At 44.3% G+C, this 570,592-nt stretch overlaps 26 protein-coding genes, 5 long non-coding RNA genes and 3 other non-coding genes across 65 annotated transcripts; 20 read left to right on the forward strand and 14 right to left on the reverse strand.

The window, feature by feature from the left end:
• Window positions 1-119,182: 119,182 nt before the first annotated feature.
• tlr3 (toll-like receptor 3) lies at window positions 119,183-125,353 on the reverse strand. Its single transcript, XM_052083851.1, has 6 exons — window positions 125,315-125,353; window positions 125,093-125,169; window positions 123,976-124,392; window positions 123,472-123,666; window positions 120,625-122,480; window positions 119,183-120,179 (listed from the first exon to the last, which is right to left on the reverse strand). Exons 2-6 carry the CDS (start codon window positions 125,117-125,119, stop codon window positions 119,942-119,944), a joined length of 2,733 nt encoding a protein of 910 aa, XP_051939811.1. The 5' UTR covers window positions 125,120-125,169; window positions 125,315-125,353; the 3' UTR covers window positions 119,183-119,941.
• LOC127613022 (lecithin retinol acyltransferase-like) lies at window positions 122,925-225,364 on the reverse strand. Its single transcript, XM_052083909.1, has 3 exons — window positions 224,756-225,364; window positions 223,485-223,959; window positions 122,925-122,934 (listed from the first exon to the last, which is right to left on the reverse strand). The coding sequence occupies exons 1-2, from the start codon at window positions 225,260-225,262 to the stop codon at window positions 223,804-223,806; spliced, it is 663 nt and encodes a 220-aa protein (XP_051939869.1). The 5' UTR covers window positions 225,263-225,364; the 3' UTR covers window positions 122,925-122,934; window positions 223,485-223,803.
• LOC127613034 (uncharacterized) lies at window positions 127,599-128,308 on the forward strand. Its single transcript, XR_007966047.1, has 2 exons — window positions 127,599-127,659; window positions 128,150-128,308. It is a non-coding gene; the product is annotated as an uncharacterized LOC127613034 (long non-coding RNA).
• On the forward strand, window positions 146,758-192,098 carry sorbs2a (sorbin and SH3 domain containing 2a). Its single transcript, XM_052083839.1, has 27 exons — window positions 146,758-147,239; window positions 147,348-147,431; window positions 167,592-167,641; window positions 168,418-168,507; window positions 169,984-170,010; window positions 170,109-170,227; window positions 172,279-172,620; window positions 173,335-173,461; window positions 173,766-173,941; window positions 175,690-175,756; window positions 176,892-176,942; window positions 177,024-177,237; window positions 177,304-177,418; window positions 179,120-179,191; window positions 181,281-181,337; window positions 181,634-181,699; window positions 182,048-182,097; window positions 183,159-183,340; window positions 183,535-185,163; window positions 185,614-185,693; window positions 185,842-185,939; window positions 186,144-186,258; window positions 186,339-186,467; window positions 186,675-186,878; window positions 190,423-190,460; window positions 190,568-190,674; window positions 190,980-192,098. The coding sequence occupies exons 2-27, from the start codon at window positions 147,364-147,366 to the stop codon at window positions 191,042-191,044; spliced, it is 4,338 nt and encodes a 1,445-aa protein (XP_051939799.1). The 5' UTR covers window positions 146,758-147,239; window positions 147,348-147,363; the 3' UTR covers window positions 191,045-192,098.
• On the forward strand, window positions 194,956-203,068 carry LOC127613010 (PDZ and LIM domain protein 3-like). The gene is made up of 7 exons (XM_052083895.1): window positions 194,956-195,114; window positions 199,389-199,540; window positions 199,941-200,019; window positions 200,247-200,434; window positions 201,504-201,631; window positions 201,806-201,917; window positions 202,726-203,068. Exons 1-7 carry the CDS (start codon window positions 195,022-195,024, stop codon window positions 202,895-202,897), a joined length of 924 nt encoding a protein of 307 aa, XP_051939855.1. The 5' UTR covers window positions 194,956-195,021; the 3' UTR covers window positions 202,898-203,068.
• On the reverse strand, window positions 204,324-204,394 carry trnag-gcc (transfer RNA glycine (anticodon GCC)). The gene has a single exon. It is a non-coding gene; the product is annotated as a tRNA-Gly (tRNA).
• LOC127613029 (uncharacterized) lies at window positions 204,474-208,142 on the forward strand. The gene is made up of 3 exons (XR_007966043.1): window positions 204,474-204,958; window positions 204,996-205,523; window positions 208,013-208,142. It is a non-coding gene; the product is annotated as an uncharacterized LOC127613029 (long non-coding RNA).
• On the reverse strand, window positions 205,047-208,099 carry LOC127613011 (neuropeptide Y receptor type 2-like). The gene is made up of 3 exons (XM_052083896.1): window positions 207,974-208,099; window positions 206,250-206,988; window positions 205,047-205,513 (listed from the first exon to the last, which is right to left on the reverse strand). The coding sequence occupies exons 2-3, from the start codon at window positions 206,961-206,963 to the stop codon at window positions 205,208-205,210; spliced, it is 1,020 nt and encodes a 339-aa protein (XP_051939856.1). The 5' UTR covers window positions 206,964-206,988; window positions 207,974-208,099; the 3' UTR covers window positions 205,047-205,207.
• A 1,700-nt stretch (window positions 225,365-227,064) lies between the features above and the next one.
• Window positions 227,065-229,999, reverse strand: LOC127613021 (lecithin retinol acyltransferase-like). Its single transcript, XM_052083908.1, has 2 exons — window positions 229,411-229,999; window positions 227,065-227,374 (listed from the first exon to the last, which is right to left on the reverse strand). Exons 1-2 carry the CDS (start codon window positions 229,960-229,962, stop codon window positions 227,222-227,224), a joined length of 705 nt encoding a protein of 234 aa, XP_051939868.1. The 5' UTR covers window positions 229,963-229,999; the 3' UTR covers window positions 227,065-227,221.
• A 4,592-nt stretch (window positions 230,000-234,591) lies between these two features.
• On the forward strand, window positions 234,592-240,583 carry fgg (fibrinogen gamma chain). Its single transcript, XM_052083883.1, has 9 exons — window positions 234,592-235,034; window positions 235,139-235,207; window positions 235,285-235,471; window positions 236,312-236,396; window positions 236,818-236,948; window positions 237,682-237,815; window positions 238,192-238,376; window positions 239,317-239,594; window positions 239,695-240,583. Exons 1-9 carry the CDS (start codon window positions 234,975-234,977, stop codon window positions 239,871-239,873), a joined length of 1,308 nt encoding a protein of 435 aa, XP_051939843.1. The 5' UTR covers window positions 234,592-234,974; the 3' UTR covers window positions 239,874-240,583.
• Window positions 240,584-241,789: 1,206 nt separating this feature from the next.
• On the forward strand, window positions 241,790-265,238 carry dchs2 (dachsous cadherin-related 2). Its single transcript, XM_052083829.1, has 22 exons — window positions 241,790-243,476; window positions 243,602-244,420; window positions 244,698-244,892; window positions 245,559-245,790; window positions 245,956-246,192; window positions 247,459-247,888; window positions 248,147-248,733; window positions 249,069-249,256; window positions 249,485-249,584; window positions 249,689-249,858; window positions 251,014-251,830; window positions 251,957-252,196; window positions 253,316-253,450; window positions 254,426-254,635; window positions 254,806-255,666; window positions 256,569-256,685; window positions 257,584-257,795; window positions 257,925-258,076; window positions 258,274-258,404; window positions 258,474-258,760; window positions 258,879-259,020; window positions 260,691-265,238. The coding sequence occupies exons 1-22, from the start codon at window positions 242,574-242,576 to the stop codon at window positions 263,135-263,137; spliced, it is 9,612 nt and encodes a 3,203-aa protein (XP_051939789.1). The 5' UTR covers window positions 241,790-242,573; the 3' UTR covers window positions 263,138-265,238.
• Window positions 265,239-271,439: 6,201 nt separating this feature from the next.
• LOC127613016 (secreted frizzled-related protein 2-like) lies at window positions 271,440-276,369 on the forward strand. Its single transcript, XM_052083900.1, has 3 exons — window positions 271,440-272,019; window positions 273,138-273,218; window positions 274,357-276,369. Exons 1-3 carry the CDS (start codon window positions 271,512-271,514, stop codon window positions 274,662-274,664), a joined length of 897 nt encoding a protein of 298 aa, XP_051939860.1. The 5' UTR covers window positions 271,440-271,511; the 3' UTR covers window positions 274,665-276,369.
• Window positions 276,113-288,930, reverse strand: cpe (carboxypeptidase E). Of its 2 annotated transcripts, none has more exons than XM_052083882.1 (9): window positions 288,480-288,930; window positions 281,280-281,476; window positions 281,033-281,200; window positions 280,313-280,427; window positions 280,040-280,222; window positions 279,632-279,771; window positions 279,443-279,542; window positions 278,145-278,263; window positions 276,113-276,896 (listed from the first exon to the last, which is right to left on the reverse strand). In XM_052083882.1, the coding sequence occupies exons 1-9, from the start codon at window positions 288,706-288,708 to the stop codon at window positions 276,798-276,800; spliced, it is 1,350 nt and encodes a 449-aa protein (XP_051939842.1). In that variant the 5' UTR covers window positions 288,709-288,930; the 3' UTR covers window positions 276,113-276,797. The 2 variants fall into 2 exon arrangements, with proteins under 2 accessions (XP_051939842.1, XP_051939841.1); XM_052083881.1 differs by having other exon boundaries at window positions 280,310-280,427; window positions 288,480-288,926.
• LOC127613031 (uncharacterized) lies at window positions 287,208-288,175 on the forward strand. The gene is made up of 3 exons (XR_007966045.1): window positions 287,208-287,357; window positions 287,680-287,756; window positions 288,014-288,175. It is a non-coding gene; the product is annotated as an uncharacterized LOC127613031 (long non-coding RNA).
• Window positions 288,931-290,618: 1,688 nt separating the features above from the next.
• On the reverse strand, window positions 290,619-294,877 carry msmo1 (methylsterol monooxygenase 1). Of its 3 annotated transcripts, none has more exons than XM_052083905.1 (6): window positions 294,572-294,877; window positions 293,127-293,403; window positions 292,086-292,234; window positions 291,291-291,417; window positions 291,042-291,196; window positions 290,619-290,927 (listed from the first exon to the last, which is right to left on the reverse strand). In XM_052083905.1, exons 2-6 carry the CDS (start codon window positions 293,379-293,381, stop codon window positions 290,735-290,737), a joined length of 879 nt encoding a protein of 292 aa, XP_051939865.1. In that variant the 5' UTR covers window positions 293,382-293,403; window positions 294,572-294,877; the 3' UTR covers window positions 290,619-290,734. The 3 variants fall into 3 exon arrangements, with proteins under 3 accessions (XP_051939865.1, XP_051939864.1, XP_051939863.1); XM_052083904.1 differs by having other exon boundaries at window positions 293,127-293,424; window positions 294,572-294,876; XM_052083903.1 differs by having other exon boundaries at window positions 293,127-293,383; window positions 294,572-294,873.
• A 234-nt stretch (window positions 294,878-295,111) lies between these two features.
• Window positions 295,112-308,852, reverse strand: klhl2 (kelch-like family member 2). Its single transcript, XM_052083870.1, has 15 exons — window positions 308,385-308,852; window positions 307,688-307,807; window positions 307,298-307,404; window positions 307,103-307,224; window positions 302,784-302,946; window positions 302,264-302,373; window positions 302,073-302,189; window positions 301,643-301,792; window positions 301,447-301,564; window positions 300,888-301,085; window positions 300,169-300,270; window positions 298,352-298,480; window positions 298,138-298,278; window positions 297,838-297,981; window positions 295,112-297,128 (listed from the first exon to the last, which is right to left on the reverse strand). The coding sequence occupies exons 1-15, from the start codon at window positions 308,450-308,452 to the stop codon at window positions 297,100-297,102; spliced, it is 1,818 nt and encodes a 605-aa protein (XP_051939830.1). The 5' UTR covers window positions 308,453-308,852; the 3' UTR covers window positions 295,112-297,099.
• A 1,179-nt stretch (window positions 308,853-310,031) lies between these two features.
• Window positions 310,032-313,197, reverse strand: med28 (mediator complex subunit 28). The gene is made up of 4 exons (XM_052083442.1): window positions 312,955-313,197; window positions 312,585-312,651; window positions 312,373-312,485; window positions 310,032-310,803 (listed from the first exon to the last, which is right to left on the reverse strand). Exons 1-4 carry the CDS (start codon window positions 313,180-313,182, stop codon window positions 310,600-310,602), a joined length of 612 nt encoding a protein of 203 aa, XP_051939402.1. The 5' UTR covers window positions 313,183-313,197; the 3' UTR covers window positions 310,032-310,599.
• Window positions 313,198-313,614: 417 nt separating this feature from the next.
• On the reverse strand, window positions 313,615-323,491 carry lap3 (leucine aminopeptidase 3). Its single transcript, XM_052083441.1, has 12 exons — window positions 323,278-323,491; window positions 323,019-323,134; window positions 322,418-322,472; window positions 322,075-322,340; window positions 321,649-321,813; window positions 320,882-321,040; window positions 320,688-320,812; window positions 314,579-314,667; window positions 314,390-314,492; window positions 314,130-314,209; window positions 313,942-314,054; window positions 313,615-313,872 (listed from the first exon to the last, which is right to left on the reverse strand). The coding sequence occupies exons 1-12, from the start codon at window positions 323,371-323,373 to the stop codon at window positions 313,686-313,688; spliced, it is 1,554 nt and encodes a 517-aa protein (XP_051939401.1). The 5' UTR covers window positions 323,374-323,491; the 3' UTR covers window positions 313,615-313,685.
• Window positions 323,492-324,696: 1,205 nt separating this feature from the next.
• Window positions 324,697-327,558, reverse strand: clrn2 (clarin 2). The gene is made up of 4 exons (XM_052083436.1): window positions 327,378-327,558; window positions 326,914-327,274; window positions 325,954-326,133; window positions 324,697-325,328 (listed from the first exon to the last, which is right to left on the reverse strand). Exons 2-4 carry the CDS (start codon window positions 327,164-327,166, stop codon window positions 325,060-325,062), a joined length of 702 nt encoding a protein of 233 aa, XP_051939396.1. The 5' UTR covers window positions 327,167-327,274; window positions 327,378-327,558; the 3' UTR covers window positions 324,697-325,059.
• Window positions 327,559-327,601: 43 nt separating this feature from the next.
• On the forward strand, window positions 327,602-335,932 carry tapt1b (transmembrane anterior posterior transformation 1b). The gene is made up of 14 exons (XM_052083435.1): window positions 327,602-328,035; window positions 328,380-328,510; window positions 329,048-329,166; window positions 329,522-329,684; window positions 329,775-329,910; window positions 330,458-330,555; window positions 331,154-331,223; window positions 331,331-331,411; window positions 331,807-331,916; window positions 332,005-332,064; window positions 332,367-332,435; window positions 332,514-332,590; window positions 332,668-332,843; window positions 333,058-335,932. The coding sequence occupies exons 1-14, from the start codon at window positions 327,804-327,806 to the stop codon at window positions 333,321-333,323; spliced, it is 1,788 nt and encodes a 595-aa protein (XP_051939395.1). The 5' UTR covers window positions 327,602-327,803; the 3' UTR covers window positions 333,324-335,932.
• Window positions 335,933-342,408: 6,476 nt separating this feature from the next.
• Window positions 342,409-362,074, forward strand: prom1b (prominin 1 b). 13 transcript variants are annotated; one of them, XM_052085228.1, is made up of 28 exons: window positions 342,409-342,979; window positions 346,330-346,391; window positions 346,500-346,526; window positions 346,619-346,824; window positions 348,633-348,753; window positions 348,844-348,907; window positions 348,977-349,066; window positions 349,266-349,289; window positions 349,478-349,695; window positions 349,772-349,846; window positions 350,396-350,459; window positions 350,932-350,940; window positions 351,103-351,262; window positions 351,346-351,498; window positions 352,118-352,241; window positions 352,846-352,949; window positions 353,048-353,132; window positions 353,214-353,360; window positions 353,878-353,949; window positions 354,197-354,289; window positions 354,391-354,408; window positions 354,549-354,602; window positions 355,049-355,129; window positions 355,301-355,369; window positions 355,458-355,547; window positions 356,527-356,642; window positions 357,437-357,541; window positions 357,850-358,364. In XM_052085228.1, exons 1-27 carry the CDS (start codon window positions 342,703-342,705, stop codon window positions 357,507-357,509), a joined length of 2,676 nt encoding a protein of 891 aa, XP_051941188.1. In that variant the 5' UTR covers window positions 342,409-342,702; the 3' UTR covers window positions 357,510-357,541; window positions 357,850-358,364. The 13 variants fall into 13 exon arrangements, with proteins under 13 accessions (XP_051941188.1, XP_051941189.1, XP_051941191.1 ...); XM_052085229.1 differs by having other exon boundaries at window positions 357,440-357,541; XM_052085240.1 differs by lacking the exon at window positions 357,437-357,541 and adding an exon at window positions 361,950-362,074 and having other exon boundaries at window positions 342,410-342,979; window positions 357,850-357,884.
• On the forward strand, window positions 353,988-354,058 carry trnag-gcc (transfer RNA glycine (anticodon GCC)). The gene has a single exon. It is a non-coding gene; the product is annotated as a tRNA-Gly (tRNA).
• trnag-gcc (transfer RNA glycine (anticodon GCC)) lies at window positions 355,607-355,677 on the forward strand. The gene has a single exon. It is a non-coding gene; the product is annotated as a tRNA-Gly (tRNA).
• LOC127613931 (fibroblast growth factor-binding protein 2-like) lies at window positions 358,979-363,281 on the forward strand. The gene is made up of 2 exons (XM_052085243.1): window positions 358,979-362,596; window positions 363,174-363,281. The coding sequence occupies exon 1, from the start codon at window positions 361,919-361,921 to the stop codon at window positions 362,585-362,587; it is 669 nt and encodes a 222-aa protein (XP_051941203.1). The 5' UTR covers window positions 358,979-361,918; the 3' UTR covers window positions 362,588-362,596; window positions 363,174-363,281.
• Window positions 363,282-365,550: 2,269 nt separating this feature from the next.
• anxa5b (annexin A5b) lies at window positions 365,551-373,721 on the reverse strand. Of its 2 annotated transcripts, XM_052085242.1 has the most exons (13): window positions 373,559-373,721; window positions 373,411-373,454; window positions 370,511-370,595; window positions 370,057-370,151; window positions 369,208-369,321; window positions 368,880-368,970; window positions 367,910-367,989; window positions 367,689-367,739; window positions 366,872-366,965; window positions 366,707-366,802; window positions 366,567-366,625; window positions 366,382-366,504; window positions 365,551-365,914 (listed from the first exon to the last, which is right to left on the reverse strand). In XM_052085242.1, the coding sequence occupies exons 2-13, from the start codon at window positions 373,411-373,413 to the stop codon at window positions 365,852-365,854; spliced, it is 954 nt and encodes a 317-aa protein (XP_051941202.1). In that variant the 5' UTR covers window positions 373,414-373,454; window positions 373,559-373,721; the 3' UTR covers window positions 365,551-365,851. The 2 variants fall into 2 exon arrangements, with proteins under 2 accessions (XP_051941202.1, XP_051941201.1); XM_052085241.1 differs by lacking the exons at window positions 373,411-373,454; window positions 373,559-373,721 and adding an exon at window positions 371,492-371,518.
• Window positions 373,722-374,484: 763 nt separating this feature from the next.
• On the forward strand, window positions 374,485-378,523 carry uchl1 (ubiquitin carboxyl-terminal esterase L1 (ubiquitin thiolesterase)). 2 transcript variants are annotated; one of them, XM_052085244.1, is made up of 9 exons: window positions 374,485-374,624; window positions 374,725-374,736; window positions 375,074-375,202; window positions 376,140-376,281; window positions 376,422-376,507; window positions 376,936-376,983; window positions 377,060-377,129; window positions 377,344-377,402; window positions 377,885-378,523. In XM_052085244.1, the coding sequence occupies exons 1-9, from the start codon at window positions 374,592-374,594 to the stop codon at window positions 377,966-377,968; spliced, it is 663 nt and encodes a 220-aa protein (XP_051941204.1). In that variant the 5' UTR covers window positions 374,485-374,591; the 3' UTR covers window positions 377,969-378,523. The 2 variants fall into 2 exon arrangements, with proteins under 2 accessions (XP_051941204.1, XP_051941205.1); XM_052085245.1 differs by lacking the exons at window positions 374,485-374,624; window positions 374,725-374,736 and adding an exon at window positions 374,774-374,870.
• Window positions 378,524-379,270: 747 nt separating this feature from the next.
• Window positions 379,271-414,083, forward strand: LOC127613638 (LIM and calponin homology domains-containing protein 1-like). Of its 2 annotated transcripts, XM_052084746.1 has the most exons (32): window positions 379,271-379,652; window positions 387,410-387,480; window positions 388,405-388,474; window positions 389,394-389,500; window positions 389,594-389,624; window positions 389,710-389,820; window positions 390,469-390,596; window positions 391,021-391,091; window positions 391,815-392,013; window positions 392,076-392,210; window positions 393,270-393,593; window positions 393,740-393,994; window positions 395,344-395,562; window positions 396,596-396,913; window positions 397,001-397,264; window positions 397,567-397,701; window positions 397,862-397,900; window positions 398,480-398,609; window positions 399,378-399,526; window positions 400,838-401,098; window positions 401,212-401,479; window positions 401,837-402,157; window positions 402,961-403,069; window positions 403,463-403,488; window positions 403,678-403,791; window positions 404,170-404,262; window positions 404,697-404,871; window positions 405,099-405,198; window positions 408,835-408,906; window positions 409,050-409,158; window positions 409,230-409,332; window positions 409,565-414,083. In XM_052084746.1, the coding sequence occupies exons 1-32, from the start codon at window positions 379,557-379,559 to the stop codon at window positions 409,588-409,590; spliced, it is 4,629 nt and encodes a 1,542-aa protein (XP_051940706.1). In that variant the 5' UTR covers window positions 379,271-379,556; the 3' UTR covers window positions 409,591-414,083. The 2 variants fall into 2 exon arrangements, with proteins under 2 accessions (XP_051940706.1, XP_051940707.1); XM_052084747.1 differs by lacking the exons at window positions 392,076-392,210; window positions 393,270-393,593; window positions 393,740-393,994; ... (2 more) ...; window positions 397,001-397,264; window positions 397,567-397,701 and having other exon boundaries at window positions 379,290-379,652.
• A 1,418-nt stretch (window positions 414,084-415,501) lies between these two features.
• On the forward strand, window positions 415,502-425,028 carry tmem192 (transmembrane protein 192). 2 transcript variants are annotated; one of them, XM_052084753.1, is made up of 6 exons: window positions 415,502-415,675; window positions 416,214-416,369; window positions 416,885-417,146; window positions 417,224-417,346; window positions 422,743-422,845; window positions 423,123-425,028. In XM_052084753.1, the coding sequence occupies exons 1-6, from the start codon at window positions 415,649-415,651 to the stop codon at window positions 423,247-423,249; spliced, it is 798 nt and encodes a 265-aa protein (XP_051940713.1). In that variant the 5' UTR covers window positions 415,502-415,648; the 3' UTR covers window positions 423,250-425,028. The 2 variants fall into 2 exon arrangements, with proteins under 2 accessions (XP_051940713.1, XP_051940714.1); XM_052084754.1 differs by having other exon boundaries at window positions 415,503-415,675; window positions 416,217-416,369.
• Window positions 425,029-428,027: 2,999 nt separating this feature from the next.
• Window positions 428,028-433,843, forward strand: LOC127613648 (uncharacterized). Of its 3 annotated transcripts, none has more exons than XR_007966266.1 (4): window positions 428,028-428,492; window positions 429,522-429,623; window positions 429,697-429,812; window positions 433,755-433,843. It is a non-coding gene; the product is annotated as an uncharacterized LOC127613648 (long non-coding RNA). The 3 variants fall into 3 exon arrangements; XR_007966265.1 differs by lacking the exon at window positions 428,028-428,492 and adding an exon at window positions 429,218-429,416; XR_007966267.1 differs by lacking the exon at window positions 428,028-428,492 and having other exon boundaries at window positions 429,484-429,623.
• On the reverse strand, window positions 433,730-440,800 carry LOC127613647 (uncharacterized). The gene is made up of 3 exons (XR_007966264.1): window positions 440,651-440,800; window positions 434,855-434,904; window positions 433,730-433,875 (listed from the first exon to the last, which is right to left on the reverse strand). It is a non-coding gene; the product is annotated as an uncharacterized LOC127613647 (long non-coding RNA).
• Window positions 434,125-446,589, forward strand: marchf1 (membrane-associated ring finger (C3HC4) 1). 5 transcript variants are annotated; one of them, XR_007966261.1, is made up of 12 exons: window positions 434,125-434,439; window positions 434,564-434,981; window positions 436,497-436,885; window positions 439,483-439,539; window positions 439,670-439,743; window positions 440,661-441,365; window positions 442,294-442,474; window positions 442,615-442,759; window positions 444,019-444,063; window positions 444,160-444,473; window positions 445,204-446,374; window positions 446,470-446,589. XR_007966261.1 is itself a non-coding variant. In XM_052084752.1 (11 exons), exons 3-10 carry the CDS (start codon window positions 436,808-436,810, stop codon window positions 444,420-444,422), a joined length of 1,548 nt encoding a protein of 515 aa, XP_051940712.1. In that variant the 5' UTR covers window positions 434,127-434,439; window positions 434,564-434,981; window positions 436,497-436,807; the 3' UTR covers window positions 444,423-444,465; window positions 445,204-446,377. The 5 variants fall into 5 exon arrangements, 1 of the variants encoding a protein (XP_051940712.1); XR_007966258.1 differs by having other exon boundaries at window positions 434,127-434,439; window positions 444,160-444,465; XR_007966259.1 differs by having other exon boundaries at window positions 434,127-434,439; window positions 436,500-436,885; window positions 444,160-444,465.
• Window positions 446,165-449,065, reverse strand: tma16 (translation machinery associated 16 homolog). 3 transcript variants are annotated; one of them, XM_052084759.1, is made up of 8 exons: window positions 448,928-449,065; window positions 448,706-448,812; window positions 448,512-448,549; window positions 448,351-448,435; window positions 447,373-447,521; window positions 447,245-447,287; window positions 446,488-446,714; window positions 446,165-446,393 (listed from the first exon to the last, which is right to left on the reverse strand). In XM_052084759.1, the coding sequence occupies exons 1-7, from the start codon at window positions 448,928-448,930 to the stop codon at window positions 446,513-446,515; spliced, it is 627 nt and encodes a 208-aa protein (XP_051940719.1). In that variant the 5' UTR covers window positions 448,931-449,065; the 3' UTR covers window positions 446,165-446,393; window positions 446,488-446,512. The 3 variants fall into 3 exon arrangements, with proteins under 3 accessions (XP_051940719.1, XP_051940718.1, XP_051940717.1); XM_052084758.1 differs by having other exon boundaries at window positions 446,165-446,374; window positions 446,470-446,714; XM_052084757.1 differs by having other exon boundaries at window positions 446,165-446,714.
• A 1,200-nt stretch (window positions 449,066-450,265) lies between these two features.
• On the forward strand, window positions 450,266-455,241 carry tmem154 (transmembrane protein 154). 2 transcript variants are annotated; one of them, XM_052084756.1, is made up of 8 exons: window positions 450,266-450,458; window positions 451,749-451,844; window positions 452,208-452,282; window positions 452,367-452,420; window positions 452,529-452,699; window positions 452,779-452,833; window positions 453,452-453,528; window positions 454,396-455,241. In XM_052084756.1, the coding sequence occupies exons 1-8, from the start codon at window positions 450,353-450,355 to the stop codon at window positions 454,398-454,400; spliced, it is 639 nt and encodes a 212-aa protein (XP_051940716.1). In that variant the 5' UTR covers window positions 450,266-450,352; the 3' UTR covers window positions 454,401-455,241. The 2 variants fall into 2 exon arrangements, with proteins under 2 accessions (XP_051940716.1, XP_051940715.1); XM_052084755.1 differs by having other exon boundaries at window positions 450,269-450,458; window positions 452,526-452,699.
• A 1,077-nt stretch (window positions 455,242-456,318) lies between these two features.
• On the forward strand, window positions 456,319-532,052 carry fbxw7 (F-box and WD repeat domain containing 7). Of its 4 annotated transcripts, XM_052084749.1 has the most exons (14): window positions 456,319-456,796; window positions 464,261-464,405; window positions 476,538-476,789; window positions 477,742-478,251; window positions 510,334-510,416; window positions 512,295-512,436; window positions 517,029-517,163; window positions 518,215-518,338; window positions 518,430-518,566; window positions 519,656-519,769; window positions 522,752-522,933; window positions 527,933-528,158; window positions 528,234-528,444; window positions 529,368-532,052. In XM_052084749.1, exons 3-14 carry the CDS (start codon window positions 476,607-476,609, stop codon window positions 529,634-529,636), a joined length of 2,316 nt encoding a protein of 771 aa, XP_051940709.1. In that variant the 5' UTR covers window positions 456,319-456,796; window positions 464,261-464,405; window positions 476,538-476,606; the 3' UTR covers window positions 529,637-532,052. The 4 variants fall into 4 exon arrangements, with proteins under 4 accessions (XP_051940709.1, XP_051940708.1, XP_051940710.1 ...); XM_052084748.1 differs by lacking the exons at window positions 456,319-456,796; window positions 464,261-464,405 and adding an exon at window positions 469,680-470,226; XM_052084750.1 differs by lacking the exons at window positions 456,319-456,796; window positions 464,261-464,405; window positions 476,538-476,789; window positions 477,742-478,251 and adding an exon at window positions 481,949-482,333.
• The last annotated feature ends 38,540 nt before the right edge of the window (window positions 532,053-570,592 follow it).

Raw genomic sequence — 570,592 nt, forward strand, 5'->3', positions numbered from 1 at the left:
TACTAGCGAACTAGTGGGCGTTTTGTGGCTTACATGTTCACTAGTAAGCGTCAAAATGATCTTACTAGTGAACGAGTGGGCGTTTTGTGGCTTACATGTTCACTAGTATGCGTCAAAATGACCTTACTAGTGAACTAGTGGGCGTTTTGCGGCTTACATGTCAACTAGTAAGCCTCAAAATGATCTTACTAGTGAACTAGTGGGCGTTTTGTGGCTTACATGTTCACTAGTAAGCGTCAAAATGATCTTACTAGTGAACGAGTGGGCGTTTTGTGGCTTACATGTTCACTAGTATGCGTCAAAATGACCTTACTAGTGAACTAGTGAGCGTTTTGCGGCTTACATGTCAACTAGTAAGCCTCAAAATGATCTTACTAGTGAACTAGTGGGCGTTTTGTGGCTTACATGTTCACTAGTAAGCGTCAAAATTATCTTACTAGTGAACGAGTGGGTGTTTTGTGGCTTATATGTTCACTAGTAAGCGTCAAAATGACATTACTAGTGAACTAGTGAGCGTTTTGTGGCTTACATGTTCACTAGTAAGCGTCAAAATGACCTTACTAGCGAACTAGTGGGCGTTTTGTGGCTTACATGTTCACTAGTAAGCGTCAAAATGATCTTACAAGTGAACTAGTGAGCGTTTTGTGGCTTACATGTTCACTAGTAAGCGTCAAAATGATCTTACTAGTGAACTAGTGGGCATTTTGTGGCTTACATGTTCACTAGTAAGCGTCAAAATGGCCTTACTAGTGAACTAGTGAGCGTTTTGTGGCTTACATGTTCACTAGTAAGCCTCAAATTGATCTTACTAGTGAACTAGTGGGCACATATATGGCCTTACATGTTAACTAGTAAGCCTCAAAATGATCTTACTAGTGAACTAGTGGGCGTTTTGTGGCTTACATGTTCACTAGTAAGCGTCAAAATGATCTTACTAGTGAACGAGTGGGCGTTTTGTGGCTTACATGTTCACTAGTAAGCGTCAAAATGACATTACTAGTGAACTAGTGAGCGTTTTGTGGCTTACATGTTCACTAGTAAGCGTCAAAATGACCTTACTAGCGAACTAGTGGGCGTTTTGTGGCTTACATGTTCACTAGTAAGCGTCAAAATGATCTTACAAGTGAACTAGTGGGCGTTTTGTGGCTTACATGTTCACTAGTAAGCGTCAAAATGATCTTACTAGTGAACGAGTGGGCGTTTTGTGGCTTACATGTTCACTAGTAAGCGTCAAAATGACCTTACTAGTGAACTAGTGGGCGTTTTGTGGCTTACATGTTCACTAGTAAGCCTCAAAATGATCTTACTAGTGAACTAGTTGCCGTTTTGTGGCTTACATGTCAAGTAGTAAGCCTTAAAATGATCTTATTAGTGAACTAGTGGGCACATTTATGGCCTTACATGTTCACTAGTAAGCCTCAAAATGATCTTACTAGTGAACTAGTGGGCGTTTTGTGGCTTACATGTTCACTAGTAAGCGTCAAAATAATCTTACTAGTGAACTAGTGGGCGTTTTGCGGCTTACATGTTCACTAGTAAGCGTCAAAATGACCTTACTAGTGAACTAGTGGGCGTTTTGTGGCTTACATGTTCACTAGTAAGCGTCAAAGTGATCTTACTAGTGAACTAGTGGGCGTTTTGTGGCTTAGATGTTCACTAGTAAGCCTCAAATTGATCTTACTAGTGAACTAGTGGGCACATTCATGGCCTTACATGTTAACTAGTAAGCGTCAAAATGATCATACGAGTGAACTAGTGGGCGTTTTGCGGCTTACATGTTCACTCGTAAGCCTCAAAATGATCCTACTAGTGAACTAGTTGGCGTTTTGTGGCTTACATGTCAACTAGTAAGCCTCAAAATGATCTTACTAGTGAACTAGTGGGCGTTTTGTGGACTACATGTTCACTAGTAAGCGTCAAAATGATCTTACTAGTGAACGAGTGGGCGTTTTGTGGCTTATATGTTCACTAGTAAGCGTCAAAATGACATTACTAGTGAACTAGTGAGCGTTTTGTGGCTTACATGTTCACTAGTAAGCGTCAAAATGATCTTACTAGTGAACTATTGGGCATTTTGTGGCTTACATGTTCACTAGTAAGCCTCAAAATGATCTTACTAGTGAACTAGTAGGCGATGTGTGGCTTACATGTCAACTAGTAAGCCTCAAAATGAACTTACTAGTGAACTAGTGGGCACATTTATGGCCTTACATGTTCACTAGTAAGCGTCAAAATGATCTTACTAGTGAACTAGTGGGCGTTTTGTGGCTTACATGTCAACTAGTAAGCCTCAAAATGATCTTACTAGTGAACTAGTGGGCGTTTTGTGGACTACATGTTCACTAGTAAGCGTCAAAATGATCTTACTAGTGAACGAGTGGGCGTTTTGTGGCTTATATGTTCACTAGTAAGCGTCAAAATGACATTACTAGTGAACTAGTGAGCGTTTTGTGGCTTACATGTTCACTAGTAAGCGTCAAAATGACCTTACTAGTGAACTAGTGGGCGTTTTGTGGCTTACATGTTCACTAGTAAGCTTCAAAATGATCTTACTAGTGAACGAGTGGGCGTTTTGTGGCTTACATGTTCACTAGTAAGCGTCAAAATGACATTACTAGTGAACTAGTGAGCGTTTTGTGGCTTATATGTTCACTAGTAAGCGTCAAGATGATCTTACGAGTGAACTAGTGGGCGTTTTGCGGCTTACATGTCAACTAGTAAGCCTCAAAATGATCTTACTAGTGAACTAGTGAGCGTTTTGTGGCTTACATGTTCACTAGTAAGCGTCAAAATGATCTTACTAGTGAACTAGTGAGCGTTTTGTGGCTTACATGTCAACTAGTAAGCCTCAAAATGATCTTACTATTGAACGAGTGGGCGTTTTGTGGCTTACATGTTCACTAGTAAGCCTCAAAATGATCTTACTAGTGAATTGTGGGCGTTTTGTGGCTTACATGTTCACTAGTAAGCCTCAAAATGATCTTACTAGTGAACTAGTGAGCGTTTTGTGGCTTATATGTTCACTAGTAAGCCTCAAAATGATCTTACTAGTTCACTAGTAAGCCTCAAAATGATCTTACGAGTGAACTAGTGAGCGTTTTGTGGCTTACATGTTCACTAGTAAGCGTCAAAATGATCTTACTAGTGAACTAGTGGGCGTTTTGTGGCTTACATGTTCACTAGTAAGCGTCAAAAGGGCCTTACTAGTGAACTAGTGAGCGTTTTGTGGCTTACATGTTCACTAGTAAGCGTCAAAGTGATTTTACTAGTGAACTAGTGGGCGTTTTGTGGCTTACATGTTCACTAGTAAGCCTCAAATTGATCTTACTAGTGAACTAGTGGGCGTTTTGCGGCTTACATGTCAACTAGTAAGCCTCAAAATGATCTTACTAGTGAACGAGTGGGCGTTTTGTGGCTTACATGTCAACTAGTAAGCCTCAAAATGATCTTACTAGTGAACTAGTGGGCGTTTTGTGGACTACATGTTCACTAGTAAGCGTCAAAATGATCTTACTAGTGAACGAGTGGGCGTTTTGTGGCTTATATGTTCACTAGTAAGCGTCAAAATGACATTACTAGTGAACTAGTGAGCGTTTTGTGGCTTACATGTTCACTAGTAAGCGTCAAAATGACCTTACTAGTGAACTAGTGGGCGTTTTGTGGCTTACATGTTCACTAGTAAGCTTCAAAATGATCTTACTAGTGAACGAGTGGGCGTTTTGTGGCTTACATGTTCACTAGTAAGCGTCAAAATGACATTACTAGTGAACTAGTGAGCGTTTTGTGGCTTATATGTTCACTAGTAAGCGTCAAGATGATCTTACGAGTGAACTAGTGGGCGTTTTGCGGCTTACATGTCAACTAGTAAGCCTCAAAATGATCTTACTAGTGAACTAGTGGGCGTTTTGTGGCTTACATGTTCACTAGTAAGCCACAAAATGATCTTACTAGTGAACGAGTGGGCGTTTTGTGGCTTACATGTTCACTAGTAAGCGTCAAAATGACCTTACTAGTGAACTAGTGGGCGTTTTGTGGCTTACATGTTCACTAGTAAGCCTCAAAATGATCTTACTAGTGAACTAGTTGCCGTTTTGTGGCTTACATGTCAAGTAGTAAGCCTTAAAATGATCTTATTAGTGAACTAGTGGGCACATTTATGGCCTTACATGTTCACTAGTAAGCCTCAAAATGATCTTACTAGTGAACTAGTGGGCGTTTTGTGGCTTACATGTTCACTAGTAAGCGTCAAAATAATCTTACTAGTGAACTAGTGGGCGTTTTGCGGCTTACATGTTCACTAGTAAGCGTCAAAATGACCTTACTAGTGAACTAGTGGGCGTTTTGTGGCTTACATGTTCACTAGTAAGCGTCAAAGTGATCTTACTAGTGAACTAGTGGGCGTTTTGTGGCTTAGATGTTCACTAGTAAGCCTCAAATTGATCTTACTAGTGAACTAGTGGGCACATTCATGGCCTTACATGTTAACTAGTAAGCGTCAAAATGATCATACGAGTGAACTAGTGGGCGTTTTGCGGCTTACATGTTCACTCGTAAGCCTCAAAATGATCCTACTAGTGAACTAGTTGGCGTTTTGTGGCTTACATGTCAACTAGTAAGCCTCAAAATGATCTTACTAGTGAACTAGTGGGCGTTTTGTGGACTACATGTTCACTAGTAAGCGTCAAAATGATCTTACTAGTGAACGAGTGGGCGTTTTGTGGCTTATATGTTCACTAGTAAGCGTCAAAATGACATTACTAGTGAACTAGTGAGCGTTTTGTGGCTTACATGTTCACTAGTAAGCGTCAAAATGATCTTACTAGTGAACTATTGGGCATTTTGTGGCTTACATGTTCACTAGTAAGCCTCAAAATGATCTTACTAGTGAACTAGTTGGCGTTTTGTGGCTTACATGTCAACTAGTAAGCCTCAAGATGATCATACTAGTGAACTCGTGGGCGTTTTGTGGCTTACATGTTCACTAGTAAGCGTCAAAATGATCTTACGAGTGAACTAGTGAGCGTTTTGTGGCTTACATGTTCACTAGTAAGCGTCAAAATGATCTTACTAGTGAACTAGTGAGCGTTTTGTGGCTTACATGTCAACTAGTAAGCCTCAAAATGATCTTACTATTGAACGAGTGGGCGTTTTGTGGCTTACATGTTCACTAGTAAGCCTCAAAATGATCTTACTAGTGAATTGTGGGCGTTTTGTGGCTTACATGTTCACTAGTAAGCCTCAAAATGATCTTACTAGTGAACTAGTGGGCGTTTTGTGGCTTACATGTTCACTCGGAAGGGTCAAAATGATCTTACGAGTGAACTTGTGGGCGTTTTGCGGCTTACATGTCAACTAGTAAGCCTCAAAATGATCTTACTAGTGAACTAGTGGGCGTTTTGTGGCTTACATGTTCACTAGTAAGCGTCAAAATGATCTTACTAGTGAACAAGTGGGCATTTTGTGGCTTACATGTTCACTAGTAAGCGTCAAAATGACCTTACTAGTGAACTAGTGGGCGTTTTGTGGCTTACATGTTCACTAGTAAGCGTCAAAGTGATCTTACTAGTGAACTAGTGGGCGTTTTGTGGCTTAGATGTTCACTAGTAAGCCTCAAATTGATCTTACTAGTGAACTAGTGGGCACATTCATGGCCTTACATGTTAACTAGTAAGCGTCAAAATGATCATACGAGTGAACTAGTGGGCGTTTTGCGGCTTACATGTTCACTCGTAAGCCTCAAAATGATCCTACTAGTGAACTAGTGGGCGTTTTGTGGCTTACATGTCAACTAGTAAACTTCAAAATGATCTTACTAGTGAACTAGTGGGCGTTTTGTGGCCTTATATGTTCACTAGTAAGCGTCAAAATGACCTTACTAGTGAACTAGTGGACGTTTTGTGGCTTACATGTTCACTAGTAAGCCTCAAAATGATCTTACTAGTGAACTAGTTGCCGTTTTGTGGCTTACATGTCAAGTAGTAAGCCTCAAAATGATCTTACTAGTGAATTAGTGGGCGTTTTGTGGCTTACATGTTCACTAGGAAGCCTCAAAATGATCTTATTAGTGAACTAGTGGGCACATTTATGGCCTTACATGTTCACTAGTAAGCCTCAAAATGATCTTACTAGTGAACTAGTGGGCGTTTTGTGGCTTACATGTTCACTAGTAAGCCTCAAAATGATCTTACTAGTGAACTAGTGGGCGTTTTGTGGCTTACATGTTCACTAGGAAGGGTCAAAATGATCTTACTAGTGAACTAGTGGGCGTTTTGTGGCTTACATGTTCACTAGTAAGCGTCAAAATGATCTTACTAGTGAACAAGTGGGCGTTTTGTGGCTTACATGTTCACTAGTAAGCGTCAAAATGACCTTACTAGTGAACTAGTGGGCGTTTTGTGGCTTACATGTTCACTAGTAAGCGTCAAAGTGATCTTTCTAGTGAACTAGTGGGCGTTTTGTGGCTTAGATGTTCACTAGTAAGCCTCAAATTGATCTTACTAGTGAACTAGTGGGCACATTCATGGCCTTACATGTTAACTAGTAAGCGTCAAAATGATCATACGAGTGAACTAGTGGGCGTTTTGTGGCTTTATATGTTCACTAGTAAGCGTCAAAATGACCTTACTAGTGAACTAGTGGGCGTTTTGTGGCTTACATGTTCACTAGTAAGCCTCAAAATGATCTTACTAGTGAACTAGTGGGCGTTTTGTGTCTTACATATTCACTAGTAAGCCTCAAAATGATCTTACTAGTGAACTAGTGGGCGTTTTGTGGCTTACATGTTCACTAGGAAGGGTCAAAATGATCTTACGAGTGAACTAGTGGGCGTTTTGCGGCTTACATGTCAACTAGTAAGCCTCAAAATGATCTTACTAGTGAACTAGTGGGCGTTTTGTGGCTTACTTGTTCACTAGTAAGCGTCAAAATGATCTTACTAGTGAACGAGTGGGCGTTTTGTGGCTTACATGTTCACTAGTATGCGTCAAAATGACCTTACTAGTGAACTAGTGGGCGTTTTGCGGCTTACATGTCAACTAGTAAGCCTCAAAATGATCTTACTAGTGAACTAGTGGGCGTTTTGTGGCTTACATGTTCACTAGTAAGCGTCAAAATGATCTTACTAGTGAACGAGTGGGCATTTTGTGGCTTATATGTTCACTAGTAAGCGTCAAAATGACATTACTAGTGAACTAGTGAGCGTTTTGTGGCTTACATGTTCACTAGTAAGCGTCAAAATGACCTTACTAGCGAACTAGTGGGCGTTTTGTGGCTTACATGTTCACTAGTAAGCGTCAAAATGATCTTACTAGTGAACGAGTGGGCGTTTTGTGGCTTACATGTTCACTAGTATGCGTCAAAATGACCTTACTAGTGAACTAGTGGGCGTTTTGCGGCTTACATGTCAACTAGTAAGCCTCAAAATGATCTTACTAGTGAACTAGTGGGCGTTTTGTGGCTTACATGTTCACTAGTAAGCGTCAAAATGATCTTACTAGTGAACGAGTGGGCGTTTTGTGGCTTACATGTTCACTAGTATGCGTCAAAATGACCTTACTAGTGAACTAGTGAGCGTTTTGCGGCTTACATGTCAACTAGTAAGCCTCAAAATGATCTTACTAGTGAACTAGTGGGCGTTTTGTGGCTTACATGTTCACTAGTAAGCGTCAAAATTATCTTACTAGTGAACGAGTGGGTGTTTTGTGGCTTATATGTTCACTAGTAAGCGTCAAAATGACATTACTAGTGAACTAGTGAGCGTTTTGTGGCTTACATGTTCACTAGTAAGCGTCAAAATGACCTTACTAGCGAACTAGTGGGCGTTTTGTGGCTTACATGTTCACTAGTAAGCGTCAAAATGATCTTACAAGTGAACTAGTGAGCGTTTTGTGGCTTACATGTTCACTAGTAAGCGTCAAAATGATCTTACTAGTGAACTAGTGGGCATTTTGTGGCTTACATGTTCACTAGTAAGCGTCAAAATGGCCTTACTAGTGAACTAGTGAGCGTTTTGTGGCTTACATGTTCACTAGTAAGCCTCAAATTGATCTTACTAGTGAACTAGTGGGCACATATATGGCCTTACATGTTAACTAGTAAGCCTCAAAATGATCTTACTAGTGAACTAGTGGGCGTTTTGTGGCTTACATGTTCACTAGTAAGCGTCAAAATGATCTTACTAGTGAACGAGTGGGCGTTTTGTGGCTTATATGTTCACTAGTAAGCGTCAAAATGACATTACTAGTGAACTAGTGAGCGTTTTGTGGCTTACATGTTCACTAGTAAGCGTCAAAATGACCTTACTAGCGAACTAGTGGGCGTTTTGTGGCTTACATGTTCACTAGTAAGCGTCAAAATGATCTTACAAGTGAACTAGTGGGCGTTTTGTGGCTTACATGTTCACTAGTAAGCGTCAAAATGATCTTACTAGTGAACGAGTGGGCGTTTTGTGGCTTACATGTTCACTAGTAAGCGTCAAAATGACCTTACTAGTGAACTAGTGGGCGTTTTGTGGCTTACATGTTCACTAGTAAGCCTCAAAATGATCTTACTAGTGAACTAGTTGCCGTTTTGTGGCTTACATGTCAAGTAGTAAGCCTTAAAATGATCTTATTAGTGAACTAGTGGGCACATTTATGGCCTTACATGTTCACTAGTAAGCCTCAAAATGATCTTACTAGTGAACTAGTGGGCGTTTTGTGGCTTACATGTTCACTAGTAAGCGTCAAAATAATCTTACTAGTGAACTAGTGGGCGTTTTGCGGCTTACATGTTCACTAGTAAGCGTCGAAATGACCTTACTAGTGAACTAGTGGGCGTTTTGTGGCTTACATGTTCACTAGTAAGCGTCAAAGTGATCTTACTAGTGAACTAGTGGGCGTTTTGTGGCTTAGATGTTCACTAGTAAGCCTCAAATTGATCTTACTAGTCAACTAGTGGGCACATTCATGGCCTTACATGTTAACTAGTAAGCGTCAAAATGATCATACGAGTGAACTAGTGGGCGTTTTGCGGCTTACATGTTCACTCGTAAGCCTCAAAATGATCCTACTAGTGAACTAGTTGGCGTTTTGTGGCTTACATGTCAACTAGTAAACCTCAAAATGATCTTACTAGTGAACTAGTGGGCGTTTTGTGGCCTCATATGTTCACTAGTAAGCGTCAAAATGACCTTACTAGTGAACTAGTGGGCGTTTTGTGGCTTACATGTTCACTAGTAAGCCTCAAAATGATCTTACTAGTGAACTAGTGGGCGTTTTGTGGCTTACATGTTCACTAGTAAGCCTCAAAATGATCTTACTAGTGAACTAGTTGCCGTTTTGTGGCTTACATGTCAAGTAGTAAGCCTCAAAATGATCTTACTAGTGAACTAGTGGGCGTTTTGCGGCTTACATGTCAACTAGTAAGCCTCAAAATGAACTTACTAGTGAACTAGTGGGCGTTTTGTGGCTTACATGTTCACTAGTAAGCCTCAAAATGATCTTACTAGTGAACTAGTTGCCGTTTTGTGGCTTACATGTTCACTAGTAAGCGTCAAAATGACCTTACTAGCGAACTAGTGGGCGTTTTGTGGCTTACATGTTCACTAGTAAGCGTCAAAATGATCTTACAAGTGAACTAGTGAGCGTTTTGTGGCTTACATGTTCACTAGTAAGCGTCAAAATGATCTTACTAGTGAACTAGTGGGCGTTTTGTGGCTTACATGTTCACTAGTAAGCGTCAAAATGGCCTTACTAGTGAACTAGTGAGCGTTTTGTGGCTTACATGTTCACCAGTAAGCCTCAAATTGATCTTACTAGTGAACTAGTGGGCACATATATGGCCTTACATGTTAACTAGTAAGCGTCAAAATGATCATACGAGTGAACTAGTGGGCGTTTTGTGGCTTACATGTTCACTCCTAAGCCTCAAAATGACCTTACTAGTGAACTAGTGGGCGTTTTGTGGCCTTATATGTTCACTAGTAAGCGTCAAAATAACCTTACTAGTGAACTAGTGAGCGTTTTGTGGCTTACATGTTCACTAGTAAGCGTCAAAGTGATCTTACTAGTGAACTAGTGGGCGTTTTTGCGGCTTACATGTCAACTAGTAAGCCTCAAAATGATCTTACTAGTGAACTAGTGGGCGTTTTGTGGCTTACATGTTCACTAGTAAGCCTCAAAATGATCTTACTAGTGAACGAGTGGGCGTTTTGTGGCTTACATGTTCACTAGTAAGCGTCAAAATGACATTACTCGTGAACTAGTAAGCGTTTTGCGGCTTACATGTCAACTAGTAAGCCTCAAAATGATCTTACTAGTGAACTAGTGGGCGTTTTGTGGCTTACATGTTCACTAGTAAGCGTCAAAATGATCTTACTAGTGAACGAGTGGGTGTTTTGTGGCTTATATGTTCACTAGTAAGCGTCAAAATGACATTACTAGTGAACTAGTGAGCGTTTTGTGGCTTACATCTTCACTAGTAAGTGTCAAAATGACCTTACTAGTGAACTAGTGTGCGTTTTGTGGCTTACATGTCAACGAGTAAGCCTAAAAATGATCTTACTAGTGAACTAGTGGGCACATTTATGGCCTTACATGTTAACTAGTAAGCGTCAAAATGACAATACGAGTGAACTAGTGGGCGTTTTGCGGCTTACATGTTCACTCGTAAGCCTCAAAATGATCCTACTAGTGAACTAGTGGGCGTTTTGTGGCTTACATGTCAACTAGTAAGCCTCAAAATGATCTTACTAGTGAACTAGTGGGCACATTTATGGCCTTACATGTTCACTAGTAAGCCTCAAAATGATCTTACTAGTGAACTAGTGGGCGTTTTGTGGCTTACATGTTCACTAGTAAGCCTCAAAATGATCTTACTAGTGAACTAGTGGGCGTTTTGTGCCTTACATGTCAACTAGTAAGCCTCAAAATGATGTTACTAGTGAACTAGTGGGCGTTTTGTGGCTTACATGTTCACTAGTAAGTCTCAAAATGATCTTACTAGTGAACTAGTGGCTGTTTTGTGGCTTACATGTCAACTAGTAAGTCTCAAAATGATCTTATTAGTGAACTAGTGGGCACATTTATGGCCTTACATGTTCACTAGTAAGCCTCAAAATGATCTTACTAGTGAACTAGTGGGCGTTTTGTGGCTTACATGTTCACTAGTAAGCCTCAAAATGATCTTACTAGTGAACTAGTGGCCGTTTTGTGGCTTACATGTCAACTAGTAAGCCTCAAAATGATCTTACTAGTGAACTAGTGGGCGTTTTGTGTCTTACATGTTCACTAGTAAGCCTCAAAATGATCTTACTAGTGAACGAGTGGGCGTTTTGTGTCTTACATGTCAACTAGTAAGCCTCAAAATGATCTTACTATTGAACTAGTGGGCGTTTTGTGTCTTACATGTTCACTAGTAAGCGTCAAAATGATCTTACTAGTGAACGAGTGGGCGTTTTGTGGCTTACATGTCAACTAGTAAGCCTCAAAATGATCTTACTAGTGAACTAGTGGGCGTTTTGTGGCTTACATGTTCACTAGTAAGCCTCAAAATGATCTTACTAGTGAACGAGTGGGCGTTTTGTGGCTTATATGTTCACTAGTAAGCGTCAAAATGATCTTACTAGTGAACTAGTGGGCGTTTTGTGGCTTAGATGTTCACTAGTAAGCCTCAAAATGATCTTACTAGTGAACGAGTGGGCGTTTTGTGGCTTATATGTTCACTAGTAAGCGTCAAAATGATCTTACTAGTAAACTAGTGGGCACATTTATGGCCTTATATGTTCACTAGTAAGCCTCAAAATGATCTTACTAGTGAACTAGTGGGCACATTTATGGCCTTATATGTTCACTAGTAAGCGTCAAAATGACCTTACTAGTGAGCGTTTAGTGGCTTACATGTTCACTAGTAAGCGGCAAAATGACATTACTAGTGAACTAGTGGGCACATTTATGGCCTTATATGTTCACTAGTAAGCGTCAAAATGATCTTACGAGTGAACTAGTGGGCGTTTTGCGGCTTACATGTTCACTAGTAAGCCTCAAAATGATCTTACTAGTGAACTAGTGGGCGTTTTGTGGCTTACATGTCATATGTTCACTAGTACGCATCAAAATGATCTTACTAGTGAACTAGTGAGCGTTTTGTGGCTCAAATGTTTACTAGTAAGCCTCAAAATGATCTTACTAGTGAACTAGTGGGCGTTTTTTGGCTTACATGTCAACTAGTAAGCCTCAAAATGATCTTACGAGTGAACTAGTGGCCGTTTTGTGGCTTACATGTTCACTAGTAAGCGTCAAAATGATCTTACTAGTGAACTAGTGGGCGTTTTGTGGCCTTATATGTTCACTAGTAAGCCTCAAAATGATCTTACTAGTGAACTAGTGTGCGTTTTGTGGCTTACATGTTCACTAGTAAGCGTCAAAATGAACTTACTAGTGAACTAGTGAGCGTTTTGTGGCTTACATGTTCACTAGTAAGTGTCAAAATGACCTTACTAGTGAACTAGTGAGCGTTTAGTGGCTTACATGTTCACAAGTAAGCGTCAAAATGACATTACTAGTGAACTAGTGGGCACATTTATGGCCTTATATGTTCACTAGTAAGCGTCAAAATGATCTTACGAGTGAACTAGTGCGCGTTTTGCGGCTTACATGTTCACTAGTAAGCCTCAAAATAATCTTACTAGTGAACTCGTGGGCGTTTTGTGGCTTACGTGTTCACTAGTAAGCGTCAAAATTATCTTACTAGTGAACTCCTGGGCGTTTTGTGGCTTACATGTTCACTCGTAAGCCTCAAAATGATGTTACTAGTGAACTAGTGGGCGTTTTTTGGCTGACATGTTCACTAGTACGCATCAAAATGATCTTACTAGTGAACTAGTGAGCGTTTTGTGGCTTAAATGTTCACTAGTAAGCCTCAAAATGATCTTACTAGTGAACTAGTGGGCGTTTTGTGGCTTACATGTTCTCTAGTAAGCCTCAAAATGATCTTACTAGTGAACTAGTGGGCGTTTTGTGGCTTACATGTTCACTAGTAAGCCTCAAAATGATCTTACTAGTGAACTAGTGAGCGTTTTGTGGCTTACATGTTCACTAGTAAGCGTCAAAATGACCTTACTAGTGAACTAGTGAGCGTTTTGTGGCTTACATGTTCACGAGTAAGTGTCAAAATGACCTTACTTGTGAACTAGTGAGCATTTGGTGGCTTACATGTTCACGAGTAAGCGTCAAAATGACCTTAGTAGTGAACTAGTGGGCATTTTGTGGCTTACATGTCAACGAGTAAGCCTCAAAATTATCTTACTAGTGAACTAGTGGGCGTTTTGTGGCTTACATGTTCATTAGTAAGCGTCAAAATATCTAACTAGTGAACTAGTGGGCGTTTTGTTGCTTACATGTCAACGAGTAAGCCTCAAAATGATCTTACTAGTGAACTAGTGGGCGTTTTGTGGCTTACATGTCAACTAGTAAGCCTCAAAATGATCCTCCTAGTGAAGTAGTGGGCGTTTTGTGCCTTACATGTTCACTAGTTAGCCTCAAAATGATCTTACTAGTGAACTAGTGGGCGTTTTGTGGCTTACGTGTTCACTAGTAAGCCTCAAAATGATCTTACTAGTGAACTAGTGGGCGTTTTGTGGCTTACATGTCAACTAGAAAGCCTCAAAATGATCTTACTAGTGAACTAGTGGGCGTTTTGTGGCTTACATGTTCACTAGTAAGCCTCAAAATGATCTTACTAGTGAACTTGTGGGCGTTCTGTGGCTTACATGTTCACTAGTAAGCCTCAAAATGATCTTACTAGTGAACTAGTGGGCGTTTTGTGGCTTACATGTCAACTAGTAAGCCTCAAAATGATCCTCCTAGTGAAGTAGTGGGCGTTTTGTGGCTTACATGTTCACTAGTTAGCCTCAAAATGATCTTACTAGTTAACTAGTGGCCGTTTTGTGGCTTACATGTTCACTAGTAAGCGTCAAAATGATCTTACTAGTGAACAAGTGGGCGTGTTGTGTCTTACATGTTCCCTAGTAAGCGTCAAAAGGACCTTACTAGTGAACTAGTGAGCGTTTTGTGGCTTATATGTTCACTAGTAAGCGTCAAAATGACCTTACTAGTAAACTAGTGAGCGTTTTGTGGCTTATATGTTCACTAGTAAGCGTCAAAATGACCTTACTAGTAAACTAGTGAGCGTTTTGTGGCTTACATGTTCACTAGTAAGCGTAAAAATGATCTTACTAGTGAACTATTGGGCGTTTTGTGGCTTACATGTTCACTAGTAAGCATCAAAATGATCTTACTAGTGAACTAGTGTGCGTTTTGTGGCTTAGATGTTCACTAGTAAGCCTCAAAATGATCTTACTAGTGAACTAGTGGGCGTTTTGTTGCTTACATGTCAACTAGTAAGCCTCAAAATGATCTTACTAGTGAACTAGTGGGCACATTTATGGCCTTATATGTTCACTAGTAAGCGTCAAAATGATCTTACTATTGAACTAGTGGGCGTTTTGTGGCTTACATGTTCACTAGTAAGCCTCGAAATGATCTTACTAGTGAACTAGTGGGCGTTTTGTGGCTTACATATTCACTAGTAAGCCTCAAAATGATCTTACTAGTGAACTAGTGGGCGTTTTGTGGCTTACATGTCAACTAGTAAGCCTCAAAATGATCCTCCTAGTGAAGTAGTGGGCGTTTTGTGCCTTACATGTTCACTAGTTAGCCTCAAAATGATCTTACTAGTGAACTAGTGGGCGTTTTGTGGCTTACGTGTTCACTAGTAAGCCTCAAAATGATCTTACTAGTGAACTAGTGGGCGTTTTGTGGCTTACATGTTCACTAGTAAGCGTCAAAATGATCTTACTAGTGAACTAGTGGGCGTTTTGTGGCTTAGATGTTCACTAGTAAGCCTCAAAATGATCTTACTAGTGAACTAGTGGGCACATTTATGGCCTTATATGTTCACTAGTAAGCGTCAAAATGACCTTAGTAGTGAACTAGTGAGCGTTTAGTGGCTTACATGTTCACTAGTAAGCGTCAAAATGACATTACTAGTGAACTAGTGGGCACATTTAGGGCCTTATATGTTCACTAGTAAGCGTCAAAATGATCTTACGAGTGAACTAGTGGGCGTTTTGCGGCTTACATGTTCACTAATAAGCCTCAAAATAATCTTACTAGTGAACTAGTGGGCGTTTTGTGGCTTACATGTCAACTAGTAAGCCTCAAAATGATCTTACTAGTGAACTAGTGGGCGTTTTGTGGCCTTATATGTTCACTAGTAAGCCTCAAAATGATCTTACTAGTGAACTAGTGGGCGTTTTGTGGCTTACATGTTCACTAGTAAGCGTCAAAATGAACTTACTAGTGAACTAGTGGGCGTTTTGTTGCTTACATGTCAACGAGTAAGCCTCAAAATGATCTTACTAGTGAACTAGTGAGCGTTTTGTGGCTTACATATTCACTAGTAAGCGTCAAAATGACCTTACTAGTGAACTAGTGGGCGTTTTTTGGCTGACATGTTCACTAGTACGCATCAAAATGATCTTACTAGTGAACTAGTGAGCGTTTTGTGGCTTAAATGTTCACTAGTAAGCCTCAAAATGATCTTACTAGTGAACTAGTGGGCGTTTTGTGGCTTACATGTTCTCTAGTAAGCCTCAAAATGATCTTACTAGTGAACTAGTGGGCGTTTTGTGGCTTACATGTTCACTAGTAAGCCTCAAAATGATCTTACTAGTGAACTAGTGAGCGTTTTGTGGCTTACATGTTCACTAGTAAGCGTCAAAATGACCTTACTAGTGAACTAGTGAGCGTTTTGTGGCTTACATGTTCACGAGTAAGTGTCAAAATGACCTTACTTGTGAACTAGTGAGCATTTGGTGGCTTACATGTTCACGAGTAAGCGTCAAAATGACCTTAGTAGTGAACTAGTGGGCATTTTGTGGCTTACATGTCAACGAGTAAGCCTCAAAATTATCTTACTAGTGAACTAGTGGGCGTTTTGTGGCTTACATGTTCATTAGTAAGCGTCAAAATATCTAACTAGTGAACTAGTGGGCGTTTTGTTGCTTACATGTCAACGAGTAAGCCTCAAAATGATCTTACTAGTGAACTAGTGAGCGTTTTGTGGCTTACATATTCACTAGTAAGCGTCAAAATGACCTTACTAGTGAACTAGTGGGCGTTTTTTGGCTTACATGTTCACTAGTACGCATCAAAATGATCTTACTAGTGAACTAGTGAGCGTTTTGTGGCTTAAATGTTCACTAGTAAGCCTCAAAATGATCTTACTAGTGAACTAGTGGGCGTTTTGTGGCTTACATGTTCTCTAGTAAGCCTCAAAATGATCTCTAGTGAACTAGTGGGCGTTTTGTGGCTTACATGTTCACTAGTAACCCTCAAAATGATCTTACTAGTGAACTAGTGAGCGTTTTGTGGCTTACATGTTCACTAGTAAGCGTCAAAATGACCTTACTAGTGAACTAGTGAGCGTTTTGTGGCTTACATGTTCACGAGTAAGTGTCAAAATGACCTTACTAGTGAACTAGTGAGCATTTGGTGGCTTACATGTTCACGAGTAAGCGTCAAAATGACCTTAGTAGTGAACTAGTGGGCATTTTGTGGCTTACATGTCAACGAGTAAGCCTCAAAATGATCTTACTAGTGAACTAGTGGGCGTTTTGTGGCTTACATGTTCATTAGTAAGCGTCAAAATATCTAACTAGTGAACTAGTGGGCGTTTTGTTGCTTACATGTCAACGAGTAAGCCTCAAAATGATCTTACTAGTGAACTAGTGAGCGTTTTTTGGCTTACATGTTCACTAGTAAGCGTCAAAATGACCTTACTAGTGAACTAGTGGGCGTTTTTTGGCTTACATGTTCACTAGTAAGCCTCAAAATGATCTTACTAGTGAAATAGTGGGCGTTTTGTGGCTTACATGTTCACTAGTAAGCCTCAAAATGATCTTACTAGTGAACTAGTGGGCGTTTTGTGGCTTACATGTCAACTAGTAAGCCTTAAAATGATCCTCCTAGTGAACTAGTGGGCGTTTTGTGGCTTACATGTTCACTAGTTAGCCTCAAAATGATCGTACTAGTTAACTAGTGGCCGTTTTGTGGCTTACATGTTCACTAGTAAGCGTCAAAATGATCTTACTAGTGAACGAGTGGGCGTTTTGTGGCTTACATGTTCACTAGTAAGCGTCAAAATGACCTTACTAGTGAACTAGTGAGCGTTTTGTGGCTTATATGTTCACTAGTAAGCGTCAAGATGACCTTACTAGTAAACTAGTGAGCGTTTTGTGGCATACATGTTCACTAGTAAGTGTAAAAATGATCTTACTAGTGGGCGTTTTGTGGCTTACATGTTCACTAGTAAGCGTCAAAATGATCTTACTAGTGAACTAGTGGGCGTTTTGTGGCTTACATGTTCACTAGTAAGCATCAAAATGATCTTACTAGTGAACTAGTGGGCGTTTTTTGGCTTACATGTTCACTAGTACGCATCAAAATGATCTTACTAGTGAACTAGTGAGCGTTTTGTGGCTTAAATGTTCACTAGTAAGCCTCAAAATGATCTTACTAGTGAACTAGTGGGCGTTTTGTGGCTTACATGTTCTCTAGTAAGCCTCAAAATGATCTTACTAGTGAACTAGTGGGCGTTTTGTGGCTTATATGTTCACTAGTAAGCCTCAAAATGATCTTACTAGTGAACTAGTGAGCGTTTAGTGGCTTACACGTTCACTAGTAAGCGTCAAAATGACATACTAGTGAACTAGTGGGCACATTTAGGGCCTTATATGTTCACTAGTAAGCGTCAAAATGATCTTACGAGTGAACTAGTGGGCGTTTTGCGGCTTACATGTTCACTAATAAGCCTCAAAATAATCTTACTAGTGAACTAGTGGGCGTTTTGTGGCTTACATGTCAACTAGTAAGCCTCAAAATGATCTTACTAGTGAACTAGTGGGCGTTTTGTGGCCTTATATGTTCACTAGTAAGCCTCAAAATGATCTTACTAGTGAACTAGTGGGCGTTCTGTGGCTTACATGTTCACTAGTAAGCGTCAAAATGAACTTACTAGTGAACTAGTGAGCGTTTTGTGGCTTACATGTCAACTAGTAAGCCTCAAAATGATCTTACTAGTGAACTAGTGGGCGTTTTGTGGCTTACATGTCAACTAGTAAGCCTCAAGATGATGTTACTAGTGAACTAGTGGGCGTTTTGTGGCTTACATGTCAACTAGTAAGCCTCAAAATGATCTTACTAGTGAACTAGTGGGCACATTTATGGCCTTATATGTTCACTAGTAAGCGTCAAAATGACCTTACTAGTGAACTAGTGGGCGTTTTGTGGCTTACATGTTCACTAGAAAGCCTCAAAATGATCTTACTCGTGAACTCGTGGGCGTTTTGTGGCTTACATGTCATATGTTCACTAGTACGCATCAAAATGATCTTACTAGTTAACTAGTGAGCGTTTTGTGGCTTAAATGTTCACTAGTACGCATCAAAATGATCTTACTAGTGAACTCGTGGGCGTTTTGTGGCTTACGTGTTCACTAGTAAGCGTCAAAATTATCTTACTAGTGAACTCCTGGGCGTTTTGTGGCTTACATGTTCACTCGTAAGCCTCAAAATGATCCTCCTAGTGAAGTAGTGGGCGTTTTGTGGCTTACATGTTCACTAGTTAGCCTCAAAATCATCTTACTAGTGAACTAGTGGGCGTTTTGTGGCTTACATGTTCACTAGTAAGCCTCAAAATGATCTTACTAGTGAACTAGTGGGCGTTTTGTGGCTTACATGTTCACGAATAAGCGTCAAAATGATCTTACTAGTGAACGAGTGGGCGTTTTGTGGCTTACATGTTCACTAGTAAGCGTCAAAATGACCTTACTAGTGATCTAGTGAGCGTTTTGTGGCTTATATGTTCACTAGTAAGCGTCAAAATGACCTTCCTAGTAAACTAGTGAGCGTTTTGTGGCTTACATGTTCACTAGTTAGCGTAAAAATGATCTTACTAGTGAACTAGTGGGCGTTTTGTGGCTTAGATGTTCACTAGTAAGCCTCAAAATGATCTTACTAGTGAACTAGTGGGCGTTTTGTGGCTTAGATGTTCACTAGTAAGCCTCAAAATGATCTTACTAGTGAACTAGTGGGCACATTTATGGCCTTATATGTTCACTAGTAAGCGTCAAAATGACCTTAGTAGTGAACTAGTGAGCGTTTAGTGGCTTACATGTTCACTAGTAAGCGTCAAAATGACATTACTAGTGAACTAGTGGGCACATTTAGGGCCTTATATGTTCACTAGTAAGCGTCAAAATGATCTTACGAGTGAACTAGTGGGCGTTTTGCGGCTTACATGTTCACTAATAAGCCTCAAAATAATCTTACTAGTGAACTAGTGGGCGTTTTGTGGCTTACATGTCAACTAGTAAGCCTCAAAATGATCTTACTAGTGAACTAGTGGGCGTTTTGTGGCCTTATATGTTCACTAGTAAGCCTCAAAATGATCTTACTAGTGAACTAGTGGGCGTTCTGTGGCTTACATGTTCACTAGTAAGCGTCAAAATGAACTTACTAGTGAACTAGTGAGCGTTTTGTGGCTTACATGTCAACTAGTAAGCCTCAAAATGATCTTACTAGTGAACTAGTGGGCGTTTTGTGGCTTACATGTCAACTAGTAAGCCTCAAGATGATGTTACTAGTGAACTAGTGGGCGTTTTGTGGCTTACATGTCAACTAGTAAGCCTCAAAATGATCTTACTAGTGAACTAGTGGGCACATTTATGGCCTTATATGCTCACTAGTAAGCGTCAAAATGACCTTACTAGTGAACTAGTGGGCGTTTTGTGGCTTACATGTTCACTAGTAAGCGTCAAAATGATCTTACTAGTGAACTAGTGGGCATTTTGTGGCTTACATGTTCACTAGAAAGCCTCAAAATGATCTTACTCGTGAACTAGTGGGCGTTTTGTGGCTTACATGTCATATGTTCACTAGTACGCATCAAAATGATCTTACTAGTGAACTAGTGAGCGTTTTGTGGCTTAAATGTTCACTAGTACGCATCAAAATGATCTTACTAGTGAACTCGTGGGCGTTTTGTGGCTTACGTGTTCACTAGTAAGCGTCAAAATTATCTTACTAGTGAACTCCTGGGCGTTTTGTGGCTTACATGTTCACTCGTAAGCCTCAAAATGATGTTACTAGTGAACTAGTGGGCGTTTTGTGGCTTACATGTCAACTATTAAGCCTTAAAATGATCTTATTAGTGAACTAGTGGGCGTTTTGCGGCTTACACGTTCACTAGTAAGCCTCAAAATGATCTTACTAGTGAACTACTGGGCGTTTTGTGGCTTACATGTCAACTAGTAAGCCTCAAAACATTCTTACTAGTGAACTAGTTGGCTTTTTGTGGCCTTATAAGTTCACTAGTAAGCGTCAAAATGACCTTACTAGTGAACTAGTGGGCGTTTTGTGGCTTACATGTTCACTAGTAAGCCTCAAAATGATCTTACTAGTGAACTAGTGGCCGTTTTGTGGCTTACATGTTCACTAGTAAGCCTCAAAATGACCTTACTAGTGAACTAGTGGGCGTTTTGTGGCTTACATGTCAACTAGTAAGCCTCAAAATGATCTTACTAGTGAACTAGTGGGCGTTTTGTGGCCTTATATGTTCACTAGTAGGCCTCAAAATGATCTTACTAGTGAACTAGTGGGCGTTTTGTGGCTTACATGTTCTCTAGTAAGCCTCAAAATGATCTTACTAGTGAACTAGTGGCCATTTTGTGGCTTACATGTCAACTAGTAAGCCTCAAAATGATCTTACTAGTGAACTAGTGGGGACATTTATGGCCTTATATGTTCACTAGGAAGCCTCAAAATGATCTTACTAGTGAACTAGTGGGCACATTTATGGCCTTACATGTTCACTAATAAGCCTCAAAATAATCTTACTAGTGAACTCCTGGGCGTTTTGTGGCTTACATGTTCACTCGTAAGCGTCAAAATGACATTACTAGTGAACTAGTGGGCGTTTTGTGGCTTAGATGTTCACTAGTAAGCCTCAAAATGATCTTACTAGTGAACTAGTGGGCACATTTATGGCCTTATATGTTCACTAGTAAGCGTCAAAATGACCTTAGTAGTGAACTAGTGAGCGTTTAGTGGCTTACATGTTCACTAGTAAGCGTCAAAATGACATTACTAGTGAACTAGTGGGCACATTTAGGGCCTTATATGTTCACTAGTAAGCGTCAAAATGATCTTACAAGTGAACTAGTGGGCGTTTTGCGGCTTACATGTTCACTAATAAGCCTCAAAATAATCTTACTAGTGAACTAGTGGGCGTTTTGTGGCTTACATGTCAACTAGTAAGCCTCAAAATGATCTTACTAGTGAACTAGTGGGCGTTTTGTGGCCTTATATGTTCACTAGTAAGCCTCAAAATGATCTTACTAGTGAACTAGTGGGCACATTTATGGCCTTATATGCTCACTAGTAAGCGTCAAAATGACCTTACTAGTGAACTAGTGGGCGTTTTGTGGCTTACATGTTCACTAGTAAGCGTCAAAATGATCTTACTAGTGAACTAGTGGGCATTTTGTGGCTTACATGTTCACTAGAAAGCCTCAAAATGATCTTACTCGTGAACTAGTGGGCGTTTTGTGGCTTACATGTCATATGTTCACTAGTACGCATCAAAATGATCTTACTAGTGAACTAGTGAGCGTTTTGTGGCTTACATGTTCACTCGTAAGCCTCAAAATGATGTTACTAGTGAACTAGTGGGCGTTTTGTGGCTTACATGTCAACTATTAAGCCTTAAAATGATCTTATTAGTGAACTAGTGGGCGTTTTGCGGCTTACACGTTCACTAGTAAGCCTCAAAATGATCTTACTAGTGAACTACTGGGCGTTTTGTGGCTTACATGTCAACTAGTAAGCCTCAAAACATTCTTACTAGTGAACTAGTTGGCTTTTTGTGGCCTTATAAGTTCACTAGTAAGCGTCAAAATGACCTTACTAGTGAACTAGTGGGCGTTTTGTGGCTTACATGTTCACTAGTAAGCCTCAAAATGATCTTACTAGTGAACTAGTGGCCGTTTTGTGGCTTACATGTTCACTAGTAAGCCTCAAAATGACCTTACTAGTGAACTAGTGGGCGTTTTGTGGCTTACATGTCAACTAGTAAGCCTCAAAATGATCTTACTAGTGAACTAGTGGGCGTTTTGTGGCCTTATATGTTCACTAGTAGGCCTCAAAATGATCTTACTAGTGAACTAGTGGGCGTTTTGTGGCTTACATGTTCTCTAGTAAGCCTCAAAATGATCTTACTAGTGAACTAGTGGCCATTTTGTGGCTTACATGTCAACTAGTAAGCCTCAAAATGATCTTACTAGTGAACTAGTGGGGACATTTATGGCCTTATATGTTCACTAGGAAGCCTCAAAATGATCTTACTAGTGAACTAGTGGGCACATTTATGGCCTTACATGTTCACTAATAAGCCTCAAAATAATCTTACTAGTGAACTCCTGGGCGTTTTGTGGCTTACATGTTCACTCGTAAGCCTCAAAATGATCCTCCTAGTGAAGTAGTGGGCGTTTTGTGGCTTACATGTCAACTAGTAAGCCTCAAAATGATCTTACTAGTGAACTAGTGGGCGTTTTGTGGCCTTATATGTTCACTAGTAAGCCTCAAAATGATCTTACTAGTGAACTAGTGGGCGTTCTGTGGCTTACATGTTCACTAGTAAGCGTCAAAATGACCTTACTAGTGATCTAGTGAGCGTTTTGTGGCTTATATGTTCACTAGTAAGCGTCAAAATGACCTTCCTAGTAAACTAGTGAGCGTTTTGTGGCTTACATGTTCACTAGTTAGCGTAAAAATGATCTTACTAGTGAACTAGTGGGCGTTTTGTGGCTTAGATGTTCACTAGTAAGCGTCAAAATGACATTACTAGTGAACTAGTGAGCGTTTAGTGGCTTACATGTTCACTAGTAAGCGTCAAAATGACATTACTAGTGAACTAGTGGGCACATTTAGGGCCTTATATGTTCACTAGTAAGCGTCAAAATGATCTTACGAGTGAACTAGTGGGCGTTTTGCGGCTTACATGTTCACTAATAAGCCTCAAAATAATCTTACTAGTGAACTAGTGGGCGTTTTGTGGCTTACATGTCAACTAGTAAGCCTCAAAATGATCTTACTAGTGAACTAGTGGGCGTTTTGTGGCCTTATATGTTCACTAGTAAGCCTCAAAATGATCTTACTAGTGAACTAGTGGGCGTTCTGTGGCTTACATGTTCACTAGTACGCATCAAAATGATCTTACTAGTGAACTAGTGAGCGTTTTGTGGCTTAAATGTTCACTAGTACGCATCAAAATGATCTTACTAGTGAACTCGTGGGCGTTTTGTTGCTTACATGTTCACTCGTAAGCCTTAAAATGATCTTACTAGTGAACTAGTGGGCGTTTTGCGGCTTACACGTTCACTAGTAAGCCTCAAAATGATCTTACTAGTGAACTAGTGGGCGTTTTGTGGCTTACATGTCAACTAGTAAGCCTCAAAACGATCTTACTAGTGAACTAGTGGGCTTTTTGTGGCCTTATAAGTTCACTAGTAAGCGTCAAAATGACCTTACTAGTGAACTAGTGGGCGTTTTGTGGCTTACATGTTCACTAGTAAGCCTCAAAATGATCTTACTAGTGAACTAGTGGCCGTTTTGTGGCTTACATGTTCACTAGTAAGCCTCAAAATGACCTTACTAGTGAAATAGTGGGCGTTTTGTGGCTTACATGTCAACTAGTAAGCCTCAAAATGATCTTACTAGTGAACTAGTGGGCGTTTTGTGGCCTTATATGTTCACTAGTAAGCGTCAAAATGATCTAACTAGTGAACTACTGGGAGTTTTGTGGCTTACATGTTCTCTAGTAAGCCTCAAAATGATCTTACTAGTGAACTTGTGGCCGTTTTGTGGCTTACATGTCAACTAGTAAGCCTCAAAATGATCTTACTAGTGAACTAGTGGGGACATTTATGGCCTTATATGTTCACTAGGAAGCCTCAAAATGATTTTACTAGTGAAGTAGTGGGCACATTTATGGCCTTATATGTTCACTAATAAGCCTCAAAATAATCTTACTAGTGAACTAGTGGGCGTTTTGTGGCTTACATGTCAACTAGTAAGCCTCAAAATGATCTTACTAGTGAACTAGTGGGCGTTTTGTGGCCTTATATGTTCACTAGTAAGCCTCAAAATGATCTTACTAGTGAACTAGTGGGCGTTGTGGCTTACATGTTCACTAGTAAGCGTCAAAATGAACTTACTAGTGAACTAGTGAGCGTTTTGTGGCTTACATGTCAACTAGTAAGCCTCAAAATGATCTTACTAGTGAACTAGTGGGCGTTTTGTGGCTTACATGTCAACTAGTAAGCCTCAAGATGATGTTACTAGTGAACTAGTGGGCACATTTATGGCCTTATATGTTCACTAGTAAGCGTCAAAATGACCTTACTAGTGAACTAGTGGGCGTTTTGTGGCTTACATGTTCACTAGAAAGCCTCAAAATGATCTTACTAGTGAACTAGTGGGCGTTTTGTGGCTTACATGTCATATGTTCACTAGTACGCATCAAAATGATCTTACTAGTGAACTAGTGAGCGTTTTGTGGCTTAAATGTTCACTAGTACGCATCAAAATGATCTTACTAGTGAACTCGTGGGCGTTTTGTGGCTTACATGTTCACTAGTAAGCCTCAAAATGATCTTACTAGTGAACTAGTGGGCGTTTTGTGGCCTTATATGTTCACTAGTAAGCCTCAAAATGATCTTACTAGTGAACAAGTGGGCGTTGTGGCTTACATGTTCACTAGTAAGCGTCAAAATGAACTTACTAGTGAACTAGTGAGCGTTTTGTGGCTTACATGTCAACTAGTAAGCCTCAAAATGATCTTACTAGTGAACTAGTGGGCGTTTTGTGGCTTACATGTCAACTAGTAAGCCTCAAGATGATGTTACTAGTGAACTAGTGGGCGTTTTGTGGCTTACATGTCAACTAGTAAGCCTCAAAATGATCTTACTAGTGAACTAGTGGGCACATTTATGGCCTTATATGTTCACTAGTAAGCGTCAAAATGACCTTACTAGTGAACTAGTGGGCGTTTTGTGGCTTACATGTTCACTAGAAAGCCTCAAAATGATCTTACTAGTGAACTAGTGGGCGTTTTGTGGCTTACATGTCATATGTTCACTAGTACGCATCAAAATGATCTTACTAGTGAACTAGTGAGCGTTTTGTGGCTTAAATGTTCACTAGTACGCATCAAAATGATCTTACTAGTGAACTCGTGGGCGTTTTGTGGCTTACATGTTCACTCGTAAGCCTCAAAATGATCTTACTAGTGAAATAGTGGGCACATTTATGGCCTTATATGTTCACTAGTAAGCGTCAAAATGACCTTAGTAGTGAACTAGTGAGCGTTTAGTGGCTTACACGTTCACTAGTAAGCATCAAAATGACATTACTAGTGAACTAGTGGGCACATTTAGGGCCTTATATGTTCACTAGTAAGCGTCAAAATGATCTTACGAGTGAACTAGTGGGCGTTTTGCGGCTTACATGTTCACTAATAAGCCTCAAAATAATCTTACTAGTGAACTAGTGGGCGTTTTGTGGCTTACATGTCAACTAGTAAGCCTCAAAATGATCTTACTAGTGAACTAGTGGGCGTTTTGTGGCCTTATATGTTCACTAGTAAGCCTCAAAATGATCTTACTAGTGAACTAGTGGGCGTTCTGTGGCTTACATGTTCACTAGTAAGCGTCAAAATGAACTTACTAGTGAACTAGTGAGCGTTTTGTGGCTTACATGTCAACTAGTAAGCCTCAAAATGATCTTACTAGTGAACTAGTGGGCGTTTTGTGGCTTACATGTTCACTAGTAATCGTCAAAATGATCTTACTAGTGAACTAGTGGGCGTTTTGTGGCTTACATGTCAACTAGTAAGCCTCAAAATGATCTTACTAGTGAACTAATGGGCACATTTATGGCCTTATATGTTCACTAGTAAGCATCAAAATGATCTTACGAGTGAACTAGTGGGCGTTTTGCGGCTTACATGTCAACTAGTAAGCCTCAAAATGATCTTACTAGTGAACTAGTGGGCGTTTTGTGGCTTACATGTTCACTAGTAAGCGTCAAAATGATCTTACTACTGAACTAGTGGGCGTTTTGTGGCTTACATGTTCACTAGTAAGCGTCAAAATGACATTACTAGTGAACTAGTGAGCGTTTTGTGGCTTACATGTTCACTAGTAAGCGTCAAAATGATCTTACTAGTGAACTATTGGGCGTTTTGTGGCTTACATGTTAACTAGTAAGCCTCAAAATGATCTTACTAGTGAACTAGTGGGCGTTTTGTGGCCTTATATGTTCACTAGTAAGCCTCAAAATGATCTTACTAGTGAACTAGTGGGCGTTCTGTGGCTTACATGTTCACTAGTAAGCGTCAAAATGAACTTACTAGTGAACTAGTGAGCGTTTTGTGGCTTACATGTCAACTAGTAAGCCTCAAAATGATCTTACTAGTGAACTAGTGGGCGTTTTGTGGCTTACATGTTCACTAGTAATCGTCAAAATGATCTTACTAGTGAACTAGTGGGCGTTTTGTGGCTTACATGTCAACTAGTAAGCCTCAAAATGATCTTACTAGTGAACTAATGGGCACATTTATGGCCTTATATGTTCACTAGTAAGCGTCAAAATGATCTTACGAGTGAACTAGTGGGCGTTTTGCGGCTTACATGTCAACTAGTAAGCCTCAAAATGATCTTATTAGTGAACTAGTTGGCGTTTTGTGGCTTACATGTTCACTAGTAAGCGTCAAAATGACCTTACTAGTGAACTAGTGAGCGTTTTGTGGCTTACATCTTGTCTAGTAAGCGTCAAAATGATATTACTAGTGATTTGGTGGGCGTTTTGTGGCTTACATGTTCACGAGTAAGCCTCAAAATGATCTAACTAGTGAACTAGTGGGCGTTTTGTGGCCTTATATGTTCACTAGTAAGCCTCAAAATAATCTTACTAGTGAACTAGTGGGCGTTTTGTGGCTTACATATCCACTAGTAAGCGTCAAAATGATCTTACTAGTGAACTAGTGGGCGTTTTGTGGCTTACATGTCCACTAGTAAGCGTCAAAATGATCTTACTAGTGAACTAGTGGGCGTTTTGTGGCTTACATGTTCACTAGTAAGCGTCAAAATGACATTACTAGTGAACTAGTGAGCGTTTTGTGGCTTACATGTTCACTAGTAAGCGTCAAAATGATCTTACGAGTGAACTAGTGGGCGTTTTGCGGCTTACATGTCAACTAGTAAGCCTCAAAATGATCTTACTAGTGAACTAGTGGGCGTTTTGTGGCTTACATGTTCACTAGTAAGCGTCAAAATGACATTACTAGTGAACTAGTGAGCGTTTTGTGGCTTATATGTTCACTAGTAAGTGTCAAAATGATCTTACGAGTGAACTAGTGGGCGTTTTGCGGCTTACATGTCAACTAGTAAGCCACAAAATTATCTTACTAGTGAACTAGTGGGCGTTTTGTGGCTTACATGTTCACTAGTAAGAGTCAAAATGACCTTACTAGTGAACTAGTGAGCGTTTTGTGGCTTATATGTTCACTAGAAAGCATCAAAATGATCTCACAAGTGAACTAGTGGGCGTTTTGCGGCTTACATGTCAACTAGTAAGCCTCAAAATGATCTTACTAATGAACTAGTGGGCGTTTTGTGGCTTACATGTTCACTAGTAAGCGTCAAAATGACATTACTAGTGAACTAGTGAGCGTTTTGTGGCTTACATGTTCACTAGTAAGCGTCAAAATGATCTTACGAGTGAACTAGTGGGCGTTTTGCGGCTTACATGTCAACTAGTAAGCCTCAAAATGATCTTACTAGTGAACTAGTGGGCGTTTTGTGGCTTACATGTTCACTAGTAAGCGTCAAAATGACATTACTAGTGAACTAGTGAGCGTTTTGTGGCTTATATGTTCACTAGTAAGTGTCAAAATGATCTTACGAGTGAACTAGTGGGCGTTTTGCGGCTTACATGTCAACTAGTAAGCCACAAAATTATCTTACTAGTGAACTAGTGGGCGTTTTGTGGCTTACATGTTCACTAGTAAGAGTCAAAATGACCTTACTAGTGAACTAGTGAGCGTTTTGACGCTTATATGTTCACTAGAAAGCATCAAAATGATCTCACAAGTGAACTAGTGGGCGTTTTGCGGCTTACATGTCAACTAGTAAGCCTCAAAATGATCTTACTAATGAACTAGTGGGCGTTTTGTGGCTTACATGTTCACTAGTAAGCGTCAAAATGATCTTACTAGTGAACTAATGGGCGTTTTGTGGCTTACATGTTCACTAGTAAGCGTCAAAATGATCTGACTAGTGAACTAGTGGGCGTTTTGTGGCTTACATTTTAACTAGTAAGCGTCAAAATGATCTTACTAGTGAACTATTGGGCGTTTTGTGGCTTACATGTTCACTAGTAAGCGTCAAAATGATCTTACTAGTGAACTAGTGGGGACATTTATGGCCTTATATGTTCACTAGTAAGCGTCAAAATGATCTTACTAGTGAACTAGTGGGCGTTTTGTGGCTTAAATGTTCACTAGTAAGCCTCAAAATGATCTTACTAGTGAACTAGTGGGCGTTTTGTGGCTTACATTTCAACTAGTAAGCCTCAAAATTATCTTACTAGTGAACTAGTGGGGACATTTATGGCCTTATATGTTCACTAGGAAGCCTAAAAATGATCTTACTAGTGAACTAGTGGGCACATTTATGGCCTTAGATGTTCACTAGTAAGCGTCAAAATGATCTTATGAGTGAAATAGTGGGCGTTTTGCGGCTTACATGTCAACTAGTAAGCCTCAAAATGATCTTACTAGTGAACTAGTGGGCAATTTTGTGGCTTACATTTCAACTAGTAAGCCTCAAAAAGATCTTACTAGTGAACTAGTGGGCACATTTATGGCCTTATATGTTCACTAGTAAGCCTCAATATGATCTTACTAGTGAAGTAGTGAGCGTTTTGTGGCTTACATGTTCACTAGTAAGCGTCAAAATGATCTTACTAGTGAACTAATGAACGTTTTGTGGCTTACATGTTCACTAGTAAGCGTCAAAATGACCTTGCTAGTGAACTAGTGGGCGTTTTGTGGCTTACATGTCAACGAGTAAGCCTCAAAATGATATTACTAGTGAACTAGTGGGCACATTTATGGCCTTACATGTTAACTAGTAAGCCTCAAAATGATCCTCCTAGTGAACTAGTGGGCGTTTTGTGGCTTACATGTTCACTAGTTAGCCTCAAAATGATCTTACTAATGAACTAGTGGGCGTTTTGTGGCTTACATGTTCACTAGTAAGCGTCAAAATTATCTTACTAGTGAACTAGTGGGCACATTTATGGCCTCATATGTTCACTAGTAAGCGTCAAAATGATCTTACGAGTGAACTAGTTGGCGTTTTGTGGCTTACATGTTCACTAGTAAGCGTCAAAATGACCTTACTAGTGAACTAGTGAGCGTTTTGTGGCTTACATCTTGTCTAGTAAGCGTCAAAATGATATTACTAGTGATCTAGTGGGCGTTTTGTGGCTTACATGTTCACGAGTAAGCCTCAAAATGATCTTACTAGTGAACTAGTGGGCGTTTTGTGGCCTTATATGTTCACTAGTAAGCATCAAAATGACCTTACTAGTGAACTAGTGGGCGTTTTGTGGCTTACATGTTCTCTAGTAAGCCTCAAAATGATCTTACTAGTGAACTAATGGGCACATTTATGGCCTTATATGTTCACTAGTAAGCATCAAAATGATCTTACGAGTGAACTAGTGGGCGTTTTGCGGCTTACATGTCAACTAGTAAGCCTCAAAATGATCTTACTAGTGAACTAGTGGGCGTTTTGTGGCTTACATGTTCACTAGTAAGCGTCAAAATGATCTTACTACTGAACTAGTGGGCGTTTTGTGGCTTACATGTTCACTAGTAAGCGTCAAAATGACATTACTAGTGAACTAGTGAGCGTTTTGTGGCTTACATGTTCACTAGTAAGCGTCAAAATGATCTTACTAGTGAACTATTGGGCGTTTTGTGGCTTACATGTCAACGAGTAAGCCTCAAAATGATCTTACTAGTGAACTAGTGGGCACATTTATGGCCTTACATGTTAACTAGTAAGCGTCAAAATTATCTTACTAGTGAACTAGTGGGCACATTTATGGCCTCATATGTTCACTAGTAAGCGTCAAAATGATCTTACGAGTGAACTAGTGGGCGTTTTGCGGCTTACATGTCAACTAGTAAGCCTCAAAATGATCTTATTAGTGAACTAGTTGGCGTTTTGTGGCTTACATGTTCACTAGTAAGCGTCAAAATGACCTTACTAGTGAACTAGTGAGCGTTTTGTGGCTTACATCTTGTCTAGTAAGCGTCAAAATGATATTACTAGTGATTTGGTGGGCGTTTTGTGGCTTACATGTTCACGAGTAAGCCTCAAAATGATCTTACTAGTGAACTAGTGGGCGTTTTGTGGCCTTATATGTTCACTAGTAAGCCTCAAAATAATCTTACTAGTGAACTAGTGGGCGTTTTGTGGCTTACATATCCACTAGTAAGCGTCAAAATGATCTTACTAGTGAACTAGTGGGCGTTTTGTGGCTTACATGTCCACTAGTAAGCCTCAAAATGATCTTACTAGTGAACTAGTGGGCGTTTTGTGGCTTACATGTTCACTAGTAAGCGTCAAAATGACATTACTAGTGAACTAGTGAGCGTTTTGTGGCTTACATGTTCACTAGTAAGCATCAAAATGATCTTACGAGTGAACTAGTGGGCGTTTTGCGGCTTACATGTCAACTAGTAAGCCTCAAAATGATCTTACTAGTGAACTAGTGGGCGTTTTGTGGCTTACATGTTCACTAGTAAGCGTCAAAATGACATTACTAGTGAACTAGTGAGCGTTTTGTGGCTTATATGTTCACTAGTAAGTGTCAAAATGATCTTACGAGTGAACTAGTGGGCGTTTTGCGGCTTACATGTCAACTAGTAAGCCACAAAATTATCTTACTAGTGAACTAGTGGGCGTTTTGTGGCTTACATGTTCACTAGTAAGAGTCAAAATGACCTTACTAGTGAACTAGTGAGCGTTTTGTGGCTTATATGTTCACTAGAAAGCATCAAAATGATCTCACAAGTGAAATAGTGGGCGTTTTGCGGCTTACATTTCAACTAGTAAGCGTCAAAATGATCTTACTAGTGAACTATTGGGCGTTTTGTGGCTTACATGTTCACTAGTAAGCGTCAAAATGATCTTACTAGTGAACTAGTGGGGACATTTATGGCCTTATATGTTCACTAGTAAGCGTCAAAATGATCTTACTAGTGAACTAGTGGGCGTTTTGTGGCTTAAATGTTCACTAGTAAGCCTCAAAATGATCTTACTAGTGAACTAGTGGGCGTTTTGTGGCTTACATTTCAACTAGTAAGCCTCAAAATTATCTTACTAGTGAACTAGTGGGGACATTTATGGCCTTATATGTTCACTAGGAAGCCTAAAAATGATCTTACTAGTGAACTAGTGGGCACATTTATGGCCTTAGATGTTCACTAGTAAGCGTCAAAATGATCTTATGAGTGAAATAGTGGGCGTTTTGCGGCTTACATGTCAACTAGTAAGCCTCAAAATGATCTTACTAGTGAACTAGTGGGCAATTTTGTGGCTTACATTTCAACTAGTAAGCCTCAAAAAGATCTTACTAGTGAACTAGTGGGCACATTTATGGCCTTATATGTTCACTAGTAAGCCTCAATATGATCTTACTAGTGAAGTAGTGAGCGTTTTGTGGCTTACATGTTCACTAGTAAGCGTCAAAATGATCTTACTAGTGAACTAATGGGCGTTTTGTGGCTTACATGTTCACTAGTAAGCGTCAAAATGATCTGACTAGTGAACTAGTGGGCGTTTTGTGGCTTACATTTCAACTAGTAAGCGTCAAAATGATCTTACTAGTGAACTATTGGGCGTTTTGTGGCTTACATGTTCACTAGTAAGCGTCAAAATGATCTTACTAGTGAACTAGTGGGGACATTTATGGCCTTATATGTTCACTAGTAAGCGTCAAAATGATCTTACTAGTGAACCAGTGGGCACATTTATGGCCTTAGATGTTCACTAGTAAGCGTCAAAATGATCTTATGAGTGAAATAGTGGGCGTTTTGCGGCTTACATGTCAACTAGTAAGCCTCAAAATGATCTTACTAGTGAACTAGTGGGCAATTTTGTGGCTTACATTTCAACTAGTAAGCCTCAAAAAGATCTTACTAGTGAACTAGTGGGCACATTTATGGTATTATATGTTCACTAGTAAGCCTCAAAATGATCTTACTAGTGAAGTAGTGAGCGTTTTGTGGCTTACAGGTTCACTAGTAAGCGTCAAAATGATCTTACTAGTGAACTAGTGAGCGTTTTGTGGCTTATATGTTCACTAGTAAGCGTCAAAATGACCTTACTAGTGAACTAGTGGGCGTTTTGCGGGTTACATGTCAACTAGTAAGCCTCAAAATGATCTTACTAGTGAACTAGTGGGCACATTTATGGCCTTACATGTTAACTAGTAAGCCTCAAAATGATCCTCCTAGTGAACTAGTGGGCGTTTTGTGGCTTACATGTTCACTAGTTAGCCTCAAAATGATCTTACTAATGAACTAGTGGGCGTTTTGTGGCTTACATGTTCACTAGTAAGCGTCAAAATTATCTTACTAGTGAACTAGTGGGCACATCTATGGCCTCATATGTTCACTAGTAAGCGTCAAAATGATCTTATGAGTGAACTAGTTGGCGTTTTGTGGCTTACATGTTCACTAGTAAGCGTCAAAATGACCTTACTAGTGAACTAGTGAGCGTTTTGTGGCTTACATCTTGTCTAGTAAGCGTCAAAATGATATTACTAGTGATCTCGTGGGCGTTTTGTGGCTTACATGTTCACGAGTAAGCCTCAAAATGATCTTACTAGTGAACTAGTGGGCGTTTTGTGGCCTTATATGTTCACTAGTAAGCATCAAAATGACCTTACTGGTGAACTAGTGGGCGTTTTGTGGCTTACATGTTCTCTAGTAAGCCTCAAAATGATCTTACTAGTGAACTAGTGGGCGTTTTGTGGCTTACATGTTCACTAGTAAGCCTCAAAATGACCTTACTAGTGAACTAGTGGGCACATTTATGGCCTTATATGTTTACTAGTAAGCGTCAAAATGATCTTACGAGTGAACTAGTGGGCGTTTTGCGGCTTACATGTCAACTAGTAAGCCTCAAAATGATCTTACTAGTGAACTAGTGGGCGTTTTGTGGCTTACATGTTCACTAGTAAGCGTCAAAATGACATTACTAGTGAACTAGTGAGCGTTTTGTGGCTTATATGTTCACTAGTAAGTGTCAAAATGATCTTACGAGTGAACTAGTGGGCGTTTTGCGGCTTACATGTCAACTAGTAAGCCACAAAATTATCTTACTAGTGAACTAGTGGGCGTTTTGTGGCTTACATGTTCACTAGTAAGCGTCAAAATGACCTTACTAGTGAACTAGTGGGCGTTTTGCGGCTTACATGTCAACTAGTAAGCCTCAAAATGATCTTACTAGTGAACTAGTGGGCACATTTATGGCCTTACATGTTAACTAGTAAGCCTCAAAATGATCCTCCTAGTGAACTAGTGGGCGTTTTGTGGCTTACATGTTCACTAGTTAGCCTCAAAATGATCTTACTAATGAACTAGTGGGCGTTTTGTGGCTTACATGTTCACTAGTAAGCGTCAAAATTATCTTACTAGTGAACTAGTGGGCACATTTATGGCCTCATATGTTCACTAGTAAGCGTCAAAATGATCTTATGAGTGAACTAGTTGGCGTTTTGTGGCTTACATGTTCACTAGTAAGCGTCAAAATGACCTTACTAGTGAACTAGTGAGCGTTTTGTGGCTTACATCTTGTCTAGTAAGCGTCAAAATGATATTACTAGTGATCTCGTGGGCGTTTTGTGGCTTACATGTTCACGAGTAAGCCTCAAAATGACCTTACTAGTGAACTAGTGGGCGTTTTGTGGCTTACATGTTCACTAGTAAGCCTCAAAATGATCTTACTAGTGAACTAGTGGGCGTTTTGTGGCTTACATGTTTACTAGTAAGTGTCAAAATGACATTACTAGTGAACTAGTGAGCGTTTTGTGGCTTACATGTTCACTAGTAAGCGTCAAAATGACCTTACTAGTGAACTAGTGAGCGTTTTGTGGCTTATATGTTCACTAGTAAGCGTCAAAATGACCTTACTAGTGAACTAGTGAGCGTTTTGTGGCTTATATGTTCACAAGTAAGCGTCAAAATGACCTTACTAGTGAACTAGTGGGCGTTTTGCGGCTTACATGTCAACTAGTAAGCCTCAAAATGATCTTACTAGTGAACTAGTGGGCACATTTATGGCCTTACATGTTAACTAGTAAGCCTCAAAATGATCCTCCTAGTGAACTAGTGGGCGTTTTGTGGCTTACATGTTCACTAGTTTGCCTCAAAATGATCTTACTAATGAACTAGTGGGCGTTTTGTGGCTTACATGTTCACTAGTAAGCGTCAAAATTATCTTACTAGTGAACTAGTGGGCACATCTATGGCCTCATATGTTCACTAGTAAGCGTCAAAATGATCTTATGAGTGAACTAGTTGGCGTTTTGTGGCTTACATGTTCACTAGTAAGCGTCAAAATGACCTTACTAGTGAACTAGTGAGCGTTTTGTGGCTTACATCTTGTCTAGTAAGCGTCAAAATGATATTACTAGTGATCTCGTGGGCGTTTTGTGGCTTACATGTTCACGAGTAAGCCTCAAAATGATCTTACTAGTGAACTAGTGGGCGTTTTGTGGCCTTATATGTTCACTAGTAAGCATCAAAATGACCTTACTAGTGAACTAGTGGGCGTTTTGTGGCTTACATGTTCTCTAGTAAGCCTCAAAATGATTTTACTAGTGAACTAGTGGGCGTTTTGTGGCTTACATGTTCACTAGTAAGCCTCAAAATGACCTTACTAGTGAACTAGTGGGCACATTTATGGCCTTATATGTTTACTAGTAAGCGTCAAAATGATCTTACGAGTGAACTAGTGGGCGTTTTGCGGCTTACATGTCAACTAGTAAGCCTCAAAATGATCTTACTAGTGAACTAGTGGGCGTTTTGCGGCTTACATGTCAACTAGTAAGCCTCAAAATGATCTTACTAGTGAACTAGTGGGCGTTTTGTGGCTTACATGTTCACTAGTAAGCGTCAAAATGACATTACTAGTGAACTAGTGAGCGTTTTGTGGCTTATATGTTCACTAGTAAGTGTCAAAATGATCTTACGAGTGAACTAGTGGGCGTTTTGCGGCTTACATGTCAACTAGTAAGCCACAAAATTATCTTACTAGTGAACTAGTGGGCGTTTTGTGGCTTACATGTTCACTAGTAAGCATCAAAATGACCTTACTAGTGAACTAGTGAGCGTTTTGTGGCTTATATGTTCACTAGTAAGCATCAAAATGATCTCACAAGTGAACTAGTGGGCGTTTTGCGGCTTACATGTCAACTAGTAAGCCTCAAAATGATCTTACTAATGAACTAGTGGGCGTTTTGTGGCTTACATGTTCACTAGTAAGCGTCAAAATGATCTTACTAGTGAACTATTGGGCGTTTTGTGGCTTACATGTTCACTAGTAAGCGTCAAAATGATCTGACTAGTGAACTAGTGGGCGTTTTGTGGCTTACATTTCAACTAGTAAGCGTCAAAATGATCTTACTAGTGAACTATTGGGCGTTTTGTGGCTTACATGTTCACTAGTAAGCGTCAAAATGATCTTACTAGTGAACTAGTGGGGACATTTATGGCCTTATATGTTCACTAGTAAGCGTCAAAATGATCTTACTAGTGAACTAGTGGGCGTTTTGTGGCTTAGATGTTCACTAGTAAGCCTCAAAATGATCTTACTAGTGAACTAGTGGGCGTTTTGTGGCTTACATTTCAACTAGTAAGCCTCAAAATTATCTTACTAGTGAACTAGTGGGGACATTTATGGCCTTATATGTTCACTAGGAAGCCTAAAAATGATCTTACTAGTGAACTAGTGGGCACATTTATGGCCTTAGATGTTCACTAGTAAGCGTCAAAATGATCTTATGAGTGAAATAGTGGGCGTTTTGCGGCTTACATGTCAACTAGTAAGCCTCAAAATGATCTTACTAGTGAACTAGTGGGCAATTTTGTGGCTTACATTTCAACTAGTAAGCCTCAAAAAGATCTTACTAGTGAACTAGTGGGCACATTTATGGCCTTATATGTTCACTAGTAAGCCTCAATATCATCTTACTAGTGAAGTAGTGAGCGTTTTGTGGCTTACATGTTCACTAGTAAGCGTCAAAATGATCTTACTAGTGAACTAATGGGCGTTTTGTGGCTTACATGTTCACTAGTAAGCGTCAAAATGACCTTGCTAGTGAACTAGTGTGCGTTTTGTGGCTTACATGTCAACGAGTAAGCCTCAAAATGATATTACTAGTGAACTAGTGGGCACATTTATGGCCTTACATGTTAACTAGTAAGCCTCAAAATGATCCTCCTAGTGAACTAGTGGGCGTTTTGTGGCTTACATGTTCACTAGTTAGCCTCAAAATGATCTTACTAATGAACTAGTGGGCGTTTTGTGGCTTACATGTCAACTAGTAAGCCTCAAAATGATCTTACTAGTGAACTAATGGGCACATTTATGGCCTTATATGTTCACTAGTAAGCATCAAAATGATCTTACGAGTGAACTAGTGGGCGTTTTGTGGCTTACATGTTCACTAGTAAGCGTCAAAATGACATTACTAGTGAACTAGTGAGCGTTTTGTGGCTTACATGTTCACTAGTAAGCGTCAAAATGATCTTACTAGTGAACTATTGGGCGTTTTGTGGCTTACATGTCAACGAGTAAGCCTCAAAATGATCTTACTAGTGAACTAGTGGGCACATTTATGGCCTTACATGTTAACTAGTAAGCGTCAAAATTATCTTACTAGTGAACTAGTGGGCACATTTATGGCCTCATATGTTCACTAGTAAGCGTCAAAATGATCTTACGAGTGAACTAGTGGGCGTTTTGCGGCTTACATGTCAACTAGTAAGCCTCAAAATGATCTTATTAGTGAACTAGTTGGCGTTTTGTGGCTTACATGTTCACTAGTAAGCGTCAAAATGACCTTACTAGTGAACTAGTGAGCGTTTTGTGGCTTACATCTTGTCTAGTAAGCGTCAAAATGATATTACTAGTGATTTGGTGGGCGTTTTGTGGCTTACATGTTCACGAGTAAGCCTCAAAATGATCTTACTAGTGAACTAGTGGGCGTTTTGTGGCCTCATATGTTCACTAGTAAGCCTCAAAATAATCTTACTAGTGAACTAGTGGGCGTTTTGTGGCTTACATATCCACTAGTAAGCGTCAAAATGATCTTACTAGTGAACTAGTGGGCGTTTTGTGGCTTACATGTCCACTAGTAAGCCTCAAAATGATCTTACTAGTGAACTAGTGGGCGTTTTGTGGCTTACATGTTCACTAGTAAGCGTCAAAATGACATTACTAGTGAACTAGTGAGCGTTTTGTGGCTTACATGTTCACTAGTAAGCGTCAAAATGATCTTACGAGTGAACTAGTGGGCGTTTTGCGGCTTACATGTCAACTAGTAAGCCTCAAAATGATCTTACTAGTGAACTAGTGGGCGTTTTGTGGCTTACATGTTCACTAGTAAGCGTCAAAATGACATTACTAGTGAACTAGTGAGCGTTTTGTGGCTTATATGTTCACTAGTAAGTGTCAAAATGATCTTACGAGTGAACTAGTGGGCGTTTTGCGGCTTACATGTCAACTAGTAAGCCACAAAATTATCTTACTAGTGAACTAGTGGGCGTTTTGTGGCTTACATGTTCACTAGTAAGAGTCAAAATGACCTTACTAGTGAACTAGTGAGCGTTTTGTGGCTTATATGTTCACTAGAAAGCATCAAAATGATCTCACAAGTGAACTAGTGGGCGTTTTGCGGCTTACATGTCAACTAGTAAGCCTCAAAATGATCTTACTAATGAACTAGTGGGCGTTTTGTGGCTTACATGTTCACTAGTAAGCGTCAAAATGATCTTACTAGTGAACTATTGGGCGTTTTGTGGCTTACATGTTCACTAGTAAGCGTCAAAATGATCTGACTAGTGAACTAGTGGGCGTTATGTGGCTTACATTTCAACTAGTAAGCGTCAAAATGATCTTACTAGTGAACTATTGGGCGTTTTGTGGCTTACATGTTCACTAGTAAGCATCAAAATGATCTTACTAGTGAACTAGTGGGGACATTTATGGCCTTATATGTTCACTAGTAAGCGTCAAAATGATCTTACTAGTGAACTAGTGGGCGTTTTGTGGCTTAAATGTTCACTAGTAAGCCTCAAAATGATCTTACTAGTGAACTAGTGGGCGTTTTGTGGCTTACATTTCAACTAGTAAGCCTCAAAATTATCTTACTAGTGAACTAGTGGGGACATTTATGGCCTTAGATGTTCACTAGTAAGCGTCAAAATGATCTTATGAGTGAAATAGTGGGCGTTTTGCGGCTTACATGTCAACTAGTAAGCCTCAAAATGATCTTACTAGTGAACTAGTGGGCAATTTTGTGGCTTACATTTCAACTAGTAAGCCTCAAAAAGATCTTACTAGTGAACTAGTGGGCACATTTATGGCCTTACATGTTAACTAGTAAGCCTCAAAATGACCTTGCTAGTGAACTAGTGGGCGTTTTGTGGCTTACATGTCAACGAGTAAGCCTCAAAATGATATTACTAGTGAACTAGTGGGCACATTTATGGCCTTACATGTTAACTAGTAAGCCTCAAAATGATCCTCCTAGTGAACTAGTGGGCGTTTTGTGGCTTACATGTTCACTAGTTAGCCTCAAAATGATCTTACTAATGAACTAGTGGGCGTTTTGTGGCTTACATGTTCACTAGTAAGCGTCAAAATTATCTTACTAGTGAACTAGTGGGCACATTTATGGCCTCATATGTTCACTAGTAAGCGTCAAAATGATCTTACGAGTGAACTAGTTGGCGTTTTGTGGCTTACATGTTCACTAGTAAGCGTCAAAATGACCTTACTAGTGAACTAGTGAGCGTTTTGTGGCTTACATCTTGTCTAGTAAGCGTCAAAATGATATTACTAGTGATCTAGTGGGCGTTTTGTGGCTTACATGTTCACGAGTAAGCCTCAAAATGATCTTACTAGTGAACTAGTGGGCGTTTTGTGGCCTTATATGTTCACTAGTAAGCATCAAAATGACCTTACTAGTGAACTAGTGGGCGTTTTGTTGCTTACATGTTCTCTAGTAAGCCTCAAAATGATCTTACTAGTGAACTAGTGAGCGTTTTGTGGCTTACATCTTGTCTAGTAAGCGTCAAAATGATATTACTAGTGATCTCGTGGGCGTTTTGTGGCTTACATGTTCACGAGTAAGCCTCAAAATGATCTTACTAGTGAACTAGTGGGCGTTTTGTGGCCTTATATGTTCACTAGTAAGCATCAAAATGACCTTACTAGTGAACTAGTGGGCGTTTTGTGGCTTACATGTTCTCTAGTAAGCCTCAAAATGATCTTACTAGTGAACTAGTGGGCGTTTTGTGGCTTACATGTTCACTAGTAAGCCTCAAAATGACCTTACTAGTGAACTAGTGGGCACATTTATGGCCTTATATGTTTACTAGTAAGCGTCAAAATGATCTTACGAGTGAACTAGTGGGCGTTTTGCGGCTTACATGTCAACTAGTAAGCCTCAAAATGATCTTACTAGTGAACTAGTGGGCGTTTTGTGGCTTACATGTTCACTAGTAAGCGTCAAAATGACATTACTAGTGAACTAGTGAGCGTTTTGTGGCTTATATGTTCACTAGTAAGTGTCAAAATGATCTTACGAGTGAACTAGTGGGCGTTTTGCGGCTTACATGTCAACTAGTAAGCCACAAAATTATCTTACTAGTGAACTAGTGGGCGTTTTGTGGCTTACATGTTCACTAGTAAGCATCAAAATGACCTTACTAGTGAACTAGTGAGCGTTTTGTGGCTTATATGTTCACTAGTAAGCATCAAAATGATCTCACAAGTGAACTAGTGGGCGTTTTGCGGCTTACATGTCAACTAGTAAGCCTCAAAATGATCTTACTAATGAACTAGTGGGCGTTTTGTGGCTTACATGTTCACTAGTAAGCGTCAAAATGATCTTACTAGTGAACTATTGGGCGTTTTGTGGCTTACATGTTCACTAGTAAGCGTCAAAATGATCTGACTAGTGAACTAGTGGGCGTTTTGTGGCTTACATTTCAACTAGTAAGCGTCAAAATGATCTTACTAGTGAACTATTGGGCGTTTTGTGGCTTACATGTTCACTAGTAAGCGTCAAAATGATCTTACTAGTGAACTAGTGGGGACATTTATGGCCTTATATGTTCACTAGTAAGCGTCAAAATGATCTTACTAGTGAACTAGTGGGCGTTTTGTGGCTTAGATGTTCACTAGTAAGCCTCAAAATGATCTTACTAGTGAACTAGTGGGCGTTTTGTGGCTTACATTTCAACTAGTAAGCCTCAAAATTATCTTACTAGTGAACTAGTGGGGACATTTATGGCCTTATATGTTCACTAGGAAGCCTAAAAATGATCTTACTAGTGAACTAGTGGGCACATTTATGGCCTTAGATGTTCACTAGTAAGCGTCAAAATGATCTTATGAGTGAAATAGTGGGCGTTTTGCGGCTTACATGTCAACTAGTAAGCCTCAAAATGATCTTACTAGTGAACTAGTGGGCAATTTTGTGGCTTACATTTCAACTAGTAAGCCTCAAAAAGATCTTACTAGTGAACTAGTGGGCACATTTATGGCCTTATATGTTCACTAGTAAGCCTCAATATGATCTTACTAGTGAAGTAGTGAGCGTTTTGTGGCTTACATGTTCACTAGTAAGCGTCAAAATGATCTTACTAGTGAACTAATGGGCGTTTTGTGGCTTACATGTTCACTAGTAAGCGTCAAAATGACCTTGCTAGTGAACTAGTGGGCGTTTTGTGGCTTACATGTCAACGAGTAAGCCTCAAAATGATATTACTAGTGAACTAGTGGGCACATTTATGGCCTTACATGTTAACTAGTAAGCCTCAAAATGATCCTCCTAGTGAACTAGTGGGCGTTTTGTGGCTTACATGTTCACTAGTTAGCCTCAAAATGATCTTACTAATGAACTAGTGGGCGTTTTGTGGCTTACATGTTCACTAGTAAGCGTCAAAATTATCTTACTAGTGAACTAGTGGGCACATTTATGGCCTCATATGTTCACTAGTAAGCGTCAAAATGACCTTACTAGTGAACTAGTGAGCGTTTTGTGGCTTACATCTTGTCTAGTAAGCGTCAAAATGATATTACTAGTGATCTAGTGGGCGTTTTGTGGCTTACATGTTCACGAGTAAGCCTCAAAATGATCTTACTAGTGAACTAGTGGGCGTTTTGTGGCCTTATATGTTCACTAGTAAGCATCAAAATGACCTTACTAGTGAACTAGTGGGCGTTTTGTGGCTTACATGTTCTCTAGTAAGCCTCAAAATGATCTTACTAGTGAACTAGTGGGCGTTTTGTGGCTTACATGTTCACTAGTAAGCCTCAAAATGACCTTACTAGTGAACTAGTGGGCACATTTATGGCCTTATATGTTCACTAGTAAGCGTCAAAATGATCTTACGAGTGAACTAGTGGGCGTTTTGCGGCTTACATGTCAACTAGTAAGCCTCAAAATGATCTTACTAGTGAACTAGTGGGCGTTTTGTGGCTTACATGTTCACTAGTAAGCGTCAAAATGACATTACTAGTGAACTAGTGAGCGTTTTGTGGCTTATATGTTCACTAGTAAGTGTCAAAATGATCTTACGAGTGAACTAGTGGGCGTTTTGTGGCTTACATGTTCACGAGTAAGCCTCAAAATGATCTTACTAGTGAACTAGTGGGCGTTTTGTGGCTTACATGTTCACTAGTAAGCATCAACATGACCTTACTAGTGAACTAGTGAGCGTTTTGTGGCTTACATCTTGTCTAGTAAGCGTCAAAATGATATTACTAGTGATCTAGTGGGCGTTTTGTGGCTTACATGTTCACGAGTAAGCCTCAAAATGATCTTACTAGTGAACTAGTGGGCGTTTTGTGGCCTTATATGTTCACTAGTAAGCATCAAAATGACCTTACTAGTGAACTAGTGGGCGTTTTGCGGCTTACATGTCAACTAGTAAGCCTCAAAATGATCTTACTAATGAACTAGTGGGCGTTTTGTGGCTTACATGTTCACTAGTAAGCGTCAAAATGATCTTACTAGTGAACTATTGGGCGTTTTGTGGCTTACATGTTCACTAGTAAGCGTCAAAATGATCTGACTAGTGAACTAGTGGGCGTTTTGTGGCTTACATTTCAACTAGTAAGCGTCAAAATGATCTTACTAGTGAACTATTGGGCGTTTTGTGGCTTACATGTTCACTAGTAAGCGTCAAAATGATCTTACTAGTGAACTAGTGGGGACATTTATGGCCTTATATGTTCACTAGTAAGCGTCAAAATGATCTTACTAGTGAACTAGTGGGCGTTTTGTGGCTTAGATGTTCACTAGTAAGCCTCAAAATGATCTTACTAGTGAACTAGTGGGCGTTTTGTGGCTTACATTTCAACTAGTAAGCCTCAAAATGATCTTACTAGTGAACTAGTGGGCACATTTATGGCCTTAGATGTTCACTAGTAAGCGTCAAAATGATCTTATGAGTGAAATAGTGGGCGTTTTGCGGCTTACATGTCAACTAGTAAGCCTCAAAATGATCTTACTAGTGAACTAGTGGGCAATTTTGTGGCTTACATTTCAACTAGTAAGCCTCAAAAAGATCTTACTAGTGAACTAGTGGGCACATTTATGGCCTTATATGTTCACTAGTAAGCCTCAAAATGATCTTACTAGTGAAGTAGTGAGCGTTTTGTGGCTTACAGGTTCACTAGTAAGCGTCAAAATGATCTTACTAGTGAACTAATGGGCGTTTTGTGGCTTACATGTTCACTAGTAAGCATCAAAATGACCTTGCTAGTGAACTAGTGGGCGTTTTGTGGCTTACATGTCAACGAGTAAGCCTCAAAATGATCTTACTAGTGAACTAGTGGGCACATTTATGGCCTTACATGTTAACTAGTAAGCCTCAAAATGATCCTCCTAGTGAACTAGTGGGCGTTTTGTGGCTTACATGTTCACTAGTTAGCCTCAAAATGATCTTACTAATGAACTAGTGGGCGTTTTGTGGCTTACATGTTCACTAGTAAGCGTCAAAATTATCTTACTAGTGAACTAGTGGGCACATTTATGGCCTCATATGTTCACTAGTAAGCGTCAAAATGATCTTACGAGTGAACTAGTGGGCGTTTTGCGGCTTACATGTCAACTAGTAAGCCTCAAAATGATCTTATTAGTGAACTAGTTGGCGTTTTGTGGCTTACATGTTCACTAGTAAGCGTCAAAATGACCTTACTAGTGAACTAGTGGGCGTTTTGTGGCTTACATGTTCACTAGTAAGCCTCAAAATGATCTTACTAGTGAACTAGTGGGCGTTTTGTGGCTTACATGTCCACTAGTAAGCGTCAAAATGATCTTACTAGTGAACTAGTGGGCGTTTTGTGGCTTACATGTTCACTAGTAAGCGTCAAAATGACATTACTAGTGAACTAGTGAGCGTTTTGTGGCTTACATGTTCACTAGTAAGCGTCAAAATGACCTTACTAGTGAACTAGTGAGCGTTTTGTGGCTTATATGTTCACTAGTAAGCGTCAAAATGACCTTACTAGTGAACTAGTGGGCGTTTTGCGGCTTACATGTCAACTAGTAAGCCTCAAAATGATCTTACTAGTGAACTAGTGGGCACATTTATGGCCTTACATGTTAACTAGTAAGCCTCAAAATGATCCTCCTAGTGAACTAGTGGGCGTTTTGTGGCTTACATGTTCACTAGTTAGCCTCAAAATGATCTTACTAATGAACTAGTGGGCGTTTTGTGGCTTACATGTTCACTAGTAAGCGTCAGAATTATCTTACTAGTGAACTAGTGGGCACATTTATGGCCTCATATGTTCACTAGTAAGCGTCAAAATGATCTTACGAGTGAACTAGTGGGCGTTTTGTGGCTTACATGTTCACTAGTAAGCGTCAAAATGATCTGACTAGTGAACTAGTGGGCGTTTTGTGGCTTACATTTCAACTAGTAAGCGTCAAAATGATCTTACTAGTGAACTATTGGGCGTTTTGTGGCTTATATGTTCACTAGTAAGCGTCAAAATGATATTACTAGTGATCTAGTGGGCGTTTTGTGGCTTACATGTTCACGAGTAAGCCTCAAAATGATCTTACTAGTGAACTAGTGGGCGTTTTGTGGCCTTATATGTTCACTAGTAAGCATCAAAATGACCTTACTAGTGTACTAGTGGGCGTTTTGCGGCTTACATGTCAACTAGTAAGCCTCAAAATGATCTTACTAATGAACTAGTGGGCGTTTTGTGGCTTACATGTTCACTAGTAAGCGTCAAAATGATCTTACTAGTGAACTATTGGGCGTTTTGTGGCTTACATGTTCACTAGTAAGCGTCAAAATGATCTGACTAGTGAACTAGTGGGCGTTTTGTGGCTTACATTTCAACTAGTAAGCGTCAAAATGATCTTACTAGTGAACTATTGGGCGTTTTGTGGCTTACATGTTCACTAGTAAGCGTCAAAATGATCTTACTAGTGAACTAGTGGGGACATTTATGGCCTTATATGTTCACTAGTAAGCGTCAAAATGATCTTACTAGTGAACTAGTGGGCGTTTTGTGGCTTAGATGTTCACTAGTAAGCCTCAAAATGATCTTACTAGTGAACTAGTGGGCGTTTTGTGGCTTACATTTCAACTAGTAAGCCTCAAAATGATCTTACTAGTGAACTAGTGGGCACATTTATGGCCTTAGATGTTCACTAGTAAGCGTCAAAATGATCTTATGAGTGAAATAGTGGGCGTTTTGCGGCTTACATGTCAACTAGTAAGCCTCAAAATGATCTTACTAGTGAACTAGTGGGCAATTTTGTGGCTTACATTTCAACTAGTAAGCCTCAAAAAGATCTTACTAGTGAACTAGTGGGCACATTTATGGCCTTATATGTTCACTAGTAAGCCTCAAAATGATCTTACTAGTGAAGTAGTGAGCGTTTTGTGGCCTACAGGTTCACTAGTAAGCGTCAAAATTATCTTACTAGTGAACTAGTGGGCACATTTATGGCCTCATATGTTCACTAGTAAGCGTCAAAATGATCTTACGAGTGAACTAGTGGGCGTTTTGCGGCTTACATGTCAACTAGTAAGCCTCAAAATGATCTTATTAGTGAACTAGTTGGCGTTTTGTGGCTTACATGTTCACTAGTAAGCGTCAAAATGACCTTACTAGTGAACTAGTGAGCGTTTTGTGGCTTACATCTTGTCTAGTAAGCGTCAAAATGATATTACTAGTGATTTGGTGGGCGTTTTGTGGCTTACATGTTCACGAGTAAGCCTCAAAATGATCTTACTAGTGAACTAGTGGGCGTTTTGTGGCCTTATATGTTCACTAGTAAGCCTCAAAATAATCTTACTAGTGAACTAGTGGGCGTTTTGTGGCTTACATATCCACTAGTAAGCGTCAAAATGATCTTACTAGTGAACTAGTGGGCGTTTTGTGGCTTACATGTCCACTAGTAAGCGTCAAAATGATCTTACTAGTGAACTAGTGGGCGTTTTGTGGCTTACATGTTCACTAGTAAGCGTCAAAATGACATTACTAGTGAACTAGTGAGCGTTTTGTGGCTTACATGTTCACTAGTAAGCGTCAAAATGATCTTACGAGTGAACTAGTGGGCGTTTTGCGGCTTACATGTCAACTAGTAAGCCTCAAAATGATCTTACTAGTGAACTAGTGGGCGTTTTGTGGCTTACATGTTCACTAGTAAGCGTCAAAATGACATTACTAGTGAACTAGTGAGCGTTTTGTGGCTTATATGTTCACTAGTAAGTGTCAAAATGATCTTACGAGTGAACTAGTGGGCGTTTTGCGGCTTACATGTCAACTAGTAAGCCACAAAATTATCTTACTAGTGAACTAGTGGGCGTTTTGTGGCTTACATGTTCACTAGTAAGAGTCAAAATGACCTTACTAGTGAACTAGTGAGCGTTTTGTGGCTTATATGTTCACTAGAAATCATCAAAATGATCTCACAAGTGAACTAGTGGGCGTTTTGCGGCTTACATGTCAACTAGTAAGCCTCAAAATGATCTTACTAATGAACTAGTGGGCGTTTTGTGGCTTACATGTTCACTAGTAAGCGTCAAAATGATCTTACTAGTGAACTATTGGGCGTTTTGTGGCTTACATGTTCACGAGTAAGCGTCAAAATGATCTGACTAGTGAACTAGTGGGCGTTTTGTGGCTTACATTTCAACTAGTAAGCGTCAAAATGATCTTACTAGTGAACTATTGGGCGTTTTGTGGCTTACATGTTCACTAGTAAGCGTCAAAATGATCTTACTAGTGAACTAGTGGGGACATTTATGGCCTTATATGTTCACTAGTAAGCGTCAAAATGATCTTACTAGTGAACTAGTGGGCGTTTTGTGGCTTAGATGTTCACTAGTAAGCCTCAAAATGATCTTACTAGTGAACTAGTGGGCGTTTTGTGGCTTACATTTCAACTAGTAAGCCTCAAAATTATCTTACTAGTGAACTAGTGGGGACATTTATGGCCTTATATGTTCACTAGGAAGCCTAAAAATGATCTTACTAGTGAACTAGTGGGCACATTTATGGCCTTAGATGTTCACTAGTAAGCGTCAAAATGATCTTATGAGTGAAATAGTGGGCGTTTTGCGGCTTACATGTCAACTAGTAAGCCTCAAAATGATCTTACTAGTGAACTAGTGGGCAATTTTGTGGCTTACATTTCAACTAGTAAGCCTCAAAAAGATCTTACTAGTGAACTAGTGGGCACATTTATGGCCTTATATGTTCACTAGTAAGCCTCAATATGATCTTACTAGTGAAGTAGTGAGCGTTTTGTGGCCTACATGTTCACTAGTAAGCGTCAAAATGATCTTACTAGTGAACTAATGGGCGTTTTGTGGCTTACATGTTCACTAGTAAGCGTCAAAATGACCTTGCTAGTGAACTAGTGGGCGTTTTGTGGCTTACATGTCAACGAGTAAGCCTCAAAATGATATTACTAGTGAACTAGTGGGCACATTTATGGCCTTACATGTTAACTAGTAAGCCTCAAAATGATCCTCCTAGTGAACTAGTGGGCGTTTTGTGGCTTACATGTTCACTAGTTAGCCTCAAAATGATCTTACTAATGAACTAGTGGGCGTTTTGTGGCTTACATGTTCACTAGTAAGCGTCAAAATTATCTTACTAGTGAACTAGTGGGCGTTTTGTGGCTTACATGTTCACTAGTAAGCGTCAAAATGACATTACTAGTGAACTAGTGAGCGTTTTGTGGCTTATATGTTCACTAGTAACCGTCAAAATGACCTTACTAGTGAACTAGTGGGCGTTTGCGGCTTACATGTCAACTAGTAAGCCTCAAAATGATCTTACTAGTGAACTAGTGGGCACATTTATGGCCTTACATGTTAACTAGTAAGCCTCAAAATGATCCTCCTAGTGAACTAGTGGGCGTTTTGTGGCTTACATGTTAACTAGTTAGCCTCAAAATGATCTTACTAATGAACTAGTGGGCGTTTTGTGGCTTACATGTTCACTAGTAAGCGTCAGAATTATCTTACTAGTGAACTAGTGGGCACATTTATGGCCTCATATGTTCACTAGTAAGCGTCAAAATGATCTTACGAGTGAACTAGTGGGCGTTTTGTGGCTTACATGTTCACGAGTAAGCGTCAAAATGATCTGACTAGTGAACTAGTGGGCGTTTTGTGGCTTACATTTCAACTAGTAAGCGTCAAAATGATCTTACTACTGAACTATTGGGCGTTTTGTGGCTTACATGTTCACTAGTAAGCGTCAAAATGATCTTACTAGTGAACTAGTGGGGACATTTATGGCCTTATATGTTCACTAGTAAGCGTCAAAATGATCTTACTAGTGAACTAGTGGGCGTTTTGTGGCTTAGATGTTCACTAGTAAGCCTCAAAATGATCTTACTAGTGAACTAGTGGGCGTTTTGTGGCTTACATTTCAACTAGTAAGCCTCAAAATTATCTTACTAGTGAACTAGTGGGGACATTTATGGCCTTATATGTTCACTAGGAAGCCTAAAAATGATCTTACTAGTGAACTAGTGGGCACATTTATGGCCTTAGATGTTCACTAGTAAGCGTCAAAATGATCTTATGAGTGAAATAGTGGGCGTTTTGCGGCTTACATGTCAACTAGTAAGCCTCAAAATGATCTTACTAGTGAACTAGTGGGCAATTTTGTGGCTTACATTTCAACTAGTAAGCCTCAAAAAGATCTTACTAGTGAACTAGTGGGCACATTTATGGCCTTATTTGTTCACTAGTAAGCCTCAATATGATCTTACTAGTGAAGTAGTGAGCGTTTTGTGGCTTACATGTTCACTAGTAAGCGTCAAAATGATCTTACTAGTGAACTAATGGGCGTTTTGTGGCTTACATGTTCACTAGTAAGCGTCAAAATGACCTTGCTAGTGAACTAGTGGGCGTTTTGTGGCTTACATGTCAACGAGTAAGCCTCAAAATGATCTTACTAGTGAACTAGTGGGCACATTTATGGCCTTACATGTTAACTAGTAAGCCTCAAAATGATCCTCCTAGTGAACTAGTGGGCGTTTTGTGGCTTACATGTTCACTAGTTAGCCTCAAAATGATCTTACTAATGAACTAGTGGGCGTTTTGTGGCTTACATGTTCACTAGTAAGCGTCAAAATTATCTTACTAGTGAACTAGTGGGCACATTTATGGCCTCATATGTTCACTAGTAAGCGTCAAAATGATCTTACGAGTGAACTAGTTGGCGTTTTGTGGCTTACATGTTCACTAGTAAGCGTCAAAATGACCTTACTAGTGAACTAGTGAGCGTTTTGTGGCTTACATCTTGTCTAGTAAGCGTCAAAATGATATTACTAGTGATCTAGTGGGCGTTTTGTGGCTTACATGTTCACGAGTAAGCCTCAAAATGATCTTACTAGTGAACTAGTGGGCGTTTTGTGGCCTTATATGTTCACTAGTAAGCATCAAAATGACCTTACTAGTGAACTAGTGGGCGTTTTGTGGCTTACATGTTCTCTAGTAAGCCTCAAAATGATCTTACTAGTGAACTAGTGGGCGTTTTGTGGCTTACATGTTCACTAGTAAGCCTCAAAATGACCTTACTAGTGAACTAGTGGGCACATTTATGGCCTTATATGTTCACTAGTAAGCGTCAAAATGATCTTACGAGTGAACTAGTGGGCGTTTTGCGGCTTACATGTCAACTAGTAAGCCTCAAAATGATCTTACTAGTGAACTAGTGGGCGTTTTGTGGCTTACATGTTCACTAGTAAGCGTCAAAATGACATTACTAGTGAACTAGTGAGCGTTTTGTGGCTTATATGTTCACTAGTAAGTGTCAAAATGATCTTACGAGTGAACTAGTGGGCGTTTTGTGGCTTACATGTTCACTAGTAAGCCTCAAAATGATCTTACTAGTGAACTAGTGGGCGTTTTGTGGCTTACATGTTCACTAGTAAGCGTCAAAATGATCTTACTAGTGAACTAGTGGGGACATTTATGGCCTTATATGTTCACTAGTAAGCGTCAAAATGATCTTACTAGTGAACTAGTGGGCGTTTTGTGGCTTAGATGTTCACTAGTAAGCCTCAAAATGATCTTACTAGTGAACTAGTGGGCGTTTTGTGGCTTACATTTCAACTAGTAAGCCTCAAAATTATCTTACTAGTGAACTAGTGGGGACATTTATGGCCTTATATGTTCACTAGGAAGCCTAAAAATGATCTTACTAGTGAACTAGTGGGCACATTTATGGCCTTAGATGTTCACTAGTAAGCGTCAAAATGATCTTATGAGTGAAATAGTGGGCGTTTTGCGGCTTACATGTCAACTAGTAAGCCTCAAAATGATCTTACTAGTGAACTAGTGGGCAATTTTGTGGCTTACATTTCAACTAGTAAGCCTCAATATGATCTTACTAGTGAAGTAGTGAGCGTTTTGTGGCTTACATGTTCACTAGTAAGCGTCAAAATGATCTTACTAGTGAACTAATGGGCGTTTTGTGGCTTACATGTTCACTAGTAAGCGTCAAAATGACCTTGCTAGTGAACTAGTGGGCGTTTTGTGGCTTACATGTCAACGAGTAAGCCTCAAAATGATCTTACTAGTGAACTAGTGGGCACATTTATGGCCTTACATGTTAACTAGTAAGCCTCAAAATGATCCTCCTAGTGAACTAGTGGGCGTTTTGTGGCTTACATGTTCACTAGTTAGCCTCAAAATGATCTTACTAATGAACTAGTGGGCGTTTTGTGGCTTACATGTTCACTAGTAAGCGTCAAAATTATCTTACTAGTGAACTAGTGGGCACATTTATGGCCTCATATGTTCACTAGTAAGCGTCAAAATGATCTTACGAGTGAACTAGTTGGCGTTTTGTGGCTTACATGTTCACTAGTAAGCGTCAAAATGACCTTACTAGTGAACTAGTGAGCGTTTTGTGGCTTACATCTTGTCTAGTAAGCGTCAAAATGATATTACTAGTGATCTAGTGGGCGTTTTGTGGCTTACATGTTCACGAGTAAGCCTCAAAATGATCTTACTAGTGAACTAGTGGGCGTTTTGTGGCCTTATATGTTCACTAGTAAGCATCAAAATGACCTTACTAGTGAACTAGTGGGCGTTTTGTGGCTTACATGTTCTCTAGTAAGCCTCAAAATGATCTTACTAGTGAACTAGTGGGCGTTTTGTGGCTTACATGTTCACTAGTAAGCCTCAAAATGACCTTACTAGTGAACTAGTGGGCACATTTATGGCCTTATATGTTCACTAGTAAGCGTCAAAATGATCTTACGAGTGAACTAGTGGGCGTTTTGCGGCTTACATGTCAACTAGTAAGCCTCAAAATGATCTTACTAGTGAACTAGTGGGCGTTTTGTGGCTTACATGTTCACTAGTAAGCGTCAAAATGACATTACTAGTGAACTAGTGAGCGTTTTGTGGCTTATATGTTCACTAGTAAGTGTCAAAATGATCTTACGAGTGAACTAGTGGGCGTTTTGCGGCTTACATGTCAACTAGTAAGCCACAAAATTATCTTACTAGTGAACTAGTGGGCGTTTTTTGGCTTACATGTTCACTAGTAAGCATCAACATGACCTTACTAGTGAACTAGTGAGCGTTTTGTGGCTTACATCTTGTCTAGTAAGCGTCAAAATGATATTACTAGTGATCTAGTGGGCGTTTTGTGGCTTACATGTTCACGAGTAAGCCTCAAAATGATCTTACTAGTGAACTAGTGGGCGTTTTGTGGCCTTATATGTTCACTAGTAAGCATCAAAATGACATTACTAGTGAACTAGTGGGCGTTTTGCGGCTTACATGTCAACTAGTAAGCCTCAAAATGATCTTACTAATGAACTAGTGGGCGTTTTGTGGCTTACATGTTCACTAGTAAGCCTCAAAATGATCTTACTAGTGAACTATTGGGCGTTTTGTGGCTTACATGTTCACTAGTAAGCGTCAAAATGATCTGACTAGTGAACTAGTGGGCGTTTTGTGGCTTACATTTCAACTAGTAAGCGTCAAAATAATCTTACTAGTGAACTATTGGGCGTTTTGTGGCTTACATGTTCACTAGTAAGCGTCAAAATGATCTTACTAGTGAACTAGTGGGGACATTTATGGCCTTATATGTTCACTAGTAAGCGTCAAAATGATCTTACTAGTGAACTAGTGGGCGTTTTGTGGCTTAGATGTTCACTAGTAAGCCTCAAAATGATCTTACTAGTGAACTAGTGGGCACATTTATGGCCTTAGATGTTCACTAGTAAGCGTCAAAATGATCTTATGAGTGAAATAGTGGGCGTTTTGCGGCTTACATGTCAACTAGTAAGCCTCAAAATGATCTTACTAGTGAACTAGTGGGCAATTTTGTGGCTTACATTTCAACTAGTAAGCCTCAAAAAGATCTTACTAGTGAACTAGTGGGCACATTTATGGCCTTATATGTTCACTAGTAAGCCTCAAAATGATCTTACTAGTGAAGTAGTGAGCGTTTTGTGGCTTACAGGTTCACTAGTAAGCGTCAAAATGATCTTACTAGTGAACTAATGAGCGTTTTGTGGCTTACATGTTCACTAGTAAGCGTCAAAATGACCTTGCTAGTGAACTAGTGGGCGTTTTGTGGCTTACATGTCAACGAGTAAGCCTCAAAATGATCTTACTAGTGAACTAGTGGGCACATTTATGGCCTTACATGTTCACTAGTAAGCGTCAAAATTATCTTACTAGTGAACTAGTGGGCACATTTATGGCCTCATATGTTCACTAGTAAGCGTCAAAATGATCTTACGAGTAAACTAGTGGGCGTTTTGCGGCTTACATGTCAACTAGTAAGCCTCAAAATGATCTTATTAGTGAACTAGTTGGCGTTTTGTGGCTTACATGTTCACTAGTAAGCGTCAAAATGACCTTACTAGTGAACTAGTGAGCGTTTTGTGGCTTACATCTTGTCTAGTAAGCGTCAAAATGATATTACTAGTGATCTAATGGGCGTTTTGTGGCTTACATGTTCACGAGTAAGCCTCAAAATGATCTTACTAGTGAACTAGTGGGCGTTTTGTGGCCTTATATGTTCACTATTAAGCATCAAAATGACCTTACTAGTGAACTAGTGGGCGTTTTGTGGCTTACATGTTCTCTAGTAAGCCTCAAAATGATCTTACTAGTGAACTAGTGGGCGTTTTGTGGCTTACATGTTCACTAGTAAGCCTCAAAATGATCTTACTAGTGAACTAGTGGGCGTTTTGTGGCTTACATGTCCACTAGTAAACGTCAAAATGATCTTACTAGTGAACTAGTGGGCGTTTTGTGGCTTACATGTTCACTAGTAAGCGTCAAAATGACATTACTAGTGAACTAGTGAGCGTTTTGTGGCTTACATGTTCACTAGTAAGCGTCAAAATGACCTTACTAGTGAACTAGTGAGCGTTTTGTGGCTTATATGTTCACTAGTAAGCGTGAAAATGACCTTACTAGTGAACTAGTGAGCGTTTTGTGGCTTACATGTTCACTAGTAAGCATCAAAATGACCTTACTAGTGAACTAGTGAGCGTTTTTTTGCTTATATGTTCACTAGTAAGCGTCAAAATGACCTTACTAGTGAACTAGTGGGCGTTTTGCGGCTTACATGTCAACTAGTAAGCCTCAAAATGATCTTACTAGTGAACTAGTGGGCACATTTATGGCCTTACATGTTAACTAGTAAGCCTCAAAATGATCCTCCTAGTGAACTAGTGGGCGTTTTGTGGCTTACATGTTCACTAGTTAGCCTCAAAATGATCTTACTAATGAACTAGTGGGCGTTTTGTGGCTTATATGTTCACTAGTAAGCGTGAAAATGACCTTACTAGTGAACTAGTGAGCGTTTTGTGGCTTACATGTTCACTAGTAAGCATCAAAATGACCTTACTAGTGAACTAGTGAGCGTTTTTTTGCTTATATGTTCACTAGTAAGCGTCAAAATGACCTTACTAGTGAACTAGTGGGCGTTTTGCGGCTTACATGTCAACTAGTAAGCCTCAAAATGATCTTACTAGTGAACTAGTGGGCACATTTATGGCCTTACATGTTAACTAGTAAGCCTCAAAATGATCCTCCTAGTGAACTAGTGGGCGTTTTGTGGCTTACATGTTAACTAGTAAGCCTCAAAATGATCCTCCTAGTGAACCAGTGGGCGTTTTGTGGCTTACAGGTTCACTAGTAAGCGTCAAAATGATCTTACTAGTGAACTAATGGGCGTTTTGTGGCTTACATGTTCACTAGTAAGCGTCAAAATGACCTTGCTAGTGAACTAGTGGGCGTTTTGTGGCTTACATGTCAACGAGTAAGCCTCAAAATGATCTTACTAGTGAACTAGTGGGCACATTTATGGCCTTACATGTTCACTAGTAAGCGTCAAAATTATCTTACTAGTGAACTAGTGGGCACATTGATGGCCTTACATGTTCACTAGTAAGCGTCAAAATGATCTTACGAGTGAACTAGTGGGCGTTTTGCGGCTTACATGTCAACTAGTAAGCCTCAAAATGATCTTATTAGTGAACTAGTTGGCGTTTTGTGGCTTACATGTTCACTAGTAAGCGTCAAAATGACCTTACTAGTGAACTAGTGAGCGTTTTGTGGCTTACATCTTGTCTAGTAAGCGTCAAAATGATATTACTAGTGATCTAGTGGGCGTTTTGTGGCTTACATGTTCACGAGTAAGCCTCAAAATGATCTTACTAGTGAACTAGTGGGCGTTTTGTGGCCTTATATGTTCACTATTAAGCATCAAAATGACCTTACTAGTGAACTAGTGGGCGTTTTGTGGCTTACATGTTCTCTAGTAAGCCTCAAAATGATCTTACTAGTGAACTAGTGGGCGTTTTGTGGCTTACATGTTCGCTAGTAAGCCTCAAAATGACCTTACTAGTGAACTAGTGGGCGTTTTGTGGCTTACATGTTCACTAGTAAGCCTCAAAATGATCTTACTAGTGAACTAGTGGGCGTTTTGTGGCTTACATGTCCACTAGTAAGCGTCAAAATGATCTTACTAGTGAACTAGTGGGCGTTTTGTGGCTTACATGTTCACTAGTAAGCGTCAAAATGACATTACTAGTGAACTAGTGAGCGTTTTGTGGCTTACATGTTCACTAGTAAGCGTCAAAATGACCTTACTAGTGAACTAGTGAGCGTTTTGTGGCTTATATGTTCACTAGTAAGCATCAAAATGATCTTACTAGTGAACTAGTGGGCGTTTTGTGGCTTACATGTTCACTAGTAAGCATCAAAATGATCTCACAAGTGAACTAGTGGGCGTTTTGCGGCTTACATGTTCACGAGTAAGCCTCAAAATGATCTTACTAGTGAACTAGTGGGCGTTTTGTGGCTTACATGTTCACTAGTAAGCGTCAAAATGATCTTACGAGTGAACTAGTGGGCGTTTTGTGGCTTACATGTTCACTAGTAAGCGTCAAAATGATCTGACTAGTGAACTAGTGGGCGTTTTGTGGCTTACATTTCAACTAGTAAGCGTCAAAATGATCTTACTAGTGAACTATTGGGCGTTTTGTGGCTTACATGTTCACTAGTAAGCGTCAAAATGATCTTACTAGTGAACTAGTGGGGACATTTATGGCCTTATATGTTCACTAGTAAGCGTCAAAATGATCTTACTAGTGAACTAGTGGGCGTTTTGTGGCTTAGATGTTCACTAGTAAGCCTCAAAATGATCTTACTAGTGAACTAGTGGGCGTTTTGTGGCTTACATTTCAACTAGTAAGCCTCAAAATTATCTTACTAGTGAACTAGTGGGGACATTTATGGCCTTATATGTTCACTAGGAAGCCTAAAAATGACCTTACTAGTGAACTAGTGAGCGTTTTGTGGCTTATATGTTCACTAGTAAGCATCAAAATGATCTTACTAGTGAACTAGTGGGCGTTTTGTGGCTTACATGTTCACTAGTAAGCATCAAAATGATCTCACAAGTGAACTAGTGGGCGTTTTGCGGCTTACATGTTCACGAGTAAGCCTCAAAATTATCTTACTAGTGAACTAGTGGGCACATTTATGGCCTTATATGTTCACTAGTAAGCGTCAAAATGATCTTACGAGTGAACTAGTGGGCGTTTTGCGGCTTACATGTCAACTAGTAAGCCTCAAAATGATCTTACTAGTGAACTAGTGGGCGTTTTGTGGCTTACATGTTCACTAGTAAGCGTCAAAATGACATTACTAGTGAACTAGTGAGCGTTTTGTGGCTTATATGTTCACTAGTAAGTGTCAAAATGATCTTACGAGTGAACTAGTGGGTGTTTTGCGGCTTACATGTCAACTAGTAAGCCACAAAATTATCTTACTAGTGAACTAGTGGGCGTTTTGTGGCTTACATGTTCACTAGTAAGCATCAAAATGACCTTACTAGTGAACTAGTGAGCGTTTTGTGGCTTATATGTTCACTAGTAAGCATCAAAATGATCTCACAAGTGAACTAGTGGGCGTTTTGCGGCTTACATGTCAACTCGTAAGCCTCAAAATGATCTTACTAATGAACTAGTGGGCGTTTTGTGGCTTACATGTTCACTAGTAAGCGTCAAAATGATCTTACTAGTGAACTATTGGGCGTTTTGTGGCTTACATGTTCTCTAGTAAGCGTCAAAATGATCTGACTAGTGAACTAGTGGGCGTTTTGTGGCTTACATTTCAACTAGTAAGCGTCAAAATGATCTTACTAGTGAACTATTGGGCGTTTTGTGGCTTACATGTTCACTAGTAAGCGTCAAAATGATCTTACTAGTTAACTAGTGGGGACATTTATGGCCTTATATGTTCACTAGTAAGCGTCAAAATGATCTTACTAGTGAACTAGTGGGGACATTTATGGCCTTATATGTTCACTAGGAAGCCTAAAAATGATCTTACTAGTGGGCACATTTATGGCCTTAGATGTTCACTAGTAAGCGTCAAAATGATCTTATGAGTGAAATAGTGGGCGTTTTGCGGCTTACATGTCAACTAGTAAGCCTCAAAATGATCTTACTAGTGAACTAGTGGGCAATTTTGTGGCTTACATTTCAACTAGTAAGCCTCAAAAAGATCTTACTAGTGAACTAGTGGGCACATTTATGGCCTTATATGTTCACTAGTAAGCCTCAATATGATCTTACTAGTGAAGTAGTGAGCGTTTTGTGGCTTACATGTTCACTAGTAAGCGTCAAAATGATCTTACTAGTGAACTAATGGGCGTTTTGTGGCTTACATGTTCACTAGTAAGCGTCAAAATGACCTTGCTAGTGAACTAGTGGGCGTTTTGTGGCTTACATGTCAACGAGTAAGCCTCAAAATGATCTTACTAGTGAACTAGTGGGCACATTTATGGCCTTACATGTTAACTAGTAAGCCTCAAAATTATCCTCCTAGTGAACTAGTGGGCGTTTTGTGGCTTACATGTTCACTAGTAAGCATCAAAATGACCTTACTAGTGAACTAGTGAGCGTTTTTTTGCTTATATGTTCACTAGTAAGCGTCAAAATGATCTTACTAATGAACTAGTGGGCGTTTTGTGGCTTACATGTTCACTAGTAAGCGTCAAAATTATCTTACTAGTGAACTAGTGGGCACATTTATGGCCTCATATGTTCACTAGTAAGCGTCAAAATGATCTTACGAGTGAACTAGTAGGCGTTTTGCGGCTTACATGTCAACTAGTAAGCCTCAAAATGATCTTATTAGTGAACTAGTTGGCGTTTTGCGGCTTACATGTTCACTAGTAAGCATCAAAATGACCTTACTAGTGAACTAGTGAGCGTTTTGTGGCTTACATCTTGTCTAGTAAGCGTCAAAATGATATTACTAGTGATCTAGTGGGCGTTTTGTGGCTTACATGTTCACGAGTAAGCCTCAAAATGATCTTACTAGTGAACTAGTGGGCGTTTTGTGGCCTTATATGTTCACTAGTAAGCATCAAATGACCTTACTAGTGAACTAGTGGGCGTTTTGTGGCTTACATGTTCACTAGTAAGCCTCAAAATGACCTTACTAGTGAACTAGTGGGCGTTTTGTGGCTTACATGTTCTCTAGTAAGCCCCAAAATGATCTTACTAGTGAAGTAGTGAGCGTTTTGTGGCTTACATGTTTACTAGTAAGCGTCAAAATGATCTTACTAGTGAACTAATGGGCGTTTTGTGGCTTACATGTTCACTAGTAAGCGTCAAAATGACCTTGCTAGTGAACTAGTGGGCGTTTTGTGGCTTACATGTCAACGAGTAAGCCTCAAAATGATCTTACTAGTGAACTAGTGGGCACATTTATGGCCTTACATGTTAACTAGTAAGCGTCAAAATGACATTACTAGTGAACTAGTGAGCGTTTTGTGGCTTATATGTTCACTAGTAAGCGTGAAAATGACCTTACTAGTGAACTAGTGAGCGTTTTGTGGCTTACATGTTCACTAGTAAGCGTCAAAATGACCTTACTAGTGAACTAGTGAGCGTTTTGTGGCTTATATGTTCACTAGTAAGCGTCAAAATGACCTTACTAGTGAACTAGTGGGCGTTTTGCGGCTTACATGTCAACTAGTAAGCCTCAAAATGATCTTACTAGTGAACTAGTGGGCGTTTTGTGGCTTACATGTTCACTAGTAAGCGTCAAAATGATCGTACAGGTGAACTATTGGGCGTTTTGTGGCTTACATGTTCACTCGTAAGCGTCAAAATGATCTTACTAGTGAACTAATGGGCACATTTATGGCCTTATATGTTCACTAGTAAGCATCAAAATGATCTTACGAGTGAACTAGTGGGCGTTTTGCGGCTTACATGTCAACTAGTAAGCCTCAAAATGATCTAACTAGTGAACTAGTGGGCGTTTTGTGGCTTACATGTTCACTCGTAAGCGTCAAAATGATCTTACTACTGAACTAGTGGGCGTTTTGTGGCTTACATGTTCACTAGTAAGCGTCAAAATGACATTACTAGTGAACTAGTGAGCGTTTTGTGGCTTACATGTTCACTAGTAAGCGTCAAAATGATCTTACAGGTGAACTATTGGGCGTTTTGTGGCTTACATGTTCACTAGTAATCGTCAAAATGATCTTACTAGTGAACTAGTGGGCGTTTTGTGGCTTACATGTCAACGAGTAAGCCTCAAAATGATCTTACTAGTGAACTAGTGGGCACATTTATGGCCTTACATGTTAACTAGTAAGCCTCAAAATGATCCTCCTAGTGAACTAGTGGGCGTTTTGTGGCTTATATGTTCACTAGTTAGCCTCAAAATGATCTTACTAATGAACTAGTGGGCGTTTTGTGGCTTACATGTTCACTAGTAAGCGTCAGAATTATCTTACTAGTGAACTAGTGGGCACATTTATGGCCTCATATGTTCACTAGTAAGCGTCAAAATGATCTTACGAGTGAACTAGTGGGCGTTTTGCGGCTTACATGTCAACTAGTAAGCCTCAAAATGATCTTATTAGTGAACTAGTTGGCGTTTTGTGGCTTACATGTTCACTAGTAAGCGTCAAAATGACATTACTAGTGAACTAGTGAGCGTTTTGTGGCTTATATGTTCACTAGTAAGCGTGAAAATGACCTTACTAGTGAACTAGTGAGCGTTTTGTGGCTTACATGTTCACTAGTAAGCGTCAAAATGACCTTACTAGTGAACTAGTGAGCGTTTTGTGGCTTATATGTTCACTAGTAAGCGTCAAAATGACCTTACTAGTGAACTAGTGGGCGTTTTGCGGCTTACATGTCAACTAGTAAGCCTCAAAATGATCTTACTAGTGAACTAGTGGGCGTTTTGTGGCTTACATGTTCACTAGTAAGCGTCAAAATGATCGTACAGGTGAACTAGTGGGCGTTTTGTGGCTTACATGTTCACTCGTAAGCGTCAAAATGATCTTACTACTGAACTAGTGGGCGTTTTGTGGCTTACATGTTCACTAGTAAGCGTCAAAATGACATTACTAGTGAACTAGTGAGCGTTTTGTGGCTTACATGTTCACTAGTAAGCGTCAAAATGATCTTACAGGTGAACTATTGGGCGTTTTGTGGCTTACATGTTCACTAGTAATCGTCAAAATGATCTTACTAGTGAACTAGTGGGCGTTTTGTGGCTTACATGTCAACGAGTAAGCCTCAAAATGATCTTACTAGTGAACTAGTGGGCACATTTATGGCCTTACATGTTAACTAGTAAGCCTCAAAATGATCCTCCTAGTGAACTAGTGGGCGTTTTGTGGCTTATATGTTCACTAGTTAGCCTCAAAATGATCTTACTAATGAACTAGTGGGCGTTTTGTGGCTTACATGTTCACTAGTAAGCGTCAGAATTATCTTACTAGTGAACTAGTGGGCACATTTATGGCCTCATATGTTCACTAGTAAGCGTCAAAATGATCTTACGAGTGAACTAGTGGGCGTTTTGCGGCTTACATGTCAACTAGTAAGCCTCAAAATGATCTTATTAGTGAACTAGTTGGCGTTTTGTGGCTTACATGTTGTCTAGTAAGCGTCAAAATGATATTACTAGTGATCTAGTGGGCGTTTTGTGGCTTACATGTCAACTAGTAAGCCTCAAAATGATCTTACTAGTGAACTAATGGGCACATTTATGGCCTTATATGTTCACTAGTAAGCATCAAAATGATCTTACGAGTGAACTAGTGGGCGTTTTGCGGCTTAATGTCAACTAGAAAGCCTCAAAATGATCTAACTAGTGAACTAGTGGGCGTTTTGTGGCTTACATGTTCACTAGTAAGCGTCAAAATGATCTTACTACTGAACTAGTGGGCGTTTTGTGGCTTACATGTTCACTAGTAAGCGTCAAAATGACATTACTAGTGAACTAGTGAGCGTTTTGTGGCTTACATGTTCACTAGTAAGCCTCAAAATGATCTTACTAGTGAACTAATGGGCACATTTATGGCCTTATATGTTCACTAGTAAGCGTCAAAATGATCTTACGAGTGAACTAGTGGGCGTTTTGCGGCTTACATGTCAACTAGTAAGCCTCAAAATGATCTTACTAGTGAACTAGTGGGCGTTTTGTGGCTTACATGTTCACTAGTAAGCGTCAAAATGACATTACTAGTGAACTAGTGAGCGTTTTGTGGCTTATATGTTCACTAGTAAGTGTCAAAATGATCTTACGAGTGAACTATTGGGCGTTTTGTGGCTTACATGTTCACTAGTAAGCGTCAAAATGATCTGACTAGTGAACTAGTGGGCGTTTTGTGGCTTACATGTCAACTAGTAAGCCTCAAAATGATCTTACTAATGAACTAGTGGGCGTTTTGTGGCTTACATGTTCACTAGTAAGCGTCAAAATGATCTTACTAGTGAACTATTGGGCGTTTTGTGGCTTACATGTTCACTAGTAAGCGTCAAAATGATCTGACTAGTGAACTAGTGGGCGTTTTGTGGCTTACATTTCAACTAGTAAGCGTCAAAATGATCTTACTAGTGAACTATTGGGCGTTTTGTGGCTTACATGTTCACTAGTAAGCGTCAAAATGATCTTACTAGTGAACTAGTGGGGACATTTATGGCCTTATATGTTCACTAGTAAGCGTCAAAATGATCTTACTAGTGAACTAGTGGGCGTTTTGTGGCTTAGATGTTCACTAGTAAGCCTCAAAATGATCTTACTAGTGAACTAGTGGGCGTTTTGTGGCTTACATTTCAACTAGTAAGCCTCAAAATTATCTTACTAGTGAACTAGTGGGGACATTTATGGCCTTATATGTTCACTAGGAAGCCTAAAAATGATCTTACTAGTGAACTAGTGGGCACATTTATGGCCTTAGATGTTCACTAGTAAGCGTCAAAATGATCTTATGAGTGAAATAGTGGGCGTTTTGCGGCTTACATGTCAACTAGTAAGCCTCAAAATGATCTTACTAGTGAACTAGTGGGCAATTTTGTGGCTTACATTTCAACTAGTAAGCCTCAAAAAGATCTTAATAGTGAACTAGTGGGCACATTTATGGCCTTATATGTTCACTAGTAAGCCTCAAAATGATCCTCCTAGTGAACTAGTGGGCGTTTTGTGGCTTACATGTTCACTAGTTAGCCTCAAAATGATCTTACTAATGAACTAGTTGGCGTTTTGTGCCTTACATGTTCACTAGTAAGCGTCAAAATGACCTTACTAGTGAACTAGTGAGCGTTTTGTGGCTTACATCTTGTCTAGTAAGCGTCAAAATGATATTACTAGTGATCTAGTGGGCGTTTTGTGGCTTACATGTTCACGAGTAAGCCTCAAAATGATCTTACTAGTGAACTAGTGGGCGTTTTGTGGCCTTATATGTTCACTAGTAAGCATCAAAATGACCTTACTAGTGAACTAGTGGGCGTTTTGTGGCTTACATGTTCTCTAGTAAGCCTCAAAATGATCTTACTAGTGAACTAGTGGGCGTTTTGTGGCTTACATGCTCACTAGTAAGCCTCAAAATGAACTTACTAGTGAACTAGTGGGCGTTTTGTGGCTTACATGTTCTCTAGTAAGCCTCAAAATGATCTTACTAGTGAACTAGTGGGCGTTTTGTGGGTTACATGTTCACTAGTAAGCCTAAAAATGATCTTACTAGTGAACTAGTGGGCGTTTTGTGGCTTACATGTCCACTAGTAAGCGTCAAAATGATCTTACTAGTGAACTAGTGGGCGTTTTGTGGCTTATATGTTCACTAGTAAGCGTGAAAATGACCTTACTAGTGAACTAGTGAGCGTTTTGTGGCTTACATGTTCACTAGTAAGCGTCAAAATGACCTTACTAGTGAACTAGTGAGCGTTTTGTGGCTTATATGTTCACTAGTAAGCGTCAAAATGACCTTACTAGTGAACTAGTGGGCGTTTTGCGGCTTACATGTCAACTAGTAAGCCTCAAAATGATCTTACTAGTGAACTAGTGGGCGTTTTGTGGCTTACATGTTCACTAGTAAGCGTCAAAATGATCTTACAGGTGAACTATTGGGCGTTTTGTGGCTTACATGTTCACTAGTAATCGTCAAAATGATCTTACTAGTGAACTAGTGGGCGTTTTGTGGCTTACATGTCAACTAGTAAGCCTCAAAATGATCTTACTAGTGAACTAATGGGCACATTTATGGCCTTATATGTTCACTAGTAAGCCTCAAAATGATCTAACTAGTGAACTAGTGGGCGTTTTGTGGCTTACATGTTCACTAGTAAGCGTCAAAATGATCTTACTACTGAACTAGTGGGCGTTTTGTGGCTTACATGTTCACTAGTAAGCGTCAAAATGACATTACTAGTGAACTAGTGAGCGTTTTGTGGCTTACATGTTCACTAGTAAGCCTCAAAATGATCTTACTAGTGAACTAGTGGGCGTTTTGTGGCTTACATGTTCACTAGTAAGCGTCAAAATGATCTTACAGGTGAACTATTGGGCGTTTTGTGGCTTACATGTTCACTAGTAATCGTCAAAATGATCTTACTAGTGAACTAGTGGGCGTTTTGTGGCTTACATGTCAACGAGTAAGCCTCAAAATGAACTTACTAGTGAACTAGTGGGCACATTTATGGCCTTACATGTTAACTAGTAAGCCTCAAAATGATCCTCCTAGTGAACTAGTGGGCGTTTTGTGGCTTATATGTTCACTAGTTAGCCTCAAAATGATCTTACTAATGAACTAGTGGGCGTTTTGTGGCTTACATGTTCACTAGTAAGCGTCAGAATTATCTTACTAGTGAACTAGTGGGCACATTTATGGCCTCATATGTTCACTAGTAAGCGTCAAAATGATCTTACGAGTGAACTAGTGGGCGTTTTGCGGCTTACATGTCAACTAGTAAGCCTCAAAATGATCTTATTAGTGAACTAGTTGGCGTTTTGTGGCTTACATGTTCACTAGTAAGCGTCAAAATGACCTTACTAGTGAACTAGTGGCCGTTTTGTGGCTTACATCTTGTCTAGTAAGCGTCAAAATGATATTACTAGTGATCTAGTGGGCGTTTTGTGGCTTACATGTCAACTAGTAAGCCTCAAAATGATCTTACTAGTGAACTAATGGGCACATTTATGGCCTTATATGTTCACTAGTAAGCATCAAAATGATCTTACGAGTGAACTAGTTGGCGTTTTGCGGCTTACATGTCAACTAGTAAGCCTCAAAATGATCTAACTAGTGAACTAGTGGGCGTTTTGTGGCTTACATGTTCACTAGTAAGCGTCAAAATGATCTTACTACTGAACTAGTGGGCGTTTTGTGGCTTACATGTTCACTAGTAAGCGTCAAAATGACATTACTAGTGAACTAGTGAGCGTTTTGTGGCTTACATGTTCACTAGTAAGCCTCAAAATGATCTTACTAGTGAACTAATGGGCACATTTATTGCCTTATATGTTCACTAGTAAGCGTCAAAATGATCTTACTACTGAACTAGTGGGCGTTTTGTGGCTTACATGTTCACTAGTAAGCGTCAAAATGACATTACGAGTGAACTAGTGGGCGTTTTGCGGCTTACATGTCAACTAGTAAGCCTCAAAATGATCTTACTAGTGAACTAGTGGGCGTTTTGTGGCTTACATGTTCACTAGTAAGCGTCAAAATGACATTACTAGTGAACTAGTGAGCGTTTTGTGGCTTATATGTTCACTAGTAAGTGTCAAAATGATCTTACGAGTGAACTAGTGGGCGTTTTGCGGCTTACATGTCAACGAGTAAGCCACAAAATTATCTTACTAGTGAACTAGTGGGCGTTTTGTGGCTTACATGTTCACTAGTAAGCATCAAAATGACCTTACTAGTGAACTAGTGAGCGTTTTGTGGCTTATATGTTCACTAGTAAGCATCAAAATGATCTCACAAGTGAACTAGTGGGCGTTTTGCGGCTTACATGTCAACTAGTAAGCCTCAAAATGATCTTACTAATGAACTAGTGTGCGTTTTGTGGCTTACATGTTCACTAGTAAGCGTCAAAATGATCTTACTAGTGAACTATTGGGCGTTTTGTGGCTTACATGTTCTCTAGTAAGCGTCAAAATGATCTGACTAGTGAACTAGTGGGCGTTTTGTGGCTTACATTTCAACTAGTAAGCGTCAAAATGATCTTACTAGTGAACTATTGGGCGTTTTGTGGCTTACATGTTCACTAGTAAGCGTCAAAATGATCTTACTAGTGAACTAGTGGGGACATTTATGGCCTTATATGTTCACTAGTAAGCGTCAAAATGATCTTACTAGTGAACTAGTGGGCGTTTTGTGGCTTACATTTCAACTAGTAAGCCTCAAAATTATCTTACTAGTGAACTAGTGGGGACATTTATGGCCTTATATGTTCACTAGGAAGCCTAAAAATGATCTTACTAGTGAACTAGTGGGCACATTTATGGCCTTAGATGTTCACTAGTAAGCGTCAAAATGATCTTATGAGTGAAATAGTGGGCGTTTTGCGGCTTACATGTCAACTAGTAAGCCTCAAAATGATCTTACTAGTGAATAGTGGGCAATTTTGTGGCTTACATTTCAACTATTAAGCCTCAAAAAGATCTTACTAGTGAACTAGTGGGCACATTTATGGCCTTATATGTTCACTAGTAAGCCTCAAAATGATCCTCCTAGTGAACTAGTGGGCGTTTTGTGGCTTACATGTTCACTAGTTAGCCTCAAAATGATCTTACTAATGAACTAGTTGGCGTTTTGTGGCTTACATGTTCACTAGTAAGCGTAAAAATGACCTTACTAGTGAACTAGTGAGCGTTTTGTGGCTTACATCTTGTCTAGTAAGCGTCAAAATGATATTACTAGTGATCTAGTGGGCGTTTTGTGGCTTACATGTTCACGAGTAAGCCTCAAAATGATCTTACTAGTGAACTAGTGGGCGTTTTATGGCCTCATATGTTCACTAGTAAGCGTCAAAATGATCTTACGAGTGAACTAGTTGGCGTTTTGTGGCTTACATGTTCACTAGTAAGCGTAAAAATGACCTTACTAGTGAACTAGTGAGCGTTTTGTGGCTTACATCTTGTCTAGTAAGCGTCAAAATGATATTACTAGTGATCTAGTGGGCGTTTTGTGGCTTACATGCTCACTAGTAAGCCTCAAAATGAACTTACTAGTGAACTAGTGGGCGTTTTGTGGCTTACATGTTCTCTAGTAAGCCTCAAAATGATCTTACTAGTGAACTAGTGGGCGTTTTGTGGGTTACATGTTCACTAGTAAGCCTCAAAATGATCTTACTAGTGAACTAGTGGGCGTTTTGTGGCTTACATGTCCACTAGTAACCGTCAAAATGATCTTACTAGTGAACTAGTGGGCGTTTTGTGGCTTACATGTTCACTAGTAAGCGTCAAAATGACATTACTACTGAACTAGTGAGCGTTTTGTGGCTTACATGTTCACTAGTAAGCGTCAAAATGACCTTACTAGTGAACTAGTGAGCGTTTTGTGGCTTATATGTTCACTAGTAAGCGTGAAAATGACCTTACTAGTGAACTAGTGGGCGTTTTGTGTCTTACATGTTCACTAGTAAGCATCAAAATGACCTTACTAGTGAACTAGTGAGCGTTTTGTGGCTTATATGTTCACTAGTAAGCATCAAAATGATCTCACAAGTGAACTAGTGGGCGTTTTGCGGCTTACATGTCAACTAGTAAGCCTCAAAATGATCTTACTAATGAACTAGTGGGCGTTTTGTGGCTTACATGTTCACTAGTAAGCGTCAAAATGATCTTACTAGTGAACTATTGGGCGTTTTGTGGCTTACATGTTCACTAGTAAGCGTCAAAATGATCTGACTAGTGAACTAGTGGGCGTTTTGTGGCTTACATTTCAACTAGTAAGCGTCAAAATGATCTTACTAGTGAACTATTGGGCGTTTTGTGGCTTACATGTTCACTAGTAAGCGTCAAAATGATCTTACTAGTGAACTAGTGGGCGTTTTGTCAAGTCAAGTCAAGTCAAGTCAACAGTATTTATAGAGCACTTTCAAACAGCCATCGCTGCATACAAAGTGCTGTACATGGAGCGATTTAACATATACAATAAACAGTAAGACGAATCAGTAATAAGTAATAAGTAATAAGGCGGTAGAAAGCACCAAGCAGTAAAACCAATAGCAAATGAAGTCATGCTGATTCAAACGCCAAAGAATACAAGTGAGTTTTGAGGAGGGCTTTAAAGATGGGCAGCGAGGAGGCTTGCCGAATGTTCAGTGGGAGGTCATTCCAGAGAGATGGACCAGCAACAGAAAAGGCTCGATCCCCTCTGAGCCTCAGTTTAGTTCTTGGTACGTCTAGCAAAGACTGGTCCACAGACCTGAGGCGCCGGGCAGGGGTGTAGGGGCGTATGAGCTCAGAGAGGTAAGGTGGCGCGAGATTATTCAGAGATTTGAAAACAAAGAGGAGGATCTTAAAAATAATTCTAAAATGAATGGGGAGCCAGTGAAGGGATGCCAAAGTAGGAGTTAAATGCTCCCTCTTACGAGTACCAGTCAAGAGGCGAGCAGCGGCATTCTGTACCAGCTGAAGGCGCTTGATGGAGGACTGGCTGACTCCAAAGTACAGGGCGTTGCAGTAATCGAGCCGGGATGTGACAAAGGCATGAATTACTGTCTCAAAGTGTTCATGTGAGAGGAAAGGTTTTATTTTGGCCAGCTGTCTAAGGTGAAAGAAGCTGGATTTAACAACGGCACCAATTTGCCGATCGAGTTTGAAATCACTGTCCAGTTTAAGTCCCAAGTTTGAGACCGTTGATTTCAGATAAGGAGATAGGGGGCCCAAGTCTACAGGATGGAATGTACAAGGTCCACTGGGGCCAAACAATATCACCTCTGTCTTCTTTTCGTTGAACTTCAAGAAATTTTGTGCCATCCAGGTTTTGATTTCTTCCAGACAGGATAGGAGTGGCCTTAATGAGAATGTGTCTTTCTTACTCAGTGGGACATAGATCTGGCAGTCATCTGCATAGCAGTGGAAAGGAATACCATGTTTCCTTAAGATGGAACCCAATGGGAGCAGATACAGCGAGAACAGCAGAGGCCCCAGAATTGAGCCCTGTGGAACACCACATGACAGGGGAGCAGTGCGTGATTCAGAGCAGCCAAGGCTGACACAAAAGGTCCTGTCAGCCAGATAGGACCTAAACCAATCAAGAGCACTCCCGCCAATGCCCACCAAGTGCTGCAAACGAGTCAGCAGAATACTGTGATCCACAGTATCAAATGCTGCAGTTAAGTCCAATAAAACCAGACACACGTGGTCTCCAGAGTCATTTGCCAGGAGGATGTCATTAGAAACGCGTAACAGGGCTGACTCCGTGCTATGCATCGTCTTGAAACCTGACTGGAAGACCTCCAAGATGTTATGTTCATCCAAGAAAAGTTTCAACTGCATGTGCACCACTTTTTCCAGAATTTTGGAAATGAAAGGCAGTTTGGAAATGGGTCTGTAACTTGACAGCTCATCTGGATCAAGACCAGGTTTCTTGATCAAGGGTTGGACCACAGCATGTTTAAACTGTTGGGGAACTACACCAGAAGAAAGGCTGCTGTTGATGATATCCAAGACCGATGCACCAACACTCGGGAGAACCTCCTGAAAGAAGCGTGGGGGAAGAGAGTCGCAAGGGGAGCCAGATGGCTTCGTCTGGCGAACTACATCCTCCAAAAGCGCCAAGGACACAGTATCAAAAAAATTTAGGACAGCTGAACATGGAACATGGACAGAGGGGTCAGATGCGGTATTTGGGACCGGAATTCTAGCTGTAGAGACCTTATCAATAAAGAACTGAAGGAATCTGTTGCACATCTCGGCTGAAGAATCGGAGCAAGTAGGCAGAGGGGGCTTGAGTACAGAATCTATCGTTTTAAATAGTGCACGAGGGTTGTGACGGTTGGCTAGAATAAGGTCCGACAGATATTCTCTTTTGGCCTCTTTTACTGTGAGCTGGTAGATACGCCAGCTGTCTTTCCAAATTTGAGAAGAGACATGCAATTTGTCTCTTTTCCACTTGCGTTCAGCTTTGCGACACTCCTGCCTAGCTGCGCGGGTAATGTCGTTAAACCATGGCTCGGGTTTAGGCTTTGGCAGCACAATTTTTGAAGGAGCCACCAAATCCAGGATGGCCCGGCATGAGGAGTCGAACCAAGAGGCGAGTTCCTCTGTGTTAGACGAGGGTACGCAAAGGTTATTAAAGGCATCAGAGAAACGACTAGCAGTGTGAGGGTTAAAAATTCACGTTTACAACTAGGAGCGCCAGATTTCACAGCAGCATGCGATAAGACTACGTCAAATAAAACTGCCATGTGATCAGAAATTCCATTTTCAAGGACTTCCAGATTTGACACCGTTATACCATGAGCAAGGACAAGGTCTAAAATATGTCCTTGTTCGTGTGTCGGGCTGGTCACATACTGCACAAAATTAAAAGAGTCGATAAGTCTTAAGAAGTCTTTTGCTAGCCGAATCTCCGATTCTAAATCTAAATTCAAAATCTAAGCCGATTTTGTGGCTTAGATGTTCACTAGTAAGCCTCAAAATGATCTTACTAGTGAACTAGTGGGCGTTTTGTGGCTTACATTTCAACTAGTAAGCCTCAAAATTATCTTACTAGTGAACTAGTGGGGACATTTATGGCCTTATATGTTCCCTAGGAAGCCTAAAAATGATCTTACTAGTGAACTAGTGGGCACATTTATGGCCTTAGATGTTCACTAGTAAGCGTCAAAATGATCTTATGAATGAAATAGTGGGCGTTTTGCGGCTTACATGTCAACTAGTAAGCCTCAAAATGATCTTACTAGTGAACTAGTGGGCAATTTTGTGGCTTACATTTCAACTAGTAAGCCTCAAAAAGATCTTACTAGTGAACTAGTGGGCACATTTATGGCCTTATATGTTCACTAGTAAGCCTCAAAATGATCTTACTAATGAACTAGTGGGCGTTTTGTGGCTTACATGTTCACTAGTAAGCGTCAAAATAATCTTACTAGTGAACTAGTGGGCACATTTATGGCCTCATATGTTCACTAGTAAGCGTCAAAATGATCTTACGAGTGAACTAGTTGGCGTTTTGTGGCTTACATGTTCACTAGTAAGCGTCAAAATGACCTTACTAGTGAACTAGTGAGCGTTTTGTGGCTTACATGTTCACTAGTAAGCGTCAAAATGACCTTACTAGTGAACTAGTGAGCGTTTTGTGGCTTATATGTTCACTAGTAAGCGTCAAAATGACCTTACTAGTGAACTAGTGGGCGTTTTGCGGCTTACATGTCAACTAGTAAGCCTCAAAATGATCTTACTAGTGAACTAGTGGGCGTTTTGTGGCTTACATGTTCACTAGTAAGCGTCAAAATGATCTTACAGGTGAACTATTGGGCGTTTTGTGGCTTACATGTTCACTAGTAATCGTCAAAATGATCTTACTAGTGAACTAGTGGGCGTTTTGTGGCTTACATGTCAACTAGTAAGCCTCAAAATGATCTTACTAGTGAACTAATGGGCACATTTATGGCCTTATATGTTCACTAGTAAGCATCAAAATGATCTTACGAGTGAACTAGTGGGCGTTTTGCGGCTTACATGTCAACTAGTAAGCCTCAAAATGATCTAACTAGTGAACTAGTGGGCGTTTTGTGGCTTACATGTTCACTAGTAAGCGTCAAAATGATCTTACTACTGAACTAGTGGGCGTTTTGTGGCTTACATGTTCACTAGTAAGCGTCAAAATGACATTACTAGTGAACTAGTGAGCGTTTTGTGCCTTACATGTTCACTAGTAAGCCTCAAAATGATCTTACTAGTGAACTAGTGGGCGTTTTGTGGCTTACATGTTCACTAGTAAGCGTCAAAATGATCTTACAGGTGAACTATTGGGCGTTTTGTGGCTTACATGTTCACTAGTAATCGTCAAAATGATCTTACTAGTGAACTAGTGGGCGTTTTGTGGCTTACATGTCAACGAGTAAGCCTCAAAATGATCTTACTAGTGAACTAGTGGGCACATTTATGGCCTTACATGTTAACTAGTAAGCCTCAAAATGATCCTCCTAGTGAACTAGTGGGCGTTTTGTGGCTTACATGTTCACTAGTTAGCCTCAAAATGATCTTACTAATGAACTAGTGGGCGTTTTGTGGCTTACATGTTCACTAGTAAGCGTCAGAATTATCTTACTAGTGAACTAGTGGGCACATTTATGGCCTCATATGTTCACTAGTAAGCGTCAAAATGATCTTACGAGTGAACTAGTGGGCGTTTTGCGGCTTACATGTAAACTAGTAAGCCTCAGAATGATCTTATTAGTGAACTAGTTGGCGTTTTGTGGCTTACATGTTCACTAGTAAGCGTCAAAATGACCTTACTAGTGAACTAGTGGCCGTTTTGTGGCTTACATCTTGTCTAGTAAGCGTCAAAATGATATTACTAGTGATCTAGTGGGCGTTTTGTGGATTACATGTTCACGAGTAAGCCTCAAAATGATCTTACTAGTGAACTAGTGGGCGTTTTGTGGCCTTATATGTTCACTAGTAAGCATCAAAATGACCTTACTAGTGAACTAGTGGGCGTTTTGTGGCTTACATGTTCTCTAGTAAGCCTCAAAATGATCTTACTAGTGAACTAGTGGGCGTTTTGTGGCTTACATGTTCACTAGTAAGCCTCAAAATGACCTTACTAGTGAACTAGTGGGCGTTTTGTGGCTTACATGTTCTCTAGTAAGCCTCAAAATGATCTTACTAGTGAACTAGTGGGCGTTTTGTGGGTTACATGTTCACTAGTAAGCCTCAAAATGATCTTACTAGTGAACTAGTGGGCGTTTTGTGGCTTACATGTCAACTAGTAAGCCTCAAAATAATCTTACTAGTGAACTAGTGGGCGTTTTGTGGCTTACATGTCCACTAGTAAGCGTCAAAATGATCTAACTAGTGAACTAGTGGGCGTTTTGTGGCTTACATGTTCACTAGTAAGCGTCAAAATGATCTTACTACTGAACTAGTGGGCGTTTTGTGGCTTACATGTTCACTAGTAAGCGTCAAAATGACATTACTAGTGAACTAGTGAGCGTTTTGTGCCTTACATGTTCACTAGTAAGCCTCAAAATGATCTTACTAGTGAACTAGTGGGCGTTTTGTGGCTTACATGTTCACTAGTAAGCGTCAAAATGATCTTACAGGTGAACTATTGGGCGTTTTGTGGCTTACATGTTCACTAGTAAACGTCAAAATGATCTTACTAGTGAACTAGTGGGCGTTTTGTGGCTTACATGTCAACGAGTAAGCCTCAAAATGATCTTACTAGTGAACTAGTGGGCACATTTATGGCCTTACATGTTAACTAGTAAGCCTCAAAATGATCCTCCTAGTGAACTAGTGGGCGTTTTGTGGCTTACATGTTCACTAGTTAGCCTCAAAATGATCTTACTAATGAACTAGTGGGCGTTTTGTGGCTTACATGTTCACTAGTAAGCGTCAGAATTATCTTACTAGTGAACTAGTGGGCACATTTATGGCCTCATATGTTCACTAGTAAGCGTCAAAATGATCTTACGAGTGAACTAGTGGGCGTTTTGCGGCTTACATGTAAACTAGTAAGCCTCAGAATGATCTTATTAGTGAACTAGTTGGCGTTTTGTGGCTTACATGTTCACTAGTAAGCGTCAAAATGACCTTACTAGTGAACTAGTGGCCGTTTTGTGGCTTACATCTTGTCTAGTAAGCGTCAAAATGATATTACTAGTGATCTAGTGGGCGTTTTGTGGATTACATGTTCACGAGTAAGCCTCAAAATGATCTTACTAGTGAACTAGTGGGCGTTTTGTGGCCTTATATGTTCACTAGTAAGCATCAAAATGACCTTACTAGTGAACTAGTGGGCGTTTTGTGGCTTACATGTTCTCTAGTAAGCCTCAAAATGATCTTACTAGTGAACTAGTGGGCGTTTTGTGGCTTACATGTTCACTAGTAAGCCTCAAAATGACCTTACTAGTGAACTAGTGGGCGTTTTGTGGCTTACATGTTCTCTAGTAAGCCTCAAAATGATCTTACTAGTGAACTAGTGGGCGTTTTGTGGGTTACATGTTCACTAGTAAGCCTCAAAATGATCTTACTAGTGAACTAGTGGGCGTTTTGTGGCTTACATGTCAACTAGTAAGCCTCAAAATAATCTTACTAGTGAACTAGTGGGCGTTTTGTGGCTTACATGTCCACTAGTAAGCGTCAAAATGATCTAACTAGTGAACTAGTGGGCGTTTTGTGGCTTACATGTTCACTAGTAAGCGTCAAAATGATCTTACTACTGAACTAGTGGGCGTTTTGTGGCTTACATGTTCACTAGTAAGCGTCAAAATGACATTACTAGTGAACTAGTGAGCGTTTTGTGCCTTACATGTTCACTAGTAAGCCTCAAAATGATCTTACTAGTGAACTAGTGGGCGTTTTGTGGCTTACATGTTCACTAGTAAGCGTCAAAATGATCTTACAGGTGAACTATTGGGCGTTTTGTGGCTTACATGTTCACTAGTAATCGTCAAAATGATCTTACTAGTGAACTAGTGGGCGTTTTGTGGCTTACATGTCAACGAGTAAGCCTCAAAATGATCTTACTAGTGAACTAGTGGGCACATTTATGGCCTTACATGTTAACTAGTAAGCCTCAAAATGATCCTCCTAGTGAACTAGTGGGCGTTTTGTGGCTTACATGTTCACTAGTTAGCCTCAAAATGATCTTACTAATGAACTAGTGGGCGTTTTGTGGCTTACATGTTCACTAGTAAGCGTCAGAATTATCTTACTAGTGAACTAGTGGGCACATTTATGGCCTCATATGTTCACTAGTAAGCGTCAAAATGATCTTACGAGTGAACTAGTGGGCGTTTTGCGGCTTACATGTAAACTAGTAAGCCTCAGAATGATCTTATTAGTGAACTAGTTGGCGTTTTGTGGCTTACATGTTCACTAGTAAGCGTCAAAATGACCTTACTAGTGAACTAGTGGCCGTTTTGTGGCTTACATCTTGTCTAGTAAGCGTCAAAATGATATTACTAGTGATCTAGTGGGCGTTTTGTGGATTACATGTTCACGAGTAAGCCTCAAAATGATCTTACTAGTGAACTAGTGGGCGTTTTGTGGCCTTATATGTTCACTAGTAAGCATCAAAATGACCTTACTAGTGAACTAGTGGCCGTTTTGTGGCTTACATCTTGTCTAGTAAGCGTCAAAATGATATTACTAGTGATCTAGTGGGCGTTTTGTGGATTACATGTTCACGAGTAAGCCTCAAAATGATCTTACTAGTGAACTAGTGGGCGTTTTGTGGCCTTATATGTTCACTAGTAAGCATCAAAATGACCTTACTAGTGAACTAGTGGGCGTTTTGTGGCTTACATGTTCTCTAGTAAGCCTCAAAATGATCTTACTAGTGAACTAGTGGGCGTTTTGTGGCTTACATGTTCACTAGTAAGCCTCAAAATGACCTTACTAGTGAACTAGTGGGCGTTTTGTGGCTTACATGTTCTCTAGTAAGCCTCAAAATGATCTTACTAGTGAACTAGTGGGCGTTTTGTGGGTTACATGTTCACTAGTAAGCCTCAAAATGATCTTACTAGTGAACTAGTGGGCGTTTTGTGGCTTACATGTCAACTAGTAAGCCTCAAAATAATCTTACTAGTGAACTAGTGGGCGTTTTGTGGCTTACATGTCCACTAGTAAGCGTCAAAATGATCTAACTAGTGAACTAGTGGGCGTTTTGTGGCTTACATGTTCACTAGTAAGCGTCAAAATGATCTTACTACTGAACTAGTGGGCGTTTTGTGGCTTACATGTTCACTAGTAAGCGTCAAAATGACATTACTAGTGAACTAGTGAGCGTTTTGTGCCTTACATGTTCACTAGTAAGCCTCAAAATGATCTTACTAGTGAACTAGTGGGCGTTTTGTGGCTTACATGTTCACTAGTAAGCGTCAAAATGATCTTACAGGTGAACTATTGGGCGTTTTGTGGCTTACATGTTCACTAGTAATCGTCAAAATGATCTTACTAGTGAACTAGTGGGCGTTTTGTGGCTTACATGTCAACGAGTAAGCCTCAAAATGATCTTACTAGTGAACTAGTGGGCACATTTATGGCCTTACATGTTAACTAGTAAGCCTCAAAATGATCCTCCTAGTGAACTAGTGGGCGTTTTGTGGCTTACATGTTCACTAGTTAGCCTCAAAATGATCTTACTAATGAACTAGTGGGCGTTTTGTGGCTTACATGTTCACTAGTAAGCGTCAGAATTATCTTACTAGTGAACTAGTGGGCACATTTATGGCCTCATATGTTCACTAGTAAGCGTCAAAATGATCTTACGAGTGAACTAGTGGGCGTTTTGCGGCTTACATGTAAACTAGTAAGCCTCAGAATGATCTTATTAGTGAACTAGTTGGCGTTTTGTGGCTTACATGTTCACTAGTAAGCGTCAAAATGACCTTACTAGTGAACTAGTGGCCGTTTTGTGGCTTACATCTTGTCTAGTAAGCGTCAAAATGATATTACTAGTGATCTAGTGGGCGTTTTGTGGATTACATGTTCACGAGTAAGCCTCAAAATGATCTTACTAGTGAACTAGTGGGCGTTTTGTGGCCTTATATGTTCACTAGTAAGCATCAAAATGACCTTACTAGTGAACTAGTGGCCGTTTTGTGGCTTACATCTTGTCTAGTAAGCGTCAAAATGATATTACTAGTGATCTAGTGGGCGTTTTGTGGATTACATGTTCACGAGTAAGCCTCAAAATGATCTTACTAGTGAACTAGTGGGCGTTTTGTGGCCTTATATGTTCACTAGTAAGCATCAAAATGACCTTACTAGTGAACTAGTGGGCGTTTTGTGGCTTACATGTTCTCTAGTAAGCCTCAAAATGATCTTACTAGTGAACTAGTGGGCGTTTTGTGGCTTACATGTTCACTAGTAAGCCTCAAAATGACCTTACTAGTGAACTAGTGGGCGTTTTGTGGCTTACATGTTCTCTAGTAAGCCTCAAAATGATCTTACTAGTGAACTAGTGGGCGTTTTGTGGGTTACATGTTCACTAGTAAGCCTCAAAATGATCTTACTAGTGAACTAGTGGGCGTTTTGTGGCTTACATGTCAACTAGTAAGCCTCAAAATAATCTTACTAGTGAACTAGTGGGCGTTTTGTGGCTTACATGTCCACTAGTAAGCGTCAAAATGATCTAACTAGTGAACTAGTGGGCGTTTTGTGGCTTACATGTTCACTAGTAAGCGTCAAAATGATCTTACTACTGAACTAGTGGGCGTTTTGTGGCTTACATGTTCACTAGTAAGCGTCAAAATGACATTACTAGTGAACTAGTGAGCGTTTTGTGCCTTACATGTTCACTAGTAAGCCTCAAAATGATCTTACTAGTGAACTAGTGGGCGTTTTGTGGCTTACATGTTCACTAGTAAGCGTCAAAATGATCTTACAGGTGAACTATTGGGCGTTTTGTGGCTTACATGTTCACTAGTAATCGTCAAAATGATCTTACTAGTGAACTAGTGGGCGTTTTGTGGCTTACATGTCAACGAGTAAGCCTCAAAATGATCTTACTAGTGAACTAATGGGCGTTTTGTGGCTTACATGTCAACTAGTAAGCCTCAAAATGATCTTACTAGTGAACTAATGGGCACATTTATGGCCTTATATGTTCACTAATAAGCGTCAAAATGATCTTACGAGTGAACTAGTGGGCGTTTTGCGGCTTACATGTCAACTAGTAAGCGTCAAAATGACCTTACTAGTGAGCTAGTGGGCGTTTTGTGGCTTACATGTTCACTAGTAAGCGTCAAAATGACATTACTAGTGAACTAGTGAGCGTTTTGTGGCTTATATGTTCACTAGTAACCGTCGAAATGACCTTACTAGTGAACTAGTGAGCGTGTTGTGGCTTACATGTTCACTAGTAAGCGTCAAAATGACCTTACTAGTGAACTCTTGGGCGTTTTGTGGCCTTATATGTTCACTAGTAAGCGTCAGAATGACCTTACTAGTGAACTAGGGGTCCATTTGTGGCTTACATGTTCACTAGTAAGCCTCAAAATGATCTTACTAGTGAATTAGGGGGCACATTTATGGCCTTAGATCTTCACTAGTAAGCGTCAAAATGATCTTAAGAGTGAACTAGTGGGCGTTTTGTGTCTTACATGTCAACTAGTAAGCCTCAAAATGATCTTACTAGTGAACTAGTGGGCGTTTTGTGGCTTACATGTTCACTCGTAAGCCTCAAAATGATCGTACTAGTGAACTAGGGGGCGTTTTGTGGCTTACATGTTCACTAGTAAGCCTCAAAATTATCTTACTAGTGAACTAGTGGGCACATTTATGGCCTTATATGTTCACTAGTAAGCGTCAAAATGATCTTACGAGTGAACTAGTGGCCGTTTTGCGGCTTACATGTTCACTAGTAAGCCTCAAAATGATCTTACTATTGAACTAGTGGGCGTTTTGTGGCTTACATGTCAAATCGTAAGCCTCAAAATGATCTTACGAGTGAAGTAGTGGGCGTTTTGTGGCTTACATGTTCACTAGTAAGCGTCAAAATTATCTTACTAGTGAACTAGTGGGCACATTTATGGCCTCATATGTTCACTAGTAAGCGTCAAAATGATCTTACGAGTGAACTAGTGGGCGTTTTGCGGCTTACATGTCAACTAGTAAGCCTCAAAATGATCTTATTAGTGAACTAGTGGGCGTTTTGTGGCTTACATGTTCACGAGTAAGCCTCAAAATGATCTTACTAGTGAACTAGTGGGCGTTTTGTGGCTTACATGTCAACTAGTAAGCGTCAAAATGACCTTACTAGTGAGCTAGTGGGCGTTTTGTGGCTTACATGTTCACTAGTAAGCGTCAAAATGACCTTACTAGTGAACTAGTGAGCGTTTTGTGGCTTACATGTTCACTAGTAAGTGTCAAAATTATCTTACTAGTGAACTAGTGGGCGTTTTGTGGATTACATATCAACTAGTAAGCCTCAAAATGATCTTACTAGTGAAGTAGTGGGCGTTTTGTGGATTACATGTTAACTAGTAAGCCTCAAAATGATCTTACTAGTGAACTAGTGGGCACATTTATGGCCTTAGATCTTCACTAGTAAGCGTCAAAATGATCTTACTAGTGAACTGGTGGGCGTTTTGTGGCTTACATGTTCACTCGTAAGCCTCAAAATGATCGTACTAGTGAACTAGGGGGCGTTTTGTGGCTTACATGTTCACTAGTAAGCCTCAAAATGATCGTACTAGTGAACTAGGGGGCGTTTTGTGGCTTACATGTTCACTAGTAAGCCTCAAAATTATCTTACTAGTGAACTAGTGGGCACATTTATGGCCTTATATGTTCACTAGTAAGCGTCAAAATTATCTTACTAGTGAACTGGTGGGCGTTTTGTGGCTTACATGTTCACTAGTAAGCCTCAAAATGATCTTACTAGTGAACTAGTGGGCACATTTATGGCCTTATACGTTCACTAGTAAGCGTCAAAATGACCTTACTAGTGAACTAGTGAGTGTTTAGTGGCTTACATGTTCACTAGTAAGCGTCAAAATTACATTACTAGTGAACTAGTGGGCACATTTATGGCCTTATATGTTCACTAGTAAGCGTCAAAATGATCTTACGAGTGAACTAGTGGGCGTTTTGCGGCTTACATGTTCACTAGTAAGCCTCAAAATAATCTTACTAGTGAACTAGTGGGCGTTTTGTGGCTTACATGTCAACTAGTAAGCCTCAAAATGATCTTACTCGTGAACTAGTGGGCGTTTTGTGGCTTACATGTTCACTAGTAAGCGTCAAAATGAACTTACTAGTGAACTAGTGAGCGTTTTGTGGCTTACATGTTCACTAGTAAGCGTCAAAATGATCTTACTAGTGAACTTGTGGGCGTTTTGTGGCTTACATGTCAACGAGTAAGTCTCAAAATGATCTTACTAGTGAACTAATGGGCGTTTTGTGGCTTACATGTTCACTAGTAAGCCTCAAAATGATCTTACTAGTGAACTAGTGGGCGTTTTGTGGCTTACATGTCAACTAGTAAGCCTCAAGATGATCTTACTAGTGAACTCGTGGGCGTTTTGTGGCTTACGTGTTCACTAGTAAGCGTCAAAATTATCTTACTAGTGAACTCCTGGGCGTTTTGTGGCTTACATGTTCACTCGTAAGCCTCAAAATGATGTTACTAGTGAACTAGTGGGCGTTTTGTGGCTTACATGTCAACTAGTAAGCCTCAAAATGATCTTACTAGTGAACTAGTGGGCACATTTATGGCCTTATATGTTCACTAGTAAGCGTCAAAATGATCTTACGAGTGAACTAGTGGGCGTTTTGCGGCTTACATGTTCACTAGTAAGCCTCAAAATAATCTTACTAGTGAACTAGTGGGCGTTTTTTGGCTTACATGTCAACTAGTAAGCCTCAAAATGATCTTACTAGTGAACTAGTGGGCGTTTTGTGGCTTACATGTTCACTAGTAAGCGTCAAAATGAACTTACTAGTGAACTAGTGAGCGTTTTGTGGCTTACATGTTCACTAGTAAGCGTCAAAATGATCTTACTAGTGAACTCGTGGGCGTTTTGTGGCTTACATGTCAACGAGTAAGTCTCAAAATTATCTTACTAGTGAACTAATGGGCGTTTTGTGGCTTACATGTTCACTCGTAAGCCTCAAAATGATGTTACTAGTGAACTAGTGGGCGTTTTGTGGCTTACATGTCAACTAGTAAGCCTCAAAATGATCTTACTAGTGAACTAGTGGGCACATTTATGGCCTTATATGTTCACTAGTAAGCGTCAAAATGATCTTACGAGTGAACTAGTGCGCGTTTTGCGGCTTACATGTCAACTAGTAAGCCTCAAAATGATCTTACTAGTGAACTAGTGGGCACATTTATGGCCTTATATGTTCACTAGTAAGCGTCAAAATGACCTTACTAGTGATCTAGCGAGCGTTTTGTGGCTTACATGTTCACTAGTAAGCGTCAAAATGATCTTACTAGTGAACTAGTGGGCGTTTTGCGGCTTACATGTCAACTAGTAAGCCTCAAAATGATCATACTAGTGAACTAGTTGCCGTTTTGTGGCTTACCTGTTCACTAGTAAGCGTCAAAATTGACCTTACAAGTGAACTAGTGAGCGTTTTGTGGCTTACATCTTCACTAGTAAGCGTCAAAATGATCTTACTAGTGAACTAGTGGGCGTTTTGTGGCTTACATGTTCACAAGTAAGCCTCAAAATGATCTTACTAGTGAACTAGTGGGCGTTTTGTGGCTTACATGTCAACTAGTAAGCGTCAAAATGACCTTACTAGTGAGCTAGTGGGCGTTTTGTGGCTTACATGTTCACTAGTAAGCGTCAAAATGACCTTACTAGTGAACTAGTGAGCGTTTTGTGGCTTACATGTTCACTAGTAAGTGTCAAAATTATCTTACTAGTGAACTAGTGGGCGTTTTGTGGCTTACATATCAACTAGTAAGCCTCAAAATGATCTTACTAGTGAAGTAGTGGCCGTTTTGTGGATTACATGTTAACTAGTAAGCCTCAAAATGATCTTACTAGTGAACTAGTGGGCACATTTATGGCCTTAGATCTTCACTAGTAAGCGTCAAAATGATCTTAAGAGTGAACTAGTGGGCGTTTTGCGGCTTACATGTCAACTAGTAAGCCTCAAAATGATCTTACTAGTGAACTACTCGGCACATTTATGGCCTTATGTGTTCACTAGTAAGCGTCAAAATGATCTTACTAGTGAACTAGTGAGCGTTTTGTGGCTTACATGTTCACTAGTAAGCATCAAAATGACCTTACTAGTGAACCAGTGGGCGTTTTGTGACTTACATGTCAACTAGTAAGCCTCAAAATGACCTTACTAGTGAACTAGTGAGCGTTTTGTGGCTTACATGTTCACTAGTAAGCATCAAAATGACCTTACTAGTGAACTAGTGGGCGTTTTGTGGCTTACATGTTCACTCGTAAGCGTCAAAATTATCTTACTAGTGAACTGGTGGGCGTTTTGTGGCTTACATGTTCACTAGTAAGCCTCAAAATGATCTTACTAGTGAACTAGTGGGCATATTTATGGCCTTATATGTTCACTAGTAAGCGTCAAAATGACCTTACTAGTGAACTAGTGAGCGTTTAGTGGCTTACATGTTCACTAGTAAGCGTCAAAATGACATTACTAGTGAACTAGTGGGCACATTTATGGCCTTATATGTTCACTAGTAAGCGTCAAAATGATCTTACGAGTGAACTAGTGGGCGTTTTGCGGCTTACATGTTCACTAGAAAGCCTCAAAATAATCTTACTAGTGAACTAGTGGGCGTTTTGTGGCTTACATGTCAACTAGTAAGCCTCAAAATGATCTTACTAGTGAACTAGTGGGCGTTTTGTGGCCTTATATGTTCACTAGTAAGCCTCAAAATGATCTTACTAGTGAACTAGTGGGCGTTTTGTGGCTTACATGTTCACTAGTAAGCGTCAAAATGAACTTACTAGTGAACTAGTGAGCGTTTTGTGGCTTACATGTTCACTAGTAAGCGTCAAAATGATCTTACTAGTGAACTCGTGGGCGTTTTGTGGCTTACATGTCAACGAGTAAGTCTCAAAATGATCTTACTAGTGAACTAATGGGCGTTTTGTGGCTTACGTGTTCACTAGTAAGCCTCAAAATGATCTTACTAGTGAACTAGTGGGCGTTTTGTGGCTTACATGTCAACTAGTAAGCCTCAAGATGATCTTACTAGTGAACTCGTGGGCGTTTTGTGGCTTACGTGTTCACTAGTAAGCGTCAAAATTATCTTACTAGTGAACTCCTGGGCGTTTTGTGGCTTACATGTTCACTCGTAAGCCTCAAAATGATGTTACTAGTGAACTAGTGGGCGTTTTGTGGCTTACATGTCAACTAGTAAGCCTCAAAATGATCTTACTAGTGAACTAGTGGGCACATTTATGGCCTTATATGTTCACTAGTAAGCGTCAAAATGATCTTACGAGTGAACTAGTGGGCGTTTTGCGGCTTACATGTTCACTAGTAAGCCTCAAAATAATCTTACTAGTGAACTAGTGGGCGTTTTGTGGCTTACATGTCAACTAGTAAGCCTCAAAATGATCTTACTAGTTAACTAGTGGGCGTTTTGTGGCTTACATGTTCACTAGTAAGCGTCAAAATGAACTTACTAGTGAACTAGTGAGCGTTTTGTGGCTTACGTGTTCACTAGTAAGCGTCAAAATTATCTTACTAGTGAACTCCTGGGCGTTTTGTGGCTTACATGTTCACTCGTAAGCCTCAAAATGATGTTACTAGTGAACTAGTGGGCGTTTTGTGGCTTACATGTCAACTAGTAAGCCTCAAAATGATCTTACTAGTGAACTAGTGGGCACATTTATGGCCTTATATGTTCACTAGTAAGCGTCAAAATGATCTTACGAGTGAACTAGTGGGCGTTTTGCGGCTTACATGTTCACTAGTAAGCCTCAAAATAATCTTACTCGTGAACTAGTGGGCGTTTTGTGGCTTACATGTCAACTAGTAAGCCTCAAAATGATCTTAGTAGTGAACTAGTGGGCGTTTTGTGGCTTACATGTTCACTAGTAAGCGTCAAAATGAACTTACTAGTGAACTAGTGAGCGTTTTGTGGCTTACATGTTCACTAGTAAGCGTCAAAATGATCTTACTAGTGAACTCGTGGGCGTTTTGTGGCTTACATGTCAACGAGTAAGTCTCAAAATGATCTTACTAGTGAACTAATGAGCGTTTTGTGGCTTACATGTTCACTAGTAAGCCTCAAAATGATCTTACTAGTGAACTAGTGGGCGTTTTGTGGCTTACATGTCAACTAGTAAGCCTCAAGATGATCTTACTAGTGAACTCGTGGGCGTTTTGTGGCTTACGTGTTCACTAGTAAGCGTCAAAATTATCTTACTAGTGAACTCCTGGGCGTTTTGTGGCTTACATGTTCACTCGTAAGCCTCAAAATGATCTTACTAGTGAACTAGTGGGCACATTTATGGCCTTATATGTTCACTAGTAAGCGTCAAAATGATCTTACGAGTGAACTAGTGGGCGTTTTGCGGCTTACATGTCAACTAGTAAGCCTCAAAATGACCTTACTAGTGAACTAGTGGCCGTTTTGTGGCTTACATGTTCACTAGTAAGCGTCAAAATGACCTTACTAGTGAATTAGTGGGCGTTTTGTGGCTTACATGTTCACTAGTAAGCGTCAAAATGACATTACTAGTGAACTAGTATGGGGTTTTGTGGCTTACATGTCAACTAGTAAGCGTCAAAATGACCTTACTAGTGAAAAGGTAAAATTAATCTGAATACCATGTTTAGACCAGTGTATGTGCATAGAATGTATGATTGTAAAGGCATTAAAAATAAAAAAAGACTTCCCCTTTAAATATTCCTGCTGCATAATATATCTCCTTTCCTTTCGTAAAGGATGGTCAGAACCTTTCCTAAGCATTATTAAAATTTAGACGATCTTTGCTCCAGGTGCTACCGGCTCATCTCACTCGGTTAGGATAGGAAAGGAAGGTTCCTATGCCAAAATGATAATCCAAAAAGGGCCCCTGTTGGTAGATAATCAGGCCATGGGAGGTGTAAGTAAATTGTGAGGGGGTGTTGGCTGGAGCTGGAAATAATTTTGGTGTCTGTGTGTTTTCACCACCATGGTCGGATCTTACTCTGGAGGGTAACCCATACAGGCAGGTGGCTTGGACAAAATATTTCAACACCGTCAAAGCTGTGTTGTCTGTGCTGCAGTTGAGGTACGTTATTAGCCTGGAATTCCCATCAATGCCAGCATGTGTCACAAACCCCCACCTGTAAAACAAACATGAAAAGAATAATGATTAAATAAAAGAAAACAATCAAGTTTCATATCTTGATTGAAATATCATTTCGGTAGAGATGATATTGCTGTGCACTTAAGACTACATGGCGTTTTGTGGCTTACATGTTCACTAGTAAGCCTCAAAATGATCTTACTAGTGAACTAGTGGGCACATTTATGGCCTTACATGTTCACTAGTAAGCGTCAAAATGATCTTATGAGTGAACTAGTGGGCGTTTTGCGGCTTACATATCAACTCGTAAGCCTCAAAATGATCTTACTAGTGAACTAGTGGGCGTTTTGTGGCTTACATGTTCACTAGCAAGCGTCAAAATGACCTTACTAGTGAACTAGTGAGCGTTTTGTGGCTTACATGTTCACTAGTAAGCGTCAAAATGATCTTACTAGTGAACTAGTGAGCGTTTTGTGGCTTACATGTTCACTAGTAAGAGTCAAAATGACCTTACTAGTGAACTAGTGGTCGTTTTGTGGCTTACATGTTCACTAGTAAGCCTCAAAATGATCTTACTAGTGAACTAGTGGGCGTTTTGTGGCTTACATGTCAACTAGTAAGCGTCAAAATGACCTTACTAGAGAACTAGTGGGCAATATGGAATAAATACTCAAAGGGCTTGCCTGGCAAGCCCTTTGAATATTTATTCATTCGTGATGGTATTGTAGACCAATGAGAGCACGTCCGACAGACACGTGGACTTCGGGCAGCCAATCATGATGCATTTCGAGCCAAGCCCCAACAAAAACAGAGGAGAAAACTTTCAGACACATTGAAAGCTTTTGGGGTACATATTACTGTTGTTGTTACACAAAATTTTGTTTTACGATTATTTTAGGCGGTAACGTTATGGTGTAAATGTCAAATACGTGGTCAATTTATCAAGATGAAGCCTGCTTAAAAATTTGCTCCAACGATTTCGGAGATGTCTGACTTTGACAGCAATCGCGGCAGTTCAACGCTGACAGTCGCAGTCGGGTGCAGATTTATTTTGGCAGGACTTTCTAAAATCTGCCGTTTGCTCTGACAGTTCTCTGTCTAACAATCACATTTTGTCTTATTACTCACAAGCTAATTGACATTTAAAAAAAGAGATAAAGTTAATGTTTAGAACACGATTTTGCTCTTACTGTTTGCTGCCTTAGTTCGTTTGAATTATTCGCTGCCTGCATTACATGAAGTACATTTTTTAATATTCACAAGACTGTAACTGTGCATTCTAAATAATGTCACATTTGCACTAGGTTTTACTGGATCTACAACTAAACTAAACTAGGTCCTCGTTTCTGGGAGAGTCCACAGCACCTCCTGTATCACAACCATTCTGCCGGCACACCTTCAGCAGCACGATGTTTCTAACGGGAGCTGGAGGGTGATCAGCTTCATTGAAGAACAGGAGGAGGAGAGGCACAACGTTTGTCATTTGTGATATGTTTTTAGACTTTTCTCCTAATTAAAAAAACTGTATGTTTTGTTAATTTCTTGATATAATTGTTGTATTTAAATATTTTAACAATCAAATATTTTTCAACTGTGTTTTAGATATGAATTGTATGAAATAAATCAGTGAAGCCCCATTCAAATTCTACTCCATCTAATCTGCTCGATCACACTGCTGTCAACCTGCTGTAAATAATGCCTCCATTCATGATTGTAGAAACCCCAGAACGGTAAACATGTGATTATTTTATTTTAAAATATAAGAAGCCTATGTTTTGCAATTGTGCTCATTTTCAGATGAGCACAGACACCACCCGAGGGTGGGTGAGACAAGGATTTATTTTTTATTTTTTAATATATACAGTCCCTGATTGACTGTTGTGTTCTTGAGATACAGCACAAACATTGCTGATTACTTCAGCGTTTATCCTTTCCCTATGGAATGCAATGTTAACGGAGTGGTGGCTTGCTGACGTGGTGATGCACTGCAGTTCCAAAACAACAATGGCGGAGCCACCCGGGTTTGCAACGGAAAAGAAAAAACACAAGCAGCCAACACCTGCCCAAAAAGATGTTTGTGAGAAATATAACAACAAAAAAGTCACCGATGCAAAAGCACGGAGACTATGTTTATATGCAGATGTACTATATGCTCATGCATGCTTGACATTTTCAATGGTCAATTTCAACACCAGGTTGGTCATATTTTTTTTACAAAGAGAACACCTTTATTTCAGCCTTGTAACAGGACGTGAGTCGTTATGAGTACAAATATTTTTATTTGTTGATATTTCTCTCTTAATATACTGTATGATACATTTTAACTGTGTTTGATCATTTAAAAAATGTGTTAAAACACCGTAAAAACAATTTTTTTAAAAACGTTCTGGAAATAATTTTATAACTTGCCTAAGGTGTGTAAATTGAAGGAAACAACTGTAACATTCGTTCATCTATTTTCTATATTGCTCATGAGAGTCACAGGTGACCTGGATCCTATCCCAGCTCAATCCCGATGATAGGCATGATAAACCCTGGACTGGTCGCCTCTCTATTGCAGGGCACTTATCGACAAACATCCATTCACACCTAAGGATTTGTTTTTAGTTTTCTATTAACCCAAAAAGTGTGGTTTTGGAATGCAGGAGGAAGCCAGAGTACTGGCATAAAATCCCAACAAACATGGAGAGTGCATGCAAACTTCTGGAGGCCCAAGCTCGGATTCTAACAACCGACCTCAGGACTGTTAAGTGACCACAACATATATATAATTTTACTTTGACCTTAATGAGTAACTTTTTTATTCAGTTCACATACTGTAAATACTTTTTAAATATGTATAATTTTCAAAGGCATTAAAAAGTTACTCAAGTTTTTTTTCTTTTTTTTTTTTAAGGTTACCTCTATCCGCTGTTGCAGCATGATCTAATGGTTACTTTAGGCCAGTGGTCCTCAACTAGAAATGCTGTAGGTCCACTTTTGTTTTTTTTAATAAGACCAAGGTCCGATTCCATGCACGGGAATCATGGGTAGCAGGGCTATATGCCCATTTAGTATGGTAAAGCCAAGCTTATACAAACAAACACTCCTCACAACCAATCAATAATGGGGTGCGTGAAAATAACAATTATTCACTTTGCCAGTACACAGCAAATAATGAGAGGCATTGTGTTGAGGCACAGGAACTCTTTTATTTTGTTAAGTTGTGCCTGCTTAATGATACAAATAGCCCTTTTAGGGAAATAAGACATTTTTACTTGAACTTTGTTAAACAGTAGTTGTCTTTTTCCCCCTTACTTTAACAAAAGCAAAACACTAATTTTACCAAAATAAATACTAAACATGAAAACAAAAATATCATTTTCATGTGTACAATTCCCCTTTTCAAATCCCCTCTGAAATCACTTAAAAACATAACGGAAGAGGAGTTAAGAACCATTTTAAATACTGACACAAGGAGCACAGGAATGTGCATTGCTGTTCTTCCACTAAAATCCTGCGCACTATGCGGGTGTTCGGCCGGCTCGTTTTTGCCCCCCCGCGACGCTCGGGTTCGACGGCGGGTATCGTCAGAGGCGCGCCCTCGCCGCTGACCGGCTCCGACCGCCGTCCGAGGCATTTTGAATGCGTGTGTATTGGGATAGACGCGTGCTGACGGTTAAGTATGGGCACACCTTAAATTCAAATGAGCCAATCAGCGTATCGTATATGCTGACGCTTAGGTATGGGCACACCTTAAATTCAAATGAGCCAATCAGCGCATCGTATATGCTGACGCTTATGTATGGGCACACCTTCATTTCAGAGGAGCCAATCAGCGCATCGTTATCACCACATGCCCTCCTCAGACAGGGTCTCCGGTTAGTCAAACATTAAGATAAGATATCCTTTATTCGTCCCACACTGGGGAAATTTACAGCCTCCAGCAGCAAGAATGTATGTAGAAAGAAGAAAGAAGAAAGAGAAAAAAAACAACAAACATCTTTCAATTAAATGCAATATGAACACAAAATGGATAAATCACAGTACTATTTACAATTTTCCTTCCTTATTTTTTATTCATCAGCCTGACAGCAGTCGGTAGGAACCAGCGTCAGTATCTCTCCTTCTTGCAGCGCGGGTGTAACAGTCTCTGGCTGAAGGAGCTACGAAGTGCTGTCAGGGCGGGCTGGAGGGGGTGGGAGGGACTGGCCATCATAGCTTTTAGCTTAGTTAGCATCCTTCTGTTGCACACCTCCTCCAGAGTGTCAAGGGAGCAACCCAGGACAGAACTGGCCTTCCTGACCAGTCGCTCCAGTCTCTTTCTGTCCCGGGCTGAGATGCTGCCTGACCAGCAGACAATGCCATAATGGATGGCCGAGGCCACCACCGAGTTATAGAACATCTTAAGGAGTGACCCCTGAACCCCAAAAGACCTCAGTTTCCTGAGTAGGAAGAGTCGGCTCTGTCCTTTCCTAATCAGGGTGTCCGTGTTTATACACACAAAGTCGCGCTGCTGCGGTCCTCTGCATTACATCTGTTAGTGAACGCAAAGAATACAACGTATAATAAACGCCATCAGGCGCCGACAGGTATGGCAGCCTCGGTCACACGCTCCCTAGTATTATCCCTGTTTTTGTCATTTTCGTTTGTTTTTGGCGACGCTGAGCGGCTTACTTACATGAGGGAAAAGTTGCTGCGCATTGGGGAGTCCACGCTCGGTCTTTTTTTTACCAGCACACGAAAATCCACAAGGTTTTTCGGAGCTAATCGCGAGCGGAGCGGCTGCGCTGTACGGAGCATGGAAACGCCGCCGGAGGAGAGGGAAGCGAGCCGGCGTGCTCGTCAAGCTGCGGCAGCGCGGATTTCGAACCCCGCTCCCATCGATCCATCTTGCTAATCTACGATCTCTGCCAAACAAGATGGATGAACTTCTCCTCACAAAGAACAACAAAACCTTTGCACGTTCTGCTGCGCTCTGCTTCACTGAAACCTGGCTCAGTGTCTGCCACCCGGATTCCGCGCTACATCTACCGCCTTCCGCCTACAGCTTCCACCTTCTCCGAGCCGACCGCGACACGGAGCTGTCAGGGAAATCGAAAGGTGGTGGGATTTGCTTCTATATCAACGAAGAATGGTGCACTGATGTCACGAAGCTCGACGCACACTGCAGCCAGGACCTGGAGTCGCTGTCTTTAAACTGTAAGCCATTCTACTCGCCACGTGAGTTCACCTCCTTTTTACTAGTCGGTGTTTAAATTGCGCCACAAGCTAACGCTAACACGGCGATACAAACGCTAGCCGAACAAGTAAACAAACTCGAACTAAAATACCCAGAGTCATCCCTGATAATGTTGGCCGATTTTAATAGAGCACATCTTAACCGTGAACTTCCCAGATATAAGCAGCACATCGACTGTTTCACCAGAGAAGGCAACATTCTGGACCACTGCTATACAACAAAACTGTGAAAAAATGGACAGATGAAGCAAAGCTAGCTCTACAAGAATGCTTAGACTGCACTGATTGGGGTGTCTTTGAAACTTCAACGGGCACACTGGATGAATACACAGACACTGTAACATCATACATAAGTTTCTGTGAGGACATGTGTGTACCAACGAAGTCCAGTCCAGTCCAGGGTTTATCATGCCTATCATCGGGATTGAGCTGGGATAGGATCCAGGTCACCAGTGACTCTCATGAGCAATATAGAAAATAGATGATCGAATGTTACAGTTGTGTTTCCTTCAATTTACACACCTTAGGCAAGTTATAAAATCATTTCCAGAACGTTTAAAAAAATGTTTTTACGGTGTTTTAACATATTTTTAAATGATCAGAGACAGTTAAAATGTATCATACAGTGTATTGAGAGAAATATCAACAAATAAAAATATTTGTACTCATAACGACTCACGACGTCGATGATGAAGCAGCCATAACACAGTACAGGCCTGTTATAAGGCTGAAATAAAGGTGTTTTCTTTGTAAAAAAAATATGACCAACCTGGTGTTGAAATTCATCCATCCATCTTCTACCGCTTATCCGGGACCGGGTCGCGGGGGCAACAGCTTTAGCAGGGAAGCCCAGACGTCCCTCTCCCTAGCTACTTCTTCCAGCTCTCCCCGGGGGATCCCGAGACGTTCCCAGGCCAGCTGGGTGACATAGTCTCTCCAGCGTGTCCTGGGTCTTCCTCGGGGTCTCCTCCCGGTGGGACATGCCCGGAACACCTCACCAGGGAGGCGCTCAGGAGGCATCCGAATCAGATGCCCAAGCCACCTCATCTGGCTCCTCTCGATGTGGAGGAGAAGCGGCTCGACTCTGAGCCCCTCCCGGATGACCGAGCTTCTCACCTTATCTCTAAGGGAGAGCCCGGACACCCTGCGGAGAAAACTCATTTCGGCCGCTTGTATCCGGGATCTCGTTCTTTCGGTCACAACCCATAGCTCGTGACCATAGATGAGGGTTGGAATGTAGATCGACCGGTAAATTGAGAGCTTCGCCCTTTGGCTCAGCTCCTTCTTCACCACGACAGACCGATACAACGTCCGCATCACAGCAGACGCTGCACCGATCCGCCTGTCGATCTCTCGCTCCCTCCTGCCCTCACTCGTGAACAAGACCCCAAGATACTTAAACTCCTCCACTTGGGGCAAGATCTCCCCCCCGACCCGGAGGGGGCACTCCACCCTTTTCCGACTGAGGACCATGGTTTCAGATTTGGAGGTGCTGATTTTCATCCCAACCGCTTCACACTCGGCTGCGAAACGCTCCAGTGAGAGTTGGAGAGCCCTGTTTGAAGGAGCCAACAGCACCACATCATCTGCAAAAAGCAGGGATGCAATACTGAGGCCACCAAAACGGACCCCCTCAACGCTTCGGCTGCGCCTAGAGATTCTGTCCATGAAGGTTATGAACAGAATCGGTGACAAAGGGCAGCCTTGGCGGAGTCCTACCCTCACTGGAAACGATTCCGACTTACTGCCGGCAATGCGAACCAAACTCTGACATCGGTGGTATAGTGACCGAACAGCCCGTATCAGGGGGTTCGGTACCCCATACCCACGAAGCAACCCCCACAGAACTCCCCGAGGGACACGGTCATCTCATGGGTGGTGAGCCCATGGGAAGGGGGGACCCACGTTGCCTCTTCGGGCTGTGCCCGGCCGGACCCCAATGGTGTAGGCCCGGCCACCAGGCGCTTGCCAACGAGCCCCACCTCCAGGCCTGGCTCCAGAGGGGGGCCCCGGTGACCCGCGTCCGGGCAAGGGAAACTTAGATCCATTTATTTTAATCTTCATCAGGGGTCTTTGAGCCGTGCTTTGTCTGGCCCCTCACCTAGAACCTGTTTGCCATGGGTGACCCTGCCAGGGGCATAAAGCCCCAGACAACTTAGCTCCTAGGATCATTGGGACACACAAACCCCTCCACCATTGTAAGGTGACGACTCACGGAGGAGCGCAAGACTGTTGTAGACACAAACAACCATTCACAACTACATTTCACAGAGAGAGCAATTTAAAGGTTTCAATTATCTTATCTTTTCTGAATTATCGGAATCTTTTCTGGTTTTCTGAATGTTGGAGGAATCACCCAGAGAAAACACACCACAAAAGCATGCAAACTCCATATGGAAAGGTCTCAGGTGAAATTGAAACCTATGACTTGGTTGTGCGATCCACAGACAAATACAAAACAAATACAGTGCTCAATTGTTTTCAGCTTTGTGAACACATTTTCAAGACTGGGTGCTATTTGTTTTTTTTTATTTGGAATGCGTCTTACCTTAAAAATAAGCGACCAGATGAGGTAGAGGGGCAGAGGATTCTGAACATCTGAAAATAGAAAGTGTGTACGTTCATCATCTGCATTCAGGGATTCTTTATGATCTTATTTTTGCATGCAACTTCTCTACTTTCCTCTCTCTCCTGTAAGTATTTGAGTTTCTCTCAATGTCATTTACTTCATGAATTCAATCAATAATAACAATAATGAAATGTCTCTTGCACATTCATTAGTGACCTGACTGGCAAGTTGGCCTGAAGAAAGTTACGAAGGTGTTCAGCAGAGTCTGCAGAGCCGCCAAATTCTGTGAGTGATTTTTAAGTTTTCCATGAATAATAATTGTGATTTTGTCGTGAAGCCACAGTCTACCCTTGAACTGAGACCTGATGTTACCTTCAGACAACTAGCTTTAGATCAATTGATTATGCCTGTGCGTGTTACAATATTACAATGCAAATAAATAAACAAACACTAATGTTTTGGTGCGGAGCGGTTTAGCTGTGCCTGAAAATTTTTCGAAATCTAAAATTCCTCTGGAACCAAATAAATAATGACCATTAACATCAACATTTTGTGAACACTCTTATATTCCCTGTGTTGTGAAAGTTTACAACAACAAACAACGACAGTAATATTCTTTGAATTGAATTGTTGGGATACTCACAGCAGACAAAAGTCATGTTGACAGGGAGCAGGAGGTAAACTTACTAAACAAGATGAGCTTTTTGCCCATGTCATGTGGTTTCCTTTGGTTTAAAAAAAACAAACCCTGACTGAATAAGCTTCTCATCAGCCCTCCAGTGGCACACAAACAAATATGAACTATCGTCTTACAGTTACGTATTAGATATTATTCATATTTGTGTAAAAAAAAAAAAGCAGCACTCGTGGCAAGTAGCAAGTGTGACAAAACATAGAATGACAATAACTGCTATCTGTGTTTTTGAGTGACAGTCCAAGTCAAATAATCATCCATAGGGAACCAAAGATGCAGAACCGATAGTCTGAGAGTCTTTTTAGGAAGTTAATGCAAGTTACTATTATGCAAATTAGTTCAGGAGTATAGGCATAATGCAGCTCAGTGCAATGATTTATATTGAGATCCGTTTTTCTCTTTTTCTGATGCACAGAGGAGAAGGCAAATCAAATCTGCAACTCTCCCCAGTGACCTACTACTTATTGTGATACACCTGTCGCTGTGGTTGTGGCTTTTGCCTTACACATTTGGAAGCACGAAACCACAAGGTACAAAACACAAAAGGTGCAATGCACTTCTTAGACATAACAAGTGCACCAGACAAATCAACAGTCGAACATTTTACAATAAGTACTGTAGTCAAATATAATATCAAATCAAAGATAATCTGAGCTGATCTTATTTTACCATATACAAGACTCTAAATATTTGTTTTCTTTGTGCAGCAGTTTTGCGATTCAATGATTTCATTTGAGGAGCAATTTTCTAATTTTACAGAATATTTTTTGGGGGGGGCAGGTGTTAATCCCAGGGATCTTAAGCAAGGGCTTGATTAAACAATATGGCAATATAACAATTTTTTTTTTTTTTAATATGACAGAATCGGCGACAAAGGGCAGCCTTGGCGGAGTCCTACCTCCACTGGAAACGATTCCGACTTACTGCCGGCAATGCGAACCAAACTCTGACATCAGTGGTATAGTGACCGAACAGCCCGTATCAGGGGGTTCGGTACCCCATACCCACGAAGCACCCCCCACAGAACTCCCCGAGGGACACGGTCAAACGCCTTCTCCAAGTCCACAAAACACATGTAGACTGGTTGGGCGAATTCCCACATACCCTCAAGGACCCTGCTAAGGGTGTAGAGCTGGTCCACTGTTCCACGGCCGGGACGAAAACCACACTGCTCCTCCTCAATCTGAGGCTCGACTTCCTGACGGACCCTCCTCTCCAGCACCCCTGAATAGACCTTACCAGGGAGGCTGAGGAGTGTGATCCCTCTGTAGTTGGAGCACACCCTCCGGTCCCCCTTTTTAAAAAGAGGGACTACCACCCCGGTCTGCCAATCCAGAGGCACTCTCCCCGTTGACCACGCAATGTTGCAGAGGCGTGTCAACCAGGACAGCCCCACAACATCCAGAACCTTGAGGAACTCTGGGCGGATCTCATCCACCCCTGGGGCCTTGCCACCGAGGAGCTTTTTAACCACATCGGTGACTTCAACCACAGAGATAGGAGAGCCCACCTCAGAGTCCCCAGGCTCTGCTTCCTCCAAGGAAGGCATGTTGGTGGAGTTGAGGAGGTCTTCGAAGTACTCTGCCCACCGGTTCACAACGTCCCTAGTCGAAGTCAGCAGCGCCCCATCCCCACTGTACACAGTGTTAGTGGTGCACTGCTTCCCCCTCCTGAGACGTCGGATGGTGGACCAGAATTTCCTCGAAGCCGTCCGGAAGTCGGCTTCCATGGCCTCACCGAACTCTTCCCATGCTCAGGTTTTTGCCTCGGCGACCACCGAAGCTGCGTTCCGCTTGGCCAGTCGGTACCCGTCAGCTGCCTCTGGGGTCCCACAGGCCATAAAGGCTTGATAGGACTCCTTCTTCAGCTTGACGGCATCCCTTACTGCTGGTGTCCACCAGCGAGTACGGGGGTTGCCGCCACGACAGGCACCAACCACCTTACGGCCACAACTCAGATTGGCCGCCTCAACAATAGAGGCACGGAACACACCAGTTCGGGCTCCTTCCCTGCCAGAGAGGTGACAATCCATGTCCCAAGAGCTAGCTTCTGCAGCCGAGGATCGGACCGCCAGGGTCCCCGCCTTTGGCTGCCGCCCAGCTCGCATTGCACCCGACCCCTTTGACCCCTCCCACGGGTGGTGAGACCATGAGAAGGGTGTTGAAATTGACCATTGAAAATATCAAGCATGCATGAGCATATAGTACGTCTGCATATAAACATAGTCTCCGTGCTTTTGCATGGGTGACTTTTTTGTTGTTATATTTCTCACAAACATCTTTTTGGGCAGGTGTTGGCTGCTTGTGTTTTTTTTTTTCTGTTGCAAACCCGGGTGGCCGCCATTGTTGTTTTGGAACTGCAGTGCATCACCACCTCAGCAAGCCACCACTCCGTTAACATTGCATTCCATAGGGAAAGGATGAACGCTGAAGTAATCAGCAATCCTCATCTCACCCACCCTCGGGTGGTGTCTGTGCTCGTCTGAAAATGACCACAATTGCAAAGCATAGGCTTCTTATATTTTAAAATAAAATAATCACATGTTTACCATTCTGGGGTTTCTACAATCATGAATGGAGGCATTATTTACAGCAGGTTGACAGCAGTGTGATCGAGCAGATTAGATGGAGTAGAATTTGAATGGGGCTTCACTGATTTATTTCATACAATTCACATCTAAAACAGTTGAAAAATATTTGATTGTTAAAATATTTAAATACAAGAATTATATCAAGAAATTAACAAAACATAGTTTTTTTAATTAGGAGAAAAGTCTAAAAACATATCACAAATGACAAACGTTGTGCCTCTCCTCCTCCTGTTCTTCAATGAAGCTGATCACCCTCCAGCTCCCGTTAGAAACATCGTGCTGCTGAAGGTGTGCCGGCAGAATGGTTGTGGGACAGGAGGTGCTGTGGACTCTCCCAGAAACGAGGACGAGTTTAGTTTAGTTGTAGATCCAGTAAAACCTAGTGCAAATGTGACATTATTTAGAATGCACAGTTACAGTCTTGTGAATATTAAAAAATGTACTTCATGTAATGCAGGCAGCGAATAATTCAAACGAACTAAGGCAGCAAACAGTAAGAGCAAAATTGTGTTCTAAACATTAACTTTAACTCTTTTTTTAAATGTCAATTAGCTTGTGAGTCATGAGACAAAATGTGACTGTCAGACAGAGAACTGTCAGAGCAAACGGCAGATTTTAGAAAGTCCTGCCGAAATAAATCTGCACCCAACTGCGACTGTCAGCGTTGAACTGCCGCCATTGCTGTCAAAGTCAGACGCATCTCCGAAATCGTTGGAGCACATTTTTAAGCAGGCTTCATGTTGATAAATTGACCACGTATTTGACATTTACACCATAACGTTACCGCCTAAAATAATCGTAAAACAAAATTTTGTGTAACAACAAGAGTAATATGTACCCCAAAAGCTTTCAAAGCGTCTGAAAGTTTTCTCCTCCGTTTTTGTTGGGGCTTGGCTCGAAATGCATCATGATTGGCTGCCCGAAGTCCACGTGTCTGTCGGACGTGCTCTCATTGGTCTACAATACCATCACGGATGAATAAATACTCAAAGGGCTTGCCAGGCAAGCCCTTTGAACCCTTTAAATTCTCAAAGGGGTTGCCTGGCAAGCCCTTTGAATCCTTTAAATACACAAAGGGCTTGCGTATTTATTCCATATTGCCCACTAGTTCACTAGGCTTACTAGTTGACATGTAAGCCACAAAACGCCCACCAGTTCACTAGTAAGATCTTTTTGACGCTTACTAGTGAACATGTAAGCCACAAAACGCTCACTAGTTCACTAGTAAGGTCATTTTGACGCTTACTAGTGAACATGTAAGCCACAAAACGGCCACTAGTTCACTAGTAAGGTCATTTTGAGGCTCACTAGTGAACATGTAAGCCGCAAAACGCCCACTAGTTCACTCGTAAGATCATTTTGATGCTTACTAGTGAACATGTAAGGCCATAAATGTGCCCACTAGTTCATTAGTAAGATGATTTTGAGGCTTACTAGTTTACATTTAAGCCACAAAACGCCCACGAGTTCACTAGTAAGATCATTTTGAGGCTTACTAGTTGACATTTAAGCCACAAAACGCCCACTAGTTCACTAGTAAGATCATTTTGAGGCTTACTAGTGAACATGTAAGCCAAAAAACGCCATGCAGTCTTAAGTGCACAGCAATATCATCTCTACCGAGATGACAAACAAGATATGAAACTTGATTGTTTTCTTGTATTTAATCATTATTCTTTTCATGTTTGTTTTACAGGTGGAGGTTTGTGACACATGCTGGCATTGATGGGAATTGCAGGCTAATAACGTACCTCAACTGCAGCACAGACAACACAGCTTTGACAGTGTTGAAATATTTTGTCCAAGCCACCTGCCTGTATGGGTTACCCTCCAGAGTAAGATCCGACCATGGTGGTGAAAACACTGGTTGCTCTTTTAATGAACCTACTGCAGGGACAAGAGGACGCAAGGCACATTACAGGCCAGTCTGTGCACAATCAACGTATCGAACGCCTTTGGAGAGATGTTTTTCATCAGGTTGTGCACTACTTTTACAAGCTGTTCTATTCGTTTGAAGATGAACAAATACTGAACCCTGAAGATATCATTCACAAAATGGCACTACAGATTGTATACAAGCCAGAAATTCAGAAACAACTGTGCTTATTCAAATGTGGTTGGAACAACCAAAGAATGAGAACAGCAAACAACCGCACTCCAACACAAATTTGGATGCAGGGCATGTTAGCCAACAGTGAGCAGGAAACAACAGCCCTCAACAATGTCTTTGGAGATGACCCTTACAGCCAAGAAAATCTCGAAGCTGGCTTGGCAAGACACGGCATACAGTTCAACCAGTTTCAAGCAAACAGTGAGGGACTTGAACAACCAGTGACTATATCACAGCAACTTAACCTTAGCCCAGAGCACCTGCAATATATTCAAAAATGCAATCAATGAAACAACAAACTTGAGGGAAAAATACCTGGTGTGTGCAAGAACGATTCAAAATATTATTGAAGGGAGATAAACACACCTATACACCTTTCCAAAGCCCAAGGAGTCGCCTATTGCCTGGAGAGAGCATCTGCTGTAAGTCGTTCTCCTCTGTAACTCTTCTCGGCAGGTACAAACACAACATGCAGGTAGACGCGTAGGACAAACGTCGCATGCCCTCAGCCTGGTCATAAAAATCGATGCAGATGTTGTCGCGGAAACCCAGGACAGGAACTTCATCTGCCCCAGTGATGAAGACGAGAATGTCTTCAAATCTGATTTCAACCATTTTGTCTGCCATTGGACACAAAAAAGTCAATCAAACATAACATCTGGACAGTATTTCACCATCTTCTCGTGTAACAAATTTAGGGTATATGAATATAATGTAAGGAAAAAGATTTGCATTTCATTAAAAGTTTCTAACAACCCTTTCTTGTGTCAATTACATTGTCTTCAACTGGTAAAACATCCGACTATAGCACTTTGATCAGTCCGTCAAAGTAGTGAAAATTTTAAGTGTGCCATTTTGTTTGTGCAATGTATTTAATAATTTCTGCAACAAAGGCTTGATTAAGTTACCCTCAATCATATTCAAAAATATCCCAGCTGTAGATGGTATCCTCCTCAGTCTGCCGATTATTGGTTCCTCTGTCACTGTAATTATAAGTGAGAATGGCTTTGAAGGCTGCCTTTGACAGAGGTTCCTGCATGTTGGCGAACAGGGGCAAGAAAGTGATCCAGTTTTTCTTGACTAGGTCCCACAACTTTCCGTATGCATTCATTCCCTCCGTGAACTGGTGCATCATCTTGGCCGTTCTATAATGCAACAGTGAGAATATATGCAGTGTGTATTAGTCTGTAACAGTTTTGAATCCCTGATATACATTTGGAGTTTTTCATAAAACGCATAATTGGGCCCAAATTCATATGACTGTAGGATATGTAGTCATAATTATATTTTTACAATAGCTTTCCATTATTACCAGTCATGACCAGGTCAGAAAGGGGAAAACCTCTATATGCACACCTTTTCATGATTTAATTTCATCTGTCTCTTGTTTCAGCAATGAGAAACACATTTCTAACTGATATTCAGCTGGGACCTCTGTCATTTGTAAGAGCAACATTATTTTTGTCCTGAGAATTAGAAACACTAGTAGTATTGCCGATTCTGCAAAACCGGAAATGTTGGAAAAAGTAAGCATTCGTGATAATTTTTTACTCTTCTAGATGGTACTCTTGATTTGAAGATAAACACTAGTGCAGTGTAAATGTAATATATTTCCACTGCATCTTTATGTAGTTCCTGATTGGTTTGTGTGCGCCTATTTGGTAGGCGGAACTACCTAATAGGCGCACACAAACCAATCTGGGGCTACATTTAGATCGTGAGTGCCATATAGAGGAGTCAAAAAAAGATTCATTTGTCCATCACGATTTGTTGTTGATTCAAAACTAACATTTCAAAATCTAAGTTAGTCAAGGCAGGGTCTGATTGAAATCTACATATTTACATCACCTCAGTGACACTATTTCGTAGCAGTTAAAAGTTGAAATGTTTCTTTCCTTTGCATGTTTTTACCTGAGATAGATGTAATGCTTGACAACATACGCATAGATTTTTGGCATGTCTTCAACTTTGGCACGAAATATTCCTGGGATGCCACACTCAGAAATCCAGTCCCCCAAGTCACGTTGGAGTGCTATCAGGTCCTCATTTGTCTTGCACTGTTGAATCTGAGAGACAGGAGTGGGAACAATGCAGCCGAGTCACAGACTGAACTTTCTTTTCATAGAAATAAACAGCAACTGGTAGCAGTTTGACTCTTTGCAAATACATCTTTAAATGACAATCATGATGTACCCTTTTGACTTTGCTTTGCACGTCTGGGTCAGGAAGCACATGCCAGTCAAACTGCTCCAGTGTTGGCTCCTGGCCTTACATCAACTGGAAGAGGCAAGGATCCAGGGCCTTAATGCATGGACCACCACGAGCAATTGACCAAGTGATAAGGTTGCCACCTTTCAAATAGTTTTGGTGGTCTAGAGCCGTTTGGTCATAAGTAAGAAAGACCTGGCCAGCCTTTCCTTCAAAAATTCCGAGGGAGGTCTGTACCTCTATCATCAGGAGTCTAGGATAAAAGTCAAAAGAAAAGCTCATCCCAGCTGTCTTTGTGCGGTAGGCGATGCACACCCTGAACTGGTCGTCAACCAATCGCAAGCTACACTGAGACGAACAACCATTCGCACCTGCTTACAATTTGGAGCAGTCAACTGGCTGGCAACCAGTTTAGGGTGCTGTGCGCATTGCGCCTGAAGACAGTAGGGATAAGCTCCAGCACCCCTGTGTTGAAAATGGAAAATTAAAACCGGCATTCATACCTGAAAAACTCCCGCTGTGGTCCCCCCATATCATCTGCATCTTCTCCTACAAACTCTGTGTGGTGACTGCATCCAACAGAAAGTCACTCTGGAGATTGCTTTAATGGCACTCTCCAGAAGCTTACTCCTTCTGATAAAGATGGTGGATACCAGATTGCCAGAAATGTGATCCTCGTGAAAATTCCTCAAAATAGTGGCAAGATCCACTTCTTCCTAATGTATATTAAAAGAACATCCATCCATCCATCCATCATCTACCGCTTATCCGGGGCCGGGTCGCGGGGGCAACAGCTTTAGCAGGGAAGCCCAGACTTCCCTCTCCCTAGCTACTTCTTCCAGCTCTCCCCGGGGGATCCTGAGTCGTTCCCAGGCCAGCTGGGTGACATAGTCTCTCCAGCGTGTCCTGGGTCTTCCTCTGGGTCTCCTCCCGGTGGGACATGACCGGAACACCTCACCGGGGAGGCGCTCAGGAGGCATCCGAATCAGATGCCCAAGCCACCTCATCTGGCTCCTCTCGATGTGGAGGAGAAGCGGCTCGACTCTGAGCCCCTCCCGGATGACTGAGCTTCTCACCTTATCTCTAAGGGAGAGCCCGGACACCCTGCGGAGAAAACTCATTTCAGCCGCTTGTATCCGGGATCTCGTTCTTTCGGTCACGACCCATAGCTCGTGACCATAGGTGAGGGTTGAGACGTAGATCGACCGGTAAATTGAGAGCTTCGCCTTTTGGCTCAGCTCCTTCTTCACCACGACAGACCGATACAACGTCCGCATCACAGCAGACGCTGCACCGATCCGCCTGTCGATCTCCCGCTCCCTCCTACCCCCACTCGTGAACAAGACCCCAAGATACTTGAACTCCTCCACTTGGGGTAAGATCTCCTCCCCGACCCGGAGGGGGCACTCCACCCTTTTCCGACTGAGGACCATGGTTTCAGATTTGGAGGTGCTGATTTTCATCCCAACCGCTTCACACTCGGCTGCGAAACGCTCCAGTGAGAGTTGGAGAGCCCCGTTTGAAGGAGCCAACAGCACCACATCATCTGCAAAAAGCAGGGATGAAATACTGAGGCCCCCAAAACGGACCCCCTCAACGCTTCGGCTGCGCCTAGAAATTCTGTCCATAAAGGTTATGAACAGAATCGGCGACAAAGGGCAGCCTTGGCGGAGTCCTACCTCCACTGGAAACGATTCCGACTTACTGTCGGCAATGCGAACCAAACTCTGACATCGGTGGTATAGTGACCGAACAGCCCGTATCAGGGGGTTCGGTACCCCATACCCACGAAGCACCCCCCACAGAACTCCCCGAGGGACACGGTCAAACGCCTTCTCCAAGTCCACAAAACACATGTAGACTGGTTGGGCGAATTCCCACATACCCTCACGGACCCTGCTAAGGGTGTAGAGCTGGTCCACTGTTCCACGGCCGGGACGAAAACCACACTGCTCCTCCTCTATCTGAGGCTCGACTTCCTGACGGACCCTCCTCTCCAGCACCCCTGAATAGACCTTACCGGGGAGGCTGAGGAGTCTGATCCCTCTGTAGTTGGAACACACCCTCCGGTCCCCCTTTTTAAAAAGAGGGACTACCACCCCGGTCTGCCAATCCAGAGGCACTCTCCCTGTTGTCCACGCGATGTTGCAGAGGCGTGTCAACCAGGACAGCCCCACAACATCCAGAGCCTTGAGGAACTCCGGGCGGATCTCATCCACCCCTGGGGCCTTGCCTCCGAGGAGCTTTTTAACCACATCGGTGACTTCAACCACAGAGATAGGAGAGCCCACCTCAGAGTCCCCGGGCTCTGCTTCCTCCAAGGAAGGTGTGTTGGTGGAGTTGAGGAGGTCTTCGAAGTACTCTGCCCACCGGTTCACAACGTCCCGAGTCGAAGTCAGCAGCGCCCCATCCCCACTGTACACAGTGTTAGTGGTGCACTGCTTCCCCCTCCTGAGACGTCGGATGGTGGACCAGAATTTCCTCGAAGCCGTCCGGAAGTCGGCTTCCATGGCCTCACCGAACTCTTCCCATGCTCGGGTTTTTGCCTCGGCGACCACCGAAGCCGCGGCCCGCTTGGCCAATCGATACCCGTCAGCTGCCTCTGGGGTCCCACAGGCCATAAAGGCTTGATAGGACTCCTTCTTCAGCTTGACGGCATCCCTTACTGCTGGTGTCCACCAGCGAGTACGGGGGTTGCCGCCACGACAGGCACCAACCACCTTACGGCCACAACTCAGATTGGCCGCCTCAACAATAGAGGCACGGAACACGGTCCACTCGGGCTCAATGTCCCCCGCCTCCCCCGGAACATGGGAAAAGCTCTGTCGGAGGTGGGAGTTGAAACTCCTTCTGACAGGGGATTCCGCCAGACGCTCCCAACAAACCCTCACTATACGTTTGGGTCTGCCAGGACGGACCGGCATCTTCCCCCACCATCGGAGCCTACTCACCACCAGGTGGTGATCAGTTGACAGCTCCGCCCCTCTCTTCACCCGAGTGTCCAGAACATGCGGCCGCAAATCCGATGATACAACAACAAAGTCGATCATCGAACTGCGACCTAGGGTGTCCTGGTGCCAAGTGCACATATGGACACCCTTATGTTTGAAAAAGGTGTTCGTTATGGACAATCCGTGATGAGCACAGAAGTCCAATAACAAAACACCACTCGGGTTCAGATCGGGGGGGCCGTTCCTCCCAATCACGCCCCTCCAGGTCTCACTGTCATTGCCCACGTGAGCATTGAAGTCCCCCAGCAGAACAAGGGAGTCCCCAGCAGGAGTACTCTCCAGCACACCCTCCAAGGACTCCAAAAAGGGTGGGTATGCTGAGCTGCTGTTTGGTGCATATGCACAAACAACAGTCAGGACCCGTCCCCCCACCCGCAGGCGGAGGGAGGCAACCCTCTCGTCTACCGGTGTGAACCCCAATGTACAGGCACTGAGCCGGGGGGCAATGAGTATGCCCACACCTGCTCTGCGCCTCTCACCGTGAGCAACTCCAGAGTGGAAGAGAGTCCAACCCCTCTCGAGAGAACTGGTACCAGAACCCAGGCTGTGTGTGGAGGCAAGTCCGACTATATCCAGTCGGAAATTCTCTGCCTCACACACCAGCTCGGGCTCCTTCCCTGCCAGAGAGGTGACATTCCATGTCCCAAGAGCTAGCTTCTGCAGCCGAGGATCGGACCGCCAGGGTCCCCGCCTTTGGCTGCCGCCCAGCTCACATTGCACCTGACCCCTTTGGCCCCTCTCATGGGTGGTGAGCCCATGGGAAGGGGGACCCACGTTGCCTCTTCGGGCTGTGCCCGGCCGGGCCCCATGGGTGTAGGCCCGGCCACCAGGCGCTTGCCAACGAGCCCCACCTCCAGGCCTGGCTCCAGAGGGGGGCCCCGGTGACCCGCGTCCGGGCAAGGGAAACCTTGGTCCATATATTTTGCTCATCATAAGGGGTCTTTGAGCCGTGCTTTGTCTGGCCCCTCACCTAGAACCTGTTTGCCATGGGTGACCCTGCCAGGGGCACAAAGCCCCAGGGGCATAAAGCCCCAGACAACTTAGCTTCTAGGATCATTGGGACACACAAACCCCTCCACCACGGTAAGGTGACGACTCACGGAGGGGTATTAAAAGAACAGTATATTAGAATTGAATGGCAAAACGATGGCAGAGAGAGGCAACACGTAATTTCCACTTATGAATATTTAAAATGCAGTGTCATAAACAACTCCTGGAAAAAAAAACATTTTGGCCTATGTTATGTTTAAAAGAGCTCTAACTTACTGATGGAGGACTGTCATTTTCATAAGCAACTGCCATGAGGTCATCATCTGACCTCTCTTCTTCAGAATCATCAATAAAAACGTCATCCACACGAGTCCTAAAAGTCAGATTCCCCAAATCATAATTACATACTGGAACTCCAGACTCTCAAACCATTTGCATCATAGATGTACTGCATTTTGATTTATCTACAGATGTATTGTGATTTAATTCATGAACGTGGATCTCCTTAATTTCTTATTCATTCACATTGGTGTCCGTAGAGTAAAAGTGACGAATCATTTATTTGCTTTCTGTATTTTCCATAGAGTTTTGCTGGAGAAAAAGCTTCTTGTTCAAACCTTCATAAAGGACAAAACTTTCTCCAGAGTGTTCATAAGAAAGGGCTGTTGAACTATCTGTCAATATACAGGGCACAGCACAAGTGCTGAGGACAGAACAGAAATTGAATAGAATTCCGTGTCACATATGGTACGTGTTTCTAAACCTACAAAATACCTGTTCATTGATTCCAAGCGTGTCACTCTGTAAAATACCTTCAAAAGTACAAATGGTGCATGTTATAATGTGAAAACATGAACATGTCTGCAGTCATATTTTCAGAACATATGAAAGATTATCTATAATCTCAATGTGGGGATATACCTCTGGTGTCCCTGCATTGAGCCGCTGTGCAGAATCCAAACTTGACTAAACTTGGCTCCTGTTGGAAAGAGTTAGCCTTAAATCCAGCTGTCTTTTTTGACGTGAACACCGAGAGGGTGCCTTTTAATCTCCAATGGTAACCATTTAGCTCACAATTGCCTCCAGTCTGAATTATTAAATATAAACTACAACATTGTGGACAAATACTTACTTGACAAGAGTCCAAGTCTGTGCTTGCTGAGCTTCCATCATTGTTCATCGATGAGGACAAATCTATGGCATTGAAGGGCAAAGACTGAGAACTTGCATCGGAATTGTTGTTAGATGTGACAAATGACAAGTGAACTGGTACTGCAGGAGCAGAGGGCATGACCTGAGGGACTGCAGGTGAGGGCAGAGATATGATACCTGATGATGCAGGGGGTCGAGATTGGGTACTGCGTGAGACCTCAGGTCTGGTGGCTGTTGAGGTAGCAGTAGGTGAAGCCATCAATGTTGTGGATGGTGGAGGAGGAAAATACTGGGGAATGCTCTCGTGTTCATTTGGCTGGGATGTCTTTGGTACATCGTGAGTATTTTCAAATTCAGTGATCTATGTTGACAAGACAAAGTCTTATTAATCAGAGTGCAAATATCCAAAAGGAATGTTTGATCAATACAAAGACTAACCTCTAACGGCAGTGTAATATTGGTCTGGGGAAGAATATATATTCTGCTTCTGCCAACTCCTGTTTTGAGGTCCTTTAAAGTGTTTGCCTGAATTCTAGTCAGACGCCTCGACTTATCAGCTCTTGCGAGATGAAATCCAAAAGCATTAAGGCTAACTGATGCGAAGCTTTGACAGATGTAATTATTAAACTCTGCGAGACTCCATGAAAGTTGTGCATAACACTCGTGGGAGTTTGTCCCTTGCAGATCATGACTTGGGATCCCTGGAAAATAAATACCGATCCCCCAGAAAAAAAGAAAAATCAAACATATGAGCATAATTTTTTATAATAAAAGCACAAGGGTATGCACTGTTCCTACGTTTGAGGTCACTTATACCCTTACCCACCGTTTTATCCATGACAATAACATTCAGTTAATTGGAAATACCAATCTTGACATTGCTAGTGTTTTTTTTAAACAATACAAACAAACATTGCTTTTCTTTAAAGCATGAGGTTTTTCTGAGTGACCCCGAACTTTTGAACATTAGTGATATGGCTGGCAACCAGTTCAGGACTACACATCCAATGAAGCAATAACAGTAATAAATGGGGGTGGGAGGTAAAAATACAATCTCACTGTGAAAAACTGTTATATGTGCATTACCCAAACCAATTCTGGTCAGTGTGCAGCATTCCGAATGAGGTGGGAGTACAAGATGATTGGAATTCGGCAACAGGAATAGCCTTACTCTCCAGACTCCGTGTATCCCATGAACAAGTGTTTGCGTTTCTGTATACAGGAACAGAATATGCAACTCTCAATCGTACCTTCAGCAAATTGGGTACAGGTATTCTAATCTCAAAATAGCCAAAGACGTTCGGGCATATAATCTTCGATTCCCCTCTCATTATTATATACTTACACTCAGTTACACAGTACCAAATAAAAGGCATATGGCCCAAACTATTTAATTTTTATCGTATATTTTATCGCGATTAAGAACTTCACTGACACCACTTTCGGTGGCAGATTCAGCTGAATTGCCGCTCATATCTGCAAGAGGCCTGCCAAATAACTTCGCTGTGTATGAGACGTCTACTTTCAGCCGATTTGGGTGCCTGACTAATCCGGAATAGCAGCGGATCCCTCAAACGTATACCAAAAGAAATTGTATTATAAAAATTCTTTAGTTACAAAATAAGGTCACACGACTAATTAAGTACAAGATAAAGTGCTGGTAACAAAATGACCAGGATAAGAACGAGGGTAACAAAAAGTTCTTGCAAACAGCAAGGGAAATTGCAAATGAAAAATCACAACAAAATGCTTACATTGTCTCTTTTATTACATATGATAATTTTAAATGTTGAGATATATGTTAGCAATCATCATGGATGTTGCCATGTTTGATTTGCTTTCACGGGCCACATAAAATAATGTAGCAGGTCAGATCTGGGCCCTTGACTTTGACGCCTATGCTGTATAGTATCCACACAGTGTTAAGCGATCCAATTTTACAAGTGCAAAATCTCCAGGTACTCCGGTTTCCTCCCACATTCCAAAAACACGAATGGCAGATTGATTAAACACTCTAAATTGTCCCTGGGTGTGAGTGCGGATGGTTGTTCGTCCCTCTGTGCCTTGCAATTGGCTTGCAACCGCTTCAGGGTGTCCCCCGCCAACTGCCCGAAGACTGCTGGGATAGACTCCAGCACCCCACAGCCCCCTCCCGGCGACCCTTGTGAGGATAAAGCGGATCACAAAATGGAAGGATGGATAATTAATACACAATTAGTATTGTGTGTGTTTTCTATTTTGCTTTTGCCTTCCACTGTGTGTGTGTGTGTGTGTGTGTGTGTGTGTGTGTGTGTGTGTGTGTGTGTGTATATGAGAGAGAGAGAGATTAATTAATCAAAAGTATGAATTGTTTTTATAAAATCACTTCTGTACTTTCTTCTTCAGGTATTATGAACCGGGCACGTAAGGGTTAAAGCATTAAGACTGAATATTCATTCTCTGAATATTGACCAATCAAAATTCTTGTCCTGCCTGCTTCATTTGCATGCAGCCCACTTGTGAACATGTCGGTGGTTCGAGTCGCAACTGAGACATGAATGATCGCATGTTACAGTTGTCATGCTCACTTGTAAGGGCCAAATGTCCACTGGGTACACTAGTTAAGGTGTTCTGGCCTTAGCAGTGAACTTGTCAGTTTAAAAATTGATCACTAGCTCACTAGTAAGGCATATTATGTCCACTAGTTACACTAGTTGGATCTTCTAAACCTTACTAGCTGACTAGTGAACAGAATCAGCAACAAAGGGCAGCCTTGGCGGAGTCCTACCCCCACTTGAAACGATTCCGACTTACTGCCGGCAATGCGAACCAAACTCTGACATCGGTGGTATAGTGACCGAACAGCCCGTATCAGGGGGTTCGCTACCCTATACCCACGAAGCACCCCCCACAGAACTCCCCGAGGGACACGGTCAAACGCCTTCTCCAAGTCCACAAAACACATATAGACTGGTTGGGCGAATTCCCACATACCCTCAAGGACCCTGCTAAGTGTGTAGAGCTGGTCCACTGTTCCACGGCCGGGACTAAAACCACACTGCTCCTCCTCAATCTGAGGCTCGACTTCCTGATGGACCCTCCTCTCCAGCACCCCTGAATAGACCTTACCAGGGAGGCTGAGGAGTGTGATCCCTCTGTAGTTGGAACACACCCTCCGGTCCCCCTTTTTAAAAAGAGGGACTACCACCCCGGTCTGCCAATCCAGAGGCACTCTCCCTGTTGACCACGCGATGTTGCAGAGGCGTGTCAACCAGGACAGCCCCACAACATCCAGAGCCTTGAGGAACTCCGGGCGGATCTCATCCACCCCTGGGGCCTTGCCACCGAGGAGCTTTTTTAACCACATCGGTGACTTCAACCACAGAGATAGGAGAGCCCACCTCAGAGTCCCAAGGCTCTGCTTCCTCCAAGGAAAGCGTGTTGGTGGAGTTGAGGAGGTCTTCGAAGTACTCTGCCCACCGGTTCACAATGTCCCGAGTCGAAGTCAGCAGCGCCCCATCCCCAATGTACACAGTGTTAGTGGTGCACTGCCTCCCCCTCCTGAGACGTCGGATGGTGGACCAGAATTTCCTTGAAGCCGTCCGGAAGTCGGCTTCCATGGCCACACAAATCTGAATCCCGATTGGTGTATTTTAGCTGCAGGTCCAATAGGAATCCTGCAGCCACAATTCTGCCCCACCTCCTCATTATATTTTGTGCAACGAGATTACTAGTGAGCAGTTTGGCATCCACTAGTTCTACTAGTGAACATTTTAACATTGGAGTTTGAAGCGGATTATGTGGGACAGGAGAAGTGAACTAATCTCTTTTCGTCATTGGATGCTACAGCTTCGTGTTTGCTTTCAAAACTTTGCTTGTAGCAGACGTGTGCACATTTTTCAGCATGATGTCTCTGATCCACTGGTGAAAGGACACTTTGATCCTCTCCTCTTTCATCTATAACTGCTTCAGACAACAAAGTGAATGAAGAAAAGTGGTGAAGATTGCACGACTGTCTCTGTCCTATGTGTTGTCTTGTGTTATTTTTGTTATTTTTGACTTCAAAATGGCGCCGCGAGAGTGGCTGCCTTTCCAGCAGCTCCTATTTTTTTGTTGTTCTACTTCTTCCTTTCATAACTTTGCTGCTGTGAATCTGGAATTTCTCCATTGCAAGACTAATAAAGGTTTTCTTAATTCTTAATTCTTATTTTAGACCTCACTAGTTGAACTAGTGCGACATTAAATGTCACACTAGTGCAACTAGTAAATATTTGGGGCATCACCAGTGAACAGGTAACATTTTTGACATTCACAAGTTAGATATCAAGGCGTCAAGGGGCTTTAACTAGTGAACTAGCTACTGTTGTATCCACCACTAGTAAACAAGTGAGTATTTTAGCTTTCACTTGTTTACGAGTGCAGGAAATCACGTGTCACAAGTTCACATGTTAGAATAATCCATGATTGACAAGTTGACATGTTGCTGAAAATGAATGACTAGTTGGAGTTTGTAGCAACTATTTTGTCAAAGTGTGTCACTAGTGTGGCCAAGTGTCGAACTAGTGCTGGAAGATATCGAACTAGTGACACACACTTATGTTTGATATCAGGGATTTGTAATAAATGCTCAAATGGCTTGCGGTATATTAAGATATTTTGTGATGTTTTCTTTAATCAATGTATATCTTCTCAGTGAAAAACTGCTTTGATATGATTGCATGACTTGGTGAATTGCTTGCCTAAGCAATTTCAGAGATGGACACTGGAGCCTGCTTTGACGACTTCAGAGATAAACTATTGAGCCTGCTTTGACGACTTCATAGTCTGCTTTGCTTGAATTGTCAAAACTTGATTGTGATCAATGCCACTTGGTTACACAACAAACAGTGTGGCGTAGGGAGGGATGAGAATGGCCACTCACCCCTCCCGATCCACACACTCTCACTCTCAAAGCTCACTCTGCTGAGGGTGTTGGCTCTCCACCCTAATGGCATACGGTAAGAGTTCTTTAGCTTCATACAACTTGTTTGAACTGTGTCATCACTTCTGTGTGGGACCAATAAAGTGCCTATTGTTGGTAGCCAGAAGTGTCTTGTCGTTATTTCTGAGTGCCTATCTCCGACGATCCTTTATAAAACTTGATATTCATTCAAATTGAGGATCAGAAGTGTTTCAAAACAGCTTGCCATAAGAATCAAACACTGCACCTCTGCACCGTGAGGCGGACACTCTTACCAGTCAACCACCAGGCTGCTCATTTGCAAATGATGTTCAACCTATATTTAGTTGAATACACTTAAAATATATTTATATATTTAATATTCAAATGAATAAACGTTGTTATAGCAAATAATCATTAACTTTGAATTTCATGACTGCAACACATTCCAGAAAAGAGGACATTAAATGCAATTTTTAAATTAAGGCTTTTTCTGAAAAGAGGAAAAAACACATGTTGGCCCGCTCTCCGCCATTGAGACTGAACGGGGGCTTTTTTTATCTCTCAATCTGTCCAAGAGTTCTGCTGCCCGGCCGCACTCGGCCGCCGAGCCAGCCCGCTCACCGCCGCCGAGCCGGCCCGCTCTCCGCCATTGAGACTGAACGGGAGCTTTTTTTTAATCTCTCAATCTGTCCAAGAGGCCTCCTGCCCGGCCGCCGAGCCGGCCCGCTCTCCGCCGCCCATTAAAATGAATGGCCTTTTGCCATCTACACCGCCCTCTGGCGGACACAAGCGGTATTGCCGAGAATGAATGGGGGGGATTTTCTAATTTTCCCAATGCGACCAAGCTGCCTCTCCGCCAGCCAGGCTTGGCCACGTCGCCGGGCCTCTCCTCCGGTGCTCAAGATGACTTCCACTGGCCGCGTTCCAACACCATTCATCCGACCAAGACGCCTCTCCGCCCCCGAGCCGGCCCGCTCCCCGCCATTGAGACTGAACGGGGGGTTTTATTTTATCTCTCACTCATTCCAAGAGGCCACCTCCCCGGCCGCACTCGGCTGCCGAGCGGGCCCGCTCTCCGCCGCCGAGCCGGCCCGCTCTCCGCCATTGAGACTGAACGGGGGCTTTTTTTATCTCTCAATCTGTCCAAGAGGCCTCCTGCCCGGCCGCCGAGCCGGCCCGCTCGCCGCCGCATATTAAAATGAATGGCCTTTTGCCTACTACACTGCCCTCTGGCGGACACAAGCAGTATTGCCGACAATGAATGGGGAGATTTTTTAATTTTCCCAATGCGACCAAGACGCCTCTCCGCCGGCCACGCTTGGCCACGTCGCCGGTCCTCTCCTCCTTTGCTCAAGATAACTTCCGCGGGCCGCGTTCCAACACTATTCATCCGACCAAGACGCCTCCCCGCCAGCCACGTCGCCGGGGGCTCTCCTCCGGTGCTCAAGATGACTTCCGCTGGCCGCGTTCCAACACCATTCATCCGACGAAGACGCCTCTTTGCCGCCGAGCCGGCCCGCTCTCCGCCATTGAGACTGAACGGGGGCTTTTTTTTATCGCTCATTCTGTCCAAGAGGCCTCCTGCCCGGCCGCCTAGCCGGCACGCTCTCCTACGCCAAGCCTGCCCGCTCTCCGCCATTGAGACTGAACGGGGGCTTGTTTTATATCTCAATCTGTCCAAGAGGCCTGCTGCCCGGCCGCCGAGCCGCCCCGCTCTCTGCCGCAGAACTGGCCCGCTACCCGCCATTGAGACTGAACGGGGGCTATTTTTCATCTCTCAATATGTCCAACCCCCCATTTAAATGAATGGCCTTTTGGCTACTACACCGCCCTTTGGTGGACACAAGCGATATTGCCGAGAATGAAGGGGGGGATTTTCTAATTTTCCCAATGCGACCAAGACGCCTCTGCGCCGGCCACGCTTGGCCACGTCGCCGGGCCTCTCCTCGGGTGCTCAAGATAACTTCCGCTGGCCGCGTTCCAACATCATTCATCCGACCAAAACGCCTCTCCGCCGGCCACGCTTGGCCACGTCGCCGGGCCTCTCCTCCGGTGCTCGAGATAACTTCCGCGGGCCGCGTTCCAACACTATTAATCCGAACAAGACGCCTCCCCGCCGGCTACGTCGCCGGGGGCTCTCCTCCGGTGCTCAAGATGACTTCCGCTGGCCGCGTTCCAACACCATTCATCCGACCAAGACGCCTCTCCGCCGGCCACGCTCGGCCACGTCGCCGGGCCTCTCCTCCGGTGCTCAAGATGACTTCAGCTGGCCGCGTTCCAACACCATTCATCGGACCAAGACGCCTCTCCACCGCCGAGCCGGCCCGCTCTCTGCCATTGAGACTGAACGGGGGCTTATTTAAAAAATCTCAATCTATCCAAGAGGCCTCCTGCCCGGCCGCACTCGACCACGGAGTCGGCCCGCTCTCTGCCGCCGGGCCGGCCCGCTCTCCGCCCCCGAGTGGCCCACACTCCGCCATTTAAACTGAACGGGGGCTTTTTTTATCTCTCAGTCTGTCCAAGAGGCCTCCTGCCCGGCCGCAATCGGCCGCCGAGCCGTCCCGCTCTGCGCCGCCGAGCCAACACGCTCTCCTACGCCGAGCCTGCCCGCTCTCCGCCATTGAGACTGAACGAGGGCTTTTTTAAAAAATCTCTCAATCGGTCCAAGAGGCTTCCGGCCCAGCCGCACTCGGCCGTCTAGCCGGCCCGCTCTCCGCCGCCGGGCCGCCCCGCTCTCCGCCGCCGAGCCGGCCCGCTCCCCGCCATTGAGACTGAACGGGGGCTATTTTTTTTAAATTTCTCAACCTGTCCAAGAGGCTTGCTGCCCGGCCGCACTCAGCCGCCAAGGCGGCCCGCTCTCCGCCGCCGGGCCGGTCCGCTCTCCGCCGCCGAGCCGGCCCGCTCCCCACCATTGAGACTGAACGGGGGCTATTTTTTAGCTCTCAATCTGTCCAATAGGCCTCCTGCCCGGCCGCACTCGGCCGCCTAGCCGGCCCGCTCTCCGCCGCCGGGCAGGCCCGCTCTCCGCCATTGAGACTGAACGGGGGCTTTTTTTTAATCTCTCACTCCTTCCGAGAGGCCCCTCCCCCGGTCGCACTCGGCCGCCGAGCCGGCCCGCTCTCTGCCGCCGAGCCGGCCCGCTCTCCGCCGCCGAGCCGGCCCGCTCCCCGCCATTGAGACTGAACGGGGGCTTTTTTTTAATCTCTCACTCCTTCCGAGAGGCCTGCTGCCTGGCCGCACTCGGCCACCTCGCCGACCCGCTCTCTGCCGCCGAGCCGGCCCGCTCTCCGCCGCCGAGCCGGCCCGCTCCCCGCCATTGAGACTGAACGGGGGCTTTTTTTATCTCTCAATCTGTCCAAGAGGCCTGCTGCCTGGCCGCACTCGGCCACCTAGCCGACCCGCTCTCTGCCGCCGGGCCGGCCCGCTCTCCGCCGCCGAGCCGGCCCGCTCCCCGCCATTGAGACTGAACGGGGGCTTTTTTTTAATCTCTCACTCCTTCCGAGAGGCCCCTCCCCCGGTCGCACTCGGCCGCCGAGCCGGCCCGCTCTCTGCCGCCGAGCCGGCCCGCTCTCCGCCGCCGAGCCGGCCCTCCCTCCGCCACTGAGACTGAACGGGGGCTTTTTTATCTCTCAATCTGTCCAAGAGGCCTCCTCCCTGGCCGCACTCGGCCGCCGAGCCGGCCAGCTCTCCGCCGCCCATTAAAATGAATGGCCTTTTCCCTACTACACCGCAGTCTGGCGGACACAAGCGGTATTGCCGAGAATGAATGGGGGGATTTTTTAATTTTCTCAATGCGACCAAGACGCCTCTCCGCCGGCCACACTTGGCCACGTCGCCGGGCCTCTCCTCCGGTGCTCAAGATGACTTCAGCTGGCCGCGTTCCAACACCATTCATCCGACCAAGACGCCTCCCCGCCGGCCACGTCGCTGGGGGCTCTCCTGCGGTGCTCAAGATGACTTCCGCTGGCCGCGTTCCAACACCATTCATCCGACCAAGACGCCTCTCCGCCGCCGGGCCGGCCCGCTCTCCGCCATTGAGACTGAACGGGGGCTTTTTTTATCTCTCAATCTGTCCAAGAGGCCTGCTGCCTGGCCGCACTCGGCCGCCTAGCCGGCCCGCTCTCCACCGCCGGGCCGGCCCGCTCTCCGCCCCCGAGCCGGCCCCCTCTCCGCCTTTGAGACTGAACGGGGGCTTTTTTTATAATAATAATAATAATAGTGCATTTTATTTAAAAGCGCCTTTCATGCCACCCAAGGACACTGTACAAACAATAAGAAAATACAATGTAAAAATTTGTAAACGAGATGTTATATAAAAACAGGACATAAAATGGAAGAGCTATGTGTTGTAGGCAATCCTGAACAGGTGTGTTTTTAGTCGGGACTTGAAAGTGGAAAGAGGTGTGCAGTTTTGGAGGTCCGGAGGTAGGTTGTTCCAGAGCTTTGGAGCAGCGTGACTGAAGGCTCTGGCTCCCATGGTGATCAGTCGGGCAGGGGGCACTGACAGGCGGAGGGAGGACGAGGATCTGATAATAATAATAATTAATACATCACATTTGTAAGCGCCTTTCACAACACTCAAGGACACTGTACAGCCAAGACCAATAGTAAAACACGGATAAAATAATAAATAAATAAAGATTTAAGGCGGGTAGGCAAGTCTGAATAGGTGGGTTTTGAGCTGGGTTTTGAATAAGGAAAGAGAGTCAATATTACGAATGTTGGGAGGAAGTGAGTTCCTCCCAACATTCGGAGGATTTTATGGATTTTATGAAGGGACTTTTGAGGTAGACCGAAGAGGAGAGCGTTGCAGTAATCAAGGCGGGATGTGACAAGACTGTGGACAAGGATAGCAGTGGTGCGGGGGGTGGGGGAAGGGCGAAGTCTGGTAATATTGCGGAGGTGGAAATAAGCAGTGCGGGTGATGGTGTTGATATGTGAGTGGAAGGTGAGCATACTATCCAGGATGACACCCAGACTCTTAACCTGGGGTGAGGGGGACACGAGGGAACTGTCAATGTTGAAGGAAAAACTGTTTACTTTGGATAAAGTGGATTTGGTGCCAAGAAGGAGGACTTCAGTTTTATTAGCATTTAATTTAAGAAAGTTTGTTGTGAACCATGTTTTGAGTTCGGAGAGGCAAGAGGTTAGGGAGGGGGGTGGGAGTATGGAGTTTGGCTTGCAGGAGAGGTAGAGCTGAGTGTCATCAGCAAAGCAGTGAAAGTGGATGTTAAATTTGCGGAGGATATGGCCAAGAGGCAGGAGGTAGATGATGAAGAGAAGTGGACCTAGGACAGATCCCTGTGGTACACCTGTGGTGACTGGGAGGCATTTGAGGTGAATGATTTGAGCTGGACAAAATGTGTGTGGCCAGTGAGGTAGGAGTGGAACCAACTGAGGGGAGTGTGGGAGAGACCAATGGAGGAGAGTCTATTGAGGAGGATCGGGTGAGAGATTGTGTCAAAGGCAGCGCTCAAGTCTAAGAGGATGAGGATGGAGACGAAACCGGAGTCATCTCTCAATCTGTCCAAGAGGCCTCCTGCCCGGCCGCACTCGGCCGCCGAGCCGGCCCGCTCTCCGCCCCTGAACCGGCCCACTCTCCGCCATTAAGACTGAACGGGGGCTTTTTTTATCTCTCAATCTGTCCAAGAGGCCTGCTGCCCGGCCGCACTCGGCCGCCTCGCCGACCCGCTCTCTGCCGCCGGGCCGGCCCGCTCTCCGCCGCCGAGCCGGCCCGCTCCCCGCCATTGAGACTGAACGGGGGCTTTTTTTAATCTCTCACTCCTTCCGAGAGGCCTCTTCCTCGGCCGCACTCGGCTGCCGAGCCCCGGCCCGGCCCCTTTGGTGACCCTAGATAACCTCGAGCCGATCGCCGGCCCTCCGCGGCGGCGACGTCTCATTCGAATGTCTGCCCTATCAACTTTCAATGGTACTTTCTGCGCCTACCATGGTCACCACGGGTAACGGAGAATCAGGGTTCGATTCCGGAGAGGGAGCCTGAGAAACGGCTACCACATCCAAGGAAGGCAGCAGGCGCGCAAATTACCCACTCCCGACACGGGGAGGTAGTGACGAAAAATAACAATACAGGACTCTTTCGAGTAATGTAATTGGAATGAGCAAACTCTAAACCAGCCATGTCCAAAGTCCGGCCCGCGGTCGAATTTCATCCGGCCCTCGGCCCCTGTCATAAAATCAGTGCCGTCTGGCCCGCAGGTTGGGCGCAATGGAACACGTGTTGCATTGACTGAGGTCTCGTAGACTGGTGAGTGATGTTTCATAGAGTACTGCTTCCCTCTAGTGGCTAAATGAGTAATAGCATTCACTAAATGAGTAATAGCATTTAGACACTAGAGGGCATCACTCACGAGTTAACAAGACATCACTCCCTGTTTATATTGACTGATATGTCATATTTCAAATGATCCTTGCAGTTGTGGATATGTGTATTGCTTGTTCATTTCCCTGTTGTTCGAGTCAAAGGTTTTGTGACTATTGAAAAGTCATGGTGATACATTTTATGTTTCAAATCAATCAATTTGCACTCAGGAGACTTCTGTTTAAGAAAAAGTCAAGTGAATAAGCAGTTGCATGTGATATACCTGTTTCAAATGAACCAAAAGAAATTCTTAAGATTGTTGAAATTAAAATAAAAATGGAAATGTGAAACAGACTGGCTTACTAAAATTTGTTGAACAATATTGTTGTTCAATGTAAAGAATCCCCTCCGTGAGTCGTCACCTTACCGTGGTGGAGGGGTTTGTGTGTCCCAATGATCCTAGAAGCTAAGTTGTCTGGGGCTTTATGCCCCTGGCAGGGTCACCCATGGCAAACAGGTTCTAGGTGAGGGGCCAGACAAAGCACGGCTCAAAGACCCCAATGATGATTACGATAAATGGATCTCGGTTTCCCTTGCCCGGACGCGGGTCACCGGGGCCCCCCTCTGGAGCCAGGCCTGGAGGTGGGGCTCGTTGGCAAGCGCCTGGTGGCCGGGCCTACACCCATGGGGCCCGGCCGGGCACAGCCCGAAGAGGCTACGTGGGTCCCCCTTCCCATGGGCTCACCACCCATGAGAGGGGCCAAAGGGGTCGGGTGCAATGTGAGCTGGGCGGCAGCCAAAGGCGGGGACCCTGGCGGTCCGATCCTCGGCTGCAGAAGCTAGCTCTTGGGACATGGAATGTCACCTCTCTGGCAGGGAAGGAGCCCGAGCTTGTGTGTGAGGCAGAGAATTTCCGACTGGATATAGTCGGACTTGCCTCCACACACAGCCTGGGTTCTGGTACCAGTTCTCTCGAGAGGGGTTGGACTCTCTTCCACTCTGGAGTTGCTCACGGTGAGAGGCGCAGAGCAGGTGTGGGCATACTTATTGCCCCCCGACTCAGTGCCTGTACATTGGGGTTCACACCGGTAGACGAGAGGGTTGCCTCCCTCCGCCTTCGGGTGGGTGGACGGGTCCTGACTGTTGTTTGTGCATATGCACCAAACAGCAGCTCAGCATACCCACCCTTTTTGGAGTCCCTGGAGGGTGTGCTGGAGAGTACTCCTGCTGGGGACTCCCTTGTTCTGCTGGGGGACTTCAATGCTCACGTGGGCAATGACAGTGAGACCTGGAGGGGCGTGATTGGGAGGAACGGCCCGCCCGATCAGAACCCGAGTGGTGTTTTGTTATTGGACTTCTGTGCTCGTCACGGATTGTCCATAACGAACACCTTGTTCAAACATAAGAGTGTCCATATGTGCACTTGGCACCAGGACACCCTAGGCCGCAGTTCGATGATCGACTTTGTAGTTGTATCATCGGATTTGCGGCCGCATGTTCTGGACACTTGGGTGAAGAGAGGGGCGGAGCTGTCAACTGATCACCACCTGGTGGTGAGTAGGCTCCGATGGTGGGGGAAGATGCCGGTCCGTCCTGGCAGACCCAAACGTATTGTGAGGGTTTGTTGGGAGCGTCTGGCGGAATCCCCTGTCAGAAGGAGTTTCAACTCCCACCTCCGACAGAGCTTTTCCCATGTTCCGGGGGAGGCGGGGGACATTGAGCCCGAGTGGACCATGTTCCGTGCCTCTATTGTTGAGGCGGCCAATCTGAGTTGTGGCCGTAAGGTGGTTGGTGCCTGTCGTGGCGGCAACCCCCGTACTCGCTGGTGGACACCAGCAGTAAGGAATGCCGTCAAGCTGAAGAAGGAGTCCTATCGAGCCTTTATGGCCTGTGGGACCCCAGAGGCAGCTGACGGGTATCGATTGGCCAAGCGGGCCGCGGCTTCGGTGGTCGCCGAGGCAAAAACCCGAGCGTGGGAAGAGTTCGGTGAGGCCATGGAAGCCGACTTCCGGACGGCTTCGAGGAAATTCTGGTCCACCATCCGACGTCTCAGGAGGGGGAAGCAGTGCACCACTAACACTGTGTACAGTGGGGATGGGGCGCTGCTGACTTCGACTCGGGACGTTGTGAACCGGTGGGCAGAGTACTTCGAAGACCTCCTCAACTCCACCAACACGCTTTCCTTGGAGGAAGCAGAGCCTTGGGACTCTGAGGTGGGCTCTCCTATCTCTGTGGTTGAAGTCTCCGATGTGGTTAAAAAGCTCCTCAGTGGCAAGGCCCCAGGGGTGGATGAGATCCGCCTGGAGTTCCTCAAGGCTCCGGATGTTGTGGGGCTGTCCTGGTTGACACGCCTCTGCAACATCGCGTGGTCAACAGGGAGAGTGCCTCTGGATTGGCAGACCGGGGTGGTAGTCCCTCTTTTTAAAAAGGGGGACCGGAGGGTGTGTTCCAACTACAGAGGGATCACACTCCTCAGCCTCCCTGGTAAGGTCTATTCAGGGGTGCTGGAGAGGAGGGTCCGTCAGGAAGTCGAGCCTCAGATTGAGGAGGAGCAGTGTGGTTTTCGTCCCGGACGTGGAACAGTGGACCAGCTCTACACCCTTAGCAGGGTCCTTGAGGGTATGTGGGAATTCGCCCAACCAGTCTACATGTGTTTTGTGGACTTGGAGAAGGCGTTTGACCGTGTCCCTCGGGGAGTTCTGTGGGGGGTGCTTCGTGGGTATGGGGTACCGAACCCCCTGATACGGGCTGTTCGGTCACTATACCACCGATGTCAGAGTTTGGTTCGCATTGCCGGCAGTAAGTCGGAATCGTTTCCAGTGGAGGTAGGACTCCGCCAAGGCTCCCCTTTGTCGCCGATTCTGTTCATAACCTTTATGGACAGAATTTCTAGGCGCAGCCGAAGCGTTGAGGGGGTCCGTTTTGGGGGCCTCAGTATTGCATCCCTGCTTTTTGCAGATGATGTGGTGCTGTTGGCTCCTTCAAACGGGGCTCTCCAACTCTCACTGGAGCGTTTCGCAGCCGAGTGTGAAGCGGTTGGGATGAAAATCAGCACCTCCAAATCTGAAACCATGGTCCTCAGTCGGAAAAGGGTGGAGTGCCCCCTCCGGGTCGGGGAGGAGATCTTACCCCAAGTGGAGGAGTTCAAGTATCTTGGGGTCTTGTTCACGAGTGGGGGTAGGAGGGAGCGGGAGATTGACAGGCGGATCGGTGCAGCGTCTGCTGTGATGCGGACGTTGTATCGGTCTGTCGTGGTGAAGAAGGAGCTGAGCCAAAAGGCGAAGCTCTCAATTTACCGGTCGATCTACGTCCCAACCCTCACCTATGGTCACGAGCTATGGGTCGTGACCGAAAGAACGAGATCCCGAATACAAGCGGCTGAAATGAGTTTTCTCCGCAGGGTGTCCGGGCTCTCCCTTAGAGATAAGGTGAGAAGCTCAGTCATCCGGGAGGGGCTCGGAGTCGAGCCGCTTCTCCTCCACATCGAGAGGAGCCAGATGAGGTGGCTTGGGCATCTGATTCGGATGCCTCCTGAGCGCCTCCCCGGTGAGGTGTTCCGGTCATGTCCCACCGGGAGGAGACCCCGAGGAAGACCCAGGACATGCTGGAGAGACTATGTCGACTCGGGATCCCCCGGGGAGACCTGGAAGAAGTCGGAGGGCCGGACGAAACCCGACCCGGCGCAATGAAAGTGAGGGCCGGCGGCGGCGCCGGCCGAGGTGGGATCCCGGCCTCGCGGTGTACGACTCTTCCGGGCGCCCGCCGCGTCGGGGAGGTGGAGCCTGAGCGTGCGCGATAGGACCCGAAAGATGGTGAACTATGCCTGGGCAGGGCGAAGCCAGAGGAAACTCTGGTGGAGGCCCGCAGCGGTCCTGACGTGCAAATCGGTCGTCCGACCTGGGTATAGGGGCGAAAGACTAATCGAACTGTCTAGTAGCTGGTTCCTTCCGAAGTTTCCCACAGGATAGCTGGCGCTCGAACAGCAGTTTTATCCGGTAAAGCCACACCCTTCTTTCCCGGCCGGGCGTGTGCTTGGTGTCAAATAATAGGAGTAGAATTACACACAGTTGATTCACGTAGACTTCAGGGTGTACCGAAATCGTCATTTAGGACAAGACCGGCTAGCTGCTAGCCGCTGCCCTAATGAGGACAAGCAAGTATATTATTCAATTCAAAATCAGAAAGTGTAAGGCGTAGTAATTAACAATGGCCACTACATGTCACTCTGACCATTTCAAACGATGACGCTGCAATGAACAATCAAACAAAAACAAACATGGTGACGTTTTATGTGATATCGCTGTATCAAATAGTACTGAAGTTAAGATACAGCCATTCTTTCTTATCTCTCAGATTCTCAGAGAATGGAATGATGCTTCGAGATTGTGAGAACTTTGATGTTACTGGATAAAATATGACCTACGGAACGTAATGGGATTCTGGGACTTGTTCAAAGCAGGGGTGGAAATCGATTGGTCGTCTTGAGGGCGATTAGCAGCTTTTGGCGGAAGGCGACCACTCGCTCGTTGTGGACGGGCCAGTGGAGGACGCAGCGTTTCCTCAGCATCCCGCGGCGCAGGAAGAGCGAGCGTGATAGCTTGTAGTCGTGGACGTCCTGGAGGAAAACCAGGATCACAGAGTCCGTGCTGGCCTCCATCACTTGGTGCAATGCATGATGAGCCTTGAAGCTGCATGCAGGATACAAAAGCCCAATTTAAAAAAGTAAGCATGTCCATATTTACGGTTGGTGTTTTTTTTAATAAACTTTGCTTTTTGGGGAATAATTGTCGCAGTTTGTTAAGATGCGGAACTATTCTCATTTTATTTTAGCCTGTACAAATTTTATGTGGGATTATTTGAAAGTGTCATTTCGGGGCGTTTCTGATATTCTTATTTTACCCTGTAAAATTAACTTTGATAGTCGAAATTTATTTTGGGCAGTTGAGTGTTAACCTGTTAAAATGCTGTGGGTTTGCAATCATCTCATTTTTGGAGGCTTATTTTTTTTAACCTGTGTGATTTTGGGGCGGATTTACAGTCGTCATATCACAGCCTCCTCCTTGTATGCTCGTCCTTTGTTAACCTGGGCATCCTTTACAACAAGTGGTTTTAGAAGAACAAAACAAAATCTACCGTCTGCACCACGGATCGCTGAGGAGGCTTTCGGTGACCACAAAAAGAATTTTGCGGGAATTCCTCATGTTCTCCACGATGGACTCCATCTGGGACTCCCCTGGCACCGAATCCCGATCCTCCAGGCAGAACTTGCACGCGTTTCCCTCAAGGGGCATCAAGGCTCTTTCCACCCAGCCGCCGTCCACCTCGGCGTGGATGATGTAAGCGTCATATTGGAACTGCCGACCCTTCTCCGCCGCGGTGTCGCTGAAGCCCAAAGCCCGATTGACCAGGATGTTCCAGTAGAATTGGATCCTCCAGCCGTGAAAGCGCACCAGAAGCGCCATCGCCGTCAGCAGCGTCACCAGCGTACTGTTTAGTATGTAGAGCACTCGGAATGGTGCCATGTCCTTGCAGGAGAGGGGGTCGAAATCTGCGATGGAGCGGTTGAAGTAAGCCAGCGGCGTGTTGCACGTGTACCGCTCCCTCAAGCCAGGAACGCTGGTGGTGTTGGTGGTGTTCAACCAGGTCAGAAACCACAGGATGCTCTCGCACGTGCAGTCGAAGGGATTGCGATCCATCAGGAGATCGCTGAGGTTGGCCAAAGGAACACGGAACACCTGGGGCCTCACGGCCGTGATCAGGCTCCTCTGCAGACGTAAGACTTTCAGGGAGGTCAGGCTGTCGAAGACCGAGTCCTTCAGGTTGTTGAGCAGATTGTTGCTAAGACTGAGCTCACGCAGGTCCCTCAGCCCGCTCAGCGCCTCGGCGGGGATCTCGTCGAGCCCGTTGTTGTCCATCTGCAGGCTGGTCATGTTCTGCAGGCCTTTCAGGTAGAGCACGGCCCCCCCGAGATTGACGTCCTTCCACAGCCGCGCCAGGTTGTTGTGTTGCAGCTTGAGTACCTTCAGGTTGACGAGATTGCTCAGTAAGTTGGCCCTCAAGTTGGCGATGTTGTTGTTGCTCAGGTCCAAGTAGGCCAGGTTGGACAAGGGCTCGAACGGCGAGCGATCCAAGTTCAAGGACATCGCCGTGAGGCTTTTACTCAGCGTCAGCACCCTGAGAAGGGGAACCCCGACAAACGACGCGGGGCTGAGGGTGATGGTTTGGTGGTTGAAGGACATATGAAGCTCCTGGAGACCATGCAAGCCTTGGAACTCTGCCCCGCTGAGAGTCTGCTTGATGAAATTCAAATCCAGAAAAAGGTGCGTGAGGTTCCGCAAATGGGAGAAGGCGCCGCGTTGGATCTGCAAAACGGCCGTCGCCGTCAAGTTGAGCTTCAGCAACTGCGACCCGCCCAGCGAAGCGAGTGTCCTGTTGGAGATCATTTTCAGCGACGCGTAGCTGCTCCAGCTCAGGTCCAGATATTTGAGACTTTTCAAGCCCGCGAAGGTGTGCTCGCTAATCCCCCGCGCCGACGTCCTCTGCAAACACAAAGTCTCCAGGGCGCCCAGCAGCTGGAAGGAGAAGTCGTCGATGATGGGCGTGGCGGAGGTATGACTTTTCACCAGAGCTTTCCTCAAGTCCAGCTGCTTTAAACTGTCAAGACCCTCAAACGTCCGCTTGGTCACGTGCTTAACGTTGTTGTCCGACAAAACAAGGGCGTACAGTTTGCCAAGCCACCGGAACGAGCCCTCTTCGATTTTCCCCAAGCCGTTGCCGGAGAGGTCCAGCGAGGTGACGTTGGTTCGCCGCAGCTCTTTGAAGGTGGCGTTGGTGAGCGTGACCAGCTTCATTCTCTGCAGGGACAATTTCCGGATCGACGTTCCCGACAGCGCAGCGCAGAGTTTGAAGATGGACGTCGTTCCCATGTTGCTCCCGTCCATGATTAAGATGTGCAAGTGGGAAATGGGCTGGAAGGAACCGGGCTCCACCTGTGGGGGGGGGGGTGAAATACATTGACGGTGGCTAAATGGAACGCAAAACTTGTCACCGCATGCCCCGCGTGTCCTGACCAAGATGACACCCAGGTCTGATCATTGGTCTCAGATTCATTTGAAAAGTCATGACGTGTCGGCTGGTGCTGTTCCACTGTCGTCCTGTGGGTGGCAGTATTACGCACGATGCAACAAGTGTCAGAGCAAAGCGACCTAGCACATTAGCCTCAGTGCAAAACAACTGGAACAAAAATTAAAAGGAGCCGTAACGGGGCGGGATCTTCAATGCCGCTTTTGTTCAAACACAAGTACGAGTTTGCACTCTGAGTCCTCCCCGTTACGGAAAAGCGATACCTCTAGGACAGTGCTTCTTAACCTTAACCTTAACTTAGAGGTATCGAACCCAACCAGTTCACCGAACCCATCATTAGTCCATGGGTTTTCCGATCTGCTTTCTCCTCACAAGGGACGCGGGGGGGGGGGGCTGCTGGATCCCATCCCAGCTCTTTTCGGGCATTAGGCAGGGGACACCCTGAACCGGTTGCCCGCCAATCGCCGAGCGCACAGAAACGAACAACCATCCGCGCTCACACGCACACCGCGGGACAATTTAGAGCGTTTTTTCAATCAGCCTGCCGGTGAAAAATAAAAATAGCATTTTCTTTTTGCAAATTCAAGACTTTAAAAAAAAACGCATTTATTAAAGAGAAAATTTTTTTAATTGTGCACAAAATGAACCAGAGCCACTGCTTTCCGACTTAAAATGTCTTTAAACACAAAGACAAAAACTTGTGAACAAAGACGTTTTGACTCTGCGATATCAAACCGCCGCAGTATAGTATCCGCGGCTGGTAGCGACAGCCTAAAATGAGTACCCAATACCCTAAAATAAGCCCGGTATCAGCTCGATACAGATGCCTGGTATCAGTACTCACCCATCCCTAAGTAAACGCATGAAAGCGAAGATACATTCCATAGTTGTACTTACTGTTTTGATTGTGGCGGATTCCAGGTTGAGGACCTGCAAAGATTCCGAGTGGCTAAAGAGAGCAAAGTCATCCTTGGCCAAGGTTGAGAATGTGTTGGATCCCAGCCTGAGCTCCACCAGGTTGGGCATCTGAGGCCTGGAGCCCAGCTTGGCCGAGTTGAGGTTGTTCTTTGACACGTCCAGGAATTTCAGACTCTGAAAGGCAGAGGTGGAGGAGTCGCAAGACTTGACAATTTAAGTAGCTGATTTTCAGACTTGGGTAAATCTTGACAACTGAAATTGGATCTAAAAGTCCAACATCTGTTTCAATGAGCAACATTGCATGACTTGATGAATGACTTGCTTCGCACAAGTACTGACTCGCCTTCGTGAAGACATACTCAACATTGCACATACTTGTACACTGTATATGCTTTACTCTGACCTCTGCCTGTGAGGAAAAGGTAAAAACACGTCACAGTGATCCGAAAGCCCCCCACCCCCCAATAGTAGATTCTCGTATACCTGCAGCCCCGCGAAGACTTCCCCTTTCAACTTCAGCCTATTGCCCGACAAGCGAAACTCGGTCAAGCTCCCGCATGGGCTCAGATCCTCCTCCCGGATGACGTGCACCTCGTTGTGGTCCGCGGCGAGAGTCTGCAACCGAGGCAGCGCCCGGCACAACCCGCCATCCAGTCTGGTGAGGCTGTTGAAACTGACATCCAGGTCCAGGAGACCCGCGTAGGGGGCCAGGGAAGCCGGCGGGACCTGGCTCAGTCGGTTGTGGGAAAGATCCAAGCCAGTGATGTTGCCGGGGAGGTCGGAAGGCACGGATGCCAGGCTCAGGCGGCTGCAGTCGGCTTTGGTGCTTTGGATGCGGCAGGGGGTCTTCTGGGAGGCCTCAGGCAGGGAAACCAACATGAAGTGGCACAGAAGGACCACCTGTAGGGATGGTTGGAAAAAAGGTTTTCCAAGGTCTTTTCAGGACACATTCAAAATCAATGATCAGTGTCATGCTGTCTCTGTTGTGGGTTTTATGCTCCTTCCAAATTTGCTAAATTGTGACAAAATACTCATCAAGGGTGAATTGAAAAAAAATTTTAAAATGCAAACACGGAGCAACTTATTTTAATGACCCTATTGTGGACAATGATATTCAGAATTTCTTCCATGATTTATATATATATATATATATATATATATATATATATATATATATATATATATATATATATATATATATATATATATATATATATAACAGCCTGCTCACTAACAAAAGTTCAGTTTGACTTGACAATATTTCAATACGTCTATTATCGCCAACCAAGAGCATGTTTTTTAAAACTAAACATTCAGCATAGACAAATTTATATCAACATCAATAATTTGCATTTTAATGTATTTTTATAGACTGCTGTTATGAATTATTTGCGGGGTATAAAAAAAACACACACGCGCACAAAATTTGCAGATACACGCATTTTGTTTCGCAATAATGCAATACAAAGTCACATTTCCAATCAATTAATCAAAACCATTTGTTTTTGTTCATCATCAATTTCACACAACCCAAAAGCACCCCAAACTTTGAATTACATTCTACTTATTCAGTTATTTGTCATTTCCTCCCAGTTCTTACCATTTTTTTCCCATCTCCGCAGCTCATGGTTTCCAAACGGAGATGTCCGATTTCCTCAACAGTGCAGAAATCTGAGACTTCAATAAATGAGCCCCGTCAGAGCCAAGCAAGCACAGACATGTGAGTTCTGTTTCTGCTTTCACTTCTACTTTCGGAGCTCCACTTTGTATAGTGTGCACAAAACAAAACTCTCTCACACACATACACACAAACCAAACCTACTCTTTTCAATTCCAAAATGGCAGGACGAAAGTTGTCTGCTGGGCAACATTTTGACAGGTCAAACAGAAAAGTTATTGGACAGATTCACGATTGGGCGGTGCTTCTACATACAGTACTTTGGCCTTGAAACACATGCCCACTCACGCGTGTGTGCATACACGCACGCACACACACACACACACACAAACACACATTCACAGGGTAGAGCAACTTCTCTAATTCTTTTTATATGCAGGCAGCAACAAATTTCGCAACATATCTATTGATAGAAATCTGAATCAGCCTGATTTTTTTTTTTTTTTGCTCAATACCGAGCATTAACAACAGTCTATTCCTTCCTCCGCGGCCCGGTAGTCCAGTGGTTAGCACGTCGGCTTCACAGTGCAGAGGTACCGGGTTCGATTCCAGCTACGGCCTCCCTGTGTGGAGTTTGCATGTTCTCCCCGGGCCTGCGTGGGTTTTCTCCGGGTGCTCCGGTTTCCTCCCACGTTCCAAAAACATGCATGGTAGGCTGATTGAACACTCTAAATTGTCCCTAGGTGTGAATGTGAGCGTGGATGGTTGTTCGTCTCTGTGTGCCCTGCGATTGGCTGGCAACTGATCCAGGGTGTCCCCCGCCTACTGCCCGAAGACGGCTGGGATGGGCTCCAGCACCCCCCGCGACCCTAGTGAGGATTAAGCGGTTCAGAAAATGGATGGATGGATGGATATTCCTTCCTCCCTCATTTCAAAAACATCTTGGGTTGATTCAAGACTCCAAATTGTGCTTCAGTGTTCCAAGTGACCTTAATGAGGACAAGTAGTACGCAAAATGATTGGATGTATCATGGATGGAGAGATTAAATAGTCAATTGGACCGGAAAAGACGAGCTGGCAACAAGTTCAGGGTGTAGGCCACCGACCTGTCTCTCGCCCAGAGACAACTGGGGTAGGCTGGGGGATTGTTGAAAAAGACCACTAGAGGGCAGCACAACTTTCTAAATGAGTGCCATTGATTTTTTTTTGTGTGCGTCTCTATGGTGGCAATTTCTTCCATTTTACAGTGGTTCGGTTATTTTTACACTTACATGACACTTGATAATCTAGGATAGCTTTTTGTGGCAGTTTTACCTTCGATTGTCCAGCCTTACCAGCGCATTATTATTATTATTATTATAAAAATGCCAAATAAATCATAAAATGGCAAAATACAAAATTAATACAATTTTTAAATTGTATGTGCAGTAAATATTCTCTAGTACGGACTCGTGTTTGCGCTGTCCAATTTGTCCTGATAACAGAAATTTCTCATTTGGGAATTGAGCATGGTACATGTCCTTTATGAAACCGTAAGTATGTTGACAAAATGCCCGTGTAACAACACAATTAATAAAATACAAAAATATACTGTCCAAAAACTGTTTATATAACAAAAACTGCAATACAGGAGTATCCAAAAGTAACCACGTAAACCTTACTTAGACGTTTGTAGTAAAAAATTGTAGCACTGTCACTTCAAGAGCCACACTAGCTGAAAACACGCGGGAACATATGCAGCGTGTGAGAATCAGGCCAGGAAGGGAAGAAAGGCTGACATGCACGTGAAGGATTGTAGTCGCTGAACTGTGCCCACTGCCTGTCCCAACTTGATTGTCGTTGTAACCCTGGCGATATTCAGGTAATTGATAACTAGTTTACCATGACGCATGTTAGGTGTTAATTTTGGACAGCTGATTAATTCGTTGAATGGTATTTGTAGAGCACAATATCGCGGTTTGGAGTTTGAAATCTTTAATCTCAGAATTCTTACTTGAATCTGAGAATTCTCACTTTAAAGTCTTAATCTCAGAATTCTGACTTTGACTTTAATCTCAGAATTCTGACTTTAATCTCAGAATTATCACTTTAAAGTCAGAATTCTCACTTGAATCTGAGAATTCTCACTTTAAAGTCTGACTTTAATCTCAGAATTCTTACTTGAATCTGAGAATTCTCACTTTAAAGTCTTAATCTCAGAATTCTGACTTTGACTTGAATCTCAGAATTCTTACTTGAATCTCAGAATTCTTGAATCTGAGAATTCTCACTTTAAAGTCTTAATCTCAGAATTCTGACTTTGACTTTAATCTCAGAATTATCACTTTAAAGTCAGAATTCTGACTTGAATCTCAGAATTCTTACTTGAATCTCAGAATTCTCACTTTAAAGTCAGAATTCTGAGATTAACGTTCGTGGAGCTATGAATTGTGGGGGGACCGTCAGCGTCTGGCGTGACTTGAAAGAAAGTACATCATGTCATCACCCAGCGACTTTTGCGTGGCCGAGGAGTGTCGGAGGACATCCTTTCACTTTTGGAGGAGCAGAGGGTGAGTAAACAGTGCGTCGTGTTTGTTTCATTTGGAGTTAACGTGCTCCATGAAGCTTGTAGCTCCGTTGCTAGTCCGAATGTCATGAATGGATGCACCCAGTTTACATTCGTGAATAAGTACAATGTAACCAATTTAAAAGGGTACGTTCCTGTGACGCCACATAACGTTGTTAAAAACAACACCACTCTCGACATCGAACCCCTTTGTGTGGATGACAGTGGCCGTCTGGAGCATCGTTGCAGCCTAATTGCCGTGAACTGAACACACTGATCACGCGGTCGTGTCGTAGGAAGTATGTGCACACCCACCTCTATTTACTTTTAGACTATTTACTGAATATGAGTATACTTGAGTTTGAACTAAAAGTACCATGAGCGAGAACATTATTAAAAAACTTTAACAAGCATACGGTCATGCAGTCATGTTTTCAAAATGTCCACCGTTGTTTTTTTGTCAGATTGTAATTGTTGTCTCTTTTCTTGTGCAGATAAAGTTACTGATGGAGGGTGCAACTCAAACAGTGGCTGGAAATCCAGATTTGGATGACTTGATCAAGCTATGCTTTAGACTTGAATTCAGCAATAAGGAAATACTTGCAATTTTAGCACATAATGCTCAAACTATTTTAAGTATTCGGACTCTGAAAAGGATAGAACCAGTCAGACCTGGGAGACGTGTTGGCTTTTGTCCAGCACGAGATCATGACTAGTGGACAGATGCAAGGTTATCGCTGGCTTCATCTGCGTGCCATTCAAAAAGGAGTTGTTGTCACAAGATACAATAAGACAAATTATACAATTTGTTGACCCTGTAGTTGTGGGAATAAGAAGAGCACGACGCCTAAGAAGGCGCCAATACAACTTGCGGGGGCCAAATGCTCTTTGGCACCTGGATGGCTATGACAAATTAAAGCCCTATGGGATTGGCATCAATGGCTGTATTGATGGCTTTAGCCGGTATGTGTTATGGGCGGAAGCCTATACCACAAACAGTGAACCTAAGGTGGTTGCAAGTTATTTTATAAAAACAGTTTCACGCATTGGCGGGTGTCCAGAGAGGATCCGTGCAGACAGGTGCACAGAAAATGTTTGTGTCGAACAGATACAGATGTTTTCTGTATCACCCTTCGCAAACAGAGTGCACAGTTTTGGATTAATTTATTTCAAACTCTTCAAGATGACGGCCACTTTTCAGGAGATTTTCTGGATAAAAGTCTTATCCGGTTCTGCTTCCTTAATCTTGTGCAGGTAGAATAATTTTTGTGGACAAATTATTTTTGGACGAATGAAAATATAAGACTTAACTATGCTGCTTTGTGTTCAGGATGAGCTGGATGAAGTTGTGAACACGTGGAATGCACAAAAAATAAGACCAAGATTGCACCATGATACAGCTTCAGGTCGACCAGTCGTCATGTATTTATTCCCTGCAATGCACAGTGCCGAGGATCAATTAAAACCTGTTGGAACGGAAGAGGTCACTGCATGTATGGAAGAGTGCACTACAAAAGGCAATTTTCCTTGTAATGAAACTGTATTTGAACTGTGTTGTTTGCTTATGGAGGAAAATGAATCGCATGCGCCATCAGATCCATTGGATGAAAGTGACTTTTAAGTTGAGAGAGGAATTACTGAAGTCTATTTGACATATAGTATGTACTGATGCAATTTTGGGAAAATGAAGCTTCAAATTTGCTCCATAAACCAGTTGTTTTTTGACTTCTCTAGATTGCACTCTTTTCAGCAGTGGGCTGGAAGTACGGTACACGGACTTGCCCTTTCTGAAACCTTTATTTTAAACAACAGTGCCATGGCTCCAGCATGTCCCGTGACCCTGGAGGATATGTGGGTCAAAAGTGGATAGATGTCTTATTGTTAATATTGATAGAAAACATCTCCACACTTTTTCTGATCCGCTTTATCCTCCCAAGGGTCACGAGATATTCTGTGCAGCTTGTCCCAGCAGTTGTTGGGCAGTAGGTGGACACACCCTGAACCAGTTGCCAGCAAATCGCAGTGCACACAGACGAACAACCATCTGCCCTCACAATCACGGACAATTATTTGGAGTGTTCCATTAACCTGCCCCGCATGTTTTTGGAATGTGGGAGGATGCGGAGAAGCTGGAGACTTCACACAGGAAGGCCGGAACCGGATTCAAATCCTGCACCTCTGCACTGTGAGGCCGACGTGCCTCACAGCCATTAGGAAATATCTGTAAAATGTTCTTAAACCATTCACCGTTGCACACAAGTATATTAACTGTCAACATTCATGTGTAGACAGAAAAACAGTGAATGAAGAGTAAGTTTATTGAACACAATAAATGCTTACTTTTAATGATAGAAGCATGGACCTAAATAATACAGTATAGCTGTTGAAACAACCATCCAATTATTATGTATAACTTCTTTGGCCTTTTTGTATATAAAACCCCAGAACTGTATATTACTGTAATATAACACCAAATGCAAGTTATTTCTATATACAGTAACTATAAAAACGGCAAACAATGCAATGTTTGTTTCTACAAACTTATCGTAAACGGTGAACACAATAATGTACCCAAGCCATGTAGTGCTGATGCAACCTACTATGGCTAATTAACATAGTTACGGGTAAGAAAAAGCTAAACAATGTACATTGCCCAGACATTGCTTTCAAGAACAGCATTGAATTCCGATCGGAAATCTGGAAAATTTTCATAGCTGTCAGCAATATGCAGAACCTTTCCACATGTGTGCCCCACCGGCCTTCTACTAAAGTCAGTCATTTCCTGGAACTCCACAAGAATGGCGTTGGTTACAACAAGATCAGATCCAGTGCAAAACCGGAGAAACTTCTGAAGCTTAAATTCATCCAACTCTCTGATGAACCTTTTCAGATGATTTATCACTTCCTTCTGCTTTGGGGTTAAATCAGTTGCAAATTTCAGCAGTTGGCAGACTTTTTTTGAGGTAGGTTGCAAGTCCGAGCACAACTTGTTCAGTGCTTCAAGACTGATGGAGACACGGTGAAGAGTAAACCTCCCTCCAGCAGTCAATCACAAACATGGGCTTTTGGATAAGCTCTTTGTGTGCTATTTCCTGCAGTATTGTGGGAAAGGTTTCAGCAGAGATTCTTTTTCTACACCCGTAGCTGTCAAGAACTTCCACAAGATCATCTAGGTCCACTTCTGAAAAGTCCTTTATTGCTTCCATCAAAACTTCACATTCTTGGCTGCTCACAAACTGCAGAAAATGGGCTTTTAGATCACTATAGACACAGTTGAAAAGCACCTGCTCGAGGAAAGGATATGCAAGTTTGTTTGGGAAGTAGCAACAATCTTGGTATCCCTTTAAAAGAATTCTCCCAACTGCTTTCCACTTTTCTGCAGGAAAATCATGGCGAATGAATGGTACTTTAATTGATATACCAAGGGTGCATCGGTCATAGAATTCCTGCCAGAAGCAGCTGTGAACATCCCTCAGTACTCCAGATCCAACACCTGCTTCTTCTGTATTATCTGGGTTATGCGTTTCACATTGAGTGATTTGTTTAAGATTGCATTTTCAGAGAATGCTATGATCATATCATTCAATGTGTCAGTGTAGTGGACAGTTATTGTCATCACATCTTGTGGATCAGGTGGACCATCATAGATAAGTGTGATGTCTGCATCTCCCTCCGTGTTGTATGTGGGGCCAAAAGTAATTTCTGAATCAACAAATGTTGAATGCCGTGTAGATTTCATTTGAATCGACAGAGACCTCTTCAATTTCAAGTAATCCTGAAACCTAGCAGAATAACAGTTGACACGGCCACATTAATAGATAACATATTTATAAATAAGATTGATCATAAAATGGAAAGTGGACTTCTCATTAATGACATAAGTGACCACCTGCCTGTTTTTGCAGTTTTTCATAATTATTTCGATAGAAAAGCTACATCAACAACTTGTATAACAGAAATAAGACTAAGAACCCAACGTTCCATCGATGCCTTTAAGCAAGACCTAGAAAAACAAAACTGGACCGAGGTCTACTCAAACGAAGACCCAAATACAGCGTTTGAAGTATTTCAGTCTACCATAATCTTCTTATATGATAAACATTTTCCATTAACTAAAATTTCCAAAAAGTATAAAGACCCAAGTAAGCCATGGATAACGAAAGGCATAGAAAACGCATGTAAAAAGAAAAACAATTTATATAAATTGTTTTTAAAACTCAGAACTGAAGAAGCAGAAAAAAAATATAAGACCTATAAAAATAAATTAGTAAATATTATAAGAACCAGTAAAAGAGATCATTATCATGCACTATTAGAGCAGAATAAAGGTAACACACAAGAAATATGGAAAATACTTAACCAAGTAATCAGAAATGGTCCTAAAAAAATGGATTATCCAGAGTATTTTATCAAAGGCAAAAATACTATTTTGGAAAAAACTTCAGAAATAGCAACTGAATTTAATGAGTATTTTGTCAACATCGGCAGTAACCTAGCAAAACAAATTCCTGATCCAACAGACCTGTTTGAAGTGGATAGATACGTAGAAAAAAACTCCTCCACGATGTTCCTTACTGCAGTAAAACAAGAAGAAGTATCAAATATTATAAAAACTTTTAAAAATAAAAAGTCAACTCATTGCTTTAATATTGATATGACAATAATCAAGCAGATTATAGAATATGTAGTGCGACCTTTAACACACATATGCAACCTGTCATTCAAAGCTGGTATCTTTCCATCAAAAATGAAAATTGCTAAAGTTATTCCAATCTATAAAAGTGGAGAAAAACATCTGTTTACAAATTATAGACCAATATCACTACTACCACAATTTTCAAAAATATTAGAAAAACTATTTTCTCGCAGACTTGATAGTTTTATACAAAAGCATGCGCTGTTAAGTGAGAATCAATATGGCTTCAGGGAAAAACGGACCACCTCAATGGCAGTTATGGAGTTTGTGGAAGCAATAGCCACTAATATAGACAACAAAGAATTTACTGTTGGGGTTTTCCTAGATCTAAAAAAAGCTTTTGACACAATAGATCACAGTATATTATTGAAAAAACTAGAAAGATATGGCATTAGAGGTGTAGCTTATAAATGGATAAAAAGTTATTTAGAAAACAGATATCAGTACGTGCAACTCAACAATAAAAAAACGAATCAACTGAAAATCACTCACGGAGTACCTCAGGGGTCAGTGCTTGGTCCAAAACTATTCATCTTATATATAAATGATATCTGCAAGGTCTCAAAACTATTTAAATGTGTCCTATTTGCTGATGATACAACTTTCTACTGTTCTGGAATAAATCTGAAACAGCTCCTGACAACCGTAGAAAACGAATTAAACAAATTAAAAAACTGGTTCGACAGAAATAAATTGTCACTTAACCTGAAAAAATCGAAGTCAATTGTTTTTGGCACAAGACCAATCAAACACCAAGCTAAAATTATGGTAAACTCAATTGAAATAGAAAGAGCGTATGAAACCAAGTTTCTCGGATTAGTAATAGACTCAAAACTATGTTGGAAACCACATATCGATAACGTAAAAAGAAAAATAGCCAAGACCGTAGGGATCCTCTACAAAACCAAGGAAGTGCTAAATAAGAGATCCTTGTACACATTATACACTTCATTATTATTACCATACATGACCTACTGTGTGGAAATATGGGGAAATGCCTGCAAAACAAACACACTCCCTATTCTCAAACTGCAAAAAAAAGCAATTCGAATTATTAATAGATCAAAATATACGGAACCCACAAATCCACTATTTATTAAATTAAATACGATGAAATTTTATGACCTGGTTGACTTTAAAATCGCCCAATTAATGTACAAAGCACACAATAACCTGCTCTGCCAAAACATTCAGAAGTTTTTTGAAATTCGAGAAAGCAACTATGAATTAAGAGGTACCAACTTATTCAAAAAACTCAAAACAAGAACAAACATCAAGCAAAGAAGTGTATCTAGCAAAGGTGTTAATCTGTGGAATAATCTCGAAACGGACCTAAAAATGAGTAAATCGCTTGCTGAGTTCAAAAACAAATTAAAAAAAATAGTACAAACAACCTACACCAATCAGAGTTAAAATGATAAATTCTAAACATTAAATATAATGATAAATCAGAACTAAGTTGATAAATAGAGAAAGGTATTGCAATATCCATTATGAATACAAGAGAAAATTGACACAAGAGTGCCAGGGTGAGGATGTATATAATCCCGATACAAACCAAAAGTTGTGAAAATATCACGGTTAAGGGTAAAGTATGGGCCTTAATGGAGACTTCTTATTACTTTTTCTTTTCTGATTGATTAAAAAATGATTTAGTAGATATAAACACATAACGGGGTAGGACTAGATAAGTTTTTTTTACTTCATCCTACTCCCTTGAACATAATAACTGTGTTGAATGAAGACTGATTTCTTTCTTTTACTTTTTTATCTACCTTATTTTCTGTCAAATTATTACTGTATATGTTTTATGTTCAATAAACAAACCAAACCAAACCAAACCAATTTCAGAGTTGTAGTCACTGGCATCGTGTGACACAACCAATATTTCTTTGGACGCTGTGCTGCCATCATGGTAGTCGTCCTTTGGCCTTGTTGCAATGTAAAAGCGCAACAACGTGAGCTTTGCAGCCTCATACTTATTGCCGATGGATTGGCAGGTTTCATCAGTTAGGAGGTTTTGTTTGAAATCCCACACCTCAAACTGAAAGTCCAATTCAGATCCTTTAGGAGAAATTCCATCGGGGGAAAAATAGTTTCTTTCCTTCCTTGAGAATTTCTTTCAACCCAGCTTCTGTGGACATTTGAAGTTTTCTGGTACCCCCTCCCTGCTTCTCCCTCACCTGTTTGGTTATTTTTCCATCATTGTGTATCCATCCAATTGCAACATTTCTCGTTGTTTTCTGCCTCTTCGTCTGTCTTGCTTGTTGTGTCTTTGAGGAAGTGTCTTCTTTCCTGCTTTCTTTCCTGATTTTCATTTTTTCACGTAATTTTTCCAAAAGTCCATTTTTTCTTTTGGATGGGAGCTGTTGAGTCTTCATGGAGCACGTTAACTCCAAATGAAACAAACACGGCGCGCTGTTTACTCACCCTCTGCTCCTCTAAAAGTGAAAGGATGTCCTCCGACACTCCTCGGTCACACAAAAAGTCGTTGGGTGACGACATGATGTCCTTTCTTTCAAGTCACGCCACACGCTGACGGGTCCCCCCACAATTCATAGCTCCACGAACGTCACAAAGTCAGAATTCTCACTTTAAAGTCAGAATTCTGAGATTAAAGTGAGAATTCTGACTTTAAAGTCAGAATTCAGACTTTAATCTCACTTTAAAAAAATCTTTAAAATTCTCACTTTAAACTCAGAATTCTGAGATTAAAGTCAGAATCTTGCCAACCTTATTTTTTCTTTCTTCATTGGCCCCAATCCTCTTCCGTAACTGTGTTATCTGTTCTTTAGAAGGGAGATCATTTGTGTTTTTTCACGTGCTTTGTACACACCCAACACACCGGAACATATCAAGTAAGTGTGTCTGCATCTCAAAACATTGGGTTGTAATGATTCTGCACTAAGAGGTATTGTGGCTTGGAAATGATGTATTTTTATTTCAGTTTCCCTATTAAGCAAGCCATTGCAGTTGTCTATTGTGGCGTAATTGTCTTTAATCTGTTAGATAATTTTCTTTGATCTCTTAGATCCCTTTTCGAACTCTCAACATTCAGTTTACATCTCAGACTTTCATCTTAAAGCTAAACAATTTCTCATTGTTCAGTCGGGAATAAAGCCCACATTAAAATTATTTTGTGTTCAGTCTAGTCGTTCCAGACTCTGCTACACACACACAAAAAATTAAAACAGTAAAATACGTAAAGTTTCGTAGATTTGCGTCTTTTCGACTCCAAGTGTCTGCTGGATGTTTTTCACTTTGTGTCCAGCCTCGCGCAAACGGATGCATTTCACTCGCTCCGTTCCAGTCATTGCAGTTCTTCTACGTTTCGATGCCATTATCTACACAACATAAGTGAATAAAGTTAAAATCATTGACAATTACTAGTGATGGGTCCAGCGACACCGATGCATTGACACATGCGCCGGGCTCACAGAGCAAACCACGTGTCAATGCATGTGCTGCTTCATTACGTCACGTGATTGACACGTGAACTGCAATGTCACAGTCCAGGCTTCTAATTGACACACCGGCTGCGTTGACGCAGTCCAGGCTTCTAATTGACACACCGGCTGCGTTGACACAGTCCAGGCTGCTAATTGACACGTGAACTGCACCGGTGCAGTTTAGACCGCATCGGCTGCTTGGCACAGTACAGGCTGCGCCACTTAGTCCAGGGGGCGTCGACTCAGTGCAGAGGGCGTTGACGCAGCAAAAGCCCGCCGCACAGTGTTTATAAGGAAGTGGGTTTGGCGACACAATGCCACCTGCCGAAACAAGCCAGACCTCAGTCACGCTCGCTTGTCGAAGTTCGTGTCAGTGCAGACTTCGTGTTCGTGCCTTGCCTTCCTTGCCGATTATGGAGCAGAGACGCAAATCATCCGCCGTGTGGGACCATTTTGATGTCCTGGAGAATAAGGTATTATTTATTTATTTATTCAAATCGCCTTCTGTCGCCGAGAGGCACTCGCCGAGTGCCTCTCAGATTATTGACATGTGTTGTACCATTCTAAAACGAATACATTTCAAGGTAACTCTTAGTTACTTCTTATTCACATTTCATTACAGGTGAAATGTCGAATTTGCCAAGTCGAATTGTCATACACCAACAGAAGCACCTCCACCATGCTGAGGCATTATCGGGCCAAGCATGAAAATGAAGTTCGCGATACACCCAGTATTACGCCAGGTATACAAACGTTCACTCATCTTTTCACGGTTGCTATGTTGATGATTTAATTGACAATCAGTAATTATTATTGGTTGACTCTCCCCTCCATGTTTGACAATCAAGGTTCCAGGAAGCAGCTGTACTGGAAGGACCAACACACTTCTTTCCCAAACCTCTCCCACCTCGCAAAGGAGTTCCTTTGTACGCCAGCCTCATCCGTCCCTTGTGAGCGTGTGTTCTCCACAGCAGGAGAAATCGCTTGTAAAAGACGCAACAGGCTGAAGTTTAAAACATTGGAGCATCTTATTTTTCTCAATAAAAATTTGTGAAGTCAAAGCCCACAAGCATCCTCATTCAAATGATCTTCACATTATTTGAACACATTGAATGTTGCAAAATGAATGCATGGATGTGAATGATATTGTATACACTTCATCATCAAATCGATGAATGACCTTATGAAAATGTCTTGGAACAGTTGTAGATGCAAAACCGTGCTGGCAGCTACATAATAGATAATAAAAGAAAAATATCCCAAACCATAGGGATCCTCCCAAAAACTAAGGATGTGCTGAATAAGAGATCCTTGTACACCTTATACTTTTATTACTTCCATATATGACCTATTGTGTGGGAATATGGGAAAATGCCAGTAAAACACTGTTTTAAAACTACAATACAAAGCAATCGGCACAATCACTGGCTCCAAATAGACGGAACCCACAAATCCAGTGTTTATCAAATTAAACAATGAAATCTCATGACCTGATTGACTTCAAAATCGCCCAATTAATGTACAAAGTACACAATAATAACCTTTGCCAAAAGATCCAGAAGCTTTTTAAAATTCGAGAAAGTTGTCATAATTTAGGGGGTACTAATCTATACAAAAAAATCCAAAACACGAACGAACATCACACAAAGGAGTGTATCTGTAATAGGTGTAAATCTGTGGAATGATTCTGAAACGGACTAGTAAAATGAGTAACTCTCTTGCTGAGATTAAAAATGAATTCGAGAGTAGTACAAGACAAGTACACAAATCAGAATTAAGCTGATAAATTCGATACACTCATGAAATATAGCAATACATCAGAAATACATTGATGAGATTATTTAATATATTAATGAAATGTAGCATCCATTATGAATATGAGAAAATCGACATATACATGTGCTCTAAAGAGTATGTACTGTATATACAAACCTAATGTTGTAAAAATGTATTAGTACAGCATACATAAGGGTAAAAGCATTTGTCGATATTTAGACTTTCTTTCCTATTTAGAAAAATGATCAATTCATATATAAGAAGGGGTAGGACTCGGGGTAGGTTTTTTGCTTCTTTCTACTAAGGGTGTGGAAAATAATCGATATTAATCGATACATCGATGCGCACGTGCGCGATCCCAGTGCATCGGCTCATTCACTGGGTACGACGCGATTGACGGGAGAAATCGCGATTCATCACGATGCATTGATGGGTATCGGTAAAATCCGATTCAAGCGCCGTTTTATTCATGTTAAACGTCACATATCTGCCCTTTCCTAGGCGCAATGAATGCACCATCATTGCTTTGCGTTTTGTGTTGAATACGGACGGTAGCCGTGCGTCACATACAGTCCAGTATACAACTAGCGAAACATTATGGAAGTTAGCGCAAGCAGCAGCAAGGAAACTACTATATTTAATGCAGCCGCAACATTCAAATCTTATGTTTGGAAATTCTACGGCTTCGAAAAGAAAGACGGAAAGCTTGATAAAACCTCCGTAATTTGCAAGGAATGTCGCACTAAGAAGCCATACAACGGCATCACCACAAATATGCAGACCCACTTAAAACGATGGCACCAGATCACCGACAAGTTTCCCTCCCGCTCCGCGGCTTCCCCGCCCAGTTCCTCGTCGGACACCGGAGAAACTCTTGGTAAACCAGGTCAGGATCAGAAAAAAATTGCCTCTTATTTTGGGAGTCCCCTTGCAACTCACTGTGACCGCGCAATGGCTGTAACTAAGGCCACTGCTTATTTCATATGCAAAGACCTCCAGCTTTAGCGTGGTGGACAACGAGGGTTTCAGACAGCTCGTGCACGTTTTGGAACCCAGGTATAAAATCCCAGACAGGTCTGTGTTCACTTACAAACATATTCCCGATGTGTACAACAAAGTGAGAAGTGAGATTACTGTGTCGCTGAACAGTGCGCAAAGAGTTGCACTTACAGTGGATGGGTGGACATCTTGCCTCTTATATTTCATATAAGACACTCAGTGAGAATAGTCTATTTGTGTTTACACTATAGCAACAGCTGTGAGTCTCAGGTGCCAAATTGTTTACATTTTCTTTGCACAAAACCCAATTGTGAAAGGGCTTAAATAAGTTGTTTTACAAGTTCTATTGTTTATAAGGAATAAAGTGGTATCCTTTTTGTAATACCATACTGAATTCCATCTTTTTAAAAGCTTTTTTTCTTTGCTTATTTGCATCATGTTTAGTTGCACAATATCGCAACAAATTGCATTGTATCGTATCGGATCGCATTGATTTGAATTTAATGTGTATCGAATCGTATCACATCGTAACGACGGTGAAACGTATCGCATCGTATCGCCAGAAAATTCCATGTATCGTTTAAGTAACGCATCGCTGGCAGTGGATCGAGATGTGTATCGAATCGTCCTCAGTGCTGAGATTCACATCCCTACTTTCTACTCCTTTGAACACATATTTGTGATGTTGACTATTTTCTTTTCCTTTTTTTATATCTTACCTTCACCTTTTGCCAATTTATTACCGAATTGTATATTTTATATGTTCAATATACAAAACAATTTATCAGTCAGTTCAGTCTGTTAAGTGGGTTGGCTGCAGGGATCTTGAAGGTCCAGCAGGTAGCAGTGGTCAGTGACACAGTATCAGCACAGTATCAACACAGTGTCAGTGTGTCGACACGCCTCATGAGGCCTCATGGACCCATCACTAACAATTACAGTAAAAATACAGTAAAACGCACGGCAATAAAAACTCACTTACACGTCGTCGTTTAGAATCTGATGATTGAAAAACGCGAAGTGAAAACTTGTCTCAGCGTTGTGTCGTTTCCGTCGCATCGGGTGGGCGTTGCGTGTATTTAAGCTCCCGCGGCATTATGCCTCCATCCGGGTTACGGGTAGTGGAATTTCCGCTTACGCAAGTTCAGGTAACACGTAATATCGTAGTCAAATGCATGTTAATGCATAGGTTTTTATTACGGGTGAAGGATATTCCTTTTCATAGAATACCGGGGATGGGAATATTTACTGTATATGTAACTTTATAAATGTACTTTTCCCCCCAACAAAATGCAAAAATTGACTTCAAGTACAACAAAACATGAATCATAAATATAGTTTAACAAAATTTATTTCCAGAAAATAATGAAATAAAATAACGAATGGGGGGGGGGGGGGGGAACCGAGAACTCCCTTACAAGAAATAACACGAACCGGTCATGTCACTTTACCTTGCTTTGACATTTTTAATCTTCTCTACCTCGGATTTGTCGAGCCCAAAAGTCCCGTCCTGGGAGAGGCACCCGATTGGTTTAGCCCGCTGCTAATGGTTCAGTCGGTTTACGCGGCCAGGAACTTTGCTCCGGTGACTCGATGGATGTCGAGCTGTCAAAACCAATAACCCTCGACTTTGTGCGAAATAAATAACACTACAGAAGATCCAAGCAGCGGACGATGTTGCAGCGCATCTGTGTTTTGTTCGTACTCAATTCTCAAACCAACAGGAACCCGGAAGACACTTTGAAGCAGACGTGTACCGATGAACGCGGGTGGCCATTGATGCATGCGTGCTTACGTCATCAATGAGAGTCCGTGTGCGACAAGCCAGTCGACTGGTCTCTTGTACATATGCAAATGTTCAATAACTGACAGTGTAACTTCTGCATCTAATTCGGCAGGTGGCGAGCGCATAAAAGCCAAGGGAGTTTTGTTTTCATTTTTTTTCCCCTTTGAAACTGGAAAAAAAAATACCGTAGCAATGTTGCAGTTACGATTCTGTCAGAGCTGACGTATGATATACTGTACCTGTAAACTTTATTACCTGTTCGGGTAATGTTTCGTTCGAGTTACACTGCCAGGGAAAATGACTCGGATGTAGTAAAGAAAAAAGTGAGTGGGAAGATGTTGGCAGAGGAATATGGTCCACTTGTGGCTTTTTTTATGTACTTATTGATTGAACTGCTGTTAAGTGCGAAATGTCTGACTCTCTTCTCACTGGAAAGTGACAGGAGATCAATAAGGTCAATATTGGATGCGCTGTACTGTTGACTCTTTGCAGGGCAGTCCAAGCCACTGAAACACTATAGGATGGACAGGACATGTATTCAAGTGTTTATTCATGTACAGTCGATCGGGAAGTCTAAATTGGAGGATGGTATTGACCGACATGAGATTTTGAAAACGCATTTGGGAGAATTCATCACATGCAAAGTAAAATAAAAATAATATTTTTAGCTGGGTCAAACTGTGGCCACCAATAGGCCTTGACAGGCAAGAGTTTTCATCATTATTATCTGATGTGCAAGTGTAGACTGACCTGTGGTGTTTTAACACTGTTAACTCTCATTAGTGTAAAAATAAGTGAAATAATCTCTGCCACATTTGACAAATTTTGAATTTATAAAATCTGTGATGTCCTTTTATTGGGTTGATAAGATCATTTGGTTGGATATGACCATAAGATCTTCTGATTTCGAAATGTTTTTTTTAAATTAAAAAGTGACGCAAAAACACACACGGCCACTTTAAAAACAACAACAAAAATCATATAATTCAGAATATTCACATTTTTAAAGTCTGTTTGCCTGCATTTAATTTTCCGATGAAATATTTTTTGGAGGGCCAGTCAAAAGACCTTTAACTCCCTTCAGTGTTGAGGTCCTCCTGACTGAACACACAGATTTCCTTGTGGGTCCTCATCCAAGCCATATTTCCTAAAAAGGAACAAGCGAGATTCAGGGTCAAATTCTTCATCCTTAAAAATCCTGCAAAGACACAAGAATGATGTAAGACGGTAAGGCTAGGAAACGCAGTCTGTTAACTCATTCACTCCAAATGTCGACATGCGTTAGGATTCTACCACTGCTTGCCTTAATCACCTTCTGTTGCCCCCGTGACCCCCTCCCCTTCTTAATTTATTGGATTAACGGGCCCATTTCTTAATTATGAAAGCCAAAAATCTACCAAGAGGATTTGCAGCTTTACTCCAGAACAAGCAAGGAAGGAATTCCAAAGATTTGTTTTGAGACATACTTTCCTCTCAGTGGCAACTTGGCAACGAAATGCTCGTGATTTTTAGTAACTCCGCACTTTCTGCGAGATTTAGCTCCGTTGACGTTGATGCGGTGGTTCTCACGCTTTTTAGACTAAAAGCCACCTGAAAAAATTATTTTAACAATAGGCTCACCCGATACCCCACACAAATTATGCAATTTTAAATACCAAAAAAAAAAACATTCCAAATTAAAAAATAGATTCACTAAAAATTTGAAAACAAAAATTGTGTGACGTCACCACAAATGAGCCCTGGGGGGAAATATGTGATGCTTTCCTGTTTTATGGTTATCAAGACTTTTGTTTGTGTAAAATCGAGGAAAAATATTTACGATTCCATTATACATTACACCATTTACTCATATTGTCGGGGTCTTAGCATATTTGGACAAGTCGAAACACAACAAATTCAACGAAAAAGATGATTGCAGTTGCCTGGACTCACCCTTTGCAGACCTACCTGCCTGACCGGAATTTGACACAACCGTTAAGAACAAAACTCAATTTGAGCACGCGCATCGGTATTTTATATTGATACCATAACAGTCTTTTAAAATTATTTTTAAGCTATTATACGTACATGTAAATGCTTTCATCTGAAAACTCACCAAATTGTATCATTTTCGCAATATTAAAATTTTTTTTTAGCTGATTATCATTTCATCTTATGAGGTTTGACAGCATTTTTTTACTCTCTGCCATCAGAGATCCTTTTGACACCATCGTCATCATTACGTGAAATGTTTCCCAAAAAAAATTGGCCCTGCAAAATTCAAACTTAATCTCATCCGTAGTCATTATTGAGACAAATGCATCCTCCTCATCGAAAGCGTAAACAACACCCGCTGTGCCATATCAGTCAGCGAGGCGGCCAGCGCAAGCAGATGCCAGTCTTGGCCTTTAAGTGTAATCATCGTACGAGCGCAACGGAGCGCTGTCTATCGCCAGTTGTGCTTTGATAGACGTTAAGAGCTGCGTTGCAAAACGCGCGCCAAATTCCTTGCTTCATGCCCTCATAAGGACAAGCGAGAGAGGTGCGTGACAATGTTGGCTGCACAAAGGAAAGTAAGTGCCAAAGGAGCATCGGGAAGGACAAAAGTGAATGTGGATGCAAGATGACAAAGAACTATTTCTAACCCCCCCGGGGTGAAATCATCATTTATAACTGCCCGGCCACTTGTTGCTAGGCAGAATTTGCAGGGCATAATTACAACTTCCCATTAGCTTGTCACGAGGTGGATTTGATATGATTCCATGACAAATATCGATTGACTGGTCACTCGGGGGAAATCTGGGGCTCCAGTGTAACTGACAAAGTACACTGGAGCCCAAGATTTCCGAGGGAGAATTCGTATTGCTCGATTATAACTGCCTATTATTCGCCTGTCGCTTGATGGATTCCATCACAATCAATTACAGCTCCCGAGAGGCAGAATCTGCAGGTGCCAGTTTTAATTGAGGCCGACGAATTCTGCCCTGCGGCAATCAGTGCGGGAGTTAAAATCGAGACCGACATATTCTGTTGAGCAGCAAGTGATAACCGAGCTCTGTGAATTCTGCGATCCGAAGTTGTTAAAATGTTTATGAATTATGCTGAGCAGCAAGTGTCTCAGCAGTTGGAACTGATCCCTATGAATTCTGCCAACCGAGTTACAAGTGGCTGGGCAATCAAAATCAAGCCCTATGATTTCTGCCTAGCAACAATTTATAATCCAGTGCGATGAATTCACTCAAGGGACAAGCTGCAATTCCATTCGACAAATTCTGACAAGCAACAAGGAGCTGGGCAATTCTAATGGAGTCCTACGACTTCTGCCTAGCAACAACATTTAATTTCAATTTCATTTCATTTGAACAATTGATAAACAGTAAGCAGCAAATGACAAAGACAAAGCCGCACATGTACAATTGAGCCCTATGAAATCTGCTCAGCAAAACATCGCCGTTACAGTGAGTCCTACAAATTCTTCCTAGCAACAAGTTAGAATAAAACCCAAGAACTCTGCCTAGCAACAAGAGATTCGGTCATTATAATTGAACCCTATGAATCTAAAACGGGCCTCACCAACTTGAGAGCCCCCAAAATAGCTCACCGGTGTTGAGACATTGTAAATTTCTAGGAATTCTTTAGAGGTGGAGAATGGCAGAGATTTTTTATAATGATCTATTGCCGAATATTTCTCTCTTTCCGAATTATTGTGAGGAAAATAATGAACGTCATATGTGTATTCTCAAAAATTATTGTCATTAATTATAATTGATAATATATAATTTACCGGTAATACTATGTTATTTCATAAGTGTGTATTAAAACTGTTTGCCCTTCACATTTAAATCAGGACCCAAGAAGTAGCTCGTAGTTTCAAAAAGGTTGGTGACCTGTGAATAAAACCAAAAAAACACTGCTGCATATTCTACTAAATAAAAGATGAAGACATGTTACAGGCGCTGCAGGTTTGGAGTGTTTTCACCAACTCTTCGGACAACGAAGCTCTCCTGCAAAGCGCTGATATGATGTCATTGTCAGACCATGACTTTATGTACTCAAAACCTATTCAGCACCATCATGCAGCCTTCTAACACTGACCAGACTGCTGAACTCCATCATATCAGCTCTTCCAAATGTGGAGCCCTTTTCGAGTGGAAAGATTTTAGGGCGCTCTGATAGCAACAACAAAGAAAATCTCTGCGCCATGCTGCTGGTTTCACTTAATGCTTGGCATATGTGCATGTGAAAAGAGCCATGTCATTGATTTTTAAGGAATCGTATTACTTATCTTATACGGAGCAGCCAGAACATTGACCTCAGTTCAATACTACATACAATAGTTCAATTTAAACTTACTCTCCCATCTTCGCCAAATTGCCCTGCAATCGTCTCCTTCTTCATCAACCGTGGATAATCCCATGTCGGTGGAAATGTATTGCCATCATCTCCCCTGAGGCCCAGTCGCAATGTATAGCCTATAAAAAGGCCTTGACGTGATAACAGTGAAATTGACTCAAGGGGTGACACATAATGCATAGAAGAGCCGGCGATAAAAGACCAAACGCGCGCACACACACACAAACACGGATGCACGTACACACTTAAGTGGTCTTGTTGACACAAAGGTCAGGTATCACCGACGCTCTAAATTTGAACCCCTTAAATGAAGAAACCTCTTGCTCATGTGTTTACTTCGATGATATTTTTACACATTAATGGATGAACTGTTGCCGATATTTTTACTTATTTCGAGATAAACTTTCTTTAATAAATAACTAGCTGGTTCGCCGCCCTCCGGGCGGCTCATCAGCTAGTTCCTGCGGAAGGCTGGTAAGGTGGGCCTTCGGCCCACAAAAGTGTTGTTGCTCGGTTCAACTTTTTGTTCATCTTCATTGCTTATCGCGAAAATAAAGAGATGTTTAGCTCTACTAAATAACTAACAATTTTATTGCAATGCTTGTGGGTAGACAACATTTTTTCGCTAAGATGCCCGCGCGATCGTAGTGAGCCACTGCCTGAGCGGCGCGCAGTGGCGGCGCGCAGTGGCGGCGCGCAGTGGCGGCGCGCAGTGGCGGCGCGCAGCGGCGTGGTGAAGTAGGTACGTTTTGAAAAGGGACAGACGGAAGGATAGACCGCGTGCGGGACGACGAGCAATATATTTATAGATATGCAGATTGAAAACATGTTATACTTGATGACTTTCAAACGCAATGGAACCCCACTCTCAGAATTTGATTGATTTGCAAAAGCAGTGTTGCTTTCTGCGATATTGTGGCCATTTTGGGGTTGTGACATCCATGGGGAATGTAAACAAGGCTCACCCGTTTGTCAGTTTGGACATGTGACATTCGCAAGTTCAGGACCGATTGGTCGTGAGCTGAGCCCTGAGCAACTGTGATGTTATTTTCAGTTGAGTGCATATGGCAAAATGGATGAAGATGAGTTTTCACTGTTTTCACCCCTGAGATGGATGAAAACAGGTGGATTTTTCAGTTTAACTCATATTCCATCAAGGCAGTATTAATCAGAATGTCATGTTGACACCGGTGGGAGTGCATAGAACATATTGTCAAGAAGGTTTTTGGGTCGACCCCCCTTTTATACGCTGTAATAATATAGTATAAAGATGCTAAATATGAAATAATCATTGAACACACACTTGTATTTTTGATGTCCATCCCATGGAGATGCATCCTCTTCTCTCACACCAGCTACCTTCATGTGTTTGTGTTTGTATATATAATATACTAGCTGGTTCGCCGCCATCCGGGCGGCTCATCAGCTAGTTCCTGCGGAAGGCTGGTAAGGTGGTGGTTTGCCGCCCTCTGGGCGGCTCATCAGCTAGTTCCTGCGGAAGGCTGGTAAGGTGGGCCTTTTTGTTCATCTTCATTGCTTATCGCGAAAATAAAGAGATGTTTAGCTCTACTAAATAACTAACAATTTCATTGCAGTGCTTGTGGGTAGACAACATTTTTTCGCTAAGATGCCCGCGCGATCGTAGTGAGCCACTGCCTGAGCGGCGCAATGGCGGCGCGCAGCGCGCGGTGAAGTAGGTACGTTTTGAAAAGGGACAGACGGAAGGACAGACCGCGTGCGGGACGACGCGCAATATATATATATATAGATGCAGTGAAAAGTGAAGCTACTGGGAGCCATCTTGCATTGCCACTCGCTAAGTGCCCCTAAATCGAAAACATTGGTTTGTCTACAGCCAAAATGTCACTGTGTGGCAGATGATTGTACCCGTAAGTCTGGGAGAATCGCTACACACACAGTTCATCGGTAACAATGGCCAATGCTCATACATATGTGTTTTAACATCTGTTGCTGTCTTCGTGTATAGAAAAAAAATGCTAATAGGCTCGCTGTATTCCGTTGCCATGGTTACTGCGCAAATTGCTCACAGGCTGTTGGTGAGCAATACCAATTTAGAGAAGCCATTTTGCGCAGGACCGGATAATTCTCAAACACCGGGACAGCTGAAGTTCCGAACCGCCGGTTCGTAAAAGGACATGAGCTGTCGCCCTCTCCGCCTCCTCCGAGGGTGCTTGTCCTTGTCACCAGGGAGAGACAGAGCGGGGAGGAGCGGAGTGGAAGCCGCAGGGCCAGCCAGAGAGCAGCGGGCGGGCGGGGGTATCGGACAGTTTCGCCGCATTGCTATTCGATCCCCTCCGTCCGGTGATCCCACCCGCCCCCTCCCCAGCACCACTCCCCAGTGAGAGGTGGGAGTTGTCCGACTCGGTGAATCCTCCAGGCGGGCTTCTACTGAGCAGGTGGACGGCTGCTTTCCTCGCTCGCTCGCTCGCTCCTAACCGGTGCGTGGCGTTCTTTGGTGAGGACTTTTTTTCCCTATGACATGGAGGACGCTGACAAGCTAGCCAGGTCGACGCTGCTTTGCTAAGGTAGGCACCTTAACCTCACATTTCGTCAAATTGTTTTCCAAATCACCACTCGAGCAAATGAATGTCATGTTTATTTTATGTGAATGTATTTCAACGCGGTACTACTAGCTTAAGTGATCCCTGGATGTCCGCGGCAGATGAGCACAGGCAAGCCGACCGAGGTCGCCCGTGTCGTCGCCTTGGTGCCTTCACGTGAGTCGCTCATTTTCCAGCACGTTTATGGAAGAGCTAAAAGAGTGATGTATATATATTTTAAGAAAAAGGATGCGTCTGTTCTTTTCTTTAAGCACCGGAAGGATTAAGACGTGCAGTGATACCGTAAACAAAAGCCTTCTCATGGTTAGAAACACTGGTTTAATCCCTAAATACCGCATAATCACTATTGTCATGGGATGTTTACTGTAAAATTCTTCCATGCATACAGGAAATGACTCACAAAATAACTATTTTATTGTCAATTCGTTTTATATCCACAAAATGGGAGACCGTTGCTTGACGAGGTTGCAAGAGAATGCATCTGTTACCTTCATTGACCGTTGCTTGATGAAGTTGCAAGAGAATAGATCTGTTACCTTTATTATCATTGATCAAGTGGAAAAATAAGTTCAGGAACTGCCACTCTTTGTATAAATAAACAGGGTTTTCAGTATCAAAATGCTTTATCAAAAAATTGGAAACGCCTTCAAATTCAAATGGTCTCAAAACACATTATGAGGTGAAGAATTTTGAGATACTAAATCGTGATACATGCACAGCTGTGAAATGAAAATTTACTCCAGGTCTCACAGCTTCTTCCACATCATAAATCTGACAGAGAAAATAACAAGAAGTGTACAGGTGTTATCTGGGCAAAAGGGGCTACAAATCCGATGTGCAGGTGATATCCATTACGGTCCTATCAAGTACTCCATCTAGTGGATGAACATTTTTCTCCATCAAATAATTCCATAAAGATTTCTTCATAATGACTTAAGTCGCAACACTTTAGAAAATGTGTAAATAATGAAAAAAAAGACAAGAATGAAAGTTTTGAGCCAAGGTATGTGCTTTTAAGATGCCCGTTTTTTGCCTAATCTATACAACTCAATCTGAGAAAAGATTGTGCTAGTAATATATATATATACCGTATATATATTTATTTATTTGCCTTCATGGGTAGATGACGGATTTTTGGTGATTTTTTTTTGGGTGATTTTTGGCTACATTGTCAAAAGTATTTGCACACCTGCCTTGACTTGCTTATGTATTTAAATGATTTCTTTTCATATGACATCTGGGAAGGTTTTGTACAAGGTTTAAGAGTGTGTTGGGAGATTTATTGCAAGTTATTTTGCGGACCTGGCGGAACTACGCCTCCAGGGACAGCAGTTTGACCACCACTGAATATCCAAATCAGCTCACCGTGATAAACGGATCCCATTGTGGTCGTCTGCCGCTCTACAACTCGACTATTCACCCTCTGGTTGAGAATTGTCAAAGGAATTCCAGTTTGGCTTTGTGAAATACTGCATTTACTTTGGTATTTTGACCCTTTCGTCGTCATATTGAAACTTACTGGTATAACTGGTATGAAGGGATGTTGGTAAAACAATAAGGCCTGTCTGAATGGTGGCGGTGGGGGATGACAATCCGGGAGAGTGGGAAAAGTGTAACACTATCACTCCGTGAACGTCACGCCACTCTTATTGTGGCCTAACCCGCCTGTGTGCGACGCTGCACAATATCTAGAATGTAGGATTTAATCTTGTGTCTTTTTATATTGCCTGGGCTTTCAATGCAAAACTCATGTTTAGTAGTCATCAAAGAATGTCTAGCTTGTAAACGGAAGCGCACCTGCCAGATTGTGTGGAGTGCGTGCATGTGTGCAAGTGAAGGTGGGAAGTGAATAGACTCGAAATTGTTGTGAGCAGCAACAATCTGGTCCGCGGTCAAATTGTCGGCATCATAAAACGTCTATGGGGAAGTACTTTTGAGTTTTCTTTCATCGAGAAACTACAGAATCCAAGTCGTGAATACTGTACGTCCACCAAAAGACAATTAATCAGAGGATACGAAAGCAAAATCACTCTGATATCAAACGATGTCATGTACAGTGTTGTAAAAAAAAAAAAAAGTGATAAAAAACCACCGAGGTCATCGGTACCCCGAATGATGCCATTTGAACGGCAACACTTGGCGAGACCTAAAAGGCGTCTTAGTTCTGGAAAATGTTGGCACAAGTCACAATCGCGTACCCTGGACTGCATTTTTTATCTCCCCATTTTTGTTCCAGCCCAGTCTTTCGGAAGCAGGGCAGCTCGAAAAGCTTACCAGACTCACTGATACGACATAATACTGACATAATACTTCAGAGATTAGACTGCTAACTGTTGACAGCGTGAACCCCCCCCCCGCTTTTGGTACCTTCACAGCACACAGGCTGTGATTTACACACGACGGCTATTAGCTCTGGCGGGTAGAATGAACAGATTCCATGAAGAAAAACACAGACTGACGCTGGTGAAATGTTGACGGCGCACCCGGTGACAAATTGGGGCGCGGGTCAATTAGCGGCTACTATTTGAGGAACTGCGGCACATCGAACCACATTTCAATCGATTCAATGGCTCACCGTCTACACTTCCGCCTTTTGGCCTGAAACCGAGTTCAACATCTAATCCTTTTTTTTTCCGCGAGCCGTAGATGCTAAGTCGTTAATGGGGGACTTTTATTGTCCCCCCCCCGGGAGCTCCGGAGGTTACATCATCGGCGCCCATCTCTTGTCAGCTTTTCGCCATTCCTCCGTGATCCTTGGCACGTGAGCGGGAGATGTTGGGGGGGGGGGGGACGGACTGCAGCTGTTCTGGCCATCATGTCCCGAGCGCCCCCCCCCCCCCCCAATGCGATCCCCTTGGCCAACTGCGCTCGTGTCGATTTGATTCCACCTGCGTTACCGCTTTGTCACCACACCAACACACTTGTCGAGCCAGCAGTTTAGTTTTTACATTTTGGCACTGCGCCGATGCCCCTTCTGGGAGCTCTCTATGCCTGCGGCAATGTGGCTCATTTACATATTTAAGGCTAAGGTGATGTCATGGCTTTGTCCCATCTGAACCCGAGTCACATTTGCATTGCGGTTTAGCTCTAACACTGCGCTTGACTACAATAACTGGCGAACTTGTGTTTAACACCAGAAAATGAAACCTTGTAAAGATTTTGCACCCGGGATGCACCTTCTGTAATAAAACTATCAACTATTGATTTTTAATTTGACAATAGCTTTGTAGAGTATTCATATTTTGTTTCTTAAAGTGCTAAGTTCATACCTCATTCCTCTACGCCAAGTTGCTTTCCCTCCGTCACCCCATTATTTAATTTTCTTGGATTCCGTGTTGCGAAGGGACGAGGCGGTGGCAGCGGGCCCCAGACGGCGCGCTGCACAGAAGCCGCTCGCATTGGTTTTAGGTGTCGGAGGGAGGGGGGCCCAAATATGAGATGCTAATATCAGTCGTGACATCATCCTTCTGGGAATAGCAGCCAGTCTCGGGTTCTGACCGTGTGTATAGTCGGCCTGCGTGTGGTCACGTCCAAATATACACGCTCCCGGATGAATTACACAGCGGTAAAATAATCAATGACGTGAGGCGGGTCGTCGTACGAGCACGTTGAATGTATTCATAGTGAGACGCAAACTGCGGTGATACAGAGGCAGACTCTCAGTTTTGACTTCTTTTTGAAGCTTGCCGAAGTTTGTGGAACGTCTGCTGAGATCTTGCGTTGTATACAGGCGTCTCATGCAAAGAAATACTGTTGCAAAAAAAAGTAACAAATTTACTTCTTTTTGTGGCATTCTAAGATGGCACCCAAATTGCCCCTTGCTCCTTTAAAGACATCTCGTTAGCGGAGAACAGGACATCTTGATGGAGGTTTTTCATGGACCAAACCAGGAACTGAATCATGAATTAGTGTCTGCATTTTCTGCACAGTCAATTTGAAAGAATGTCCTGTTATGGAAGAAAGCAGTGGAATATTTTTCCCCCCATCGGTTCGATTAATTGGAAAAATAATTTACGGGTTAATTGATATCTTTAAATAATCTTTAGTTACAGCTTTATTAAAAACGTAACAAAAATTGTAGCATTTTTTTTAATTGAATTGAAATGTCAATTCAATTTAATGGGAAACATTGATTTAAACTACGAGTTCATTATTCTTTGTTGGGGGGGGGGGGGCAAATTCCAAATGTCGCCCGCCACCTCAACTTCAGAGGGTCCAGAGAACATAAAGTATTTCTACATGCCGTTGTGCTGCTGGCGGCGAGGAATGTCAACGTGCGTGTCGGGCCAGCGTTGTCGCGTCTCGGAGGTCGACGCGCCCCGCCAGGCGATCAAAGTGTCAGCGCAGGGAAGTGAAAGAAAATCTCGGCGGCTGGATTTCGACAGGGTTACGTGGAAGTCAAACGCTTCTTGCATAGCCGCGCGCTGACGACACGCTACTGCTAGCGTTCCGACTCTACCCCTTGCTGTGTGTACCCTTCAGTCATTTATCTGCCCTTTCCCAGAGCTGTCAAAAGTACATCAGTAAAAATACAGACACTTGTGGGAAGACTGGCAAAACTGGTGCCAATCTTGCTTTTCCAAATGTATCTCATCACAGGCAGGGCGGCCCGGCGGTCCAGTGGGTAGCGCGTCGACCTCACAGTGCAGAGGTGTCTTGTGTGTCCGGCCTTCCTGTGTGGAGTTTGCATGTTCTCCCTGTGCCTGCGTGGCTTTTCTCCGGGTACTCCGTTTTCCTCCCACATTCCAAAAACATGCATGGCAGGCTGATTGAACAGTCAAAAATTGTCCCTGGGTGTGCGTGTGGATGGTTGTTGGTCTCTGTGTGTCCTGCGATGGGCTGGCAACCGGTTCAGGGTGTCCCCCGCCTACTGCCTGAAGACAGCTAGGAGAGAGTCCAGCAAACCCCGCGGATCAGGAAATGGACGGATGGACGGATATATACTCATTTTGGTATTTTCGTGGACAATATCTCGTTTTCAATCGGCTGATGTCATTTATGAACAATTTTTAAATAATGTCCGCTTTATGGAAATGAAAACAGACAAACAAAAACAATTTTTGAACCCGTTTCATTTAAAATAACCGGTAGTTGCAGCCCTACTGTCAAAGTCGTCCAAAAAACAAACCCTCACGATACCATACTTAGTCATTTGCATTAGCACCCAACTATACGTACGGTACACTGGCAGAGGCCATGCATAGTCTGACTTTATGGAATGCAATAAAATAAGAGCTAGTCAGACCTTGACACCGTGTGTGTGTGTGTGTGTGTGTGTGTGTGTGTGTGTTGGGGGGGGCGTTCCAGTGTCACAGACAAGCATTCCCGCGTCTGTAAATAGCAGGATCTGATCAGCGCTTCACCCAAACAGGGAACTCTGTTTGCCAGTCACTCTCTCCCTCTCCCTCTGCCCTTTCCTCCCTCTCTCCCCCATCCCACCTCACTCCGTTGCCCATCCTGTGCTTCGACCACATGTCGGAATACAGCCCAGACCTCACCGGGGACTCATTCCAACCATCTGGAAGAAGGTAGGAGTGTCCCAACAAAAATACAAGGAGAGGTGGAGGACATCTTCGCCTTGTTGAAAGGCTCTCATCTTTTTGGTTTCATGAGGGTAAGAGTTAAATTTTTAATAATCGCAAATAATCCCCCGGCTTCTACCATGGGATTTCATAGCTATTCACTTTGGAACGTAAGAAAGCAGACGGTGGAAGACTGAATCGTTTTGACGACGAGAATAGCGACACAAAAAAAAAGGAATTTGATTCATCTGGCTTGTCCTTACTCACAGTTTGGGATTTAAGTTTGAATTTGTCAAAAGGGAAATGGTGTCAAGAGTGAAAGCTTTGATAGGAAAGCAGAACCTTGTACCTGTAGGTGCGCACAGAGGGGTTCCCCTGAAGAATCATTCATTTGTCTCCTTGAAAAACCTCATTTGGGATATTTTGCCCCTATTTATGCAGCTATTCTGCAAAAACTGCTCAATGGCTTTTTCATTAGCCAATAAGAGTTCTTAAAAAGGAACCAAAATTGTTGTCACAAAAGGAGCAGCATTGACGCCTTCAAAATGACGCGCGGTTCTTTGATTTGTTTTTTATTTTGACGAAACTGTATGAACACTTCAAAAAAGGAGAGTAGAATTAGCTTCGCATAGATCCTCACCCACAAAAAATTGCTGGCTGCGATATTTCTTTCAAATATGAAATGGATGAGATCATATTGAGCTCAAAACACCCACTCCAAATGGTCATAGTTTTTGAAGAAGTGGCCCTAAATGAATTAAGGTAGCCTTAAAAAAAAAAAAAAAGCACATAACCTGGTCACAAATATGAAACCTCAAATTTTGTAAACTATTTGAAATTTGGGGATAGAAGTTTTATCCAGTTATGCTGAACCCTGATGTTGGCACATGGCTCACTCAGTCAACGAAACGTTTCCCGAGCGGGTCCACATTGGAGGACGCCCAGATTGATCATGTGGCGAGTGATTCACATTTGCCAGGTGACTTGATAATGGTGTTAAGATATCGTCATTTAGTCTAAAATATCACCAAACTTTGTCAAAATGTGAAACAAATCCGACATTTGAAAGCGAATACACTTATTGGAACACGTTATTATGTTATCGGTCATACTAAATTTGATTTGACGTGCGTGTCGTCCACCCCCCCTAAACCCCCGCCAAAATAAAATCTTCACTAACGTAAACCTGCAGGATCTGCCCGAGAAATGCCGACTTGGACAAGGGGCCCAAAAAGGGTCTTCGAAACCTCCTACATTTTTGCACTGCCTGACACAACCTTAGAGGGCCACGGGTCTTATCTAACGGCAGTAAATATAGCAGCACCCTCCGCTAATCAAGTCGCTCTTATCTCCGTAGTGGACACTTAACGCCGGTACCTGGGGAATCTGGACTGTCCATGCGGAATGCCGCCGATAGGCCTTCACTTCACGTGGGCTTCAAATGGCAAACTCTTAAATTGGAATAGTTTGCTCACGTAAATGGAGCCGGTGTGCGGGTGTCGTTTTCTCCTACCCTGCAAAAAAAAGAAAAAAAGCGGGGTTCTCCTTATATTGCACACGCATAATATTAAATATTCATTTCCGATTTTTTTTTCGTCTTTGTCCTGGCTGTTCAGCACAATATGGCGGAGTGAACAATAATAAGTTGACAATCTTGCTCCTGCATAATAAAACGAATCGCTGTGGTCAAAGAAGCACGTGTTGACTTGACAGTCGAACGTAAACATGACTGATCAGCCTTGGAACCGGACCCAAATGATACCGAAAAAACTGCTTCATCAAATCCTGTGAGATTTCTGCATCAAGTGCGTTTTACTTTTTCTTCGGCTTGTTCTTTTTTTTTTGGTGACACCGCCATTGAAGGACATGAGCGATCCCAAAGAGAAACGGTGCGATGGCCGCCATAGAACCACATATAGAATCTGGAAATACAATTTTACTGGCGTGGCAGCATCGGTTTGTTCGGAACTCCTTTTTTTTCTGTGCACATAGCGCAGATGGAGCTCACGTTGCTATGATGTCTGCCGAGACATGATGTTAACTGTTGTCCAGTGGCGTGCGGTGAGGTTCATGGTTGGTGAGGCACCGACTCCTTTAGTGTCAGATTTACAAATGTATCAACCAAAAACAGTAGCTTATTCAATTGGCTACTGGTTATTTCATATCCAAAATTTGACCCCATGGGTAAAAATACAATATTCTATTGTATTTTTCTTAGACCAATTTATTTTGTTATAAGATTTTGACAGGCTCTGCAGTTTGGTGTCATCAAAATGTTGTGACATCTCATTAAATGTTGTACAGTCGACCACATCGAGGAAAGTTAGCTCACAAAATGATCAAACCTAGCTTTCATCTGAACACTGATGTTGACCATAATCTTGTCGAACATTTGTTTTCTCTCATCTCTGACCGACTGATTTCTTCCACTGTTGTTTCGGCCAAGTGTGCTGCATTTCTGCTCAAATCGCTCATACAGTGTGTTAAAGTCCCGTCTCATGCGTTCAACAACTCCGATGGCGTCGTGGGTTCGCGCACAACAATATCCAATGTCCATGACTTTGTTTTGTAGCACTCTAAAAAGTGCATCAGTTTCACTGAAAATGCCCTCATATGCCATCATTAAAAAGCATGTCGATGCTTCTGACAGCCATCGATCATATCCAGTGACCATCATTTGAGTATCATTGTCCCAGCGATCGGGATCATAGGTTTGCGCTACTAGTTTTTTAACTGTTTTAACAGCTGTTTTCTCCAACACTTCCAAGACATACGCAGCTACAGCAGGGGCTCGCCTATCATCACTTACATCATCAAATCCTAAAAATGCTTCCATCACCACAGTCCACTTCACTTTTGGCAACATAGCGCAAAATAACAGATATGTGCTTTGTTTGTGATATCCGTAGTCTCGTCCAACTCTATGGAAACAAATGGGGCAGCATTGATCTCCCTTTTTAGATCATTTATTATCACATCACCGAAAGCTTCAATTATATCGTTCTGTATTCTATTGGACAAGCCAGAACGCACACTGGATGAGTCCAAATGTCTAGCTAACCTCTCATCTTTCTCATCAAAAGCATGTGATAGTTCTACATAATCGCCACGATTAGAAGAGCTTGCCCTCTCGTCGTGATCACGAAATGCCAACTCCCGTTTAGCGAAAAAGCAGGTTGCATGAATGAGGTCTTTCACAATCTCTCGGTTTTCCCTTACCTTGGCATTGCGGATGCTAACGTTGAACCTCCGCTGTTCGTTCAATGCCAAATCGATTCTTGCGCTTTTCATATCACAATATCCAGACAAGTTGAGAACAAAAGGCAGGAAAAACAGTAAAGACGGGTTTTCGAAGGACAGCCACATCACCGTTCTTTTCGGCTTTACCACTCCGTTTGAAAAGTTGTCCGGGCTGTCCCGTAGTTTGAAGCAAACCTTTTCACTCCGGCGTTGGTCTACCTGTGTTAATCACGTCCACTTTTGACTGAAAGTCCAGTTTTGAGAAGTTTTTAAGCTTCGCTATATAATCCTTTTCTTCCATTTTGGCTGTCCGACGTAGCAAATTTAAAAAAGGATCGCCTGGCGCCTCTGCACAGAAGAAGAGCGCAACGTACCTGTTTGCTCACGTACGCCCTCTTAATTGCGGCAGAGAACGATCTGCCGCAACCTATGCCTTTTCACTGCGGTTTTATTTCCCATCAGCAAATCTAAATATGTCACCAAAAAAACATTAAACTTTAATGGTTTAAAAACATTAGCCAGACTTAGGAAAAGCAGATCAAATAAATGTATCTGCAAATGTTATATTGCTGATGTGCAGATGTACGGCAAGCAGGACGTGCCAGTTGCATGTATCAACCCAGTTTGTGATGATTGCGCAATGCAATGCGCGTTCAGAGGTGCGGCACTGCCTCACCTGCCTCCCCTGACCGCACGTCCCTGCTGTTGTCCTTTTGCAGGCATTTTAAGACCTAAGAGTAGCTTGTTTTTTTTTTATACGAGGAGCTCCCGGCAACATGTACCTTTCGTTTGTCTTTTGTCTGGTCTTTGACGCCGTGTTGTTTGCAGCCGGGGGCTGTCTGATCTTCTTAACATTAGTCATTGTGAAGTCTGGCTAGTCTAGCGTTCCAACAGACATCTTTTTTTTGTCTTTTCGGCAGTGGGTGTTCTTTCTGTCTTTTTGCTGTGCAACAAGGGAGCTCGTGTTAAAATTTATTTGGAAGCCCACTGAGTAGGACCGTGCTTGGGGCGTGGGGGCAGACAGAGAAAAGACGACAGAAAAGAGCAATCGTAGGAGCAACAACAAGCAAAACTCTAGCACTAGATTCATCAGTAACCAGCCAAGATGACATTTTTTCCCCTTCCAAACTCTTTGAAAATTGCATTCGGCTACACTGCGATATCCATTTGAATGCCAATTAATTGTTCGTCCCTTTTGCAGTTTACATGCACAGTCTATGCTTTTCCCCTCCACAAGCCGTGTATAGAAACGACGCGATGCCTCAAATTATCACACGTAATCCTGTCTCTTTCCGTGCCCGCGACGAGAGAGAGAGCGAGAGCGAGAGAGTAGCTGGGGTTGTCATTGCATAATTGCATTAGCGCTCCCGTTGCTCGTTAGCGGCGCCCGTGACGCAATCCCCCGAACACACGGCCCCCAGTTGTCGTTTGCGCGGTGTACGCACTGGCTGGCGGGTGGAGGGGCAGGGGGGTGGGGGGTGCAGTGTATCGGCCTCTCCCCATAGGGGTGGCCTCGCTAATGAGTGGCGAGGTTGAACAAACAAGGCAGATAACAAGAACTTTGTTGAGCGTGTGGCGACTGTTCAACTAGTGGCGGTAGAGCTGGATAAGCACATCTCCCAAACAAGGTGAAGGAGATTGTTGGATTGTTTTGGTTGTACCCGATTTGGATGTACAGTATGCTGATTGGAAAAACTCGATCAAGCACCAAGCTTGTTTTGCATTGAAGTCCTCTTTAGCATAACGTTAGCACACCTAGCCAAGCCGCGCCTTGCTGAATTTGATGCAGTTTAAAAATGTTTTGCCTAATAATGACAAATTCCCAAAAGTGTCAAAGTGAAGAGCCACTTTTTAAAAAGTTGACTGTTTCTAATTGTCTTACAAGACTTATTTTGATGCCCCCCCCCCCCACTTAAAAAAGTGCAATTGGAATCGCCCTTACACCTCACGAAACTTCAACAAAATTTCAGTCCAGATGCCATCAAACGGTTTCATTTCTTCACATTTTGACTTTCAAATTTGACCTGCGCTAAGCTTCAGGCATCGGCAACGCGATGTCTTTGTCGTTAATGCCAACAGCTTGACTACTTTATATTCACCGCATTGTTTTGTCGGTGTCGACTCTAAATGCCAGCTCGGGGCTTGCATACTTGGCATTGCATTGTGGTTGAACATTTACTATGTGGAATCCTGAAAGGGGGGCAGGAAACAAAAAGGGGAAAAATAAACACTTGGTGAAATGTTTGATCGAGGCTGCACTACTCAGAGTGTGAAGTAGCAAAGGAGGTCAGCATTCTCCCTGCCCTTGCAATGATTGTGCTCGATCTTGCAAATCCCGCTGCCTCATGAGGGGAATGTGTTGGGGGGCAGGGGGGGCGCCGCTGAATATGTACAAGACTAAAATCTCGCTACAACCGTGTGGGCTTCAAAGGATCCGTGAGCTTTATTTCTTTGGTATTTTTTCTGGTGTGTACAATTTAGCCTGACGACCAGTATGTCAAGTTCAACTCAACAAAATAAACAGGCCGAGTACAAGAAGAAGTCCATCGACGATACCGCCTCCAGCTGGCAAATGATCATTTTTAAGGAGGACCTTAAGACGGTGACACACTGTTCACACGCTTCCTAATTGCTGCTGGGGCAGCCCAGTGGTTGAGTGCAGACGTACCGGCTCCAATCCCGGGCTCCGGCCTTCCTGTGTGGAGTTTGCATGTTTTCCCTGTGCCTGTGTGGCTTTTCTCCGGGTACTCCGTTTTCCTCCCACATTCCAAAAACATGCATGGCAGGCTGATTGAACAGTCAAAAATTGTCCCTGGGTATGAGTGTGGATGGTTGTTGGTCTCTGTGTGCCCTGCGATGGGCTGGCAACCGGTTCAGGTTGTCCCCTGCCTACTGCCGAAGACGGCTGGGAGAGGCTCCAACACGCCCTTGTGAGGATAAAGCGGATCAGAAAATGGATGGATGGATAGTTGCTACTGTTTTGGTTAGCAGCCCAGTTCAAACTTTTTGCTTCAACAATCTTAACTGTGAATCAAGGCCATTGCTAACTACCTGTTTAAACAAGGATTAAAAAAAAAATGCAATGGTCTCAATTATCATACAGCTATGGTCTATATAATTTTATTTCTCAGCCAAGTGTTTGCAATAAAAAAAAAGTTGGAAACGGTGAGTATCCAGTATTTCATTTCGGAGTGCTTTTAACTTCTGTTTCTACTTAGCTGAGTGAGTTACTTTTTGAGTCATCTCAAGCCCTGAATTTGCCAGGGTTTATCGAGTGACTGTAATTTGGGTTTCGGTAAACCTTAAAGAAGACCAGTATGTATTATCATACGCGAGTGTAATAACTGTGAGACTGTAAAACCAAACAGTCTCAGCTGCACATGCTCAAAACGTTAACTTGATGAAAAGCAGCCATGCACACTAGCGCGCTTGATGGGGATTTTGTATGAGGTGGATTTTATTTCTCTTTTTACGCAGTGCTTGAAGACCATTGAGACATCTTTTGTTTTAATACGCACGAAAACACGCGCGACTCCGCTATTCATTCTCTGCAAACGATGCGCGTTGATCCAAAGCGTTTTTTTTTTGTACGTTTGGTCTCAAGTTAAGCGGCCCGGTAGTCCAGTGGTTAGCACGTCGGCTTCACAGTGCAGAGGTACCGGGTTCGATTCCAGCTCCGGCCTCCCTTTGTGGAGTTTGCATGTTCTCCCCGGGCCTGCGTGGGTTTTCTACGGGTGCTCCGGTTTCCTCCCACATTCCAAAGACATGCGTGGCAGGCTGATTGAACACTCTAAATTGTCCCTAGGTGTGAGTGTGAGTGCGAATGGTTGTTCGTTTCTGTGTGCCCTGCGATTGGCTGGCAACCGATTCAGGGTGTCCCCCGCCTACTGCCCGAAGAGAGCTGGGATAGGCTCCAGCACCCCCCGCGACCCTAGTGAGGATCAAGCGGCTCGGAAGATGAATGAATGAATGAATGGTCTCAAGTTAGCTAGTGCTACCAAATTAAACCAGCGTACACACAACAGATGGGTCGGTGTATTTCTGTCAAGAGCATGGGAGAGTGAACAAGGGAGATAAGCTAGATAGCCTCAAGGGTCCTGACCCCGCTGCGGTGCCTCGGACAGAGACCGACTCAAAGGATGTCAACAGATTAAGTTCATCGGCGAGCGTATTTAAAGACTCCGCTAATGAGGAGCTCCGACCGTCGCGGTCGCTCCCGCGCACCCAAGGAAAATATGTCGGCTCCTTATCACGAGGCCCTCGCGTCAAATCTTCCGTCCTCCAGAGAAGTGACATGGATGTCCTCAGAGATGCGGCGGCCCTGCGAATTAGCCCACAGAAAGAAAAACTTTTCCAAATAAGGAAGAGGGCCTTCGTTCATTTCAACCCAGCACCGCGTGCGTTTGGCCGGTCAAAACAAAGATAGGCCCGGGGATTCCAAATAAGTAGATGTAGATGGTGCACATTTTTGTCACAGTTGGACAAAATTCTCAGATAGGTTTCTCTTAGGCGGTGACGGTCTGGACGATAATCAATGCCGATACTTGGCATTTTGCCGTACCTCGGCATCTGCGTTTAAAAAAAAATTGTTTAACTTTGTAGAACTCTTAACTGGAGAAAACCTTCGGGAGCTATTCATTTGTTGAAGTTTTCACTGAACATTTCTCTCGTGTGAAGCTTTCCCACATTTGAAAGTAAAGAACAGAGCGAAACACGGTGGCAGCGCGTGTGTAGAAATTGGCGACGTGAAGAGGGGGCTGGACGAAACGCTAGCTGGTTAGCACGGAAGCTAGCCGCGGACGTTAGCACGGAAGCTAACTGCGAAAAGTCGCTACGCAGCTGGAACCCGCTGAGCGGAAGAGGTCACTGCATGTATGGAAGAGTGCACTACAAAAGGCAATTTTCCTTGTAATGAAACTGTATTTGAACTGTGTTGTTTGCTTATGGAGGAAAATGAATCGCATGCGCCATCAGATCCATTGGATGAAAGTGACTTTTAAGTTGAGAGAGGAATTACTGAAGTCTATTTGACATATAGTATGTACTGATGCAATTTTGGGAAAATGAAGCTTCAAATTTGCTCCATAAACCAGTTGTTTTTTGACTTCTCTAGATTGCACTCTTTTCAGCAGTGGGCTGGAAGTACGGTACACGGACTTGCCCTTTCTGAAACCTTTATTTTAAACAACAGTGCCATGGCTCCAGCATGTCCCGTGACCCTGGAGGATATGTGGGTCAAAAGTGGATAGATGTCTTATTGTTAATATTGATAGAAAACATCTCCACACTTTTTCTGATCCGCTTTATCCTCCCAAGGGTCACGAGATATTCTGTGCAGCTTGTCCCAGCAGTTGTTGGGCAGTAGGTGGACACACCCTGAACCAGTTGCCAGCAAATCGCAGTGCACACAGACGAACAACCATCTGCCCTCACAATCACGGACAATTATTTGGAGTGTTCCATTAACCTGCCCCGCATGTTTTTGGAATGTGGGAGGATGCGGAGAAGCTGGAGACTTCACACAGGAAGGCCGGAACCGGATTCAAATCCTGCACCTCTGCACTGTGAGGCCGACGTGCCTCACAGCCATTAGGAAATATCTGTAAAATGTTCTTAAACCATTCACCGTTGCACACAAGTATATTAACTGTCAACATTCATGTGTAGACAGAAAAACAGTGAATGAAGAGTAAGTTTATTGAACACAATAAATGCTTACTTTTAATGATAGAAGCATGGACCTAAATAATACAGTATAGCTGTTGAAACAACCATCCAATTATTATGTATAACTTCTTTGGCCTTTTTGTATATAAAACCCCAGAACTGTATATTACTGTAATATAACACCAAATGCAAGTTATTTCTATATACAGTAACTATAAAAACGGCAAACAATGCAATGTTTGTTTCTACAAACTTATCGTAAACGGTGAACACAATAATGTACCCAAGCCATGTAGTGCTGATGCAACCTACTATGGCTTATTAACATAGTTACGGGTAAGAAAAAGCTAAACAATGTACATTGCCCAGACATTGCTTTCAAGAACAGCACTGAATTCCGATCGGAAATCTGGAAAATTTTCATAGCTGTCAGCAATATGCAGAACCTTTCCACATGTGTGCCCCACCGGCCTTCTACTAAAGTCAGTCATTTCCTGGAACTCCACAAGAATGGCGTTGGTTACAACAAGATCAGATCCAGTGCAAAACCGGAGAAACTTCTGAAGCTTAAATTCATCCAACTCTCTGATGAACCTTTTCAGATGATTTATCACTTCCTTCTGCTTTGGGGTTAAATCAGTTGCAAATTTCAGCAGTTGGCAGACTTTTTTTGAGGTAGGTTGCAAGTCCGAGCACAACTTGTTCAGTGCTTCAAGACTGATGGAGACACGGTGAAGAGTAAACCTCCCTCCAGGAGTCAATCACAAACATGGGCTTTTGGATAAGCTCTTTGTGTGCTATTTCCTGCAGTATTGTGGGAAAGGTTTCAGCAGAGATTCTTTTTATACACCCGTAGCTGTCAAGAACTTCCACAAGATCATCTAGGTCCACTTCTGAAAAGTCCTTTATTGCTTCCATCAAAACTTCACATTCTTGGCTGCTCACAAACTGCAGAAAATGGGCTTTTAGATCACTATAGACACAGTTGAAAAGCACCTGCTCGAGGAAAGGATATGCAAGTTTGTTTGGGAAGTAGCAACAATCTTGGTATCCCTTTAAAAGAATTCTCCCAACTGCTTTCCACTTTTCTGCAGGAAAATCATGGCGAATGAATGGTACTTTAATTGATATACCAAGGGTGCATCGGTCATAGAATTCCTGCCCGAAGCAGCTGTGAACATCCCTCAGTACTCCAGATCCAACACCTGCTTCTTCTGTATTATCTGGGTTATGCGTTTCACATTGAGTGATTTGTTTAAGATTGCATTTTCAGAGAATGCTATGATCATATAATTCAATGTGTCAGTGTAGTGGACAGTTATTGTCATCACATCTTGTGGATCAGGTGGACCATCATAGATAAGTGTGATGTCTGCATCTCCCTCCGTGTTGTATGTGGGGCCAAAAGTAATTTCTGAATCAACAAATGTTGAATGCCGTGTAGATTTCATTTGAATCGACAGAGACCTCTTCAATTTCAAGTAATCCTGAAACCTAGCAGAATAACAGTTGACACGGCCACATTAATAGATAACATATTTATAAATAAGATTGATCATAAAATGGAAAGTGGACTTCTCATTAATGACATAAGTGACCACCTGCCTGTTTTTGCAGTTTTTCATAATTATTTCGATAGAAAAGCTAAATCAACAACTTGTATAACAGAAATAAGACTAAGAACCCAACGTTCCATCGATGCCTTTAAGCAAGCCCTAGAAAAACAAAACTGGACCGAGGTCTACTCAAACGAAGACCCAAATACAGCGTTTGAAGTATTTCAGTCTACCATAATCTTCTTATATGATAAACATTTTCCATTAACTAAAATTTCCAAAAAGTATAAAGACCCAAGTAAGCCATGGATAACGAAAGGCATAGAAAACGCATGTAAAAAGAAAAACAATTTATATAAATTGTTTTTAAAACTCAGAACTGAAGAAGCAGAAAAAAAATATAAGACCTATAAAAATAAATTAGTAAATATTATAAGAACCAGTAAAAGAGATCATTATCATGCACTATTAGAGCAGAATAAAGGTAACACACAAGAAATATGGAAAATACTTAACCAAGTAATCAGAAATGGTCCTAAAAAAATGGATTATCCAGAGTATTTTATCAAAGGCAAAAATACTATTTTGGAAAAAACTTCAGAAATAGCAACTGAATTTAATGAGTATTTTGTCAACATCGGCAGTAACCTAGCAAAACAAATTCCTGATCCAACAGACCTGTTTGAAGTGGATAGATACGTAGAAAAAAACTCCTCCACGATGTTCCTTACTGCAGTAAAACAAGAAGAAGTATCAAATATTATAAAAACTTTTAAAAATAAAAAGTCAACTCATTGCTTTAATATTGATATGACAATAATCAAGCAGATTATAGAATATGTAGTGCGACCTTTCACACACATATGCAACCTGTCATTCAAAGCTGGTATCTTTCCATCAAAAATGAAAATTGCTAAAGTTATTCCAATCTATAAAAGTGGAGAAAAACATCTGTTTACAAATTATAGACCAATATCACTACTACCACAATTTTCAAAAATATTAGAAAAACTATTTTCTCGCAGACTTGATAGGTTTATACAAAAGCATGCGCTGTTAAGTGAGAATCAATATGGCTTCAGGGAAAAACGGACCACCTCAATGGCAGTTATGGAGTTTGTGGAAGCAATAGCCACTAATATAGACAACAAAGAATTTACTGGTGGGGTTTTCCTAGATCTAAAAAAAGCTTTTGACACAATAGATCACAGTATATTGAAAAAACTAGAAAGATATGGCATTAGAGGTGTAGCTTATAAATGGATAAAAAGTTATTTAGAAAACAGATATCAGTACGTGCAACTCAACAATAAAAAAACAAATCAACTGAAAATCACTCACGGAGTACCTCAGGGGTCAGTGCTTGGTCCAAAACTATTCATCTTATATATAAATGATATCTGCAAGGTCTCAAAACTATTTAAATGTGTCCTATTTGCTGATGATACAACTTTCTACTGTTCTGGAATAAATCTGCAACAGCTCCTGACAACCGTAGAAAACGAATTAAACAAATTAAAAAACTGGTTCGACAGAAATAAATTGTCACTTAACCTGAAAAAATCGAAGTCAATTGTTTTTGGCACAAGACCAATCAAACACCAAGCTAAAATTATGGTAAACTCAATTGAAATAGAAAGAGCGTATGAAACCAAGTTTCTCGGATTAGTAATAGACTCAAAACTATGTTGGAAACCACATATCGATAACGTAAAAAGAAAAATAGCCAAGACCGTAGGGATCCTCTGCAAAACCAAGGAAGTGCTAAATAAGAGATCCTTGTACACATTATACACTTCATTATTATTACCATACATGACCTACTGTGTGGAAATATGGGGAAATGCCTGCAAAACAAACACACTCCCTATTCTCAAACTACAAAAAAAAGCAATTCGAATTAGTAATAGATCAAAATATACGGAACCCACAAATCCACTATTTATTAAATTAAATACGATGAAATTTTATGACCTGGTTGACTTTAAAATCGCCCAATTAATGTACAAAGCACACAATAACCTGCTCTGCCAAAACATTCAGAAGTTTTTTGAAATTCGAGAAAGCAACTATGAATTAAGAGGTACCAACTTATTCAAAAAACTCAAAACAAGAACAAACATCAAGCAAAGAAGTGTATCTAGCAAAGGTGTTAATCTGTGGAATAATCTCGAAACGGACCTAAAAATGAGTAAATCGCTTGCTGAGTTCAAAAACAAATTCAAAAAAATAGTACAAACAACCTACACCAATCAGAGTTAAAATGATAAATACTAAACATTAAATATAATGATAAATCAGAACTAAGTTGATAAATAGAGAAAGGTATTGCAATATCCATTATGAATACAAGAGAAAATTGACACAAGAGTGCCAGGGTGAGGATGTATATAATCCCGATACAAACCAAAAGTTGTGAAAATATCACGGTTAAGGGTAAAGTATGAGCCTTAATGGAGACTTCTTATTACTTTTTCTTTTCTGATTGATTAAAAAATGATTTAGTAGATATAAACACATAACGGGGTAGGACTAGATAAGTTTTTTTTACTTCATCCTACTCCCTTGAACATAATAACTGTGTTGAATGAAGACTGATTTCTTTCTTTTACTTTTTTATCTACCTTATTTTCTGTCAAATTATTACTGTATATGTTCATTCATTCATTCATTCATTCATCTTCCAAACCGCTTGATCCTCACAAGGGTCGCGGGGGGCGCTGGAGCCTATCCCAGCTGTCTCCGGGCAGTAGGCAGGGGACACCCTGAATCGGTTGCCAGCCAATCGCAGGGCACACAGAGACGAACAACCAACCACGCTCACACTCACACCTAGGGACAATTTAGAGTGTTCAATCAGCCTGCCAAGCATGTTTTTTGGAATGTGGGAGGAAACCGGAGCACCCGGAGAAAACCCACGCAGGCCCGGGGAGAACATGCAAACTCCACACAGGGAGGCCGGAGCTGGAATTGAACCCGGTACCTCTGCACTGTGAAGCCGACGTGCTAACCACTGGACTACCGGGCCGCCTACTGTATATGTTTTATGTTCAATAAACAAACAAACCAAACCAAACCAAACCTCCTGCTGTACCTGGAAGTTCCTTGGAATTTTTGTTAGAATTTAGAATAGATGTTAAAAATTGGAAAAGCTGTTTAATAATCATCATGCTAATCAGTACTTTGTAAAGGAACCCAGAAAAATTACACTTGAGCCACTTGAAAACCCAAAATAATCCCATTTTTGCGTACTTTCTAAACACGGCTTTTTGAGACTTTTTTGGTGGGTCGACTCACGATCATCATCATGCCTCATGATAAATCTCAGGTCGCAAAGTGAAACGGGTTTTGAGTTTGCTAAATTTTCCCAAAACTTCATTGGGTATTACCAGGCAAATTTTTGGGAGTCAAACCTGCCAACCCAAACCAAACACAATTTTCGCCCGGATTGCCTCACCTGCAAAATTTGGGAAACTTCACAAGGTGTGTTTGGGCTGCTCAGTGGGTCCCCACCCACACCCCAGTCAGTCTAGCCATAACATTCACACCACCGACACAGCTGCTGTGACGCCGCAAATCTGTCCCCAAGAAACACGATCCTGTTTATAAGCTGATCATCATTTGGATGCCGACAGCTCGTGACGCCACACTCATGATTTACCCAGTCCGTGCGTGTGAGTCCGTGCGAATGTGTGTGTGTGTGTGTGTGTGTGTGTGTGTTTGTGTGTGTGTGTTTGTGGTGCTTGGAGATAGATTTACGACGGACACCGTGTGAAGGTGAAGATTGGTTCTCCAGAGACTGAAAAAAATATCCCACAACACACAGCTTGATATAGACCCAGCGTCTTAAAAAAAAAACACGCTTTCCCTGCATTACTTCTTGATATTATTTACTCCTCTCCGAGCGTTTTATGTGTCATCTATTTTATAAAACTGACACCTCCTACAGAAATAACTACAAGAGCCATCGAGGCTTAACAGTCCCGATTAGGGTCATTCCACGCCCCCCAAAAAGTAGTACGAGTCATACTTCTGGATTGACAAATGAATAAAAACAATTACACTCTGGGATGGGGTGGGGAGGGTGAAATCATATTTCTGAATGCGCACCTTTTTTTCGGAATCTCCCCAACAATTTCTGGTTGTTCTTCCCTTTGCATGTCGATTATGTAACTCCAAACAAATTTCTTATTGGAAATAATGGAAATACGGTCACATGTTTGCAGGTCATGTGTCGCCATACTTTTTATGAAGATGTTAAAAACAATGTAACACTTTTCATGCAAATGTAAAAAAATGTGCAAAAAAGTTTGTCTTTGTTGCTTTTGCAGGACGGCGTCTCATTGGAATCTGGAAGGAGCGCGCTTCACTATGAATACAGGTACGCCCCATGAAATGTCATCCAGTCCATTCATTGGAACCAGAATGTCTTCTCTTTTCAAATCAGGTCGTTTGCAAGTGTAATTCGTCTGCTCTGGCATTGGTCCATATGGCGTTGAAAGAGATTTCGCTGAGAACCTGTTGCTCTCTGCCTCAACGAGAATGTATTCCTCCATGAACACTTTTCCAAAGCTACGACTTGGGCTCGGTCTTCCCGAGCGGACGTCGATACCGCTGTGCCGGCCGGCTGTTGATGAGCGGCTCATTTTTAAAATCTACACACGGCGCCGTCTGCCAACGTTCAGATTGTTTACACCGCCGGCAGCCCGACAAAGACGGCGCACTCGATCCTCGGTGCCGTAATCCCTCTTGCCGCCACCTAATCCCCACTCGAGGAAACGGCCAAACAAGCCCTGTTTTGCATCCATCGATTGTTTGATACAAAACCGCTTTTCTCCCAAGCTTGAGGCCATGCAACCACCTGAAAGATTTGGCACACCTTTACTCGATGCATCTCTTGAATGTTTGAACGTAACCTCCAGTATTCCTTGCCGTTGTGTCGCTGTCATTCATTTGGGCTCAATTGCACGTGCTTTGTTTGTTGCATGTGTGTGTGTGTGTGTGTGTGTGTGTGTGTGTGTGTGTGTGTGTGTGTGTGTGTGTGTGTGTGTGTGTGTGTGTGTGTGTGTGTGTGTGTGTGTGTGTGTGTGTGTGTGTGTGTGTGTGTGTATTTGCATGCGCGGCGCATGTGACCGCCCTCGGCTGCGACGTTCTCAGACAGCGGCGGATGTGCTCGCAAAAGTGTCGCCGTGTCGCTCACGCTCTCGCCCATGAAGAGGGTCCAGAGCTCGCCCAATCTGGCCTCAGGTACTAACACCTGCACGACCCAAGTTCACCCCCCCCCCAAAAAAAAAAACGCTCCCCCACCATGAGACAAGCTCGTTTTCACATCCTCATATTGCTGCTGGGCCAATGCTATTTTTTGCAAAGTTATTCTGTTTCCATTTGGTCAACCTCTGGGGCTTGAGCTTGAAATCATGCCACAATGGTCATTAAACTCTCGACAGCTTGCATATGTTCTTCTTTAGTCATTTGCGATTTCCTCCTATTTAGCGTTTTGAGCCTATCCCAGATGACCAAAGTCGGACCAAAAAAAAAAAAGTCTTTCAATTCTTCAGTGAATATAATACAAGGTTTTTTTTTTTGTAATCTGGGAAGTGGCCAGAGTACTCAGTCAACATGGGGAAAATATGCAAATGTCACATCGGAACACGCAGACTATGATCCCAACCTGTAAAATTAACCTGCTAACCACTCGTCCATGATGCTGCCCGTTCTCGGGCTATATTTTTAATTAAAACAAATAAAAATACAGTTCAAATTAAAATGAGGAACAGCAGAGTTGTGCATTCCAAAAAAAATAATAATAGTAATAGTAATACTGATAAACAATGTTATGGTATATTACAGTTAAACAGGATCTTCTAAAGAATTGTTCCGGAAAAAAAATACTTCAGTAATTTCGCTCCCTGGACATAAACGCATGTAAGGACTGTAATGCCGATTGATGTGAAAGATGACTTTTCATTTTTAACACTCCATGCTTTAATTTGCCACTAATTCAGGAAATATGATATTTACAGGAGGTACGGTATATGAGGACATGAATAAAAAGAATGTTTCGTGGAACAGTTTCGAGGATCCATGCACCTGCAGGCATCCAACTAGCCATAATCAACAAAATAGGGATTTAGTCACGACAAAAGGCCCGCGTCGCAACAAAAGCTGTTTCAGCGCACTTTGTTCACGGTCACCTAAGCTGTGTTGGATTTGTTGTGGTGCAATGTTGGACTCTGGACTCATTGTTCCCAATACTGTGGGACCTCTCAAGTGTAACACCCGCTTTTAATTTGATTTTTTTTTTTGCGGTGGGGGAATTCCATCCAAAAATGCTTTTAACATTGGCACTAAAGTGAATATACTGGTCCCTTGGGGTATAAGTTCTTTGTTCCTTGGCCACGCTTGTAACTCATTGTATTGTATGTGAAGAAAAAGGTTAGCTGAGGCGATTTCAATTCTCTTAGTTTGATGTTTAGTTTGACAGTCACCTGAGAGTGTCAGATGAAGAGCTCGAAGCCTCTTCATCTCCCAAACTGCCACATCATTTGAGTCGCCAGCAGTTCTATCTCACGTTTTTGCTCACAAATCAAAGCAACGGAAATCGTCTGATGGATGGCAAAGTACTACCAAAACCGAATGAATGACTTGACCTTTCATTGTTTCTCTTGTGTTTGAAAAAATGTGTTTGAAAACGGATTCTGTCTTCTTGTCTCTGTTCCCCAGGGAGTGATCCTCACTCATCGGACTACAGTAAGTCTGTCTGTTGCCTTTCATTCGCCGTCTGTTCCTTGCTCACTTTTGATCTTGTGCTTGCTGACTGACGCTCACGAAACCCACCTGACCTTCAGGTTCCTGGCGGTCTCGCAGCGCAACCGATGGCCTTAAGAACGGCGACGCCATCAGCTCGTCTCTGGCCGCCAAAGGCTTTCGCAGCGTCAGGCCCAACCTGCAAGACAGAAAGTCACAGGTAAAACGTCTCAAAGCACATTTTGCCCTTTAATGTTTGCGTTTTTGTCTATCCGGGAATGTGACTATAATCGTTCTGATTTCATTTTTTTTTTTGATACTTGCATTTGGTTCGTAAGGATGACAGTAACATACCCCTGCCCCCTTCACGAAGAGATAGTTTCCGTTTCACCCTAACCAGTGCTAACCCATCAGCCTGCAGCCCACTCACCGTTTTAGCTGACAACATCGGCCCCGGAACTAAGCTAATGTTCTCCCACAAAGAGGAAGCGTCTTTAAAAGAGACCTACACTTTTAGTAGCACTTCCTTGCACAGGCAACCCAGCGCTAACTCACTCCAACTTGTGTCTAGTGTCCCAAATGACGCTTCGACTCATGCACAAGTCCAAGAACGTAAGGTCTCCAGCCTGATACTCACTCCCGTCACCATCCCAGACCCGCCCGAACACCTGAACGTTGAGTCCACAGCTAGCGATCCGCCCCCTCCTCCCACACAGCACCCGACCACCCCTCCTCAGCCCTCCACGAGGACCTCCTCGCTCCCTGTCAAATTGTTCCCGAAAAGCCAGAAACACGATGCGGAGCCCTCAGACAAACCCGCGACGATCCTGACTCAACCAGCAGATTTGGCTCCATCCGAAGACCTGAAGTCTCCTTCGGCAGTTCCACCGAGACCGTCTCCTGCCGAGCTGTTGGTACAAGAAACGGCACAAATTCAATATAAGATCACTAAAACGACATCGCCCTGGTGGCATAGAGGTGGAAAAAAAGAGCAACACACACTTTGACTTGTTTAGTGGACAATCTCCAACCTTTGCTGGGTTCTGTGTGAAAAAGGCCCAAAGGGAGATCATTTTGTGCGCTATCTCTGTGATCGCTTGTGTGTTGCTCTTTGGTTTTATTTTGTTTTTTTTCATCTTGGTGTTGCCATAAAAGTCGACTAACTCTGGTTCTTTTTCGATGTGTGCGCAGCTCATCTGGCCCACTGTTATGCATCACAGACGTGTGAAAGTCAGTGGGAAGTACATTACATGGACACTGCGCATTGGGCGGCAGCGCTAATGGTTAGCATATAGATAGAGTCATCATTTGCAATATCCATTGAAAAGAAAGGGGGGCTGTATTAACAGGGGTCTAAAAACTGGGCAGCAAGCCAAAAATGAAACCAAAGTCAGAGCGCAGAACACGGCATGCCGACTGCAATTACGAATTACGCTGGAGCGTACCTTTGCGAGAGCCGCATTCCCGCCAAATGTGGTATCGTGGGGTTCATTACGCGCTGCTAAAGTAGCATCGACTTCACGAAAATACCGACCTTACAGCCATACACAAAACGCGACCTTGCAAACTCTTACAAACACTTAAATATAGATTTTCAACACCTCACCAAGGGGGAAGTAAAATTTTTGTGGACTAACTTAGGTGCACTGAGAGGGTTGCCGCGCGTCTTGGAAAACGTAATTAAATGATTGAGCAATTTTCCAGTCATGTGACGCACCCGACTAATCAAATTGCATATTCCTTTTGAACAATTCTGCTGCCCAGTGAGTTCCGTATGGCTTTGTTGCTCAATTTACTGATGATGTTGTGGTGCCGTGTATCGAGTGTACGTTTTCTCTGTTGGGTGTCTGTTGAGTACTCGTGGACGTGCCCCATGGTGTTGGCTGTGGACTCCAAGATGAAATATATCTCCGGTTTTAGTCCAGCCGCGGCGACCATGACGACGGCTTTGAAATAGAAAATATGCGAACGACTAAAACTTAATTGCGAGTTCGGCTCTATTCAACTAGTGTGTATTGTGCAACGATGCACCAATCAAGTTGAGTACCAGAGCAAGATTGGCCGTGGGCGACGTGATTTGATCTGTCCCAATCCTTGTGTCCATGTAGTCTATTTGCACTTGGACTAACAAAGCCTTTTCCATCCCACAGCCTTAATCAATGAAGACCCGGTGCGGCGTCATGAGGCTTCACCGTGTTACTTTTCCACTCATGCTTTGTGACAGGGTGTCTAATGAGCAAGGCCACTAAGCTCTCTTCCTTCAATCACCAGGGCCCCATCTCCCTTGACTCCACAGCACGTCACTCCCCCTTTCTGAGCCCCAGCTCCGAATCTCTCGACTACCCGTCGGGCCTAATGTCCAAGGGGCTGTCACCCAGCCCGTATGTCACTCCCGTCACCGCGTCGCCCCCCGCCTCCCCCGCGACGGTCTCGGCTCTCAGCCACTACTCCTCCTCCACGGCGGGTCTGCTTGACGAGCTGCAGATCTGTGGCCTGGACTCGCCCGGCGCCTCGCCCACGCCGTCGCCCACCCTCAGCCACGTCTCGGTCTTCGCTGCCGCCGCTGGCCCCGACAACGCGCTAACAGCCGCCACAACAGCCACTGTCACTAACGTAATTATGATCCCAGCAAGTCACCGCCGCATTTACCCAGAACTCACTCAGATACCCGCGCCGCCACGTGTCGCTTTTATCTGTTCTAAACTACCTTGCTTGATTCCAGACTTCAGCCCACCGCCCTGTCATTGCACCGCCTCGGCTCTCAAAGCTCTGCTCTTTGTTCCTTTCTGTGTCACTCTCCAATTCGAACGCACGCCTGTTCTTTTGTGAGCTTGTGTCAAAAATTCATAAGCCAGGAAAACAGAACGGCACGTGCAATCACAGCCAGCTTTTCTTGCTGTCTAACTGCGCAAGCAGACCACTGCCAAATAAGCACCTACCGTATATTCCTCAATAGTGTCAGCATACCTGACATGTTTTACACCGAATTGTAGGCTTCTCAGGCCTATTCTTGAACAGAAGTACAACTGTACCATAGTTTTGACTCCTCCAATGTTGTCGTCAGTGACTAATCTTTTTTTTTAAATACTATTTTAATGTGAAATAATCTGTCGCCGTCTCACTGGGATGGAAGCGCTTCCATCATGTCCACTGTGTGTGTGCTTGACAATATAACCAAACTAATGGAAGACCTGTCTGTCTGTTGACGATTACTGTTTCATTTTATGACTGTCCCTCCCAGATTCAGTAATCCCTCCGCCGTAGAGCTCACCCAAGTCATCAAACGACCACTTTTGTCGATTAACTTTGTGGTCCACCTCCTCACAGGGCCAGGTGCTCTCTCACGCCATGAACGGGGGGACGGGGCACGCCACCAGGCCGCTTTCGCCGCCATCTTATCCGCCGCCGCCCGCCTCGCTCTGCTCCGGACTACTGAGGCAGAGCCAGAGCTCAGGTCAGATGCTTAGAAATTACAATGACATCTTTTTCAGTATTTTCCTGATACAAATTGGACCTTGATTTACAAGTTGATTTCGTTCCGTGACCGTGCTTGGAACTCGGATCAATCGGATCTCAAATGAACTTTACTCATTGAACAGCCCCCTGCCCAAAATATTTTTTTGTAAAATGAACTGATGGTGACCAGATGTTGTGAAGTTCACAGCTGCAATTTAGTGATGGAGTATGTGACAAACAAAAACAAAAACATAAATCCACAGAGGAACGATTCATGTATTCTCTGTATTCTGTTGTTTTAGAAGGTAGCGATGCGTTCACCAGAGAGTCTGTGGTGTTGGGCAACGCCAACTTTAGTAGCACCGTGCCCATCGCCCGCTTCTCTGAGGAGGAAACCAAGGTGTCCGTCATCAAAGCCCCCCACTACGAAGGCATCGGACCCGTGGACGAGTCGGGCATTCCCATTGCCATCCGCACAGTGAGCATTTCACACGATTTAGATATGCATCAATCAAAATGTTACATTTCTGGAAAACAGGCCTCCAAAAGTCAAAACAAAACCCAAATAATTTGGATGATCTTTTTTAGGTTTGCTTTGACAGTAAAGTTCTTTTTTTTTCTTGCAAGTCAAAAGCCATTAATTGTTTGACTGACATCTTCTATTTCGACAAACTCGCAGGTCAAGTCACTCCTAACTTCAAGGCTGCGCTGTCATCATGGCTAATGGCATTATTTTGGCGGTAGCTTGCCAATTGTGACAACTTATGTCGAGGATTAGCACATATTAGCACTCTGTCCACTTACGGCTTGGTGAGAAGCCTTGTTGTAGACGAGTTACAGCAATAACAAGCTGAGAAAATGATGAAAAGAAACGCGAGGAGTCCTGGAGAAAAAGCAGACACGTCCTATTGTGAGTACACAAGCATTTTTGCGGCCTCTCTATTTGGTAGCCGTGGAGAGTGAAGTGGTAATTGGCCCCCCAGTCTCACCGCTTACATGCTCAGGCCAACACTCTCCCTTTCTGTGGAGCCGCTTCTTTTTTTTCCTTTTTTTTTTTTTTTTTACTGTGGCGAGGTCAAACACGGGTTTTAGTGCTCGTGAATAAAGGCAACATTAAGTTTGAGTGGCTCTTTAGTAGGTGTGTAGCTTGTGTAGAAACACGCTCATAGCACACATTCTATCAAATGTCCGCCTTGCGAATGGATATGGCAGAGCAGCCGTCCATACAAAGAACTTTACATGCGTTACTTGCCATTGATGTCCATGTGAATTGACAAAATGGCAGCAACTTCAATACAGGACGCACTGAGTGTTTTACATCTTGCCCACTCATGAAATACTCTGGCAAAGAGGGCTGCACATAAAAACTGGCGCGGTTCTCACATGAGCACCCGATTTGTAATTTGGCGCTCATTTTTTTTCTCTACCAAACGACCTCTCGCACTTAAAAGACTTGGCGCAAATCTAACTGAATACAACTTTTTCATCATCATCATCATCATCATCATTTATTAGCTATATATGTATACACATAACAGAATTCAACAGGTGCGGACGCATGCATAAATTGCTAGGATCAAACATTTTATGTTGTTGTTTTGTTTTCCGGCCTTGTTTTCAGTTTTTAATTCCTAATCCCAACAACGTAACATACCAATGCTACAAAATGGCAGCTTTTTAAAACAACATTTTTTTAAAATGTAATAAAAAGATATCATATTATTATTGAACACAATTTCCTTGGAACACCCTTTCTAAAAAGTAATTGTCCAACTCTGGCTTGCAGTATGGAACCATGTTATCAGCTAGCTAACTTAGCGCTTTTCTCTCTTTATCCGTGCCTTACTTTAGCTTTTATTTTCAAGTTGTCTCTCCGAAGCGGTCTTTGCGGCGGCTGACTTAACTTTGAATTGGCTGGTCTGACCTATTCTTAGTGCACAAAGTGTGGTGAAAGACATGAACTGGAGCGCAATATTCAATTTCCAGCACTCTTGCGCACCAGTGCACCACTTGTGTGCACCCCTGCCTATAAATGACAATTCATAAAATGATTCGCGAGCATTTATCCACATAATTGTAAAAACTTTGACATTGATCCAAATAGAAACTTACAACAGAACATCCCTGTAGTCAGACACTTTTACACACATGACTTGATGAAATGCTGGCAAGCTAACAGTTGCTATGCTAACAGATCGTTTTTTTTTTGGTCCTCTCTCCACATAGACGGTTGATCGACCCAAGGACTGGTACAAAACCATGTTCAAACAGATCCACAAGGTCCACAAAGCGGGTAGGTTAACTTGGCTGTACCATGACCCTAAGAAGCTCCTATTCATTGTGTGATGAATTGTCTCTCGTTAATGACGCCTCCCCACACCCCACCAAAGCATTCCTCCCCCCTCACACCCCGAGCCAGAACTCATTTGGCTGGTGGTGAAGACTTGCTAATAAGAAAAATCCGTCCTGGGAAAAGCGCTCCAATTTCCAGCTTCTGACCGCGAATGTCCAGCACAGGGCTTATTTGTTCTTGACTGCTCGGGCTAGAAATGTCGATGCAACGATTGCATAATTGTGCGTGTGAATATGTTTCATTCTGATGAATAATGACGAGCAAAATGCCTCGGTAGGGTGCTGTTGACCTCGAGATCAATAAGTCAAAGGCTATTTTTTAATACATTTTATCTGGAAAACTGGAAACATGGGAGAAGTTGAATGCTTCACAGTTGGCTGATCAAGGCATGAAAAACGTGGGTGCGTTGTGTGTGTGAGAGGCGGGGAGGGGGGGGGTTGATGGCATACAACATCTAAATATAGCGGGGCCAGTATGAGAATGTCAGGGCCAGAGCAGAGCACTGCACAAATAAAGAAAAAGCAAAGCAAAGGCTCGAAGGGCCATCTGTCAAATTTTGAGAAAATAAAATTCAGCATCCTTAATCGTTTGTAAATTCCAGCGTTAATAATTCGTCTTTTTCGGAAGTGAGCGAGCAGTGCCTTGTGAGATGGGCAGAGCTTTTTGCGTGACTCTTGGACTTTTGGATTTGTATGTAACTTTCAAAGCGCATTTTGTACAATATGACCTTGTTCAATCAATATTTTTCTTTTAAGATAAGGGTAACGTCAATAGTTTGTTTTGTTCGCAGAGTAACGGTGTCTTCTGAAATAAGATGTTTGCCTTTGGGATTTTTGTGACCTTTTTTTCCTTTGGAGAAAACTCAACCGTATTTATAGAGCACTTTAAAACAACCGCTGCTGTGTACAAAGTGCTGTACGTTGAGCGCTGTACATACATTTATTTTGGGACACATTGCTGACCACCGGCAGTGTCCTCACGTGATGTAATGCTCATTCCAAAATCTGCCACTAGTGATCGTTTCTATTCATATCTACCTATTTCGACATGCTCTAATACGCACTTTACTTTTCAGATGATGACTATTCAGACACCTACAGTGCAACATATGCTATCATCAACAATGGTGAGATAGGCTTTACTTTATGACCAATTAACCATCACAGTAAGCCGTTTAGTCCAACGTGATGTTTTGCATCTTCAACAGATGACTACGGTGTGCCACCCGGCGCCACCTTGGCCCACCCAGCCCCACGCACGCACACGTACCGGCCGCTCTCCAAGAGCTTGTCGGACAACAGCGGGCAGCGCCTCGCCGCCCGGGATCCTTCGCCCTCGCCCGTACCGCCACCGCCACCCGCGCCCTCCCTGCTGCAGTTGAGGGCCAGAGACAGCGACCGTGACAGACACACGCCAGATATGTGAGAGAATATTCACCTCTCGCATTAAATGTTGAGTTTCTGGGGCCTAATGGTTCTTCTCTGTAGGAATGAATGGGGTCCTCCCGAAAGGAAAGTGGACACGCGAAAGTACCGCGCCGAGCCCAGGAGTATTTTTGAGTATGAGCCAGGGAAGTCCTCCATTTTAGAGCACGAAAGACCTGTAAGTATTTTTAAAATATATATTTAATATATGTTCCGTAATATAAACAACTCCATAGAATTTTGTCCAGACAATTTTCTCAATGTAACCAATCAGTTCACAATTAATTGTATGGGTTTTTTTGTTTTGTTGTTTTTTGGTGACATGTTTTTATTTTTCCGTGTCAGTAATTTCAGACAGAAGAAAAGACGACCACCATTTGTCATTTGAGCTAAAGAACAATACATTGAATCGTTTGATCAATCCGTCAACAATTAAAGGTTAAGTCGCTAGGTTTGAATTACTTGCGCCCCCTTTTGGTTGATGCTGGTTCCTGAATAACTTGCCAATCACTCCAATAGACAGAAATAAACACTCGGCCTACTTGGGAGCGTTAAATTATAATGCCGAGTAAACAAAATGACACTCCTCATTGTGTTGCCTTTGTGTGTGTTGATTGCACAGTGCTGTCACAGCCATCACCAAGCCGCTCCGCTTTTCAGGCTAACTCATTGTTCCCCCAAAACCGCAGTTAAGCGCGATGGATGAGATGAAAAACACACGCTGGCATCTGTGCAGGAATAGAATTAAAACAATACCAAAAAATGCAATCATAGAAGTTCTATTATGGAGACCAATTTCCATTGAAAAATGTCTCCTCGGGCCGGACTGAACTGATGAAAAGCTGCCGACAGTTTGATCAGATTTTAAATTTCATTTGGCAACATGAAGTTTGGTCGGCATTTCAATCATGAGTCGACCCGCAATCAATGTCAAGAACCCAAAACACACAGAAAATTTGCTATTTTTGGTTTGAAACATTCGTTTTAGGATGCGTTTTCTCATTTCGAGAGGTCCTTTTACGACAATTTGAATTCTGAGGTTCTGACGTATTCTTGTTCCAATGCCCGCAAAATTTTTGTCAAATTTCCAGTGTTTTACCGCCAACCCCCTCCGCTCCCCCATGATTTTTATAGGTCCATGGAATTTTGGGTCCAATTTCGAGTTTTTTGACCACATATATCTTGAGTTCCAAGGTCTGCATTTTTGGGGGGCTTGAATTCCACCAAATTGTTCACATTACAAGGCCCTCATGATTTTTATTGCAATTATGACACTTTTGACCACCAAACTGATCACATTTGTAGATCCGTTGAATTTTACCGTTAATCTTGTGTCTTTTGAACACTGAACTGATCGAGTCCCAAGCGACAACTGTTAACAACCCATTGGAAAAAATTTGGGGGGGGGGATTTTTTGAATTTTTAGTATTTTGACCACCTTTGTACTGTTCAAATTCTAATGTGCTTGGACTTTTTGGTCTTATTCCAAGTCGTTTCCATATCCAGCTGTTTGCGTACAGAATTTTGGGTTAAATTTCATGTCTTTTGACGACAGAACCGTTCATTTTTGAAGGTCCACAGAATTTATAGTTGAATTCCGTGTCTGATTGAGTTTCTCAGCCAATGGAATTTTCTGTCAAATCTCTAGTCGTTTCACCACCAAACTGTTTGCACCCAAGCTCCATCAAATGTACTGTACTTAATAAACGCGCTTTGAAATGGGTTTTAATTTTTGTTGCACGCCAAATCTTGACAAAACGTCCATGTCCACCTCCCTTTACATGTTCCACCCTAATCATACACTCCATGTTTGATTTCTGTCCATACTTCCTTCTTCTACTTTCTTGTCTCTCTTCCCATTGTCACGTTTTTTTTCCAGACCTATGATGACATAGATTTAGAGAACGAGCCTTGGTATAAGTTCTTTTCTGAGCTGGAGTTTGGCCGCCCGGTAAGTTAGCTGTAGGCCGCCTAGCTACTACTCGTGAACCCTCTCTTGCCGTCCAGGCCTCTGCACTCACTTTTTCTCCACACCACCCGTGTGGTTTTGTTACGATGTATATGTAGTGAGTGTGTGCGTGCTCTCCTGCGTGTGCAGGTCTATGCACTAGTAGACTGGGTGGGGCTGTCTGTGTGGGCATGATGTAGTTTGTTGGGTGCTGTGACTCCTCTATACCCCACCAACTCTCTAGCAGACCATCTTTTCTGGATTTAATTTTCTGTTTTTTTGTTTGTTTGTTTGTTTGTTTTTTTTAGCAAGCAGGTATTGATGTATTGAGACTCAATCCTGTCATTTTTTAATTACCGGATGATTATGTGTCATCATTACCACCCACCACAAAAGCAGTTACTCTATGACCCAAATTACAGGACTCTTGGGTCGAAAGAAATATACAGTGGAACTTCAAAGGCTGAGCGTGACTCGTACCAGTGCCTGTTGCCCCTTTCGCACTGTCTCGAAGCGGGCTTTCCTCTGTCATTTGACGTGAAGGGTGCCTACATTGGAGGGGCGATGGAAGCCCATCTGTCAATTTCCCAGCTTGTGAGTTAGTGTCAGGCAGAACGGCGACGTTTTGAAAAGGAATCGTGGAAATTTCAGAAAAGGGGTGTGCAGTTAGACAAAACCGAACGTCGAACAACAACAAAATGATTCACATAACAAATAATTGAAATTGAAAAAGTCTGTTCCAGAATCAGCGGCCCGGTAGTCTAGTGGTTAGCACGTCGGCTTCACAGTGCAGAGGTACCGGGTTCGATTCCAGCTCCGGCCTCCCTGTGTGGAGTTTGCATGTTCTCCCCGGTCCTGCGTGGGTTTTCTCCGGGTGCTCCGGTTTCCTCCCACATTCCAAAAACATGCGTGGCAGGCTGATTGAACACTCTAAATTGTCCCTAGGTGTGAGTGTGAGTGCGAATGGTTGTTCGTTTCTGTGTGCCCTGCGATTGGCTGGCAACCAATTCAGGGTGTCCCCCGCCTACTGCCCGAGGACAGCTGGGATAGGCTCCAGCACCCCCCGCGACCCAAGTGAGGATCAAGTGGCTCGGAAGATGAATGAATGAATGAATGTTCCAGAATCACAAGCCTTATTCGCACTGCTCGTCAGTACCGGCGTTTCCCTAGGAGTTGCTGACAAAATAAATACAAAGAATCTGTTCAAGAATCCGTAGCCCGTTTCACATTGCCGGCTTTTTTCTTTTTCCTCGTGTCGTTGTTCTAAGTGAAAAGTACGAAACAAAATTTCCACCGTATGCAGAAGCGCAGATGAGCAATGATAAGTAATTGTGTCCACTTAATTCATATTTATTTGTCTAGTATTTGTTCCTGGCTTTAGTGTCCCCTGATGGAGGAAAGTTGTAGTACCACCTTAATACATTGCCTTGTTTTGACTCGAGCCTTTTTTTCTTCCTTTTGCTTACATCACTCACACCGCATGAACACGCTTGTGTGTTGTGTGCGTGTGTGTTTATATGCACTCACTGGTCACCTCATTAGTTGCATCCAATACAAGAGCTCGTTTTACAGAGGTAGTAATATTTCTAATTTTTAAGACAAGGAACCTTTTGTCGGGTGAACTGCGTGATTCCTTTCAGCCAATCAGAGAAGAATGAAAAAGTGCACATTCATAAGAATGTGCTTATTATTGCGGTTGTACTACAAGACTGAGATCCATATTCTCACAATTTGGTCACTCTATTTAGTGACATTAAATGTTGACTTTCAATCAAAAATGAAAATTATCTTTTGGAAACGCATCATTTTTCACACAGCTGCGATATTAGATTTAAGTTTGGATCACCTAAGGAAGTGACCATTCGGTGTCCACGTGCATCTGGAATTTAGAGATTAATTCATGCATAAATATCCGATTTCTCTAATAGGTGTCCACTTTTCTCCACGTTTCTTCCCCCTTGTTTTCTTCCGCGCCCCATGATGCCACTGCTGCTTCTCCTCCTTCACCTCATCTTCACCTTCCTCCTCCTCCTCCTCCTCCTCCACCACCTGCTCCTCCTCCTGCCTCCCACGCTCATCTCTGCCACTCAAGCCTCCTAAAAAACGACTGGATTATAATCCAGACGTCTCGGCTCGCCAGCGCATCGAGGTAAATGATGGATGTGACAAGTGTAGTGTTGCAGTAATCTCTACTGAATCAAAAAAAACTACAGAAATGAATGTGAAGAGCAGCAACATTAGTCATCAGTGTTCTAATATCCTCCTACAAAATTAAATGAAGTGGTGCGCGCATGAATTGGAAACTCTGGATGCACAGGCAGTAATAGTGACAAATGTTTTATGGGGGGGGGGAAATAAACAAGATAAATCTGCGTGTTATGTTTGTACTCTATATGCAGCATTACCTTTAATAAAAATAACAACACAAATTGCCTTTGTTTACAGATTGTTCCAGTGTTGAATGATGCTTCTTTATTTAGGTCCGTTCCAGTTCCAACCCATGTTTATGAGGTAACATTTAACCCCCCCCCCCCCCCCCCCCACACACACACACACCAGACCCCAACCCTCCTTCCCCACAACCACCCTGCGCTCCTTTGCTAATTCACCTTCATTCTACAGTGCAGCCCAACAGAGCGCAAACCGCGCTTTGTTTTTGCTAAGGTGCACCACGTGGAACCATCATCTCCCTTATGCCAAAGGGGCCGGGGGGGAGCCATTTTAATGTGACACACTCGGAAGCGCGTGCAGGCATTGCAACAGTGCGATCAGGAGTCGCTCCACCTTTTGTTCCCACCCCTCCTACTCAGCCCGGCTCATTTTCTCCTTTTTTTGTTTGTTTCTTCTTCTGTCTTCCAGGCAACCCTGCAGGTCGCTCCTGCCGACAAGCCCCCCGAAAGACCCGCACGGTAAACCCCCTTTTGTTTTTTTTGTTTTTGTTTTTTTTTTCTTGTTTCCCGCCCCCTCTATTTTGCCCCTCCCCCGTCTTTTCAACAGCACTGCTCCATGGTCGGTTTGAGTGCTGTGCTCTTGTCCTTGATATCGCTCCCCTTTTGCTGGCATTTCAGTGTTAATATCAGCCTTTATTTGCTCGCATAAGTCAAGACAACGAGTTTTATATCTTCCTTGCCATCCGAACCAGAATAAGCATATTGGAGTCTGCCCTTCACCACTTCACCTTACACCTCCTCCTTGCTCCATCCTTCCCTTTTCCCTCTCCCTTTCCCTTCGCCCTGATTATTAACTCCCAAATGAGCAAAAATAGGACGTGATGACTCGGTTGAGTCGTTCTCAATAGAAAGCTCACATGCGGCTTTTTAAAGGAGCACTAAAAGAAGTCAATGCTGTACTGTGAAAAGAAAAAAAAATTCTGCCCACTGAGTCAGTTAACCAAATTTTGTAGGCAGGTCCATCAAGACTAGGCTCAGAACCAATGCCTGAAAAGGCACAGAAAGTAAGCGGTTTTATTTTGTATTTATTTATTTTGCAGTTGCATTGAACCAGGACTCTAATGGGAAAATATTAAGAATATACACTTGTGGTTGGCACCATCCTCGGATCACCATCACTTTTTAGGAAACCCGAAAAAATTGCGCGCGTTTGTCGAACAATTCTATCATCATACAAAGCAAGCCATTTTGGACACTTTAGAATCTCAATAATATGTAAATAAATCAATAATAATTGCACTGACGTGGGGATTTACCAGTAGTATTGATTTGTGGAAACTTGTTTTATTTTTATTTTTTGCCTGAAACATTCCTCATTGAACACATCATTCAATTCGCGGCGTTGCGATTAGCCATGAAAACGGGGGCTGTGAAGGCTCATTTGTTAATTTTTTACAACTAAACATCCGTTTCCAGTTCCCATCTCGCGTGCGCGGTTTGTCCCGATACTTTCAATGCATTCATATTATTGCATATATGCGTAAAGGACATCGTTGTCATGACTGACCGCCATGTTGCAGCGCTGCCAACGACTACCGAAAAAGAAGGAAGTCTGAGCCTGCCGGCTCCCAGGCAAACGCTCAGTTCTACTCTGGCCGAGCGGCAACGTCGCCCAAAGCGCCCGACACCAGCGGCTCCGCCGGCGGCACTCTCAAGAAGTCCGTCGTTCGCTCCTTGCCGTCCTCGCCCTCACGCACCAAAGGTAGACACTTGGAAAGATTCCCAGTTTGCCAGTCGTGTGTTTCAATTGTGGAAGCTTTCCCTCCCTTCCTCCCTCCCTTCCTCCTTTCTTGGTCGCTATGACTGCTTAACATGCTTTCCTGCTTCTTCTTCTCTCCCACCACGCTGCTCTCTTGCGGGACGTCTTTTAAAAATACAAACGAAACAAAACCAAAGGTGGGGCCGCATGCGTCATGTATTCCAACACTTTGACCTCCGCGGGTCCTTGCCAGCATTCATCCCTGCCCCGCGTTGCTACTTGTCGCACGGACGAGGCGCCGGCGTCATCCTATGAGGAGGCTGCGGCGCCTCCGCCGCCCGGCGGCAAACTCAGGTCCCGTAGCTGCGACGACTTGCTGGGAGAGCGTCCGGGCCAAGGCCGCGCCTGTCGCTCGGAAAGCGCCAGCTCATTCCCGCGCAGCCAACCTGACTCCAACGGGTCCACGGGCTCGGCACCCTGCCTGCGCCGCCGGCTGCCACATGACTCACCGGGCTTTCTCAAGTTGTACCGCAAGATGCACCACATCGACAGGGCCCACCTGATCCCGTCCGAGGTGATCCGGTCGGTCCGCACCCGCATCCTGGAGCTGGAGCGGCAGCCCCATCTGCACCCGCACCCGCTCTCCCCTCGGGCGCCCTCTGGTGGCTCGGAAGTGCTGCGCGACAACGTGCCCGACCGCATCTCCGCTTTTGAGAGTCTCATCGAGAAGTCCAAATCCATGCCTAACTTGGGAGACAACGAGGTGGCGTCGGGCGCAACCACGCCGGGCGGCTCGTCCCGCGCAAGCAGTGGCGGCGGCACCCCTAGTTTTCCAAAACGCCGCTTCTCCATCGAGTCCCTCCTGGAGGAGGACGACAGCGGCAACGGGCTGCCGCCTCCCGCCACGGATCACTCGCGTAAACCTCGCAGCCCGCCTGAGGGTCAACCTCGTGCGGGGCCGGAGCCCGACCGCGCGGCCTCCTACTTGGCTCAGCCCGTCCCGCGGGTGCCGCGAGCCGACTACTCCGACAGCGAGCAGGACGCCATCGCCTCAGACCTCAGTGACTTCATACAGGTGGAGGGCTCTTCGTTTTGCAGCGAGAGCGACTTTGACCACTGCTCGCTGACATCCTCGGAGAGCTTGTGCGGCTCGGCCACGCTGCGCCATCACCACCCCCAGCACTCCGGTCACCAGAGTGTTGGCCAGAGCCAGGGCTACCAACATAGACACCTCATTAGTTCATGCAAGGGTCGATGCCCGGCCTCTTACACCCGCTTCACCACCATGCTCCGCCACGAGCGACAGCGAGCGCGCCAGGACCCTCAGAGGCCTCAGCCGTCGAGTCACAGCAGCCGCTCTCCGGTCCGCAGCTCCGAGTCCCAGCAGTCCATGTCCAAGCTGGCCTATCTGGTCAGCCCGGTGCCTTTCCATAAGAAAAAGAGCCGCGGCGGAAGCGGGCCAAAATCCAAGCAGGCCATCTACGAAGCGCTGGACGCCGCCCTGAGGGACATCTACGAGCACATCCGAGCCGAGCGGGGCCGCAGAGGCGCTGGCACCCCCGACGACAGCATCCTGAGGAGAATACTCTCCGAGCTGCTGCCCAGCGTGCCTGAAAGAAGCTCTTCGTTGCCCGGAAGGAGGCTGTGTTGGCACCAGGCCGGCCCGGATGGGTACACTTCGTACGAGGGCGAGCCACCCGCGTCACGGTCGCATTCTCCCCGGCTCCGGTCGCCAGTCGGTGCCTGTTACGGACGCCGCTTGAATGCCGCCAACTGTAATGAGTACGGGGAGGAGCATGCCAATGGAAATGGTGTTTTTTATTCAGGTGGAGATGACGCGGTCACATCATTCGCTGTTTGTCCTCTTCACCATCTTGGTCACATTCTTGTGCTTTTTTTTTTTTTTGGACGTACCGAAACCAAGTGTTTCCGCTGTTAATTCACCAATGCTATTCACGGTGCTGCTCGGTTGGGGGTTCACCGAATGAACCTACCTGAGTGGAGTCGTACAATTCCTGCCCATCTGTTTGTAATGTACGTCACCGATCATTTTCAATGTCTCCCCTTGCCCCCTTCGTGTTTCTCTCTTTATTTTTAAATTTTGTTTTGTAATTATTTTTATATTCATATTTTGTCCACTCCAGACATCCATTTTAACGTACTTGTTGGAATGACATCATTTGCCGTATCGCGAGCATGCCCAGTGTTGTTCCCATTACCAGTGCTATCCTAACTGCGCTGACTTTGTGTGCCGTTTTGTCTCTCGCCAATCGCAGACCAGGATGTGCCCAGGAGTTATTCCACCACTGACGGTCAGCACACACCCCAGAGTCGAAGAGCCACACCTGACAGAGAGGTAGTACCCATTCATTTCCCCCCGCCCCCTCCCCCAAATGACAGCAAGCAGCTCAGTGAACATTAGCATGATTGGTTTCGTTGTTCCGGTGTTTATTTCTGGTAATACTCGATACTTTTCTTGTGTCTCCCATTTTTACTCCCTCCAGGTATCCCATAAACAGATGACCCAACTTATTCTGTTCTCTCTCCTCCATCAGAAGCAGCCCGCCCGAGCTATTTACGACTTTAAGGCGCAGACGGCTAAGTGAGTACAGTTTGAAGCATGAACTCGTAAAACCGACGTGTCAGCGTGTGGCCGTTCACTCCATTAAACTTGACGTGTAGTTTTTACGTATGCCGCCGTCACACCCGAATGGCTTTGACCGTGCCTGTGCTATTCATACACCGCATGGCCTACACCCAATAAATCCCAGTCGATTACGCTCGAAATAACCCGACCGCATTACAGGGAGCTGACGTTAAAAAAAGGCGACGCGGTCAACATCATCAGGCAGATCGACGGCAACTGGTACGAAGGCGAGCACCGTGGCCGGGTCGGGATATTCCCAATGGCTTACGTGGAGGTGGGCGCGCGACCAGCATAAATCGCCGACCGTGCGTGTGGCATTATCCAGGCTTCACACTCTCACTTATGTGTCTTGAGAAGATGACGTCTTCGGAGAATTCGCGGCCCAGCCGCCCGCCTCCACCCGCCCACGTCAGGGAGATCGGCGAGGCCGTGGCTCGTTACAACTTCAACGCTGACACAAACGTCGAGCTGTCTCTCAGAAAGGTGCCTTGAGTACACCCTCGACCTCACACCGCTCAATCGCATATCAATACGAATCCGATGCATCGATACTTTCTATTTTCGATAGCTGTCTGTTCTCATGAGCGGTTGCCGGTTCAATCACACATACGGTTACTCCAATATACAGTGTAGAATGTGCGTGTCTGTGTGTGTATAATGTGCGTGTTTGTGGGGGGGGGGGGGGTACAGGGCGAAAGGGTGATCGTGATCCGTCAGGTGGACCAGAACTGGTACGAGGGAAAGATCCCAGACACAACCAAACAGGGCATCTTTCCCGTAGCCTACGTGGACCTGCTCAAGCGCTCACCCTCCAAAGCAACTGCCCACCACCTCCACCATGCGGACCCCCACGGAAACCATGGCAACAGGACGCCCATCTCCACACCCATCAAGGTAAGGAAATGTCACCACAATACTCGGATCGACGAGAAGCGGCTTTGGCACGTGTCCAGTGGAACCTCTGCGTACTTTTCTGTTGACTTTCTCCCTTCTCTTCCACTCACCCCCCCCCCCCCCCCCCCCCCATCATGAAGCCTTCCTCCCTTCTCCCGCCTCCATCCCCCGCCCCCTCCCGCGACCACCCATCTTCCCCACTATCAAGGCCTAACCTGCGGGCAGTCACCCACGAGTGGCTCTCCCTCACCGTGGACGCCCCTCCGCCTCGCTCTCTCTCTGTCACGCCCGCGACCCCCGTGCCGCCCCCTCTTTCCGGTCACCTTGCGCAGTTTCTTGATGAGCCTCTCTCCGCCTCGCCCGAGTATCTCTCCGGCGTTTTAGGTCCGCTGGCTCCTTCTCGCGGGCGTAGCGCACGGGAGCCTTTGCGCGGGGCGAACTCGAGCGTGTCGCAGAGAGCGATGTGGGAGTCGTCGACGTCACCGAGCCGCTTTGACGGTCAGCTCAGCGTCGCAGACCCTTACGACGAGCCGCCGTCTGTGATTCCGGATGAACACACTCACGCAAAACCCCGATTTCATGAAGCTCAAACAGCAGCAAAACCCCGAGCAATCAAATCAGCAGAACGAGACTGGGTGACGGCTCGCGTCCCGAAGGAAGCCCCGGTTGAGTCTCAGAGGCCCCCATCAAAAAGAGGAAAGGCGTTTATTGAGTTATTCATTCGGGAAGAAGATGAGGAGGAGGAAGAGGTTTTGACAGGCAAACTCGGTACACAGGTAGAGCATTTGTGACCTTTCATTGAAACGGCCCGGTTTCCACCAAGCAGTACAGTTTCGAGCTACCGCGTCACTTTGTTCTCTTTGTTTTGTAGCTATACTCACCGAAGGCTTGATTGGTGAGTTTTGAACCGTACTGCTAGGTGGAAACGCGGTGGAAGAATGAGAAAGCTGCAGAAGCTTGGATAATAAGACATGGAGGAAAATAGTTTTACAAAAGTAGATGCAAATTGTGGCGTCGCACTCGAACCTCCGGCATGTTCCGTACCTTGTTTGTAGACGCTAAATGAAAAGGTGTCGGTCTTAAATTTCAATTAAATCATTTCTTGTCTTGAATCTTTACGTATCTAAATAAACAATAATACAAAATATTCATATTTATTTGGATGCTCAATGTGTTTTTAAATTCCAAATCAATTCACCGTGAACGAAATGTAAACCTACAAATAATAAAATCACTGAATATACAAACAATAAGAAGAATTTTTTAATCCGATCCAAATTTATGCCGACTCATGAAAATTATTGGAATGAGTAATAAAAGACACATTTTTGTTTTTTTTTTAATCAAAATATTTTCCTCCATGTCTCCTTTGCCATTCATATTTCAATTCGATTGAAGTTGTGCACTCGGTGTCGTGTGTCACTGCCGCCCACCCCCACTAGGCTGACGTCTGTCCCCCCGCTCACTCACCCTCCCCTCCCGCCGGCCTGCCGTCACCCTCTTCGCTGCGACCCTTGAACTCTCCCCCACCCCGCCCCCCGCCCCTGCCCATCTTCTCCACGTCGCCTGCCGTCTCGCCCTCTTCCTCCGCGTCTCCCTTCCACTCGCCGGAGCCCCTGACTCCCCCCCGCTCCACCACATCACCCTCGTCCACCTCCCCACCGCTCCTCACTTCCCGCCACTCCCCTCCCACGATTCCCCACCTGGGCCGTAGGTCCCCCAAGTTGAAGGTAAAGCGGAGTCGGGCTGTTGCTGCCAATGAATTCTAACAGTTGCTCGTTTGAGAATGAGGAATGGACTTATTGGTTTGTAGCAAGCGGCAGTGGACCTCATAGAGTGGCTCGTAACAGTTTTTTGCTTTTTCTAATATCAAAAGATGCCATTCATGTTTTTATGTTAAAAAATATAGCTTGATCTGAGTTCGCAATGATAGTGTTGATGATGCAGATGGTATAAAATAATATGCTTTACGTTGACTTGTTCGGAGTTCGGTCTCCGTTTGTACAAGAGCATTTTTCTTCATATTTAATTCGACACTTATTTTTGCTCACGCTTTTTTTAATCTTTCAACTGGCCACCATAAACCTCAGCTGCTATACAGCTGCCACGTGGACCCTGCAGGCAGCATGTTTTGTGGTGATGAAGTCCATCGCGACGCGTGGCCGTATCATGTCATCGTATTGACAGTGTGAATTCATGCAGAGTGTGATGTGCACACTAACGCATTTTGTCCACTAACACAAACGGCTGTGTAGTTATAGATCGGACGTTGGTGCCGACGGTGGTCGCATCGGGATGATTTTGGTGATTGGCGGCCGTTGGCACGTTAGCGTTTGGCTTTGAATGTTCTCGCCATGACAGCGAGTAGCTTGGCGTCGGTTGCTGTGGAAGCCGAGACAGACATTTTGTCTTCTTTGTATGCCCGCCGAGCAGGATCCAGTCGTGGGTGGAAAACCGCCTCGTAGCCCCGTCTTGTCTCGGAGGCCCGCTAGAGGTCGAAGGGTAGGGCGACTCGTCTTTTGTCTCTTGGGTAACTCTGCTGACTGGAACTGTCGCTTAAGGTTGGGTTTTATGAAGGGATCTCCAGAGGAATTATTTCCCTCAAGCAAATGCTTGTTGGTGAAAAATTCTTCGCCTCCTCATGATATGTCATTCTTTCTCCATACATGCCCAAGAATAGGACTGCATTCTAATAAAATGTCATGATGTTCTTTGTTGTTAATATAAAAAGTGTTTATTTATGTGGAGAATTTATCTTTTTTTTTTAACTCGATCCCTTTGCAATTCAACTCGTTTGTTGTACGGCACTTTACAAACGCCCGCAGCTGCACACAAAGTGCTGTACATGAAGTGTAAAACTATCAAACATAATGTCATATATTATTGGTAGATAATATCACTTTGGGGGTAATTTACCACAATTACAGTATTTACAGTGTTCTGTCAATTATTTCTCCGTTATAGTAAAACAAATATATATTTTAAATTCAAAAATATTCTTCATTTATATTTTGACTTTTTTTTTAATCATCCATATTTTTAATCCACACTTTGGGGATGATTTTATTTTTGTAATCAGTTTTGCCACAAATTAAAAAATATATATATATATATATATATATATATATATATATATATATATATATATATATATATATATATATATATATATATATACACACACGCATTTCCATTGGGTGGACACATTTAACAATTTGCTTCACACGTTAAAATTCACATACATTTAAAAAACATTTGCAAAATATATTTTTGGTGAGTCCCTCATTGTTTGAGTCAATGTAATATAGATACAGTATATAGATTTTTTGCTTCAGTCCTCTATATGCATCAGCTTTTTACAGATGCCGTGCTATCTTATGTTCTGTTTTTATGTTTCTCTCTCTCTCTCTCTCTCTCTCTCTCTCTCTCTCTCTCTCTCTCTCTCTCTCTCTCTCTCTCTCTCTCTCTCTGTCTCTCTGTCTCTCTGTCTCTGTCAAAATATTCCTGAAACCCAGATTTCTTACTCATTTTGTTTCTTTTTCAGCGACTAGTCCAGGAAGCTCTCCACGGCGGGGGAAACCCGTAAGTCACGTTCACATTGCAAGTTTCTGTGGTGTAATTTGGACGCGAGTAAGCCAATTAAGTGCTGACCCAAGAGGGTGTGAACGATTGATTGTTTTGTCACACAGCTTCCAGGCTGTGTACAACTACGCGCCGCGCAACGAAGACGAGCTGGAGCTGAGGGAGGGCGACATTGTTGATGTGATGGAGAGGTGTGATGACGGATGGTTTGTTGGTAAGCAAAGACAAACAAGAGCATTTATTATTATCATTAAAACTATATGTATTATTCAAATGATCCATTCACCAAAGTATCGACAAAAACAAACCACAACAATAGACGAGCACAAAAGCCTAAATAACACACTTGCACAAATTCAAGGCTGTCAGTATCACATATTTTTTACATTCACTTATTCTTCGGATTATTCCGTCGATGAATCAAATCATCTCAGCCCGACCTTTTTTTTTTTTTTTTGCCCAAAGATCTACAATTCACCTATGCCCGTCACATTTCATTGTTCTCTGTTGTATATGAAGGGACGTCTCGTCGGAGCAAGTTGTTTGGAACCTTCCCAGGAAACTACGTGAAGCAGCTAACGTGAATGATTCCCCGCCCCGCCCGCCCCCGCGCACGAGTGTGTGTCTGTGCGTTTTTGGATGGCGGCGCAGCTCTCTCTAGCCATCTTCAACGGAAGACCTCGTTAGAACCAATTTTTTGTTGTTGTTTTTAATTCTTTTTACTCCTGTTGCCGCAAAATGACAACGTTGAGGGGAAAAAAACATTATTCTGTGTTAGTGTGCTGCATCACAAGGACATTCAACAATGAATCATGTGCTATATTACATGCGCAAATCTCACCCGTTCACCTTCACCGCTAGCGTTGATGCACTTTAACCAATTTGTGTTTGTTTGTTTCATGTCAGAGTTCACCTCAGAAAAGTGTCAGTATCGGAGGGCTTGCCACTTTTTCAAAGTTTGTATTTTTTAGCGCTCCAGCGCTAGGGGATGGCTGTAGTGTCTTTTGTTGTTGTCGTTGCTTTATTTATGATTATTCAATAACACAACCAAACCAAGATAAATCGGGAGGCATCCCAGAGCATTTGGAAAATCGACAAAACCGATCAATTCAGCCATTTTCAGTTTGCGTTTTTCCGTTGGTTCATTTAACCCCAAGGAGCGCGTGACCCAAGATGGCGGCATGCACGTCCTTAGTTACGGGGCAGCGCGTCGTATCCCTCCAGCAACGAGCCAGCCAATCATATTCTTCTTTCTGCTCCGTCAGCAACATTTGGAAGCCAGAGCTAGCGAGTCTTTATACAGTATATATCCAACACAAGATCTCCGGTTAATGAAACAGACTTTGGAATTACGACTGGCTTGAAATCGCTCTGTTTACAACTGGGGGGGTTTATTTCTCACGGAAGCTTGGTTGAATCCATGCTCACCTGCAGCTATCCAGCCCCCTATCTTCAAAAAAAAAAATCAGAGAGGAATAGAAATATAGACTTGATTGTTGTAATTCCTACAACAATACCTGATTCGGGTGTACCATGAATCCCCTCAAATTAAAAGTGTAAATCTGCAATTAAAGCACATTTTCTTCATTTAATTTGAAACTCGGCGTGATGGTGTTTAGATTTAAAAAAAAAAGACAACATTTTGTGTGTTTGTGTCCCGTGAATGAAGAGTGGCAAGCAACACTTCATGCACAAGCTGAGCTCATTCACACAGAGAGTAAATAAGGCACATAATCGTAACTCGATCCATATTAGATTTGAATTATGACGCATCCAGGTCGATGTGCATCATACAAAACCTATTTAATAATTTGAGCTGTTTCCAACTTGTGGAGCGAAGACGTGCGAAAAAAAAGAACTTCATGGGAAACCGTCAGATAAAAATGAAAAAATACATACGCAGACTGAAATAATGATCTGGTCTCAGTTTAGTACTGAATCAAGTGTGAAGTTTAGGCTAGCATTGTTTGAACACAAAGATGATGTATTTGCTGGTAAGCATGACTTATTCTGTTGTATGAACGGCAACAGACGGACAGACAAGTTGCTTGTGCGTTTTGTCATCCAAGTGAAGAGAAGATGCCTGCCACCATATGCCACTGGCGTAGATTAAAAAAAAAAAAAAAAAAGAATCATTTAAATAATAATTGTAGTACTTAGTAAATAATGCTCGGAATATACACTCTTGTGTTGAACTTGAAGATTTGTTTTTGAAGTCACGCATACCGAATCCAGAACCGTGAGCACAAAAGTGAGAGCAGAACCGAACTGTGGATTTAGTGAACCATTCCACCCCTTATATTTTTTTTATTACATTCTAATTGCAAATTTTCATGGGAAAATTCAACGAGAAAGTATGAATTACATTTTTAAATAATCTTTTTTTTTTTTGGGTCGCAGTGACAATAATATTTTTTTATCTTCATACGGAACACATTTTTAACAACTGAAAATTGCAAAGGTTTTTAGGGTTTGTTTAGGGTTTTTATGACAAATTGTTGAGATTTTCCAGATTTAAAAAAAACAAAAAACAGTAACAAAGAAGTTCTTTTTGTCTCTTTTTTCATACAAAAAAATTGGCGAAAATACAGTTTAAATTGCACAGTGGCGATATACAATCGTGTGATAAGCATTTTTGTTTTTATTATTCTTATTACTTGTGTAACTATTTGCAGCAAAAGACATCTTCTGTCAGTGTAGTTACTGTTAATGTTTTTTTTTAAATCCTAAAAAATGTGTTTCACAATGATGTGTTTTAAATCCAAATTCAGTCGCTTGTTATTTGTCAACTATACAGCCGTGTGCTAATTAAGACAAGCTGCCATGGATTGTAGGCTGTCAAATTTAGTTATAGAGAGTACATAAATTGGTAGGTTTTCCACCAAGGGGCGGTTTTAAATACCATACATTTAAAAGCAGATTTTAGCTGAGATGTCGTACAAAGGAATTCATTTTATTTTTTATTTTTTGGACACCGACTTTCGTTGAAGCACCTTAAGATGTATTATTTTTATCCTAAATTCACATTGTGTTGCTCACATTTCTGTTTTATTTTTTTCCAATCATTTTTTGTTATCAGCATTCACCTGCTTTATTAAAAACACACTCTTGGTTTTATTCATATTTCTTCGTTCATTTGTATTAACAGCGGCATCTTGTGGGTGTGTTTTGAACACAATTTTTATTTGTGACCGAACACCGCCTTAAAAATAACAAACTAGCTTGATAGCCATGTAACATGTCAAATGCAAAAAAATGTAGTGAAAACAGCTTATTGTAAACAAATCACACATACATACACACACGTGTCAAGTATTTCTACTTTGCATTTTACAGGGTTGTATTATTATTATTAATAATAATAAACGCTTAGTTTTATGATCTTATTCCATTTATTGTTCTTTGTGAAATGTCAGATTTGCTTTTTGAATTGTAATTTTTCTCCTTTTAACACTATGAGGTAACATAAAAAGTAAAAAACATTGTGGTTCAATATTAGTCGTTCACTGCAAAGGAGAAAGAATATGTTCGACTTGAGTTTTATTGTATCGTCTGTATACATGTATTGCTGTGTTCGGTGCATACCTTAGAGCAGGGGTGTCAAAGTCATTTTGGTTGCGGGTCACATTGCCGTAACGGTTTCCCTCGGAGGGCCATGATGAATTTTGGGAAACCTTAAAAATGTTGAATCCCCTCCACATATGACATACACAGCGCACAACAAATTGATGAAGAACTAGTTTTAAAACCAGAAGTCAAGATTGAAGACTGTTATTGTGGATTACCTATGCCAATTTGAAATTTTGGTTCAGATTTTAGCAAGCCTCATGGAACTTGACATGCTTGATTTGCTTTCGCGGGCCACATACAATGATGTGGCGGGCCAGATCTGGACCCCGGGCCTTGACTTTGACACCTGTGCCTTCAAGGATTAGCATTGCAACATTCGTGCTATTTAGCATTAGCATCAGCTATCGAACCATGCCTCGAAAAAGTCGCACGTTGGGTCATTTGTGTCTCAAGGTGCCATGACAACACTAAATTTCGTCACCAAGTTAAGCTGTTTTGGATCCCATATGAACCAAAACGCAAAGTAGAAATCCAACAACATTAAGAAAATATCCCGTGAGGCGACTTTGTAGAAGGATTGGGTGGAAGGACGCTGGGCGGCTCTCCAAGGTGGTGAGGAGGGGACGCTCTAGCTGGCCCACAATGTTCCTGCAGGACCTCTGAGCAAAAGTGGGCAGACCAAAAAAGGAGAGGAGTGAAATGGGAGGGCGGGGGGCACCACACTATAAACTGTTTGGGGATGATTTCTGGCGTGTGTGTGTGTGTGTGCGTGTGTGTGTGTGTGTGTGTGTGTTCAACCATCCTCACAGCAGTTAAGTAGAACAAGTACTGCACGTACAGCGTTGCCAAATAACTGCCCAATGGACTTCCTATTTGGGGGTGGGATCATGTCATGACCCCCCCCCCCAAGCTGGCCCCTCCCTTGCTCTTCGATATCATAGCACTCTCAGACTCCCCTCAGTGTGTCAGGACGTCGCCGTTGAAAGGGGCCATGCCATTCAAGGTGGTCCTGAACGGGCCAGCCCCCTGGGGCTTCCGTCTGGTGGGCGGCAAGGACTTCAACCAGCCACTGACCATCTCCAGGGTGAGTTTAGAATTTGATTCTTTGCTCTTTTCTAGAATCTAAAAAGTTCCTTTTGGAAGTGAATGGAGGTGGCGAGGGATTTTGGGGGTGGGGGGGCTTACAAAAAAAATGAGACTTTGCACCTGTGCCACTGTGTTTGCTGTAGGCTTAGATACAAATAACAGCTTACGTTACACACACACTCTCACACACATACCAATGGAGTGGATATAAAAGGTCTACACACCCCTAATTCAAATTCCACATTTTGATGATTCAAGAAAATGAAACCAAGAAAAATAATCCTCCCTCACCCACGTATTCTGCCATGAAAGTAAGCAAGCAACTCAAGAAAAAATATTTTACGAGGAAATCAAAACTCACGGTACGAATACAGCTGAACTTTATTCAGGGTTAAACAGGCACTTTAGATGGCTGATTCTTCTCTAATAAAGTTTTAACTTGATTAGTTCATTCTGAGCGCAGCTACATCCCCCTTATGAGAGGGTGTGTACACTTGTGCAACCACCTTTACTCTTTCAAATGAGTTGCACGGGTTCTTGGTCACATTAATGCTGGCAAATTTTGTCTTGTTTTATCTTAGTCTCTTTTTTTTTGGCGTACTACAAATACCTGGCATTTGAACCGGGGTGTGTAGACTTTTTTAAAAAATTGTAAGCACATGCGGCTTGTGGGTTATCAAAATATGACCATTTGGCTATCGGGATTTTCGGTAAAATATGTTCATTTTTGCCGAACGGACGGTGTATTTCCGTCTCCGTTTATAGAAAAAACATTACCGCACAATCTGATATGTCCAACGATACGGTAGCCTGGAAGAAGATGAGCAGATACTTTTCGGAAGTGGTGAGACAAAAATCTCACGTTGGTAAAACAAATACTCGACACGAATCACGTAAGTTGAAACGCACACTCGCAGCATGTACGACGTGAAAAGTGACATAAGAGCAGAAGTAGAACAACAATTTAGACGCGATTCGATCTTCTAATCCATCCCCAGCGCCTACCCGCTATTTTTAGGAAAAGACATCAGGAACAACTGGAGCCATCATTTCAAGGCCACTGTGTGTGTGTGTGTGTGTGTGTGTGTGTGTGTGTGTGTGTGTGCGTGTGTGTGTGTGTGTGTGTGCGTGTGTGTGCGTGTGTGTGCGTGCGTGCGTGCGTGCGTGTGCCTGCGTGTGCGTGCGTGCGCGTGCGTGCGTGTGTGTGTGTGCGTGTGTGCGTGTGTGTGCGTGCGTGCGTGTGCGTGCGTGCGTGTGTGCGTGTGGGCGTGTGTGTGTGTGCGCGTGCGCGTGTCCTCACTGCCTTTTTAGGAAAGGAACATCACCTCCTGGTCTTTATGGGCAGCCAGTAGAATGTAAACACAAATGATTTTTTTTTCTTAAAGAGATATACACGCATTTTGATTGTGGTCAGCGTTCATAAAAAAAAAATGTCACAACCAGTTTTAACCATTGTGCGCCCACATTTCTACAAGGGCTATGACTTTTGGGGGTGTGGCGGGGGTGGGGGGTGTACATATGTTAACTGTCTCAGGAAAATAAACATTTTTGATTTAATTTTTTTATTTATTTTTACCTAAATTACAATGTATGTTTTATGAATATTTAACCTTTTTTTCCATTTAAACATTTGGTCACAAGGTTTTTAAAGTATTATTAAACAATTATTAACCATCATCATCATTGTGATGCTAGGAATAGGAATAATAATACTCCATATAGTAATGATAATGGTAATAATAATATTCATTCATTCATTCATCATCCGAACCGCTTGATCCTCACTAGGGTCGCGGGGGGTGCTGGAGCCTATCCCAGCCGTCTTCGGGCAGTAGGCGGGGGACACCCTGAATCGGTTGCCAGCCAATCACAGGGCACACAGAGACGGACAACCATTTTTTGATAATACTAATAAAATACTAGTTAGCATTAAAATTGTCTTTTTTCAACTTTTTTCCAACTACAATTGTAAAATTAATGTTTTTAATCATTACAAAATATTTTATTGTAATTGTTCATAAAAATGGTAAAAACAAAGAAAGATAAAAAAGAAAAGACGTCTATAAATATTTTCAAGAAGGCCAATATTTGTATTATATTTTATTTATTTATTTTTCAACTGGAAAAAAGCAATATTTTTTCCAGTTGCTTAATATTATTGATACATTTGTTCTTGGTTTTACTGTTTGGTGCTTTCTACCGCCTTTATTACCGATTTGTCTTCCTGTTTATTGTGCATGTTAAATTGCTCCATGTACAGCACTTTGTATGCAGCGATGGCTGTTTGAAAGTGCTCTATAAATACTGTTGACTTGACTGTCATTGTCTGTAACCTAATACGTTTTTCTCAAAGAGATATGGTAAACTTTTTTTTTGTAGGGGCTGGGGGGGCATTGTGTTGTCCCCACATTGGAAAGTTGTGGCTCGGGACTTGTTCCTTGGCATTTTCAACTCTGCTTTCTTTTACTTTCAATGCAAATGAGACACGTTATCACCCCATCGACATGAAAAGCATGCGTCAACATCGACAGTATCTAGCTGTTAACGTACTCCTCAGTATGCGGTGGCGTTTACTTTGGAGGCCCAAGCGATCCCTTGAGGAAACATCTCCTTATTTGTTTGCCAAATGCTCGCTCATGTTCACCAGCTGCACGCTAATTTTGGCAACATGACAGCGACAACAAAGCCTCGTATCGTCTGCATGTCTGCATTTTGTCGTGAAGATTCGGTTTGAGAGCGAACCCTGAAAATTGACGTTCACGAATGAGCAACTCAATGGAAATCGTGCAGTACGTCACGGGAAGTTTTTGCGAACCAAGAAATCTCTTGTCAGGTTTGCTGACAAGTTGGTGTGGGATTCATATACCACATATTGTTTTTGCTTCACAAATCAATATCTGTGGAAATTAGAATCACACATTGTCTTTTCTGCCCAAATTACATACACTTTTATTTTTAGCTAATGTACAAGCAAGTGAATCGAGCTCCTTGGTGGAGATTTAAAAATAACCCAAAACAGACATAGCAAGTAAATCCGGAGACGATGGTGGTAATTTACGACAAGTACTTTTCAAATTAGTCGCATGGATCGAATCCAGTAAAAAGAAGAAAGAAAACAAAAAAAAAACTAAACCTTTGCCCGTTTCTGACATTCCGAGCGGGAAAACATCTGATGTGTGCCATAAATCAGCACTCCCTCGTCAAGGCCTTATTTATAGTCACATGACCTCATTGTGTGTGTGTGTGTGTGTGTGTGTGTGTGTGTGTGTGTGTGTGTGTGTGTGTGTGTGTGTGTGTGCGTGTGTGTGTGTGTGTGTGTGTGTGTGCGTGTGTGTGTGGGTGTGTGTGTGTGGGTGTGTGTGTGTGGGTGTGTGTGTGTGTGTGTGTGTGTGCGTGTGTGCGCATGTGTGTGTGTGTGTGTGTGGTAATGTAGTAAGGTCACAGCACAGTGCATCAAGGGCCAGAATATTAAATAAGTGGGTGCGTCAAATCTGATGAGGTTGTGTGCGTTTAAAAAAAGATTAAGAATGGATGTATAGACAGTGATGTCAGTGGAGGGCAGAATTGCATTCCTTTTCAATTTCATTGAGACATCAGCACAGCTTTTGAGGAGAGGACACAAATGAAGATTATAACAGAGTGAGAAGCGGCAATACGTTTGAAGTCGGATATGTTTAGGCACCTTAGACTCAAAACAGAATGTGTGTCATGGTAGGTAGCAGAAAATCTGTCATAATTGTTAAGAAAAAAATGATGTGGATTGTGTGAATAGCTAACACCAAAAGACATGATGGCACCATGCTGTGGGTAAGTTTTTTTTTTTTCTGGAAAAAAGAATTTGCCTTTCAAAGCACATTCTTGGTCTTGCTCTATAAATAATGTTGACTTGACTTGACTTACATTTTTGGGGTTTTTTTTTACCTCCACAGAAGCAAAAAACATTGGCATCAAAGTTTGACCTGTTTTTATTTCACAAAAAGGTTTTTTTTCCTCCGCTTTTTAGTCAGAAATTGGTGCTTTGGTGAACCCAACTGTGATCTGTAGCTGATTATGAGAAAAATGGAAAAAGCTAGAGACAAGGTTTTTTTTTTTTTGTCAGGTGAAAGAAGAGAATCTATTCTTTGTTTTTGTAGCTTCACCGCTTTTATTGTTACAGAACACAACACGCAGGAAGTCTTTAAAGTCTGGTCAAAATGGGCTCCGGTACTCCACTTTTGAAATGACTGGGAGTTCATTAAATGAGTTTTCGGTCTCCTCTTCCCGCCATTGTAGATCACACCCGGCAGCAAGGCGTCCGTAGCCAACCTTTGCGCCGGCGACCTGATCGTGGCCATCGACGGCGCATCCGCCGCTGACATGCTGCACTGCGATGCGCAGAACAAAATCAAAGAGGCCGCCCATCAGCTCACGCTGACCGTGGAAAGGTGAACGGTCTCTCGTCTTATCTTCACTTTGAAAGAGAGCGCACGGAAGAGCGAAACTGCAAAATAATTGGGTGGAATTTGACAGTCTGATTCCATATTTCTTGGCTACATTTTTTTTTTGATCAGTTTCTTTCTTAGATGTAGCAATAATAGTTATCTATAATTAATAAAGGTGTCGTGGTGGGGGCAAATTATTGTATTTTATTTTATTGATTTATTTTCAAGCAATTGTTTTATTTATCATTTCTTAAATATTGTTTTAAAAAAAATATCTGGAAGAAAAATGTCAACAACAAATAATTCTGTCTGTCAGCGCATTCTATTGTTTTTTTTTTAATGAATTAATTTATTTGTTTATTTTGTTTTTTTAATGGTCAAATTGTTATTGTGATGATCTTAGAAGAGAAGCTAAACTGTGGTCGCCCCGGGTGACAGAGGGCGGCAGCCCCTTTAAGATCAACCTGCAATCCGAGCCGCAGGTGAGTTGGAAAAGCTCCAAAATTAGACGTTACAGTCCCCTCCAAAAGTATTTTCACAGATGAAACAGAGCCAAAAAAAAAAAAAGAAAAGCACTCGCTAATGTCTACGTAGTCAATTTGAATATTTTTGCAGGGTCTGTCTGTCTGTCTGTCTGTTTGTTTGATGAAGTGTTTCCGTCTGCTCATGGGTTGGACAACTTTGACCTTTTGACCTTCGTTGAGCGCAGGAGTACAAGGCCATCGGCGTGGCGCACAACCGGCGAGCTCAGCCGTTTGTGGCGGCAGCCAATATCGACGACACGCATCAGGTGGTCAGCACCACTTACAACACGCCCATCGGGCTCTACTCTTCCGGAAACATCCAGGACGCCATGGAGGGGCAGATGAAAGGATTCGTGCACCCCAAGCCCGACAGGTCAACGAATATGCCCTTCACCTTTCTGCGGCACAACAAAAGAAATAAAAAATAATCTTAATTAAATCACAATTATTCAATCATAATATATAATGATGTTAAAATTATAAAATCGTAATAATTAAATCCTTTGTATTTCTAAAGCAAAATCTGCATTTTTTTATTAATCAATATAACTTCGAAAATCACCATCAAGGGAAATCTTAAATCATACTTTCGCCACGTCATTGAAATATTTGTTAAACTGCCAAAAATTCTGAAAAAGAAAACGATTTGTCAAAACCTCATTTTTAATTGTTGAAAATTACCGCGGTGCATGTTTTGAACAGTCATTTGGGTAAAAATTTGTATTTCACTTTTATGTGCGCTCCATTTGAACTGAATAGAATGTATTTTTCTACAGTATTAATGTTCAACTATGGTCCTGCATTTTAACATCAAGATGGTGACTTTTTGTAGCTACTGATTGTTTTCCAAAGTTTCGTAACCACTGCCTTGTCGTTCAGTCGTCCGTCTGATGCACGATGTGTCGTTATGACGATGTAAATATCCATCAATTCATGCGTTGCTGTTACCTAACCTGATGAAGAAGCAACACATCCCTTGTTCCAGGCCATTTCCTGCTTAGACGGGCCACACCGGGCATGTTGAATCGCGGTTAGTGTGTCGAGAGATGTGTCGGGTGGGCATTTTAGGACAGCTGGGATGACGCAGTGTTTTCTGTCTTTTGCACTCCTGATATGATAGACCAGCATTCGTTGTAGGTCACTTGCAATATATCCAAGAAATCTGAATATCGATCCGTCCGTGTATAAGACGCATCGGATTATATGGCGTACTGTCAGCTTTTGAGAAAATTGAATGTGTTTGGGTGTGCCTCATAGAGCGGAGAAATATGGTACGCCACTTGGAAAAAGTCATTTTAGCTGGAAAAAAAGAAAACTGAAATATAAAAATAGAATACACATAAATAAATCAATAGCTTGATTGACTTATGGCACAGCGCGGGCTAAAACGTCTGTCAAATACGTGACACGCTAACATCCTTCCGTCACCATTGTGCACACAGCCCGAGGACGTTAGCTAACATCGAAGATTCGGACGTCTATCGCATGTTGCAGAAGGATCACGAAGAACCGGGACAACCTCGACAGTCGGGATCCTTCAAGGCGCTGCAGGAATATGTCGAGAGCGACGGTCAGTTCACAACAAGTCCAGCGGGGTCAAAGTCCATTTTCGTGCATTTTGTTCACATTTTGTGGCTGCAATCAAATACAGGAAGCGTATTTGCATGATTAAATGTAACTGTGTGAAATGATTGATTGGTGTTCTGAATTATGACCAAATGTGGTGTGGCGCGTATGGTTGCAGGCACCAAGCCCATCGTGACCAGGACAGTCAAGGCACCCACCACCAAACCCAGCGCGCCTGCTGGAAACCTGCAGAAACTTCCCATCTGCGACAAGTGCGGAAACGGCATTGTGTGAGTGCACATCCGCACACTATTATTATCTCACATGAAAAGTGAATACTATACTACTGCGATATGGAGCGAGCCCTGTCGCGAAAATTCCTGAAAAATATGCATTCCCGTAAACTGAGTGTAATTGCGTCTGAGGCCACAAGATGGCAGTAAAGCCCTCACAGCCAACGGGATCAGTTAGCGTCAATGTCCTAAGATATCCTATACAGCATTTGTCCCACACATCAGCAAAATTTGGGTTGTTTGCATGCACAAAAATAAATGTTTCAGAGAGAGCTGTACACATTTCAAAATTAGTGGAATATAAATGCATCTAGCGCAGACGCTAAATTATGGAACAAGGGTATATAAATGGCTGTATTTATCGAAATATTTATTCTGCTAAAATAAAAACAGTAAAATTATGTAATTGGATTTTTTAATCCATATGTATTCTCATTCCATGTTGGGCGTTTTTTTGTTTTTTGATTTTAAGTAAGACAAAAAAAACCTGAGTATTTTTTAAATAATTTATTTCATGTTTCAACATTTTTTTTCATTTGTATTTTCATTATTGACTTTGATTTATTCTCATTCATTTAAAATGCCGTCAGAGGCTTTTCAATCTTGTGACCGTATAACAAGTAGCAGCGATGGCAAAACTGTGATGACAACCCAAGAACAGGAAAAAGGTACGTGGTGTACAGAGCAGCCCCAAATGTTGGGGGTTCCATAAGCTGAGGAGCATAAAGGAATGTGAGCTGAAGCCTGATTCTTTTATTTTATCTTTTTTTGATTGTGCATGTGTTTATTTCTCGTACTGGTCCAGCGGTACGGTGGTAAAGGCTCGCGACAAGTTCCGCCACACGACCTGCTTTGTGTGCGCTGACTGCGACCTCAACCTGAAGCAGAAAGGTTATTTCTTTGTGGAGGGCCAGCTGTACTGCGAGGCCCACGCCCGGGCCAGGAGCAGGCCGCCACCTGAGAGTCACGACTTGTAGTTCAGCATCAGGCCCCGGAATGGAACTTAACACCCCGTCCCCGCCTCCCTGTGGCACAGTACCTGGCTGCCGCCTTCCCGTGCGCCTAAAACACATCACTCCCTGTTTACGACCTATTTCCTGTTTGTGACTCATCATCCAGCCAATAAAGATGCCTCATCCTGCCCTGAATTCATCTTATCTCTTGTGATGTCACATCAATTCAACCTTTACTTGTACTTATGTCGATACAGTACATGCTTATTTTTATGTCATGATCTGAAGGTATTTTTGCCCCCATTTTTTTCCACCATTTGTCTGTCGGAAATATAATTTAGGACCTTTCAACATTGGGGCTGACTGTAACCCCCCATACATGAAGGTGGTCTTACTCGAAGGCATCCATCAGGACTAATACAATCACACTTCTGAACTTGAAAGACAAGAAAGTCGGTGATATTGGGTCTCTGAAGGAGCTTGCATGAGGAAGTCAAGAAAACCCCAATAAATCAAGATATATTAAATGAATCTGCACAAATATGGAGCCATTAGATGGACATGTAAGTGCTCTCGGTCTCTGTCTCTGTCTCTCTCTCCGATGAAAACAATTGAATTGAATTTACATCGTTTGACCTCTATCCTTTGACCACAACATGCTTCTTATATTTTTTGTTTGTTTGGTTTGTGTTTACAACCCTTTTGTCCTTCTGCCAGGCTAAGAATGATCATTTTGATTAAGTTACAGGCAAACCGGTTGCGCATTGATTTACATTCAATTTGTGTAGCAGTTTAAGCAGCGCTGCCTCGACGAGTTGCGTCACAAATATTTGTTACAAATGCTTCTTAAAAGTGGAAAACTAAACCTGCCACAAAGGAAGGGACAGCAAATATGATCTGGGCTACTATCTCTTACCAAGCTCCGCTTTATTAGGTGTACATTTATTTTTTATCATGGTATTTTTCCAGGTTTTCCGCTTTTAAGAAGCATTTGTAACAAATATTTGTGACGCAACTTGTCGAGGCAGCGCCGCTTAAACTGCAAGACAAATTGAATGTAAATCAATGTGCAACCGGTTTGCTTGTAATTTAATCAAAATGATCATTCTTACTCTTTTTTGAAGTATTTTAAGATGATAAAATGAGATAAAATATTCATTCATTCATTCATCTTCTGAGCCGCTTGATCCTCACTAGGGTCGCGGGGGGTGCTGAAGCCTATCCCAGCTGTCTTTGGGCAGTAGGCGGGGGACACCCTGAATCGGTTGCCAGCCAATTGCAGGGCACACAGAAACGAACAACCATTCGCACTCACACTCACACCTAGGGACAATTTAGAGTGTTCAATCAGCCTGCCACGCATGTTTTTGGAATATGGGAGGAAACCGGAGCTGAGATAAAATAAGAAACCTTAATTTGCCTCACAATGGAGAAATATGCAAAACAATGATGCATTGGCCGGGAATCGAACCCGGGCCTCCCGCGTGGCAGGCGAGAATTCTACCACTGAACCACCAATGCTTATGTGAGTGAAAAGTGTTCAGCAGTATCAAATCAGAAATCTCGCTTCTTATTCGACTCCCCGATATTTGGAGCTCATTCAAAAGCAACGGCGTTCTTGGCGGCGACGTGTGGTGGGGACACCGGGTGAAGTTTGAAAACGCTTTTTAGTTTTCTTTTGAGCTGCCTTTGTCATTCTTCTTCAAAACACCGACAATCGACCGAAAGATGCGCATGTAGTTATCCAAAACTAGTAGGGTGCTTAGCGAATAGAGGATACTTGTAGAGTACAAAATCTTCAAAAAAAATCCAATGTAAACTTTGACGGACTCATCTATTAGGTATGGACTTTTTTTTTAATTGGTGTTTTTTGTCGCTCTTAAAGGTCCGGTAGCAGCTGAAGACAACCGGAAAGCCTTCCGACGGAAGTCATTCAAAATATGCATTTCTGTTGCTTTAATACAGCCAGTCGAGCCTGCAGAGGCACAGCAAGGCAGGAATTTGGCAATACTTTACTGTCGCGACAGTAGGACGCCACTCCTAGTTGTAGTGAACTGTCAAACCAAACAAAGAGAAATACACTCGGTGTATTTAAAACAGCCAATCTACTGCTTCAAGAAAGGCCCCCTGCTAGCCTCTCGCTAATTAGCATCTGTTTTAGCGGTGCCTCAAGTCTGTGAGCGACGGACTGAACGAACACAAACGGTTCAGCAACACGGAGAGGGACAATAAAACTGCACTCACAGTCCCACTCCTCACCCGAGCAACAAGTTGCAATGGGAAGTGTGACTTAGAACTTGCTGAACTTGTAAGCTGGGGCGGAGGCCATCGTTTTCATCTTTTTATGGAGTTAAAGGGCCGGTAGCATCTGCAGACATCCAAGAAGGCGCTCCGGTAGTTGCTGTTCATCCAGCCGTAGAGGATGGGGTTGACGAAGGTGGAGCACATGGCCACCACGTGGAAGGCGCTGAAGAGCAGCTTGAAGTCGTCCATGTAGACCACGCGGCTGTCGATGTCCACGGCCAGCTGAAAGGCGTGCAGCGGCAGCCAGCTGACGGCGAAGACGGCCACCACCGTCATCAGCATCTTGGTGGTCTTGCGACGGCGGCGGTGGGCGCGCGACAGGCGGCTGGCGTTCATCTGGCTCCAGGTAATGGGAGAGAAATAAAGGTGCTGTTGTTAACAGAGAGCTAGAATTGCAACCAAATATTGTGTATGTGTGTGTTTATTTATTTTTCAACAAATTTTGGTATGTAATTTCCTAGATGCCACAAGGTGGCAGCATAGGAATATATATATATATATATATATATATATATATATATATTTCAATTAGACAAGGTTATGGCCTAAATTCATCTCGCGGTACTTGGGCTTTGATTTGCGTGAGAAAGAATCACTGAATTAAATATTAACATTTACAACCTCAATTTAGTAATTGTACTTGTCAGGACTAAAAAGCCTTGGCTTCTGTATTTTAATGTTGGTCATTCTGATAGTACTTGGAGAGCTCAATATTTTATGAGTTGGAAACTGAGAACCACTGGCCTAACTAAATGAAGCTCCTCTACTCCCTTCAACATGGTCCCGTGGCACCAAGATGGTGCCGAAGCAATATTGTTGCATTTGACTTGGCCTTGGCATGGAGCATGAAAACAGGCGATTGGAAAAAAGAAGGATTCGGGTCATGGCACCAATTGAAAAGTTCCGAGCAAGTTTTCACTGGTCCTTTAATCTTTAACGCTCACCATATTATACAAACAGAAGACTACATATTCTCAGTTGCATTATTTAATGGATGCCAGAAAGGTCGAGACAGGGCCATGGAGTCTTATTCTGACAGATGCGGAAGAACAAAAAAACAAAAACGTCCCACCTTACTCCAGATGCACACGTAGGCCCCCGTGTTGACAGCCAAGGGCAGGCTGTACTGCAGCAGCATCATGGCCAGGCTGTAGGGGGTGCTGCTGCCCTCCTCGGGCCATTTCTCAGCACACACCCGGATGGACTCGCCGGGGCCCAAGTGGAAGATGGCGTACTCGCGGAAGATGGCCAGCGGGCTGGCGAGTAGCGCGCTGACCACCCAGGTGATCGCCACCACAGCGGCGCACGTCCGCCGGGACATGCGCGGCGCCCCATTCGGGCGGCGCGCCACGCCACGGAGGCGGTCCACTGCGATGACATTGAGCGTGATCGTCGACACGTGAACGGCGGCGCCCTGAGCGCAGGGCAAGACGAAGCACAGCGCCCGGCCGAACGCCCACTCGCCATGCAGGGTGTACGCCAGCGTGAAGGGCAAGCACAGGGAGGCCACCAGGAGGTCAGCCAGAGCCAGATTGGCGATGAAGAAGTTGGTGACGGTCCGCAGGCGGCGGAAGCGGAACACCACGTGGATCACCAGGGCGTTGCCCGCCACGCCCAGGGCGATGATGGTGCCGTACACCAGGATGAGCGCCACGCGCACGGCGGGCAGACGGGTGCTGTCCTGCAGGCCCGGGTAGGCTACTTTGTCCCAGGCGAGCGCCATCCTGTTAGCGGAGGGCTGGCTTGCTGACGACTGCTGCGCTTGGCTTGCGTTGGCGGTGTCCATGTTGCCGCGACCCCATCGGCCAGTTCTGCGGAACCAACGGATACTTGACGTCGTCACCACATTTTTCCATTCGACTGTCGCACTTTTGTGCAAATACAAAACGTAAACACCGATAGTGGTGCTCTAAGCGCCTCGCCGCAGACGCGTTTCAGGCTGCCGCTCTGATTTTTTTGCCCAGTACTTTTTTACCCGAACTTCCCGATGGCCACCACGTTGCCGGAACATAAACGACATCCCAATCGAGTGGGGCACAGCTCAGTGGGAGAGCATTTGACCACAGATGAAGTGAAGAGGTCTCCCACTCTAATCCGTGAAGCGCACTTTACAGCTGCATCGGGTTTCAAGCTACTTTGGGAAGTTTCAACTCCCACCAATTTCAGGAATTCCTTCATCTCAATTTTTCACCAACAGCGCAAAAAAAAAAAAACGGCAACTCTCCACGACTTTTATGTCTCGAAGGAACCTATTACGGTGCGACTCTGCGTGAAAGTGGTCGTGAAGAACTGATCAATGGAAATGAGGACTGAGCACAGGATTTGAACACAGGACCTCCAAAATGCAAAGTGAGAATCAATCGCATGGTGCTGCTGACAGCCGTTGCCATTTTCCACATTTTCCTGCTTTTCCCCCGGACAATGCTCTCTGTGTGAAAGGTACCAAGTTAAAAAAAAAATATATATATATATATTTTTAGCTTAAATCTTAAATCTTAAATGGTGGCTTTTGGGCTGATTTGGATGTGGGACCAGTGAGAATATACAGTCGAGTATTCCCGAACCAATGAGCCATGTGTCGCTGCGCACACGTTACCGTCACCAGCGGTACCCCTTTTAAGCTGCCTTTTGAAAGTCGTCCTTTTTGAAAAGTACCCATGGGGATTTCAGGCAGGGTTGAATTGCGTCATTTTCCACACATAAATGATGTCAATAAGACGGGACCTGTAATGTCCACTCTTAAGATTAAAAAATAAAGAACTCAATAAAAATATAGAATCAGTGTCCAAGTCTCACCTCAGTTTGCAAGAAGTTGACGTTTACGTCCTCGCGCAGGTTGCGATGAAGACGACGAGAAGGCTGAAAGAGGACACTGCGCAGAGTGAAAGCTTCGTCTCCGCTCAGAAGCCGTGTGAAAATGTGGCGATTTCCTTGCTGCATGTCTCAGCCCACCCCCACTCCCACCACTGCCGGCGCACAGGATGCTGCAGGTTGCAGGTCAGGTGGTTACATGATCAGTGATTACCAACGTTTCGTATTTTGCTCGCTTTATTTGGATCCACACTCACAATCATGATAATTGTTTTTTTTTTGGGTGGGGGGGGCCGTTTTAATTTTGCAGCTTCGCATTTCATTTTAGAAGAACACTTACTGGAACGTGAATAATGAGAATCAGAAAGCAAAGATTTTTTTTTAAAGCACAACATTTCATTCCATAGTTTTGAGAATGGAATAAATATTTCTCAATATTATTATTTAACCATTTGGGTTTTTTTTTTAACTCTTTCGGCAACTTCCACTACAATTCATTCAATCAATTCAATTCAATTAAGGATTACATGCTTGCATTTGCATCCATTTTTGATTCATCCATCCATTCATTCAGCCCTCAGTTACGCCATTCAGTTATTCGTGCATTCAATCTATCATTCACTCATTTGGTTTTCCCTCCCTTCGTTACTTAAGTCATTCATTCCTTCATCTACCCATCCATCGATTTTCACTCATTCATCCATTCACTCACGCATTGACACGCGTCCATCCATCCGGCCATTTATTCAATCAGCCATGTTTGCGTCATTTCAACCTGTATCTATCAATGCGTTCATTCATTCATTTACGCGCCTCCGTTCTTCATGACTTCAATAATTCATTCACCCATCATGCATCCGTCCTTCCCCTCATGCATTCATACTTGCTTTTATCATTCAATCGTTTGTTCACGACCTGACGCGTTTCAGCTTGAGGTTTTTGTTCTCCCTCGTCTTTGACATCCTGTGCACATGGAACGAACATGAACAAGCAAATATTGCTTTTTTTTAAAGTCGCATTTGAAGAAAAATAAAAAATGTTTTCTGTTAGCATGGCAGACAAATTAAAAGTCTGTGATGGATAATTTGACTTTAAGACAAATAGTCACAGTGTACCCGCCGTGCCACACTGTGTAGGTCCCGCTGAGCGATAATTGATATCGATCAATCAAAGAGAACATGATGAGGCAGACGGGCGATTGATTATTGATCTCTGCCATCCCTCCGCTCCCAAACACGCATTTAGATGGGGGGGGGGGGGTTCAGCCTCCGCACATTCAATCCCATTTATATCTTTTTTTTCTTCAAGAGTTGGGGTTATTAAAAAAAAGGGGGGGGGGGGTCTGAAAATGGCTGGCATTAATAAAGACCCCCATCACGGCAACACATGTGGCTTGTAAGTTTTCACATGATTACACACCTTATTCAAGCACATTATTGATCAAGCGTCTAGTGGCTCGTGACAATTTTGTAGGCCACTGTACCGAGAGATGTTTGACTATTTTGCTGCTTTTTATTTATTTATATACACACACACACACACACACACACGTATACATGGATGGTCGGATATTATGTAATGACGTCTTTTCCCAAGATTGCATGATGCAACATTAATGAGTAGGCTTGTAGTCATCTTTGAAAGTTTCCTAATGAGCATGTTTATTTTTTCAGTCCAGCAATTAAAATGCGATTTAATTAAAGAAAAAAAAACGCTTTAAAGCGGATGTTTACATCTCTGTTAATCTCGAGCCTTTTCTCATGAATGCTAAGGAGGTGTGGTATATGGTGTTTGCTGCTTCGCTGGTCTTCAAAAACACTCGGTGATCGGTGGCTGTTTCCCGACGAATGAGCACTTCAGGGACCACGGCTGATTGGGAAAAGATTTTATTCTACCGATGTCAGAGTGGAATCGATTCTGGCTCCTGTGAGTCTCAGATATTATCAGGCCGCCCCGAAGAAACACATTCATGAGATTATATAGAGACAATATGATAATGAGAGGCGGGGAGGTACGCCTCCCATGCAAATCCCGAAACAAAGAAAGTAACATGTCATCTGTCCCGGTGTGGCCGGAGGAAGCCAGGAGCGGTGAGGTGAGACCAGACCACCACTACCCCCCATTTGGTGCGATGGCAGGAACAAAGATACCGGAGATACCAGCTCCTCTAAAACATGTCCCGCGGAGGGGGGGCCCCAGAAGTGGTGGGGGCCGAGGGCACTTGAGAGCCTTCAGGGACTTTTATGAGGAAGTGGAGGCAATAAAAACCCTTGGGGGGCTGTTAATTAACCAAAGGGAAATTAGGGCCCAGACATCACAACACACTCTTTGTTCCAAGTACAAGCAGATGTTCAGGACAGAGACTAGTGTCAATGGTTCTCCCAGCAAGATGAAATTCATCAACAATGTTCTACTACTACTTCTAGCGGAATAATTCCTTAACAGTGATGGACGGCAACAGCCACAATACCTTACTATAGGATTGCACACATTGCTGAAACTGAACTCTCCCTGACCCGCAAACATAGAATAGAATCGTGTCACTGACGCCAGGTGGACATTCTAAGGCCATCTACAGGAATAGAGAGGGAATTCCAAATTACACTACATTCCCCCCTTCCGGGACAAAGTAGTAGTCCCGGAAACGGTCTAACAAAAGATAACATCGGTAAAGGTCCAAACATCTTTCCCCAATCAAATTTTTATATATGCTCACATCTACAATTTGGCCTAAAATCTTCAGCCTAAATCACGCTCAAGGCATGCTACTTAAGGTTATTTTAACTAGGAAAACTCAAACTATTTAGTTAGCCAATTGCTCCCTGACAACAATCTGAGGCCTCTCAGGTACCACAAGCAAAGAAAATTGAAGTCCGCATAATTCAAACGACAATACCACCCCCCTTAGGTAATACCCTTACAACGGTGACAAATTGCGAAGTAATGAATTTGGTGTGGCCCGTTAGAAGCCCCAAAAAGCTGCCGGCCCCTCCTCAAGAAAAAACCTCGCCAGTCTAATGACAAGGAAAAAGAGGAAGGCCCTTCCTACCATCCCCAGTGGTTCCCTTCACCTGGTGTCAACCAGATGTAAGGAGCCCTGGCACATTACAATCCACAAAACAGTATGAGCTCACCAGACAGAGAAATTGTACCGTTACATAATCAGCCGGCCAGCAGGTAACAAATTGAGGTAAAAATACTGGAATAAACAATGAGGTATATAGTAATGAGATATCAAACCATGCTATCAAAACAAGCCCCCGAAATGACGCCCCCCTTCTTCATGTGTAAGTGCGTGCCGAGGCAGAGTCCATTCCCCGAATCTTCAGCGATAGAACGTGCTGGGTATCACTGCCCAGGGCCTGCTGTCCATACAAAGTCCTTATGTCCAGGTCACTGTCCATAGAGTCCCTTGCACGGCCCCGGTCAGCATCCAGAGGTTCTGGAATGAATAAGAACTCCTGCCAGTATCGCGTGATGACAATGGCACTCAACGCAAAACACATGCAACTTTTGACACAATAACGATGGTAAACTGGTCGCGGGCCGGACAACGACATATGGTGGATCACATTCCAGTAGGATCATGCAACACATCACACAAACAGGAAAATAAAAACCCAAGGAAGTGGCGCTACGCAGATGTTCCCACTCCTTCATCCCCTAACTTTGGGTTTTCATTTTCGTGTACAGCTCTATTTTTTTTTTTTTTTTCTGATATCAATACTCCTCTCACATGCACTCCCCTTATCATTTTATTATGTTTAATCCGAGTACCTGTCAGTCACTATCATTTCACCAGAGTAAGTCGGCTCAGTCTTACGGTCGATCGGGAGCAGCGGCATCTGGGTCTGGTCCCTTGGCATTACCACGCCTATCCACCGTAATATCATGGCCTTTGCGCCTGTCATTATCCCAATGCAAAAACAAAGCATCACACATAGTGATATTCCGAGCGCCCCCAACACCTGCGCCACTATCGTCCCTATAGTTCCCAGTCTATCCTGTATCCAGCTGGTTGCTGACCAACCAGCTCCCTCAGACGGCCCAAAAGAATCTCGAATGACTTTAAGCGCGTCGATGATACTGGTAATGTTGTCGGTGTTATCAGGGATCAAAGTGTAGCAGGCGTCATCCGTCAAGTTTAGGGCTATGCACAACCCCCCTTGCCTCGCCAAGATATAATCCAAAGCCATGTCATGTTTCCTGCCCATTCATCAACCTCCGGTAGTGCCACAGCATCGAACCCATAAGCCTTCCAAACAGCTTCCCGTCTTGCCATAGCATCCAAATTGGTTCGCACCTCCGCCGGGGACCAGTCCGAGTCCGCAAACGCTTCGTGGACAGGTCCTGGAACGTCAGGCGTCGGCTTTACCGCCTCCGCCGTTGTCATGCGCGTCCCCGACGCGGCCAGCTGCGTTTCAATGTTGTCGCCACTCGTTGTCATGGATACACTGTCAATTTTGATTGTGTCTGCCTTCTCCGTCTTAACATACTCGGTGACTGGGCTGTCTGGTTGTTCGTCATCAATTTCTTTTTTCTCCGTCAATGTCACGAAAGTAACACTGTCTACCGTAGTTTGGTCGCCCATGCGTTCTGCCTTTCCCACTCCCATTTTGAAACAGGTACACGTATAGTTTCCGAAATCACTCATGCCAATTTTTGTCAGAAATAGAGCGCAATCACCTCAAATCGCCTATATGTATTTAGTAACAGTACATTGTCCCCATATGTTCGCTGGGCCAGGGCAAGGGTGTTACCGGTGTTGTCTTCCCATTTGGCTGTGTGTCTGCACAGGGACCTTCCTTCCCTTGCGCAACTACATGGCAGTATGACAGCACTTCCCAACACTCCCTCAACATTGCTCGATGTAACGCTGCGACCGGACTCTGTGGCGGACTGGGCGTCCGTCACTGGGTCCTGTTGGGTGACCGTGTCCCTTGGGGACACCATCTCCGGTGGTAGTTGGCACGGTGTCGCTGTGTTGGGGAGAGTCACCTGTATCTGGGGAGGGCGCGTTGTCGAGATTGACATTGTCGAACTGTTGGCTTCCTTGATCAACCCTTTCACTTGCACCGCCGTTCCGGTACAGCGGACAACTTCAAATGGCCCCTGCCGTCTTTCGTTGTACCACTTGCGGCGGAACACTTTCACATACACCTTGTCTCCTGGCTGAACCGTGTCTTTAGTATTTGCTTCGCGTCTCTCTTGTGTTTCTTCTTGTTTCTGCCTGTCAACAACATAGGTGGAGATATTCCTATGTATCTTGGTTAAATGTTTGACATAGGCTTTCATTTCGTCCTCCAAAATTGACAGGCTTGGGCCTTTCCCACTGGTACGCAAACACGGCGAAGGCATGCGTCTACCGGTTACCAATTCATGTGGGGTCAAATGCAAATCGCGCAGTTCACTCGACCGGCAAACCATCAGTGCCAGTGGTAAGGCAGCTATCCAATTCAAGCCTGTATGTTGACAAATTTTGGAAATTCGATTTTTTATGACGCCGTTCATTTTTTCACAAATGCCTTGGCTTTGTGGATGATACACTGCTCCGAGCCGCTGTTTAATTCCCAATTTTTGCATTATGATTTTGACCGTTTTATCCACAAACTCTCTCCCGTTATCCGAAGAAATCCTATCTGGTAGACCCCATCTGCTGATAACTTCGCGGCACAGAAACTTGGCCACAGACTGAGCATCTTTCCGTTTAGTTGGACAGGCCTCCGGCCATCTTGAAAACCGGTCTACGACCACCAACATATATCTTTTCCCTTCGACAGGTTGTATCATGTCGACAAAATCCACCACTAGTTCTCTCATGGGGCCATTAGGAGTCGGGATATAACCCGTGGGGGTGGCTACCCCTCTTCTCACATTGTTTTTCAAACAGATTGCACATTTTCCAATTACCTGGTCGATTTGTTCGAGCAAATATGGCGCCCAAAACCCGTATTCTGCGGTTATTTTTCTCTTTACCTCCCCCCTTGACACATGGGCCAACCCATGTGCCTCTTGGATTAATAGTCCCCGCAAATCCGGTGGCGCCACTACCAGCCCTTCGTGATTTCTCCACAGTCCAGTAGGGTCTTGACTCGCCCCCCTTTGCTCCCAAAGGTGTTTATCCATCGGGTTAACGGCTGCCTGCATTAAGATTACATCTCTGAGTGTGACTCTGTCTTCGAGATCGACCTCATGCGTAACCAACAAAACTTTCCCTTTCTGGCTGCCTTTCGTGACAGCCCTGGCTGCTTCGTCCGCCACTCTATTTCCCTGCGTGACTCTGGATGCATCGGACTTGTGGGCAGCACATTTTGCAATGGCTATTTCTCTAGGTTTCATCATGGCCACCAGCAGCTTCATTATCTGCGCATGATGCTGGATGGGGGAACCGTCAGTCTTCTTGAACCCCCGATTCCTCCACACAGCACCGAACAGGTGGCACACGCTATACGCATATGCCGAATCTGTGTAGATTGTCACTCTTTTCCCTTCTGCGAGCAGGCATGCTTCTGTTAACCCCACCAGTTCAGCAAGTTGGGCCGAGGCCGGTTGTGGCACCACTTCGGCTTTGATCGTTACAAACTCAGATCATCACCATCTGAGTTTTTGATATAAGCCTCTGATACGTTGGTTCGAGCTTACCTTGAATTGCAGATGAAAAAACCCATGCCTCCCGATCTGGAGTCTTCAATTTAGTTGCCGACAGGACTGGACGTCCATCAATTTCATGCCGATACAAACCAGTCTCATCCCTGGCCACCCGGTTAGTTCTTCTCCTCCGGGATACCCTCTCTTGGTCTGAAATAAGGTTGTTAGTTTGGAAAACATACAACTTCCCATTTTTGATTCCACCTCCATCACTAAAGATCAAGTCGTCTTCTGCAGTCTCTTTAGTCATCTAGTCTGCTTTGTCATTTCCTGCTTTTATGTGGGAAAAATCCTTCTAATATGTGTCCTGCATTTAATAACTACTTCTTTTGGTTTTAGCAGAGCCTCTCTAAGTTTTTGTTTCTTTGTTTTTTCTTCCCTATGTTGAATCGATGTTCCTGTGGCAGTTTTTAAATTTTTTTTTTTTTTTTTAATTTTTTATTGTAAACATTTGCCTCATGCTGCCGCATATCTGATGCATGCTGAATGTTTTTGTTCAATTGGGTCCAATTGCATGCTGTCAAAATTCATCAAAATTAGTCTTTTACTTCCCTGTTGTGCACGTTCCCCTCTCTTTTCTGAAAAAGAACTACAGAAACAGAACCTTCTTTTTCAGAAACATCTAAGTAAATCAGCTAGACCAGGCTGCACAAAAGAAACCGGCATCGCTGTACCTTCTGATGTGTTTAGTCTCCCCAAAAATATAAAGGCAGTGCGCATTGTAATTTTCACATGCGATAGTTTGAAACCGCAAAAAGCCAAACGTCAAAGGAGCCACCACGTGGCATCCAAACAACAAATCTTAGATGATGCATTACTATACCGAATAAGCACAACGCCATCCGTATGTCGGAAAGAGTAGATTAGGTGTTTAAGCACTTGAATAAAAATTCCAAAAGACAAAATCGAATACGTGGGGCAACCGAGTGTGGTAAAATTTAACCCCCAGGTGAGAGAATGAGAAAATTCCCTATACGATTCTGAAAGTGGTATATGGGAAAAACCTTAGCTAAATCAATTACAAAAAAGGTGTACGAATGAGAATTTTTGGATATTTGAGTAGACGGCAAAAAAGTATGAGCGGCGCGGCCATGTCAGGCCTAGCTACCAGTCAATGAGATGAGATCCTCTGATAGGTCCACTCTGGCTGCCACACCCTTCAGGACCTACAATAATTGAGGAGGAAGGAACATTAAACAAATTGCCTTGTGTTTCACCCAACCAGGCCATGCGATAAATTTCAATCTCTAGTTTGTCAACAGCATTGTGCAGTGGGAAGGACCGATCAGCGGATGGTAAGGTCATCTGGAGGAAGTCTAAGGAGACCAAAGCCGATACTGTTGGAAGACAGAGTTCAGTGGTGGGTCATCGGCTGACTTTAGCAACAGTCAGCCTTGCATCAGCAGCCATTGGGAGCAAGCGTAGTCCAGCATGTTCAAGTTCATGACAGTCTTTCAGTGAGGCCAGCAGTGATCCCTATTGTTGGGGATTCAGGTACCCATGGAGCAGATGGGCATTGTCCATTTGGAGGTGCCGTATCCTGTTATTGTTGTTGATTTTGCGGAGGAGGAGTCAGAGCTTGTTGATCATAGCCTGATCGATGAACAGGTGGGTGCCGGCGGTGCGGGCATTTCCTTGTCCAATGATTTACATCACCACAAATGAAACAGCCAGCTTGGCTCCCGTGACTTCCTCGTCCACGCCCACCTTCCCGTCTCAGACCTCCCCCCAGCCATGCGTCTCGGCCCTGCCTTGTGGGCAGGCCGTAATGTTGAGGTGTGGCTTGGAGCTGCGGTGTGGGTGTGATCAGCCGTGGTGGAGCCTGTTGAGAGACACTGATTGACATTTGATTAGATCTCCCAAGTTTCTCTTTTTTGCATGCATTACTGGAGGCTCTCTTGGCCTCTTGTACTTGTGAATTCAAAAAGTCGTTTTGTAGCTTGGATGTTTTCTCAGTCTCTTCCTCGGCTCTCATTCGAGATTGTTGCACATAATACAGGAAATGAGTTCGCCAATTCACGTCATCTGAAGTGGGGAGAGTGGGAGAGTTAGTCATCATTTTCTGCACATCAGACGGACAACCCCCCAGCACTGCTTGCCTGAACAAAGCCTGATTCAATGGATGACTATTGGGGTCCTGTCCTGTGACAGTCACCCAAGCATCCATACAATTAACCAAATAAGTCATTGGGTGTACCTCAGATAGCAATTCAAACGCCAGTTGTTGTGAAGGACCCAATGTTGTTGGATAAATGGAACTCAGCGCGTCTGATTTTCTATCATTCAACCTAGTCAATTTGCAAGAGGCTATTCCCTCTAATAGGTCCATAATCTCTTCGGGTAAATACTTACTCTTAAGCCAGTCAACTGCTCACAACTGTATGTCATAGTCAATTTTAGGCAAATCCAGCAATATTTGCCTCGTCAATTCAGTCTCCTTTCTGGTGTAGTCAAAAGTGCCATGCTTTGCAAATCGTGTTTTATTTCTTTGGCGGGCAGGGCTAGGGTGCATGATGATGGTGGTCTTTGCTCTTCCTGTTTCGACAATGTCCTTATCCTCCGTCTCCAGCTGATAACTTCCTGGTTGATTATCGGAAGTTGTGAATATACATTTCCACGGTCTTCACTCACATCATACGGTGGGGGATTCTTAACAGGGGACACATGTGAAAAAGGCACGTTTGCTTTTTTCCATTAGGTTCTTAGCTTCTTCCATATTTTTCTGCACTTCAGCTTTAATTTTCTCTTTTCTCTGTTGGAACTCTCGGTTCAATTTGAGTCCCTCTTCGTCAAATATTTTTAACAATCCCAATTCCCATTCTCTTTTTTCCTTCCTCTTTTCTCCTCTTTTTCCTTTTTTCTGTCCTGCCTTGTATGCTGATACTAGTGCACGTATAGTCTCAACTACTTCCCTGTTAAAAGTCCCTTCCACCGGCCAAGGCCTCTCGATGTCAGGCCATCTTTTATTCCATTTTTTGGATATTTCTTTAACCCCCTTAATGAGCGGGTAGTTTCTCCGCACTACCTCGATGGGGGTGGTCACCATAGGACTAGCATAGTTCCTTTCCCCCCCTTTTTTTTTTTTTTTTTGATTGCAGATAACAATATCAATTAAACAATGCACATACGATTTTGCCAACCTCAGATGGACCCCTTAAGACCGGCTGTCTCAATTGATATTCGATCCGGTGTATTCCGTCCGCGCTATTTCTGTACCGGACTCAACTTATGTTGGAGATGACACCTTGTTTTAAAAACAATTGTTCACAAGTTTATGATGATCAGTCTGTAGTCAGTCTGCTATGCAATCCCTGTTCTCAGGTTTTTTTTTTTTTTTATGTAAACAGAAAATCAGAAGTATTGAGGAGAGCCCCAGAGAGCAATATCAATAATTGGTTTTTAATTTTATCATTCTGTCTTTAATTTAAATTAACAAGTCGGGCTTTTCTGCAACTCCAATTTCTCATTGCTCCCAGAGGGTCTAGTGGGTGCCAGCTGACCCTCGTATTATTTATGAGGGGCCACACTCTTTCTTGAGATGCATACATGCACATCTATATTAGTGTCGTTAGGTAGCATTCCCGTGCTTCTTGTTTCTTGTTAGACAGCTGTGGCACATTAATTCTCCTGGGTTTCAGTTACCTCAGGACCTCCACAGTTGGTCATGCATTCTTTTGCTCCTTCAGCATGCCGTCCCCCATCATCCTGTCACATTTTCTCGCTACCAGCAAGGTCGGCCCCAAAAAGGGCACAACTCCGGCCCCACGCCCCGCCCCCACGTCACCCACACGGGGAGTGCCTAGCCTTGAAACACGGTGGGCAGGTACAGGTTGGCCAGTCCCTGTCCCGCCCCCGAAGCCAGATTCCCCTCCCCGAGCGGACACCGCAGGCGGGCACGCGCCCCAGAGCACCGAGAAGCACAATATCCTATCCATTCCATTCGTTTCTTCTACAAGCACGCTCACTCACTCGCACTCAAGAGCACACACACACTTACTCACGATCGCGCACACGCGCACACACGCACGCTCACCTACACACACCCATGGGTACACTCACACACACACACACATATACAGGGATCCCACACGTCTCTGCATGCACAGACGCTCACAAACAAAGAAGACAGACACTCACAAACAAAGAAGACAGAGCAGGATTCGAATCCATTCCACGTTTTGCTGTTTGCCAACTGCGGCTATGCAGTTTGTTGTTTAACAGTGCAGATGTGCACTGACAAATACGCACGTCTTACTTAACTTTCGTTTCGTTTCGTTTCTAATAGCGCTTTATATTTTCCCCTTTATTTTTTCTGCAGAATTTAACTTAAGTGTGCACACAAAATACTTTTTTCCCCAGGTATACCAATCCTTGCATTCCAGAGGCCTCATTGCCACGTTTTCCCTTTTTCACACAGAGGGATTTTCTCTACACACACAAGCCGTCCAGCACCTATTTCCCAAACGCGGTCTGTACAGGCTCAAATTTATCAAACTTTGACAGATGTGTATGCTGTTATGACACGTCCCCATAGAGGAATCGAACCGCAAGCAGATCGTATCAGCTCAATCAATATTCAAAAACCGCCAGTCCTTCGTTTTACCTGGGGGCCTCTTACACCAGCATTTAAATTGACAAGCCTTATAACTCACATACACCTCTAATTCGATCAGTGCCCAAACGACGTGGCTTCGCGCGCATCATTCTCTTCGGCCCACATGTCTGTGGCTGGCCGTCTATTTCCTCGGCCCACATTCCGTGGCTGGCCGTCTATTTCTTCGGCCCACATTCCGTGGCTGGCCGTCTATTTCTTCGGCCCACATTTCGTGGCTGGCCGTCTCTCACACTTCACGGTACGGATGCCAAGGTTGCGCTCGTTCCTATTAGCCAAACGCGGTCGACGCAACCTCCCTTTTGCGCTGGACTTTGGCAGAGACTAGGCTCCCACCGGACATCTCCGTTTGGGTTCACCCATCTCTTGTCGCAGCATAGTTCAATCGTACCCGTGTTTCCGCCACAATCACACAGCTAAAATTTCGATCCTCCGCGGGACCACTGAAACGACTAATTTCCACGTCCACGTTTTATGGGACTTCCTACTATTTTCTTCTCGTTTATCATTCACACCAGACATGTCACGCATACAATTCCCAAAACGTTTTGTTACTGTTCCCTTTTTATTTATTGTTTTTTATTTATTTTTTCCTGTTTTTATTTATTGTTTTTTATTTATTTTTCCTGTTTTTATTTTTACTTTTCTTTCGCTGTCTCTATTTGGGGCCACTCCCCCTTCAATAGTCGCATTATGACGGCTTTTGACTAGGAGAGACAACTTTCCCTGGAGCCCGCCGTGGCCCCATCAGATCCGTTTAACTGTCCTCCGTGCGGGGGACAACGCTCCCTCCCCCCCTTTCCAAGAGCGAGCATGCTGCGGCGACTTTGAGTGCAAGCAACTCACCTCACAACAGGTCGTCGGCTGGCCGCTGGATGCTCGCGGAGAGAGCGGACGGGACGGTCCCCTGGAGAACACGAATCCTGTTCGTGACGCCAAAAATGTGGTATATGGTGTTTGCTGCTTCGCTGGTCTTCAAAAACACTCGGTGATCGGTGGCTGTTTCCCGACGAATGAGCACTTCAGGGACCACGGCTGATTGGGAAAAGATTTTATTCTACCGATGTCAGAGTGGAATCGATTCTGGCTCCTGTGAGTCTCAGATATTATCAGGCCGCCCCGAAGAAACACATTCATGAGATTATATAGAGACAATATGATAATGAGAGGCGGGGAGGTACGCCTCCCATGCAAATCCCGAAACAAAGAAAGTAACATGTCATCTGTCCCGGTGTGGCCGGAGGAAGCCAGGAGCGGTGAGGTGAGACCAGACCACCACTACCCCCCATTTGGTGCGATGGCAGGAACAAAGATACCGGAGATACCAGCTCCTCTAAAACATGTCCCGCGGAGGGGGGGCCCCAGAAGTGGTGGGGGCCGAGGGCACTTGAGAGCCTTCAGGGACTTTTATGAGGAAGTGGAGGCAATAAAAACCCTTGGGGGGCTGTTAATTAACCAAAGGGAAATTAGGGCCCAGACATCACAACACACTCTTTGTTCCAAGTACAAGCAGATGTTCAGGACAGAGACTAGTGTCAATGGTTCTCCCAGCAAGATGAAATTCATCAACAATGTTCTACTACTACTTCTAGCGGAATAATTCCTTAACAGTGATGGACGGCAACAGCCACAATACCTTACTATAGGATTGCACACATTGCTGAAACTGAACTCTCCCTGACCCGCAAACATAGAATAGAATCGTGTCACTGACGCCAGGTGGACATTCTAAGGCCATCTACAGGAATAGAGAGGGAATTCCAAATTACACTACAGAGGTAATCAAAAAACCCTCCTCAAAGTCCACAGGGGGTGTCGGGAGAGCCAGGAGGGCAAATCTGGAGGCGTCCCAACATGGCGGCCATCTGATTAGCTGAGCATGTCCTCCTTTGACGAATTAACGCATGTCAAGTCACGTGAAGAATAAGTCGCCACCGATAAAAAAAAGATTCTTTAAATATCCTAATTAAATAATTATAATCGTTATACAGCGAACTGAATAACTGATTTGTTTTTGCAGTCGATACTATACATGATAATTGACTATTCGTCATCATTCTTACAAACGATAAATGTATTTTGTACATATTGCGTCGGTCGTTTGACCGCTTTTGAGGTGCCATTTTGTGGTGCGAGAAGTGTGACTTCACAGCTCGCCGTTTTGGCATCTTGCCGTGTCACATTTTGCTAGTAAACAAGAACATCCATCATTTTATTTTGGACTGCATCCTTTCACACCGCCTCAACTGTGGGAGAGATTCCAGCCTGGCATCCTTGGAGGCCAGGCGCTTCGGGAGCAAAACCACAAACAAACACAAATGTGAAATGAATAACGTACATGTGGGAAAATGAGCTGAACTCTGTTACTTGCTTACTAAGAGGATGAGGAAAAAAAGATCCATGAACAATCGCATGGCTTATTCCGTGGCCGCCGAGTCCGAAATACAAGCTAGATGAGGCGCATTCAATGTTAGAAATGTGGTCTGGGGGTCCACCTGCACGTCGACAAGAATGAAGCCTCGCCTCGTTCAATCAATACCTCCCTGCGGGTTTTCGCGTCTCGCTTGTGTGCCACGCCACTCGGCTGAGCCAGGTTCAAGTCTCTTGAAAGCCCAGTCACGTCACCGACATCGCGTCAAAACACGTGTGACGTGAGAGTTGGCGCCGTCATTTAAACGTCAAGAGTAATTCTAGAAAGTCCCAAACGACATATTTTTGCCTCACAAATAAAGTCGTGAAATTAAATATATTAAATAAAGCAAATCATGAAAACAAATCATTTCTATTTCTTACATTCGACAAAGTCGTCGTTTTTCCAAACCGAGAGCCTGACGCGCCGCAAACCCGGAAGTGTGACATCTCTTGAAGACAACAATGGCGCAAAAGTAGGAAGCCGGTCAGAAATCGATTCGAAAAGCGACGTTTAGAATTAATGTGAGGGGATCCAGGTGTTTGGAGAGTTGTAGGTTGTTAACAAGATGTATATCGGACCATACATGTATGAGCCAGATGCGGAAAATGTTGAGCGGACGGACAGGGAGCGGAGACGTGACCCGTCGGGATTCGAAGAACGGTAAACTATTTCGGCTGCGGTTATTAGCCTAGCGCAGAGGTGGGTAACGCCTGTTTTAGATCCCTCCCTGAAAGTCCTGAAACGATCGTGAACAATTGACTCGGGGTGGATTGGGGTAGGGAGGGATCTAAAACAGGCAGGATATTACTCGCGAGGAACCGGCGTTTGGGTGCCCTTTTCTTTTAGGGTACTCAACCAACCGTTTGCCTGAATGTGAAGAGTGCATCGTCACACGGCGCCGAGGAATTTCTCCGAATAACTCGATTAAAAATGGTAAAGATCGGTTAACGGGACAATCGACAATGCAGTACTCGGCATTCTGCAGATGACGTCACTCGCCGGAGATTGCCGAACAAAAGCGTTTTCTTTGTTAAGCGAATTGCTATGGGTCGAAATATGAACTTGGGTGGGTTGTGTTCCAAAAAAACAAAAACTGGGGCGTGTAGACTTGCACTACCTGTCCTACAAGCACGAACAAATTGCAAAAAATGGTGAGTGCCTCTGATTAACCCCAAATAAAGGGAAGTGCTTCTCGTATATTTTTCTTGTTATTGGTTTCCTTTTGTTTTCTGCTTGACTTGAGCAAAAGTTAAAAAAGAAAAAATCAATGGGATGCAACTTCAGCCTATCAGGAAGACGCTAAACCAGCAGGTGGTACTCTAACCCCTGTCTTTTTATTTGGACAAATTGTTACATTCAAATAAGAAAAGAAAGTAACAAAGACGTGTATAAATCGACTTGGAGCATTGACAGCAAATACAAAACAATTAATCGACTTGGAGCATTGACAGCAAATACAAAACAATTTCAAAAACCAAGCGCCAGAGGGCGCCAAATCACCAATATTAGGCTTTTGGTAACCCATTTGAAACATTCAATTTGTACTGTAAAAAAACATTTCGTTTCTGTGTATATCTGGATTCATGTAAATATAAAAAAACACATTCATATTTATCAAAAATGGTGTTGCACAGAGAGGTTCAAATAAAAAATAGATTTCTCTTAATCACTGGTGCAATATTTACCTTTTATTTTTTTAAATGGTGATGTAATGTGTGTATATTTATAATCTGCATTTATGGAGTATATGATTTTTATTTTAATGTAAATTTTGTGATGGTATTTAAATTACCATTAATTAAACATTTAAAAATTTAAAATACTTCATTTAATATGTACTGCATACAACGGAAACTGGAGTCGGGTAAAATTTTTTCATACCCCCGTCTTTTTTTGCCCTCAAAGTGGCTGCTACAAACAAAAATGGCCAAATTCCTGTTCAATTTCTGTCATGGTTCATTGAGACTTCTTCATGTGTTCATGTTATGATTGCCATGTCCACCCAGTTTCCTGTCAGTGGGATGAACTGGTGAATTTTCCAACTTTTCACAAGGCTGCAGAGTATTTTTCAGGGACTGGGTTGTGAAATCCATTCAGGGCTTTTGAAAGAGTTTTTTTTGGCGGGGGTGGGGTCAGGCCTGTCTAGGCTGCCATCCAGATGGTGAAAGACAGCAGCAGTGTGGCCAAAAGGGTAATGGGGGTGGCACAGCCGAGGTAAAGCAGGACGACTGCGCCGCACAAGGCTGTAACGTATGAGCTGGTGCGACTGCACACAATCTTCCGCACCGTCGTGCAGAACTGGGAGAGGGGTGACAACACAAGCAACAGTCACACGTTAGTTTTAGGTGCAGCTCGACTCCCAATAATCACAATTTCACACCCTGTGCGCGAGTCCTCAACAGATTTAAAGTGAAAGTGGACTTTTAACCTTCATCTTTTCCCCAAAAGCAGCAACACAACAATTGGAAAGTGCTGTGGAACAAGAAAATTCTCATGAGTCAAGTGAGTTTATAAACACGAGCCTGTTCACTCGAAATTGTTTGGTTTTGAAAAAGCACGCTTTATCCCTTTGCAAATTGTGTTTGATGCTGACAAAAGTATGTCGGTTAAATGAGTTTGAAACCAAATTATATTCAGTGTTTAAAAAAAAACGGTTCCAGGTTCATGATATTCATGTGAAAGTTGGAGTTCAGAAAAGAAAGTTCTTTTGATTTATACAAAATCGGGCGCTGAGTTATAAAAGGCTCATTTCTCTTCACCGTTTACAAAAATGTATGTTTCGTTTTATTGAGTATTGAAAACCATTTTTATTTCTTTTATTTACATATTTATATCCCCCCCAAAAATACATAAAACTCAAACTAATACCAAAGCAAATAAAACCCAAACTAAAACAAAGCATGTGAAAGTACTGAATGAAAACGAACGAACCTGTTCTAAAAAGGAATGAAAACTAATTAATTTAACCTGTTACGATGAATTAAAAACAAACTATTACAGCCCATTCCAAAGTATGCTGACCACGTTAGGGTCAATGACCTTTTGTTGTATCCGTAAAATCGACAATCCAGGCGCCGCTCGCGTCGGCGTGTACCTGGTACGTCTGGTAGCTGATGGCCATGCCGTATCTGCAGTACATGACGTAGTGCTCGCAGTTATACCACAGCAGGCTGTAGGCGACCGCCCCCAGCAGCTTCTCGGCCCTCCTGGCCACCTCGTCGGCGTCCAGCGGCGGCTGCTTGCACACGCCGTCCATGCGGTTCACCAGCACCGAGGAGCCGTAGGCAAAGTCGCGCAGCGAATCCACTCGCACGCTGGCCGCTTTGGCCACCACGCCCAGAAGCAAGCGGTTGTTGGTCACCATCTTGGCCACGGCCGCCTTGTTGCCCGTGACGACCGGCAGAATGTCCGGGATGAGGTGGGCCACCCGGCCGTTGCCCAGGTAGATGCCAAAATGCGTGAAGAGCGTCCGGGGTACCTCCAGGAGGTCGCCCCTCTTGTACCGAGACAGGTCGTAGCCGGATCCGCGCTCCTCCTCCTTCTCCTTCTTGGAAGTGGCAAAGAAGAAGCTGAGGAGCTGGTAGAGGAACATCGTGGCCATGTGAGAGCCGAGCCCACACCTGGGCGCTTTTATTGGGTGGTGAGGTGGGTTGGGTCGGGATTAGCAATTGGTCGACATCCCAGCGCGACTGGAAAGAAAGGCGCTTTCTCTAAGAACTCCGTGGCCAGTCTGGAATGCGAAATTGGGGATTCATTTGTAGGGAATTAAGGTCGAGGGTCCGCATCAGGCGCAAATCCTCATTCGGAAAAAAAAAGGGGCGATGTGAGTCAGCCGGCAAATAAACCGCTTATGACTCGTCTCAGCATTAGTCAGCACTCGAAAAGTGCTTCTGAATAAATGTGGGTGGGGGCATCTTTGAGTCATGCAATGTTTGAAAATTATCAACGATGTTGACGTGATTCACGTGGAATTTGTCTTTGATGTTTGTGAAAAGAAAAACAAGTGAAGGCATATGACGGAAAATGACACTTTGTTTACGAAAATCGATACGTTCTGAAACAGATGCCCGTTTTGTCTTGGATCACTTTCCTCAAATAATCTTCTCCAGAAAACACACAAAAAAAACAACCAAATACTGATCGCATCTTTTTTGTTAAAAACTTCATTTCAAGGGTAAAATTGAATCATCCGTTTAGCCTGAGGATGGAGACGATCGTAGCAGAAAGCAAAAACATTTCAATGGTCAAAATTGGACTTTGTTTTAAGAGGCTGATGATATTGAATTTTTTTGGAAGACAAAATGCCCCACTGAGTTGTCAAAAACTCTTGACTGTAAGGCAGGATTCCAAAAATCTGTATTTTAGATTTGTTGAAAACGATCGTTTTCAGTCGGTCTTCTGGAAAGCGTACATGAAGTTTCTTGAAGAGAATTTTGATATTTAGGAAAACTGGTACGGTGTTTTGTGAAGATAAAACTGTTTTGTTGTGTTTTGTTTTTTTCTTTTTGCATCCAAAAACATTCGTTAGATTTGTCCAAGTCTGGTGACTTGTTTCCAAAAATACGCACGTATATTCGGGTTGTTGAAAATGAAAGACTTTGACGTTTATGAAATGATACACATGACCTTTGTTAACGACCAACATACGGTAAATTTTCTAAAGACATTTTTTTTTTGTAGCTTACCTAAACCCGATCATTGTTTTTATGAAAAGTACCGAAAGTTCATCAAAGATTTGAAAATGTCAATCAAGTTTTCTACAAGACCCGTTACGTTTATTCAAACCTAAATTATCTTTTCAAAATTGTCTTTGATATTCACAAAAACTAAAACAATGTGCATTATTTTTGGGTGGGGGTTGGGGGTGGGGGCTATTCTTCCAGGTTTTAAGTCATTAGGAACAAATCCTCATTGGGAAAAGGTCGACATTAGTTGGCCAATTGATAAACCGCTTTGGTTGTTGAACGCCTGCCATCATGACTCAGCGGCTTTGAGTCCAGAAAGGCTTCAAAACATTTACTTGAAGTTGAATGAAGATCTACTTTTTTTGGGCGGGGGGGAGGGGGTCACTAAAATAATTTTTTTAACCCTTTCAGGGCCAGTGGCGACTACAGTGGACAGTTATCAGGTTACAAGGTGCATGAAAGGGTTAAGATTGTTGAAGACTTTACATGGCACTGGGGGTGTCAAAGTTTGCCGACGCTGATATCGCCTTTGACGATTGCGAGGAAGAAAAAAAAAAGTAGGATAATATGGAACCGTTAGGTTTGATGATGCGAAAGGGGAAAAAAATCGTTGGTCGTTTGACGTCTTAACATTAGCGATGGTTCTTAAAATGCAGCAAGATTCGTTGGAGACCACATTTACTTTGACGAATCACACGCAAATCGACAACCATAAAAATAACATTTTTATTATTTACATTTTTACAAAAGAAAACCAAAAAAAACACTTCAATGAAATAATCCAGTTATTGTCATTAGAGGGCAAAATGGAAATGAACTGAGACAATTCTAAGGTGCCTCACGGACAACTATAAACACGGCTTAAATAACAGGAATTAGCCGGCCATCCAGAGAGTGAAGGGAATAAGAATTGTGGGTAATGTAGTTGAGGTGGCCATGCCGCCCAAGAGCATGGAGATGACTCCCAGAATTGCCGTCACCAGGACGCTGCGTCGATCTCTGATCACCCATTTTATGCACTCGCAAAACTAGGGAGGGAACAAAAAACACACACACACAGGTAATTGTTTACAATTAGAATAATTCTCATTTCAACAGCAGGATGCCACAAGAAGGGCCCCAACTCACTTCAACGTAGTTCCTTGTAGGGCTTAACGATTTTGAAAAATTAGCTAATTACAATCCTCCCCCCGCCCCTTGCAATATTGCGATTGTGATTTCATTGAAGGATTTATTAACTTCCGTTTATTCCGGACTTGTTGGGTAGAATTTTGCGAAGTAGCGCAGCAAAGACTGCAAGTCAAATTGTTGAGCAGATTAAAAACGAATTCAAGTGGATCAACAAAGTGCCTTTCAGATTAATTCGTTGTTTAGTATGTTTATTGAACATAAAACATGTACAGTGATAATTTGACAGAAAATAAGGTAAATAAAATAGTAAAAAAGTCAAGTCAAGTCAACAGTATTTCTAGAGCACTTTCAAACAGCCATCGCTGCATACGAAGTGCTGTACATGGAGCGATTTAACATGCACAATAAACAGTAAGACAAATCGGTAATAAAGGCGGTAGAAAGCACCAAACAGTAAAATCAAGAACAAATCTAAGTCATGCTGAGTCGAAAAAAGAAAGAAATCAGTCTTCATTCAACACAGTTATTATGTTCAAGGGAGTAGGAAAAAGTAAAAAACGTATCTAGTCCTACCCCGTTATGTGTTTATGTCTAATACATCATTGTATATCAATCAGAAAAGAAAGAAAGTAAGAAGAAAGAAGTCTCCATTAAGGCTCATACTTTACCCTTAGCCGTGATATTTTTACAACTTTTGGTTTGTATCGGGATTATATACATCCACACCTTGGGACTCTTGTGTCAATTTTCTCCTGCATTCATAATGGATATTTCAATATCTTTCTCCATTTATCAACTTAGTTCTGATTTATCATTATATTTAATGTTTAGAATTTATCATTTTAACTCAGATTGATCTAGGTTGTTTCTACTATTTTTTTGAATTTGTTTTTGAACTCAGCAAGCGATTTACTCATTTTCAGGCCCGTTTCGAAATTATTCCACAGATTAACCCCTTTGATAGATACACTTCTTTGCTTGATGTTTGTTCTTGTTTTGAGTCTGGGATAGGCTCCAGCACCCCCCGCGACCCTAGTGAGGATCAAGCGACTCGGAAGATGAATGAATGAATGAATAAGTTGGTACCTCTTAAATCATAGCTGCTTTCTTGAATTTGGAAAACCCTCTGAATGTTATGGCAGAGCAGGTTATTGTGTGCTTTGTACATTAATTGGTTGATTTTTAAAGCCAGGTCATAAAAGTTTCATCGTATTTAATTTGATAAATAGTGGATTCGTGGGTTCTGTATAGTTTGATCCATTAATAATTCGAATTGCTTTTTTTTGTAGTTTTAGAATAGGGAGTGTTTTGTTTTGCAGGCATTTCCCCATATTTCCACACAGTAGGTCATATATGGTAATAATAACGAAGAGTATAATGTGTACAAAGATATCTCATTTAGCACTTCCTTGTTTATGTAGAGTAAAGGTTTAGTCAATTTATTAATCATCGGCCGAAGCTATCAGAGAAAAAAAATCATGTATAAGAAATCTGATATAAGGGTGAAACGGTGGTTAGTACATCCGCCTCACAATGCAGAGGTGCAGGGTTCGATTCCGGGCCCCAGGTCTCTTTGTGGCGTTTGCATGTTCTCCCAAGCCAATGTGGGTTTTCTCCGGGTACTCTGGTTTCCTCCCACATCCCCAAAACATGCATGGCAGTTTAATGGAGCACTAAATTGTGTGATTGTGAGTATGAATAGTTGTCTCCGTGTGCCCCGCGATTGGCTGACACCCAGTTCTTCGGGGTGTTAACCCCCCCCCCCCTCCCCCAAGCCCCACCCCGCCTCCGTGCAATGAGAGGCTCCAGCACACCCCCGACCCGTGTAAGGATAAGCAGTGCAGATCATGGATGAAAAGAAATCGTACCCCAAAATCCGCCAAGACGCGGTGTGTGTGGGTATGGTTGGGGGAGGGGGTCGTCCAGTCGTTACCTGTTCGGTCTGTCGGCTGGCGGCTCGTCCGTATCTGCAGTGGGTGACGAAGTGCTCGCAGTTGTTCCACAGCAGACTGTACGGGAAGCCGCCCAGCAGCGCCTCCGCCCGGCGGGCCACCTCCTCCGCCGGCAGCGCCTTGGCCCCCTTCGCCGCTCCCTCCGCGCGGTTGACCAGGATCCGCGAGCCGTACGCGAAGTCCTCCAGGCTGTCCACGCGCACCGTGGCGCGCCGGCACAAGCATCCGGCGATCAGCCGCCCGTTGCTCACCACCGTGGTCAAACGCCGCCGGTCGTCGGTGAGCGCCGGTAGGATGTCCGGGATGAGGTGCGCCACCCGGTCGTCGCCCAGGTAGACGCCGAAGTGGGTGAAGAGCGTGCGGGGTACCTCGAGGAGATCGCCCCGCCGGAGCAGCGGAGGGGGCGGGGGTGGAGATGAGGCTCCCCGGGCTTGGGTGGGACGCTCGTACGCATGCGCCGAGCCGAAAACGAGCAATTTGAGTTTGCAGAGGACGGCGAGTTTCTCCAAGAGGAAGGCGAATAAGTTGATCATGATGACTCTGGCTCGCGGTGCTTCTGATGAGCTCCTTTTATTAGCAACGAGAAGGGGTAGCCCCTCCGCTTGCACATCCAGCCCACCAAGGTGCCTCTCATCACCCGTGTACGTGTGTGTGAGTTGCTTTTGTTTGTTGGGAATTAGCGGCACACGCACACAAATAAGATTAACGCATAAAAAGTCACGTTTGGCTTGATTCTTGCAAAAATGTAACCCCCCGCCATCCCTAGTACCAGAAAATAAAAAAGGAGTGTGTGCACAAGCATTGAGGAATATTCCATTGCTGCAACTGTGCCAGAGTAAAAATGATGGTTAGAATTTACCATAAGAAAGAGGATGTCAATTCTATTTATTATATGTTGCAGGGTATAACAGTGCTTGTCGTAAAAGCTTCATAACTGTGCAGGCTGTGTTGAACTTTTTTTTTTCCGAACTGTAATTCAAGTGTACAAAGAAGTTAACCTTTTCGTGTTTCGAGAGGTAATAATGTGACGCTTTATGATTGTGGGATTGAATTTACAAAACAAATATATTTGAACTCTCCTAATATTTAGGGATGGGATGTGGCCCCCGGAAAAAAATACATACTGTATATATTTTTTGACAAATCCATCCATCCATGAACATGGGGTCAAATGAATAGCACACAAAACAAGCCTCACCTAACCCTCACCCCCTCTCAACCTTAAAGCGAACTTTAACCTCTAACACCCTAACCCAATCCCTGACCTCAACCCAAATATAACCTCAACCTCACAACCAAAATTTTAAATCTAATCCCTTTAAAAACATCTTGAAAAAAGGTTGCCTTCCCCAGATTGAAACTAGAAAACTGCATTGGCACCCAAGAGTTATCCTTTCTATTGTATCCAATGAGCCCAACAGAAAGAGACCGGAATAGAAATGAGAGAGGAGGATTGCTCCAAGATGCACTTTTCTCAAAGGCATGAAAACATTCCTTTTGTCCAGATTAGCCCAATCCTGTTCGCTTTGCTCGACACACTCATCATTTGAGCCACAAAAGCAACCACAGGCTCTGCTCAGTGCTTGTTGACCCACATACTGTAGAGCTCCTTTTCAAACCGGGATCCCCCAGGGGTCAGTGATCCATCGCTTTGGGGGGGGGGGGGGGGGCGTAAAGTGATTACAAATAAACGATGGATATAAATTAGCTTATTTTTTTAGAATAGACAACTATTGAATTCGTATGGCATTTGGGGATAGATGAATTAGTATTATTTAATTGGCGTTTGGACGATGAAGGAGTGATGGGGGGGGGGTCCCTTGGAAAGTCTATTGATCTACTGTGTATGTATCTATATATTTTTTTAAATTGTGAGTTCGTTCAGTCAATAGTTACATGTTCATGCAGAATCAGCCCCAATTTTCATTCGCTTGTTAGCTGGTGCCTGCTTATTTGTCATTAATTAATTCCCTCGAAAATGTGGTGATTTTATAGTCACTTCGGTGGTGCACTTCTGCATGAGGTTTTTTTTTGGTATATTATATTTAGTTAGTTGGTGAGTTAATTAGCTAGTACGTTAGTGAGCTCGCGAGCTAGTGGGTTATATAGCTAGCGAACAATTTAGTTAATGTATTTATTAGCTAGCTACTTAGTGTGTTAGCTAACTAGCTATTGAGTTACTTGGCTATGTTAGAAGTTAGCTAGCTATCTTGCTTCCAAGTTAGTTCGTTAGCTAACACCCTACCTAGCTAGCTAAGTAACTAGCTAGAGAGCTACTTTGCTAACTATGTATCTTACAAGTTCGTTAGATATCTAGCGTTCAGGTTAGTTAGTAGTGAACGAGAAAGAAAAATGTTTTTCCCCGCTGAAGGAGGGCAGACTTGAAGAGTAAGAATGATGTATTTATTTGAAGATTTTTTTTTCCAGAAAGAAAATGAACCAAAAAAGTAATTTAAAAAGTATTTCTGAGATATTTTTAATTTAATTTAATCATAGTGAAGGCAGATCGAGGAAACTTTTTTTCAGCTTTCAGTGGATACAGATCCACACAAAATGTATTGTTTGGTTCTGCGTTCTTGAGCTGCCAATTTAGTTGATGCAGATCTGGATTGTTTCTTTGTTTTTTCACTTAATTGACAGTTATTTACCGAAATAATTCGCTAGTAAGTTAATTATTTGGTTCCAAGCAGGATAAACTGTGTTGTTTGTCTGTTTGTTTCTTTCATCTGCTCATTACTTGGTGCTAATCCTGTTCCTATATTTTGAGATTTTGGCAGTTTTCGTGGGCTTGCTTCGTGGCCAAGTGGGGCAGTGACACCCACCCCTTTGTCCCCATCAGAGGCAAGCATACCGTGTCTGAGGTTAAAGTATGAAGCTGGCATTAACTTGTGCATTTTAAACGTTTGTTGTTGTTTTTTCTTGTTCATCTTATGAACAAGAGGCTTTTACTCTTGCCATCACGCCACCTTCAGCTGAGCAGACTTAGCTTAGCTTAGTTTACCGTCCGCGACCGCCAATTGACCCCGGAGGCGGCCGCGCGGGCCAACCTTTGCCCCACTTGTCCTTACAACCGGGCGACTTACCCTGAGAGGTTGCACACTTTAGGCCGTCAGATTGCGCGAGATGTAATTTGGCAGCGCGCAAAACAATTTGCATGTACTTTAATAAAATGAATGATAGTCTATCAATGCAACATTCAAAACGAATGACCCCTTCCTACCATTAGCTTTCGGGCCATTGTAAAGCTCGGATATGTGTGACTTATCATCACGTAGATTTTTTTTTCTTCCCCTCCTCCCAAAAGGGGGAAGCTGTACCGTCGTTGCCTGTGGTTGCCGCCACATGCTGGCAAAAGACTGCTTTTGTCTCAGTGAAGCTCCTCAACTCACTACAGCACCAAGATGCAGTAAAAGGCCGCAGCACTTTTGTACAGGTATATGATAAGTCTTTGTTGATTAGTGAGTCGGTTTGCCGGTTTGTTTGAACAAACGAGCCAACTTTTGATCATTTGTTTGTTTAACCATTCATTTGGTAAATTTAGCGCATCTTAGTAAAACGCCTCTCTCAGTAAGTCTGGCCGCCCGTTACTTTTTCTCGATTAGTCCTTTCGTTCGTTCGAAGAGCTGTAAAAACTTGCAATTAAAACGAGACAAGTTTTTCCACAAAAAACGTCATTCTGATGGCATTTAGCTCTCCCCATGATCGTTATGTTTAAGTGGCGTTAAAGAGTATGAGGCGGTCCTCGGAAAAGTTTTCTCCACTCAACCCAAAAGGTTCGTGAAGCCCCGTTTTAGAATTCCCACAAAGATCGTTGCTGGCTTGAAGTAGATGAGTCAGCGGCGTGTTTTGGCCTCGCCGACGCTTGAGTCAACAGTGGAGGCGTGCGGCCCGGGAGCTTCCAGGTTCAGCCAAAAGTTAGGAAAGGCACCCTGGCACGGACCGAGACGCTTTCCATCTGCTTCGGCTCACAAAGAGGCCGGACGGTTCATTTAAAGTTCAGCAGTGTTTAGGTCCGCCCGCCGGTTCACACTCGGGTCGCTCTTCAGGCTTGACATCCGTCTTCTCTCCGCCTGCATGTCATAAAAGCGGGTCACGCGGAGGGAAGGCCAAGGTAGGATTCAGCATACAAAGTCAACATGAGGTCAATGTGTCACACTGCTTGCTTTGAGGTGCGTTCAACAGCACTTTTGCACCGAATGTGCTTGGCTCAAAAAGACACCATTTTGGCCTTGATGCTGGAAGAGGAATAATTGTTTGTTGGGGGGCGGGGGGTCTGATAAAGGGCAGTGCAAAATGCACACAAAATGATTTTAAAAATATTGATTAAGGAAAAAACATTAGTGTTCTCTGTGAAAAATGAGGCTTCATTTTTAAACTTATCTTTCATTAAATTCAGAATATTGTCTTTTTCGGTCCTTTTGTCCAAATGCATTATTTAAATGTCTCAACTTTTCAGGTCAAAAGAATAAGCCAAGAAGTTGCTGCAGTTCTGGCTTCTTTTTTAGAATGTATTATAATTGCATGCATATTTTTAAATGTTGCCCTTTTCTCAAAAAGAGATTTTTTTTTCAAAAGTCATATTTACGAGAGACCATATTTCTTCAAGAAAAAAATATTCTGGAGAGAGTAGAATTAAGCTTTTTTTTGGTAGCTTTTTTGTGGTTTAAGCTTGTGAGACTGAGTGGAATCCATCGTCTTCACTTTGTTGGAGTACAGCTCCAACTTGTGGTTTCACCTGATACTGCAACCGAAATACACACTGCAGTTTTCCTTGGTTTCCAAATATTTTTTGTTGAAGCTAATCAAACATGAATGTGTGCTTTGTAGGGCAATCGATAAAATACTTTTTTTCTAACCTTTCCTGACAGGAAATAATGTCATCATTTTCAAACTTTTATCAAGTGGATGGATAATTTTTCAAGGTGTCATATTACATAGATTAAAAAAAATCTAAAGGGAAAAAATCATAATGTAAGGACTTTTCATTTTTGTCTTTACATTAAGTTATAAAAAGAAAATTAAAGACAACAAAAAAAAGTTGCAGTCCAACATTACCGGAATTTCTGACCAAAATATATTTTTTGTATTTTGTTGGGGTGGAAATGGCATCTTCTAAAAGAAAAACAATGTTAGACAAAATAATCCTACCTTTTTTTAAGGGGTAAAAAAGTTTTGTTCAAGCTGAAAGCCATTTTTAATTGAAAGCATTGCGTCCTCTCAAATGGAAAAGATGGTCATCATCCAGTTTTTGGCGGGACAGTGTCATACTCTGACCATAGTATTGGAGGGAACCAGAATAAAAACATACCATTTTAAATAGTGATGATGAAACAGAACGTTCAGCATCTCCGACCTGGTGAGAGGGAACATCAACACAGTCAAATCTGGGAAATGATCCGAGTGGTCGTTTGAGTCATTGTCAGCGTGCGTGCGTGTTGTGTTGACGTTTGAACCTCTCATCAAACATCCGACGGAGGACCTTGTCCCCGATAAATACGCCGTGGCGGCGAGTGGGGAGCTTCACACTCAACCAAAAGGAACCAACATGGCCTCACCACTGGTGGCCCACGCCGGGCTTGTTCTGCTTTTCTCCGTGGCGTCGGCCGTAAGTCCTAAAACAAAACTTGACCCTTTGACAATTAACAGAGAACAGCAAAATGCTTCACTCCCCTGAGCTCTCTTACTCTGTTTTGTTTGTTTGTCTTATAGCAAATCCGAGGAGATAACATCGGCGTCAGAAACGACAACAGCATGACGTGCCACCCCAACGACGGCTTTGTGAGTACTCGGCCAGAGCCGCCCGGCAGGTCTCGAACCGTGGTCAGCGTCACCAATGTGCCGGGTCGCCATTGCAGCGCAAGTACTGTCCCACGACGTGCGGCGTGGCCGACTACATGCACAAATACACATCCGGCGCCCACGAGAGTCTGGACTATCTGCAAAAAGAGCTGGATAGCATCCACAACCTGACGGCGGGAGCTCAAGAACGCGTCATCTACATGAAAGACAGCATCCAAACGGTCCAGAAGAACATCCAACCCGGTCAGTTGCTCAACCTACTGTCAAACTCAACATACGACAAAGATATATCCACTGATGCTCGAATGCTAACGTTCAATGCCAAATTACGGGGGCATGCAGATGAACAATTAGCATCAGTATGGCAGTGTTTTACACCTGAAGCAAAATAACTCAAATCACCAACTGTGCAACAAAACATTGTGTCGCATGCATATATTCTTTATCCTCCGCCAAGAGGATCTTTAACCATGAACATTGCATTATCAATGAAGGCACATAAGTTTCATCAAAAATGTTTAAAAAAATATATATAGTAAAAATAATAACACCCTCAACATGTGGCCAGACCAATAGTGTAGCTTTGTGAAAAAATATTAAATTGTGACCCGACGTAGGCAACATGCGCCTTGAAGGTGCCACTGGATTTGTGTGATTTCATTTTTGAGAAGCACATGGACAGTTTTGTTTCCATATATTAAGTCAGATTCCTCCAGCCAATTATAGACGCTAAATAAGATCTGTGTTAGATGCTGTTCAACCACGCTAAATGTTTTGGCAGACACGGATGACGGTATCTTTCGTGTAACCGTCGGGAATTAACGCCCTGACACCAACTGGGGAGGCCATTTACATGTATGTACGTTGAGAACATCAGTGGACCTAAAGTGGATCCCTTTATCCCAATATGATGAGATGTTATACCACATCGTTATCTCCCAGGGTACAGGATTGATTCAGGGTGGCAATTATATTGATCTGATACACATATAGGATTTTATATTATGATATTGATTTCATGTGCTACACTGGCCAGAGCAGAAATTCAATGTCGCGTTCAACATGTCACATTTGTCTTTTCAGATGTCTACTTCCAAAAGTCGGCCGATATGCTGGATGATGTCATCCGCTTTGAGAGGACCATCATGGAACAAGAGAAGCAAATCTTGTAAGTTGACTCAACTCAACTTGTGTTTTATTGGTACACCAAATATTTTTTTCACTTCGACGAATCAGGTGAAATAAGGTGTGTAGTGTTAGCAGGACAAACGGTGGGAATGAGTGTGAAATATTTGCAAAGACAAAATAAAAAAAAGGCAGAATTACTTTAATCCCAATTTTATTTTTTTTCCATATGGGGGGGGAGGGGGACATTGAAAAAAATATATTTCCCAACATCGCACTTCTGCCCTCCTCATCCCAAAATATCTTTGGCGTACGGTACTGTTGATTCAACCAATTTTTGTCCATGTCCCCCCCCGATTTTTACTCGAGCCAAAGTGCAACTTGGCTCCACTTAACCACAGATAATTCTTGAACATTTAACCCTGTCGTGACCTCCCCGTCACAATTTCACATACCCCTCACAGCCAAGTGGAGGATGTGTTCACCGCCAATGAGAGGAGAATGGCAGACTTGAAGATGCTCTCCATTCAGTTGCAGAGTACATGCAGCGAGCCCTGCAAGGAAAGTGTTGTGATTCAGCCCACCACAGGAACAGGTACAACCCCTCCCCCTCCTCCAAAAAAGAACCCCCCCGGCCCCTGCCCAAAAATGAACTTTAGATTGTTTCCTAGTGTGTGTGCCTGTCAGTGTTTAGTCAGAGGCAGCAAAAGTCAATACACTGGCGACATCGATGGAAGGTCAACAGACGGCGCGATCGCTCAGCATTTTATGAAGCAGGAACAAACACATTGTTGGAAATGGATGTTAAAAATTCAATCCATGATAAATCTGCATTTCCGGCTTGTTTAAAGGGGACCTGACCCGTTTTCAATTCCAATTCAAACTGGAATGAAATTTTGGAATATATTTTTACCCCAAGAAACGTTTATTTGACAATTTCTTACTTAATTTAATACTGCATATTTTTATTGTATTTTTCCCCAACCTTCTTTTTAAAAATTTGTATCTTTATTTTTTTTAACTGTTTTTCCCATTCTAATTAACTGAAGGCTAATATATTTAGATTTTACTGCGCATTGATTCTGACTCTCAAGAAAAAGACCACACTTGTGCTTTTCAGATGTTCAACTAGGGCGCAGCCCCTTTTCAGTTCAAGTGAAAAAGATTTCTTTGTTTGTTTGTTTCGAGATTAATTACCACTTTACAGACAGTATGCAAAAAAAAAAAAAATTTAGAACAAAACACGAGAAGGGTGCCGGCGGGTCTGACGTTTCTTATTTTAGCATTGACGACACGATGCTTTCATTGATTTTATTTCTTTGTGTCAGATTGCCAGGATGTCGCCAACAAAGGCGCCACAGTCAGCGGGATTTACTACATCAAACCGGCCCAAGCGACCCAACAGTTCCCGGTGTACTGCGAGATTGACAACTTTGGGCGTGGCTTCACCGTCATCCAGCGGGTTCGTATCTTCCCGAACTGTACTGCTTGGTGGAAATGTACCACGCCACCATGACCGTACCACACCGTCACAGTGCTAAGAACCAGAATGGGTCAAGTCAGATATTTCGGAACCCTATCAAACCAAAATACATCTTAGCTCACCGTCAAATTAACAGTATGTACTTTACTGAAGCAAATCGTACCGTCTGGTGAAAATTTTATTTCCGTGACGATACGGGTTCGGTCCGGCGCGGATGTATTTCTCATCTCAAATGGTGTTCAGACAGTCCAGTGGCTTGCTCGCAAACGATGCCACCGGATCCATGTTAGAATTGGCCGGCGTTTTGGCAGTGGCGTTCAAATGCCCGAGTGAGCATCTTTGATCGCATCCGCAGAGACGGGACGGTAGCGTGGACTTCCACAAGGACTGGATCCAGTACAAGGAGGGTTTCGGCTACCTCTCCCCCGATGACAGCACCGAGTTCTGGCTGGGCAATGAGAAGATCCACCTTCTGTCCGTGGGCAGTAGCATCCCGATGGTGCTCAGGATAGAGCTGGTCGATTGGGAGGGCAACAAAAGGTACCCGCACCCCCCGACCGACCCTGCCGAAACACATCGCGTCGCAAATTGAAAATACAGATACTTTCCCATTGAAGGTTTTTTTTTTTGTTGTTGTTGCCATTTTTCATTTTTGTGATCTTGCTATGTTGTTCATGAAAGATTTCCACCCAACACTTTTGGAGAGAAAGCACAGCACAGAAAGTATATTAGATTTTTTTTTTTCTCAAAGGATTTTCATCCCTCCCGAACACGTTTTAAAACACATTAAAAGCGATTTGTCACTCCCAGTTGGAATTTACTCACACCACAAAAAAAAGAGAATGAAGCACCAGAATTAGCCATCTCTGTCATAGATAAACAGTGGACTTGACGGTAGACTAGAGCAGGCTAAAAACGTCAAAATGTGGCGGCCGTGTTGGCAGGGGTGAGATTCCCTCCAAATGTAACATAACATCGATGTTAGCTTAGCATCTGCTGTAGACACGCAGCTAGCTTAAAAAGACCAGACTGTATCAACTCTATTTCCTGTACATCTATGGCTGTTGTTGTTGTTTTTTGTCGCGTACATCTTGCTCTACTGTGCTGTGTGTGCTGTGTGGTACAATATACAGATGGGGAGGGGGGGTTGTTTTTTTTTCCGCATCTCATCGAAACAGGAGTGAAAAAAGGAATCGCTCACTTTATGGCACATGAAAGCGACTCTATGCATGATCGTCTCCCCCAATGTAGTCTGGATAAATGTAAACTTTTCAATGTGTTTCAAGCTTTTTTTTTTCTCAAATAATTTCCAATAATTTTGTAGTCGCTACAAAAGTCACGGGGGAGAAAAACATTGCAGTGTCAGTATTATTTCCCCCCCCCCCCCTCTTGCGGCACCACCGCACCGATCGCCCACGCGCAAACACGAGAACCGATAACGACAAAGCAAACACGCGCCTCCTCTGAACTCGCCTTCCAGGTATGCCGACTACGCCATGTTCCGGGTCGCGCCGGAGGTGGACATGTACCGCCTGACGTACGGCTACTACATGGGCGGTGACGCCGGCGACGCCTTCAACGGCTTTGACTTCGGCGACGACCCCAGCGACAAGTTCTTCACCTCGCACAACGGCATGCAGTTCAGCACCTTCGACAAGGACAACGACAAATACGACGGCAACTGCGCCTTGCAGGACGGCTCGGGCTGGTGGATGAACCGGTGCCACGCTGCCCATTTAAACGGCAAATATTACCAGGGTGGGTTAGGACTTTGACACCGCCGGTCGCAAAAAGTAGTCCCACTCAGAATGTGACCTCTGACATCGCTTCCCTAACCGTCGCGATTTTCTACACGCAGGTGGGCGCTACACTGAAAAGGACACCGGCGAATTCGGCTACGACAACGGCATCATCTGGGTGACGTGGCACAACCGCTGGTACTCCCTGAAGGAGACCACCATGAAGATCATCCCCGTGACGCGCATCATGGCAGGCGGGGGTCAGGAGGCGGGTGTCAAGCAGTTTGGAGTGGTTTAAAAAAAAAAGAAAAAAGAAAATCATTATTGTTTGGAGCTCAGGATAGTTTTGTTTTTGTCCCCATACTTGATCATCTTAAATCATTTGCTCAACCTCGGGTGGATGTCCGACCAAAGATGTTTAGCATTCTCTGAGTCATTATTTCTTTGTGCTGTCGTCCATGTTGACCCGTTTCCGTACTTCACATTCTGTGAGGATTAAGCATCTGTTGAGTTTCATTCAGGAGTTTGTTGAAGTCCATTTTTTAAATTATTTTTTTTCGTTTACATGTCACAAAATTGATGTTGCTTTTGGGGCTTTTCTTGATTTAGTTAACCATTAATTGGCAAACATGCGTTTGTACATCGAGTACACCAAACTTTGAACTCACAAATTAACCCCCGGCAAAAATACCAGAAATAATTAACTAGTGAGTGGGTTCTGCGATAACCATTTGCCCAATTATTCATTCATTCATCTTCCGTACCGCTTGATCCTCACTAGGGTCGCGGGGGGTGCTGGAGCCCATCCCAGCCGTCTCCGGGCAGTAGGCGGGGGACACCCTGAATCGGTTGCCAGCCAATTAATGAATGATTAAAATATATATTTTTTAAAAGAACAAAAGTAATCAATATTTTTTGTATTTTTAAAAAATAATTTATACTGTATATTCAATCTCCTCAATTCAATCTCAAACTTAGAATTTCATGGCTGCACCAGCCCCTCCTCCCTCCCCCCCAAAAATATATGGGACAGGTGATGGAAAAAAAAAATCCTGAAAAAGTTCAAGAATGCTCATCAAACACCTGTTTGGTACATCCCACAGGTGAACAGGCTAACTGGGAACAGGTGGGTGACACGATTGGCTATGAAATGAGCTTCCCTGAATTGCTCTGTCGTTCACAAGCAAAGGGAGGGTGAGAGGTTCAACTCTTTGCAAGAAAATAGACAATTGAAGGACTTTGTTGTGTTGCTTGGAATTTAAGGATTTCATTATCTACGATCCATAACAGCCATCAAAACGTCCAGAGAATCTGGAGAAATAACTGGATGGAAGTGGCGAGCCCCAAACGTAAAACTGAATGACCGTTTGACGTGGAAAGGATATCACCACATGGGCTCGGGAACATTTCGGAAAAATAACGTCAGGAAATGCACAGTTCAGCGCTACGTCCCCAAACTCTATGATGCAAAAAAACAAATAAACACCAAAACACCAGAAATTACTGCCTGAGCTCATTACAATTTCTGTGGTCTGATAAATCATATATATATATATATAAATATATATATATGAGGCGGCCCGGTAGTCCAGTGGTTAGCATGTCGGCTTCACAGTGCAGAGGTACCGGGTTCGATTCCAGCTCCGGCCTCCCTGTGTGGAGTTTGCATGTTCTCCCCGGGCTTGCGTGGGTTTTCTCCAGGTGCTCCGGTTTCCTCCCACATTCCAAAAACATGCGTGGCAGGCTGATTGAACACTCTAAATTGTCCCTAGGTGTGAGTATGAGTGCGAATGGTTGTTCGTTTCTGTGTGCCCTGCGATTGGCTGGCAACCGATTCAGGGTGTCCCCCGCCTACTGCCCGAAGACAGCTGGGATGGGTTCCAGCACCCCCCGCGACCCTAGTGAGGATCAAGCGGCTCGGAAGATGAATGAATGAATGAATGAATATATATATGAGTGTATATACAAGTGTATGCGCCGTGTCTGCCCCAGAGCTGTGCCAGACCAATTTTGCTGACTGGGATATTTTAGTCCGCAAACTGAGGAATTGCGCGGATGAAAGTGTGAGATGGCGGCGAAAAAAAAAACTCACAAAGGTCTACATTTAAGAAATGGGAATGCCAGTTTATATCTTTATAGGGTTTAAGACTTAAAAAAAAAGGAAATCCTTGAGTATATTCCTCGAGTCGTATGAATTACAGTTTGTCCCTTTGTATCTTATTTACGTACTCCCTGAGCACACCGTGACGTCTGGTGGCGGCGTAATCTGGCGTCCTGATTAGCAGTGTGGCAAGGGCAGCAGGCAGCACAGATGGGGACACGCACGCAGTCAGTCGCGGTCACGGGTGCATCCATTGAGGAGCTTGCACCATAGAGGCGCATAGACATTTCAACTGGAGACCTGCAGTGTAACTTAAAAAATTTTTTTTTTTTTAATCAGGGATCGGCGACATTTCCTCCAATTAGCAAATGACCGTGTTATTTGCCTGCATTGTAAGAGTTGGAGAGAAAATTATTTATCCTCTCCCACTTGCTTTTTTTCCACCAATCAATCATACAACATTCGGTCGGTAAGACATGACTTAGAATCGCTATCATTTGCTCCACCTTCTCCTGGTGTCAAGGTAATCATTGATCGCTCTTGTTTTGGTTGTAGAATGTAGTACGATTGTGCTGCTACTCGCTACGTTTCTTGTCTTTTTGATATATTTTATAAAAAATATATCAAAAAGCTTTACCTTCTCTCATTTGAAAAATACTAAACCAATCTCAATAATTGAAGTATGGTCGTGGTATGCCGGTTCCCTCTTGAGGTTTGGGAAGAGTCACTGCCCAAGTACAAATCATTTGTATTTAACTTTGATCGCTATGGATCAGTTTTTGCCTGCTAAATGAAGTTGAAGAAGTTACACTTGCATCCATGGACTTTTCTGTGTGCGGCCCTTAGAAAACAAAAATTTGGACACCCCTGATCTAATCTAAAAATAATAAGTGAGAGATGTATCAGCAAAGTGCGTACACACTGCTGATTGTGGTGCTCTTGCACAGCCCTCGTTGGGCAGGCGCCTCCAACCTGACCCTGTCCGTTTCGGAGGGGCTCCCCGCTAACACTGTGGTCGGCGACCTGGCTACCAGTCTGAGCGGGCCGACCGTCGGCTTCTTCATCTCAGAGAGCCGCGACTCGCACGTCTTCCGCGATCTGGAGATTGACCCGGAGACGGGCATCATCTCCACAACAACAGTTCTAGACCGAGAGACCCGTGACCGCTACGAATTTGTGGTTGCCACCCTTGCGGGAGAGGTGGTCAGAGTGCGCATAAACGTGGAGGATGTCAACGACCATTCGCCAGCTTTCCCCTCGGAGGAAGTGGACCTGAAGGTGTCCGAGTTGAGCCCACCTGGTAGCCGCTTCCACCTCGAAGGAGCTCAGGACCTGGATGGAGGGGAATTTGGCACCCAGGGATACCGGATCCGAGAGGCCCAAATGGGAGAGATCTTCAGGCTGGAGCAGCGCAGCGCTGACGGAAACCACCTTAGCCTGGATCTGGTTCTGGACAGCAGAGTGGACAGAGAAGTACAAGATTTTTACACTCTGATTGTGGAGGCTTTTGACGGCGGCATCCCCGCCCGAATTGGAAGGCTGCGGGTAAACATCCGGGTACTAGATGAGAATGACAACCCGCCTGTGTTCAATCGGAGCAAGTATGACGCAGCCGTGCCGGAAAATGCTCCGATCGGCTCGTCTGTGTGCCAAGTTGGCGCCGTGGACCTGGACCAGGGCGACAATGCCAGGGTCAGCTACCAGATCAACCGGCGACAGAGCGACTCTGACGAGTTCTTCTCCGTTCACGAGACCAGTGGCGTGGTTTTTCTCAACAAGCCACTGGATTTTGAAGCACAGGTACCGCATGCGTATTACCTCGCCTTGATCAACTCCTGATGCTTCAGTATCACACACATCATAGAGGTTCTACACTTGTTCTGGTTCGTCATGCTAACGACACATTTTGTTGACGCTTCATGCAGATTTTGCACGAGGTGATCATCACAGCCAGAGACAACGGAGCCCAGCCAGAGTCCAGCAGCACCTTGGTGGTTGTGAAAGTACAGAATGTCAATGACAACAGTCCCGTTATCAGCGTGCTGTTCCTCAGCGAGATCGGGGACGCGCTGGTCTCCGAGGCCGCCAGGATCGGCGACTACGTGGCCCGGATTTCTGTGTCAGACCCGGATGACCAAAGCGAGACTGTGTCGGTTCAGCTTAAGGGCGGTGACGGGAAGTTTGCCCTCAAACAGACGGACGACTTCCTTTATGCATTGTGCGTCAGCGCCCCGCTTGACAGGGAACAGAAGGATCTTTACCGGTTGCAGATCCAAGTCTCGGATTTCGGGAGCCCCCGTTTGAGCAACGAGACCGTTCTTCTCATGAAGGTCGTAGACGCCAATGATTGCAACCCAGTCTTTGAGAGGGACATGTTTGCAGTCCAGATCTCCGAGGACGCCCCAAAGGGGACATCCGTTATCCAGATGGAGGCCCGGGACTCGGACCAGGGAGTCAATGCTGACGTGACCTACTCTATACTCAAATCCGACTGGGACTGCCCGGTCGGTGTGGATGCGCACTCCGGCCTTGTCTTCACAATTGGAGACCTGGACTGGGAGAGGCAGCCGGAAGTGTGCTTGTTCCTGGTGGTGGCTGAAGACCAAGGGGAACCGGCCAGGTCAACCAGCGCCACCGTCAGCATGGTGTTGGAAGACGTCAATGACAATGAGCCGGTGTTCCAGCGAACACTCTACAATGCTAGCTTGATGGAACACAGCGCTCCCGACACCTGCTTTTTGCAAGTACGTACTCAATGTTTACAGAAACACACATTTTCAACAAAGACTAACTTGTCTTTGATGTTAATGAATACACAGAATTTAGGCTCAACAAAGACTAAATTGACCGAAATGTTTCTGCAAATGCATACATTCAGTTCAGCAACGACTACATTGGCTTTTTGTGTATGAACAATTATAATATGATTTTTTGTTGAAGACTCAATTTTCTTTGATGTTTACGAAAAAAAGCGCTACACCTAATAACGTGTAACATTTCCTATCTTTTTTTTTTTCATAGGTTGTGGCCGATGATGCAGACAGTCCAGAGTTTAGCGTTCTGGTCTATTCCCTGCCTGATGACCTTGAGGATTTGGGTCAGAAGCAAAACCTGTTCCACATTAATTCACAGACCGGAGAGCTGTGCGTCTCCGGGAACATCGATAGAGACGGCGGACAGAGTGTCCATAACATTCTAGTCAGAGCGGAGGATCCGGTCTGTACACTAATCTATACATTCACAAACACTGGAAACTTGTCTTTGTTTTTTTAATTATCTTTGATATTAGAAAAAAAAACTTTACATTGGCATCATTGATGACTCTTTGATTTTTACAATGTATGTACTACATGTCAAAAACATTGTTTTTGAGGTTCCCAAAAATGCATACATAAGGTAAATTTACAATTTTTCTAACAACAAAGACTCTTCTGAAAAGGCTGAAAAAAGGTGAAACTGTCTTTGACGTTGGCTGAAGTGAGTATGCTTGGGACATAAAAACATAGTTTTCTTTTGATTACAGAGATGTGTACGTCTTTTTTGAGGCCGCTCAAAAACTCGTCTTTATGAAAAGGCATACTTAGGGTTCATTGAAGATGACATTTGTGTTTGATGTTTGCATTTGTGTCTTGCCTGTGTCCAAGAGTCTTAAATATATTTGATGATGAGAATGGTCTGTTGAAGATCATTTACTTCTAAAAATGCTTTGATGGGATAATCAAAGACCCTCCTTTGTCTTTGATCTTGGAAACAATTCTGGCACAAAGATCCAGTTGAAGACCAAATTGTCTTTGATGTTTTTAAAAATGTGTAGCTGAATGCCTAATTTAGTTACTTCAACGATTATTTTTTTTGTTTGTTTTCTGGTTCTTGGCTTGGTAGGGAGGCCTCAGTGCATACACCTTCGTGCACGTTGACATCCAGGACCTCAACGATAATGCGCCGGTGTTCAACCCCGTGCGCTACGCCACCAGCGTCAGCAGTCACGCGCCGCCCGGCACCGAGATACTGGGAGTGGCGGCCACCGACGCGGACGACGGTCGCTTTGGCCGCATCACCTACCACATCCTGCCGGGTGATACGTCTGCTCTGTTTGCCCTCGATAAACAAACAGGTAATCAGAACAAATCCGACGTCCTAGTGTGCGTAAATCCTCCTGACGGCTGGAAGTGGGGCAGGCTTGTCCAGATTTGCCTTGATTTTTTTTTACTTAGCAGATTAGCATAGCTGGAGCAGGGGTCCAGGTTCAAATCAATCCTCGGTCACGTTTTCTCTCCAGGAGCGCTGTACCTAACGTCCCCGTTGACTCGCCTGGGGGGCGCCAACATCAGGTTATCCATCACGGCGCAGGACGGCGAGGGCGTGTCATCGGTCCGACCGGCTGAGGTAATCGTCGAGGTCTTGACGAGCGTCCACGCTCCGGCCGTGTTCCAGACTTTTTGCTACACCTTCACCGTGCCAGAGGACGCCGAGCCGGGCACCGGTGTGGGCACCGTGCGGGCCGCAAACCCGCTGGGTAGGTTTGCTCGCCCACCTGAATTCATCCGTCTCGGAAGCATCAAAGACGACGTGGTCTTCACACCCGCTCATTTTGTAAACGTTCAAGACAACGGAGAGGCTTTGATGTAACTAGCATAAACATTTTCAAGACGACTGCGTCTTTAACGATCTCTCACGAACGCGTTCTTGAAAACATCAAAAATGAACTCTAGATGCATGTCTTTGACATTCCTGAAGTGCCATTTTTCGTTCATCATCAAAGGCAATGCAGGTGCTGAAATTGAAATTCCGAGGCGGTTTTGTAAATATCACAGAAAACGTGGCCCTTACGTCATTCATTCATTCATTCATTCATCTTCCAAGCCGCTTGATCCTCACTAGGGTCGCGGGGGGTGCTGGAGCCTATCCCAGCTGTCTTCGGGCAGTAGGCGGGGGACACCCTGAATCGGTTGCCAGCCAATCGCAGGGCACACAGAAACGAACAACCCTTACGTCATGTGTTTTTAAAAATATTGAAGGCAATGAAGAGTTTGACGTACCTAAAAGTTCACATTTCCATAATTATCAAAGTCTATCATTAGTCTTTGATGTATAATTTTCAATTTTTTTGTTTGTGTTTTTAGAGACCATACAGTTTTCCAAGAAATAATTTTCATAAACAGTATCATATCCTTTATATATGCACATGCATTTTTTTTCTCGGTGGGGTGGGGGTGCGGGGCGGGGCGGCGCAGGGGGCGTTGTAATGTGCTCATGTGAAAAGGGGAAAGAGGAAGACTGCCCTTTAATCCCTAATCCCCTTTAAGTAGAGCAACAGATGACAAAAGATAGGTGACTGTGCAGAGCGCCGCCAAAATTTGGTGCGCTTGTGTGGGTGGGATTAAAAACACTGGAAGTGTGCGAAGCAAGGATGATGCCTTCAATACGGCAGAGGAGACACATGAGGCCACTTCATTAATTAATGGATTAAAGCCTTCAGGCTTAAAATCAGAAACAGCACGGTTAGTCTGAGGCATCATTAAGGTAGTCTGTAATCTTATAAATGCGGGATGTGACAAACAATTACTTCAATGGATTAATGACGCTGTAATTACACATGAACACATTAAAACATAAAAAGATGACATTCAAACCACGCCCCCCCTCACCCCCCAGAAAAAAAGAAATTCTCACTGTCGGCACCAAAAATGTGTTTTGGGTTTTTTTTTTTAAATTGGCCGATTAATTAGGAATGGACACACTTACGCTTTGTAGGATTAATAAATCATCTTGTGCTTCGCAGATGTCGCCGAATCCGTCTCCTACCGCATCGCCTCCGGCGACCCGCACGGTCTGTTCGCCGTGGATGCCGAGTCAGGCCTGATCAGGACAGCGAAGCCTCTGGACCACGAGACTCGACCGTACGCCCTGCTCTTCCTCCAAGCCTACGCCCAATCCTCTCCGGTGTACGGCGAGGCGCGGGTCAACGTCACCGTGGCCGACGTGAACGACGTCGCGCCCGTATTCCTCAAAGGCGAAGATGCCGTCTTTGTGTCAGAAAACACCACGCCGGGCGCCACGGTGTACGTCGCCCACGCCCACGACGACGACAACGGCATCCGTGGCCAGGTGACCTATCACTTGAGAGGTCGCCACGCCGGGGTCTTCGCGGTGGACCCAAACCTTGGAACGGTGACACTCAACCAAACACTTAGGGCGGACCCTGGAGGCGGGTATGACTTGAACCAAAGAACCGTTTGGGTTACAAAAAGTTGTTCTATAAAATGCCACAAGATGGCACCAAAGCCCAGGCTGATAGGAAAGTAGTAAATAGGGCTCAAGGAAATCCTGTGTGTTGACATCCTCAGAAATATTTAAATATAGACCGTGTATCATGTGTTCTCACGTTTTAAGTATGGTTCCACGTTTTGGTTGTACCCCGCTGACCTCCGGAGCACGATTGCTATATTTTTCCTCATTTTTGTCCCCAGCCCAATTCTGTTGGAAATCACAGCCGAAGACGGCGGGGATCCCTCGCGCAGCACCACCCTGAGGCTGACGGTGAACGTGGACTCTGCCTCTCCTGGTGACAACCTGGCCTTTGAGACGCTGGTGTACCAGGTGGAGATCGGTGAGGGTTACCAAAGGGACTCCAGAGTGATCCAGTTGAGAGCCCACTGGATCCGCAGAACCTCCTCTGACACCGCGACCCCGGTTTACTCCCTGGAAGAGGAAGCGGGCTCCCCTCCGTTTCCCTTTCGGATCCATCCCGGAAGCGGTTGGTTGTACCTCTCCGATGATCTGGACTACGAGCGGGAATCAGCCTATCGCTTCAGAGCGGTCGCCACATTGGGCGAGACCAAGGCCACAGCAGGGGTGGCGGTTCTGGTGCTGGACGTCAATGACAACGTGCCGGTTTTCGGCAGGGCCACGTACGACTGGGTGCTGCCGGAGGGGCTGTGGCCTCGGGGGCCGGTTGGACAGGTCAGCGCCACTGACCGGGACTCCGGGAAAAACGCCCGGCTGTCGTACATCCTGATCTCCGATGGGAAGTTCTTCCGCATCAATGCTGAAACGGGTAAGGCTACAACCTGGTAATTACTAACCTACCAACCAACATAACCAACTACCCATTTATTGTACTGACTAACCAGCTAACGAGCAACCGAGCTGCACTAATCTAGTCACCTACGACGCTTCCTTAGTATGCCGTACAAACAATCTACCTAATAAAATACATACTAACTAGTACTTACCAACTTCCTACTAACTCGGGATTCAAAGGTTTTTTTTTTTAATAGTTGACTCTGAGGTGACGATTATCAAGTAAATTTCTGAGTAGTACCCCCCACCCACCACCCAATTACTTATCCATCCAATTGCAAATCGTCCTCAACTTCCTGCCGTGCGCAGGCGAGATTGTCAACTGGGTGGAGTTGGATCGGGAGCAGCGCAACCAGTACACGCTGGAGGTCATGGTTGCCGACCAGGGCAGTCCACGACGCAACGCCACCGCCAGAGTCCACATCCTGGTCACGGACATCAACGACAACGCGCCGCAGTTCAGGCACCTGCCTGCTAGCAAGGGCCGCAATGTCCAGGTGAGCGTTACCTGTGTGTGTGTGTCTGTGTGTGTGTCTGTGTGTGTGACTGGACAGACAGACAGGCAAGGTCGGTCTGTTTTCCGGGTTTGGTCATGTGACATTCTCAAGCTGAGCCATTCGGGCAGCGTAATGTCATTTTCAAGACAAAATGCCCTCATAGAACAAAGATTTAGTTCTTTTTAACTTGACTTACTCTCTGAAAGTTTGTCTCTTTACTTTTGTCAGATATCATCCCGAATCTCACCAGGATCCTTGGTGACAAACGCATTTGCCAAAGACTTGGATGCGGGTGAAAATGGAACGGTCACTTTGTCATTGCTAACTGGTAAGTTCTTTCTATCAAATCTGAGTGAGTCCTTTCCCCGAAAAGTAGACTGATCCAATTTCTTTAAACCCCCCCCCCCCCGCCCCTCTGCCTGCATCTATCAGTCGGTGCGGAAGGTCAACTTTTGAGACATTTTGAGATTGACAGTAAGAGCGGAGATATCAGGACCACGTCGCTGTTCAAGCAAAGCGCCGAAGCTGCTTACATCCTCCAAGTGACAGCCCGGGACGGCGGATCACCACCACGAGAGGACACTGCACTCATCCACGTGCAGGTACACTTGTGGCTCGATGAGACTTTCACTCTCAATTTCCCCCACCGCATGTCAACGCATTACACAAGTTTGCCACCAGGGGGTAGCAATTGACACGTTTACCCTTTGTAGCCGGAGATGAGCTGACTTTGGTGCAGGCAGAAGGGTTTCAGTTCACGGTGGAAAGGCGAGAGTGAATGGTGGTCTGTCGCTGAATGCTCTCTGGCACTGGCTGGCGACCGGTCCAGGGCGTAGTCCACCTTTCAGCCTTGTCAGGTTGGTCCAAATTGACACTCAAGAATAACCAAAAGGAGGAGACAGGAGACTCGATTCTGGTACCAGGAGGGAACGAGGAGAAGCTTTCGGTTTCAGTTCTCCACACGTAACCCTAACGATCTCCCCCTTCACCTCCTCATTTATTGGGAAAAGCTACTACATAGGTGTGTCCAACCTAAAGGGTGGGGGCTGTTGAACACACACTGAACTTGTTTGACTATGTGTGTGTGCAATTTACGTACATGTGTGCAAATAGACGTAAACATCCCGTTGCAGCTGGTGTTGATGTCTCCATTCACGGTTCAGCCTTGCTCGCTGTTTAGTCTTAACAGTTATCTCTTCCCAGCCACGTCCTCGAAAAGGTGGTTGCGACCCTAACTTCTCACACAGTACAGCAAGCAAAAGTGAGCACATAATGAAGAATATATAATGATTATAGATGTGAGTAAATAATAAAGGATATATCTTTATTGAGAGCATAAGCGTTCTTTATTGCAGGCAAAGCCAACTAATGATTGCAAGCATAAGCGTTCTTCTTTGCAAGCAAAATCAAACTATACTGACAGGCAGAAGCATTCTTCATTGCGAGCATAGAATGACGACACGAGAATCAACCGAATAATACGTGAATGTATGATTACTAAACAATAATAAATCCAACAAGCCTCCTTTCCAGGCTTCGGTTTCATGTGAATTTCAACAGGATAAGTTGGACAGAAAAAAGATGGAGAGTAGAGCATGCGATCTGGTTAGCGCCGACAGCCCGCTACCGTTGCTTCAACGTCACCTCGGGTGGTGCAGCTGATAATGAACGTGCCCAACATGGTGCCTCCCAATTACCTCTCTGTTAGCTACCAACCAACCACGCACTAAATATTAACAGGGGTGAATCCTTTGCAGGTGTATCGGTCAGATGACCAGTCCGGACAAGCCTCCCCAACATCAGTCAGACGTCTGTGGGTCCGAGAAGACGACCCGCCGGGCACTGTGATTGGTTCTGTTAGCATCGCGTCTCCCAGAAAGGAGGTGGTCTACTCCATCACCGATGGTGACAGTGACTCACGCTTTGGCGTCAATTCCCAGTCGGGCGACATCTACGTCTACCAGCCTCTGGACTACGAGACGGCTGCCCAATACTCGCTCACTGTGCTCGCAGAGGACGACGCGGGCGAGCACACAACAATGCGGGTATTTGTGACGGTAGAGGACGTGAACGATCACCCGCCGTGGTTCACCGACAAAATGATAAGGATCGCCTTGATGGAAGACGCCCTTATCGGGTCCCTGGCGTTTGCCTTTTGCGCCAGAGACGAGGACGGGACATACCCGAACAGCGCCCTGCGGTACTCCCTTGCCTTGACCCCGGGCTTCCCTTTCCAGATAGATCCACGGAGCGGTCGATTGATGGTGGCGGTGCCACTTGACCGGGAGACTAGCCCGGCATACGCTTTCACCGTAACCGCCAGTGACCTGGCGGAGAGGCGGGTCGAGCGTAGGCACGCGTCGGTTACGGCGAGAGTCTTTCTGATGGACGTCAACGATAATCACCCCACGTTTAAGTCAGCGGATGTGGTCCAGGTGGCAGAAGATGTGGCGGAAGGGAGCCTGCTCCACCATTTCGTGGCGCTGGATGCGGACGAAAGGGAAAACGGGATGGTTTCTTACATTATGCTGACAGGAAACCAGAGAGGGTTGTTCGCTCTGGAGGAGAAAACAGGTACCGACTGACCGATGTCTGCTCTGTGAATAAAATTGAATTGAACCCGAGTTTGGAGCGAGGTGAGGTCAGTTGATCTTGAAAGAGCTCAACTTCAAATTTGACTGGAGTGTTTTCACCGTGCAGGTCTCTTGCGGCTCTCGGCGCCGTTGGACTTTGAGACGGCGCGTCTCCACCGGCTGAGGGTGGCCGCGGTCGATGCCGGCCTGCCTCCGCTCTCGTCCAGCCAGACGCTGACGGTCGAGGTGATCGACGTCAACGACTGTCCGCCTGTCTTCGGTCTCGACGTCTACGTCGCCACAGTGGTGGAGAACAGGGAGCCCGGGGAGACTGTGGTCCAAGTGTCCGCCACTGACGAAGATTCGGGTATTTTGAAGGCCTAATTACTGTCATACGATCGTTCCTTGCCGGTGATCCAATATGACTTGTGCCTTCCACGATTCCATTTTTTTTTTTTAATGACTTGACATAATCTACCACCACCTTGCACAGTTGAAATCGATCATTGAGCCGTATCGTTGACCCTGTATAAATAACCCGCAGAGGAAAAAAATAGTCCACACTCCAGTTAGTCATACGCTCACAATCCAATTACGGCAATACAATCGTTTTCTTGCCAGCAGTTCATGAAAAGCGTCAGCTTGCACAAAGGAAATAAACAGAAAGCCGTGAAATCATCTCACACGTCTAACCTCTAATCACAGGCGTTTATTTTAACACGGGGGGTGAGGGAGGGGGGGCTTCCCAATAGCATTCATTTGGCTTGCTGCTGCCGACAGTGCAGCTCTGTTCAAAACGCTCTTGCTACTTCGACGGCAGCTTCGGGTATTTGTTTTTTTTTACCCCTCAGGGGGGTTGGAGGTCACTGGGGGTTCTTGCAAACATTCTAGGGGGTAAGTAGAGTCCAAAAACAGCAAGCGAGGAACTTGTGGGGGTGGGGTGGGGGGTTGTCAAAGGTCTACTCTGGTGATGACGTTGATAATCGGAGCCACCTGTGACAATAACGTCTGTGCTCGTTGTCCACTATTACGCACCTAAAATATTGGGATGACATCGATGCCTTTGTCAAAGCGAATGTGACACTACTGTAGTTTGATATAAAACGGAAGTAACTAAAAATTCTTGGGAAAGATACAAATTATCAGGTATTTTTGTCCCCCCCCTGTCCCCGCTCTAAATTCTTTTATTACATTTTTTTCTGTTCCAAAAATGAAACTTTAAAACAATAAATCAACGACTTTTTTTTAATATTTCAACAAAAAAGTCCAAAAAATAAACATTTTTGATTGAGGGGAGAAAAAAAACGTACTTTTTACCCCCCCGGACCACCTCACAAAAAATGATTTGCTTTTATCATAGGAAGGTGACTCAATAAAAAAATAAAATAAAATCCGGATTGACTTTTTTAATAAAAAAAAAAAACAAGGAAGAAGACATTTTATTTTCTATGACGGATAATTGACCTTTGGTGAATGCATTCCCCAGAGGAGAACGCAGTGGTGTGGTACAGTCTATTAGCGGATCCGGGCTACGAGCTCTTCAGCATCAACCCGTACACCGGCTTGATCACCACATTGGCCTTCCTGGACCGAGAGCAGCAGTCACACTTCACCCTGCGAGGTAGGACCCACCCCCAGGCCCCACCCCCAATAACGTTCACTTCACCGATGTTGCAGCAAACTGTTTTCAGATGTGCCCATCAGTCAACATGGTGAACCATTAGACGTGATCATGAAATGTAATAACAGGAAAAGCCAAATGATGTAAAGCGGTGCCAGAATCACGGTGGGCTCTATACTCGAGCGAAATACTGAAAAAATGTGGAGGACAAGTGGAGGCAAAGATGAAATATGACAACAAGCAAAAAAGAGGTTCAGCTGCTAATAAAAGTCAAAACCCGCAGCTATTGTCCTTGGGGCTGAACAATAATTCAAATGATCAATGCATTGTAGTAGAATGCAAAGGATGCAATTTGGAGGGGGGAAAAAAACAAAACACAACCAATATTGAGGAAAACAAAAATCTCAATGAGATTATTGAAGTCTGGGCTTCCCTGCAAAAGCTGTTGCCCCCGCGACCCGGCCCCGGATAAGCGGTAAAAGATGGATGGATGGATTATTTTGCAAAATTGTTCAGCTCTAGTAGATTAGTATTAGAAGTACTAGTATTAGAAATACTAAAAGTATTAGTATTAGAAGTGATAATGAAATATAATAACAGGGAAGACAGATTTGTGTAACGACGGGCCAGAAGTAAGTTTCAGCGCGTATCGGAGAAAAACACTCAAATATGTGGAGGAAAAAGTTGAGACAAAGATGGATTGTGTCGAAAAGTGACGGCGGTTCAGTTACGTCGAAAAAAAGTATGGAAGCTAACAATTGGGAGTGTCTCCCAACCAATACTTTAGCTGACATGAGAGCCGATATTGAAAAGCACAACCAGAAAAGGCCGAGTGACATCAAAGTGCACCAGAATGATGCTGTATGTTTTCTAAAGAAAAAAAAAAAGAATATGTGGACAAACGGTGAAGGCAAAGAGAAAACGTTTCCGAAAGTAAAGGGGATTCATTTTGCTGATGTGGCTTCCTGTCCTCAGTTCAGGCCCGTGACAGCGGCCCGAGGCCCCTTTCAGGCATCGCCACGGTGCTGTGTTCGGTGATAGACGACAACGACAACCCGCCAGTCTTTTCGCAGTCGTCTTTCCAGATCAGCCTTCCGGAAAACCTGCCGCCCAGCGTCGTACACGCCGCCCGAGCTTTCGACCCGGATATCGGGGAGAACGGCACGGTTCGCTACTCCATCCTGGGTGAGGGTGTCGCGCTCCGTCGAAAGCAATTGTCAGCTTATTTGTAGACATCACACTTTGTAGCCATCACAATTTTGTCCCAGTTTTTTTTTCAATTTAATAAAAAGTTGTCTTTTTTGAAAATAAGTCACTTTTTTCGGCAAGAAAGTCACCAATGTGATTGTCTTCAGGCGAGGACCACGGTGTCTTTGCCATCGACAGCCACTCAGGGGCCATCATGACCCTTCAGACTCTGGACCGCGAGGAGCATCAGAACTACACGCTGACCATCCAAGCTCGTGACTGTGGCCCCGCCCCACTCAGCTCCACCACACAGTTACAACTCCTCATCTTGGACCAGAACGACAATGCCCCAGCCTTCACCCTGGACAGTTACCGCACCTCCATCAGCGAGGGTCTTCCTGCCGGTGCGGCGGTCCTAAGCGTCACAGCCCTGGACCCTGACCACGGGTCTAATGGTGTTGTGATGTACTCGCTGAGGGACGACGGCGGCAAGGGCGCGTTCTCCATCAACGCCTCCACCGGTGCCATCAGGACTACCGAGACCCTGGACCGGGAGACCAGGGCCCAGTTCTCCCTCAAAGTTCTGGCAACAGATTGCGGCAACGAAGGCCGGTTGAGCTCAGTCGTGTCTGTAACTATCTTGGTGAACGACGTTAATGACAACACTCCCGTCTGCGAAAGTCATCCCGTCAATGCAATAGTCTCCGTGGGCACTTTTCCGAACCGAGTGATCGCCACGGTGACGGCGACGGATGCCGACCTGGGCCCCAACGGGACCGTAGTTTTTTTCCCACCGGATGACCTTGAGAACCTATTCGACATCAATGGAGAGACAGGGGAAATCTCGATGAGGCGGCGCGTGAGGGCGGGGTTCTCCGGCAGGAAGTTGCGGGTAGCGGTAGCGGATCGTGGAAATCCCGCGCTGACGTCAAGCTGCCTGGTGTTTGTCCACCTCAAAGGAGAAGACGAAGACTTGCAATTCACCGACAAGGTCTACAACGCCACCATCGCGGAAAACAGCAAGGCCGGTAAGTGGTACTGTTATTACTTTTTGCTTTTGGGCGAACATTTTTTAGTCCAGATGAAGGATCGGAGAAAAATATTTTTATTTCATTTTGTAGGCATTTCTATCATGGAAAAAAAAAACCCACCAAAAAGAATTTTAAAAAACATCTAAAAATCCACTGTAAGCCATTCTCGCTCGATAATGCCTTCCAGAATATTTGAAAGAATTCAGTCCGTGAATCCTGCTCTACTTAGCAATAGCAATGTCTATCATGTATAGACCCACAAAAAAAGTCTCAAGAAACTATGCCTCATAAGACACCGGTGTTGTGTTTCCATTTTGGTGCAGTACTACCCTCCAGAATGAAGAAAAAAAGCTTCAGCTCCCAAACGTAGTTTCATGTAACTACCGTACATTAAATTTGGTAGGCATGTCTACCATAAAGAAACCCACAAAAAAGTTTCAAGAGACTCTAGCACACCCTCGCGAGGATAAACAGATTAGAAAATGTCTGGATGAATGTATACAATGTCTAGCATTTGACAGTAAAGTTGTACTTGACTTGACTTGAGTAGACCCACAAAAAATCCCAAGAAACCATGCACCATAATACACAGGAAGTTTGTCTGTTTTGGTGCAGTATTGCCCTCCAGAATTAAGGATTTTTCCTTAATTCCTAGTTTCATGTAACTACATGAAATTTGGTAGACTACCATACATAAACCCACAAAAAAGTCTCAAGGGGCTCCAGGACACCCGTGATCCTGAGTAGACCCACAAAAAAAAGTTTCAATCAGCCATATCAAATATCACACAGGTAGTCTGCCATTTTCTTTTTCAGGAAACATCTTTTGTCTATACAGACTAACGTTAGGGGTTCGAGGGCCCCTTTTCCACATGATTACCACATAAATTGTTTTTCAGGCATGTGGATCACTACTGTTGATGCCAGTGAACAATCCAACGGCCAATTGGAAAGGATTTCATACACCCTATTCCCTGAGGACGGCGATGGCGTGTTTTCCATCAATTCCCACACAGGTAACGACAAACAGCAGTCGAGTCGCCTTCTTTATACTACCGCCGATATGCTAATTTAACATTCACTTCTAATCAGCCATTTTATTTTCCATGACGCCATCCACAAAAACATCTTTCCCAGAAAAACTCGGTGCCATCTTTCTTTGCCAAGCGCAACTTATCTGCTTCATCTATGAATTGTTTCCAGGCCCCACAATTGGGGATCGTGTTCCAACTTCCCAAAAACATCTCCTTGATACGAGAGAATAATGAGATACTCATGTTGTTTTTGTTGATTGTACTACTTCCCAGAGGTGGGCGACTTGCGTCACATGACTTGACCTTAGTACGACCTCCACTAAATTGTCCACTTTGAGACTTACTTGGCTGAAACTTCCAAAAGACTTCACATAATACGGAGTGGTATCCGTAACACTTATATTTTCAAGATTATGTACCATCAGTTTTGTTTCTGAAATGGTTTGCAAACCTAAATCAGAAAAATAGGATGGCCGCAAAAACAGGTATGATCCGTTAACTTTACAGTTTAGCTCACTGAAAGCTGATCAACCACAATTTAGGAGCACTGTCTATAATGAGTTGACCCATAAAAAAGCCAGAAGAAGTCATGTTTGAAAACTGAAGTCTGCCATTTTCATTTTCAAGCGGCCATTTTGGCCGAGTAGTGCCTTCCAGATCTCAAAAGAATTCAGTCCTCCACAAAGCCACTTTCATTTTGCACTGTCCAACTCGGTAGAGCTACTTATAATGAGTAGACACACAAAAATGTCATAAGAAGCCATGCTTGAAAATGGAAGTCTGCCATTGCGATTTTTTAAAACATTTTGGGTGACATACTCCCGGCTTTACTTTTTCCCTGAAACCATATGTTTGCTGAATTGGGTTTCCAATGTGTCAGGTGAGATTCGGGTACGGAAGGACAACACATTGGACTTTGAAACGAACCCCCGAATGGAGCTGGTGGTCCTGGCAGAAAAGGGGCGGCGGACGGCCCACTGCAAGGTGGACATCACCCTACGGGACATCAACGACAACGCCCCCATCTTTGAGCATAACGTCTACCGGACTGCCGTGTGGGAGGGCCAAGTGCGCAACAGCTACGTCATGCAGGTAGGGCATCTTGTCCCACTCGGTGTCGGATCAATCCCTCCATTTTTTTTCGCCCCCCCTTCAACATTGCGACAGCATTTTGCATACAAGGTAACAAGTGTGCAGCTAATCTTTTCACATTCCCTGCAGGTTTTTGCCTTTGATGCCGACAGCGGGGCAAACGGGCAAATCGAGTTTTCCATCATGTCCGGGAACCATAACGACGTTTTCATCCTGGACTCGGTCCGTGGGATCCTCACCACCAATGCGATGCTGGATCGCGAGATCACGTCGTCGTACAAGTACGCAAACACAACTCTGAAATGGAAACCTTAGTCCAACCATTCTTTGTCGAAGACTAGGATGTGAATCACGTATGAGGACTTTAAATGGTCCTCAGGTGTGAATGTGAACTGGAATCAGTACGGAGATTTGACCAATTCTTTGGCCCAAAGTCATCTGGTGTTGACGGATGGATGGATGGATGCTCCCATTTCAGGCTCGGTGTGCAGGCATCAGACAAAGGAAACCCTCCTCTCAGCAGTACCGCCATCATCTGGGTCCAAGTGGTGGACGTCAACGACAACAGTCCCGCCATCCCCCCAATGGAAGCCGTTCTCCTAGCCGAGAGTAAGTCCACCTCCCGCTGATTGGACCTTAAAAACTGAAGACTCACATGCCATCGCCCGTATTCCGTAGATCTTCCGGCGGGGTACGTGGTGACGCAGGTGACGGCAAACGACGTGGACCTCGCCCCTGTCATCACCTTCAGCTTTGCGGGGGACGCCGCCGTGGAAGGTGCCTTCGCTGTGGACCGGTACACCGGCGTGGTCACATTGACCCGACCTTTGGATTTTGAAGAAGAGGTCAAGCTCACGCTAACCATCTGGGCATCGGACTCTCTCCACCGAACCTCCGGGGAGTTGAAAGTCCAGGTGCTGGACATCAATGACAACAGGCCCATCTTCCACCAGGACTCATACCAGGTTTGTGTCACTGATCAGATTCACAAAAGCATTACAGCCCAAAATCTTTGCAATGATTTGGGCTACGGTGCCTATAAGTGAATCTTGCGTCTACTTTTTCCTTTTTTTTTTGTTCAAGGTGGAGTTGTCCGAACTGGCTCTGGCGGACACGTTTGTCTTGAACGTGTCTGCCACCGACAAGGACTCGGGACCAAATGGCAAGATCACCTACAGGCTGCTTTCGTCTCTTTTACGAGGCTTTTACATCCAAGCACACACTGGTAAGAAGATTAATGAGCCTCGTTCAAGGAAATCTCTGCCCTTTTGCCAGAACCGCAGATGCCAGTTGTGAAAAAGAAAGTTACGGCTATGGAACCCTTTGCCCGTTGCGACAATGAGCCATTATTTCAGCGACCACAACTGACTGATAACTCTTTGTTCCAAGTCCGCGTCCAAGTTTCTTCTTTGTGTTTTGGGAACGTCGTCAAAACACATGCAGACTTGCAAAAACATCTGACAGCGCTGCAGTTGTGTATGCCACACCAGTTGGGGTAAATAATGACCACTTAACTTTTGGTGTTCACACTTATTTTTTTTAAATTAATTTCCAAGTACAGGTACCTTTGTCGCCGTAGTTTCCCTCTAAGCAACTTTTCTCCCCCCAAAAGGTCATTCATAGGCTCAAGGAAACATGAACATTAAATATGAGAATAATTGCCCGGCTTTCCTGTTGAGGAGTGCAAAAAGTGAAACTAATGCAGCTATCCGATACGCGACTTCCCTCGCTAAAATGGCCTCCTGATGTTTGTGAAACAGTAAATAGCCGAGTGAAAATTAATCAAGCCCATGTGTGGAAAATTCAGGGCAGCGAAGACGGATAATAAATCGGTCAGTGGGGGTAATACGTTACTGCTACTCGAGCGTGTCGTAATGGTGTCCACATGGTTTTGGTTAGAATAAAGACGGCGCACGGGTAACGCTAACATGAGAAAGGATGTGTTAACAGTTCACGTGTTATGGCACCGTAATAACGGCCCTACCATGTCATATAAAGAGAGACATTTTAGTCGCAAGTGATAATTTTTTTCACGTTGCAGCACTGGAAGGGACCTAACTGCCCGGTACAATTTGACAGGCAGGGTTCCAAGTATGACAAGCGGATAATACATGATGAACATTGTCGGATTTGTTGTTTTTTTTTTGTTGTATTTGTATTGTATTTAATGTTATTAATTTAGTTTTAACTTTTTGTTTTTGTCAGTTTTATACTTTACGTACATACAGCACGTTGTATTTAGCTACAGCGGTTTTCAGAGTGTGCCGTAAATAAAGTTGCATCGTCGTAGCTTTTGCGCCGACGGGGTTAATATTAGCTTAGCATGTTGCTATGACTAAACGCTGCCACGTTTGGCCCTTTTTCCACAACCACATTCGCTCAGCGAGTGACAAAGGGCCCCGCAGCTGCACGAAAGGACGACTGCGCCCGGTTGCCAGCCTGCCCATATTTGGAAACGACGACGTTGCAGCCTACCAGGACGTAAAGATGGAGATTTTTTTTTTTGCCGCTGGTTTACCGCCTTGCTATCCTCGGCTTTGCTCATTTTCAGGAGGAGGCAAGGAGGCATCCTTTACTAATGACGCAATGGGAACTTGGGAGAGTTTTACCGCTTTGTGGGCTTTATTTCCACCAAGAACACTTTGTGGCCTATTTCAGGCTGAGCAGGGAGCGGTGTCTTCTTCAATTCATCACTATATGTCATCCCCCACGGGTCCCCAAGCTCGGGACACCGAGTACCCATTTAACAAGGCCTCCTCCATTGTCTTCATGGTGTCATGTGGAAAGAAGTCCACCAAAATAGCACTAAAATCGCCTTTCAACAAAAACACTTGAATATGCCTGCCAAGCCTATTGCCTTACGGCCTTGTGCTAACCCTTTATTTTGTCTTTCAGGATTACTTTTCACCAATAAGGCCGTCAAGGCCACTGCCAACGGCAACCCCGTTCGTCTTCTCATTGAGGCGCGAGACGGAGGAGATCCCGCCCTCTCTACCGTTACCTCCGTCGATTTGCTGATCCTGGACACCAACGACCACACGCCGCTCTTTCCCCAGGATGTCTACAGCGTCACAGTCTCGGAGAACGCGCCCATTTCCACTACGCTGCTAACCATCTTTGCGTCCGACCAAGACTGGAGCCCCCAAAACACGCATCTGGACTATGCCCTCGTCGGAGGGAACGAAGACGGGCGTTTCTGCTTGGAAGTCAAAACAACACAAGCGGAGAATCGTATAAGCAATGTCGGCCAGATTGTATTGTGTGGCCCGTTAGACCGTGAGAACGTTCAGAACTATGCGCTCAACGTGAGAGTTTCTGATCGAGGGACGCCACGTCTCAACAGCTCCGCCGTTGTCATGGTGACCGTCGTGGATTGCAACGACAATGCGCCGTTTTTTGCGAGTACAGAATATCATGTTGAAGTCAGCGAAAACAGCCACACGGGCACCAGCCTGGTGCAGGTCAATGCAACCGATCCTGACATGGGAGTCAACAGTGTGTTGCGCTATGAGATCATCTCGGGGAACACCAGAGGATGCTTCAAGCTGGACCCCAAGTCTGGACTTTTGACGGTCAATACCTCGCTAGACTACGAAAAAGTCTGCCGATACAACCTCACCATCCAGGTGTCTGATGGCGATGACGCAACAGAAGATCGGAAAGTGGCGTACACCGTGGTTTTTATCACGGTTTTGGACGAGAACGACAACAGTCCCTACTTCCTGTTCCCCACAATGAACTGCTCCGTGCCGGAGAACCTCCCGGCGTTCACCCACGTCTGCGCCATTCGGGGTCTCGACAAAGACGCGGGCGCCTTTGGACAACTTACCTACTCCATCGTGTCCTCCTGTTTCGTCGTAGATTTTGGTGGGGTGGAGAGGAAGGAGTCCGCCTTGGCCGTGGACCCCCAAACTGGTGATGTTCACACCCAGCAGACGTTGGACTACGAGCATGAGAGCGAGTATTGCTTGGTGGTGGAAGCCCGGGACAAAGGCTACAGGGCGTCGACAGTCCGAGTGCACATTTCTGTCAAGGGAGCGGACGAGTTTAGTCCCCTGTTCACCCAGAAGCAGTACCACTTCTTCCTGCCCCGAAACGCGAAGCCAGGGGATGCCGTTGGCTTTGTGATGGCGCTGGACCAGGATGGAGGTACAGATGGGGTGGTGGAGTACTCGCTTTTGGACCCAACCCCGTTCTTCTCCATCAACAAAACCTTGGGAGCCATCTATGCGTCGGGAACCGTGTTCCGCAGACGGGGCAGTGAGGACTTGCTGGAACTGACAGTGTCTGCCAGAAGTCCCCGACCAGGGTCCAGGACAACTTCCTGCCAGGTTTTTGTCAATGTCTCTAGCTCAGCCGAGGGAGTTGTTGGTCTGCCGCTTGACGGCCACATGCTCACTCTGAGCATCTCCCTTGCCGTATTCCTGCTGATCCTGGTTTTCTTTGTCGGCCTAGTGCTCAGATCCAAATTTAAAGAGGCTGGCCTAAAAAATCTGGCCACCGACCTGAACCAACCAGACCACGCCTTCTCTCTGCGGGACATGAAACCTGGCATCTTCATGAAAAATGGTGATATGTCCAGCTGCCAAACGCCATCCGACTTGAGCGGCCGTGGTTCGGCGGAAGGAGAGACGGCCGAGGACCAGGAGATCAAGTGGATCAACGAGTATCCCTGCTGCGAAAGAGACGACGAACGGACCTTGAAAAACCCAGACGGGGATGCCGCGTCTTGCCACTCTGTGGATGTTGGGCCGGGACACTTTTTATCGTCTGGTAAATGTTTGGTCTCAGGCACGACCGGCATGGAAAGTCTGCAGCACTTCAAAGAAGAAGGGGGAGGCGAGGGACTACTTGTGCGGATCAGAGAAAGGAATTTGGAGGGGAAAGGTGCAGATTCTCTGGAGTGTCTGAATGGTAGCTACAGATGGGACTATTTGCTGGATTGGGAGCCTTGCTTCCAGGCCCTGGCGTCAGTCTTTACAGACATTGGGATGCTCCCGAACCAGGAGCTCCAAGGGGGCCGCGAGGAACCGGCCCACCCGCCTCCGCTCATAACATCCGTGGCCCAGCCAGGGGTTCGGACGGTGCCACCTCGCAAACCACTACGGGCACCCAGCTTGCGGCGGCGGCCCTCCTACCCCAGGTATGCCTACTCCCCCTTGGCCAGGAACACGGGGCTCACGCCGACGGCCATGACACCAACATTCTCCCCTTCGCTTTCGTCACTCACCATCAGGACCCCCAACGCCTCACCCAACGTATGCGACCCTGGGGTGGGCGGTATTAGACTGGACTCCGGACCCCTCACCGCAAGCCTGCTGGAGGCAGAAATCCAAGTATGACCAAGTGTTTAACTTTCGTGCATTTGGAGCTTGTCAAATAATTTGTAACCAAGGAAGAAGCCATTTCCAGCTAGATTTTGTGATACCACCCTTCAGCTTATCTGTAGAGAGAAGACCAGGTCACATATGATTTTGTTCATTGTTTGGAATGATGATATTTTTCCTCCAACCCACAAAATGCCTCTTCTTTCATGCCACTCACAGCTATATAGCATTTTAGAGTTAGCGTCAGGTCCCCACTGAAGTCCTCCAAAACTCACCTCCTACCATTGGATTCAATTGACTAAATGAGTTGAGTCTTGATTAGCTTTGACGTACCACTGTCCAAAAGTCACGTTCCTCTGCAATTCATCCATGATTCTAGAACATTACAAAATGGTGGCCCTTTCATCTAACGTGCCTCGCCCTATTTTTCTGCACGGGCTAAGCAAACGTTGAGGCGTCTAGCGGCTGAAACCTCAACCAGACATCTCGGCAGAGACAATAAACACTGCGGTCCTGACCCTCCGTGTAATCACCTGGAGGTGCGCCGTTATTTATTGAATCGCGTCCGTGTGCGCCTTCGCTCTTTTTCTTTGACAGTATTTGTGATTCTAGGGCGAATCACCGTGTGTCCCCCACCCCCCACATCCCCACAACGGACCCTCCCCTTCCACCACCGGTGAGCGTTTGCGTTTACGCAATCCCGCTGACGGACACGCAAACAAACAAAAGAGCGCGGAAAGCACGTCTGACCTCCTCGGTGGCAGTAATTGATCACAGACGTCCTTCCTTACCTCGCCTTTCATGAAAAGCATTTGGGACATCGGCCCCAATGCTTTCCGCATGCTCCCGATGGCTTGTTATCGCTCACTGTCAGTATAAAAATAACATCAAGTGCTTTTAGAGCAGCTCATGTTCCAACCTCAGACCCGCTATTGTGATCCTGTACCCCCCCATCCCCCCCAAAAAAAAATCAAGAAACAAAAACACATAATGTGAGTCAAGGGCTTGAGAGTTTTTTTTATGTTGTGACCACAAACCCGTACGTTAGGTTGGTTAATGATTCAACATCGTAGTCGGAACATTTGAAGACTTTGAATGGACACGTTAGGCTTCACTCAAGACGCCAGATCATCTGAAGTGTTTACGTTGGGCTGAATCATCTTCCATGAAAACACGTACGCGAACCTCATGATTACTCAATAAAATTTTGACGTTTAGGAAAAAGGTGCTAGGTTTTGAAGCCTCGAAATCGTCTTCTGTACGTACGAACACACGGATGCTTTAGTTGTCGAAGTGTATGTTCAGTGTTTGCGTCGCATACATTAGATTTGAGACATCGGCATTATTTACAAAAACACATTCCTTTGAATTTGAGACTAAGTCTTTGATGTTCACGACAAGAATGTTAGGTTCGCCCAAGTTTCAAAATCATCAACAGTGCTTTCAGAAACATAAACGTTAGGTTCGAAGACTAAATCGTTGGAGTTTCTCCAAACATTGCCTTGAACATTGATGAAAATTTGGTTTCCCGACGACTGCAAATGCGTCGACGATGTTCAGTCCAAAAACGCATTTGTTCGATTTGAAAATTCAAAATCAACCTCACCTCAAACAAAAAAATGTCGGTTCAGCAAAAGACTTTTTAGAGCTGAAGTTTTTGGTGGTGCTTAGCAAAACAAGCTTGTTTGGTTATTGGTGGAGGGGAAAAAAACTGTTTACAAATCGGTGAAAAACCTCAAAACTGACATTTTTTTGAAATCTAATATCCTAAATTAAATGGCTAGTAAATAAGTATATTACATAACATCCATGTGAAATGTTGTAAATGTGAGCATCCATGTGCCAGTTTTTGGACAATGGGGAATAGGTTGATTTTATCACGTCTGACTTTTTTTTTCACGTTTTCAGCCCAGCCAAGCTTACTGTAGTAATATTTTCCTTGAAACTTTAGCTGTCTGAATAAAACCTGAAAGTATCTTTTAGCTCCACTGGGCTTGTAGGCGGGGGGGTTATTCAGTGGGGAGTTCAGTTGATGGTGGGCATGAGAGAGCGAGAGAGTCAAAGTAGCCTGAAGCGTCGCATTTGGATTCAATCAAATCGCTCATGTTGTTTTATTTTTGGGGGGTGGTGGCGATTGTGGTGTGGTGTGGGGGGGGGTTGTGCTTCTGCCACATGATATAAAACAGACGGTCGAAGCCTGGCAGGAATACAGATATGATTTTGCCACCTTCATTTGCCCTCTCCTGTGTTCATTTTTAGCCTTATGAAATGTTTTTTTTAAATAGAGCAGTGTAAATGTTATCGAAATAGAATTGGATGCAACATGATATCAATGTATTTCATGTATATATTTTTTTAAATCTAGGAGTATACAGTATTCCGTTTTTTTTTAAATCAGAATAACTTTCATAATTTTATAATTCACAATTCCAATTCTGGCCTACCTGTGTGGAGTTTGCATGTTCTCCCGGGGCCTGCGTGGGTTTTCTCTGGGTTCTCCGATTTCCTCCCACATTCCAAAAATATCCATTGTAGGCTGATTGAACACTCTAAATTGTCCCGCGGTGTGAGTGTAAGCGCGGATGGTTGTTCGTCTCTGTGCGCCCTGCAATTGGCTGGCAACTGGTTCAGGGTGTCCCCCACCTACTGCCCGAAGGCGGCTGGGATAGGCTCCAGCAGCCCCCCACCCCGCAACCCTTGTGAGGATAAAGCGGATCGGAAAATGGATGGATGGATGGATATTTTACTCCAAGGATGTTTCATATTCATAACAATGGCATCTTTTATTAGAACAAAAAAGGGGATTGCGGAATCAAAGCCTTACTGAATAGCTCCCGTCTGCTAAGCCCGACATGCGACCTGCCTGCAAAACTTGGCCTCAAGGGTGAACGTCGCCTCTTCAAAAGAATGTCTGTGACGAGCACGCCGGGTGACCTTTGAACCCTCGTGGAAAACAGCGGGGCTTGTTTGGGAGCTGGAAACAGGATGGCAGGTGACCCATCACCCCACCCCGCTTCCCAAAATCTTTCAGTGATGGATGGGGTCTATATCAGACATCACCCTCCGACCCCTCCGCCGGCCCCCACCCCACCTTTAAACCAGCCTAGAAGATGTATGCCCCTCACAAACTCAGCTTTGACATTCATTTGAACCTTTGTCGACATGTCAGGAACCAAACAACTGGCGGGCCAAACAATTTAGGGTTAAGTTGTTCCAACCACCCCCCCACCCCCCATTGCCCTCCGGCCCTCCACACGCACCCTAGACCCCTCCTGTGTGTCCCTGACTTGAAATAACCTCAGTCTAAAAATGGTTTGGCCGTGTAGCGAAATCGGAGGGATTAAACAGACCCAATTAGGGACCCCCATGTTGACCTTATTTGATGTGACGCACAAAAGCCCGAGTGTGAATCTGAGAGACTCCGATCACCAACTGTGCAGCTTCACATACTTTACAAATATGGTTGACATAACTCCAAAAAAAAGAAAAAAAATAAAGTTGCTTGTTTTTCAAGATTGGTGGATGGATGTTTGAATCAAATAGTTTTTTTAGACACTTTTTTTTCCGAGAAGAAAATCTGAAAAAATGTGTCCTTTTTTTCAAGATTTTTTTTCACAAGAATGCAGTCGTACTTCCTAATTAAAAAAATCATTTGAAAAGAATAGCCTATTTTCGAGAAAAGGGAATGGATTTTAAAAATTGATCAAAAAACGTTTTTTTAAAAAATTGGATTCTGTTGAGTAAGGAAGAAATCCTTTAAAGTGTCAGTCTGACTTGAATAAAGAGGTCAGTTTTTCAAGAGAAAAATCTTTTGAGCAAATGTCTTCCCCCAGAATAAAATTCATTTTTGGGGGATGGGGGGGGGGGGGTTCAACTGGGAAAGTTATAGTTTCCAGCAGAAGTTTGCACACACATACTTGTAACGGGCCCAACAAATTTGAATCTAATGAGCGATGACGCTGCTATTCAACAAATAAAAACAAACCCAAGAATGAAGTCGTATTTATTTTATCGGCAAATACATTTTGCGCTCCCACAATGAAACAAAGATGAATTTCAAAGCCAAGACCACATGTTTCCAACAAGCAACTGCCGCAAATATATCAGCAGCAGTTTGATTGTTGGGTTCCACCCAAGCGCTTAGCATAAAAATCCCGACAAACGTTGCAGCAAGACCAACCTTTGTTTTTTTTTTCATCAGGAAGGAAGGTAAGAGAAGAAACAGAGGTGTGGGGTCCAGATTGGGTTACCTATCCCCCCCCCCCCCCACACACACACACATACCTCCGGATGCGCTTAGGTGCACCACAATCCTCCTAATGATGGAAAATGAACGGTCCATTGAGCGGACTTACACCCCGGTTGACGTTTCCTTGATTATTTGCAGCGTCCGGGACAGGCGGACGACCTGCCGACTAATTTGGCGTAAATGAACCAAACACGTCAAACACGGTTTGTTATGATTTCCACAATGAAGGCTGGGAAAAGCAGATTGGGACCAAAAATAAGACTTGTGCTAAAATTAGCTTGTCACTCACAATGTTTATGTAACAATGGACAGACAAGTCAAAATGACTGAATCATGCATCTCAAAAAAAGGTGCAATTTGACAAGAAAAACCTTTAGGAGAAAAAGTTGGAAATCATTTGGAGACACAATTCATAGCCAAAAGTCCTACTTTTTACAATACAATACTTTATATATATATATAATATATATTTTTGGGAGAAATAAGCAGAACAGTGGGAGATATTGTCACAGTCATCAGTCCCACTCCCCGTCCCATATCAGTGGTAAGTCCCAAACCACCCCCGAAATGAAATACTCCCGAGGCACGATGTGTACATACATCTACTGATGCCTAGTCTGGACACATCAGTGATGTTCCTGGATTCACTGGACGTTTCGGGTCTTTCAACTATCAGACGCCCTCCTCCAGGTGACCCAGCCCAGGTTGATCAAGTCCCGGCTTGTGTCCAGACAGCTAGCTAGCTACCATGACTCCATAGATCTCCTCTTTTGAGCCACAGCCATCTTGAGGCTCTTTCTGCCGCTTCAGTGGTATTGCGGATGGCTCTCCTTTTCCTCTCTCCATTGATGCCTAAACTACAGTAGGCTCTGGCCAAGGAACGGGCTGCAAATCCTCTGCAACCAACCTCCACAGGGAAACACCTTGCTCTCCAACCAGCCAGCTGGCAGTCGCTGACCAGTCCTGCGTACTTGGAGAGCTTCCTCTCAAAGGCTTCTTCCAAGCGATCTTCCCACGGCACTGTCAGCTCCAGCAGCACTGCTTGTTTGGTGGACTCCGATACGAGGACAATGTCAGGTCGTAGGGTGGTAACTGCAATATGGCTGGGGAACTTCAGCTTTTTTTCAAGATCCACCAACAACTGCCAGTCTCTTGCAGATGTCAGGATGCCTGCAGATGATGTTCTGCTGGCCGCGGTAGGCTTGTCCCCAGCTCTGACAAAGGCGATGGTTTTATTGGAGAGGCGGAACTGTTTAGCCCATGCCAGCCCTGCGGTAATGGCTTCCGCGATAGTCTTAAGGACTTGATCATGCCTCCACCTGTACCGTCCATCTCCAAGTGCCCTTGTGCAGCCACTGAGGATGTGTTCCAGGGTTCCTCGCTTGGAGCACAGTGGGCATGCCGGTGTCTCTGCTATGCCCCATGTGTGCAGATTTGACGGGCTTGGGAGCACATCATAAACTGCCTGGATGAGGAATTTAATGCGTTGAGGCTCTGCTTTCCAAAGCTCTGCCCAGGTCACTTTCCTCTCAACTGCGTTCTCCCATCTTGTCCAAGCACCCTGTTGTTTCATTCCCACAGCCTTGCAGGTTCTTGTGTCCTCCACTGCTGCTCTCACCTCGTCCTGGACAAGACGTCGCCCCTCCTTCCCCATGGTGTTCAGCTGGGGAGATGGAAAGGATCCTAGCCCAGCTCGACCTCGTGTGACCACTCCAGTCAAGCACCTGTGTCGGAGCCTTGCATCTGCCTCTTCAACCGCTTCCTCTGCCCTCCATTTCCTGCCAGTCCTCACTTGGATCCCAGCCTTAGCCACCTTCGGATCTCTTGAGTCCCTGTATTGAACCACTTCTCTGGCTCTGGTGGCCTTAAATTCCTCCTCCAAGGATTTGAAGGGCAGTTGCAGTTTGTTGCTGTTTCCGTAGAGAGCGATGCTGCTCAGGCTCTTTGGAAGTCCTAGCCATCTCCGGAGGTGGCTGCTGACCTTCCTCTCTAAGGTCTCAACTGTCGAGATGGGGACGGAGTAGACCAGGAGGGGCCACAGGATCCTGGGAAGAATGCCGTGCTGGTATACCCAGGCTTTAAACTTCCCCGGTAGGTCTGACTTGTCCACTGATTTCAGCCAGCCATCCAACTCCGTGCATGTCGACTGGATAGATTTTGTGTCTCTCAGAGAGCAGTCGAAAACCTTCCCTAGGCTCTTGACCGGCTTCTCTGAGATTGATGGAATGGCTGTGCCTGAGATGGTGAACCGGAACTTGTTTTCCACCTTCCCTTTCCTTAGCACCATAGATCTTGATTTGGCGGGTTTGAAACGCATCCGGACCCACGCCACCAGCTTTTCAAGACCCTTCAGAATCCACCGGCAGCCTGGGACTGATTCTGTCGTGACTGTGAGGTCATCCATGAATGCCCTGATGGGTGGTTGCCGTTGTCCGGAGTTCATGCGGGGCCCTCTGCACTCTGGCTCAGCAGATTTTGTGAGCATGTTCATGGCTAGCGAGAACAGTGTCACAGAGATAGTACACCCTGTGATGATGCCGATCTCCACCTTGTGCCAACTGGATGTCATTGCTCCTGAAGAGATCCTCATCCTGAAATTGCTGTAATAATCAGCGATGAGATCTCTGCATCTGCTGGGTACATGATGCTTTGTCAGAGTGAGCTGGACGAGCTTGTGTGGAATGGAGCCGAATGCATTTGCCAGGTCAAGCCACAGCACTGATAGGTTACCTTTGTTCTCTCTGGCCTCCCGAATAAGCTGTGTGACCACACCGGTATGTTCCAAACATCCTGAAATTCCTGAGATGCCACCTTTCTGGACAGATGTATCGATGTAGGAGTTCTTTGCCAGGTAGGTACACAGCCGCTTGGATACAGCACTGAAGAAAACCTTTGCCTCAACACACAGCAGGGAGATGATGCGGAACTGGTCTAGCTGAGTGGAGTTTTCCTCCTTCGGGATCCATACCCCTTCAGCCATTCTCCATTGTTCAGGGATCCTTCCCCTTCTCCAGAAGACTCGCAGGATTGTCCACAGACGCAGCAGGAGTTTGGGACAGTTCTTGTACACTTTGTATGAAGTGCCACTCGGTCCTGGAGCAGTGCTCGCCCTTGCTCTGCGGACAACCTCCCTGACTTCCTTTAGCTGCAGCTCCGACATGTCGAACTGCTCTTCAGGTTCAGGGGGGTCTATGAGGATGTTGCATTCTCCCAGCTCCTGCTCTCTTGCGGGGTCGCTGTACGTCTGCTTCAGATGTTGGTTTATGATTTCCTGCGAGGAGACCAGATTGCCACTCCGCTTCTGCCCCAGCAAATCCTTCGTGAACTTGAACGATCTTATGGCAATTTTTTTTAGGTTAAGGCCCCTCGAAACTGTTCACGAATTGGATGACGCCGTGTATTTAAGTGTGAGTCCGATAAAAAACATTAAATTCCACGCGGAACCTAGCGCACGTCTTATCGTCATTATTGCAATTGCAAGATTTTGTTCGACATATATTGTGGAGACCGAACACAAACGCATTTAACCACGTCATCTATGGAAAGGGAGAGCAAGAGCAATAAATAACACAAACATATTGTACAGTACAGTGTATGTTTAACGTATTGGGAACTAACAAACGTCACTTACCATCTGTAGATCAAGAATAATATATTCGTGATAAAATTGAATCTCCCGCTGTCAACTTTCTGCAGCGTTTGTTCTTCTTCATTCAAATTTACACCGTCTCAGGCACAACTTGTAAGCCACTATCTAGCGGTCAAGATTAGAATTACACCTTAAATCGACGAGATTTACGGCGTGAACTAAACGAAACATAAATCGCCAAAATAGCAGGAACTCGGAACCTGTCATACAGGAGAGTGACTGTATTTTAAAAGTTGAATAAAGCTTTATTTGGAAAATAAATAAAGTCAGAATCTTATTAAAAGAGTACTCTTTTTCCAATGCAGAATTTTGCTTCTCAGGTACGCCCCGCCCCCCCCTCCACACACGCACACGCACACGCACACGCACACGCACGCGCACGCACACGCACACGCACACACCAACATGTGTCTGTCTGAACTCCTCCCTGAGTTTTGACTGAAGAAAAGTTTCCGAGTGGTTCCCCCGCCAGTCCAGTTAGCACGCACAAGATGACGCCGGCTGTGGCTTCGGCCGCGGCGTGGGCCCTGCTGCTGCTGCTGCTGACGTCGTCGTCGGCCGGGGCGTCCGGTGAGGTGTCGGACGAGCGCCAGTACAAGCGCAGCCAATGCAAGGCCATCCCGGCCTCGCTGCAGCTGTGCCGGGACATGGAGTACAGCGAGATGCGCCTGCCCAACCTGCTGGGCCACGAGAGCATGAGCGAGGCGGTGCAGCAGGCGTCGTCGTGGATCCCGCTGGTGCACAAGCGCTGCCACCCGGACACCCGCAAGTTCCTCTGCTCGCTCTTCGCGCCCGTGTGCCTGGCCGACCTGGACGAAGCCGTCCGACCTTGCCGCTCGCTGTGCGAGGGGGTCGAGCGCGGCTGCGCGCCCGTTATGGCCGCCTTCGGCTTCCCGTGGCCCCCCATGCTCGACTGCCGAGCCTTCCCCGCCGACGACGGCGACCACCTCTGCATCCCGCCCGCGGACATCCGCAACGCCGTGCCCGACGTTGGGGAAGGTGCGGGGGCGGGGGAGGGGGGTGGGGGGTCAACGTCTCCCGCACTCCAAACTCACGTTGTCGTTAAAATGTTCGGAAAATCGGAAAAAAAGTCAATCAAAGAGTTAAGAAAAAATATAGACTTTTTTTAGAGAATCATTAATCGTCAAAAAATTCAACAATTGGTAGTGGGGTTACATTTTAGAAACAACTGTTAGAATGTTTTAAAAAAAGTTGGATGAATTTATCATTTCTAGGCAACAAACTAAGATAACATTTGATGTCTCCCCCCCCAACACATTTTACAACAATATTAAGCAAAACATGTTCGTCTGATGTGATTTCACAAGAACAATATCTTGAAAAAACTGGGGAAATTATGTTTCTTTTAAACGATAAAAAACATTTTTTCCCAAATAATGTTTCTTTTTACTTAGAAAACAACATTTCTAAAGGACAGCTAAACCATGAAAACATATAATCTCTAATATTAGCCTTTTTCACCGAATTTCTCAGAATTGTGAAGGGGGTTTTAAGTCATACTCTGAAAACAATGTGGTTTTTTTTTAAGAAAACTGATATTTTTGAGAAAGTAATTAATATTTTGATGAGAATGAGGTTGTATTTTCACGACAGAAAATGCATATATTTTTAATTTGTAAATGAGTTGGAAGGTCACATGGGAAGGAAAAAAACTAATACAATGAGTATTATGTATGGATATTGTGTTTTTGGAGAAGAAATTAAATCTATTTTTCCTTTTTTTCACGGAAAGAACATTATTCTCTTAAAGGAATTTATTACATTTTTCAGTAGGGAAAAAAAATATTTTGTCCTACCCAAATTTCTTAAAAGTCACAATCTGATCAAAACCTTAGTTTCCTTCGGAAAACCTTTTCTTGGAAAGAAAATAACACTTTTTAGGGGAAGAATTGGCATTTATAAATAAAAGAATGATAAATATTCTTTGAATTTAAATGATATGAAATTGGTAACATTCAAAGGGACACTAAAGCCACTGGAATGTTAAAAAAAAAAAAAAAGCCACTGAGTCAAGAGTGACTCAAGAGCTCCAATACTGGTTGCAGTGGAGTAATACATGACAGTCTTTCCATGTTGTGGGGTGTTTTGTGTTTCAGTTCCCAGAGTGTGTGACGCCTGCAAGGAAACCGATGAAAATGACAATGAAATAGTGGAGAACCTGTGCAAAAACGATTTTGGTAAGCAACGACTCAACATTGGTTTCATTTACGATTGACAATACTTCAGTATTATTGTTGTAAAATGTTCATAGCATGAGCGGTTGCTTGTGTGTCTGGGGGGCAGGGGTGGGGGGGGGGTGTCTTGACAACAAAGCAGCCGCCTGGTCGATGGTGAACACTTCCCTAAAATGAGTAAAGTTTATTTCCATTACTTGTGTGTTTAACCAAACCACATCACCTCCAAAGGTCATCTAGCTTAAGTGGCGTCCACATGTGTGGACATGACGTCTTTGGTTTTCAAGACTATAATGTTAAATTTTGGACTATAAGGGCCTGGCGTCCACTTACGAGGACGTTACATCAAGTAAAAAGATAATTCTTTGTTTTTACATTCATCAGGTCCCAATTAGCCTAAATATCAAAGAGAAAATAAATATAAAATAAAAATGCATGCCTTGCAAGAGTTCGGGTCCTAGGAGGTTAATGGTAATACAGCATGCAAAACACCATAAATGGGCTAGCACAGCTTGCAAGTTGCAGTGGTTATAAACCTTCAAATAATTTATATTTTAATGGAATTGGTTGCAGTTATTATATTTTAGGATAAAAATAGAATTTAGAATGAAGCAATTTTTTGGGGGGGCAGGGGGTATTTTACTGAGAGAAAAGTCATCTAAAAAGAATACAGCAGTTGTCATAGAAATGCCTTTTTGAGTCATAATTTTAAAAATGGAAGCTTATCTTAGTAATACTTTTTGACATATTGGATATTTTTTGAAAATAATCACACAACCGTAGAAGAAGTAATCTCTTAATTATATTATATATGACGCGCTTCCCCGACAGGAGGCTGCCATGTTTAGGCCGCCATCTTTCTGCTATGACTACCCGAAGGAGACAAACTTGGCCAACGTAGTTACGCAACAGGATGCCAACAGCAGCGTAACAACGATCCAGCATGTACTCCGTCACTTGAGCGAACACTTAAAATCGTTTGTAGCATAATTTGACGTGCATGTCTTCCAAAGAACTGGTGGTAGTCCCGCGAAGCGCGCTATGTACGAGGCACCGTATTGCGCCTGCTTCAAAATGCGTGGCTGGCAGCGAAACGCATTGGTTGTCCCAATTGTAACGATGGTTCTCCTCTGCCGTTGAGCTCTGAAAATTAAAGTGAAGGAGATCTCGTACATGGACGGCGACACGCGGATCATGCCGGAGAACAAGAGCAAGACCATCTACAAGCTGCACGGCGTCAGCGAGCGCGACTTCCGCAAGACGGCGCTATGGCTCAAAGATGGGCTGCACTGCGTCTGCGACGAGATGAACGACATCAACGCCGCCTACCTGGTGGTGGGACAGAGGACGGACGATGGACGCCTGGTTGTCACCTCGCTCAAACGCTGGCAGAAGGGCCGCCGCGACTTCAAGAGGATTTCGCGCAGCATTCGTAAGCTGCAGTGCTGAAAAAACAATTTTTTAAACGACGACGACAAAAAAAAAAAGAATAAATTTCTATTAGCCAGAGTGGACAAGATCGTACGAATTCCCACGTTTAAACCCCCCCCCCCACAAAATTGTTCATCCATTTTAACCATTCAAAGAGTGCACTTGTCAGGTAAATATAGGTCGTGTCACCGCCACGTTAGCGTGAAAGGACGTCCCAAAAACTTTGTAAAACATCAGAATCAAATTCTTGCGGAATTTTTTTCATCTAGAACGATTCCGAAACTCCAAAAATCGGACAATAATTTTACGCAAAATTTACCTTAAATTTCATGTTGTTTTACAAACATATATATGCATGCCCTTTTACAATATTTAAATAGCGTACAGGTCATGATGTAAATAGCATGAAAAGGATGCCCAGGCAGTTTTCTTTTGAAAACTTAGAGTTCCCATGAACTTTGAATATAAAATTTTGAAAATGTTCACGCTAACATCTTGTCTGATTTTTAAAGAACAATAATCGTCAGGTAGTTAAATCTTCCTTGCATTCTTGGATCAGATTTGACCAAATTCTTGATTTTTCAGCTCGATTTTTTTTTTTTGGTTGCATTTTCTGACCATCATTTCCTTTCCTTGAAATGTTAACTTTCCAGCCAAAATGTCCGCTTCCGAATTGTTTAAGTTTCAAGGCTCCACTACCAACCGAGTTTTGTACGACTTTTGAGTTTTTGGCCTCAGTTCACAAAAGGACACGTTTACTTCAATTAATCCGGTGAACTTTTCATAAAAATGAAATGCTAATGATGGATGTCATTGTTGTCATCCCGATGTTTTCTCAAGCTAAATATGAGAGATAGCTGGCTATGTTCTCCGCCCTGCCCCCCCACCCCGATTATTTTTAGACAAAAACTGACATTTTCATTTTCTGACTCCATTTTTCATATTTGGTCTCTCAGCTTTTTAAGTCTACTGTTTTGTTACCTTATACGTGTGATTTTGCTAATAACCACATTGTTGTGTGTGTATGTGCAATATTTGTTTTTGATGTTTGGTGTTGTAAATATCGACATTTGATTTTGTATCCACTTTTTTTGGAGGTGGGGGTGACATGGGAACAAACACCGAAAGATGGCTGTTTTTTTTTTTCTTCTGAATTTTATGATTTACTCTTAAATTAATACAATTAATGAATAAAATAGGATTGCGTTCATTTAGTATTGAAAGAAATAAAAATGACATGTACAAGATGGCGTTCTCAATTTATTAACCCTTTGAGGGACAGCTACCATGGACAGTTTATAGGGTTACATGGTGCACGAAAGAGTTCAAATACATTTGATTGGTTGAAAACAATCCAAATGTGGAAGTATGCATTCTTTTCTAAAAAAATGTTAAAGGTCCCTTTCTCTTGACTTATGTGCGGCTATTGCAGAGAATAACACCCAGAACACAAGTGCACACCGTGACAACATAAACAGGGAAGTTTTATTGTTTGTTGAATCATTTTCATTCTTCTATACAGTTTCTGTCTATAAGTCCCATTTTCAACATTGATTACATACATTCATCAAATCTTATGTCCAGTCTGATTACACGAACGATATTTTGCCTCCATTCAATTTGGTATCGAGCACATTCAAATGAAACGAAAGAAAACCTTTCACAGTCCCGTGTGTTGCGTCGACAAAAGGAATAGCTTTGGGCTTGCTTTTTCAATGTTACCCCCCCAGAAAAACCACACACACACAAACATTTCTTGCTATAATTTAGTCCATAAATACAGTCGAATATATATTTATATATAGAGATATGTGTCGTTATTTACTCATAGGAATCACAACTCATTCTGTGCTTAAAGCCAAGCTATGCTGCAAACGATGATGTGCTTTTTTTTGGTTTTTTTTTTTAAGTGTTTCATCCTCCATCATCAGTCCTGATTATTGAACTCTATGTGTGCGTGTGTGAGTGTGTCGCTCATAAGTTATAAGGGTGGTTGCCGTGGTTACAGCTCACGATAAACCAAGAAAATGACACAATAACAAACAAGTTCCTCCTCGCATAGGCTATTCAAACATGGAAAGAAGGAGAGACACGGAATGAAAGGGCTGATGGGTGCAGACGTGTCAAGCGTGGGTCGGCTCGGGTGTCCGTTTAGAAGTTGAGCGTCTCGGACATCATCTTCCACCAGTCCATCAGCTCCTCCCTCTCCTCCTCCTTGCGCTCCATCAGAGACTCCAGTTCAAAGTCCACCTGCACAAAAGCACAATTGGAAGAAGAGGAAAGTAAAATAAACAGCAAAACATTTGCTCATTTGCAATTTTATCATCATATGTATTTTTAAATGGATCAATATGAGATTGTTTTATTTTTAATGTACCGGTATTTCATTGATATCAACTGTCCAATTCTAATATAAATTCAAGTATGCATATGTTTGATCACAGTATTTCACGATACAAAACTTTATGCCCACTTTTCATTTGACTGCCAGCAGAATGATAGTGTTGAAGGCATTGTCTTTGGGGTTGATGATTCATTAATTTAATATAAATATAAATACATTTTTGGCGGCCCGGTAGTCCAGGGCGGCCCGGTCGTCCAGTGGTTAGCACGTCGGCCACACAGCGCAGAGGTACCGGGTTCGATTCCAACTCCGGCCTCCCTGTGTGGAGTTTGCATGTTCTCCCCGGTTCTGCGTGGGTTTTCTCCGGGTGCTCCGGTTTCCTCCCACATTCCAAAAATATGCATGGCAGGCTGATTGAACACTCTAAATTGTCCCTAGGTGTGAGTGTGAGCGTGGATGGTTGTTCGTCTATGTGTGCCCTGCGATTGGCTGGCAACCGATTCAGGGTGTCCCCCGCCTACTGCGGGGGACACCCTGCCCGGAGACGGCTGGGATGGGCTCCAGCGACCCTAGTGAGGATCAAGCGGTACGGAAGATGAATGAATAAATACATTTTAGAATTAGTAAAAAACGATGAAGTATATATTCAATTTAGTTAAAACATACATTAAAAAATACACGGATACACAAAATAATGGAATAATGAAAATAAAGTCAAATATATATTTTTAAACGATTTGAAAATATGAGTGAATTTATAAAAAATATTTTTTTTAAATTAGGAATACCTTATTTTGCGAGTAGAGTAAATGATGGAACATTTGCAAATTTTGTTTAAAAAAGAAGAGAACCTTATGATAGTTTCAAGTCATTCGTAAAGTATGGCACTCCCTCTAGCGGTACAAAAAAATACTGACTCAAATGTTCAAACTGTTAAAGAGTCGAAGAGGGCTTTCCATTTTTGTTTAATTCACTACAGCACACGTACTTCACTTGGATTCAACTTTAAAGTAGAATTGATCATATAGGCTCTTATAAAGTTTTGAAAATGCATCGTGATTCACAATTTATTTCAATTCATGTGCAATACATTCGAATGGGCCCGCCAAGCTTTTCGTGTGTGGTTGACGCTGGGCTGGGTGGGTTGTTCGTACCCTGGTGGCGGGGCTGTGCGGGACAGCCACCTTCTTGATAACGCTCAGGTATCCCGGAGCCGAGGCCGCCACCTTGTAGTTGCCGGGAGTCAGCAGGCGCCAGTAGTCGCCATCTTTGGCTGGGGAGGGGGCACCACATAACAAACATTACAACACCAAATGTGTCCACTAGGTAGAGCCGTGCAGAATGAATCATTTTGAGGGAATGGAACCGGAAGCTTTGCGGTCGCAGGCCGCATTCTCAACCGGACAAGCCTAGCCAAACAAGCAAGGGGATGGAATAGAGATCTGCCAAAAGGTCTTATTTCATGTTTTTAAAATGATAAATGTTGAACTAGTTAACTGCTATAGTGTAGTGAATGGCTGTGGAGTTCTTTGGCGAGGGGAAAGTTAACCGTGATCTATTTATTTTTGGTTTCGTCAGAATGACATTCGACCTCACATGTATGAAATCCATCACTCTGTCTTCTCTACAATGACACACATCGTTATGGCAATGTACTCGCTGTATGCATTGTAATAGTGCTAACGAAACATTAGCATCATGGATTTGATTAATAATTCAAAAAAATAGACAGCCTCCTTAACGTTCCTAATAACCTTGGGGTCAATTTGACCATATTCAATGTCTTTTTTTTTAACTGCTACTGTCAGTCCCAATACAGTAATCCCTCATTTATCGCGGTTAATGGGAACCAAAACCGCCCGCGATAAACGAAAATCCGCAAAGCCCCATATAGGTACATGTACATAATATAAGGCCACATTTAATGGTTTACATGCATGTAGAAGTACATTTTGAAGTAATTAACATGACTTAATGCTGTATACTAATACATTTAAACATGTATTTTACTTTGTTAACTGTTTTGTTAAGCGCTTTGTTACATCTGCCGCTGTTGTGAAAGCGCTATATAAATCAGCATGTATTGTATTGTATTGTATTGTATGATCTGTATTGCAACGCTACATTGAGAGGAACCCGAGTGATAACGCCACTTTGTGGCAAAGATCTGACGTTATGTTAACATTTGGAGGCTACACTGCGTCAGCCGCCGTGAAGGAGAAATGCACCTGGTCGAAAAATGAACACGGGCCACTCAACAATCAATGCGCAGTGCTGGTCTCTCAAAGGTCTGTTGACCAGCACCAAGGCAAAACGTGGTCGAGGAAGGTCAAAGTGGATGCGATCGTGCTACTAGGCTAACGCTTTAGGTTTCGTTTTATGTACACGCCGTTTATTCACAAACGTTTTCAAATGAGTTTTGCTAGCTTGTATGTTGGGTTGACACGGCTACCTGTGGTGACGTCGTGCTCGATGCCTTCCACAGAGATGGTGGCGTTGCTAACGGCGTTGCCCTGCAGGTCCCGCACGAAGCCCTTGACGCCGCGATGAACCTGTTTCGACACACCCACACACACGGAACGAGAAACCAATCGCCTCGTGCTCCTCACGTCCGAAGCTTTCGTAGCGTCTTTGCGCCCACCTGCTCGATGTAGCTGACCAGCGAGTCGCGGTTCTGCTCCCAGTAGCTCTTGAGCAAATCCTCGGCCGGGAATTTGTCGCAGCTCAGCTCCAGCGTGATCTCAAAGCAGTTGCTACTCAAATAATTGAAGTCCTGCATTCCTACAGCACCACCACGACAATGTTCACTTGTTAGCGTTATTTTGCATTCGCTCAATTAAATAAGGAAGTTTTTTCTTTGAGGGGGGGGTATTAAAAGCATTTTCTTTTTGTCACACACAAATATTTTTATAATATATTTTAATATTTTTAATGGCCTCTGTAGGGCCATTTAAAACCTTTTAAGGCGGCCGTCACTGATTCGTACATATTTCGCTTGGAGGGCCCCCCTCGCCACGCCGTACTGGTGAGTCAGGATCCTTTTCCTTACCCCCCGGCACGCTGTACCAGGCGCCCCCGTTGGTGATGCCGTCCTTGAAGCTGGAGTCGTCGTCATTTTTGCGGCAGGGCGCCCGCTGCGGGTCGGACATCACGGGGTTGTACACGGAGTAGGCCTTGGCCAGCGACTTGAAGATGGCGTCGTCGGGGCTGGCGCTGTACTCGTGGGCCGAGCCTTGGACACCAAACACATTGTTAGCGTCTCTTCATTTTCAAAAATAAATGAATAGTCAAAAGGTGGAATATATGATAAGAGATTGACCACTGCGAGTTTCGTCGTAGGGGTAGTTGGCGACCACGTCCCCGCCATGCAGGTTAGCAGAGAGGACGAAGGGGATGTCCATGATCCAGCGGATCACCGCCTTGGTCTCTGGCGCCAGCTACGAATAGAAGGAGGGCAATGACATTTAAAGAACGGTGAGGGAATGCTTTTACTAAAAGAAATAAATCAACCTCTTTCATTCATTCGTGGTTCGTTTACCTTTATTTTAGCGCAAGACTAAGAGATCAGGCCCAAATATTTGTGTTGAGGTTGATAACGTTTGTTGTGATAGAGATTCATTTGTTGTCTGCGTTGGTTCAAAAATAAATGGGACCTTGAAAAAAAAAAAAGACTCGATTCGCAATGGCAATAGTGGGGGGGTTGGGGAATTAAATTACTTTTCCAAATAACCCATCCCCGATTGACGTTGACTTTCAAAATGGAATACAAATAAGAGTTACGTAGGTAGGTAGGTCCAGTGGATATGAAACGTCTACACACCCCTGCTCAAATACCTTCGCAACTCAGGACAACAAAAGTAAGCCGCCATCTTTGTGGGGGTTTTGAAGTTTGAAAGTTGGCATTTATACTGGCGGGGGGGCAGGGGGGGCGGGGGGGGGGGGTGCGTGTAGACTTTTGCGATCCGCTGTAGGTTTGTCAGTAGGTAGACCACCGTTTACTCGTCCACCCTTGCGCTGATGTCTCGGCACACCCTTGACCCACCTTGGCGTTTTCATCCACAGACTTCTTCATGTTTTGCAGCAGATGGTTGTTGGCTCCTCCCTCTCGTTCGTTGATGTAGACGATTCTGTCCAGGTCGGGGAAGTTGCGGTTCAGGTCCACCCCCTGAGCGTTGGTACGGCCCACGAACCAGTCCTTCATCTCTCCGGACTGAACACAAGAGCGAACACTGTGACTTAAGGCGCTTGCTGTAAAAGGCGCGATCCGACTAACCGGGCCGAGGTCACACCTGCGAGGCGGCTTTCTCGAATCCGTCCGGGTTCATGGAGGGCATGAGGTGGATGCGCGTGTTGTGGATCAGGTCTATGATGGTCTCATTGCCCTGCTGGTACTGGTTGCACAGGTACTGCGCCAGGTAGACCAAAAGCTCCCGGCCCACCGCCTCATTACCGTGCATGTTGGCGATGTACTTGAACTCCGGCTCGCCTGCGCATGCCAACATTGTCAGTCTGATCTGCTCTAAGTCAAGCGCACTTGGACCGTAGATACACACATGACTGTTTGCAGCAAATTAAAAAATTTAATTTGACCCCCCCCAACAAAAAAAAAACATAATTTGTCAAGTTGTCTCACAATGAAGAAATTCACAATTTACAGCAGCAAAGTTATGAAAGGAAGAAAGTAGAAGAACAAAAAGTAGAGGAGCTGTAAAGGCAAAAATCAGAGGCCTGTAATAAGTGTTGGTTCAAATTTGAACTAATTAAATTTTTTTTAAAGGAGTATTTTTAAGCAAGAAACATGGAGTCACTGCACATGATCTACGGGCCACATAAAATGATGTGACAGGCCGGATCTGGCCCTCGGGCCTTGAGTTTGACACGTGTGAGTCACAAGGTCAGTCCGTCAGTCAGTTTGTTTGCGACTTCGTTATTAGGTTATTAGGTTATTGGCGAGTCGGCAAGACCGCTCAACGCAGTGTACGGCGGTGACACGCTGACTCGTCAGCGGGAAAGGTTAAACAGGATTGATGGTCACAAAGGACGATCAGGTTGAAACGAGCGCACATACACGCACACACGGGGGATTTCTTGGTTGAGATCAGGAGGAGCAATAAGGTATAAGACGGAATTGGGTTCCATAAGGCCCCTTTGACACATAAATAGGGACGTGAGTGACTTGGAGCGCCCCGAGCTGTGACCTTTTTCTCGGCTGTGCGTCTTCTATCCGCACCCTGGCACACATATCAAGTTGAAATCAGTTCAGAGCCGCCGAGTCACACATTGTCACAGGGGCGAGGCAGAGTCGCTCTCCTCCTGCCTTCAGTGGTAGTAACAGATTCAACCGAAGCCCCTTTCGCATGGCAATATGGTATTTTTTGTTTGTTTGTTTGTTTCCATGTCATTCCTGCACAACAGTGACACAGGAAAAAAAAAAGGCGGAGGAAAAAAAATGTCCACCTTGCGGAGGCAATATCGAAGCCATAACAAACATTTGTGTGTAAGGTTTTTTTTTCCACGATGACGGATCACACCAGATGCTGAGGATTGTTACGGCGGGATGCAGTGTTGCTGTGTGAAAGACAGATTAATCTCGGCTCTTCTATGACAGGCTGCCTGCATCAAAGGCACGAGCAGTGACTGTGTTGGGTTTTGGAAGCCTTTACAACTAATAAGGAAGTCCCAATCGATTCTTGGGTGTGTGACACAAACACACACACACACACACACACACACGTGCGCCACACAAGCACAAAATGGAGCAAATTGGGCTTTCAGGTTATTTTTAAAGCTTTCAATCTGGCTCTCGTTATGGCTCGCTAATGATTTCAAGGCATCCTTGTGTGGGTTGGGTGGTTTTGGTGCAGGGGGTGGGGGGTGGGGGGGTGGTACTGCGTCAAACACAGTGAATATAAAAAGTTCACACACCCCTGTCGGTTGTTGTGATCTAAAGATGGTGGGACTAAGAGAAGCCATTTCAGAATGATTCCATCGCTGCAACTATTCAATATATTTTCAATTTGATTGTTGCATCACTTTTTCAGGAGGAGGGGGGGAGGGGGGAGAGTATGGCTTTAATAGGTGGGGCATGGCCCGGTGAGTGACGTGGGCATCAGTGAATGAAAGTTGAGTTGGCTGCTGCGGGCTCAGGTTAGCCGCTGAGCGTTAGTGCCGGGCTGCTAACTAGCTAACCTGTTTGCCAATCATTTAGGGATTCGTTGTGGCCCTTGTGTGTGAAAGTTAATTATGTTTATTTTGCGACCAGAATCCCGATTCATACAATCTGTAAGATCATATTTTTCAACGTCTTTGTCGTTTATACAGAACAAGATAAAAGGCGAGGCAAAAGGAGCACATGGGGAAAAGGCGGGACAAAAACAGCAATTCCGCCGTCAAAAGCTGTTGCAGAAGCTACTTTCACTGTAAAAAAAAAACAAAACAACAACAACAACTCAAAAACATGTTTCCATCTTCTTTGCCATCGATACAGAGCAGCAGCATCGAAAAAGGGAGGTCAACCACTATATACATTCTGCTACATGCTTTTGTGACACACAACATTATCTCTATTAGATACAGACCAAAAAGGTCCCGCTTGTAACCGGGATCTCGTTCTTTCGGTCACGACCCATAGCTCATGACCATTGATGAGGGTTGGAACGTAGATCGACCGGTAAATTGAGAGCTTCGCCCTTTGGCTCAGCTCCTTCTTCACCACGACAGACCGATACAGCGTCCGCATCACAGCAGACGCTGCACCAATCCGCCTGTCGATCTCCCGCTCCCTCCTACCCCCACTCGTGAACAAGACCCCAAGATACTTGAACTCCTCCACTTGGGGTAAGGTCTCCTCCCCGACCCGGAGGGGGCACTCCACCCTTTTCCGACTGAGGACCATGGTTTCAGATTTGGAGGTGCTGATTTTCATCCCAACCGCTTCACACTTGGCTGCGAAACGCTCCAGTGAGAGTTGGAGAGCCCCGTTTGAAGGAGCCAACAGCACCACATCATCTGCAAAAAGCAGGGATGCAATACTGAGGCCCCCAAAACGGACCCCCTCAACGCTTCGGCTGCGCCTAGAAATTCTGTCCATAAAGGTTATGAACAGAATCGGCGACAAAGGGCAGCCTTGGCGGAGTCCTACCCCCACTGGAAACGATTCCGACTTACTGCCGGCAATGCGAACCAAACTCTGACATCGGTGGTATAGTGACCGAACAGCCCGTATCAGGGGGTTCGGTACCCCATACCCACGAAGCACCCCCCACAGAACTCCCCGAGGGACACGGTCAAACGCCTTCTCCAAGTCCACAAAACACATGTAGACTGGTTGGGCGTATCCTCATCCACATATCCTCAAGGACCCTGCTAAGGGTGTAGAGCTGGTCCACTGTTCCACGGCCAGGACGAAAACCACAATGCTCCTCCTCAATCTGAGGCTCGACTTCCTGACGGACCCTCCTCTCCAGCACCCCTGAATAGACCTTACCAGGGAGGCTGAGGAGTGTGATCCCTCTGTAGTTGGAACACACCCTCCGGTCCCCCTTTTTAAAAAGAGGGACTACCACCCCGGTCTGCCAATCCAGAGGCACTCTCCCTGTTGACCACGCGATGTTGCAGAGGCGTGTCAACCAGGACAGCCCCACAACATCCAGAGCCTTGAGGAACTCCGGGCGGATCTCATCCACCCCTGGGGCCTTGCCACCGAGGAGCTTTTTAACCACATCGGTGACTTCAACCACAGAGATAGGAGAGCCCACCTCATAGTCCCCAGGCTCTGCTTCCTCCAAGGAAGGCGTCTTGGTGGAGTTGAGGAGGTCTTCGAAGTACTCTGCCCACCGGTTCACAACGTCCCGAGTCGAAGTCAGCAGCGCCCCATCCCCACTGTACACAGTGTTACTGGTGCACTGCTTCCCCCTCCTGAGACGTCGGATGGTGGACCAGAATTTCCTCGAAGCCGTCCGGAAGTCGGCTTCCATGGGCTCACCGAACTTTTCCCATGCTCGGGTTTTTGCCTCGGCGACCACCGAAGCCGCGGTCCGCTTGGCCAGTCGATACCCGTCAGAGGGGGGCACCGGTTACCCGCGTCAGGGCAAGGGAAACCTAGATCCATTTATTGCAATCATCATTGGGGTCTTTGAGCCGTGCTTTGTCTGGCCCCTCACCTGTTACACCGGTTACAAGCGGCCGAAATGAGTTTTCTCCGCAGGGTGTCCGGGCTCTCCCTTAGAGATAAGGTGAGAAGCTCAGTCATCCGGGAGGGGCTCAGAGTCGAGCCGCTTCTCCTCCACATCGAGAGGAGCCAGATGAGGTGGCTTGGGCATCTGATTCGGATGCCTCCTGAGCGCCTCCCCGGTGAGCTGTTCCGGTCATGTCCCACCGGGAGGAGACCCCGAGGAAGACCCAGGACACGCTGGAGAGACTATGTCACCCAGCTTGCCTGGGAACGACTCGGGATCCCCCGGGGAGAGCTGGAAGAAGTAGCTAGAGAGAGGGAAGTCTGGGCTTCCCTGCTAAAGCTGTTGCCCCCGCGACCCGGCCCCGGATAAGCGGTAGATGATGGATGGATGGATGGATAGATGGAATAAGGTCCCCATAAGGTTTTGCAGATGTCTAATATGTGTATTGTCTAGTATGTGGCTAATAAGTCAGATCGGGTGAGTCAGCTCTTTACTGACGTGTCATTTAGTACACGGCGGCTTGTCATTATGGTTTCCGCGGCGACGACGGAATGACGTCATAAGGGAGGGCAACGGTGGGAATGGTGGGTGCCCAGAGTTGCTGTGGCAATGATGAAAGGGTACAGCGGTGACCAGCAGAAAACAGACGGTGCGTCAACACGCTCGCACGCAGGCGGTACCAAATGGAATCCAATACAAATCGGGGGGGGGGGGGTTGCATACGTTTGCCCGTGCGCCGAGGTGGGAGAGAACAGTGCACGACTGCGCATGTATGCAGCTTCTGAATAATAAATAAGTTCTGGCTCCCTTCTCATCCTCCCCCCCTTCTTCTGCGTCGTATTATGAGAAGGCGCGTTCATATTTGATTCCTCTCGTTTTCCATATGACACATCTGCATTTGTGCTCACACGGAGATGACTTTCTTACGTCAGACACAGTTTAAAAATGCTCATGCCAGGAACAAGGCGGGCTCCCCCAAGAGCCGCGATGAATCCTACTTAACTTCTTCTGGTGGTTCATTAAATGAACTTCGTAATTGATGACTCTCATTTAATTTATGCCTAACTCATCATTCAATAAAATGACTTGTCTCGCTCTTTTGGCCAGCCCTTCAAATACAGACTCATCCTCGAGACTCCATCTGGCTTTACTACCAAATTTGAAGCGCATATGCGAACACTAACAGCACATTCGGAGGCATTTTGCATAGCTAGTGGTCTTCTCTTCCGATTGATAAGCGGAGCATGAAGGCGCTACCGTTACATTCAAACACCACAGCTTGTAGCACACTGCGTATGGGTGTCATGTAATGGCGCACGGAAGAACCCGCTGACAGATGGCAGCTACATGCGGGATCGGGTGGGCGGCGGCAGTGGATGGGATGAGTTGGGAGTGGTGAGGAGGGGGGTGGGGGGTTGCAGGGCTGTGCTCTCTCCTGAGACGGGCCCCGAGCCAACCACGAGCCGGCGGTCGGCTCAGAACACTAAGCCGATCTGTTGCCACGGCAACCGCTATTTCCGCCCTCACCAATGGCAGGTACCTTGAGGGGAGCTTTAAATTCACGGCCGCACTGTTTTTGTTGCAGCCACATTAAGGCAAAGACATCTGGTAGCAATAGAGAAAAAAAAGCTTCACAATGCTACCACACTTTCATGAGCTTATTTTATTTTATGAGCCTGCGCCTGCCTGCACACAGGACTGAACATCTATAAATGTCTGCTAAGCCATGTTTTAATTTGGTTTGCTGCTCTTTCCTTGGATTGTTTAGCATTTGAATAACATACTAAATTACAAAAATCGGCGACCCCGGTGGTCGATTGGTTGGGGGGTCGGCCTCACGATGCAGAGGCGCAGGGTTCGATTCTGGCTGCGGCCTTCCTGCGTGGAGTTTGCATGTTCTCCTCGTGCCTGTGTGGGTTTTCTCCGGGTACTCCGGTTTCCTCCCACATTGCAAAAACATACGTGGCAGGTGGATGGAACACTGTAAATCGTCCCTAGCTGAGATTGTAAGCACAGATGGTTGTTGGCCAAATGTGTGCCCTGTTATTGGCTGGCAACCAGTTCAGGGTGTACCCACGCCTAATACCAAAAGACATCCGAGATAGGCTCCAGCATGGCTGTGACCCTCGTCACGACAAAGCGCTTCAGTTAATGGGTGCATGGGTGGAAATGATTAGCAAATTCTTATTAGTGGTAAGATTGTCAAGTCAAGTCAAGTCAACAGTATTTCTAGAGCACTTTAAACAGCCATCGCTGCATACAAAGTGCTGTACATGGAGCGATTTAACATGCACAATAAACAGCAAGACAAATCGGTAATAAAGGCGGTAGAAACCACCAGACAGTAAAATCAAGAACAAATCTAAGTCATGCTGAGTCGAACGCCAAAGAATTACAAGTGAGTTTTGAGAAGGGCTTTGAAGATGGGCAGCGAGGAAGCTTGCCGAATGTTCAGTGGGAGGTCATTCCAGAGAGAGGGACTAGCAACAGAGAAGGCTCGATCCCCTCTGAGCCTCATTAATTGATTAAAAGATATATTTTGGAGATGTCAAAATATCATTTGAATAATTAAAAATAAAATTTTACAGAGTGATTTATAGATATATTATAAGATAAGATATCCTTTATTTGTCCCACACTGGGGAGATTTACAGCCTCCAGCAGCAAGAATGTAGGTAGAAAGAAGAAAGAAGAAAAAACAACAACAAACACCCTTCAATTAAGTGCACTATAAACACAAAATTGATAAATCGCAGTGCTATTTACAATTGTCTTTCACATCATTTAATTATAATAATACTAATTATTATTATTATTGTTATTTTTATTCAGCAGCCTGACAGCAGTCGGTAAGCAAATATGTTTTTACTTAAAACAACAACAACGTTATAATAATATAATTTAAAAAACTAAAGAAATAACCAAATAAAACTGTGTTGGTGTCAGACTCATTTGTATTACTCTTATGATGAATCGCTATTATTTCGTCTATTGGCGTGCCAGTCTTAACTGTCGTGTTTTGCGCCACGCAAAGGTTTCAATCGCTGCAACCTGCTTGACTTCACAATGGTGCAGCAGCATCGCCGCCTGCGGCTTGTTCCAAGGCTACAATCACGACCGCGGAACCGGATCGATCTGCAAAATGGCGTCTGAACATTGCGAATCTTTCCCTTTTTTTTTTGAAGGAGCGGAGGGGGGTGATGATGGAGAATGCCCGCTTTTACGCACGGCTCCCAAACACATTCACACCTCACAGAACGAGTCGCTCCAAAGTCACACAACCGCGACACGCGGAAAAGAAAACGGACTGACCCGGTTCGTGCGCGCCGGGGTTATCGGACATCTCGAGGACGAGCAGCTCGCGGCCCTCGAAGCTCTCTCCGATGGTGTAGATACGCGCGATGGTTGGGCATTGCAGCCACACGGACACCAAAGCCTTGCGCAGCTCGTCGTAGCGGTGGTACTCGAACGAGATGTCGCCCTCCGTGGACAGCGCGCGCGACGTCGCGCACGACAGCACCAGCATCAGGAGCGCCTTCATAGCCGTCGTGTAACGGTTGGAATCCGACGTCCAAAATAAAAAAGGAGGCGACGGATGCTGCGGCTCGCTGCGAGGATGAATGGTGGGTGTTTCTTCTTCCTCCTCCTCCTCCTTCTCCTCGCTTGCTTCAGCTTGGTCGCGGCGAGGACGCGTACCTGAGTGAGGCGGTGTCAAGTTCAAAAGCAGCGGAAAAGCGCGTCCGCTGTGAGTTCAAAATAAAAGACAAGGACGAGGCTGATGCACGCACAGCGGACAGCAACGGACTATCGACTGCTTAGTCGAGCTTTACTTGGGTGGCGTCACTACACGCCTCCTAACAAATAACGCACGCACATAGCTGAAAGGCACTGCGGTGGATTTTCTTGAAATACTACGGAGCCCCTAAGGGGACATGGAAGGGAAAAAAACTTTGCGAGATCTCGCAAAGTCTTCCAAAGTATTGCGAGATCTCGCAAAACTTTATTTATTTTTAATGCTCGTTGACGTGCTTCCGGTCATCGTACGTGTAACCGCAAACAACAGTTATGGAGCGTGTTCAAGCGTTCGTGAGTTTAATAGAATTTTACTTTGAAATTGGCTTGAAATACAAAGACATTAAATCTGTTCTTGATGTTAAGTACAGTTTCCAAATAAGCGAAAGACATTTGAAGCGAGTGCTGAACCAAAGAGGACTATTTCGTCGGAAAAGCAGCATTCCGGACAACTACACGGTTACAGGTGGATGTACAGTAAGTGCAGAGAATATGGACTTCTTGTCAGGAAAGAGGACGTTCGTCTGGTCCTGAATGAGTTGGATCCGAGAGGAGTGTCATTAAGGCAAGCAAGACGTCTGAGACGACGAAACTACTTCTCCAAAGGGCCAAATTGTATATGGCACATGGACTCCGATGACAAACTGAAACCATTTGGAATTTGTATCAATGGGGCTATTGATGTTTTTTCAAGGAAAAAAAATGTGGCTCAATGCCTACATAACAAGTAGTGACCCGAAGTTGATTGGAGGTTAGCTGCTGCTGCATGCTGACCTGACGAAGGAGTGTGTGTGTGTGTGTGTGTGTGTGTGTGTGTGTGTGTGTGTGTGTGTGTGTGTGTGTGTGTGTGTGTGTGTGTGTGTGTGTGTGTGTGTGTGTGTGTGTGTGTGTGTGTGTGTCCGGCGCCCGCGGGACATGGCCGCAGGGGTGTGTCCGCGGTGCAGCAGGGGACTATATTCAGTACATATGGGAAAAGAGAAGATCGACAAATTCATATTTTTTATTCCAATATGAATACAACAAAAATATCTCAAGAGTTTCTTTGTGGCTATATAAAAACACTGGATTACTGTATCTTCTGGGTGGAAGCTTACAATTAAAAGTCGATACAGACGCATCTCACGCCTCTCACATATCGTATTTCTTCAAATAGTGGCTGTCCCTGCACTCCATACGAATAAAAATGCATCCCTGCGCGTCAAAATAGGAGCGCCCATGGAGGAACATGTGCTGTCATTCTGACTTTTTGCTTTTAAAAACGTGTTTCTCCGTCATTTGTGTAAAAACTCACCAATATGCTGTTTTCTTTTTTTTTTCTTATGCCTTTCAACATTAAAAAAATGTTGCTTTGGCTCCATCTGGTGACATCTGGGTGCCAAGCAACTGTTGAACTGAAGGAAGGATCTTCCTTGCAGATTTGCGCAATTTGCAGCAGGGCGCGGTTTGCGGTAACATTGTATTTATAGCTTGCAAAACCTCCTGGCTTATCTGCAGTTAAGCAGCTAAGTACCACTACTTGCAGAAGTACTAAATAATAGGGCCTGTTATCAGAATTGAATTCTGCCAAAATATTATAATCGGCATCGATGTAAAAAAAAAAACAACTATCGGTCGGGCCCGACTATATAATATTTAAAGACCAAACAGCAACCACAAAGAGAATATTCATGGTTGTATTTATGGCCAATGAGAAGACCAGAATTCACGCAGTGCAGAAAAAAAAGTCACTTATGTATAATTTGGTTTGAACCCAGACTGCGGACATTGTGTTGCTTTTACTGGGTCTTCTTGTCGCCTCCTTCTTTCTGCATGTGCTTGTTGTACTGGTTGTCGGTGTTGAACACCTTGTCCCACCAGGTGAAGGTAGAAGCGTAGTTGCCCACAAAGTTCATGTGATGGAAGTCGTGGAAGCGGGCGCCGGCGTAGAACGGCAGCAAGTGCAGCGGGTTGACCGGGATGTCGTACCCGCTGGGGATGGCAAAACAATTTTGATGTGCTTTTGGGGGTTTTTTTGCGTTTGCTTGAATGAGATCGGTGCCACCCCTTTTTCCTCAGCACGTAAGGTTGAGGTCAGACGAGTACCTGTGCACGTCGATGGTCTCCAGCAGGCGCACGGCCACCCAGGCCCACAAGAAGAAGACGTGGTTGCAGAAGATCATGATGCCAATGAAGAAGCCCGCCCCCAGGATGATGGTCTCGGCGGGGTGGGCATACTCGGCCTGCATGCCAAACGGCGCCTGGTGGACAAATGAACGTGGGATCAGCGGGGTCGTCGGATGTGGAATTTATGTGTGTATTGTGTGTGCGTGTGTGTGTATTTCTAAGACTCACGGTGAACTCGTGGTGCACTTTGTGGATGTGCTTGTAGATCCTGCGGTGGTGGAGAAGTCGGTGGAGGAAGTAGTGCCACGCGTCCTCCACCACGGCACAGCCGAAGCACTGAGCCACGATGTACGGCCTACACGCACGCACGCATGCACATCAGCGTTAGAATCATTTTGGATCTTTCATACGTTTGGGTTTTTTTTCTGGCTTTTCTTTTTTAAATGTTGTTCATTTTAAAGGGGGAAGTCGAGTCAAAAACTTTCTGGACAAAATGTTCGATACGCCTACTCTGGAGGCAAAATGCGACCATTTAGGGCTCACAAAATGTAAACAGATGTTAGGCCATCGTCACATACAATATAAACATCCATCCCTCCATTTTCAGATCTGCTTTATCCTCACAAGGGTACCAGGGGGTGCTGGAGTCTATCCCAGCTGTCTTCATGCAGTAGGCGGGGGACACCCTAAACTGGTTACCAGCCAATCGCAGGGCACACAGAGACGAACAACCATCCGGGCGCACACTCACACCGCAGGACAATTGAGAGTGTTCAATCAGCCTGCCGTGCATGTTTTTGGAATGTGGGAGGAAACCGGAGTACCCGGAGAAAACCCACGCAGGCCCAGGTAGAACATGCAAACCTTACACAGGGAGGCCGGAGCTGGAATTGAAACCGGTACCTTAGCACCGTGAGGTCAACGCGCTAACCACTGGACCACCACAATATAAACATCAGCCTGATAATACACACGATATAAACATGAACATACAACAACATGCTTCACGTAAATATCACTGACCATCGCGGCATGGAGTCCCAGTCGTAAGGGATGTTGAAGAACTCTGTGAAGTAGTATGTGCCGCAGATGAGTGGAAGCTGGATGAAGAAGTGGTTGAACAGCAACATCTTGAAGCACCGCCACTGCTTCTCCCATGTCTCCGGCTTGTCCTGTGCATGCACGCACACACAGTCATCACAGTTTACGATTTTCAAATTCGCCTATTTATGTTTTTTTTTTTTCATGTGGAATCCTGTCTTCCATTTTTCACAAAAAATATTTGCCGTTTTGTGCTCACCCCCCAAAAAAGAAAAGCATGGGCATCTGTGCTAATACAGGACCTAGACGACTTGCTGTGATTGATGGATTAATGAAGTTTGCTTGGTTCCAGAAAATCATGAAGGAGAATAAAAAAAAGCACACTTGGGTCCTGCAGCAGGACTCAAACCATTCAATATATACCAAGTTCTTGAATGGCTGCAAAAAAGGTTTTGCAGTGGCATAGTAAAAGTCCAGACTTAAATCCAATTGAAATGCGGTGGCTTGACCTACCAAATCCCATTCATGCTCAAACACACGTCAGTGTTGCTGAATTTAAGCACTTCTGCAAGGAGGAGTGGGACAAAATATGAGTGATGTGGAAAACGTGACATTAAAGTGGCGAAATAATGAAAGAAAAAAGAAAAATTTGAGGAAAGAGCAAATATTTTCACGGCACAGTACTTGTTTGCCCATATGAGACGCGGCGTCAGTTTATTAATTGGACGAGTATGCTCGTTAATAGTATTGATGAGCTTCATGTGAAGGTGGGTAGTTTGAGTTGAATAATTTAATGAACACGTATCGTCGCTCATGTAACAGTTTCATTGTGTACGAGCAAGATGCATGGTGTTGATGCTTTATGATCCTCTCTGTTAAGTGCTTTGCTGCAATCTTGTTGAATCTTTGCACGTGGTGTTGGTGTTTGATGATCATTTCCATTCTAGGTTGCTTTGGCGCCATCTTGTGGAATCATTTTGGAATTACACAATGCTGTTCGAGATGACAGGAGGGCACACTGACCGGCTGAATCTTGTACTTCTGCATGAAGGGTAGGAACTGGAAAAGGAAGCCAGGGAGGCAAAAGAAGAAGTAGATCAACTCGTGCACGATGAGCGAGCCCCAAGTGGCGATCTGGAACTTGGTGTAGTTGTTCAGCATGTAGTGCCACACGTGCTTGAACGAGGGCTGCAAGGGGTTCCCGGGCAAGAACGCGTCGACGTACTCCGCCGCCAGGTAGGCCGAGCTCAAGATGTTCGCAGTGCCATTTACCTCCATGACTTCGACGTAGAGAGACAGGCTACATTAAGAATATTATTTCCTTGAGAAAAAAATCCGACTTTAGTCACATAATACACGTTTCCTTTCTAAAAAATATTAATCTCTCATCATAGGTTTACACCTTTTTTCTTGATATGATAGTAACAGTATGTTTAATTGGCATTAGGATTATGATTGTAATTTCGTTAAAAAAATATACTGTAAATGTACCGTTATTCATCCCTGGAAGCAAAAGGTTTGACAGTTCCTAATTTAGTTGACACATGAACCATCATATTGTTTGACCTACGTAAGAGCTGCTGTATTACTACTCAATACAAAATAAACTGAAAAACTTCTACCAAATAAGAAAACGTGACAAAATGACCTTAAATACACATAAGAAACGCAAGTATTGTGGTTACTTTTGTTATCAACCTGCTACGATAAGATGCCCATTCACTTAACATTGCGCCGTATGATTGTCTAAAATACATTTTTGTTCATAAATTACATGGCAGTGCAACGTAAGATCATGATTAATAACTTTTGACACGACAAGGATAGTAAAAAAAAATTACAAAAGCAAATAAACATGAGTAATTGATAGAACAGATTTATTTAATGTAAAGAGATGCACACTTCCCAAATTAAAACACGTTTTCCAATGTAAACAAAATTGTGATGTTCGAAGACATTTACTTTCCAATAGTAAACCAATTTAAATGTATTTTAATTAAGAAAAAAGTGACGTAGATGTAAGACACCATTGAAGTGAAAAGTTGCCTTTTCGTCGAATACTGTATTTAACGACAGTAAATTTGAAAAAAGAAGTTAAAATGAACCTTTTCATTGAAGTGAAAAGTTGCCTTTTCGTCCAATACTGTATTTAACGACAGTAAATTTGAAAAAAAAAAGTTAAAATGAACCTTTTCATTACAATGGCTTTTATGAAGTTAGCGTCTTCCCTTTGAAACTCTGTCACACTCGTAAACAATCCGTTTGACCATTTTTTACAGCAAATATTTCACTTTTAATGACAAATTCAGGCTAATGTGGCTGCTTTCCACTTCAACTAGCGGTGCCCATAAGATTATTCATTTCAACACGAACGTCGCCGGTTCGTGACTTTATCCTTTGCTTTATAAAATAAATAAACGTTTAAGAGTTGAGCTAACTCTTCGCTTGTTAACATTATTAGGACTCACCTCAGCACTGGCTTCTCTGGTGTGTGTGTGTCATGTACCTGGTGGGGTCGCCCGTCAAGTAGTCGAGCGAGCTGCCTTCCAATTGGCTAACAGATAGAGCAGAGCGACGTCACGGGATGCAGTGACGTCCCTGATTGGTCGGCCACATGAAGCGATGATAGTGAGACTCGCAGGTCTCCACAGCGACAGCCAATCAAAGCCGAATGGGACTTTCATTCGTGGGGAGGAGGTTGAGCCTCAGACAGATGTGTTAATTACATAAGTCGCCAAAATTAATCAGACGAAAAATGATCTATTTCTTTGATAGAAATGACCTATTTTTGACTGAGAACAAAAAAGTTTGAGAGGGCAAAAAAATTACACTATCAGAAACGAGGCATATTTGGGAGAAAAGTCAATCATTGATTTTTGAAAAAAAATATTTTTTTTAGTAAGCCTTTTTTATTATCTAAAAAATCTTTGTTTTTAAACTGGTATTTTTTAATTACATTTGTTGTTGGTTTTTTAAATCAATTTCATCAAGAATAGAAAAACAGGCAATCCATTTAAATAGTTTACCGAGTTGGCAAAGATTTTTAAAAACAGCTAACTGTATGCAATATCACAGCTTTTTCAATGTAAATACAAGAAGCAAATGATTTATTAATAATGCTCTACAAAACATGTAATGACAAACATATTCAAAGTTATTAAGCCGACAACGAGAGTCCTCGTTATAGAGTTGACCAGGAGGGGAAGAAAAAAAAAAAAAGCAGCGAAAGCAATTCAATCAGTAAATCAGAAAGAAATCAGTAAAAAGGGTCGGGTGGGGGCAGAGGTTGGTCACTTTATGGAATTAGTCAAGATGCTGTAAAATTGGCACATTCATCATACGTCAGTTTACTGGGTTAGTCCTTAGGGCAGTTGACCTCAGGGGGCGCGCATGCAGTGAGTAAACATGACTGCCGGCAACAGTAAAGCACATGCAATACTGTAGGTCTTACTCAAACCAGCAGCTAGCTAGCTAGCTAGCACCGCTGTTCAGGCCCGCATGAGTTTGGCAATCCTCATTGCTAAAGCTTCTCTTCTTCAATTTTTTTTTAACAGAAAAAAAGCCTTAAAGCCTTTTTTGTTATACAACAACAAAAAAGTTGGATTTTTAGGCAAAGGGTTGTGGGGGATTTTTATTTCTTTCTTTTTTTAGAAAAACGTTTTTAAAGAGGCATATAGTGTTATTTCTTAAAAGGAAATAAGAACTCAGGTGAACACTAGAGTTCTTATTTGGGGAAAATGCATTAAAAAATTTGAGAAAATGTGAAATAATTTCTGTTAATTTTGGGGGCGAGCGGTGTCACAATCTGTGAAAAAAAAAGATCTTAGATCCCCCCCCCCCAAGGAAAAAAGTAAAAGTTGAAAAAATATACTGGTATATATTTTTGCAATGGAACATTTAGTTTTGAGGGGGGTGGTTTTATTGTAATTGATAAAAACTCAAGGAAAAAAATGCCGTATTTAATTTAAAAAAAATCATCTTGACCCCAAAAAACTGCAGCGGTTATTTCTTCCAGGAAAAAAAACATTTTACTTGAAAGGTCAAATTTTCAAGAATAGGATCAAACTTTGAGAGTCATTTTCCACTAAAAAATGTTATGTTTTGGCATTTTTCAGCAGTAAACTTTTTCTGAAGTAAAATTTGGGGAGGAAAAAAAAGTCATATTTCTGAAAAAGTTGTCTATTTGAGAATAAAAAGAAGCATAAAGAAGAACTGCTTTTTTCAATTACGATTTCTGGTGGGAAAAAAAAGAAAGCACAATTTTACGAGAAAAACTCCTGTTTTGAGGCAGGGGGGACTCCGATTTTCTGTTGGGTGCACCAAAAAATGTTCCTCTGTAGAAACAACATCAAACTACTCTATTCCGCCACTATGTCCACAAAGGGCGCAAAAGGCATCACGAAAAGGAAGGACGAAGCAGCCAACCGTTTTAACATTCAGGCGCGCTGTAACGCTCTCCAAAAAGATAAGCGGCCACGCACAGTGCATTCATGCAGCCGTCCACTTAAAATGCACACAAACAAACGCATGGACGCACGCAAATAGGGCTCACGAGCAACGGCGAACCTTTGCGGGCAAGCGCACAAAACACTCCAGCGATGAGAAGATTTTCATAGTCCCACTTCGAGAGCAGCAAGCTCCCCTTCCTAGTAAATGATTAGCACGTTTAGTAGCTTCATGTCAGTAGTCATTTGGCGGCTGTGTCTGGCCGCCCAGCCCGCCGCCACCCTGCGGTGGCCTGGCTGGGCCCATTTGCCCTCGACAGGATCAAAACACAGTCTCAAACCCTCCCCGCACTCACGTTAAGTGCAAAAAAATTACAAATAATCTTTCCGGTCGCCAACATCATCACCTTCGTCGCCGTGGCCTCCGTCTCGCAACTTGTCGACGCGAGTGACCAACGTGCAAACGTCACGGGAGACAACGACAGATCCCCACGTGAGAACTCGGCAGGATGCAACTTCTGCTTCTAATCAGCGGCAGGCGGCGCCAGCAGTCATAAGGGCTTGTCGATCACCGTCACACCTGTGGATTCAAACCAGTCCGAAAAGAATTATTACATGAGAAAAAAAAAAAAATCCAAGAAACAGAAAAAAAAAACAACAAAAAGTAATACGGCTTTATCCTGACAGGGTTAGCTTTTTTCGTGACAAAAGGTGCTCCTTCAAAATAAAAAATAAAAAAAATTGGATGTTTTTAAATAGTGATTTTTTTCGAGCAGGGATTTGTCAGTGTGGTAAACGTCCCACCGATGGCACTTGGGCTTCCTCTTGTGGTACAGGAATGAATTACATCCATAGTATCATTAAATTGTATTCCGTTTCTGAATTCAACTCTTTGGTATTTTAACGTCAAGTAATGTTCCTTGATTAAATTATTGTTAAAATACATTTTCTCCCAAAATTCTCAAGTTTTTGCTTTTTGACCTTGTTCCTGTAAGATGTGTTTAAAATATATATATATATATATATAGGCTTTCAAAATCTATAACATCTGACTTAACAGACATTTATTATGTATGGAAAGAGCAGAATCTTGGGACGCTTTGTATTTTATTTTATTTTTTTATGACATATGTTTTAAGGACTACAGTACATGCATTTTCATATATTCCAAACTACCGGGATGTCATCTGGAGTAAATATAAACACATTCTATAGAATTGTCTTAACATGGGGTAGGAGGTGGTCCTTTGTAATCGCGTTGCCTCTTTGTGTTTGCTGGTGCAACCCACCTGCATAACTGCGTCCCGTGCTCATGCAGCTGGGCACCAGCGTCCATTTGTCCGAGTTGGGGTTGTAGAATTCCACCGAGGCCAAATTGCAGCTGCCATCGTCACCGCCCACCACATATAGCAAGTTGTTGATGGTGCACACACCTGAAATAAACACTTCACATCACTCATCCCGGCGTGCGAGATGACGTTTTGTCAGCGCGCTCTGGAAAGACTAGCGAGAATAGATTCTCGACTATCATTCATGACATCCGTGAACTAATACGCTCTTCGTCGAGGCACTCTCCCCGCCGGGCTCACCTGCGTTACGACGACACATGTTCATATCGGCCACCTGTCGCCAGCTGTTGGAGGCCGGGTCGAACACTTCACAGCTCTTCCTCACCAAAGGACCGTCATGACCGCCCACGGCGTACAGCAAACCTTTCAGCACGCCCACGCCTGGCACAGGCAGGAAATGAAACGTTTAAGGGGTGAATCCCCCGCGGCAGGAAGATAAAGGAGAAACACCCACCGGCGCCACTGCGTCGCGTGCCCATTTCAGCGATGTAACTCCACGTGTTGCTTTTGGGGTTGTAGGCTTCCACAGTGCTCAGACACTGTCTAGTGGCGCCGTCGTAACCACCGACGGCATACAGGATACCTGACCGATGCACACGTAGAGATGTAAAAAAATGTAACAGTTAGTGCATCAAGATTTCAAGCCGCAATTCCTTTTCTTTCTCCTAAAATCTCTGCAAAATGCAATCATATGAATCGTTTTTTGAAGAGGATAAAGAATACATGCATTTGAGTATTGTTACCGTATTTTCACGACTATAAGGCGCCATTAAAAGTCTTACATTTTCTCCAAACTGGACAGGACGCCTTATGGTGCGGAGCGTCCTTTATATGCGCTGAGTTCCAAAATCTGACTGACAGCCGACACGCTGTTTATATAGAGAAAAGGCGGAAGTGACTGTGGCCAGGCATGCGGGAAAGAAGTCGGCCAATCAGGGAAGGGTGGGCGTGTATATATACATATATGGAGAGGGGGGGGGGGGGAGAGAGAGAGAGAGAGAGAGAGAGAGAGGACAGGCAAGCTAGTCCGCCAAAGGTGAAGGGTGGGCGTGTAAGTACGCTAAAGGGACGCCTCAAGCCAGTACCAACACTTGTATAGAGTGTGGCAATGTGCATTGTTGCAAAACAACTCCGGTTTTGGTTTCTAAGAACCCCTGAAAATAAATTCGACAAAAAGACACGCCTACGAAGCTCAGTTCAAACTTAAAGCCACCGGTTGTGCTTTTGGCATGCGTGCCCATCTCACAGCAGCGGTGAAAAAACAAGTCAAGCAAATGAACTCTGAGCTTGCCGTTATTCCCGGAGGCTTGAAAGAACTCCAACCGCTGGACATTGGCATCAACCGGGCGTTCAAAGTAAAGTTGCGAACGGCATGGGAACAATGGATGATCGGTGGCAAACACAACTTTACAAAGAGTGAGAGGCAGCGCTTGGCGAGTTACGCCACAATACGCAACAACGAGAGGGAACGCGGCATTTTAATGGATTACGGTACTTGCACAATTGTTCAATTCTTTCTACACACACACGCGCTGCCACCATGTTTCGCTCTGTTCTTTACTTTCAAATGTGGGAAAGCTTCTCATGAGAGAAATGTTGACTTTGCTGTTGCTGCTCCTTCTTTCCGCTCGGCAATGCGTAGAAACTCACTCTTTAGCATGTGATGCGTTCAATGACTTGGATGTGCAGTCCTCTGCTTCTGATACCGAGGATGAGGACTTTGATGGATTTCTGGGTGATGATTGATCGAAAAACGTGAGAACATTGTACGATGGCTAAATAAAATACACCCGAACTCAGTTCTGCTTTCGTTGCCTTTTTAAAAACGTGTTTTTAGCTTATCTGTATGTCTTGGCATGCTACCGTATGCTTCAAGCTAACGTGTTAGAGTGCGCGCATGCATGCCGTATGTTTAAGCTGGTGTATGTTTTACCACTGTAAAACTGCGGCCATTCGTACGGTGCGTCCTGTGTATGTGTAAAATACAGAAATGTCACCCATTAATGAGACTGCGGCCATTAGTACGGTGCGTCGAATAGTCGTGAAAATACGGTATATTTTTTTATTATCTATCCATAAGTGTTGTATTTTTTGTTGTTGAAATACCAAACTTCACCTGGGAGGGGCAATTAAAAGCTTTAAGCAAGTATTTGGCTTCTTTTTCTGTCAAACTGCTGCTGCTTGTGAAGATTTAGCTTGCAACACAAATCCAACAAATAATTATTTTTAAAAAAATTGAAGTTTTAATTCAATTCAGTCGAGAATACTGACCGTTAACAACACCCACTCCCACGCTGCTTCGTCGTGTGCTCATGGGCAACACGTGGAACCACTCATCCGTCTTGGCGTTGTACGCCTCAACGGTGGACAAACCTGTCAAGATGCACAGCAACAAGTCTGAGCCACAAAAGCCTCTGCCAAGGCAGAAAAATGTAAGATAGAGATATACCAAGATGCACAACTTGCCCATTAGAAAATAAATAAATAAAACCAAAATGCGGACATCAACAAAAACAAATTTTAATTAATTTTGGTTGGAAAAAAGTAGCAAAAACATTTAATTACAGTTATTAGGCAATGACTGTTTTTTTAAATGGGTAATTGTAAATTACAGTACATCTCAAGTTTTTGAGAGTTTAACTGCAATTTACAATAAAAAATGCTGAATTTGTTTCCAGTCAAAAACGTAAAAAAAAATATTTTTGATTCAAGACAAATCAAAAATATGTAGAATTGTAAATCATGAAAGAATGAAAAGTGTAACTGTAATTTAAGATTAATAAAACTAAATAGTTGTGTTAAACATAATAATTAAAATATAATATTTACAAATTAAGTTGTAAAAAAGTATGTATATAGCTGTAGTATTTGGGAAAAAGTACAATAAATAAAATGACAAAATAATACTAATCCACCTTGTGTAAGCAACTTACATATTTTTTTTAAAGTTAAATTAAATTACAAAAAAATATGACCAAAAATCGTGATACCCGTGCTTCCATCGAAGCCCCCGACGGCGTACAAAAGTCCATTGAGCATGGCGGCCCCGAGCGTGGATCGACGGTCTTGCATGCTGCTGACACTGGTCCAGCGGTCCATCGCGGGGTCATAACAATCCACCGTACGCACGCGCAGGGAACCATTGAAGCCCCCCACGGCGTACACGCATGTGCCCACGTACACCACGCCTGAAGGCAACACCATGACATAGGCAAATATCCCTTTGAACATTGAATGACACATTTTAAATTGAATCCAAAAATATTGAACGCATTCGGCAGCTAATTCGTGTTTTGTATTTCATACGTTGATTCTCTGAACCTTTTGATTATATTATGGACGGTCGATGATGAAATCTCTAAATTCCTTGCGTTGAGGAACGAACGCTGAGGAACAAGGAATCATACGAGTGTGTGTGATGTCAACCACGAATAAATAATAATCAACCAGAAGTAATAAATTCGGAATAATTAGCATTGTATCCCTTGTTACACATAAGTAAGATATGATGATTCATGATTATTAGCATTAGCCTGTTTAGCCTCCTACCCGCTCTGCACCGGCGGGTGGGCAACTCTGCCACCTGGTACCAACGCTGCTCCTCAAAGTCGTAACATTCAACACTGCGGATGGCCTTGGGCGCCTGGCCGCCGACCACCACCATCACCTGAACAAAAGCAGCAAGATGGCGCTGGAACCGTTTCGTCTCCCCAAAATGTGACGATTAAACGGGTTGATTTGGTACCTTCGGGCAGCAGGCGGGGGTCCGCATGCGCGTACGTGCCGTCTTCATGAGTGCTCGCTGGTCAGCGGGCAGCAGGTGGTACTTCATGGCTTCGATCAAGTAGTCCTTACATGCGCTGCTGTTCTTGATAAGGGACTCCTCCTCCACGCGCTGAGGTCATAAACAGAGTGTCCGGTCAGGTAGCGGTATGGACTTGCGGGAACTGCGCATTGACTGTGGTGGCAAGACCGTAATACCCTCGCATATGGGCAAGGAGAGCCAAGGAGACGGAACAAATGAATGACCTTCAAATCCCATAGCAAAACAAAACAAAAACGTCTTATACAATTAAAAACCTTTGAAACAAAACACATTTAATTTCAAACCACGCATGCAAAATGGAGCAAGTTGTCGCGCAAGCGTAAGAAGAAGTTAAGTACTGGGGTGGTACCTGCACCAGGTATTCTCTGGTGAGCAGGGGCAGGCGCACGTGCTCCATGAGGTGAGCCAAGTGCTCCTGTCGCACATCTTTGTCGTGGTTGACCCACGCGATGACCGATTCAAAGACCTACGCGTTCACAATAACAATATCAGCTGTGTCGCCGTGCCAGTGCACGTGCGCAGAATGTTGCATGCGGGTACCTTCTCCTCGGTGGGAATGGTGAGTTTGTCACTGGCGATGAGGCTTGAAACTTGCTCCATGCCCAGATTGAGGAACTCCTCGCTGGCGACCACCTCGGTAAAGTGTTGCTCTGAAACAACAGCAACCATGCATTACACACCACAAGTGACAAATAAATGCCTCCCCTCAAATAGTTCCTTTTCGCCTATCAGAAAAAAAACATGGGCAAGGCAGTTTCATTTAGAGAGCGCATTTCACACACAAGGCAACTCAATGGGCTTCACACAAGGAAAGACAAAAAAACGCAACAGTTAATATTCAAAAGCAGAAAAAAATAAAGTAGCTTACAAAAATTACAATCTTATCTTATTCCATTTGTGTGCAGCATAACGGTGAAATGCAGCTTCCTCGTGTTTACTTTGCTCTCTCTCTCCATCTATCTATATATATACATATATATATATATATATATATATATATATACATATATATATATATATATATTTTTTTTTTAAACTATGCAAATCTGAACCCAATGACCTGCGTAGCAGTTGGCCTGCGTGAGTAGTTGCAAGCAGGCATGCAGGTCAGCGAAGGCTCGGATGCCCAAGCAGTTGGACGGGTGCAGCTGAGAGCTCAGGAAGTCGCAGCACGACTTCTTCACCTCGTTCAGCTGCAGCAGACCGGCGGCCGGCAGCAGAGCCTGACACACACGCACACATACACACACAATGCCAGGCATTTATTGAATGTTGTGAAGACGAAAAGACGATCCAACAATGTGGTGAACCCTGTCGCAGGTTTTTTTGGAAACGTGTTGCAGCCATAACATTCGAAGTGAATAATTATTTGCCACAAACAATTAAGTTTGAACACGATATCGCTTCTCTTTGTAGTTCCATCCATCCATCCATCTTCTACCGCTTATCCGGGACCGGGTCGCGGGGGCAACAGCTTTAGCAGGGAAGCCCAGACGTCCCTCTCCCTAGCTACTTCTTCCAGCTCTCCCCGGGGGATCCCGAGACGTTCCCAGGCCAGCTGGGTGACAGTCTCTCCAGCGTGTCCTGGGTCTTCCTCGGGGTCTCCTCCCGGTGGGACATGCCCGGAACACCTCACCAGGGAGGCGCTCAGGAGGCATCCGAAACAGATGCCCAAACCACCTCATCTGGCTCCTCTCGATGTGGAGGAGAAGCGGCTCGACTCTGAGCCCCTCCCGGATGACCGAGCTTCTCACCTTATCTCTAAGGGAGAGCCCGGACACCCTGCGGAGAAAACTCATTTCGGCCGCTTGTATCCGGGATCTCGTTCTTTCGGTCACGATCCATAGCTCGTGACCATAGATGAGGGTTGGAACGTAGATCGACCGGTAAATTGAGAGCTTCGCCCTTTGGCTCAGCTCCTTCTTCACCACGACAGACCGATACAGCGTCCGCATCACAGCAGACGCTGCACCGATCCGCCTGTCGATCTCCCGCTCCCTCCTACCCCCACTCGTGAACAAGACCCCAAGATACTTGAACTCCTCCACTTGGGGTAAGGTCTCCTCCCCGACCCGGAGGGGGCACTCCACCCTTTTCCGACTGAGGACCATGGTTTCAGATTTGGAGGTGCTGATTTTCATCCCAACAGCTTCACACTCGGCTGCGAAACGCTCCAGTGAGAGTTGGAGAGCCCTGTTTGAAGAAGCCAACAGCACCACATCATCTGCAAAAAGCAGGAATGCAATACTGAGGCCACCAAAACGGACCCCCTTCTGTCCATGAAGGTTATGAACAGAATCGGTGACAAAGGGCAGCCTTGGCGGAGTCCTACCCTCACTGGAAACGATTCCGACTTACTGCCGGCAATGCGAACCAAACTCTGACATCGGTGGTATAGTGACCGAACAGCCCGTATCAGGGGGTTCGGTACTCCATACCCACAAAGCACCCCCCACAGAACTCCCCGAGGGACACGGTCGAACGCCTTCTCCAAGTCCACAAAACACATGTAGACTGGTTGGGCGAATTCCCACATACCCTCGAGAACCCTGCTAAGGGTGTAGAGCTGGTCCACTGTTCCACGGCCGGGACGAAAACCACACTGCTCCTCCTCAATCTGAGGCTCGACTTCCTGACGGACCCTCCTCTCCAGCACCCCTGAATAGACCTTACCAGGGAGGCTGAGGAGTGTGATCCCTCTGTAGTTGGAACACACCCTCCGGTCCCCCTTTTTAAAAAGAGGGACTACCACCCCGGTCTGCCAATCCAGAGGCACTCTCCCTGTTGACCACGCGATGTTGCAGAGGCGTGTCAACCAGGACAGCCCCACAACATCCAGAACCTTGGGGAACTCTGGGCGGATCTCATCCACCCCTGGGGCCTTGCCACCGAGGAGCTTTTTAACCACATCGGTGACTTCAACCACAGAGATAGGAGAGCCCACCTCAGAGTCCCCAGGCTCTGCTTCCTCCAAGGAAGGCATGTTGGTGGAGTTGAGGAGGTCTTCGAAGTACTCTGCCCACCGGTTCACAACGTCCCGAGTCGAAGTCAGCAGCGCCCCATCCCCACTGTACACAGTGTTAGTGGTGCACTGCTTCCCCCTCCTGAGACGTCGGATGGTGGACCAGAATTTCCTCGAAGCCGTCCGGAAGTCGGCTTCCATGGCCTCACCGAACTCTTCCCATGCTCGGGTTTTTGCCTCGGCGACCACCGAAGCTGCGTTCCGCTTGGCCAGACGGTACCCGTCAGCTGCCTCTGGGGTCCCACAGGCCATAAAGGCTCGATAAGACTCCTTCTTCAGCTTGACGGCATCCCTTACTGCTGGTATCCACCAGCGAGTACGAGGGTTGCCGCCACGACAGGCACCAACCACCTTACGGCCACAACTCAGATTGGCCGCCTCAACACTAGAGGCACGGAACATGGTCCACTCGGACTCAATGTCCCCCGTCTCCCCCGGAACATGGGAAAAGCTCTGTAGGAGTTGGGAGTTGAAACTCCTTCTGACAGGGGATTCCGCCAGACGCTCCCAACAAACCCTCACAATACGTTTGGGTCTGCCAGGACGGACCGGCATCTTCCCCCACCATCGGAGCCTACTCACCACCAGGTGGTGATCAGTTGACAGCTCCGCCCCTCTCTTCACCCGAGTGTCCAGAACATGCGGCCGCAAATCCGATGACACGACCACAAGGTCGATCATCGAACTACGGCCTAGGGTGTCCTGGTGCCAAGTGCACATGTGGACACCCTTATGTTTGAACAAGGTGTTCGTTATGGACAGTCCGTGACGAGCACAGAAGTCCAATAACAAAACACCACTCGAGTTCTGATCGGGGGGGGGCGTTCCTCCCAATCACGCCCCTCCAGGTGTCACTGTCATTGCCCACGTGAGCATTGAAGTCCCCCAGTAGAACAAGGGAGTCCCCAGCAGGAGTACTCTCCAGCACACCCTCCAAGGACTCCAAAAAGGGTGGGTATGCTGAGCTGCTGTTTGGTGCATATGCACAAACAACAGTCAGGACCCGTCCCCCCACCCGCAGGCGGAGGGATGCAACCCTCTCGTCCACCGGTGTGAACCCCAATGTACAGGCACTGAGCCGGGGGGCAATAAGTATGCCCACACCTGCTCTGCGCCTCTCACAGTGAGCAACTCCAGAGTGAAAGAGAGTCCAACCCCTCTCGAGAGGACTGGTACCAGAACCTAGGCTGTGTGTGGAGGCAAGTCCGACTATATCCAGTCGGAACTTCTCTGCCTCACACACCAGTTCGGGCTCCTTCCCTGCCAGAGAGGTGACATTCCATGTCCCAAGAGCTAGCTTCTGCAGCCGAGGATCGGACCGCCAGGGTCCCCGCCTTTGGCTGCCGCCCAGCTCGCATTCCACCCGACCCCTTTGACCCCTCCCACGGGTAGTGAGACCATGAGAAGGGGGACCCACGTTGTCTCTTCGGGCTGAGCCCGGCCGGGCCCCATGGGTGTAGGCCCGGCCACCAGGCGCTCGCCAACGAGCCCCACCTCCAGGCCTGGCTCCAGAGGGGGGCCCCGGTGACCCGCGTCCGGACAAGGGAAACTGAGTACCATCGATCTTATTTTTCATAAGGGGCTTTTGTGAGTCGTGCTTTGTCTGGTCCCTCACCTAGGACCTGTTTGCCATGGGTGACCCTGCCAGGGGCATAAAGCCCCAGACAACTTGGCTCCTAGGATCATTGGGACACACAAACCCCTCCACCACGGTAAGGTGACGGCTCACGGAGAGGCTCTTTGTAGTTTATTCAATTAAACGTCGGTTGAACATGACTTCCAAATCGTTGCATTCTGTTTATTTAAACCAGGCTAGGTTCGATTTTGCACAAAAAATAATCTAGAAGTGTATTTGAGTCACTGAATATTCATTCATCTTCCTAACCGCTTGATCCTCACAAGGGTCGCGGGGGGTGCTGGAGCCTATCCCAGCTGTCTCCGGGCAGTAGGCGGGGGACACCCTGAATCGGTTGCCAGCCAATCGCAGGGCACACAGAGACGAACAACCATTCGCACTCACACTCACACCTAGGGACAATTTAGAGTGTTCAATCAGCCTACCATGCATATTTTTGGAATGTGGGAGGAAACCGGAGCACCCGGAGAAGACCCACGCAGGCCCGGGGAGAACATGCAAACTCCACACAGGGAGGCCGGAGCTGGAATCGAACCCGGTACCTCTGCACTGTGAAGCCGACGTGCTAACCACTGGACTACCGGGCCGCCCGTCCCTGAATAAAAATGTAAAAATGTGTTGACCAGTATTATCAGAATTTTTTGTCTTGCTAATAATGGATTCGGCCTCTGCTTCAAAAATTCCATATCAGTCGGGCACTACGGTCGAACACTTGCGCTACCTGCACATTCTCCTCTGTGACTTTTATCTCAGCAGTGTAGATGTAGTCCACCAGGAGTCCCAGAGTCCACCCGTCCATCTCCTTGATTCTCACGCGTTTGGCTCGGCTCTCGGCCATCTCCCCTGTTGCACGCAAACCGTTTGGTTTCCACGTCGGAAATGTATTAGGGGAGGTGTGAAAGGAATGGCAGGGCACCTGTGAACATGGCGTGGAAGTACGGACTGCCGGCGGCGAGCACCACACGGTGAGCGGAGATCTCCACGTCCTCCGCTACGATGGTGACGTCACACAACAAGCTTTGACTGTCGGCGAAAGGACAGATGCAGAGGATAGAAAAAGTCTTCACACCCCTGATCCAATGCCAGGTTTTGGTAATGGACACAATTTTTTTACATGTTTACACCATTGTGACCTGTACAACTCACTTGGGAGGAAAAGATGATTGATTTATTGAACATCGACACAACATGAAAGACGTGCAAAAAAATTTTTTTAATTGCATTGGACGGCGTGTCATCACACCTTTCAGCAAGGTACGATACAAACAAAAGGAGGAGACAAATGTGGAGTCACTTATTATATTACCTGCGCATTTCATTCATGACTTTGAAAGCTTTCCTCATGTGTCGAGGGTTGAGAGTGACCGCACTTTGTCTCTCCACACCATCCTCTTTGTTCAGAGCATGTGGACAAAGTCTTGTGCACCTATCACACACACACACACACACACACACCAGGTGTGGTGAGCCACAGTAAGGCCATACAAGTTTATTTTTGTCCTTTACAGTTTAAACCCAGCTCAAAGCCTGGGCTGATATGAAAAGAAACGTTTTTAGTATATGGACGGTGGGCCACAAATGGGACCCAGCCCATTGTTTGGACACCAGTGCTCTAAGATCAACCCTAACTCTACATTAAGGGCAGGATGTGCCGTGCTCAGATGAAATATGTGGAGATATTGGTAATATTGAAGCAGAAACAGAAGTAGGGTTAAAGAGCTGTTTAAAAAAACTGAAAACTACACTACAGACACTAATTAAAAGGCTGTGGAAGCACTCGTGTCATTGTGTTGCCTTCAATTATGGCACACCCACGCAAAGATCAAAAAGAAAGTTTCTAGATATATATTCCCTATCACGGCAACAACATGCTCACGCAGGCTTCATTACCAAGCCGCTACCCCGCCATACACCGCCTGTTTCAATGCGGCACCATCCGTCACATTAGCAAACGTCAACACGCACACGTTGTTATTTCTTCTTTCATTTCCATTTCTACTCACGGTGGATGCGTGTCCATGATTCCGCTTGTATTCAACGGTAGCACACTTGGCCTAGCGGCATGCACCATTCCATATCCGCGCGGTGTTTTCGTCCTCCTAATCGGCCGCGGCGGGTGTGGTGACGGAGGAGGGGGTTTGCTACACCGGTGCCTGACCGCGGTGACGCTCCGTACGGATGCGGGTGCCGAGGCGAGCCGGCGAGCCTGGGAAGAAGAGGACCGAGCTAGCCCGTAGTCACTTGATAAGGTAACTCCTTATTCCTTAGGACAAAGGAAGTGACAGGAAGGCTAAAGGGAACGTTTTTTTATGTTCTCCCCGTGTGACCCTCTTCGTTGCTGGGTGTTGTGAGAGACGAGACGGGCGAAGCTAAATGTTTTTTTTATCCCCATTCTCCTAGCTGCTTGAGACGCATAAACAAGGAGACGTGAAAGAGGTCCTCGATGCCGACAACGAGTTACTAATAGAAACTACAGCGCCACTCAGAGGTAGGTGACTGATGTGATCGGGGTGGAGAAATAGCGAGAAACTATTTGTTCTTTGCCGGCCACCGTATTTTGACTTGGTGCACCTCTACTCTAATAAGTATCCGATAAACTCAACGTGAACGATACGGATGCGTTTTGCATTCACTTGAGAACAAAACACAACTCCTGTTGGTCTGAGTAATAATTTTTGGGGCTTTGTGTATATGTTTGATTAATATTTCGGAGTTTTTGGGACTGCTTTGAGGAATAGTTTTCCTGTCGTTCTCTCTCGCTCTCTCTCTCTCTATATATATGTGTGTGTGTGTGTGTGTGAGTGTATACATACACACACACACACACATACCCGGTATATATATATATATATATATATATATATATATATATATAACTGTATATACAGTATAGTATATACATATATATATACATATATATATATATATATATATAATAAACATTAAATTATTAATATGTATTGTATTATGGAAAAATAACATAATGAAAGCTAGGCATTTTACAATGCTCACACATCAACGGCCGCTGCTGATAAAAGTACTCAGGCTCAGTTTCATGTGGAGATTAGCTCACCAGAGCCTGTTTTTTTTTGTCCTCTCGTCCATCTGTGAGGAGTGCTAACTGAGACAGATGATAGCTGTGAAGACGGCCAGTACAAGTCTGTCATGGTGTGAAGTCACCCAATGCGTCTGAGGTGTCATGGTGTAAGAAAGATTTTTTGAAAACACAAAGACGTCGTCAGTGTTAACATGATCTCAGTGAGACACATTAGGAGTGAGCCTCACTTGAGAGTCGTTAATACATCCACATATGAATATATTGTATTATACGCAAAGAAATGTGGATAATTAAAAATAAGTAAAAATACTATATACTATAATAATAATATATTTTGCATTCCCTAAGAGCATCTTTGATAGACAGTGACTCCACACGGGGCGCAAATTCCACAAACAAATGCCAATTGTGACATTTCACAATCATTACATTATGAAGTAAGAAAAAAAAACTTTGATTTGGGGGCCGCGCATATTCCACATGATAGAAACTGCCACGAGTGTACAAAAATGAAGTTGAAGCAAAGATGTTTGATTGTAAATTCAAAGAAATACATACACAAGCTAATAAAGAAAATAGTAGTCACTCAGTCGAATGAAAGCAATGACAATTTTAATTGTTATATTTTTGAACAAAGTTGCAATATTGTGAAGGGGAAAAAAATGTGAACTTTACAAGAACGTTGCAATATAAGGGGAATAAGGTGTCAGATAATAAAGCTACAATATGAGGGAGGAAATAAGCTATTTTGCCAGAGAAAAAAAACTGGTGTGATTTTAGAAGAAAAACGTTGCAGTATTCCTTACAATTTTCTCTTCCAGGATTACAACCTACATCTAAGTCTCGAAAATGTCCATATTTTTTCTCCTCACTTAAAACAGCATTCCACTGAGTGGTCAAAACTGTTTTACTCCAATCCTGTAGGTGGTGGTGTTGCACATGACCACGGTTATCAGGATCTAACCGTCGTCAACTGTATGTTGTTGTTTTTTTAAGAATCCTCGCAACTGTTCTTCCTCAAATGACCAACCACCAGCGACCACACTGTATGATTTGTCCTTGGCAGAGGGAATAACCAGTCTAGCGACTCTCAGTTCTGTCTACTCCATCAAGCTTGTGGCTTGATTTGACTTGTGCGAATCGTCCACAGGGGGATTCCATCAGTTGGGTTTTAAAGGAGCGGGAGGCAAGCTGGCCGACGCCTGTTCCAGGAAGGCCAGGGGCCCGGGTGGCGGCAGGTCACTGGGCTTGCGGTGCTGCACGCTGACGTCCTCCAGCACTTGTTGCCAGTGGTGCAGTTTGGACAAATGCTTCTGTACCAGCATTTCCTTCCTCTGGAGCTCATTGCGCAACTCGGATACATCCTGCCCAGCACGAGAATGGGGATGGTTTATGTCTGACAGCCAATAATCAACTTATCAATGCTTTTCTTTTTTTTAAGATGGCACCCCCTGAGTGGCTGCCTCTCCAGCAGTGCATGTCCCTGTTTGAATTTCTTTTCATCCTTTTATTTTATTTATTTCTTCTTCCCATTTTGAGAGATGGGCAGCTTCATTTCTGCTCATCTCCTTTTTTTTCTTTTATCTTTTTACGTATTCTGTGAACGGGGATCCCAATAGCACACATTGTTTACAGCAGGGACCAGCTGTTAGCATGGCGGGCTAAAAGCGGGCTATTGGCCGGTGACAAACCTGACATCCCACGCGAGTTGAAGAGGAGGAGACGGGGGTTGTCGGGCCGGGAACATGCGCCGCAGATGGAGAAGATAGACATGTCCTCCCGTCCGTCATCATGGGAAATCTAAGATCGTTCCCAAACAAGATGGACGAGGTGGCGGTGCTAACGCAACATCAAAGGGGTTATTGCGAGGCTAGCCTACTGCTACTAGCCTACTGCTAGCCATTAGCCTCAGGCCCCATTATCTCCCGGGGGAATTCTCACACGTCATAGCTGTGACAGTGTACGTCCCCCCTCAACCCCTGTCGGCTAATGGTGATGCAGCGTGTGATGCCCTGATGAGTGTCGTGAACAGGCTGCAAACACAGTCACCCAATGCCCTGCTGATCATCTCTGGGGACTTCAACCATTGGAGAACATAAATTTTTTTAATGCCTCGGATGACGAACAAATTTCTGTTCTCAAACAAACTGAGCGCACTTCAATGCACCATTTGACTCCTCTCACCTTCCTTACACGAGGAAGTGATCCTTCCTCGGGTAGACGAGGAAGTGACGCTTCCTCGTGTTGTAGACTGTAAATTTCCCCAGTGTGAGACAAATAAAGGGTATCTTCTCTTCTCTTATCTTATCTTATGAAAATAGAAACGTGCTGGTATCATTTGTGAATATATGTGGTCACCAAACTCACGTTGTAGTATCTGTGATTCTGAGTGTGTGTGGCTTTAAATGGCAAGGCCTGGCCTGGTGAGTGATGTGGGCGTCAGGTACTCAAAGGAGTGTGATTGTTGGCTCAGCTTCGCCGCTGGCTGTTAAGCTCCTAGCCGTTAGCCAGTTTGCATTTTGAAAGACTCTGTGTCAGTTGAGTGCCATAGAAGCTCCGGTATGGATCTGCTTATTGCTAGGACTTCGATTAATTGATCATCCGATTATGGCCGAAATAATCGGCAAAATGGCCGGTTTGCCTATTAAAGCCATGTCACCATTTACAGATTTATCCTTCCTAAAATATATACAATGAAATTTGTTGAGAAGATCGTTTTATGGAACAAAGAAAATCTCAATTTAAGGAATAGACCTGCATGTCACTATTTTACACAAAGGATACACGATAGTGATCGGACTGACATGGGGGGAAAAAAATGAGGTTCAAGTTCGGAGAACAAGAGCCACTTGAAATCCACTAACATTGGTTTGGTTACTGGTACTCTTCAGCATGACTATTGGCAGTTATATGGATGAATTATAATCTAGTACCTCTTTGACCACCTGTTCTGGTTTCTGCACAGACAGCTGAAGCCTCTTCTGCAAAAAGAAGCATTCCGTCTGCCGAGCCACGTCCAAGAACTTTTGTATGCACTGGTCCACGCCTGGAAGAATCAGAAGCGAACAGTTTGAAGTTCATTTTTCATGTAATTCATCAAGACGTTGGGTTAATTTTACAAACAAAGAAATGTGCGTTCACCGACCGGTTCGGATCTCCTCTTGGTCTGTTCCGTTCACGTAGTCTTGGCTTACCAATGATGCAAAACATGCCTGAAGAATGAATGTAATCATTATTAATAACGTTATTTAATTTTGCAGTCCAGAAACCCAGGGTTAACCCCCGTGCAATGCAGGTACACACACATCATGTACACCTGACATGCGTTGTGTTGCAAAAAAAATAATGCATGCCACGCATGGGTTTTAACCCTCGTGCCATGCATTTGTTTTTGCAACACAACGCCTGTCAAGTGTACATGATGTGTGTGTACCTGCATGGCACGAGGGTCACCGTGGCGTTGTAAAAATGCTAAAACCAGTTAGCAACCCAAGCTATTTTTTTGTGTGTTTTACCTCAAACGAGGCTTCCAGTTCATCTACCAGCGTGTTGCTTCCCTGACTCCGGTTACCCGTAAGTGGGAAACCGGGCTGGCCCGGGCCACCTACGCCGGGAATAGGATGCGCGGTTGGCGGCTGCTGTCCGGGAAACATACCGCTCATAGACGACGCCATCGCTAAGCCAGTGCCGGTGAGTTCCGGATTCGGCGTGCGCATGCGCAAATACGCCTCTGTGGCCGCCATCTTGGTGGGGGCGATGTTCCTTCAGAGGAAATCCATGTAGATTGAAAATAAACCATAATTTGCAAATTTCTAAATCAAGTTTCAGGAATATTAGTCTTGGGAACCCTGTTGAGACTAAAGTGATGTCCGAATCAGCAGCAGTTTTTACTGGTTAAAACAGCACATTTGAGTAAGCCTGGTGTGTTGAAAATTGAGCAGTAAGAAATGCAACTGTGTCAGGCTGTCAGCAGCAAAATGTGCAGTCATTTTCACCAATTAAACTCATTTTAAAAAGTAGTTCAACGGTTCTGGCTAGACTATATTGGACACTATCTTAACAGCTATCCGTTTTCCATTAGCCGTTGGTAAGAGGTTGTAATGGCTGTTCACACCAAAGAAACTAGTACCCGAGGAAGAAAAAAAACTTGAGCATTTCTTTCTTTCTTTTTTTTTAATCAAGTTTGAGGAAATAATTCAAGAACTAATTTCACCCCTACTAAAGACACCCCCATTTGTAAAGTTGCTCATTTATTGTGCGCCAAAGCAGCCGCAAACTCCACCAGGGTGCGCGTTGGCCTTCCTGACATGCCCTTCTTCAAGTATGGAATTTCATCCTTGTTGCTCATCACTCCTGCGATGTCCAGATGAGCCCAGTGTGGCGAAGTGACAAATTCCCTCAAGAACGCCGCCGCCGTGCATGCGCCGCCCGACCTACCAGGAACCAAATCGGAGATTGTTTGAGAATGTCAGACTTCCTGCTTTTCTGCTTCTGATACGTACCTGCTGTACTTGCCGATGTTGTTGAGGTCGGCCAGCTGGCTGTCTGTCACCTGTCTGGTGTAGTGCTGGAACAAAGGCATTCGCCATACTCGGTCGCCTGTCACAATACTGGCCTACGTTGAGAACACATGCTTTTTGTCAGCGTCAGAGTTTAGAGATATGCATCCGCGTGTGTGTTTGTGTGAGACCTTATGAAGCTGCTCCCACAGCCAATCAGAGTTGGTAAACACTCCAGTCGCCGCCGAGCCTAGCGCGACGTCCATGGCCCCTTAGCAAACACGCGAACGCAATTGTTACTGTATGTGCATACTTTGAAAACAGGCATACCTGTTTCATTTTGAGCATGGGTAATTGAGATTTTTTTTTGTGCATCCTGTTCTGATAGATATGTCCACCCAATTTGGTGTTTGTTATCGACGATGGGAGTTGGGGAACCCTAAAATCTTACCTGTTAGCGTAGCGACGTTGACGACAGCTTTGGGGTTGAAGGTATGTGCGTAACAGAGCGCGTCGGCGAGGATAAGGCGGCCTTCTGCATCAGTGTTATCCACCTGTGCGTACAGAGAAGCGTGCAAGTCTTTCATGGTGAACAAGGACAATCCATTTTCTAGACCATTCAATGACATCGTCCACTGACCTGGATGGTTTTCCCGTTCTTTGCCATGATGACGTCACCCGGTTTGGTCGCCTTGCCGCTGGGCATGTTCTCGCACAGTGGAGCGAGACCTGGTGGAGTCCAAAAAGGCAGTATACTACTAAAGGGGAATTATTACTGAAACATTGCGATTTGTAAATTGTCCCTGGCCAACTATAAAGTGTCACATTAAACAACCAGTGACATCTTTTCAAATTTTCTGAAAATGTGTGTGTGTGACCAAGCACTTTTCAACTTTAAGCAAAGCCGCAGTGCTAGATTTGTTAGATCTGCATGCGTGACAAATGCACCCTGGTAAAGTGCTGCCTCCACGAGTGAAGATACGATACAATCAAAACTTTATGGGTACTTGGTTAATCGTGGGCAATTGTGTTAGTTAAGTTTTGCATAAGCAGCATTCATTTATGCCACAAAAGAAAATGTTTTCATGTTTTTTCTATAGAATATATTAGAGGTGCGATGATTATAATAATAATTAAATGATGTGAAGGTAAATTGTAAATAGTACTGCGATTTATCCATTTGTGTTCATATTGTATTTAATTGAAAGATGTTTGTTGTTGTTTTTTTTTTCTCTCTTCTTCTTTCTACATACATTCTTGCTGCTGGAGGCTGTAAATTTCCCCATTGTGGGACAAATAAAGGATATCTTATCTTATCTTATTAGTCAACAAGTAATTGATCGTCAAATTCATCAGTCATTATTTTGATAATGGTTAATCGTTTTGAGATCTTGTTTAATTTAAAATTGTCCATATCCTCAGAATTTCAGTTTCCCAAACAGAAATATTCTCGGATTTCTGGCTGACTGATTATTTTAGTTTTTTTTTTTTTTTTCAAAATAAGAAAAGTATCTCCCTTTCTATAGAATATATGAGAGGTGCGACGATTAGTCAACAAGTAATTGATCGTCAAATTCATCAGTCATTATTTTGATAATGGTTAATCGTTTTGAGATCTTGTTTCATTTAAAATTGTCCAAATCCTCAGAATTTCAGTATCCCAAACAGAAATATTCTCGGATTTCTGGCTGACTGATTATTTTAGTTTTTTTTGTTTTTTCAAAATAAGAAAAGTATCTCCCTTTACTTTGAAAACCATTGATCAACATTTTTGCTGATTTTATGATAACTGTTACGGACCAAATCACTGACTGCTTTTTGTATAGTGTCAATTTCAAACGATATCCTATTTCTGAAAAAAGGGATGAAATTAAAACATATTTAAAACAAAACATTCCCATATAGCCACAAAGTTGGCAAGACTGAGAATCTCTGGCCATTATAGTAACCGAAAACCTCCTCCAAAAAATGCATGAAAAATGTGATGAAATTCTTGATCCTTATTGTATATTATGTGTCCCAATGATCTTAGAAGCTACCGTATTTTCACGACTATTCGACGCATCCTACTAATGGCCGCAGTCTCAGTAATGCGTGACATTTCTGTATTTTACACATACACAGGACGCATCGTACTAATGGCCGCAGTTTTACAGTGGTAAAACATACGCCAGCTTAAACATACGGCATGCATGCGCGCACTCTAACACGTTAGCTTGAAGCATACGGTAGCATGCCAAGACATACAGATAAGATAAAAACACGTTTTTAAAAAGGCAACGAAAGCAGAACTGAGTTTGGGTGTATTTTATTTAGCCATCGTACAATGTTCTCACGTTTTTCAATCAATCATCACCCAGAAATCCATCAAAGTCCTCATCCTCTGTATCAGAAGCAGAGGACTGCACATCTCAGTTGTCATTGAATGCATCACATGCTAGTGTGAGTTGCTACGCATTGCCGAGCGGAAAGAAGGAGTAGCAACAGCAAAGTCAACATTTCTCTCGTGTGAAGCTTTCCCACATTTGAAAGTAAAGAACAGAGCGAAACATGGTGGCAGCGCGTGTGTGTGTAGAAAGAATTGAACAATTGTGCAAGTACCGTAATCCATCAAAAACGCCGCGTTCCCTCTCGTTGTTGCGTATTGTGGCGTAACTCGCCAAGCGCTGCCTCTCACTCTTTGTAAAGTTGTGTTTGCCACCGATCATCCATTGTTCCCATGCCGTTTGCAACTTTACTTTGAACGCCCGGTTGATGCCAATGTCCAGCGGTTGGAGTTCTTTAGTCAAGCCTCCGGGAATAACGGCAAGCTCAGAGTTCATTTGCTTGACTTGTTTTTTCACCGCTGCTGTGAGATGGGCACGCATGTCAAAAGCATAACCGGTGGCTTTAAGTTTGAAATGAGCTTCGTAGGCGTGTCTTTTTGTCGAATTTATTTTCAGGGGTTCTTAGAAACCAAAACCGGAGTTGTTTTGCAACAATGCACATTGCCACACTCTATACAAGTGTTGGTACTGGCTTGAGGCGTCCACTTACACGCCCACCCTTCACCATTGGCGGACTAGCTTGCCTGTCCTCTCTCTCTCTCTCTCTCCCTCTCTCCCTCTCTCCCTCTCTCCCTCTCTCCCTCTCTCTCTCTCTCTCTCCCTCTCCATATATGTATATATACACGCCCACCCTTCCCTGATTGGCCGACTTCTCTCCCGCATGCCTGGCCACAGTCACTTCCGCCTTTTCTCTATATAAACAGCGTGTCGGCTGTCAGTCAGATTTTGGAACTCAGCGCATATAAAGGACGCTCCGCACCATAAGGCGTCCTGTCCATTTTGGAGAAAATTTAAGACTTTTAATGGCGCCTTATAGTCGTGAAAATACGGTAAGTTGTCTGGGGCTTTATGCCCCTGGCAGGGTCACCCATGGCAAACAGGTTCTAGGTGAGGGGCCAGACAAAGCACGGCTCAAAGAAACCAATGATGATTGCAATAAATGGATCTAGGTTTCCCTTGCCCGGATGCGGGTCACCGGGGCCCCCTTCTGGAGCCAGGCCTGGAGGTGGGGCTCGTTGGCAAGCGCCTGGTGGCCGGGCCTACACCCAAGGGGCCCGGCCAGGCACAGCCCGAAGAGGCAACGTGGGTCCCCCTTCCCGTGGGCTCACCACCCATGAGAGGGGCCAAAGGGGTCGGGTGCAATGTGAGCTGGGCGGCAGCCAAAGGCGGGGACCCTGGCGGTCCGATCCTCGGCTGCAGAAGCTAGCTCTTGGGACATGGAATGTCACCTCTCAGGCAGGGAAGGAGCCCGAGCTGGTGTGTGAGGCAGAGAATTTCCGACTGGATATAGTCGGACTTGCCTCCACACACAGCCTGGGTTCTGGTACCAGTTCTCTGGAGAGGGGTTGGACTCTCTTCCACTCTGGAGTTGCTCACGGTGAGAGGCGCAGAGCAGGTGTGGGCATACTCATTGCCCCCCGGCTCAGTGCCTGTACATTGGGGTTCACACCGGTAGACAAGAGGGTTGCCTCCCTCCGCCTTCGGGTGTGTGGACGGGTCCTGACTGTTGTTTGTGCATATGCACCAAACAGCAGCTCAGCATACCCACCCTTTTTGGAGTCCTTGGAGGGTGTGCTGGAGAGTACTCCTGCTGGGGACTCCCCCTTGTTCTGCTGGGGGACTTCAATGCTCACGTGGGCAATGACAGTGAGACCTGGAGGGGCGTGATTGGGAGGAACGGCCCCCCCCGATCAGAACCCGAGTGGCGTTTTGTTATTGGACTTCTGTGCTCGTCACGGATTGTCCATAACCAACACCTTGTTCAAACATAAGGGTGTCCATATGTGCACTTGGCACCAAGACACCCTAGGCCGCAGTTCGATGATCGACTTTGTATCATCGGATTTGCGGCCGCATGTTCTGGACACTCGGGTGAAGAGAGGGGCGGAGCTGTCAACTGATCACCACCTGGTGGTGAGTAGGCTCCGATGGTGGGGGAAGATGCCGGTCCGTCCTGGCAGACCCAAACGTATAGTGAGGGTTTGTTGGGAGCGTCTGGCGGAATCCCCTGTCAGAAGGAGTTTCAACTCCCACCTCCAACAGAGCTTTTCCCATGTTCCGGGGGAGGCGGGGGACATTGAACCCGAGTGGACCATGTTCCATGCCTCTATTGTTGAGGCGGCCAATCTGAGTTGTGGCCGTAAGGTGGTTGGTGCCTGTCGTGGCGGCAACCCCCGTACTCGCTGGTGGACACCAGCAGTAAGGGATGCCATCAAGCTGAAGAAGGAGTCCTATCGAGCCTTTATGGCCTGTGGGACCCCAGAGGCAGCTGACGGGTACCGACTGGCCAAGCGGACCGCGGCTTTGGTGGTCGCTGAGGCAAAAACCAGAGCGTGGGAAGAGTTCGGTGAGGCCATGGAAGCCAACTTCCGGACGGCTTCGAGGAAATTCTGGTCCACCATCCGACGTCTCAGGAGGGGGAAGCAGTGCACCACTAACACTGTGTACAGTGGGGATGGGGCGCTGCTGACTTCGACTCGGGACGTTGTGAACCGGTGGGCAGAGTACTTCGAAGACCTCCTCAACTCCACCAACACGCGTTCCTTGGAGGAAGCAGAGCCTGGGGACTCTGAGGTGGGCTCTCCTATCTCTGTGGTTGAAGTCACCAATGTGGTTAAAAAGCTCCTCTGTGGCAAGGCCCCAGGGGTGGATGAGATCCGCCTGGAGTTCCTCAAGGCTCTGGATGTTGTGGGGCTGTCCTGGTTGACACGCCTCTGCAACATCGCGTGGTCAACAGGGAGAGTGCCTCTGGATTGGCAGACCGGGGTGGTAGTCCCTCTTTTTAAAAAGGGGGACCGGAGGGTGTGTTCCAACTACAGAGGGATCACACTCCTCAGCCTCCCTGGTAAGGTCTATTCAGGGGTGCTGGAGAGGAGGGTCCGTCAGGAAGTCGAGCCTCAGATTGAGGAGGAGCAGTGTGGTTTTCGTCCCGGCCGTGGAACAGTGGACCAGCTCTACACCCTTAGCAGGGTCCTTGAGGGTATGTGGGAATTCGCCCAACCAGTCTACATGTGTTTTGTGGACTTGGAGAAGGCGTTTGACCGTGTCCCTCGGGGAGTTCTGTGGGGGGTTATTCGTGGGTATGGGGTACCGAACCCCCTGATACGGGCTGTTCGGTCACTATACCACCGATGTCAGAGTTTGGTTCGCATTGCCGGCAGTAAGTCGGAATCGTTTCCAGTGGGGGTAGGACTCCGCCAAGGCTGCCCTTTGTCGCAGATTCTGCTCATAACCTTTATGGACAGAATTTCTAGGCACAGCCGAAGCGTTGAGGGGGTCCGTTTTGGGGGCCTCAGTATTGCATCACTGCTTTTTGCAGATGATGTGGTGGTGTTGGCTCCTTCAAACGGGGCTCTCCAACTCTCACTGGAGCGTTTCGCAGCCGAGTGGGAAGCGGTTGGGATGAAAATCAGCACCTCCAAATCTGAAACCATGGTCCTCAGTCGGAAAAGGGTGGAGTGCCCCCTCCGGGTCGGGGAGGAGATCTTGCCCCAAGTGGAGGAGTTCAAGTATCTTGGGGTCTTGTTCACGAGTGGGGGTAGGAGGGAGCGGGAGATCGACAGGCGGATCGGTGCAGCGTCTGCTGTGATGCGGGCGTTGTATCGGTCTGTCGTGGTGAAGAAGGAGCTGAGCCAAAGGGCGAAGCTCTCAATTTACCGTTCGATCTACGTCCCAACCCTCACCTATGGTCACGAGCTATGGGTCGTGACCCAAAGAACGAGATCCCGGATACAAGCGGCTGAAATGAGTTTTCTCCGCAGGGTGTCCGGGCTCTCCCTTAGAGATAAGGTGAGAAGCTCAGTCATCTGGGAGGGGCTCAGAGTCGAGCCGCTTCTCCTCCACATCGAGAGGAGCCAGATGAGGTGGCTTGGGCATCTGATTCGGATGCCTCCTGAGCGCCTCCCCGGTGAGGTGTTCCGGTCATGTCCCACTGGGAGGAGACCCCGAGGAAGACCCAGGACACGCTGGAGAGACTATGTCACCCAGCTTGCCTGGGAACGACTCGGGATACCCCGGGGAGAGCTGGAAGAAGTAGCTGGGGAGAGGGAAGTCTGGGCTTCCCTGCTAAAGCTGTTGCCCCCGCGACCCGGCCCCGGATAAGCGGTAGATGATGGATGGATGGATGGATGGAAGATTCCATTTTGAAATAGTTGAATAAGTTTTCTTTCATCCAACACGCATGACAGAGTGAGGGAGGCTCACCGATGATGTTGATGGGCAGCTTGAGGGCAGCCGCCGTGACGACCGTGGAGCACACGGTGGCGGCTCCGCCCATATCGGCTCGCATCATATCCATGGAAGCCGAAGGCTTCAGAGAAATGCCGCCGCTAGGAAGAGAGAGGAGGTAAATAATATGCAAGCGCACGGGTAATCAGGGTGCGTTTGTGGCAGGTTACCTGTCAAAGGTGATGCCCTTGCCGACCAGAAGCAGAGGGGCCTGAGCGCTGTCGGGTGAGCCGTTGTAATGCAGCTCCAGGAAGACAGGGGGCTCCTCCGAGCCTTTGGATACACTGAGAAACGCGCCCATCCCTTGCTCCTCGATCCACGCCTGTGATCTGCGAGTCAGGTTTATATTATATAATCCACAGTACAACACTACCATTGACACTTCAGTTGGAACGCTAGCCCTTAAAAGTAAAAGCTAAAACCTGCCACTGTATATTGATCTGTTGGATTTTATATTCAATACAGAACAGTGGTTAAGTTTTGAATGCATATTAATTAAATTCACCCGGTTTAACAAGAGCAGCGTGCCTGACATAAAGCCTCAATCCAGTCTGTTTGAGTTGTCTCCCCGCTCCGACATAATCAGGTGTGTTGGAGAAAGGAGACATATAAAATAGGCTCGCTCACGAGGGGCTCTCAAGGACCCGAGTCGGGCACCACGGGAAAAGGGCACCACGGGAAAAGAACGCCTTTCACATGACAAATGAAAACATAGTGTTTTATCGCCATCTAGAGGCATATAAAGGCAGTTATAAATATTTTGCATGGCCATCAATTAAATTGAATTGAATACAACCTTATTGTCAAATGTGCATACAGCACAGATGAAATGGCTTATGTTTTCATTTTTCCTGGTATGTTTCCTGCAATTTCCATATAAAATCACCTTTGCATACGACTACTACTAACGAGATATACAATACAATAAATACTATACCTCTTATGGACTAATACCCGGTCGCCATATTGCGCCAGCCGCTCTTCAATGGTCTTGGCGAAAGCGGTGGGAGTGATGTGATTGGCTGGGGCCTCCATGAGGAGGCGGGCTAGGTTTTGCCCTTCGGCGTACAGCACTCCTTTCTCCCACGCTGTCAGTTCAGCACTAAACGCAACCACACCCACACCCACACACCCACACACACACACACACACACACACACACACACACACACCCACACCCACACCCACACCCACACACGCGCGTTTCATACAGATGCCGGTGCTCCCTGCAGTTAAATACAATCCCAACAACGATTGTTGCAAAGTAGCTTACCCAGTAGAGAGGCCTGTTAGCCTCTGCAGTTAAGATATGCTACTACATGAGCATGCTGGACTACTGAATTAATGACACTCCTCGTCATACCTGGCATGAGGCTGCACTGTCACTTTGGGCTTTTTCTTGGATTTCAGCTGGTCATACTGAAACAGGCCCAGTAAGGCGCCCTCTGCTGCCGCCTGAGGGTCGCCGCAGCCGTCCACCTCCACATGGTTCACGTCCAGGTCCTGGAGAACCCTGCAGCCCGCCGACACAGCCACGCGGATGTTCTCCTTGGCGCAGTCCCAGTTCTCTGCCCTGCACACACCCGCTGTGACTTCATCCAGACCGACTACGGCGACACATGGGAAGTCCTGGATGACAAACAGTCAACTAGTGACAAAATGTGCTGTTATAATTGTTTTTCTTCGACAGATGTGAGATTACCCACCTTGTGAACTCCATAGAATACCCTGCTTTTGCCCTTCTTAAGAGGCGATCCGGAACTGCAAAGACATATTGCGTGATTGTAGTATTCGCACATTGATGGCACAAAAACAGAGGGTGACTAATTACAGCCAAAAAAGGATGCACAGATCCCAAAAACTAACACTTGATGCCATTACAGTACTTGTAATTGTGCTGAAAATGTGTTTGTGACTGCCCCCAAGCAGTGTACATCATTTATTTTGCAGATCATAATTTTCAGGCACCTAAATGTTTGGTCATCTGTGTTCTTTAAGTATTAGTGCAGAGTATCGGAGCATCTTATGAATACGTACCGATTACCATACTGTGTAGTATCAGCACTGAAACCAATACTGGTATTGGTGCATCCCTAGTATTAAATGAAAGTAAGAAGTGTAACGACTGCTTTTCATTTTGTAGGACAATTCTACAGATTTGTCAATTCATTTGCTTTTGTAATGTGTTTCATTGTAAAGCGCTGTTATCACACACTTTTGATATCAAAAGCAAAAGTATGAAATGATTAAAGGACGAAAAGATGATTAATTGACAGATTTTTTTAATGTTGGTATAGAGAAACTTACATTTTCAGTAATTCGGACAGCTTTCCAGACACTTTACGATCAAAACCTTCAGCTGCCCCCGTCAAATGAAGGCTGCCTTCCTTTTCCTTCTTCTCGAACACTCCCAGCACCAAACCCTGCGAAGGGCAAAAAAAAACAACAACAATGAAACATTTTAATTCATTAAAAGGTGACATTTCCGGAAAGAGGAGACACGGTCGGGAAAAAATTAGGAGTGTCTAAAATGCTGAATTATGTCCGGACTACTGCCGTCACTCACTTTTCTTTCCATCTGGAGACTTTTGGAGACGCAAAATGTCCGACAGGAATTGGTCCGCGTGAGGGGCAGCACTACAGCTCTCCTCATAAGGAACATATTCGATATCTCGAGATCATGTGGGGGGTAAAGTACAAAATTCTAACAGGACGCTGCGTCAAAGGTCGCACGCATGAGCTGTAAAGATACCAACATTGAGGAAGTCGCTATTTGTCTACGTCATCAACTAGCGACTGACAACCAACAAAAGTGATTAAAAAAAATAATAAAGCCCACGCAAAAACAAATAACCAACATTTAATTTAAATATCCTGTGAAATAGGTGCTTCTATGAACTCATTTAAACATAAACGACATTCTCAATGAAAACACGAGATTAATTTAAATGACACTGTTAATTTCAATTTGAGACTTACTTGTAAGTGTCACGTCCCGTGTTTGCCAGCAGGGGGCGGGCTTTCTGCCCTCCGCTTGCACACCTGTCACCCATTTGTGAATGATTACTCTGCCTTTATTTGGACGCTCTGGCAGTCTACTCACTGCCGGAGTATTCCACGCCGTGCCAAAATTCTCTCTCCCAATTCCTATTTGTATTATTCATTGCCTCTTAGCCTTGTGGCTGTTATTGCGCGTTGTTGTTCCTCTTGCGAATGAGATTTATATAATTGTCTAATCAGACCCTCCTTGCTATTTTTTCCGCAAACGTTTTCTGTTGTTCTCTTTATTTTATCCCTGGTCCTTATTTTGACCAGCGCTTTTTGTTATTCTCCCTGTCGGGTAATTTTGTGTTCGTATTAAAGACTCCTTTTGTTCTCTGACAAAACCTTTTTCTGTGTCTGCTATTTCGGGGATCCACTTTCAGTTATTTTGTTGTGCACGAAGCAATTATTCCATCGCTTCGGGCACAACGGGACAGTAAGACTTTATTTTTGTGCTTTTAAATTTTCATTTTCATATTCCCCCAAGACCACTATCCCAAACAACTCATACACGCAACTCTATGGAGACACCTGAAAGGAGAAGCAGTTTCACAACATTTATGACAACAACGATCATAATAACAATTATTATTATTATTATTATTATTATTATTATTTACCTAGTTGTATACCAATTAATTCAAACGTTAAACATAAATCCATTCATTTTCTATAAATCAAGCAGATTACGGTCACAGGTGAGCTGAAGCCAATCTGATTTTGGAAGAACATGCAAAAAAGTAAGGCCTGGGCGAATACTCTTACCCCAAACCTCAGAAATTCAAGGTAGGGGTGGTCAGCACTTGTACTGCTAGTTAAATTAAAATAAAGTAAGTGTTAATACAACTCTGTTTTCTATGATTTGAACAGCTGCTTTGGTTACAAAATATACTTTCTTGGCCATTTAAATTGGCAAACCATGAAGAATATAACAAGAATAAGAAAAAATTAACTGACACATTTATTTTATCTGATACACAGAAGCCTTTAGGGATGAATAGCCTCAGTAAATAATAGATATGTAAGCACATACAAAACAAATGTCCTTTACAACATCAGTACATGAACAACATGCAAAATAAAAAGTGCTTTTTAAATTTTTCTATGGTATCTTGTGTAATTTTGTGACCATAAACAGGAATATTGGCCATTATGATCATGCTGTCATGTTCAGATGATCAATGCAGGTAATTTATAAATAAAATGTATTATTATTATTATTTGATCCAATTCTCGTGTAACATTGTGTCTACTTGGCAAGTTTCTCGAAAGCAAACAGTCATTGGCACCATCTTTACTGTAACTGTCAGTAGAGTAGATCCAGTGAGGAGATGGTGGGCTGCTCAGGCATTTTGACCTCCGCTTTAGGCAGCTTGATACGACTCATGGCGACCACTCCACACACGGCCAGGTGAGTGGTTGCACTGGCAATGCTCAGCCAGAAGGACCAGTCAAGCTTATCATCGAGGACAACCAAAGCGAAGAGATTCTCCCTGTAGTTGACCACGCGCTCGGTGAGGCTGTGGTGCCTCACAGCTGCCAGGAAGCAAACAGCAGCCAGGGTGACCAAAACAGCTGGAGGCACAACAGGGGGAAGTGTTTCGGGGTTCAGTAGGGCTGGCCATTTATGACAAAGATTGTAATTTGTCTTTCCCCCCCCCCCCCCTCAGTATTTCGATTGAGAATTAATATGAAGTTATTTTTTCAAGGTCCTCTATTTTTTAACAATCTCAGGCAATACGCATAATTAATGACCCCTGAAATGGTTTCTAATTGCCTCGAGATTCTTGAAGATGGCAGCAAAATATGTCTTATGAAGGTCCTCAAGTCACTTCAACGTAGTTTCTATCCACCAAGATTTCCCAAAACAATATTTTCAGTAGACAGGGCTTTTGCCCGAGCACAAAAACAGTGAATAGGGGAGTAAGTATAGATATATCCCCGCCCAAAATCTGCGTATAAGTAAATTTGAGAGTAGCAAATGACCAATATACGGAGAATGGACAGGCAGATGTCTGCATTTTCTGTTTGAACAGAAGGGCCAATGTTAACATGACGTATTTATGTGACTAGATAACGGATTCTTTATGTGCATATGTGAATGAATGGACAGATATGTGATCCCTTGTTCTACCTGGTAACAAGGGATCATGAAAAACAGCTGTCACACCATGAGGGGAAACAACGTCAGGATATGTACCGGCGATGACATTCCACAGGTAGAGTCCCTTGTGACCCTTGATGCTCTGGTAGGGGACCTTGCGTGCATTGTAAATGCTGAAGGACAGGCTGACCAATGCAAAGAATACGGCCGCCAGCAGGAAGAGGATCACCATCACGTGAAGTCCGCCGTTCAGTGTGTGCACCAGCTTTGGGAAGACTACAGTACACACACATTGGGTTACACTTTTGTTTTAAAAAAGCCTACTAGAACAATTAAGTTTATGTTGTGTTAATAAGAGGCAATTGAAATGGTGGCAGGTGTCAGCTGACTCCCATGAGTTTGAATGTTAATTTCGGACCACAGCCACGTCCCCATTTTTAAGAGGACGTATATACTTGTGCATCCACGTTATCCTAATTGTTTATTTTTACATCCACTCTCAAAAAGACTTGATTTTTTTTTATAATTGAGCTGTACACTGATAGGTCAAAATCATGTTGGAAAAAAAAGCTTCTCGAATATTTTGTGTGGCCCTCTATTTATTTATTTTTTTGTATCACAAAACCTGGCTTTTGAACTGAGGTGTGCAGACTTTTTATGTCCAAACAACAACTAAGCAATGTCACACGAGAGGGATTGATATTGTGCTCACCGAGCTTTATGAAAGTAATTCTGGCTTGGTCATTGTTTTCCAAAGTAAAAGCAGTTCTTGTTAATGTCTTATTTTGAAAGAGAAAAGAGATTCAGTCTGCATGACAGACTAGGAAAAAAATCTGAGAATTAATTATACTGTTGAGGGGTTGAAATCAGAGGATGTGGATGATTTTAAGTTAAATAGTGGGTCTAAAAGATTACTTGACTGTTAAAATAGTTGTCGATTAATTTGATAATCGATTAGTTGTCTGACCCATGTTGGTTTTAAGAATCAAATGTGACTGAAATTAGACTCCAAAGTTTGTTATGCATGTACCCCTGCTTGAATGTTTTTTAGCTTACTGTGGATTTTGGAACGCCTAGTCCCAAGCCCGCACTTCTTTGTCTTGCCTCCGCGGAAGAGACCGTAGTAGACGTGCCCGGTGAACAGCTCCAGCTCAGGGTGGGACGCGTTGACGAGGTCGACGCCGGTTTTGCACAGGAAGTGCCCGGTGACCCAGCGTTCCGTGGACAGGGCCACCAATAGGAGGGCCACGGATCCGACGCAGAGCACCGAGGCCGCCGAGAAGCTTATCCGTTTCCACAGAGAAGGCATCCTAAGCCGACTAGCCCTGCGTGTCGCCCCAGGAGACGGAACACCGCGCCGGGCAGCGACCGCAGCCGAGCGCCGCCGGCCACCGCCTGCATCGGTTTATCCGGCGGGCTGAATTAGAAAAAGGAACGGTGGTCATAAAGTCAGAGCTGTTGGCACGCTCGTAACTAGGAAAGGAGTAAACGAATCTATGGCGGTCAAAGGGATCCCTTACCGGGGAGAAACTCTATCCCGTCTGCCCCACGCTGCTCTTCATCCGAGGCAATACATTACCTTTGGGAGGCATCTGGCGACCTTTAGGCATGGCGCCGAGACAAAACATATTAAACCATACACGCGTCGTTAATTACGTTCACTTGGATCCCAAAGGTTACAATTTACTCCCAAGCACAGTGTGGGGGCCACATTGAAATTGCAATTGAATAATATAGCATTTCTCTATCTGTCTGTCTGTCCAATACGAAAATAAGAAAGTGAAAAACGATAACAATAAAACACCATTGTATTGTATTTTTATTTATATTAGATGTCCTTCTCTAATTTGTCAACTTGATCGAATCATGAAGCTGGCGTACAAAAAATAATTTTGATACTGTAAATCGAAACCTCTGTTGGCAACCACTGCGTCACCGTGTGCGCGATGACGTCTCATCTGACGTACACGTCAGTCTCCCAGGCAGCGCGCTGTGTCGCTGAAAAGATGGCGGACTCGCTGTCGACGAGTCTTGCGGACGATCCCGAGAAAGAGGACAGGGAGAGCGGCGGCAGGACGTCGAGGCCGTACAGCAGCAAGTGGAAGGATGGTGGCACGGATAGCCCGAGGTTCAGCGACAAGAATGGCAGTGGAAAGGGCAAGAAACGCAACCTGTCAGGTGGGAAAGCTCGTCCGCCCAGGGGCCACCCGGGAAAGCCCCTCAGTTTGACAGCGATAGCAAGCAGCCGCAGGGTTTGTTGTTGTTGCGGTTGATGAGGTGGCGATCCGGGGGGAATCTGACTGTACTGCATGGTATCGTCTTATGGAGACGTGGACCTAATTCTTTTAACGGCATTCGAGCGTCCCGTAGCTTATACAGTAGTGACAATATTGTGCGACCTGACTGTGTTCAACACGGCACATTGACACTGTACTGTTCATCGTTTTTCAGCACCAGCTTTTTGTGCAATGGACAACTCTTTTCCTGGAATTGACTCCATGGTACATGTTGTGTCTGTGCAGATCTGTCCTTGGTCAGGTTTGTAACCACCGAGCTCACCAGGGGCTACTTCCTGGAGCACAACGAGGCCAAGTACACCGAGCGCAGGGAGAAGGTCTACACCTGCCTCCGCATCCCCAAGGAGCTGGAAAAGGTGAGGATTTGTGTAGTAAATAAAACAATGAGCTGAGTTTTAAACCGTCTGATAGACGGGATCCTATCATACACAAGCTTAAATTGGTGACTGACCATTCCATTGTGCAACGGAAAGCACTGTGCATTTTTATCAAAACAGCCTTCCAGTCAAATTGATCCAACTTAAGTATTTTCACTTATTGACAAAAAAAAACATCCAGACTTTCAGTCTTGAGGTGACAATTATGCTGCACGGCTCCCACAGAATGAGCGAACGGGCGAGTTTTTCAACACTTCTCGGACAGACTGAATAAGTTTGCTCTGCAGCTATTGTCAACATTTTACAATTCTCAGCACGTAAAAATATCTACCACTGACAAATAACTGACCATATTTGGACATAAAGGATTTCTGCCTGCCAGCGACCATGTGTGATGTCACGTCAGTTTGTGCTAGCAGGTTATTGATTGTTGATTGTGTTGAATAATTTAACTGCCAAATACAGTTGTTAATGTGACGCGGGCTCATGATTGCCCACTTTGTCTCTTTTGTTCAGTTGATGACATTTGGCTTCTTCCTCTGCCTGGATGCCTTCCTCTACGTCTTCACTCTGTTGCCCCTCAGAGTGCTGCTGGCCCTCCTGCAGCTTCTCACACTGCCATGCTGTGGTCTCGGGTAAGAAACAAAAACCTTCCTAAAGTTCCCTGTAAAAGTGAGAATAAACGTTGTCAATTTTAGTGCCAAATTTGAACGATTAAAACATTTGCCAAATACATAGAATGAGACGTGATGAAAATCCTCTTCTCTTCTGCCTACACATCCCTCTATTCAGAAAACTGATGAAGCAGTTTAACCACGACGGTGGGCAATAGAGTTTGTCCAACGTTTTAGCAGTGATCTTCACATATTTATTTTGGATTTAGTTTAAAATCCCGGGTCTTATACGTGTTCCTACATTGGCAGAAATGTGAAGCGCATTATTATGAATTGCCCATAGAGGGCAGTAGATAACTTGGTCTTGTTCCTGTAGTGGTGGGCGCCTCCTGCAGCCAGCCCAGGTGTGCGATGTCCTGAAAGGCTTCATCATGGTCTTGTGTTATTCCATGATGAGCTACGTAGACTACGCCATGATGTACCACCTCATCCGCGGCCAATCCGTCATCAAGCTTTACATCATCTACAACATGCTGGAGGTACTCGCAGGAGGATGACGAGATCGTCATTATGGTGGAGGCTAGCCATCTCGTCATCTCCTTCTCCCTCTGTTTTTTTTTTTTAAAAAGGTGGCCGACCGCCTCTTCTCGTCATTCGGCCAGGACATCCTGGACGCGCTCTACTGGACGGCCACGGAGCCCAAAGAGAAGAAGCGGGCGCACATAGGCGTCATCCCCCACTTCCTCATGGCTGTGCTCTACGTCTGTATCCTTTGCTATTCGTCTCCCCGACTGTCACCCCTCCCGGACGGAATATTAGAAACACGTCCTCAATCAAACACTGTGCAGTTTCCCCATCGTATTTATTTTTTATTATTTATTCTAATGTCTATTCGCATGAATGTTAAACCCAAAGTCATGACACTTTTTTTTTAGTCTGCTGGACAAGGCTTTACTAAATGAAGCCACTCCATTTCACTTCAACATAGTTCCTTGTTTACCTTCTACTTAAGTGGATGGCCAGCACCTCTATACAGGTCGCATTTCATATTCCTGTCCGCCAGTTGCTTTGCACAGCAGCATAATAAATTAACAGGACAGTCTAGATCAGCAATGTACTCATCGGCTTTTTATTTGCACCTGCCAATATATGTTTTGCAGCGTGACATCGGCTGTTAAAAACACAAAACAACAACAGCAAAAAACACGAGTCTGTCAAAAAATCACATGACTAGTCTTGAATTCCGAATCCCGTAATTGGATGGGCACATCTGGAGTGCACCATTTGATTTCTTCAACCTGCCTGATATCAGTTCTCCACGCCATCCTCATCATGGTCCAGGCCACCACGCTCAACGTCGCCTTCAACTCCCACAACAAGTCGCTCCTCACCATCATGATGTCCAATAATGTGAGTGGTACCTGCCATCTTTTTTTTCAAACTTTTCCTGTCTAATTTTTGTTTCTGAAGGGGAATAAATGAACTGCCTCTTTGGGGAGAGCTGTCTCCATTTTCTCAAGTGAACGACGAAGCCGGCGATTAATTGTGAAGGCATAACAAATGTTGTGGCCAGTGAGTGCAAAGTCAAGGTTCCATCCATTTTCCATCCATCCATCCATTTTCCGAACCGCTTGATCCTCACTAAGGTCGCGGGGGGGTGCTGGAGCCTATCCCAGCCGTCTTCGGGCAGTAGGCGGGGGACACCCTGAATCAGTTGCCAGCCAATCGCAGGGCACACAGAGACGAACAACCATCCACGCCCACACTCACACCTAGGGACAATTTAGAGTGTCCAATCGGCCTGCCATGCATGTTTTTTGGAATGTGGGAGGAAACCGGAGCACCCGGAGAAAACCCATGCAGGCCCGGGGAGAACATGCAAACTCTACACAGGGAGGCCGGAGCTCGAATCGAACCCAGTACCTCTGCACTGTGAAGCCGACGTGCTAACCACTGGACTACCGAGCCGCCTCCATCCATTTTGTGATTCGTTTTTGTCTCCGCGCAGTTTGTGGAAATCAAAGGAAGCGTGTTCAAGAAGTTTGAGAAGAACAACCTTTTCCAGATGTCAAACAGCGGTAAGTGGGTCCACGCACACAATAAAGCTAAAATGTTAAATATAAGAGGCACTTTGTAGGTTAATGCAGGGTTCCTTTTGTCTCTTTGTTTTGTTTGTCGCCCGCAGACATAAAAGAAAGGTTCACGAACTATATCCTCCTGCTCATCGTCTGTTTAAGGAACATGGAGCAGTTCTCCTGGAATCCCGGTAACCATATTACACAAAGACGTGTACCAGAAAAAGGGAGATACGTAGCATTGAATGCTACGATGTCGGTCAAAGTGTCAAGAGGTTTTATGGTTATTCGGTCCTGTCTATTATCCTCAAAACATGACAGGAACACACCATTTTAGGACACACTTCTTCATCAATCACGTGTTGGACAAGACCCCTTTTTTTTCTGCGTAAGTTTTTGTGTTCGCGTGTGTGTCGCACACTGGTTATCCACCAGGGGACAATACAATACATAGTTATTGCACAAAGAAGATAACTTCTTCTAACATCCTCCTAATCTTTGCAGTATATTATGTATTAAAAGAAAAAAAATCCTCCGATATGTAAAAGATTAAATATCAGACACCCTGTTGTTGTTGTTCTCTCAGAACACCTGTGGGTGCTGTTTCCCGACGTGGGCATGGTGATCGCCTCCGAGATAGCGGTGGACGTGGTCAAGCACGCCTTCATCACCAAATTCAACGACATCAGCGCTGACGTGAGCACCGTGCACACCAGAGGAAGCCCACCGAAGCAGGATGTTGCGACTCATCCGGTAATTTGTTGTCTTTTTTTTCACGTCACAGGTATACGGAGAGTACCGAGCCAGTCTCGCCTTCGACCTGGTCAGCAGTCGACAGAAAAACGTGAGATATTTTGTGTATGTGGGGTGGGGCGTTTGTGCGTTGCGTGTATACGTTTTAAATCAACTAAATTGAAAATACAATGTTGTGTTTATTGTCATATGAACAATAGGTAGACATGTTGATTCAAGATCTTGAGCTAACAACATATACAAATTCTACCCACACTGATGAATTAAAGCTACCGATATATGGGTTACTGGGTTATTGGGCATACCTCCTGTTGTGGATTGTAGATACGCAAGTAAAGAAATACACAGATGATGGTTGTGGGTCGATAATATTGTGGTTGTGCGTGCGTGCAGGCGTATACAGACTACAGCGATTCTGTCTCCAGGAGAATGGGCTTCATTCCTCTTCCTCTAGCACTGCTGGTCAGTTGCCTGATACAGAAACGTTTATTTCTTGTCATGTGTAGTGCAAAGTTATATTGCATCCACTTCTTTACCCAGCTGATCCGCGTGGTGAGCAGCTCAGTGAAGATCCAGGGATCGCTCTCCTTGACGTGTGTGCTGCTGTTCTATTTTGGGTAAATGTCGGCCTTCGTGCTCACTTTTTTTCTTCCTAAGGATTCACCCGCCCACGGTGTCATTTGTTTGTGAGAAGGCTGATCACTCTGAAGGTGCTCAACAGCATCGTCCTGCTGGGCACGTCATGCGCCTTCGTCAAGGACGCAAATATGGAGGAGAAACTCTTTGACCCGCCGCCCTCGGCCGTGTCCAGCCGCATCAACTCCCGGGCTCACCGCGCCAAGCCACCTCACACTGCCGCGACGCAGCAAGGTAGCGTCAACGACATTTAGTTAGCACAAAAACTAGGATCCTAACACGCTGGAGACGCTATGTCTCTCTTGTGGCCTATGAACACCTCAGGGGTTTCCCGGGAGAGCTGAATCTACCCTCATGACTCAATCCCGGATAGGATAGGGATGCATAGTGGACAGATAGTGATTCCTAGGAAAGACACTGTTACTTAACCCCACAATTCCCCCCACAGAACCGAGGACGGACAAAGCCGGAATACCCTTGGCGTCAATCAGCCCGCAACCGGCCTACGTGGCAGAGAACACCATACTCCCCGGCGCCACGCTCGCCAAGAGCGACTCTGACACATTCTTCACCACCCCCGACGAGGAGGACGACGTCATCAAGATCATCAACACGGACACGGGCATGGATGAGGAGGTGCTGGCACGCCGGACCCCCAAGAAAGACTTGCTGGAGATCGACCGCTTCACCATCTGCGGCAACCGCATCGACTGAACACCACAACGGCGGTGGCGACCGATCAGTATTTATTAATTTATTACAGACACAAACCAGCCGAGGCTTGAAGCTGTTACTACATGCCGGTACGTGGCAACAAGTTCACCGGAGCTCGCTGGACCCTCTGCCGGTTGCTGCGCGACCTGCTTAAGACAGCGTGGAGACAGCAGTCACGGAAACCGGCAATGTGAAACTGTTGCTGTCATGGGTACAACTGCGCGGTGTGTTTTTTTTAAAAGCACAAACCATAGTTGGCCATTCTTTTAAGAAGTAATTAATTTCAGAGGGGTTTTTTTTGGGTACTTCTTTTTAATAGTGAACTAATTTGAGGTTTTTATCTGAAGTTGCAGACTTGTCGTAACAAGCTGGAAGTCTGTTGCCATTTTTTTGAAAAACATGTTACTGAGTCATTCAGCCGTTTCACGCGGTCTGGAGAAGCCGGCAATTGTTCTGCCTTCACGGTAGTTATCTTGTTTGCTAGGGTAGAATAATCATTTGGAGAGGATAGTGACTGAGCCCTATCGCGAATCATCATCTGACCTCTCCTCAGTATCTACAGGTGTGCCCCAGGGCTCCACCCTGTGTCCCCTGTGCTTCATCATCTTTCTTGTCCTCCTCAAAAAGCGCTCAAAAATAGCATTATTATCATTGTTAAATTAGAGTATCGTTAAAAAGGAGTGCTCAGGTGTCTTTATGTTATTTGGTCAATATGCACGACACAGGAAGAATTATAGCACAGTTAGAAACAACATGATTTTGGGGGGGCTGGTTTTGTCTCAGCAAATGAGCACTGTTCACCAGGCACCTCTGGATTATAGAACCAACGCAGATTATGACTTTCGTTCGCATGGTGATGAAAGACAAAGCGAGGGTTACTACGAGTCAATGGTGTAAATAAAAAAGCGAAGTGGTAGAAGACAAATTTCATTACCAAGCAGCCAAATTACAGCAAATTAATTTAGCACATTTGTGCATGTGGTGGAAAAAAGGTCACTTTTACATTATACTTTTCCTTCAACACCTGACACACACTTCCTCCGCCCTGTAGTTTTGCTGCGTCAACGCCGATGACTGATGTGGCAGTTTTGGGGGCATTTCTATGTGTGAAAAAGGCTAATGAAAACCAATACAAGTATAACTGAACACCTTGTACACCTGCCGTGGGGGAGACGTTTTTTCCGATCAGCCGACATTTTTTAAAGCGCTTGAAGGGCCAAAATATGGTGCGATCAAATGTTATATATTTGATGGGCATCTGTGGGGCTTTTTCTAACGGTCCCGCTGAGGTCCGCGGACCAAAGGTTGCCCACCCTTGCTTTCGGTCCAGAAGATTTTTTAAAAATCTTTTGACATAATAGTGGGTATGGGAGTTTTAATGAGACTGTCCTCAGATCATGTTAAATGATTGAATGACCAAATTTGCTCTCCTTTTCTTCTCGTCATGTGCACGAGCATCCATTTTAACTCATTTACTTTCCAAATAATCTCCATACAATCCGTCAAGAACAAATTTTTGCAGGTAAAAGGACTGAAACAATAACATTTTTAACTCATTCTACATAAAATATATGAAATAATCTGTAAAAATGTAATAAATTTGGGGTTGTAAATGTCTTTTGACACCATCCCGCTGACCCAGATCGGCGGGAGGTCACCATCACATTGTTTTTGTACTGAATTATTTGGAATAGCATGAGAACATATTTAAAGGCCGCTATCATTTGGAGTTAAATTCCGTTTAGGTTCCATCTGAATCAGAATCGGAATCAGATTCTGATTGAATCTGATTGAATTTGAATTTCAAAATGGCAAACAACTCCACTTCCCTAATGCTTGTCTCATGTTATATACAGTGACGAGAAAAAGTACACACACCCCTGTTCAAATGACAGGTTTTTCTGATCCAGAAGAAGAGACCATTTGAAAGGTTTTATCAACTTTTACAAGAACTGGAAGAAAAAAATGTTTTGAGCGATGAACTAAAAACAAACAGCTGAGGTAATGTGGTGGCACAAGTGTGCACACCCTCTTACAACTGCGGATGTGTCACAATCAAACTCATGTTGAATGCAAATAAGCACGTGCTTTCCCCCGCCCATTTAAAGTGCCTCTGATTAACCCCAAATAAATCGCAGCTATTCTAGTTTTTTTCCCCCTTAAAATATATATTTTTTTCAGTTGTGTTGCCCTGATGATCAGGCACATTAAGGATGTGAAAAGTTTTGATCTGATTTTTTTTAAATTAAGTGGACTCCGCATATTCGTGGTTTGGCGTTTACAGATTTTTTTTTCGATATTTTGGTATTTTGGGGGCTTGGTAAACCTAATTTTTAATGAAAAACATTCTTAGTTATTTATCCCATCCTCCATCCTTATCTTCCTGGGCCCACTGTATATCACCAAAAGCTGGCATTAGATGGTGCATGTGTAGACTTCAGCTGTATCTAAATACAGCCTTCTCATCTTTTACTTGCTGCCTCTTTGATTGTTTAACTGAACAAACAATGTTACTGATAGCTTCTTGATTCGCTTCTTGCTCAGTGAGTGTGTGCGTGCGTGCGAGACGTCATCTTCACAGAAGAGGAATAAAAGTTTTTGTTTTGTAATGCTTTCTTGTGTTGCGTTTTAATACATTTAGTGACCTGAGCTCACCCAGCTGGACTAGTCATCTAATCATGTGTTTAGTATTGTGGTTGTATTTTGAATACAACGCCACAAGTACGCCACAACTACACAGCTGCTTTTAATTATTGTGGGGGGTGGCCTAACAAATGGTTTGAAACCACTCTCACTTTGATGTAGTGCAATAAGTTAGTCGTTTTAAAACATGAACAAACAATTTATGATTATAGATAACTCATGTCAGGGTAAGTATAAGGCATGCATGGGAAAATGGCTGAAAAATCACAGCTATCAAAATTTTCAAATAAAAAAAATATGGGGCTGACCAGTGGCCACAGAGTGACAATGGGGGGCCATTAGTGATGGGTCCATGAGGCCTCATGAGGCGTGTCGACACACTGACACACTGTGTTGATACTGTGCTGATACTGTGTCACTGACCACTGCCACCTGCTGGACCTTCAAGATCCCTGCAGCCAACCCACTTAACAGACTGAACTGACTGATAAATTGTTTTGTATATTGAACAGATAAAATATACAATTCGGTAATAAATTGGCAAAAGGTGAAGGTAAGATATAAAAAAAGGAAAAGAAAATAGTCATCATCACAAATATGTGTTCAAAGGAGTAGAAAGAAGCAAAAAACCTACCCCGAGTCCTACCCCTTCTTATATATGAATTTTTCTAAATAGGAAAGAAAGTCTAAATATCAACAAATGCTTTTACCCTTATGTATGCTGTACTAATACATTAGGTTTGTATATACAGTACATACTCTTTAGAGCACATGTACTGTATATGTCGATTTTCTCATATTCATAATGGATGCTACATTTCATTAATATATTAAATAATCTCATCAATGTATTTCTGATGTATTGCTATATTTCATGAGTGTATCGAATTTATCAGCTTAATTCTGATTTGTGTAGTTGTCTTGTACTACTCTCAAATTCATTTTTAATCTCGGCAAGAGAGTTCCTCATTTTACTGGTCCGTTTCAGAATCATTCCACAGATTTACACCTATTACAGATACACTCCTTTGTGTGATGTTCGTTCGTGTTTTGGATTTTTTTGTATAGATTAGTACCCCCTAAATTATGACAACTTTCTCGAATTTTAAAAAGCTTCTGGATCTTTTGGCAAAGATTGTGTGCTTCGTACATTAATTGGGCGATTTTGAAGTCAATCAGGTCATGAGATTTCATTGTTTAATTTGATAAACAGTGGATTTGTGGGTTCCGTCCATTTGGAGCCAGTGATTGTTCCGATTGCTTTGTATTGTAGTTTTAAAACAGTGTTTTACTGGCATTTCCCCATATTCCCACACAATAGGTCAAATATGGAAGTAATAAAAGTATAAGGTGTACAAGGATCTCTTTTTCAGCACATCCTTAGTTTTTGGGAGGATCCCTATGGTTTGGGATATTTTTCTTTTATTATCTATTATGTAGCTGCCAGCACGGTTTTGCATCTACAACTGTTCCAAAACATTTTCATAAGGTCATTCATCGATTTGATGATGAAGTGTATACAATATCATTCACATCCATGCATTCATTTTGCAACATTCAATGTGTTCAAATAATGTGAAGATCATTTGAATGAGGATGCTTGTGGGCTTTTATTTCACACATTTTTATTGAGAAAAATAAGATGCTCCAATGTTTTAAACTTCAGCCTGTTGCGTCTTTTACAAGCGATTTCTCCTGCTGTGGAGAACACACGCTCACAAGGGACGGATGAGGCTGGCGTACAAAGGAACTCCTTTGCGAGGTGGGAGAGGTTTGGGAAAGAAGTGTGTTGGTCCTTCCAGTACAGCTGCTTCCTGGAAACTTGATTGTCAAACATGGAGTGGAGAGTCAACCAATAATAATTACTGATTGTCAATTAAATCATCAACATAGCAACCGTGAAAAGATGAGTGAACGTTTGTATACCTGGCGTAATACTGGGTGTATCGCGAACTTCATTCTCATGCTTGGCCCGATAATGCCTCAGCATGGTGGAGGTGCTTCTGTTGGTGTATGACAATTCGACCCGGCAAATTCGACATTTCACCTGTAATGAAATGTGAATAAGAAGTAACTAAGAGTTACCTTGAAATGTATTCGGATTAGAATGGTACAACACATGTCAATAATCCGAGAGGCACTCGGCGAGTGCCTCTCGCCGAGAGGCTCTCGGCGACAGAAGGCGATTTGAATAAATAAATAATACCTTATTCTCCGGGACATCAAAATGGTCCCATACGGCGGATGATTTGCGTCTCTGCTCCATAATCGGCAAGGAAGTCAAGGCACGAACACGAAGTCTGCACTGACACGAACTTCGACAAGCGAGCGTGAGTGAGGTCTGGCTTGTTTCGGCAAGTGGCATTGTGTGGCCAAACCCACTTCCTTATAAACACTGTGCGGCGGGCTTTTGCTGCGTCAACGCCCTCTGCACTGAGTCGACGCCCCCTGGACTAAGTGGCGCAGCCTGTACTGTGCTAAGCAGCCGATGCGGTCTAAACTGCACCGGTGCAGTTCACGTGTCAATTAGCAGCCTGGACTGTGTCAACGCAGCCGGTGTGTCAATTAGAAGCCTGGACTGTGTCAATGCAGTTCACGTGTCAATCACGTGACGTAATGAAGCAGGCACATGCATCGACACTTGGTTTGCTCTGTGAGCCCGGCGCATGTGTCAATGCATCGGTGTCGCTGGACCCATCACTAGGGGCCATCACCAACCCTGGACACCTTGGTGCCCCTCTACTAAATTGTTCATTGTCTTTACATTGTTTTCAGTGCTTAATTTCCAAAATAGTTAATGTGTTTAAAAACGTAATCATATTTTATTTCCATCTTGTGTGTCTATTACTGATTTCATTGTTCAAATATATATATTAGTGATGGGTCCAGCGACACCGATGCATTGACACATGCGCCGGGCTCACAGAGCAAACCACGTGGCGATGCATGTGCTGCTTCATTACGTCACGTGATTGACACGTGAACTGCATTGACGCAGTCCAGGCTTCTAATTGACACACCGGCTGCGTTGACACAGTCCAGGCTTCTAATTGACCCACCGGCTGCGTTGACACAGTCCAGGCTGCTAATTGACACATCGACTGTGTTCAAGTCAAGTCAAGTCAACAGTATTTATAGAGCACTTTCAAACAGCCATCGCTGCATACAAAGTGCTGTACATGGAGCGATTTAACATATACAATAAACAGTAAGACGAATCAGTAATAAGTAATAAGTAATAAGGCGGTAGAAAGCACCAAGCAGTAAAATCAAGAGCAAATCTAAGTCATGCTGAGTCAAACGCCAAAGAATACAAGTGAGTTTTGAGGAGGGCTTTAAAGATGGGCAGCGAGGAGGCTTGCCGAATGTTCAGTGGGAGGTCATTCCAGAGAGATGGACCAGCAACAGAAAAGGCTCGTCCCCTCTGAGCCTCAGTTTAGTTCTTGGTACGTCTAGCAAAGACTGCTCCACAGACCTGAGGAGGTGGCACTCACCTGTCACTACATTAATGCAAATATGCAGTTGTGTTCATCAGTGTTGGGAGTACAATATTTTCCACAAAATCACACTGCTGACAATTTGGCCCAGGTCAAAAGGGGCATGATGGAGGACTGGGCCATAACCAACAAAGTAAAGTGCCTTGTGACTGACGCAGCACCGAACATGATCGCATCCACTAGACACCTCCAAATACGCCGCTCAATTTGCATTGCACATAGTCTTAATTCATTAGTTAGAAAATCATGCGATCAGGTCCCTGCACTTGCAGACATTAGGAACAAAGCTCGGCACATTGTTACATATTTCCGTTCAAGCACTACAGCCAAGGAGAAGCTTGCTCAGGTGCAGCAACAGATGGGACGTCCAACCCTGAAACTTATCAATGAGGTGCCAACACGCTGGAACGGTACCTATGAAATGCTGTCAAGGCTGCATGGTGAGAGGGAACCAGTGTGGGTATCTCTGGCCTCCCTAAAGACAGATTTGGCTCCACTGACAGCTGATGAGTTCACCATCATAGGAGAAGCACTACTTGTGCTTTCTCCATTCCATCAAGCTACAGTGGAGTTGTCTGAAGAGAGGAAAGTTTCAGGTTCGAAGGTCATCCCGATGATGAAAATGCTTTATCATGCACTTGAGCGACACGCTTCAACCCTGCACACACAGCCAGTCATACAACTCCACGAACACCTCAAGCGTCGAGTCACAGACACTGCTTCCAGTTTGGAGTCTATGAGTGTGTTAACCTTAGCAACACTTCTCGACCCCAGATTCAAATCACTTGGATTCCGCAGTTCCTCCAGGTGCACGGAGGCCATATCCAGACTGCGGGCTGAGTGCATGCGTGCCATCGGGTGCACAATCGAGGCCCAGCATGGACCATCATCGCAGCCCTCTGCAACTACATCAGGCATGTTACTCATCATTATTAGTTTATTGGAAACTGTTCTAAATGCCAATTTGTTTGGTTTTGTTATTTTAGGTGGCCTGTGGAGTCATCTGGATGATGAGGTGGGGAGACTGGGAAGAGGTGGTGCAAACGCGGTACCTGGCACAAGGGAATATTGCACGTGACCGGGACCCGCTGTTGTACTGGAAGGACCAACGCACTTCTTTCCCAAACCTCTCCCACCTCGCAAAGGAGTTCCTTTGTACGCCAGCCTCATCCGTCCCTTGTGAGCGTGTGTTCTCCACAGCAGGAGAAATCGCTTGTAAAAGACGCAACAGGCTGAAGTTTAAAACATTGGAGCATCTTATTTTTCTCAAAAATTTGTGAAATCAAAGCCCACAAGAATCCTCATTCAAATGATCTTCACATTATTTGAACACATTGAATGTTGCAAAATGAATGCATGGATGTGAATGATATTGTATACACTTCATCATCAAATCGATGAATGACCTTATGAAAATGTCTTGGAACAGTTGTAGATGCAAAACCGTGCTGGCAGCTACATAATAGATGATAAAAAAAATATCCCAAACCATAGGGATCCTCCCAAAACCTAAGGATGTGCTGAATAAGAGATCCTTGTACACCTTACTTTTAATAAGATAAGATATCCTTTATTTGTCCCACAATGGGGAAATTACTTCCATATTTGACCTATTGTGTGGGAATATGGGGAAATGCCAGTAAAACAGTTTTAAAACTACAATACAAAGCAATCGGAACAATCACTGGCTCCAAATAGATGGAACCCACAAATCCACTGTTTATCAAATTAAACAATGAAATCTCATGACCTGATTGACTTCAAAATCGCCCAATTAATGTACGAAGCACACAATCTTTGCCAAAAGATCCAGAAGCTTTTTAAAATTCGAGAAAGTTGTCATAATTTAGGGGGTACTAATCTATACAAAAAAATCCAAAACACGAACAAACATCACACAAAGGAGTGTATCTGTAATAGGTGTAAATCTGTGGAATGATTCTGAAATGGACCAGTAAAATGAGGAACTCTCTTGCTGAGATTAAAAATGAATTCGAGAGTAGTACAAGACAACTACACAAATCAGAATTAAGCTGATAAATTCGATACACTCATGAAATATAGCAATACATCAGAAATACATTGATGAGATTATTTAATATATTAATGAAATGTAGCATCCATTATGAATATGAGAAATAATGAAATAATAATGAAGATGAACAAAAAGTTGAACCAAGCAACAACACTTTTACCAGCCTTCCGCAGGAACTAGCTGATGAGCCGCCCGGAGGGCGGCGAACCACCATCTTACCAGCCTTCCGCAGGAACTAGCTGATGAGCCGCCCGGAGGGCGGCGAACCAGCTAGTACATATATATGTATGTATGTGCATTTTAAATCTTATGTAGACAAATATGGCAGTTTTTATGGTTTATTATTTTCTTGATATATTTAATGTATATTGTAGGTTTTCTATATACTTTCATATGACATACAGAACACATATTTAGTTTTCATTTGCTGTATTCACAGTCATTATTTACACAAACAGAATTATCCGCAAATGGTAAATTCTCATATCTTAAACACGTTATAGACACAATTTCAATATAGTCATGTAGAAACTGGTCCTTTTATTCCACCGGACCATTTTCTCTAGCGTGTTCAAGACCTGGAGTCATTTTTTTAATACTGCTCCTGCATTGAATCTGAATTAAATTGGGTCGAGTGTACTTTACATTGTGTCCAAATTATAAAAAGACAATGGTTTAAAACCGTGTAACTCAAGGGACCGGCAAAAAATATATGAACTTTCCCCAAACATTCGATCGGTTTCTCTACCTTGTGCTCATCAAATTATTCCATAACAGTATTTTAAAGTAAGCCTCAATATCTTTAAGACGTGTTCATTTCATTTCCGTTTTATTTTTAATTTTACACAGCCATTATTGTCTGCGTTATTTTGAGGACGTCCTCTGGCCGGTGTCAAACGGGATTTAGAGCTCAGCGGGCGGGCGGATGAGTGACAGGCGACCGTCTACACGTCCTCTTTTCACTCCAACGCGTCGAAGGAGCGAAGGACCCCCGGGAAAAATGCGCGTAGAAAGTCCGGACGGAGACGACTGGAGATAACGAGAGTGTAGAGAAAATCACTGCTTGATTGTGTGGTTGTACGTTGCTCAGGTGTGAGGTCTTCCGGAGTTTGGACTGGAGCGGGTGTCGAACCCCCCCGGATGAAATTTTTGTCTTTCGCCCCCCACCCTCCTGGAATTTGTCTTTTTTCCCGCTTCCGCAGCCATGTTCTGGACACGGTGGATCGTCCTGCTGCTCTGGTGGTGGGAGGCCGCCACCGCCACGGCCGCGAGCGGCCAGTATCAGCAGCCGAGGCAGGGTGACCCGAGAGCGGACCCCCACCAGCAGCGCTCGCCTCCGCCGGTGGAGCCGCTGGATTTTGGCTTCGTCCCGGCGGCGGTGTACGACACCCACGCGTACTACGAGCCCGGGACCATCGGGATACTCTTCCACATGGTCCACGCTTTTCTCTACATTGTCCAACCTAACTCCTTCCCTAAAGGTCAGATTATTAGAAGTTATTCGGACTCATAAAATCCTTTATTATTATGTTTCCGGTATTTAGCGACTTCCACATTTCTTCACCAATTCAAATCATTCCCAATTGGCATGCCCTCAAATTGCCTCCGGAAATTCATGTTTTCAAAATTTCAATATAGATTTTCCCCAAATTCCACATTTTCCACCGAAAACAAAGTGAATTCGCCATATTCAACCAAATATTCCCCCGTTATTTTGTTTGCAAATTCAAAATGTTCATCTTAGTGAACATAACTTAAGAAATATTTCGCACATTTCAAGAATATCCATATTCCCTTTTTCCTGCTCATATGCAAGCTTGTTCAGTGGAGGTCGAGGGCCAAAGTGGATCTCAGGATTTTTAATATGTCATCAAATGTGACTACAGTTTTTGGGGTTGCACCAAGGTTCTTTTTTATATATTTTTTAAAAATAATTTACACTTGAAGTGGTTGTTAGATCGTGACATACAAAAATTCTCACTCCCCTCACACACACAGTCCAGGTGGCATGTGCCGCTAGCTAAACAACAAAGTCCAAATGTGTGCCATCGATGAGCATTCGCTATTTACACACCGATGCTATTTACACACTGTAGATAATGTGCATGACATCCTGGTCGTTAGGTCCATTTTATTGGAACACCAGGTTAAAATATCTTCATGAGTGCAGTTGCCAGATTGAGAATACCATATGTTACTGTTCATATACCTTTCGCTCGCGCATATGTGATGCTTCATGAATGCAGTCGGCCGCCTGTCTTGATAAAGAGACCGCCCAGCATTCTTGAGTGCTTTAATGTGTTCTCTTTCGATTCTCAACAAGCTCGGAAATGAATGCGGCACAGCATTAAAAAAATGTCAGACTTCTTGATGGTTTTTGAAACTAGTGTTGGGGGGGGGGGGTATTTTTTTATGATATTGCTACAGATCAAAATGGCCGACTTCCAGTTCAATTCAGCCCATGGATCTTTGAGGCTTTTTTGTTTTGTTTTGTGTGTGCATCCAATTATGAGAGACATTTCCATCCAAGTTTTGTGTCACACTTGATGTTGGGGGCCACTCTATTCATAACATCGAGCTACTTCAGACTATTTCAAACCAAAATGCCTTACTTGCTGGTCAGTTAAAATGTCTTATGTGCTGGTCAGCTTCGGGCATAGGTCCTTGAGACTGTTTTGTGCGCCAAAATTTCTGACTACCTGCTTAAATTTTTTGGCATGAGACTTTTTCGTGGGTCTTGTTATGATAGACATGTCCACCCAATTTCATGCTGACTGGGGGGAAGGCTGCTGAGTGAGTTCCTGCTGTTGTGATGTTAATCCCATAAATGAATGTTATGACTGGATTATTGCGAGTAACGGTTCAATACTCATGAACGGCGTGAAGTCAACAACGGGTCACCGGGTGGAATCCTCGTAGATGAAGTTTTAGTCACGCCACGTTCAAAGCTGTCTCCTGTTATCAGTCACTGTGTACATGAGTGGTCACGTTGGTGTGTTGTCGCAGTGAAATAGGATTGGAAGCCTTTAAATAGCTGCCATTTTTGGTTTGACCAGCGGAGCTGGCTAATCAATTAACAGATCAGCGATTATGGGAGGCTTTCCTAAGTCACCTGCATCACCACGTAAAACTTTAATCCAGCGGGACCATATGCTGCCACGGCCACGAACTTTCTGCCCTGAGGTGGTCCACACCTGTGGAATTTTTGGGCAGATCCCCAGTGTTGGTCTGGTGCATGCATTTAGTGCTTTGGAATTATTCATTATAGTTTGTTTCTATTTTGTATCCATTCTTTCTTTATTTGTTTTTAGAGCTTTTAATTTGTTCGAGAATGCTTTACTTGTAGTTTAGTTTTTGTGTTAGCTTTAGTTTTTTTTTTTTTTGTTTCAGTATTTGATGAGCGCAAGACAGAATAAAATAAAATCAACTATAATTCCAAAATGACTATTTGACTTTCAGGATGGCCTAACCATAATACTGAAATAAATAGATTTAAAATACTTTGTCAACGCCAAAGCTCATGTATGAAATTAATGGACAAAGACGAAAACAGAACACCTTTTTTCTATAGTTATCATTAGTTTTTACAGTTTTTACGAACTTGAAGACACAAACACTTGCCGTACAGAAAATGGGCCATTCTTGTTTTGTCTGTTGGACTCCATGACTGGAATCGGCCGGAGACGTGTGTGGGGGAGTGGTTTGCAACCTTTTTTTTTTTAAATGACATACTTCAGCAGGAGCAAGGAAGGCAGACGGACCTGTGAAGGATTTTTTTCTGAATTATTGAACAGAATTTCAAGTTTGAACTTTTGTTGAATTTTTCTTCTGTGAAATTGCGACACTTGTTTATCCCCTCTCGCCTTCCCGTCACTCCTTTCGTTTGCAGTATCCTCCCTTCCTACTGGGTCACTGAACTAAGCTGTCTAAGCTTAGCTGCCCTCTGCAGCTAATGCTAACTAAGAAGCTGTGGAAAAAAAAAACAGGTGGTGTCGATGGGACATGACCCATCCCCCGCCCTCGCCCATCACATGTCCTCACCAGATTCACTAAAATCTTCTTACTTGGCCCAAATATCGCTTTCTCCTATTGACACCATATCTTTCAAAACAGGATGCCATTTTTTAGGAGTTGGCGACTTACTTGCCAAAAACCTGGAAAAGACTTGACTCTCAAGGGAAGAGAATCGAAAAAAAAGAATCCAGCGTCCACAGCTTCAGGAACGAATCTGTTCCTAGTGATTCTGCTCCGGATTCAACGTAGCATCAGGGGAGGGAATGGAAGACGATATGTGTAGGATGAGGATCCTTATCATTGTCACGGCCCAATTTTTGCGTGGATGTCAAAGTGTACTTAATGAAGTGACCGGTGAGTGTATGGAAGTGTGTGTGCGTGTTTGCCCGCTGACTAACAGTGGAGGGGCCAGGGGTTGAGTCACGACACAGGTAAGCTTAACACTTGCTGACCTACATAAACAAGTTGACAGCTGGACTGGAATCACACTGTTGTTCCCTTTTGGAAAGAAAATGTCTCCCAGTGATTGTCTAACATTCATCAATCTGTCCAAGCTATCGTGCTTTTCTTCATTTGAAGAGTGTGACCCCGAGCTGAAGAACTCTTCCTGCTTCCGTTAAATATTTACTGCATATAGACTATTAGTAAAGAAAACTTATCAGCTGAAATTAAAAATGGTTGGCAGATGATTAAACTTGCATTTTTTTTCACTTAGCAATAATTGTTGTCAAGTATGACAATTTCATATTTTGCTGGGCAGAATTCAAGTGTGACCCCAATTCAAAAATCACTCAAATAATTCTTTTTCTTTTTTCAGATCTGATCATTAAAGTCATTCAGCAAAATATGGGAGGACTCAAATTTGAAGAATGGAGAAAGGTTTGTGCTCTGTTTCATTTTTTACAACTTTGAAACATCAAGTCAAAATTGTAACGATTGATATTACCATTTTTTCCCCGACGTCTCCTTTTCATACACTTGATGCAGCCAGACAACGTCGTCCTCCTGCTTGAGGTATGCCCCTGACGACGTTCAACTTCAGTAGAATCAACAGGATTGATTGACAAGGGTGACTGACAGGTGTTGTATCTTCGCCCATTGGACAGGGGGCCTACTATGAGCTGGGGTTCCTGGTGTGCGCGACCGTCGGCGTTTTGTTCGTGGTCCTGGTCCCCGTCTTGGGCATGTGCTTCTGTGTTTGTCGTTGCTGCGAGAATTGCGGCGGAGAGATGCACCAGAGACAAAGGAAAAACGCAGATTGCCGACGAGGCTTCTTCACCACCACGCTCATCGCCACCACCATCACCATCATGTGAGGACCCCCAAACTATTTCATCTTGCTAACCTAGCAACAAACCACAGATACAAAAAAATATATACACATACAATTTTTTTGGGGGGTGGGTGGATATTTTTCCTCGTCATTGGCTTGGCTTAGCTTGTCGCTAGGCAGAATTCATTGGGCGCAATTCCAACTGCCCCGCTACGTGTGGCTAGACAGAATTCATCAGGCTGTTTTAATAACTGCTTGTTGCTTGTTAGAGTTCGGTTGTAACTGCGCCACCACTACTTGCTTGGCAGATTTGACTGGGCTCGATTATATCTGCCTCTTTACTTATTGTTCGGTCGAATCCATAAGGCTTGATTCTCACTGCTCTTCCGGGTTTTGCTAAGCAAGGACTCATTTACCAGTGCTAGCTTTGTGTTACCTTGTAGGAATAATAGGGCTCAATTAATAATTGCCCCATTACTTGCTGATCAGAATTCATAGGCTGCGATTAAAACTACCCATTTGGCCAATCAATCAAGGACTCAATCTTAATTGCACCGCCACCTGTTGAAAGGCGTTTCTCGTAATGTTCGATTATAGATCCTAGAATGAATTTGTTGACTTGATGATAACTTCCCACTCGAATGTTACAAGACAGAATCCATAAGGCTTGGTTATAACCACTGGAGATCATATGCCATGATTATGAATGGCCAGACACTTGTTGCTCGGCAGAATTTTCAGGACTCAGTCATAACTGTCCAACCATTTGCTGGTCGTGAGAACTCATTGGGCTAAATTATAACTGTCTTTACTTGTTCCTAGGTTGAGTTCATTTGGCGCAGTCGGAACTACTCAGACTTGTTGTTGCCGGGTAGAATTGTCACTGGGCTCTCTTACAAGAGCTTTGGGAGCTTAAGCAGAATTTGTAGGCCGCAATTCTAACTTCCTGCCATCGGTTTGCTCGACAGAATTACTGTACCACCATCATGGCTGTTTCGATGCTTGTTGCGAGGGAGACTTCATGGGGCTCGATTATAACTGCCCCATCACCTGTTAAAGTTCAAATTCTTCTTACATTTATTTTAGATGATTTAGATCAGGGGTGCTCAAACTTTTTGGATCGAAGATCTACTTTTCGATCAACTAACCTCCCGGGATCTACCCTTACCGCACACACACACACACACACACACACACACACACACACACACACACACACACACACACACGCACACTCACGCCCTGATGAGAAACAGCCTGAAATTGAGGCATGCGACACACTTTTGCAGCATGTTAACTATCGTAGCTCACACGTAACGTTTCAAAGTGCTTCCCTGGGCCCTCCTAGATTCCTATTCTTTGCCCGTGCCCTCGGTGAATTGGACACAAAGCAAACTCTGAATGAGAATAATGACGATAAAAGATAGAGCGCAACAGTTCTAATCACAAGCTGCAATTGCAGACTGCTGAGAGCTAACAACTTCCGGTGATGTCATCACGCGCCACCGTAAATTTACCTGCTTTATTTTATTTTTAAATATTTTTTGGGTGAAAATGAGACTGATAAGATGATTAGGATGCAGTGTACAGTAACATAAAAAAATATATTATTAACATGTACAAAGACACACAAATGGTAGTGTGTTTTTTTTTTCTCCTCGACATTCCTCGGATCTACTTAGGACCTGTCTTAGATCAGGATCTACCTAATGGGCACCCCTGATTTTAAAAAAACAACAACCTGTGTTGGAGCCATTGCTTCCCTTGAACTCCCGGTTCTTTTTGTCATTTTTTTGGGTATTTACATTCAAAAGCGAATTAAATGTTCTGTGTACTGTATGTGTTAGTCTGGGGGTACTCGTGGCCTACGCAGCAAACCACAACCTGAGCTCGCACATCAAGAGCACTCGGCGGTTCATTAACACCAACATCAGAGACTTGAAGACGTTCGCCAACAACACACCCGCGGTAAGCAATCTTCCCCCTCACTTATTCATTTATTCAGGTGGTACAAAAAGCCTCAAATTCACTTTTTTTTTTTTTTGCACTTTCTTGCAGCAAATCGAATACATGACCGCCCAGTACACGACAGTCAAAAATAAAGTCCTGTCTGAACTCGACAGTAAGTGGGTGTATTGTAAATTTCATGGATTCCGTCGGAAACGTTGCCTTCATTGTCTTATCTTGATAGATATTGGACCTTTACTGGGGGGGAGGATTCACAGTCAGCTGGAGAAGGAAGTGGTTCCGTCCCTGGACACGGCCTTGCGCATGGCAGGAAGTACGTCCGTTAGCCTTCTTTGAAACGCTGGTTTCATCTGAAAGATGGCGTTTGAGAACCCCTGCTTAATTTTGTAGCTCAAGCGTGTACCCGAAAAAGGGGTATACAGTATGACGTACGTCGCATAAATGAGCACATTGTGTTAAAAAAAACGATTGTCCTCTTTTTTTTTCATCTCACATGTTCTTTTCTTCTAAAGTTAAAGTTGAGAATGCAATCAAAGGTAACGAGAAAATATCCTGGATTTGTGTTTGTGACTAGACGTGTCAGTGGAGCGGTTCTTGCGTGGTTGTTCTGTGTTTAGTCTTCATGTCATATTTATGCTCCTTGTGGTTTAAAAAAAAAAAGTCTATTTCTTCTTAATTTTGGGGTCTCGAAATGTATTTCTGAGCAAAACATGTTGGCTTGCAGCCATGCGTGAGACAAAGGAGGCGCTGGAGAGCGTCAGCTCGTCGCTACAAATCCTCCAAGAAGGCACAGACGCGCTCAAAGACAGTCTGTCCACAGAGAGAGCGTCACTGTCCAACACCTTGTCGGACCCGGCCTGCACCAACGGCGCCGTGTCGCCGAGCTGCAACGCCATCCGTGCCACGCTTTTCCAGCTGGGCGTCAACGCCGACTTCTCAAAGGTGACCCCGGAGCCACGATTCAAAATAAATGAGGGCGAGCTCGATGGATCAACTCTTTTATTGTCTTCCTTTGCAGCTCGCGGATGTCGACTTTGCTTTGGAGAATGTCAACACGGTCCTGAAGACGGACCTCAGTAACATTATACAGAAGGTCCGCTGTTAACAGGCACTTTTTTTTTTCATAAACATCAAAGACAATTCATAACGCGACATTAAAAGCAGTTTATTTTTGAAAGATAGATACGAGAATTAAAAGGGGAGTTTGCCGTTTTCAAACTGCTATCATGATTTGAACGTAGCCGACCCAGCGCTCACGTTCTGGTTGTCAATGAGCCTAACATCCGTCTATTATCTGAAGCGCGTTTTTCCTAAGCATCAAAGACCGCTGTACCTTTTAGATGGGGAAACTACATACTGTATATGGGTTCATGTACTGTATAAATGGATGACAATTTCAAGTTTTCAATGAATCAAATTTTTTGTTCTTTTTCATAAACAAGAGTAGTAATGTAACTTGTTTTCGTGTTTTCGACTTGTTCTCATCTGTGATCCAAACAATGATTTTTCAATTGGAAATTTTGAGTCGGACTTTGAGTCCAACTGATCTGAAAGATAATTTAGTTGTCCAAGAGCAGGTTTATTCCTCATTTTTAGTTTCTCACCCCGCCTTTTTTTTCCCCCCTCTTCCCTCTGCATTTAGGGCTACACGTCCTTCAATGACACGCCGAGGCTGGTCAAAGAGCAAACCAAAAATATTATAGGAGGTATACAAACTGCTCCTGTCTGTGCGTACGGTGAACCCCGGATTGTTACTGAGGATGCGTTTCAAATCTGACAATGGGTGAAAATTATTCATAAGGAGAGACCATGTAAAAACATTTTTCCCAAAAAGTTGGAGCAAACACACACACACTTGATGCACATTGAATAACTGCTACTTTAATACACACGGAGCAGGAAAACATACAGAATTAACATCCAACATTACTCACAGCTTTGCCGACTCATTTCGTCTTCCTTGCTTCTGTCTCATTGCATTCAGTGCATCTCAGTGCTGCTGTACGTGTTGTGGTAGAAAGTGGTACTACGCTGATTCTGCACATCTCAAAATTCGCCACCCATAAAATTTCGTTGGGGTTCGCTGTACTGTACAACTATTCATAATTAGCACTCTCTTTTACACCCCGTTGTCTTCTCCTATCTTCATTTCCTTTCTTGCGGACGACTAAACTGCAGCATTACCTCGTGAGTGCTCCTCCTTAAACTTCTTCTTGAATCAAGCGATCATTGTTGCTGTTTGGCGTATGAATCGCGTGTGTGTGTGTGTGTGTGTGTGTGTGTGTGTGTGTGTGTGTGTGTGTGTGTGTGTGTGTGTGTGTGTGTGATGTGGCGTTTTTATGTGTTCAGGAGTGAAAGGGATGCTGGATAAAATCGGCTCAGAGATCAACGGCTTCGCCAAAATGTTTCCAGTGGAGGCGTCGCTGGCCAACTTCACCATCTTCCTCAACCAAGGGCAAAAGAACATTGAGTCCTACTACGCACAGATTGACCAAATCGACTTCTACAGGTTTGCTTTTAACATGAATATTAAATAATATTAAGAAAGAATCGTTTGCCACCCCCCATGGTGAATTCAAACCTTTTCTGCAGGTGGATCGGCTGCGTGGCGGTGCTGTGCATGGTGGTGCTCATCCTGTCCTTCAACATATTGGGCTTGCTTTGCGGCACGTGCGGCTATGACAAGCAAGCCACGCCAACCAGCCGCGGCTGTTTGTCCAACACGGGCGGGAACCTGCTGATGGCGTATGTACCCCAAAAAATAAATTGACATTGCAGGTCTGGTATTTGAATTACACGACTGGAGTCGGATTTACAGTCCTCCACACTGTTTTTTTTAAACAAATGGATCTTGGTGGTTTGCATCACTGAAGTGACTCCACACAGGATCTGTTTACACTCTGAAAATGTGTCTTCGCGCGTAGACCGAGTGACAAATTGATGGCCTTTTCACACTGCACTTTTTTTTTTTTTGGTATTCACCGAGGCGCATGGCGAAGGTACAACGGCGCTCTGGCGCACATTTGCCCATATTGTGATTGCTTAGCGGCCGACCAGGAAGTAGCAAAGATATATTTCACAGTGGTTGGTCTACTGCTCTTATCACTCTGAAAATACTCCGACAAGGCCTTTTACATGACGTTAAAACGAGATTGCTCCAGCCTGTCGAGAGCCCGCAACTTTTCTGACTGGTGACCATGGTCTCAGATTTAGAGTTGCTAATTCTCATCCCGACAGCTTCACACTCAGATGCGAACCACGACTAACTTGTGATTTGCATGTACATGTTTTCGTGCTCCCCTCTAAAATCTGAGGCCATGCATGAATTATGATGTTTTGTCTTGTTTCTTTGGGTGTATGACAGCGGTGTGGGTTTCTCCTTTATCTTCGCCTGGGTGCTGATGGCCATCGTTACTACGCTGTTCGTCGTCGGGGGCAACGTGGAGAAAATTCTGTGCGAGCCGCTGGCCAGCCGGCAGCTGTTCCAAGTATGGGCGTTAAATGCTGTTTACTGCTTGAGCACATTGACATTCATTCGTTCATCGGAACCTAATGTACATACGGGGTATTTATTTATTTATTTATTTTAAGGATGATTCTGACAACTGACTGATCGTAAGTCAGACTTTCATCAGCGTCATTTGAATCAAGGCAACTGAGCCATTCTAGTTTCCTTGATTTCAAAAAGCTTCGTCGGGTTCTAATTTTGCCGTGTGGAGCCGCTACATTTGTGCCTTGGCCGATGTGTACCCTGAGGCGAGTCGACATTTATGGTGTTCATCTGCGAAAACAGGGGCGCTTGTAAAAGGCATCTCGACAGACTCCTATTTTGTTTTCCCCTGTTGCTCGTTACTTTTCTATGTGATTGTGTCTCTTCCATTCCGTTGCACCCTGCGTTAAAATGACAGCTGACATGTTTCCCCCCAAAAGATGGCCTAAGAAAAAAATCCTTCATTTACAATAGGCGTCACTTGGACGCGGATTTTCTCTCTGCAGAGGCCAACCCGGACCTTTTTCTCCCGCGAGTAGCAAGGGTTCGCGGGACGCTAAAATAAATGGTTTCACTGTGATTATACCTGTATGTGCCCTCAGATCATAGATACACCTTTCCTGGTCCATCCGGCCAAGAAGAACTTCCTTCCTGGAATGCTCTTTCAGAACCCAAACATTGACTTAACGTTGGGGAGCATGTACAGGTAAAGGAACCGTGATCATTTACCGTAGCTTGCCGTTGACATTTTTCATGGGCTAACCGATGCTGTCTTTTGTTGTTGTCGTTTTGGTATTTATGTAGAGAGTGCTACGACAACAACGGGCTGTATCACGCTCTTCAGCTGGAAACCATGTTCAACATCAACTCCTTCCTCAACAGGACAGTGGCAAGTGTCCGGCCGAAATGCGACTCGCTCGTGATGAGTGTCGGACCATATTAATTGTGTGCTATGCGTGTGTGTCATTAGTACAACAAAGACCTGGCCAAAGTGCTTGAGAACGTGCAGGTGGACATACAGGACATTACGCTGCTGGAACAGGAGGGCAGAGACAACCTCATCAACTTTGCCAACGCGGGCATCGGAATCATCGACTACGAAGCCTACCTGGCTGAGGTGGCTTGACATTAATACTGGGGACAGTGGCGTTAGTGATTGACTGCTACATTGGCGGTCACATGTCGATTCGTCCTGAGTGAGTCAGTGACTTAGTCGGTTAGACCAAAACTTAGCTCAGTGATTAATAGGGCTGAATGATTGTTTTCTTGTTTTGGGGTGGAAATTGTGATTCAAGAGAACATAATTTCAAGCTGTAATGAGGCACCATCGCCAACAGAGGGCAGCCATGTTCCTTTTTAGCTAATTCGCCGGTCAACCAGGTGGTCTGTTTGGTAGAGAGTTCGTCACTCAGGGAGGGAATTGGTTTTTTACCTAACGAGTCAGTTGATTTATTAATCAGTGAATTAGTTAATAAGTCAGCCAGCCAGCCAGTCATTTCGTCGGACTAGATGAGCAAATAGATGGACAACGTTGACTTGAGAGGTTCCGCCCTACTCCCAGTCAGAAATCGAAAATATAACACAAAGACCGCTGACGTAAAGGTACAAACTTTACATGTTGTTATGTTTTCAAGGTGAATAAGGGAACCACCCTTGTGGACCTTCTGACCTTCGCCACTGATCTGGAGGCGCAAGCTGACCAGCTTGTAAGTTGATAAGACCTTCGAATACCTCTAATGGTTAAGCATTGGTGGTTCAGTGGTAGAATTCTCGCCTGCCACGCGGGAGGCCCGGGTTCGATTCCCGGCCAATGCAACTTACTTTTCTTTTGCTCACTTCCTCCAAACATCTGGCAAGCGTTACTTCGACTCCCGCGTTTTACTTTCCTCTACTATATCTTTATTTCTGTGTGTGTGTGTGCGTGCGTGTGTGTGTGTGTGTGTGTGTTTGCAGCCACGTGGCGCTCTGGAGAACGCGCTAAAAGGTCACGCCAGCAGTGTCCGACAGATCCACCGAGAAGTGGTGATCCCCATGGAACAAGCCATGGTACATTCCATGCAACATCCGCACGTGCACCACACGCATTTTATTATTGCTCTACGCAAGCAACTCCTCACATTTTTCTCTCCTTTTATTCACTGTGACAGAAATATGTCCGTGCCAGGGTAAGCGCGGTGACAGTGGTTGTTGTGTTTTTAATGTCGTCGTGCTGTGGTGACGTGGCGCTGTGCCCCGGACTTGTTCATGAAAATTCAACAAGTACACTTTACATGAGCGTAACAAGGGTTTTTGTGTCATTGTGCAGAGCACCTTGAGTCAAAGCATAAAGCAGCTGCAGAAAACCTCCAAAGACCTGCCGGTGAGACACTGCAAAAAAAAACAAAAAACTTTTTTTTACTGTTGTCTTGATGACTCAAAATTATTTTTTCATGTTTTCATTTGTTTTTTCACATAAATATATGTACATATTTTACACAATTGTTTCATTGTTTGTTGATTTTTAAATTTTTTTGCAATACTTTAGGTTTTCTTTTCATGTCGCCTATGTTATAATTTACTTAGGTTCATTGCTACATGTTTAAGTTTATATTTTTGTATGACTATTTTTTTGCATTCATATTTGATTCCCATGCTTATTGAAATTGTACTTTGGCATACATTTCATCATTTGTATTACAATTATTATTTATACAGTGTTAATTGATCTCTTTTGAATCGTTTTTAGCGTGTAAGCTATTTTACGGTCTATTGCCTTTTTTGGACTGCATTTTTAAATTGCTTTTTACGCTTTTAAATGTTGTTTAGGTGAAGGTGACCAACATCCTGAGCGCCATTGATGCCTCAGAGTACCTCATCAGTAACAACGCCTCACATGTGGTGAAACAGGTACCAAAAAAACAACAACAAAAACATAATCGGTAGTGTGGTTTTAACCCTTTTTGTGAAGGGATGAATGTTGTTCTTTAAGGAAACAAACAAACAAAAAAATCGCTCTTCTTTAAAGAAACAGAAACATATACACACAGTATATAGTTCGCTTTTGTTGTGTGTCTCCAGGAAACCAGAAACTATGTCCAAAGCTTGGTGGGATACTTCAAACAGTACACAGACTGGGTTCACAACTCTGTGAGTGTTGTCTCCGCTTCTACAAAATCGTGTCAGATGTACAATAATGCAATAATATTCAGGACTATCATGTGTTTGGTGGCTGCAGCTGACTGCGGAAGTGGCTCAATGTAAACCCATCAGCAACATTGTGGACAGCATGGAGATCGTTGCGTGCAGCTTCATTGCCGATTCAGTGGTAAGGCAGCGTGCCAGATTTGTTCCTGTATGTAAAGAGACTGGACTCTTGGTTTTCAAGCATTGGTGGTTCAGTGGTAGAATTCTCGCCTGCCACGCGGGAGCCCTGGGTTCGATTCCCGGCCAATGCAACTTACTTTTCCAAACGGGTCCTCAAACACGTGGAAACCATCAGTCTTCCCCCCAGATGGTTTGCTGTCCTTTTTATTCATTTAAAATATCCAATGTTTGTCTGAAAATCTGATTAGATATTCGATACTGCTTAGCCGAACACAATAGTGTCCGTCTGCAGCTTGCAACCCCCACTTACGCTCCCGAAACCGGCAACTTTAATTTTATTTAATGTGCATATTTGCAACACCGTTACTGCACTCCCAAGGATTGGTGGTTCAGTGGTAGAAATCTCGCCTGCCACGCGGGAGGCCTGGGTTTGATTACTGGCCAATGCGTTTCACTTAAGTCCTCAAAAATGTGAAGTCCATCAGACCCCCCCTACCCTCAGATGTTTTGCTGTCCTTTTTGTCCACTTAAAATATACTATGTCTCATGTAAAATGTTGTGCCAATTCTGCTTCACCAGACCCAGTAGTATCATCTGTCTGCATCTTGCTTTAAATGAGATCTTCTCAATCTGGTATGTCCAGTCGTAAGGAGCATGAGCATCTAAGCATTGGTGGTTCAGTGTTAGAATTCTCGCCTGCCATGCGGGAGGACCGAGTTTGATTCCCGGCCAATGCAACTTCCTTTTCCAATTGGGTCCTCAAACTGTTAGCCTCAACTCCAGATGTTTATTCTTTGAAGTCTTGCGAGAAAGTAACGTCAACGCTGCGTCACCAAATCCAATCATAGCCAAGTGTAGCATGCCTAACATCTGGTTGCACACGCACATCGAGAAATGCCCACTGTCATTCTGGATTCCCGGGCCAATGCAAGCGGTTTTTACACGGTGAATAAGAAGGGCTCATTTTTTGTTTTTTCTAGAACACGTTCTGGTTTGGACTGGGACTGTGCAGCATCCTCCTGCTCCCCAGTATCATCATCTCCATCAAACTGGCCAAATTTTACCGAAGGATGGACACGGAGGACGTCTTCGAAGAGTGAGTTCACACAACACAATTCAGTATACATTACGCACAATCAAGAGATTGTATTGATCAATTTATTTCCTCTTCTTCCCATTTTTTAATCACCGTTAATTTGTGTCATTTTTCACACTCATGATTTCCCCCCAGCTCCCTTTACCCTTGGCTCGTTGCCCTTTGACACTTCTTTCGTTGTCACGTTTCATCCTCGCTATGACTTTGGATCTTTACCTTCATCATCATCATCATCACTATCATCTTCATTCTCAAAAGTCATCTCCTCTCTTGGATGAATCCTTCTCTTGATGCTTTCCGATGATCTTCTTCACTCTGGACATTTTGCCACCGGGCTCTTCTTTTGCATTATGGGTAATAACGGTAAACATGATGACCGATACCTTTGGAAACTGGGCCGTGCCATTGATCGCATGCACGTGGTGAAGGTATATTTGTGTGTCGTATTATTATTGTCCATATTTTTTTTATTACTGTATTTCCCGATCGAGTCCCTTTAATAGCCGCCGTGACCCCAATTTTTGTTACAATACAAATCAACACCCCCCTGAAAGTCGACGCCTCAGTCTTCCCATCAATGGAAAACATGTTACAAAGGGGAAGTCATGTTCTTTGCTATAATACATTCAATGCGCTCCCACTATTGCAAACACAAAGTTAATTTAAAAAAAAAATAAAATCGGAGCTAGCCCACTCAAGTTCTCATTAGCTCAAGTTCCCTTGTGTGTGTGTGTGTGTGTGTGTGTGTGTGTGTGTGTGTGTGCGCGCGCGCGCGCGCGCGTTTGCCTGTGCAGTAGCTCCCCCTATAGCGACACCCTGTTCCGATTCCCTCGAGCCTCGGCTCCCCCGATCTGCGCCGACTGCTGATTCAAAATGGAGGTTGTCTCCCCCATAACGAGGTAAAAGGTCAATCTTCTTACAGTACCATTTGGGCCTTTGAACATATCGCTCGGAGCGGCCACCAGCCGCCAGTCATCAGGATCACAGTCTTATCCTTTTGATCAAGCGTCCATCGCTTTCATCTCAGATGTGACAAGAAGTGCAGAGGACACTCAACTTTGGTGGGGGACGCCAACAGCACTTCTGTAGCCCTATTATATTAACAATTATGCTCTTTGCCCTTCTGAAACGCTTTAAGTATGACTAAACAAAGACGCGAACATGTATTAATTAATTAAGATGTTTAAAATTTTTTTTTTTTTCACAGTGGACAAGAAAACTGGAACTGAAGCGCCGGTTCTCGTAAGTGCTTGTTTTATGTCATCCTGACTCAAGAAAAAAAGGGAAAGCAAACAACAAAGCCATTTTATTGACTGTTGGTGATTCTCGACGTCGCCCTTCATTTTCCCAAGATAACCTAATTCTGGATTTTCTCTAAAAATCTTTGGATGATCCCAAAACCAACAGGGTGGGGGTGAGGAACTAAGGTTAACAAACAGGAACTCTGAACTTTCCAGGCAATTGTCATGTACTTTTTCAAAACTACCCGAGTTTTAACTCACCTATCTTTCACACATAGCAAATTCCGTCTGTATCCTTACTGTCAGTCACATGGACACAATGTGTACATTTGTTTATGTTTCTTTTTCTAACTTATGTTTAGTTTTTTTTTTGTAGAACTAGCCTTGTCCTTCCTTGTGAGAGCGTAGCTACTAGCATGGTTTGCGCTCAAGGGGTTACGAGAGAGGTTTGAGGAATATTAAATGGTTGGTTTCTTCTTAATTAATGACTCGGTGTAATGCATCGTAGGTATGGATGAAAGCTTACCTAATCACTTCAAAAGATCACAAATATTATATTTATTTATTTTTTTAAAGGGGGTGATTTGACAATTCAATACGAGATGCTTGATTTTTGGGAAGCATCATAGTTTCACATTTTGTTTTTAATCGTAATATTTTGTCATTTTATACTCTTAGTGGTCCACTGTAATTAGCTTTTGAGTTCCTTTTCCTGACGTTTCCAAGTTAATGCTAAGCTAGCATAAAATCAGCACGTGAGCTGATTTTGCCAAACTCCAAGCTCAAGCTAAGCTAACCTAACAGGAAATAGTAAAATAAATTACAAAGTCAGCTTGTGATCCTATTTTCCCCAATGTTTCCAAGCTAATGCAAAGACAAACAGAAGTGGAGGGTGGCGTGGGATGGAGGAATGATACTATGGTCATGCTAAGCTAACAGGAAGAGGAAACTTTCTTTATGTCAGCTTGTGAGCTCTCTTTATCCATTGGTTCCAACATCGTGTTAAGCTAATAAGAAATAGTTAAAAAAAAAACTAACAATGCTGTGTGTGTGTGTGTGTGTGTGTTTGGAGAGTGGGGGGGGGGGCTCAAAACTATTAAAAAAAAACCTCACAAGTGTCAGCTTTGTCTACATGGTGGCTAACAGAAGCTCTCAGTCAGTCACATGTATGAAAAGGCGAAAACATTTCCCAGTTGAATAATATTAGCCACTCTGCCAAAGCACACACAACCCAATCACTCATACGTTTTGGGGTGTTGACATTGACAGCTTTTAGACGCATACACAGAGCAAGTTTTGAAGTCTACTCATGAGACGATTGTGACTTCTATAGATTTGACTTGGCGTGATTTAACCTACATTCATGAAATTGAGAAAAATGTCGGGACAGAACGATCTGTATTTGAACATAATTTTTCCGCCGGCTACGAATGTCTTGAGTTGCGTTTGGTTCTTAACTGTGTGCAAGAAAAAAAGTTGTAATATTAATCACGTTATATGACTAGATCGCCTAACTGTAGGCATATTTTCCCCCACCTTGACCAGTTTTTCTTCAAAATTCCCCCGTCGCCACCCACTGTGCTCCTTTCCCTCCCCCTCTTGATTGATGAACTTCTTGAAAGGCGATCGGGTGTCCAGGCAATCAGGCAGGCGGCAGACTAAACATTGCCGCCGCTGTTCTGCTTTGCTGTTCTCCCCTTTGCAGCCCACTTAACACTTACTTGAAAGACGTCCTCTGTTATCCTCAACCCTCAACTCTCAGCTGCTTTTGGAAAGCCTAAAAATCTAAATGTTTTTGAGTTTTTGATGAGGGAAAACAGCACGCAGCAACGATGCTCTTCATAAAAACAAGGAGTGATAACAAGAATGTACAGTAAGAATTGAATGCTGCAATTCAATTCAGTGCGCCGCTCTGTCTGGTGTGCATCTTGGCCACCAGGAGGCAGTGCTCTTTAACACAGCAATACCAACGAAGAGTGCACTTTTTTTATTGTTACTCAATAAGTTGCTCTCACATTTTTTGTAGAGGATAAAGAATATATGCCAGTGGATATTGTTTTTGTCCCGATTACTGCTTATTTTTCAAAATATCTTTATTTTAAAAAAATAGAATAAAAAAATAATAACCATGGAGTCATGGAGTGTGTGGCATGACAGAAAAAAAAGCAAATTCTATATTTAGGTCATAAACTTAATATGATAAAAAATCAGACCGTTACGTAATGTTGAATAGATTTTGGGGGTGCGGAGGGTTGTATAATTTTATACAATATTTCATCCTTTTGGACAGCCCGTGGTCCAGTGGTTAGCGCGTCGACCTCACAGTGCAGAGGTCGTGGGTTCAATTCCCTGTGTGAGTTTACATGTTCTCCCCGTGCCTGTGTGGGTTTTCTCCGGGTACTCCAGTTTCCTCCCACATTCCGAAAACTTCAATGGCAGGCTGATTGAACATTCAAAATCCTCCCTAGGTGTGAGCGTGGATGGTGATTCATCCCTGTGTGCACTGCGACTTGCTGGGAACCAGTTCAGGGTGTCCCCCGCCTACTGCCCGATGACGGCTGGGATACGCTCCCATATAAAATATTTACAAAGTATATACAAATATTTATCCAACCTCGCCTACTGCTCGAAGGCAGCTGGGACAGTTATCAGGAGATGTGGATGAGAAATGACTGATTAATATTTATCCTACAAAGCGCTCGCTAATTCCTGACAGGATCTTTGCCTCCCTGTAGGTAAACATTAAGAACCCTTTCAATGCTTTCACAGACTCCTGAAGTTTATTCTGGCACCTCAAAATCATAAAAGATGTGCTTCTTATTTGCATAGGTCATCTTTCACTCTCTTAATAGGAATATATACCGCGCGCATGCATACACACATACAAATAGATGCCGTATATTTCTGCATCAATAGTGAAAGAAGGCCCTATGTGGGATTATGTAATGTGCCGTGAAGAGGTTTTCCTCGTGCCTTATGGGTTCGGCATCGTTTAAAGTCACTCGCCCTTCACCCCTTTCCCTGAGTCGACATGACACACTCCAGGTGTGTGAGCGTGTGTGTGTGTGTGTAAGTGTGCACGTGCGCATGTGTTTCCGCGCTTGCGTGTAGTGTGAGGAGGAGGAGGTGGTGGTGTGTGTTGAGGCAAAGAATGGCATCTTTGTACGCCTCACGGCCCTACATTGCTGCTTTCGGATGTTTTTGATCAAGTATGAATTGAGCCAGAACAAAGGAGGACTTTTACAAGAGAGAAGTAGGCTGAAATATCGTTGAAAGATTGCACAGATCGAGTTGGGCATTTTAGAAGAAAATAATTTTGTACGCATGTCTTATGATACATATTTGTACGGTATGCAAAATGGAGGACTCTCTTGAATAAAAATGACCATTCAAGGACAGAACAAAAACTGCTGAACCAAAATTAACTTTATAAATGTTTCTATCATTGAGGCGCTATATTTGCATAGCATTCTAAATCTGCCAAAAAAAACCAACAACAACAATTAAGAGGCCTTCTCATGTGGTCGTACATATTCTGTAGGGCAGTCCAAGACCCAATGTCAGCTCGTCGTCAACATTTCTGGAATTTCTGGAAGTGGTGATGAGTGATCTTACATCTTAAAACTACAGTCGACCCTTGCAGTTTCGCAGGCACACACAGGGTGGCGGATTTCTCTTTTATTTCAATAATTTTGAAGATTTCTGATTTTTGTTTAGATTTTTTTCCCCACCATTCATCATGTACAAACAACCCTTTTTTAATTCTCTCATTTTTTATGAGAGAATTGTTTGTCTGTTATATATTGGGAATATATATGTGTGTGTGTGTGTGTGTGTATATATATATACACACACACACACACTGTATATATTGCCCGCCTTCCCCTGCATCGCATGTGCGGCGTAGGCTGAGCCGCATATTCACCTGAAGAAAGGCGTCGTTGTACTCCTCGACCTTATAAAGCCGCCCTCAGACTCTTTCTGGCCTTCGAGCACACTCTTTCCGTACTCGTCCTCAAAACGTCGCTTCCCAGTATGAGGGCCTCAGCTGTCGTTCTCATGGTAGCGGCGTGGGCGTGCGCGTGCCACGCTCAAACCCACAACAGCGGCAGCCAGCGGCAGCAGCAGCAGCACGGCATCTGGGACGAGCCCATCCGCTTCAGCACCAAGAGCAAGGACGCCTGCACCATGGTGGTGTCGGAGGCCTCCGACCACACCCGGCTGCGCGTCTCTTGCAAGGGCACCGCGCCGCCAGGCGCCGCCCGGGGCCGCGCTTATTACTGCGACTTCCAGGGCAAGCCCAACCTGTGCCGCGCCTACAGCCTCAACCCGCGCCACTACTTCACGCAGATCATGTGGGAGTTGCGCAAACTGAGCCACGCCTGCCAGGGCGCCAAACTCTACCGGCCGCCCATGTGCAAAAACCATCCCGACGAGGTCCAGATGAGCTTCTTGTCCGCCTGGCCCAGAGCAGTCAAGCCCGCTGCCACTCAGAAACTGCAGAAGCCTCAGACCCCCGCCAAGACCCAAGCGGGCAAAGCCGTCCCAGCCCCCGCCAGGAAGACCACCCCCAAGCCAGCCAAGACCACCGCGAGGTCCCCGACGGAGCTGCCCGAGTCCAAGGCATCCCGCATAGCCACGGATTACTGCTGGAAGAGCTTCCACGGCATCTGCAAGTACTTCATTGGATGGTTTAAGGACTGACGCAGACGAGTGAGTCATGCTGCAAGAAAGCGGGAGGGGGCGGGGGGTAAAGTCGTGCTGACGACACAATCGGCTCTGTCAAAGTGAAAACAACTCCACTTTTTGGGGCTCCATGAATGGACCCAGTTTGTTCGGATTTGGATCGGAAGCTGATTTAATTAATTTTTACAGAAATTTAGCAAATCATTTTTGTTTCTTTTTTTTAAAGTATTTATTTTAAATGACAATCACAAAATGTTTTATTTCAATACTTGTTGATAAAATATTTTTGGAACTGAAAAATTATGCTGATTTGAAAAATTTGTATTTTTTAAAAAACATTTTCTTTTTATTTATGTAACAGAAATTTCACAATAAAATCACGGGTCTTTGTTAAATATAAACTATATTGATAAAGGAGATTTAAAAAATCATTTGGAATGTTGAAAAACTATCAATTCATCTATCAATCGGGTAAAAACGAATCCATCAATTGGAATTTACTGAATGTAGCCTTTGTGATACAAGAAATGATTGTGAAAGTCAAACAATTTTTGAAATGTTGATTGGACATGTCGAATTTATTGACTGATAAATTTTGTTTCAGGTGGGGGCACTTGTCACATGACATCGGCAATCACAACTGAGCATCACTATAGTGAGTGAGTGATCGTCAAAATTGGAAGGCGAATAAAATGAAGAGTTCTCATTTTCATTCAGGCGCCGTGTGCTGTTTTGCTTTTATTTTTTTTTAACCTCTCAAGCCGCTTCCAATCATGCGCTGTGTTCAAAGACCTCCTTGTTTTGCACACATCAGCAACCCGTCTGCCGACTGGCCCTGTAGAATTGTTCACATTTCGGACAGCTGAACTACACATTACACTATTCAGCTGTGAACGCATAAACGCAGAGGTGGACTGTGTGTTACACAGACTGGCCTACTGACCAAACTCTTATATTGTTCGAACATCAGTCGAGAAGCAGGGTACAGTGGATATAAAAAGTCTCCACACCCCTGCTGGGATGCCTTTTGGGATGCAAGAATAACAGGGTACACCCTGAACTGGTCGCCAGCCAATCACCAGGCAAATATGCCCTCAACATTCACACTCACATTCATACCCATGGAAAATCTAGTGTTTAATAAGCCAAACGTGCATGTTTTGGGAATTTGTTAGCAAGCTGGAGTACCTCAAGGGTCCAACCCAGAACCTCTGAACTTTGAGGCAGAAGTGCTGACCACGAGCTGACTGTGCTGAGGCTCACTATTGCAATGCTTTCGCTTCTGATACATGAAGAAGCATGTCCTCGATGACTCATGAGTAACTAGAAGCAGTTCCCCAATCATTGGGCTCGGCCGAGCATGAGTGATTTGTCTTTTCTGGGCTTCAGTGTGCCTGAAAAGATTGAATTTTTCGAACCGTGTCAAGCCGAGTGAACGGTATTTATATTCGCGGTTCCAATTATCACCCTCCTCAAAATTCCTTCAGAGCCCCGAGTGGAAAGTTTGAGGAAAAAAATCATCCCCAGACACCACTTTTGCGGATCGACATGATCGACATGCACCAGGGAGACTAGATTAACCATGAATGTTTTTGTGAATGCTTGTTTGCTCATGTGTGCCTTTTGTACCCCGCCAGGATTAAGATTAGGGCCCTCCAAATCTGGCAGAGTACACCCACACTTGGTATTCCAAACAGACGCGTTTTGTAATCATGGCGTCCATCAAATTATCCCAACATGTCCTGGCTTGTCAGCATGTTTACCAGGCTTTCATTAAAATATTCTAGGAAATATAAAAACCTGACGAAATTTAGTAAAGTCAATTATAAAAATGAATAACTTGTGATTCACTTCAGCAGCATAACGAACTGAATCACCTTAGTCACCATTTTCGCTCACTGTTAGGCAGATTTCACGAGGGCGAGATCACTTTTTCCCTATTGGCTAATGAAAAAAATGGATCACGTGGTGGTACATGGGCTCCCTCTAGTGGTAGAAGAAGAAGCATTGAGCTTGTGGTTTCCTTTTTTTTTTTTTAATCCAGTACATTCCATTTGGTTAACAGTTCAGTTATGTTCATAAAAAGTACAAACATTCTTATTTAATTGATGTGCAATACATTTTAATTGAATCATAATTTAAGTACAGTTCGTTATTTTCCTACAGTTAAGGGCTATTTAAATGTTTAATGTTAACGTGGCCTAAAATAATTTCAGAAATACAGTTAGGAAATAAAAACGGTCGCTTTATTGAACACTTGTGCCTATAGCACTACTGTATTTTAATGTCAATCTTGATGGTGATTTTTGTTTAGGTCGTAAGTGATGTAAAATGTTTGACGAATACTAAATAATTTCTGTTTTGTTTATAACGTATACACATTTTAAGGAAAACACACACACAAAAAGAAAAGTGGTTATGAAAAACTTTTTATTTGAAGCAAGATAAATTCGCCACGGGGTCCTCGCACTTGACCGACACCGTGACCCGATCGTCGCCTCGCTCCCGGGCAAGCCACGTGCAGTTCATGGTACCTCCGTAGGGGAAGTTTCCCCGGCCGGCCACCGCTGGAGCTGTCCCGAGAACCCCTGCCGATCATCAGGAAGGGAAGACAAACAAACAGAGTTCTCAGCATCTTGACAATGGTCCAATCACTGAAGCCCGTCTACCTTATAGGCACAAAACAACTTCCGGTGAGTAATGGAGAGCCAATCAGAGTCGTCCGCAGCGCCCACCATCCAAACACATCCAGACAGACCAGTTTCATTCGAATTTGCAAGAAAAGTTGGAGAGTTCTGTACTTCTTGTCAAGGGACAGAAGGGTGATGTTTGAGGCGCAGATGACTGCGAAAGGACGGCTGCAACCACCGGCATGTGACCGTTGGCCCATCCATCAGGCAAGTTGATCACGCTTATGTTTTAATTGATTGCACATTACCCCCAAAATACAAAAATCCAAAGACAAAAGGCATGACAAACGATTTGATTGTACTTCATCAATTGAAAAGTTTATTACCGAGTCAGCTTTCAAACAAACAGGAGCAAACATGGAAATGGGATCATTCGTGAAATTAGCGGACCGTCTGTTAAAAAGCGGGATGGACGTGAAACTGAAACGTTAGCTACCTTTCCAAGATTGGCTATGAAATTTTCAAAAGTACCCGACGGCTCATCTGTCAGCATCCCAATGTGATGCATTTGTGCGGTGAGTAACTTCGAACGAGCTCGGTCGTCTCCCAAAACTGCAGGAGGTGGGATTTGATTTGGCCACTGTTGCCACGGTTACGCATCATCCCCTCCGCAGAGGAGGAGTAAGGCCTTGCGGTAGTCGCCGCCAGTATCACCCTGTATACAGAAAACAAACAAAACACACACATACACAAAGCTTGAGAGAATGTCAGCCTTCATCACTTCTCATAATTACTTTAACAGTACTTTCAGGATAAATTTTCAAGGTCTTGCCGAAAACATCCAATCGTACCAATATTTATGTAAAACCATATGGTATTGATTTCAACATCATTCACTTCACAATTTTAGCTACAAATATGTCCTGAAATATAAATGTATGCTATGCTAACATGCTCCAAAATAATTTTTAAAAAGTCAAAATATTACAAAAATGCGATCAACATTTTAAAAGAAAAACACTGTAATACTAGAGCACAGTGGTTAAAAAAAGGAAAAATATTCAAAGAATGAAGTCATGATTTCACAAGATAAAAGTACTATTAAAACTATAGTATTGCAGTCAGATGGTAATTTTACAAGAGCGACCGATATGAGAACAATGGGGCGGCGTTAATGTGCACCTTGATCATGGAGTGGAGGGAGCAGGCAAACATCCTCCTGAATTCTGCTCTGATGTCCAACAAGTCCACCTCGCTGCGAGTGGCCATCACTCGGATCACTGTGTTGTCGTCGGTTCCTGCACCCTGACAACATACAAACCTGAATATCAATCCATCCATCCATCCAGATCGAGATAGATGCACACCTTCATTGCGTGGTACAGAGTCTCAGCAAAATAGGCCGGGACGCTCCTGGCGCACTTCACTACAGAGGGAAACAACAGAAAAAAAAGTTGTCATTTTACAAGTCTTGGGGACAAGTAGCCGAGGTACACACTGAACTAACCAACAGCGAGCAGCAGCTCTCTGAGGCTTCCGGATGTCTCCCTCCTGATGCTCTCTTCCATCTCGTACCCTGACAGCTTCATGTAGGCGTCAAAGACTGAAAAAAAGAGTGCACAAAAATGAGGTGACGAACGTGAGTGCGCTACGTGCCGGCCTCCCCACAAACCTTTCCTGAGGTGCTGGGCGCTGCGATTTCCCAGGATGGTAACAAACGTCTGCTCGTCGGTGCCGAACTTGTGCTCGCCGGCCTTGAACAGGACCTACCCAAAAGACGTTTTGAGATTTTAAGAAAGTGAAAACAAGCCTCTGAAAAACGCTCCTCTAATTATTTCCATGTCTTCACAAGGTAACCAACTAGCTAGCAAAGCTAACCAACAATGAACGAAAGTACTTGGACTTGTGGTCAGTAAGCAGCTTGCTAGCTAACTAGATAGCTACATAAGTGGGTGTTTGCTAGTTAGCTAACTAGATAAACGGCAAGCTAAACAGTTTAGCTTCCCACAGTTGGCAAGTGTTTGCCAACTCGCTAGATAACTTCTTCTGAAAAGTAAAATACATGAAACAGCTGATTAAAATCAGCTAACTAACAAGCTAGCCAAACAATTAATAGTAAAGTAACTGATGTTCCAGTGATTCTAGTTTACTCGGAGTCATCACTGGCTAACAAACAGACCTGGGGTGGTCTTTTAATTGCAATGTTGCAAGCGCCTCAATTCTTCAAACTGTAAATTCGAAGTTGTTCTTGCGCTGGCATATTATCAAGGCTCTGACATAAATGCTTCTATTGTGATTAAAGTTGTCCAGTTAGCCATTTCATTAGCAAACACTTCCTTACTGTTATGGTTTGATAGCAGTTGGCAAGCAATTGCTCACGAGCTGGCCAGGTAACTAACCATAATCAAAAACATTAATTGACCATTTTTCTTAGCGCGACTCAAATCAAATAGTCAATGATGATATTTTATCATATTCTACGAGCTTACTTCAGCATCAGTCTGGATGTTTGCCTCTTGGACACCAGTCTGCCTGTTGGCCTGTGTGGACAGAGTGAAGAGATGAGAACATACACTTGCACAATTCGATCTCTGAACCGCTGAATAATACATGAATGCAAACCGAGCACTGTTAATGGAAGACAATTTCCATAGACCAACATTCAAGTTGCTCCTAAGAGACAAGATAGAAAGTAGGAGATGTTGTTGACCTGGAGCAGGATGACCAGGAGCCTCTTGAAGTGACCTGAGGTGTCTCCTGACACGTCTTCCTCCAGATCATCATCGTACTCTGATAAAAACAAGCAAACAAAAAAAATAAAAAATTAAATATGCGCTACTTGACACAGTTTATTCTTTTCATGAAGGAATACTGGCTTCACACCGTTATAAACACACTGTTGTCACTATATTAAAAGAGACAGCAGGCCTTTGTAGAAAAATCCAGCTTTTCAGTCACAATTTTAATATCCAAAATAGTCATTTCAAAACAGTCATATTTTGCCTGTAATACTGTGAGACTTGTCACTTTACGTCAAGTTGAACAAAAAAAAATCTTGAAAGAATGTTCTCATTTTTGAGAGAATAAAATCAATATTTTCTTGAAAAGTAGTCATAATATTAAGAGCGAAAATATTTCTTTGTAAATCCGTTTTTTTTGTGTGGAAAAAAAAGGATATTTGCAATTTTACCCTATTTTTCACTGACAAATAAAGGATGGTTACAGAAAATAGCAGTGCGACAGAAAAAAGGATTTTGCTCAACACAAATTTTACATGGTAAATTCCATTGCTATTTGTTCATATTTTGCCTACAATCTTGTGAGACAAATCATTTAAATTTGGTGAGGAAAATTATTTATTTAATAAAGTTTTTTTTCCATTTTATGAAAAAAAATTGAAACTAAAATTACACAGTTGATGGAAAAATTCACAATTTAACGAAAAAACTAATTGTTTTTGGGGGGGACTGTCATTATGCAAAAAAAGTCAAATATTTTTTGCAGAAAAAAAGTCATAATTTTGTCAAATCATATTAAAAGACGTCATTTTTAATTCCAGGAAAAACATTCATATTCCACAGTGTTTTCAGCAAATCAGGGGCCCACCGGAAGTGCACTGTGATTTTGTGTGTGTGTGTGAGGAGGGGGCGGGGGAGACCTTGTAAACCAAAACAGGTTACCTCGTCTATAGGCGGCTACGATGTCCTTCACCTGGTGAGCGGTCCTGGAGGCCAGAATCTCCACCAGCACCTTCTCATCGGTGCCTGCCCCCTAGTGATCAAAGAGGGCATTTTCAAAGGCCAAAGGACAGACAGTAAGTGCTCTTTAATTTGTCTTTTTGGTAGTGAAGATTTATGTAGTCGACTCAGTCGCCACTGAAGCCCTGAGTACCAAATACACGACCCGCTCTTGAAGATGATCATGCTCGGTGTTGTCCTTCCACCTCGCCAAACAAAACAAATATCCAGAAAACTTCGCGTTGCGGTTTTTGACTCGACATCAACGTACCTTGATGGCATTGCGAAGTGACGTGACGTCGTAGGCGAGGGGCGCGGTCATCAGTGCCACGATGAGCGTCTCAAATTTACCCCCAAGCTCCCCTTTCAGGTCTTGTATCAGATCCTGAAAAGATGACATATGATCGAAGTGACTTTTTCAAAGCTTGTTCTCACTATTTAGCAAAAATAAAAGTTGTCATTTTCATGAGAAAAGAAAAGCATTCAGAGAAAAAAACTGTAATCTTCTGAGGAAAAAAGTTGCACCCATGAGGAGAAAAAAAAAAGTAATTTTAATAGGAAAAAAGGTCACACTTTTTTCAGAGAACACATATTACGTGAAGTTGCAAATTACTGAAAATACAAGCTATTTTTCTCAGAATGGTCATTTATGTTTGGAATAAAAAATGAAATAAAAGCCATAAACGTGTAATCTTGTCAGGAAAAAGATGAACTTTTATAAATAAAATACTTTTAATGTAAAAAAAACAAAACAAAGGAAAGTAACATTTTCACAAGAAGTGCAAAAATATATTACACTGAAAAACTTTTTTTTTTCAGAAAAGAAAAATTAATTTCCAGGAATGCACATTAAAATATTTGTTTTCATGTTAGGGGTAATAAAACGATAAGTTAATGGGAAAAAAAACAAAATTTTCTTCTTAAAAAAAGTAATCATTACAATCATATAGGAATTTAACAAGAAGAATGCCACAATATTTTAACCAAAAAAATTGTGATTATTCTTCATCCTCCTTGTATTTTGATGTAAGCATGTCACGCGACTCAAACGACAGCTGCTCTCAATTGTGAACCAAATGCACGATTCCTCCTTTAAAAGCATCCCAATGCGGCATCCCACCTTTCCAAAGAGCGTTTTGTAGGTAGTGACGATCTGCTGACGCTGGGCGTTGCTGCGCGCCGTCAGCAGCTGCAAGATAGCTTCCTCGTCCGTCCCTGCGACGACAACAAAATACCCTTACGACACATTGTTATATCGTCACATCCCGGCTGTATTACTGCCATGCACTTCACTATGGAGTCAGCCGATCCTCCATTAAGCGTCTCCAGTTGGTCCAAAATGCTGCTCTTAACTGCTTTCCGGCTGCATTTTATGATATAACAACAAGAGGCCCGCCTGTCTCTCTTGCAGCCGCACTTTTTATTGAGCCTTTTATCTCATCATTACAGCGGGTGTTTGCCGAGCCGCTTCTTGGGTTTCATCCGTGTTTGCGCAAACGCTTGCCGCGAGCGCGGTCACGGTCAAATGAGGGTGACATCGGTGGAATAGGCGAGACTCCACGTGAGCGTCTTACCCAGGCCTTTCATGGCCTTGTACAGAACTTCAGCGTCGGCGCTGGCGTTGAAGTTGGCGCTTGCTTTCACGGTTCCTCGGCTGGCCTGCGGCGACAACAACAGGATCAGTATCCGGATATGAATGTGGTTTGCTAGTCAAGATCAGTTTCTTTTCATTATTAGCATGGACTGATTTAAAAAAAATGATTCCCTAATCGTCCATATTTTATATATTTGACTGGATTTTATGTCAGAAAATGTTAACACTTTTATAATTTATGCTTTGCGTTACATTTGTATGACCCGTATTTGATTATTTTCACCCGATATATTTTCTATTTTGTGATCCAATACATACAGTGTTTAAAATATTAAAACAAAAATATGAGACGCTAGACATCAAAAATGATTTTTTTTTTTAAGTTAGAAGTATGAAGTACGCATGATTATTAGGATCCACCCAATATGGATTTGTGGCCGATCTCAATTCTCATATTCGGCGGAATTCAATCTCAGCCACTTTACTCTTAAAAAATATAGAATGACTAAAATAACTTCATTTTTGGTCCCTGAATGCTCACCTCAATTGCAATTTGAATTGCAGGCAGAACTTTTTAACTTATTTTAGTATTTGCTTAATTTTACAGCAGAAAGAACGATCACAAAAAATGAGCAATATTTTTATCTTGCTCATTTTTTGCCTTATTTTGCTCATTTGCCTCACGTTAAAATGTGTTAAAATGTTTATTTAAAACAAACACACAAAAGACCGATTTTCAAATTAACTAACTCGCCCGGTCGAGTAATCAGTTGGTGACTCATATTCACATTTGTTTTGTTTGCCATTCACTCAACACTTGAAACAAAAGGGCTCCTGTTGGAAGAAAAAGTCACAATCTTATCACTTGATAATGGCTAACCGTGGATGAGCCTGTGTCGAGGAAAGGCAAACTGATCAATATATTGATAGACGAAGCCGATGCGATAAGAGTGGAACGTACGCTCCCTCGCATTGTCCCACACAAATGACTCATCGGCAGAGTGGCGTCTCGGTCCAACGGAGGCGAGATGTTTGGAGAGCAAAACCGCAGGAATGTCGCCGCAAATCTGACGCCAAATCATGTGGAAGCTCAGCAACAACAAAAAAAATGACAACAACAAAAACAAACGCGAGCATTTTGTGCTTCTCCGGCCAGGAGGAATTCCAAAATGTTCATGCGCTCGTCCTCACAAATAAGCTGCAGCACAAGTTAAAATCTAATCAAAGTCAACATGCCTCTTGGGACAAAGAACAGTGATATGCGGACACGAACACAATGCGGATACTTTCCAACGGAATGCCGGACATTGATTTGGAATGTTTTCAATCAAGTGATTCACGGTATCGGCTTTGGGCAAATTGTCAGGTCGTCATCACAACCGGTTTTTATTTGGTCGCAAAAAGACAATAAAACTCATTGGCTAAGATTTCTTATTGTCAGTGCTTAAATTAGAACCCAACCAAAATTTTTGTTGGCCCATTCGATAACAAAAATAAAATAAATAACTGAAGTAATGACAACTTGAAATTCACACGTCCTTTACTTCTTGCCCCTGAACAGCACTTCCTGGTTCATGAGACAAATATGTGCATGCCGACAGGGAGAATGTGGATCATGAGCCTCGGAAGTGTGAGACAGACATGTTAACCGTGCTGCCCGTTCTCTGCACCGCGCTTTTGAAATTTGATACGATAGACTTCGGTAACGTCTGGGGTAGCGCCTCCCGGGCATTCCACCAACATCTCGGCACGAGATGACTCGCGGAAGTGAAGCTCTACGGATACATTTTCAGCAGTTTTCACATCCTGCCAGCAAAATATGTGGCAACTTTTTTTTCTTTTTTTTGTCCATACGCTCTCCAAAGGGCGGGTTGAGACGTGATTTTGACAACTTTGAGAGGAGGGCGAATGGGCTTCTCTTGCTGGAATGTTGACCTTACGTACTGCATGTACACATACAGTTGACTGGTCTTATCAGCCCCACTCCTTTTGTTTATGGACTCTATGCTGTTGCCGTGGATACAGTAAAAGGGAATCCCCCCCCCCCCTCGGCTGGCCACAGATGGTGACCGCTCCATTTAAATGTGGTGGCTCCACCCTGACTTTGCGGAAAAGGGATGCTTCTCCTTTAAGACAGAGGCTGGGTTTTGCACTCTGACTGGAAAAGGGTGTTTAATTTTTTTTAACGACTGCCACAGAGACAGACGACGGACACACCCCACCCAAAATGAAAAAGAGCCGATATGAGTCACTCTAACCAAACTTCTCTCCCCAGAAAAGAAGCTTATTTGACGCCCCTATGACACTTCATCATCCTTCAACTAGTGACTTTAGGACTAAGTATGAACCTTTCAACCGAGGGGCGGGGGTGACAATCGCAAATTGTGGCTCCGTGTTAACACATTTCGTTTTTATGCTATATTACCAGGATTTGAAGATATTTTCGGAGTTTTGAATAAATGTCCTGCAGGGCCACATGCACAGGTTTACCCATCCCCGCTTAGTCACAAACAAGCAAGATCCCTTTAAATATGTCCCGTCTGTGATGGATAAATATATATCCGCATGAATGCTCCGTTAGATCAACTAAAATTACAGTTACACAGTAAATAAAGCGTCACATAAATGTTTATAGAGGGCGAAGTGTGCCAGTAAGACAGCGAAAGCAGCTCAAATGTTACATAATTCGGAAAAAAAGTGGGCGTTGTTTTGGGAAGTCGCGATGCTTTTTTTTCTTTTTACTATGGTGACTCATAGATTTGCATATATAACGGATCTTGTTCCTTACACACGATGATGACCTTGTACAACTATACAGTTTTATTTTTTCAAATGTATTTGATGTTGTGTTTTTGCGTAAAATGCAAGAAAGTAACTCACCATTTTGACTGGAGTGGTTGTTTTTTTTTCTTTGAGAAGACGTTCTGCCAAAAGTGTAAAAAAAGTGTCAACTGTAGACTTGAACAAACAATTTCCAAAGTTCGAGCCCACGTCAGTGTCACCTGGCCGAAGATGAACGCCGACTTACCGAAGAGCTGCAGCTGTCACACCCGGTGAGTGCACGGAGAAAAGCGGCGAGATGAAGCAAGAGAAGACTAGGAGGACAAGAAGGACGATAAGCTGAAATCCGTTCGGAAAAACTCTTTTGGGCGTGCGAGTGAGTAGACACGCCACACCCCGGTGAGCGCAAGGGACCTTGGGAGATGTAGTTTTCCTCAAACCACTGACGCCACGGAGGATACAAAAGAGCTGAAATGAATATCTCGGGAAAATTGAAGTTCCTAAAATAAATCATATTCAGTTGGCGATTCAGTTTCATTCTCCTAAAAACTAATAGTCTTCTCCAGTGCACAATGGTTCAACCCAGCGTGTCATACGCTGCCCAGCATCTGTCAATCTGTCAATCACTTGAAAGCTTCAAAATTAAGTTAATGATTCTTTTTAAAACAGATCTTTACTGTGATCTTAAAAGAGAACACTTTGTGTTGATGTTTTTATGTGCACAGATCTTTAGAATGAAGTTATTTTTTTTAATTGTTGTTGTTAAGAGACCCCGATATAAATTAAGTTAAAGTTTATTAAATCAGACAATGATGGCCTACCACTCTTTTTTTCCTCAACCCCAAATGCTTTGTGCTGCTTAGGTGGAACGTGGCTTTTACAAGGTGGTACATCACTGAAAAACGTTTGAGGACCACTGTTCAAAAGTGTCAACGCAGCTGTTCCAAGCTATTTTGTGATTGGTTTTGATTGCCACGTCACACCTTTGTGGAAAGAATGCCGCTTCACCAGCTTGAACTTGCCCCATTTACCCGAAATCATACATTTACCCATTTCTTCTGTCAATCAGCATCTTAACGCCGTAATATGTAAAGTAAAATGGCAAATCAAATAAATCATTGACGACCACGGTCGCGATAAATTATCCAGTTGGTGTGAGCCCCCCCTCTAGAATTATCTTGAATGGTACGCCCCGTGTCCTATAAATACTACCGAATCTGTCGACGCTGGAAAATCATAAAAGTAATTCTAGAATTAAATATCGACAAAGTATTTCAAGCATGGAGTGGACTCCGATGGAAATCAACCCAGAGGTGAATTAAAATAACCGCGACCACCTTGATTTGAGTCATTCAAGGTGACCATAGAATAATTTGTTGTTGTTTTGTGTGTTTGTGTCTATTTTGCTAACAGGTGCTGAACAAGGTGGGTAACCAAACTTAAAAAAAAAAATCACCAGACGCTGAGTTACGACATTTTAAAGTCCACTAAGTTTATACAAGCGCTCCCAAAATGCCCACTTACCAACAATGGACCCTTTCGTCGACCGTACAACGCGAGTATGGCACTTTTATGGTCTGAAAAAGGTTAAAAACGTCGTTTGTAAAAAGTGACAATCAACAGCATCCTCCCTCGTCGCACCGTTAGCTTTCCGGCTAACGATGGGTGTGGTCTGTCTGGACCACTTGCATCTCCGCACTAAGCAGCCCTTCTCGCCTATGCATGATTGTTCAACTTCATTCTTACTCTTTATTTTCACCAGTTGATGAGTAAAGTCGGCGTGGGCGAGGGCTGGCGTTTCGTGGACGTCCTCGGCTTGGAGGCCGAGCAGCTGTCCGCCGTCCCAAAGCCGTGTTGTGCCCTCATGCTGCTCTTCCCAATCACTAAAGAGGTAATTTAGAGAGGAGATTGAATCGTAGAAGGGAAAGGTTTTTTTTCTCAATGTAAAAATTTGGGCTGGGGAGGAGAAAATGTTGGGGTGTGGCAGTGATCCAGCCCGCGTGCCTCTGTTGGGGTGTGGTGATGCTGAGTTTGCAGAGGTAGCGGATGCTGATTACAATGGTGATGAGTCATCAGTTGATGTAGGGACCAAAGGGGGATTCGGGGACAAAGCCTGGACACCAACAATGGATTAAACCTCCCCATCTCCCCACCCCGCCTTCCCCCAATGTTTTGTTGGTACTCTAAACCTTAAATTAACCCCACAAGAGCATCCCAAATTCGCCTACATTTCATTTCAAACTTGTTTTATGAGATTAGTAATTAAAAATAAAAAGCTCATTTGTGATTTCATGATGAAAAAATGAACACGAGCAATAAATGAATCATTGCAATAGACTTGTACATAGCATTTTATAGTTGGGTATGTAAAATGAAATTGGATGATTAAGGCATTCTATGGATTTGACATTACACATTTTTAAAAAATCTTAATTTATACAAGCAAGAAATCGATCTGGATGTCGTCATTTTACGCACAATGTTAAGTTGGTGTTGATTTTTAAAAAGTAAAATAAAAACATGGCGCAACATAAATGTATCAAATATGACACTCATTCAATTACACAAACAAGTGTTAATATATATATATATATATATATATATAACTAATCCTTCAAAGCGCCACCCAAATATTGTCATCTTACAGGCTGTAACTAATAAATCATACAAAGAAAAATGTAACTACACATTTTCAAAAATGATTCCACAAATTTACACCATTATCCTGAGTGTTAAAAGAAATTATCCAGGTTTTGCATGTAATGTGTTATGCCACACAGGGAATTTGCCATTGTCCTTTTTTAAAAAAATTATTTTGCATGTCTCAGCATGACTCTTTCAGACAAAAGCAGGCAGACAAAGTGATGCGGGGTTCGGATGCTTACTTTCTGAAGCAGACTGCCACCAATTCCTGTGGCACCATCGCCCTGTTGCATGCGCTGGGAAACAACCAAAGCAAACTTACCTTTGGTAACACTCTTGCTTTATTTGAAACGCACACACAAATGAGAACTGTTGACCATGTCTGTGTCTCGTTTGCCTTGGGGAAATGGGCAACCACTTTGAGGAAAAACGGCTTAAAGAAAAAAATCTGGTCTTTTTGCTCTCAGAGAGTGCTTCTGTGCTGAAGAAATTTCTGGATGAAACTGCCAAGATGTCTGCTGATGACCGTGCCAAACATCTGGACAAGACCAAGGTGAGGACCATATTAGAATGAAGCTATGCATACAACACATTTAAGTACAGTATAGTGTTCAAACTGGTCGCTTACATTCACTTCAAATGCGCTTTTTAGCAAGGGGAAAAAAATCTCGTTTTTAATTAACTTGAGCCTCTTACTTACTAGATTTCAATGTTGGTCATCATGGTGGTACTATGAGACCTAAAAATATATATACTTTTTTTTTTTTTTTTTAGTGCAATGCAGTAGCACTTGTGTGACACGTTCAAGTCCGTTCATGTTTCCACATGTACATGCATTTAATGTCCACTTGGGGGAACCACAAACCACCACGCTGCTAAATCTTGTGTCCAGATTGTTCTGGCGTCCAACATTGTTCAACTATTACCCTAAATTTGTGCCTTTGCAAGTTGTTTATTTTAATAATAAGATCATTTGTCCAGGCTATCCATGATGCTCACAATGAGGTTGCTGCTCAGGGACAATGTAGGGTAAGTTGACTTGCACACAGATTTTTTTTTCTCACTTATAGGAATGAATTAAATGATGTCATTTTAAATCCGGCAGCCCGAAGCCGATAAGGTCAACTTCCACTTCATTGCCTTTGTCAATGTGAACGGACAGCTTCTTGAATTTGGTGAGGAAAATCTGACTATTTTCTGCATTTCCTCAAATTACGCCCTCTGCTGGCCGTAGATGTCTTGATTGCCACCGGCACTGCTTACACAGGGGAGACGCGACACCTGTAGAGCTGTTCATGAAAGAAATTCGAGACAAAGCAGGCCACTTTTGAGGAAATGCCACACTTTGGTTTGTTCCTAAAGTCTCGTCTCTCTCTTTTTACTGTCAAGACGGGAAGATGAACGGCCCCCTGAACCACGGCGCCACCAAAGATGAGACCCTTGTAACGGTACGGAAATTAGATTTCTTTCCAAATGACACTCCATTTGGAATGGAACCTCCCTCTGCAAAGTCCCAAAACGCATGAGGCTCGACAGTATTTTAGTTAATCAAAGCATGCTGGCTGTATATCAATCGATCAAGCTTTATTTTTACAGCGCCATTTGTACATAAAAGTGCAACTCAAAGTGGTTCCGTAATTTGTAAGCAAACTTGGGTAAGTTATGTGGTTTGGTTTCGTACACCGTTAGATGTTTCGTTGGTTGCCCCTCCCAGTTGAAGTGAACAGCTTAAAGGAAGCACTGTATTTCTGAAAATCTTTTGCATGTGAAATTCAAAACTACCAATGAGCCCTTGAAACTCGACACCAAAAAAAAAATGAAAATGACCAGTTTCTCAAAACTCCAAATCAAGGTGCCACTGTACCTGAATGCCTCATAACCTGAAACTTTTTTTTTTTTTTTTCCCCCCCTCCCGACAATTCATGTCCAGGATGCTGCCAAAGTGTGCCGAGGCTTTGTGGAGCGAGGACTAGGCGAAGTTCGCTTCTCCGCTGTGGCACTGTGTCGTGGTTAAATTCTCTCCCGGGACTAAATGTCTACCACAAACAAATTTCTCTGCATTTTTGGGGCACTGTCAAGCAAGTATTGTGTTCACTCAGCACACACGTAAACTGTAGGTTATACACTTCATATCGCAAACTTTTAGCACAACAGTTTCTAGACGAGAGCAGAAAGCATTGTTTGCAATTGTCTCCTCCTTAGATGTGAACGAACAGATTCCACTGCGTTTTGTTTTGTTTTGGTGGGGGGGAAACGAGCACTTGTCTTTGTACGTATTTGTTACGCTTTGAATGCTTTGCGGACCAATGAGAACGCAAATGGGCGCTGTGTGAAAAGGAAAAAAAAACTTTTGGGACCGTTTAGATGCCTCTCGCTGCTAGTTGGTTGATGTGACGCTTCTCACAGCCTCAATGTAGCTTTAAGAATGCATTTGTTCACATAGTGGACTGCATTTGAAGAGTGCAATTTAATTGATTTGCTTTACTTTGCACAGTTAGGTGTGTTGCGGTGTTTATTGCACTGATGGTGTGGCTGTTACTGACACAAATAAAGTGCTTTTGATTTGTGATGGTGGTGCAAGTGATTACAAGGGGAAACGAAACGCACATTGGTGTTGGAAATGCATGTAGCGGGATATCTGCGAGCCATCATTTCTTTGGAATTCGACGATTTGATTATCCATAACATGCCACCTAATCCTTAAATGTGCTGTTCAGAGGTCTTGAAAATATTTGATGCAGTCTAAGGCCATCACTGACTTTTTCTTTTTATGAGCCGTTTTCATAACTGTTTAAAAAAAAAAAGACACGGGTAGTGTTTTATCCACACTTGAAATTTGTTATCACCTCTATGGTCAAAGAAAATAATAGTGTTAAAGCATTACATGAATATGAATCTGTAAAAATCAGACGTTTCTTTTGAACTTTAGTCTACATGAATATTTCAAAACGATAAACTCATGAAACCGGACTATACAAAATTTAACTTCCAAGAATTTTTACGAGTTAAGATTTTTTTTTTTTTGGGGGGGGGGGGGGCAGGCTGTTTTATGACCGATTTAAATTCTTCTCGAATTTCCACTATTTGCGGGCTGGCTCGGTCCACGCCCGGCACGAATAGAGGGGTCCACTGCATTTTCTTCATTTTTCAGTCGGGGCCCGGCAATGTCAGCCGAAGCTGTTTGACCGCGGCCATCTTGGTCAGTTATTTAGTAAATTATCACTTTACCATATACGTAATTTGAGTTTTCATTTAGCCAAAGTCCGGAACCGTCAAAGTGACACAAATGTAAAATGGTACGCCCCCTTGCACAGGGCAGATTCCTGCGTACGCGTCTCCGCCTCCACGTGCGCGCGCCCGCACCGCGATTGGCGGAGGACAGCGTGACCACCACCACCAACGCCGCCGGACGCGCCCGTCCCCTGCGTAGGACAAGCATTCTCTCTTTTGGGTGGCATCGTGGAGGTTCGTCGCGGGAGGCTGCCTATTTCCAAGGACCGTCCACGCGTGGTGCAAGATAACGTTGCTGGGAGCGCCCGCATCACAACGCTACGCGAGTGTCCACCACCGGGAGTCCCACGCACGGATCGTCCTACCCAGCGATGGCCAGCCCGCCTGCGGATCGCGACGTCCGGCTGCAGTCGGTGGAGGCGAGCCGCCCGGAGCCCGCCTGCCTGGAGGCGCAGAAATGGATCGAAGTGAGTGGACTCTACACGAGCCGTCGCGAGTGGGGGGGATATAAATAAATACCCGGTGCACCGTCACCTGTTCCGTGGGGAGCGTAAGCGTACGTTTCGTGTTACGGCACGAAAAGTTTAATACTGTATGTTTATTCCACGCCATGAGCAGGAACGCACCCTTGTCTCGCGGTGGTTGCCATGGTGATGAAATCGGGCCAGCGTTCACGCACCAGCAGCGTTTGATGATGTTGGGATGAGATTATCATGTGGGTCATCCGTTTTTATTCTTGGTTTAATGTGCTTTTATAAAGCCACGTGGTGAATCCTAATCACAACAGCCATATAACTTTTTTTTTCAAAACATGGTTTGAGTGCTGAAATAAATTGTCCGTTTTGTTGTTGACTGAACAGAGCTATGTCAGGTGTCTGGTAAAATCTGGCAGGATTGCATTTGGTGATTAAGAACAGGATTGCAAAACTTAATTTCTAAAATCTGATTTAATCTGGATTGGGTCCAGAATCGCGTGAAATTGCAGGATTGAGGTTGGGTTTGATGAAGAGCTGGAAGAATAGCAGCGGTGAAATGTCACTTGAGTTATATGCCTCCACGAATATTTAGACACTCATGAATTCAAACTTTCACATTTAAATATTTATTTGTAAATCATTTCATGCCGTTAATTGAAGCCTGAAGTCTGGAACGCATAGACTTCACCAGACATTGGATTTCGTCCCTGGTGATTCTCGGCATTCTCGGGGCATTTTGCTTTCAGTATTGTTTTCAGCAAGTAAAACGCATGCCTGGTGGGATTTAAGTCGGGTGATCAACTCGCCCATTTGCATAGCGTTCCACTCCTTCACCTGAGTTGCTTTCGCAGTACGCTTGGGGTCATCGTCCATCAGCACCGTGAAGCGCCGTTCAATGCGTTCTGAACGGGAGTAGGTACTTTTATCATCAATAAATACACGGGAACTAGTTTCTGCTGCATTCACCGGAAACGGTTTCGGCGCAGTCTTATGCACCTCATGGTTTTGGGCATTCAACATCACTATCGAACCAACCCAGTCCCATCGCAGGCCGCCATGGTGTCTATACATGAGTGACGAGGCGTTCCAGTGAACTGAATGCCTCCTGCTGTGCCGCTTTGTTGTCCTCTGCTTTGGAATTGTACAAGTTTATTTTCAGCGGCGTCTCAGCTGCTTCTATTTGCGGTACTCCTGTTCTCCCCCAACCCTCCACACACACACACTTTCACAGGTGGTAATGACTCAGCGCATATGGGCCGTGTAACGGTGTTCAAAATGTGTTAGTGTGTGTGTGTGTGTGAGAGACACTCCTCGGAAACACAGAGGTTGAGTGACAGCAGTCACCACGGCAACACTGCCTGGGCAATACTCTCAGGTGTCAGTCTTGTTTCCAAAAGATGCGTCGTGGCGCCATGTGAATCCCACCCACGGGGGGAAATTAGCCCAAACGATCTGCAATGCGTCAGGCGCAAATCATAAATGGCAAGGGTGATGCAGTTCCACCCCAGGTCTGTAGTTGGTGTCCAAATGCATTACAAAGTGAGGAACAAAACACTGCAAGCTTTTTACGAGGCACCGTTCAACCCAGTGCCGGCAAATTAATTCCTTGAATTTGAATTGAAATTGCTGTAATTGTCTAAATTGTCCATGCGTGGTTGTTGGTCAAACTGTGATTGGCTCACAAGCAGTCCAGGGCATGTCCCGCTTCTTGTCCAAAGTCAAACTAGTTTCTGTGTAGTAATTGGTAGTATTTTGTCATTGTTTTGTGGCTTTAAAGGACAAACTACTTAAGTACCAGAAAGTTTTGTAATTAAAAAAAAAAGTGTTTACATCGACAAAAAAAAAACACTTTCTCAACTAATTGGACTGCATCTTGTCAAGGTTTTTAGATTTTTGCTTCGCGTTTTGCATGGTGTCTAAAAATCGTTCACAACGTATTATTTTTGCACAATTTTAGAATACTAACTAGTCTATGCAGTATTTCATATCATTTTATGGTCTTCAAACCTTAAGCAGTCATTTTTTTCTGTCAAATTATCATTCAAAACAGTCATTTTTTTCATAGTATTTGCCGTCATTTGGTAGTTTGGGTGACGTTATTTCGTAAAGCGCAGACACTGTCCTTTGACAGCATAAAGTCGGCAGGAAAATGTCGACTGACTGACTGCGCGTGTGGGGCTCACCAAACAAATCACCATAATGCACCGTCCACACACACACACACACACATATGGGATTGGCTCCAGCTGTCTTCGACCCCCCGCGACCCTTGTGAGGATAAAGCGAATCAGAAAATGGATGGATGGATGGATGTTTCTCCAATGCCTACGATCTTTTCTGTAGACTTTTCTGACAGTTCAGAATGTGAAAATGTGACTCCAAGCATTACCCACGCAGTCTTCATGATCTCCAACAGCTGCAGTTTGATCATTCACTGATACCTGGTCAAAGATCGGATTGGATTGGATTAAACGTTATTGTCAAATGTACTGTATGCAAAACATACAGCACAGATGAAATTTCTTCCCTCAACACAAAACAAGACTATTTCTACTTCCATTCTTTCCAGTGGTGGAGGTTTGGATAACTCGCAGCCAGCAGTGTAAAAAAACGTGGCCACAAAATACTCGATTGTTGCCCCAAAATTGTGACGACATGCGCGCGACCTACAAAATGGTGCCAGAAACTGCAGTATGCGATTGAAGCAGTTTGTATTCCACATCAAACCGAACCAATGTTTGGTGGAAATTGGGTTAGGAATGTGTGTGGGTGTGTGCGTAATGTGGCCCTCGAGTGAGCATTCATGTCAGCTACAGAAACCAAGCGAAAGTTCTTGAGGGTATTTCAGCGCCAGTCGCGGAAATCCGAGCCCCTGCTGCCCTCATGGCAAATTACTGCGCTGTGACACGCTGAATGGCAGCAGCAGCTACCATTTAAATCCGTGGCGTGTGTGTGTGTGTGTGTGTGTCTGTCTATGCGCGTACATGTAAGGGGGCGAAGTAAGATAAGATAAGATATCCTTTATTTGTCCCACAATGGGGAAATTTACAGCCTCCAGCAGCAAGAATGGCTTCATTGTCTTGGTTCTTTCGCACTCCCGCATTGCACAAAATGACAAACTGTACAGTAGCAGATTATGTTTTTGTGCTATACAGTATTTCCTTTAGTCATATATTTCATCTCATTTATTTGTTAAGCGATCGTCCTCATTTGGATTGAGGGTGAATTGGAATATTTGCCAGATGATTTTTGGCGACCGCAGGTCGGGAAGTGTTTTAATAATGTTATCTATTCCTGAATTTCGACGGTACCCTCGGTAGGTCGCCCCGTTTCAGGGGTACGTAAGTCGTACCCTTGCAGCGTCTAAATTTCTCGGTTGAGAATATGTGCTGACGCATGTGTTGCGTGCGGATTAGCTGCGCCGTTGTTCATCAGCAAAGACAACAAAGGGATTATTTCTATCATCCATATGCATGTAGATTTGAGGCTTTAATCTCGCACGAAAAGCTTCGGTAGTCAGAGTGGATGGCTGCTGACCAATCTTTTTTTTTTTTTTTTAAACACGGCTCTCATGTGAGAGCTCATTCGATTTTTTTCACTTCACCAAATTTCCTTTGGCCAGGCTGTTCCGCACTTATACCACCAGAGGTCAGGACAAGTTTTGTAGAAAATATTCAGGAGGTAGCCGAATTCCTGTTCGCTCGTGACCTTGATGAAACGCGCGCCATAATATTGTACTTTGTAAAAGCGTACGGCCTTGGCCGCACGCGGGCAGGATATACTTTTCATTTAGGCATTATGAATCCTGCCGCAGCAATATAATTGCCTTGATGCAGCAGCCAATCCTACGAGCGCCTCAACTCTTCTCTCAGCTCATCAGTACGGCATCGATATAAGTCACTGTTGACAGAATACAATGGATATGAATACGATATCATCCTACTCCCTTGAACATAATAACTGTTGAATGAAGACTGATTTCTTTCTTTTTACTTTTTTATCTACCTTATTTTCTGTCAAATTATTACTGTATATGTTTTATGTTCAATAAACAAACAAACAATATTATGTCACTGTACATGTTGTTGCAGTAAAGCACCACAACATAGAGGCTAATTAACGTTAGCATTAAGCTAGCAGCCAGAAAGGTTATTATTGTTTTTAATACACAAGTTGCAATTCTTTCTTTCATGTCTATTTTGAATCCAAAGTGGGAGTGACATGATGACGTGGGAAAAGCCAAAGACCAAGCAAAACGGTCATCTTTTCAGGTTTGATGAAATGCAGAGTCACGTCTAGATTCGCCATCTTTGTTTTTGTGCAACATCCTCAAAGTATTTTGTCTTTTACGGACAAATGTTCCTTTCCGAGTTTATCTATAGCATCCCCCCTCCCCCCGCCATCCCACGCTCTCTCTTTGTTCCCTACATCCTACACACAAAACACAAGTCGACAAAAGTGCATGCTGAGAAGTCCGGCTCTGTCTTTTTCGGCCGACTAAATAATGCGGGTGCTGTAAATGTTTCAAAAGCCCAGAGTTAAATCAACCCCAAGCAGATGTGAGCGGGATGAGCGGAAAGATGCCAGACAAGAAAGGAAGAGACGAGAAGAGGAAAGTGTCGCCAATGGGAAACATCTGGTAGTCTTATATAAGCTTGTGTGCGAAGGTGGAGGGCCGGGGGGGGGGGGGGGGGGGGGGGGGGGGTTGGGGGGGTGAGACATCATAGGTCAAATTTTTATAATTTGCGCACATACAGAGGATGCCAATCGACGCCGGCACACACGTGCGCTGCGTTAGGAAGACAGATTGCGACTAATGGAATAAGTCATCAAACATCGAGGGGGGGGAAGAGGATGAAGCGCGTAAAAGACGTGTTGCTATGTGCGGTCATATTGAGAGAGAAAATGTGAGGTGGGGTGACCCGTTTGCCCCCTTTTAAGGAGCTGAGCGAGAAGAAAAATCACAGACGATAAAATATGTGCAAGAAGAAAAAGTCGTGATATTATTATTACTCATACCTGTCATGATTTGGTTTAGGGGCCAACAGGTGGCACTGTCGTGCTCCCCCGGCAGCTGCACACCTGTTGGTCATTTGGTAATTAGTTGTATAAAAGGACTCCTGCCCGATCATTCGGGGTCGGTTCATTGTAGTGATGGGAATTCTGGCTCCTTTTAGAGAGCCGGCTCTTTTGGATCGGCTCCCTAAAAAGAGCCGGCCTTTTCGGCTCCCAAATGGCTCCTCAGTTTTTTTTTGTTGCTTAAATTAATTTAATACCAAAAATAACGTAATATTATGTGTAAAATGAAGTACTAATGAAAAAAATAGACATTATATCAAATATTTATTATTTATATGACTTTATTTATATTCTTCTCAACATGGAGTGCTACAAAAATAAAAACAAACCACAAAAACCCATCTCAAAACAAGGTCGTCAAAAAGTTCCAATCTCTGAATGTGTACATTTATAAGCTTTTAACTATTTACAGTAAAACAACATAAGTAAGCTTTGAATACCACACAATAAATTATAAATTAAAATTTGTAAAACAAAAAGAAAAAAGCAGCATCCAGGTAAAGGTTTTAGCTTGTCTTTAGCGAAGATTGGCATGAAGAAAAACCAAGTGCCTCAGCTTTGAGGGGTGATCCTGTTTCTCCTCTCTGTTTATATTTGCCCTGTTTTGGAGAAGATTCATTCTCTCTGAGGGGACAGATGTTGCGACAACACACAGCCAACACAAAATGGATGAAAATCCCTTGCAATCATTTTACCCAGTTCCTCATCAATTTTGTTCTGTTTTGCTGGTTTTATAGCTTTTTGCATAAAGTGGCTCATAGAGCTCTGGGTTGTACATCTAGTCAGTTGTGACATCGCAGTAGCAGCAACAGTTGCAGACACACTAGCACCTTCATTAATAGCTGGTTCCCTTGCTTGTCTTTTCTCTTCAAATTGTACTGATGGGTGGATATTTCTGATGTGCCTGTGCAGGTTATTTGTGGAGCCTGATCTATGGGATATTTTGACCTTGCACAGTCTACACGCTGCCTTTGAAATATCAGTTAAATTGAAATGAGTCCATATTTCACTGCGTTTCCTATCCATTTTCTCACCTTTCCACTTTCCATCGTGTTGTTTTTTTTTCACTAACGAGCTCTCTCGTCTCCTCGTCTGTCTTGTTCGCGTGCTGCTCAGTGTGCTGCTGTGTGATAAGATAAGATAAAATATCCTTTATGCGTCCCACACTGGGGAAATTTACAGCCTCCAGCAGCAAGAATGTATGTAGAAAGAAGAAAGGAGACAGAGAAAAAAAAACAACAAACATCTTTCAATTAAATACAATATGAACACAAATGGATAAATCACAGTACTATTTACAATTTTCCTTCACATCATTTAATTATTATTATTATTATGATTGTTATTTTTTATTCATCAGCCTGACAGCAGTCGGTAGGAACGAGCGTCGGTATCTCTCCTTCTTGCAGTGCGGGTGTAACAGTCTCTGGCTGAAGGAGCTACCAAGTGCTGTCAGGGCGGGCTGGAGGGGTTGGGAGGGACTGGCCATCATAGCCTTTAGCTTAGTTAGCATCCTTCTGTTGCCCACCTCCTCCGGAGTGTCAAGGGAGCAACCCAGGACAGAACTGGCCTTCCTGACCAGTCGCTCCAGTCTCTTTCTGTCCCGGGCTGAGATGCTGCCTGACCAGCAGACAATGCCATAATGGATGTCTCTTCTCTAACCCCTCCCCCTTCTCTAAACTGCAGCGCGTGTGTGACTGTGTGTGTGTGTGTGTGCGCGTGCGTGCATGCGTGCGTGTGTAACCCTCCCCTTCCGGCTCCCCAATGAGGAGCCGGCTCCCAATGAGGTGGGAGCCGGCTCCCAATGAGGTGGGAGCCGGCTCCCAATGAGGTGGGAGCCGGCTCCCATCGTTCACTTCAAAGAGCACTTGGTAGCTCCTTCAGCCAGAGACTGTTACACCCGCGCTGCAAGAAGGAGAGATACCGACGCTCGTTCCTACCGACTGCTGTGAGCCGGCTCGTTCGCGAACGACACATCACATCAGTTCATTGTTGCTCTTGCTACTGTCATGTTTTGTTTGTTGCTGTTTGCTTTTTGCTACTGTCAGGTGTGTTGCTGTTTGCTCTTAGCTTGTTAGCTCTGAGGCTAAGAGATGAACTAAACATGAGATAAGAGCTAAGAGTCTTAGCTCTTATCTCATGTTTAGTTCATGGTTATGTTTTAGCTTTAGTCATGGTTTTTGTTTGATACTTTGGACTTTGCGTGTTTGGGATTTAGTTTTCTTTGTTTTAAATGCAATTCTTCAAATACACCCTGCTCCTCCCTCCTGCCTGCTTTTTGGGGTCCACCACCACCTCGCAACGTGACAATACCGCATGAGTCAGTTAAATGCTATCAGGCTAACATTACATTGAATGTTTACACAGGAACACACACATAGTCAACATTTCATATCTGTCCGACCGCTAATCTGGATTAGCGCTTGTACTCGGGAATCTGTCAAGGCTCTCTCTTCATTTCCATTTATCTTTGGTTCAGTTCAGTTAGTTCCCATTCAGTTTGTTGAATTGGGAACTAATCTCCCCCCCCCCCCCCCCAGTTCCATGTGTTTCTTAAGAACGTTATGTTCCATTTTGTTGCAACTGGTATTCAATGACAAAGACGTTTTTTTTTTCTTGATTCCGATTCATATCTCATATTGCCTGACTTGCCGTTTACTGTCCGGTAGGCGGTGACAGGGAAGAGCTTTGGAGACAAGGACTTCCGCAGCGCGTTGGAGAATGGCATCCTGTTATGCGAGTAAGGCTGATGACATACAATACAATACAATACAATACATTCTGATTTATATAGCGCTTTCACAACAGCGGCAGCTGTAACAAAGCGCTTTACAAAACAGTTAACATAAAGTAAAATAATAAACACAACACATAACATAAAACACAAACAGTCGTGCAGTCCTAACCACTTTTCCGTCACACGCTTTGTTGTTTGAAGCGGTTTGAGATGAAAGAGGAGAGAATCAAAGTGTCCTTTAACCAGTGGATCAGAGACGTCATGCTCAAAATGAGCACACGTCGGCTACAAGCTAAGTTTCAAAGTCAACAAGAAGCTGTAGCATCCATTGACGAAAAAAGAGATTGGTTCACTTCTCCTGTCCCATGGAAATCCACTTCAATTCCAAGCGGCGACTCACGGTTCCAAATACGCATCGGTGCTCTTCGCCAACGCTCCTCTCTCCTCATCCTCAACTTCAGCGGCCATCCATCCAGCCGCACCGACGCCAACTGTCCAACAGCGCTGACATAGCCACTGAACAAATCGGGGTTGTGAAAAATGCTGCCCATTACTGGCGCAAAAAACACAAGCGCCCCAGGTCTGTCCAGCACCGACAGTCAATGGCGCCGACATTCGTCCCAATCAAAATCTGTGCTGGTACAGGCGTGCTGCCGAGAAGGCGCAACCACCAAGCACAGATACTGCTCCTTTGACGAATGTCGTGGCCAAAAAGCGCTGAAAACAGTCCATATCAGGTCCACACGATCAAACAACAAACAACATGTGACAAAACAAAAGACAAAATCAGCAAAAAAGAACAAAAAAGCAAGGCTCTTGAAGAGCACTTGCCGAAGGCTGCCTACTCGGGCGCCATCACACACATATGCACACACACACACTCTTTGTAACTATGGCTATCTGTTGCCCTTCCCTTCCCTCATCCAGACTTCTGAGTGCAATCAGACCAGGCCTGATCAAAAAGATCAACAGACTGCCCACGCCAATCGCCGGACTGGTAAGGACAAACGTCACAGCTTTCACCCCGGAAGGAGCAAAAAGAAATAATAAATATAAATATTTAAATCAACTTTTGTCTGTACAGATCTTTCCGGAATTAAATAAAGATTTTTTTTAAAACTACAGTGCAACACTTTGACAAAAAGTCATCAAGTGAGAGACATCATATCACATGACAACTCACAAGGTTATTAAAGAGCACGTCGTGAAATGATGAAAAAAGGCGTAAAGTGGTGAAAATAAATTTCTGACGTTGCAAGAATCAAGTTGGAAATTTGCTGGAATAAAATGAGATAAAATGTCCTAAAACATCGAACAAGGTCAGAATGTTGTTTTTGGAAAAGTCAGAAACTTGCAGAAACATTTTTGCCAAGTTGTAATTTTGCAAGAAAAAAAAGTCAACGTTGCAAGAATAATGTCACATTTTGTGAAAGGAAGAAAAAGTCCTAAATGGGCAAAGATAAAGTTTGAATGTAAATATGTTTAGATATTATAAGCAAGACCTGACCAATTTAATAGGGCCATATTAGCCAAAATCAGCTGATTTCTTATTGCATGTTAAAACATTGCAAGTTAAGAGAAAGATAATGATATTCCAAAACCACCCAAAAAAAAAATCTGATTTTTGGGGGGATTGATTTTTCTCTCTGCTCTTAAATACAAAATGACAAAGTACTCTAATTGCAACTCATAAAATTGACAGATTTATTTGTTATCAAAATTTTATTCTGCCAAATATTTGCATCGGCCTAAAAAATTTTTTTTTTAAATCAATTTCCCTCAGTCCCTAATTATGAGAGCTCAGTATACAGTGTATTTTGATTTGATTTGTATTTACTCGAAATGATGTCTTTGTTTATATGCGTTAAATTGTTTGAAGTGAAGAAGAAAAAAAATACACATTTGTCCTCCTCTAGGACAACCTGTCAGTCTTCCTACGGGGCTGCGAGGAGCTAGGCCTGAAAGGTTCACAGCTTTTTGACCCGGGAGACCTTCAGGACACCTCCATCCGAGCCAACCTCAAGTCAGTATGCACGCACGCATTATATACAGTATATATTTAAGAATGAATAATAGATACAGAATACTAATGTTTAATAATCTTCTCTCCCAACAGGGACTCAGACTGCAGCCGCAAGCTGAAAAACGTGGGTTACAATTTTTCCTTTTATTTTTTTCCCCCTGGCCATAACTATTGAATTTTAATTTGAATTCTCGGATTGTGTCCGGAAGGTTCTGAACACGGTGTTTTGGCTGGGCAAAGCGTCCAGCGGCTGCGCCTCCTACAGCGGACCCACGCTTGACCTCAAGGAATTTGAGGGTCTGCTGGCAAACATGAAGGTGGTGAGTATGTGGGGATTGAGGGCCGGCTCTAGGTCATGGATGGAGAGTAGCCAGAGAAGGCGTGTGGGGGTTGTTTTTGTTGTCCTTAGGGGTGTAGTCCAGGAAGAAGACATTCTTTTGTTCAGTTCCTCTCTTGTTTCAGGGAGACAAAATGGAGTCCTTCACTGATCTGATTCAATGGAACGTAGATCGACTCAGCTGTACTTTATGACTCAAATGCTGTTACAAATCACATTTTATTTGAATACAAATCAAGAATATAGTCTTTCCAAAGTCTACCGATGCTTTTATCTCCAGTAGACTTGATCAGTGTCATGGTTTCTTGACTGGACTCCCTCAGAAGAGCATCGAACGGCTGCATCCCATTTCCATCTTACTCTCTTCATGAATCCATTCATTCTCTATTCATCAGTAATAGAACATAAACCCAGTCGGTTTCTGAGGTGAGCAGACTCGGGTCAAATTGGGAGCTCAGAGTTCAAAGCAAACAATGTGTGTCACCATTTAGCCGCTATGCCGCACGGGCATTGGAAAAAGCTAACGACGGGACTGAAATTAGCACCGAGTTAAAATGCTTTTAACCCCCCCGCCATATCCTAGGCTCCGTTTATACACTTACTTGTATTTTGGCCTTTTCCGTATGTGCAGGACAGCGACGAGGGGGCTGACGGCTCACAGAAGCGCAGCATTAGAGACAGCGGTTATGACTGCTGGGACTCGGAACGCAGCGAGTCACTCTCACCGCCCAGACACACTCGAGACAACTCTCTGGACAGGTCAGGCAACCGGTGTTGTTCAACAGTGGACCAACAAATGGAACGGGACACGGCAAAACAGTACACATCCGATAAATGCTTGTTCGTTTCTCTTCAGCTTGATAATTGCATTCCAACATTTGGGGTCATATTCTGGAGTTTTGCCTTTTCCTTGTTTTATTGAATGCAGAATATAAAGTACAATGTACTACGGTTGCTAGCTTCCTAGTGCACAGAGCACTAGGTAGCAACTATCCGCAATCAAAATTAGTTTGGTTGGTTGGCTAGTTTTTCATGAGTCAACTACAATCCCAGTGAGTTGTGTAGGCAGCCAGGTTGACATTGTTATTTATTTGGCTTCTTTGTTTGTTTGTTGTTGAACACTAGCTAGCTGTGTTGCTAACAAGCGGCTCAAAATCATAAATGGCTTTTGTTTTATCGACAGTCTGGACTCATTTGGCTCGCGCTCACAGCACAGTCCCTCTCCCGATGTGACCAACCGAGGCAACACGGAAGGTTTGTTCCCACCAGAAATTATTTTTAAAAAAATATGACATCTCCCTTCTGAGAACACAAAGGCTAAGTTCCATTAATAGACTCAAGCATTTCGAACGGAGGTTTAATATTGTCATGTGGACAGCTCGTTGTGTGTGTGTGTGTGTATGTGTGTATGTATGTGTGTGTGTGTGCGTGTGTGTGTACATGTACAGGAAGGTGAGAAAACCAGGAGGAAACAGCTTTCTCATCCATAGCTCTAGGGATAGTTTTTGCCTTGGCAGACTATGTTAACATTTTTATATTTTTCCAAAACCCATTCTGCAACCCCGTACTGTGTATACAGGGCAGCCTGCAAGTATTTACAACTGCACCCATACCTAGATCTGTGCCTCGAGACAATCCTATCATAGAGATCTACGAACAGTTTCTTTAACTTTTATTGACCAATTTCAAAAGGACATAACATAACAAACTGTGAATACTTTCTGGATGGACGACACGAGGCAAGATTGGAATTTTCTTTTCCTCTCTCTCTATTGCTGTCAAAGTAAAGCAGACATGATCATAGTTTGTTGGTTTGCTGTTAGGTTGCAAACAGGACAGTAGCTTGTGATCTGACACCATTACTCTAGTTAGCTGGGTAGTTAATGAGCATCGGGTTTGCCAAAAAGTAGCCTCCTAACTAACTGTTGGACGTTATTGTCCCTCTGTCCTGTAACGCTCCAATGGCCTTAACGCTAGGAAGAGACGGCGATCCGGAGGCGGACAGCGGCAGGAGGCCCGATGTGCAGAAGGACGACATGTCAACCCGGCGTGCGGCGAGTGGAGAGGCGCGGACCCCCGTTGTCTTCAACCAGTTCCTACCCAACCAAAGCAATGCCGGCTTCTACGTCCTGAATGCCAAGCGAAGACCTCTTGCTGAAGACGGAGAACAGCGCAGGTAATGACACTTTTGGAATATTTTTAAAGTAGACCACCCCTCGCTAATATAGCACCCAAAAGTCCCGACAAGGGCAAAAAGAGCGTGAGCTGGGCGCGAGATCACCAGAGCGAAAAGGAAGTGTGTGAGTGGACCAGGCTACAGAGGTTGGAGAAGGCGGGCATCAAAGTGTTGCCTGCGGCCCTTCGTTACAGAAGGTTAGCGCTTGGAGTGTTGTCTTCTGAGTTGTGATCGCTCGTGGAACTCACGCTGCCATTACAAAACGATTAGTTGATTAATCTGTTTTAGTTGATTGCTTGGTGCTGTGATGTTATTGGCCAACGACTAACTGCTTGACAAATACTAACTCATTGTTTGTGTAATGACAAATTCACTGCATCAGCCATTCCATTAATTATGGATTGATTCATTTTACACAAATGTAACACAAGCCCTAGTTTGTTAGTTAGTTAACCACACTTTCTCAATTTAACTCATCTCAAGTACTATATTTATAGAGCACTAAAAAAAAAACACAGCTTCTTCGTTATCAAGCCAATTAGCCACAATCATGTGTGGTTGATTGGTTAGCTTTTTACTTGACCAGTTAGCTAGCTGACCCAATTCCAATTTGGATAATCAGTTAATTCGTTCACTAATGACTGACATTTAGTAAATTAGTGTACAGCCAGCCAACCACAGCTAAAGTTTGTCTGGCTTGTCAGTGTGGTGGTTAGTTGAGTAGGTTGCTAATTTAGTATTTATTTAGCTGGCAAACTAATTAATTATATCCAGCTATCTAGCTAGCCAACTAAGCAACAATCTACAATTAGTTTCACTTGCTTGCCTACAATTTACAGCAATCAAAGCTGGGGGTTTTTTTGCTGTTAGCTAGCTACCTATAGAGGTAGCTAGATGATTAGTTAGCAAACACTTGATTGCTAACTAGACTGCTGACTGCTAACTGCTTTGAATCAATTTCAGTTTGTCTGTTAGTCAGCGAGTTTGTCCTTTGTTTAGGATGTATTTTTTTGTTACATGAAAATGGGGAGCAACATTCTTGAAGTCTGGGATATTGATGGAGGTTTTTGCTATGCCCATTTCTGGTTTGTGATGTGGGTTTTTTGGAGGTCTTCATTTTGGTTTTCAAGTCATCCGAATGGACTTGTGGGCCAAGTGAAATTCATGCACGTCACTAACATTTGGTATCACGTAACCTCACGGTGGAGCTCCCGCCATTCCTGAAATGACTGATTGCCATCTCATCTTCAACTCAGTCCTTCCTCCTCCTCTACCTCCCCCACCATGGAGAGACCAGTTTCTCCCAATATCGTCCTTCGCCGAGATAACGACTTCTTGACCTCACAAAAATCGGCTTGGGACTCATCCTCGGACGGCGAAGGTGAGGAGGGAGGCCAGAAGGTACCAGACATTCGCAAAGATGACCTGGCCTCCCGACGGGCTCCTCGAGGCCCCGCGGTGCCCAGGCTGCATCACTTTGTCATGTCGCCATCGCTGCTCGAGTGTAGCAGCAAAGATCAGGAACGCTGGGAAGGCATCAGGCGATCCGCACATAAAACACTAAAGGACAAGGACATCAGGTTAGATCATGCACTGTCTATGCGTTTGTTTGGGTGCCGATGTGTAATTGTGTGCGTTTGTATGTGGGGGAGAGCGGGGGATGGGGGGAGGGGGGTCGTTTTACCACCATTTTTGCGCTCACTATTCTATCTCAACGATTGGACAGCGAGCTTGAGCAAATTCTTGACATCATTACTCGCCAAAAAGAAGAAGAGGAAGACGAGGTGGCGTGTGAGGAAGAGTCTGAGGATGCAGGAAGGGTTCAAGCAACACCAGACAGGCAGATGGACGACCTAGCTCTCAGACGGGCGCAAACTAAACCGCGTCCCCTCCACCGGGAAGGACCAATAAGCTTGACGTCGACCACCATGAGCCAGGCCGACGTACAGAAGTGGGAAAGGCTCAGGATGAGTGAACCCAGGTGCACCCCCCAACCACACATACAGCAAATCATCAATGTGTTTGTGTGTGCGTGCGTGCGTGCTTGTGTCTTCAAGTTGTCCTCCAAAATAAGTGACAACAGGTGCAAGTCCTAAGTTTTACCCTTGGGGGTGTCACTGTACTGTGGCTTTAATACATATACACAGTAGTAAATCCGGGCAATAACTGCTACACTAAAGATACTTGAATTTAAATCTTTAGATGTACGCCCCCTAGTGGCTAATTGTTTCCCCTTGAAAGGAGTTTTAAATCTCCTTTAGTTCCCTCTCACTTGGCTCCTTTTCACCACTTTATTTTTTCTCCTCATTCTTGTGCACTTCATTGCCGTCTGACAGCCTCTGAAAGGGCAGGGAATGTGCCGTCCCTTAGTTTGTATGTCACTGTTTGTGTGTCTGTGTGTGTGTGTTGGAGAGGAAAAAAAGAGGTGATTGTTGGCTGTCTGCTGAGGCTTTTGTTTTTTGTCCTCCTGGCGCTGATGTCATTAGTTTGCACAGAGGAGGTTTTGTGTGCCTGAACATCACATGGAGAAAATGGCTCACATGCTAACAGTTGCTGTGCTAACATGGGGCAAGATTGCTCTTTTGTACTCAAGTTGCTTTTGCAGATCAATAACAATTTTACATCCAGACCTGTAGCCCTGAAGACGGACACTACTAAAAATTTGAATGGCTAAAAGGCTAAGATTCTCATCCTTGCTATGCTAACATAAAGCTAGAGCACTCTGAGCGCAAAAGACACAAAGGCACATTGATAAGGATTCGAGAACCCGTTCTATGGATTGGTAGTATTGAAAATGTTGACAACTGCGAAAATGCTAACATTTTCCATGCTAACAAATAGCAAGATAGCAACCTGGATAGATAAAAACACTAAGATAGCTCAATTAAGATTGAACATCGTGACTAGCAGCCCTGTTGACGGTATTTATTGCAAAAGAGAATGGCTAAAACGCTAACCTGCTTATGGCTGCTGTGCTATAATATATCAAAATAGCACTGAATGCCAAAAAAAAGCTCAATGGCGGATTGATCAGGATTTTACATTCTGCCGTGTATATAGCTACAAATGAGTGTCTAAAATGCTAACAGCTGCTATGCTAACATGCAGTATAGCAAGACAGCATCCCGAGTATAAAAAGTACTAAAGTGGCTTGATTGGGATTTTAAATCCTTCCCTGTTGTCAATTTGGTACTCTTACAAATCAGTGGCTAAGATGCTAACAGTTGCTATGCTAACACATAGCAAGATAGCAACCTCCTCTACGTCTTGTCTGACTCATCTGGAGTTGCTCATTTCTCCTCAGTTGTGTGTACATGTGTGTGTCTGTAGCGAGCCTGCCCCCGTCCCCGTTTGCCAGGCTTGTCGAGTGAAAACAGACGGCAGTGGCGGACGGGGTCGAGGCAAGTCGGTGAGGTTCGGGGGCGTGACCGAGATGGGGAGTCCAATAGACGCGCCCGAGTCGGGGTTGCTAGGACGACTCCTCTCCCGGGCGACGGTCGCCATGCCGACCATTGGCCTGGGCTCCCTGCTCTCAGAGCGGGAAGGCAGGTACATACGTGGCCGTTTGCACTGGTTTGGACTGTGGCCGATGATAGTCTCATTACAGTGCTTGGTATCGAAGATACATTTAGCTTGTCGGGGATGCAACGTTTTGCATTTCTCCTGCTTGGTTTCTGCTTTCATCTGAGAAACGCATGACTCTCATTTTTACAGCTGATATGATGAGAACAGGTGATCATAGTTACGGTCAGCAAATATAATATTCAATAATAACAGTAATGTAGTAGCTTCTAATAAATAAAAACATGGAGCAAGATAGCAATCTGAGTACAAAAAGTACTAAGGCAGAGAAATGATTTGACATTGTGACTGACACTGGGTAGGATATGAGAATGGCTAAAATGTTAATACTTGCTGTGCTAACAAATAGCAATATCGCAAACTGAGAAACAATAAGGTAGGTAAATGCAGATTTTACTTTGTACTATTTCAAAATAATAAAATGACTCGACTGCAAACATGCTAACAGTTGATATGCTAACATAATCACAAGAGAGCAACCCCGAGTACCAAAGGCAATCAGATGGATTGCTTCGGATTTTATACTTTACTGTTTCAAATGATGACGGCACGATGTCGACTGGTTAGCACGTCCCCCACGCAGTGCAGAGGCGCAGGGTTCAACTCCGGCCTTCCTGTGTGGAGTTTTCTACCCGCGCGTGCGTGGGTTTTCTCCGACTGTTCTGGTTTCCTCCCACATTCCAAAAACAAAAAGCCAAGACAGTTCTAGTAGGATTTTACTTCTGGCTCTCTCTTCCATTATAATTCAAATGAGAATCGCTAAAATGCTAATAGTTGTGATTCTAGCACATCACAAGATGGTAACCTAAGTACAAAAAACCCAAAACGGGTAATATTACTCTTTAAAATGTCTTAACTGCTAACATGCTAAGAGTTGTGATGCTAATGTATAGCAAGATAGCAACCTGAGCACCCTGTCTGTTATCATTTTCATACGCAGTTTTAGCTATATGGCAGTAGCATGAACCAGTTTTAGAGCTTTATGTGACACCCATCACAGCCTCACAGATGTAGGACAACCCAGTCAAGATTCCTCCAACTTGTCACCTGGCTCTCCAAAGACTCTTTGCTCTCCGGTCGAGCTGGACGCTCGTCTTGCTCAGCATGAAAGCAATTTGAAGGAGGAGGAGGGGGAAGAAGAGGAGAGGATACCCGATATTCAGAAAGATGACATGATGGCAAGGCGAACGGGAGTTTTCCATCAGCAAAGCGCAACTTCGGCATCTTACAACCGCTTCCTGCCTTTGCCTGCCTCAAAATACAAGGGCCAGGTTGCTGGTCCAGCCACTAAAGAAGTGAACAGGAGCAAGAATATCAGGTGGGAATTTTCAGACCTGTCCGCTAACCAGCTGGTTTGTGTGAAAATCAAACATCTCGCTGGATTTTTTATTTTTTTTGGTCACAGAGCGGAAGAAGGGAAAGTTCCCGTTGAAAGTGACCCATGCGCTCAAATTGAGAGAGAACATGTTGATGATGATGATGATGCAAAGGGGCCTCTTTCCAACCCGGCAAAGGACGACATGATGGCTCGCAGGGCGGGATGGCTCCAAAAAGCCAATGCGACCTTCAGGCAGTTTCTACCACTGCCTGGTGCGCTTAAAAACAACACCATCCAAAGTTGTGGGAGCAAGCAGGCACCCAAGTGTGTGGGAAAGATGACGGGTGAAAGGTACCTTTCGCGGTTTGCTGTTGGAGCTTGCGTCAAAGTGACTAACAGAGAATCGAGGAGATGACTTGGACTCGCATGCAATCAAGCTGTTTTTAATACCGGCTTGGGTATTAGATGGCTTCGGTGTACCAAATGTGGTATTCACCGAATGTCGTGTTGCCGTGGTTTGGCACTAGTATGTTTGTCTGAGGTGTGATGTGCGTGCATCGACATCGTCGGGTGGGACACACTCGCTCGGATTTGATCCATTTGTCTTGCTCGCTGGTTAGAGGTGGCGTCCAACCTCTGGAAATCCCGCACAGGAAGGAGCAAGTGGGCATGCAAAAAGAGAAGACGGCAGATGTGACAAATGATGTCCCCCCATCTAGTGGGCAGGCGGATTTAGGAAAGGCCAGTAAGACGGATGATGGTGGGGACGATGATCTGCCGCCAATGATGTAAGACGCCCACCTAATTTTTCTTGCATGCGTCTTTCTTTCGTTCCATCCAAGTATTGATCGGGAACGTGTTTGAAATGGAATTTCCCGAGCCCCGAGAGGTTTCGGCCTGCTCTGACCCAAACGTTGCCATCTTGCTCACTTCATTTTGTCCTTTCAGGATGAGTCACCGAGTTGCTTTTGTGTCCGGGGACGCCGAGTAAGTTTGACGACGCGGACATAGATGACCGCATGCTCACAACAACAAACTCTTTCATACGGTTGAACCTCTGATGTCACTTTTGAAAACGGTTTTAGAATCAGGGTAATAGCGTCCTTGTAATCCAAATTGTCACCATCATCGAAGGCTGATGACCCGGACACTGGTCATGTGATATTCGCAATGCGAGCCCGAGGGCAGTCGCGATCATTTCAGTCGACAGCAGAGGGTGGTATTGGTCAAAATGGCCACCCCCTCTGAGATGGATGAAAAATTAAGAATTCATGTGAAAGTTTCTCGTTAAAAAAAACAAAAAAAAAATCAAACTTCAGAGGTTCTACTGTATTATGGTTAGAAAACCTGCCATGCTTCAAACAGTTTTTTTCCCTTTTTCTCCACTTTGCTAACCAGCAACTTTTTTTTACCGTCATCTTTTTCTTTTCGTATTCAAGTTTGAGCACTGAGCTCCATTAGCGGTTTTGTCATTTCGTTTATTGCTTGCCTTATCTGGACACGTGTGTTGTGGTGTCAGTCTCCTCTATTCTTTTTTTTTTTACAAATGTGTACTTTGCCTTTCAGGAGCGTGAGCATGAGTGACATGATGGACCAGGACCAGGCGGGACACCTGCCACAACTCGGCCAGTCACGTTACGAGCACATGCATGAGCAGTACAACAACTACGAAGATGACGACGACCAATGGCAAAGTGTAAGAAATTGAACACAAGAAAAAAAAAAAAGCACAAGCCGGCTAAATACCATTTCGGTCAGATCTTGCGTAAACTTGTTTGGTATTGCATTCAAGATCATTTTTCTATTCAAATGATAACATTTGTCAAAAAAGTGACCCCCCCCCCTCCCAAAAGTAAAAATGCGCCCAGGAAATGTTTTTTCCCCTCTTAATATTTTTTTTCTTCATGTCAGGATCAGCCTAATTCTTTTTAGAACATTTTACACATTGAACACATTTGTCTTTTTGCTCTGCAATTTTTCCAAAATCTATTAAAAATTTCAGGGAAATTGATCTGCCAAATGCCTTTTGGATTGGATTTTCATTGCCTTGATATGATATGACAATTTTTATTTATCTGGTGAATAAAGGATACGATAAAAATATTTGTTTTTAAAACTCACCTGTTATTTGCTTGCCGTTTTTTGGGTATGTATTTTTCCTCACAATAAATTGGAATGGGAACTGGGAAAATATCAGCCAAATGTCAGCAAAGCAGATCTTGATTCATGCTATTCGAAAATGCCGTTTATTGACCTGCAGTCAACATCATTTATAAACAAAAGGATTTGATCATGTATAGTATATGGACTTTTTTTTTTAAATACCCCATCCCCAAAAAATTCCTGAAAGATATATCAACCAAAAATAACAAAACAGTGTACACAAACACACAGCAAGAAAACTCTTGCAATGCCATAATCAGATTTTTTTTGGTCATATTTGGACAATGCAATGATGCTCCAGGATTTGGCCCGTTGGAAGAACCGCCGCCGCTGCGCCTCACAGGAGCTGATCAAGAAGGAAGAGGAGAGGAAAAGGATGGAGAGGATGAAAGGGGATGGAGGTGACAAGAGGAAGAGCATCAAAACCTACAAGGAGATTGTGGAGGAAAAGTAAGCATCGCATGGGAAGGGAAATTGAGCTTCAGACTTTTTTTAAGGCTCTCAGACTCTGTTTCTGCTGCTCACCGTGTGACTGGACAGTCTTGTACTCCACAGTCTCCACTTTGCTGCAGTGGTGCCCTCTTGGATCAAAGTAAAGCAATAACTGGAAACTGAGGATATACAATTAGAAATGGCCAAAATAAACACGTGAACGTTAAAGTTGCCGCTGTGCAGTATTAGACTCCACAGTCTCCAATTTGCTACTGTGAGGCCCTCAGACTCCTCTTGGGTAAAGTCAACAAGTCGACCGAGGACTCTCTCAAAAAAAAAGAAACTTTAAACACACACTTAGATTAGCCGCACGCACACTACAAATTTCTACTACAACTGAATTGTGCCCATACTGTTACGAACTCGGGTAAACCGAGTTAGGGAGGGGGATCCAAAAAACGTAGACAAAAACAAGGTCTCCGATGTAAAGACAATTTAATGTCCAAATCGAATCGGAAATAAGCGAGAACATAAAGCGCTGGTCCCCAATGAGGACCAGGAGGTAAATCAAAAACGACTAACAAAAGGAGCTTGCACAAAAGAGCAAGAAAAGGAAAGTAAAGCCACAAACTACGAACGAAAAACTATGTAACACTTTGTACACGCGAGAAAAGCCAGATCATCAAAACAAAACGGTACTTACACACAAACTTGGTACCGAGACTACACGCGAAAACACGACGAGGTCAAAAGCCACTAGTCAATGAGCAACGAGGTAAGCAATGCCATAAACAATACTCCCACAACAGGTGTCGAACGTAGGAGTCCTTAAATAGTGTCTCTATTGATTAATGATTGCCAGCAGGTGTGCTAGAGAGACCGCTCCTGCCACCTGCTGGCCAGACCGAAAAACCGAAATGTGACACATACACAGTAGTGTGTAAAGTCGTCAAATGTAAATATTTGATTGTTTTTGTTTTTACATTGTCATAAAACAAAATATTCTGAGCCTTGAAATATCAGTCAGAATGCTCAAATGGAAAAGTAAAAAAATAAATAAAATAAAGAGGATTTTTTTTTCCTCCTGTATTTACTTATTTAAGGAGACACACTTTCTCCTCCAACAGAATGTCTCCTTCCCAGCGATGCGTTCAATGCCGTCTGTCTTTTGCAGCTGGAAAAGCTTCATCAATGTTGCAATTGGCACAATTCTCAGTGGCTGTAAAACAAAACGGATTGAAACCGTGACCGCTTTAGCGGCTGCGATAAATACCCCCTCAAAAAATGTGGACTTTTGCTTCTTGAAAATATCAATCCCTGTGTTCCCAGGGAACGGCGAGAGGCCGAGCTGTGCGAGGCGTACCGCAGCGCGGCGACACCGGAGGAGGCGGCCACGGTTCTGCAACGCTACGCTCTTCGTTTCACCATCAGCGACGCCACGTTGGATTTCTTAAAGCTGCCTCGCTCCACCGCAAACCCCGACCCGGCCCTAAACCAGGCCCAGCACGAACACGAAACAGTTTCTGAAGACTCCGAGCCACAATCAACACAGCAGAACACGTGTGACGACTTACACGGGGGGCTAGAAAAGTACGGAGACAGGTTTTATTTACTATGCAAAAAAAAGGTCTTCATTAAGTCACAATTAGAATAATTGCTCACCAGTGTGTAACCTCACAACATTCACCCGTCATCATCTCCAGAGATCCGCTGACCTCAGAAAGCGCAACTCCTCCATCCCAAGAAACCCGCGAACCTCCGGCCCGAGCACCTCCTAGCGAACCAGAACCAGAGACCAAAGCGGATGCAGAACCCCAACCTAAACCTGCCAAACCGAAACCCTCTCCGCCTCACCCCACAAAGCCCGCGCTCACGCTTCCCTCGCCGCCACTGCCCACCACGACTTCCAGACCCGTCCCCCTGCTAGCGGCGAAACCCTATTGTCAGCCACGCAGCGCAGATGGAGTCAAGGTCAGGAAATGAAAGGCGTGACTGAATAGAAAATATGTGACATTGATATTAAGAGGATTGTTATTACAAATTACATCCTGGGAAAGCTCCGCTATTCTAAGATAAGACATAATCATTCTAGTCTGAATTTAGAAACAAGATCATGAAGCAATTAAACAATGAAATCCTGATTTGTTATTAAACTTGTTTGCGAAAAAAGGGAAGCAACCCCTGTTGTAAATAAAACAAAACAAATAAATGCCTACAATAAAAACATCGCATTTTGATGAATAAAAACCTCAAAACTGAACACATAAATACTGTAAATCCTGCTTTATTTCAAACTACAATGAGTGTGTGTGTGTGTGTCACATGCAGATGGACGGCCTCGTGCGTGTGAATGGTGACACAGACACTTCGCTGAAAGAGAAGAACATCCTGGTCACACAAGCGGAGGAGCAGGAGGAGGAGGCCCCCTTTACACTTGAGATGGGCGGCAGGTCGCCTCCTCCCCAGGCGGCGACGTCCTCCTCGTCTTCAGCATCCTTCTCATCTTCGTCCTCCTCCACCATCAGCTCGCTGTTCAGCGGGAGGAACTGCATCACCAAGACCACCATCGTCACGGAACTCACTCAGACGCTGGTGGAGCCACACAGAGTGGACATCGATGGCCACGGCCAGGTTACGATACCCAAACAGGTAACGGTGTCCCGTCTATCTCCTTTCATCTTGCCCATCCATAAACACGGATGCAAAAAACAATATTGACAAATGTCATTTTTTTGTAAATATGCCGCCGGCTCGCGCGCATCTGCGGAATTAACAACACCCGGTCTAATTTGCCCCTGTGCACCGGACTTGAGTCGGTAACAAAAATTGAACCCAGAATGTTCACATCTGTTTGTCCATGCACAGAACTATTACAGCCCAACTGAGATGGATTTTTTTTTTTAGGCCGATACTGAGTCCAATATTTGTCAGACTAAAATTCCGATATCTGATGAATAGGTCAATTAATTTGTGTAAATGCAAAAAAAACCCCCCAATAATTTCTTTTTGGTCCACTAATCCTTACAACAACAAAATTATGAAATAATGGCAGAACATTTGATTGCTATTCAATATTGAATATTTGATCCTTTCGTATTTGTTGAACTTTACCACATAGAAAAATTGGCCAAAATTGGGCTTTTTTTTTTTAAATTTTTTTGTGGGTGTGTTTGTTGTAATGTCATTATCATTGTTTTAGGTTGTAATGTGGTCATGTGTCCCAAAAAAATAGATACAGCCAAATCAAGCAAAAAGATATATATTTGACCATTTTTGCTAAATGCTAAGAGTGGCCTTTAAAATCATCTTCCGATTAATCAGTTGAGCCCTGATAAATCTATCTCTAACTATAATAATGATGATTATACTGTCATGCCTTAACATTCATTTCAGTGCACGTCCGCTCGCATACCTACTGCACATAATATATATAATATACATTTGACTTTCAGGTGGATGAAATTGCGACCGCTGAGAAACCAGCAGAGGAAAAACAGTCCCAGTCATCATCGTCATCGACTTCAGTAACCAGCATCCAAGACCATTGTCCCAGTGTCGCCGGTACGACGCCATCTTGTGAAACATTACGAGGGATTTTAAGGGTATTTGCAGGTCCAAAATGTTGACTTGAAATGACGCCACAGGGCCTCAGGGCACAGCATGCGAATGTCACATGACCAAAAGCTCGCAAGTGTCCCGAGGCACTGTCATGTCATTTTCGGTCGACAGCAAGTGGGAGTAAAAAGGCAAAATGGCCGCCTCTCCCCGAAATAGATAAAAAAGGGGAGGATTTTTCTCCTGTAGTCATATTCCAACAACGCAATACTATTCAGAATTCCACTTTTACACTAGTGGTGGCGCATTTAATGTCGGGTTTACCTTTTCACATTCATTTCGTACCCAGAATGAAAAGTCACGTGTGTGCATTTTTGTTTTTTGTTTTTTCAACCACAGGTGGCGAAGAGGAGAGCAGTGTGAGCGTGAGTACACTCATCAATTTTGAGCTTTGCTTCTCCTTCATCCTTCAATTGGACCTCGTGTTTACCCCTCGTCTCCACTTGTCCTCTGATCTTTCCTCTCTTTCTGTCCTTTTGCTGTCTCGACGTGTGTGTGTGTGTGTGTGTGTGTGTGTGTCTTTGTATGTGTGTGTGATTGTGGGCTGGGGGTAGATTGAGACCCCCATGTTGAACTTGGCTAAGCGTGTTAATCACTGGGTCTGGGACCCCAATGAGGAGCGTAAGCGCGTGGAAAGGTGGCAACAGGAGCAGGAGCGCCTCCTAAAGGTGTGTGTGTGTGTGTGTGTTGGGGTGGTTGCCGCAGTTACTATCAGCAAATTGTTTTCTAATCCGAGATTGCGGTGACACTCATGGGGCACTTTATTGGGAACATCTATCCATCCATTTTCTGTAGCGCTTGTCAAAATTTTAATGTAAAAAAATAAAAATGATGGGAGGAATTTACCTTCTTGGAAGTACAGTAGTTTGTTGCGTTTAATTAACCAATTTCAATCCATGCGTAAATGTGACTTTTTGAGTTGTACTCGTGAAATGAATGAACTTTTCAAGCCTATTCTCGTTTGTTGTCCTTTCACTTGCATGAAATGATCTCATGACTTTGTTTGGCATTCTTGTGTGGGGACTTTGACATTGTGCTCCTTGAAGGAGCAGTACCACAAGGAGCAGGAGAAGCTGAAGAAGGAGTGGGAAAAGGCTCAACTGGAGGCCCAGGAGGAGGAACGCAAGCACAACGAAGAGGTACGCCCGGATGGAGGACATCACCCGCCTACTTGAGGCTCCTCCTACTAGTTCGCTGAATTGTCCATGTCGTGAAACGTGCTTTGTCCTCTTGAGTCGAAAACAAATCAACACATTCAAACAACGACTGGGAGAACTGTTGACATTTTATGCTCTACTTGTGATGTGAAGTCCCAGATGTTTATGTCACTCGCAGGACTAGTAGCGTGCAGCTGTGGACTAGTGCACCGTTTTGCATCACCGGTAGCACGTGCTCACTTTACTAGGCCGCAGAAATGTCCGAAATAGTGATTCTGCTCATGTGCTGAGATGTTTTAGAAAGTGGGTTCAAAGAGTGCACCAGTACGTGAATAACTCGGTGCGCTAGTCGACGATTGAATCAACGCTTCAACCTGATTCCGTACTTACTATTTTGCTTTCATTGACTCCTTCAGGAGAGGAAGATCTTGGAGGAGACTGTGGCGCCCCTCAAACACTGCGTGACGACCGTGTTGCCACCTGCTGCAGAGAAAAAAAACCTCAGCCAATTTGTACCCCTGCAGCAAAATGGCCACAAGGACGTCCGAGGGAGTGAAGAGCAGCATGCGTCCAAGGTGCACTTTTTACAGGGTGAGGCCAGCTACACCCGTGGTCGGGCCCGAAATGGGACTCATTTTCAGCCCTGCGGTTTCATGGTCCAGACCGGCCCACTATAAACAATAAAACACTTCCCTTGAAACCATGTTCTTTTGTTCTGAATAATTATCACACCCCCGCCCCCAGCATATTGAGCTAAACAAATGTGACGGCTAAACATGTTCCATTGTAATTTTTGGTATGTGCATTTTTTTTTTTAGACACTGTCTGCGATACCGAGCCAGCCAAGAAGTCCGAATTGTGGAAGACGATCTCTCTAGATCGAAACGCTCAGCCAAACCCATCGCATGGTGTTAAAAGGTGTCTTTAAACCGTTTGGAAATATTTACGTCAAACATTGAAACTGATTTCAGGAGCTGAGAGCTACTGTGGGCTCACTCCATTTTTGTCATTTTGTAGTCAAGTGCAATAATGAATAGAAAAAAAGCCAATTGTTTCAGATGAATACCGATGAAAATCACGGGCGTAGTTCCAATTTTGACATAGAGTGTTGACTTGAGAATTCATTCCGTAACTCAAAACAAAAAAATTCTGATTGAAATGCCAATGAGGTTTTCCAGCCCTACCTCTAAAATAAAAAAAATAATAATAATAATAATAATGCTCTTGCGACGTGGGGGCCCAGTCTCATTCGGCTGGGTCGTCGCAGTGCGTAGAGCCGATCAGCTTCACCAGGCTCCGCCAATGACCACGGTCATGGGCCAGGTCCGCTGCATCCTCCAGGGTAAGGTCCTGGTGTTTGAGATCCTCTCTGATGAGATCGAGCCATCTGGTGTGGGGTCTGCCGCGTGGCCTTTTCCAGCCGGCTGTCGCTGGATCAAATGAGAAGATGGCACGAGTTGGGTGTTCCGGGGGTAATCGAAGGAGATGACCAAGCCAACGGATGCGCCTCTGAGCGGCCAGTCGGGATGCAGGGGGCTGAAGGGTATGTTTTCGGAGGTCTGAGTTGGAAACATGGAGGTGCCAGCTGATGTTCAAGATGGTTCTTAGTGACCTGCTGTCAAAGCCGTCGATCCTCTTGGCCTGGGTCTTGTTTAATGGCCAGGATTCTGCACCATACAGGAGGATGGGAAGAACTGCTGCGTTATAAATGCGCATCTTGGTCTTTTGGGACACTGAGTGGTGGCGCCAGAGGGGCCGCCACAGTGACTGCATTGGCGCGGCCGCGAGGGCGCGTCTGCGGTCAATCTCTGGCTTGAGATCGCCGCTGCTGGTAATAGTGGAGCCCAGGTAGATGATGGAGTTGACAAATTGCACTTCGTCTGTGCCAAAGATCAGGGGGGAGGGGTTGGGTCCGTCACCGATATACATAAGTTTGGTTTTCTGCCAGCTTTCTTGGAGGCCCAGCTTTGCTGCTTCTGTTTGGTATATGGAGAGGGCACTGCTGAGGTGTTGGAGGGAGTTGCTGAACAGGGTGGTGTCATCAGCGTATTCAAGGTCGGTCAGGTGGAAGTTGCCGAGCGACACGCCTGAAACTTGCTCCCGGACTCGGATCATAAGGTGGTCAATGACACAGTTAAATAGATCAGGAGCGGCCACGCAGCCCTGTCTGACCCCGCTGTTAATGGGGAACCACTCTGAGTCCTTCCCATTCACACGAACACAGCTCTCTGAGTTGTTGTAGAGTCGCTGGAACAATGTGGTTATTTTGGGTGGCACTCCAAGGTATTTCAGAATGTTCCAAAGGGAGAGGTGGTCGACTGTATCAAAGGCAGCTTTGAGATCTATGAAGGCTATAAAAAGATGTTGGTCCTTCCGAAACTCTCTAACCTTCTCAACAATGACTCAAACTGCTGAGATGTGATCTATGGTGGACCGGTTGGGCATGAAGCCAGCTTGTTGGGGGCAGCGATGGCTTCGAATGGCGGGAAGGGCGCGGGTGAGAAGGATCCGGGTGAACAGTTTTGCGGGTATGGAGAGCAGTGAGATGCCTCTGTAGTTGTTGCAGAGTTGCTTGTCGCCTTTCCGCTTCCAGAATGGCAGGATGATGCCTCGGGTCCAGTCTGCGGGGGGCTGTTCTGCCACCCACACATGCTTAATGATGTGGGTGAGCCACTGGGCCATGGAGTCACCACCTTCTTTGAGCAGCTCTGCGGTGATGGCACAGATTCCAGGGGCCTTGTGATTTTTTAGTGATTTTATTGCTGCTCTGACCTCGTCGATTGTGACAGGGTCAGTTTTGCGGTTGGGGTTGGGGGTGGTAGAGTTGGCAGCAGTGACAAGACGGGGGTCGGTGGGAACTGGAGGGTGATGAAGGAGGTTGCTGAAGTGCTCTTTCCAGAGTTCAAGGCAGTCTATTTCAGTAGTGATGCGATTTCCACTGGCATCCTTCATGAAGGCGGTCTTGATGTGTGGTCCGATGCGGGCTTGGCGCAGCATTTGAAAGACCTGTCTAAGGTCGTTGCGCTGTGCTGCTGATTCCATGCGTTCGGCCTCTTCTCCCCAGTATCTCTCCCTGTCAGTTGCAATTGCCGCATTACGTACTGCATTGAGCCTTCGGTACTCTGTGATATCACCGCGCAGGCGAGCAGCACGGCGGCGGTCAATGATGTCGAGGGTCAGCTGTGAGATCCATGGTTGTTTGGGAAGAGATCTTGATCTTCCCAATACATCCTGGGCAGACTGGTTGACCTTTAATTTGAAAGTCTCCCAGTCTGCGATGTCATCAACGGCCAGAGCGGTGAAGGCGTTGGTGATGGAGCGGCGATATGCGGAGGCAGGGGTGGGGTCGCAGAGTTTGGAAGACATTAAGCGTGGCTGTGGCCTGATAGATGGGTCTGGTCGTATTTTAAGTCTTAGCTGGGCAACCAACAGGCGGTGGTCAGTGTTGCCCAACTGTGCACCTCTGAAGACCCTGCAGTTGGTGACGGAGGATCGCCAGCGGCGGGAGATGATGATATGGTCTATCGCCTTCCGGGTTCTTCCATCAGGGCTATACCAGGTCCAGTGATGGATCTGCTTGCGGGGGAACCATGTATCGGTGATACAGAGGTTATTTGAATGGCAGAGGAGAAGCAGACGTTTGCCGTTATCATTTGTGGTGTTATCGACAAAGGTGGTGCCAATGGGTTGTGTGGGGGTTTGGTGAGATGGTCCTTCTCTGGAGGAAGAAGAGAAGGTTGCATTGGCGTCCGTGAGGATGATGACGATGTCATGTGGTGGGGTTTGGCTAACGACCTGATGGAGTTGGTCGAAGAAGGTGTCCTTCACTGTATCATCGGCGAGTTCTGTGGGGGCATAAGCAACGATGATTGTCATCTTGCCATGTCGGTGGAGGAACCGTGCAGACAGGAGTCGATCGTTAATTGGGATCCAGCTGATAAGTGATTGCCGTGTATGTTTGGACATGGCCAGCGCAACTCCATGGAGGCCCGTCCAGATTTCAGGGCCACTCCATATGAAGCTGTGTTCTCCTGCTGTAATTTCGCCGCTGCCTTGCCATCTTGATTCACAAAGACCCGCCATGGTGATTTTAAAATAATAATAATAATAATAATAAATAAATAGTAAAAAATAAAATAAAAAAGTAGATACTATGGATCTTAATCAGAAAAAAAATGGAAATCCTAAAAACATCTCAACTCCTGTCTGAGCTCATCTGTACGGCACCAATATTAGTCATTCTACACAGAGGGTAAAGATGATACAACTGTGAGTGCTGTTATATTGTCTGCCTTCATGTTGTTGTTGAGCCATTTGCGTTCAATGCATTGCATGAAGGGTTAAAGCGCAGTAACATAGATGCTAATTAGCATTAGCTCTCTTGAGGCAGTTATTTGGCTTGGCATAAAATGGATAGATTCGATGTGTGTTTGGATTCAAACGACGATTGTGCTAAAATTTCAACTCTCTTGAAAGTGAAAATGACAAAATTACAGTTAGCATACTCCTGGTTGTCAGTGATTCATATTTATATTATGTTTATTATATTATCAGGTGCGATTCTCACCATGGCATCGCCGGAACACAGCAGCCGCCATCTTCACCCTTGCCGCTGTCGCCCAGCAGGTCAGAAAAACAAACGCTTATACAAAACATGACACATTACGGCGGGCCGAGAGAATAAACTGTTTAACCTCATCGAAAGCGGAATTTAGAAAGATTTGGAACACGTTCCCTAAATGTTTCTGTGAATGTGGTGCATACTGCAGATGCGTTAGCGGGAAGAGGCAATGTTCCGGTTGCTCTCAGCCCCTCGGGAAAGGAGCGGCCATGATCATCGAAACACTCGGACTCTTCTTCCACATGCAGTGTTTCAAGGTCCATAAAACTATGCGTGTGCAACACTATAGTTTCATGACATTTTCTGTTAGTGTAAAATATGTGTTCAGTGTGGCCTGTGTGAGGGGGAGCTTGGAGACGCCGCCACCGGGACAGACGTGAGGATCCGTAATGGACTGCTGAGCTGTCACCACTGCTACTTGGCATCAAGAGGTGAGACCATCGACCAGAATTGTATGTACATAACTCTGCCACTAGATGGCGGCAGCGGACTTCACACCATTTGCCCCGTCGTTGCCATATGCTAGACGTCAGTGTTGTTGAAAGTGTTGAACTCAACACATCATACTGTTTTTGGTTTTTTTTCTTTGAAACCAGGTCAGAGAATGTTGAACATGACTGCATAGTTCATAAAGGATCTGATTATGTCTTTATTATTTTGCAGGCCGAGGACAGCCGACAACCCTATGATGATTTGAATCCCACCCCAGACAACCAACCCTCATCTAACTTTCCTCAAATAGAAGCCACATCATCTCAACACACTGCACATCCACGATGTGTTTGTCAGCATGACCGGCATGTTTATGACAAGACACAATACAGCAACTGGAATAATAATAATAGTTAGTTAGTTAGTTAGTTAGTTAGTTAGTTAGTTAGTTAGTTAGTTAGTTAGTTAGTTAGTTCCGCCCGTTCCTATTTGGAACATTGGGCGACGAGTTTCCTCCATTTGGTCCGGTCACTGGCGACCCTTCTTGCTCCATGCCAGCTGACACCCATCTCACTGAGGTCTTCTTTGGCAGTCTGTCTCCACGTCTTCTTTGGCCTACCTCTCTTCCTCTTTCCACCCTCTGGCATCCAGTCCATGGCCACACTTGCCGGTCTCTCTCTTGGCAGTCGGAGTACGTGGCCGATCATTTTCCTTCTGCTTTCAGAGACAATGTCTGACAGTTCAGCCACTCCTGCCTTCTTCATCACCTCCTCGTTGGTGACGTGGTCTCTCCATGAGATCCTCAGGATGGATCTCAGGCAACGCCGGTGGAAGACATCAAACTTGTTGGTTATGTTGGCTGTTTTCATCCATGTCTCACAGGCGTAAATCGCTGTTGGGATAACCACTGACATATAGAGGCGTAGCTTGGATGTCGTAGTGATGGCTTTCGATGACCAAATGTTGCGGAGGCGTTGGAACACTCCCGCAGCTTTACCAAGACTACTGTTGACGTCTTTCTCCACACCACCTGTATTTGAGATGTTACTCCCAAGATATGTGAAGCTGTCAATGTACTCTATGTCATGTTGGTGTAGAGTGAGTGGTTGAAGGTGTTGGTGCTGTCCGACGGCCATGGCCTTGGTCTTTTCCTGGCTAATTCGCAAACCGACCGTAACTCCGTGCTCATGCAGATTATTGGTCAACTCCTGGAGTGTGGGCTGGGTGTGACTTAACAGGGCCAAATCATCTGCAAATTCCAGGTCAGCTAGTCTGCTCCCTCCCCACTTGACAGCAACTTTTACTCCTGTGATGGACTTCCTCATCACAAAGTCGATTATAATAATGAAGAGTAGGGGTGACAGAATGCAACCCTGTCTTACACCAGTGACAATGTCAAAATCATCAGTTGTGCCACTGTTGGTTTTGACACAACAGGTTGAGTTGTGGTACAATGACCTGAAGATGTTGATGTACTTGAGGGGTACACCATACAGCTGGACGATCTGCCACAGTGACTCCCGGTGGATGCTGTCGAAGGCTTTCTTGAAATCGATATAGTTGATCATTAGTGGTATCTGAAGTTCTTGGCACTGCTCTATGATGTTTCGAAGGGTAAAGATCTGTTCGGCGCAAGACCTTCCCTTCCTGAAACCGGCTTGCTCTTCCCTCAAGATGTTATCCACTTCATCTTTAAGGCGATGTAGCAAAACACTGCAGAATACCTTGCTGGGAATTGACAGGAGCGTAATGCCCCGACAGTTATTGCAGTCTGCGAGGCTTCCCTTCTTGGGGAGCGTGACAATGACCCCACGTCTCCAGTCGGCAAGAACCTCTTCAGCATGCCAAATCAGATTGAACAGGTGGGTAAGGCTCTCCACAACAGCATCTTGGACATGTTTCAACAGCTCGGCAGCTATCTCATCCAGTCCCGGTGCCTTGTTGTTCTTAAGGCCCTTGATTGCTCTGGCAACCTCAGTCTCGGATATCTCTTTTGATGTAATATTTAGAGCTGCAGCTGGTGTCTCTTGATCGAAATTGAAGAGCACGGGAGGCATTGGTTGGTTGAGAACCTCCCTGAAGTGTTCCAGCCATCTTGCTTCTTGTTCCTCGTTGCTTAGAAGTGTCCTGCCATCCTTGCTCCTGATTGGCACGCCAGAGCTGCTCCTGGAGTTGGTTAGCTCCCACACGATCTTGTATAGGGTCGTCGTGTCGTTGTTCTCTGTTGCTTCCTGTGCCTCTCTTGTTTTCTCTTCTAGCCACTGTCTTTTATCCTTCCTGCAACTCTTCTTCACTGCCCTGTCCAAGTGTCTGTATTCCTCGTCTTCCATCCTCCAGGTCCGGAGCCTCCTCTTTAGTTCTCTTTTTATCTTAGCCACTTTCCTTTCCTCAATCAACTTCCAGGTGTCGTCTGTTATCCATCTCTCTTTGTTGGTACCCGTCTTTCTGCCTATAACTGCTTCTGCAGTGTCAGCAATGGCACAACAGAACATACTGCACTGGTCCTCAATGTTTGCAATGTGTTGTGATATCCTTGAGCTTCCTACTCAATTCCTCACAGAAGCTTTCGGAGAAGTTTTTATTCTTTAGCTTGTCCACCGCGTAAGGTCTCTTGGGCTGCACCTTTTTCACCTTCTTCAGCTTCAGCTTGATTTTACTCACCACAAGGAAGTGGTCTGAACCCACATCCGCACCTCTGTAGGAGCGAACATCGAGCAAGGACGAGCGGCGCCTTGTGTTGATGCAGATGTAGTCCAGTTCGTTCCGGGTACCGCCACCAGGTGAAACCCAGGTTACTTTGTGGATCCACTTGTGCTCAAAAAAGGTGTTGCCAATGCTGAGGCCGTTGGTACTGGTTAGCATCAACAGTCTCTCCCCGTTGTCGTTCGTGGAGCTCGCAAACCCATGCGGTCCAACTGTGGCATTCAGGCCCCTTCTGTCATTATCCAGTTTTGTGTTGAAGTCTCCAATCAGCATTTTGATGTCATGTCTGGGGATCTCCTCAAGCACGGTCTGGAGCTGGTTGTAGAAGGTGTCTTTATCGTCCGCTGAGGCAGCTTCGGTTGGGGCATAGACTTGTACAATGGTTACTTTGGCATATCTGGTGTAGAGCCTTGCTGTAATAATCCGTTCATTCACCGGCTTCCATCCAATCAATGCTTTAGCTGCACTACTGGAAAGGATGATGCCGACTCCATGGGAATGGTGGTCTTGCTTCCCAGAGTACAGAAAAGTTGCTCCCTTAACCATGAGGCGCCCTTGCCCCGTCCAACTCATTTCACTAACGCCTAAGATGTCCAGGCGATAGTCCCTCATATTCTTCAGCACCTGGTCCATGCGACCAGACTGGAACATTGTGCGCACATTCCAGGTGCCTACTCTGGTGTTGGTTTTGGTTCCAAAGATCGGAGTCATCAGGGATCGGGCTTCCTGCTGGATTTCACCCGGCCCCGTCATAGATACATCCAAGGATGTGCTGTCTCTTCTTCGCCGTGGTTTACCGGAATGGCTTCTTCTCGTCGTTTCTGGTTTTTGTTTTTACAGGGTGAGGTTGTTAACCTCACGCCCAACCCCCAACCTGGAGGACCAGTTGGATGCAGTTTAACGTCATACCCAGGACGTATAATACGTAATAATAATAATAATACAGTAAACCCCATTTTAACACATCTGCAGTATGCACCACAATAACAGAAATATGTACAAATCTGCGATATAGCGAGACCATAAAAGGTTTTACCCCTCACCTGGTTCAGCGTTATTAAAGGGGAATTATCAAGAGGCAGGACGCACGCACCCTGCTGCAATATGTTTGGCTGCTACATGGGGGCATACTGTCTTATACTGCCCCCATGTAGCCAAGGTGGGCAGTCCAGAAGCAGTGTTCAAGAGTTGCAACGTGACAAAAAAAAAAATAATTCAGTTTGGATTATTTTATGTAGCTGTTCTGGTTTTATCAGGTACAGTTGGACGGATCGCCATTTTGCCTCATAAAAATGTGGCAAATTTTTGGCCGTGGGTGGAGCTGTAATGGACTACATTCTGTTAAAATTTGCGATAAAGCTATATAACAGGGGTTCACTGTACTTCAACTGGAATCAAGATTCAGGAGACACTACAAGACTATAACACAACTTTTTTTTTTACATAGGTAGCGTGACCGTTTGAATGCCTTACCTTCTCCTCCCTCTTTGTTTTTTCCACTTTTGCATGAACATTGGTTATTGCAAGTATGAGTTTGACATGCAGTTCTCCGACATTTAAGTTTGTTGTATGTCTTTGTCCACTTGCATGTTGGCTTGGAACTCTTTCCCCTTGAACCGTATCAACCAGTGCCTTAATTCAGAGTGTGTGTACTGTTACCGTACACATGGACCTGGAAATGTATGTGTGTGTATTGTGACATGAAGTGAAATTCCATACTAGCAAGTAAAACCAGTGGATCATCACCTTGCACATCCTTTTCACTGTTATAGTGATCAAACCAATGACACGTACGTAATACCTGCTGCTTCCCTATACCATTTTTATCGTTATTTCATAACATCTTGACATTCAGGCTGCAACGCAGGTGTTGCCGTTACTTCTCATTTCTTCTGGTCGAAGGAAATTCTGCTCCCCGTCTTTTATAGCCACTGTATGTTTGTCAATAAAACTCTAAAATGGCTGGCAATGTTTTTTTTAACTCTTACGTTTTGTGTGCGGCTGTGGTTGTTTTTTAAATGACATAATTGCTCTCTCAATAAATATTGAGAGGGGGAGGAGGGGATATACACAAAATAATTACATTTAAATAATGATGTAATTTATGTTTGAATCGGTGTTTGGTTTTGTTCTTTATTAATAAAACGTCTAGAAAATATAGATATATAATATATACACAACTTTACAACAACAAAAGTTAATCTGTTCGATAAAAACAAAACAATTCCTCTCAGCCAATCAGTTATAAGAAATGCAAAAATGATGAATTTGGAATTTCAATGACAAAATAATCGTCTAATGTGTTTTTTGCTAAATTAATAAATGTTGTTACACATTCTTTTCAAATGATGATCGAGTATTTAAACGTATAATTAGACATACAGTATATGATTGTTCTATATCAATTACAAGTAAAAATGATTTTGGCGTGTTTTAGGAAGGTAAAAATAGCGGAAGTGTTACGACACAATTTTCTCACGTAACAGACAAGACCACGGCATTTTGGTTGGTATTGAGTTTGCAGTCTGTTTGAAAGTCAACGTGGGCACGTTAACAGTCACCTGACCTGTCAACTTGTCAAGAATAATCTAACCGGTATCACAGGAGCATTTTTAACAACTTCAATTGCAGCATGAGGGGTATCATTGAAGTGTGCCATTGGCCATTCGTAGGGGAAGATGTCAATTAGTTATTGGGCACTGTTGGGGAAAAGGAAAAGAAACAAATGAGGAGCTTTGAATGGAGATTAAACGTAGATGCCAAGGACATGGATTTATAATGGTTTAGTATAAATCGAACCGCACCCCTTTCAATAATACCGCCATGGATACTTCCAGAAGTAGGAGTAGATTTAACGGTCTTAAAGTGCGGAGTGGGAAAGACTAGAAAGTTACATTTCATCCATCAATCCATTTTCCGAACCGCTTGATCCTCACTAGGGTCACTAGAACATGCAAACTCCACACAGGGAAGCCGGAGCTGGAATTGAACCCGGTACCTCTGCACTGTGAAGTCGACGGGCTAACCACTGGACTACCGGGCCGCTAGTTACATTTCAAGCAATACTAAATATTTAAAAATGTATACGGATGCAGACCGGAAAAAGTAATAGAAATTCAACGAATGTATATAATACGAATGATGGGGTTGATGGTTGCTTTGTTTTGGGTGGCAGCTCATGTTGGTATCACAAAATATGACAGAGAAGACAAATGATACATCAGTTTGACGTATTTACAAGTATTTAAAGGCTATTGGTGTGGTTGGGAGAATATAAAAATTTGAAAAGGGTTTTTGTGAGTTATGTTTTCGGGGTAACGGGTTTTCGGCAAACCTGGTTGACACTCCTTGCCAGTAGGTGGCGGTAATCTGCTTACGTTTCTTGTCATCCGCTGTAAAACTTCATCAGAGGAAGAAAATCACACGCGCACTTGCGTCATTTTTTTCATGCCTTGTTGGTCATGTGATTGTGACGTTTTGTACGGTAGCCAGTAGGCGCCAAAGTAGCACCGTGGCGTGTATTTCTTGTACCTTCATCTTTAGTCTCCGCCACCTGCTAAGACTTTGTGATGTGTCGTTCCTTCTTCGAAAAAAGCCACATTTTAATCCTAAATGGAATCCGAGGGAGCCTTTTACGCTGTACGTTGTCGGTATTTTCTAGACTTGCTCGTCTCTTTGCTCGTAGTGGCCTATTGTTGGTTATTAGCCAAATAAGCTAACCTGCTTTGTGATATTTCATGTCAACAAACCGCTTTGCTGAAAAATACTCCTTTTATGTTAGTTGGAGTAAGTATGTCCTCGCTATAAGTAAAACCGACACTTCACATTTGGACTTATTTACGTTTTATGTGCCAAAAAACTGCCTCTGAAACAGTTATAAACACTCACTGTCACTTTAGTTTTAACAGTCTGTTAAATTTAATTAACTTTATAATAGAACCAATTCATACACGTGTCTTATTTAGCTACTTAGAAGAGACACCCAAAAAGTTGTACACATTTATCTATACGCTTTTACAAACCCACAGCACAGCAACGTCCCTGTCGCCCTCGAATGAGGTAGTAACAGGACTGTAAATTGGATTTAGTTGTCGACACAATTTTGTCACGTAATATTGTGTAATATGAAATTCAGTGTTGTACTTGAAGTGAAGTAATTCTTTTGTCACGTCTGTAGCAGGCAGGGTCTTCGGCGGACATGACCCGCAGCGAGGAGGATTCTCTGGTGGACGGGGGGCCGCTCATCTCAGATGATGTCCTCCACGCCGCCACCAGGACAGAGTTCCACACGGTGCCCACCGGCTGCTACGCCGTCCTGCTGTCTCTGCTACACGTATGGACAAAAACACGTACACATTCATAAGTCAAAATTTCCCTGTTGCATTACTACAAAATAGTCCTACACAAGGGCCAGTGTGTGGCAGTGAACATCACGGAAAAGCAGAAGTTTGGCAGCCAGTCAACAACTTGAACTGTCACATATATTTTTAAAAAGTCCATTAATTTAATGCTAACACATAGTGGGGAAGGGCGGCTCTGTGGTCCAGTGGTTAACCCGTCGACCTCACAATGCAGAGGTCATGGGTTCAATCCTGGCAAATAGCCACTCAATGCAAATAGCCTCTCAATGCCAACTGAGTTTCATTGGCTTCCATTTTAGTTTTGACATTTTATGTAAATCATGTTATCGCTGTATGTTTCTATACAATACTTTCAAGTGCTATTTTGCTATTTTTAAAACAAGTCAAAATAATCTTTTGGGGTTTTTTTTTTGTGGCGGGGGAGATTGGGGGTGGTCAGGCTAGACAGCTCTACAGCCTTTCAGATCATCTCTCTCGCTTCTTCCAGGTGGTGTACATTATTTCCTCCTTGTGCGTGGTCGTGCTCTGCGTGTTGAAGCGTGGCCAGAATGAGTTGTGCACCCACATCCTGGATCCCAAGTGGGGTGACAGTGCGGTAGTATTGGGCAAAGCGGTCCTGTGGGTGCTGGTTCAGGCGTTCACCGGCTCCGCCAACTACTACCACAGGCAGACCCGTAACAGAGGCTACCTGCAGTTCTACAGAAGTAACAAAAGGCTCAAGGGACTGCCTTTCATCGTGTACTCCACAGGTAGATGATTGCAATGTCACATGGCGGAAGCTAGGGGCCAGTCATGATGCGCTAAGCATGGTCATGCGTGCACACAGGGAACGTTGTTGTGTTGATCATCACGGCAGTACGACTGCCAGTTGCTGTGTACACCTACGTGCTGATCGGTGTCTTGGCCCTGGAGCTACTCGTGGCATTGCCCTGTCTCATCTATTACGCAGGTAAACATTTTTTGTGTGGAAGAGACATCTTTCACATGGCCAGAAAAGAAAACAAAAAGTCTTGGTTTGTGACCAAAACAACCACATTTTGGAGGTACAGTGGAGTCCACCATGCTAAACCACAACTGGCGAAACGGCACGAACATTTGATGATTATAATTGCCATGAAATGTTTTTATTTTATTTTCAAAGACAAAATGTGCAAAATGCAAAAAAAAGTGGGCCAAAAAAAGAATACTGCAAATAAGTATGTTGTTCCCCAAAAGCTGTAATTAGATTCACAATGCACACACACAATTTAGTTGGGGGGGACACTCTTTGATGTATTAAAATAAACAAAACACTAAATTTAGATAGATGTGGTTTTTGCAATACCCTCCCAAGCCCACCCCCTAAAAAAACCTCAGACTTTGGCAATAGATTTTGATGAATGCTTTTTGTTGTTAAAAAAACAAAAACCACAAGATAGGTTTTAGACAGAGAGAGATTTTTTTGTGTGTGACACATAAAACCCTTAAATGTTGGAGATACAGTGAACTCCCTTGCAGAGTCACAATGCAACATTCTTGAATTTACCGATTCCTGTATTTTGGGACAAAACCTTCTATTGGCAATGAAACATTTGTTTGTTCTTGTTATTATTATTATTATCACGACAACACAGCCACCTTTGTGGCTTAAAATAGTTGTAGATTTGTGACGGAATTTCATAAGCAGCACTTGGAGAAAGACCCACCCTGTTAGATTTCATTGCTGACCAACACACTCGCCACCCCCCACACAATGCGAGAGGGCATTGGCATGACAATAGCCGCCCTGCCCTTTTCAAACCCGACAGCATGACAATCAAGCATTCTGCTCCATCTTCCGTCCCTCCCGCCATCCCGCAACTGATCTGCTGACTTTTTTTTTTAAACTTTGGATTTCTCTCTCACTCTCTCTCACTCTCACTCACACACACACACACACAATTCAATGTACGAGGTGCCTTTAGTCATCCGTCCCATTCATTGTCCCATGTACTTCCTCGGCAAGACCAGGAAGACTATGGCCACATGGAAATCGTTACTTTTTGCAAAGACAAAATGCCATTTTCACTCACAGTGACTCATTCGTCATGATTTCTTCAAAATAAACAATGAAATGTGTCATTTTCAGAAGAAATGGGAAATAACGACACCTTGCCAATGAAATGTTCTTTTTTTTTTGGCGTGTGTGGGTGAAGGAAGACTGCAGTTACAGAGTGTCTGATAGGATATTGATCAGGTAGATAGTTGTATTGAAAGGAAATCCATATTAAAGGATTGTTTAGGCCGCCAAGGGGCACAGATGGGAAGATACCCCCCCACCCACACACACACACACACACACACACACACACACACACACACACACACACACACACACACAAATACACTCAAATGCAGTTGAAGATAAGGTATTAGTGTTTAGCCTAGCCACAGGCTGGCTAGCCCTTGCCTGCCCCGCCCGCCGCCACGCACGCACGCACGCAGACACACACACACACACACGCACACACACACACACCTACATTGTCCCGGTGTTTACAGAGTTTGTGGAGGTCAGTCTGTGCCACATTCCAGCTTGGATCAGTGTAGTGAACTGCGACAGAGAGTCGGGCGCAAACCCCCCCAAAACATTCATTCATTTATTTATCAGAATCATCTTTATTGGCCAAGTATGTAGAACACACAAGGAATTTGTCTCCGGTATAACACGCTGCATTAGTATCATCGTAAACAAGGGCATCTCGTAATGTAAGAATTCATTCATTCGGGTTTGGAACGGATTGATGGAATTTCCAGTCATTTCAATGAGGAAACGCGATTTGAGATTTAAGATTTTTTGTGAGTCACGATCATGGTCATGCAGCACACTGACCTTGTACGTGAAGGCACCACCATATCTCTGTTCCAACCGCTTGTCACTGATCTGTAAACTGATTCCTTCATTCTTTGAATGCCTTTCCGTGACTCTTTGAGTAGGAGCCCCTAAAAGGCATGGAAATTGAGATTTTGAGCAATTTTCACTCAAGGATTTTGCCGTTTAGCTCCTTGTGAGAGAACAACAAATTGGGCAAAAAATTCTGAAACACTGAACAGGCGTTGAAGTTTGGAAAAGGTCAATTCAGTTCACCTTAATTTAAAGGTTTTACTGCCTTTCAGGGCTGTCGGTAAATTTCAGTATCCCTGACGTTTATGTGAATAATGCATACAGAAACTCACGGACAGTGAAGGTGACAGATGATAAGTTCATGGGGGGGGGGGAGTTCTCTTAAGGACCCAAAGGTAGCGAGAGCCTGCAGCCATGAAGTCCATACAGGAAAGCCTCGTTCTACTTCTCTTTGAAGTGCGTGCTCGATTGTGAGTAGGAGTGTTTGTGTGTGTGTGTGTTTGTGTGTGTGTGTGTTTGAGGTCTCTGCTGTATGTTTCTGGCCTCTCATTTGAACATGAATGCACCCCACGTGCTCCACGCACATCAAAGTCGCTCCTCAGCCTTCAAAGGCTCGCCCGCTCATGCGGCAAAAAAAAAAAAGCACCACAGGGCACTCGGCGGCTATACCATGCAACACCCACACACAAGTACCTCGGCATGCTCGTTGGAGGCTAGCCCAAGTTAGGCTAATGTAGCGGTCTACATCATCATCATCGCTCCTTCTTGACGAGCGTCGCACAATTGTGAGCGTGACCGGCTATAGTTTGAATTTGTCTGTTTGGGGTCGTTTGCCAAGAAGACAGCATCGAGCGAAGCTGTAAACCGCTACGCTAGCCGGCTTGAATGCTAGCGGCTAACGTACCAGTCTACATCTTTGCTCGTCGGTCCTTCTTGTCAAACAGGACAGAATAATAAAAAGCAAAAGGCAGTGGAACTTAGCACGCCATGGAAAAGCGGTGCGAGTCTGCTTTAATTTGAGTGTATTTATGTCCAAATTTGGTGAGTGGAGTAAGAATGCGCCGCCCGTCTCTTTTCAATTGTGGGGCTCCTCCTGCCAAATTTATTGTTGCTCAGTCAAATCGTCTTCAGTGGGCTGAATTATTATTTTTATTATATATATATATAATATATATATATTATATTTTTTATTCATGAACGCGTAATGGAGCCAAAGTGGCCATTTTCAACCACAATGGCAGCTTCCTGTCTCTTTCCAGTGTTCTTGAGACTTTTTTGCCCCCCTGTATGGAGAGATGGATCTACCAAGTTACATGGTTCTCTTTCAACTTCGGGTTCCTGGGACATTTCTGTTTTGGTTTACTCAAGATGTAAAACTAGTTTAAGGGGCTGAATTTCCCCCCAAAAATCTGAAGTCAGCGCTGTATTGAACTTTTCTAATTTACTGTCACAGCTCCTTCCTTTATAATGCTTCTTGCGTCAGTTAATCGAATGCCACCACTGAGGCGACTTTTGCCTCTCGCCTCCACGTCGGACACGAGCGATATCTGCCTCTCAAATCTCTGACCCAGGCATGTTCTGAGCACTGTCCGTCTGTCTGTGCGCTCTGTTGAGCGAGCGAGCAAGAGACAGAGAGAGAGACTCTGGCAAAGCGGTGCGAAATGTGGCACCTCCTTTCAACTGTTCCTTCTAAATCTTCCATCCTTTTTTTTCTTCAGCATTATGTCGTCCAATGACAAAGCACCGCGGTCGCTATTTCAGCATAGTCCTATTCAGCAGCATTGTAAGCCCACTAGGAGCTAAGAGTCTGCTGTATGGAGCAAAAAGCTATACGTGGAACAATACATTTAGGGGAAGTATGGAATGAAATACCGAAAATCTAAACTGGACACAGCATGAAGTGATCTGAGAACAACAGCAAGAATTGTCAGAAGCTTATAATGTTACAAAAAAAACCCCAAACCTGGCCAGATGTTGGATGGAGAGGTGTGTGTGAAGCAACAATCAGAATAGTCCGCACCATTGTATAGTACGTCATTAAAAAAAAAAAAAAAAGATCAATCAACACCCATTGAGAATGAAATGAATCAAACTGTTGTGTTGCGCTCTGTTAAATGCTTCTCACATACCACTTGCATTGACACACAAACACACACACACACACACACACACGTGCGTATTTAGGGCCTCATTATGCAGGAATGCTCAGTATTTCTTGGGATTGTGTGTCGACTCTGCGACGGAGCAAAGCAAAGCTTGCGCTCTTTAGAATCTCCTTGACAATTTCCTCGGGCTAATGATGCGCCGATCTTATCAATACTAGGCCTGCTAGTCCCGAATGACGCTCGCGCCGCCGTGGCCTCAGCCTGTTGGCGCTCATATTTCAAGAGCCTGTCAAGTGAATTAAATTGCGAGATGAATTTTCAATCAGATATCGATGTGTTTGAAGATAAATGGTGTGTCAAAACTGACAATGACATTTTGTACTACTCGGTTGTGGAGACGCAGCTAGCTAGCTAGCTAGCTAGCTGACTATGTCTGCGCCCGTAAATGCATCTTCCCTGAATGCCACAATTTACAGAACAGCTCAGCATCACACCTGCAAAAATTCTCATTCATCCAGAGCATCGAATTAATCACAACTGGACCGTTGTGGTCGTCTCGGAGGACGTTTTGACTCTCAGCCGAGCAGGTGTCATCCATTCATGCAAGGCTACTTAGGACAGAGTTAGCCTAGCGCAAGCTAAGCGCAGTGTATGGATGTAGCAATAGTAATGAAAGGCAAAGCGGTGTGGGCAGCGGCGTGTCAAGTTGACAATTCTTTTCACTTGACAGGGACTTTAAAGATGTGCCGTTCATTGTAAGCCAATAATTGTTTGCTTTCGTGACATACTGCCGAGATATTCCGCCTCCGACCACCCCTAAGCTCCACACCTCGCCGCCGGGCCCATCCAACCCCCCTTGAGTAAAGGTGTATTTTTAGGGCGTGAGAATTGGAGCTCTAAGTGCAGGATATGGCAGACCATAAGAGCTAAGTGCGGGTTATAATGGCCCGTGTGTGTGTTTGGAAGTCAGCCAGGGCATGGAAGCCTGTAAAAGAAAAAGGGGTGCTGGGGGGGAGCATTGGCTGCGCACTTTCCCACCTGCCTCGTTATGGCGGCTAAGAAACTCTCACTGTTAGGTTAACGATTTTAACTGACTGAATGCAGAAGGCGATATTCTTCGGACTTGCTCGGCTGAAACTCCTGAAAAAAAAAAGATATGATTGTTAGACGACAAGCTGTTTAATGCCACGCCTAGGTGAAGTTAATTGTCAAACTGAACGTAAAACAAAGAGAATTACACCTTCTTCTATGACTGAGCAACATTATTTGACTTAACTTTTGACTGGCTCGATTTTTGTCACCTGGGAGTTTGCCTCCTCACCTCTTGACAACTGCTTTCCAGTGACCAAAACCACCTCTGCTTTGACTTCCCCTTAGTCAAAATGAGGAGCTTCAACACGGAGCGAGCGGTGCCTGACGTCTTACGGGAAGAAAATTTACCCAGCTTCAGAGTCTGCCTGCATACGGAGACTGGATTCCGGTAGGGCCACGCACACACACACACAGTCACATTATTGACACTGTAAAAGCCGTCTCAGCCATGTTCGTTTACACAGAGGTTAACAGTGCCGCTAAAAATGGAAAAAGCTCCCCCCCACCCCCGAACATTTGATTGCGTGCAGCAAAGACACCAAAACTTGGTTCTTTTACTGCTTTAGCGGTCTGGTTGCGACGGACGGTCCTAGTTTTAGTGTCAAGTTCCTGACCTGTGTGTGTGTGTGGGCGTGTGCGTGTGTGTGTGCGTGTGTGTGTTTCAGAGAGCGTTCCTCGCTGGAGGAGGTGGTGGAGAAACAGGCGGACTTGATCGAGTACCTGCAGCACCACAACAGCTTGCTGAGCAGGAAGATCCTCAACCTCACCGCTCAACAACAGCTCAGCAACTGAACAGCATCGTCACGGTCGTGCACCCGTCAAGCACGCGGAGTCCTCTTCAGTAAGACCGGGGTCAGGTCAGACTTGCGCCTGTCACCTGGAACAGACAGATTGGACGACGTGGTGCCGGTAGTGGTGGTGGTGTGGAGGTGGGGGTAGAGCCGCACTGAAAGTGGCCGGTGTTTAAAGAGGCGTCCCGGGTCACAGGTGAGGGGGGGGGGGGTGCTCTATCACAGAGCATCCCAGGAAGGCTGTTACCCAGCCCCCCCTTTTTTGTGTGTGTTTTTTGAGGAGACTACAGTATTATTAAAATGTCAATGCTGCAGTCATAGCCAAAGATGACTTTAGTTTACATCGTGAGCTTAAAAATGTTCATAAATGTTTGCACTTCTGCTCATTTTTTTTCTTTCTACACAGCAGTGCTTTTTTTTTCTTTTTCAAAAAGAACTTGGAGTACACTGGCAAAGCATTTTTTTACAACTGCTTTGACCATGTGACTCTGAGCCCTGCAGCTGACTTGACTTTTTAGGCTGGGCAGCGGAGACTCCCTGTTGGGTATTCACAATTTTTGGAGGGTGGACCTATTCCCTGTTGCTCACGGAATATTTTTCGTGATTTTTTTTCCCCTCTTTCCCCAACTTTGAAAGAAATATATCCTTTTTTTTCATGGTGGTTATAAGGGATGTCAATTATTTGTGAATTTTTACTATCTGTGGATGGACCGGATCCCTATCCCCCTGCGAATAGTGGGGGTCTCCTGTGTCTTGTAAATTCATTCATTCATTCATTCATCTTCCGAGGCGCTTGGTCCTCACTAGGGTCGCGGGGGTGCTGGAGCCTATCCCAGCTGTCTTCGGGCAGTAGGCGGGGGACACCCTGAATTGGTTGCCAGCCAATCGCAGGGCACACAGAAACGAACAACCATCCGCACTCACACTCACACCTAGGGACAATTCAGAGTGTTCAATCAGCCTACCACGCATGTTTTTGGAGCACCCGGAGAAAACCCACGCAGGTCCGGGGAGAACATGCAAACTCCACACAGGGAGGCCGGAGCTGGAATCGAACCCGGTACCTCTGCACTGTGAAGCCGACGTGCTAACCACTGGACTACCGGGCCGTCTTGTAAATTGTTATTTACATAATACATAATATTTAAATTAAATATTAACAGTATATACAGCTGCATGTGTATGTATACATGCGGTATTATTTGTGTTTTCAGTAATTTGCATGCTAGAGTGCTTAGGTTTGATTGAAATTTGGAGATCAGTTCAATAATTTCCTCCAAATTACATTTTTTTTAACTTTCTAAGAATCAAATCGCTCGGCTAAGTACCCTGCAACTTATTTAAAAATACTCTCATTCTCCTTTTTAAACGTATGTTTATCTTGTAAAGTACGGCTGAATCATTTTGAAAAATAATTGAATTACATTCCCCTCCCTCAATGTTGTGGTAGTGATTTACTATGTGACTATTTTTGTCTTCTTCCCATGTAATTTTTCTAAACAAGTTTAACAGTAAACTATTTTATGGTATTTAGATATGATTTATTATACCTAAATGTTTTGGGGGTTTTTTTTCCTTTGAAACTTTCATTCTACGACAATGCCGATTTGAATTTGATCAATTCTTCAGACCTGCTGTAAAAAAAAGGATACAATTTAGACGGTGACTTGGATTTTAGGCTGCATCGCCCAGCCCAAGATGACAAATACACCACCTCAAAAAAAAAAACACACTTGCACTTTTTTCTAATTATTAAAAGGAATAAAATGTATTTAATGAACGTTTGAAGTGCATCTGATGCATTGGACAGTATAAATATGTACACATTTGTCAACAGCATGGCTGCAAGCAGCTCTTTGGTCCACAGCGAGTTGAGTCCAGCGCATTTGTCAAGCACCAAACCTCACGGGTTTTTCTTGATTGCAGACTTGATTTTTGTTTTGTTCTTGGTCTTCGTGACGAGGCAAGCGCTCGAACATTTCCAAAAGTCTCTTGTGTCTCTCCTTCAGTCGTCATTTTTTTTTTTGTCAGGAGTCTTTGTGTTATTGGGTTTACACGTGCATGGTCCCCATACTGTATTCCTTCACATTCCTGAGTGTCAAACCTGCAACGGAAATTAACAGTAGTCAAATCAGGAGCCCCATCTGACAGAAAGGGAGGTAAACTCCAGTTCACGGTGTTTGAGCGTGCCTGTCCCGACATAAACAAGGGGCTCAGGCATTCCTGCGCCGCTCTTAATCCTTCTTCCGTGTCATTAGCCGGATTTATGTCAACCAGGGGTTCCGCGCACCTCTGCCACTCATCACACACACCTAATCAAGTGCCACCTGCAGCCTACGGTACCCACGAGGAGAGACGCGGGGGGGGGGGGGGGGTATTATTTCAAGGACAAGCTGAAAGCTGTGATGAAGGGGGCGCTCACACCCCCTCTTTCATGGCCAACTGGCGAAATGACACACTTGACACCAATGCTCTGATCACATTAAATGGTGTCCGCCCCCCCCCCCCCAAAAAAAAAGCCTGGCAAATTATCATCTGGCGAGGATAGCTATTTCCATTTGGGGTTCATTGGGGACAATTTGTCAAAATATGAGATGTGGAATTTGCCACAAAATGGCAACTTTAAACTCAGACTGGCTGACTTGCTGTTCAATTTCAGCAGTTGTGTTCCATCAGGGCCAGCAAGGCCTTCTCTGCTGGCCTAAACATTCTCAGAAAAGTAAATGTATTACTTTTCTGAGAATGTAAATTTAAGTTTAAGTAAATTTATTACTTTTCTGAGAATAAATGTAATTTATTTTATTTTCATAAATATGTCAACAAAATTATTCTCTGTATTCTTTACGTCATATTATTTCTACTTAGCCGAGTGGCTTTCAATATTATTTTAAATAACATTGAAAGCCATTCGATAAATAACTTATTTATTATGGTAGAGTTTTTAACCAATCATATTTCAGATAGCTTGTGTTGCCAGGTAAACTAAACTTGCTCGTGGCCTTCAGATTAAACAGAGCAGGCCCCTGTGCGCTGTAAATGAACGGGCACAGTCAGTGTTGTATAGCCTATTCTCAAAATGCAAATGATCTCTTAATTTTATTTTCAAAGAATAGTTTGTTTTGTTATTGTGTGGTTGGTGCGACATTGCGCAATTAATTGGACAGACTTGTTTAGTCAACAGTATTTATAGAGCACTTTCAAACAGCCATCACTGCATACAAAGTGCTGTACATGGAGCAATTTAACATGCACAATAATCAGTAAGACAAATCGGTAATAAAGGTGGTAGAAAGCACCAAACAGTAAAACCAAGAACAAATCTTAAGTCATGCTGAGTCGAATGCCAAAGAATACAAGTGAGTTTTGAGGAGGGCTTTGAAGATTGGCAGCGAGGAGGCTTGCCGAATGTTCAGTGGGAGGTCATTCCAGAGAGAGGGACCAGTAACAGAAAAGGCTCGTTCCCCTCTGAGCCTCAGTTTAGTTCTTGGTACTTCTAATAATGTCTGGTCCACAGACCTGAGGCGCCGGGCAGGTGTGTAGGGTCGGATGAGCTCAGAGCGGTGGCGCGAGATTATTCAGAGATTTGAAAAAAAAGAGGAGGATCTTGAAAATAACTCTAAAATGAATGGTGAACCAATGAAGGGATGCCAGAGTAGGTGTTATGTGCTCCCTCTTACGAGTACCAGTCAAGAGGCTGTGTGTTTATGATCACACGGCATAATTTGGGTGGCATTTTATTTAGTATTTTGAATCCTCTTTATTTTTGACTATCTGTAAATTTAGTTTCCTGCGCTTAATTGTGAATGCATATTTGATGGTTGTAAAAAGCTCCTGAAATTAAGTGCTACCTGATGAGCCTATATTGTGTTAATGTATGTGATGTCACTGAAGGCCTACGGTTGAGATGCGCGGCCCGCCACTGAATTTCAGGCATGGGTCTGTGAGACTTTTTTATGCATCCTGTTTTGACAGATATGTTCACCTAATTTGGGGTCACTTGGTTTTTTTTTGACTGGTGTCTGGGGCTATTTTTCTAACCTGCCAGGGCTGCTACAGAGAGCATAGTGGCTGCTTGAATTAAAATGGATGACTTCCTGTTCAATTTGTGGGGCTTTGAGACGTTTTAATGCATCCGTTTGTGATGTACGAGTTTGTGTCATTTGGTTTGACAAATATCGGGGGCTAATTTATCTAACTTTGCAAGCCCCTTCTCCATAGTTAGGATGGAAGTCAGACAATCTGGCTTGAAGCAGCCATTTTTAGCCAATACCAAGACAAGTGATTACTTTTTTTTTTTAAATGAAAAAGTCGACTGGAAAATTTGAAGGGGAAAAAATAGCTACCATCACCAGTTTAACCAATCAGCATAAAATCTGATGGACATGTCCATCAAAACAGGACGCATGGAAAAGTCTCAAGGACACATGCCCGAAATTGAGCAGGAAGTCGTTGATTTGGCAAGGAAGCAGCCATTTTGGGCACATTCCTCAAAGGCTATTAAATGTGTTTGCCAACCTATGGCCTCCTTGAAAGCTCCACAAGATGTCCCATCCTCAGCGTTGTCGTCAGGGGAAGGGTACTCTGGAGTGCAGAGGAAGGCATCGTCGATGCAGGCAAAAGTGTCGGTGATATTTTCTCCTCACATTGAAGAAATCTGCAACAGAAAGCGGTTGATTTTGTCATTCTAAATGCTCTCTTCAGTATAGTCATTTACTGCATAGTTATCGGTATGATGATACATTTCACGACGTTTATTGGGGAAGATGGAATCACCATGAGCCGTTCCAAAAATCACCTCATTGTGTGCTTCGATTCGTATTACTGTAGGTCTCTACCTCGCGCTCTAACTCCTTCCCTAATAAAGTGGAACATAGCCACAAAACACACGACAATTTCCAAACGTCCCTAATAAATACATTCTGCTCCCAACGTTCACAGGCTGCCGGCCAAGCCCAGGAAGAGCATAAAAAGTGTCAGAAGATGACTTTATGACCCCCCCCCCCCCCCCACCCTTCCAGAGCGAGAACACCAACCCTGGAGGCATACGTGTCTTTAGATACTCCTCCCGTGTCATTTTGTTTAATAAAAGCTCGGGAGTGTATTTGCATGGCATCTTAACGCCAGGATTAACAAAAGCACCTGACAATGGAGACCCGCCGGGTTGTGTGATCCCCGGCGGTGGTACTCATCCGATGAGGATCCTCAAGCCCCCAAGCTCTCATTTTATACATCGCACCTGTTACGGTACAGTTAAGTGTGTAATCAAAGTCAATCGTAAAAAGGAATCCAATGTGCCCACGCATGCTGTTTTCAGCTCCTCGAGCCTGAAACGCTTCGATTTACGACGCTTTGTGGGGGAAGTACATTGACGGGTAAAACACAACGAAAATCGACACTTTCCTTATTTTTAATTCGTCGTAGTTATAGAACAAAACTGAAGGTTCATCTTAAATACTTTAGGTTCGTCGTCATTTTTAATTCATCATATCAATAAAAACAAACCCACTAATGGAATTTGTCCTGAACGCCGTCGGCGATACACTTTGAATGCACTAGACGTCTACTTTTTATGTTTTAATCACTAAACATTTAACATATACGTATTCTAATCAATTGTACTTTGTAAAGCTTGAACGCAACTGTCAAGAGCGATGATTGTTTACTTTCAACTCATATACACACTAAAGTAGTCGACAAAATACTGATTTTAACGTTAATATCGACCAATACGGATATTTGGAACTGATAAAGTGATATATTTATCTTCCATCATTGGCGTCATTTCAAGGGGTTTTGTCATTTACGACGTTGGCGGTAAAACATCAACGCATCAACCAGTCGCGGTGATTGGCTGTGGTGATTTCGAAGCGATATACTTTTAACCATCGTACAAATATCGATTCAAACATACCAGTAATAGCAAATTTAGTTGTTTTAGATCAATTTCATTAACGATGCCACGCGTTTACGCCCCCCCCCCTCTTTCAGTCCATTGCATTATTTCCGACGTTAGTAGCATTCGAACGCATCAAACATTTAGAAGGATCCTGCCGTGTTCCTGGTGGTTAAATGACGTATTCTTAATTCTTAACTTTATTGTGTTGACACGTAATTTTCCAAACGAGACAACTATATTTCAAGAATTAACGTTTTAGCTCGTTACCGATTGTATTATTACTTCTTCACTTTTTTTAAAAATCGTTAATTTAACCGTCAAAAAGTACATTGGGTTTAACGCTAGACATTTCTAGTTCAATCAGGTTTCACTTTCAGGAAGTTGTGTGGCTTCTTCATCTTCTTACTTGGCCTGACGATGGAGGCTGGTTCTACCACCACCACAACGGCGGCAAACAGCATCAGCAGCAACGTGAGCAGGTAGAGCAGGTTGAAGATCCTCATCTTGGCTCTCAGGAGTCCTGGTTCTTATGCGTCCTTGTGGTTCTTCCAGTCCAGAAAGAGAAGACACTGTCAGGAGAGACAATCCTGGAGAAGCCACGAAAACGGACAATGTCCCTGGAGAGTGTCAACAGTCTTTGCCAGAGACTTGAGAGCTAAGTGACAAAGGTGCTTCTCCCCCCACCTCCTTTATACTGACTTTCCAGCATCCCCCCAACCCACTCCCAAGACCACCCCTCAGCCTCCACTTCAACTCCTCACACACGCACACACAAACATGGCACATATTGACCCCACATGTAGAGGGTAATTCAAATGACAGGAAGACCCCCACCCCGACCCTGCAACTGCCCCCTTGAACACACACACACATTCACACAGCCGCGCGCACACTGCACATGTGATTGGTATACAGTAACAATGAACTACTGAATTTTTTCAACAATATTGCCATTGCGATTTAATATGCAACTATTTTATTTTCAAGGCCCTCTTCCAATTTGTTCAGATATATTGTTTCATGAAACAGTGGTATGTCAACATGTAGACTGCAGACAAATTATCCATCTGAGTACAAATATGTACATTTGAGTAGTCGCTGACTCCACACACAGTGGTAGTAGCAGCAGCCTTGAAATACACGCTTAATTTGTTCCATGACTGCACTCATATAAGTAAATTATAATACATAGTTTGTAATAAATAAAAATGTCTAGAGGAATCTACAGTAATCTAAAATTTAGGGTAAAATTAAATAAGGATAAATTAAAAATCTATTACAATGTTCTTCATATCGTCAATACAAAATCTAGAATCAAACTCATGAAAGTATTTAGAACATTTTTGGCAAAAACAAAGAAAAAAAAGTGTAAAATGTTGCTTGTCTTGTATACCGCCACCTCATTAGCGCGTCTGCCGCCGTCTCCTCCGCGCCGATAGCGACTCCTCCATTGAGTGTGCCGCTAATCAATTAGCACATTAAGATGAAATGTCGCCCATTACATGTGAATGAGGATTAAGGCAAGCAGCAGGACGTTAATGGAGCGCAAGGCCTGAAAAACGCTCCCCGAGACTTTGAACAAGCATCTCGCTTGAAAAACCCACAAAAGACAACACAACCCTGCGTGCCTGCGTCCGTGTTCGTGTGTGTGTGCTTTTATGACTTTACGGTACTGTAGTTGCAAAATATACCTGAGTGGACGTGGCCGAGATTCGTGACGGATTTTGCGAACGCTTTCAGCGACCGGGTTTGTTTCTTGGGTTGTGCTTTGCATATCAGCGGCCATTGTCTTTTAAAGAAGTTTTATTTTGAGCTATTTGAATATGCTAATGCATCTCCAATTGTCATTCACAGCCACGTGGTAACCAACTTGCTGTGTGTTGTGTTGTATACATGTGTGTGTTTGTGTGTCTGTATATGCCCCCACCCCGACACCTCCCCCAAAAAGTCGGCCCGCCAGGCTTTTTGGTGTTGTAATATTTGCTCTTACTGGCGGATTAAAAGCCTTGACGGGGGATTTCCCAGCCTGCTCAAACACACACACACACACACACACACACACACACACACACACACACACACACACACACACACACACACACACACACACACACACACACACACACACACACACAAACACACACACACACCACTAAGTGACTCACACAGAGGAATTCAATCTGTGTGACCGAGATGTTGCACTTGTCAAGTTATTATTTTCATAATGAACCAAATGGAAAAAGCCCAGCTAATCACATTGGAAACGGTAGAGGCCCTTTCGTCACAGTCTAAAGAGCCAAATGCCTTTACAAGGCACACCTACTGGCATCTGTCAGGTGCCTTCGATACGACCTGCTGTGCGTATAATAAGTCTACACACCCCTATTCAAAATTCTCGACAATAATATGTTCTATTTGACCCCGCTAGTCTAAACACGGCCTCGTGATTAATATGTGCTCTGCGGAATATAAATTAAGTAGCAAAATCTACCGGTTCTTATTCATTACCGGGGGCGGCCATTTTGCCACTTGCTGTCGATTGAAAATGACATCACAGGGCTCAGGTAATGACCAATTAGGGCACAGTTGGTGAATGTCACATGATCAAATGAGATTTTGCTGCTTGTGTCAATTTATAGATCACAAATGTAATATTAATCAGAATGCCGAGTTTAGAATACTTTTGGTTTGACTTCCCCTTTAATGTGGCCTCTAATCTGTCTAATTTAGTTGAAAAAAAAAAGAAAATGGTATCGGACTTGGAATCTGCCACGTGCGCCCAAAAAGTGTGATTGGGGCATCCATTGTGTTGCTAAAAGCTCAAAAGATTTTTTTTTGTATGTGTGATTGGTTCATTGTGAGAGCCATACCCCAGTTAAAAGAGGGTGTGTAAACTTATGCAATGAAATTAATTTCCTTTAAAAAAGCTTTCAAATGATTTATATTGGTTCCGTGTTGTTGTTTTTGTTTTTTTTTAATGACAAAAACCTGGCATTTTAATTTGGAGCATTGAGACCTTTTAGCCACACTGTACAGCATAATAGTGTACAGAAAAAGTCTACACACCCCTGGACATACAGTCTGCACGGGACATAAGGTCACGTCACGATATTTTTACGGTGCACAATTTGGAGTCTAGCCGAAGCATAAAGAGGAAAACTAAAATATAAGCACAGAACCACCAACATGAAAAGATTAATTGTGACATTTGAAGGTCAAAATGTCACTTGCGTTTTTGGATGGCGACGTTTTTTTGTTGTGATGGCAAAGAGGAAAAAAAGTGATTTCTGGTGTTCTCTGCTGTGATCATGATAACCTCTTGGCAGCTCGCATCTTCTCAATCTTCTTCCTCCTCGTCCTCATCTCTCGAGGACCTGCAGATAAGAAACTTCCTCTCTGATAAAACCGAGGAGGAAGAGTGAGTCATAAAAGTTTTTCCTTTTGTGGCCAAGCCTCCGCTTATTATACATACAATCAGTTTAGGAACGACAGACAAATACTGTTCGAAGTTCACGCTGTTTCAATTCTTTTTGTTTTGTTTTAGTGCAGACGATTGCGCCACTTTTGTGGCTGCTCTGCCACTGCGCCATCTCGTTTCCTCACACTTTTTTGTCGTTGCCGGTCGTCTTTCAACGGCGACGTCTTCAGCTTTGCTCGTTACAATCGCTCAAATTGGAACGAACGCTCCCAATTTCCTCGTCATCAAAATCAATGCGCCTGGCAAACCGTACAAGTGCAGAGGAGACGCGTGTCTGACGCGCGGTGTGCGTCCGCCATTGGTCGTCAGCTGATTGTGATCTTCTGCGCGCCGAAGATTGCTCCTGGCGTCGTTGTCATGCGGTCATCCGTGCTAATGAGGCCCACGGATGGCCGCTGCTTAATGACTCTCAAGACCCCCTTATCTCCGATGGGACCCTCTGAAAAACCTGACGTATGCATATGCACGTGAACAACTGTGCTTGTGCAATTCACACACACACACACAAGGGTTCCCACACCACAGATTCACCACAAAGTATAAAGACGGTCCACTCTCGTGCCACGAGCAAGCTGGTCATCTTTATTGCAGCGAGACGGCTGAGTGACGGAGGGCTCAGGGGGTCAAGGGGCAAACTCAACAGGGAGCCCACCCGGCAGTCCCTGCCGTGCCACCCCAGTCAAGATGTCACCTCGCCGGGGCTACAGAGGCCAAAAGTCAGCCGGTTTGTGAAAGCCCAAGTCAGACACGGCGGCCACTGCGTCACCACACGTTCTTGAAGAAATAATCATGTGTGTCACGTGGCTTTCCCGAAATACAAGTACTTAGTCACTACTCACAATACTTTAAAGAGGGCCGAGGCGGCTCATTTAATTTTTTTTTTTTTTTTAAAGAAAGAAAAAAGGATTGCCGGTACTTTTGTAATAATAAACATGTCAGATTCTCAATGTGCAAAGATGTTTCAACAGCACTTTTGATCCCATTTTTAATCCATAGTTAAATGTCATTAAAAAAAATGCTGCAAGTCTGGAGCGTACGTTGTTACCTTGCTTTAATTGCCAGCGTTCATGCTTCCTTTAGCGTGTCTGCGGTTTGTCCTGCCTGCTGATCACTTTCTGCTTCCCTCTTGCAGCCTCGCGGATGTCTTCATCTGACGAGCGCACCTGACATGTCTTGACTTCCGCCTCTCCGTGTTCCCCAAACGTGCGCGTCGCCCTTTTCCCTCGTCTGGCCGGATGCAGACGGAAGCGATGCTGAATAGCGAGAAGACGACGAAAGCGACCACGATGAAGGCCAGCTCAAAGCCAGAGAAAGTCACTTCTATGCGCTCGCGGCTGTGACGTAACCCCAACATACACAACGTAACATTGCAAAGTTTGACAGAAGCGTCGATGGAAAATTTTCAGAATGGAACCTGGATTCGACGGATACAAAATCGCGTCCGATAGACACAAAATGCCTCTTTGTACCATCGCTGTCAATGTCTGTTTAGCTAACAGACAATTTCAGATCCATTCCAAATCGTGCATCTAGGTTCAAGTCATTTTAAAGGGGCTGTGTGCGTAAAATCAATACTCTGCTTGCACACTCGATCAGAAAATGACCCGTTTAGCGTCCTAACCAGAAATGTGACCAGAGGAAGTTTGAGATTTTGAAAAAAAAAAGACTCACCATAAAAATATATATATCAGATGCAATGTGTACAAATCACAAATCCATGAGCAGAAAGCAAGCTTTAATCTCCATGATATGTTCCAACACACAGGTAGAGTCCAGCGTGAGTCCCGGAAGCAAATATGAGCACATCCTAGCGCAAGGTACACAACTGCTTCACACTCGCACACTCACACACACTTGGAGAGGGAACCACTCATGTGGACTTTGCCATGAAATGAAACACACTCAACAACCGCCCACATGGCTTTGATGTCATCTCGGCAGGCTCGCAAGAGGAGGACGAAGCTCAATTTGGAGCGTCTTACCGTCCTGGTCTTCAGACAATCGACTCTTTGTTGCACAGGGAAATTCACCTCCCTTCATTAAAATAACCAAATATATTCACTGCTTCACTTTTGACACATTGTTACAGCCTTATTCCCCCCCAAAAAGGTTAAACCCCTGTAATGATTTACACATTTTATTTGGAGTGTAATTGCACTCTTGGCCACTAGATGGTGAGACCTTTATGTTTAAAAATCACATCTGCCTCAGGATTCACAGCCTAAATCGTACCTGTAGGACGCCCGCGTTCCTCATGGATTATTCCAGCCGTGGTGAAGAGGCTGAAAACCAAGAGGGAGAAGACGACGGTCAGCTCCTCAAGCGCACCCAATAAGAACGCCATCGTCGTCCAACACTGGTAACTTGCTCTTACAAACACTCACACGCTTATAGAGCAATGAAGTGCACGCTTACGCTTTTCAAATTCAAGTCAGATCAAGTTAACGGAAATTATTTATGAATGGCCTTTGTGACTCTGTGTGTGCGTGTTTTAACACTTGAAGCGTGTCTACCCGTTGGGCTGCGCTGTTTGCAAATCGCTGGCGTCAGGTGGCGTAATGGTCTCACTTTTCAGGAGACCCCTTTAACGACATGCCCAAAAGACTGACCAAGAATATAAATGTGTGTGTTTTTTTTTTTTAAACCAAATTATGACATCTGAAACTTCGTCCCAACAGTGGGGAAATGTAATGGAACTGAAGAATGCACCTGGCTAGCTTAATGCTAATATAACATGGAGAACACCATTGGCAGGCTAACACTGAACATGATTAGTCACGGTGTTGGAAGCAAACAAAGAAGGGTGAGCATCCCGTCTAGTCAATATCACAATACTCAAAGTAGCAGTTGGGCCGAAACCTTTTACCCCCAAAATAGTCACTTTTCAGGAGACCCCCCCCCCCAAAAACGGCATGTTTCTTCAATCATTAACATCAGATTCTCAAAGGTTTTCAACACTTTGATTGGTAGAAAATTTGTAAAAATAACATCCACAGGTGTGGACTGACTAATAGTATAGATTTGGGGTGGAGGGGGGGGAAATTGATCAAATTATACATAGGACATTTCGGTTCGATGTCAGCGATACCTTGTTTATCTTCTGCAAAAAAAATAATGATGCCGCTTAGATCCGCAGCATTCATCATCTCTTTTACGACAGCTTTTGAAATTTCAGAAAAGTTGAGACGTGTTTTTTTTTTAATATATGTATATCGAGAAGCTCACAACTTGCTGACAGTTTCATTTGTCTGTATTACACTGCCCCCCGATGGCTAATGCAGGCACATCAGAAGGAGCAGCACAATGAAATAAATTGCATTATATCATGATACACAATTTTAATTCTTCACATCCCATTTCAAATAAAATATTAGAGTTCTATTTTTTTGAATTAAAAACAACTCATTATAATCGATATTTTCGTTTGGGGGGGGTGGCTGGAACAGATTCTTTTTAAAGCACCACTGGACTGGGGTTAAGAAGTTGGAGAACCACTGGTATTGGTTCAATTGAGGTCTCTCTCTTTCTTTCCCACGCACACACACACACACACACACACACACACACACACACACACACACATGCGCGCAGTCTTGAAGTATTTTTAAGGCAGGTAAGTATCTATCTTGATGAAATAACATGTCCGTTTCATTTGTTGTATGTGTGTTTGTAGCATCCACGCACACGTCGTGTAATCCCATTAGTTCGGAGAAGAGGGTGGGGGGGGGGGTTGGATTGAGATTAGTTTTAGCCTTAATCCCCTCGCGGAGCGTATGCTTATTATTACCCGGCATGCACAACAAAATCCAGCACGCCAACACACACCTCCTGTTTGTTTACTGCCTCTCTCGCTCTCTCTCTCTCGGTCTGTCAGCAGGCCCGACCACGAGAAGGAAGGCCGGCTGGACGAACGGAGGGAAGCAAGGCGGGATGGAGGGAGCGGAGTAGTTTCCCAGTCGCCATGACAACCTCACCCCCAGCCATCTCCACCGCCGTCTTCTTGATCTAATTCCACCATCCGGATCAGGAAGCGCAAGGTGTCGCGGGACTTGCCTTGTCTCCTTCGACGGGATGGCCGCCCATCGAAGGACGGCAAGGCGCGGGGATGCCATGGGACTAACGCCAACGTCTGTGTGTGCTTGAGTGTGTGTGTGTGTGTGTGTGTGTTGCCCGGAAACCGCCAGCATGCCCGTACACCAGATCACGGTGGTCCCAGCCAGGGAGAACGGCAAGAGCGGCCCTCGGCCCAAAGACAGGAACGAGGTAAGTTCCTGAGCCACTTCTTCGGAATATGGATCAGCGTCATACCATATGAACAATTCATGCCAAATTTAATGCAGACGACTATCCCAAGTCAAGCAATTTGGACTTCAACTAATGCTCTGAGGGAAATTACTTGGAGTTCAATCTTAAGCATCATGTTAGCAAATCCGGTGAGAGATCAGCATCAAGCATTTATATTATATTCTTGACTCCCCTCTAATATTCTTCTCGTGCATTAAATAACTTTTTACCTCATAAATCCAGTTCATGAAAACATTTTCATTGATTCTTTTTCTTTTTTCTTATTTCTATTAAATCACCCAGGTCAGCAGAAAATTTTAATCAGAGGTCGCATTTTGAATCCCTAAATGTGTTTTTGATGCTGATTTGGAAAAAAAGACAGACTTCACTTTTTTCGGGCACATTCGGTTTTTGAAACATTTTCATTTTTTGTTTTGACCAATAAAACCTTGCACAGTGCAGATGTTACCATGCATTATAATAGAGAGCTACGAAGCTTCAGAATAAATTCCACCTCTTGCTGGACCTAAACCGCAATCAATGAATATCACAAGAAATATATGACTATATTGCATATTACATTATAGTGCTACTCACCTTGGCCACATGGGGGCAGTATAACAGACAGAATGATATTTTGTAAATTATGCCTGGATGATTTGGCCAAAATCTTTGGTTACTTTTTAACATATGGATTGTTTGTTGAGCACTAGGTAAAAAAAATAGTAATGGCGTAAACTACAATCCTCAAACAACAGGTTGACCTTCCTTCTACTGTCTGGACATACAACGATCAATACAGTATCGGCGAGCACTCAAACACACATTTCTCTCACTCGGCCTTTAAACAAAATGGTTTTGGCGAATCCCTAAGGGTGTATATCTAAACCGCACTGAACATACAGTGCTCACACCACACCACACCACCTAATCCCTCCACCACTCCCTTCCACAAGTAGCAGGCACATGTTCCATCAGCTGTCTTCAACCTGCATCACATCCAAGAGGGATTCGCCACAGGGGCAGGTAGGCCAGAGCCGCATCGCTCGTCACTCAAACATCATTGCGATGCGTTTGGGATAGCCTGAATACCTTGTTGTGGATTATGTCGCTGGAGCGCTTCACTAAACTCGTCGGGTTAATCGTAGCATAGAATCCGCTGCAAGGGGGCACAAGCTCGGTGAACAGCTGCTTTAAAAGTCACCGCACAGAGCTTAGTTCGACCTTACTTCGAACTGTGGGTATTTAATACTCGAGTATGAAATGCGTTTTAAAAAAAATCTGATTAACATGCACTATATTTGAAATTACTGTGACAGAGTGACTTTTTTTTTGGTAACATTTGAATTTGTTTTTGTTAATCACGAGTATAGTGCCAAGTGTGGAGACATTTTAAAGGATTTTTTTAAACATTAGCCAACTCATATAAAAAGTCTGCACACCCCATTCAAACGCAAGGTTTGTAGTAAATTCACCCCCCCCCCCCCCCCCCCGGCCCCACACACACACTATTAGTGTAACCTCAAATAGTGTGGTACGCGAATGTGTACCACACTATTAGAAATGAAACAAAAAGCCTACTAGAAAAGCTGAGTTTTATCCTGGGGTAATCGGTGGCAATTTATATGGATGCAGATGTCTGCTAATTTTGAATGTGACTTGTTCTTTCATAGCCACACCCAAAGTGATAAGAGGGTGGGCATACTTGTGCAAACACGTTTCGTCTGTTTATTGGCACTGCCCTCTCGAAAATATTTATTTATTTTTTTGGGGGGGGTGGGGCAAGGAGGGCGTTGAACAAGGGTGTGTCGACTTTCTATCGCCACTGTATTTCTTTTTGTGTTCTGAAAATCAAATATTCTCTCTCACTCTCTCTCCCTCTCTCTCTCTTTAGAAAAAAACATTTTATACATATATAAAATATTTTGCCAATGAAAGGCAAACGACGTACGTTTTCCTCCCCCTCCCTCGAGCCAATGGTTGATTTAGTTGACATTTCAAAACAGTGGTTGACCATAAACCACTGAACCATAAATTGAACAACAATGAGTGCCCTTTTCATAACATTTCCAGACTCCTGATGATGATGATGATGATGATGATCACACGTGCGCAGTCCCATTTGCGCGCACACACGCAAGCTCAGAGCCGCTAATAGCAAATCAGGCTAGCAGCAAATCCCTTGATCAGCTTAGATGAGGCACTCTTGTCTGTACGCGTGGCTGTCCTTTTTTTTTCCCAGTTCCACTGTACTCACAATTTTGTGTGGGTGTGTGTGGGCCGGTGTGTGTTTCACTGAATTAGCTTGCAGCATTAAATGATGATGCCCAAACCGCTACTTTTATTTCATGAGGTTCTTGGATTTTTAGTTTTCTGTACGACTTTAGTTTGCTTCGCTTTTAAATATCAGAGCTGCATTTCGCACCGATGCTACTCAGACTGATTGCTTTGCGGGACTGTTTGAGGCGTCGTCCTGGTTGGAACGTTGGTAGTCGCGCGGGTTGACCACGTGCCATTTTCATAAAGAGCATCATTCCGCCGTACTGATTTCCTGTCTTCTCCTCTTTACGCTTCAGGGCCCTCAGGCCAAGACCTCTGGTCGCTCAGGGAGTCGATCCAGCAACATCTCCAAGGTAACCTCACGCATGGGCTTTTGACATCCCGACGTAACAACCACACACAAACACACATTTGAGACATTTGCACCACAGGGAATCAAGTACCTTGAAAAGTGACCGCATTGTTTCACATGATCACTTCCAGGCAAGCAAATCTACAGCAGGACAAACCAACATCTCCAAGACGTCCATCACCCCATCTACTCAGGATGTTTGCAGGTAGAGCATTTTTTATCGTCTCTAAGATTAGCCCAACCGATGGTACCAACCCCTGCTGGAAATAAATGGCACTGAAGAATTACTCCGCCAGACGGGCTCAGCTGCGTGGCTATGAAAATGTGTTTTGTGTGTGTGTGTGTGTGTGTGTGTGTGTGTCTTTGTGTCGATGAGGGGCCGCAAAAGTCATTCAGCTTTACTTATTACACAAACACGAGTTACGTTCTTCTCCGCTTAGCTTCATGCTAACAAACAATACAAAGCGCCATTGACATGCTAGCAGCTAGCATGGAGTTTGACAAGGCCCAAAGATGTAACCCTGAATTTATATCCCAGACGGCCTCTCATAGTGTACGTCTTGCCCCATTGTGCTCATGTCATCACCATCATCTTCCCATTTCTCAAATATTGTGTTGGAGCCGATCAATAAATTGCGAGATAACAGCGTCTAAACGTGTCTAATATTGTCTAGTCGTGTTAAATTTAAACTGCCGCCAGTATCAGATTCAGATTAAAACACCTTCAAAATACAAAGTACACATTGTAAAATGCATCATCTAACTTTGAAATGATTTGGAAACAAATTGCAGAATTACATAACTTCAACCATATTTGAATTGACCAACTCCATGAAGGAGAATTTATCACATGATCAGATTCATTTCCTTATTGAGCAATGAGAAAAATCATATTGCTCAACACACTCAATCTCAATCTAATCAAATGTGATCGATAAAATGAGTATAATTATTGTCAAAATGTTTTCTGCATCATGTAAAAGTCGGGTGGATTTTCTTTTCCTTTTTTTAACATCAAATTTTGCATTTTAAATATGTCACCTCATTCATCACATTGTCATCTCATCTCAGCAACCATCTGTTTGTGTGCGTGCGTGTGGCTGTCTGCTCACGTGTGTTCAGTGTTGTCCAGCTGACCCACGTTGAAGAGGATGTGTTCGAATTGCCCACTGCCGGCGACAACAAGATCCCGCGCCCTGCTCCCATGACGATCCCCAGCGCCGCTCTCGGGCCCTCGGCCCCGCCCCCCAAGAAGCAGGTGAAGCGCCGCCACCGCCGCAAGAGGACCAGCTTCGGCCCATTGGACTGCATGGAGGCCAAAGACCCGCAACGCAGCGAGACGCGGTCGGAGCGCCCCTCGCGCGACCCCCCGGCGCGCTTCCGCTGCCCGGACTCCACCTCGGAGGACGAGAAGCCGGCGAACCGCAGTTGGGCTCAGGAGAAGTCCAAGCGGGCTCGCCACCGCAGCCGGAGCAAAAGCGGCGAGGATGTGACCGAGGTGATGGAGTTGCAATCGGTGAGCTCCAACGAGTGCAAGGTGGACCGCCCCCTAGTGGTGGACCACGGCGTGAAAAATCGACGCGGCAAAAGTAGCAGCGGTGGCAGCGGGCACAGCTCGCTGCGGGAAAGCTTGCCCAGTATGGACAAGGAGCCCAGTCCGCCTGACAGCTCGTCGGAGGACGGCGAGGAGGAGATGATTACGAAAAAGTATCAGGAGAAGGGGGCAGGGCACGGGGACATGGCGGTGCCCGCGCTTCAAAAGAGCTGCGGCGCCGACGGCGCGCCGCCTCGCGCCTGCTCCGATGACTCCGAGTTGGAGGTGTGCAGGTCAGTCGGGGCCGTGCGGCAACACGCTGCCCCTAGGACATGTCAAATGGACTCCGCTTCCAAATCTACACGAGCACCTTTCACACCAGCAAATCGCCGCATCCGTAACGGTCGACCGCTATGTCAGCCGTTCGTTCAACGGTCAAAGACGCAAAAACAAAATGACAAACGCTCAAACTCAAATCCAGACACATGCAGACGAAATGACAGTTGCCACACCCCTTATAGGCAGACCTACAACACTACGTTCATGCTATTTCAATTTGTTTTAATGAGGCTTAAAATGCTTTTTATGTCTTTACAGGTGCTTTGTTTTTGTTTTTTTCCTTCACTACACTGCGGGCTCCAGTTTTATTTCGGAACCGCTTGCAGCACTGCTGCGCCCTTTGTTGTCGTGGTGACCAAAGCCAGGCGGCGGGATAAAATTAAAAAGCCAAGATCATTCAATCAGTCAACTTACAGGATAAGAAAAATATGGACAAGATTTTAAGACAAGCCAAATTACTAAATGAAAAAGAACATGATTTAAAAAAAATATTAATTACAAAAAAAATTACATTTAATCTTTAAAATGACAAGAAAAAAATAATATATCATCACTGTGCAGGGGTAAAACGTTGTTTGAATATTTTCTCATTGTAAAAGAGTTGACATTAGAAATGAGATCAGCTCTTGTGAAATGAAATCAAAATTAATCGCGTCCAGGGGCGGTCTGATTTAGTTTCTCATGAGAAAAGAGTCGATGAGAAAAATTGTCAAGGTAACAAATCCCTGCGGAAGCGCTCCTTGGCACCACTTTTTCCTCCAGCTCGAACATAAGAACCGTTGCAACTTTTTTCTTCGCTACCGGCTTGGTGCCAATAATAGATGTGCGCGCCAGGGCTTTTTGTCAACGTGTGTGCGATTTCAATTTTTTTTTTCTGTGCAGGATCTGCCACTGCGAGGGCGACGAGGGGTGTCCGCTCATCATGCCGTGCCACTGCACGGGTAGCCTGAGCTTCGTGCACCAAGCGTGTCTCTACCAGTGGATCAAGTCCTCAGACACGCGCTGCTGTGAGCTCTGCAAGTTCGATTTCATCATGGAGACCAAACTAAAACCTCTGCGCAAGGTATACACACACAATTTTAATAGAATTTCAGTACTAAATCATGACACACTCACCATTGAATTTTTTATTTAAAAAAAAACACGTCACTGGCGCGAATACGCAATCACGAGATGAAATGTTTTGTCATATTTTCTGGCCAGTGGGAGAAGTTGCACATGTCCAAAAGCGAGAGAAGGAAGATCTACTGCTCGGTGTTGTTTCACCTCATTGCCATCGTGTGCATGCTGTGGTCCGTCTACATCCTGGTCAAGAGAACCACCGAGGAGATCAAACTGGGCAAGAACGGTCAGTATACCCGTGCTGTGTCCTCATTATGTCATCCATACTTCCGTAAAGGATCAAGTACCGGTACTCCCTTGAAAATGCAGTTTGGGGCGGGGGGGGGGGGGGGGGGACTAATTAGTTTTGTTTTGGGTGACAGATGGTGGTATTTGCTTCTGAGTCGAGGTGTGCAGCACGTGTCATAGTGTCGTACAAATGTCAATGTCCTCCCATAGAAATGAATTCAGATGGAAACGTTCTAGCAAAAGTAGCAACAAGTGATGTGTTTTGGTCCTTGGCCACTTTTGTGTGATTGTCACGTTTTTCGACCGCACAATATGTATCAAGGCCACTTGCCAGCTCAATGCTAAACTCTTTGTCAAGTTACGGTACAAGCTAAAACGGCTTTGGGCTGGCCAACAAGTTCCTCCCCTCACTTCAACATAGTACCTTGTAACCAATGTGCCCCAAGACGGAACCAAAGCGCAACCTTTTATATTATGGCCTGAGCACAACAACAGTAATTTTTTCTGCAAATAACAGAGCCTAGCAATAAGAAAATAAAAAGGGATGTCATATATACGCAGGGGCACACCGAGTTACTATTATAATTAGAAATCTTTCTTTTCACTCTTCCAGCTTTATTTTTGTGTCTTTATGATGCTATTTAGTGCATTTTATGATAGCACATGAGAGTTTGGATTTCATTGTAAATGTATTATTCCTGAACGTCTGTACAGAAGAGGATGGTCAAACACTTGAGAATTGTACTTTACGTAATTACACACTACGTGGTGACCTTTTGCCCCCGCATCTTGCACCCGACAAATACTTCATAAAAAAATAAAAAACTCAAACTAATATTAAAACTAAGAAACATAGCATTTTTGAAAGAATAAAAAAAAAATAAAAATACAAAAAATATTTCTGGAAAAACTAAAACTAACTGAGTTTATTAAAAAAAAAAACTAATGAAAAATCAAACTCTGATAACTCTGTACAGTACATGAAATAATCTGCCCAAATCCAGTTCTGTTGTATTTAACTTCTTATTTAACTTCTATTTAACTTCACTAAGAAGTGTTTGATTTGAAACATTTCTTGAGGCACTGCTATTTCGTCCTTGAATTAAGCACAGTGTTCATGTTCAACGGCATCATGTGACAGCGGATTTCTAGTAGGCGTGGCCATGATACATGCTCATGAAAGTCGCCGTCACTCAGTAGAAGTTATTGGTGATAAACGAAAAAAACCCAGAGAAAAATTAACACTGTTGATTGCAGAGGAATTATGGCGGCTTTCGCTCCTGAAGTACTATACCCCTCAGGGTAAGCACGGCACCCCTTCACGACTTACTCCTGTGAGTGATGGTGGCGCCCCCCGCAGGGGGAATAACTCTGCTACGCCGTGTCCCTCACCTCCAGGCGTCTTGGAGTGGCCCTTCTGGACCAAACTGATCGTGGTGGCCATCGGCTTCACGGGGGGCCTCATCTTCATGTATATCCAGTGCAAGGTGTACCTGCAGCTGTGGCGCCGCCTCAAGGCCTTCAACCGCATCATCACCGTGCAGAACTGCCCCGACAAGAGCCGGCTCGCCAACGGCAAGCGCCAGGCGCCCGCGGAGGGGCCCGCACCCTCAGACGCGTCCTCGGAGGCGGCGGTGGCGGCCAGGCACAATCCGGTTTGAAGGCGGCAACATTTTGCATCGAGATGGATCGGACTTCAAGCATGTAAGAAGGTTCATATTGGCTTTGTAGCAGTAAGTCTTTGTATATGTAAGAGTACCTCGCTAAAGTGAGTAAAACACCCTCCATTGTGGGTTCTGGGTTTGTGATCCCGCTGTCACAATTTTTATTTCTTGTCGTTTTTTTGTACAGCTAATGGCTGTACTTTGGTCTCGTGAATCTATTTGGGTGTAATTACACTGTTGACCACTAGATGGTGACACACCAACTTGAGACGTTAAATTTGAAAGAATGAAACGGGAAGTTTTTCAGCACGGCCTAGTTCTTTTTGAAAATTGGCCATTCACTGTAGTCCTGCATTTTACGCCTACAGAAAGCGATGTCTGTTTTTTTTTTTAGCATATTTGTGATGGCAAGTTGCGACCTTTGAGAGGACAAGTGGATTAGAAAATGGATGGATAAGTTAGTGAGTTTGAAAACTAAAACTAACCTAAACTGAAAAAAAAAGAAAACGTTTTTTAAAAAATTATACAAACCTAATGAAAACCTACTGAATTTGAAAATCATGAGTCAAAACTAAAATGTTAAAACGAACTACAATTTTTTTTAAAAATCCAAAACTACAGCATAATAACCCTGGTATTCACTTTGGTGAGATACGATAAAATGGTTTTCATTTTCCTGACACGTTTCAGCAAATGACTGCTGCCTTAATGATGACTTCTGTTTGTTGTTGCTGTCAACCTTGAATAATTCACTTCGCGGGTGTTTTTGTCTCTCAAGGTGAACATGAGCAGGCCGGCAGGCAAGCGGCGATTCACCCCGATGACCACCAAGAGCGAGGATGAGGTCTCGGCCCCGGAAAGATTTGTTCATGCTGAGTAATGATTCCATCATGCCATACTTTTGGGACACCTCCATTCCCTTCATGCACTTTGTCAAACCGCACGAAAATCCCCTGGGTAGGCAAAGTACAGCCCGCGGGCGAGCTGAAGCCCAGAAATTTAAAAGAAGTGAATTACTATGACGAAATACAGGTGCATGTCAATAAATGAGAATATGGGGAAAATGTCCATCGTGAAGTACTCTAGGGCGGCGACTAATGATCGTTTTCAGAATCTTGAAATTTGTCGATTATTTTGTCGATTGAATCTATAAATCAAGACCAAAAGTTTGAATTTGAAACCCTACGTTGAAAAAAAATTTGACAGTGTGGAAAATGCACAAACAAAAGAAGAGAAATCGGGATAATATTTACTTTTGAGAAGCCAAAACAATTTTTTGGGACAATTTTAAATTCGAATAGCCATTTGAATGATTCATCACTCAAAAATAATGAGCGATTTGTTTCGTAATCGATTAGTCAGGGATTAACCGTTGCACCTCTAAATGACCATATTTGGTCATTTTGCTGATTTTATTCCAGGTAACAATCATCCAAACTCCACTATCTCGAAAAGTTAAAAGAGAAACTATTTTATCTCAAATAGAAAATGGAATTGGCCTCACGTTGTCCTGTGTATCATAATTCCTTCGGTATGAGTTTCACTTTTGGAATTGAACCGAGAAAAATAATTTTCTCCAATATTCTAATTTATCGACATCGTCCTGTAATTCATGTATTTCAACAACATACAGTACAGTATTTCATTTGGTTTGGAGAGTTTATTTCCGGACAGCGTTTCGCACATGGACAGTCAGCTCCCCCCTAGTAAGCATGATCATTTGTAGCTTCAAGACATCATTTGGGGGGTGGGGGTTTCAAAGGTCAGATTGCAGTCTTTCACCTTGGCGATACGTCGAGAAACAATGTCGTAGTGACTTTGTTCATTTTTCTACCAGAGTCGACACAAAAAGTTGGCAAAACCAGAACGATGCCATTTTTTCCCCTCTTTTTGATTGGATAAAAACACATTCTGACTCTTAGCCTGTGCAATAAACAAAACTGTAGAAAGTTGTTTGTGGTTAAAAAGGCTCATGAAAGGAAACCGAAATGTCTTAGCTGGAGTCTGACATCAGAGCGCTTTTGTCCAACTCGTCATCATTAAGTTGTTTGTGGTTAAAAAGGCTCATGAAAGGAAACCGAAATGTCTTAGCTGGAGTCTGACATCAGAGCGCTTTTGTCCAACTCGTCATCGTTGTCATCACTTTCATTATCATCCAATTCTTCTTCTACTTCTTCTTCTTCGTCTTGGTTGTGCGTCTGCTCTTTTTTGTCCTTGACTTCCAAGGCTGTGTGGGAAACCTTCCTGAGTTGAATGTTCGGAAGTTTCTTCAGATCTCCCGTCCATTCCCTGCAGGAGCAAAACATCACTGTACTTAGTCCGCGTCTTGACACAAGCCAATTTGAATGCATTTATGAGAGAGCGAAGGGTCTTTCACATATTGGTGGCCACGAGACCAGGGGTTCCCAAACCACTGGGCCACGGCCTTAATCCGAGAAGTTCTCACTGTCTGCGAGGCCGTGAAGTATGTCTAAATGTCTTTAGATGCGCAAGGTTATTGATCGACCACTGCTGGTGCTCGTTTTATCGTCTGAGAGGACCGTATAAGATTTTATCGACTCATATTGACAGAAGAATTTAAAAAGGAGCTTTATAAAGTTACTAAAGAAGTATACTTGTTGAATTAATTGAATAAAAAATGCATTAGCATCAACTTATGGCACCCGTTACTGATGCTTTGCTAAATGTAGAGAGAGAGAAAAACACTTAATGACGCTTTCAAGTGAACCAAATTTGACTTTCTCTACACCTTGGAATGCATATGTTCAGCGGTTTAATGTTTCAATGCTTTCTAAACAACTGTCTTATGCTCCGCTCACCTGAATGTTTTCAGATGTTTGGTGTTGATAAAGTCTGGAATCTCTTTGGAAAGAAAGCACATTGAATCAATAATGATTATTACGAACATGTACCAGTCTGGATAAAATGGACATTTACAAGCACGGACCGAAGCCGGCGCCGTGGTACAGCGCCCGCTCGCGCTCAACGGTCTGCTTGATGAAGTCCTCCCTGGCGCCGTGAATGCGCCCCTGACGCCCCTTGATGCCGTTCACCAGCTCGATCTGCTCCAGTTCGCCATCGAACCGCTGCAGGTACCTACAACATACACACGCGCACAGTAACTCACAACATTTTCGGGATGTCGGCTTTCACTTGATCGATTAAAAAAATATAGTAATACAGTGCACTCCGCTTAATAGAACACCATTGGGCCGAAGCGCTTCTGTTCTACTAAGCGGGGTTTCTATTAACCGGAGACACTTTATTAGGTACACCTTCAGACACGTCGACGACCAAGTTATGCACGCAGAAAAACCCCTGCTGACGAGTTAGAAGAGATATTTCGACTGTGGACGTCCATATCTTTAATCAAACAACAAAACAACAACTTTAATCAACTTCAGTCAAACATCTCAAATCACGAGAAAAATTTCGTTACTTTTGTCTGGAAACAGGAGTCCGTAATTTTGCGGTTGACTTCCCTCTCAATGCGCTGGATAAGAGGGAAGTCCTGGAAACCGCGGGCGTACCTTCTGAGAATCCGGCAATGCATCGTATCGTCTGAGTATGTCCTTCTTATCCGCAGGTGATAGCCCTCGTCTCTTGAATGAAGTTGAAGCCATTGTGACGTGCGTGTGTCTATGTGTGGAGTGACGCGTGCTACCTGTTACTGTATACGGCTAGAACTACCGCGTTTTCTCGCGATAGTGGTACAGTATCGCGATAGCTACACTTCGTCTCTCTCTCGTCTCTTGAATGAAGTTGAAGCCATTGTGACGTGCGTGTGTCTATGTGTGGAGTGACGCGTGCTACCTGTTACTGTATACGGCTAGAACTACCTAGAACTAATCCTCAAATCCCATGACGCACAAACTATTAAACTCTTGTATAACACATATCAGATCATTTTAAGATGCTGCCCCACCTTTCGATGATGTCACAAGCATCCTTCATTGTAAACGTGGTCTTTTCTGGGTCCAACTGGCCCTGAAACCATAACAGCTTCTCACCTGTGTGTGGAAAACGTATCCCAAATAAAAAAAAAAAATCAAAAACACCGATTAAAATTAATCATAATTAACTTACCAATATTGTTCAGACGTGCAGCTTTTTCAACTTTTTGTCTGCGGAAACAAAACGGTACAATAAGGCGACGAACCAATACAGAAGAAGGAACCTGGTGGAGTTTTATTACTACCGTCGCTATTGGAACAGAAATGCAGGAAATATTTGTATGAGAAATCAATGGAAAACATTCCAATGCAAATTCGGAAACTGACCGTTCTTTCTTTTTGAGTCGTATTTCCTCGCGGGCCATGTAGGCTGCTTTCCGACTGTACGGATGCACGACCTTCTCCGGGACTTTCCCTTTTTTCTGTGTCTTTGGCTGAAGAAAAAAAATACAATCATATGAATGACAGTCACCTGTGAAATATGTATTTTGGCATCGAAATTGTGATCGATTTGTTTCGCTGTTAAAAGAAAGAGACGCTCGGCCTCACCATTATAGAAACAGAGATGTATTAGCTCCGCCGTGAAAACTCGTGGTTGGTTTGTTGACAGCTGGGCCGGAAGCGGAAACAGTCAATTTCACTCCAGAAAAAAAAGTTCTGGTGAAAGAAAAGTAGGAGTCATTGGTTCCTGTGCTTGAATGCGAGTTTCGTCTTGTACGTAAAGAAATAAAAGTAACATAAACAACAACAAAATTCATTGATTAAATGTGAAATGTAGTGAATTGTAAATGTAATTTTAAGGGAAAAGATCATACATAAGGGGACAAGAAAAACATTTACATACAGTACATATATACATACATTTCCAAATTTTATCAAATTAATTACAGGCAACATGTAATAATGTCATTGTTAAAGAATTAGTATCGTATAATGTCTGGAAGTTATTCTAAATTGTATATGTAAAATAATGGCCAAAATAATTATACATACACAATGTCTGGCAAATATCAGACTAGTTAATTTCACCAATTTTAAATTATTTAAATGTAAATACTGTAGCTTCATAATGTATTTTTATAGCTACAGTTTTTTAAACGATTGATTCGGACTACATTATTTATTGCTTCTTCATCTTTTTTTTCATAAGGAATCTGCGTCCATATTGCTAAATTGTACTGGTAGTCATACGTTTTCTGAGAATTATGAATCATTTTTTTCACGAAATGCTTAACTCAGTCACAATTGTCACACAGCTAGTTGAAACAGATGTGACATTAAAACAGATTTTATTCAAGTTTACTTGTTTTACACTCCAAATAGGAAAAAGGCTTTTCTATGACAACCCTAGTAGTGGGCCAATTTAATCCATCGACGTTAAATAATGCAGTATTTTATGACCTTGAATATCAACTGCTCTTAAAAAAAAATAAAAGATAAAATCGTCTTTCTCATATGTAGCCTATGTTAGCTTACCCAAAGTGTAAGTATATTTTTGGAAATATACTTCCCAGAATATTTTCATTGGATTATGGGGCGCAAATGATTTTAGCCATGTGAATCAAGCCTAGCAACAAGCATGCAGACTCTTTTCATTGGCTTATGATTGTGTGATTTCCCACCTCGGAATCAAGGCCTGGAATATTCAGTTTCTCACGCTAAACATTCAACATGCATCTACAGGACAGCCAGAGTATAACGAGGCTCCCTGTGGCGACCAGTGACTTTGTAGAAAGCATTGACAGTGCACGTTCCCCCTCCTGCATACCTGACAGCCTGCAGCAGGAATGTGATCATGCGGCGAAAGACTTGCGCCGACAAGTCAAAGAAAAAGTTTGCGTCACACCTGAGTGACTGGTCGTGGTGGGAGTGTCCTCCTTTCTTCTTTCTTCTTCTTCCTCTTCCTCTCCCATCCACATAACTCAGACTTGCCAGGAAGTTGCGATGCTTTGACACACACAGCACGATGGCAACATGTCCCCCCCTAGGCCTTCTTCTACCAGCATGAGAGGCCATTGCCGGAATACCCCACTGTTCCTGCTCCTGCTGTGGCTCCTCATGGGCACCTGGACTGGAACAGGTAAGGACGCTGGGCCTTTATCTTTATTTCCCCCTATTTTTCCCCCACTGTGTCAGCAAATTGACACAATTCCAGTCTAATACAGACACCCTGAAGACTCTTTGTGTTGATTTGTGACTCAACCTGTTGACTGTAATTCTGTTACCCAGTCAGAACAGGATCACCCTGAAATCATCCCCACGGCGTTGTAACATTTTTCCGATAAGCGCGAAAGCCCCGGCAAGTGTTCATCGTGGTCACAAAACCTCCGCTTGTGCTTTTGCAACCTTTGTGATTTTTTTTGTGTGGCAAGTGCTCAACAGGATGTGGTATGTTCCTGTATGCTGTGACTCAAAAGTACTGCGATACTGCAAGGTATTCCACATCATGTCAATGGAGGTGCGATAAATATCGCCAATACCAGAGGTGACAAAAGTACTCACACTATGTACTTGAGTAGAAGTGATTGCGTCAACAAAAGTCTTGTTCAAGTAAAATTGAACTCTTGCTTTTAAATACTCAACTCAGCTGTATTTATAGAGCACTTTCAAACAGCCATTGCTGTTATACAATACAATAGAAATACAAGTAAAATAACGAGTCTGACGTGCACTGTTTACTACCACGAGTAATTTTTACAAGTTTCAAATAAAGTAAAAAGTTGTCATTAAATACATATATGAGTAAAGTACAGTTGTTACTTGTTTGGTCCATAATGTCATGACATTGGCAAAAATGTTCATTTTGGTTTTCTGGGTTGGTTTGGTTTTATTTTTATTCAGTTCAAAGATAATCAGTCAGAAAACAGAATATTTATGGTTGTGAATTGTTCCAATTTTAAACTAACAACCGAATCGGAATAATGAATCGACTTTTTGATAGTGAGTTGGATCCGTCACCAAAATTTGCCGTATTAATACAGAGTGGTTACCACTTTTTCCTCGCAGTTGGGAGCTTCTGGGTTAGAATCCCAGCCGTATGAACTCTAAATTATCTGGCTTCCTACCACAGTCTCAAAACATGCATGTGAACTTCATTGAAGACTTAAACAATGGTCCATCGGTATGAATGTGAGCGTTGGGTTGATTAAAAAAAAAAAAGTCCCAAAAGGGACCGACCCAACTTTTTGAGTTACTGTATTAATTTGACCCAAAAAGTCATCCTGTGAAAATGCATGAAAGGGAGGCTTACGAATGACTTGACACCCGGGACAGAAATTGGTTTATTTATTTATTTAGACCGATGAATTCTTCCTACATGATATAGGCCTGTTGCACGATTCATAAGAGTGTTTTGTTGTTGTTGTGGTAGTGTCGAGCCAAAATGAGGGGACAGAAGAAGAAAGCCAAATAGTGGAAGAAGTGACAGAAGACCAAGAACACGTTGTGGAGGACACGGATACCTCAGGTTGGACTTGACGTCACAATACATTTAAGCCGTCTGCCATCTTTCTCATCAGACTAAATTGACAAGTTTTAGAAGACTTATGCAGTACATAAGTGCAAAACAGTCCCCCCAAAAAGAATATGGGCAATGTATAGCTATTGACATTTATTTCAACAACAAAAATAAAAAAATATATAATCGTGATCATTATCGTCATCAGAAAAAAATCTTTGATCAATCATATCATTGGTCTCGTTTTCAAACATTCATACCGTTCAAGTGTAAAAAGAATTTAACCAATGTAGAAATATCATAGCATCCATGTTAACTTTACTAAGAAGAGAATGGTGGAGGCACAACAACCGTTTTTTTTTTTTTTTGTAGAGCCCGCATCATCCAGCTCGGACGCCCTCCCAACGTTGGAGCCCTTGCCTAGCCAGGAGAGCGACATGGACCCAGGTCCGATCGGAGATCCCTTTCATTTCTGTTCAGCTGAAAAGAGCCAAATGACATTTTTGAGCAAAGTTTCACGTTATTTTTCAGCATTGGCACCAGAAAATAAAACAGAAGATCTCGGCTCAGGAGTGGACAGTGCAGGTCAATATTTTTTATGCATACCTGTATATATGTATATGCCCGTGCTAATTATTATTATTATCATTATTATAATCATTATTATCATTCTGATGATTATTTTGTCAGAAGGGAGCACAGATGACCCCAACTCGCTGGACTCGACCTTGAGCCCCCAGAGTGACGAGGGTCTCAGCATCACCTTCATCCTCATCCCGGTGGCCCTGGTGGTCTTCGTCATCGCCATCATCATGTTCACCCTCTTCCTCAAGCGCAGGTTCAAAATGGAGGTTGCCGTTCGAGGTACGTTGTTACAGCACCACAAGATGTACCCCATAAGTTCAGTGACACGCCAAATTCTGTTTTGTTTTGTTCGTTTTAGAGTCCAGAAAGGAGGATCCATATCTGGATGGCTCCAGCTCAGAGAAAGTGCCGATGTACGTGGATATACTTATTTTTATACAATTACAGAATCAATCTATGGTGGTGAGAAGGAAAATAAAAATATAAACATTTGGTTGACTCGAAAGAACCTTTTAAGCAACTGGTATTTGAATGTAAACTGTGGAGAAATACAGGGAAAAGGATAACATACCAATATTCACAGGCATACTTTCTTTATCCTCCACAAAGAAAATGGCAAACATTGCAGCATTTTGCTGAGTCTCTTACAGTTACAGTACAAGTAATGTTCTGCTTTGTTTGTGCAGTATCTGCATAACTGAATCATTCACTACCAAGGCCGGCAAACCAGAAGGAGCAAAATCAGTTGGATTGTAGCATAGCATTAATTCATGATAATGCACACTTTTTTATGACGTTCCATTTAATTTTGGACTTTATTCGTTTATTCGTCAAAAAGCTCAAGTTTGATCAGAATTTTATTCGGAAAATAATCTGACACAATAAAGTAGCTCACTCCAAGCGGGCTCGTTAATCGACAACCTTTGTTTCCTCTTGTGACCGATAGCAAGTCTTTTGTACGCATTTTGAATGAAGTGACCGTAACGAAACATTTGTAGCGAGGTGGTTAAAATGCCGTTTTGTGCGTCCAGGCCCATGTTTGAAGAAGACGTCCCTTCAGTTTTGGAGCTGGAGATGGATGAACTGGACCAATGGATGATCAAAGATGGTACTTTGATACAGTTTTTAGGCACTTAATATCACTTGATAGGGGATGTTAAAAAAAATAATAATAATTTTGTTGTACAGTATATCCACATATATGTAAACAATTAAATATGTATATGAAATATCTACCAAAAAAATTACATAAATAAATTCATCAGTGTATTTTGACTAAATTATGTCACAGCGCAGGTGCTGTTCCGAATATTTCGGTTGTACCTGCAAGAGGGTAAAAATATAGAAAACAGCTCCCGCTACGGACGCAAGTCGTCTTACTTATGCTCACGATCTTTCCATGCATGTGACTGATGGATGATGACACACAAGTGTCAACACATACGACAATAAGGGCCCCTATGGTGCAACATGGACGACCTCCTTCCTCCAAAACGGGGAAGGCCAAAGTCCACTCACTCAACCTCAATGAGGCTCTGCGTGGCCTTTTTCTGTATTTATTTTCACATCATGCAAGGAGACGTTCAACGGCGCGCCAAGATACCTGCGCCACGCACATCATTTGGGGAGAAAAAAAACACTGTCGTGGACTCTGTAAAGGTCAGAGGTCAATTGCCGGGATGACAAAAGCACAACCGGAATGTCACTCATGCGTTCAGGCACGCAGTCAGGTCCAGCGATCAGGTTGCAGCGATGACAAAAACGTGGCAGCAGATGGCAGCCAATATACAAAATCCAGGAGAAATTTATTTGCAGTGGTGAAAATACTGAAAAATCTTTTTTTTAATGTCAAATGAGAATAACGTAGATACACAATGGGAAGTGAGACTTCCCCGTCTGTTGATAAGTTCCATTTCCTGTTCCATTGTGGTCATCACAAATTGCCTCTCCCTTTGATTGTTTTCTTTGTCTGCAGGTTAATGGCGTGGAAAAAGCAAACCACAGCACACCCTGAAGGTTTTTTTTGCTATGGGGTCTGCTCATCTGAGGGAAATGCAGTCAACGTCAAATTTCATCCTGAGAATTTTCAACAGAGAGCAACCCTGCGACAGAGCTGGCGAGAAGGTCAAAAATCAATCAAAACACACGTATGCTCATGCACAAATTTGTATTTATTTTCTCAGTATGCCCTCATATGATGACATCCCTCCCCCCAAAAAACAAACAAACATTACAAAAGCTTTTTTCCCCCTTTATTATGGAAAAAAAGTCACCCTATATTAAACTCACACAACAAAACAACGAGTCATAAACTCATGTTAAAAGTCTTGGCTGGGGTTCTCCAGAATTTTACTCAATTGGTTAACACAGTGAATATAAGAAGTCTGCACACCCCTGTTCAAATGGTCAGGTTATGCGGAATTAAAAAAATGAGACCAAGATAAGTCATTTACAAAGCTATTCCCACTATAAATGTGAGAGTTAACCTGTACAACTTAGTTGGAAAAAAAAGTTTTTAAAAGGGGAAGTAAAAATAAACAAGTGAGAGAACGCGGTTTCACAAGTGTGCACACCCTTTTATATCTGGGGATGTGCTCGTGTTCGGAATGAACCACTCACTTTCAACCGCGTGCATCGCGCAACGGCCGCCATTTCAAGTAACCCTAAACAAAGTTCAGATGTTCCAGCAAGCTTTTCCCGAAAGTTTTGGAGTTTCGGCTTACAAGCGAAGACCTTTCGCAGCATCAGACCTTAAGGTGTCTGCTGGAAAGCAACTCAAATGTCAGGAAACGCCAACCAGAACAGCTCCGATTTTTTTTTTCAATGTGACATTTGAACAGAGGCGTTGATATCGACCGTATAAAGACATTTCGGATCCCTTGTTGCAGTTTGTGTTTTTGGCACTGATCTCAATGTGAATGCAATTTGGATTTGATATTCTGTTGTTGTAAATACACAAATGCTCACAGCCAAAGTTGCTACTTTCTGTGAGTCTTCTTTTTTTGTAAATATGCTAGGTATGAAATGTTCAACGAAATAAAATTTATTAAGAATGAACTGTATTGAAATTTTTGATGGTCATGAGCTACCCCTTGGATTTCCGTTTCCATAATTAGCAGTGTGTGAATCCTTTCGAATTTTGTCGAAAGGTTTCCATGACAGCGTCTTCGACAGAACTCGCGATTCTCCATGGGAAACATATTTAGAGATGGAACTGGCTCTCACTAATTGATTCTACATGATCTGATGGCGAATTATTTGACAGGATGTCGCACAGACTACAAGACTGTGAGCGAATGAGTCATGTGGAATAGTTCTTTGGCCTGTCATCAATAATAAGTGGAGTCGGAACTGCACCATTTTTTTCCCTCAATATAACAAACTACATGATGATGTATATGTGGAAGATGGATCAGATTTTAATGTTATTGACAATTATTTGATGTTCCTGGTAATAAAGTATTTACTCAGAAAAGTGTGGATTTGTGCAGCTCCACTTTTTTTTGGGCATGGATGTGCTTTTCAGCATCCTTTTGACCATAAGCCAGTGTGGAGTGCACACAGCTCAGGATCACATGCTTGGCCCTCGGCGATATCTCCCACTTTCAGATGTTCCCTGGAGGATTCCCACACCAGGCATGGAAATGACGAGCAGTGGCTGCAGCATGCACTGACTGTATGTATGACATGAATGCAGACGCTCAATATGCTGGAAAGAATTGGATTAGTCTTCGCGACAAAAAGGAAAACAAAAGGGAGAAAAAGAGAACAAAATGCCAGTGTGATAGTTAAAAGAGAGAGAGAGAGAGAGAGAGAGAGAGAGAGAGAGAGAGAGAGAGAGAGAGAGAGAGAGAGATTTCCGAGACGTCATTTCCGTGCGCCTCCTTGAAAGCAGATGTCAGCGTCACATTCGCGCGACGGCCATTTGTCAAGCGAGAGGATCCGAAAGCTAGCGGTAACACTTAGCGGCACTCAAAGCCAAATTGCTCCCTTCTGACAAGCCGACTGCTCCCGCTAAAACGCGGCCCCTTCCGTCACAAACACAGGCCGTGACGGACTCAGAAGCAGCCGTGCGAACGGCATATACTTCCCGGACTGCTTTGAGGCAAGCGACTAATGCTAGCGGTGTTTTTTTTCCACGAGCACCCTCGCGCGGACGGATGCTAAGTTTTAGCCGGTGCCGCTAACGTGGTCACCAGCGGTACCAGAGCGCTTCACACTGGGAAGAGAAGACACGAAAGGGAGGGCATCATCACACCGTAGGCTCATCCTGGCATTTGCTCCCTGTGGCCCATGAGGATATTTGGCTCCGGATTCACCGCCGCAAGGAGCTACCGGAGAGGCCCGTCGTCACTGTCCGTCCTCGCCCTTGTGAGGTAAACCGATCTGGGCATTTTCCGCACAGACAAACCGGCGAGTGAGGCACCACTTCGCGGGCCTAGCATCTTAGCTTTAGCTTTCTTGCGACTTGCTAACTATAGCGCTGCTATCGTGCTTGTTCCCTTAAAAACATTCAATTTGCATTTCTCTCTCCAAAGTTCAACTACCCGGATGGCGTTCTGTGTGTTTACGCGGTCGGTGCATCTTTTAAAAAGATGCTGCCAAGGCCAAAATAAAAGAAGCAGAGTTCGCACATTACTTCTCCAACTCGCTTACTAACTTTGCCCAGACTTCCATTGAAGAAGCTTAATTTGGCTCCCGCTGTTGCGCCACACGTAACATTTTGCACCACGATCCTCCTGAGCTTCAATATTTGTCACTGGATGAAGTCTGGACAGTCAACAAGCTTGCTGAATAATTACGACAGCAGTAACTCGAGAGATTAGTCGCTTCAGTCGACTACATCCCAAATGCTGTAAATGCAGGGGTGCCCATTAGGTAGAGCCTGATCTACCGGTAGATCTAAGACAGGTCCCAAGTAGTTCCGAGGAGTGTCGAGAAGAAAAAAACAAACAACCATTTGTGTGTCTTTGTACATGTTAGTAATATATTCTTTGTGTTAATATGCACTGCACCCTAATCATCCTATCAGTCTCATTTTCACTATATTTTTAAATAAAATACAGCAGGTAAATCTTAAATTTACGGTGGTGCGTGATTACGTCACCGGAAGTTGTTAGCGCTCAGCAGTTTGCAATTGCAGCTTGTGATCAGAGCTGGTGCGTGTGCGCGCGCGCCCGTAAGGGTAGATCGCGGGAGGTTAGTTGATCGAAAAGTAGATCTTTGATCCAAAAAGTTGGGGCACCCCTGCTGTAAAGTATACCCACGGCCACCAGCACCTGATAGGAGGCTGCCTTGAGTGTGAGCAGCCTAATGCAAAGTTCCTGTAGAGGTGCAACAAGAAGTGGAGGCTCCTTGGACAATCAGGGGTGTTAAACTAAAAGTAGTTCGTTTGAGGAAGAAAATATTGAAACGAAGGACTGGGAGAACATTATAGTATTTATCGCAGACTAATAGTTGTCGCTACAACTGCATGTCATCAGGAGCTCAGTCAGATGAAATGAACGCAGTGCAATTCTAAAACTTGGCTATTCTTAATATATATACTGTATTGAAGTAACACATAACTGAATATATGACACGCGTGGTCATGCCCAGAAGTTCACATAGTGTAATTTGTGAAATATTTTTTTCACGGTGAATGAGTTTTACCTGACTGGCGACCAATTCATTTTCTTTTGTCGTTGAATGATTCCGCTTCTCTGAAAAGTGCAGACGTTTAATTTGAATCTGATTAACACAAATATAAATATTTTGAATGATCTCTCACGTTTAATCAACTCACAAATTCTCTTTTTCTCTCGTCTGGTAATTAAAAGTAGGGATGCAATATTTTATATTGCATAAGGGTCCTCATCCGGTGGCTTTTCACAAACAAAAGAAAGAAACAAAAAAAATTGCCCGTAGTATCATAAATATAATCAGATTTATTCCACATAAATGTTTGGAATAAGCTTTACCCCGTCATACAGGTAAAGCTTGTGCTAAGATAAAGGCAATTGAATGTTGCATTCCACATTTTTTGAAGTTTGTTTCTTATTGAAATTCAGATTTGATTTGATGGACCCAATAAGGTCACGTGGGATGGCGTAACTCGCGTAATTCGCATGTCGTTTCCACTAAACCACGACTGGAAAGCCGACAATGGGTGCGCTGCTTCAAGGGAAGCGCCTGGTCAGGTTTTGCTTCTTTAAATCTTTTTTTTTTTCGCTCCGCGGGCCTACTGGCTTTTTGTTGGACAGCTTCTGGGTCATGAAAATGTCACTTAAATTCCCAATTGAACAACCTCCAGGCCTCTTCTTCCTTGAACAATTAGTACGTCAGAAGACGTACGCATCTTTGCATTTGTCCTTTTAACTAAAGCACACACAGTTCTCAGGACATAATGTATTTGTGTTGCAAACGAACCCCCGGCCCTCCTGACCTGCGGGAACAATCTCAAAGCAAAAAGACCAGCGGAACGTGTGAAAGTCTCACAGGTGGCGCGAGGCATTCCTGAAGCCGAAGAAGCTTCAGTCGTTTGGAATCGCTTATCGCCGCTATGTTTGTTTTAAGATTAAACGCTTGTTTTGCGGGAGCCCGCTCGATAAGAGAAAGCGGGCTGCGAATAACATCGCGTCACGGGTGTCGGGAGGAAGGACGGGAAGTTTGAAACAGAAGAAGTGCCTTCCCCGTGCTGTGTGGGCAGCATGAGATTAAGGAAGGAGGAAATTGAAGGGCTTTTCTCTCGTTTCCTGCGAGAGATAAAACGCGCACGCACGTACGTTAAAAGGCCTCCGATTCGGCGTCATCAAGCGTGATTGTGTGCCATGAGCTCATCACATCCTTTTCTTTGCCTCCGTGCGTGTGAACAAGTGAACTGATCACCCGTCAATCATGGCACCGGCACTTAGTTTGCGCTTACACCTCGACCAGGAACGACTTAGGTTTGGAGTTAAATCAAAAGTGGCTTTAGGCCTGTTAAGAGACGCTAAATGCATCATTTTTGTCTTCTTCCCGAGTTCAGCGAAAGCTCAGCTTGTCTTGACAGAAGGATTTTTGTTTTGTATTGGTTGCTTGATAAACCACGTCATTGTGCGCCTGTCTTCATCAATTTGCCCCAAATGTTGGTCCATTGTCATCTTCCTTTTCATTCTTGAGTGCGGTAAAGCTCAGCAAGCAGCGTTATCAAGCGCTTGGGTCGATAGTCGGTTCTGGGCGTACGATAACCTTGAGCATGAAATGTCATCGTATGAAAATGACATCTCTGGAATGTCCTTTTTCAATATTTGGGTCATTAAATATATACGGCCATTTCTTTTCTTTTGCTGAACACAATGCATTTACATTTTCGACCATTTGGCACATTAAGAAGTGTTAAGTTGAAAGAAATAAAAAGACTGAACGTTTTTCGTCAGTTTGAATTCTTCTTCGAAAGGCAATTTAAGTTAAGAAAACCTTTATTAGTCTCGCAATGGAGAAATTCCAGATTCACAGCAGCAAAGTTATGAAAGGAAGAAGTAGAACAACAAAAAAATAGGAGCTGCTGGAAAGGCAGCCACTCTCGCGGCGCCATTTTGAAGTCAAAAATAACAAAAAATAACACAAGACAACACATAGGACAGAGACAGTCGTGCAATCTTCACCACTACTGGTAGACCTGTAGGCTGCTCATGTTGTCCTTGGGGCTAACTAGTACCCCCTGGCAACATGTGAACAATGCGCATGAATCGACAATGCAAAAAGTTGTCCTTCTATTTTGCCCGTCTTTGGCCCTCCTCTCTCTGCTCAGCTGAGGAGGAGAGAGAAAAATAAAAGTCCCCTCAAAAAGAAAATAAGTGGTTATTACCAGTGATGGTAATTGAAACCTTGACTTTGGAAAACCGCGGTAATCGGCCCATGCCGCGATGCAAACATAATTTATATCTTTAACACCGATGGAGCAGACTTTATTTTTTCAGTCAAATGCCACCTTTTTCTACTTCCTATTTTCAGCCAAATCTGTAGCAATGATGCATTGACTTGACGGATGGAGTGATCACACCTAAGTGGGCCCATCCAGCTTTATTTGTCCCCAGATTTGTTTTTCCGCCTTCATTTCGAGGGGGCTGAGGAAGCATCACATCCAAAGAAGTTTATTTCCATGTTGATGACCTCAAAGTACCTCCGATCCGCATGCCAAACGGCTGTCGACTCGTCACGCCATCAGCGCAGGCCGTTGTCATGCCGCGCTCGCGCTCAACGTGCAACCTCGATCGATGCGATGCTCAACCTGCGGTGCGCTTCCGCGTTTACGTGACGTGGGCTCGCTTGGAAACATATGCAGATCAGCTCTGACCCACATTCCTTCTCACTCACCGCTTGAATTATTTACCGTTTAGCAAACTTTAAGGTAAGGCGCATGCTGTTGCTTCCACGTATTGACAGCAGTATTGGGACGTGGCAACCTTTTTGTGAGCATTACATTACTTGCTGTTGATGCTTTTCCAGTGACAAATGCACATCCTGGTCTGTGAGCAATCCATAAATTGAATCGTGTACTTCAATCGATGTAGCCAGATTAAAGTCAGTCACTCTTTCTGACATTTATTTCCAAAAGCGCCAGCTGTGTGGCTCAGGCACAAGCTCATTCTCCTTTTTCACCCCCCTGCACCTCAAAAAAACTCATTTGGTGTTTATTAGTTATGAGCTAGCCTGTGCTAATAATAGCAGTAATAATAATACATATATATTTTTACAAGCACCGTTCAAAACACTCAAGGACACTTTACAACCCGTAAATAATAATGATGCACTGTCAGCATCTGCTCAACAACATAGCATAGCATCAATTATACTTGCATGTCGTATGTAACGGTCAGGGACCCGCAATCAGCAAACGCTTATATCGTTGCAGATGATCACGAAGCTGGCGGCAAATTGGAGATCACATGCTATCCCGCCGGCATAGCTGCGATCGCTCTTCCGGCGGGACAGCAATCGTGCCGGACTTCACCGCTCGCCACTTTGTGCAAAGCTTCCGTGCGTCCAGGGAGTCATTCCTCTACATCTGCGATCTTCATGATAACCCCGCCCCCTGACGTAGTTGGTGCCCCGAAATTAGCACTGGCACAAGCACGGAGCAAAAAGGCCATCAGATGACGTCGTGTGACTTTGCTGAATGCTGAAATCCGCTGAGTCGTCACAACAAATTGGCTATACGCTGCCATCTGCTGGAGAAAAGTGGTAGCTTCACTTTTGCTTTTTGAAAAATGATCAACATCGATTCTGAACGTTGACATCCATTCTTTGACTTTTGGTAGATAAAATCTCAATAGTTGAGTGAAGTAATTGTATTTTTATTTATTTATTTATTAGCAAGCATATTCATTGTCCTGATAAAAGGACACCTAGCTAAATGACCCACAATAAAGGTACTTGCTAAATTAGCTCAGTCCTGATGCCTGAAGGGTTTAGCTCGACAGCCTCCATTTCGCAATAGTTGTGCCCTCAGCCTCCTCGCTGGCACGAAATGGGAAAAACGATTTCCTCAGAGCGACCCTGAAATGTTCTCGTACCCGCTAATGTGAGAACGTTTGAAGATGTCCTTAATCCGGGTGTTAATTTACATCTGGAATTCCGCAAACCAATCCATGTCCCCCCCCCCCACCCCCACACCCCCTACTGTGCGTGCCTGGATGGCTGTTCAATTTGCGAATTTCGTGCCTGGGAGATTGAGTCCATCTGAGGCACTTTTGGAATGTGCGTCGGATTCTGACCTGGATCTGAAGGAAGGCTTCCCCGGCGGCGACGCAGACAGCTGGGAGATCAGTTAAAGTGCCTTTAAGTCTATTAAGAAGGGATTATCCCTTTGTACGCTCTGAGTGAACTAAACGGCGCAGGAAAACAAGTCTGTCACTTTCTTCACTGTTCACTTTTTTTCTCCCCCCCCCCCCCCCCGTCAGATTATATCCCTAACGCCCTGTCCGTGTGGATATGGAAACAAATGGACTCTGTATCCAATAAATCAATCCCGACCATTTGGCTTCCAAGATCCCTTTCACGCAAGGTTTCCAGTTTAAAAAAAAAAAGAAATTTGAAACATCATGTTTTTTGTCTATTTTATTTTTAATTTTTATTTTATTTATTTTTTTGCGGCTCTCCATCTGCCATCCAGACGAGCAGCATTGAGATTTCAAGGTCAGGAAATTACCAGGCCGTGCTTTTCTGCCAGACCGTTTGTCTTATGGGAGTTTCCATGGCAGCAGCATGTTGCAGGCAGCTCCGGCTTGCCGCCGCCGCACTTTCTTCCCCTCGGGGGTGAAACGCCAACCTCCGTGTCCTTTCGCACCTCTTCAAGGCAGCATCTGTGTCTGCTCTTGTGATGCAAGGCCACAGTGTGAGCAGGTTGGCTTTGCAGTCGCACAATCCAAAACAGCTTGATGAGCAGCTGCCTTCTGACCATTTGTGCCTCGTGTGTGCGTACACAAGCGGATTCGCATGACATCCATGAACGCGAGGGAAACGTTCCTGACCCAACCCCGTGGTTCGGTGGAAAAACTACGATTATAGACGGAGATAGATGTCGACCGTAGTATCTAGTTCCCCATTTTCTGCACCGCTTATCCTCGGTCGTGTCACTGGTGTGCTGGATTCATCCCAGCTGACTTCAGGCGAGAGGTGGGGGGGGGGGGGGTCATCGTGGAGTGGTCGCCAGTCAAGTGCAGAGACCAAAGTATTTGGCAAAACATAAAAGTGCTTGTGTTTTGTTTTGTCAATGGGAAGACATAAATTACGTTTTAGAGCAGTGTTTTAAAAAAAATCAAATTACAATGTAGTGTCTTGCTAGAAGTTGTCTAAAAGACTTCATTTCATTGCAAAAAGTTGAAACGCCTGAAAGTTCCCATTGCCCCCACCCCCTCTTCCCCCATTTGTCCCACACTTATCATGTGTTGCACCACAGCTGGATTGGCTGTGCGCACATCTGTTCTTTTCTCAGCCACTGATGTCCGAACCCAGACGCTGTGGCCTGCGCATGGCGCAGAAGCCAACTTTTTTGGGGGGGGGGTTTGCATTGTTCTCAGGCAGCTGCTTCATTCGGCGCGTCAACAAGCACAGCTTACAAAAATACGCTTGGATGTTCCTCAAAACAAATAAATGTCGGCATCATTACCTTTTAACTGAAGAGGCAGGCAACACTTTATAATATGAAGTCAACCACCGTACAGCAAAACTAATAAAACTTAAATACAATGGTGATGTTTTTGTTCTTTTTGTGCCTTGCGAGCATAAACTTTGAGTGCTGTATAGTTACAGCAAATTCGATTCGAAAGCCATCTGGCAGATAGAGTGAGGAAATAACTATTCGAAAACAGGCTTCAACGTGTTAATTTTCACTGCCAGTTGAAGGTTACCACCATCAAACATAAGAGAATTACATGTTTGTGTATTTAAAACTATTACATAGCTATGCCTGAAAAGGCTACTAGATTAATGCAAACACGGTGGGGAAACACCATTGACTGGCTATCGAATAGCTTTTACGTTGTGTGCGATGACGCTTCAAATAATGGTTATGTGAATATAAATGGTGCAGCAACACACGTAGACAGATCACAAAAGCCCCCCCCAGTCATGTATTCTTCATACTCTATGAAGAAAGACGGGCATTAGCACCGACATGAGCTGAGAGCGGCTCCATGTGCAGTTGTATCCGTATGACTATCCTCTACTGCCCCCAACTGGCCAAGCCATGCTGAGGGAACTGGAAGGCAATTTTAGAGTGATACGGTCACCTGGTGGCATTTTATGTCGCGTGACTATCTATAAAAGTGATCTCAAAACATATCGATATAAATTAATACTGCTTTCATTGATTACAGGCGGCACCGCGGGGCCGTGACACTCTGATGACCTCAAGGGACGGCGCACTGACGGGACTTTTGTGCGCAAGAGGCGTGCACGTGCACGGGCTGGCATCCTGAGCCGAAACTAGCGCTCGCGGCCTGAGCAAACAGAGTGTGAACTGTGAGTAAACAATGCACCTTTTTTTTTTTTTTAAATAGCTCAACCCGTGTTTCCAAGATGAATAGAAAAAGTGTTTGTAGCATTTTTCGAGCACAGGGGTTCAGTCTTCTAAATGTGAAATGAAGTCTGTTGGCACGCTGTGGCGAAGGTAAGATGAGAATAGCCATTAGCTCTCCACTTGGCATCTCATCTATTCTGGAGAGCGACAGGAATGGCGACTTGTACGCAAAGATATTTTCGGCATATTGTGTACGCTGAGGTATTTGCGTATATTTTGTGCATATTTTCACATGGGTTTGGTACGCTCTGCGTGTTGGGCGGCGTGTTGTTGCTCTTGCAAGTTCACTTTGTGCACGCGCGTATGCGTCAAAAGTAAATATGTATCGTATTTTCCGCACCATAATGCGCTTCGGAGTATAAGGTGCACCTTCAACGAATGCCCTATTTTATAACTGTTTTCATATTGAAGGCGCACTGCATTATAAGGCGCATGTAATCCACAATGACGGTCATTATTCTTGACTTCAATTTTTAAAACTAGTTCTCCATCAATTTGATGTGTGCCGTGTATGTAATATGCGGAGGTGATTAAACATTTACATGGTTTCCCAAAATTCGTACCGGCCCTTCAATGGAAACCATAACAACAATATGGCCCGCGACAAAAATGAGTTTGTGTGGATTAGAAGCTACAATAGCATTACACATCCACCAGATGGAGCTATGCTAAAGAATACAATACAATGCAATACAGCTTGATTTATCTTGAGCTTTCACAACTGCTGCAGCAGTAACAAAGCATGTTACAGGACATTTAAAATACTACGTCCAAGAAATCAGAATATTGATCCTTATATAAGGCACATTGGATTATAAAGCGTACTGTCAGTTTTGAGAAAATTGAATGCTTTTAGGTGTGCCTTATAGTGCGGAAAATACGGTATATTAAAAAAAAATAGTGGAAGTCATATTGGTCCATTCAAAGTTCAAATTGATTCAATACTTGAAATTGTCGAGTCCATGTTTGGAGTGTCACGATAAGCCAACTGCTCTTTACAACTCGCGCTTTAAAGACATCTGACCAGACACCGGTACGATCTCCAAGTGGAATTTTTATTTTTTCTGGTGCTGCCGTTATTAATAAGTGGTAGATAATAAAACGTGTGTCAGGAATTGAAACGGAATGGTCGCGTGATAGTGGTAAGTTTCCCTTTGTCATTGCACACTTGGTCTTTGTTGTCAACGGGGAGCCACATATAAGCCTTTTGAAAAAGCAAGCATCTTGAAGCCCAAAGAGAGCCGTCGTTCACGTGCGCACTCTGCCGTCGGCCCAGTGGGCGCGACTGACACGTTGTCACTCCTGCTTTTGGAAACCGAACCCAAAACAGCCGATCCCCAACAAACACTCGGAGTCAGGAACCTGCCGCTACGAGATGAGAGAGAGGTCTTGTTTGTTGTATGCTCACCGAGTAGAATCTCATAAAAAGCTGTTGCAAAAGTTATACCCTGACCAAGTTCATGGTTTTTAGTGATCGATTATTGTCAGAGAGATAATTTCAGAGCGCGTTTTATTGTGGCAGTCGTTGGCAGTGTAGTGTCACGGCCTAATTTGGTTTTGAGCAATGTGTTGCTAAATCAAGTGACCCAAATATTAGAACTTTCCGTAATTCCGCCTGGGCTCTGATGTTCCCCGTGCATGATTTGTGGGCTAGGCTGGGCGAGGATCCTAGTTATACACTTTACAAACAACTTTAAATTCAAAGGAAAAAAAAACATGTCTCCTTCATTACATGAGAGATGCTTTGCAAGCTCTTTTGCATCTCGGTGCACCCTGAAATGTTCTGGCCGCCACAGGGATCTTCTCACGGAGAGCAAATGTGACTTTTGAAAGTGACAAAGCGTAGCGGGGTTGGAGTTTTTACTCAAGTGCTGACTCAGACGTCACCTGCAGGAAACCAAATTCATGACGGCACTCAACCACATTTGGCCCACCCAGAAGAAGTAGTCTGCAGCTGGACATTTTCATCACTGGGAATGAGAGCGCGGCGGCCGGCCGATGAGCATGTCCACCTCACGGTGCAGGGTTCGATTCCGGCTTACGGCATTCCTTTGTGGAGTTTGCAGTTTTCCTTTTGCCTGCGTGGCTTTTCTCCGGGTACTCCGGGTTCCTCCCACATTCCAAAAACGTGCATGATAGAATAGAGTGTGCGTGCGCGTGTGAGTGTGAATGGTTGTTCGCCCATGTATGCCCAGCGATTGTCTGGCAACCGCTTCAGGGTATACCCCGCCCTACTCCCAGAAGTCTGCTGGCTCCAGTACCCCGCGACCTTCATGATGTTAAGCGGATTCAATGGATGGAATTAGAATCACCATTTTCAAAAGACAGACGTTAAGCGTCTGCCGTAACTAAAGACTGATAAGTTGATGTGCGATACCTTCTATGCCCTCCGTATTCTCGAGTCTGATTTGATGGTCCTGTCCTCCCTGGTGCAGTGACCACTTTGCTGTCTGGATCAATACACCGAGGCACTGAGCTGACACAGTGAAAAGCAATATTCATAAATAATGAACCCTCTTTTCCTCTCGTTCTCTCGGAAAAGACCATAACTGTAAATAGGATTGTTGCTTTCCCACCCCCGCCACCGCCGCCCCTCGAGATGAAGCTCATACCGGACTGTTTCGGCTTCATCTTTAAGCCGCACTGTTATCATCAAAGTGAACAGGAGGCGGCTTTTGAGCAGCTTTAAGTGTGTGTGTGTGTGTGTGTGTGTGTGTGTGTGTGTGTGTGTGTGTGTGTGTGTGTGTGTGTGTGTGTGTGTGTGTGTGTGTGTGTGTGTGTGTGTGTGTACGCAGCTGTCGGTGACCTCAGTGCACTGTGCCGCACGAACTCAAAGATACTTCACTATGCCGCTGAATGGTTTTGAAAAATGATCAAACGGTAATTGTGTCTTCTTTTGTGTCTAATTGTGTCTTTCCATCCCTTCGGTGAAAATGTTTGTTTATGGGCTATGGTTGTAGCAATAACTCTGGGAGAAGGGAATTAATAATGAAATGAAAGCTCCACCCCAGGACAAAATCTACAGCGAAATGTAAGCCTAACCTCTGTAAATTATGATTTGCGATACTGAGATGATGCACCCGGAATAGTCGATGCAAACTCTAAAGTTTGTTGTTCTTTGAGAGGTTCTCCTTACTCCAAAGACGCAATTTGGCGTCAAACACACTGTTTTCAGCTCAAACCGGACAGATGTTACAGTGGCATTGTAAGATGGCTGCCCGTGGCAATGTAAGATGGCTGGCTTCGGCACTGAGGGGCCAATTGTTCGAGAATCATACAGAAGTCCGTGTAGAAATGTGACACTTTTTCAAATGAATTTTTACATACAAGCTTCATGCCTCCCAATAGATGAACCAACATTCTTGTCGCATCTGACCGGTCTTTACCAAACTCGTCACAGTGAATCAACAGAACTGTCCGAGACCGGCCTCATAGCGGATCTTCATATCGTACTTTACCTGCCGTTGACTTGGCTGGGTGAAGAGTTTCCATTTCATTGATCCCAAGGTAAAACAACTGCGCAGTGTGATTGATGGATTCAAAAATTACGCTTATTTTCTTGCAGCGGCGAACGGCTAGTTCCAAATCGGTAAAGAACTTTTTGTATTTAGCAACGTCTCAGCTGTACGCTTTTATATTGAAGATCTGCACAGAAAATGAGCCATTCAGAACTCCAGTGGACCAACTCGCCTTTTTTGTCATTTGTCAGGAGAGTGATTTATACGTATTATAAGTGCAATAAAAATCGGAGGTTTGATACTTGATGATTTTAGCCCTCCAATTATCCAGGAAAGATGAAGAATAATCTGTTACCGACCCCTACACAATTTAATTTCGGACTCTTTGATCAATCTCTGAAGTCTGAAGCTCACTTTCCGGGATGTTTTTGTGGTAGTACTAGTAGTGGCAGATGCTTCAGAAAAAGGTTTAGCTCTACTTTAATTAGACTTTTTGTTACAGTTAACTGTGCTGCATATCAGTCGGGGGAGGAAAGCCGTTCTGCTAATCACGTTAGCGCTTATGAGTTTTCATTGTTTTGAAAGTAGGGCCCGTCAGTATTTAGGTCACACAGCTTTTGAGTTTATTTTCCAAGACTGCTCTTGCTAGAGGTATGCTAAATCAACTTTGCGATCTGTATGTTTAGTTATGGCGGTGGGTAATTATTATATTTTTTTAACCCCGATGCGCGCGCGCACACAGTAATTTTGCAGACTATTATTATTCGTCTCGACGTAAATTTGCCACACGGCACCTCGTGGTTGCATCATCAAAAAAAAAAAATCTCGTTCTGGTGGGTTGTTTCATTATTTGCCGTGCATTTCCCCCTGACGCAATGGTGCCAATAAGGGGTGTGGGGGGGACAGGGAATCAATCAACGTTAATGCCTGAGCTATTAATATCACACTGCTGTTGCTGCATTTCATTTTCGGAGAGAGAGTCATCCTATCTCCTCCGTGCTCCACCACTCCTACCTTCAAATGGCATCTGGTTACCATCAGATTCTTCATCTCGGCGTCTCGCAAAGGTGGGAGGGATGCAGTATTAATATTTGTGTCGTCTGGGCAAGGCAACTTGGTTTTCTGAGATGCGTTTGGAGCTCCAACCTTTATTTTGCACTCCCCGAGGTGTCATCAGGTGTCAGTTTTGTCTGAAGCGGAAATACGTCTCTGTCTGGGTGTCATTTTTGTCTGCCACATGTCTGTTGTTAAAAACAGAAATCAACTGTCGTCTCTTGGCGTCGGAGAAGAAAAGTAACCCACGGGGTCTTCTTTCGGCCCGGATGAATGAATTCCCAAGATCGAAACGCGCAATTGTCCTCTTGAAGTTCTGAAAAGTCTCGAATTGGGCAACATGTTTTGGAGCATCTTTTCGTGAGCTGGCTGGCATAACCTCCAGTGAAGACAATTTAGCATTTTCTTTTGCAGATGTTCCTCTTTTTGCATACAGATTAAAGCAGTCATCTGCTGCATTTTGACAGATTACCATCGTAATCTCCCGTGCCCTGTTGTCAGCCTCCTAACTACTTTACCCCGCCGGACTGCCACCCCACTCCTCCCCCTCCTCTTGCTCCTCCACAAGCGTCCCACCGCATGCAAAGTGGCTTTGCATTTCTCGTATGATTCTGCCAGAACGCCCGCCCGCCCTCCCTCTCGATTAATGGAAACGTCGGGAGCTCTGTCATTCGGAGGAAAGCACTTTTATCAGCAACTTGGAGGAGCTCACACTGAGCGTAGCTGGTTGTGGTGGGCTGTACGTGCGTGCGTGATAGCATCCTCAGTTCACGGCGGCTGGAGTCGGGAGAGAAGCCAGACGTCGTCTTTTGTGTGTCTTTGCAACATCGGGTGAAGGTGTTTGTGTGAATCGGGAGTCGACGGGGAAACGGTCGCGACGGGATTGCGGAAAGGAACTACGACAAATGTTTGTGTGCGGCTACAAGTGGAAGTCTTTGGCCAGAAGATAACCCGGTCCTTGACACGGAGTACCCAAGGAACCGACGCCATGCAGAATAGAAGGCAAAAAAGCAGTTGGTGGTGAGGACAACTTGAAGTGATAACGCAAACAAGAAAAAGGGGTGTTCTTTTAGTTTTTTTTTATTTTTAGCGCCACTAAATGAGCAGGTGGATGTGCGGCTGTGGCTGCAGCATCATCTCCTCTCTGATGAAGAGGCTGGGCCGCACGGTGTGCTGCTCGGACCTCCTGTCCTACAGCCACACGTCCCAGCAGCTGCAGCGGCTCGCCACTGGCGACCGGCCCAAATCCAAGGTACCGGCACTCTTATTTGTGTCTTGCCCTTGAGTGGTCTAAATGTCTAAATGTACAGTCATAATTCGTTTAAAATCATTTTGAGCATCCTCAGGCTTTTTTTTTTTTAATGTCCGATATTAACATTGTCACACTACCTAAGTTCGGAGTTCAAAGCTGCATGAAGTACCCCGATGCGACACTCTAAAACGATGCGGCGGCAAAAACCCGAAACTTCAGTGCAATCATAGCTTTCGCACTTTAGCTTTAGTTTTTTGCACCAACCACCAAATCACTGTCTGTTTCATGTCATTTAAAAATGAATCGAAAACAGGTGAGCAGCCTGATTGATCGATCGATTCATTTATTATTTTGTAGGTGAAAAACCTGAACCTGAAAATGTATCGCGATTAAAAACGGCTAATAGCGTGAGACTATATTCTTATTATGATGATGATTGTGAATGAGTGATTACCCAATATCGGAAATTAGCGCTGGCTCATTTTACGTGTAGCTTACCAGAGGCTAACGCCGTTAGCCGTTGCTAATCTGTGCACCCAAACACAACTCACCACAACTTTTCTTACCTTTCAGCATTGGCAGGATACTGCTTCATACCATTTACTCCAAAATGCTTTCTCAGCCTGAATGCAGGGGGGAGGGGGGGAATAGCGCCGTACAAATGCAACTTTTATTTAGGCATCTTTGCCTTTACTGTAAGAATTTTGGGAGTTTCTCACTTCTTTTTTTTGGGTGGGGGGGCCACTGCTCGTTTGCTAAACTTATCCGTACGTGTTACTTGCGATGTTGCATCAGTATGATGTGACACAGACAGCCCTTCCGGGCCTTGACTTCTAATAGCATTAAACGCAGTGGCCTTGTGAATCTGCTTAGGTGCTTTGAAACAATTCTTGAGCTCGAGCAAATTTTTGCATCAGAGAGCAGCACAGTAATTGATTCTTTAATGGAAGCGACAGCCTTGACAACAGTGTGCCAGAAATCGCTCATTTAAAATGGATTACTTCAGAGTGGCTGCAGTGATAACTGCCGCTCCTCCTCAAGTGGACAAACATTCCCCCCCCCCTCGCCGAAAGGAACGAGTAACGGGCAAAACAAGATTGCACATGTTTGCGTTGCTGCGGACCTAGTTTCACAAATTCCATCTGGCTGTCTGACGGGTTTGGAGCTACCGGAAAGCTGATTTTGCAGCGGCCAGATTGCTTCAGGGCAAAGGCCACTTTCACAATAGAAGTTATGAATTCTTCTCGTTTCAGAGACAATTCATGCTCTCACAATTGACAATAGACCCGCTCAAAGGGAAATTGACATGCTATGGTTGCATGGAAACTGTCAATGTTGCAGAGGTCATTTCTGTTTGCTGATAATGAAAGCAGACATGCCATTTTTTTCTTCTTCACAATTTCAAAGCGTCTAATAACAGGTGCTGAAATTATCTTTTGTTTTGTTCCCTTGTCATGCCAGTGAGCAACTGTATACCCCACACCAGGGGTCACAAAAACATTCTTATGAATCTCGGGTAGTGTTTACATTTTTTATAATCACTTCTCCAACATTCCTAACAAATCATAACGTCCCATCAACGGTAAGGTATTTTAGAACGGGCCAAAGGCTACTCATATGGTCCTTGGTGGTCCCTGCACCACACAGTCTACTCCTGGACATATGGCAAGTCCAAACTTTGTTACCATGACGACAGATGGCAGAGAACACAAGATAAATGGGAGACTTGGAGGCTTGTAATGTGATGCATCTGACTTTTGTTCCTAAAAAAAAAAAAAAAAAGTGTTCTCGCACATTTGTTCAACTTTCAAAATTCAACCAAGATACCTCCTTCAAACGCAAGTACATATCCATTTTTGTCTGCCACATGTATGTTGTTAAAAACAAAAATCAACTGTCGTCTCTTGATACTCCCTCATGTGGAGCTTCCACTTCCTGTGGGACGACGCAAGGCACTGACTGTAAATAGAAAAATCAATTAATAGCTTTTGCGTGGAATTAGAGAGGACAAGAAAACAAACACACATGGAACTGCATTAGCAGTATGATTCGAGGAAGACACTTAAAACACGATGATGTTTTAATGAGAGAAAAACAAGAAAATTAACCAGTGAAAATCAAGTACTGCTTTTAGGTTGTGGTTCAACAACAACAAAAAAACACGTGAATCAGGCTTTGCGAAAAATTTGCAGTATAAAATTAATATTGTATAATTTGAAAATCCACAACAAAGCGAGACTGCAATATGGTCAGCGATGACTGCAGTTTAAAATAAAAAACAGCTGTACTTAAATTAATGATTCAAGTAAAATGTAGTGCACCTCAATGTACAAAAACAAGCATTTTTTTAAAGATTGGATGAAAAATGAAAAAAAAATGGCATCCGTGGAAGAGTTCACCACTGCTGTCCAAAAAGAACACAAAGGCTCGCCTCGCATTTGCCAAAAGACATCTTGATGATCCTAAAGACTTTTGGAAAAACATTCTGTGGGACGAGTCAAAAGTGGACCTTCTGGGGTAAAAATTATGCCAGCAGTGAGCATGGTGGTGGCAATGTGATGGTCTGTGGCTGCGTTGCTATCTCAGGACCAGGGGAACTTGCTGCGATTGATGGGACACTGAATTCTGCTTTCTACCAGAAAATCCTGAACGGTCCGAAACACACCAGCGAGCACCCCCAATAATAATAATAATAATAATAATTCAGGTTTTGGAGTGGCCAAGTCAAAGTCTGGATTTGAATCGAATTGAGATGCTGTGGTGTGACCATAAATGGGCTGTTCATGCGAGGACACCCTCCAATACAGCGGCGTTAAAGCAATTCTGCAAGGAAGAATGGGCCAAAGTTCCTCCAGAGCGATATGAAAGACTCGACACCAATTGTCGCAAACGCTTGATTTTAGCTATTGCTGCCAAGGGTGGCGCAACCCATTACTCAGTTCAGGGGGCAATTACTGTTTCACATAGGTAGGTTTGGATATATATATTTTTTGTCTCTAAATAAAGTGCCATTTACAAACTGCATTTCTTTGGGTTGTCTCTTTGTGTTTGATGAACTGAAATCTTTGTTCACGTACCTGTCGTTGCGGGGGGGTTGGCAGCTTTCCCCGCTCTCAGTATTTGGTGTTGGGTTAATTGTGCGGAAAGCGCTAACATGAGCACTAATGGTTGCTATACCGTCTCTAAAAGCCCTGAGATTCACTGATGGCCCTAATCGCTTCCAGGTCCTTGATCAAACTCTACGGAACAAGTCGTGGTTTGGCCGTGCGTCATAATGAAACATTTTGACAGTCAGGAAGCGGGGTGGGGACCCTAATGTTCTTCGCTCGTTTCATTCTGGTGTGCTTTTTGTACAGTTGTTGCCAGAACGGTGGGAGGGTCGCTGTCCTAATCGAGCCGCACGCTGTCGCCCAAGTGCCCCATTATGAGTCTGTGCACAAAAACCCAAGGCTGCGTGTGCTCCTGTGCAGGGCCTGTCGTTTGCACGCGATACTTTCTTGAAGCGACTGCCCCAACTCTGCATTCTGACGTGCACGGTTTGACGTGAATGTGTGCATTCAGGTATGCAACGCTTCCTGTCCGACTCACTTGTGCGCACCCCCCCGAGCCACCGGCTCACTGGAAACAATAGGTTGATGAGCAGCAAACATTTATACCACCAAAGTGCATGAACCTCGATCATTCCAGACTGAAGTTTTCCCTGTTCATAGCGCTTCCTCCTCGCCGCTGCAGGCCATGGAGCGGCCATCCCGGGAGGGCCGGCCGTGCAATCTGAGATCAGGCTCATGCTTCCCACCGCAGTGCTGAGACCATGCGTGCAAAAAAGAGACGACTGGCATTGTCCTCAAAGTCGAATGAAAGCCTACTCTTACTGAAACAGATAAAATTAAAAAAAAAAATAGAAGTGCGCATGTTTCCCAGAAATATTTTCTCGTGTCTTATGACTTGAGAAGATTCCGGAGGTCAGTATTCAGTTTGGCCTCCTTTTTTTGTTGTGGTTATTCTCCACATCTAGTCTGAACAAACACAGTCAGAGCTTCCTTGGTTTAATCATCCAAATTCTTGCAAAAATGTCTGTTAAATTCTGGAACGACAATTTTATAATGATAAAAAAAATTTAATCGCCTGACAGGGTGGACTCCATTCGAGGGACGAACCCTTGAGAACAATGTCAATTGTCTTGAGCAGCAGCTCTCAAACATGTTACATTGCCATGTGACCTGCCCCCCCCCCCCCCACCACACACACACACACACACACACACACACACACACATTACTTATTATGTTTTTGTATGGAGTAAAACATTATTTAAAATTAAATATTCCTTTGTGGAATATACCATGATTTTTAGATGTCAAAATAATTTTGTAGCTCCTTTGTGGGAAGTAGCTGAAATTGCCTCTTGGAGTTTTTTTGGTTTGTTGACCCCTTGCCGAGAGAATTCCTGGAGTTGTATTTCTGGACATGTTTCACGTGATGTTTCCAAATATTTTAATCCAAGTGTGTGAGCTGCATGTGCACTCAATTGATTTCTCGGAAATGCTTGAAGACACCGTGGAGACTGTGACACAGACAAACAAAGCACACTTTTTATTTTTCTTTCCCACCCTTCTCCCTCAAAAGCATCCAGAAATGTGAAGACGAGTTTATTCTGTTCTTGTTTATTTGTGTGTGCGTGCGTGTGTTGGCCTTAGTGGATGTTGGAAGCCTGCTGTTGCTCAAGGTGACTCTGCCAATCTGCTGTGAGTAGAGAGCCTCCAATGCTGCGTGAATGCTCCTGCATGACGTGAATTCACACCCGAATTATTTCTTATCTATCTCTTTTGAAGTGTGTTTATTAGGAATGTAATGGCATGGCACAAAAAAAAAATGACGGTTCAGTATGTACCTTGGTTTGAAAGATTGTGGTCCAAAAGGTCACAAAGTGATTTTTGAGAAGCTGCAAACTCAAATAATTGATGTAAAATCTTAATGCAGTCTGTAATATTTTGCTCTAAATACTCAGTCTGCGGGCGGCCCAGTAGTCCAGTGGTTAGCACGTCGGCTTCACAGTGCAGAGGTGTTGGGTTCAATTCCAGCTCCGGCCTCCCTGTGTGGAGTTTGCATGTTCTCCCCGGGCCTGCGTGGTTTTCTCCGGGTCCTCCGGTTTCCTCCCACATTCCAAAAACATGCATGGCAGGCTGATTGGGCACTCTAAATTGTCCCTCTGTGTGAGTGTGGGAGTGGATGGTTGTTCGTCTCTGTGTGCCCTGCGATTGGCTGTCAACTGATTCAGGGTGTCCCCCGCCTACTGCCCGAAGACGGCTGGGATAGGCTCCAGCACCCCCCGCGACCCTAGTGAGGATCAAGCGGTTCGGAAATTGGATGGATACTCAGTCTGCAGAGACGTGGTTGATCGTAACGTCACAAAATCTGTTCATTCATGTAACATTACAACTTTTGGCAAAATAATGGTTAATTCCTTGAGCAAATACGACCTTATGCGTTTGATGTTTCATGCTTATTTTGGGAAATTGTTTTAGGTTGATTAAAAAAATAAAAATCTTAGGTTTGATTTTTTTTTTTTCCCCCTTGAAAAATTTACTCTTATTTTCATCTGCCTTTTTCTTAAAAATGAAGTTCTCTTTAAAATTAGGACAATCTCGTACATTTACAACTTTATCCTTATAATATTGCCATTTTTTTTTCAAACAAAGAAATCGGACTTTATTCTTCTTCTTAGTGGTGGGCAAGTATTGATGCCAGGTATCGGGCTGATACCAGCCTTATCATCAAAGGTACTGGTACTCATGGAGGCTGCCGATTCCAGCCATGGATACTTCCTGCAAGACAAAAAAAAAATCAGTTTTATTCTTGGAAAAATATGATTTATGTCTTACCATTTTTGTGTTGAAAAAAATGCCATTGTCTGAAAAATTTCTCATACTTTCTCCTACAATTACGATACAAGAACTTTGTACTGCTTTTTTTTCAGGAAACTAATCTGGCGTTGGTAAATAAACCTTCGTCTATTTTGAAAGAAACAGACTTGATTACACAGTTCCTGTGTAATATTCCAGGTTTCACAGAATGCCGTCAGCAAATTGTAAGTGATACAGGGAGTCTGGAAGAGTCACAGAAAGGCATAAAAGTTTTAGAATTTTTTTTATTGCCAGACAAAAGCAGCATGGCAAGTGATGTTATGTGGAGGCGCCATCTTCTCCAGAAACGAGCGTTCGCTGTTCACTCCGCACTGCCGTTGTGTGCGTCCGTCTTTATGTGACATGATTGATCCGACCGTATTTTCGCCTGTTTTGTCTCTCCTGCAGCATGTCAAGACCTTCTCCTCCTCAGACAGCTTAGCGAAGGTGCAGGAGGTAGCAAGCTGGCTTTTGGAAATGAACCAGGATCTGCTGTCGGGGGGCAGCAGCAGCAGACGGAGTCGGGGCTCCGGGGGTCCGGCGGCGAGAGGTAACGCCTCCTCCTCCGCCGCCCAGGCACCCCAGCAGCCGGCAGAGGAGGCTGATGAGGATGAGCACATGAACCGGGTGCTCGAGGACGAGGAGCGGCCACGGCAACAGGTGACGACGACAACAGTTTTTCATTCCCAAGGCATTTAAGTGTAAAAAGAAGACGACTTACAAATATTGATTAACACATCACACACATCACGCACACCCACTCACAAGCCTCTACTTTTGCATCACAAGTGATGAGCATAAAGCGGACAGCCAATTGGTGGCTCCATAGCGGCTAATGTTGCACTCGACATCTTCACTCGCCGCGTCTTGTCAAACGGCACAAAGTTGTACTCTAATGCTACCGCAAACTAGGCATGGGGTGCCGATTGATAGTGGTTTTAGAAAGTCAAGAAGCACTTACACTGTACACGAGCTTAATTGGAGATGAGTCACATTTTCCCCCCCTCCTTCTCAGTGAGGAGAGAGCCAAGGGGCAAGCAGTTACACAATGAGGAGGAGGAGGGACGGAGCAAGCAACATTGCAGACAAGGGTGCATTTTGGCTCTGTTGGTTAATGTGCGTTATGCTTAAAATGGTGCCCGTGGGTACTTGTTCGCCCCAAGGACAACACGGACAATTAGACAATGACATTTCGGCCGGTGCCCACGGCTAGTGTAGCGTCTTAAAGCCCATGCGGGCTGGGCGTGCTATTGCATACATGACACAATAATCCATCAATCCATCCATTCTCCGCCGCTTGTCCGGGATCGGGTCGCAAGGGCAGCCGCTTAAGCAGGGGGGAGCCCAGAGTTCGTTCTCCCCAGCCACTTCGTCCAACCCCTGCGTCGACCTCGGGACACTTCACACGGGAGGTGTCCAGGAGGCATCCTCGAGATACCGTTTGAAATTGTTCCAGACAGCTCTTTGTTGTTTGAGGGAGCAATTTTTAGGCGGTTACTTATTCATTTTTTTTGTCATGTTCAACTTCCCTTGTTTTGTGCCACCATGGGAAACTTGCCTGTGACCACTTGTGCACTCGGCTCAAATGTTATTGCTTTGTCCAACTCTGCAGCCAGAGATCTTGCAAGTGGACGCGGACAGAGGATCGACATGGGCACCCGGCGAGCCTGCGCCGAGCAACGGCCCCCCCGGGGAAATCGGGGGAGACGAGGAAGGGCCCCCCAGCAAGGTGAACCGATGCGAGAAAGGTCCCCGCTGGACGTGGAGAGCCGAGCAGAGGCAGCGGACTCAGGAGGACGAGGAGGAGGACGAGGAGGAGGACGAGGAAGAGGAAGAGAACAACAACCACAACAACAGCACCGGTCACCAGGAAGAGGAGGAAGAGGAGAGGACAGAGGGAGGGCTGGAGCAGAAGAGGACGAGGGACGAGGAAGAGGAGGACGAGGAGGAGATGGACCAAGACAGCGACGACTTTGAGCCCTCGGCGGAAAGTGGGCGGGAAGAGGAGGAGGAAGAGGAGGAGGAGGAAGCAGAAGAGGGGCTGATGTCTCCCTCCATCAGGAACAATGCGACGGTCGCCAGCAACAATGTGGACTCACACCAAAGTTCCTCTAACAAGAAGGTAAGCCTTATTCTTCACTTGTCCTTGGAAGGGCTGTCGTAAGCCCAGCCCCAGCTGCTCCTTTGTTTTGTTTATGGCGCCCTCTTTTGACCACAATTCGTTATTGCAGATGTCACTTTCGATGCGCAAAAAAAAAAACATTCTACTGGCTCATAGAGCAAATATTTGCTTTCCAAATAGACTTTGTGAGTTGAAATGAATAATAATGAATCTTTTCTACCAACATTTTTTCCTCCTAATGTGTTTCAATAAGAAATATGACTTGACAGTATTTATGATGCTGTCTAAAAGCATACCTCTTGTTCTTCACACTGTTTTGCCTTTTTGCCATCCTTTTCCAGCAACTTTTCCATCTTTTCATTGATCTGCAATCCTTGGTTAGCGTTTTCGCTTCGGACAGTGCATCTCGCCCAAAAAAAAAAAAGGTCGATTCAATAAGTGTCGAGTGTGACACACCGGGTGCGATATGATTCAAGAACAGTATTGTGTATCATCGTAGAAGTACTACAGTCGTACTTCCATGCCAAGTTGACCACACGCACACCCCGCTGACATGTTTCAAGCTTACATTCAATGGACTTCGTCCGATTCTTCTTACCATTTACTTTCAAAGAAATGGTTGTCAAAAAGATAGGAGCACAAAAAAAACTGCACACCTTTTACTTAAACTATGAGCTAACCTCTGACCTGAACGTGGCCTGAATGTTGTGAAGTTTTTTGTCTTCATCTCATGGAGCGGACCAGCACCTCACCCGTTGGTCAAAATGTTTGTTACGTCCAAGTGGCGGCATGTGAGTCAAAACGTGTACGTTGGGGCATTCTTAAGTCAAGGCAGTACTAATTACTACAGCAGAGGTAGGAGACTTGTAATCTGTTCCCAGTTTTAGGACTTGGGACATACTCGGCTCATACTTGTGATAGACTTGACTAAAGTTTTACGGTCTACATTTGAAAATCGGACTCAATTTTGTTTACTTTTTTTTTTAATTCAAGACAGTCAGTCTGCCTTTTTTCCCCCCAAGGATGGCGGTTGATGTAATTCCTCTCCACCAGAGGGAAGCATTTCTCCTATTTCTGTATTCTCCAATTCTGTAATGTAAACCTGCTGCTTGTACGGCCTATGTTGAGTGCTGCCTGTCTCGGTCGGGTCAGGCACACCGCAGCGGATATTAGAGGGGCCATTCATGCGGATATTTTCCAAGAGTTATGCCTCCGGTGCTTCAGCGGTGGGCTGAGGTAGAGACACTTTTTTTTTTCCTGCGCAGGCCTTATTCGAAGGCCATAAAAGAGCGAGCGGGGAGGAATTGCACTATTTGCTGGAGCAAATGATGAGCTGCGCCCGCAGTAAAGCATCTTACTTTGCATTAGGTTGCCTATTGAGTAGGTTATAGTATTCAGGACATGCAAAACAGCATTATCACCCTTCAGATTGAATTAATAGGCTGAGGCAAGTCCATTATGAGGATGCCGTTTGTGTTCCTGAGCTACTGCTATATGTTTTACAAAATGCAAATTATCAAAGCGAGAATCAGGCTTCACTACGTACCCTGGTTGTATGTCCAAAGTTGGGTTGATCTTATCTACGGTCAGAGGAATAAATAGCAAAACGTGAACAGATTTCACGGTTGCAGTGAATCAACCAATAAAGGTTTTCTGCAACGAACTGCAAAATAAATTTTTTAATACTTTTCTGCAACCTCAGTTCAGTGGTATCAATTTGAATAGTCTGGGGGGGAAAAAACAGCAATGGTGATAGCACAGCGCCGTGGTGGTTGGCACGTCTGGCTCTCCCTCGGAGGCACCAGGTGTCAAACTCAGGCCCGGGGGCCAGATCCGACCCGTCACATCATTTTATGTGGCCCGTGACAGAAAAATGTTTTGGATCAACTGCAATGGTTCTTGCTCAAATCTCCCAGCATTTCAAATTTTCACTTGTAAAAATAAACATTTTAAAAGTCTTCAGATATTGCAGCATATTTTGGTTACTAAATCCCTTTTTAAAATGACTTGGACAAATGTTATCGTCTGCAATTGTTTTTTTTTTTCCAGTCAATTCATTGTCCAACACGGCAGTACCTTGCATTGTTTGACTTTTTCTACACTTGGAGTACCCATACCTTTTAGAAATTATGGGGTGGGGGGAAAACTGTGGGAATCTTTCGAATTTACAAGCACAAAACACTTCACCGCCGTCCCGTGGGAATAAATAAAATGTATTTTGCCAGGAACGCACTCGACAAATGTCAAATAACAAACTTCAAAGATGGAAAAATTGTTTTCAAATGATTTGTTGTAGGTTTCTTAAAAAAAATTTTAAAAAATCACAAAAACCTGGAATTATAGCAGGAGTGTGGAGACGTTTTAATGATTCAACATAACATTTTTTTCTACAAACTTGCAGTTTGAGGCGTTTTTATTTGCACTCATGTTGTTGGACAATTCGAATATGTAGTTTGCACACAGTAAGACACTAATGTCCAACAATTGTGCAGAGCACATATTTACAAATACAGGATGGGGGGAGTTGAGCCACGCGGGCGTCGAATAGCACGAGCTCATCTGTCGGGTCCGGATGGTCGGTCGGCTCTGATAGATGTTTTCACACGCTAATCCTCCTCAAACAATGAGAATAGAAGAGAGGTTCAACGCACACATGGGAAGTTGTCTGACATTTGTCGTCACCCCGATTGTTGTGATCGCACAGGCAACAATTTGCGATAAAGTACCATCCTGTGTGTAAGCTTTTTTTTTTGTAGCATTCTTTCCAACATGATTGTTTTGTGTTTCGGGGTATTTTAGAGCACCCAGATGATCGACTATTTGGGCGGCAAAAAAAGTGTAAAATTTGCCGTAAACTAACATGGGGATTTTAGATGCGTAAATTTGCAAGTAATGCAGAAAAAAATAACATTATATTTCTTAGTAATCATTGACAAAATACTTTGTACGGCAAGGTGAATCAATGACTTCAAACATTAATCCCAAAGAACCGAAGCAAGGGTTTTATTTCACAATAAAAATATGACAACATAATGAACAACAAACACTTGTTTATCTTTATATATCATCAAGTTAAATTCAATAGCATTAAAACTTTTTCTCATCTAGAAGCAAAGATACATTTTAAAAAAGCTCTGCTGTAATTGTATAAAATAACTTTAAAAAAATATTTATTTGCTCTTTGTTGAGCGCCCTCTGCTCCCCCCCAAAAAACTTTCACTATTTCCCATTGAACTTTTAATAATTGAAGCTTTTAACAATTTTTCTGTGCAACGAATTTAATCTGAAACGGCAAAAAAAATCACTAATGCACAGCAAAAAATAAATTTATGTAAAAAAAAAAAAAAGGGGTGCCAGGAGGCGTATTTAGCTATTGGATTTTATTTCCATGTCCATCCCAATTAGCCAACGTTTAATTTATCTACCGCATAGTAACCTTTTGACTACTACGACTACATAATATTGTCCTCTACCTCTTCGCCGACACAAGTATCAATGTTCCTGGAATATCTGCCGCTGTTGAATTGTAAGGCCTCCGGGGGGTCCGAGAATGCTCGCAATGCGGAAGTTTCTCAGACACGTGCGCCGTGTTGCGGTGCATTCTGCTGCCAAAGGTTGACGGGAGCAGATTTCACAGCGCCGCTCGGTGGGGGGCGGTTGGGAGAGGCCATGCGTTGGGCGGCAGCTGCTCGGCAGTGACATCACAGGCCAGACGCTTTTTAAGGGGTGCCCGTCAGCTTGGAAGTTTGAACTAGACTGAAGCGAGGCCTAGGTCCTGCCCGTTCAAGCTATTTGAAGAGTTTCCTGACTCCTTGGAAATATGACTTGTTAGTTTTTGTTCCCCCATGCTTTTTGCAATGCTGCGGCATTGCCCGATCCCCCGTTTCTCTTCCGGCGGCGCCCGTAGGAAGACGGTAAATAATGGCAAGGGCAGGACTACCACCAAAGGCACGTCAGAAAGCAAAGCCCTCGATGTGGCTGATCCGAAGGACCTTATCGCCAAACCCCTGCCCCCTCAGAAAATCCTTCGAATATTTAGTATCAACATCATTGCTCAGGGTTTGCCGTTCTGCCGTCGGCGGGTAAGTGCCGAAACGTTTTATGATCACGGCCAAAGTTGAATATGCTTCTGACCATGCCATGGAAACAGACATTTCTTTAATTTAAAAAAAATGGTTTAAATAATGGACATCAGTAAAATGAGAAACTCTTGAGCAACTTTTAGTTTCAACGATTTCTGGGATCTCTTTGCGCAAACTCATGAAGTTGGTCAGTGAAAGTTGCCTAGGCCGTGACAAATTTCAAAAGACGGCGACCGTTCTTTGTACGATTCATGTTCAGTGAATATCAGCAATGCGTGGCATTTTTGCACTGGAGCGCCCCCACCCATAGATCGTCCCCCGACATCTGACCTTACAAAGTCTGTCGCCGACGAGCCTAATTTTAGCTTCGATAAAACGTCGCGAGAGAAATGAAAATGGGAAGGCGCAGTGTAGCGTATCTGTCAAACTCCACCTATGCGCTTTAAAACAATTTATTGGAAATTATATCTGTCATTTCTTTTTAATTGAAGAAAATGTATACTTTAATGATTTTTTTCCCCCTCCCAACCCGTGTGTGAGACAACTGATGGTCCTTGCAGGCCACAATATTCTGTCCCCAAATATTTCTATTTTATATATTTATTTTTTGAGTGGCTTCCATTGATGCCAAGTTTTATATCCGATTAATTATTCCGACCGCATTAGCATTGTTTTTCCTATTAATGCCATTTAATCTGCAACGTGTATTCTGAAATGTCATTTTCCCCAAATTAACAACGGTACAAATCCAATTAGGTGCTCATTTTTAACATTAACATTTTCACCCAATAATTGGCTATCTCCCCAAATGATTGCATTTAATAACATAATGTTCTTAATCAGTCGGCTGTAGATGAATTTGACAAGTCATTTGTGGATTGTGGATGTGGAAATTTGGTATGGGTGACTGTCATGAGAGAAAAAATTGAATGATTTGAATGAAACGATGGAGCTCGCTGAAGAAAAAGAGTTTTGACCATTGAAAGAGTTGCTTCCAAATCTGTTTATTTTCTGCCATGACCCTTTTTTTTTTAAATCGCTATAATTACAACTGGGCTATCATTTTGACATGTCAAAGTTGAAGGGACAGTTACAGGACAAACCTTTGCGTCCTCTCAAACTGCTAAGATCAAAAAGGCTTGCGGAGTTACAGGATCTCGACGGCAGCTATGTTCATGCCATCAACACCAGGAGTGTCGGCTCAACCAGCTTTTGGCTTTCGTCATTAACACTAAATTATAATAATCATTTGCGTTGACCAAAAATGTAAACTCGTGCTTTAAACCTTGTATTTAGCTAACGGCGTTAGCGTGATGTAAATCCGCTAGCAAACGTTTTAGGTTCAAGTGTATACTTGCATCGTGGGTAAGGAGCATGCAGTGGAATACTGCAGGAGGTTGAATTCTGTCGCCCTTGCGCTTCAAATAACACAAGAGGAGCCCGTCGGGGTGCATATGCCATTGGCTATTCTGAGACGCACACCCCATTCCTGGGCATACGGAGCTGGCGGGTCAGCGAACAAGTGCCCAGGACAGCTATGTGTCGCTGGCGTCGAGCCATAAACCTCCTGTGTCAAAGTTTGATCACTTCTTTTTTTTTTTTCTCCCCACCAAACTCATTTCCTGTTAGTCCCTAAAAATGATTGATCAATAGAGCGTTAAACATGGGCCGCTACAATGTTAGAGGCTCAACAAATGTTGTTTTGTGGGTTCCTGAATAGTGATGGCTTTGGAGTAAAGGTCTCTGCCCAACGCCAGATTTTACATTGGTGGTGAAGCTAATGCTAAAATGCATCGATCTGCAAAATTACTATCTGAAAGTGTTTCTCCCAAATTGAGACAGAAGAAAACTTGAAACGGATTTGATCAAATAATTTTCCTAATTTTTTCCCTCCATAACATAGTGCTGATAATTGCGTTCTGTATCTCAAAATGTTTTTTTTTTTTTCTTCGCGAATGTTCAGATTGTGGAATGAGTGATTGTGGATAAAGTTTTTAGTTTTTAGGGTAGTGCAGAACTTAAACAGGGCAACTGGCATGAGTCACAAAGATTTGGTTTGCCACCGTCCCGGGGAATATTTTCTGAAAATAGCTAATCTCATTTAGTAACATGAAAGTCGGTCTGTCTATCATGACTAGACCCACCAAAAAGTTTGTAAAACCAATGACTCAAAATATACAGGAAATGACGCTCATGTGCGCAACATTAACATTTCTCATTGAATGATGGCAAAGCATAGGGTTGTCTGCTCTTTGATGACACACCAAAATTTCCAGGTGTGTTCATCAGAGCGAAAATTTCTACCGGTTGGTAGCTTCGGGGTTTTTATTTATTTATTTATTTGGGTTGATTTGCCCTAAACCGGTTCAACTTGGAACCATGAATATCGGTCGACGTTTCTATCATGAATAAACCCACAAACGTTTATGACACCGGCGGGTGGGGCTAAATTGAGATAAACTCGAGTTTTCATCATTGTGCGTCAATGTGATGATGCGTCCTGCATCTTGCATGAGCTCAAGGTCCCGCTCTTAAGAAATTCATAGGCGCTCATTAGGGGGATCCAGTTACTCGATGCCTGATGTTTGATTTCCAAACCTTTCAGACCGTGTACTCCCTCCGCTTTGCGCTCTCTTGATGGGGCGTGAGTGTCTGTTTAATCAATAACCGTGGTTTTGTTAGCTTGTTACGTCATTAGCATTTTTTGTTGTTGTTCATCTTCCTCATGTTTAGGCTTCTCGCAGATATTATGTGCTGTGGATTTTGCCCGAACTCGGGACGCTCCGATTGATCAGTGGGTGATAATTATCGGCCTATTAGTGAAAAAGCAGGGCGACCCGGTGGTCCAGTGGTTCGCGCGTCGACCTCACAGTGCGTACCGGATTCAATCCCAGTTCCGACCTCCCTGTGTGGAGTTTGCATGCCTGGGCCTGCGTGGTTTTCTCCGGGTACTGCGGTTTCCTCCCGCATTCTAAAAACACGCATGGCAGAGTGATTGAACACTCAAATTTGTCCCTAGGTGTGATTGTGAGCTCAAGTCATCTCTATGTGCCCTGCGATGGGCTAGCGACCGGTTCAGGGTGTCCCCCGCCTACTGCCCGAAGACGGCTGGTATAGGCTCCAGCACCCCCGCGACCCTTATGAGGATAAAGCGGATCGAAAAATGAATGAATAAATGAATCGTGAAAATGCGGTTGACCGATCATCCGGCCTGGCACATAGTGGCAAAATCCCGAGCCCGAACATGACATCCAGTGTCAGTGTCGTTCTCCCATGACTGACCTTCTACAGCGTGCTCTTAGGCATGCTGTAGTCTGGTCATCAGCAAAGATGTCCTCTGAAAATATCTTTAATAGGCCGTACCAATATAGTTTGCCTGACGGGGTGGCTATGAACCCTGCTGACTTCACTCCTGATGCACTGCACTGCGGTTTGGACAATTTGCTGCAATCCTTGATCTCTCAGGTTGTTGTTCGGCCCTACCCCTTTTTTTTTCTCCGTCACTCCGATATATCTTGTTGAGCATCTTTTCTACAGTCGAACACCCCCCCCCCCCCCCCCCGTGTTTGACATCACAAAGAGCAGCGTGCGGGCCTTTCTCAAATCGCACATGCTGTGGAGGAAGAAAAACAAGCTCGAGCCGTGCCTCTTTCCCGGCATTCGCATTCATCCAGTGCCGTATCAAGTGCGTCTATATTTAACAGCAGTAAAGGCAATGGTATCACAGGTGTGTGGGTGTGTATATGGATGCGCATTCATCAACGTGTGTGCCAGATGACGAGGTGCAAATCGAAAGGGGTGGCACTGTGACGAAAGGATTCATTGCTGGGGGAAAAAAAATAATAAAATGGACTTTTTGATTATGTAGAGGATTCATATGCATTTATGAGTGAAACTGTTGTGCCCTGAGTTCAACTAGTAATGCATGTGGCAGGCCAATTAGAAGTTTGGTGACTCAAGAGTCACACCCCTGCTCACTTTTCGCCTTGCAGTCGGTTGGCAAAGGCGGCTCGGACACCACCACGGGCTCCCATGAGACACTTGTGAGGGGGCGCGTTTCACTCCGGGCTGGTCGAGTTTGATTCAATTTTAATGACTACTTGCTTTAGCTCCCACATCAGAAAGTTTTGTTACTACAGTGCACTCCGCTTAATAGAACACCGGTTAATAGAGTAATCCGCTTAATAGAGCAAAAGGCTCCGGAACGGATTTGCCTAATGCAATTTCCTATAAAGATACTCCGCTTAGTAGAACAGATCTCCGCTTAATAGAACAGGCCGTAAGCAATGAACATTGTAAACTAGTGGTTTTCGAAGTGTAGCTATCGCGATACTGTACCACTATCGCGAGAAAACGCGGTAGTTCTAGCCGTATACAGTAACAGGTAGCACGCGTCACTCCACACATAGACACACGCACGTCACAATGGCTTCAACTTCATTCAAGAGACGAGAGAGAGACGAAGTGTAGCTATCGCGATACTGTACCACTATCGCGAGAAAACGCGGTAGTTCTAGCCGTATACAGTTACAGGTAGCACGCGTCACTCCACACATAGACACACGCACGTCACAATGACTTCAACTTCATTCAAGAGACGAGGGCTATCACCTGCGGATAAGAAGGACATACTCAGACGATACGATGCATTGCCGGATTCTCAGAAGGTACGCCCGCGGTTTCCAGGACTTCCCTCTTATCCAGCGCATTGAGAGGGAAGTCAACCGCAAAATTACGGACTCCTGTTTCCAGACAAAAGTAACGAAATTTTTCTCGTGATTTGAGATGTTTGACTGAAGTTGATTAAAGTTGTTGTTTTGTTGTTTGATTAAAGATATGGACGTCCACAGTCGAAATATCTCTTCTAACTCGTCAGCAGGGGTTTTTCTGCGTGCATAACTTGGTCGTCGACGTGTCTGAAGGTGTACCTAATAAAGTGTCTCCGGTTAATAGAAACCCCGCTTAGTAGAACAGAAGCGCTTCGGCCCAATGATGTTCTATTAAGCGGAGTGCACTGTATTTACTTAGTCCTGCAGTCGCTCAGAGAGGTTGCTTCACTTTGGCTTTTAAGGTCATATTTTGATTTATATTCAGTACTTTAAGCATTAAAAAAAAAAAAATCCTCATCTCACCCCTCGGGTGGTGTCCGTCCCTCATTCAGCTCGGGTCCTCTACCAGAGGCCAGGAAGCTTGAGGGTTCTGCGCAGTATCCTTGCTGTTCCCAGCACTGCACATTTCTGGACTGAGATGTCCGATGTTGTGTTCCCGGGATCTGTTGCAACCACTCATCTAGTTTGGGGGTCAGTGCCCCGAGTGCTCCGACCACCACAGGCACAACTGTCACCTTTACCTTCCAGGCTCTCTCCAGCTCCTCTCTGAGCCCTTGGTATTTCTCGAGTTTCTCGTGTTCCTTCTTTCTGATGTTTTCATCACTTGGGACCGCTACATCCACTACAACGGCTTTCCTCTGCCCTTTATCTATGATCACGATATCTGGTTGGTTCGCCATTACCATCTTGTCAGTCTGGATGTGGAAGTCCCACAGGATCTTCGCTCTGTCATTCTCCACCACCTTCGGACGTGTTTCCCATTTTGACCTTGGGGTTTCCAGTCCATACTCCGCACAGATGTTTCGGTAGACTATGCCAGCCACCTGGTTATGGCGTTCCATGTAGGCTTTCCCTGCCAGCATCTTACACCCTGCAGTTATGTGTTGGATCGTCTCAGGTGCCTCTTTGCGCAACCTACACTGGGTCTTGTCTGGTGTGGTATATCTGGGCCTCGATGGCTCTGGTGCTCAAGGCCTGCTCCTGAGCAGCCAGGATGAGTGCCTCTGTGCTGTCCTTCAGGCCAGCCCTCTCTAGCCACTGATAGGACTTCTTGAGATCAGCCACTTCAGTTATGGTCCGGTGGTACATCCCGTGTAGGGGCTCGTCCTCCCATGATGGTCCCTCTTCCAGCGGCTCATCTTCTGTTGCATATTTATATATATTCTCCCCCTTTTTGCCCATTCTGCACTCATATTCACGTTCATGCTAGGTCAAAAGCTAGCCACGACCTTAGCTGAGCTGCACGGTTTGTTTACAATGTGCGGCTGCAAAATCTGCCATTTTGCCTCCTCCAGTGCACCACATCTCATTGGCATAAGATGATATCAAGTTGTTGATTACGGCCGAAGCAATGTTGGTCCCCTTCTCTTCAATCACTGTGCCGGAAATTGGCAAGAACCGGAACACCCGTTTCTGTAGGCTTGGCAAATAGGCCTATGGCATAAAACCAAAAACGTTTGGGATCGTTCGAGACCAGCTCATGGCAGAAAAATCCATACTGTGAAGTTTATTTTTTTTTAATTTATGTATTGATTTTGTTCAATAAACATTGTCTGTTCACTTTATAAGACGGGCAGGGTGGGGAATCGGTTCCTTCCCACGCTCAACCTTCCCAACAGCAAACCAAAATCTCTTTTCACTACGACTTTTCTTCTCCTCCGCTCCTAAAGCCAAAACACTGAAATTGCTCTTTGTGCAGTAAAAGCCCTCCTCGGATACATTCCGCCGGATACCAATCTCGACCTGAAATCGATTTTTCTTTGAGCCCTCAAAAAAAGTTGGCCCCCGCAACAAAACATCACATCAAGCGGGCCACAATAAACACCTTGATTACGCCCCGCCTGCCCCACAGTCACACAAAAAGATCCCTTTAATAGGGTCATTAAATCATCCGTGTGGCTCGACATTGCCAAATCAACATTTTCATGTCGCTACCGCCCTTATTTTCTCTTCTCTGTCTGCAGGCCAGTGAGAGAGAGCGTTTGTTGCTCCACGCGTCAAATTTGATAAGATCACAACATATCACACTTTCTGTTCTCCTGGCAATTGTTGGGAATTACACACTGCGGAAAAGGCAAGCGCTGTATGAAATGGCGATGGAAACACAAAGATGAAATTTCATGATGAGCTCTCACAGAACAACACTATTGTTTTTCCTTTTGCCCGACGCTCACTTTGAAGGCATAGGACCATCCCCGGCCCAGCCAAATTTCACGAACAAGGAACTCTATATTGCCGTTGTTTTTTTTGGTGTGTAATAACAAAGACATGAGGTTCGGGATGCCGCACCACACATAAATTTGAATTTTACACTTCAGAAGAGTCAACCTACGTTGCCCTCCCATACAAGAAATGTGATTCATCCCTGGGGAAAAAAATGTATATTTTATTTTGACATACTGCACTATCAGTAATTTAAAAAATATATATTGGCAAGAAATTTGGTCGGTCAGTATTTTTATTGAAAGTGGCAAGTTAACTGTCCATCAATACTAGGATGTGACAAGTTTTTTTGTGTGGTGGCCTGTCAAAAATGTACCGTAACAGGTACTGGCCCTGTATATTTGTGATATAGTACGATAAGTTTGTGTAATTAGTTACTTTGCATCTGAGTTTTTTTTTTTTATTTTGTAATTGCATAAAATCTCATTTGACATGTGACATCTCAGCCACTAATATCTGAAAATTTCGAGAATGTAGGGCCCACTCATTTGATTATGTGCTGTGACCAGATGCGGTCAAATGGCTTGATCAATTTAAATTGGTAAAATCCAAAAGATTTCTGGTAAAAAGCATGAATATGTTGAATGTATCAAATGTGTCATTTGTATAAAATTTACATTGGCCCGTATGGGGCCAGCATCTATCACAGCAAAGTGCCACAGGGCCATCGGGCTACCGTTAATGTCGGATCCCGATTTTGTTTGTGATTATGGATAACCTATGTATCTATGTATATGTATGTAAAGAATGTTTTACTTGTACCTGATTGACATCCCCACCACAAACCCCTCACATAAAAAATGTTTTCTTCTCCCCTCCATGTCTTGCTGCCACCTATTTATTTTGAAACCACAGGTCAGCAAAATTTCGCCCTTTCATAATGCGCAGATATTACAAAAATACGGTCCTTTTGTAGATTGTTTTGGTATTTCAGATTCTGCTGGTACAGCACTCTGCTTCATGGGACTCTAAATATTTCATTTTCGCCTCCAGGGGGCAGCATGGCCTCAATAGTAAGAGTGCTCTGTGGTTGTCCTTCATGTTTCAAGAAGGGAAAGGAATCATATGTTGGCTGTACATGTCTACTTGTATGGTCCTCCCGTCAATGTAGTGCTGCCGATTTGTGCAATTGCGGCCACTTAATACGCACCCCTCAAGTCTGTCTCCTTTATTTGAGTCTGCCAAAGTAACGTCTGTACTGATTAGATGCGCATCAAGCACAATCGCTCCCTCCCCTCGACCCCCCCCCCCCCCCCCCCCCGCATTCAGATCCTCCCATCGAAAATCTTGGGTAAATATTCCACTTGTACCGTGAGTGTACTCTCAACGCTGCATTATTAAGTATGTTTGAAGGAGTCCATCGAGCGTTAAAATGAAGGCACCAATGTTCCAGGCATCCTGGGGCGACTCGTCACAAGGTCGTTGTTGAAGATCAATCAAAGGAAATGGTTTGTTAAAAGTTTGACTTGTGGGGGAGAGCAGGGGTGGGTGAGGGTGGAGGGGCTGCTCTTCAGTCAAGCGTGGCCCGACACTCGTACTGAATCAAAGTTGTCCGATTTGATTTGAGAGATGTATCTGAAAGCTGTGGCAGGTTTTCAGCACATTGGCGTCCTGTCGCTTTCCGAGGACAATCTCGTCTTCTTGATGAAGAGATTGCCTTTTAGCATGATGCGAATCTCTGTGTTCTCAGCCTTTGTAGCAATACACACGATTGATAAAATGAGAGTAGACGGTGGACGGATGCACAAAATTGTACTTGGAGAATCCGCTCCTCTCGCTGCCATATTATTTGTTCTTTGCAGAGGATAAAGAGTACATGTCTGAGTATGGTTTTAGTCGCGAGTTCACGTAATTCATTTTCCATTTGCTGATTTGTCTTCCAACGAACGCCTTCATAATGTAAACTTCATTATAAACGTCATTACATTGCTGATGGCGAATAACATTCGCTGACTGAATGTTTTCAGAAATGAAGTAGGATCTCTACAGTTGTTTATTTCATGTGTTATAAAAACCTTTTTTTTCTTCATATACACATTTGTAATTGACATGTTTAGATTGCATTACACGTTCATGTTTTTACACCTATAAATGTTCATGCTGTATTGTACATCGTTGTTGGTGGCCATTTTATTGAAAATTGTTACGATGAAGTTCCGTTATAATGTACAGGGTAGTTATGTCCCTTGAGGTATGTCGTTACGAGGTTCGATGGTCCCGTCTGTCAACATTAGTCAGCACGCAGTTTGTGCTAAAATGTCCGTTGCTTAGAGGGACAACACCAACCCATAGATGCTAATAATTAGCCCGTGTGCCTATGGATTTTCCCGTGGTGAATGTGAGCGTGGATGGTTGTTCGTCTCTGTGTGCCCTGCGATTGGCTGGCAACCGATTCAGGGTGTCCCCCGCCTACTGCCCGAAGACAGCCGAGATAGGCTCCAGCACCCCCCGCAACCCTAGTGAGGATCAAGCAGTTCGGAAAATGGATGGATATCAGCATTAAAATACACGAAGTTGAATTATCTTTTAAGTTTAGTTACTCACCGCATTAAGCATGTGAGTCAGGTAAACATTGCAGGTCGTAAAGCTTTGAGCACGTCCTCAAAGACTGACGACATACTCCACATCCAACAATTTCATCGGAGAAAAAGACAACGGTTCCTCACAACTGTCATAAAGTGCTTTTTATGGCCATGACACTTTAACAATCCCAATTTTTATGATGGTATCCGGAGCCTCATCATCCCAAATGTTTATTTGGCAAGAAAAGCCATTGTTGTTGAAAGAGGATGTCAATGGATTGTCGGTGGTTTGACAAACTGAGCGGGATCTTCTCGCAAAGTCCGCGGGTTCATTCAAGAAGCATCCGTAATCATCTTCCGCTTTGCTGTCCGTTGGCCTCTAGTGCCCCCCCCCCCTTCCCGCACGGCCAGCACTTTATCTCTATATTTAGTAGCATGACTCAGGGCGGTTTTCACCTCCCGCCCAATAAACGTATTTGTCCTCAAAGAAATATCGCTTCATGCCCCCCCCCCCCCCCCACCCACCCACCAGCCAAGAGTAGAGCTCAAAGTACCCTTATCTTGCTTTCGGTGTAATAGCAGGCCAAAGAGCGCAATATGTACAACGGGGTCTGTAGTCTATTACTAATCTATGCTAATGCCGTAGTGAAGTCATAATTACACAAATATTTCAATTAAAAAAAAACTGTCTGCCCCCATAAAACGCATATTCACGGATCGGCATTCGCAAATTCACATTGGCTGATTTTTCTTTTGAAACTCCCCCCCCCCCCCCCCATTTGCTATTTTTGCGCTCAGGCCAAATCAGTAAATGTGTTACTTTAGAGCAGGGGTGTCCAACTCAGTTTTGTTGTGGGCCACATTTTGGTTACCGTTTCCCTTGGAGGGCCATAATGACTGAAACCAAATTTTTAAAAAAAGTCAATAACAGTTTATTCAACTATTGTTCAAGTTACTGTCCTTAAGGGTTTGATTACAAGAAAAGGATGGTATGTCTCTTATTTATTACATATGAAAATTTTAAATTTTGGTTGAGATTTTAGCAACCATCATGGAATGATGTTTGATTTGCTCTCGCGGGCCAACCAAAAAGTTGCGTGCCTTGAGTTTGAAACATTGCTTTAGAGCCAGCTTGCTTAATCGTGGTGCTGTTCACATTAACTCTTTAATAATCTATTTTCATCTGCGTTGGTGTTAAGTTGCTCGAATATTTGTTTGCCCGTGCGAGACGTCAAGTCAGTTTGATTTATTTAGGCTAGCTAACAATATTGATTAGCCTCATGTGACGGTGGTTTGTTTGTGCTGAATAATTCAACTACTCAATATATAGTTGTTTATGTAAAACGGTTTCCTGGTTGTGTAGTACGCGGTCGAGGCCCGGTCTTGTTGCCTCATGATTCGGTTATGTTATTTGCGTGCGGCACAACTGCTTGAAGCTCCTTGCGCACCCGCGTATGTGCTTCCCGCTTCATCTCCCCGCATGTTACGCGGGGCCTCCTTCCTTCACACCCTCTCTCCACATCAGCGCGCCACAGTAGAGTGCACGAAGTGCTGATCTAGTCCACCTAGCCTCTTTTTTTTTTTTTTTTAATTTGCGGCGAAGTGGAGGGACTGCATGCCCGCCGAACAGCCTCGTAGCCAGCATGTACTTGTGCTCAGTAGCCAGAAGACAGCGGTGAAGAACGCCTGCCTCGTTAGCACATCCATTTTTAATTTCAAGGAGAAATCCTTTTTTCTCCCTCCCTTCTAACAATCTAAAATAGTGACCGTAATTCTAACTTATTTTCATCAAAATCCCGAAAACTTTTACACTCAAGGGCCGTATCTGATTTTTAAAACAGACAAATGACGAAGTTTTAAAAAAAGCTCAAATGTCTTTGTAAAATGTGTAACAAAATTGATTTGAATAAAATTATTTGCTCTCATTTCACTTTGCTTTATATATTAAAAAAGAGCTTGCTTCGCATTACGCTAACAAGCGATGCAAACCACGGCTGACAGGGTAATGTTGGCATGCTGACATGCCAACGTTGGCAGCCACAGTCAGTTTTCAATATTCGAACACACACGGTGGAGCGACCCATTTAAATAGATCATGTAAGAATACTCACAGGCATATTCTTTATCCTCTGCGAAACTTGACTCTTATTCCAAAATGTATTGACTCAAAGCAATCACAGAAGCCTATTATTTTGTCTGCATGACTGTGCCAGTATTATCCCACCTTCCAGTGGCACAATGAATTAGATTACATTGTCCTGAATTTTTATTTCTCTGTTTCCATGAGGGCTTGTTTTTTTTTCCCTCATTAAAATCACAAACGTACCTCACATCACAATTAAGCCGTTTTATCGTCTGATTCGCAGGCAGATAGCTCGGCCGATACTCTTAAGACACTCATTCTGTTTCCTTCAAAGATTGTTTCCCCTCTGTTGGGGCATGAAATAGCTGCATGAAATCTTATCTTTGGTCTTTGGAGACGAGTGGTTGGAGGTGTGGGGGGGGGGGGGGGGGGGGGGTTATCCCCATGAAACTGAAGCCTTAATCAGCACTATCTGCTAAATGTCTTCACTAAATTGCCAGCCCAGCACCTCGCCATAAACGGCAAGCTGGAGTCTTATCCCTGGATGAGTCCAGAGGCGCTCACTGCAGCCTGAAGGTCCAATGTGGAGAGACTCTTGTTGCCTGGCAACAAGTTTGCAGATGAAGGGTGAGGGGGCGCCGGAGGGGGTGGGGGGGGGGTTGTTACGAGGGTTAGTAGCGGGGTCCTCCTCCTGTCGCCCACGCCCCCTTGCCTGTCCTCTGTCATCCCGGCGGCGTCGGGATGAGATCTGCGGCTCGCTTGGCCTGTTCAAGTATTGATTTGATTTGAGTCTGCTCGGCGCTCCCAGCCAGCGCAGCCTTCCACTCTAAAATGTCCGACATCAGTCAGGCTGACTGCTCTCGTGCCGCTGGAGGAAAATAAAAAGCAGTGTAGCTGCAGTAGTTGTCACATTAAAAAAAAAAAAAACGTGATGTTTGGGGGCGGTGGGGGGGGGGGGGGGGGACCTAACAGACTCCAGAGAAGAGACTGCAGTGCAACTTGGGTTCTCGTGAGGTGAGCTGACACGGTATGCTCGAAACCTCGAGTACGATGACTCGGCATCATATGGAATTGGTGTTTCCCCCCCCCCCCCCCCACACCCCCCAGCCTAAAAGAAAGAAGGAAAAGGATCCGCTCGGAGTTGTCTGATGCTTGCTGATCTGAGCTCTCGTAGAGCGGAGCGATGCCTGTCATGTTGTGCTGACGTCTTGCATGATGTCACACGTCATGGTTGAAAAATAAAAAATGCTGAACTCATTCTTAAAGGCTTGGTGAACTGAACTTTTGTCAGGTGGAGACGTCGACATGCTATGCTGCCGTTTTGTAATCTCGCACACGGTGGCCGTTTCATTTTTTGGGGGGTGTCGCAAAAAAAGTCGGGTTGAACAATCAAATTTTTGTTTTGTTTTCGTAGTTATTGTGATCGCAATTTAATATGCGCATATTTTTATCATGACATGTATTTTGGAACAATAACAAGAAACTATCCGATTGGTTCTCCATAAATCTTTCTATTCTTATCACTTGATAGTTTCTTTGCCCGGCGACGGCGTCTTTGTCAGATTTGGCGCATCAATGTTGTCTGCTGCCTTTTATTTGTTTCCTGAATGTGTAATCTGCCAAATCGCCCCCACTGTGAAGGGGGCTTCTTGTTCGTGTCGTCTGCCCACCAATCCTCCGGCCTCTCGTGCGCATTACCATACAGCTGTCCCTACCGGATGCGGTTCGCGACGCAACCGCAGCAGATGGAGCCGCTCGGATTAAAAGCTCCAGACGCATGGTCGCTATCACTGGTCCCTTTTTTGTCAAACGGCGCAGATCATTTATAGTGTCGTGCCTCGGATTGGTGTAATGAGCCACACCCTCCCCTCTATGTGGATTGAATGGGCGCTGCTTTGGCTAACGATAGCTTTTGCGCTTGTCACAGTTGGAGTCATTTATTTTTTGAGGTCTTTCCCCAATCTCCTAAGAGTCAGCATGTTGTTGCAAATCACGCCCAAATTTCAGAACCTTTTTGCGTTTTAACTTGACGTGGAATTTGGCAGGTATGGCAGATATTTAATGATCTTTGATGATGAAATATTTTTGCATAATTCAGCTTCACTTATCCTCAAAATTTGACATGTAAATCTCTAATGACGCAGCAAATAGTCTCAATTACCCATTTATTTAAAAAAAAAAATTAACAAGTCGGCTATTTTGGTCTATAGTGGTCATTTTGGCTTGGTGTAACCATCTCACCTTGAACTAAAAATCCAGCCATCAAAAACGGTTTCACTGAACATGAAATTAGATCGATCGTCATCATGAGTAAACCTACAAAAACATTTTCAAGAAACTAAGCCTGAAAAGACACAGGAAGTTTGCTATTTTGATTTGAAGCTGCGATTTTAGCTCAGTCGTGGCCAGCAGAATTTGGGCCAAATTCCCTTATCGAAATGAAATTTGATCATCGCGTCCATCGTGAGTAGACCCACAAATAGGTGTCAAGAAGCCATGCTTGAAAGGCCGCAGGAAGTCTGCCATTTTGTTTCAATTGGCAATTATTGGATCATTTCGGCCATCTACTGGAGTCCTTCGAAGAAGCTTTGCTGGAGATTTTGCCGAGTTGCTGCCAAATTTCATCCAGTTGATGCTAAATTGCGGGATCTTTTAAAATTTTTCAACGGGAAACGCTTAAGACATTTTCACAACGCGCTTATAAAAGTTCAGCATGCTGCCGACGAGTCCATTCAATGTGTCTGTGTTATGAGGACACAATGATTGTGCATGCCGCACCCTTGAATTGAAAAAAAAAATAATCGCGGTGCAGCGCCAACGTATCGGAAGGCGCATCCAATAGGAGAAGGGCTGCCGGAATGACTTCAGAGTGCTAGCAGCAAGTGACCAACCAACAGAAAAAGCCACACTGGTACTTCCTGGTTTTTTCCTCAAGCGCTTCCAAATATGAGCAAGCTTGCACCAGGTCACTGTCGGCCTTATACACTTAAGTCTCAAAAAGCTATACCTGTAAAGATAACGCAAGTCTGCCATTTTGTTTTGAAGTAGCCATTTTAGGTTTAATATGGCCATTTCCTGGGGTCCTACCAAGATAAACGCATGTGTTTGCCCGCCCCTGATTTAAAGGCAAACTGAATGCTTTTGAGACTGCATCATTGAAATAGAAGGGCACGTTTCCCCTTTTTTTCCGTGCCATCTGCTGCCTCGGTGATGCAGCCGCTCCATAAATCCTGCTTAGCTTGCTTTAGCCCATGGATTCCCAAACTGCGGTGCGCTGAGATTAAGTGTCATGGCGGTCAGGGACGATAACTGCACATTTACACTGTTGAGTTTTTTTTCCCCTTCTTCTTCCCCCTTCTTCAAAGTGTGAACTGGCTTTGTTTTTACTCTTATTCAGAACTAAACTAAGTCTGGTGAGCAAAAGGCCATGAGAAATTCGCCCATGCCTGGGAGTTGGTGGTGCATTATTAAACCGTGTGCATTCTTCTATTGTTTGTGCCATCTGAGCTAACAATTGAATGAACAGCACCTCCTACGAGCTCTATTCAAACTGGCTCGCCGTAGGTCTGACCTCGTGTTTGTTTTCGATACGTGGTAGCAAGACGATGCCTGATGTGTACTCTCAGCGTAGGCGTTCGCCGCTTTAGGAACACAGTTTGCGTCACAGACACGATTGAGGATGGAAAGATTGCAACGAAGCCTGACAAAAAGCGCCTCATCCAGGGGTTTCCACTTTTTTTGTTTTGCAGTGTAAGCTATACTCATTTTTATCGCAAACGCAAGCTCAAAAATGGGCTCTGATTTATTTTTCTTAAAAGAGTATCTGTGCTGTTGTAGTATAAATTGTTTGTCACCTCCTTTCTGTACCGGCTGATCGACATGACAACCATGTAACCTGCAAAAACAGTTCTATATGGAAATATTTCCTTTCAGTGTCAGTAATTTGTCTGCAACTGGGCTGTAATGGTTCCGGGGATTTTTCATTTGTATTTCGTTTTTTATTTTATTTAGACTTTTGTTTTTTTGAATCCCGCGTAATCAAGTAATTCCAAAACAACTTTTTGAACTTACTTCTTCAGGACATTCATCCAGTACAGAAATAAATACTTTTTCAAATTACCCGAAAGCTTCTGTATGAAATTGAACCAAAAGAAAACCCCAAAAGGACATTTTAGCTATGGTTATAGTTTATCTTTATAAATGTTTTTTTGAGTACTATCATTTTGTTATTGTTTTTTTCATATATAGCTTATTAGTTTTAATTAAGAAAAAATGTTTCAGTACTTCTATACGTACCTCAGCTTTAACGTTGTGGTTTAGTTCAAACTCGTTGACAAGTTAGAGGTCCAAGAGTGTTTTTTTTTTTAAATAAGGAAAGTGCAGCATCCCTATGTTGTCTTTTTTTCTAAAGAAAAAGAGCAGTCCATTGTCATCTTTCTGTGAAAGACAGTGCACCAGGTGGAATCGTTCCACCAATTTGGTTTTTCTGCTGCACTGATAAAGTGTTACCGTGAAAAATGAATTCACAATTTGGATGTCTTTCCAAAACATTGCGAGCCGTTACATCCGCTAGCTTGAGGCCGTTTACGGACGAAACGCGAGGCCCTCGCACGAACAAGTCACACTTCCTGTCTCTTACCATTGTTAAAACAAATCTCATCTAAATCCAAGCTTTCTCATCAGACAGCCGCAATCACCATCGCTATAGTCGAATCGTTTCAGCGTATTTTCCCAAACGCGTTTGTCGCTCTTGCATCATTGCCATTTATCGTCTTTGTGATACTTGCGGCACGTTGCATCATTTTACTTCACCTCCTCCAAAAAGATGTCTGACGACGATATTCCAATTTTCCACCTTGCTTGACTTGCCATCTCCTCCTTCCACCTGTGCAGTCTCTGGTGGCCAAATTGTTTCATTTCAAGTCAAGTCAGGCTGGGTTTGCTATCAGCCGCTTTGCAGGTGGCCCATCAGAGATAGCGCTAATCTCAAACGGGGGGCACTTTTCGACAAGAACCTTTTGCTATACAAGCGCGCCGGGTGTACACATCTAAACGAGATCAAACGGATCCTTCACTGGCTGGAATTGGATTGGCATCAACATAGGTCACCCGCCCTCTTCACTCGGATCCATTTGCGGATCCAAACGCTCGTAATATTTCCCAAACCGTGCTCAATGCCTCATTACCTTATTCGAGTTGGATTCATTAATTTCACAAATTTGGGGGCAGTATTTTACGATGAAGACCTTCAAATTATGTCCACCCCGTCCCACTTAAACGTCCGCCTTTCCTCGATGTAACGCCTCAGCGCAACATCAGTCAAGCGGATTCCTCATCGGAGTCGCACAACAGCATTCGCAGACGTGTGTCTTTTGGTCTTAAAAAAATACGTTCTGTGAAACTCTTCAAAGCTAGCGAGATTGAACTGGAGGTCAAGGCAAGACTGTCAGAACATTCTGAAGTCTCCCCCCCCCCCCCCCACCCCCCCAAATCGTTTTTGGATCATCATTTTCAAAGTCAACAGCCAGCAGGCGCAGCAATGTGTAATTTGTGATGATTAAAGAGGGTTTATGCATGCCTGTGTAAATGTTGATGACCCAGCCAGGAATCACCGGGCGCATCATAGACACATTTCCATAACTTCCGCCTCTCTTAAATACCACAATGGGTTGTGAACCGCTCAAACCGCAACCACCTGCAAAAAAAAAAAGCGCCTCTCATCGAAACCGTTTAAATATGGAGGAACATTTTGGCGTGCATGAGTACCTGCACTTACAAGGGCGCACTTTCTGTATGTTGGAGTCATCCAACAGACGGATACTACAGTACCATATTTTCCCCATTAAAAGGCGCACTGGATTATGAGGCGCACTTCCAATGAATGGCCTATTTTGTCTTTTTTTTTTCATACATTGGGCGCACCGCATTATAAGATGCAATCTACAATGCATCCACGAGATGGAGCTATGCTATAGGAAACGCCAACAGAACGATCAGATATCAGTAAACCTTATTTAAATAAAGCAGCGACACAATTCACTGAACCAACAGCAAGTTGTAACTTTGACTCGTTAAAATTGAACTCCTTCGCCGCTGCTCTATTTCCGTGTTCACCTGCGAAACCGATCGCCTTAGGTTTGAACTCTGCGTTGTCAGCATCTCGTCTCGAGCAAAGAGCCATTTTGGGGTCGACACATTACCGTAATAACCGTACACAAGGCGCATCGGATTTAAAGGCACACTGTGAGCTTTTAAGAAAATGGAAGGCTTTTAGGTGTACCTTTTAGTGCGGAAAATACGGTATTTGAATTTTGGATTTTTTTGGGAGGGACGGAGCATGCTTACCGTTTTAATGGTCTAAAACAGCGGTGTCACACAAATTTTTGTCCCGGGCTACATTATAAGTTGTGGTTTCCCCTTGGAGGGTCGTTATGACTTTGAAGCCGTCAAAATGTATGATCGCCTTTTGCTTTCGCTTACAACCAAACCTATCGAATAAACTAATAACAACAAAACATGCTCTTTGTGTGTTCGTATGCCATACCTGTTGCGTCTGACGTTGGCGAAAATAGAAATGTTTCTTTGGAGTCCTACTTCAGAAGACCTTTCCACGCATGTACGCAGGCATGCATGGTTCATTTTGGACTCTTAAATTGGCCTTATGCTGCATTCATGGCCGGTGGGAAGTCAGATTTATCCTACTCGGATTGTACCACCTGCGACCTCAAAGCGTTTCAGGCAAATGTAAACAACAAAGATGGCTGATTCCGATGAATTGTATTTTTTCATTTTTATTTTTTGTGGTTCAACCCAACACATTTTGCTTGGATTTTAAGGGTGACCCCCCCCCCCCCACCCACCCCCAAAAAAATCAACTATTTCAAATGGAAGATAGATGGAAGATAAAATTCCTATTTCAGTAGTCTTTGGGGAAGGTGAAACTTTTGAGACAAATGAGTTTGTATATTTGCAAGTGAATGTCCTCGGATGTCCTTAAAATAGATTTAGAGGACGCCTGAAGGGTTAAGAAAGTCTGATTTATTCCTAAAACATGAACACTATCCTTTTGAGAGTACCTAATATCTGAGGATTAGCTGCAGGGTGTGTGTGTGTTAAAGTTAAAACGTTAGCATTTGTAATTTCGCAGAAGCCGTCCGACCTTGCTGCTCTGTTAATGAGCGTTTCCACATAACCTCTGCTGCATGAAAAGATCACCCAACTTGCTGGGTTTATGAAGGTGTGACCGGTGCGATTTAGGTTTTGGTTTGCAGTAGTTCAAGTATTGGGGGGGGGGGGGGCAGATGGATGAGTGGTTAAGGCTTTACAAAAGGGCCAGAAGAAGAGCGACAAAGGAGAGGCCGGCCCATTGAAAGGCCACGGCGCGGCCTCTCCTGCATGCCAGGCATTCCGATGCGCTGTGTAAAGGTTGGGCGACGAGGTGGCCTTTTCGCACCGCCGTCTTGTCTGATGCACCCAGCCCCTTCAAAGCCGTTCTGTACGCGCCTGAATCGCTCCGACGACAGCCAACGACACCCGGCTTCAAATATTTGACCTGTCTGTGGGTCGCTTACGCTGCCCAAAAAAGCCAAGTGTCGCAAAAAAAAAAGTGCTTTAATGATACTGCAGCGACGGCATAAAATGTAGAACATATGATTTTTTTTTTCTTCATTCTTCTTTCCTCTTTCTACCTACAGTCTTGCTACTGGAGGCTGTACATTTCCCCAGTGTGGGACAAATAAAGGATATATTATCTTATCTTATTATGCCAAACAAGAATCCACATGACTCGACTACACCTACTGGTTAATTGTTTGCCGCGCGGTAATAGAATTTCGACCAAAAACGGAGATTGATAAGGTTCATCAAGTTGGGCTACTGTTATTTTGAACACAATTGTACATAGAGAGATCGTCGTGTGTGTGTGTGTGTCTGTGTGTGTCTGTGTGTGTGTGTGTGTCATTGTGACATTTGCGTTTCATGGTGTGCTATAAGATTTTAAGTATGCCTTGACTCAGAAAGGCTGGGAAACATTGCTGTTTGCCAAAAACAATTTGCCAAAATCTCCCATAGAAATTAGATGTGGTCCACATGTAGCGACTCATTTTATCATCTTATATTGACACAGGAGCCATGTGGCAGGAGGTAGAAATATTTTGGGGAAATGAGGAGATACTTTTCGATTGCTTTATTTCATGGCAACGTCTCACTGAGACATCAACTACAAATGACATAATGGCATTGTTCCGTGTACAAAATGAACCGGTTATGGCTACTATCATTATAAATGTCACCTAGTCAAATGTGAATTCAGCGATGTTAACACAAAACAACGCAGATTCATGGTGGTCTCCCTCGCAGGCCCCACCTCCAACGAGCGCCTTCAGGTCTTTTGACAAATCTGCATTTGCCCACAATAACAAAAAAAAGTGCAAAAATATACTGCCGAAATAGTACCCCTTTCTTTTTCATGCTGCATGCTTTGAATTTGAAGCAAAGAGCATTGCTGTGATATCAAGATGTCGTTTCTTTCTGGACGCCGCTTCAAAAAAAAAAAAATCGATGGAATTCTCTTTTAGTGACGCAGGGAGTGAATGATATTTCAAAACATGATCTTCCAAAACAGCTGTCGAGCGAGAGACGGCAGCACTTCTTGCCATCCCAAATTGTGCCGGTGGGAAACCTTCCAACTCTGCGTGAAGAATGGACCTCTCTTCAGCTAATGTTTAAGGCCGGGTGGTGAACTTGAGGCCGGAATACTTCTCGGGCAGTGACGCGTCACTAAACCGGAGCTCATCATTGTGCAATTGTCCTCTTTCGGGTGGTGGTGGGAGGGTGGGAGGGTGGGGGGGTCCCCTCCTTTGAATGGGTCCCTAATAATAAAACAAGCTGAAGTGTGAGCCTCATTCCAAGCATGGCAGATGTAAAGCCGGGAGGAGGAAGGGGCGGGGGTTGTTTGATGAATAAGGAAATGATGAATCATGGCAACGGGCGAAGGATAATGGAGCATCGTCTGCGTGGAGTTGAATTAACATCTCGCGCAGCCACCCACGCGACTGCCGCACCGATGTTGGAAGGGGTCGGGTCAAAAAGGAAATGAAGGAGAGAGCCACCGCTATCTCCCGCGTGACATCAGTGGACCGCGGAGAAAATAAATAGGCGGGCAGAGGTCAGCGTTAGCTATTATCGGCAGTCATTTGGACACTCCAATTTGGAGCCATTTTGTATCGAGTAGAGTCCAGGGACAAATGTCGTTTCGCTTGTTCAGCGGAGGTGCATCACTTGCGCCTCAATGTTTACGTACGTAGTAAAGACGTCGAATTCGATACCTACTACATCATGAAACGGAATGAAAAAAACGACATGTTTCCAACGAGTAAAAATAGTAAATTCTTATTTGTAGACCACTTTAACCCCTTCAGGTGCAGCGGTTACGACAGTGGACGGCTTATCCTGTCATCGGGTTACCGGTTATCATTATTGGTGCATGAAAGTTAAAATCGCTGCGTACAAAGTGGCGCGCGTGGAGTCAAAAGCAGTCATTCAATAACGCAACAAAAAATGTCACCTACAGCAAAAAACACTATAAAGCGACTATCTGAGTCTCATGCTCAGTCAAAATGCATAAAAGGAGAAAAAAAGTGTTTTAAGACGCAGATCACAAAAATTGTGAACATTTCAAAACCACAAAAAGAAAAGAAAAACTCCATCAATGAACCCTACGTGTCCAAAACTTCTTTTTACCTGTCGGTAGTCATCTGGCACGTTACGTGGTCAAGCATCAGTCGACTGTCACCTGCCACAGCCAAAGGCTAATATTGGCCCGTTTGAATTTGTGTGCAAATAAGCAGGTGCCGCCAAGACGAACTGCACTGATATATTAGGACACTTTCCACCATCTCGTCTGCAGCGCGAGCTCGTTTCTGCCGTGTTTCAGGGAGTCATCCGATGCATTGTGGAAGTTTGCACATTGTTGACTCTTCTTGGTGCACAAACATCTGATCCAAACGCAAAGAGATGCAGTCTTGAACAAATATTGGAATACACTTAAGTACAAGTACTCATGATGACTGCCTGGAAAATGCAAAAAAGAAAAAAAAACTTTTTTTTTTGTCAGCATCGGAACGCGTGCTTCTTAACAAGATGTATGACAAAATGAAAATTTTAAATGAGGGCAGAAAATGTCAGTTTAAAAAAAGAAATCGAACCGATGTACCGAATTGTGTTTTAATTTATTTTAACGCCATTCCTCAATTACAAAGGCTAAGAAGCAAACAAAAAAAATTACTTCATGGGGTGGGGGGGGGGGCGATGCGAAAGGACTCTTTTGCGCCTCATGCACGTCAAACGAACTGTCAACGCATGGTGTGGAAAAAGAACAAAATTACCATACTGCGTGTACGGTAATTTTGAGATTCGTGTTGTCCCGGCAACTTTTCATGGCCGCCAGCGTCTCCAAACAAACTGGGCAGATTTGTGTTAACATTTTGTCCACATATAATCTGCTTCTTCTTTCACTGGAAAGACACCATTTCCTCAACAATCAATCTTCTCTCATGAAATCCAATCTTGTAAGACGATTGTCATCTTGTGATCAACACTTTTGTTACAATTTAGGACCGACGAGTAATTTTTTTCTTTAAAAAAACAAACAATGAATGACCTACGAGCTGCCATTTGCTCATCTTTACTTCACGTGCTATTTCAACATGATCTTTCCCCCCCCATTTCCTCCGTAACACAGCAATGTTTGGGAAAGGGAGGGCATTTTTTAGGGCGTCGTACGTGCATCGGTTGGTTGCTTGCGCAACAAGTTGGTGGTCCAGGTATAGGTGTCCGTCCTCCAATCCGGCACGCGTGCAAATCCTGCGAGAGGGCGCTGAACGCCGGACTGCACCATTCCTCTCCACTGGGGAGGCTCTAATACGACCCATGCTGAGGAGTCGTGTTTTTGCAGCGTGCGCAGAGGAAGACGAAGACGCACACTCGCTCTCTGTGCCGCCTGCGCGCTACTTTCCGCTCCTCCTCCACTCCTTCGGCGTTCACTCCCCTGCACGGCGGTGCGCGAGCCTCCGGTCCGGTCCGGTCGTCGACACGGACGCCAGTCTCGTTTCGTTTCCCGGCGTCCGAGTGGAGCTCATCTCCGAGAGTTTTCCACTCCTCGCGTTGAATTCGATGCCATCGCCCGGGGGGGATTTGGTACTCCTGAAAGCGACGCGGGCGAGAGGGTGACTTGCCCGAGCATGTTCACAGCCGAGGCGGCGTCGGATCTACCTGCGAGTCGGCCGCCGGCCTCACCGCGTCACAGCTCCGCCACCGCCCCCGCAGAAACACCGCTACTCTCCGGCCAGCGTCACTGAGCAGGAAGGAAGCACCAGCCGGCTCCCAAAAACAAAAAAGCAGCACCATGGGGTTCTACGGCACTTTGAAGATGATTTTCTACAAAGTGAGTCGCTGCGTAGCCTCGCTCTTTTATTATTATTACGAACGTTTTTTTTTTTAATGACGCGCCACTCGTGGTTCAGATTGCTCGGTCACTGCGGAGGACTGAGAGCGGCGTGGTGCAGAGCTTCAGCAGCCCAGCGAGGCCCCGCTCTTGCATTTATTTGCATAGTCAAAACGCCGATTTGGAGTTCTCGCCTCGCGAGTAGCACACATTGGTTTCATGCCGCGGACGGGTGGCGGCTACGGTACTGGAGTGGATGCTTTTTATTTATTAATTTTTTAAATGGCGAAAATGCCCGCGGACTTAGTCATCGATTTGACGCACCGTGCTTAGCAGCGATATTCTCTGGTTTCGCAACTAGTGGGTGGAGGGCAAAAGGTGGACCCGTTCCGGAGTCGATTTGCGGACACAGTGACTGGATGCTGGGATGTTGTAGTGAAAGTTATTTTATTTTGAAAAGCCCACACGAAATCGAATCGAGTATTTTTTTTTTCACGAAAAACATTTTACAGTAGATCTGCAGGTTAAATTACAACTACAGCATAAAAAAGAAGAAAAAGAAAGTTTGGAATCACAATTTTTTGTATAGATTTGAGCAAAAAATTTGGGATCAGTTTAATCCACATCATAACGGTGGTGCTTTTAAATGTGATTTTTCTAGCATGAAGACCATCATAATCCTTTAAAAAAGACGTAAAGCTAAAAAATGCCACTGTGATATTGCGATATTTCTTCAGACATCATAATGTAATTGTCTACATTTTAACATACCGACGACCCAAATGAGCCAAACCGCTGACGAACATTTGATTTCTAAAATTAATTGTAATGAGACAGTTCCGACGCCTTCTGGTAATTATAAACGGCTTGAAATAGTGTTATCGTTCTAGTTACCATTTAACCGTTTGGTTTCTAAATATTTTGATCATAAAAGACAATCCATTTGCCGGCTCCTTCAAGTCATAGTTAGTGGAGGAGAAGTCATGGATTTTGATGAAATAATGTGATATTTGTCGAGCCGCACACATACCGAACTCTACTTTTTGCTTTGTTTCCAATTATGGCTTGAAATTCACTTTGCATTCTCTCGTGTCAGTTTGAAACCATCCCGAAATGCTACTTTTTTCTTTCCATTGAATTTGCAATAGCTGACTTGTATAGAAGTGGCTGGAAAACGAACAACATTGGTTGTTAAGCAGCAGTAGCAGCGGTTGTCTCGCGTGTATGTGATCCGTTGCCCGTCGGAGTGTCTCACTGAGACGACTCCTCACTGCTCTCATGACATGAAGCATTTGCCCCAGGCTCGGACCTGGGAGAATGGGTCACTGTGTCAGCTTGTCTGTATTAAAAACATTATTTTAAAAAAAAAAGTCAAAGTATAGAATTAACATTTTGTGCAACATTTTTTGCTTTTAATCAATGGACATTGATGTAAATGTATTCACCCTCCCTTTGGCAAAGCAGTCTCAATCAAGTAGCAGTAATTGCCGTTTTTGCAGAGCATGAAGAATGTATACATTTAGATAGAACATAATACGCTTATATATATTATATTTCTCTATTGATGGTGCATTCTATTTCAAATATCACCTGTTTATAATGACCGCAAATACCGATGCAAGTTTTGTCCGTCTGTCTCGAAACTCACCCGTGAGCATTAAGCTAGCAAAGAAATGTTCACTCGCTGGTAGCCTGCACACTGCTAAAGAAAGGAAAATAGACATCATGATTTGAAAAAGCACAGTTGTAAGTTTTTGTTTTTACTTTTTTGTTTGTTTTGTTTAATCCTAAAACTTGTAAAATGTGTAAATTGGGACACTGATGAGTAAGTTGAGGTAACACTGTCTTCTTAATGTATGAAAAAAAGATTTATTGACAAGCTAGCAGCTGAAGCTTTTGGGCGTTTGAAATGATGCAGAATTTTGCGCTTCAGTCCAAGCACATGAAAATACCGTCAAGTTTCCCCTGCGTCCATCTGGCATGCCGGATACGATGAAAAAAAGCCAGGCGGAAATGCTTATTAGTCCACATTCCCTTCTCACTCTCATCTTCACACACAAGAAGAGGCTTGTTCCATGCTTCCGCTTTTTCTTTTCCACGCCTTAATTTTCTGTGATCTTCCCTTACACACACACACACACACACACACACGTTTATTTTTTTTAAACACACACACGCCCTGAATCTCCTTGGTGACTGAACTGCCATTGCAATGAGATCACAACTTGGTGGTTGGCTCATGACAACTTGATCTTTACCAACGCAAATAACCTCTAACCCTGCATGCACGCACATACACGCATGCGCGCGCGCACACAAACACACACACACACACACACACACAGATCTGACATCAACATCATTTCTGACTGCTTTCACACCCATAGCTGGCTTTCCCCACTTCATTTCCTGGTCTCACCAACCAAAATGCGTCACAACAAACCAAATGACTGTGCTCTTTTCTTTTAATGTTGCCTGCAAAAAATGTAAACGGGAAGCAGATCAGATGTTCGTAACAGAGCTGATTTTGTCGACAGTTTGCCAAGCTGGAAAATCCAGCGGGTTGTAGGACATTGGCAAGTAGTTAGCCTTAAAAAAAATAAAATAGCCAGTCTGTACCATCTTTTCAAATGTCGCACTAACGTTATGACGTCATTAATCTGGCATTTGTTGTTTTTAAGTTGATCAATGTCTGCAGCAAAATTTCAAACCAAAACAAAAATGGTTCAGCTGTTAGTGAACAGACAAAAATGGCAACCACAAAGCAATGTTTTGTAAAGGTAACAAAAGCATTTAAGATCAAACCTGATTAGTTCCTTCATTTTTACATTCATAATTTTATTACTGCAGATCAAGATCATGTATTAATAATGAAATTTTTTTCTCACACTTAAAGGGAAAAAAGTTCTTTGTTTCAAAGCCAGGGAAAGTTACTAACACACTAAGATTTAATTTGAGGGATTCTGTGGTGTTGTCCATCAGCCGTGTCTTCTTCCTTCGAACCAAAACATTAATGAGCTGATCGTTTTCGAGCACCAACCAAACATCACACGAAAAGGCACTCAATGTCCAGGTTTATGCTGTAAATTGCATACAGATACATACAGGCATCGTCTGTGTTTCTGCCCCTCTTGGTGGCGCATTGATAAGACACAAACATTACAGCGCCACTAGAAACCCATGGGGGGGCAATGTTAAAATCACTGGAAACACTAAAAGTGGTTCTCATTGGAATGCCAATGGGGGACACCCTTCACCGTGGACACACCTTGGGGTTTTTAAGCACGCGGGCCGCCGACACTTGCCACATTGCCTTCTTCGCTTTCGACATTCTTAATCCTTTCCTCCGCTGTCGCCATGTTTGTTGTCAAAAGGTTACCCCTGAATGAATAACGCGCGGCTTTGGAGGCGCTCTCAAAGTGCCGTTTCGCATGCGAGCGGGAGGAGGAAATCATCAATTGTGCTTTAGATCACAGTCTTAATGTCCTGTGGGGGGGGGGGGGTGTTGGGTGGCGACGGTGGCCCATTAGCGTGCTAGTCATGTCCACGTGCTTCTCCTCCATCCGTCGCTTTGAGCGCGTTGATTCTGTTGCCTGTTTTTGATGCAGGCAAGAATGGGCGCAGTCACTGATAGCCGATGTTCTTGGCTGTATTTTAAGGGTTTGAGTTCTAATTAAAACCCAAATTCCCCCCTTGGGATTGTGAAGAAGGGTAAAAAAAGCACTAAAACCGGCCAAATTATAGAGACTGACAAACTAAATGACCAATCTGGAGGAGACGTGTTATCAAGCCTCTGCAGATTCAGACAGTGCGGCATCAAATATGCTGCTTTTCGCCGTCAGGTTTTTTTTATTTCAAGTAGACCTCACAGGCAAATTTAGTGTTTGTTTCATTCGTGACCATGTTATGACATTCATTTCTATACAGGTGCAAAATAATGAGTTGCAAGGGCGGTTCTCAAACTTTTTTTTCTTCTGTCCGGGAGCCTTACCAGTTGGATATAAGTCAACATTCAGAGATGGCGCCAGGTCATGAAACCTCTTAGCCGATGTGGCTAAGAGAATCTAAAAAAAATCCTCTTAGCCACACTTAAGTGTTGTTAGCCATGACATCACCTTTGTTTTGTCGCTGTCGTTTTATATACGCCGCACATACATGCACGTAGCACAAAACACATAAAAACTTCAGAGATATTTATTTTCTTTGGGGTTGTAGGCATAGCTTGCTAACTCACTGTATGTTTCAGAGGTCGAAATAGGACATGTCAACACCTGTGTTAGGTTCATTCAAGACTGTGCGGATGGGAGTTTAAATGCTTGTCTAGAAGTGCCCTGTGATAGACTGGCGACCAATCTGGGCTTTACCCAGTTTCCCGTGGCCAGCCGTCAGATGGCGTCTGCCCCGCCAACACGCGGCTAACGTGGCGCAGCGAACATGGCGATTATGCCATTGTGCTGCCTCCTCTCTGGGAAATAGTTTTTGTTTTTTTCCGTGAGTACCTTAATGGCACGATTGTTGCTGCTCCTCCTGCGTTTGGATCTCATTAGCTTTGTATCCAGCACATTGGTTCATCTATTGATCCTCTATTCTTGGTCTCGGCATTAGCCTGCATGTGACGCTAGCAGATTTTAAGATGCCAAGTTGCAGACACAATGCTAACAACGTCTGAGGCAATTCTGCACCACGTTCGGGGCGAGTAGGAGGGGGGTAGGGGGTGCGTTGCACGGCACGACCTGCTTTTTTACCCGCCTTGAGAATTCCGCTTTTGTTGGAGTTGAAAGCAAAAAGTATTCCAATCAAATAGTCTTCCCATTGTGTTTTCGCTGTTCTCTCTTCCACAAAGGCTTAATTCCCATTAAGGGTGTCGAGCAGTCTCCTTATATCTTGTTTTTCTCCTTAGATGAAGAGAAAGTTGGACCATGGCCCCGAGGTCCGATCTTTCCCTTCAGGAAAAAAGCCCTGCAAAGGTCCCGAGTATCCAAGGTGAGCTTCATCCACACACAAAGAGGGGGAAAAAAAGCCATAGATGAAAGCAAAAGACTGATATACTTTACTTTTTCGCGCTAGTTGTTCCGTGTGGAAGCACTCAAATTGTTGCAGAAAAGGGTCGTCTTTGACGTCAAATCTTGTCGAACGTGTGGTAGGATGAACATTAGTTGTACGTGGGCTCCGCTTGTGGTACGCAACAGAATCGCTTACTAAATACTGTTACTTATTTTGTTGACTATTTGTTTTTTAAGCATTTATGAATGTAAAATGTTCAAAAAGAGTTAGGGCACAGGTGTCAAACTGAAGGCCCTGGGGCACAGATCTGTCCCGCCGCATCATTTTATGTGGCCCGCGAAAGCTGATCAAACATTCAAGTTCAAGTCAACTTTATTGTCAAATGTGCTGCATGTGCAACATACAGCAGAGATGAAATTTCATTCCTCAACCACAGGAGAGAGGAGCCGCTGCGGGTGCCCGTGCCGCCATCAAATCTATTATTCTTGGTTTGAAGGGCACCGCATGACAACACCTCAGACTCGGCATTTCAACGTTTTTGTCCTCGGCCGTCGAGTGGGTGGTCCTCTAAGTGTTCAATGCATGATCAAACTTCTAAGATCCTTTCTAAAATTCTCATATATAATAAATAAGAGAGATATTCTAAGCGTTTTCTTGTGACCAAACCCCTCATGATAGGAACTTAACAGTTATTTTTGACTTCTTTGTATGGTTTCAGTCATAACGGCCCTCCAAGTGGAAACGGTCACGAAAATGTGGCCCGCGACAAAAATGAGTTTGACACCCCTGAGTTGGGGGAATACGCTTTGCCCCAAAAGCCAACAAAAAAAAGCACAGGACAGAAAACGTTATTTGAAGCTAATAGGACTCCGATTTTTTTTTTCGAATATGTGTCACCACAAAAGCCAAAGACAGAAAAGTCAGTTGTCAATATCTGGGCCAAGCTCCTTCAAGTGTCCAACGTGAGCTTCCTCCACTTCATCCTACCAATTTTCACATGCCTTTCATTCTTTCCTGCATCAAAAGAAATGAAAAATTTAACAGCCACTAGTTTTCGCCGCAAAACATATAAAAGGCTGTGAAAGGGAAGCGAAGCAGAGATGTTCAAACAGAATGACGCTTTCCCGCCAGCCATCGCAGATGTTTCCCATCAATAGTTGATGCACATGTTTGCCCACTTAAAAATACACGGATGCGCAGAACAGCCACTTAAGTGTAAATGTGGGCGTGTAACCAGCAGCGTATCGCCATCCTGGCCCATTAAATATGAATCAATAATGAAATTGACTCTGGCCCCCACCCTTGTGCTGTACTCTGTTTCCCGCACACGGGCAATTTCTTCTGCATTCGTGTTTTCACAGCAGGGTGTGTAAAACACGGTTACGAGAAGGATACAAAAACCAAGTAAAGATTTTGGGGGGACTCGGGTCTTGTTTTGGTACAAAGCTCACTCCAAAAAGCCAAAGAAAAAGCAGACCGCTAGCCAGACCGTTGACGCTGTGATGAGCGGGGCCGTCTTTTTGGTTGAATTGACTCAACTCAAGAAAAATCAAAGATGGCGCCCAGGAGGAATCATTGTGACGCTTGCATTGCAGTGGTGAATGCACTAAAAGGGAGCGTTTGATCCCCTTTGAGTGTTCCTGACGTTGAGTGGCCATTTAAATAAGCCATTTCAGACCATACGAAGCTAACTCGAAGTCGCTGCAAAGTCCTCATGATGATAATGAAGCTAATTTGCTGCGGTTTTAGCCTTCGACTTACAAATGACGGCGGTGACCTTTCTGAATAATCGCTTTCATGAATATTGCATATTCCGCTTGAATGTTTCCCAGTAAGCGTTTTTTTTGCTCGTTCCAGCCCGACGGGAATCGTGCCGTGCCCGGCCACGCCCACCACGTTCGGCCACATCCGGGCGGCCAACGGCCAGGGCCAGCAGAGGCGGCGCATCACCTCCATCCAGCCACCTGTGGGGCTCCAGGAATGGCTCCGGACGTTTCAGGTAGGTGGAATTTTTCCAATTCCGTTTGTGCAGAAAGAAAAGCCGCCATTTGGCTCGTGTTCTTTGACGCTGTCGGGAGCGACTTGCAAATTTCCAATTCTACGCCCCCCCTCCCCCCCCCGTCACCATGGCTAATAAACGGCCTCCGACCTCAAATAATATCGGTTGCCACCTCCAAATTTTATCTGCAGGGAAAACCACGGGTCGGGTTAATAATCAATCCATGTTCGCTCTCGCTCCTGCGCGATAATTGTTGCCGTCCCAGCCGTGCCTACGCATCAGCGGAAGGCGCTGTAGCGTGCAATTGGAATAAGCCCGAGCCGTCGGGGAGGCTAAAAGCAGATGAAGGGACGACATGTTGTCGGTGTTAAAAAGTTGAACAGATGCTATCTAATGTCGGGCGTATGGATGCGTCGGAATAATTTATTATATATATATATTTGTTGGAGCTTGTTATTAACGGGGCCGAGGATAAGATGCTAATCCGTGGATAATTAAGGCAGTCTGTTTGCAGGATTCTCTCTGTGAGAGGCAGATCGTACAATTACACTGATGCCCTGAGTCCTTTTTTATTTATTTTACTTTCTGGTTTTTGCATTCAAAGTATTGTTTGTACTTTCAAGAGCAGTAACATCTTGCGTGGTGACGTTTGGCCTGTCGTGGAGGTGCCATGCCCAACGGTGACATTTTTACCCTTGAAACACTTCAAGTTGAAAGGGAAAAGAAGCGAGTTCAATGGGAAAACCGGGAAGTTGAAATTGACAGGCTGTTATCTCAGGCTAAACGAACCACTACAATACAGACTTAAGAAAAAAAAGTTGTTTTTTTTAATGTCAGTATTCCAATTTTCATTCCATTTTCAGTCCTTTTAAAAAAAAATGTTGACTAGAGGTGCGATTACTGGACAATTGATTAGCAAACAAATTTATTATTTTTATCATCAAGAATGTCAAGTGAAGCTAGACATGTTTACTTTTTTTTGTGCTAATCAGAATTTCAGCTTCTCCGTAATAAATATCGATGAATGAATTTAGACAAACGGTGTTTGTGCTGACTCAAAATAAAATATTGGCTTTTAATTTGATACAGCATCAACATTTTTGCCTGTTTTCTAACATGTACCGACCCAAACTCGGAACTGAATCATCACGACCGTGTGCATTCTCGCCACTGTCAATTTGGGGGGGGGGGGGGCGTTGAACATCAAAACCAGGAAGTTGAAACTGAAAAAAACCCACCCAGGTCACGTTGTTCTTCCTCAGATGGCAAACTAGTCGACTGACTCAACTGCGGTTCTCCCAATTGCAGCCAACTATTGAATGGCTTCCAAACAATCGGTTAACACATTGTCTTGCCCGTCCGTCCATCACATTTTACAGCGGGGGCCTTTTCTTTTTCTTTTTTCGTCACGACTTGGAAGCATGGACTGGTTTTAATTGACTCTCTTGGAAATACAACGTCACCGCAAACATTCTCATGTCCGAGTGATGACAGATGACAGTCGAAGCTGCTCGTTCCGGCTGACTCGCAGTCACACCCGCGTGTGTGTGCGTTTCCAAGACGAGTCCTCGGGCCAATTTTACCATCTTTTCAAAATGACAGCTTCGTGATTGTACAGGCGGCTCAAAGCCAAACGAACATTCTGTACATTCCGCGCTCCCGTCGCGGCCCATCGCGCTTTTCTAGGGGGGAGAAAGAGAAAGCGACAGCATGACACGAGTACCGAAGAATACCACAGATGTCTGCCAAGGTTGAGTGGTTAACAAGACACAGACAGAAGTTTGGTTGTTTATTTATCCCCCTAAATTACTTACGCCTTTGTGATTTGAAAAATTGCACCCTACTACATTGTGATGTTTCGAATCGGATACATGGTTCGTCGCTATAAAGTCTTATTTCCTTTCCGTTTTGAACATGACGCAAACTTTACATGACTCACGGCACTATATTGTGTTTGACCGCAGAAATGTGTCCCAAAGCGCCACTTTTCTCTGGTCGTGGTGCGTTTGTGTGACCGTTTTATCCACAGCCTACTAAAAAATGACTCCGAAATAACAGCCCAGCTCATGCCCACACACGCTGGTTAGGGGAGTTCCTGAAAATGTTGTAAAGCTCCATAAATAACCCAAGGACGGCTGAGTGACATCAGTGTTTTGCTGGATGACACAGTTCCTCTGTGGTGAGAACAAACGTTTTGATCAGCTAATGGCGGGAGGCTGAGGAAACACTGAAGATCACGAGCGAGGGAATTTGATAAACCTCAGACCACGTTGCAAACGCTTGCTGGAAGGACGATGTTGTGCTGTAAATGTGTGCTTGGCATGCGACGTAACCAAGCGTACGGAGAGGACGCCAATGGACACGTGAATGCAAATGGTGCAAATTCTCCTCCCGTAGAATGAGTTGCCGCACAAAATTGAAAATCGGTCAAGTGTCCACTTCAGGTTTTATTTCTTCTCTTTCAGTCTAGAGATTCCCCAGACCCACAAGTACAAAAATAGGAGATGAAATGATGCAAATACTGCATCCGTTGCTAAGATGTAGTTTTCATCCAACAAATACAAAAATATTATGACTCCAAAAAAATGGGGAAAAATATACTCCAAAAGTACAATTTATCGGACAAAAATGCAATATTGTGTGGAAATTTGTCCAAATATTTAAAAAGATGGATGAAAAACACTTACTATTGGGGCAAACAAAAATTCTGAAAACACGACAAAATATGAAACAAAAATATAAGACCCCAAAAATGCACAATTATGAAAAAAAAACAGATGAGAAATATAAGATCTGACAAATATATTTCGAGGAAAATACTAGACGAATATCAAAAATACCAGCAAGCAATTCAAGATGTCAACGAAAATTCTCAATATTGAACAAAAAATAGATATATTTTTGGAACAAAAAAAGTTTGGGGAAAAATACAAACCGGATTGACCAAAAAAAAAGATGAAATGTTAACGTGTTTGACGTTTGCTTGAAATGATCAGTAAAACAGCAAAAGTTCAAATTCTCATCACGTTACCTCAGGAGGCTTATTCAAAGCAAAATAAAGTACAGGAAGATGCCAAAAAACAGACAAGTGAACTACAAAGTAAGTGTCATAGCACATTGTTGCAGTATTTCACATCTAAATTTCATTCATGCATTCATGTCTTGGAGTCACTGGAATACACCTGAAAACAATACAAAATATTTGACAAAAGGGAAAAAAAATACTCATCACCAATATGGCACTGGATAATCCCCCCCCCCCCCCTTTTTTTTATTTTTTATTTTTACTCTTTTTCCAATTTGAGCCAAAAAACGGAAGCATTTGCACTACTTCAGATAAATATTGCACTTACCTACATTCCGCTGAGAGTAATCTTTGTCAGTTTTGTCTGCTTTTCCAGTGTCACAAGTCCGGCTTGTGACGTTCCGCTTTGCATGTTTGCAGCCTGAAATAGGCGACGTGCCTGCAGCTAACTCTGCCACCGCTTCGTAGGACACGTCGGGAGTCGTTTAGTCTTCCAAACGCCAAACGCAAGGCGGCACGGCACGTCCGCAAGGTGCCTCGACGACAAGCTTACATAAGCACCCAAATGACTTCCATGCGGCCTATCAACTGGTTTTGGTATGTAACGGGTGGCACCGTTCGTATGCGGGTGGTGTTCAACTTACTGCGCCGCCTTGGCTGCTCTTGTACGTGTCGACCAGAGACAAAGCTGAAAATACATCTGAAAAGTTGGCAATTAGAATGCTTGCAGAACTATTACGGCTAACACACCAAAAAAAACATACAGCATTGGTGAAAAAGAAACTAAATCAGTCAATGATAAATAAACTAAAATACATATCTGTTTCCCCCCAAAAAAGTTACAAAAATAATGCAAATTTAAGAAACGTTTGGGTGGAGGGGTGCAGAATTATGAAGACTAGAATTGTTTCATCCATCCATCCATTTTCCGAACCGCTTTATCCTCACTTGGCAGTAGGCGGGGGACACCCTGAACAGGTTGCCAGCCAGTCGCAGGTCACACATAGACGAACAACAGATATCCTTTATTTGTCCCACACTGGGGAAATTTAAAGTGCTCTATAAATACAGCTGCGCATACTAAATATGACAGGGGGCCGGGGGGAGGAAGAAATGAATCATTATTACCAAATAGTAATTATAACTAGTCAGGAAAAATAATCTGGACAAAAATACGTCATATCAGATGAGTCGCGACCCCTTTGCAGTCTCCTTATATAGTTTGCGTCTTTCCCTCTTTGATTATCCTTCTGCGCGTAGGACGGAGAAACCGAAACACTTTCAAACTAATCGGCAATGCTAAAACATACAGATAATTACAGTTTGACATGGTAATACGAAATTAGAACAGGAATAAATTAGCCGTGCTGCACTGGCACGAGAGATTAAGCCAAAACAACTGAAACGGTTCAAAGTCACTCATTTAAGTACACCTACTTTTAAAAAATGGAAACCTTTCTCTGCACTGCTCATAACAGACCCGACTGCATAATTGCTTAAAAGCTGTTTCCAGGGAGACCATATCCAAGCTGCTTTTCAATACACATTTTTTTTTTCTTTTTTGCAGAGCTGGTCCGGCCCTGAGAAGCTGCTGGCGCTGGACGAGTTGATTGACGTCTGCGAGCCGACACAGGTCAAGCATATGATGCAGGTCATTGAGCCGCAGTTCCAGCGCGACTTCATCTCCCTGCTGCCCAAAGAGGTGAGGGGAAAATAGAAGCGCTCCTCCACTTCATTCCACCACTTTGCTTCACACACACACACACACACACACACACACACACACACACACACACACACACACACACACACACACACACACACACACACACACACACACACACACACACACACACACACACACACACACACACACACACACACACACACACACACACACACACACACGCGCGCCGCGTTCTCTTTTACCTCTTTGTGTCAGACATCAAGCTCTTGAATGGAAACACCTGACATGTCGCTAGCTCTAATCCGACCGCGGGGCTGCCTCGCGACAGTCACGGTGGCTCAAAGAGGACTCGAGATGCGTGTTGAGCAGCGCGCACCCCATTGTAAATTCGCTCTACCTGATCAAGGATTTAAAAAGACCACTTAACACTGAGTTCAGTCCGAGATGGTGGGCTTTTTTTTGTTATTGTTATTCCGTGTTCCTTCACAAAATATAGGGCCCAAAAAGTTGTGCTTTGTTCTGGGATGTTGTTGGATGTTAACAACAATAACTATTCACGATACAAATTTGTAAAATAACTGTATGTATATATATATATATATATATATATTTTAAATGAAGACAAAATTGGTTTATTCTCTGAGCTCCAGCTGAAACATTTGGAAAAATACGGGGGAGGGCATCCCAAAGAAATTACAGTGGAAAAAACACATTAGAAAGGTAAATTATTACAAATTATTCATGAAAATGCAATGGAAAGAAATATGGCCGTCACCCGGGCTGCCCTAAGATGTTTTGTTGCAGCGTGAAAATACATCTTCTCGCTGTCGTTGAAACTGGCGCTGGCAAATTAGCCTTGGGATGTGTTAACCACATGCTAAATTTGTCACGCGATGCTTCGCGCTGGTCTCCGGATTTTCCATGAAGACCTGCAATGAAGTGTTTATCCTTTCGGTCCATGTCATCCTTATTCACTCATGTTCGTATAGCACATTCTTGGCTTTAGGTGCCTTTTTTTTTACCTCGAATGCGCCTTTCTCACTTTTCTTCCTCGCCGTTCCCACAGCTGGCGTTGTACGTGCTGTCGTTCCTGGAGCCCAAGGATCTCCTCCAAGCCGCCCAGACGTGTCGCTACTGGCGCATTCTGGCCGAGGACAACTTGCTGTGGCGGGAAAAATGCCGGGAAGAAGGTGACTGCTTCATTCTGTGCAGCAACCATGTCACTTTCAAGTTTTATAGAATGAAAAAGTCAACTTGTACTTCGTACTTCTCCGCCACCAGGCATCGATGAGCCTTTACCCATCAAGAAGAGGAAAATCATCAAGCCCGGGTTCACTCACAGCCCCTGGAAGAGTGCCTACATCAGGCAGCACAGAATAGACACTAACTGGAGGAGAGGGGATCTTAAATCACCCAAGGTAGCTTTTTTTTTTTGTTGTTTTTTCCTCCCCACCCATTGATCAAAGGTAAATCTTTGAAAAAGTTAGTGGACCTCAGCCATTTCCATGAGCAACTCCACCGTTGTCGTAAAACACTATTATGTTTTGTGTTTATTGTACAAACCTGTGTTTTTACAACCTCTGCGCCGGCCGCCTCGCACAAAGCCAGGATGTGGGCCAATGCAGCCGCGTCGCTGTCGGCCAATCAGGTGACAGTGACGAAACGGCCCCAGACAGCAGGCATTTAGAACCTCTCGCAAGATGGACGAAATGACTTTGATTTGTTCCCTGATAAGCTCCTTCGAACTGCACACATCTGGCACCACAAGATTGACAAGAACCGGAGGAGCGGGGACCTCTAGTACCCCCCCCCCCCCCCCCCCCCCCCGGGAGCATTTTCATTTTTATTTTCCTCCATATCAGTCTGGCAGAAAAGAAATGGCCCCTGAGGCGATCTCAAATCACCAGACGATAGCGATTTCATTTTCACCAATCCTTTAAATTGCTAAATTAACATCTCGTAGAAAAGGAATGGACCTCACTGAGGGTGACGCTTAACTTTAAGGAGAGGAGTCCTCCAATATTGACCAAAGTATTCAAATTTATAAGATGAAAACTCATGGGCGGAAAACACTTCCCTGATGAGCTCCACGGGGGGCGGGGGGGGGGGGGGGGGGGGCGTGGGAACGGGACGAGCCGGATTGATAACTCGGTTACTCCAAGCTGGCATTTTGCTTCAAATTAATGAGCTTTTATCTTGCAGAAAATTAACAGGACCGGAAACTTCTCACTGACAAACTCTTACTCCGTTAAGTGTATTCATCCGGCAGCAGATATTAGACAATAATTGGAGTAGAGGAGGGCCTCAAATGCCTGCGCTGGGCTGAGCATGCGGTAGTAGCCACAACCCACCTGTCGACTTGAAAGATGACGTGACCGGTCACGGCATGCGGTGCCGGCTACAACACCTGCGGCGCTTCCTGACATTTTAAGATGGTTCTTTGATGTTGTAAAAGCTATTGGCCTCTCTCTCTCTCTCTCTCTCTCTCTCTCTCTCTCTCCACTCAGGTGCTGAAAGGTCACGACGACCACGTGATCACCTGCCTCCAGTTCTGCGGCAACCGCATCGTCAGCGGCTCCGACGACAACACGCTCAAAGTCTGGTCGGCTATCACGGGGAAGGTAAGTCTTGTGTTTGTGTACAAAAGACGGATGAGAATGGCGAAAGATTTACAACTGAATAATGAGCATTCGACTGTCCATCTCGGCACATGAGCAAAATTGTTAGCTCTGTCTCAACGATCTCCTTCGCTTCCTCTAGTCTGCGTTTAGTGAGGTACACACATGAACACTTTGAGACAGTAATTCATGCCTTTGTCACATCCCGGCTCGATTACTGCAACGCCCTGTACTTTGGAGTCAGCCAGTCCTCCATCAAGCGCCTTCAGCTGGTACAGAATGCCGCTGCTCGCCTCTTGACTGGTACTCGTAAGAGGGAGCATATAACTCCTACTTTGGCATCCCTTCACTGGCTCCCCATTCATTTTAGAATTATTTTTAAGATCCTCCTCTTTGTTTTCAAATCTCTGGATAATCTCGCGCCACCTTACCTCTCTGAGCTCATACGCCCCTACACCCCTGCCCGGCGCCTCAGGTCTGTGGACCAGTCTTTGCTAGACGTACCAAGAACTAAACTGAGGCTCAGAGGGGATCGAGCCTTTTCTGTTGCTGGTCCATCTCTCTGGAATGACCTCCCACTGAACATTCGGCAAGCCTCCTCGCTGCCCATCTTTAAATCCCTCCTCAAAACTCACTTGTATTCTTTGGCGTTTGACTCAGCATGACTTAGATTTGCTATTGGTTTTACTGCTTGGTGCTTTCTACCGCCTTATTACTTATTACTTATTACTGATTCGTCTTACTGTTTATTGTATATGTTAAATCGCTCCATGTACAGCACTTTGTATGCAGCGATGGCTGTTTGAAAGTGCTCTATAAATACTGTTGACTTGACTTGACTTGACTACACACTTAAAATAAGCAGACCGACTTTGAAAACAAATTTGAAAACTCCTGCGATGCTAATTAGAAGACAACTCGGTTGAACACGCCCCCGTGGTCAAATTTACAATCCCGTCTTTGGGTGGCACCAACATTTTTTGTCCGGGGCCTTTTTCACTCACAAATTTTCGTAAGGCATTTTTCTGTTGAACCACAATTCAAAAGGAATGCCTGATATTCATTGGTTCCTTTTCATGTATTTCATCAGTCATCTTCTAGTTATTTCTGCGACCTCTATGGGGTTACACTCTGGATTTATCCTCGCTCAGGATAAGCCTACTCCTGCCGACGGTGGGACTGGTGGACAGTCCGTCATCAAGTGATTGTGGTTGAACACTTGAGCAAAGATGATCCTTCGCTAGCAGCACAAAGTCCGATATTTGAATCAATGACGCGTGCACTTATTTTCCGTAACACTCAACCTGTTCAAGCTAACCCTAGTTGACGTTAGTTGCAAGGGGAACTGCACCCCCTAGCTCATCGACAATCAGTGCTATCTAACGTCGCAGCACGTCGGCAAGCGGCGTTGGTATTCCAAGCTGTTGCTGTTGCACAGCGTTGTGCGTCGCTAACAAAAGGGAAAAAAGCGCTGCGGAAATGGAACGTGAGGAATTTGTTGTAAATGATCGCAGCGCCGCCGTTGTTACGCAGCTTTAAATAACAATCCTCTGTGGTCTTTATCATCGCATACCGACGTACGTCTTCCTTGTGTGTTTATTGGCAAAACTATGACGCGGTTTCAATGACGTGCTGCGAATTTACCCACTGCTGGACCTGTAGCTCACGTCCGGCTTCAACGGGAATGAGAAAGAGAGGGAGTGGAATTAAACCCAGCCGACCATTTTGGCTCAAATTGCCTGTCCGTGCCAATAAAAAGCGTAAAAGATACATTGAGATTAGCACCATCTGCATGTACCGCCTTCCACACAGTCAGCATTTCTTCGCAGTCTGTCACGGGCTGTTTAAGTGCTCGATCGTGCCGTTTTACATACTTGAACCAATATATCGGGTCATCTGGCCAGTTGAAATGGAAGAAAGTGCCAGGGTGATTCACCCGGCTTCCACACCACCGGGAAAAGTTGGTAGAATATCTTGGAGAGTGCCAGTGGTGGATGCAGAGAAAACAAATGGGCATTGACCACTTTGCTGCGGAACAAATGAATGGAACTCAAAGACTGCCCTGAAGAAGTCCGCTCCAAACGATCTGATCTTGCGAAAAATTAGTGGACCTCGGCCGAGTACCGTCCTGAGGAACTCTGCTTATGGCTTCTAAATGACCTGATGGAAAATGAATGCAAATTCAGTGCAAGGTTGTCGTTGATTTTAGAAAAGGAAAGTCCCACCCAGGCCAAGAACGGAGGGTGTGACCCTAGAAATCTTCTCGCAATCTGGGAAGTAAACGGACTGGGAATATTTCCCTCAGAAACACCATTCAAAATTGGATCTTGCCGATTGTGCCGCATAACCTATCAATCTTTGCAACACAATAATTAACAGTCGTGATCTGGGTAATTGCAGGTCATTTCGTTTTAACCAAGTCTGTTCTCGGAAAGAACTAAAGAGTGCATATAAGCATATGTTGCTATCACATCATTCCTCAGCGAGCGCAGTCGTTTCTATTCTCACTGAGCTGAAGTCGAGCGGGATTTGCCCTATGCGGTGCCGTCATGCGGCGCAGCAAGTGCTTTAATCACAGGACAGAGAACTTGGCACAGGTTGCACTGTAATCTTGCGCACACTCCCCGCACTAAATCCTTTGTGCCTTGCGACAAAGCTGCTACGTTCCCATGTTGTACATAACAGCAGCCTCAACCCACGCGCTTTTAATTGACGACATTGAAGACCCTGTAATAGAGGCACACAATGGAGACAAACCGCGCAAATCCAATTGATCATAAGGATTTCCCCTGAACGTGCTAATCAATTGCTAATCTTGCGTGCCTAATGAGAATGAATGAGAGACTCGTCTTTTTTTTGGGGGTGGGGAGGGCGGGAGGGTGCACTTGTCAAATCATGGAAAATGCACGCCTTCTTGGTTATAACATTCAAATGTCATGTTATACGTGGCTTTTCGCAAAGAAATGTCGACTTCCCTCCCCACAGTGTCTGAGGACGTTGGTGGGCCACACGGGCGGCGTGTGGTCGTCGCAGATGCGCGACAACATCATCATCAGCGGCTCTACTGACCGCACGCTCAAGGTCTGGAACGCGGAGACGGGAGAATGTATCCACACCCTCTACGGGCATACCTCAACAGTGCGCTGCATGCATCTGCACGAGAAAAGGTGAGGCCGCCTGCCGCAAAACCTCAAACACTGCGGGACTCTTCTGGTTTGGGGTTGGGGGTCGAGGACCAGAAATAAAGTTGGGATGGGGTTAGGTTTTGTGTCTGCACCAGAAATACTGAGTTAGGGTTAGAGTAATGGACTTAATATACCATCGGGGTTCCGGCACTTGATGAGAAATGCGGCTTGAGGCTTCTTCAGATCCCGCACCTGAAATGTGTTTTGGGTTACGGTCCTAAATCAAAAATATGGTTCGGTGTTAGATTTGGGTCCAGAAATGTTATGGGGTAAGGGGTCCAGTACTCTAGGCTTGATGTTCTGTACTCGAAGAACGGTTTGAGTTTTGGGTTGGTGTCCTGGACCACAATTAGGGTTTGGGTTAATGGTTGATATTGCGTTTGGACTGGGAATGGGGTCCTGGCCTAGAGATATGGTTACGGCTAAGATTGAGTACCAGAAATAGGTTTATGGGTGGGGTTCTGTCACTGGACCAGATATGAGGTTGGTCTTAGCATCCCGTGCCATAAATACATTTAGGGTTAGTGTTAGGTTTGGAAAGTCCTGGACCTCAAATATTGTTGTGGTTAGGTCCAGGACCAGGTGTATGGTTAGGGTGTCTGCCAAGAAATGGGTGTGGGATTGGGCTAGGGTGAGGTTCCTGGCCCTAGAATACTGATAGTGAGGGTCCTGGACCAGACATTTTTATTTTTGTGCAGGGTTGGAGAGAATTTTTAGCCTTACCTCAATAATCCAATCCCAGCCCACACCTCAAGTCAAACCAGAGATGCAACTCCCGCTGGTATGCAAATGACGTAAAAAACCTTCCCCTTCAAGGTTCAAAACCAGGCGTATGGTTACAGTTAGCGTCATGCACCGCAATTTTTGTTATGGTTGCAATAGGGCTTAAAATTTGGATTTGGAAAGCTAAGTTGACAGCAAACAAACCAGCACCGCTCATCCTTGACTTTTTGCTCTTGGCAAAGGTAAAAGGGGGAAGATTACTTGTTCTGCACCTTTTATCCAAATTGTAATTCCTTCTTGGCCCTCGTTGCCCCTTTTGCAAAGTTGTTTAGGGAAAAAACGCATGTCAAGTATTTTTCTTTTGTTGTTTTGGGAGGGGGTGGTACTCATCCTGCTGGCAAACCAGCAAATAAAAGTCAAAAAGTTGCTCGGAGGAAGTAACAAGCTTTCGGCTAATGTTGTTGTTTTCTCGGCTTAATGGCAGCTGCAACCTGACAGACCAAAAGAACATCTGTGTCAACGTGAATGTGAGCATGGTGGCCATTAAACAGAAGGACCCCCACCCCCCCACCCCCCAGACTCACTCATTCACTCCACAATTACACCGGGGAGGCTCCAAAGTGCTCTTTGCGCCCCAGGGCCCGCCGAGGTTTTGTGTAGCTTTTGATCACTGGCTCGGTGGGATGACTGCGAGTTGAAAAGAGACACTAGTAACACGGCGGGTATTTCTTCCCCATGTCATGAGGCCGTTTGTAATTAGACGGCATGCTTTTTTTTCCCCTCCTTTTCCTTCCCTGCAAGGCCTGTAGACTAACGGCGCAACGTAGTAGATTATCAAGGAATGCGCGCCCTCAAACTGAGACCGGTAGGGCCTCAAATTTTGAATACACCAATAGATGTGCTCGATGCAACTGTTTACAAACTTGTGTAAGCCATCCACCCTAAGGACTCTTCGCTATCTTCTACGGTCTCTAAAAATGCTGTCTCCATTCTGCAAGCTCGAGGGCCTCAGGTGAAGTTTTTTGAAGCTTTTAGTTTGGGTTTGTTTGTTTGTTTTTTGGTACTTCCAAGTGCAAAGCAGAATAGAGGTGCTTTGAGTTCCAAGTTGTCAAAGCAGCAAAAGAATGAAAATTACGCTGTTCATTAAAAAAAACTATATGGTTAGCGTTTGGGTCGGGATGCGGAGGTTAATCCCCAGTGTACATCCCCCCGTCGGCTAATAGTGATGCAGCGTGTGATGCCCTGATGACTGTTAGTGATGCAGCGTGTGATGCCCTGATGACTGTCGTGAGCAGGCTGCAAACACAGTCCCCCAACGCCCTGCTGATCATCTCTGGGGACTTCAACCATGTCTCTCTGTCGTCCTCCCTTTCAACCTTCAAGCAGTATGTAACCTGTGCCACTAGAGACAATAATATTTTGGACTTGTTTTATGCCAATACCAAGGAGGCATATAAACCCCTCTCCCTCCCCCCTCTTGGAAGAGCAGACCACAACTTGGTATTTCTCGAGCCTGTGTACAAACCCCTGGTGCACAAGCAACCAACTGTGACCAGAATGGTCAAGAAATGGTCATCGGAAGCTGAAGATGCTCTGCGACACTGCTTCGCGACAACCAGGTGGGAACTCTCCAGCGAGGTTCATGGGGAGGACATTGATGCACTCACTGACACCATTACGGATTATATAAACTTCTGTGAGGAGAACACTGTACCCACCAGAACTCTGCGGTGTTTTTCCAACAACAAACCATGGATTAATCCTGACATAAAGACCCTGCTGAAGGAGAAGAAGAGAGCTTTTCGGTCGAGAAACAGAGAGGAGCTGAAGGCCGTGCAGATTCGGCTGAGAAGAAAGATCAGGGAGGGGAAGAAGTTATACAGGATGAAATTGGAGGACCAGTTACAGGCCAGCAATGTCACTGGTGTCTGGAGGGGCCTGAAAACCATCTCAGGCCATGACAGCCCAAAGACAGTGGTCGAGAAGGACAAGGACTGGGCAGATGGACTGAACCATTTTTTCAACCGTTTCGACCAGTCGTCTGTCCCTTCCCCCAACCACAAACTGCAACCTCTCTCACTGAGGACTTCTTCTCCTCCCCCTCCTCTTTCGACCAGCTCTCATCAACCCAGTATGTCACCTGGTTCCTGCCTGTCCGTCACAACAGAGCAGGTAAGGAACCAACTGAGGAAGATGAATGTGAGGAAGGCAGCAGGTCCGGACAAGATCAGTTCCCGGCTCCTCAGGACCTGCTCTGACCAGCTGTGTAACATTGTCCAGCACATCTTCAACCTGAGCCTGAAGCTGGGCAGAGCTCCACAGCTGTGGAAAACTTCGTGCCTTGTCCCAGTGCCCAAGACCCCCCACCCTAAGGAGCTGAACAGCTACAGACCGGTGGCGCTGACGTCTCACCTGATGAAGACGCTGGAGAGACTCATCCTCGCCCACCTTCGACCGCTGGTGAGCCCGTCACTGGACCCGCTGCAGTTTGCCTATCAGCCTGGCATCGGCGTGGAAGACGCCATTATCTACCTCCTCCACTCAGTGCTGTCACACTTGGAGAAGGCTGGGAGCACTGTGAGAATCGTGTTCTTTGATTTCTCCAGTGCCTTCAACACCATCCAGCCCAATTTGCTGGGAGGCAAACTGCAGAACGCCGGAGTGGACCACCATCTCACAGCATGGATCATAGATTACCTCACAAATCGGCCGCAGTACGTAAGATTGCAGAGCTGTGAGTCGGACCGGCTTCTCTGCAGCACTGGAGCGCCGCAGGGGACTGTTCTGGCTCCATTCCTGTTCATCCTCTACACCTCGGACTTCAGACATGACACCCCAAACTGCCACCTTCAGAAGTTCTCCGATGACTCTGCGATTGTTGGCCTCATTACAGAAGGGGATGATCGGGAGTACAGGGGACTGACAAAGGACTTTGTGGACTGGTGCCAGCAGAATCTCCTCCAGATCAACCCGAGGAAAACTAAGGAGTTGGTTGTGGATTTCTGCAGGAAAAAGTCCTCACCAGCACCGATGAACATCCAGGGTATGGACATAGAGAGGGTGACCTCCTACAAGTACCTTGGTGTTCTTCTCAACGACAAACTGGACTGGTCCACAAACACGGACACCCTGATTAGGAAAGGACGGAGCCGACTCTTCCTACTCAGGAAACTGAGGTATTTTGGGGTTCAGGGGTCACTCCTTAAGACGTTCTATAACTCGGTGGTGGCCTCGGCCATCTATTATGGCATTGTCTGCTGGTCAGGCAGCATCTCGGCCCGGGACAGAAAGAAACTGGAGCGACTGGTCAGGAAGGCCAGTTCTGTCCTGGGTTGCTCCCTTGACACTCTGGAGGAGGTGGGCAACAGAAGGATGCTAACTAAGCTAAAAGCTATGATGGCCAGTCCCTACCACCCCCTCCAGCCCGCCCTGACAGCACTTGGTAGCTCCTTCAGCCAGAGACTGTTACACCCGCGCTGCAAGAAGGAGAGATACCGACGCTCGTTCCTACCGACTGCTGTCAGGCTGATGAATAAAAACTAGCAATCATAATAATAATAATAATTAAATGATGTGAAGGTAAATTGTAAATAGTACTGCGATTTATCCATTTGTGTTTATATTGTATTTAATTGAAAGATGTTTGTTGTTGGGTTTTTTTCTCTCTTCTTCTTTCTACATACATTCTTGCTGCTGGAGGCTGTAAATTTCCCCATTGTGGGACAAATAAAGGATAGGTTATCTTATCTTAATTACAATCAATTAGCGGGATTCACATTTCTTGAGAAGGTGATGCAACGGCCAAAAGGTTACGAATGAAGGCGATTGAATAAAGAGGTCAGTCAGTAAGTTGTCTTGTTAGTTTGTTGGATGAACCGGAATAAACTCGGTCGGGCGGGAGTTCTTTAGTTGGCTAGGCGGTGAGCTGGTTTCTTGGTCATACAGTCGGTTGGCTAATCGGTTAATTCCCTAAATCGTTTCATTAGCGAGAATACAAATTTAGGTGAGTGACAACAAACAACAGTTAGTTGGACTAACATTTTTGGGGGGGTGACACACCCACCAATGGTTAAAATGAAGGTGCCTGAATTAAAATGGCAGTCAGTCAATTCGTTGAACAGTGAATTGATTGGCAAGCAATTAACTCCCATTTGACGAAAAAAATGGTGTCGGGGCAACTTTGTCACAATTGATCCGATTCTACATTTCAGCAACCGTGATCATTAAGGCGAGGCTGCGGTGATTTTTGTGCCACCAGGGTGGTGAGCGGCTCTCGGGACGCCACGCTGCGCGTGTGGGACATCGACACGGGCCAGTGTTTACACGTCCTCATGGGGCACGTGGCGGCCGTGCGCTGCGTCCAGTACGATGGACGGCGGGTGGTCAGCGGTGCCTACGACTTCATGGTCAAAGTCTGGGACCCCGAGACGGAGACGTGCCTCCACACGCTGCAGGGCCACACCAACCGGGTGTACTCGCTACAGGTGAGCCGCCAAGACGGCGTCGTGGTGACGAAACGGCCACAAAAGCTGAAAGCGGATCTGTTTATTGGAATTCAGTTCGACGGGATCCACGTGGTGAGCGGCTCGCTGGACACGTCCATCCGAGTGTGGGACGTGGAGACGGGCAACTGCATCCACACGCTGACCGGCCACCAGTCGCTCACCAGCGGCATGGAGCTCAAAGACAACATCCTGGTATCGGGCAACGCCGACTCCACCGTCAAGATCTGGGACATCAAGACGGGCCAGTGCCTGCAGACGCTGCAAGGTGGGTTCGGAGTCATTAGGGGCATTCACAGACCATAGTGTGGACAAAGGCTGTGCAATTTTGAGAGAAAAAAAATCATGTCACGCAATTTTTTTCCCCCTCTCAATATTGTGGGATTCAAAGGTCCTAGTCTTTACGATTAGATTGGACTCTAATTCGTTGTTCAGCCCTAAGTGATAAGTCTCGTTTGTGTCATGAAGTGACAAATCAAGAACTGGGCCGGTCCAAGCCAAACACGGCGAGCGTGTTTGTCTGCATGTGCAAACAAAGCTGATGACATCGCTTTTGATGTTTCCGTGAACTCCGCTGGCGGCTCACAGGAAGTGGCTCAAAAAATTCTGTCCTTAGTTACCAGTAGGATAAAACAAATGGGGTTGGGGGGGTTGCAATGTGGCATGGTGGTGAGCCTTGGGCGGATGTTGATGTCTGAGATTGGGGGGAGGGTCTTTGGAGGTTATATAATTAGGTCAGTGAACAATGCCTGCTATTCATTACCTTTAATGACACAATAGGTGGACAAAGCGCATCAATTGAGTGCCCTACAGCCGTCTTTGAACGAACCGCGAATGGATCCTGCTGCCATGGCAACGGCGGCTATAAGCGCCGTTTGTGTTTGGCATGAAGATATCTCTTTCAGGCCTCTCGCTGGCTCGAAAGCCAGCAGGCGCCGCCATTTTGATTTGAAGCCTCACATACATACAAGTCTCGGTGACGGCGGCACACGCGCAAAAGCCTCGCTCCGCAACCGCCTACCTTTTTGGGGAATCGCTTGTCAGACAGAAGTGGGAACATGATGCCATTTTTGCTCGGCCACCATGTGCCACCATGTGCCACGTTGTGATGGCCCTGCCATAACAACAATGATCTGAATCGAACGCCGGCATCCATTTTGTCTGATCTAATAGTCTCGTCTTGTCTCACAGGTCCACACAAGCACCAGAGCGCCGTCACGTGCCTGCAGTTCAACAAGAACTTTGTGATCACCAGCTCGGACGACGGCACGGTCAAGCTGTGGGACCTGAAGACGGGCGAGTTCATCCGCAACCTGGTGACGCTGGAAAGCGGCGGCAGCGGGGGTGTGGTTTGGCGCATACGGGCATCCAACACCAAGCTGGTGTGCGCCGTGGGCAGCCGCAACGGCACAGAGGAGACCAAGCTGCTCGTGCTTGACTTTGACGTGGACATGAAGTGAACGCACTGTTGTTACGGTGGGGGCAGGAAGGGGGTGGATGAGGCGGGTTTGGGGTGGTGGGGCCAGGGGGTCCCAAAAAGCAAACTGACACCAATCTACCCCACGATCACAGGGCCGATTGTTGTCGTGTCGAGAGAAGCACCTCCGAGGCCTCCTAAGGATTGGGATCTCGGGTGGAATTTCAACCCATTTTGTTGCCGTTCCTGTTCCGCTGAACCTCAACGTCATCAACTGTGAATTTCAAAATCTGATTTTTCCATCGCCTTTGTGTTGCGAACGGCAACGAATCCCAGTATTAGAACAACCCCACCCCACCCTCATTGTTTGTCTGGGGGGGGGGCAGGAACAGGATCGCTAGCAATGCTGTCCAAAGTGGTTTTGGTTGTTTTCCACCATCCCAGGCATTCAGTTGGAGGGGAAAAACAGGAACAAGTTTTTACTCCAACTTTCCATGGCGAGGAATTCTATATGTCTTTATTCTGATTCCACTCCGCCCCGTTGACCAACCTCCCACAGGAACAAGAACATCAGTGCTGCTGTTGGTTAACCGTGGTGGTCTGTTCCAGTCTCCTCAGTCTGCGGCCCACCAATCTCCCATCAAGTCTCCACAAATACGAACTGTAAACAGGAAAGCCAATGCTGTCCAAAGTTTTCCAGTTGAGCGAGGCCTGTTCCAGTTTGGCTTGGAATTGAAAAGGAGGGAACAGGAATGTTATTTCTGTTTTTCAGTACAGCTGGTGCCCATTTAAACCTTTGGAAGCTCGTAAATCTGCTGTCCCCTGTCCCCGACAACCAACCTCCTGCCACAAAAGGAAAAAGGAACAGGAACATCAGGATGTTTTTTTTCTCAGTCTGGCTGTGTGCTCCAGCTTCCTAAATTTTTACCAAATCTAACAGGGGAGGAATCAGTACAAGGAACATGAATGCTCTCCAGAGTTTTTCAGTCCGACCTTCCATGGTGACGACTTCCGTTTCCCCATCACATCTCTACCGGGCTGAAAAGAAATCAACAGCGGCACCAAAGTCGTTTCATTCCAGCTGGAGTGTGTGGAACTCTGCTGCAGCTCCCCTTTCCCACCGACTTCCACTTCTCTACGGGCGTGGGGCAAAACTCAATTCAGAAATTCTTGAGTCCATCTGGGGATGCGTTCCAGCCTTCCAAGGCCAGATCTCTCCAGGAACATAATTACTGTTTTTTTTATTCCCCCCAGTCCAACTGGTGGTGGTGGTATGGTATTCTGATCCGTGTCAAACTGGAAGACACAAAAACAAAACGGGAATGTCGATGCTGTGCAGCTGGTGCCATCAACCATGTCGCCACTGAAACAACAAAGTCAAAGCTAAACTCAATTTTTCGGTCGAGGGTTCCGCCCTTCCGAGCCCGGCCTGGACACCCCCCCAGCCCCCCCCCCCCCCCACCCCGCTTCTCAAGACCGTCGCCACCACCCACCTGCCACCTGCCACCTCCCAGCCCGTGGCCAAACTGTACTAATGCTGCTAGATGAACCGGGGGATGGAAATAGTTGCAACTCTTTTTTTTTTTTTTTTTTTTTTTTTTTTGCTGTGACGTTTTAGTCCCAGGTGAAATTCCAAATTGAACTTTCATGTTTTTGAGAGGGGAGAAAAGAAGACAAAATAGTAAACATCCTACTTTTTTTGGGGGGGGGCGCCACTGAGACTTGAGCCAAACGTGCCTCTACGAGGCGGAGGGGACGGGATCGCCTGCGAATTACAAGAAGGAAGCGTGAGTGTTAGCGTGCTAGCGGACAACTTGTGAACACATTCCTCGGGACAACCGGCGGGAATGAATCAATGCTGCATGGACAAAAACACACATACACACGCACTTTATGGGATTTCATAGGAAAATAACAACAACAAAAAACATCCTGCCGTATGTTTGGTTGTCGTCCGTGGAGGGCCTGCCCACCCGTTAAGATCAAGTGTTACACACGGTGGTCCAAAAAAAAGGTGAACCTTGTAGCCAAAACCTCTCTCCAAAAGTCACAAGCTGAACTGTGAAAAAGTGGTTGTAACACTGTATAGTAAACAAAAAAACAAACAAGAAAACAAAACAATCTTGCTCTTGCTCCTCGTTTTTCTCCCGCTGTTTAATTTATGGTCTGGTTTGATGAATCAGATTTGTTGTTTCTTTTTTTTTAATGTCCTTTTTTTTCAGTTCAGTTTAAACTGCCTGGCAAAAAAAAGACGAGACAGACGGACAGGAAAAAAAACCTTAAAGGGATTTTTTGTGATTTGTTTCATTCACTTAGAATTTTATTTTCTTATAACTTAAAAGTGCAATAAAATGTGGGTTTATTTTACTTTTTTTCATTTCAAACGAAAATCCGTTGTCTGTTTTGTTACCTTGTGTGAAGGAATCTTCTATGTTGAATAAAGCAAATTATTTGGGTAATGATGTCGCAACGGTAGTTCTGATTTGCTCTTTGCGTTTGGGCTCAATTTGATTGGAGGAGAACGGGGGGTGGTAAAAAACGCTTCTTCGCACTCATTCGATGAAAAGATTTCTCTTTAACGTTTAAATGGCTAGGAATGACCAAAATAAGCGCTAACATTAGCTTAATGCGTCGCTCCTTTAGCTCTAGCTGCTGTAGCGTGAAACTCCACAGTCTCCGCTTTGCTGTACCAGTGTCCTCAGTCTCCTCGCATGAATTGTCATTTTAACATTTGAGTATTTGCAGCTAGAAATGATCAAAATAATCAGAAGCTAACATGTTGCTGTGTCTTAGCTTTGGAAGCTAGTTCTATTATACTCACCATCTCCATTTTGCTTTTGCGCTTTTTGTGACAGTCTCCCCTCGAGTTAATTTGCTGAATATGACCAAATAAACACACACAATGAATTGAAAGAGTCTGATTTAAAGGACCAAATGATGCTGAATGCTCTCTCATGATTTTCATGACCGTGGTTAAGTATTTGTTTTTTTCTTCGCTGAGTCAGACATTTTAAAAATATGTAATACAGCACTTCTTTGTTTTAGTGGTATGCAGTCTGAAATACAATATCCAGAGAGTCCTTTATAAGTGAAGTAACTCATATAATCATGATTGATCTCTGTTCCTCCTCCTTTCACTGGCCTTAATTACAAAAAAATCAGAACCAAAATCTCAAGCAATCTTAACGAGCTCTGGAGTGGGAACATCTCGGTTCACATCCTTTTTTTTCTTCTGCCTCCTCCTGAAATCTCAATTAATTAGTGCAAAACCCCGCACATGAAAAGTCTCAGCGGCCCGACCAGCAAAGGCAATTAGTCGCTAAGAAGACGACTGCTTGCATTCCGGCAGCATGGCGACACTGGTCAGCGGCTGGGGGGGGGGGGGGGGGTCCTCGATACTCACGCCTGTCCCACCGCCCCCCATCCGTGGTTGACATGCAAGTCTACCAAGACCTTGATCAGAATGATGGCGCACCTCCCCCACCTGGGGATGAAACGGGTGAGGTGGGGGCACGGATAAGGGTGGCCGACATGGTTCACACGACGATGATTTCCCCCCAAAAAAATGTTTAAAATGTGATCAAAGGCCGCCAAGATGAAACGTGAAGTTTTCGACACGTTGACATGAGAGGCGGCAAGAAGATGACATTGCTTGCATCGTATCAAAGAAACGGATGAAATATTAGACACAGCTCACTTTCCCAATGATTGCAACCGTTTGGCCTCAGAAAAATAAGAAAAATAGTGGCGCCTTGAGATACGAATGACCTGAGCTGTTTGTTGTAGCTCTTCCGTTACTGTCAAGATAAACATCAAAAAAAGAATGACACGTGTATTTGAAGCGATCACTTCGCCTCTGGGACGTGACAACTAACCTACAATGCGAACCTCCTCGGGCTAATGATTAGCATCTACTGTGGTGACTGCGCAACAGTTTTCTGAAGCTACATATGTAGACAAACCATATAACAGGCATAGATTCATTATCTTCACGAAGAACAAATATTACTTTTTGAGAACCCCCCCTCCCCTCCCCTCCACCCACTCATACTTGTGAGACGAACCAAGTCTGAACCTCATGACAGACAAGAATTCTTAAATGGGTTCGCCAATCTCTTTCTCGTTTTTCACCACGTGAGAGGATCAACAGCTCTCAGGATGATGCGGCCGACACATACGCACCGATGCGACTCGAGTGAGGATGAATCCACACTGGATGGAAAGTTTCCCGGTCAGCAATGCGGTGAGGTTCGTGGGTGGTGAGGCCCTGCCCTTGGAGTCAGGTTCCACATTTACGAGGCAAATAGAACATTGTACGTGCCATTAAATGAGGAGCCCGACATTAAAAACTGATGAAGTGTTGTTTACTGACCTGATGTTCAAAGCTCCGTCATCGTAAATCAAGGCTGCCGTAAAAAAGATGGAACAGTCAGTGAATTGCTGTGGACGCCCTCCCCAAGGTGGATGGGGCTCCGTCCCTCGAATCGAATGTATCTGTCTGTCTGTCCATGTAGCCGTCTATCCATTCACCCATCCATCTGCGTCTTAAGCTTGTACACAAGAAATCCCCTGTACAAAAATAAAAGAATTCAATGTCGTTCCAGTCCTCCTAAAATGAATTGAAACGAAATTAAAATGAAGCCTTTTCAAATGAATGAAAACCAACAAAATAAAACTCACTGAAATTTTCGAAATACCGGTAAGTATGATGCAATAACGCAGACTGAAGGAACCCACTTTTGAGCGGTAAATATGCAAATTCTACAGTTTTGACAGTGAAAGTGTGGAGGATGCGAAAGGAAAATCAATTGATGGCAGTGAGCAGAGAACTAACATTGAAAACAGATTTTAATTAACGTTTGTTTTTTTACGTTTTATGATGCAGGTCAGGCTCTGTCTCACCTGTTAGGTAGCCCTCCACTTCAATTCGCCTTTTTCGTGACGCATTCTAATCAGCGCCAGCAAAGCTCCACAACTGGGGGGGTTGATGCACCGCGGTGGAGCTGCTGCACACAAACAACGTCTTCTAACACGAACAAGAAATGACAAGTAATATGAAGTGACGTTAAGCTTGATTCCAAATGAAAACTGCCAGTCGTTTCATTTTTTGCTCTAGATACTTTGTGCGCGTGTGTGAGACTGTGCGTGAGTTTGTGCGTGTGTTTCGGTGTTTGCGTACGTGCGGAGGAGGGGGACTTGAGGATGAGTGGGGTGCGTCGCAATGCATCCGTATTGCATGAGGGAGCATCCTCATTAATCAAAGATCCACAAAAGCAACTCGTTATGTTAATTGCACGCTTGTTTTGTAATGAAATGCTCTTCGCTTTCTAATAAAGTCTCAAGTAGCCTAATTTTGTGTGTGTGCTTATGTGTGTGTGTGTTTGTGTTTGTATTTGTGAGAGAGAGCGAGAGAGAATGGGTTTTGCTCATCCTTCTTTCTTTTTTTAAAATAATGCATTCAGCGTGTTTTTAATCATTATTCAGTATGTTTTAATGATCGTTTCCCCCTTGTTTCAATTACTTTTTTTGGCTAACATTGATTGTTTTATTAATTAATGTAATCATGTATTCATCACAGTTCATTTTTGTATCATGAGTTCATGTTTTTAGCATGAAACTCCATGGGTCCATCAGATGAGATGATTGTTTTATGTGTTCATCCTCTTCTTACAAGACAATACATAATGCAGTAGAGTTATGCGTCTTGGCCACCAGAAGGCAGTATACTGTGATACACTTACGCAGGCACCAAAGAAGAAGAATAGATCTTTTACTCCCTCTTCCTTTACTTACTGAGTAAGTTGCGCTAATATCGGCCATTTTTCATCGGAGATAAAATGATACTGTATATTAAGGGTGTGGAAAATAATCGATATTAATCTATACATCGATGCGCACGTGCGCGATCCGAGTGCATCTGCTCATTCACTGGGTACGACGCGATTGACGGGTGAAATCGCGATTCATCACGATGCATTGATGGGTATCGGTAAAATCCGATTCAAGCGCCGTTTTATTCACGTTAAACGTCACCTATCTGCACTTTCCTCGGGCGCAATGAATGCACCATCATTGCTTTGCGTTTTGTGTTGAATACGGACGGTAGCCGTGCGTCACATACAGTCCAGTACACAACTAGCGAAACATTATGGAAGTTAGTGCAAGCAGCAGCAAGGAAACTACTATATTTAATGCAGCCGCAACATTCAAATCTTATGTTTGGAAATACTACGGCTTCAAAAAGAAAGATGGAAAGCTTGATAAAACCTCCGTAATTTGCAAGGAATGTCGCACTAAGAAGCCATATAACGGGAGCACCACAAATATGCAGACGCACTTAAAACGATGGCACCAGATCACCGACAAGTTTCCCTCCCGCTCCCCCGCTTCCCCGCCCAGTTCCTCGTCGGACACCGGAGAAACTCTTGGTAAACCAGGTCAGGATCAGAAAAAAATTGCCTCTTATTTTGGGAGTCCCCTTGCAACTCACTGTGACCGCGCAATGACTAAGGCCGCGAAATAACTAAGGCCACTGCTTATTTCATATGCAAAGACCTCCAGCCTTAGCGTGGTGGACAACGAGGGGTTCAGACAGCTCGTGCACGTTTTGGAACCCAGGTATAAAATACCAGACAGGTCTGTGTTCACTTACAAACATATTCCCGATGTGTACAACAAAGTGAGATTACAGTGCGCAAAGAGTTGCACTTACAGTGGATGGGTGGACATCTTGCGCTATATATATATATATATATATATATATATATATATATATATATATTATTCATTCATGAATGAATATTATTATTATTATATTTCATATAAGACACTCAGTGAGAATAGTCTGTTTGTGTTTACACTATAGCAACAGCTGTGAGTCTCAGATGCCAAATTGTTTACATTTTCTTTGCACAAAACCCAATTGTGAAAGGGCTTAAATAAGTTGTTTTACAAGTTCTACTGTTTATAAGGAATAAAGTGGTATCCTTTTTGTAATACCATACTGAATTCCATCTTTTTAAAAGCTTTTTTTCTTTGCTTATTTGCATCATGTTTAATTGCACAATATCGCAACAAATTGCATTGTATCGTATCAGATCGCATTGATTTGAACTTAATGTGTATCGAATCGTATCACATTGTGACGACTGTGAAAGGTATCGCATCGTATCGCCAGAAAATTCCATGTATCGTTTAAGTATCGCATCGCTGGCAGTGGATCGAGATGTGTATCGAATCGTCCTCAGTGCTGAGATTCACATCCCTACTGTATATGTATGACTGATTACTTATATGTCTACAACTCGTGCAACACAGAGACTATCGATCCTAACCTTAAAGCACGTCAATGGATTTTCCATTACATATTAGCGTTAAGCTAGTAGGCCGTACCTAAGGCGGCATAGTTTGCATGTTTTAATTAAACATCCAGGCATCCATTATCTACAAAGTGGAACTGTGGTTTGACAGAAAACCTCAACTAGGATTGGCATGAAAACGTCCTCCGTCTGCGACCTGGGTATCCTTCCGTCATTATTCATTTAATAATCATCCTCCGCCCCCTGTCCATCCTTGTCCTTTTGTTCTGCCCTACAGCTGTTTTTCCTGGAGACTGGTCATCCTTCCTCGGACCGTCAAGCGCGTTCAACATTCAGTGGCAAAGTGAATGCTCCCAAGATTACCTCGAAGGTCAGGTGTGTGCATGTTATTTATACATACAATAAGTAAACCTGCAGATGATGAACAACATGAAAGAAAACATACTGGGGAGGGCATATTTTGCGCAATCCTGCATGCGTGCGTGCGTGTGTGGGTGAGATTTTTAAATTCTCTGAAATGCCCGTCAAATGTCATCATCTCAACATACTTTCCTGCTGAATAATCCATGAAAAGACCAGTTTTGGTGCTGTTGTTGTAATCGGTCGACTTTGAGGCAACAAAGAGTGTCTGTGAGGTGACTTTAATGCGAACTGACTTGCCGCAACATCAAAGTAGCCTGATCAACTATTCAGATGAACAACCCAATCGTATGGCACCGACCGGTGCAGCCCTATCGTGAAATCGAGCGCTGCCTCTTTTCAGTCAAGCGCCCCCACTGATGTGATGCAGCAAACATGAAAGTCAACCAGGCCACGACCTGTTGAAGAAGGCACAGATGTTCCCGGGCTCTCCTTAGGTGAGCTCATTAGCACCACCTCCTTTCTTTGACAGGCGTCTGCTTGAAGCCAGACTGGCAGCTTGTTGGTGGGAACACCGGCGCAATGTTTGAAAGGTCACGTTGCGGTGTAGGGTCTGATTGGATTATTTAATTTTTTTAAGCCTGGTGCCATTACTGTATTTAAATAAAATTCTAATAACCGATTAATCGGTCACCTCTCCGTGAGCCGTCACCTTACCGTGGTGGAGGGGTTTGTGTGTCCCAATGATCCTAGGAGCTAAGTTGTCTGGGGCTTTATGCCCCTGGCAGGGTCACCCATGGGAAACAGGTCCTGGGTGAGGGACCAGACAAAGCACGGCTCACAAAGCCCCTTATGAAAAATAAAATCGATGGTACTCAGTTTCCCTTGCCCGGACGCGGTCTCACCGGGGCCCCCCTCTGGAGCCAGGCCTGGAGGTGGGGCTCGTTGGCGAGCACCTGGTGGCCGGGCCTACACCCATGGGCCCCGGCCGGGCTCAGCCCGAAGAGGCAACGTGGGTCCCCCTTCTCATGGTCTCACCACCCGTGGGAGGGGTCAAAGGGGTCGGGTGCAATGCGAGCTGGGCGGCAGCCAAAGGCGGGGACCCTGGCGGTCCGATCCTCGGCTGCAGAAGCTAGCTCTTGGGGCATGGAATGTCACCTCTCTGGCAGGGAAGGAGCCCCAACTGGTGGACGAGAGGGTTGCATCCCTCCGCCTGCGGGTGGGGGGACGGGTCCTGACTGTTGTTTGTGCATATGCACCAAAATAGCAGCTCAGCATACCCACCCTTTTTAGAGTCCATGGAGGGTGTGCTGGAGAGTACTCCTGCTGGGGACTCCCTTGTTCTACTGGGTGACTTCAATGCTCACGTGGGCAATGACGGTGAGACCTGGAGGGGCGTGATTGGGAGGAACGGCCCCCCCGATCAGAACTCGAGTGGTGTTTTGTTATTGGACTTCTGTGCTCGTCACGGACTGTCCATAACGAACACCTTGTTCAAACATAAGGGTGTCCACATGTGCACTTGGCACCAGGACACCCTAGGCCGTAGTTCGATGATCGACCTTGTGGTCGTGTCATCGGATTTGCGGCCGCATGTTCTGGACACTCTGGTGAAGAGAGGGGCGGAGCTGTCAACTGATCACCACCTGGTGGTGAGTAGGCTCCGATGGTGGGGGAAGATGCCGGTCCGCCCTGGCAGATAGTGAGGGTTTGTTGGGAGCGTCTGGCGGAATCCCCTGTCAGAAGGAGTTTCAACTCCCACCTCCGACAGAGCTTTTCCCATGTTCCGGGGGAGACGGGGGACATTGAGTCCGAGTGGACCATGTTCCGTGCCTCTATTGTTGAGGCTGCCAATCTGAGTTGTGGCCGTAAGGTGGTTGGTGCCTGTCGTGGCGGCAACCCTCGTACTCGCTGGTGGACACCAGCAGTAAGGGATGCCGTCAAGCTGAAGAAGGAGTCTTATCGAGCCTTTATGGCCTGTGGGACCACAGAGGCAGCTGACGGGTACCGACTGGCCAAGCGTAACGCAGCTTTGGTGGTCGCCGAGGCAAAAACCAGAGCATGGGAAGAGTTCGGTGAGGCCATGGAAGCCGACTTCCGGACGGCTTCGAGGAAATTCTGGTCCACCATCCGACGTATCAGGAGGGGGAAGCAGTGCACCACTAACACTGTGTACAGTGGGGATGGGGTGCTGCTGACTTCGACTCGGGACGTTGTGAACCGGTGGGCAGAGTACTTCGAAGACCTCCTCAACTCCACCAACATGCCTTCCTTGGAGGAAGCAGAGCCTGGGGACTCTGAGGTGGGCTCTCCTATCTCTGTGGTTGAAGTCACCGATGTGGTTAAAAAGCTCCTCGGTGGCAAGGCCCCAGGGGTGGATGAGATCCGCCCAGAGTTCCTCAAGGTTCTGGATGTTGTGGGGCTGTCCTGGTTGACACGCCTCTGCAACATCGCGTGGTCAACGGGGAGAGTGGCTCTGGATTGGCAGACCGGGGTGGTATCCCTCTTTTTAAAAAGGGGGACCGGAGGGTGTGTTCCAACTACAGAGGGATCACGCTCCTCAGCCTCCCTGGTAAGGTCTATTCAGGGGTGCTGGAGAGGAGGGTCCGTCAGGAAGCCGAGCCTCAGATTGAGGAGGAGCAGTGTGGTTTTCGTGCCGGCCGTGGAACAGTGGACCAGCACTACACCCTTAGCAGGGTTCTCGAGGGTATGTGGGAATTCGCCCAACCAGTCTACATGTGTTTTGTGGACTTGGAGAAGGCGTTTGACCGTGTCCCTCGGGGAGTTCTGTGGGGGGTGCTTCGTGGGTATGGAGTACCGAACCCCCTGATACGGGCTGTTCGGTCACTATACCACCGATGTCAGAGTTTGGTTCGCATTGCCGGCAGTAAGTCGGAATCGTTTCCAGTGAGGGTAGGACTCCGCCAAGGCTGCCCTTTGTCACCGATTCTGTTCATAACCTTCATGGACAGAATCTCTAGGCGCAGCCGAAGCGTTGAGGGGGTCCTTTTTGGTGGCCTCAGTATTGCATTCCTGCTTTTTGCAGATGATGTGGTGCTGTTGGCTTCTTCAAACAGGGCTCTCCAACTCTCACTGGAGCGTTTCGCAGCCGAGTGTGAAGCGGTTGGGATGAAAATCAGCACCTCCAAATCTGAAACCGTGGTCCTCAGTCGGAAAAGGGTGGAGTGCCCCCTCCGGGTCGGGGGGGAGATCTTGCCCCAAGTGGAGGAGTTTAAGTATCTTGGGGTCTTGTTCACGAGTGAGGGCAGGAGGGAGCGAGAGATCGACAGGCGGATCGGTGCAGCGTCTGCTGTGATGCGGACATTGTATCGGTCTGTCGTGGTGAAGAAGGAGCTGAGCCAAAGGGCGAAGCTCTCAATTTACCGGTCGATCTACGTTCCAACCCTCATCTATGGTCACGAGCTATGGGTCGTGACCGAAAGAACGAGATCCCGGATACAAGCGGCCGAAATGAGTTTTCTCCGCAGGGTGTCCGGGCTCTCCCTTAGAGATAAGGTGAGAAGCTCGGTCATCCGGGAGGGGCTCCAAGTCGAGCCGCTTCTCCTCCACATCGAGAGGAGCCAGATGAGGTGGCTTGGGCATCTGATTCGGATGCCTCCTGAACACCTCCCTGGTGAGGTGTTCCAGGCATGTCCCACCGGGAGGAGACCCAGAGGAAGACCCAGGACACGCTGGAGAGACTATGTCACCCAGCTGGCCTGGGAACGCCTCGGGATCCCCCGGGGAGAGCTGGAAGAAGTAGCTAGGGAGAGGGAAGTCTGGGCTTCCCTGCTAAAGCTGTTGCCCCCGCGACCCGGCCCCGGATAAGCGGTAGAAGATGGATGGATGGATTAATCGGTCAATCGATTAAATGTCATGGAGAGGCAACTCGTTGTCATCAGTATCGGTGGCTGGCCAGGCTTGACACGATACCGATTATCAATACTCAAAATCCATCGATCCATCATCTGAACCGCATAAGCGGGCGTGCCAGAGCCAATCGCAGCTGACTTTAGGCAGTAATAAATAAGGAAAATAAGAGAAATGAATGATGAGAAACGCCTGAGGGGGACAACATCAAAGGCGTCTGGTCTTGAAACGTGTGAGTGTCTGTCATGTCCAGCCTTCATGCAGCCGCCGCCGCTGCTTTCAGCATCTCTCGTGCTCTCTTTTCTCCAGTCAAGTGATTGAAATGCAGCGAGTGTGCTGCTGGCTGGCTGGATAGAGGAAGGAGATGCAGATGAAAAGTAGCGGCGCCAGCTGACATCCCGCTCGTATTTGTCTCCTCTCACACTCCGAGACAATCACGGATGCTTCTATGCACCTTTTTTTTTCAATTTTCTCTCTGCTGGTTCGTGGTGGCCTGAGTTCATATAGACGGAAAATTACTCAATTACTATTATGTGCATTTTGGCCAAAACTTCAGTTCAACCAAAGTCACAGAAAAATAGAAAGGACAAAGAAAGATGTCTTCTTTCTTCTTTCTACCCACATTCCTGCTGCTGGAGGCTGTAAATTTCCCCAGTGTGGGACAAATAAAATGATATCTTATCTTATATTAAACTAGCCAAGCTGGGAATTAGCCAAAACTCCAGTGTGCAATTATTTAGAAAGTGACCAACAATAAGTTAAAAAAAAATATATATATATATATATATTGTGACTTACTCGGGGCAGAGGACTCCATTGCCTTGTCAATGCCTTTTGTTGTTTTTTTTTCTCTTTCTCCTTTCTTCTTTCTACATACATTCTTGCTGCTGGAGGCTGTAAATTTCCCCAGTGTGGGACGAATAAAGGATATCTTATCTTATTTTAAAATGGATAAAAGATAGGTGGACACAAAAGTGACATTTTATTAGCCACCAACAGGGTTCATCATTCTGATTATGATTGGTAGACCCATTGCTACTTGTTGCTAGGCAGAATTAGTGGGAGGGAGAATGGCAAAATCAGTCATGTATTTTTTTATTTGTATTTTTTGCTTTAGAAAACATTTATGTCTGAATTTTGGGGGTCTTGGAACGAATTAGGGCATTTACATGGAAAACACGTCTCTACTTACCACATTTTCTAGTTAAGACATTTCTTCCAGGACCAATTAATTTCCTAAGAGGTACCACTGTATATATTTTTGCCATTTTTTCAAAAACATTAACACCTTACAACATAGGGCAAAGATAATGACATTGAGGAAGGAAATGACTCAAAAATAGTGTTTTGTTGACAACAATACTATGAAGTATTGTATCCACTTGCCCCTACTGTAAAATCCCAGTTAGTTGCCTGTGTGTGCGTGTTGTCATTATGGCCAAATTGTGTGTGTGTGTGTGTGTGTGTGTGTGTTATTCTCGCACAGCCGCATTTATCTGCTTTGCCGTCACTGTCATGTTCATTTAATGCGGACAAAAGCGAGCTGAGCAGCAAACGCCAACAACCCCGTGGCCCGCAGGGCTCATCAACAACATCAAAACATGTCCGCCGTGAATAAATCATCCATTTGTTTCATTGGTTTTTAATAGGGGCCAATTAATTACGCGAACCGTTGGTGACGGCGAGCACGGCCGACGGAGCGTGACAAATTGGGGGCGAGACGGTTGGCAGCGTCGTGAAATCTTTATGAATTTCCGCAGGCTGCATTTGAAGTCGGTTTGTAAAGAGAATTGAATTAAAGTCAAATTAAACTCAAATCAAGTCAGGTTACTCATGCTCGTCTATTTCGGTTAGCATCCGCTTGGTAAAATGATATGTGTATATAATTGGTTATTAGGATCCAACACCAAAATGTGGGTTCTTTCTTGAATCTAGCGGAAAAAAAGAAAAAAAATAAGTGGCGCATAGTTTCTCAGATAATAAGAAAACCTTTACTTGTCTGACCATGGAGACATTCCAAATTTATAGCAGCAACGTTGTGAAAGGAAAAAAATGGAAGAACAAAAAGTAGAGGAGCTGCTGTAAAGGCAGCCAATCACCAAAAATGTTTTTCTGAAATCCGACTTCAGGTTCTATGAACAAGAACCAAAATGATGCGTTCTTTCTGAGATTTGCACACAAAAATTAGGATTCGTTCTTAGAATCGGCTTCTTTTTTTCTGGAATTCGACACCAACAAGATGGATACATTCTTTTATTTGGCACCTGCTGCCACCATAATGCGCTTTCCTGGATCTGGTAGTCCCAAAATGTGGGTTTGTTCTTAGATCCAGCACCCCAAATTCTCATGTTTCATTGAATCCGGCACCAAAAGTTAGTTTTGCTTTTCTCCACCCATTCCTGCACCCCGTAACCTGACAACATGATCAGCTGTCCACTGTAGTGACCGCTGTCCCTGAAAGGGTTAAATTCAGGCCCAAAAGCTTTAGTTTTTTCCTCCCGTCTTCAATCCATGACTAAAAATAACATTTTCTTGCATCTGGCGCAAAACGTGAGTCCAGTACCAAAAAAAATACAGTTTCTGGATTCTCGGCTGTAGCTTTAGCGGCGTGCGGCTAACCATGCCATGAGCAGGCAGGTGAGATGAATGACTTTCCACTCCGCGTCGAGGCTCCCGTTGGCGCGGGGCTTTAAATCAATGGCGGTCCGGCAGGCGAGGAAACAAAGCGCCTGCCAGCCGGCGTGCCTTGGAGACGCTCGCCGCCGCTTTCACCTCGCCGCGTGCTTTAATATTTTATCATCAAGCCTTCGCAGGGAAAAACGTTGCCGCTCTGCGTAGAGATGGAGCACAGTTACCTTTCGTCAACCGTATGTTACACGTGCTAAGATTTAATGTGAGGACTTAATTTATGGACTCGTGTTGAGCAGTGCTTCGTTGGTGCCGCACGTTTGTAACCTTGACCATACACGCTCAAAAGGGGACCGACGCAACTTTTTGGGTTATTTCTTTCACACAAAAAGTTGGGTCAAATGAATGAATTGCAAAACAGTCACAAGTTACAAAAAACAAACAAACAACAATTTTATGGGTTGTTTTGTACATACAACCGTTTTTTTTTAATTATTTATTTTTGGAGGGGAAGGGCGTGGGGGTCTATTCCAAACAATCCAATTTTTTGGTTCGTTTTGTGGGTTATTTTTTTGGCCCAACATTTTGGGTGGAACCAATAACCCAAAAAATCCAACTGTGTGCAATTTCAAAACCGTCGGGTTCAAAAGGGAACGACTACTCTGGGTCCACCAAGCAGCGGTTTCCCTTGTTAACCCATAATGACATTATTTTTCTTTGGATTATTATCATTAAAAAAAAAACGTTGTACAAAGCAATCACATTTCTTGGGTTGTTTTGTGCAACAACAAAAAAGCAACAGTTGGGTCAGACGGGGTCCAAAATCATCCAAATATGGGTCAAATATTTTTAGTTCAATTTGACTTTTTATTTGTTCAAAGCAATCCAATCACTTGAATTGTTTTATGCACAAAAAAAAGCAACAAGCACATGCGAGCCAAAACTTTCCCAGTCCTCCCGCTATAGTACGATTGCGTTGACCCATATCGATTTTTTATTTTTTTTAAGCTGCTGTGCTCCTACTCATTCTCTTTCTGTTAAAATGGTGACAAATACATATTGGCAAGCTCCCAATTGCTTGATGTCCAAACGATTGCAAAAAAAGGCACAACCAGGCGACTTACTGCCTTTTCAGTCTCCTAGCAACTAGCGCCCAATCTGGGCAACCTTGTGCCATGTTGCCGTCGTTCGTGCCTGCGCTGCGCAAATGAAATGGGAGTCTGTAAGCGCCTTAACCCGACCGTAATTCTCATTCGACAATAGTGCGAGTTTGAACACCAACCCGAACCGGAACCCAACCACAGACTGTTCGCTAATCCTAACGCAACATTGTGGAGATGCTAGCAATTGCTAGCATCTCGTCAACCATCGTCCTTTCACCTATCCTTCTGTCGACTCGATAACCCATCGGATTCCGTCCGCCGTGCGTTATCTGTTCGCCTAGACCTCAATCTGCCCTGTTCTCTACACCCCCCCCCCCCCCCCCCCGCCGCTTGCGAGTCTGACGGGTCGGTTTGCGCACGAACGCCGTCACGTTCCATTTGTCACCATTTACGGCCGGATGTGATTTCCATGCGCCGCCTTGCTTGACATTTGCAGACGCGCCGGGGGCCAGTAGTGGCCCGCCTGGGTCCAAAACACCTTCCGTCACTCATTCGCCGCCCACGCACGCCTTGAGTGGAATGCGGACGTGGAAATCTGCTTTTTTTTTTTTTTTTTTGCCCTCGACGGCGTGCCACCCTTCCTCCTTTTTAACCGACGCTGATTCTGGGCCTCAACGTACGCCCGTCAACAAACTGTCCGCATTGCTGTCACGACGCATCCGTCCATCCCGCCAGAAGGTTTTTGCCAACCATCCAATCAATCTTTTCCTTAACGTCCACCAAACCGCGTGGCCAACGGTGCACGTTGCCGTCCTTTCATTCGTCCGTCCACCTTTCATCCATTTTCCCCGTCGAGTTACATCTTACAATCGCCGCTTTGTTCCCACGTGACGGCTTCTCTGCCGAAACACGCCCCGCTTGCTTCACTCGCCTCTTTGGTGCGCATGTAACAGAGCCGAGCCGTCCGACTCCTTTCGGAGCCTCGGATGAAGTGCTTTTAGTGACAAAGTTAAGTGGCCGCTGCCAACGGAGGAAAAACTTGCATGGCTGGAAAAAGTTTCAGGCGCTCAGGTTTGTTTGCCCTTGCGACGGAGGGACAAAACGCTGTCAATCAAAGTCTGCTCCATGAGTACTCGCTATTCCCGGCCGGTCCTTTGGCGGAGCGTTAACACATTGCTGAGTGGACCGTGAATAGACGTCAGTTTTGTTTTTGTTTTTTTCTTCCTCCCCCTTGCACTTTCCATATAAAAAGGTGTTTACGGGTAGCGTGAATGCGAGGTCAGCCTATTTGTCAAGTCTTTCAATTAGCGTCTCCCTTTGTGTAGGACTGTGTAAATACCAGCGGTGGGAAGTACAAATATGTTGTTTTTGCTCTTGGGGCCATTTTTCAATGTTTGTTTTCCTGACGACTTTTTACTTTTACTTCAGTCGAACCTCTTTTGAACGTACCCCGATTTACCTTTCCGCAACTATAACGTTCACATTTCAAAGTCCCCACAAAATAGTGAAAAGGCCTTCGCCACAACGAACCGCGGGAAGCTAATTAGCCACCGCGACCTTGCCTCTGAACAAAATGTACAGTGCGGGATTCCACCTCGATGATCGATTGGATAAGTTGTTATACTTCCGGAGGCATGGCGCAAAAACTGAAGCAAATGTCGCTGTATGCCAAGGCTGAAATTGACACTCTCGCTGTCGAAAAGGACGCTCAGATGAGACTGCGATCAGCAAAATCGTCAATTTCAAAATCATGGCAGAGTTTGAGGCCAACGGATTGAAAGATGATCGGAAACGGCTTCGGGGCGCGGCACATCCTGAACTGGAGAAGGCACTTGAAATTTGCTGACGGAATGTTTTCAGAGATGAAGCAGGAACGCGACAGTTGTTTGTTTCACGTCTAATAAAATCTTTTTTTTTTCTTCATACTGCACTCTCTACACTTATTCCTCATTTATGTTTGCACTGAATTCCATGTTCATGTTTTGACATCTATAAATGTTCGTCCTGTATTAAACATCGTCGTTGGCGGCCTTTTTTCTTTGAAAAAGGTTCCAACCGACTACCGTTAGTACGTACAAATTTGGTTCACCCCTTGAGGAGCGTTGTTAGGAGGTTCGACTGTACCTAACGTTTGAAACCAGACCCCCGACATGGCGTCAGAAAGTGGAGAAAGATGAAAGTCAACTTCGTGTTTCTTGCTAGGTTTTGTTCTTTTTTGCTGAAAATCTGAACCAAAAATTTTTTGGGGTCACTTTTGACACTGAGACATCCTTAAGCAAAATATATATATATATATATATATATATATATATATATATATATATATATATATATATATATATATATATATATATATATATATATATATATATATATATATTCATTCATTCATTCATCTTCCTAACCGCTTGATCCTCACTAGGGTCGCAGGGGGTGCTGGAGCCTATCCCAGCCGTCTCCGGGCAGTAGGCGGGGGACACCCTGAATCGGTTGCCAGCCAATCGCAGGGCACACAGAGACGAACAACCATCCAAGCTCACACTCACACCTAGGGACAATTTAGAGTGTTCAATCAGCCTGCCATGCATATTTTTGGAATGTGGGAGGAAACCGGAGCACCCGGAGAAAACCCACGCAGGCCCAGAGAGAACATGCAAACTCCACACATGGAGGCCGGAGCTGGAATCGAACCTGGTACCTCTGCACTGTGAAGCCGACGTGCTAACCACTGGACTACCGGGCTGCCTATACATATATATGTGTGTGTGTATATATATATATTCATTCATTCATTCATCTTCCGAACCGCTTGATCCTCACTAGGGTCGCGGGGGGTGCTGGAGCCGATCCCAGCTGTCTCCGGGCAGTAGGCGGGGGACACCCTGAATCGGTTGCCAGCCAATCACAGGGCACACAGAGACAAACAACCATTCACGCTCACACTCACACCTAGGGACAATTTAGAGTGTTCAATCAGCCTGCCACGCATGTTTTTGGAATGTGGGAGGAAACCGGAGCACCCGGAGAAAACCCACGCAGACCCGGGGAGAACATGCAAACTCCACACAGGGAGGCCGGAGCTGGAATCGAACCCGGCACCTCTGCACTGTGAATCCAACGTGCTAACCACTGGGCTACCGGGCCGCCCATATATATATATATATATATATGTATGTATGTATGTATGTATGTATGTATGTATGTATGTATGTATGTATGTATGTATGTATGTATGTATTCATTCATTCATCTTCCGAGCCGCTTGATCCTCACTAGGGTCGCGGGGGGTGCTGGAGCCTATCCCAGCTGTCTTCGGGCAGTAGGCGGGGGACACCCTGAACCGGTTGCCAGCCAATCGCAGGGCACACAGAGACGAACAACCATCCGCACTCACACTCACACCTAGGGACAATTTAGAGTGTTCAATCAGCCTGCCACGCATGTTTTTGGAATGTGGGAGGAAACCGGAGCACCCGGAGAAAACCCACGCAGGCCCGGGGAGAACATGCAAACTCCACACAGGGAGGCCGGAGCTGGAATCGAACCCGGTACCCCTGCACTGTGAAGCCGACGTGCTAACCACTGGACTACCGGGCCGCCCTGTATGTATGTATGTATGTATATATATGTATGTATTTTTTTCCACAACTGAAGTACTTCTACTTCTAAATGCATAGTGTGAGTACTTCTGCTGCTTCTGGTCAATCCTCAGTGACTCACATTTACCTCGTTGCTCTCCGATGTAATCGCCTTTGCTTTGCACCCCAGCGTGAAATGACTTTGAATCCCCCTAAACACCAGAGCCCCCACCCCCTCCTCACTACACACACACACACACACACACACACACACACACACACACACACACACACACACACACACACACACACACACACTCCCTTCTTCCAGTTCCCACCAATGGCCCGCCTCCTAATTGTTGTTGGCGAGGGGCCGGTTGTCGAGGGAATCGTGATTGACACGGTGATTGACACGGTGTCACGGGCCCCTTTGGTTGCAATCATATTTATGGCATGACGTGGAGGGAGAAGCGAGTCCTTCACGTGACATTTGGTGGCATTTAACGGGCGGAATACGAACGAGTCAGCAATGACGCCAAAAAGGTCGCGACGTGCACAGGGGTTTGCTCTGCTTGCGGGATGTTTGGAGCGGCGGCTGCGATGTGTGTGTATGAGTGCTAATATTGGAGATTTTGGATGGGGACCGATATTCTCTGGTACTGTTTTTTTTTAATATCAGAACAATGTCAATATTGGATCGGGACATCCCGAGCTTTCATATCTATTAAAAATCACCCTCCTGGTTATGGCACAGCTGGCGGGGAGGTCACACACGGACACAAAGGACGGCGGTGAAAAATGGTCTCCGAGTGTGCACTTCACATGAGCGATCTGTGATCCACTTACTTCTAAACGTACTTTGCGATCTTCAATCTTTTGCATAGACTCCGGCGAGTCCATTCATGCTTCCGCAGTGTCAAAGACTTCGCGCTTCTCCTCTTCTCCAGCATTGGAGTTAAAAGGCAACGAGCGACTGTGTCCACGACCACAACAGCGCAAGTTCCCCTTTTCTACTTGCGCCTGTCTGCTGAAACTTGACCTGGGCACGAAAATAGAGCCCTTAGTGCACAGTTTGTGACTCGAAAGACAGATGTTTACAAGAGTGCCCTCGCGGGGGTTCTTCTTTGTCTCCAAAAGAGGCTGCGCTTGGTGTTCTCTTGACGAAGGTTTGGATTTCAGACACACGGGGACACTTTCTGCGCTGGTCCAACTCCTTGCTTAATGAACGTTGTACCATCTGTTTGCCTCCCGAGAAAGAAAACCTCCAGCTGCTCTCTTTCATTTCACCTGTGCGCACGTGTGCGTTGGTGTGTATTTATGTGCACCTTTACCAGTGAGACCCAGGCGACATATCGGTGAGCAGGTTATCGCTGCATGTTGTCCAACGGAAGAACTCGCCTCTCTCCACATTGTCCAATTCAAAGCTCCATTGTCCGCACTGTCTCATAAAAACGATGTCCAGATTGTTCAATGTAAAGCCCGTACGTCCTCATTGTCCGATAAAACGCATCTCTTGATGTTGCCACCGCAAAGCACAAATGTCCACATGGTCTGTTGAATCTATATATGGTGATCACCCAAAAGCCTTTTTTTTTTAAATCAAACTTGGAATTCTTAATTTTTAACTCTGTTTGCTGAGTCATACTGTCTGCATGCAAGGACGCGTCCACGCTATCGATCACAGAAAGGAGTGATGAAGAAGTTCAACGTTCGCCCCCGCACTTGAGATATTGACGTCAAAGACGAAGGCACGCTTCGCGGTCATTTAAAATGCGTAGTAAATAGCCGATAATGTATAATATCCTGAGCGCATTGAAAATATTCTGCTTCAAAGAGCAGCGTAACTATAAATGGACATAATCAATGTTTTGTATTGAGCCGCTTGGTTTAGCCGGATTTCAGACTAAAAGAAATACATTACAAATAGTTGACTATTTTTGAGTATGAAATGTGTTTGTATTGCGCCACTCAGCTTACACCCATTGTCATTTTCACAGGCACAGTATTTCAATTAAATTAGTAGAAAATGTTTTTTTCCTGAATTTCATACAAGGTGTCCTTTCAATTTATTTGGGAAATTATTATTATTTTTAATATAATCGAAAATGGTGGTTGTGACAAAATGTGCAAAAAATGACGTGTCGAAGGATTGACCCTTGAGGGACCCCATATGTCACGGCCATTCGATCAGATCTGAATCTTAAACAACAAAATAACTCCTTCCCTCCAAGTAGGACCTGCACCTTTTTAGGACTTTTCATAACAGCGTTGGTTACTCTTGTAGCTCTCTTCCGCCCACTACAGTACCGTATTTACTTGAGTACCATCCATATGAAATGAGGATTAAAAACAGGAGTTTGAGTTTGTCTGGCCTTGTTGGTGTCGCCGCTGTTCATTGCGTCTTCAGCTTCTGTCCATTGGGCTTTCGGCGCGTTGCTGTCAAACAAATCACATCGCGTCTCTCAGTTCGCCACTCGCAGCTACTTTTATTGTTTGTCCATCACTCCAATAGGCAGGAACGTCCTTGACGCCGCGCACATTTTCCAAGGACGGCGAGCCAGCCAGGGGAGATAGATTGGAAGACCCACTGTCACTGTCACGCTGTCGGCTGACGTTTTTGTTTGTCGCCATGTCTTTGCACACGTTAATTTCCTCGCGTTCCTCTTTTTTCGACTTTTTGTTTCTCCTACACAGAACAAATTATACAGCCTGCATTGTGATTTGCTGATCTCATCGGCACCGGTTGATGAATAAATGATGACAGAAGATTAGTCGCGGGCTTAGGAAGGTCAGCGCAAACTGCAGCACGAGTGCAAACAGTGAACAGTGAGCTTTAACCTTGAGCGAGAATACAAACGTGTGAACTGGAAGCTCTCTTTTAAACACTCCAACTGATACCGTTTCAATTTCCCAAACCTTTTCCGCTCAAAAAAAATGTGGCGTGTGAACAGATTAATTTATGTTAAGAATCACTGTTTATGCAAATGGAAGGAAATGGATGATTACTAGGGCCTGACCAATATGGATTTTTTTTGTAGATTGCAGCCAAATCCAAGATTTGGCTGAATAAAATTCCAATAACCGTTGATGTAAAACATAAAATGAATCAAGTAACTTATTTTTTTTGTTCCTTTAACCCACAACAAAAAAAAAAAGATTTGAATTACAGGAACATCATTTGACTGTTTTACAATACTTTGTCTTTTTAGTGTTTATTTAACTTGACAACAGAGAGAAAAATCATCCCAAAATTTTGCTGAAACTTAAAAAATAATTTTTAGAGGAAGATATTTGTCTTTTCTTTTTCCGATGATAAAATCTGTTAACGTATAAGGGGAAGAAAATGACACCCGGTTTGATCAGAACTGGACCAGACAACCAATAAACAATTGTTTCCTTGTGTTGCCACAAAGACACACTTTGGATGACATTATGGAACGAAGCATGTTATCTGTGTGCCAATGCACTTGTGTACATGCTTTATATGTATCATTTACAACAAGAGAACACGGGGCTGTGCCTCCATAACCGGGGGCCAGCCTCAAATTGGAATTGCTTCAAGTTTTATGGTCCACCAAACAGTGCAATGAGAGAGGAGGAAGGGAGATGATCTGAGAGTGACAATCACGCAGCTTTTATAAATGTACGCTGTAGTTTCAGTTAGTTTTTGTTTTTTTCCAAAAGAAGTTTTGTTTTCATTTAAGCCCATTACCTCAAACTTTTTTTCAATTTTAGTTCTTATGTTTGTATGACTTGTTATGTCAATTTTCGCGAACGATAAGGACCTTACATACAACACAGTTCTGAGTCAAAGATATGTGCTTATTATTTCATTATTTATGTATTTTCTTTGACAAGATTTCTTTCCCCATTCTGTAGTTTAATAATGACTGAATACTATTCCAAAATATACCTATACACCTAGCCATCCGGATGTTTGCGCGTGTGTGACTTCCACTGATTGGAAGCGTTAGCCCCAGTGAAGTGTGTGCACATCCAGTGAAGAATGAGCAGAGTGGCAGCTCACATTTTTGATTTCCCGCAGGTTGAGTGGAACTCAAAATATGGCTATTTGCTAGGTTTTTTTTCTTTCTTTCCCTATCACCATCCTGTCGCCACCATTTTTAGACCGGTGGCACCAGGCCTGGGCCGCCTTGTTTCTTTTTTCCCCCCCTTGACGTGCAGGTGCTTGACTTGTTATTTACGCCGGAAGTAAAAAATAAAGGTGATGCCAGCTGACCTTGGCGCCACTTTAAATTTTTATCTGTGGAATGAAAAGGGGGGGCTTCGCGGCGCCTTGTGTGACGTTTAAGGCACAAACAACACTTTTACAAGCAAGGTAATAGTTTGTTGTCGGCCATTAGTCGCGACCTGTCACGCCGCAGGATTTGTCTCACAAATCCATCAAGGAACCAGACTGGAAAAGGGGGACTTGTTGGGCCGTTGTCTTTTTTTCTTTCTTTTTTTTTTTTTTTTAAAGAATAAAAAAATCCAGTGAGAATTTTTTTTCAAATTTCTTTGGGGCCTGTAAGAGCAACTCAGCAATTATATGTTGTTGTTGTTTTTCGAAAACGACACACTCAAGATAGATAGATAGGTACACTCTGTTGAAGGAACAAAAAAGTGATGATCATTTTTTTTTGTATATGCTGCCTGCTTATGCCAAATTCCTGTCCCGTTTTTCCTAAACCAAAAGCTAACCTGCAACCATCGCATTAACTCCTAACATGAACCCAAACACACATCTAAACCTACCCGGCGACTACTCATATTTTCTTCTTGACAATGAGCCCGCACCTAACCTCAAGCACTTTAACCCAACGTATGTATTATTTCTTAAACTGACAGGCAGTAAATTGAGTGACAAATAATGACTTAACTTCGACGCCCCCTAAAATAAATAATAAATGTTGCCACCTCTGCAACAATCCAATTAACTTTCGATCCTCTTAAGTTCTTCTCGGGGTTCTTAATTTCAAAACCGGAGACAACTTTGTAGTTTTAGTTGTCTGGTGATTTCCGGTGATCATCTTTATCTGGGAGTAGGAGGGAGGCGAGTGACGTCGCGCAACAATATCAGGCGGCGGTGGCGTGTTTAGCTGAGGCTTGTAATTGCTTTGGGACGAGCTCTGATGCTTCCTGTGGAGGTGGAGAGCGTTTTCTTCTGCTCTGCTGAGAGGCCAAGAAGACGGATAAGCTGAAGGGGCGGGCTGGACGCCGACTGAGTGCCTGGTCTAATTTCACAGTGATATAGGCCACTGAATTGTGGAGGTGTACGTATTTTTAAGAAAGAAATCAATGAATGAAATCATGGCTACATGTGTGGAAATGCTGCCAAAAGGAAATAGGTGAAGCTGGTATTCTGAATTGTGAATAAATTTTAGTGGCAATTTTGTAGTCCGTTTTTCATGCACCAATAATGATAACCTGATAACATGAATGAAGTTGCAATATAAATAATAATATGAAGAAAAAAATGTAATCTTTCAAAAAAGTCCTAATCTTGGTTGGAAAAAAAGTTGTCATGTGAGATGAAGCTACAAAGAAAAAAAGTCTTGGTTGTGAAAATAAAGGTTGTGGTGCCGCAAGAAAAAAAAAGTCACAAAATTGTGAGGACAAAGTCAATGTAAGAGTGAGTTTGTCAAGTTGTGAGAGCAAAAGACTGGAGGTTTGGATTTTTCAGGGGGAAAAAATTTGAAATGTCTATCTTTTGAGAGAAAAAAAAGTTAATGTTCGAAAAATATGTATGACAAGGTGCCAAAAAATGCAATCAACTTCACAGCTAATGTTTTGCTGAAATGAAACGGTGCGACGGCGTTTCACATGATCAGGATTTCATAAATTGTGTATTAATAGATGCAATGGAAACATTTGCATAGTGTCTCCGCACTGGTAATGTCCTAATCATGAAATGTCATCTTACAGTGAACCCGAGCCGCTCTCTTGACATCATTGTCCCGACTTTCCAACTAAGTGAAGTGGCATAGTCAGCAGACAACAACGCCGCTGCGGCGGCATCCACACGTCTTAAAAATAGACCTGGCTCTCCGCCTCTCCTCGCTCACCTTTCATCATAATGTGTGTTCGTCAGCGCCACACACCTGCTGAGGCCGCACTGTTGTGTACTCTTCGTGCGCTGCAGTCTCATTGTGTTTGTCTGGTTTTGCGCACGGAAGGTCAAACGATAGTCTCATTCCTTTTTTATTATATATTTTTTAAATTATGAAGTCACAGGAAGTTAGTTGGGAAACAAATCTTGGCGTGTGTAGCAGATGGCAAGTGCTTTGTGCTGAATGATTAAATCAAGCTAAACACAGTCCAGTACTTTTGAAATGACTGTAAAAGTGCCTTGTACAACTTGTGTTGGGATTTTCCATTTTCTAATAGGAGGTTGACCATGTTTAATCAATCTGCGGCACTATATCTTCCGGTGTTTATTTTCTCACAAGCGATGTGGAAAAGCATGATCATAAAAGTGGAGGGAATGAGTTCCGTGCTACACTGCGTGCTGAAGTCAAGTTTAAAGCCTGGAGGAAGCGGAGCAGAACAAGGCTATTTGGCTCTGTGAGCTGCGGGCCGCTATCGCTGGTGTCGTTCAGCGCATCCAAAGCACTCTCGGGATGCCGTTCGAGAGGACGTGATGCGTTATCGCATATCGTAATCACATTCAAGGATTATAGTATGTGAAGTCAGCAGACACTAAAGCGCAGTGGAAATGGACTCCTGTTCAGCCCTTGCCCTTTGGACTCCCATAGTTAGTTATGTGGTCAAATAGTTCATTTGTTAATTAGTTCTATTGTTGGTTGGTCAATGACTTTTTTTGGGGGGGGTTAGCTAGATATCTAGTTAGTTAGCTAGCTAGCTATGTGGTCAGATTTTTCCTTTGTTAAAACAGTGGTCAAATAGTTCATTTGTCAATTGGTTCTTTTGTTGGTTGGTCAATGACTATTTTTAGTTAGCTAGCTAGCTAGTGTATAATTTTGTCATGATAAATTTTATTTTAATCAAATGAGTCAAACATTTTCAGTGTTTTTCTTGCCTTGGCAGTGGTTTAAGCTTTGTGCCGTTGCATTCGTAAAACAAACAAACAAAACTTAGCGTTCAAGTAAAATGCTAAAGGATAAAGTTGGAATTTTGATGCGATTTGGGCTATTCTAGGCTTGTGTAGCGCTTTTCCAAATACAAGGCACTCAAAGAGTCAACTTCATTTGATCGCAAACGTTTGATTAAACTGATTGGATGACATCACTTTGTCCGATACGGTGTGTAGTGGTAATCGTCCAAAACAATTAGTAGTCCTTATTGTGCCCTGATGTCTCCACATACCAGTGGGCATCTTTTACTGTCTTGCGAAACCTGAGGTGAAAACTCCAGCGACTGTATGTATGTACACAACAGTGTTTAGCATAACAAGAGCGCAGCCGCTATGCGTTGCTGTCACAACTAATCACAGCAATCCTCCCATGATGCATCATTAAGTCAAGTCATTGGAGGGCTAAAGAGTTCCTCATAACCTCAATATTTCAACCTGTGGATCAATTAGGTTTTTATTTTATTTATTTATTTTGACAAACAGGAATTCCTTGCCGTGTGCTGGGTGCCGTTAATTGGATCAGCCTGCCACTCACTGACGAGTCTGCCGGGGGTTTAACAGCGACGAAGCTCGGCCGACCTGTCCGATCGCGTTTATCTCTTTTCCGTCTCAGCTGGGGCTAGTCGGTGGGATTATTGGCACGGGTGCCGACGTCGCTGATAAAGGAGGTTTTGTCATTAGTGGAGCAATATTAGAGTGGAGGCTCTTTTTTTTCCACCAGGGACACGACTACCGATTGGATCTGACGTTTATATAATGCAATTAAACACATTCGGTAGCTGCGCTCGTGTTATCCTGAAAAATACCTGAATATCCCCATCCAATGTGAGAGAATCAAATTGGAGTGTGACTTGAAAACAATCGCAGATGTAAGCGAAAGTTATGATCTGAGAAAAAAAAAAGTTGCCGTGTGCAAGTAAAAGAGAAAAAAATAAAATCTTCATTGAGTAGTCATATAGTTAGGATAAAGATATTTTATGTCTAGGAAAAACGTTCTAACTTTTACAAAAATTGGTCTGATTATTGTGAAGTTTAAATTATAAGATAAGATAAGATAAGATATCCTTTATTTGTCCCACAATGGGGAAATTTACAGCCTCCAGCAGCAAGAATGCATGTAGAAAGAAGAAGAGAGAAAAAAAACCCAACAACAAACATCTTTCAATTAAATACAATATGAACACAAATGGATAAATCGCAGTACTATTTACAATTTACCTTCACATCATTTAATTATTATTATTATTATGATTGTTATTTTTTATTCATCAGCCTGACAGCAGTTGGTAGGAACGAGCGTCGGTATCTCTCCTTCTTGGAGCGCGGGTGTAACAGTCTCTGGCTGAAGGAGCTACCAAGTGCTGTCAGGGCGGGCTGGAGGGGGTGGTAGGGACTGGCCATCATAGCTTTTAGCTTAGTTAGCATCCTTCTGTTGCCCACCTCCTCCAGAGTGTCAAGGGAGCAACCCAGGACAGAACTGGCCTTCCTGACCAGTCGCTCCAGTCTCTTTCTGTCCCGGGCCGAGATGCTGCCTGACCAGCAGACAATGCCATAATAGATGGCCGAAGCCACCACCGAGTTATAGAACGTCTTAAGGAGTGACCCCTGAACCCCAAAAGACCTCAGTTTCCTGAGTAGGAAGAGTCGGCTCTGTCCTTTCCTAATCAGGGTGTCCGTGTTTGTGGACCAGTCCAGTTTGTCGTTGAGAAGAACACCAAGGTACTTGTAGGAGGTCACCCTCTCTATGTCCATACCCTGGATGTTCATCGTTGCTGGTGAGGACTTTTTCCTGCAGAAATCCACAACCAACTCCTTAGTTTTCCTCGGGTTGATCTGGAGGAGATTCTGCTGGCACCAGTCCACAAAGTCCTTTGTCAGTCCCCTGTACTCCCGATCATCCCCTTCTGTAATGAGGCCAACAATCGCAGAGTCATCGGAGAACTTCTGAAGGTGGCAGTTTGGAGTGTCATGTCTGAAGTCCGAGGTGTAGAGGATGAACAGGAATGGAGCTAGAACAGTCCCCTGCGGCGCTCCAGTGCTGCAGAGAAGCCGGTCCGACTCACAGCGCTGCAATCTCACGTACTGCGGCCGATTTGTGAGGTAATCTATGATCCATGCTGTGAGATGGTGGTCCACTCTGGCGTTCTGCAGTTTGCCTCCCAGCAAATTGGGCTGGATGGTGTTGAAGGCACTGGAGAAATCAAAGAACAATCAAAGAATCATGTTCTTTGATTTCTTTCATGAAATTGGAATGTTACAAGAAAAAAAAGCCATAGAAATAAATATTACAATTCAAAAGAAAAATCGACCATAAAGAATTGGGGCTTTTGATTGCGCTGCATTTAAAGGGAATAAAAGGAGCCACTTTTATTGGCCATGATGTGGGTCTGCTGCAAACACTCCCACAGTGGCGCAGACCCGCTGTCCTGCACTCGCCTGCAAAATGACCAACATCGGGTCGAACCTGTCTCCACACAGAGTTGTGTCGTGCAGGATTGGCGACGGGCGTGGAAATCGTCTTTAGTGTTTTGATAATTAAGTTGCAATTTTTCTTGAAAATGCATTTTAAAAAAGTGTAAATGATTTTCTTCTACGATGTAAAAGATAAAAGTAGTTGGATCATTTTTAATACATGATTCTCACCAACGATGTTTAAAATAAATCAAATTTTAAAACGATAAGTCCATCATTACTGTTTTTACGGCTTTGAACAAATCAATTTCAAAAGCTTCCACAGGTCCTGCTAAAGCGAGCGTGAAAATGTCAAATATGTATTGTGCAGATGTGTAAACAAGTTCAAATTGTTTTTGAAAGTCTGTGTGGAATAAATTGGGCAAAGTGCCTGCATGGGCGCCAGTTTGAGCCGCAGTCACGCTGACAGCTGTGGCAGCCGCGTGGGAAACTGGGAAGCTCTAATTGAATGGAAAGACACTTCCATTCCTGCTGCTTCTTTTTCCTGTCAGAACGCATGTATGTATTTATAGAAGTTAGTGGGTGAGCTGAATGGTGCAACCACTTTAATTGGAAATTTAGAAGTTCCCGAAATCAAACATTTTGGGCCTTTTCACCTTGCTAATGGCCGCGACGTACGCTACACGTGTCTGGGACCGCGCCGTATGGACCGTGGAAAATTTCCCTGATCTCGCCTATGAGGATTTTTTTTGGGGGGGGGGGCTCTTTTTTTTTTTTTTTTTTTGCAACTCTGAAGCCGATTCTGTCAAGAGAGAAACTAGCTAGCTAGGACGCATCGAAACATAGCAAGACTATGGCGATGCGGCACGAGGACTGTGACGTCTCATGTGGATAAAAGTCAAGGGGGAGCCTCAGTCAAGTCAAAATGTGGAGAGAAAATAGTGTTGGGAGAAAAAAAAAGTTGGGAGATTGCAAGAAGAAAAATTTGAATAGCCAATGGAAAGAGTTTGCATTAAAGCACCTCACTCTTCCCACTTTTAATGATAGGTAGTCCAAGACATTCTTGGAAGTTCAGTCAAGTGTCAGTCACAGATTTTTTTTTGGTGGGGAGGTGGGGTTCTCCAAAGTTCCACATGTGTGATGTCGGTGCTGTTCCGGGCCCATTACTTTCCTTTTGAAGCCGAGTGTGAAATGGGCTTTAAACCACTTTGGCTGCTCGCAGCTACATTAGCGACTGCTGCGAAAAGGACGTCTTATCTGTTTGGCTGCAAATGAGCAAAGTCATTATTGTGACTTTTTGGGGTTCAGCGAAATGCGGCCCAACTCGGAATCCTCTCAAAGTCGGTGCAGCACGGTGTCACGTTGAGCCCGAGGCGATGAGGGATCGCCTCGTGCACAACAGAAAAAAAAGAGGTGGATCCCCGGAGAAGCAGACAACGAAAAGATCTTGTGAGAACAAAGGGTTTTTAATAAAGAACAAAAGGAGCCCGAACAGGGAAAACGGTAACAGAAAACGCTGGTCAAATAAGGACCAGGAAAAAATAAGGAAGACAACTGAAAACGCTCGCGAAACGATAAAGGGCGAGGAACAACCGAGATAACAATCTGATCACTATAAGAAGTACGCGAATGATTGAGGCCGTAAGGCAATAGGGCAGCGAGAAATAGTCGAACGACGAGAATAGCAAATCGAGAGCAATGGCACGGTAAGGAATTCTCCGGCAGTGGGAGAACTGCCGGAGTCTCATTAATATAGGAGGGTAATCAGCCCGAAATTACGGACAGGTGCGCAGATGGCGGGGGAGAAAACCCGCCACCTGCTGGCGGACACGCGACGTGACAGTACCCCCCCCTCAATGGACGCCTCCCGGCGGACTACCCGGCTTGGATGGATGTGCAGCGTGGAAGTCGCGCAAAAGGGACGGATCAAGGATCCAGGAGCGAGGCACCCACTGCCGCTCCTCAGGCCCGTAGCCCTCCCAGTCGACCAGATACTGGAACCCCTTTCCCCTGCGCCGAGAGTCCAGGATGGCACGAACCGTGTACACCGGGTCACCGTCGACGACCCGCGGAGGGGGCGGCGGCGTGGGAGGAGGAGCCAAGTCACTGGAAGACACGGGTTTGAGCAGGGAGACGTGGAAGACGGGGTGAACCTTCATGGTGGGTGGCAGCCGGAGCCTGACTGCAGATGGACTGATGACGGCCTCGACCTCGAACGGTCCAGTAAATCGGGGTCCCAGTTTCGCAGACGTGCCGGCCAGCCGAAGATCCCTAGTCGCCAACCACACCTTCTGTCCTACCACGTATGAAGGAGCCGGGCGCCGGCGACGATCCGCGATCCGCTGGTTCCTGGCCGCCGTGCGGGACAACGCAGCCCGGGCCTCCTTCCACACGCGATGGGCCCGCTTGAGGTGGTGCTGCACAGAGGGGACCTCCACCTGCCCCTCCTGGGACGGGAACAGCGGCGGCTGGTACCCGTAGGCGGCCATGAAGGGGGACCTACCAGTGGCAGAAGAGACGAGGGTGTTGTGCGCGTACTCCACCCAGGGTAAGTGGTCGACCCAGGATGAGGGACGGTGAAGGCACACACAGCGGAGGGCCGCCCCCAGATCCTGGTTGGCACGCTCGGCTTGTCCATTGGACTGGGGGTGGTACCCCGAGGTCAGACTGGCCGTGGCCCCGAGGGACCGGCAGAACTGCTTCCAGACGCGGGATACGAACTGGGGCCCCCGGTCCGAGACAATGTCCAGTGGAATGCCGTGGAGACGGAAGACGTGTTCGACAAGGAGGTCGGCGGTCTCCAGCGCTGACGGCAACCTGGACAAAGGAACAAAATGAGCCGCCTTGGAGAAGCGGTCCACGATCGTGAGTACGACAGTTCGACCCCGGGAAGGCGGGAGACCCGTGACGAAGTCCAGGGCGATGTGGGACCACGGGCGAGGAGGAATGGGCAACGGCTGGAGCAGTCCCGCCGGCGGCTGATGGGACGACTTGCCGCAGGCGCAGGAGGTGCAGGCCTTGATGAACTCCGTCACGTCGTTGCGGAGCTCCGGCCACCAGAAACGCTGGGCGACGAGTTGCACAGTCCGGTTCACCCCGGGATGACACGCCACCCTGGACCCATGTCCCCACTGCAGAACTTCAGATCGTAAGGGAGGAGGTACGAATAGCCTCCCTGCTGGGCACTCCGTTGGCACCTGAACCCCCTCCAGGGCTGCCTGGATCCGCTGCTCAACCTCCCACTGGACGGCCCCCACGACGCACCGGGTCGGGAGGATGGTCTCCGGGGATCGATCCCTCCCCGCAGGCTCGTGGAGACGGGAGAGGGCGTCGGGCTTGGTGTTCTTAGACCCGGGAGAGTAGGTGAGGATGAAGTCGAACCTGGTAAGGAAGAGGGCCCACCGGGCCTGACGGGCGTTCAGTCTTTTGGCGGAGCGGAGGTAGGCGAGGTTCTTATGATCCGTGTAGACCGTAAAGGGTTCCTTTGCCCCCTCGAGCCAGTGCCTCCACTCCTGCAAGGCGGTCACAACTGCCAACAGTTCACGGTTGCCCACGTCGTAATTGGACTCGGCGGAGCTGAGTCGACGGGAGAAGAAGGCGCAGGGGTGCAACTTCTGGTCGACCGGAGAGCGCTGGGACAGCACAGCCCCCACCCCCGAATCCGAGGCGTCCACCTCCACGATAAAGGGGAGATCAGGATCAGGGTGCTGTAGTACGGGGGGACTGGTGAACGCCGCCTTCAGGTTTGCGAACGCCGCATCCGCGGTCGGATCCCACTTAAATGGGGTTTTAATGGACGTAAGGCGGGTTAAGGGGAGCGCCTTCTGACTATAACCGCGGATGAAGCGTCGGTAGAAGTTGGCGAACCCCAGAAAGCGCTGCAGTTCCTTGCGATTGGCTGGAACCGGCCAGTTAGTGACTGCACGCGTCTTAATGGGGTCCGCCCTTAACCTGCCCTGTTCAATAATGAACCCTAGGAAGGAGATGACGGGGACATGGAATTCACACTTTTCTGCCTTGACGAAGAGCCGGTTCTCCAGTAGACGTTGTAGCACCAGCCTAACGTGTTGCTGGTGCTCGTGTAATGACTGGGAAAAAATTAAAATATCGTCAAGGTAAACGAAACAAAAGATGTTTATCATGTCCCTTAGCACATCATTGATTAGATTTTGGAAAACGGCAGGGGCGTTGGTGAGCCCAAAAGGCATAACCAGGTATTCAAAATGACCCAGAGGGGTCTTAAAAGCCGTCTTCCACTCGTCACCCTCCCGGATGCGAACCAAGTGGTAAGCGCTGCGCAAGTCTAATTTGGAGAAAATGGTGGCTGACTGTAATGGGGCGAAGGCGGAGTCCAGCAAGGGTAGCGGGTATCTATTCTTAATTGTTATCTCGTTTAATCCCCGATAGTCTACGCAGGGTCGCAGGGTCTTGTCTTTCTTCCCTACGAAGAAAAAACCCGCCCCTAACGGTGAACGCGATGGTCTAATAAGACCTGCGGCGAGCGAGCTGTTTATGTACTCCGTCAATGCCTCGCGCTCGGGTTGGGACACCTGATACAGCCGCGAGGTCGGCAACGGAGCGCCCGCCTGCAGGTCTATAGCACAATCGTAGGGGCGGTGTGGAGGCAAAGAGTGGGCACGATCCTCGCTGAACACCTCCTTTAGATCCCGATAGCAATCCGGCACTCCGTCAAGGCAGATCTCCTCGGGGGGTGTGACACGTTCATGCTTCCCGACGGCCGATTGTAGACAGTGCTGGTAACAATATGGGCTCCAGCTGTCTATCGCTGGGCGCGCCCAGGAAATCACGGGATTGTGTGTCTTCAGCCAGGGTAACCCGAGAACGATCGGGGCATTGCGAGACTGCATTAGGTAAAAACGGCGATGTTCGACATGGTTGCCGGACAGTAGAAGTTTCAACGGCTCCGTCCTATGCGTAACTACCGCCAGGAGGCGCCCATCAAGATCACAAACCCGCTTCCTATCTATCAACCTCTCCACGGAACAACCCAGCTCGGATGCGAGATCGGTGTCCATTACACAGTCATCTGCCCCCGAGTCTACCAGAGCCCGAACCCGCCACGACCGGGACCCCGTTAATATCTCCCCCTCGAGTTCGAGTCTGTTGGGGTGTCCAGGCCGCGAGTCGACTCGCCTAGACTCGAAGGGGGGCGCGCGCGGTCGTGACTCACAGTACTCCTGGTGGGCAGGGGGTGACGACCCCGGGTGGCTGGTTGCGGCGTGAGGAGATGGTGGAACGCCGTCAGTCGTCGCTCGGTCGCTGAAACGACGCTTTCTTTCCTCCGCACCAGCGTCTCTGCCTCCCAGCTGCACCTGTTCCTCCGTGGGTGTTCGTCGGAACTGGGACCGATCACCTCCACGCTCCCGGCTTCGCTCCCTCAGGCGATTGTCCATGAGGAGGGAGAGGTCGATTAATTCCTCCAGGTTGGTGCTGTGGTCGCGGGTCGCCAGCTCGTCCTTGAGTAGAGGGTTTAGCCCGCGGCGAAACAGGCCACACAGCGCCCGATCACCGTATCCACTCTGGGCGGCCAGGATCCGGAACTCGATGGAGTAATCCGCTACCGATCGCTCTCCCTGGTGGAGGGCGAGTAGCCGGCCCTCTGCCTCTCTGCCTCGCACGGGATGATGGAACACCCGGCGGAACGCAGCCACGAAGTCGGGGAACGAAGTACGGAGATTCGGCTTAGCGTCACTGGTCGCAATCGCCCACGATGCCGCCGGACCTGTTAACAGACTCATGACATAAGCCACCTTGGCGGCGTCATTAGCATAGGCAGAAGGCTGTAGGTCGAATATGAGAGAGCACAGGTGGAGGAAGTGTCCACACTGCCCGTGCTCGCCCCCGTAGCGAGGGGGGTGTGGAAGCGATGGCTCCCTCGTCATAATGGGATATGAGGAGGGCGCTTCGGGAATAATAGAACGAACCCCGGGGGGAGATGGTCTCCGCTCTTCCACCCGGACCAACCGAGGTTCTAAATCATCGGACCGATGAGCCAGCATGGTGACCGCGCCACGGAGTTCCCTAATGGCTTGGCCCTGCTGACTCATCTGTTGCTCTTGTCGGGAAAGAGCGGACAAAATCCTTTCGATGTCTGCGGGATCCATGGTGGCCGGAGAATTCTGTCACGTTGAGCCCGAGGCGATGAGGGATCGCCTCGTGCACAACAGAAAAAAAAGAGGTGGATCCCCGGAGAAGCAGACAACGAAAAGATCTTGTGAGAACAAAGGGTTTTTAATAAAGAACAAAAGGAGCCCGAACAGGGAAAACGGTAACAGAAAACGCTGGTCAAATAAGGACCAGGAAAAAATAAGGAAGACAACTGAAAACGCTCGCGAAACGATAAAGGGCGAGGAACAACCGAGATAACAATCTGATCACTATAAGAAGTACGCGAATGATTGAGGCCGTAAGGCAATAGGGCAGCGAGAAATAGTCGAACGACGAGAATAGCAAATCGAGAGCAATGGCACGGTAAGGAATTCTCCGGCAGTGGGAGAACTGCCGGAGTCTCATTAATATAGGAGGGTAATCAGCCCGAAATTACGGACAGGTGCGCAGATGACGGGGGAGAAAACCCGCCACCTGCTGGCGGACACGCGACGTGACACACGGGGGGAATTGAATGCAGCTGAGGGGAGCGGGGGGGGGGGGGCAACACACCAGAGGGCACCTTCCACAATCCTGTCACCGGCTTCATTTAAAATTATCTGCTGAAGTACAAAATAACAACAAAAAAGCCTTTGCTAGCCCCTCCCGGCCTTGCGGATAGTTCATTTGGTCATTTTCAAAAGTGCTGGAAAACGTACTGTGCGGGATTCACAACTAAAGGTGAATAAATGCTCCAAATCGGTAAAGGCACCAGGTCTGTAGCTTTTTGTTGACATGTAAGGCTACAAACAAGCGCAAAGCTTGTGTGAAGGTCTGCCAACGGTTCATGGGAAGACTAGAAATTACTGTTGTTTTGACACATTTTTGTACGTTTTGTTTTCGTGTCCGATTCCCAGGATGCATTGCGCCGTTCAATGCTGAACTTGTTCCGCAATAAGAGTTATTAATCCTTGTTTAACTGTGTTATGTTGGGCGTAGTACGTTGAATGTGTGTCTGGATTAACCGTCACGTCATGTGTAAGTTGAGCGTTGTAAACAGGAAACCGTAACTTGGCCGAACGACTGCTGTCACTCATCGGTGATAGTCACTACAGTCAGCAGCTGTTCAAAAGCTGTTTTAATCAGTCTTAATGTCACATTTGCGCATCAGACACAACAGTGTATTCTTCTGGACGTCTGGTCAGCCATTTTGGTTTCAATGACTTTTTTCTGACAATGGCTGATGACACACTTGTGTGCACTGCAGTGCTTCTCAATTTTACATCAAGCCTCATGCATGCAGAAAACAGCTTTTGATTGACTGTCCAGTGGTGTAACATTTCTTTAGAGAGACAAAATATGTTACTCTATTAAATTCTACTCAATGATGTTACATTAATTGGAGGACATTATATTGCATTCAGTCAATTGGTTATCTTCGAAGCAACTAAAGAGCCATCCAAGTGCCGTCAATCATTCCTCAAGTGTGCCTAATGTGAGGGGAGGTCCTCTCCCAGGCAGGGGAGCATGCCCCTCCCCCCTTTAATTACAAGTGCCGGACAAACGTCACCTGTGGGGGTTCGGCCGTCATGCGTTCGTGTTCTGTCGGCCTCCGGCGGCGAGCCGGGCTTCTCAGCCCTTTCTCTCTCCCTCTTTCGATGTCACTATCTCTGTGTGTTTCTTCGGGAGATAGAAAATGACAGCGTCCCCACTCTCATTTCATCTGGCTCTCAGGAAACTGTCTGCCGTGATGAATCATCTCATCATGCGGAGATGGAGAAGACGAGGGGGCGGCAGCAGTACACACATTTCCTGTTTGTATTTGAAAGGGGCCCTTCTAGCCTATAACCCCCCCTAAAAAAAAACAGTATACAAAAAGGTGTCTTGATCTACGAGTTCGTTCAAAACATAGGCCGTAATTCAGCTGGAAATTTGCGAGCGCAAACTTCAGAGGACTGTACAGTGATAGTGAGCTCATTTCAACTGGCGTCTCAAACAGCAGCGCTTTGATGAAATCCTTTTTTAAAAAGCTGCTGTCCCCCGGTTGAAGTTTACCAAACACAGAGGAAAAAGAATTACACGCTGTGTGTTTGAAACCAAACGTCTGCCAAAGGGAAAGGCAACATACAATGGAAAATGCCATTTACATGCTAACGATTAGTATCTTATATGGCAGTTTCAGAGCTGTTTAAGCAGAGGATGCTTGAAGCAACACATGTAGACAGACGGCATATACTGTATTATTTTTCCTCTGCATTTTGAGTCAGTGAGAATATGAATACAGACAGGCGATTGTTTTCTTCAATTGTTTGTGTGACTGTATTATACTTCCCCCTGGTGGCCGAGGTGGGTACACCAGAAGGAGCAGTATTAGAAGCATTAAATCGCGATACATTAACTCTTTCACTCGTCCACATGTTTTGGAGTTTCTGGAATTGATTTGTAGCATATGCATTCATTTCAATGGGGACTGATGATTTGAAACATGAGCGTTCGAAGTTACAAGCCTGGCCACAAAACGACTTCAGCTTGTATCTGAAGGCACCATCGTATGTGCCAACTGTTAGCATCTTAGAATGTGATCATTTCTCTTGTGATATTGTGCCCAATACATGAATATATTGTTAAATCTTTCTCAGCCATAGTGCTTTCTGTACTCAGGTTCCTATCTTGCTATATGTTAGCATACATTTGAAATCGTACCCAACTTCACTGCAAGATGGAAAACCCTTACCAATGTACGTTAGCATAGCAAAGCAACATTTTATCAATTTTCTTTCTTAAATAGGATCTGGTTTCATGCATTATGTAAAATCCCTCTCGAGCTGCCTCAATGCGTGTTGCGCTCGCGTCGCTTTCTTGCAACGGTACATATTAGCGTAACAACTGTTTGCATATGAGCATGTCATACGTATTTATTCAAAAGTCTGACGAGCATTTTATGAGTTCTCTTCTGAAGTAAAATCCTTTTTGATCCTCCTTCATGTATTCATGTCGCCGTCTTGCTCTCGGTTAGCGTACCAACGGTTAACACGTTCCAAGTTTGTCGCCTCAGAATGTCCTTTTTACTCCGCGTTGGAGCTTTGATGAGACAAATTCCGTTTTATGTTCCACATTAATCAGTGTGCTCCTCTTGCTCCTCCTCCTTTGCAGTGCATTCGACACCTCCCCCGGGGGGTACCGTTCCCGTTTGGTCGGTGGCGTGTTCAGAATGGGAGCTTCTTAATTAGGCCTCTGATGCTCCAATCAAGATGTAATGACGGCCATGTCTCTGCAGAGTAGGGATGTGAATCTCAGCACTGAGGACGATTCGATGCACATCACGATCCACTGCCAGCGATGCGATACTTAAATGATACATGGAATTTCCTGGCGATACGATGCGATACGTTTCACCGTCGTCACGATGCGATACGATTCGATACACATTAAGTTCAAATCAATGCGATCCGATACGATACAATGCAATTTGTTGCGATATTGTGCAATTAAACATGATGCAAATAAGCAAAGAAAAAAAGCTTTTAAAAAGATGGAATTCAGTATGGTATTACAAAAAGGATACCACTTTATTCCTTATAAAGAGTAGAACTTGTAAAACAACTTATTTAAGCCCTTTCACAATTGGGTTTTGTGCAAAGAAAATGTAAACAATTTGGCACCTGAGACTCACAGCTGTTGCTATAGTGTAAACACAAACAGACTATTGTCACTGAGTGTCTTATATGAAATATAATAATAATATATATATATGTATATGAATCTATAGCGCAAGATGTCCACCTATCCACTGTAAGTGCACCTCTTTGCGCACTGTTCAGCGACACAGTAATCTCACTTCTTACTTTGTTGTACACATCGGGAATATGTAAGTGAACACAGACCTGTCTGGTATTTTATACCTGGGTTCCAAAACGTGCACGAGCTGTCTGAAACCCTCGTTGTCCACCACGCTAAGGCTGGAGGTCTTTGCATATGAAATGAGCAGTGGCCTTAGTTATAGCCATTGCGCGGTCACAGTGAGTTGCAAGGGGACTCCCAAAATAAGAGGCAATTTTTTTCTGATCCTGACCTGGTTTACCAAGAGTTTCTCCGGTGTCCGACGAGGAACTGGGCGGGGAAGCGGGAGGGAAACTTGTCGGTGATCTGGTGCCATCGTTTTAAGTGGGTCTGCATATTTGTGGTGCTGCCGTTGTATGGCTTCTTAGTGCGACATTCCTTGCAAATTACGGAGGTTTTATCAAGCTTTCCGTCTTTCTTTTCGAAGCCGTAGTATTTCCAAACATAAGATTTGAATGTTGCGGCTGCATTAAATATAGTAGTTTCCTTGCTGCTGCGTGCGCTAACTTCCATAATGTTTCGCTCGTTGTGTACTGGACTGTATGTGACGCACGGCTACCGTCCGTATTCAACACAAAACGCAAAGCAATGATGGTGCATTCATTGCACCTAGGAAAGGGCAGATATGTGACGTTTAACATGAATAAAACGGCGATTGAATCGGATTTTACCGATACCCATCAATGCATCGTGATGAATCGCGATTTCACCGATACCCATCAATGCATCGTGATGAATCGCGATTTCATCCGTCAATCGCGTCGTACCCAGTGAATGAGCCGATGCACTCGGATCGCGGACGTGCGCATCGATGTATCGATTAATATCGATTATTTTCCACACCCTTACTGCAGAGGTGAGCTGGCTGTTTAGTAACCCCCCCCCCCCACACGACATATGAAATATGTGTTTGAAAATATGTGCGTAAAAGGTATGTGTGGTCAGTCACCAGGTTGCTCTATTACTCATTGTTAGGATAGCAATAGTTAGCGTGTTAGCATCCTATTAGGAAGGACATATTTTATTCGTGCTTCAGGTTCAGAGTGAACATCAATATTGTTAGAACTCTATAGATGAACTTTTCCCCCCACTGCAATCCCCCCTAGAGCCAGCGGCAAGATGAAATGTTTGCTCGAGTGGCAGCTTTTGATGTAGCATATATAAATCCAATCAGATGACTTGCATGTTGCATGGCACTTGAAATGTGAGGCCTGTGGTTGTAAAACAGATGTAATCGCGATGGCCCTTATGGAAAAACTCACACATGGATATCTTCATCTCCAAGCTGCTCCTCCCACGCACTTGTCATCTTCCTCGCGCGAGATTGATGCTTCCCTCATCTTGACATGCACAGAACCGCCACTGTGTGGTCTTTGGAGTCGTGCTCGGATCAATTGTAGAATTGCCTCTCCAAATACACATACAGTGCAGTGCCGTAGGAGGAGGACAGCTAATTTTCATGTGTTTCCATGTAAACTTAATTTAAAAATAATAAAAATAAATAAATACAACCTTTACTGAAGAGCAAGCCATCATGGTAGTTCTCCTCCTGTTCCTTTTTGTAATGGCCGCCCCCGACAGCGCCAGAGTGGAACATTCTTGACCGTGTGTTGTTTTTCCCTACATAGCCAGAACCCAATGTTGTAACATTAATTCTCATTACTTGAGTTCACCAAATGGCAGTTCTAAAACCAACCGCGAGAAGCGATAACAAAATTAGCGATGAAGGAAAATATGTGTAACCAACGATATGGTATCTGCTAGTGTAAAATAAGAAAGATACAAAGGACAAAGCGTCTAACCGACCGCTATGCTGTCACCTACAGGACTGGAGTGGAAAGTTAGCCACTGGTGCTAATGCTACTGCTATCTGCAAGCGTATAACAAGAAATCCATGAAGGACAACACGTGATAGCAACCACTTTGAGCTAATGCTACATGCGATCTGCTTGCGGAAAACATCTCACTGACCGTGTTACTGCCACCTATGGGACTGGAGTGGAATATTATCCACCGGTAAGAAGTAGACCTTTGAGCAAAAAAACTAATATAATAGCCAGGTGTCAATGTCCCCAACTCGTTGACAAGGGTGAGTCAACAAACAAAAAAAGTGTCCTAATGATGCCACGGTAGTGTCGAAGAAGTGTTTGGTGATGTATGGGGAGGCTTTTCCTCTCTTTTGAAAAAGCAGTCATTAGCTGCAGAGATTGGGATGAATGGCGCTTTTATGTCAAGGTGTTCGGGAAGGGTAGAAAACATAGACGGCGGCTCCCCGCGGTCGTATGCCAAAGTGAAGACGGGACCCCCGGAGAGTGACGTTTGATTCGCTTTAGGATGACATCATCAGAGATTGAGGATTAAGAGGCCCGAGGTTAAATGAACGCAAAAGAGTTTCAGGAGGATGTGCAAAAGTTTTCCCTCTCAGTTAACAGTGCCTTATTGATGGAATCTGCTCACCTTGAAAGGTGACGGAACAGGAAATGACATCCTGCCTTCATGCCACTCCAAAAATGTTATGCTGTTTGGGACATAAATTGAACAGGTTTTAGTTTGAAGAAGACGTTTTGGGGGTTTTGGAAAGTTTGGAAGTTTGGAAAAAGTATCCCCCATTCATATATTCACCGAGTGACATCAAATTTGGTGGATATGTTCCTCATAACAATACCCACAAAAGGTCTCAGGCTGTCC

This window comes from Hippocampus zosterae, chromosome 13 (genome assembly GCF_025434085.1).
Source record: "Hippocampus zosterae strain Florida chromosome 13, ASM2543408v3, whole genome shotgun sequence".
Taxonomy (NCBI): Eukaryota; Metazoa; Chordata; class Actinopteri; order Syngnathiformes; family Syngnathidae; genus Hippocampus; species Hippocampus zosterae.

What these genes read in the sequence shown, in the direction of transcription:
- tlr3 (XM_052083851.1), bottom strand. Translation starts at nt 125,119, where the DNA reads ATGAGCTGCGGAGATGGGAAAAAAATG. An exon ending in AAGTCTTCGCGGGGCTGCAG is followed by an intron (nt 123,667 to 123,975) that starts GTATACGAGAAT and finishes TCTGCCTTTCAG; the next exon opens with AGTCTGAAATTCCTGGACGT. An exon ending in AGCGATCCGTGGTGCAGACG is followed by an intron (nt 120,180 to 120,624) that starts GTAGATTTTGTT and finishes TCCTGCATGCAG; the next exon opens with CTTCAAGGCTCATCATGCAT.
- sorbs2a (XM_052083839.1), top strand. Translation starts at nt 147,364, where the DNA reads ATGTCCGCGGCAGATGAGCACAGGCAAGCCGACCGAGGTCGCCCGTGT. An exon ending in GAGGCAGAGCCAGAGCTCAG is followed by an intron (nt 173,462 to 173,765) that starts GTCAGATGCTTA and finishes CTGTTGTTTTAG; the next exon opens with AAGGTAGCGATGCGTTCACC. An exon ending in CCATCTCCACACCCATCAAG is followed by an intron (nt 186,879 to 190,422) that starts GTAAGGAAATGT and finishes TTTCTTTTTCAG; the next exon opens with CGACTAGTCCAGGAAGCTCT.
- LOC127613010 (XM_052083895.1), top strand. Translation starts at nt 195,022, where the DNA reads ATGCCATTCAAGGTGGTCCTGAACGGGCCAGCCCCCTGGGGCTTCCGT. An exon ending in ACCTGCAATCCGAGCCGCAG is followed by an intron (nt 200,020 to 200,246) that starts GTGAGTTGGAAA and finishes CGTTGAGCGCAG; the next exon opens with GAGTACAAGGCCATCGGCGT. An exon ending in GTGCACCCCAAGCCCGACAG is followed by an intron (nt 200,435 to 201,503) that starts GTCAACGAATAT and finishes TTGTGCACACAG; the next exon opens with CCCGAGGACGTTAGCTAACA.
- LOC127613011 (XM_052083896.1), bottom strand. Translation starts at nt 206,963, where the DNA reads ATGGACACCGCCAACGCAAGCCAAGCGCAGCAGTCGTCAGCAAGCCAG. An exon ending in ACGTGTGCATCTGGAGTAAG is followed by an intron (nt 205,514 to 206,249) that starts GTGGGACGTTTT and finishes ACCTGGAGCCAG; the next exon opens with ATGAACGCCAGCCGCCTGTC.
- LOC127613022 (XM_052083909.1), bottom strand. Translation starts at nt 225,262, where the DNA reads ATGGCCACGATGTTCCTCTACCAGCTCCTCAGCTTCTTCTTTGCCACT. An exon ending in TCAGCTACCAGACGTACCAG is followed by an intron (nt 223,960 to 224,755) that starts GTACACGCCGAC and finishes CCCCTCTCCCAG; the next exon opens with TTCTGCACGACGGTGCGGAA.
- LOC127613021 (XM_052083908.1), bottom strand. Translation starts at nt 229,962, where the DNA reads ATGATCAACTTATTCGCCTTCCTCTTGGAGAAACTCGCCGTCCTCTGC. An exon ending in CCAGCCGACAGACCGAACAG is followed by an intron (nt 227,375 to 229,410) that starts GTAACGACTGGA and finishes TTCCCTCCCTAG; the next exon opens with TTTTGCGAGTGCATAAAATG.
- fgg (XM_052083883.1), top strand. Translation starts at nt 234,975, where the DNA reads ATGGCCTCACCACTGGTGGCCCACGCCGGGCTTGTTCTGCTTTTCTCC. An exon ending in TTTTCTCCGTGGCGTCGGCC is followed by an intron (nt 235,035 to 235,138) that starts GTAAGTCCTAAA and finishes TTTGTCTTATAG; the next exon opens with CAAATCCGAGGAGATAACAT. An exon ending in GCCACCCCAACGACGGCTTT is followed by an intron (nt 235,208 to 235,284) that starts GTGAGTACTCGG and finishes TCGCCATTGCAG; the next exon opens with CGCAAGTACTGTCCCACGAC.
- dchs2 (XM_052083829.1), top strand. Translation starts at nt 242,574, where the DNA reads ATGTATCAGCAAAGTGCGTACACACTGCTGATTGTGGTGCTCTTGCAC. An exon ending in CTGCACTCATCCACGTGCAG is followed by an intron (nt 249,859 to 251,013) that starts GTACACTTGTGG and finishes AATCCTTTGCAG; the next exon opens with GTGTATCGGTCAGATGACCA. An exon ending in TCCACCAGGACTCATACCAG is followed by an intron (nt 258,761 to 258,878) that starts GTTTGTGTCACT and finishes TTTTTGTTCAAG; the next exon opens with GTGGAGTTGTCCGAACTGGC.
- LOC127613016 (XM_052083900.1), top strand. Translation starts at nt 271,512, where the DNA reads ATGACGCCGGCTGTGGCTTCGGCCGCGGCGTGGGCCCTGCTGCTGCTG. An exon ending in CGTGCCCGACGTTGGGGAAG is followed by an intron (nt 272,020 to 273,137) that starts GTGCGGGGGCGG and finishes TTTGTGTTTCAG; the next exon opens with TTCCCAGAGTGTGTGACGCC. An exon ending in CCTGTGCAAAAACGATTTTG is followed by an intron (nt 273,219 to 274,356) that starts GTAAGCAACGAC and finishes TCTGCCGTTGAG; the next exon opens with CTCTGAAAATTAAAGTGAAG.
- cpe (XM_052083881.1), bottom strand. Translation starts at nt 288,708, where the DNA reads ATGAAGGCGCTCCTGATGCTGGTGCTGTCGTGCGCGACGTCGCGCGCG. An exon ending in CCCCGGCGCGCACGAACCGG is followed by an intron (nt 281,477 to 288,479) that starts GTCAGTCCGTTT and finishes TGGCATGCGCAG; the next exon opens with GCGAGCCGGAGTTCAAGTAC. An exon ending in CTACGACGAAACTCGCAGTG is followed by an intron (nt 280,223 to 280,309) that starts GTCAATCTCTTA and finishes TTGGTGTCCAAG; the next exon opens with GCTCGGCCCACGAGTACAGC.
- msmo1 (XM_052083905.1), bottom strand. Translation starts at nt 293,381, where the DNA reads ATGGAGGTAAATGGCACTGCGAACATCTTGAGCTCGGCCTACCTGGCG. An exon ending in TGGGACTCCATGCCGCGATG is followed by an intron (nt 291,418 to 292,085) that starts GTCAGTGATATT and finishes GCGTGCGTGTAG; the next exon opens with GCCGTACATCGTGGCTCAGT. An exon ending in GAGACCATCGACGTGCACAG is followed by an intron (nt 290,928 to 291,041) that starts GTACTCGTCTGA and finishes TGCCATCCCCAG; the next exon opens with CGGGTACGACATCCCGGTCA.
- klhl2 (XM_052083870.1), bottom strand. Translation starts at nt 308,452, where the DNA reads ATGGTGCATGCCGCTAGGCCAAGTGTGCTACCGTTGAATACAAGCGGA. An exon ending in CCATTCCCACCGAGGAGAAG is followed by an intron (nt 302,190 to 302,263) that starts GTACCCGCATGC and finishes GTGAACGCGTAG; the next exon opens with GTCTTTGAATCGGTCATCGC. An exon ending in CACCCGCCGGTGCAGAGCGG is followed by an intron (nt 301,086 to 301,446) that starts GTAGGAGGCTAA and finishes TGTTGCCTTCAG; the next exon opens with GCGTGGTGTACGTGGGCACA.
- med28 (XM_052083442.1), bottom strand. Translation starts at nt 313,182, where the DNA reads ATGGCGGCCACAGAGGCGTATTTGCGCATGCGCACGCCGAATCCGGAA. An exon ending in AACTGGAAGCCTCGTTTGAG is followed by an intron (nt 312,652 to 312,954) that starts GTAAAACACACA and finishes TTCATTCTTCAG; the next exon opens with GCATGTTTTGCATCATTGGT. An exon ending in CAGAACAGGTGGTCAAAGAG is followed by an intron (nt 310,804 to 312,372) that starts GTACTAGATTAT and finishes CGTGCTGGGCAG; the next exon opens with GATGTATCCGAGTTGCGCAA.
- lap3 (XM_052083441.1), bottom strand. Translation starts at nt 323,373, where the DNA reads ATGTTCCTTATGAGGAGAGCTGTAGTGCTGCCCCTCACGCGGACCAAT. An exon ending in ACAGTGCAGCCTCATGCCAG is followed by an intron (nt 321,814 to 322,074) that starts GTATGACGAGGA and finishes GGTTGCGTTTAG; the next exon opens with TGCTGAACTGACAGCGTGGG. An exon ending in CAACGTCGCTACGCTAACAG is followed by an intron (nt 314,210 to 314,389) that starts GTAAGATTTTAG and finishes GTGTTTGCTAAG; the next exon opens with GGGCCATGGACGTCGCGCTA.
- clrn2 (XM_052083436.1), bottom strand. Translation starts at nt 327,166, where the DNA reads ATGCCTTCTCTGTGGAAACGGATAAGCTTCTCGGCGGCCTCGGTGCTC. An exon ending in TAGGCGTTCCAAAATCCACA is followed by an intron (nt 326,134 to 326,913) that starts GTAAGCTAAAAA and finishes TGTGTACTGTAG; the next exon opens with TCTTCCCAAAGCTGGTGCAC. An exon ending in CCTGTGGAATGTCATCGCCG is followed by an intron (nt 325,329 to 325,953) that starts GTACATATCCTG and finishes TTGTGCCTCCAG; the next exon opens with CTGTTTTGGTCACCCTGGCT.
- tapt1b (XM_052083435.1), top strand. Translation starts at nt 327,804, where the DNA reads ATGACGTCTCATCTGACGTACACGTCAGTCTCCCAGGCAGCGCGCTGT. An exon ending in TTTCCAGATGTCAAACAGCG is followed by an intron (nt 331,224 to 331,330) that starts GTAAGTGGGTCC and finishes TGTCGCCCGCAG; the next exon opens with ACATAAAAGAAAGGTTCACG. An exon ending in GCAGTTCTCCTGGAATCCCG is followed by an intron (nt 331,412 to 331,806) that starts GTAACCATATTA and finishes TTGTTCTCTCAG; the next exon opens with AACACCTGTGGGTGCTGTTT.
- prom1b (XM_052085228.1), top strand. Translation starts at nt 342,703, where the DNA reads ATGTTCTGGACACGGTGGATCGTCCTGCTGCTCTGGTGGTGGGAGGCC. An exon ending in GCCACCACCATCACCATCAT is followed by an intron (nt 346,825 to 348,632) that starts GTGAGGACCCCC and finishes TGTATGTGTTAG; the next exon opens with TCTGGGGGTACTCGTGGCCT. An exon ending in AGTTGAGAATGCAATCAAAG is followed by an intron (nt 349,290 to 349,477) that starts GTAACGAGAAAA and finishes GTTGGCTTGCAG; the next exon opens with CCATGCGTGAGACAAAGGAG.
- LOC127613931 (XM_052085243.1), top strand. Translation starts at nt 361,919, where the DNA reads ATGAGGGCCTCAGCTGTCGTTCTCATGGTAGCGGCGTGGGCGTGCGCG.
- anxa5b (XM_052085241.1), bottom strand. An exon ending in CGTAGCCGCCTATAGACGAG is followed by an intron (nt 367,990 to 368,879) that starts GTAACCTGTTTT and finishes TGTTTTTATCAG; the next exon opens with AGTACGATGATGATCTGGAG. An exon ending in CGCCCAGCACCTCAGGAAAG is followed by an intron (nt 366,803 to 366,871) that starts GTTTGTGGGGAG and finishes TCTTTTTTTCAG; the next exon opens with TCTTTGACGCCTACATGAAG.
- uchl1 (XM_052085244.1), top strand. Translation starts at nt 374,592, where the DNA reads ATGGAGTGGACTCCGATGGAAATCAACCCAGAG. An exon ending in TCTTCCCAATCACTAAAGAG is followed by an intron (nt 375,203 to 376,139) that starts GTAATTTAGAGA and finishes TGCATGTCTCAG; the next exon opens with CATGACTCTTTCAGACAAAA. An exon ending in AAGATGAGACCCTTGTAACG is followed by an intron (nt 377,403 to 377,884) that starts GTACGGAAATTA and finishes ATTCATGTCCAG; the next exon opens with GATGCTGCCAAAGTGTGCCG.
- LOC127613638 (XM_052084746.1), top strand. Translation starts at nt 379,557, where the DNA reads ATGGCCAGCCCGCCTGCGGATCGCGACGTCCGGCTGCAGTCGGTGGAG. An exon ending in TTACACGGGGGGCTAGAAAA is followed by an intron (nt 401,099 to 401,211) that starts GTACGGAGACAG and finishes CATCATCTCCAG; the next exon opens with AGATCCGCTGACCTCAGAAA. An exon ending in CCATTGTCCCAGTGTCGCCG is followed by an intron (nt 403,070 to 403,462) that starts GTACGACGCCAT and finishes TTTCAACCACAG; the next exon opens with GTGGCGAAGAGGAGAGCAGT.
- tmem192 (XM_052084753.1), top strand. Translation starts at nt 415,649, where the DNA reads ATGGAATCCGAGGGAGCCTTTTACGCT. An exon ending in TCCTGCTGTCTCTGCTACAC is followed by an intron (nt 416,370 to 416,884) that starts GTATGGACAAAA and finishes CGCTTCTTCCAG; the next exon opens with GTGGTGTACATTATTTCCTC. An exon ending in TTTCATCGTGTACTCCACAG is followed by an intron (nt 417,147 to 417,223) that starts GTAGATGATTGC and finishes GCGTGCACACAG; the next exon opens with GGAACGTTGTTGTGTTGATC.
- marchf1 (XM_052084752.1), top strand. Translation starts at nt 436,808, where the DNA reads ATGCCCGTACACCAGATCACGGTGGTCCCAGCCAGGGAGAACGGCAAG. An exon ending in AACTAAAACCTCTGCGCAAG is followed by an intron (nt 442,475 to 442,614) that starts GTATACACACAC and finishes TTTTCTGGCCAG; the next exon opens with TGGGAGAAGTTGCACATGTC. An exon ending in GAAGTACTATACCCCTCAGG is followed by an intron (nt 444,064 to 444,159) that starts GTAAGCACGGCA and finishes CCTCACCTCCAG; the next exon opens with GCGTCTTGGAGTGGCCCTTC.
- tma16 (XM_052084759.1), bottom strand. An exon ending in TGCACGTCTGAACAATATTG is followed by an intron (nt 448,436 to 448,511) that starts GTAAGTTAATTA and finishes TTCCACACACAG; the next exon opens with GTGAGAAGCTGTTATGGTTT. An exon ending in AAACATCTGAAAACATTCAG is followed by an intron (nt 446,715 to 447,244) that starts GTGAGCGGAGCA and finishes TTGCTCCTGCAG; the next exon opens with GGAATGGACGGGAGATCTGA.
- tmem154 (XM_052084755.1), top strand. Translation starts at nt 450,353, where the DNA reads ATGTCCCCCCCTAGGCCTTCTTCTACCAGCATGAGAGGCCATTGCCGG. An exon ending in GGAGGACACGGATACCTCAG is followed by an intron (nt 451,845 to 452,207) that starts GTTGGACTTGAC and finishes TTTTTTTTGTAG; the next exon opens with AGCCCGCATCATCCAGCTCG. An exon ending in GGAGAGCGACATGGACCCAG is followed by an intron (nt 452,283 to 452,366) that starts GTCCGATCGGAG and finishes GTTATTTTTCAG; the next exon opens with CATTGGCACCAGAAAATAAA.
- fbxw7 (XM_052084748.1), top strand. Translation starts at nt 470,074, where the DNA reads ATGAGCAGGTGGATGTGCGGCTGTGGCTGCAGCATCATCTCCTCTCTG. An exon ending in GCGACCGGCCCAAATCCAAG is followed by an intron (nt 470,227 to 476,537) that starts GTACCGGCACTC and finishes TCTCTCCTGCAG; the next exon opens with CATGTCAAGACCTTCTCCTC. An exon ending in GTGCCTGCAGACGCTGCAAG is followed by an intron (nt 528,445 to 529,367) that starts GTGGGTTCGGAG and finishes CTTGTCTCACAG; the next exon opens with GTCCACACAAGCACCAGAGC.